Genomic DNA, 504317 nt, shown 5'->3' on the forward strand with positions numbered 1-504317 from the left:
CCAGAGAAAGTTATAACAATATTTTTAGCAGAATTGGGTTCTGAGAAGTCTTAATTTGCAGTTTATTCTGCCTTTAGTTACTTCTAGTCAAGAACAGGCATTAAGGCATCACGGGGCCTCCATGGACTCCACAGTGCCGAGATTCCTGGAGGGTGTTCCATTTTCCTTCATTGTTTAGCATTGTGGTCACTAAGTGTTCCACGGTCTCCCAGGAGACAGGACCATTATTCACACAGAGGGAAAAAGAAACCCATAATAGATGAACAAATTGACTTCAGTTCACAATAGATGTTAGTTTCCCAAATAAACAATAAGTGTACTAAGGATGCTCTGCAGTTCTGATCACTTTTTTTTCTGAAAAGTCAGGAGGCAGGAGGAATTACTGTAAGTTGATCTGATTCCAGGTCTCCCCACTCCTCCAAACTCCAGTGGAAATCCAGAAGGAGGTTCCTGTCTTCAGTAAGATGGTTGATACCACTGCACAGGGAGGGTGCCAGGTCTGATTCCAGCTCTGTTCCAACACGCTCTGGTTTCCTCATGGGGAGCACTCTGAGTCTTCTCTGAACTTTCAAGCCGCAGGGCTGAGGATATAGATTTTTCTTCCAGACGTTTGGCTTCTGAATAATGTTTTTTGTCTCTAAGGGTCATAAAAGTATATCTGATGCTGCTCCCTGTACCATGAACTTCTCTTTGAAGCACCAGTGAGCCACTTCAAAGGCTCAGCACCACACGGACAGGAAGATGCTGTTCCTGGGTCTCTGCTCTACCAAAGTGTGCCCACCAGCCTGGGACACTTTGCCTGCCAAGACTCTTAAAGACCAGGCGTCAGATACATCAAATGTGACAAATTGACATGCTGAAAACTTCAACCATCCTGCCTTCAAAACCAGCCTAGAATATCCATCATGCTTTGAACTCTATGGGGAAAAGAAATGCATCAGTTACATGCAGACTGATTTACAAATTGTGCAGAAAGCTAACTGAAAGGTCCTCAAAGCTCAGCACAGAGTGCTCATAGTCACCATTCAGTCCGCAGTGAACTGTCCAGAGCTGGTTAGACTGGGGAGGTCAAGCCTGCAGTAGAAACACAAGGAAGAATCATGATCAAAATAAGGATTTGTACTGATATTACAACAAATGAAGATTGCTGCAAATAACAGATCATAGGTTGAAAGGGGCCTTAGAGAGCATCCATTCACACATCCCTTATTTTAGAGTTGGGGAAACTGAGGCCCAGAGAAAGTTATTCACCCAACTTTATTATGAAAGTTACTGCTGAAATCTGACCTTAAGTCTCAGGTAGCCCAACCCCTCATCCAGAGCCCCATACCGAGAGACAGTGTGCCATAAAAAGGAAGGCTCAGATTTTATACCTCCCAGACTTGGAAACCCTTGTTAACTTTACCAGGTCTCTGATAATGGTCGCATTTATTATCATCTCATTCTCCATGTTTGCATCTATAAAGGGCTAGTAATACCTATCTGATGCGTTGTCATGAAATTTAACTGAGGTAATAGAAGGAAAATGATTCTTGTTCAAAAGCAGTTGTTACTTTTACTGCATCACCTCAACAGAAGACAAATGGATTGGACTATGATTTCTCTAGCAATACTTTCCCAGCTATCACGACATTTTTTAATGTGTTCTCCCATGAGGCATTTCGGAATTGCCAAAGTTAATTTTCATACAATTAGATTTAAGATTCACTTCTGGCCAAAAATAACACACTTATTGATGGGGCAGGGACACAAGAGAAGAGAAACTTGTTATACAAAATCAAGAGGGTGTTTTAATTCCAAATTGGCTCTCAATTATCAGTCTAGAAAGGATATTCTTGCCTTTCCTGTAGCCCCTTTGTCTGACCTTTCTGACTTCCTAGCCTCCCTTGCACTGAGACTTCTTGGTGATTTTGCCCCATCCTCTCTGTCCCAGCATGTTGAAAGTCATAATTTTTATGTATTCCTTTTACTAAACATTCTCTGCCTTGTTTTTCCACTGTGCAGAAAATACAGAATCTTTGCTTAGCAGCAGAGGGCACTGTCAGCATACTTTGCTTTAAGGGGTTAAAAAAAAGATACGCTTCTGAACATGCATTCATTCATTCAGTTTGACGAGTCTTGATTTAACATCTATTGTGTGTTCAGTATTATGAGGAAAGCTAAGGCAACAGGGGAACTGATAGTTCGGTTGGGAAGGCTATATAGTGAAAGATGATATGCAAGGTGCCTGAACAGACACAAAGAACAGGTGTTCAGGGGAGGTGGGTTTGAAGAGAGCAGAGTTCAAAGAAGGCTTCAACAGCCTGGGAAGAATTTTTGAGGGGATTGGTCTAGAGTTGTACCTTAAATGGTGAGTCGGACATAGAATGGCAAAGATGGGAGAAGCAGAAGGTAAAAGTGAAGAGTCTTGCATTGCCATGGACATCGACGCCATAACCATAGTAACTACTACTCTGATGAGTATTACCTCTGCCTCTTAAAATAGTCATCACAGAGCTGCAATGAACATTGGAGTGTGACCCTATATGCAAGACAGCAAAAGAAACACAGATGTAAAGAACAGACTTTTGGACTATGTGGAAGAAGGTAAAGGTGGGACGATATGAAAGAAGAGCATTGAAACACGTATATTCCCATATGTAAACTAGATGACCAGTGAAAGTTTGATGCATGAGGAAGGGCACTCAAAGCTGGTGCGCTGGGACAACCCAGAGGGATGGAGTGGGAGCGAGGTGCATAGGGGTTTCAGGATGGCGGGACACCTGTACATCAGTGGCTGATTCATGTCGATGTATGGCAAAAACCATCACAATGTTGTGAAGTAATTAGCTTCCGATTAAAATAAATTAATTAATTAAAAACAACAACGAAAAACAGTCATCACAGTCACGTGCTTGGAGGATTTCACAACCATGACCTTGTTTGGCCTTTAATGAAATCCTGCCACTTCAGCTCTATAGGTATTATTTTAATTTGACTAATAAAAACATTGAGACCCTTAGAGGAAAGGTGACTTGTTTAGAGTCACGGTCTCTCTTGGGGCTAGGATCCCCAAACAAGTTTTTCTCCCAGCAAATACAGCAGGAAACTGTGGCTCTCATGACACAGACTCTCAGAGCAAAGAGATTTGGGGATCCAGAGTAACAGGATAAGCTTCAGCTGTCATTCTGGCTTCGGGTTACTGAGGGCTTGACCGAAAGCTAGACTGCGGTATTGGGTCTTGATCCTGTAAACCTCAGAAAGGCTTCTGAGGTTTGGGGAAACTAGAGATGGGTGGTTTTTGACTGCAGTTGCATTGCAAAGCTGGCCTGTGAGGGAATAGAAGAAAAGGAGAGAAACTGAGATCAAAATAAAGAAAATATGACAGGATTTGAGGCTGTGGGTGGCAACAAGTGGAAGTACTCTGCTCCTGGTGGGAGGTAATTTTAATATTGCCTTTAATTGATGGCACATAGAAATAATAATACAAAGCAGATTGACATTACAGTTTCTAAAACTTATTTTATTAAATATGTTAATAAAATATTTTTATTAAAATATAGTTGACTTACAATGTTGTGTTAGTTTCTGCTGTATAGCAAAGTGATTCAGTTTTATATACATATATATATATACACACATGTGTGTGTGTGTGTGTACATGCATGCTAAGTCACTTCAGTCGTTTTCAATTCTGTTCAGCCCTATGGACTGTAGTCTGCCAGGCTCCTCTGTACGTAGGATTCCCCGGGCAAGAATACTGGAGTAGTTGTACATGCCCTTCTCCAGAGGATCTTCCCATAAATGTATGTATATATATATATGTAGATAGATAGATAGATAGATAGATTCTTTTTCATATTCTTTTCCATGATGATTTATTACAGGATATTGAAGATAGTTCTCTTTGCTATATCGTAAGACGTTGTTGTTTATTAATTCAATATATAATAGTTTGCATCTGCTGACCTCAAACTCCCAGTCCACCCAGAGTCCCCCACTCCTCTCAGCAAGCACAAGTCTGTTCTCTATGTCTGTGTGTCTGTTTCTGTTTCATGGATAAGTTCATTTATGTCTTATTTTAGGTTTCACATATAAGTGATATCACGTGATATTTGACTTTGACTTACCTCACTTAGTATGACCGTCTTTAGTTGCATCCATGTCGCTGCAAATGGCATTGCTTTGTTCTTTTTTATGGCTGAATAGTACTCCATTGTATATATGTATCACATCTTTTTATCCATTCATCTGTTGATGAACATTTAGGTTGCTTCCTTTTCTTGGCTATTGTAAATAGTGCTGCAAAGCAGATTGACTTCACATTGACTGGTTTTAAATTCCCTACAGACAACACATCCCCTTATTGCCTGCAACCCAGGGATCTAAACCCACTACTCTCTTGCCCCCATTCCCTACACCCTCTGGTCCACCACTGCCAAGGTACAACATAAGCACAGCCTGAGTCAGGTTGGCAGTAGTGGGATTCAGAGTAAAGAACTGAGGAAACCTATTTTGAAGAAAAGAAGAGTAGGGACTTGGTGGCTGACAGAATCACTGGGAAAGAAAATAAATTCATGATTCTGAGATTTTGAGCCTAGGAAAATAATGCAAATAGGAAAATGAGGGGGAAAAAAAATAAGCTGATTTCAAAGGGAATGTGACCTTACTGGACAGGAGGATTCCCAAGAAGTAACTCAGCGGGAATGTTTTGGTACAAATATATTTTCTATTCTGTTTCTTGATTTTCTTAATCCCACTTTTCATCTGAAACTTATAAGTGATGGGGGTTGCATATAGCTCTTTTACAAGGAGACTGGAATGAGGGATAAAACTGCCAAGATATTAGTGTTATCATTCTTCACTTAAGACTCTTCCACTGACATCAAAACCAGTGTCACCATTCTTACGGTGAAAGAACCATGCACACTGGAGCCCTGTGGACTTCTTCCTCTCCTTGAGTCTACCCCACACTGCCTGCTCATGCTGCTCAGGTATCTGCATTCTATCTTCTCTTTCCAGAACACCCTCATCGTCCCCAAACTTCTCCAGCTTCACCAGGAAACTCTCACAGGAGGGTAGCCAATGGTCCCTGGTTCTCTGGGACCGAGGAGTATTCAAACCAGGACAGTCCCTGGCAAACCTGGACGGGGAAGTAAAATAAAAAACTGACCTTACATTTGAATCAACCTTTATCTTGCATCCTTCCTCCTCTAGGAAGCCTTCTGTGATTCACTACAGCTCCGGGCTAAAAGTTCCAACTCCCTCCTGGGTAGTCCACCCCACCCTTCATTCCCCTCTGCCACCCTTCCCACTCTCCTGATTACGGAGTTGAGGTGCATCGCCCCTGCTCTCCACAGCAGATGTCTTTGTGGTACCTCCACTCTCCCATCCTCGGTCGAGCAACCGCCGTCTCCCGTCTCTCTGCAGAATTATTGCAGAAGCCTCCAAACTTCTGTCCTTCTTTCCATCCTTGTTTCCTTTAAGTGTATTCTCCACACGGAAGCCAGAGTCATCCTTCCGAAATGTAAGTAAGCCCACGTCACCCTTCTGCTCAGAAGCTTTGATGGGTTTTCCATCTCACTGGCTTAGCCAGTTACTCTCTACTCTTGGGTCTATACACTCCCTACATACCTAGTCAGCTCCAGCGGCACTGCCTCATGACTACTCTAGAACACACCCAGCTTGCTCCTGCCTCAGGGTCTTTGCAAACACTGTTGTTTATGTCTGAACCATTCTTCCCTCGGGGGTGCACATGGTGTACCACTCAGGCCAAGGGGTTGAGGTCAAAGCACACTTTCTTAGGGGAGTCTTCCATGACCTCTTTCTATACTTGAATTCCTGCAGCTGCCATTTCCACTTCCCTTCACAGCTTTATTGTTTCATACCACTTACCACCGTCTAACATTTTGCCTAATAAATTTTGTCTACTTCCTATCTCCTTCCACTCAGAATATAGTTTTTAGGATGGTAATTTTATTCACTACTGTAGTTCCAGGGCTTAAAGGAGGGCACGGCAGAGAGCAGAAATCTAGAAACAGCAACTGAAAGCATGCACACGTGATCACAGGCAGGGATGGACACACAAGTAAAGGACAATTAACTGAGAGCCACAAGTTTCAGTTCAGCCACATAGGATTTGGGTGAGTTTGAGCAAACTAATTTCTCCCTCTAGTTCTTATTTTCTCTAACTGCAAAATGAAGACCTCAGACTCAGAGCTCTTTAAGGATGCTCCAAGCAATGGTATTCTCAAAGTCCACCAGTCAACGGTGTGTAAGAACCAGAATCCAACTTTGTCATTAAACAGGGCCCACAAGGAAGAAGGGAAAGAAAACCACAGTGGAAATTGCAATTTGGGGGAGAGGGGCAGGGAATATGTGCCAGAGACCTGAGAATTCCATGCGAAGGAGGCAGGTGGCTGAGCCAAGATGACAGAGACAATTCTTTATCATCGGGCTAAGACTGAATCTCAGCCCAGGGATAAATTATCCTAGCAGTCTGGAAAATGACACCAAAGGTGGGTCAGTCCCCATCTGATTACAAAGCCCTGCGCTGATACAATGTGTGATTAGAATGCTACTTTGGAAATTCTTTCTGCACACCCACCTAATGGCCCCCAGAGTGGGTGGATTCTCAAATTAGTCATATGAGAACAGACAGTTTAACACAAGGAGGCTGTTCTAGACTCTTCCATTCGGGCAAGTACTCTCCCTTCAGAAAAGGGAAGTCATTCGAGATGCCCCCAGCTTTCTATTGCCCACCTGTCTCAGGTGGGAGAAATCTATTAGCTCCCATCTTAGAGCGGGTCCTTGGAAAGAGAGTGGAAGACAATGGATTAGTCAAGTGAAAGGAGCCATTTCAAGCGCTACAGGTGCCACACCCTGAGTGCAAGGGACCGGACCGGTTATTCAACTTCTCCTGTACAGCTACCGTGAGGATGTACGATACCGTAAGGATGTAAGGTCAGTGAGTTGCTCGGCGGTAACCAAACACGTGGTGTTGCAGGGATTATCACAGCCATCTCCCTCCATAGTTGTGGGTGAAGAGGATTTTGCTGCTGTCACCTTGTTTGGTAACACAGCCCCAGCAAGTGTTGCAAGTGTAATTGTTGCTGTCGAAATATCCTCTTGGCAGTTCCTGGTGTGTATGTGTGTGTTTACCATCTTTTCAAAGTGGCTCTGGGAACTTAGATTCCACCTCAAGGAAGTAACCATGGATTGAATTTAGATCCAACTAATAGATATCAGACCCCTAGTTCTTGCCAGATGTTGTATTGAGTGCTTTGTCATGCTGTAAACCTTGCCAAATCGTGCCATCCAGATAAAGAAACTGAGCTCAAGGGAATTAAGTAACTTCCTCTAGGCCTAGTGAGAGCAAGCTGCCAAGCAAGCCAGGATTTAAGGATCTTAGCATTTTACCCCCCAAGACACATAAAACCTTGGGAAGAATGTCACTGCATAAAACCAGATAGTTTATGTCTGCTTGGGTTGAATCAGGAGCCGAAACTGTGCAGCCCTGTCCATTCTTCCCTCTTTGTCAGCCTCTATGGTCTCCCCATAGTTCAGTGGAACATATTCCAAAAAACTTGCTGGATGAAGTGAACTCTAAGCCACTTCCAACTCTAAAATGCTTTAAATCTATGATTTTGAGATGTTTCTACTCACATCAGACAAGTACGATCAACTCCTTCCTCTGAAAAAGTATGCAAACTAACCAGACCTTGGATACAGAAATTTGAACATCATTGTTTATGAAATCATAGCATGTTAAAGGCAGAGGAGACCCAAGAAATCAACAAATCCAAAAACTCCATGTTTTTAATAAAATAATAATAAATTTAGTTTCTATTGACTGATAGAAGCCCAGGAAGAAGAAATTATTTGCTTGGGGAAGTCAGTTGGTCAGCTGTCTTTCTTCCGGAGAGGTGATATTTACAATATACAGCAATCAGTACATTCTAAACAATCAGAACACATGAAGCATTGGGGCGGGATACCAGGGAGGCCATCGTACAAGGCTTTACTGTGTCAGTTGCTGGATTATGAAGATGTCCCAGGGATTCTAGAGGAGGAATTGAGGTGTCTTGTGTCCTAGGTGTTAGGCTGATTCAGTGACTGGGCGGGTGGAATTATTTAATAACTGGTAGAGCCATCCAGGTACATAAGAGTGAAATATCGTTTCTCAGAACACCCAAAGTTGCAGGGTTTCCTTGTAGTTGCTGAAACTCTTTTAAGGCAGCTGGGGCTTTGCTCCACTGCTGATTCTGCTTCCTTTTCAGGAGAGGAAAAAAAGAGGCAGGGAGTGGCAGAATTTCTATCAGCCAAGTGTCACATTCAAGAATTCCACCCAGAGCCACACAGGTGCAGATACCTGAAGGGCATTGCCGGGCAGATAGCGCTGTCTCTGGTAATTGGGTTGACATCACCGAACAGCCTCAGAGGACTTGAATCCTTTCCACAGCTCCACCTCCTCCCATTTGGTGGTGAAAACCTCAGGTTGGGAGCTGAGTGATCATCCTGAAGTAGATGCAAGGACACCTGGAGCTCAATTTTAAGGGAAAGACTTTCTTCCCTAGGTTCTGGTCCAGATATTCAATGGAAAGAAAAGGACCAGGCTCAAAGCTGCCTTCATGTGTGCTGGGTGTGGGCTTTGGTCACTTCGGTCATGACTGACTCTTTGCAACCCTATGGACTGTAGTCCACCAGGCTCCTCTGTCCATAGCATTCTCCAGGCAAGAATACTGGAGTGGGTTGCTACTTCCTTTTCCAGGGGATGTTCTTGACCCAGGGATCAAACCCGCATCTCTTATGTCTCCTGCATTAGCAAGCAGGTTTTTTACCACTATCACCACCTGGGAAGCCCCAAAGTGGCTGTCAAGTGCATATAAAGAGGGAGCCAAGGATGGCCTTAGAATTCTATACTTAGGCGGTTACAAGAGCCCTTAATTTTCACTTGGCCCAGCCTCCCGTCTAAGACTTGAATCTTCAAAATGAAGAATCCCTGACTCCAACCAGACTGAAAGGTCTTTGGTTCCTAAATGAGCACTGGTTCCCCCCACCCCACTTCCAGAGATTTCTACGTAGTTTCCTCAGGCTGCAGTACCCTTTCTCTTTTCCTGTTATCTGGGGCCCTTTTTGCTACCCGCCTTCCAAGTCTTATTTCAGAAAATGCTTAGATAAGAGCCTGCATGAGACGTCTTTTAGAAACATCTCTCAGCCACTGGAACTTCACACATGCAGCATTCACTGCTCTGGTGTTTCCATCCTCCCTAGGCTATGAGCTACAGCAGGGGAAGCTCTGTTACGCCTGTCGCAGAGGACCTATGCAGGAAAGGCATTCAAACGTAAACGAATGAATCAATGAATCCCCTGCTATATCTTAACTGCTGATAAAGCATTTACACTCACCATTTCATATTATCATTTATGCTTATAAGAAATAATATTTTCATGCCCATTTTATGGATGACAGCAATAAGTTCAAAAAGAAACAAACAAAAAACAAACAAACAAAAAAAATCCCTGACTTATATTTAAGACATGTATGGGCCATTCAATGTGCTAGGTCTTTTCAAATCTTTTTATCATATTTATTCTTATAACAAACCTTTGAAAAGTTACGTTACTCACTCTTGAAAATTTTATTTACTTTTAAATCGATACGCCCTTTTCAGGGTATGAGTTTTGACCAAATGCATCCTGTCACGACAATCAGGACACCATACTGTTGTATCAACCTCGAGCTCTTCTTTATAGTCATTCTCTCCTTACCCCCAGGGCCCTGCCATCCCTGGTTTGTTCTCCATCCTTATAGTCTTTGCAATCATATTTTAGTAGGTAAAAAAACCAAAACTCAGAATTTACATAAGTCACACAATGTAAGGGGTTAATAAGTAATTGAAGTGAAGTCGCTCAGTCGTGCCCAACTCTTTGTGAACTCATGGACTGTAACCTACCAGGCTCCTCCCTTCATGGGATTCTCCAGGCAAGAGTACTGGAGTGGGTTGCCATTTCCTTCTCCAGGGGATCTTCCTGACCCAGGGATCAAACCCAGGTCTCCAGCATTCCAGGCAGATGCTTTAACCTCTGAGCCACCAGGGAAGCCCTTCACCATTGAATCCAGACTTCTGATTCTCTGTTAAAGGTGGGAACTGAGAGCATGGAGCCAAGGGAAATGCTTGGCCCCACTCCCCTGCCTCCCTCCCTCCTTCCACAGAGGTGGCCCATCCTTAGTGCGGGTTCTGTGAGAGGCAGGGCAAACACAGCCTCATTACTGGGGCCAGATCTGATAAACCTCCACCTCTGATCATTCACAAGGTGCTAAGGGAAGACTGTGTTCCTATCCAGTGGAAGAATCTGAAAACCATATTCTCTACAGCCTATTTAGTAGATGATGGTGTAAGAGATTGGTCTCTTTCCAGATGCCTCGATTATCTCTAAGACAAGAGGTTCTGAGAGGAGGTCACTACTAAACATTTAGTCTTTCAATTTAACAGTTTCCCCATCCCCCCATCCAAGGCCCAGGGGTCCTTTTCCAGAAGTGGGTAAGACTACAGGTGAGCCTGGCTGGCACAAGGTGGGCCCTGCTTCTAATTGGTTTGATATCATTCACTGTCGTGGTTGTTCATCTGGGAAGCCAGCCATGATCTCTGCAGGAGCAGTAGCACAGGGCCAGCCTGGGGGCAGCGAGCACAGATTTTACCCGGGCTCCCAAAGCAAACAAGTTTAGAAGCAGCTTCAAAAGTAGAGAGCAGGCTGCCGCTGGGAGAGGGCCATTTCCCTGGGAGGTGTTGGCTTCCTGGGCCATGAGGAATAGAGAAATCATTTTATCTTCATCCTGCTTTTAATCAGGTTGGCAGGATATTGGTGCCACTGTCTAAACGTAATCTCTTTTCAAAATAATAATAAAAAAGATACTTGTTTGGGGAGAGCTGAAGGAAGATGTGAATGTATGATCTGCCCTGACAGATAATAGGAAATCGCTCCAGGCCTCCTGTATCCCTCCCAGGCCCCATCGTTCCTTCTCTCCATCCTTCTCAGGCCTCACTTCTCTGCCTGTATTTCTTTAGGATATCATTCTTTTCTTATTTTAGGAAGTCATTTGAAATTTGTGAGTGCTGATCCTCCCCTTCAGGCTGCAGTCCTGACTACAAAATGCCATCACGCCCTACCACCTACTGAAGATGGATCTACTGGTGAAGGCCTTTTAAATGAGTAGCCCTGACAGTTTAGAGGAGAAGCCTCCAGAGAACCCAGCCTTGGCTCCCTGCATCCTCTGCTGAGGGGCTGCAGTCATGATAATGGACCAAATCCAAGGCTTTCACCGGGGCTGGTAGGTGGTGAAAGTAATTCACTGACTACAAACCCCACTTTCTGGCCTGGTTACTAACTAGCTGGGTGATCTTGAAAGAGCTGTGTACTTCCTATATGAACATTATCTTCATCTGTGAAACGGGATAAATAATGCCTAACTTACAAGGTTGTATAGAGAATAATGCACATCACGTGGTGCACCGAACACACCCCACAGGAGTAATTACAATCAACCTCATCATCGTCATCTCCATTACTCAACAGAGTTTAGTTTAAACAACAGTGTTTGGGTATTTCTGTAAATTATATACCTGAGATGTTCTCTGCCTTTTGCTGCCCATCCAGGTTATGATAAGAGGGAGGCTCCAGCTAATGCCTAGTCTTTATTTTTAAAAGGAACTTCTGCTCTGAGAGTCTCTTGTTTTCCATTCCAAATCTGGAGTTACAGCAAATTGTAGATGGAAGGATCCTTTCTTTCCTTGAACCCAGAAACCAGAGCCCAGGACAAAGTCAATGCTTCCAGCTCTGGCCCTTTTCCTCCACATCCTGCCCTGGTCATTCTGCCCCTAGAATCCAAGTTTTTTCTCCAAAATAGAAGGCAACTTCTAATCAAAATAAAGACATGGTAAAACAAACAAACAAGAAATCTTAAGATCACAGTTCAGCAATGCAAAACTGAAAGCCCAGAATCCTTTTCTCTTCCTGCCCCAGCAGCTTTTCCAGTCAGGAGGTATATGTACTGAAGCTCTGTGCCATTCTTTGACCAAGGGTGGGCATTTCCCCATCTCCTTCAGTCTTTGTCTATTTTAGATGGATTTCCCTTGTCATGATGTCTGGCTTTAGAGGAGAAGATGTGAGCCACACAGAATACGTATGTTTAACTCATAAGACGTGAGATCATTTGAATGCAGAAAAATGCCTTTTAGACTACAGCTAATTACTAGTGTGGGGTTGGTTGATATTATGGTTCATTCACTGGTGATTTCCTGGATCAAAATGATGCCTGATTCCCTCATCTCATTATCTTTTGAACTATATCACCCCTTCCTTCCTTTGACTTCAGAACTTAAAAAAAATGGACAGAATGAAAATTAATAATGGTAAATAATGAATTCATAAGACAATATCTTTAATTATTTTTTAATTTTTTTATCAGTGTATAGCTGATTAACAATGTTGTGATAGTTTCAGATGGATAGCAAAAGGACTCAGCCATACAGATACATGTATCCACTTTTCTTCAAACTCCCCTCCTGTCCAGGCTGCCACATAGGTTGAGCAGAGTTCCTTGTGCTATAAAGTAGGACTTTGTTGGTTATCCATTTTAAATATAGCAATGTATACTCAGCAGGACATCTGAAGTTAAAGGCTAATTTAGCTCATGTCTTTAACCATTAAATGTACATGAACTTGTTATCAAAGTAATACTTGGAATTTAAAGACCAACTTTTAGTTCAGGGCATTAAAATTGTAGTGTCAGTAGCTCTGAATTCCCTTACTTTCTTTGCGGGAAAAAGTAGAGATCTGGAGGAACTTTAAGATGTAGCCAAGACTGCATAGTAAATGGTCAGACTACCTAATATTTCCACTCCTAAATTACCCTTTCAGATAACTTCCAGTCTTAGTTCTTCATCTATTAAATGAAAATCATAATCTTCCCTTTCGTACAGTGTCAGGAACCACGTTGAAAAAGTACACATACATACATATAAAGGAGAAAGATAAACATTTATATATATATATATATATATATATATATATATATATATATATACACACACACACACACACACACACTGATAAAAAGATGATGCTGTGAAAGTGCTGCACTCAATATGCCAGCAAATTTGGAAAACTCAGCAGGGGCCACAGGACTGGAAAGGGTCAGTTTTCATCCCAATCCCAAAGAAAGGCATGCCAAGGAATCCTCAAACTACCACACAATTGCACTCATCTCACATGCTAGCAAAGTAATACTCAAAATTCTCCAAGCCAGGCTTCAGCAATACATGAACCATGAATGTCCAGATGTTCATGCTGGCTTTAGAAAAGGCAGAGGAACCAGAGATCAAATTGCCAACATCCACTGGATCATCGAAAAAGCAAGAGAGTTCCAGAAAAACATCTATTTCTGCTTTATTGACTATGCCAAAGCCTTTGACTGTGTGGATCACAATAAACTGTGGAAAATTCTGAAAGAGATGGGAATACCAGACCACCTGACCTGCCTCTTGAGAAACCTATATGCAGGTCAGGAAGCAACAGTTCAGACTGGACATGGAACAACAGACTGGTTCCAAATAGGAAAAGGAGTACATCAAGGCTGTATATTGTCACCCTGCTTATTTAACTTCTATCCAGAGTACATCATGAGAAACCCTGGGCTGGAAGAAGCACAAGCTGGAATCAAGATTGCCAGGAGAAACATCAATAACCCCAGATATGCAGATAACACCACCCTTATGGCAGAAAGTGAAGAGGAACTCAAAAGCCTCTTGATGAAAGTGAAAGAGCAGAGTGACAAAGTTGGCTTAAAGCTCAACATTCAGAAAACGAAGATCATGGCATCTGATCCCATCACTTCATGGCAAATAGATGGGGAAACAGTGTCAGACTTTATTTTTTGGGGCTCCAAAATCACTGCAGATGGTGACTGCAGCCATGAAATTAAAAGATGCTTACTCCTTGGAAGAAAAGTTGTGACCAACCTAGATAGCATATTAAAAAGCAGAGATGTTACTTTGCCAGCAAAGGTCTGTCTAGTCAAGGCTATGGTTTTTCCAGTGGTCATGTGTGGCTGTGAGAGTTGGACTGTGAAGAAGGCTGAGCGCCAAAGAATTGATGCTTTTGTACTGTGGTGTTGGAGAAGACTCTTGAGAGTCCCTTGGACTGCAAGGATGATCCAACCAGTCCATCCTAAAGAAGATCAGTCCTGGGTGTTCATTGGAAGGACTGATGTTGAAATTGAAACTCCAATACTTTGGCCACCTGATGCTAAGAGCTGACTCATTTGAGAAGACCCTGATGCTGGGAAAGATTGAGGGCAGGAGGAGAAGGGGATAACAGAGGATGAGATGGCTGGATGGCATCACCGACTCAGTGGACATGAGTTTGGGTGAACTCCGGGAGTTGGTGATGGACAGGGAGGACTGATGTGCTGCAGTCCATGGGGCCGCAAAGAATCGGACACAACTGAGCGACTGAACGGAACTGAGCGGAAAGGAGGAATATGTTTATAAATAAATATATTTATATTATATTTATATAAAAATATAAACACATATTTTATTTATATATTTTATAAGTATATACACATGTATATATATAAAGAAAAATACCTAAACCAAACAACTGGCATTATAAAAAAAAATATCAATACTTATGCTTTGTGTTTTCAATATTTTTCAATTTTTAACCCAGAACAATTTATTAATTTATCTTAAAAGGTGTATTTCTTAAATTACATACTTCATAAGCCTGTATATAGCAATATGGGCTTCCCAGGTGGCTGAGTGGTAAAGAATTCACCTGCCAAAAAGGAGATTCAGGATATGCAAGTTTGACCCCTGAGTCAGAAGATCCCCGGGAGTAGGGCATGGAAACCCATTCCAATATTCTTTCCTGGAAAATCCCATGGACAGAGGAGACTGGTGGACTGCAGTCCGTGAGGTTGCAAAGAGTTAGACATGACTGAACACACACATACACACACACACAAACACATACAGAAGTATACAAGTCTTTTAAGCAGTCCTAAGGAATAATACATCTGAGTGTTACCGCTATTCAGTTATTATCAGTCTCTTGACGTTCTGTACATTCTCGGGGCTTATAACACCTTTTTTCCTGCCCCAAAGGAAGCCTCAAACGAAGGCCTCAGATTCAAGGGTACTCAGTGAAGCATGATGTCTTGTAGCCATTTAAAGACAAAGTCCCTTAAGCCTGTGCTTTCTGGCTTCACTGCAGGATGTAGTCAGGAGCTCAGTCCTAGAATCACATCACCGTGTCATGCATTTGAGGTCCAGGCCAGGCAGAAGGAAAAGAGCTGACGGGCAAGGGAACCTGGGGTGTGGAGTAGAGAGCTGAGTCATTGTGTTCTCACTAGCTGTTAACTGGGAGGCTTCAGCCACCCAAAAGCCTTAGGCAAAGTCTCTGACCACTGTCTCCCCACCCATGGGCCCCCGCGGATGACCAGCCATCCCCTCTGGCACCTTATAAGGGCACGCTAATTAGAAAAATCATCTTGCAAGAATGTTGCAGAGAGACCTTTCACACGGAGTAGAACCACAGTGCCCAGAGGCACCATGACTCAGTGGAAGCGCTCATTCCTAACACCCAGTCTGATCACTCTCCAGTCCAAAAAGGGATCACCTACATGGCAAAGGCCAGGCAAATTCCCACGGAGCCAGCTACAAGGATAGTGCATGGGAGTGGCAGGTCCTCAAAGTATTGAAAAAGTCCTAGTTATACCTACAGTGTCAGGAAGAGATGGGAAGAGTCCAATCGACTCGTGTTTATTTTATTAGTGTATATCGTCTGCCCCTAATGTAGCAAGGGTTGTGCTTTTTGCCATGGGGCAAATATTGATGAATCAGAGAGCCCTGGCCTCAGGTCTGGTTAGAGGGAAACATAGATCATAAAATGTTAAAGGTCTTATAATTTTGATAAATGAAATAAAAACAAACAAACATGGATTTACAAAGTCCAGTGAAGCTTTAGGCTAAGGGAGAAAGTGAAAGTTTCACATGGGAATTAATCTGAGCTGTGTCTTAAAGAATGACAAGGAGTTTGCCACACAGAGAAAAGTATGCTAGTTAGGACAAATGGACTTACATAAGTAAATAGGAACCATTAAGGCAAAGTAAATGATTCAGCTCTGGAATTTAATTTCATTCTAAATGTTCCATAGCTCACTAATAACATGGACATAGCCATGTCATTCTCTGAAGTTATGGAAGTTGCACCCATGTGTAAGAAGAAGTTTGGTATTCCCAAAGCAATTCAGTGAATGAGAGAGGGAGAGTGAACAAGTGGGAAATGAATAATTTGAAACTCAAAAAATAGCCCTTGTCATTTCATGCAAGACTTCAGAACACTTTGTCTTAGAAGCAGTCAGAGGCTGGCTCTGGGTGATCTTACATTACACTTGCTAACTCCACCATTGATAGAGTTTTATACTACGATGGCTGGGAACCACCCACTGTCTATCTGCGTGTATATGTATTTTTTAATGCTGTCATTCCTCATGTCTTATGTTTTATTTTGTTTTCTCACTTCCTAGCATAATATATGGTCTTGTGTGCATGAGGAGATGTAAACTTTCCTGTTTGGTATCTTTGGGAGACAGTTATGTGCCTTCCACTGCCTTGTCTGTATCATCTCCGTACCGTTTATGTTCCTCACTTTTCTCCCTTTCCTTTGAATAACATCATAAGCAAAGTTGCCGTATCTTCTCATTCCCCTTTCTTCTTTGTTATTTTTTTTATGTTAAAGAGATAAGAAATAAGGTGCAGGAACACTACTGCAGTGGCAAAAAGGGATTAGATTTTAGGGAGACCAGAATGCCCTTCCTTCTGGAGGCAGATATGAGCAAAGCTGGAGTCATCATTGCCGCCCCTGACTCAGCATATGGTGGGGATGTTGAGATCATATTCCTAAATCATTGCTATTTTCCTTGTAGATAAAGTAGAATCTCCTCAAAAGCTTCATAAGTCTCAGGGTAGACATTGAGAGATCAGCTATGTCTTTCTAGAATAATCTTTTCCAGTATCTTGGTGTCCTTCTCCAAGATAACACACTTTAATGCATAGTTCATGGAGATAAACTTCAGCTTCTGTTCTTAAGTGAATACTGGTCCATATACATTTACTCGCCATTTTAAATCAACATAGCCTTTGCTTCTAATTCCTTTCTCTAGTCCTCAAAGACAACTCACACATCCAGCTTTCTGAAAACACCATTCTGATGCTATCATCGTTCTGTTCTAAAATTAGCATTAGGTCTCTTCTGCCTTAAAGACAAAATCCAATCTACATAGCCATGCACTTAAAGTTCCTAAAGTCTCATCTAATTCTCCACCTATCATCTCAACCATACATCCTACCAACCTGGCCACAATACAGGACTAACAAAGTGCTTGAGGATCTAGTACACACACCTGCCTGCCTCACTGGAGACTGTGACTCACCTGTTCTTTTCTGCTAGAGTTGCATTTCTTTTGAATCTCAAAAAAAGAAAATATAATGAAACAAAATAGAACCATAATTTATAGCTCACCTTCTTTGAATCTCCTGAATCCAATGTAACCACTCTCTATTTGCACAGTCAATATGTGTGTTCATTGTTGTCTGACTCTTTGTGACCCTATGGACTGTAGCCTGCCAGGCTTCTCTTTTGACCATGAGATTTTTCAGGCAAGAACACTGAAGTTACCATCTCTTTCTCCAGGAGATCCTCCTGACCCAGAGATCAAACCTGCATCTTTTGTGTCTCCTGCTTTACAGGCAGATTCTTTACCCACTGAACCTCTGGAGAAGCCCTATTTGCACAGGATGTTACTAACTTTATATCTGTGTTTTTCGTTAGGGTACTTGGAGCTTTTCTCTCTGTCAATACTGTTAAATTCTTCCCCTGTTATAATATAAGTAACTTGGAGGGACTTCTGTCTGTTTGGTTCAATGCTATATTATAAGTCCCTAGAATGATGTCTGGCAGGAGATGGATCTCAATAATTGTTCAGAGAGTATCTACACTGCTAGGTGCTGAGCTTGAATTATCTACGTACATCCCTTATCTTTCTCTATTGACTGTGTGTTGCTTGAAGACATGGAGACCACAGTTTATTCATCTCCGATATACTTAGCATAGGGCCTAGCACATAATAAGAACTTGGTAAATATTTGTTCAGTAAATCACATCATGAATGAAAGAATATGTTTATAGATGATTAGCCCCACCCAATATTCTTTTAATTCTTAACTACTTTCTTTCTGCCTCTATGATTCAGATTCCTGTGACTAAGTTCTATGTTGCACTTGAATGGAAAAGCCAATAGCAGATGTGTGTCCTACCCTTGTTACTGCAAATACACTAACCAGTACTTTCCCTGTGTTTTAAGTACCCACTTCATTTTTACTCTGAAATTCAGATAAGTGTTAGTGGTGAAGGGGGTGGTTGACTAGAAGGAAAGAATTAAATTAAATTGAGTGATCAAAAGAATATAAAAAAAGAAAAATCCCAAATCCAGTGCCTCCACAAACTAGATTTTCTAACTCTTTTGTTTGTATAGTAGATAAGTATTTCACTTAAAATTTATATCATTTCAATACCCTTAAAATCCATTGGAAACTCTGCTCTTCACTATAGAGAATTAGCTTTAAAACTGGATATTGCTGTTTGGTCCATTTTTACATTGAATTTAGAGTAGCTATTACAGCAATTCTAAGTTTTTTGACTCATCAGTGATATCATAAAGACAGAATCCAGATTTATTCACCTTTGTGTCCCCATTAATTCAATTCCAGGCACAGAGTGGGATCTAAATGTTCTTTCTTAATTTTCACATTGTTAATCACTCAGTTGATCAGTTGAATAAATATACATTTCTTAATCCATTGTTTCATGTCATACATTTTGCTGCACTCTAAGATAATACAAAAATTAATGTGACAATTAGTGCTCCTGAGTTGGTCACAGGCTAGTGGATAAATATATCCACAATGAATTGCAAATTACTTGAAACACTTTCATGCTATTATTACAACTACACTTTCAAATTCGTGTATCAAAAGGTAGGTACCATTTAAGAACAAAGATGCAAAATCCTCAAGAAAATATTAACAAATCAAATCTGACAATGTTTAATGAAAAGCATACACCATGACAAAGTGGAATTTATTCTAGGTAGACAGGTTCAACATTCAAAACATTAATTAGTGTAATCCATTACCTCAATGGTCTAAAGGAGAAAAAATTATACGATTATATCAATAAATATAATAAACACATTTGACAAAATCCAGTGTCCATTCTAGATGAAAATTCTCAGCAAAATAAGGATAGAAGGGGGACTTCTTCAGCTTCATCAAGAACATCTACAAAACACATAGAAATAACATATGTAACGATGAGAAAATAGACATTTTCCTGCTAAGATTGGAATAAGACAAGGATGTCTGCTTGTACATATTTACATGTAACATATATATATATATAAAACTTCTAGATCTATGTTTTATATTATACATATATACTATTTTATATTTATACATATATATTTTATATATGCATATATAAAATGTATATATATGTGTGTGTGTGAGTATATATATATGGAAAATACCACACTCTAATGAAAGGAAAGAAATGAATAATATATAGAAATGGAGAGATATTGTATATACATGACCAGGGAGACTCAAATTTGTCAGGATGTAAGTTCTTTCCAAATTGATCTATAGATTCAATGCAATTCCAATTAAAATCCCAACAAGTTATTTTGTGGATATTGACAAATCAATTCTAAAGTTTATATAGAAAGACAGAAGACCCAGAATAACTAGCATAATATTGAAGATGAACAAAGTTGGAAGAGAAACACTACTTGACTTCAAGATTTATTGCAAAGCTACAGACAGTGTGATATGAAACAGAATAACAAGTCCAGAAATGGACGCACATCAATACAGTCAATAAATCTATGAGGAAAGAGAAAAGGCAATACAATGTGAAAGCCTTTCTAAAAAGTGGTGCTGGAACAGCTGTATAACCACATACAACTATTATAATAATCTAAACACAGATTTCACACCTTTCACAAAAATTAATTTGGCAGAGACCATAGACCTAAATGTAAGATGCAAACTATAAAACTCCTGTGAGATAACACAGGAGAAAGTCTAGGTTACCTTGGTTTTGGCAATAACTTTTTAAAATTTTTATTTATTTGCTCATTTTATTTTTGACTGTGTTACATCTTTTTGCTGCACACGGGCTTTCTCTAGTTGTAACAACTGGCGGCTACTCTTTAGTTTTGGTGTGCGGGCTTCTCATTGAGGTGACTTCTCTTGTTGCAGGCTTTAGGGCACGTGAGCTTCAGTAACTGAGGCCTGAGGGCTCAGTAGTTGCAGCTTACTGGCTCCAGAGCACAGGCTCAGTAGTTATGGCATACAGGCTTAGTTGCTCCACAGCATATAGGATCTTCCTGGATCAAGGATCAAACCCGTGTCTCCTGCATTAGCAGGTAGGTTCTTAACCATTGGACCAGCAGGGAAGCCCAGTTTTGGCAATAGCTTTTTAGATAAATACCATTAAAAGTACATTCATGAAAGAAAAATTTGAAAAAGTGGACTTCATCAAAATTAAAAACTGTTCAGCAAAAGACACTTTCCATGAAAATTAATTTATAAACCACAGGATTGGAGAAAATATTTGCAAAAGACATATTTGATAAATGCCTAACATTCAAAATAAACAAAGAACTTTTCAAACTAAACAGTAGGAAAACTAACGTCTTCAACTAAAAAAAAAATATGAACAGTGATATTCAATATGGGCTAGAGTTCACGGGGTTGCTAAAAGTCAAACAGGACTGGACAACTCAGCACATAGGCTCATCCATTCATTCTAACATATGTACCACATTAAGGTAAGACATATGAACAGTCACCTCATAGATGATGCATAAACATATGAAAAGATGCTAAACATTATATGTCATTAGGGAATCATTAATATAACTTAAAACGTTACCACTACATACCTATTAGAAAGGCTAAATTATGAGACATTGATGATACTAATGCTCATAAGGATATAGAACAACGGGATCACTCATTCATTGTTGTTGGGAATGCAAAATAATACAGCCACTTTGGAAGATAATTTGGCAATCTTAAAAAAACTAAACTTGCTTTAACCATATGAACCAGCAGTCACACTCACTTACATTTACTCAAATGAGTTGAAAACTGACATTCACACAGATCCTTGCACAGAAATGTTTATGGTAGTTTCATTAACAATTGCTAAAAGTTGGAGGTAGCTAAGATCACTTTCAGTAGGTGAATGAGTAAATAAACCATGGTATGTTCAGACAATGGAATATTATTCAGTACTGAAAGAAAATAAGCTATCAGGCCATGAAAAGACCTGGAAGAACTTTAAGCACACTTGCTGAGGGGAAAGAAGCCAATATAAAAAGGCTGCATTATTCTAGCTATGTGACATTCTGGAAAAGATAAAACTATGAAGATAGTTAAAAGATTGGTGGTCACCAAGGATTTGTAGGTAGGAGTAGTGGATGAATAAATGGAGCCCAGGGAATTTTTAAACAAAGAAACCATATTCTGTGTGATGCTGTGCTGGTGGCTACATATCATTATAAACTGCAAAATCCCACAGAATTTACAACACAAAGAGTAAACTATAGTATAAACTCTAACTAGTTATTAACTAGTTAATTAATAATAATGCAATATAGTGGAGAAGGAAATGGCAACCCACTCCAGTACTCTTGCCTGGGGAATCCCAGGGACGGGGGAGCCTGGTGGGCTGCTGTCTATGGGGTCGCACAGAGTCAGACACGACTGAAGTGACTTAGCAGCAGCAATGCAATATAGGCTCATCAGTTGGAATAGGAAATGGCAACCTACTCCAGCATGCTTACCTGGAAAATTCTACCGACAGAGGAGCCTGGTAGGCTAGAGTCCATGGGGTCACTAAAAGTCGAACAGGACTGAACGGCTCAGCACAGAGGCTCATCCATTCTAACATATGTACTACATTAAAGTAAGATGTTTATAACAGGGATGAGGAGTGAAGAGGTACATGAGGATTTTTGTCTAAACCTAAAACTGCTCAAAAAAATAAAACTTAATAATTTTTTTAAAGAGCTAGCAAAGTGAGGAGCAGTAAGTTTACTTGGAAAACTGCAACAAGAAATGTAAAAGAAAAATGAAATGTTTTTTACAATTTACCTTATAAATTGTAAGATACAAATTTCTCCTTTGGAAATATTCATGTATAAATAAAAATCACTCCCAACCACCAAAAGTTATTATATATGGTATTTTTGTTGGATAAGGGGGTTGCATTTTTCTGACTGAAATGACTGTCTTATGTAGATATCATTTTATATCATGGAATCCATGAAGCAATGATAAGTCATTGGATGTGGCTTCTGGGTAAAATATAAAATAAATGGCAACAAGAAAAATATGTTGAAAATTTCCCTGTATGCTGGGAATATTTTTAAATCAAAAGTCACTCAGAAAGATGGTTTTAATTCTACAGATGAGATGATCCATCATTGCAATGTCCACTGAATTAAATATCACTCAGTTAATATTATGTGACAATTAAAAATGTAAAAGGGGATCAGAGCTGCATAAGGCATGATCTTGAGAGCTCAGAATATAATCATAAAAGCCTAAAATTTGTTAGCCCTTGAGAGTTTAATGAGACTAAGATTATTTTAGCAAAGAGGAATCTAGAAGGAATCCTGAAGAAGACAACAATTAAACTGAATCTTATTCAAGGCCAAGTGCAAGATTTATTTTTCAGAGGTAAGGAGTAGAATTCAAGGTGAGGAGATGATGAGTAGGGGGTTGGAGATGGATGAGAGGAGAATGTGATTTGAAATGGATGAAACACATTTATCAGAGACAAACTTTAAGAATGGTGCTCTGATAGCAGAACAGAATGAATAGGATGGAAGGATTCTAGAACCAGAGAGATCTGAGGATACGCTTCTGCAGCAATTTGGGGGAGAAATAGTATAGACATGAATGAAGTTTTCTTCAGGGCAGAATGAAGAGGAGAAAATAGATCTGAAAAATAAGATGGATCTGACATTGTAAAAATTTGGCAATTGCTTAAAGATGAATTTACAACCTGGAAAATAGAGGAGTAATAGAAAAGAAGGTGAAAGAAGTTTGAATAGAAGATTTGGGTTTAGGCACCATGGAGGTTGTTTTATATTATTATTTTATTTTTCAGTGTTGATGTGAATTTTAGGAGATGTCTATAAGGAATCCGAATTGTGGGGTGGAAATAAAAGAACTAAAGGTATATGTTTAGAAGTTGTTAATACTTGTGTAAAGCACAAGGGCTGGTTGATATTACAGTCCTAACAAATGCATGTTAATCACAACTGTGAAACTGGATAATTTTAAAAACACATGGAAGGAGAAGAAAAAAGGATTAAAGATAAAACTTTGTGTTAAAAATTACTTTTAGGGAACAAACAAAATTAATGTCAGAGAAGAAAAGATTAATAGGGAAGACGGAAAATGATGAGTGTGTCTGGGAAGCAAGAGGGGAAGTAGAAACCCAGACCTTTAGTGCAGTAGAAGCTGTTCTTCTGAATCTGCATGAAAGTGGGCTTGAAATGACTCAAAGGTCATTGACTTTGACTGTATGCAATCCCATATCTGGATCCTAAAACATCGATATTATAGTCACCTGTATTCAAATAGTTGAAATTATTATCCCAGAGATTTGTCTTGAGGATTTTAGCCAGAATCAGAATGTTTCAGAATCATTACCTGGCATCAGAGTCTCATGTTTGCATAGTTTAAAAATTATTTATGAGCATGTTTGCATATATTTTCCCATGTGAACCCCAAGACAAGCTTTCCAGAGAAATCTTTTAGTCCTTATTTCCCCAGAGAAATGAGAATTATGAGTTTGGAGAACTTAAATTACTAATAGCAAGGCTGAGAACAAACCACAGATCTTCTGACATTATCCAAGGCTCTCATACCACATCATACAAGTCTTGCCTTGCACAAAAGAGGGGCATAGAGTTCCAAACATAAGGAGGCATTCTGTTTCAGGTCCTGACACACTGGACCTCTTTAGGAGATAAGAGGATAATATTCTAAATGAAAAGAGAAGCTCCTTAGGCATGCTGGATTTCTAAAGAATGATAATAATGATTTTACTTATAAAAATGTTATACTTTAGAAAGTCTTTTCAAAGCAACATTAAAAATTCCCAACAACTTGCTGAATCAAAATTCCTAACTCCATTTAACAGATGAGAAAAGTAAGACTCAGAATGACTATGTGAACTACTAATAGTCATTTAGTTAAATTAAAGCTGCACTCAAAGGCTTCCCTGGTGGCTCAGTGGTAAAGAACCTGCCTGCCAAGCAGGAGACCTGGGTTCGATCCCTGGATCAGGACGATCCCCTGGAGAAGGAAATGGCACCCCAGTCCAGTATTCTTGCCTGGGAAATCCCATGGGAAGAGGAGCCTGGGAAGGCAAAAGAGTCAGACACAACTTAGCAACTAAACAACAGCAACAAAGGTTACACTCAAATACAGCGTTTCACATTTCTGGTATGAAATTACATTTTAAGAGAGTATAAGAAAGAAAGCTGCCATTTTGTGATGTTGCAATGACAATTAATGACAGTAGTAGTAGAGTGGTATTGGAGACAATTCCAAGCTGCCAGAGTGATGAGGGAAGTGAACTGTAAGATTGATGCTCTGGTGCAGGTATATATGGAGGAACTTGGACCAATGCTATAGAACCAAATGTCTTTGAAAGTATCAGAAGGCTGAAAGTGATAAATACATTCCCCTGTTAGGTCATTTTGGCTCAACACACTTCTTTAGTCACATGGTGCTTCTTCCTAATAACGTTGGGGATTATGTGTTGATTTCTGTCAGAAAGAAAACATTGCCTCCTTTAAGCCTAAATTAATCTTTTATGAGGTAAAGGACCTTATCTAGACTGATGCCTGAATAATTTAATGGTTTTCTAAAGTAATTGTACCCAGAGGCATGTACATTGAATAAATTAAGTGAGATAAGCTGTGCTCATCCCTGGGTTGGTAACATCTCTTCTTTCCACCATCTTCTTTTGCTGTCATCATTCTAAATCAGTGATTCAGCTTCACCCAGAGGGAAACAGAACTCAGTGGTTGGGAAGATGGATGACATGTGGTTTGTGACTAAGCATTCCCAGAAATGAAAGGTTGATCTTTTGCCTGTGGCCATGTATACCATGGCAGCTGTTTTCCTGAGACTCCCCTGACTTGGTTGCCAATTTCCTTAATCCATGCCTGTCAGTACCTAAAGCTACGTTGAAGGACAGTAAGAAAATGGCCTGCTTGGCAGCTGTGCTCTTGCCCATCATAAACCATTGCTGATTTATGGTGAGAGTGGAGTTGATCCCAGGGAATCCAATGAATGGACTTTATAGCAGTGATTTATCAATACTCATTAATTTCTAATAAGATTGAACTCTTCCAGAAAGCAAACATGCAAAGTTTGGTCTAATCCACCATTCTTGAACTTGGCTGCCCTTTGAAATTCCCTGAAGATATAAAAAATTACAAATGCCTGTTTATCAGAAATTTTAAGAGATTCCTCGGGTTCTATTATGAAACAGAGTTGACAACTAATCTAATAAATACTGTTTTATTGTGAAAATTAGTTGTCAAAGTTTTCTCACTTTTATCCTCCATTTCATTGCCAACCCACTGTGTGCACTGGTCCACATGGATTATTCTCTTCATTTTATTGATGGTATCAAGATCACACAGCTAGTTAGCAGCCAATGTCCTAATTCTAATCTGACACCTACTTAACAGTTAAAGTTCTCTTTGAGGTAAACAAGGAACAAAAGTTAGGCAGAGGTGTTCATGCTTAAAAAGTCATTATTATATGAAAGCTAATCCTTGTAGAGGAATACATGGATTCTGAATACTTTCACTGTCAAACATTCCTTATTTAAAAGAAAAAAAAAAAACAACAATCTACAGGGCTGCAGAGAACTGTTTCTAATGTGTATCTTCATTAAACCCGCTTAGAAATCTTATTAAAATGCAATCTAATCCCAAATCTAAGAGAATCTGAAATGGTCAGACAGAGATTGTATGAATTCTACATTTTAAAGCTCTAAGGTGATGTGTGGCTTGCCCAATGGCTCAGCAGTAAAGAATTTGCCTGCAATGTGGAGATGTAAGAGATTCACGTTCAATCCCTGGGTCAGGGAGATCCCCTGGAGAAGGAAATGGCAACTCACTCCAGTATTCTTGCCTAGGAAACTCCATGGACAGAGGAAACTGGCTGGCTAAAATCCTTGGTGTCACAGAAGAGTCAAATATGACTTAACAAATAAACGACAATAACAAGGTGATCTTCATGTCCACTGAAGTTAGAGAACCATTGAAAAGGGTAAATTTCAAACAGTGCCTCCCTTTACCCCACTATCAATCTCCTAATCTCTTGTACTGGGATTTAGAGTAAGATTTAACAATATTTAACCTTTCTACCAATTCTGTTGCAAAGCAAGAATCTAGAGTATTGCTCAAAATCTGGTAGTTGAGACATTAGAAACGTTCCTCTTTGAATTTCAGTATGTCTGTGAGTCAGACAGGCACATCTGGTAAAGACCAGAATGGCAGCAAAGCCAACGTAAAACTTTATGTTTATGTACAGGTGTTGGTTATATATGGGGCTTCCCAGGTGGTGCTAGTGGTAAAGAACCTGCTTGCTAATGCAGGAGATATAAGAGACATGGGTTTGATTCCTGGTTTGAGAAGATCAGCTGGAGGAGGGCATGGCAACCCACTCCCATATTCTTGCCTGGAGTGGCCCCATGGACAGAAGAGCCTGGTAGTCTACAGTCCATAGGGTTACAAACAGTCAGAAGCAACTTAGCTAGCTCACTCACACTGGTTATATATAGTGAAGAGATTCCCTATGCTTCTTATACAAAACCATTCTTGGGGTTTTCTGCTTATTACGGAACATATCAAAGAAGACTATATGATGTAGTGAAAGGCGGACTGATTGAATTTATATTTTCAGAGAAACTGAGCCACTGTTCATTATTAATTGTCCATGTGACTTTGGGTAAGTCACTTAACTTCTCTGATCTCAGTATTTTCATGTCTAAAATGACATTCATGCATGCCATGCCAACATAACAAGGTTATTATAAATTTCAGATGATATACTCAGTATAAAAAGGCATTGTAATGAATTAATTCTCTGTACATATAATCATTTCACAGTAGACCCAGTAGAGGCTCCTTTGGTGGCCTTAGAGAAGTGAAGAGTAGCTTCTGAGTGGGCCTTCTCAGGTGGCACTAGTGGTAAAGAACCCACCTGCCATGCAGGAGACTTAAGAGACACAGTTTGACCCCTGAGTATGGTAGATCTCCTAGAGAAGGGTATGGCAACCCATTCCAGTATTCTTGCCTGGAAAATCCCATGGACAGAGGAGCCTGGAGGGCTACAGTTCATAGGATTTAAAAGAGTCAGACACAGCTCAAGCAACTAAGCACTCTGAGTGGGCCACTTTATTTTTTTGATAGAAATACACGTGTAAATCTTGAGAGAAAATTTTTTTGATAATATATATCATGGGACAAAATGGTACAATGAAATAAATCTGAGGAAAATAGCATTTATATTTTTATCTTGAGACCAGAAATATGTCTTTTATTATAGTCAGTCACAGTTTGTTTACTAATGTATAATGAAATATTATATAGTTGCTTAAAAATCATGTTTTCAAAAAATGTTTATAGGCATGTTCATGGTGATAAATGGGAAAAAGCCAGCATGTAAATTGTGTATATAGTAATTATGCCAATATTATCAAATATATGAAATACAAACTGATTCTTCTGAGTACTTACTATAAACAATGGTGAAATTTTTTTCAGTCTAGGCTTGTTAATATAACTTTTGGATGAAAAATATTACATAGTCATGTCACAATTTGTTTGACCTATCTCTCCTTAATGACTATTTTGATTGCTAGTGTTTATTGTTCATTTAGGGTGGTGGTTCTTTTTTCTGTTCAGTTGCCAAGTCGTGTTTGATTCATTCTGACCCCATGGATTGTAGCATGCCAGGCTCCTCTATCCCACACCGTCTCCTGGAGTTTGCTCAAATTCATGTCCATCATTTAGGGTGAGATCTCAAAAAAATCCTCACCCTTCAGGAGGTCTTCTTTGGGTCCACTGAATCTATATTTCACATTAAACAAGTAATGCTGCAAAATGAGTGTATGTGTGAAAAAATTAGGATACACTGCTTGGTGTTCTAGAATTATAAGTTATTTTTAGTTAATAGATTATGCATATCTGCAAACAGCCTGAGATGATGGAAAGAAAAGCATTAGCTGAGAATGTAAGCCACTCTACTGATATTGTGCCTAGAATATAGTCAAGAGGAGTGGAATGATCCCAAGAGCCCACAGAGAGAAAAGAACCTTAATCTTTAACAGAAAAAGTCTAACGGGTTGAACCTAGAGCTTAACTTCTGGCTAGCACTTGTTATGTCAATGCTCTACAGAACTGAAACTTTGATCAAGCTCCTCCAAAATGGAAGTTTCCTAGAAGATTATCCTCCTGAAACTCAGGAGCTTAGCGTTTGTTTGCTTGTTTGTTTGTATGTTTGTTTCTGTTTGACTTCCAATGGAGCCGTGAATCTCCCTAGACCGGTCTTGTTATTCGTGAGGAGCTCCTTTCTTTGTCAGTTTAAAGACAGGTTGCAGAATAGTTGAGTGCCTTTCCTTTCTCTCTGTGAAAAAAGGAGGGAGCAACTACGCTCCAAAATAGATTTGGAGGCAAACTGTGTGCTCTAAAAGTTGCTGTTGATTAGCGGCTCATCCATCCAAGTTGTGTCCAAATCTTTTGTAACCCATAGACTGTAATCCACCAGGCTCCTCTCTCCACGGGATTCTCCAGGAAAGAAAATGGAGTGGGTTGCCATTTCCTTCTCCAGGGGATCTTCCTGACCCAGGAATCCAATCCAAGTCTCCTGCATTGCAGACAGATTCTTTATCACATAGCCACCAGGGAAGCCCAAGAGTATAATTAAGGAATCTTAATTACCATCATTTTCAAGTTCAATATATGGTTCTATGGGGAAAAAAATTATTCAGTGAACTTTCTTACACATAAATATTTACCTGCATGTTTGATAAGATTCTCTAGTAGATTTCAGGAACTGAAAATTCTAGGTCACAGGATATGATCATTTTAAAGCTCCTTGAACATGTTGTGGAGTTGGTTTCCTGAATTTACACCAATTTCAGTTCAGTTCAGTTCAGTCGCTCAGTCGTGTCTGACTCTTTGCAACCCCATGAACCATAGCACGCCAGGCCTCCCTATCCATCACCAACTGCTGGAGTCTGCCCAATTTACATTCCCATTGAAGTGAATAAAGTGCTCATTTAACCTTACCTGCAACAAAAGTTAATTGTGTCAATTCACAAGCAGGAATCAAAACAAAAAAGTTTTCTTGTTTTCTTCAAATCCTCTTTCATAACTAGTGCAGTTTTGTCAGTTTCTCTTTTTACCATTAGGTATGAAGCTACTTTCTATTTCTGTTGGAAATTGCCCTTCATCAAGTTAAAGAAAGTGTCTTCGATTTTTAATTTGAGGAGAATTTTTGTCATGAATGGTATTGTCAATGCTCTCTCTGTATCTCTTTAATGACAATCTTTTCTCATTCATTTTATATTATTAATTTGATTGATTCAATGTCTAATCTTCCATCTTGCATTTCTGAGCAAAACTCCCTTTGGTGTGGTTTTTATATATTGTTTGGCTCAAGTTGCTAATATTTTTAATAGTATTTTTGCATCTATATTTCTGAAGAAGACTGGTCTTTCAGATTCTTCTCTCTCTTTTTTCTTTGTAATGTTTTAGTCTGGCTTTGGTATTAGTGTAAAGCTGATTTCTTAAAATGAGTAGGCAAGTATTTCCTCCTATTTTATAGAAAAGTTTGTGTAGGACTTAACAGTAAAGCCATAAAAACTAGGGTCTTACATGGATGAAACTTTCAAATTACAGTTTCAATTTCTCTAGTAGCTATCAGGCTATTTATATTTTCTATTTCTTTTCTGTTGGTTTCAATAATCTGTGTCTTTCTAGAAAGTTGTACATGTCATTAGTTGAAAGACCAAGGGAATATACGAACCAATGAATATATAATATGTATAAATAGTTCTATTTGTAACCATCTATATTTATGTTAGGCTAAACAAGTTCATATTAATGTCTCCAAATAAAATTCATTAAAATATTGATAATTCTAGTCTCTGTAACCTGCTTATTTGTAAACTCTCAGGCCAACAGTGAGAAATCCAGCTTCAACCATCCAGCATGCAGGATACGTATAACAGTATAGAAACTGTTAACTCTAACTTTCGTTAAAAACAACTTTATTAACTAGAGTATAATGCTGATGTGCAATTCCTTTTGCTTTTTGTTTTACATAATCAAACTAATTTTCAACGTTCATCCAGCACCTTTTCCCCTAAACCCTTTAGGGATATTGTTTTATATATTTGTAATACAGTTACATTCTCTTGTCACAGTCTGCACTCTTTCCTGGGATCCTTCAACTTCCTAAATTTTTTTTTTTTAACACACCTTAAAGGTCATGTTATGTGCTGTAAAGTTCTTTGAGTTTTGATGAACATGTGATATTATGTTATCTACACAGTATCATACAGTCTAGTTTAACTGACCTAAAAATCACCATATGTCAGCTATTCATCCATCTCCTCCTCTCCTTAAGCCCCTTACAAACACTGATACTTTTATTCTTTCTATAGTTTTTTTCTTTTTCAGAATGTCATTTAATTGGAATGATATAGTATGTAGCCTTTTCAGACTAGCTTCACATAGCAATCAACATTTAATGTTCTTAGATGTTTTTTTATGATTCAATAGGCTATTTACTTTTACCATTGAATAGTATTCAATTGTATGGATATATCACAATTTATCTTTTCACCTATTGAAGAACATCTTCATTGACTTCAGGATGAATGAATATGAATATATCTGCTATAAATATCTCTGAGCAGATTTTGGTAAAGTTATAACCCTTCAAATAAAGTAAGAATAAGTCTAGGAGTGCAATTTCTGGATCATATTTTAAGACTAAGTTTAGCCTGATAAGAATTTAACAAACTGTCTTCCAACACTGATATTCTATTTTGCACTTCTACCAGCACTAAATGAAAGCCTCAATTTCTTTGCATTTGTAGCAGCAGTTGATGCTACAGTATCAGACAAAGCCTGATATTGTCAGGCTTTGTTTTTATTTTTAATGTTTAGCCTACTTAATGGATGTGTAGTAATATTTCATTGTTCTAATTTGAAATTCTCTAATCACAAATTATGTTGTGCATCTTTTCATATGATTATTTGCCATCTATATCTCTTCTTTGGAGAGGTGTCTGTTCAGATCTTTTGCTCATTTCTATTGGTTTGTTTGTTTTCTTATTGTTTATTTTTAAGAGATCTTTGCACATTTTGGAATAAGCCCTTTATCAGTTAAGTGTTCTGCAAGCATTGTATGCAAATATGTGGTTTGTATTTCACTCTCCTAACATCTTCAAAAGAGAAGATTTTAATATTAATAAAGCCCAATTGATCACTTTTGAAATTTTACTTATGGATTGTGTATGTGGTATTGTATCTAAAAATCCATCAAGTGGATTTTCTTCTATTCTTTTTCTAAAAGTTTTATAGTTTTGCATTTTACATTTTGATCTATGTTTCATTTCAACTTAACTTTTGTGAAAGGTGTAAGTTTTATCTAGGTTACTTTTTATTTTCCTTACATTTTTTTTCACATATGGACATCCAGTACCATTTATCAAAAAGCTGCTCTTTCACTGTGGAACTGGTTCTGTACGTTTGCCAGTTGTGGCCTATTTGTGACCGCTCTTCTGTTCTGTTGATCTTAGTCTTTTTTCTTCTCCTTTGTTTTAAAGGCTGTTTTGTATGAAATTAATAAAACTACTCTAGCTTACATTTGATTATAGGTAGCATGGTATATCTTCACCTAACAACCTATTGAGTCTTCATATTTAAAATTAGCTTCAAAACAACATACTGCTGTGTCCTCTTTGCTTTTATTCACTCTGACATTTTATCTTCTTCAATGTGTTCAGACCATTCACATTTAAAGTAATTATTAATATAGTTGGATTGATCTTTTTTCTTTTTTCCCCTCTTTTTTTGACTTAGTTTAATTAAAACTTTTTCTGGTTAATTATTTTATATGATCACATTTATCTCCTCTCTTAGCAAGTCTGTTATACTAAATTACTTAATGATTGCTCTAGTGTTTACAGTATCCATTCCAAGTTCATCAAAGTCCACCATCTAAATAAGACTATGCCACTTACCTATAAAACAGATACTTTATAAGAGAAGATTATTAGCTCCTCTCTTCCATTTCTGATGGCATTATCATCACTTGTTTTACTTATCTATGTGCTATAATTATCCAGTACATTGCTGTTATTATATGTTCAGCAAACAGTTATCTTTTAGATCAATTAAGAAAAAGAAAAATATTTTACTTTGCCTTCATTTGTTCTTTATATAATATTTTTCCTTTTACAAATGTTTGAGAAATTTTACTTCTCAAGCCATTTGCACCTGGAAAAATTTCTAGTGAGATGTTTTAAAATTACAAAATTATATTGAGATTTCCTCATGTTTGTCTCTGTTTTAGTAAATTATAATCTCATGAATTTTCTCATTTCATTTAATTTGCTAATTTGTTGGTAAAAAATATTTTTTAACATTTTCTTATTACCTAATATCTGTATCGATAATGATGCCCTATTTTCACCATAATTGGTCAGTTGAAAGTTTTCTTGATCAATCTGCTATAATGCTTAACATTTCATTAATTTTTTCAGCTTTTTAATATTTTCTATTGTATTTTGGGGGTTTATTTGTTAATTTGTACTCTTCTTTCTGTTCTCTTTGTATTTACCTTAATGTTATTTTTACAAATTTACCTAGTATTATGTTCAGTTATGTTATTTTCATATTATTCATTTGAAAACTTATATCATAATATATAGTCTTCTTTTCTAGTACATGCCTATAAAATTAAAAGTTTTTCTCTTAGCTCAGTTTTAGCTGCATATACTAGTTTTCATATGTTATATTTTTCTGTATGCCATTCAAAATATTTTGTAGTTTACACTGTAATTTATTCATTGACCCACTGGTTATTTTAGAAGTATCAATATATTGGTTAATATGCAAACATTTGAGAGTTTTACATTATTTTTGTAAGTATACTATGCTGTATTTTTCCAATAAACATACTCTGTATTATTTAATACTTTGAAAATTAAGATCAAGTTTGCTAACTATATAGTTCAAATTATCTCTATGTGACTGACTTTTGTCTGCTTTTCCTATCAGTTATTTAGAAAAAATTCTAAATTTCTCAACTATTGACTGTAGTTATGCCACATTTTACTCTATATATTGAGACTGTGTTATTAGGTACAAATAGAGTTATAATTGTTATAATTTTTATTTATTATTTCTAATAAATATATACTCTTTTTGCCTTGAAGTCTGCTTGCATGAAGTTAATAGAATAACATCAGCTAATATTTGGTTAATATTTGATAATATTTTTGGTTCAGTTCAATTCAGTTCAGTTGCTCAGTCGTGTCTGACTCTTTGTGACCCCATGAATCGCAGCACACCAGGCCTCCCTGTCCGTCACCAACTCCTGGAGTTCACTCAGACTCACGTCCATTGAGTCCATGATGCCATCCAGCCATCTCATCCTCTGTCATCCCCTTCTCCTCCTGCCCCCAATCCCTCCCAGCATCAGAGTCTTTTCCAATGAGTCAACTCTTCGTATGAGGTGGCCAAAGTATTGGAGTTTCAGCTTTAGTATCATTCCTTCCAAAGTACACCCAGAGCTGATCTCCTTTAGAATGGACTGGTTGGATCTCCTTGCAGTCCAAGGGACTCTCAAGAGTCTTCTCCAACACCACAGTTCAAAAGCATCAATTCTTCTGCACTCAGCTTTCTTCATAGTCCAACTCTCATGTCCATACAAGACCACTGGAAAAACCACAGCCTTGACTAGATGGACCTTCGTTGGCAAAGTAATGTCTCTGCTTTTCAATATGCTATTTTTGGTTAGTATTTAATAATATCTTTTCAACTCCTTTATTTTTAACTTCTCTACATGTTTATGTTTATGATGTGACTCACAGATTAAATGTGCATTTTTATTTTCATCAAATCTGAAATATGTAGTCTGTTTATAGAAATTTATCACTGATATTTTTAAGTTTAAACCTACTACCTTTCTATCATTTTCGATTTGCCCTATCTGTTCTTCTTTTTTCTGTTTTGTTGTCTTCTTTTCATTTAATCATTTTTTTCAGTTATTATTTCATTATCCCACTTATTAGCTTAATAGTTGCCAGTCATTTTTCTTTTCTTTTAGAGATTACAACATGAGTCCTTGAATCATTAGTGTCTACTGTAAACTAACAATTTGTCCATCTCTCAGAAAGAGTAAGGAATTAAGGACAATTAAATTCCATTTTCTCTATTCAGTCCTTTTTGCCGTTACTGTTGAGTGTTTTAATTATACACATATTTTAGAAAGAGAAGTCGCTCAGTCATGTCTGACTCTTTGCTATCCCATGGACTGTAGCCTACCAGGCTCCTCTGATTATAGGACTTTCCAGGCAAGAATACTGGAGTGGGTTGCCATTTCTTCCTCCAGGGAATCTTCCCAGCCCAGGGATTGAGCCCAGGTTTCCCACACTGCAGGCAGATGCTTTATTGTCTGAGCCACCAGCAAAGCATATACATATATTTTAGACCCCACATTATATTACCAGTATTGCTTACATCATGAATATTCATTTCTTTTTTCCTACTTTCCAGTGACTTACTTTTTCCTATTTACATTTCTATAAGATAATTTCCTTCTTGCACTTCTGTTTAGGATCATTTTCCTTATATTCAAAGGATGTGTGTGCTCAGTCTCTTCAGTCATGTACAGCTCTTTGCGACCCTATAGAGGACAGCTTTCCAGGCTCCTCTGACCATGGGATTCTCCAGGCAAGAGTACTGGAGTGGGTTGCCATACCCTCCTCCAGAAGATCTTCCCTTCCCAGGGATCCAGCGTGTCTCTTGCCTGTCTTCTGCATTGGCGGCTGGGCTCTTTACCACTAGCGCCACCTGGGGAGCCCAGGATACACTTTAGTATATTGTTTAGTGTCTGCTGCCAATGAATTCTCTCACTATTTATTTGACAGTATCTCTATTTAATGCTTACTTTTGAAAGATATTTTCACTTGTCATATAATTTTAGATTGTGAGTTTAATTCTTCATTATTTTTCAGTATCATTTTCTTATGGTTTTCATAATTTCCTTTTATTTTTAGCCTATAGTACTGGCCTTATCTGTTTCTGGAATTGAAAACTTCTTGTAGCTATAACAATTAGGAGTAAGAACAGTAATAATTACAAAATCACCCTTAAAGATCAATTAAGATTTCCTCTTCAAAATTTAAAGCCTTTGAAGTAGCTGAGATACTTACTTGAAGTCATTTCATGGGCAGAATAAAGTCAAGACTGCATGAGAAACAATCAGAAAAAGTTATTCCCTCACTAACAATTACATTGAAATTTGTTTTATTCTCAAGGCTCAACCAGATAGTTTTGTGGTGAGATTCAAAATGCTACAAGATTTTGAATGTCTCGTGGCCAGGCTTATTTCAGAACATATATACTTAACTCCAGCTTTTTGCCTGGTCTACCTCAGCTGGGTTCCAAATATCTTTTGTATAATGGATCTTAACCTGTCAAAATAGAAATGCAGAATGTATGGCAATGACACTAAGGACTGGCCACATTAAAAAAAGAAGTTATTTATTGGTAAAATGGAGAAGAGGTAATAGAATCTAGGCCTTATGTAAAACAAGTTTCATACTGTATGGGCGCATTTAAAAAACTGCACCTCATCACTCAAGATACAGTGTATAAGTGCTGATCTGATCCTGACATTTTTGGAGTACCGTTATATAAACATTTTAAGAAGTGGCTTACTGTGGAAATTTTAGAACCTTCAGTGAAGTTTCCATTTGCTCTACCATACTACCTAGCTTAGATAAATCTTCACTTTTATAAATTAAAATTTATAAAATTATAAATTACATAAAACTTCCCCCAGAGTAGACATGGGATGTGTGGGATTACAGGGTAACAGTTGTTCCATAAAGTGTTGGGTTCCAGGGGCAAATAATGATAGAAACTAAATGTTACAATTTATTCCATTTTGGTGATTACAGGCATTACAGGGCAGTGTGGGTAAGCAAGGCAAATGAAGCAAACTCTTTTCTTCCTCCATTTAACCAAATGCAGCATTTTGGCATTTTTGTGATACGCAAGTTGACTTAACTCATTGACTTAATTAAAAGCTGGTAATTTACGATCTTCTTCCATAGCCATTCTGAGGACCTTAATCCCTGAACTACACCATGAGCTCTGAAATGATGTTCATTACAGTGTTCTTGAAGCTTTCACGTCTTAGCATGAGATCTGACACCTCTTGTTAAGGTAGGGAACTGTTAAAAGTTGTCTTTCTTTTGGCTAACCCAGTTTACCAGCAATCTTAACAGTTAAGTTACTATATAAAAATAAAACTCTGCTCCCAAGCATTTATCGGAACTGTTGTGCTGGGAACACCTTGCAAAGCATTCACTCCCTGAGAGAAAAGAGAGATCCTAACCAGCTGCTTACATGAACAATAACTCCAGTACAGGATATGTAATGTCCTTCATAGCAGAACTCAGGCAACCTTGGTCATCCCAACAAGCTCTTCAGCACTTTAGATACAGACAAAATTAAAATTGACCCCAGATCAAGTATTGTAGCCACAATCCAAAATAACCCCATTGTCTAGCACGCTGGGTTCCTGCTGTGATACCAAAGCCAAAAATTTCAAAGCAAAGAGTAATGGTCAAGAAGGAGGCAAGGAAAGTCCACCCTCCTCAATCCATGAAATCGATGCTATCTTCACAGCTTTAATTGATAAAATCAAGGGTCCTCAATTTCCTGATTTGAGGAGTCCATTTTCAAGGTGACTGTCAAGGTCCAGAAGAGCTATCATTTTTCTTTGCAATGGCCCATGAACTCCAGTCCTTCAATAGGAATCTCTTTTGCCTGTATTGCTTTCTGAAAACACTTCTGGTATCTTGAAGAGGTCAGTGCCTGGGTCCCTGGAGCTGTCTACCCTTGAGGGAAGCGCTGGTCATATTGGCACTTCAAGTCCATGCATGTCTTCTCTACACTGTTCATGGCGTCTGCATCTGCGGTGGTGCTTTGGGATGTCACACAATTCCATAGTGGCCATGACATGGAAGCAACCTAGATGTTCATCAGCAGACGAATGCACAAAGAAGCTGTGGTGGATATACACAGTGGAATATTCAGTTCAGTTCAGTCCCTCAGTCATGTCTGACTCTTTGCAACCCCATGAATCACAGCACACCAGGCCTCCCTGTCCATCACCAACCCCCAGAGTTCACCCAAACTCATGTCCATCAAGTCAGTGATGCCATCCAGCCATCTCATCCTCTGTCATCCCCTTCTCCTCCTGCCCCCAATCCCTCCCAGCCTTAGGGTCTTTTCCAATGGGTCAACTCTTCGCATGAAGTGGCCAAAGTATTGGAGTTTCAGCCTCAGCATCAGTCCTTCCAATGAACACCCAGGACTGGTCTCCTTTAGGATGGACTGGTTGAATCTCCTTGAAGTCCAAGGGTCTCTCAAGAGTCTTTAACTCCACAGTTTAAAAGCATCAATTCTTCGGCGCTCAGCTTTCTTCAGTCCAACTCTCACATCCATGCAGGATCACTGGAAAAACCATAGCCTTGACTAGATGGACCTTTGTTGGCAAAGTAATATCTCTGCTTTTCAATATACTATTTAGTTTGGTCAAAAATTTCCTTCCAAGGAGTAAGTGCCATTTAACTTCATGACTGCAATCACCATCTGAAGTGATTTTGGAGCCCCAAAAAATAAAGTCTGACACTGTTTCCACTGTTTCCCCATCTATTTCCCATGAAGTGATGGGACCAGATGCCATGATCTTCATTTTCTGAATGTTGAGCTTGAAGCCAACTTTTTCACTCTCCTCTTTCACTTTCATCAAGAGGCTTTTTAGCTCCTCTTCACTTTCTGCCATAAGGATGGTGTCATCTGCATATCTGAGGTTCTTGATATTTCTCCCGGCAATCTTGATTCCAGCTTGTGTTTCTGCCAGCCCAACATTTCTCATGATGTACTCTGCATAGAAGTTAAATAAGCAGGGTGACAATATACAGCCTTGACATACTCCTTTTCCTCTTTGGAACCAGTCTGGTGTTCCATGTCCAGTTTGAACTGTTGCTTCCTGGCCTGCATATAGGTTTCTCAAGAGGCAGGTCAGGTGGTCTGGTATTCCCATCTCTTTCAGAGTTTTCCACAGTTTATTGTGATCTACACAGTCAAAGGCTTTGGCATAGTCAATAAAGCAGAAATAGATGTGTTTTTGGAACTCTCTTGATTTTTTGATAATCCAGTAGATGTTGGCAATTTGATCTCTGGTTCCTCTGCCTTTTCTAAAACCAGCTTGAACATTTGGAAGTTCATGGTTCACGTATTGCTGAAGTCTGGCTTGGAGAATTTTGAGCATCACTTTACTAGCATGTGAGATGAGTGCAATTGTGGTAGTTTGAGCATTCTTTGGGATTGTAATATTACTCAGCCATAAAAAAGAACGAGTTTGAGTTAACTGAAGTGAGGTGGGTAAAACTAGAAGCTGTTATACAGAGTGAAGTAAATCAGAAAAAGAAAAACAAATATAGTATATTAATGCATATATGTGGAATCTAGAAAAATGATACTGATGAACTTATTTGCAGGGCAGGAATAGAGACACAGATATAGAGAACGGACTTGTGGACACGATGGGAGAAGGCGTGTGAGATGAATTTGGAGGGCAGCACTGGCATATGCACACTACCACGTGCAAAATAGCTAGCTAGTGGGAAGCAGCTGTGTAGCACAAGGAGCTCAGCGTGGTGCCCTGTGACTACCCTGACGGTGGGATTGGAGTGGTGGGAGGGAGATTCCAAAGAGAGGGGACATGTGTGTATTTATGGCTGATTCACAATGTTGTAAGGCAGAAACCTAACACAAAACTGTAAAGCAACTTAAAAAAATGAACAATAAACTGAAAAAAGGTTTTCTTTGAAAGGTTATCTTATCAGTTTTACTTCCTTGAATATGTCTGTTTTCCTCTATGCTTTTTAAATTTCCTTTTTCCTTTTTTGGGGGGGGAAGGTGGTATTTTTCCCCTGATGTATCTAAGGGTGGCTTTCCATAGAGCTTTTTGAAATGATGGATTAATTTCTATGTCACTTTCAGAAAATATTCTTTTTCTTGTATGTTTTTCACCTGTTGGGCTATTTTTCATTTGTTTATTTGTTTTTCCTCGTCACCATTTTAGCTTATTCTTGACTTAACTGGTTATTTGTATTGAATGTTTGGCATTATATATAAAAGTTATTGCATGTCTGTATTTTTTTTCTTCCTCTGAACGGTATTTTATTTTCCTTTAGATCACAGAAAAAAAGGCTTACCATCTCTATTCTATAAGAAATTGAGATCATTTGAGACTCATTTTCAAGCTTTGTGAGAACTGGCCTAGTTTCAGTTTCCACTTACTTCTTATCCAGTTGATGTACTTTAGCTCTCTTTTTTCATCAGTTGCCAAGAATTTTAATGTTCAGCTTCAATAACTCTATTGACCTTGCTTTATATTTTTATTTCTTGTTCCTATAACAAATATTTCTTCTGTTTGTAACTTGTCTTATTGTATCTATATCTATTATTGTATCTATATCTATTATTGTAAAGATTCTCATATACTTTTTAGAATCCATCCACTCATGATTTATTATCACCTGTCTAGACTACTTGAGGTACAAATTGGGCTCCAAGTAAGCCTATAGGCATGAATTCCACATTTACTGACTTCAAGGGGGTTGCAACCTAATAACAGGAAAATAACAGACAACCAAGGTGATGAGAAAAGTAGAGAGTAGAAATATTATGCAATAATGCATAAGCTATGTACTGTAAGAATGCCAGCAAAGGAATAGTACAGTTTTCTTAAAATGCTAACGGAGAAGGTGAGGGTGGCATTTGAGTGGGCACTTGAAGAAGGACCAGGACTAGCAGGAGAAGGTCATTACTTCAGGCTAAGCAATGAATACAACTGCAGAAGAGAAAAATAGGGTTAAGGATGGGATGAATAACATGAAGGATATTGTTACGGGAGTGAGCCAGGAATGGGTAAGGCTGATTCAAAAACTCAACTCTGAGGTTCTTAAGCCAGAGATTCTGTTGCTAGAATGAGGACTAATTGTTATTCTTTGGTGATCTTAAGATTTCTGCTGGTTCTTTAATTACCTCCCAAGAGTTGTGTTTACTAAGTAAAAAACAAGAAACAGTTGCTGCCTCCAGGGCTAAGAGTTACCAAGGAAAGAGAAGCACATCTGCCTTTTTGGTCACCAATACTAATATTTTATTTTCTCGGGTCTTGAATGGTAAGCTAAAGCCTTGGGTTGGAACCGGAATGCAGGCTGCTCTAGGGTGATGATTCAGGCTGACTGTTAGACTTGCAAAACTGAATGTGGGTGGTTTTGTTGTGTAATGCTTTGTTTTAATCTTTCTGCCTTTAATGAAGTGCTTTGACTGTCTTTTTATGTGTATACCTGTAAGAAGTAGGACATGCTGGAGTTTCTTAATAGAACCTCATCAAATGTATAGTCATGATTGAAAAATTGTTTGCCTAAGGTTAAAAAAGTCTTAAAAAAGAGAAAAATAAAAGAGAAAAAAAGAAAGAAAGAAAGAATGAAATGGAAATACCAACTATTAAATCTGGGCAAAGCAGTTGGTATTATATTATTTTGGAAATATAATGTCCATAAAATAAAATAATTAGATCAAATTTGGTTCCCATTTCTTGTGAATTGCAGATCTAGAACTTAGCTTACAGGATTAGTGTTCCCATGTAGTGTTGGAGAGAAAATTTAACATAAATGATCAAAAATCAGTTATACAATAATTAAATTATAGATTGAATATTTTGCTTGCCATTTTGAAAAACAAAAAGAACTGAATTGAACATTTCTCATGCAGAATACCATCATATCAATTCTTTCTGAATATTTCAGTCAACATTCTTTCAATAAACATTTATTAGGCATCTACTATTTGCCAAGTTTTCTACTAGCCTGCAGAGACAGTGATGAGCAACATGTGGGCACAATTCCTGATCTTTCAGAGAATCTATCAGGGAATCTATTGGGGAATCATCAGACAGTTGTCAAATAATCACATGTGAAAGAATAATTCCAAACGAGAAAAATGCTCTGAAAAAAAAAAAATTCTGTGATAGCCAGTCATAAAAGGATTGTAAATGAACGCCTGTGCTCTACTGTGGGCCTCAGGAATAAATGGCATACAGGGAACTAGTACCATCAGCTGCTTGATGCTGCGGACAGAACAAGTCAGTCAGATTCTTATTTGTAAGACAATTAGGGCTTTTCCATCATGGCCTGCATGGCAGAGTTTTCTAAATTTCTGAAGTTAGGTTTGTTTTTTCCTGCTTGGACTAGTCCCTTGTTTTCCTTCAGTCCATCTCCAAAGTGCTATCAGAGAAAAATTTCTAAAGCTCAGCTTTTAAAGTACCTCAGTTTTCCCAGCAGCTTCTGGCATTTCTCCTTTACAGGGCTGCAATTCTCTGTTTCATATTCTTATAAAATTCAAAGCTCTGGCAGACAGGGCCCTCTCTGATCTTCCCATCCCTCAATCAGCCTTGCCAAATTTGTCTTTCATCACTCTTCTCCACACCCCTAGCAACCCAAGGTCCAGCCTCAGTTAATAGCCAAATCATTCACTTTCCTGAAACAGGTATGTGCAATTTCCTTTTTCTGGGAAGTATCCCCTCCCTTTTCTGTCTGGCAAGTCCCCACTAATTCTGCAATATTCAGGTCAAATGTGATTTCCTCATTGAAATTTTCTCCTACCCCCTAAGGCAGAGTTAGTTATCTCTTTCTTGGTGCTTCCTCAACCCTTTGTACTTGTTATGTCTCTCATCACACTGTACTCTATTGATCTTTGCATTATTTCATAAATTCAATTGTGAACTTCCTGAGGGTGGTGACTAAGTCTAATGCACTTCTATAATCATACTTTGGTTCCTTCTAGGTGGGTCCCTACTATCGTGTTTTGCATACATTAACATGATTATGAAAGGAGATAAAAGGTCTGGGGTCCTAGCTATTATCGCCCTTTTTTTTAACCAAATGATGGTCCTTGGTATATTCCTAAAGCCTGCTGGTATGAATGAAATCAAGATCTTAGGTGGTTTTAAAAAAAAAAAAAAACATTGAGGATCAAATTATATATTTGATACTTAGGACTAAAGTGGTCCCTAGCCTTTATGGCAACCGTGTAAATTATAAAATGCTGTCTTTTACCAAAGACCCTGTATTTCTTTCTGTTGGGAAGTTGTCATCATATGCTAGTTTTGTTAGAACAAACACATTTCACAGTTATCTACAGTTATTGTCACAAATATGCAAGAATATGGTATATAGAGTAAAGGTTACAACATTGGAAGCTGTGTATCACTACGTGTTTGGGAAAGATTAAATGTTCTTTATTACAAACAACATCAAATTCCTATTTTAAGAAAATAAAGAAAATTATCATTGATCTACACCTTGATTATTATTTTTTTTATGATACCTAGTTTATGTAGTTCTACTGTAAGTCTAGTACATGTAGACAGTTGGGTGAAGTTTAGGGAAGACAAGAGAGAATAAGGTAGAATTGATTTCTCCTTTATCTGAACATCAAGAACACATTATCTTTTCCTTGTACACACTTTATTCTCATCTACTTTGAATTTTTTCATTTGTCTATCTATTCTATGTTTTGTCAAGCAGAATCTTCTGGGTCTGGTTATCACTGGATCTAATTTTAGGGCAAGGAGTTGTCTTTGGTGGTGATTTCACATACAGTAAGACTAATGGAGATGGAAAAGAATCTAAAATGTCTCCCAAGTTGATGAATTATGTGGAAAAGAAGAAGTTTATGCTAGTTACTAAAATAATTATGATAAGATATTATTTTATACCCATGATTATTTTTCCTGGCAATTTATCTATATGCACACGTACCTGTCTAATCAAAACAGAGTTTTTCTAGTTTACTGCCTTAAGATGGAGAAGATTCCAGGTAGAATTAGAAAATGATTTGCTAATGTTTTCCTGGATTTGGGTTATACATACTTAAAGGTAACTTAAGGATTTAAGGAAGAGACAAAATGTTGGAAAGCATATGTGACTTGGCTTCCTCCAGATCAAAGAAGTTTTCCCTCACTCAGAGAGGAAGGGTATATTCTCATCCAGGGCCTTTGTTCTTACTATGGCCTCTTCCCAGAACACTGCTTCTCATATCTTTTCATGGTTCACTCCAACTCATTCAACTTTCTCTTCAGTTGTTCTTCCCCCAGAGGTGTCCCTTGACCATCATATCTAATGATGAGAAGATCTGCATTGGTGGACAGGAGAGAGATGGGGGAATCATGCTTCCTACTGTAGGAACAGAGCCCTGAGAAAGTAGCAAGACTTCAGAGTGGATTCTCTGTGAATCTAGGCTGGTGGAGCCCTGAACAGCTTCAAAGAAATTACCATCCTTCTAAAACAGGCAAGGAGAGAGCTCAGGCCTGGCATGGGGATTGGCATAGGAGAAAGCAACCTTTCAGAAATCATACTCCATCTAAGTACCAAATTCAGACATGGGATTCTCCATGGCTATCTTAGTGGACAGATGGCTGAATAGACTTGAGGCCCCCCAAACACAAGCTAAATATCAGACAAAGAAATGGAAAAGCCTAAGTGGACTGAGACTGCTTCCACAATGCAAAAAGGGAGCTTGAAGTAGAAATTAAGATTTCATAAAAATAAAGATAGATCGATTTCTTATGCATTTCAGGAGAAACAGAAAAAGTACAAACGTAGGTGTGCTAGAGGGTAGACAGATGTGTGAACCTAGTAGGACTGAACAAGGATGAGTCTGATGGAAAGTCAAGTATGATGGGCAGAGTGCCAGGAGTACAAAGACATGTAAGAAGTGGTTTTTCACCTTGAATGAGGTCACACGTGGCCTGTAGAGATAAATGTGTTCTTCAGAAGGTCAGTAATAATCCAAGATATATTCAAAATAGAAGGAGAAGTACAGCTAATGAAGTAGTTACAAGGAGTGATTGATCAGTGAAAGTTTAGCTATGAGGGAAGACCCACACAAAAATGAGACTAAGACTTGACCCTGACAGAAGCATAACACTTAGGCAAATAAATAAACAATGATGAGGCAGTAAAGCTGTGCACACTGTTTTTGGGAGACAATGGAGAAAAACTGTAGCAATGCAGGTGATTTCCTTGTGTAAGAACATGGTTAGCTAAGGCATGTTGGAGAGGTCTGTGTGGTTTAGGAAGAGAAGGAGTGGAGCTCTCAGCTCAGAACCAAACTTCCATCTGTAGTCAGTGAGGAGCCACCGGAGGTATGTGAATGGAAGAACTTCCTGTGAAACAGGAAATATAAAAAAAAATAATAATTTCTAACAGTGTGTGACTTTGCTTCCAGCAAGCCAGGCAAGGTTGGTACATAGATCAACCTAAAAGTTATTTTGATGTGAGAGACTGTACTCCAAAAAGGCAGAAAAGCTAAAGATACAAACTCAAAATCAGCAAAAGATGAGGAACTAAATATTAAAGATACTCTGATGGTGCATCTGTATCTTTGTGTTAAAGATTAATTATGGAGATTTTCTTTGTAAATTTTGTAAATCATTACTGCTAGTGGCCGAAAGACAATATCAGTTCAGTTCAGTCGCTCAGTCGTGTCCGACTCTTTGCGACCCCATGAATAGCTCATGTTTGCTGTTAGAGATTAATTTGCTCATTGAGCTTTGGGATTGTGTGCATAGATGCTCTTGTGCTCTTTGGGAGACAGGGAAAGTGATATAAATGGTATTTGCCAACATCTATGTCAGTGTTTGTGACTCTGAGATTTCCTATCACAGTCTAATTAAAGTCCCCCTCTTTGCCAAGGGTTTCTTGGCTCTACAGGATCTAGCCACTGTCTCTGACTTGATTTCTTAGTACTCTTGGCCTGTTTCATTCTACAGTAGCCACAAAGGACTTTTCTTATTTCTTCAGTATGCCAAGTACATTCCCCTCTAGGACTTGTGTTCTTGCTATGACCTCTTCCCAGAACTCTGCTTCTCGGATCTTTCCATGTCTCATCTCTTTAACACATTCAGGTCTCTAGTCAACTATCCTTCCCAGACAGTAGTCCTTGAGCATCACATGTAAAGATAATCTCCATCTCACACCCCACAACTCTTGTTTATTTTGTGCCTTGCTTCCATTTTCTTTGTTGCCTTGATCAGTAACTGATATTGCATCAGTTACTTATCTGTGTACATATTATCTGTTTCTCTTATCAGAATGTAAGTTCATAAGGTCATGGTCTTTGTCTAGCAACTTTGTAATTCTTGGCCTGTAAGTGGCTATGGTATCTCCTAGGTACTTGAGAAATATTTATTGTGTAAATGAATAAATAAAGGAAGAGAAGTTTATTATTGCTATTGTCATCATGGCTAATAACCTGTATTTCTTGAGATTTTTATCTGTGGGACTTCCCTGGTGGCTCAGATAGTAAAGCGTCTGCCTACAATGCGGGAGACCTGGGTTTGACCCCTGGGTCGGGAAGATTCCCTGGAGAAGGAAATGGCAACCCACTCCAGTACTCTTGTCTAGAAAATCCCATGGATGGAGAAGCTTGGTGCAGGCTACTGTCCATGGGGTCGTAAAGAGTCAGGCACGACTGAGCGACTTCACTTGGCCATGACTAGCTTGTTAAAGGTTGTACTTGGTTAGTTCATTTATTCTTCACAACCCCTTCCCTGAGTCACACAGATGTGAAGTAACTTTCATAAAATTTCTTAGCTAGTAAAGCAAACAAATCAAGATTTAAATCTGGGACTGCTAAGTGCCAATGGTCTTGCTATAAGTGAAAGTGAAAACTGTTAGTTGCTCAGTAGTGTCTGACTCTTTGAAACTCCATGGACTGTAGCTCACCAGGCTCCTCTGTCCATGGGATTTTCCAGGCAAGAATACTGTGGGGACCATATATTATATGTGGTAATCACTATGGTACCATAAAATGCATTAGCACAATGCCTACAAATTAGTAAATTAATGTGATTCTCTTGAACACAGATCTCCCAATTAAAAGAAGATTTGGGAGGATATGTAGCTAGTAGGATGGGCCTCCTTGGTGACTCAGTGGTAAAGAAGCTTCCTGTCAATGAAGGAGATGCAGAAGACACGAGTTCATCCCTGGGTGGGGAATATCCCCTGGAGGAGGAAATAGAAACCCAGTCCAATATTCCTGCCTAAAATTGTCATGGACATAGGAGCCTGGTATGCTACAGTCTGTGGGGTTGCAAAGAATTAGATATGACTGAGTGACTGATCACACATGCACAGTTGGTAGGATATCATTGCATGAAGGCATACCTTTAGGATGATATTTTCTTCTTTTTTCTTCATTTTCAGATTAAATTTTTTTTTTTCTCCTTAAATATATGTCCTAACCTTTGGTATATTTCAGTCCCAACAGCCTGAAATTGTGGCTGTGTTTGGAGAACTGTTTCTGAGTTACAGGAGCTCTTTATTGGAAATCACAGATAATTGGAGGCTTAGGAGTTTATATAGTCCTTGAAGAGCCCTTTACCAGCAATGATAGGTACTGCTGCTGCTGCTGCTAAGTCGCTTCAGTCGTGTCCAACTCTGTGTGACCCCATAGACGGCAGTCCACCAGGCTCCCCCGTCCCTGGGATTCTCCAGGCAAGAACACTAGAGTGGGTTGCCATTTCCTTCTCCAATGCAGGAAAGTGAAAAGTGAAAGTGAAGTCATTTAGTCGTGTCCAACTCTTAGCGACTCCATGGACTGCAGCCCACCAGGATCCTCCTCCGTTCATGGGATTTTCCAGGCAAGAGTACTGGAGTGGGGTGACATTGCCTTCTCTGGATGATAGGTACAGGATTATGAAACTCAAGCTATCTGGCCTCAGGTTGGGTCATCTTTGAGGCAACTTGACATTCAAGAGTTCAAGTTCAAGCTTAAGCTGCTCAGTCCAGTACTTTGCCTGACATGGTACCCTTGCCTGGTTGGCAGTCTCTTCATCCCTGTCCTGTTTCCTTGACTCTCTATTTTCTGTTGGAGCATTTTGTCAATAAATCACTTGTGCATTATGAATTTTTGTTTCTGGGTCTAATGGTGGAGAGTTTACCTTGAGACAGTGAATCATCCAGCTCCTTTTAGTGTAAAAGCCACTACTTTAGCCACACCTCAATTGGCTTTTGATGGGCAGCCATGCCTTCCTCTCCATTCATATTCTTCTCAGATTTGTAGATGTGAAATTCCTACTTACTGGAGCCAAGGGCTAAGGAAGACTTACTGTAAAGAAATATCATTTTTAAATAAAATCACCTTGGGCGTGGATAGATCTTTGCTTTATAGAGCTCAAGCATGGATTTGACCTAACTCATTTCCTCCCCACATTCCTGGCTGGTAGACAAGGGCAGGGAGGAAAGAGGAGCTGAGTCATTAAGGCTTAATTCACTTGTCTATTTCTCGGCCCCTAGAGCTTGCTTTAATTGAAGAAGATTTCAGTGGGATTAACTTTGCTGCAAAAAAGCTTTCCTGGTCTCCTTTCAAGGTAGACCTTTGGCTGCACTGAAGCAGCGTGAATACTTCACCTTTGAAGAAGGCAGGTATTTTCTAGCTCTGATGGGACTGTCTCTCTAATCAGGCACACAGAAGTTACCTTCTCATGTGTCATCTCTGTCTCTGCATAAAAATCTTCTAGGAACAGCAGTCTATGGCGTGGTGGCATAAGCTAACTTTGTCAGATAACTGGGTTAGGCCTTTTCCCTGAGGCCCAGGTGGAGTCCCCAACAATAGGGAGGTTCAGAGAAGAACAGATTTGCCTCTTCACTACCTAAGACCTGAGCGGTGAGGGCAGATTGCCCTCACTTAATATCCTAGGAGGTAATTTTCACTCTCAGGACCTTGCTTAGCCCAAGTAAAACTGAAGCCTGCTTTGCACAGGAAAATCAGGAAAGTAATTAGAAATGTTTTCACCATGGAGCGATGGAGTGGGCTTCCAAGGTGGCTTGGTGGTAAAGAAACTGCCTGCCAATGCAGGAGATACAAGCAACATGGTTTTGATCCTTGGGTAGGGAAGATCCCCTGAAGGAGGAAATGGCAACCCACTCCAGTGCTGTTGCCTGGTAAATCCCATGGACAGAGGAGCCTGGTGGGCGATAGTCCATGAGATTGCAAAGAGCTGGGCACAACTGAGCAACCGAGCATGAGCACGATGGAAAAAGTATTGGTTTGGCCACGGAGAAGCATCTAGGAAATCACTCCAGATGATCACTGGCTGGCCGTGTGACCTTAAGAGACTAACTTAAATTACCTGGGCAACAGTATCCTCATCTACAGAATGAGGAAGACCCAATCAGCTCATTATTGTTGGTGCCGTATGATTTTTGTCATTCTCTCAGTAGTATCGAGTGTTTCTATGGACATTGAATGATTCCTGTATCAATCAGCCTCAGCATAGAAGACTGGGTAACGCGCTTTCCCTAGGGCACTGACCCCCAAGGCAGTAGAGCATTCCTACTCCTCAACCCGTATCCTGGAAAGTATTAAAACTGCAAGTTATTCCCAGGGAGACTGAGAAATTGTCTGAATGTCCTGAAGGGTGGCTAACCCCTACTAGCAGTTTTCTAAAGTTTAAGCTGTAAAGCACCAAGAAGGTAGACTTTTTAAGAAATTCTGTCATCATTTCAGGCAAAAAAGCCCCAAAGAAGATGTAGTGACCTCTTTTTCCTTGTCATATACAAATGACTCTATAGGTTCCCCTTCAGTTTCCCAGGCTAATGAAGCCACCTGGCAACTGGCTTCCTGAATTATCATTCCCTAATGACTTACGATGTTTATCACACAATATAGTAAAAAAGCTGCTTCTTTTCTGTCATTGCCTTAGATCTCTCTCATCGAAAGCATTTCTCCTTGTGCTGGATTCCCCCAAGTAGTTCCTATCAAAATATCACTCAGAAAAGTGTCATAGACCATTTGTTTTTCCCTCTGCATCTTCCACTATTTTCTCTCCAAGTTCTAGAATATGAGCACCTAAAGGGTAAAGGCCAGGTCTTACTCACATTTATCCTGCTTCTAAAGGTATCTCATGGACCCTGAAAGACATTTAAGTGATATTGACTTCCAAGTTCAATAGCATTAGTACATATCTTATTCCATCATTTTAGAAGGGCCAGCAAGATACAGAGAAAAGAACAGAGACTTCAGAATGAAAAAACAGTGTTTCGATTCTTGGTCCTCCTTATTCTCTGCATAGTCTTGGTCAAGTTGTTTCAAGTATCCAAAGCTCTGTCTTTTCCATCTATTAACACGGCAATACCTTATCACTGACCTTACAGGACTTTACAAATGTAGAGAAACTGGATGTAAGTAAGTAAGTAGGTAAGTGAGTAAGTGAAGTCGCTCAGTCGTGTCCGACTCTTTGCGACCCTGTGGACTGTAGCTTACCAGGCTTCTCTGTTCATGGGATTCTCCAGGCAAGAATACTGGAGTGGGTTACCATTTCCTTCTCCAGGGGATCTTCCTGACCTAGGGATCAAACCCGGGTCTCCCGTATTGGAGGCAGACGCTTTAACCTCTGAGCCACCAGGGAAGATGAGGGATGTAAAAATAGACTCTAATAAGTGGTAGCAGCAGATATGACCATTCTTGTGATTATGATGTGCCTCTGTAAAATATACATATCTGTACTATAGAAAATGACATAAAAATGGATTGGATCTAAATTTGATACAGATTGTTTCTAGCCCATGGTAATGGGGGAAGTGACAAAGAAATATATATAAGATTTACGATGGGAAATAAAGGAGACTTTAACTTTGTTGGAATGCTTGATATACACACACACACACGTATATACATATAGCATTGTAATAAATATGAAAAAATGCTAACAGTCATAGTTTCTTGGGGTTTAAATAGCATGGATGTGTATCACATTATTTTTTAAACCTGGCTATACAGATATTCCTTGACTTACAACTTAGTTATCTCTTGATAAACCCATCATGAGTTGAAAATTGCATAAGCTGAAAATTCATTTAATATGCTTACTCAGCCTAACATCATAGCTTAGCTTTGCTTACCTTAACCATGCTCAGAAAACTTGTATGAGCCTAAGTGGGGTAAAATTACCTAACACATACCCTATTTTATAATAAAGTGTTGTGTGTATGCTCATTTGTGTCCAACTCTTTGCAATCCCATAGACTGTAGTCCAACAGTCTCCTCTGTCCATGAAATTTTCCAGGCAAGAATGCTGGAGTGGATTGCCATTTCTTACTTCAGGGGATTTTCCAGACCGAGGGAATGAACCTGCGTCTCTTGTGTCTCCTGCATTGGTAGGCTGATTCTTTACCACTGCACCACCTGGGAAGTCACAATAAAGTGCTGAATGTCTTGTAATTTGCTGAACATTGAATTGGAAGTGAAACAAAGGATGATTGTGTGGGAACATAATTGTTGTATGTATATAATCTCATGGCTGATTGAGAGCTGTGATTCATTGCTCTTGCCCAGAATCAGGAGAGAGTATTGAACCACATGTCACTAGCCTGGGGATAAGATCACAATTCAAATTTTGAAGTATGGTTTCTACTGAATGTATATCATTTTCACACCATCATAAAGTCAAAAACCCATTAAGTCAAACCGTCTTAGAGACTATATTTTTAAAAGTACAAGTTCATGTATACTAAAAATCCTCTGTACACATTGTAGAGCTTAAAGCATTCTTTGTTGACACAAAATATCTTTTTTTCTTTAATAGGAAATGTGTCTCTAACAAGACAAGTGAGAGACAAATTTCTCTCAATGGTCAATCAAGGAGAAGCTGGAGTAGATATTAGTGGAGCTTCAGAGTTCAGGAGGAGATTCAGGTGAAGATGGAAAGAGCAGTTTAAACTCCTAATCCAGGTGTTGTTTCCCAGCTAGAAATTGAGTCCCTCCATTGTCACAGCTCTTTCCCTCCTATAACGGAGAGAAGCTGAAACACAGATGACACCCATATAGTGCTATTGAAAAGGAAATCTTTAAGAAAAAAATTACATATGCATATGAAGATACATTTTAAATATACCATATAATATCTTCTCATCATTTTACTTCATTGAATTGAAAGCCATTAAGAGAAAAACATACTACCTTATTTTCTTGCTTGCACAAGTTTATAACTTAAAAAATAATCTATCAAGTTTTATTAAACACTTTCGATGCTTTAAACACTTGATTTAGGAGTTGGGATAGAAAGTTAAATATTAAATGGCCACAGTGCAGGATGAAGTTTCAGTGAAGTCGCTCAGTCGTGTCCGACTCTTTGTGACCCCATGGACTGTAGCCTATTAGGGTCCTCTGTCCATGGGATTCTCCAGGCAAGAATACTGGAGGGGGTTGCCATTTCCTTCTCCAGGGGATCTTCCCAACCCAGAGATCGAACCCTGTTCTCCTGCATTGCGGATAGACGCTTTACCATCTGAGCCACCGGGGAAGCCCTCTAGAGATACAGGATCATCAAACAACAACAACAAAAACCACAATTCACACTGTGGTAGCATAGCTAAAAGAAGAGGGCATATTCAAACTATTTAACAACCCATAGAACAGGCACAGACTGCTCAGAAGGTACACACTGACCAGAACTGATGCCTATCTGAAAAATTAATATTTAGGGTTCTAAGGCAAGAATGATCATTCTTGTGTCAAGAAGTACCTGGATTTCTCAAAAGGTACTTTTGACAGATTGGTAGTGTATATGGAACATACTCTACTTTGTTTTCTTTTTTCTTTTCCATTTTTTTTTCTCCCAGAATGTAAGAGAAGTTTTATGTTTTGCATAACAATTAAAATGCTGTTTTATAATTTAGAAACAACCAAAAGAAAAAAGAAAAAAAAATCCCAAAATGAAAAAACTCAAACTGAGCAGCAGAAGATCTCCATGCTGTATCATGGAAGCAGAAATACCACTAAATTCTATGGAGTTGTTTCCATGATGGGTAACCAAGGACACTTGGGAGGCATGAGTTTGATTTAACACTTGATAGTTGCTGCTACTGCTGCTAAGTCGCTTCAGTCGTGTCCGATTCTGTGCGACCCCATAGACGGCAGCCCACCAGGCTCCTCCGTCCCTGGGATTCTCCAGTCAAGAACACTGGAGTGGGCTGCCATTTCCTTCTCCAATGCAGGAAAGTGAAACGTGAAAGTGAAGTCGCTCAGTCGTGTCTGACTCTTAGCGACCCCATGGACTACAACTCACCAGGCTCCTCCATCCATGGGATTTTCCAGGCAAGAGTACTGGTGTGGGGATGCCATTGCCTTCTCTGACTTGATAGCTAGCCCTAAAGATATAAGTTGAGATGGGAAAAGGAGAGGTGAAGACATTCTGATGGAGAGAATAGCATAGGAAAGCACAGAAGCATGAAGATTTCAAGGACGGTTAATTCTACAAAGTTATTTTGTGACGACTATATTCGGATTCATCAGGGAACCACACAAAGAACCCTGCCTAGTGAAGATTACATTTCAGCAGAGGTAGTTGAATATTCAAAGTTGGCTGGATAACATTAAAAATTAAACCAGTGACAGACTGTACATGAGCTTCATTCTGTTGGCAATGGCCAGCAATTGAAGGATTATCCCTTCAACTGAATGCACTGAATGTAATCTTGGGGTGATAAATTCTGAAATTGCCCAGCACAAGGCCACAGGCTTCAGCTTCCTGGATGTGTAGGAGTTAATCCCAAGAGGAATGACCTACTGAAAAATTATTTGCTTATTTGGAGATATGGAAAAGAGGTTTGAACTAGAATGTAAAGACTTGGTGTGACCCTTGATTCTACCACTAACTGGCTTTGTGAACTTGGGCATGCGCACAACTTCTCAGAGGCTCAGCTTGCTCAGTCGTAGACTATAGCTGATAATACTCACTCTGCCTATTTCACAGGATTATGGAATTCAAAAGAGATCATTTATAGGAAATTTCTTAGAGAACTTTGTGTATTAGTATGTATGAAAAATGGAAAGATTTAATGTTTACTTATGCAATCAGTCCAAATCATAAGGCTTTTTATCAGATTTTCTTTAGCTTTGTTTCTTTTGGTAGAATTTCTTTGTGTAGATGAATAATCTAGGACACTTTTATAGCCACATTTTCCCCTTGTGTTGACCTTGTCTTCTCTATTTCCTGAAAGACTAGAAGAGAGTGTCTCAGCTGGGAAAGGTGTGGTATGAGGGGTTATTGTCATGGAAAATACTTATAGCTGTTGCACAAATCTTTGCTTTTAACCCAGTAATTCCCATTAGCACCTCCTACGGACTTTCCCTAAACAGCATTAATTTTTATGTCCTCTGAATTTTAGTTAGGTAATGTCAGGATGTAGCCAAGTCTTCACTGCCTTTCGCAAATAGCGGGTTACCTCATGGATATCTATGTGTGTCTAGAATATTAACGATGGAAGAGAACTTAGAGCTTTTGACCTTCTAGAGATGGGAATGACTGAGACTGCCATGTCTAGTCCAAGGATTCCTGTGAATTCACAGCAGAGGAGTGATGGGAACTGTGTGGCCACCGCTTGCTGTAGTATATCTTCTTCCATTTCTATCTCTGTTATCTCTTTATCAACCCAGACTGGGCTTTCCTGAGGCCTCTGAATGTGAAATGTGGAGGATATTTCCACATGAATGTGAAGGCAGAGAAAGTCCTTCTGCCAAACTTAGAAATTCAAACTAGGAGCTTTAACCTAGTAGGTGCTCAGGTCTCACCTATGAATGAGCTATGGGTGTTTTCTCAAAGAAAATATAAAATAAAATGTATAGTTAGAAATCTTTCACCACACGTGGGCTTTTAAAAAATACTTGGCAGGCATTAAGTCATCTCAGTGTCACAACAGAGTACTGAAGGGCCACAACTACCCCGTTTTAGCATGAGGCAAACCAAGCAGAAAAATTAAATAATTTTTCCAAGGTCACCAGCTGATGAATGGTAAAGTCAAGATGAGAATACAGGGGTCAGAGATCCGCTGGAGAAGGGATGGGTGACCCACTCCAGTATTCTTGGGCTTCCCTGGTGGCTCATCTAGTAAAGAATCCATCTGCAATGCAGGAAGCCTGGGTTTGATCCCTTGGTTGGGAAGATCTCCTGGAGAAGGGAATGGCTACCCACTCTAGTATTGTGGCCTGGAGAATTCCATGGACTATATAGTGCATGGGGTCGCAAAATGTTGGACACAACTGAGTAACTTTCACTTTCACTGTGGATCTTAATTCTCATTCATCAATCCATTCAGCACATATTTCCCACACACACTCTTCAGTGCAGAACACTAATTTCCTGATTGTGTGGGAGATGCTATTCAAAATCAACAGGCCCAGGCATTTTTGGGCATCTGGAGATTGTCCAGCTTGGAAGGAAACTTGTACTTGTAGCTCTAAGAGGTGCTAGGCTCAAAGCAATTATTGTCTTTTTTGAGTCAAGGAGAACCTAGGTTTCTGCAAAGGAATTTTTGATAGGGAATGGAACAAGCTACATTTTATTTTCCTTAGAAAAGACAATCTGTGTGAGCAGAGATATTCATTCTTAACCCAAGAACCACAATGTGGTTTTGCATTTAAAAACAAGTTAAAAAAAATAATAAAGCAAAAGATCCAACCAAGTGGCAGAGGCAAGACCTGATTTTCATAGCACTGAGAACGCAAAAGTCATAACTGGTTCTAATACCCCTTTTCTATGAATTTCAGAGAGTACTTTAGGTCAGGAGAGTTTATGGTCAAACAAAAGCATAGGGGTGGGGAAATAGTAAAGCAAGTAGAAAACGAGGGAAAGATCTACTTGCCAATAGCACCCAAAATATTAATTGCCACATGCCATTGAGAAAGTAATGAAAGAATAGGTGAAATCTAGAAAAATTGTACAGATGAACCTATTTGCAAAGCAGGAATAGAGACACAGACATAGAGAAGAAATGTACAGACCCCAAGTGGGTAAAGCGGGGGTGGAATGAATTGGGTGATTGGGATTGACTTATATGCACACAATGTATAAAGTGGATGGCTAATGAGAACCTACTGTATAGAACAGGGGACTCTACCTGATGCTCTGTGGTGACCTAGATGGGGAGGAAATCCAAGAAAACGGGAATATATGTGGACATACAGCCGATTCACTCTGCTCTACAGAAGAAACTAACACAACACTGTAAGGCAACTATGAAAGTGAAAGTTGCTTAGTCGTGTCTGACTCTTTGCAACCCCATGGACTGTATAGTCCATGGAATTCTCCAGGCCAGAATACTGCAGCGGGTAGCCTTTCCCTTCTCCAGGGGATCTTCCCAATCCAGGGATCAAACTCAGGTCTCCCACAGTGCAGGTAGATTCTTTACCAGCTGAACCACAAGGGAAGCCTATAAAGTAAATTATACTCCAATAAAATTAAAAAAAAAAAAAAAGAATAAGGGCTTTGTTGTGGTATGGAAAAGAGACCTCTTCAAAGTAGACAGATGTTGGGCTGTGTGGTACTGAAAGTGGGAAGGGAAGGTTGGGACCTACTGGTTCTTCCTTGCTATTGGCTAGTTGGATGCAGCCCTGCTGTGAGATCCTGGATAGTCCTATTTCCTGCCTGGACTTCAGTTTCTTGCTCCATATAATGAAAAATTTAGCGTGATCATTCTTAAGTCCCTTTTGGTCTCCAGTTCTAAGAACATAGTGCTGTGTCTTTCTCAACCATGAATTTCCCACAGTGCCTAGCGCAGACCAGAAAGAATGAAGGGAAGCTGAGCAGCCCTTTAAATGGGAAGCACAAAGGAAACTTTCATAGCACCAAGCCTACGTGCCACCTCTGTGGCAGATTTTGCTGAGCTCAGCCGGCTTCATCAGATTCTCACACCTTAACAAAATTTACCACTTCTGTTTTCTCCCTGTGAATCCACTGACCCATTCAACATGAGGAGGAGAACCTGGTATTTCACAAGAGCACCACAGAAATAATTAGTGGGGTTCATAAGAAAATGATCTTTCAGCCAAGAGACGGGGGAGCTTTTGTCCTCAGGGAAGGAAAGGATGTATTACAATCATGGGAGAGAGGCAGATATTCACCACTCCTGCTTCCCTCATCAAGAGAGGTCAAAGTGTTACAGAGGCTGCAATGATGAGGAAAGACTGTGGGATAGTACTCCAGGACAAGAAGCAATGAGGCTGAGAAGATGAAAGATGGAGGGGAGAGGCAGCCAAGCTATGTTCTGTTCTCATGAATAGGATATTATAAGAGGGAAGAAGAAGGGCAGTATCTGAGAAGACAGAACACCCATTGATTGCCAGATCCTGACTGAATGCCAGCCAGCCATGGGATAGTACGATGCCTTCTGCTGAGTCTGGGTGAGACTACCATTAGACATGACTTCATGCCCTGCATGTGACTCTTGAAGGTATCAGCAGTCTATGAAGTAGCAGGCCACTACCTTCAAAAAATGACTTAGAACTCCTGACTATATGCAAACAACCCTGGTGCCCTTTCCGTCATAGAGGGAATTACCACTTACCTAGGATATCAAGTTTGAGTGGAGAATGGAATACGATGTGGGGATCTCCAGTAGAAAAAAAAGAGAAGGGAACAGGCAGGGAAATGGGAATGTTCCAAAAAAAAAAAAAGCAAAAGGCAAGTGAAAAGGACATTGAAATGCCCATATCTTAAAAGTAGCAAAAAAAAAAAAAAAAGGTGCCCACGCATCCAAACACCCACACACCTCCTAGTGGCCCAATAATCATTTTGAACACTATGCATTAGAAATATTTTTCCTAGAGCTTGGCCTTTCATGCCTGAGTTGAGATTCACAAAAGCGAATTTCCTAAAACATTCTTTTATAACCTGTTGGATATTTATGAGTACCAAGATTTGTTAGAATATACCAAATATAATACAGTTTGATGCCACTGTAATTCTAGAACTCTTGAGATCAAACATTCTGGACATATCTAAAATGCATTTGGCAGGAGGCCCTGTGGAATGACACAACAGAATTTCTTTTCATTTCAATGCCCAGAATGTGACAATGGGTTGATCTTCGTGTTCTTCTGCTTTTAGTCTCATTTTAAATTTCAGTGTTTCTGCACCCTAGATATTGTGAGGGCTTACAAGTGCTTCTTCTATTTTTCACTCATTAATGGAGCAGAGTAGTATTAGGAAGGTATTGGTAGGTTGATGAAAAATTGGATACAACTAGTGCAAACTGAGCTAAAAAATGGTAGGGCAGAATGACCAACTTGTGGAAGATAGTGCCTAGAGTTTAGGAATATAAAACCATTATTCAAAATCATCATACCTTCTTTTACAGATAAAATTGTGGTGCTCCCCAAATTATGGAACAAATGTCAGATGAATTAAAGTGCCATAAAATTCTTCATTTACTATATGTTGTTCTCTAAGTCAAGTTCTTTTTGCTAGAAATTTCTTCCCATCTAAATTTGACTCTGTATCTAACATTTGGGCTTCCCAAGTGGCTCAGAGGTAAAGAATCTGCCTGCAGTGCAGGAGGCACAAGAGACATGGGTTTGATCCCTGGTCCAGGAAGATCCCATGGAGAAGGAAATGGCAACCCACTGCAGTATTCTTGCCTGGAAAAAAAAAACAAACAACAACAACCCATAGACAGAGGAGCCTGGTAGCCTGCAGTCCATGGGGTAGTAAAAAGTCAGAGATACAACTGATCAAAAAAAGCAATAGCATTCTAACTTTTACTTAAATTACTAAATGCTGTACCTCCAAGGTCTTAAGCTTAGAATTTCGATCAGAATTACAAGAGAAATTTACCTGCCAGTACTTGCCACCCACTTGGCACATAGATTCAGGATTAGTGTGAGGAGTTACAAATCTCATAAATTTCAAGCACACACCCAACAATGACCCTAAAAGCACAACTTTAATTAACTACTTTTATCTGAAAAAATATATATTTTTATATTTATATTATAAATATATATATATATTTTTGGATAAAAGTAGTTAATTAAATATATATATAACATTTTTTGAGCTTTCAGATTGTAATTTGTCTTATAGCTACAACCTCACACCTGTATTGTTGTTCAGTCAGTATGTCTGACTTTTTTGCAACCTCATCAGAGGAGCTTGTCAGGCTCCTCTGTCCATGGGATTTCCTAGGCAAGAATACTGGAGTGAGTAGCCATTGCCTTCTCCAAGGGATCTTTCTGATTCAGGGATTGAAATTGTATCTCCTGCATTGGCAGGAAGATTCTTTACTGCTAAGCCACCAGGGAAGCAATCAGATCAGTATTAACAGAGTCACTAAAATATGAATAAGTTAGAGGATCACACTCCTCATTTTAAGATGCTGATACTGAGGTGCAGAAAATTAAGCACTGGGCCCACAGTCAGCAGATTTGTCTAGTGGTCTTTCCACTCCGCTTCTCTGTATTTTCCTGAAAATGTATTTGTCTGCATAACCATTTTTAGGAATAAGCCTGAAGCACTGGGGGAAAAACAAGTGTTGTGTTCAGAAAAATAATAAATGAATAATAAACACTAAGGCCTTCATAGTTACAAAGAAGCTGTTAGGAAATCTATACTCAAGGCTGGAAGTATCCTGCGTTCAGTTTACCTCATAAGAGAACTGTGGAATGTGAAAAGAGAATTGTTGAAAGGAGACTGAATACTGTCTCCTGCTAGTCTGTGGGTGTCTGTCTCCTGAGTCAGGAAGGCTCCAAGGTATATCTCGCCACACACGTACAACTCTTCATTTCACACTTTTATTCTGCTACCAGCAGTGTCTTGCATATCAACTAGAATCCTTGGGTTACTTTCTAGAAACTTTCAATGATACACGAAAACACAGAAACAAAGTCCCTGGAACTCAGAAGTTCTATGCAAATTTTAGATAATTCAAGCATGTTTGATCAACAGTAAGTCTTTGGTGTTCTGTGTTGTTAAGTTATTCTAATAACAGTGTAACAGGGAAAAAGTCAATATCCATTGTTATCTGCATCTAGTTTCTTTTAAAAATATTTTATTAATGTTATATAATACAGAAGAGTACAGAAGGGAAAATACCATCAGAAATACTAATAAGAATTTAAATATAGTAAATCTAAAATTTTGTTCTTTGGTTTTATGATTTTTGAGGTTATATATGCACTAGTCAAGGCTATAGTTTTTCCAGTAGTCATGTATGGATGTGAGAGCTCGACTGTGAAGAAAGCTGAGTGCCGAAGAATTGATGCTTTTGAACTGTGGTGTTGGAGAAGACTCTTGAGAGTCCCTTGGACTGCAAAGAGATTCAACCAGTCCATTCTGAAGGAGATCAGTCCTGGGTGTTCTTTGAAGGGAATGATGCTAAAGCTGAAACTCCAGTACTTTGGCCACCTCATGCGAACAGTTGACTCATTGGAAAAGACTCTGATGCTGGGAGGGATTGGGGGCAGGAGGAGAAGGGGATGACAGTGGATGAGATGGCTGGATGGCATCACCGACTCGATGGACGTGAGTTTCAGTGAACTCTGGTAGTTGGTAATGGAGAGGGAGGCTGGGCGTGCTGCAGTTCACGAGGTCGTGAAGAGTTAGACACAACTGAGCAACTGAATTGAACTGAACTGATACACAAAATGAGAAATATCCTCTGAATGCAATTAACTGCTCATGAACTATCATTGCAACCTGGGACATAACCATACTATATATACTGATTTCAAATACATCTCTGATGTGTGCGTGCTCAGTCGTGTCTGACTCTGTGAAACTATCGACTGTAGCCCTCCAGGCTCCCCTGTCCATGGGGTTCTCCAAGAAAGAATACGGGAATGGGTAGCCATTTCCTCCTCCAGGGGGATCTTTCTGACCCAGGGATTAAACATGCCTCTCCTGTATTAACAGGAGACTTCTTTACCACTGAAACACTTGGAAAGCTCCACATCTTTAATGCATCCTATCATTACTCATCAGAGATTGTTCATCTTGTTTTTGCATCATTTGCAATACTTAAAAAAAATTATAACATTTGATGGCTTATTATTTTGTTGAAGAGAGGATTCCCATATTCTTTGCTCCAAAATATTTTTATTTTCACATTTATAAATACCAATTTGAATGATCAGTCCAACGAGCTAAATTTCTACAGTATCTAGAGTCTTCCAATTTACCTTTGATACATACCTACCTTTAGTATGTGTTCACTTGTGAAGCAAATTGGGTAAATTTTGGTTACAATAGTCATTAGAGCTAAATACTGTCACATGTCCTTACAGGAAAATAGAATGGTAAGGGTCTTGTTCCCCAAATTTACATAATGAAATTCACCTGTTTAACAATTAACTATGTAAGAGTACCATATCCTTTTCCATCCTTAGAACCATATTGCTCAACTATTGTGTCTTTTGTATGAGAAACTTTATCTATGATCTCATCACACAAAGACTCAATCTGAGATTTAACAATTCATTTCACTATCATCATTAAAATTCAAAGTGGCATTGTCTCTTTCTAGTCATCTTCTGATTAAATAATTTTGAAACATCTTACTTTCAATTTTAATCTCTTTGACATTATGGGGAGAAAATTTTTTAAAGTTTTGAATTCTTATAAAAAAACTACAGGAAGACTACAAAGATCAATGTCTCTCATTATTCTACGTTCTTGAAAGATGATGCAACAGGTTTGAGTGATACAGTAAGAAAATTGGTGTGTGCATGCTCAGTAACTCAATTGTGTCTAACTCTGTGACCCCATGGCCCGCCAGGCTCCTCTGTCCATAAATTTTCTAGGCAAGAATATTGAAGGGGGTTGCCATTTCTTACTCCAAGGAATCTTCCCGACCCAGGGATCGAAACCTTGTCTCTTGCATCTCCTGAACTGGCAAACATTCTTTACCACTATACCACCTGGGAAGCCCAAGAAAACGGGATAATTATATAAATGTAAGTTTTCTAGTAGGCACATACAATATAAAGAGAGGTAAAATTAATTTTAGTGGTAGACTTTATAAGCTGTAGCATCTTTTAACACATATCTATATCAAAATGATCAGTGAACTATTTTATATTCTTTACTTTTTAGTCTAAGTCTCTGAGATCTAATATGCCGTCTGCATTTATAGCACTTCTCAGTTTTGGATAGCCACATTTTAAGTACTCAGTAGTTTTATGTGTCTATTAGATACCATATTAGACAGCATCATGTTGGACAATTCCACCATTTTTCCTTTTTAAAAACTGAAGTCATTGCGTTTTCGATCATTGAATTGATGTTAGGATAAAGTAATTTCTAGAATGATAAAAAGTACAGTGTATCAAATATGGAAAAAATAACTAATATTCCATACTGCACTGGAAATTTATGAAAGGGTGTGACAAGCCCTTCAATAATTACACTAAACACAGTTTATTCTTTTTGAAAAAAGTAGTTTCAGAATTCTTAAGAGTTCAAAGTTAAAAGAATAAACAGACTGATGAAAAAATTAGCCAAACACCTTAACAGACATCTCACAACAGAGAAGTGAAAAATAAATGTATGAAAAGATGCTCCACTTAGGTCATTAAGGACATGTGAATTAAAACACTGAGATACCACTATATACCTTTTAGAATTGCCAAAATTCAGGACACTAATAACACCAAATGTTGGTGAGGATATGGAAAACAGGAACTGTCATTCATTGCTGATGGAAGGTACAGCACTTTGGAATACAACTGGACAGTTTCTTATAAAATTAAACGTATGCTTATCATACAATTCAGCAATCACACTCTTTGGTATTTTCCCAAAGGAGTTGAAAACTTATGTCCACGTGAAAACTTGCACTCAGGTGTCCATAGCAGCTTCGTACGTATTTGTCAACATTTGGAAGCAAACAAGATGTCTTTCAACAGGAAGTGAGCAAATGAAGTAGTATGTCCAGACTATAGAATATTATTCAGTGCTAAAATGAAATGAGCTATTAAGTCATAAAGACACGGAGGAAATTTAAATGTATGTGTATTACTAAGTGAAAGAAGTCCACCGGGAAAAGACTATATACTGAAGTGATTCTAGCTACATGACGTTCTTAAAAAGGCAAAATTATGGAGACAATTTTTAAAAATTTTATGGACAGTAAAAGTTTCTATTTTGAGTTTTGGGGAGGGAGAGATGAATAGGTGAAACACAGAGGACTTTTAGGGCAGTGAAGCTACGTATTATATCATAACAGGGGACACGTCATCATAGACTACTACACAAAAGTGAACTCTAATGTAAACTACAGACTTTGGGTGATAATGATGTACCAATGTCATTTTCTCAGTTGTAACAGGTGTAGTACTCTGGTGAGGGAGGTTGATAAATCATCAATCTGTGGAGTCCAAGGGGATCTCTGTACTTTGCTCTCAATTTTGCTATGAACCTAAAACTTCTTTTAAAAAAGTCTTAAATTTTTTCTATGCATTTCAGAAGACCTCTAAAAGAGAATAAAATCATGAATACCAATCCATACAAATGGTTAGAACTGCTCAAAGAGATAAATGACAACTGAGTCCAAAGTGCCTTAATAGTATATTAAGGATTAACCATTTTCACTGCTATTTCTTCTTTTTCTGGCAGCCCATTATCTTAACCCTGTCATTTTAGGGGATCTAACATTTAAATTTCAAGAAATAAGAATTGGAGTCTTTCAGTACCCCTAATTTAAGCTGAAACAGCCTTACCTGTAAGAATGCATCTATTCATAATGTGATTACATCTATAAATAGAAAAAACACAGCGCTTAGTAGCTCAGACATCTTTGCGACCCCATGGACTGTAGCCCACCAGGCTCTTCTGTCCATAGGGATTCTCCAGGCAAGAATACTGGAGTGGATTGCCATGCCCTCCTCCAAGGGATCTTCCCAACCCAGGGATTGAACACAGGTCTCCCACTTTGCAGGTGGATTCTTTACCATCTGAGCCACCACGGGAACAATATATATAAATATTGTATATTATATATGTTATGCTGAAAGTTGTTTCTGAAAGGTGATATTTAACAATTTAAAGGGGAACATGCCCAGACCAGAGCCCACCAACTGCAATGCTGTTCCCACATACAGTCAGGGCCATCTGCATCTAAGCCTGCAGTCCTGAGGAAGTCCTTGCTGAGCACCATGGAAGTCACTAAATTAGACATTAGGAATATCTGAAGTCTAGTCCTTGTTCCTAGAGAAGGAAATGGCAACCCTCTCCAGTACTCTTGCCTGGAGAATCCCATGGTGGGAGGAGCCTGGTAGGCTACAGTCCATGGGGTCGCAAAGATTTGGACATGACTGAGCGACTTCACTTTCACTTTTCAGTCCTTGTTCCAAAGCAAACTCATTCTGACCTCAGTCAAATAACATATTACATCTGTGAGTGTCTTATGTGCCAAAGCAGGTATATAAGTGTAGTAGTGTAGTGTGAATCACTCAGTTGTATCAGACTCTGTAACTCCTATAGCCCACCAGGCTTCTCTGTCCATGGGATTCTCTAGGCAAGAATGCTGGAGTGGGTTGCCATTCCCTTCTCCAAGGGATCTTCCTGACTCAGGGATTGAACCCAGGTCTCCTGCATTGCAGGCAGACTCTTTACCACATGAGCCACCTCCCGGTTTTTAGACTGGCTAAAATAAGAAAATAATGATTTTTTTTTGTTAACTGTTAATATTTGAATCTCTCTAATGTTTCTTGGGGATCCTTGGCATCTTTTCCTCTACCTCAATAAAAATAAGGCCAAAGGCCAGACAGGCAGGCAGACAGACAGATGCATACATCAACACCATTTCTCAATGCAAATTTTATTTATTTTTTAATTTTATTGCATGTCCTGGCAAACATTAAGTGGCTTGTGGATTTGCCTCTGGGTCATCCAAAGCCCATTGCCCCAAATTCCAAAAGACAAGCAACTGAAACTTAAAAAAAAAAAAAAAAAGCATCACATCTATAAGGAAAAAAAAAAACAACTTTCAAAAACATTAAGAAAGCATATAAAACATTTGGCGTTGACTTAATTTTCACAATTATAAAAATAATAAAAAAATGTAACCCTTAAACATTCAACACCCCACATACTGTATTTTAGGGGAATATCAAGAAAACAAAAGGTAAATGGATTTAATGAAGAAAGTTCTATCTTCCATTTCCATTTCTAATCAATGTCAAACAAAAATGTATCCATTCTTCAGCCAACTGTAATGTATTGTAATGAGGCCACATTAGAACTCCATTAAGCCCATGCCCCCTTGTCTGTCCTTAATATTCTTTCTCCCCTTACGCTAATTACTCATACACTCAAAAAACATTAAGTTGCAACCAGGATGTGAGAGGCCAGTAGTTGTGCCTCGCTTTGGCTCATGCCAACCCCATGATGTACATACAGTACAGGAATTTGAGTCCTTAGTGCTACCCGAATAGTGCTGAGATAGCTCAGATGTCCTATGTTTATTCAAACACTCAGGACAGTCCAGGAAGCCATTTGTCCTTCTAGCATTGCAAAGGCATGGCTTTCATTCTTCCCATCAATAGGCTTTCAAACCTGCATGCTTGTTCCACATATTAGCAGTGCTTATTATCATTTATGCACAATAAAACTTTGAAATCAAGGACTCACTCTCTTTAACATACAAAATTAAAAAAAATAATAAAAAAACAACTTTCCCTTCCCCCCCATCTTACAGTAATGGCATTTTTTTTTTAATTTGACATTGTAGTTTCACTAAATGGTGTTTCCATGAAAATACAAAAACAATAATAATAATAAAAAAAATCTCAACGATGGTTCTGGAAAACCCACTATCCCAAGAAGAGAAAGATAATAAAACACAATGTATGCAATTTCACACACAAAATATATATACACTTTTCAGGTGAAACTCATATATTTTTGAGCCACATTAGCCCTTTTGCACTTTAAAATAAAATTGGATGCTTCTGTGCAATGATAGCCCTTTACCAAAAGGCACAGCAGGCTTTTAAAAGAGCTCATTAGCAATATATACAAAATACTTGGTTTTGTGGTTTGAAAAAAAAAGTATCTGCTATGAAGTATGTTTCTAAAAGATGTACAGGAATATCTCCATTTACACTTTTATTTTTGAATCTGAAGACAAGTCTCAGCTTATGTGGTTCAAGCAACATCTCCAATGGTAAGCTTGCCCTCTGATCTGCTGGGATATTTTTATGCATGTGCACAGTCCAGAAGAGAGATGGACGGGAAGTTGGGTTCTCACAGTGACTTTCAATCTAAGTAAAACTAATAGTATTCAAAAAGATAAGTGATGCAGTGATACAACTAATGCTACAGTAAAACTGATCTCATAATTTTACATTTTCCAAATCAATACCCCTATTTTAAACCCTGAAGACAAAAAGATCAACAAGCCTTTATAAGCAGAATTTTATAGAATGTGAGGGTCACTAGAGGAAACATTTACCAAATAATACTATTTATATTTCAAAGAGTCTTCCAAGTGCTTCAATTCATGGTTTACTGAGATCTCTTACTGTTTAGCAGAGATGCAATATCTCTGTAAGATTCCTGTTTTTCCTGGATATTCTTAATACATATTAAAGGTTTATTGCAAGAACTAGACAGGTGCATTCATCCCAATCAAATCAACCTTAATTTGCTAACCTTAAGCAAGGGTAGCAAATATGTAATTGAGTTAATCAATCTAGTTGTGAAATTTAGTTTCCAAGCTTTTGTACTGGCAGCTAATGCTTTGCCAATAAATACTGAGAGTTAAGTAAATATGAGGAGATTGCTGATATACCAGGACACATGGTGTCAGTTGCTACTGAACTGGCTGCAATGACTTTTTAAGGATTTTGGCCGTTATTCACATTCCCCAATCCCAACCAAGAGCAAGGGAGGATATTGCTTTTCTTCTGGTGAGTGAGAGTGTAAACATGGACTTTTTCTTGTAATTGAGCTATATCACCCCGAAGGCAACCACCATCAGTAGCAGAGATATCAGTAACATAAAATACACCAACGTAGAGAATCGTGTACATAGGTATCCAGTCTCACCCACATAATAACAAATAGATCAAACCAAAGGTTGGATGTAACATGTGTTTAGCATCAAAAGAACTGAAGGCACCTACATGTCATTGTCACTCACATACACTATCAAGATCTAGATACCTACTACCATTCATGGCTGACTTTGAGAGAAGGCCCATAGATAAGCCATCCAAAACAAGTAAATTAGAAAGAAAAAAAAAGGTGATAAGTGCAACTCCATTTTTTTCCTTTAAATTACATTTTAAGCAATACTCAATGCCCCCACCCAAAAATACATACTGTATATTTATATATTTATATGCATAGTCTTAGACTATAAGGGTGAAAATGCTTTATAAAAGTCAATGAGAGCTCTCTGCCGCTTAAGGAGACACCCACTGCTTTTTTGCTCACTTCTGCATAGCCATGACAATTTCGGTCCTGCAAACAAGGGAGCTGAAGGCTTAAAGCCAGAAAACAGAATCAGGCGCTAGGTCAGACATTAGGTAAAACGTAGCCTCTTATTTCTCCTTCCCTTAAGGAACCAGACCGAAAAGAGGAAGGAGAGGAGCTAAGGAGAATGCTTGGCTGGACAAGCAAGAGTGCCTTGTTGTGGGGGTGGGGGAATAGGGGGTAGGCAGATGGGAAACTGGGAAGAGGGCACCACAACTGTTCAGCTCACTCCCCCTCTTCTTTGATACGTTGTTGCTTGTTGCGACGAGCATCCATGTCAAAGTTGAAATCATTCCACTCGTCTCGGGGTGGGAAGGAGATGGTCTGGCGGAGGGTGAAGCGCACAGCGTCAATGACACGCTCACCCCGGGTCTCACTGGAGCCTACGCTGACTGTGGAGGCACCACTTGGGGTCCGCAGGAGGTGGGGCGGGGAGGAGAAGTCGTGGAGCTGCCGGTGGTCCAGGATGCCTTTCCAGATGGCATGTCGGAATTGCTCAGGGATTTTTAGACTTGCCAAATCCTGTGCAATAGGGAAGTGAATCCAGGAGAATTAGGACAAAGAGAAAAATTAACATTCAGTACACACCATTTGGCTCCCCAATGCTTGGCTTTAATTGACCTGCATTTATTGAACTCTAAATTCGACAATAAAATCAGCTCTTTATGAATCTTCAAGATATATGTAACGAAGCACAAAGATATAGCCTTGAGGTGTCATCTCTTCTTGTAGAGTATTTTATTTATGCTCTGTTGGTCTCCATTTCCTCATTGGTAAAATAGAGGTAATATTTAGATCACAGAACAAAAATCCCCAAAGACATCAGGTAAAGGAATCTGGCAACTCTCAAATCTACCTGGCTCTAATCACTAGAAGAAAGATATTAATAGAATGCTACCATTTCTCATATGAGGAGATAGGAAAAAAAATTACAGATACTAAATACTTTCAACATGCCAGGCATCCAATTAATCATTTTTTATTCATCTTCCTATTTAATGCTAAGATTTGTGGTTGGTATTATTATGCCTATTTTATAGACGGAAAAGCTGAAGATCAGAGACGTCAATAAATCTAAAATTATACAATTAAGTGAATGAACTGGGAACTCAGGACAGCCTCTGAACCTGTAACTGTCCTAATGGTCAAAAGGTCTTTTGGTGTTTGGATCAATCACGGTATCAAAACACAGAGTGTGTCCATGTTCTATGGATGGGGGCAGAAGGCATTACAAAGATGATTGATCTTAACTAACTGTGGTAGCATCTCTGTTTATCTGCATTAGCTCTTCATTAGCCTGTTTTAGTGATGGCTGGCATTTTTTTATGGAGCAGCATGGTAGGTAGAAAGAACATTGTGCTTGGCATCAGAAGACCTTGGCAGAAGCTCTTATTCTGTCACTGACTAGCTAGCTCTAGACCTCCCTCAAGTCATTTATTTCCTACTGGCCTCAGTTTCCTCATTAACAAAATGGGATACAATTCCTTTTTAGGTCAACATATAATGTGGACTCATATGCTAACGTGGATGTGAAAGTATATTGCACATTATAAAGCATACTATGTAAATCTCAGTCATCTGTATTATTACTATGTTATATCATGATTAACCCATTCTTGCATCTTAGAGGGAACACTTATAAAAACACTGAAATTTAACCATATTCTTTCCAGGGAAGTATGTGAAATAACTAAGACTGGTGTTGAGAGACAAGATGAAAAGTAAGTGTCTATTTCCAGTGATGAACAAGAAGCTGAAGTGAGGATGCAGAAATTAGATAGCCTCCCAATATTTCTTAATTTGGAAATGAGCAGGATGAGTACTCTAATTTCCTATTCTAGCAGGAGAATATATTATAAAGAAGTTACTCCACAAATAGATAAGTCAGCATACCTCTATATGCTTCTGAAACTCCAAATAAATCCCAAACTCTCTGAAAACTAGGCTCCATTGAACTGCATTACTCTCTGGATAGATCTGAACTTATCCTGATGGGCGGGATAGCTGTAGCCCAGAGCCTGGCTCAGGACCTAGCTAACACCAGCAGAGATGGACTTGTGGAGAGCATCGGCAGATCCTAAAAACCAAACAGGCATCCTGACACAGTCCCCACTGGGGAGAAGTGGAAGACAAAACTTTAAAAATACAAGGAAGGGACAAAGTTCCTGTTCCATCATGTAAGGTTCTCAAACACAGTGCAACACAATGACTTGTGTCAAACTGCCTTCAATGGATGGACATCATTGTGAAGTTCTCAGAAACCTATTGGAACGTATTCCTAAAGCTTTCTATGTGTCTTTTACTTGCAATTTCTTCCATTAGGGAGCAGCAGCCAGGGGTGGTTGAGGGGTGAAGAAGGGCAGGCATAGGGGCAGTACAGCATATGCTCATTACCATAGGGCAGGGGTGCTCTTACACTGCATGGGCTGTCTCTGGCATCGGTGCTCAAGGAGGGGGGCAAAAAGAGGTCTCAACTACAGAAGCAGCAGCAGAGGCAGAGAATCTCTTCTTCCACCAGCCCAAAGGGCCCTCTGGAAGCTAGAAGGGAGGACAGTGAACCCCAAACAGAGCAGCATATAGCGTAGCCTGGGAGAAAAACCAGATTGCTGTAAACCAGAATGAAATGAGCTCCCTCCCACGTGAGCAGTAGTTCAAGAGGTACTGTAGAAGCAAGAATAAGTTCCCTCCCATCCAGGTTGCTCTAAAGGCTATCAAAGACAGAAGGCAGTGATTTTGAACCCAATTTGATTAACTGAGACCCAGAGAAGCAAAGTGATTACACCATGTTCTTATCACCACTAAAAAGCACGGCTGGGACTTGAACCCATAACCAGTGATCTTTCCCAGGGGTCAGGGATGCCTGGACCCTATTCTGGTAGATTTGATCATGAACAAACATATGGTTCTTATTGAGAGACACAGCTCAATCCCCTATCATGTCCTATTTTAAGGAAAGGCAGAAAAGTTCAATTAATAGGGTGAAAGGCCAGAAGCTTACACCTCAGGGTTCTATTCCTGGTTCTGACATCAACTAATCCAGACAAATGACTATACTGTTGTCCCCCCATGTTTTAAAGTGAGAATGACATCACTACCTTCTTGCTATCCTCCCTGGGATCTTACACCAATTAATGAGAACTTCCAGAAAGTCCTCTGAAGTCTTCAGAGATCATATATTCCTTGAAGGTGGGAATCAGATCTTTTTCCTACTCTGCACATAGTATGCATGTAATAGAAGACTGCTGACTGATCAGACAAGCTGAGGATGGCTGAGTCCTGAGCTTCTCAAATGTAGAGGTGGAGGTCTGGGGATCTTTCTAATATGGTTATGGGTTTCATCAAAATTGAGGATTGAGAAACAGGGAATTCAATTACAAGGTGGATGTCACCAGAGGGAGGAGATTAAGAAATAAAACTCAAGAGAAAAGTCTAACAGTTACTTACATCCATGGAGTAATGCTCAATCTGATAGATGGTGGTCAGCCCCTGGGTCGTGAAATAGTCCAGACATGATGAACAGCCCAACCTTGCTAAGAAACTGCAGAGGGAGGAGGGAAGAGGAAGGAGGAAACAGAAAAAGAAAGTTCACCCCAACTGCATTGGCAAGATAAAGGAAAACCCAACATTTTTCCCTGGGATGCCCTACAGAAGAGACTAGGGGTATATAAAGTATATGTGGGGCCTTGGATTGGAGGTTTGGGGGTGATTAGAAGGCAATGGCACCCCACTCCAGTACTCTTGCCTGGAAAATCCCATGGATGGAGGAGCTTGGTGGGCTACAGTCCATGGGGTCGCTAAGAGTCGGACACGACTGAGCGACTTCACTTTCACCTTTCACCTTCATGCGTTAGAGAAGGAAATGGCACCCCACTCCGGTGTTCTTGCCTGGAGAATCCCAGGGATGGGGGAGCCTGGTGGGCTGCCGTCTATGGGGTCGCACAGAGTCGGACACGACTGAAGCGACTTAGCAGCAGCAGCAGCAGCAGCAGCAGTGACATGAACTTTAATTTAGATCTACAGAGATTAAAGTCAACTGTTCAAGGATTCCTGCAGAGCAGAGATTTTTCAAATGATGGATGAGTGGAGTTCCAGGGGTTGCATGTCAGTGCCTTAGGAGCCATTGCAGAGGGTGAAAGGAAGGAGTCCAGTGCTCAGGTTTCCAGTCCTCTTGCCTCCTGGCTCTTTACTTCAAAAATAGCGTCTCCACTTTGATTGTCTGTATCTGAGGTTTCTGAGAATGGTTTATGTGGCTAAGGAAAAATTGTGGGCCACTATACTGTGAAGTCATCAATGCTCTCTGATTTATGTCCTCTTCAGAATACAGATCCCCTTCTTTTCTTTCCTGGTCTCAGATCAGTACCACAATCATCACAGAGCCAAATACTGGATGGGATGAGACATGCACTTGGCCGTCTTTCTGACCGACACTGCTAATGCTGCTGGATCAATCATGTGGGCACCAACACCTATTATTCCAGCAGCCAAGTGAGAAAGTCCTTCTGCACATGAAGCACGAGCAGATGCCAGGTGACAGGCATGAGATGTGGACACCTACACTTGCCTCTGCTGGAAACAAACTTCTAGGCTTCATGGCTTTCTTTCTTCTAGCTATCTGAGCTCCCTTTCCTGGAATGTCCCTGTTTCTCATATGACAAAGCAGAAGAGGCCACTGGCTTCTTGAGAGTCCCTGTCATTTTTGCTAACATTCAAACTTTTTGATGGACATTCAGCTTCAAAATAGTGATCCCATGGTGGTTGAGAGCTATGAGGCCTAGAGAGCAGGAAAGGGAGCAAGATAGCAAGTTGACTGCCCTTTTGGGAACCCCAGCCCTGAGCACCAATTTAAAGGTCACACTGACTGTAAAAATATGATGGAGGAGTAAGGGAGTAAGTGAAGATGGAGAAAACAGGCATGGACGCTTATACGCCTATAAACTCACATTTTCACTTTTTCCCATGTTGATTATTATGGTTACTTTGATTAAATACTACTGGTGACTCCATAGATTAGAGATAACTGAACTTGAACCACAGGGTTGCTTCTTTCTTTCCAACTATGCTATTCACTTTGACAGTGTCCACCCTCCACCACCCAGAGATGCTTAGGACAGGCCCCCAGGGGACATGCTGTGGACTCACCTGACAAGGCTGCAATCTGTGGGGTACGGAGGTGGGGGGGTGCAGTGGGAGGTGGATGGCATGGAGAGTGGGGGAGGGAGGGCTTGGGTAGGGCTGAGTCCATTCATGTCTCCAGCCATTGGCATGTGGGTGCCCATCATAGGAACTGAACAGAAGCAGGAGGAACAGAGAGGGTTACTGCCGTTATCACATACCAGCATCCCAGTGGTCCATCTCACCTGGTTTAACGTTACCAAGGGCCTACTCTACCAGCCTTCCTTTCCAGTCTTATCTCTTACTACGCCCCTCTAAGCACCCTGCATCTCACTGAACAGAAGAGTTACCAAACTCCAAACTAATGACATACTTCGTGACCATGGTACATGCTCTTGGAACAATCTCTTCCCATTTTGTTTTCTACTTCTACTGCTCTGTCTCCTTCTAATACTTTCTGCTCCTGATGTTAATACCATTCTCCTTGTATTTGCCTTCCTGAGTTATATTTCTGCCTCCTTCACTAGGCTAATCTCTTTAAGCATGGAGATTAGACCTGATACATGTCTGGTTCTCCGGAGACCCAAGCACAGTGCCTGGCATAGAGCAGATGCCCAGAAACTTAAATTATCTGAACAAATGAACAAATTCATGAATGAGAAGGGCCCTTTGGCTACTGGTTTGGGAATGAGAGAATTCACTGCAGTATTTGTAGGGAACCAAATGTCTCAGAAGGAAGGAGGCAATGAAAGACCCTAGCTCTTTTTTTTCTGGTCCATTTCAGGATTATGTTTGGGAACAACACCAACTTGGACTGGTTTCACTCACTTATAGAGAAGAAAAGCTCAATACCAATAATAATTATGAAACAGATTTTGTTTTTAGATATAAAAGAATATAAAGCACAATAACATGTCCACAAAAAGATGAAGGTAATTTGCTTCTATTTTAGTGAATTATAGTTTACCAAAGGGGAAAGGCCTCTACCACCAGCTAGTCAGCTAGTGAGCACAGGCCAAGAACATCTCATCAGTTCCCCTCTGACTTTCCTGATGCCATCAGAGGAAAATTAAGCATAAATAAGGAAAAAAGGACACAAACTGTTACACAAATGTGAAGGATCATTACCACTATCCCTATTTTGTCATCTCAAAACAAAGTTGAGGACTCTAAGATCTCATCAGAGAGAAAGCAAAAAAAAATAATAATAAATGGTTCCTTCTCCTTTTATTGCCAAAGTAGTAGACCTATTGAGGGGTCAGGTTTAGTCCTAGGATGTATTTGTCACTAGTCAGAGAGTGGTCTGGCTCTAATGTCTGCATTGCCATACCAAGGAACCAAACCTCATACACCTCTGATGTCAATACAGTCTGAACAGGTACTATCAGAACCAGAGAGAGTCACAATCCGAGCCTCCCTGCCTGGATGGGAGCAGAGTTTGGAGGAGAATGGGTACATGTATATGTGTAGCTGAGTCCCTTTGCTGTATACCTTGAAACTGTCAAGACACTGTTAATCAGCTATACTCCAATATTAAATAAAAAGTTAAAAAAAAAGAAAACCCAGTCTCTACAAGGCAACAGTGAAACGCAAATTTGAAGGATTGATAAAAAACATGAGGATTTCTAGGATAAGACTGAGGCACTGCTTTATGAGGGTGATTACAAGACACATGGGATGTATTTAGGCTTTGTAACCCTTCTGTATTTTTACCATCTCACTGTGTGTTTGCTATCTTTTTTTTTTTTTCTTTCAAGTTTGGATATCCACTCTGCTAGATTAAGTTCTAGTGGACAAGCTAATTATATTCACAGCAAACCTATGTACTGATCATCATCCATTTCCAGGCTCAATTCACACATTTTCTCTTATAGTTATACTTAGTTGATATGAGGAATCTGTGTGTGAGTAAATAAAAGGGAGGCTCCTTTCCCTATGTTGATTCTTTAATAACTGTGTATGGGATGAAGGGGACGAGTTGAGAAGACCAAAAGTGTGGAGTCACAGACTGATAAACTGTTAAGTGTGCAGAATGATAATTTTATGAATGAAAATTGAGCATTAGATCAGAGAGGTGACTTGTCCAGAGTTACACAGCTAATACTGCAATGGAGTCCAGACTACAATCTGTTTTCTCTAGATTTTAAGTCCACCGCACTATGCTGCTTCCAACAAGTTGGCCAGGTTTCCTACCAATAATCTCAAAGATTGTAGAAGGTGGGTCCCCATCCAGGTTGGCAGGAAGCAGACTGTTCTTTCTACAGATATCCTTATCCCTACTAAAGGAACAGCCTTCTCCATCTCTACCAATGTGCTTTGCAATGAGTCACAGATCTTAAAAGTGAGACAACTTTGCCCAAGAGAAATTTAAGCCACTCAGCTTCGATCTGTCCTGTCTCTTTGTGCCTCCCATACAGCTTCAGAGCAAGCTTCCCTGATCCCAGAGCAGAGTCTTCCACTACACTAGCCCTGCTGGTCCTCCAGCTGCAGCTCAAGGGAGATGTTCTTACTGTTGGCTCCCATGCCATCAGGAATGGTGGTGGGAGTGAGGGCGTTGCGCTGCTGAGGGTTGATAAGCTGGCTCACGGAAGGCAGCTTGTTCATGCTGTTCATTTTGTTCAGAGGTGGGGAGCTGTTACCGTAGGAAGACTGAGACTGCATCGAGGTCCTGGGAACACAAACATGGAAGTATGGTAAGCACAGGATGCTGAGGAGTGGGGACCGGTCATTTCCAACAGGTCTCAGATTAAAACATGGCCCTAACTATACAGGTGTAAAAATATTCCTCCAGCGCAATGACAGGAACTTATTTGTGTTTCCATCTGAGAACCTCTCCTGCTTTGGCAGGGATCACAAAGCTATCATCATATCATATGTTTCCTATGTGACTACAGGACAGAGATGAGTATCTTCCTAAAGCATCTCCTTTGTGAGAGGGGAAATCATTGCATCTTCTTTTCCCCCTTTTGTTTTCTCCATCCCTCTCAAGGTGAAAATCAAAAAGGGAAAAGAACTGAGTGAAGACCCAAAGGCTTATGAAAGACATGGAGATGGTGAGCTCAAATTGTGGCCGAGGTGTTGCGCCTATAGCTGGAGCTTGGCAATTTGGGATATGTAGAAAGTATCCATAAAGCCAATCAAACAGGGCATTTGGCAGCCATCATGCAGAGGCCTCAACATGGAAACATGCCTTCTCAGCTTAGCTGTTCCTGGGCCATGAGGGAGCCCATCAGAATACCAACGGCCTCTCTGCACAGAGGGAATCTGAGAGTCCAAACAACTGTTCTGTTAAGCTTCCACAAGTCTCTGGGGCATGTGTGTGTGTGTGTGTGTGTGCGTGCAGGTACTCAGTTGTGTTCGACTCTTTATGACCCCATAAACTGTAGCCTGCCAGGTTCCTCTGTCCACAGAATTTTTCAGTCAAGAACACTGGAGTGGGTTGCCATTTCCTACTCCAGGGGATCTTCCCCACTGAGAGATCAAATCTGTGTCTCTTACAAAGGGAAGAAGAAGCACAGTTTTCCATTCAGCATGACTTCGATTTGCAAACTAACTAGAACTGGTTTGTCCTACTATGTATTATGGCTTCCCTGGGCACAGTGGTAAAGAACCTGCCTGCAGTGCAGGAGATGCAGAAGACAGGGGTTCAATCTCTGGGTCAGGAAGATCCTCTGGTGGTGGGCATGGCAACCCCCTCTAGTATTCTTGCTGGGAAAATCCCATGGACAGAGGAGCCTGGTGGGCTATGGTCCATGGTGTCACAAACAGTCAGACAGGACTGCAGCCACTGAGAATGTACATGGCACTATGTATTATACTATATATGATATTCCCTATTCAGCTGCCATTCCTGACTTTAAACTAGTGATTTCTACCAGAATTAGGGGATATAGAGTCAGAAATTCAAGACTTGAGTCTTCCTTCAGCATATATTAGAAAGCTATAGGTCTCTGTGCAAGCCAGTAAACACCCCTCACCAGAAAACTAAAATGTATGTAAACTAAATATATATATATACTTACTGCATGAGTTAGATGCTAGACATGGGGAAACTCATAAGAAATTATCTCATCTTTGAGAAGCTCATAGAATAGAGGACATATGGTGATTATAATCCAACCAACCTTGTAGAGCAATGGCGATAACTGAACAAGATAAGATGAGCAAGAATTGTACACACTATCAGACACTATCAGACATTTACAGTGAGTAATCTGTGCCCATAAAATGAAGATTGGGTTGAGCATGTAAAAGGGGAAAACCTCCCCTATGACACTTTTCAAATAAGATGTATTATTTTGTTCCTATTTGTCTCCTCCCTGTTGGAGCCATACAAACTTGCATGATCAAGTTTTGTTTGTGTGTATATCAGATTTAGAAGGCTCTGTACATGAATCCAAGTTCCAAACAAGCACGGTATAATAATGTCTGAAAAAATAACAAGTGGCTCTAACACCTGAGTGCTACAGAAGTGCTAGGCTTGGACTTCAAAGCTGCCACTCTGCATCCTCCATAATTACACAAAACATAGAAGCCTCCATCCGTATCACTGAATGAGCCTTGGCTAGAGGAATTCAAATAATAGGCTATATTTGCATAAATGAACACAACAATTAACGTGCAATTGACAATTCAGCTGTATTTTACAACTGCTGCCTTAAAGCGGGAGGGTACTGATTTCTCACTTTAGCCCTCCTCAAGAAAACAAGTTTAGATCCTTGTTGAATAAACAAGTGTTTATATAATAAACTCTCCCAATTCTAAGATTCTTCACATTACCAAGCTCTCCTTTATCCATTTTCTGAATGAGTCTCACATGGACATGGGATGGCAGGGTAGCGATGGGCAGAAATGATAATGCCTGTTGTACAGATGGGTAAATATAATACTTTAAGAAAAATGGACCCAAGTCACACACGGCTCTAAATGATGAGCTGAGAGGGCTCTTCTCTTAGCCCAAAGCATTTCATTTCATTCTGCGGCACCTTCCCAAAAGTAAGTGCAATAGGTTATATAATCAAGAAGTAGGTAAAGTAGTGAGGGAAACATAGGAGGCTGAGATAGAGCATGGAACAAAGGACAGAGTAAAGGGAGTCCTAGCTATCCCCAGGTCCACTCTACCCCTGTGCAGAAGCCTTGCATGAGTCAACACGTTTGAATATACCTAGGAACATCTGTTAAGTCCATACTGAAGTCCAAGAAAGCTCAGAGCAGGATGACCAAGAGAAACTTCACTAGGCGCTTCTTCCTTTATCTTTATCCACCACAAGTAACAAAGATGCCGGGCTGCCCAGACTCCAGAGGCAGACTGGTCCTCTGTAACCTAAAGAAATGTCTACTTATCCCTCCTACCCTCCCCAATCAGTCACAATTACAGCAAGAACTAATGGAAACGTTCCTTGAAGCATTAATGTCCACCACTAGGAAAGTGAAAGTGTATTTAAAAGCTCTGAATGTTCCCTGGACCCTTAATTATAGTGAATGCCTTCTTCCACATCCTATTACAATTCCCTTCTCCTGTTCCCTTTGTGGTCTTTATTTTTCTATAATTTTATTAGTTCATTTTAAGCCACCTAAACTATTTTTGAGGAAGGTAGGTCACAAGTCATAGATGAACAAAGAAGGAACATGAATTTTGGAGCCAATCAAAACATCTGGGTTAATATTTTAGATCTGACCCAAATCAGTTAAGGGATTTTGGGTTTTATACAAGTCTCTCCAGTCTCAATTTCTTAATCTGTAGAACAGGTATTACACTCACTCCAGAAGACTTGCTATGGAGATTAAATCAGATTATGTAAGAGTCCTGGATATTGTCCTATAAATTGTAGGTGCTTAAGAGACATTGCTGCCTTTTGCTCTTCCCTCCAGCTCCAAATGTTTAATACTTTAGTGTATAGTCAAGGGGATAAGAGGTGTCAGTTTAAGAATAGGAAGAAGTGGCAAGGACTCTTAGCTGGACAAATCTAGAAATTAGGGTGAAGAGATGAATAAGAATAAGAGAGTCTGAAAAGTGCAGAAACTTTGAATGCATCTCCTTTAATGCTGAAGTGAGTGTTAAAACTACAAGGAGAAAGGTTGTCGTCATCTGTTTATTATAAGCTTGTATGTCTGATGTAGAAAATATTCTGAACATCTCTATGTGCTCTAGAAAAGGGAGCAAAGCTGAAAAAAAATCATAACCAATTTAAAGGCCTTGAAGAACAATTTTTTTTTCCTTTACAAATATAATGTCATATTGTTTGAGCAGACAATCCTAAATATTGCTGGGGCATATTAAGAGATGGAAAAAGCGTTCAGAGACAACATAACCTGTGCTGTTATGGTTTCTGTCCCCACTCAAAAAAGAAAATGTGCACACACAATACACACAGACTAAATGGAAAAAGTAGGAATTTAGAAACCCCAGAAAAATAACAAGGTGTAAGCCTCAGGTCATTTTCTCCAGAGGCACTTTAGGTTTTTTCAGGAACCCAACATACAAAAATTAGAAAAGGTATGTTCCATGTATTTCTAGTTTTGAGTAGAAGTCCTGGTAAAATCAAGTTCTAGTTCTTCATGCTGATAACATAGGTTTCTGTGTACATTTCTAGGAATAAAATCCCATATCTCAGAACCACAAGAGAGCTTTAGGATAATCCAGGATTTAAATCCGGTTTCCAGATTCGGAGTCTAGAGAGTATCTATGTGGCAGAGAGTTAAGATTCTTAAGAAGACACAAATTCAAAGTCTTCACTGTTTTGCTGGAGATGCCTAGAATTCCACCAAAGGATTCCTTCTGTGTCCTTCAATCTTCCATTGCTAAAGAAAAGATAACTCTCTAGTGGAATCTGGCAATGTATCAGGGTGAAGCTGTCTTACCAAACCATTGCTGGAGTGCAGTCTCAGATCCTGGAAACACCACAGGTATGAGAGGGGTCAAAAAAAAAAAGAGGGGGGCGGTGGGTGGAAAAACATGGAACATGAGAATAGGAATGGTTCCTCTTGGAAATTCTGCCCAGTACCATCCCACGTGTAACTTTTCTCCCTATCTGGGGAATTTTGCTTCTAAAGACAAAAGACAGTGTTTCTTCTCCAGCTAGATCAACTGTAATTATAAAATATGTTCCATCAGCTCACATATATGCATGTATATAAACATTACTACAAACCCATTAAAAACTTCCATAAAAATTGAATTTCAGAACAAAAAGTCTGAAAGAAAGTGAAAATGTTAAAAAACTAAACACATTTACTCATCCTTTAAGGAATTTGTGAATTCCTTAAAAGGAAAGTGAAACCTGTGCCAGTGTAACAAGATAATTGATTTCACTATTCTACTTTTATCTCAAACATAAACAAGTTTTTTCTTAAGTGCTTTTCTAAGCAACTATACTATTTTTATTTAGAAAAATAGTTTTTTAAGTTTTAAAAAAGAGTTACTCAAAGATCAGAAAATGTAATTTTTTTTTTTTAAAGCATTGGACAACAGGTTCCACTACAGATTTCTGGATATTTTCTATGGCCTTTGTCACAGAAGCCAAAATATTTAATAAATTGGAATTTCACTTAAATTTCTTCTAAAGAACTTGGCAGCTGAAGATATAACCTTAGACTTGTTCAGAGATGTAACCAAATGATACTATAAGGGTCTAGCTCTTTATGATGAAATGTAACATGCACAGGGCTAAAACATATTTTCAAGTTAGTGTTGGCATTGAAATTTGTTTTTAGGATTGATGACCTTGATATAGAGTATCTTAAATAAAAACAGCAACTACTGACAATAGTGTAGATAGAACCCAAATGACCTATTCTGCTTGCTCTTTCGACTTACACATGGTACTTCAAGCACTTAAATGAAAATATTCTAGCATTTAAGAGATTTTTAAAAAAGCAAAAGAGACAGAAAAGAAAAACTTCAAGATAAACCAAGATGCAAAAGTTTATTGAAAATTAAAATCACACATCCATAAAGCAACAGCCTCAATAACAAGAAATCATTGCTGTGGTGACACAGAATAAAGAGCTGGTGACCTGGTGTGGGGAGAAGATTTTTTAAGTCTTTATATTATTATTTTTAAATATGATTTTAAAATGGAAATATATAGATCCTCTAAACTCACTGAACCAAAAAAAGTAAAGTCGTCAACTCTAATACTTGGGCCAGGAGGGTTGACTTTAACATGTGTTTACTTGGACATCACTTAGACAAAACCTAAGTGTCCTTGACAAGACAGTTTGAACAATATTAGTGATATGGGTGACTTTAGGGTCAGACTGAGGGACAGGAACTCCAGAGATGTTAATCATAGATTTGGTGTTAGGATTTTGAATTCCACTTTGGGCACTGAAGAATGATATATGGCTGCCTGGAAGAATATCACCAGGGTAGTTAAAATGACAAAAGAGGTTTACTTTCCTTGGGGTCCAAACACCAATTTGGAGGGGTAGGTCTCCAGGGTTTCCAGGAGCAAGGAAGACAAGACTATCACATCAGATGCTGACATGGGTTGTTAGTGCAGGGTCTGACACAGCATTAATGAACTTTCTATTACATATGAGGGGAGGATACTGATGATGTAAGTTCTCAAGAAGAAGAAAAGAATCATCCCCTACAGTGGCGATCGTGGTAGTTATCACCTCTCTGCCCAGCAGTACATTTGACACCTTAGCTTGTTACTATTTGCAGTATCATTGCATGACCAGCATTAAAAGGGCCTGACTGAGTCTCTCAGCCACCCACAGACAATAACAACTTTTTTTCTCCTTTTCTTAAAAAGACATCTAAGTTTGAGACCTGCTCAAAAGCTTCTTCATGAGTTTCAGAAACAACAGAAGGTAACAGAAAAGGGTTCCAATAAACATTGTTAATGCCCCTCGTCCCAACCTGAGCTCCTCCCTCCTGAGAAACAACACAAAAGCTCACAGACAAACACAGAGGTTCCTGACAGACCCATGCTAGATCTAAGGATACAAAATCTGCAGAAAACGTCCTTTCTCGTACAGTTTTGAGTCCCTTCAGAGATTTTCTCACTAATGGCTGTGTGCCTTTGAGCAGTTGGGTCTCTGAGCCAAAGCGTCTTCAAGTCCTGGTTACGAGGGCTGGATACACACACACATGCGCGCACACACAACCACATACACACACACACTCTCTCACACACACACAGAAACACAATAAACACACACGCTCAAAATACAGAGATGGGACTCTATGGGTACACTGATCGATTTGGGGGACTGGAATGTCTAAAGAAGGCGTCAGATTGTCTCGGGGTTTCTCTCCGCGGCTCCACAAGCTCATTCCTGAAGCAGGCTGAAAGGAGACTGCAGAGAGGAACCAGAGAAAAGAAAAGATGAAGGCTTAGGACTTCACATATTCAAATCCATTGAATGCAGAAACACTTCCTTCTACCTTCATGATCATAGCACAGTCAGAACAGAATGTCACAAGGCTATTTTTATTCCTTTTTCTTTACCTTTAAAATCACTCAGAGATGACATTTCAAGATTTTGAAGAAGAAAGGAGAAAACGTAGTGGTAGTTATCCAGAACTGTGAGAATCACTTGTGGAAATTTTTTTTTTAAGGCATTTTTTTCCAGATCCTTTCTGAGACCAGGTTGGAACGCAAGCATATATATATATATATATATATATATATATATATATATATATATATATATATATAGTTTTAAGAAGTTCCACAAGTGATTCAGTTGAGGACTACTGAGACAAGGTAGGTCATGATGCTTAGTACAGCATTTGGCATACTGGACGCAATTAATTGCAAAAAGGAATGCAGAGACAAGAAGTAACTTCAATCTTTTGTGAAATGTCATCTGCCCAATTATAATGCCTCATTACTGTTCCTGTCTTGCCTACCTGTGAAGTATGAAGAAATATGATCTTATCAGTCTGGGGGCTGCATCATCCTGCCTTTGTAAAGAACTATTAATGAGCATTTTATATGTGCCCAGATTGCAATGGATAAGTATCTTAATCCTTTCAGTCACAAACTTGGCCTAGAAATGCACATATCAAACTCATGAAAGCAACTTTTGCATAATGAAGAAATCAATTATGCTCAAGGATGCCAGGAACAAATCCTTTTATTTTGCTAACGGTTGTGCAACCTCACAAAGTGTTAGGGAATTGCTGCCCTGATGGCTTTTGAGTCACATGTGGTTATTCCTTGCAAAGGAACAAAGCCATTTTCCCTTAGTCAGGACTGAGATTTAGTAAATCCTCTCACCAGCAAGAATTGGGATCATCTTAAAGAAGATGCCAGAATACAACTTCTTAATAGTAGGGAAGTAATTTATTACCAACTAAAGAACAATGGCTTTGACTTTTTGTGTGGATACTACATCTTGGGGCTTCTCTTGGACAAAGGGTTGAATGAGACAACATGCAGAAATCATCTTTCAGTTATGATAAAAGTGTCTGGACCAGAGGGGTACCCACTGAGACCTAAAACTGAGCTAAGTTCTGCAGTGAGACATAAGAACTTAGAAAAGTGACTCAATCTATCTGAATTTAATTAATCTGAGGATATTTTTCATCATTACCAACTCAGAGCTAGTAACTCTCTCTCCTGACAACTTTCCAACATCTCCATGGAGTTCAAAACTAACTGAGTAAACTATAAATGCTTGTGTACTGCCATGACCTGTGAGGCTGAACTACATATTAACCTTTTCAAAAAAAATCTATGAAACTAGCAATTTCAATCAAATAATCTGGAAATGCGAAAGATGGAAGATTTCTAAGTCAAACTTAGAAATACGGTATTATCTCTCAGTGAGAAAGATTTCTGTTTTCTGCTTTCTCCCACAGTGATAATTCTGAAAATATTACTTGCTTCTCTCACAGATACATGAATTTGAAGCAAAATGATCAACATTCTTGAAGAAAACCATAGCTAGATAAGCCTAAAGAGATAGGACTTTACAATGAAACCACAAAGGTAAATAGCAACCGCTTGATACAGAGACAGAAAAGTGGGAGTAAGTGCTTACTTTGGTTTTACTAGGCTTCCCTAGTGGCTCAGCTGTAAAGAATCCACCTGCAATGCGGGAGACCTGGGTTCGATCCCTGGGTTGGGAAGATCCCCCTGGAGAAGGGAAAGGCTATCCACTCCAGTATTCTGGTCTGGAGAATTCCATGGACTATATGTTTCATGGGTCAATAGGTCACAAAGAGTTGGACATGACTGAGCAACTTTCACTTGGTTTTATTTTTATAACTTTCTTAACTAATGAAGCAGACCAAATCATTGTAAAGAGCTATATCCTTCAGATCTGATTCTGATCTTGGCTTTGCTATGAACTAGCTATGAACTCACAGGGCTAGTTAACTGGGCCTCAGTTTTCCCAGCTATGGTACAAAGAGGCTAGAACTAAGGTCTTGCAGCTCCTGTTCTGCTCTGATATTCTATGACCTATCTGACCAGTGAGCTGCTATCAGAAAGTGATCTGATCCTACAGGAGAAGGAAACATTAAGAGCTCCTCAGAATGTCCATATTTGTATTAAAATTAAAGTAAAAATCCACCCTGTAGAAACTCAAAAATAATTCTCCAGTGTTAGGCTAAGTAAAATTTTAACAAAGTAATGCTGGCTTCAGATCAGGATGAAAGCCAAGAAGGAGAGTAAATTACAGAAGGAAAAAATAATGAAAAAGAGATAGTATCGCTCTAAAGTACACAAGTCAAAAGAATTGCTAAGAAGGTTCCAAGTGGCTTCTAAAAAACTGTCTTAAGAGTTAATGTCCCTTGAAAATATGATGGTAAGGAATCTAGTGGCAAGAATGGGTCCAACTTGTCCTCTTACTAGATTTTGGCTTCTATGAACATAACTCCTTATGTTTATTCCAATCAACTAAAATAAAATTTCTTTATACATTGTATAAAACCTACTTATAGCAGTTAGAGCCACAAAAATTCAATGAAGATTTATCCTCCAGAAAGCCTATGATCATGAAGGTAATTGTGAAGGAATTTTTGAAAAAGGAAAACCATGCATAAATGAAAAGCAAACAGAGAGAAACATATACTGGGACACTCAGAGAAGCAATTAAAACTGAAAATATTTCATTACTACCTTGTACAAAATATATTCCCTTCCCACTGATTTTCCCTCCACTATAAAGAAAAGTATAAGATTGATTCCTCACCAGCATAATATTGGTACTAAATTTTTGCAAAGAATTCACAGGCTATCATAGGCATTTTCTAAGCTGATGTATTATTTTCAAATGATTGCCAGGGAATTAGATTTCTATTTTTGCTTGTCTAATTATTTGTGCTTTTTCTTGGAGATCTTCATAAAAATATAAGAGCTGAAAAAAACTCAGCTGAAGACTACAGTAACTGGAGAATTTATATAGATGTATATCAAACAATGGAGGGAAATCCAGGTATATATAATGTAACAAAGACATAATTAGACCAAATGTCTATATTTTCCAAAGATTGCATTTTTCAGTCTGTTATATTTCCATGCACAAGTTATCACAGCTAAAGTTAGCTCTTATACACTGTGGAAACAAGCAGTCAAAAGCATGCAATGGTACATACAAACGGATACCACAGGGAACTACAGGGCTACTAATTGCTCACTATTCATCTGTGACCACACATGTAAAAAGTGAAAATATGTCTCTAAACTCTTTTGAGCTTCTTAAAATAACAATTTTAAGATGTAGTTTCTTCTTTGATGAAACAGATGGTTTGATGAAATATGAATTATAATAAAATAATTTCCCTTTAGAGTCATGTCAGCCAGTTAGGCTAAAGAAGTCATAAGCTCTCTCTCTATCTAGAGACACAGAACTATGTATCCTCATGGATCCCATGTAAATGAATGCACGTGCCCTCAACTGACTGAAGTAGATTGTCTTGGCTCATAAAATCTATAAAACTATGACACAAAACTATTCTTTGTATTGTGTGATGTAGACAAACTGTTTCAAATGTCCTATAAACTTACATGATGCTGAAAACAAACTTCCAGAGGCTATTTAAGATTCAAATAGTGTTCTAGTAAGTCACTACCAAATTGTAAACTATGGAAGGGCAGGAAACACATCTGTCTCATCTCTGTTTCTAATGCTTTCACATAGCAGATTCTCAGTAAAAAGCTTGTTACACGTGTCATGTCAACTATTCTGGTCTTGGCTGATGAGGAACCATACTGTGTATCTAGATGGGCATGTCAAACTTCTTCAGCCACAAGAAAGAGGAGAGAGGGCTCTGATAAAGGCTGCTATTGTTTTGTTCTGAAATGTCACCCTAAAAGACTTCTGAAAATCTTTTAGTACTTCTCTACTTTAGGATATACAGATTAGCTTCCAAATACTGTTATTAAAAAAATATGAATGTAAAAAAGTCATGAAGGATCCACTCTTTTATCTAGAAAGAGGACTGGAAAACTATAGTGAATAGGCTAAATCTGGTCCATAAACTAAGAATGCTTTCTACATTTTTACAAGGTGGAAAAAATTCAAAAGAAAAATGTTTCATGACAAATGAAAATTATATGAAATTCAAATTCCAGTGTCCATAAAATAAAACTTTACTGTAACAGCTACTCTCATTTGTCTATATATTGTCTGTTGTTGCGTCTGTGTTTCTGAACAGGGGAGCTGCAAGAGACCATATATATGGATCAGAAAGCCTAAGATATTTGCTACTGGTGCTTTACAGAAAAAAAAAAAAAAAAAAGAAAATGTTTGCCAAACTGTGTGGTAGAAGGTCAGAATCTACAAACCACACTATTTAAAATTGACAGAACTTTTCTCTTTAACTGAAAAAAAGACAGGAAATCATGGAGCAACTACTTCAGCATTGAGTAACTCTTCTGACATTATCTTAGCTAAGTCAAACATTTCCAGGGTGAACTGAAAACTATCTGGGACTCTGTCTGAATAGCATGATATAAGTATCTTGGAGAAGGCATCTATCCGCTATGGGTCTGTAAAGGATATTACAAATCTGTTTCTTTGATCCTTGTATGAGTTTATAAGAACTAAATCAGTTTTGCACTTAAATATATTAATATATATTTCTATCTGATATCCTAAATATTATATAAGGAGTGACAATGGAAATTCTGGAACCTTGAATTCTAATTCTCCTCTGGAGTACTCTGTATCCCCAAGGAACCTCCAGATTCAACTTTCCAGTCAGCCTTACTATAAAACCTTGTAATTCTGATTTGCAAAACTTCCGTGCTAGAAGTGAATGGCGAGATCCCTTTCAGGCAAAAAAAGTCTTAAATTGTCAAAGAGCCTGAAGTCCTTTAAAGAGAGAGTATGCTTGTTTTTTGTTCTTCTGCTGCCCACTCCATATCCCATAGTCAGTAGGTACAGGCTCAGAGAACACCTCCTGAGTATCAGAGATGCAGTCCAACCTCCTCAACTGCATTTATTTTGATTTAAAATAGAAAAATAATACCTTTTTATTACACTTTTCATAGGTATTTCTCTAGAGTAGTTAATAATAAATGAGAAAAGATCCATTATTGACTGTTCATTTGTGTTCCTAATGTAAAAGACAATCTTTGTCATAGGCAAGATAGTTTTGGCTTCATTTCTTTTTGCCTGAAGTATAAAATGTCTACATTTTACACTGATCTATGGAGAAAATCCCATGGACAGAAGAGCCTGGTGGGCTAGAGTCCATGGGGTCACTAAGAGTCGGGCACGACTGAGTGACTTCACTTCACTTTTCACCTTCATGCATTGGAGAAGAAAACGGCAACCCACTCCAGTGTTCTTGCCTGGAGAATCTCAGGGACGGGGGAGCCTGGTGGGCTGCCGTCTATGGGGTTGCACAGAGTCAGACATGACTGAAGTGACTTAGCAGGAGCAGCAGCAGCGGAGACCCTGGCAATACTTTCGGTAAGGACACAATAGATTTTCAGCTCACAAGTGATTATTCTTAACTACAGAAGGGAAAGTATAAATCAGAGTTCTGATTCACCAATTTCCCTTCCTTTCATAAGAGCTAGTCTGTTCTGGTTAGGTATAAAGAACACCATCATCAAAGATCCAAGATTCAAGGTAAAATGAACATATAAATAGGTTGCATGTATATTCTAAAATGGTTGCAAAATCTGGCCTCACTGATGTTAACATGTATTGCTGGAAGACCTAGAATGAGGATGTTAAAACATTGGCGATGTGGCTCTATTTTGACCTAATGCATCCAGATTTTCCCTAATGACCAGGCACTAGGACTCTGAATCCTCAACACAGCACTCAAAGAAGTCACTTATAGTGAAAGCTATGTGCTGTCCCTAGTCTATAATGATTTTCCCAAAAGTGGATTGTGCGCATCCCAGCCGAGGGACAAGATAAGATATTGGGATGAGGAAAAACTATGTGACTTTAAACAGACACATTATCACTAGAATAGAGGGTGTATTCAAAATTCTACTATTGATAGCTGTGTATGGATCAGGGGCATAGAGAAGAAAACTAATTCTATTAGTGTGAGTCTCTTTTCAGAATTCACTTGAAATGGTTTCAATTCAACTTCAGAATATAGATGTAACTTGTCAAAGGGAGGGTTGTAAGAAACATAGAAGATTGCTGAAGCAGAAAAAGGAGTCCCCAGACCGGCTCATGTGAACCTACCAATTTCTGCTGTCTCATAACCTCACCTTTTACATCAGCCAACAACCATCCTGTGGCCAATCTGAATACACAGTCATCTTAATCACATCTGCTAAAATGACACAGGGACACACTCACTGTTTCTGAAGTAAATGCTGGTGCTGCTGTTGCTGCTGCTGCCTGTAGGTTTCAATCGTGTGCTGAGGAAGGTACTGCATGAGTTCCAGGGATTCTTTGATCTTCAGCAGCATCTCGTAAGTCTCACGGCCCCTTACCTACATAAAAGAGCAGAAGGAAAGGGACAAAAAATGGAGAACTGTAGAACCATCAGAAGTACAGTCAGTCCTCTTTATTTGTGGATTCCGTTTGGACGAATTCACCTACTTGCTAGCATCTATTTATAACACAAAAATCAATACTTCCCAGACAGGGACATAATGATGAAAAGTTGAGTGTCCCAATGTGCATGTTCCCAACTGAGGGTGAAGAAGGTGATGTTCCAACTCTTGTTTCAACTCTTATGTTGGAAATAAGTGTCCTTCTCATAGCCTATTTAGGGCCAAATTTTCTACTTTTCTGTACTTTTTGGAGGTACATTTTTTGGTTTAAAATAGTTCCCAAAGGCAGCTTCAGTGCTCTCTAGTGCTCCTAAATGCAAATACACCATAATGTGCCTTATGGAGAAAATTCATGTTAGATAAGCTTAGTCCAGCCATGAGCTGTAGTGGTATGGACTGTGCATTCAATGTTAATGAATCAGCGTGCATACGTGCAGGCATGCTCAGCTGTGTCCAACTCTTTGCAACCCCACAAACTGTGGCCCACTAGGCTCCTCTGTCTATGGGATTTTCCCAGCAAGAACACTGGCATGGGTTGCCATTTCCTCCTTCAGTAATGAATCAACAGCATATATTACATAAGAAACACACATGAAACAAGGTAATGCATTGATCAGTTGCTAAAAATGTGATCAGAAGCTCACAGGAATCTAATCCTGTATTTCTCATAGGAGCAATCATTCAGTATTTGGTCATGCAGACTTTATAAAGCATAACTACCACAGATAACTAGCTTTAACTGTAATTAAATCTGGAAAGACACAAGTTTTCAACACGGGTAAAATGTGCTTCCCTCTTTAAGAGAGTCTCTTAAAAACTTTAAGAGGTCTGAGCAGAACCAGGACTAGAGAAAGGTGAGTGGAGAACAAGGAGCGCTTGCCTGACGTGAGAGTGCGTGTCTGTTACTCTGTGCACGCTGGCACGTCGCCTGTCCCCTCCCTGCCAGAATTCAGAAATGGAAAGATTTTCCCTATCTTTTATTGGGTTAATTCCTACTTATCCCAGCTCTGGCATCATATTCTTTGAGAAGATTTTCCTGACCTCAACCTTTTAGGCCAAGTCTTCCATTCTTCCCATGAGCTCCCAGTGTCACCCTTAACATTACTGCAGTGTTGATTTCATTATTATACCTCTTTCCTCACTAGAAGACAAGGTGGTGTAAGGTAAGAATTGTACCATAATGATCTCTAAGGGTCAGAGTCTAGCATTTCTGCCATTTAGCAAATACCAACTAAATTCATGCTAAATGAAGAGGTTTTTTTTTTTTTCTTTTTCTTCACACATTTCAGTCTGGCGAATTCTTCACTAAAAATAAGATGTAACTGTTTATAGGGTATTTCTTCCAATAGTACAAACTGAAATTTCATTAAAGAAACAGCTCTTCAATGTGGTCTCTATCTCATCAGCTGAAGACACATTAGAGCCTTCAGAATATCTAGTATAGCAGGAAAATGTTTAACTTAAGAGTTCACATACCAGTTTCCATATGTGGCCTGAGAAACAAGACATTGAGAATCTCAGCTAACTCACTGTCTGACTGTTCTGCCAGCAAGCAGTCTAATTCCCTGACCTGACTGACCTTTAGGGCCTCAAGAAGGAAGGGCTAGTGAGCATGGCACACCCAAACCTGTGGCTTAATCTCAATCCCAGCCAAATCTCCTGGCCCAGCTTGTCTGTATCTCAAGTCAGTGTAGATGCCATCAAGAGCCATAGTGGTGACCAAAGCTTTGCTGCCACTCTAGATGGCAAAGACCTAAGGTGAGAAGAGCTAAATGGACTGTAACTATAATCTAAAAAAGGACACCTTGGTGACCTTGAGAGGGCTTCTATTTCTTGTAGGGATGAACAATACTCCTACACAACATTTGGGCCGAATCTCTGGCCATTCTCATATAGTTGAGGATTCTGCCTAGCTTTGCTTTTTTTTTTTTTTTTAATAGCATTCCTTAAAAGAAATCACAGGCAATACTCTATAATAGTTTATCAACTTTATGAATGCCTTCTGACAAAATTTTAGTCCTAAATTGGTATGACCAGACTGTCTAGGATCATCTTATCACTCTTCAGTAATGAAGGACAAATTAATTTTAAAGACTTGCATAAAAAGAACTCTATTAGTAGTATAGTTCCGACTGGGTGAGTAGTAAGAGGAAGAGCCCACATTATTAATCTGTCCCAGAACTTTAGAGGGGATGAATAATTTCCTAATTTTGCAAAAAACAAGTAGGTTTTCTGTTTTATCTCTCTTGCCTCTATCACCCTCTTCACATTCTCATTCACAGATAATCAAAAGATGACCACAGAGGAACAGCTCATTCAAAGCAGGTGACAATGAAGCAATCACGAGTGCCCAAGGGAGACTCACTGGTAAGTATAACAGTTCATCATCTGGGGATCTTCGTTTCTTGATGGATGTCATCTGGATGCCATGTGTGTTCTGACGGAAAGCTGGTGGAGGAAAAGTGCAAGTTTCATCCTGGGAACATTTCTGAAGCAATAATACATTGATTAAACAGACAGTAGCACTGACAGACAGTAGCACAGACAGACATTGACACTGATGAGATTAGAATTTCCAGTTCTAAGCAGCCATTCAATCAGTGATCATTATTTTTATATTAGGTGTAAACCTAACAATAATGAGAGTGGGTGGGGGGAAGGTGAGGCAAAACAGGGAGAGAAAAACGGGAGGTGGGTGTAGGGAGGCTGGGAAACGGCCTCTGGCTTAAGCAGTGCTGCAGGAATCCCTGTGTTTTACTGGAGTGTGTCTGTGAACAGCTGCTCAGCACAGAAAGATAAATTGGAATTGTGTTTTATTTTTCAGATCATTTATCTTCCAAGGAGGTAAATGCAGGCTGTAGGAGTTGTCTTGTCTGTGCATTCAACCTTGTGAGTTCCCCCCTCTCATGTTAGTACAAATATCACATAGCCTCTGACAAGCAGTCTCTGGGACCTCAGTTTTCTCTTTGGTAAAATCAAGGAATTAATTTTATATATCCCTAAAGGTTTCCAAAATTTAGAAACTATACCCAGGAACCAGAATATAGAGATCATTCTCCTACTAGAGTTCAGATAATTGTTCTTACTGAAAGTTATTGATTGGTAGGTAAATGAGGTGCTCAGGGAAGCATATGGAACTAGGCCAACAGACAGACTCGAGAATTAGGGTGGAGATATAATTATTGATAGTACATACACTATTGATAATGTATATATAAACTAAGTACTATATATACGATTGTTTGAGGAATAACCAGGGAGAAAAAAACTGGAACAGCACATCACACTGAACAGCCCAAAGAGGATAAAGTTTAGTTGTTATAACAAATTGTTCTGTAAAATTCAATACCATTTTTATTTCTTCTGCATACTAATCAGTAATAAGATGAAAATATTTTTCATGATATAATTCACCATGTGATATATTTAAAAATACTGGCTATAGTCATAGCAGGTTTATGCAAGCCATCTTCTAGAATTAAATTTCACGCTTTAGTAGCTTGGGTGGATCAATGGTTTTCAAACTCTGTGACCTGAAGAATGAGACCTCTGGGGGTGAGTACCTGACATGCAAGGGTGCTTTGAGTGAAGCATGAAACCACAGCCCACTCCTGACTCCCACCCCTTCAACTAGAAAAGTTCTGCTTTCAGCTATTTTGAGCTCCTTGAAATACTTCATTTTTAAAAAGCTTTTATTGCTTAAAAAACAAATGTGAAACCAACTGATCTAAATCATCGGCTTCACTATAAATGATGTAACTAAAGCCCTGAGTGGGTCCTACATGTCAAGGTTCAGTGAAACCCACAGCTGCATATTCCCCAGACTGTGCTTTATGAAGTACACTCTTAAGTCTCACTATTCCCCCAGACTCAGGAGGTAGGCAGGTGGCATTTTCAACCCTCACCTTCAATAACAGAAAGATAAATGGATATAAACAGGCTAAGGTACTGGTTCTCAAACTTCTGCTGGCAACAGAGGCACCTACAGGGCTTATAAAACACGGATCCCTGGGCCTCACAACCAGTACTTCTGATCAGCAAGACTGCAAACCAAGAGTTTGCATTTCTACCCAGCTTCCAGATGACGCTGATGCTACTGGTCTGGGAGTCATGTCTGGAGGATTGCTGGGTAATCTTCCATGATAATCTGCTTTAGAAAAGCTATAGTGCACACCCAGAATCCATTTCATCAAGAGCTGCAGCTTAAGGTCATAAACGTCTCTCTAAAGCCCTTGGGTCTTATTCTGCAGCTTCTCAAACATCACCCATCAGGCACTGCATCTGGAGGAGGCTTAGCCCTACCCCACTGGGCCACTACAGCTACTTACGGCGCTTCGTACCATCACCATTCTTTGTGCTGTCCGAGACCTGCTGCTTTCTGATGCTGTCTTCATCTGCCTTCCTGTCTCTCCCTGGGCAAGCACAGATCCGGGCCTCAAAGCAGCGGCGGCCCAGGACTTGCCCACTAGGAATTAAAGAGGAGAAGAAAGGGTTAAATGAAAGGAATTTGAAAAGCCCCCTGCTGGCCACCACCAGTGCACCAGCTCCACCACCAACTCACGGCTGCTTTGAGGATGGGCCCCAAAGCATTTGGCAGAACACAAAAGTGCTTACAGGCCATGAGCAATATTAGTAAATAGCATCCATTTGTTCTGCAAAGAACCTCCAAGCCATTAGCTGAACAGCTGTATTTAGCTACATATTTTGAAGGAAACTTGAGTTAAGCCAGTGGATGTCTCCAGATAAAATCCCCTTAGGCAGCTCAGACTTATTCAAAGAAACTGTTAAATGCCTCGCGGCCCACATGAAAACAAACACTGTCTAATCAGAAACTATTCCAGTCAAATGTCAAGAATTCAGGTATGAAGTGATTTGAACACCTTCCCAACTCTTTTTTTTTTCCTCTGCTACCTTTACCCACCCAGTTCTGTCTCCACTTTCTTAGATCTTTTATGTAAGTGTTTGCAGCAAGGATTTACAACACAAAGGACAAAATCTAGGGTAGCTCTCTGTTGTACATGCAAAGGTAATGATAAAACAAACACAGTTTCACTTTGCCCTCTGCCCAGAGTTTCTACAGAATGACAGTTCTGCAAATGCCACTTACTCTCTGGTTTCCAGAGTAACAATGATTAAAATTGGACGTCGGTTCATCCCTCCAACACAACTGCTGTTACACATGAAATTGTACAAGACTGTCGTGAATTCAGTGCCAACCTGGACACAGGGAGGAAGAGAGTTGGTGTTAACAATGACTTGAACTAATGTTCTTTCTTCTTAGTTCTTCCTTCTTAGTTCTCACTTAAACAATTCCATTTCTGATCAAGCGATATGCTTTCTTCTAAAAAACTATAAAACCCATGGTAGATTCTTCTTTGCCTTGGCTCTTAGGAAGCTTAAAGCTAGTATTTGCAATAGCGGACCCTCTGCACAGTATGAAAGGGTTTTTAAAAATAACCATCGTTGACCCTATTCACTTGCAAGCTGATCCATATCACTTAATTCAAACAGGGTTCATAACATATACGAAAAGTTAGAGATGAAAAAATTACTAACTATAGCAGTAATGCTCCAGGGATATTTTTATGATATGGATAACACAGTACAACATACATGTGAATGTATATTTCTATAACGAACACTCTGGAATTCAGAATTAAATAATCTAGTCTAGAAAATGAATTTATGGGTGAAGCAATCTGAAGCCTAGAGACACAGAGTTATAAGCTAGAAGTCTACAAGAAAGAGTCAGCACATCGAGGGGCTCTGGTCTCACCACTCCAGTGCTCTCTCTGCTGTCTCTTGCTGCTTTTCTAATCGGCCATCCTGTACATCCGAACCTCAACTATGAGATCCCTCTTAGGGTCTCCCATTTTCAGGGTAGTGTAAAAATGGTGGTGGTGGTTTAGTCGCTAAGTCGTGTCCTACTCTTGCGACCCCATGTACTGTAGCCCACCAGGCTCCTCTGTCCATGGGATTTTCCAGGCAAGAATACTGGAGTGGATTACTGGAGTGGATTGCCATTTCCTTCTCCAGGAAATCTTCCCAACTCAGGAATCGAACCTGGGTCTCCTGCATTGCAGGCAGATTCTTTACCGACTGAGCTATGAGGGAAAACTTGCATCCAATACTCATGTACATCCACTACCAGCTGAATTTCCAGTTAAGATCTCTGGATAATAATGCTATGTATAAACTCAACTGTAGATTCAATTATTTTCTGCCTTTAAGATGAGAACATGGGCAACAGAGCCATGTTACCAATAACAAATTTGGTACAAATTTAGCAGTTTTGAAGGGGGATAGAGAAGTGCCTGGTGAAGAGAAGGGAGATAATAAATACAAAAAAAGTTACCTATTTTATAACTAAGATAGAATTACATGCTTGAAACATCTCCTATTACTAAAAGTAATACTCTCTCAAGTCTGCCCAGTCCTTATCTGCTTACCTGAGGTGGCTCATAAGGTACCAGCACACTTTGTCTTCCTGTGATGGGGTCTTCTACGTACTGGGCATGGCTGTTACCTTCTACTCGAATCAAATGACTGGGAGGGGCAATCTGTCCTGCAGAATGGAAAAAAAAAAAAAAATTAGCTCTTCAACCTCAAAACAAATATAACAAAATGAAACTATGGACAGAACACTGGTGGTCAAAAAAATAGTTTGTATAATAGAGGAAATATACATCCTTGAAAAGAAGACTAGATCCTGTTGCCAGAGATCTTACACATGAAGGTATCACAACCTTTATAGCCACAAAAAGGTCAGGAATGGTCATCTATGTATAAAGGAACAGTCCCATGTTTCTGGGCTCAAGGTAAACAAGTCAAGTTGTAAAGGACTCTATAACTACATCTCTAAGCTGATCCATACAGGGCATTTTTCCAGCTTCTCTGAAAAATGGAAGAAAAAGGAACAAGTTAATTTAAAAAATATACCTGCATGACAGAAAACATTGCTCCTAAATTGACCATTTAAAACACTAAGAAGCTATGGATGGCAACGATATAACTTTCACTTTGCCGATTCTATTTTTCATGATGCAGTCACAATTTTACTTTGGTCATAAAGATGGGAAACTAACTTTATTTGTTGTACTGCAATCGTCCCAGGTTAGAGGGTAGAAAAGGGAAGCAAGTTTTGAAAGGAACATAAACAAAGTTTCACAAAATGTGATACCTGGTAGAACTCAAAAATAAAGACGCTGCTCCAAGAGTTAATGCTATAAAGATGTTTTTTAACCTTTGGTCTGATAGTCTCATTCTACAGTAACTGATACTCAAAGTAAAAGGCTTCGTATATCAAGATGCTCTCTGTTGCCTGAAATATCATATATTATGGCAAAAATTTTAAATAACTATTGTGCTAAAAAATAAGAAAAAGCAAACAACAACAACAAATGGTTATGTCATCTTGATGGATCAAGAGCAGTTATGGAAACTGATAAGAAAGCCTAGCTATAGAGAATAACTTCTACAGCATATCATTAAGTGAAAGGTAAGATGCAGAGGTATGGATAATGAGGTCATATAGACAAGGACTAGAAATTAATATGTAAAAATTAGCTGTGTTAAGGTGGAGAGATTTTAACTTTTTTCCTTTTTGAAATTTCTATCTACTATCTTTCTCCATTACTTTTTCATTACCACCTATTATATTATCTACATACACATACTCTGGGTAACCTACCAATCTTTCTATTTTTCACATAATTTCTATAAAAGGTATTCTAACTCCCAATCCTCCTGTCTCCTCATTGCTCTTTGATGAATCTTTACACTTTCTCTTGTCCTTCCTTTCAACTATTTTGTGTTCTTGACTTAGCCTCTCTTCATAAACTTTAGAATAGTAAATGTAAAAGGACCCTTGGGAATAATGACCACTTCTGTAAAACTATTACTGAATCTGAGGCTCAGAACCTGGGACCTAACTTATCTATGGATACAGCACTTGAAGGCGGCCCCAAGATAACCTGCTCTTTACTGCTTCCCCTCCAAGCTCATGTTCTAGATCGTCCATTTACTCCTCTTATCTGTTATTTGTCTTCATTTATTTTTCTTATTCCCCATTTTCCTCTTCTTCTTCTTTTTTTTTTTTTTAAATATTTCTCACTTTGTATGCTCCTTTCTCTTACCCTTCTAGACCCTAATTGGTCAACCCTTGACAATCACCCTGAGAGAGGTCTTGAAGCCCTTAGTAGGGGACCAACAGATCAGAGGGCACACTGTTCTTCTTAAATCCTCTCATTAAAAAAAAAGGAAAGTGTTAGGTAGAAAAGCAAAAAGCAGCCCAAAATGGTGGTGGCTAAAAGACAAAGGGAAAAGCCCACAATAACAGAACAAAAGAAAATCTGCAGCCTGGAGTGGGAGTGAGAACCTCAGGTGAAACATACCTAGCCCTAATTTGCATAGGGAGAGGAGACAAAAAGTACAAAAAGAGAGACCCAAGATGGATTGAGGCCTCTCTTTTGGGATCGGCCCACCCTCATGCCTCCAGGGTATACTATCCTTTGTTTGCTGAATAAAACTCTGAGCTGTAAGTGAGCTGTAACATTGGTCTGCCATTTCAAATCTTTGTTGCCACAAAACAGAATCCAGGAAATTACTCACTCTCTCAACAGAAGGAAGGAAGAAACAGGGAGAAGAGAGGCAAGTCCAGGTCATCCAGTGATTACCAATATTAAAATGAGCAGTTTAATTATTGTGAAAGCCTGAAATTTATTCAACATCATTCTCAGACAGTCTTGTTAGCCAAAAAGGTAGACTAAGCTGTCATCAGATTGCAGAGGTTGGAAACAGATAGGTGGATCCCAGACAAAACTCTCCACAGGAACTCTATTTCAAGCTTAGTTGAACAGCTACAGATCCCCATTCTCCTTACCCTCGTTGAATTCACGACTCAGCTCATGGTTGGGGCACCTTTTTACCACTTCAGTGACATGCTCAGCCTTCTTGTAGACAGGCATGGCCCGGATGACAGCACCCTGAGGTGGTGGAGTCATAACCTTGATCTGGATGGGGCATGTCTTTGCAATTTGGCAGTACAGCTTCTTCAGTTCAGTGGAATACTGCTTAGAGATGGTCCATGGTGGAAGAAAGAATGGAAACAACAGGAGATTTTGTTATATTCAAAATCAGAACAAGGAAATATATATACATGCTTCCCTGGTGGCTCAGAGGTTAAAGCATCTGCCTGGAATGCTGGAGACCCAGGTTCGATCCCTGGGTCGGGAAGATCCCCTGGAGAAGGAAATGGCAACCCACTCCACACTCTTGCCTGGAGAATCCCATGGAGGGAGGAGCCTGGTAGGCTACAGTCCATGGGGTCGCAGAGTCGGACACGACTGAGCAACTTCACTCACTTTAACTTTAGAGCTGCCTGTTTGAAACTAAGCAGGACCCTATGGGGCTCCTGCATATGGAAGCCTGTGTCCCCCATTCCTTGTTTGTAAGGAGCAGACTCCAGCCTCTGTCCTTCCCAGAGCCCCAGAGGACAGATTCAACATTCTGGTAATCAGGGAAGGGAGAGGATACAAAGACTAGGGAAGAATAGCCAAGAAACCACAGTGCAGCCTTAGGGCAGGTTCCTGGTTCCCCCTCAAGGGACACACAGAACAAAATCTTTAAGCTCTTATTAGAACCAAAAACCCCAATGGAATGGATTTAGCATTCTTCACTCCAGAGAACACCTGAGGCCATATTAAAGGCACCAGAGAAAGGCATCAGGAGATTACTGGAAATCAGATTGAAAGAGGCTGGTCCTGCACACACTCTAATCTTATCATCAACCTCACTCTGGAACCACTGCTGTAAAGCTCCTTACCAAATACTCCCAGGTTGGGTCACTGTGTTTGAGGGCAGGATCACACTCTGTCCCCTTATGACCAGTAAAGAAATAAAGCTATCCTTTTCTACTTCACCCCAAATTCTGTCTCTGAGATTTGATCTGGCACCGGTGCACGGAGACCAAGTTATCAGCATCATGTTCACCACTGGTTGAAACCATTTATCAAAACACATTTGTGTCATTATTTATAGTTATCATCTCTTCAGGATGAAGAAACTGATTCTCAGAAATATCTCAATGATTAACACCATGAACAGGTTTATAGAGTACTGAAAACTAGACGGAAAAACAGTATTCTCACGTGTTGAGTGATATTAAGCAGACTATAATTAATCCTACCCTTACAATACTCTAGAGAGACTCATAAAAATTAGGGTAAGGGAAAAAAATGTTTTCAGACAGAATATCTGGTAGATAGTGCAGATATTTCATTTAAGGTCAACCAACTAGAAAATTGCAAAAGTTCCCTCAAACAACTGCACTTATCTTGTAAGGTCATAGTCCAAAAGAATGAGGGATCTGAAAGGGGTCATTTGGTCCTATGTTCTCATGAAAGGACTGCCCTATTACAACACAGTAAGACATGGCAGCAATAAAGATGATCTTTTCATTCACAAGGGACTGAAATTTTCCTCCCTATACTTCCTTCTGCTTGGAAAGGAAGTTCAGTGGTTGGTTGGTTGGTTGTAGAATTAGAAAATAGGGAAGAGAGAGCATGAGACCTTGAAAATAAAGGTTCATCCTTGTTTCCTTTTAGAAAGTCTCCATTCTAATCCTTATATTATCTTAAACCTTAAGCGATCACCCTGTGGGTCAAAGTCTCATCACTGCATTCCTCCTCATTCTGAGGTTGAGTGAAACCACTTGGTCAATGGAACTGCTGGCTAAGAGCAAGGCACCTAGTAACACCCAAACAAAGGTAAACAGACACACACACACAGGTTACAAATCTAAATTGGCAACAATATTTTTCCAGGGAAAAGACAGTGGGGAGCAAAGGGATTCATTACTGCTATGCTCCAACCCAACTCTGAATAGAAGCAAATGTCCCATGGAAAAGCACACTTAAAAATAACTGCTTTATTTCTTCCTTTTGAAATATAATACTTATTTAAATAATTTTTTTCTCCCAAGCATTTCAGTATATGAAATTTTCAGTTATGAATTTCCCAATACTAGATGTGTATTGCATAATCATTTCTCCATGCCCACAGGTCAAGGATTAAGCACAGCAAAAGGGTTTTACATAGCTTGAAGAAATAGGAAGCATGCCAAAAATCAACCACAAAAATAAAATTCTACTTGGGAAACACAATGAAATCTAGATGGATATATTTGCTCAAGTGTTTTTTAACCAATGACTTTACAAACAAAGACACTGTCTTATAACATATTATGAATTTTCTTTTATTGACAACTCTCAGTAAATAAGCCTATCCGTTTGTGTTTAAGTTAGGAGATATATAATCTAAACATGAGTTTCATAAAATGTACCTTAGGAAAGATGACTCCAAAATAAGTTTGCCAGCTAACACCTGAAGGCAAATAAGGCACCCATCCAGGTATGTAAAGATTATAAAAAAAGAAGGATAAGTGTTCAGAGTAGGACAGTTAAGAGGAACATTCCATTTTAATAACTGATATACTATAAATCACACCTGACAGACTAAAATGTAAAAGTACTAAGAATAAGCATAGGCATCATCAAGTGTTAACACTTCACTCATTCTCAGAGATGTAGTGGGGAATCTAATTTCTGAGTTTCAGTAATCTATATGCAATAATAACTTCACCATTTTTTTTTTGAGATCTGGTAGAAAAAACTTAAATCTTCACAGAAACCTAACAGGAAGGTATTACAGATCTACAGTCTCTTATCTGAAACCACTGAGGCCAGATGTTTCAGAATCCAGAACTGTTTAGATTTTAGAAATGGAGTAGAGTTCATATGAAAGTGAAAATGTTAGTTGCTCAGTCCTGTCCAACTCTTTGCAACCCCATGGACTATAGCCTCCCAGGATCCTCTGTCCACAGAATTCTCCAGTCAAGAATACTGGAGTGGATTGCCGTTCCCTTCTCCTGGGATCTTCCTGACCCAGGGACTGAACCTGTGTCTCACGCATTGCAGGCAGATTCTTTACCGTCTGAGCTACCAGCATGTGTTATAAATACTTCCAGCAGGATTTAATGGGCTTCCTTTGTGGCTCACGGGGTCTCAAAGAGATATAACTGAGCGACTAACACTTTCAATTTTTTCTTTCACTATAATCAAAGCTTAATATTTCTTCAGAATTCATGAATATTCACAATAAGTGGAAAATGAACATAAACCCTTAATGTTCAGGCCAAGTTTCACCAGCATGTGAGTTTGCCACAAATTTATGAAATTACAACAAAACCAAAGCAACTTCTGTTTTTCAGAGTTCTCTGAATTTCAGAAAACAGATAATGGATCAGTATTATTATCCACACTTTACAGATAAGAAAAAGGCAGGGATGTAAGAATTAAAGATTTAAAAATTTAAAAAATAAAAAACTCAAAAAAAATTAAAAAAAGAAAAAAAGAAAAAAAGAAAAAGGCAGGGGGAGGACTTGCCTGAGGTCACAGGGAAGAGCTGGTTAACAATCAGAATATAAGAATCATCCTGAGACCTGGAACAGTAGGTCCTCATCTCTCATTCTCTTGGCTCAACACTGCATATATTTGTACTTTTATTTTTTCATAATTCTCAACCATGTGGCTATTTTCTGAATCAGCTTAAGAGGTATACATCTTCTCTAACATTAAAATGGAGCTTGAAAGTGATCTACTTAACAGCAATAATTCCTCTTTATTTATTTCTCAGTAGAATGGGCTTCCCAGGTGGCGCTCACGGTAAAGAACTCACCTGCCAATATAGGAGACAAAGAGACATGGGTTCACCCTCTGGGCTGGGAAGATCCCCTGGACAAGGGCATGGCAACCCACTCCAGTCTTCTTGTCTGAAGAATTCCATGGGCAGAGGAGCCTGGCAGGCTACAGACCATGGAGTCATAGAGTCAGAGACAACTGAAGCGACTTGGCACACAAACACATAATAATGTTTGCTCCTTTTAGTGCTGGGAGAAGCACCAAGTGATAGAAGTGAAATTACCCTGGCGCAGGAGGAAGGTGACCTGCAGTTTAGGACCAGCTGTCTGTCAGTACTTCTATTGTGACTGGGAGGAACTCATGAGTGAGGTCCTGTTGTTTCACATGGTTTGTTGCTGCTGCTGCTAAGTCGCTTCAGTCGTGTCCAACCCTGTGCGACCCCACAGATAGCAGCCCACCAGGCTCCCCCGTCCCTGGGATTCTCCAGGCAAGAACACTGGAGTGGGTTGCCATTTCCCTCTCCAATGCGTGAAAGTGAAGTTGCTCAGTTGTGGTTTAAGGTCCTTTACATTCTGGCTTAATCTTACATTCCCTCTCCTCATCCTCCAAACACACACTTTCCATCCCCCTTTTCTACCCATGCAAACACACCATACACTCATCACGCACAATTCAAGCATATTTCCCCTGTTTTCCATATTGCACTGGGACAATTTTGATATCACTCTTCAGATAGAGATGCATCTAGGTTATAAACCATATTTTCCAATTTTTGTGATGAGTTTTACTACTGACTATATCTAAATGTCTGACTAGGATACATTCCAACTGTTGCTTCCAGTTAAACTTCCCAGACCTGTAGTTCAGTATCAGAGGGGCTGAAGCTAGTCTCATGAGGTTGCTTCTTGACAAAGCCAAGCTGCTTCTACTCAGTGTCCTTCATGGCTTGCAAACTGGTTTTGTAATGGTGTTTAATATTTTTCCAATACTAAATTCAGTGTCTCTGGCCTATAGTGTTTTCATAATTCCTTAGATTTGTCCACTTCCCCCACCAAATAGCTACTCTCATATTTACCGATCTTCCACACTTCTGCAAGATCACCAAAAGTGGGAATCTGACTTACGCCACAATTTTAAATACCCTGGTGATTCAAGTCAGCAGAGATCACAAATTGGAATATATCTGGCTTCTTTTAATCTCTCTCTTCCTCTCTGGGACTTCTAAAATCTGCCCCTAAAATGCTCCCAAACATTGACTTGAGATTGTGTACATCTAAAGATCAATTTCTTCTTTTGGGCATGTATGTTTTGTTTTGCTTTAATCAGCTTTGAAGTCTAATATACTATGTGAAAAAGTGAAAGTTGCTCAGTCAAGACTCTTTGTGACCCCATAGATTGTAGCCCATCAGGCTTCTCTGTCCATGAAATTCTCCAGGCAAGAATATTGGAGTGGGTAGCCCTTCCCTTCTCCAGGGAATCTTCCTGACCTAGGGATGGAACCTGGGTCTCTCACTTCAGGCAGATTCATTACCGTCTGAGCCACAGGGAAGTCCCCTAAAATACTAGAAAATACATTCACTTTTAAGTGTACATGTTGATGACTTTTGACAAATGTACACTCCAGTGTAACCACTATCATGAATAAGATACATACACTCTTACTCCTGCCTAACCTTCCTTCAACCTCCAGCTCTCATTAAAATTATCTGATTCCCCTTTTCAGTCATTCTTCTCCCCAACCATTTCTCAGGCATTCATCCACCTGCATTCTCTCATTATACTTTTGCCTTTCTAGAATTTTTAGAAATAGAATAATACTGTACAATCAGGTGCTTAGATTAGCATAATGCTTCTAAGATTCATTTATGTTTTTGCATGTATTCGTATTCCATTTTATTATTTAGTGGAATTCCACTGTCTATCAAGTCACCAATTATTTCCAGTTTTTTATTAACGATAAATAAAATTCCAGTTGTTTTCCACATTCGTGGCTTCCATATCCATGGATTCAATCAAGCAAGGACTGAAAATATAGGGCGGGGGGGAGGCGGGGCGGATTTTCCAATAAGTTCCCCAAACCAAAATTTGGATTTACCATGCAAACAACTATTTACATAGCATTCACACTGTAGGAAGCATTATAAGTAATCTAGGGATGATTTAAAGTACAAAAGAGGATGTATGTAGGTTAAATGGAAATAACAGACGATCATTAAGGGACTTGAGCATCTGTGAGTTTTGCTTCTGTGGATTTTGGTATTCATCTGGGATCCTAGGACCAGTCTCCCATGGATATGGAGCGACCAATTGCATTATGAGCATTTACATACACATCTTGGACTTCCCTGGTGGCTCAGACAGTAAAACATCTACCTACATTGAGGGAGACCTGGGTTCAATCCTTGGGTCAGGGAAGATCTCCTGGAAAGGAAATGGCAATCCACTCCAGTATTCTTGCCTGGAAAATTACATGGATGGAGGAGCCTGGGAGGCTACAGTCCACGGGGTGGCAAAGAGTCGGACACAACTGAGTGACTTCACTTTCACTTTCATATACATATCTTAAGACATGTTTACATTATTTTGATTAAGTACTATAAGTGTGAGTGCTGGTTAAGTGTATGCCTAACTTCATAAGAAACTGCCAAGCTGTTTTAAAAGGAGGCTGTGGTATTTTACATTATCACTAGCAGTGTAAAAGGGTTTCATATCCTTGACAGCACTTCAGTTCAGTTCACTCACTCAATCATGTCCAACTCTTTGCAATCCCATGGACTGTATACATAAGGGTTCCCTGTCCATCACCAAATCCTGGAGCTTGCTCAAACTCATGTCCAGCAAGTTGGTGATGCCATCCAACAATCTCATCCTTTTTCATCCCCTTCTCCTCCTGCCTTCAATCTTTCCCAGAATCAGGGTCTTTTCCAGGGAGTTGGATATTTCCATCAGGTGACCAAAGTATTGGAGCTTCAACTTCAGCATCAGTCCTTCCAACGAATATTCAGGACTGATTTCCTTTAGGATGGACTGGTTGGATCTCCTTGCAGTCCAAGGGACTCTCAAGAGTCTTCTCCAACACCACAGTTCAAAAGCATCAAGTCTTTGGCATTCAGCTCTCTTTATGGTCCAACTCTCACATCTATACATGACTACTGGAAAAACCATAGCTTTGACTAGATGGATCTTTGTTAGCAAAGTAATGTCTGTGCTTTTTAATATGCTGTCTAGGTTGGTCACAGCTTTTCTTCCAAGGAGCAAGCGTCTTTTCATTTCATGGTGGCAGTCACCATCTACAGTGATTTTGGAGCCCAAGAAAGTAAAGTCTGTCACTGTTTCCACTGTTTCCCCATCTAATTGCCATGAATTGGTGGGACAGGATGCCATGATTTTTGTTTTTTTGAATGCTGAGTCTTAAACCAGCTTTTTCACTCTCCTCTTTCACTTTCATCAAGAGGCTCTTTAGTTTCTCTTCGCTTTCAGGCATAAGGGTGGTGTCATCTGAATATCTGAGGTTATTTATATTAAGGAATATCCAGCCCGACATTTTGCATGATGTAATCTGCATATAAGTTAAATAAGCAGGGTGACAATATACAGCTTTGACGTACTTCTTTCCCAATCTTGAACCAGTTCGTTGTTCCATGTCTGGTTCTAATTGTTGCTTCTTGACCTGCATACAGATTTCTCAAGAGGCAGGTAAGGTGGTCTGGTATTCCCATCTCTTTAAGAATTTTCCACAGTTTGTTGTGATCCATACAGTCAAGGCTTTAGAGTAGTCAATGAAGCAGATGTTTTCCTGGAATTTTCTTGCTTTTTCTATGATCCAACGGATATTGGCAATTTGATCTCTGGTTCTTCTGCCTTTTCTGAATCCAGCTTGAACATCTGGAATTTCTCAGTTCACATCCTATTGAAGCCTAGCTTGGAAATTTTGAGCATTACTTTGCTAATATGTGCTGCTGCTGCTGCTAAGTCACTTCAGTCGTGTCCGACTCTGTGCAACCCCATAGACGGCAGCCCACCTGGCTCCACTGTCCCTGGGATTCTCCAGGCAAGAACACTGGAGTGGGTTGCCATTTCCTTCTCCAATGCATGAAAGTGAAAAGTGAAAGTGAAGTCGCTCGAGATGAGTGCAATTGTGCGGTAGCTTGAGCATTCTTTGGCATTGCCTTTTTTGGGACTGGAATGAAAACTGACCTTTGCCAGCACTTGGTACTGTCAATTTCAATGCCATCCTCGTAGGTATGTACTGGTTTTCATTGTGACTTAAATTAACATCCCCCTGATGTTTAATGATCCTGAGTATCTATTCATATACACATATAAATTTCATTTATATTTATACTGTATATAAAAAGTTTAAAATATATATTTATATTCATTTTGTATTTTACAGACAGATTTTCCATTTGTTTCTGAAGCCTCTGCTCAAATTGTTTATACTTTTAAATTTTTCATTTTTTAAAAATGAGTTGTGTGTGTTCCTTTTTGACTACAAGAGTTCTTTATATATTCTAGATACAGGTCCTTCTATCCTGTAAGTTTTTAAAATATATTTTCTCCAGGTTCCCTCTTACCTTTTGTACCTTACTCTCTCTGATTTTCCAAAACAGCTAATTTTAGGAAATTATCAATATTTTGCCTTTAATACTCATGCATTTTGTGTCCTAAAAGAATCTGGTCTAATCCAATGTGAGAAGAATTTTCCATGATTTCCTACAGATTTATAATCATAACTCTTGCATTTAGTTCTATATCCACTTTCAGCCGCTTCTTTCTCCCCCTCTTCTTCCTCTTCTTTTTAATGGGTATTCAATTGTTCTAGCACCATTTGTTGAAAAGATTATATTTTCCTTCTAAATTGCGTTAGTAACTTTTTTTGAAAATTAACTAACTGAATGCACTCAAACCTTTATTTGGACAGTGCCTTCTTCTCTATTGATCTAGTATTCATCGTATTCAATAGTATTACTATAACACTGTCTGGATTACTCTATCAGTTCAGTTCAGTCGCTCAGTCACGTCCAACTCTTTGTGACGCCATGGACTATAGAACATCAGGTTGCCCCATCCATCACCAATTCCTGGAATTTACTCAAACTCATGTCTATTGTGTTGGTGATGTCATCCAACCATCTCATCCTCTGTCATCCCCTTTTCCTCCCATCTTCAATCATTCCCAGCATCAAGGTCTTTTCAAATAAGTTGGTTCTTCACATCAGGTGGCCAGAATATTGAAGTTTCAGCTTCAGCATCAGTCCTTCCAGGACTAACGTCCTCTAGGATGGACCGGTTGGATCTCTCTGCTGTCCAAGGGACTATTAAGAGTCTTCTCTAACAACACAGTTTAAAGTCATCAATTCTTTGTCTCACATCCACACATGACTACTGGAAAAACCAAAGCTTTGACTAGACAGACCTTTGTTGGTAAAGTAGTGTCTCTGCTTTTTAATATGCTGTCTAGGATTACGCTATAGCAAGTCTTAAAATCAGGCAGTCTGAGTCTCCCAATTTTGTTCTTCTTTTTCAAAATTGCTTAGTTATTCTAGATACTTTGAATTTCCATATAATATTTACCAGAAATTTGTCAATTCCCACAAAAGGGTCTGGTGGAATTTTAGATGAAATTGTGTTCAATATATAGGTCATCTTGAAGAGAACTGATATCTTAAAAACACTGTGCCTTCTAATCCATGAATGTGGTACATATCTCCATTTAATTAGAACATCTTTAATTCTTCTCAGTAATAGTCTTCAGTAAGCAAATCTTCCACAGCTTTGTTTCATTGCTTCTTCAGTACTTTTTAAATTGCTATAAAAAACAGTTTTTAATTGTTGTAAATAATATTTTAAAAGTTTTCATTTCTAACTGTGTATTGTAAATATTATTTACAACAATTTTAAACTGTAAGTCATATTTTAAATGTTTAATTTCTAACTATTTTCCATTTCTAAATAAAATGACTGTGTTAGTTCTAGTAGTTTTTTGTAGATATAATTTTCTACATAGATGATGTCAACTGCAAGTAAAGCCAGTTTCTTCTTTTCTAATATGCACAAATTTTAATTTTTTTTCTTGTCTAACTTCATGAATTAAATTATGGTTCAATTTTTTATTACTTTCTTTTTCTTCTTTAAATTTGAAACTTTGCTTTAAGATGACTGCTTTTAGACTTTCACAGTTTCCTAATATAAGCTTTTAATTCTATGAAGTTCACTTTAAGCACTCTTTTAGATGTATTGACAACCTTTGATGTATCTAATTTTTAACACTGAGGAATAAATGAGACATTTCTTATGGGAGGGTTGGGTTCTATTCTTCTTTATATCCAATATATTATAAGGGACTACATATACATTCTTGAGAAAAACAATTCTTTCTCTGGGCTTTTGGTTCATTTCATGCATTCCATTTCTATTGATGGTTTGAACTTATTTACCCTTTGTACATTTTCTTACCATTCTAAACAGATTTTTTTTTTCACTGCTGTTCCAAGATTATATGTGTATGTATTATATGTATCTCTAGCTAGGTTTTCCTACTTATAGCTATCAAATCAAGAACCCCGTTGAGTTTATTCCTGGAAAAAAAGAATCCACTATAGCTTAAGAAGTTCTTTGGTGATCCAAGTCCACTGCATTGAATTTTCAGCAGCTTTTGGGTAGATATTAAACACTCCAAACTTTATGTTTGAAGATACAAAATCTCTCTCTCCGAAATGCAGTCCCTATTAGAAGCAGTATGGGGATTAAAAACGTACCCAACTTCTCTTTTTTAAAAAAATTGATATGTCTATGCTCTTAGTTATAAAAACAGGTATAGATAAAAATTATTGAAAAAAGAGAATATATGACATATTCCCCCTACCCAGACACACCGCATTTTAGATTTCTTCATACACATGCACACACACATACAAACTGGGGGATATCATAAAAAGTTTGGTATCTTTTTAAAATTAACATATCATGTTGCTGTTGTTCGGTCACCACTTGTGTTTGACTCTTCGTGACCCCATGGACTGCAGCACACCAGGCCTCCCTGTCCTTCACCATCTCCTGGAGTTTGCCCCAGTTCATGTCCATTATATTGGTGATGCCATCCAGCCATCCCATCCTCTGTCAACCTCTTCTCCTTCTGTCTTCAATCTTTTCCGGCATCAGGACTAGGAAAGGTCAATCCTCATCCCAATTCCCAAGAAATGCAGTAGTAAAGAATGGTTCAACCCACTGGAAAATTACACTCATCACCTATGCTAGTAAGGTTATGCTCAAAATTCCACACACCAGGCTTCCGCATTGTTAACCAAGAACTTCCAGATGTCCAAGCTGGGTTTAGAAAAGGCAGAGGAACCAGAGATCAAATTGCCAAACTTTGCTGGATCAAAGAGAAAGCAAGGGAATTTAAGAAAAACATTTACCTCTGTTTCATTGACTACACAAACGCCTTTGACTATGTGGATCATAACAAACTGTGGAAAACTCTTAAAGAGATGAGAATATCAGACCATCTTACCTCTCTCCTGAGAAACCTGTATACAGGTCGAGAAGCAACAATTAGAACATATGATGAGTGTTTTCTGATTTAAAAATATAATTTTATGTGGTTATGTTTATAGTATTAAAAAGGATATACGCCAGACTTTATTTTTTGGGGCTCCAAAATCACTGCAGATGGTGACTGAAGCCATGAAACTAAAAGACGCTTACTCCTTGGAAGAAAAGTTATGACCAACATAGACAGCATATTCAAAAGCAGAGACATTACTTTGCCGACTAAGGTCCATCTAGTCAAGGCTATGGTTTTCCCAGTGGTCATGTATAGATGCGAGAGTTGGACTGTGAAGAAGGCTGAGCACCAAAGAATTGATGCTTTTGAACTGTGGTGTTGGAGAAGACTCTTGAGAGTCCCTTGGACTGCAAGGAGATCCAACCAGTCCATTCTGAAGGAGATCAGCCCTGGGATTTCTTTGGAAGGACTGATGCTAAAGCTGAAACTCCAGTACTTTGGCCACCTCATGCAAAGAGTTGACTTATTGGAAAAGACTCTGATGCTGAGAAGGATTGGGGGCAGGAGGAGAAGGAGACAACAGAGGATGAGATGGCTGGATGGTATCAGTGACTCGATGGACATGAGTCTGAGTGAACTCCGGGAGTTGGTGATGGACAGGGAGGCCTGGCGTGCTGTGATTCATGGGGTCGCAAAGAGTCAAACATGACTGAGTGACTGAACTGAACTGAACTGATGATTTATTTAAGCATGCCTTCTTAGTGTAAATTTTACTCCAGTGTAAAAATATCATTGAAGATAGTGATTTTAGCATATAAATCTTTAGTACATAAATTAATTTTAACTGAATCTCTCAAAACTGGATAATTGAGTCAATGTTTATCTTAGTGTTGTAGAAGTCTGAAGTCAATTTGAATTTTCTTTCTTTAAATTAAGCCAACTGCTTATTCTCCCTAGTTATTACAGGATTTTTTTTTCTTCTTTATTTTGTTGTTGTTTTTAAGTAAAAATGCTTCTATGTGTCCTTTTTTACTTCTTGAAATAGTTTGGAAATTGGTAAGCATTTAACTTACCTGCTTGAACTCAACTCAGTAATGTTTTTTGTTTTATTTTGCTTGTATTTTTGTTCTTTCTGGTCTTATTACTTTCTAGATACATGAGAGTCTTGCTTTGGCTATCCTTTTCTATCCATGATACATTTTACATACTTGAACACTAACTGTTGTCATCTTGTTTACATTCTGGGAAAGCTTCTCAGATTTGTTTTCTCTACCATTAGTATGATTTTGTAGAGTTAACTTTGATTTATTCCACTACAAAAAGTTGAAATTCTTTTACTGCATTTCAAATAACCTTTCTTATCTCATCTATCTCCCCTTTTACCTTATCCAGTCATCTTTTTATGAGAGCCTGCTGTTCCAGGTTTATTATTTGCTTCTCCAACTTTACGGTGCTTATGTTTTAATACTTTGTACTGAAGCAAACTTTAATTTTTTTTCAGTTGTTTATTTGCTTTCTTTGGTTCCTTAAAATCAGTCCCTTTATGCTTATTAATATAGGCCCCTAATTAGGTTCTATTGCCTTCCATGAATATATTATAGCAAGCTATCAGAACTACTATTGACATCTTTTGACATTTCTCAATTTAGTTCTATACCTTTTAAGTAATAAATTTGCTACAGGGGTCTGTCAGTAACTTGAGTGTCTAATTCAGTTAGGTATTTTTCTGGAATTCGCAAAATTTTAGTGGAAAATAAAACACTGACTACATTAGAATCTGCTAAGCAGTTGCCACTGCAAACTAGAAATGAGATCTATTTATCTCCCCATTTGCACATCATTCAATAATTATCAAACAAACATTTACCTGAGCATACCAGGCACTCTATTCTGTACTAGGAACAGAGAGAAATGAGATTTTAAAAACCCTCAAATGCAGGAACTTAAATATCCTCAACTGTGTAGGACAGTCCTTAATGTTTTAAAATAAGTTAAAAGAAAAAATTAGTCAGTCTTTTCCCTCAAGCTGCTAACAGTTTAGAAGCAGAGTGACACACAAACAATGCTACAGGTTTGCAAAGTGTCATGGGGTTACAGAGGATAGAGCAATTAACTACAAATTAATAACATTTATGTTTATTGAGCAAGTACTATATTCAAGACTCTGTTGTAGGTCTGGAAACTCAGAAGTGAACAAAAACTAAGGTAAAGCTCTAAAGGTACTAACATTCTAGGATAAACAAGTGAATACTCTGTCAGATGGTGAGTAATAAGTGCAATCAAGAAAAGAAAATCAAGGTAAATTTAAAGGAGACAGAGTCAAGAGCCAGGAGTTAGAGACTGCTATGTGAGGAGGATATTATTTTATCTAGAGTTATCAGAGAAGGATACTTTGGTAAGCTGGTACTTAAAGAAAGATCTAAAGGAAGCATGGGAGTGAGCCAGGTATGCTCTAGGGAGATTATGTTCCAACTGCTGGAGACAGCAAGTGCTAAGGTCCAGGGGTGAGTATGTCTGTCTTGAAGGCCAGTGTCACTAGAGAGCAAGGCTACAGTGACAGTGGGTGTGATCAGAAATTAGAGAGGTTGAGGCCCAGATAGTCCAAGGTTTTTGGCCAGAGTAAGGACTGCAGTTTTCTCTGATGTGAGACAGGAGGCCACCATGAAGGTCTGAGGTGGTGACATGATCTGATCTGTACTTTAATAAGATTCTGACTGTAAAGTGAAGAAGAAACTCTGTTGACCAAAGATGGAAGCAGAGAGACCAGCAAGGAAGGCACTGCAAACAACTCAAGAAAAATATGAGAGTAGCTTAGACCAGCAGGGAGTTGGTGAAAAGCACTTGGTTTCCAGATATATTTTAACCAGATTCACTGGCGGATTGGTTGGAATAAGAGAGAAGGAGAAAAGTAAATGTATTCCAATAAAGTAGAGAAGAAAGCTTTCATGGAGGTGGTGATATTCAAACTAGGTCTTAAAAAGATAGGGTATTCACCCACTGGATGGTGCATCCAAAGACAGGAGGATGGAAGAGCCAAGAGGCAGACAGCAGGGTCACCATAAGAGAGAAAATCATCAGTACAAGCAAAAGAGATGTGAATAGGGTTGAAAAAGAGATAGGCTAGGGGAAGGAGGAGGAGAGGCTGAGTGAGGGAAGCACCTACTAGATTCAGAGGAGCCTTGGATTTCTGAAGAAATGGGTGGACTCTACCAGCAAGCAGGCAAAGCACAGTCACTGAGGACTGCAAAGCAGGGGAAAGACCTGATGAGTTTCTATGTAGTAAGTAAAACAAATTTGGCAGGAGGAAGAGACTGGGGCAAAGTAGGAAGAAGGGATACCTATCAGGACCCATTCAGGCAGGAAATGAGGAGGGACTAAGCTAGAGCAGTACAAATGAAGGAAAAGGTGGAGAGATGGCAGAAATGTTTTGAAATTACTAAAATTCAGTATTCTAGTTTTCATCATGAAAGATATGCACAGGAATACCAAAATAGGCCAAAAGCAATTATTCATTAGAAAAAGATGCTTGCAAAAATAATTTCATTTTCTTATCTCTTTTCTAAAATCAAAGCAGAATGAATGAGAGCTCATTAACTCTCCCAATATTCAGGAAGGCTCCTCATATTTAGGAAGAAAATGAGACATGGTTTAGTCATTGGACTTGTCAACAGATCAAGAAAAGAAAAAATAATCTGTTTTAATTTTGGACAAAGAAAATAAAATACCATGAGTTAACACTGGAATTGACAGGCCAGTTTTATTGTGGAAGAGGACAGGGCTTAATTCTTAAAGCCAAGAGCTTTGGAAAAGGAATTTGATCTAAAAGCAACAATGAGAAGCAACATTTACTGGATGAGGGGTAAAAATACAAGAGTCAAACTCTGCCTCTTCTATATATTCTCCAAGTCTTTATGTAATTACTTCACCTCTCACAAACACAAAATAGAAAAAAAGTTATAACAAGTAATATACATCTCTTAGAGTGGAAGATAAATTCATGGCTTTGAGAAGCCTTCATCAACTGAAAAGACCTACATAAAAGGCATGTATTATGATTATTACTGTAGCCTATTTCTAAGATGCATGAAGACCTTAATGTAGCTTAAGTAATTTGGGGAACATCATGAAAACATTTTTCAACCTGGTCAGGAAATGATTGTTACCAGATAAAGTCTACTAAAGTTTGAAGATCAACCATTTTCAATGAATCATACAGTTCATATTTATCTGCTAGTAATCTCTAGTTTCTAAACTGGATTCAAGTTACTAAATTCTTTTGCTTAAAAACTAGACTTTTAAAATCTGTTTCCATATATTTGTAAAATATACATGTATATATCCATAAGCACATATAAAATTTTACATGTCCTTAATATTTACTTGACCTGACTCTTGAGAAACCTATATGCAGGTCAGGAAGCAGCAGTTAAAACTGGACATGGAACAACAGACCGGTTCCAAATAGGAAAAGGAGTACGTCAAGGCTGTATACTGTCACTCTGCTTATTTAACTTATATGCAGAGTACATCATGAGAAATGCTGGACTGGAAGAAACACAAGCTGGAATCAAGATTGCTGGGAGAAATATCAATAACTTCAGATATGCAGATGACACCACCCTTATGGCAGAAAGTGAAGAGGAGCTAAAAAGCCTCTTGATGAAAGTGAAAGAGGAGAGTGAAAAAGTTGGCTTAAAGCTCAACATTCAGATCATGGCATCCGGTCCCATCACTTCATGGGAAATAGATGGGGAAACAGTGGAAACAGTGTCAGACTTTATTTTTGGGGGCTCCAAAATCACTGCAAATGGTGACTGAAGCCATGAAATTAAAAGACGCTTACTCCTTGGCAGAAAAGTTATGACCAACCTAGATAGCATATTCAAAAGCAGAGACATTACTTTGCCGACTAAGGTCCGTCTAGTCAAGGCTATGGTTTTTCCAGTAGTCATGTATGGATGTGAGAGTTGGACTGTGAAGAAGGCTGAGCACTGAAGAATTGATGCTTTTGAACTGTGGTGTTGGAGAAGACTCTTGAGAGTCCCTTGGACTGCAAGGAGATCCAACCAGTCCATTCTGAAGGAGATCAACCCTGGGATTTCTTTGGAAGGAATGATGCTAAAGCTGACTCATTGGAAAAGACTCTGATGCTGGGAGCGATTGGGGGCAGGAGGAGAAGGGGATGACCCAGGATGAGATGGCTGGATGGCATCACTGACTTGATGGACCAGAGTCTGAGTGAACTCCGGGAGCTGGTGATGGACAGGGAGGCCTGGCGTGCTGTGATTCATGGGGTCTCAAAGAGTCGGACAAGACTGAGCGACTGAACTGAACTGAACTGAATATTTACTTGGGCTTCCCTGATGGCTCAGATGGTAAAGAATGTGCCTGCAATTCAGGAGACCCAGGTTTGATCCCTGGGTCAGAAAGATACCCTGGAGAAAGAAATGGCAACCGACTCCAGTGTTCTTGCCTCAAGAATCCCATGGTCAGAGGAGCCTGGCAGGCTCTATGGCATCACAAAGAGTTGGACATGACTGAGCATCGTGTAATATTTAACTGCACTAGACTGCTCAAAATTTAATATCAGTAGTCAGATATTTCTATTTCTCATGTTTTCTAGATTTATTTATAGTCTTACATACAGATATATTTCCTTCATCTTAATCACTGGAAAGAAGGAAGGGACTAGAATAAAATGGAGGGAGATCTTTGCTTCATTTTATTTATTTAAAGATAAGATTTGAAGCAATAAGGAAATATTTCTAACATTTTGGAAGTTACTGGGTATCTAATTTACTGTTTTTTATATGCTTGAATTATTTCCTAATTAAAATTTTCCTTTTACAGCACCAGATTATAAAATCACTGCAGACTTATGATTTTAGAAGACACAGAATATAGTAATAAGATATTCGAACCCAGAAGAAACATTATAGCACATTTTGTCTAAACTTCCTTTTCCTCTTGATTTTTAGATATAAAATTTATGCTTAGAGAGGTAAAATCAGTTCAGTAATTCAACAGATATTTATTAAGCACCTGCTTCACGCCAGACTCTGTCCTAGGTCCCAGGGACTTAAGGACAAGTATTCCTTACCCTAAAGGAGCTGGTTTAAAGGCAGCATTAAATCATTTCGAAAACTGTGATATATGTTCTATAAAAAAGGCAGAATCACATAGGGTAAAACATGGTGCTCTACTTAGTCTAGAAGGTCAAGAGGGCTCCCTGGGACAATGATTTCTAATGGCTGCACAACTAAATCTAGGCAATGTAAGAATAAACTCAGATTTCCTTAGAAATAGAAAAGCTCAGATTAGGAAAAGCTTAGAGATCATTTGCTTTAGCCACTTGAGTTGTGGAGGAGGAGCCCAAGAAGAAGTGATTCCAGTGAGGAAATGAGGCTTGCTGAAAACTAAGCAGCAATAAGGACCACCCTGGCATTCAGACCAACATTCCTCCCCATGTACCATGCAGTTGGTCATCATTGCATGGGGCTATCTGGTAGCACAGCAAATTTCCATAAATACAAAATGACTGGAAAAACAAGCAGAAAGCACAGAGGTCATATAAAAAAAATATGATCACCAATTTACACGATTACAATATTTTGTGGTGTTTTGTTGACCCAAGATCACATCCTTTCTAGTTTAGTAAAATATGCTTCTCTAGAAATTGAGATATTTTCTCTTAATTTGTAACTATATTGTCAGAATGAAATCTTGAGCATGAAATGCCCACCAGGTTTTTTGAGATCTAATCTCCATCAGATCCTAGATTTGATAAGTCAGCAGTAAACTGTAGTAATCTTTGAACACAGGTAAGACTGCAGTGAACTTGTGCCTTTTTACATTATGCAAATTTTGAAATGAAATTATTTGATGAAATATCTTGATGAACAGAAAAAAGAGAAGAAAGCACATGTGAAAGAATTTTCTTCCAAAGATGGAAGTATCTGATCTCCAAAGAAATCGTGGACTTCTAACACTCACTCACTGAGGGATTTCAGGCAACTCATAGGATCTCCTTGAATCCTGAGCCACGCATCCATAGGGAGAAAATGAGGAAGCTCTGTTAGAGGATCTATAATGTGTCTATATATTCCTTCTATTTTGAATATTCTATGATCTGGTACAAATCTGTTACAGACACCGGTTATCAGGATCACACTTGTTAAAGTAACTCTTTAAAAGTAGTATAGAAAACACAGGATAATCTTTCTGATTTCTGATCAGAAATACACAAAGAGTACCCACTCCAGTATTCTTGCCTGGAGAATCCCGGAGACGGGGGAGCCTGGTGGGCTTCTATCTATGGGGTCGCACAGAGTCGGACACGTCTGAAGCGACTTAGCAGCAGCAGCAGGAGTCAAAGCACATACTTACGTGTATGTACGCACATTCAAGACTGTATTTATTTCTTGGAAGTACTAGTCTACAAGCAAGTATGAAGGGCCAAGTTTTGGGGTGGGCCTCAACCAAATTTCCTCTTAAACAGTCTTGAATATCCATAGGAACAAACTACTTCTATAGTGGTATGGAACAGAGGTGCCTCCAAACAAACACAGAAATTCAGCTCTTTCCAGCTATAAAATATCCCTAACAAAACACACAAGCAACCTTTCCTAAGTTTTGTTTTGGAAGGAAGGGGAAGAGGTTTGCTGTATTAAGGAATGAGCTGCTCAAAGCCAAATATCATGTTTAAATGAAATAACTCCAGGGGATTTTGGAAAACAAGAGTAAATTCAGCTCCTTTACTAATAATATGTTGCAAGGAGAAGAGGGGAGGAAAGCATTCCAGTAACTACGACCCATCATCACCACCTGCCTCAGTCGAAATACTATATTACACACTGTTCGCTGCCAGGCTGGTAATTCAGTATTATAATGTGTAAAGATGCCAGCTAATATCAACACACACCTGCATGATTTTTTAACCGCTCTCTTTCCTAAAGGTGCAATGAAGTCCCTTCCCCCACACTCCATCAAACAAAACAAGAAAACAACGTTACTCTTTCAACCTGTTCTGGAAAAAATGCCATACTATATGAAAATCCCAATTGCAAGTCTGCCTTGACTTGTCACTGTCCAAGAATACGGATAGAATAAACAAATCAATAATTATATAATCCACCTTCCCACTCAATCTATCATCAAGGGACGCAATTAAGTAGGGTAACGTCAATGCCACCCTGCTGCTGCAATGTCAGCTTTCAGAAAATCCACATCTGGCATGCTCTCATGGGCTTCCCTTGTGGCTCAGCTGGTGAAGAATCCACCTGCAATGCGGGAAACCTGGGTTCAATCCCTGGGTTGGGAAGATCCCCTGGAGAAGGGGATCCCTTCTAGGGGATCCCCTAGAGAATTCCATGAACTATACAGTCCACAGGGTAGCAAAGAGTCAGACATGACTGAGTAACTTTCACTTTCACTTCATTCTAAAAGGACATGGTTGAAACTTTTTCTAATGTAATACTAAGCAAAATATGACCTACTAGCCATTCAGTTCAGTCACTCAGTCATGTCCGACTCTTTGGGACCCCATGGACTGCAGCATGCAAGGCTTCCCTGTCCATCACCAACTCCTAGAACTTGCTCAAACTCATGTCCATCGAGTCAGTGATGCCATCCAACCATCTCATCTTTTGTCATTTCCTTCTCCTCCTGCCTTCAATCTTTCCCAGCATCAGGGTCTTTTCCAATGAGTCAGTTTTTTGCATCAGGTGGCCAAAGTATTGGAGTTTCAGCTTCAGTGTCAGTCCTTCCAATGAGTATTCAGGACTGATCTTTAGGATTGACTGGTTGGATCTCCTTGCAGTCCAAGGGACTCTCAAGAGTCTTCTACAAAGCCACAGTTCAAAAACATCAGTTCTTCAGTGCTCGGCTTTCATTATAGTCCAACTCTCACATCCATACATGATTACTAGAAAAACCATAGCTTTGACTAGATGGACCTTTGTTGGCAAAATAATGTCTATGCTTTTTAATATGCCGTCTAGGTTGGTCATAGCTTTTCTTATAAAGAACAGCATCTTTTAATTTCATGGAGGCAGTCACCATCTGCAGTGATTTTGGAGCCCCCAAAATAAAGTATCTCACTGTTTCCATTGCTTCCCTATCTATTTGCCATGAAATGATGGGAACAGATGCCATGATTTTAGTTTTCTGAATGAACTCCTTATTTTCTGAATGAACTGCTCATTTCATTTTTCTTATTTCTTCATTTTTCTGAATGAACTGCTTATTTCATTTTTCTTATTTCTTCATTTTCCTGAATGAACTCCTTATTTCAGATCATGAACTCCTTATTGTAAAATTCAGACTTAAATTGAAGAAAGTAGGGAAAACCACTAGACCATTCAGGTATGACCTAAATCAAATCCCTTACAATTATACAGTGGAAGTGACAAATAGATCCAAGGGATTAGATCTGATAGACAGAGCACCTGAAGAACTATGGACAGAGATTCATGACATTGTACAGGAGGCAGTGATCAAGACCATCTCCAAGAAAAAGAAATGTTAAAAGGCAAAATGCTTGTCTGAGTAGGCCTTACAAATAGCTGAGAAAAGAAGAGAAACTAAAGGCAAAGGAGAAAAGGAAAGATATACTGCCCATTAGCCCATGGAATTAATCTTAGCATATCAAGTGACAGCCACTCAGTTGTATCCAACTCTTTGTGACCCCATCAACTATACAGTCTACGGAATTCTTCAGGCCAGAATACTGGAGTGGGTAGCCTTTCCCTTCTCCAGGGGATCTTCCCAACCCAGGGATCAAACCCAGGTCTCCCATGTTGCAGGTGGATTCTTTACCAGCTGAGCTACCAGGGAATGGAAAACCAGAGGCAGTTGAGGTCTATTAAGACTTAGGGCAAGGTACCTAATCTGATGATGGCTGGAAGTAAAAAAAGAGAGTAAAATCTATGCTTATGCTTAAAACATCAAAACATTTTTGGCCTTCTACATGAATTTGGGTTGATTAAAACTAAAACAAATATAATGAGATTTACAAGTAAATCTAAAAGTAATCTGAAAGACAACCACCATTCACTAACAGGAAATACTCCTAATTTACAGTTCTTTTTTTTCAGAGAGTTCAAAGAATACTTTAGAGGCAAAATGTAGGGTCTTTACTACCTTAAATAACTGAAATTATTTGACAAGAAATAAAGGGGGCAAGCTCAAAAGCTGTCACAACTCCATTCATCCACATTCAGTAACTACTGCCTTAATTTAGACAGAGCAATCTGAAAATAATCAGTGATTTAAAAATTTTTTCTTTTCTTAAGTATATTCTTGGGAAATGCCAAATTTAAAAGGACATTTTATAAGGGTTAGAGGGTGATGAAATAAAAAACTGGAATAGATAGGAAAGAAAATCATACAAATCAAGGTATGCACAGAAACACAAAGTTTAATGTCTGGCAACTGTTTTGGCACGGGAAAGATTAATAAAGGGGAGACAGAGATACTTGAAAATGAAAAAAAAATGAAGGTCAAAATTTTTTTTTGATCAAAAAGTTTTGGAAAATTAATAATAAATAACCAAATCACTAAAATGCAAAAACAGTCTTAGCTTGAAAGAGCAAGACACAACTTCATATAAGCTGCTTGAAATATACTGAATAACCAGAAATGCAAAAAAGCAAAATGGCTATCTGAGGAGGCCTTACAAATAGCTGTGAAAAGAAGAGAAGTGAAAAGCAAAGGAGAAAAGAAAGAAATACCTATTTGAATACAGAGTTCCAAAGAATAGCAAAGAGAGATAAGAAAGCCTTTCTCAGAGATCAGTGCAAAGAAACAGAGGAAAACAATAGAATGAGAAAGACTAGAGATCTCTTCAAGAAAATTAGAGATACCAAGGGAACATTTCATGCAAAGATGGGCTCAATAAAGGACAGAAATGGTATGGACCTGACAGAAGCAGAAGATACTAAGAAGAGGTGGCAAGAATACACAGAAGAACTGTACAAAAAAGATCTTCATGACCAAGATAATCACGATGGTGTGATCACTCATCTTGAGCCAGACATCCTGGAATGTGAAGTCAAGTGGGCCTTAGGAAGCATCGCTAAGAACAAAGCTAGTGGAGGTGACAGAATTCCAGTTGAGTTATTTCAAATCCTAAAAGATGATGCTGTGAAAGTGTTGCACTCAATATGTCAGCAAACTTGGAAAACTCAGCAGGGGCCACAGGACTGGAAAAGGTCAGTTTTCATTCCAATTTCAAAGAAAGGCAATGCCAAAGAATGCTCAAACTAGCGCACAATTGCACTCATCCCACATGCTAGTAAAGTAATTCTCAAAATTCTCCAAGCCATGCTTCAGCAATAAGTGAACCGTGAACTTCCAGATGTTCAAGCTGGATTTAGAAAAGGCAGAGAAACCAGAGATCAAATTGCCAACATCTGCTGGATCATCAGAAAAGAAAGAGAGCTCCATAAAAGCATCTATTTCTGCTTTATTGACAATTCCAAAGCCTCTGACTGTGTGGATCACAATCAACTGTGGAAAATTCTGAAAGAGATGGGAATACCAGACCACCTGACCTGCCTCTTGAGAAACCTGTATGCAGGTCAGGAAGCAACAGTTAGGACTGGACATAGAACATCAGACTGGTTCCAAATAGGAAAAGGAGTACATCAAGTTGTATATTGTCACCCTGATTATTTAACTTATATGCAGAGAGTACATCATGAGAAATGCTAGGCTGGAGGAAGCACAAAATGGAATCAAGACTGCTGGGAGAAATATCAATAACCTCAGATATGCAGATGACACCACCCTTATGGCAGAAACTGAAGAAGAACTAAAGATTCTCTTGATGAAAGTGAAAGAGGAGAGTGAAAAAGTTGGCTTAAAGCTCAACATTCAGAAAACTAAGATCATGGCATCCAGTCCCATCACTTCATGGGAAATAGATGGGGAAACAGTGGAAACAGTGTCAGACTTTATGTTTTTTGGCTCCAAAATCACTGCAGATGGTGACTGCAGCCATGAAATTAAAAGACGCTTACTCCTTGGAAGGAAAGTTATGACCAACATAGACAGCATATTAAAAAGCAGAGACATTACTTTGCTGGCAAAGTAATGTCTGTCTAGTCAAGGCTATGGTTTTTCCAGTGGTCATGTATGGATGTGAGAGTTGGACTATAAAGAAAGCTAAGTGCCAAAGAATTGATGCTTTTGAAGTGTGGTATTGGAGAAGACTCTTGAGAGTCCCTTGGACTGCAAGGAGATCCATAACTGAACTCAACTGAACTGAACTATATCCTATATAATTGTATGATTTAATTATATGCGATATTCCCAATCTGTTCTCTATAAATAAATTCACTTGTGAAACTTTATAAACTTCACATCTAGGAAGAGAGAATTTAAAAAGAAAGTTTAATAACCAAAAATGGTCAATTCAAACATTTTAGTGAAATAAATATACTTTAAGCAAATATCAGGCTGATGGTCTATGATGGCTATCATGGATGGTATACTAGAACACCAAAAAGAAAAAAGGTAGTGAATGCTGGTATATTGTTTATGGGTGGGTTGGGGGTGATTCCTTGAAAAACCAACTTTAAAAGATGAGGTGTAAAACTGAAATATCATTCAAGAGCCAACTAATTACTCTCCTGTGACTAGATCCCAACTTTATCATCCCATTTCTGCACCCATATAAAGGGGCAGGAAATACTGCCCAGAGAACTGTGGTCAGGAAGTCAAGAGGGCAGGGCTTTCATATTTCACCTGCATAATGATTTCGTGCACCATCTTAGGCAAATCATTTCCCCTCTCGGGCTCCAACTTCTTCATTAGCAATGAAGGCATTCCACTTCAGATGACATCTACTTCAAAGGAAGGGAAATCTGAAAAGTAAGCTTGCATACAGGAGCCAGGCCACCACATCCTATAGGATCTCTCCTATCCAGGTAGGAGGACATCTCCAAATAGGCCCCAGAGCTGTCTGGCAGGGTATTCACTTCTCCTCCCTGTCTCCCTTCCTGCCACAGTCGTCTAGCTGCCAGACATGTACGAATTGTACTCTTAATAGTTTAAGAAAAAAAGAAAAAAATCCTTCCTCCAAGCACTTCTCTTGATGGCCCCAGCCAAAGGGCCGCCTGTTGCCACCTGTCAGTTGTGGGGATTAATTACCTGCGCTGAGGCTGGGAGCGGCACATTCCTCCCAGCCGCGCCCACAGATGTTGACATCAAGCAGGTGGGCTGTCTGCTACCCGCTTACCGTGAAGACCAGCCGGAAGCCCACGGGGCCCGGCAGGTGGGGGTTGGGGGGGTGGACACTCAGACTGAACCACAAAGCAGCAGCGTCTTGGCAGAGAGGAATGTGCCCTGGGACCTCTCTGGGAGACCACAGGCTGCTCTGTGGCCAGCCCTGGGGCCCTGGGCACCAGCCTGGCCCAGAGGCAGTTGCAGCTTCCCTGCCCGAGGGCAGCATGTTAGCACAGACCTTGGAAAGGGGTGGGGGTGGATCCTACCAGCCTCATCCTAGCTGCCTGAGAGGATGAATTTGGAAAGCCAGTTGAAAGAGATTTGACAGTCCTGACTGGTAATTCTGCAACTTGATCTCCCCAGGAGGGTAAACTCACCTTTCACTTAGTGTCTGTGGTCAGTGCCCGCTCCTGCCAACCCTGCCTGACTACGAATGCCACTCACAGAGACCTTCACAAAGCAGACACGGGAAAGTGTTTGTCAGAGTGACTGGTATACAGCAGGGGCTCAATAAATGCGAGCTGACCTTCAGTGTTTCTTGAAGCACAGCACACATGAGAAGACTCCTGTAGTAAGAACACTCTCCTTTTTCATCTGTGTAGAAACTGGGGCTGAAATACTTAAAGTGACAATTCAATAAATGACATAACTGAGGATGAACTTCAGGCATTTCGTCCTCACCTCAGTGCTGATTAAACACCTGCAGACAAACCTCATGACTTCCTGTCCTACTCTGCGTCCCTCAATAAAACAAACCTGAGAAGTAAGTCAGAAACCGAAAGACAAATACTGCATACTAACACATATATACGGACTCTAGAAAGATGGTATCGATGATCCTACATGCAGGACAGCGAAGGAGACACAGACGTAAAGAAGAGACTTTCAGACTCAGTGGGAGGAGAGGGTGGGATGATTTGAGAGAACAGCACTGAGACATACATTACTGTATGTAACCAGATAACCAACATGAGTTTGATATAAGACGCAGGGCACCCAAATCAGGAGGGATGGGGTGGGGAAGGAGGTGGGAAAGGGGGTTCAGGATGAAGGGGACACATGTATACCTATGGTCGATTCATAATGATGTACAACAAAAACCATCACAATATTATAAAGCAATTATTCTCCAATGGAAATACAAAAAGCCTGTAATAGCCAAAGCAATCTTAAAAGAATGGAACTGGAGGAATCAACCTGCCTGACTTCAGGCTCTTCTACAAAGCCACAGTCATCAAGACAGTATGGTACTGGCACAAAGACAGAAATATAGATCAATGGAACAAAATGGAAAGCCCAGAGATAAATCCACACACCTATGGACACCTTATCTTCGACAAAGGAGGCAAGAATATATGATGGAGAAAAGACAATCTCTTTAACAAGTGGTGCTTGGAAAACTGGTCAACCATTTGTAAAAGAATGAAACTAGAACACTTTCTAACACTGCACACAAAAAATAAACTCAAAATGTTTTAAAGATCTAAATGTAAGACCAGAAACTATAAAACTCCTAGAGGAAAACATAGGCAAAACTCTCTCCGACATAAACCACAGCAGGATCCTCTATGACCCACCTCCCAGAATACTGGAAATAAAAGGAAAAATAAACAAATGGGACCTAATTAAACTTAAAAGCTTCTGCACAATAAATGAAACTATAAGCAAGGTGAAAAGACAGCCTTCAGAAGGGGAAAAAATAATAGCAAACAAAGCAATGGACAAAGAATTAATCTCAAAAATATACAAGCAACTCCTGCAGCTCAATTTCAGAAAAATAAATGACCCAATCAAAGAGTGGGCCAAAGAACTAAACAGACATTTCTCCAAAGAAGACATACAGATGGCTAACAAACATATGAAAAGATGCTCAACATCACTCATTATCAGAGAAATGCAAATCAAAACCACAATGAGGTACCATTTCATGCCAGTCAGAATGGCTGCTATCCAAGTCTACAAGTAATAAATGTTGGAGAGTGTGTGGAGAAAAGGGAACCCTCTTACACTGTTGGTGGGAATGCAAACCAGGATAGCCACTATGGAGAACAGTGTGGACATTCCTTAAAAAACTGGAAATAGAACTGCCATATGACCCAGCATTTCCAGTGCTGGGCACACACACCGAGGAAACCAGAATTGAAAGAGACACATGTACCCCAATGTTCACTGCAGCACTGTTTATAATAGCCAGGACATGGAAGCAACCTAGATGTCCATCAGCAGATGAATGGATAAGAAAGCTGTGGTACATATACACAATGGAATATTACTCAGCCATTAAAAAGAATACATTTGAATCAGTTCTAATGAGGTGGATGAAATGGGAGCCTATTATACAGAGTGAAGTAAGCCTGAAAGAAAAACACCAATACAGTATACTAATGCATATGTATGGAATTTAGAAATATGGTAACGATAACCCTGTATGTGAGACAGCAAAAGAGGCACGGATGTATAGAACAGGCTTTTGGACTCTGGGAGAGGGAGAGGGTGGGATGATTTGGGAGAATGGCACTGAAACATGTAAATTATCATACATGAAATGGATCGCCAGTCCAGGTTCAATGCATGATACAGGGTGCTCGGAGCTGGTGCACTGGAATGACCCAGAGGGATGGGATGGGGAGGGTGGTGGGAGGGGGGTTCAGGATGGGGAACACATGTACACCCATGGCAGATTCATGTCAATGTATGGCAAAACCAATACAATATTGTAAAGTAAAAGAAATAAATAAAACTGAGATTAAAAAAATAAATTAAATAAATTAAAAAAAAAATCTGGATGCTCCCCAGTGATACAAGAAGACATAATTATCTGTGGACTGAAAATTTTTCTAGCAGCAACCATGGTGGACAGAGAATTCCTACCCCTCACTCCACTGGACAAACCTCGTTTCATTCTGTAACAGACAGTTGAGAGAACAGACTCAGAAGAAAGGTCACACCAGAAGTCAGCAATGGGACAGATTAGATTCTGTGACTCCCAACTTCCTTCAAACCCCATGATTTTTTTCACTATTAACCATTTCTATATCTCTTCGAAGAATCTGTGATGCAGGGTCATCAGAGGGCCTCCTAGGCGTGTGCACACACACACAGTAGGCAAGAAATGATAAAGCCAACCACCAGCTTCCCTTCAATGCCACAGTGGCATTCCTGACTGACCATTCCACACTCCAGGGCACAGCTCTGGGTTTCAGCAGGCACTTACCCTTAAGGGACAGAAAGTGTCTTCCGTCTCCCTCAGGGTGACTCACTGTTCCTAACAGCCAGCAAAGCCCTGGGCTTCTACATCTGTACTCCCTCTCCCCTCAGGACCCCAACCTGATGCCCTGCTCCTCTCTCAGCTCCCACCTCAGCATATCAACAAGGCAGCCTTGGGTCACTAAGGGATCAGTCCTGTGCAGACCTCAGGCCACGGCCCACCAGGAATGTGTCCTACTCCCTGGTTAGGACCCTGTCTCATACTGTGGATCTGAAACAAGCAGGAGTCCCTCCCTGGTGGCTACCCTTCTTCTACCCCTGGATGCTAGAGTTGAAGGTTATTGTCTACACTTCCACACACATGTTCTGGTTCTCTTTTAAAATGACTCCCAGTACACGGTTACTAAACCTTTGGTCATGCTGAAGGTTGTGTCTTTCTAGTGAGCAGAAACACATTTAGAACCTGTTGACTGCTAGAAACACTTTAAGCCCTAAACCTACTGAATGGCTCAGGCACCTTTTGCAAGATGACACCAATCATATCTGTTCTCTTTCGTTAGATTCATTACTTATTTTGGACTTTCACTTGCAAATAAACCCTAAAAGTGAACCCTCTATGCCAATCATTTTAATGTGTTTGGATCTGTGAGAGACTCTTTTCACTGAATGGCTAGAGGGACCAGTCTTAAGAGAAGAGATGGGAGAATATGCCCAGACCAATGGAAGGTAACAGCATCTACTGTTTTTATAAATCTCACCATCACTCATTCATTTGTGGAGTCTCTCAGAGTTTATAGAATATTTTCATACATGCTATTCATTTAATTCTAATTGTATAAGAAAATCATCTTTATCCCCTTTCTGTTGATGAAGAATCAGAGGTTCAAGTAGGTAAACTAGTCTGCTCACAACAGCAACAAAAAAAAGATAGAAGACAGGGTCCAGCCTCTAGTCTAGGTTTTAATGTCAAATCCAGAGCAGTTATTGTACATGTACACACATCAGATGGTGGACTGAATAATGCCTCCCTGTGCATTTACAGAGCCTGTACTCTGTTCATGTCACCATATTACATGCAAGGATGGGGCCAAGTCCCTATCCTCCAGAAATTTACCACGTGGGAAAAAACAATATACATATAAATACAGCTGGCACAAACAGAATATAAAATTAAGATATATAATGAAACAAAAACGCCAAAAATTTCTGACTTCAAAAATCACAGGTTACTGAGAGGACTTGAATTTTTTTTTTCACCTAACAAGGATGTAGGCTGATGAACATTGCAATAAATACCCTCTAAACGCTCTGGGTACATACCTCCCCCATTTCTCTTTCTCTCTCTCTCTCTCACACACACATAGAGTTAAACTGTTTTTAGAATATCAAGAGTTCAACAGTTTTTCTTATAGAGAGGAAAAAAGAAACAAGTCAACAAATTCCTAAAACAAATGAACAGCTTCCAATCTCAAGTTTCAGTTAGTAGACTGAATTATTACTAGACATTCACTATTTTGAGGATTACTTCAGAGAAAAGAAAAATTTAAAGATCTGTACCTTTCAGCGAACCACACCATTCACCATCTCGAATGCTTAAATATCCTGATACAGCTGCAAGAAGAGGATCATATTCGACACCTATTAAAAAATGAGCTAATACGTATTGACAATAACTTAGTAGATATTATTACCCTCATCTGCCAGATAAATGAATCAAGACTCAGAAAGATTAAGTAAGTTGCCGATCTTTCAGAACTTCCAAATGGCAGGGCCAGGTCCAATTCCATGCCCCTTGATGGCTACCTCTGGCTCCTAACCTGCACAATGAAAGCAAAGAGTGCTAGGGAAGCAATAGTCTCACCCCCTGCAAACCCCTGTTGTGGCACCCACATGATGCAGCCCTCCAAGATTCAAGCTCCTCATCTCTAAGATGGAAGATAATGCCACCGCTCATCATAAGTTTGTCATGAGGGCTAAAAGGGGGAAAACCTGTCGTATCTACAGCCCAGTTCTAAGCCTGCAGTATCTACAGCCCAGTTCTGAGTTCCAGATAAATGCTTGATGAACAGGAGCTCTCAACATATCACTGTGTTAAGTTTTAGCACTTATTTCCACTGTGTAGCTTTACTGTGTGACCAGTGACCAGCACAATTATTTAAGTGACACAGAGGATTTTCAAAAGAAACTTCTAAAGATTAATCTTTGACTCAAGTCCTAGCTAACATATGGGAAAATATGTTTTGGGGTGAATCAGGAAATAAAAAAAAAGAAAGATGGAAAGAAAAAATTGGAAGGCTGGTTTTATCACAATAACTGACATCAATAAAACTGATTCTACTTTTTATTTCTGAGGTTCCTAATAGAGCATCATGTTTTCTTATTTATTCTGGGGAGGAGAAGCAGTTTCGCTTCTTGTACTTCCACCTACAGTATTTAAACTGTAATCCTACTGTCTTGTGATCAGCAAAGGGTTTTAAATCACTCCATGAAAGAGGTCCCACACTAACTGCTGAAAATCATTGTTACTCTGCTATTTTATATCCTTCATTCCTTTCACCTCAGAGAACTGGATGCCCAGGTGTGAATATAATAGGATTTAAAAATGAGGGAAATGAGTAGCAAATAGATTTCAAACTATAAACAGAGGCCATGTTTGCTGAGCTCCTTCGATTTACTGTGTTGTCATTACGCTTTTTTAAGTATGCTACAATGCATTTGAGAAAGTTTAAAAGACTTTAGGGTTCCTTCAACTACAGCTCTCCTTAAGTTTCCAAGTGGACAACAATGAAATGAATTTCATTCAAGGCTACACCATCTTAGAGGTAAACTGCTGAATTTCTTTATTTCACATAAACACAGAAAGTCAGCATGCTGAAATACTGAAATCCCAGGAGTATTGTTAAGATACTGCCAGAAAGGAAAGGTATAACTGAATAAATTAGATCAGATTTGCTGTTCAACACCTTTAATCCAAGCCTTAGAACTCTGGCTCTCCTCCACCTTTTTAAACAAATCCTTAAGAACTAAAATAATTTTGAGATGTTTATTTCCATAGTGGGTAATTAGGGACTGTGAAGGTCATGGATACGTATGTGTCTTGTTTGCTAGGGGCGGGGATAGGAAGTGGTGAGTAGGGAAGAGATTTAAACAAACGTTTACCTCTACTTACAACACCTCTTAACAGCTTATCATAATGTTACTTCTATTTGTGTTAGAGTTCATTTGTTGAAGATGGAAACATGCTTCATCTTGCTCCCTTTTTCTGCATTCTTCATACACTTAATATTCTAATTAGCCCCAATGGGGAAAAGAGTGCAACCTGTCTTAGTTACACCTTGGATTTACAGAGTGTATCTATTAAAATATTTTAGAAATAACAAGAAAAATAATTAAACAAACCTGTTAAGAGACGCTCCCATCATCAACAAATCTAAAATGTTACCAGGAGGGAAACAGATATGACACTCTTAGAAGGAGAAAAGAAGGAAGAATGCCAGACAGGGAAGGAGGGGACCATGGAGGGAGGAAATGAGGAGACAGAGAGGAAAGGAGGGAAGAAAGAGGCCCAAGAAGTTGTGGAGGACAGTGTGAAAGCTTAGCTTATATTTAAACTCATGAGACTTCTCTGGTAGCCCAGTGCATAAAACTGCACTTCCAAGGTAGGGGACATGAGTTCAATCCCTGGGGAACTATGATCCTGCATCCCATGCAGTATGGCCAAACACTTAAAACAAAATAAAAACTCATATGTAAACATTTATCACCTCATTAATGCTGAATTCAGTATAGGAAGAGGGATGAAAATTTCATTTTTGCTTAAAGAGTTGTTGTTTGAGCTGAGAATAGGATTGCCAGATACAATTCAGCACACACAGTTAAACTTAATTTCAAAACCAATAAATCATTTTTTAATATAAGTATATCACAAATATGGCATGGAGTATACTTAAGGTAAAAAAAATGTGTTTATCTGAAACTCATATTTAACTGAACTTCTTGGATTTATTTTGTTGTTGTTGTTAAATCTGGCAACCCTAACTGGGAGTAATCTATAGAAGTTTTCTTAAATTTCTATTATTGAAACTTTGTATTTACTGAACCCCATACCTATCTTCCACAGTTATTAAAATTTTGCCAATCTTGCTTCAGCATCAAGGAGATTATGACAGGCAGGAAAGAGGGAAGAAACAGAGGAATATCTTGGACAGAGGGAACAGCAGGAGATCAGGTATGGGGGTTGAAAAACAAAACAAAAATCATCTTCTGATGCCCGACTGTGGGTCAGAGCATAGATTTGTAATCCTAGCTTACACAAAGAACACAATCCTCACAGACACGGAAGGCTTGCTCTCCTGCGTACCAATTTAGTGTGTATTCTCAAGAAAAGTTACATAACTCTATCTGAGAAGTGAGGATAGTATTTGCTATCTTGACAGGTTTGTTATAAGGATTAAATGTGATAATATATATGGGCATCTGTGCTGAAAAACAAAAAAAAAAATTATAAACAGAAAGGGATTATTGTTATTAGTGGGAGACTGAGCCCGAAAGGAACACTTTGATCAAAGCACGTCATGCTTAGAGGTCAGTGTGAAGTCACTGACAATAGGCCACCTACCATTCTTGATCCATGTGTTGGAAAGAACCCTCTGTCTGACCCTGAAGAGGAGGAAGCTAGAGGGGAACAGAGTTGGGGCCAAGTGTGCTAGATGAACCAGAGGTCTGTGTGCTTCCTACAGTATGGAACCACTGAGAATAGGGATGAGACACGTGGCCAAAACAGTTATCAGCAAGACAGCACTGACTCAAAGACTCTGGGGGCGTGAGATGAGAGATAGAGGCATTCATTGGTTAAGTTACAGCATTATTTCTGCATGTCACAGGGCAAGCCCTTTTGGTTTGTCCAACCTAATACTTCCCAGTGCTAAAAGGTATTTTCTAAACAAATCCATCTCCCCTAAACGAAGTTGCCCTTAATAAATGCTGATGACTCTTGCAAACCTCTAACACTCTGGGCAATTAAGTTTCATATTATGTGACAACTGAAATCAGAAAATCTACTCTTCAGAGAGTAATTCCTGACATTTTAGTTGCACATGTATATCTATCTCCTCAGATGAACCAAATTAAAAAAAAAAATCTCTTCTTCCAAAATGGACATTTTCCTAAATGCAGAATGTGAATAGTATCAAGGGTGAAACCTCTTGAAAACAGCAAGTACTCATGGAAATAAACCACTATCCAATCAATCAAAGAAATGTGCATTCTGAGTACTTCCTTTAAAGATATATCTGCTGACAGTGACATCTGATTATTAAACCAAATCTCCCTTAACTCACTTTTATAAGTATCTTGGAATGGTTTGAACCGATTTGCTCAGCTTGCAAGCAAACAGCTGCTAACAGAATGGGGACTAAGCAAGCAGTAAGAATGTACTGCAGTGCTTTCATTATGCTCACTATATCTGAGATATCAGGCAGTTGGTATATGCACACACAGTATTTCCACTCATTTTATCTTTCTAGCCACCTGATTCATCTCCAGTTGGGACTCAGATCCAGCCCCTACCCCCCAAAAGTGCTCAATGATTCCCAATCAGAGGACTAAGGGAAGAGAGCTGACAAAGATCATTTGTTTTAAAGGCTTTCATAACCTACAATTAATTCTTCCCTCTTTTAACCTGTTTGCATCAGGAGTTGAAGTTTACCAAATTTAACCATTTATCCGTATCCGTATTCACTGTGACATATAGTTTAGCTTCCTAAGCTTTTCAGAATCTGAGAAAGTAAAGCTCAATGGAATTTAACCTGCAAATCCTATAACTCTACATGCGGGATCCCAATCTGGGTACAAGACTGGACTGCACTAAGGTCACAGCAAATGAGGGACATATCAGATTAAGAACTCCAGGTTTCTTTCTCACAGTACCCCTTTCATGGGACCAGACCACCCATCTCTAGCCCAATTAACATTAAAATATTTTAATCTTGCTGCATGATTCAGCTCTCAAAGTTGAAAACTGTGTAAACTTTAACAAGGTTAGCAAAAAGAAAAAGGGAAAAACTTTTAAGAAATCAACATCTAATTATTATATTTGAACAAAATATCACGATAAACATTTTTTTTTTTAAAAAAAGAATGTCCCATTCTAAGCAGATATTTAGGAATTATGTTCCAATGGGGCAGGGACGGAGAGGGGAGAAACGATGTGCTTGCTCTGTTTAGTGTACCAAACACTCTCATCAAACTAGTTAGATTATGATCTTAATCACTAACATCAATAAAAGCAACCTACAAATTCAGGAACCTACTTCCCAATTGCTAGGAAGGATCTGTTCTGCAGCAGCAGCAGCAGAACAGTCAGAGAGAGACATGCACAGAACATACACAGAATGAAAGGTATTTTACTCTTGTTGCTTTTCAGCAGAAATCTCTAATGGAAAATTCCTGATTTAGACCAAGAGGAGCAGGAGCAATCCCATAAATCTGAAAGGCACAAAACCTACTGCCTTCACCTCCTAGTATCAAGTGGGTAAGCATAAGAACCTATGTTTTCGAAATAGAATGTGGATAAATTCTCATCAAGTCTCTCCTCTCCAAAACTTAAAAAAAAAAAAAAATGTCAGACTATCAAAGCACTGTCAGTGCCAGTAAAACACATCATTAAGGTGAGTAATTTTCCTGTTTACTTCAAACACTTTTTTTCCCAAACTCAAACCTGGGCAGGTCTGATCAGGTAAGGCTTTGGAACCAGTAAAAGCGTCCCCAATTTCTACATAAACGCTGCAGGCCATGGGCAAGAACAAGTCTCAACTGAGCACTCCACAGTAGTCAAGCTTCCCGGCGCCTCCGGTCTTGTCTCCCTCATTCCTTACAAGTATCGTCATGTCTCCTAACCTTCAAAATCTGTTTTATCTGCAATACACATACACACATGCACACACACATACCACTTGTTTTCTTCCTTCTACCTGCAATTAATATATCTGTACATTCTGAACAAAACTTCTTCAGGATGATTCTTTATTTCCCATGCATCTTTCAAAATAAAATATTTTCCACTTGAATTCATGGATTTTTCATATGAAGACAAATGGTAGAGTGCAAAAGAATCATCCTTTTCTAATTGCTAAAACTGATCTGGTTTCAAAACCCAGTGGAGCAGAGACCTAACTCTTTTATTTCCTTTTTTCTCTTTAGGGAAACAGTTACTATTATTTTAAACAAATGTCTTCATGCAAATATATCTACAATGCGGTTTGTGTTTTCCTTCTTAAAAGAAAAAAAATTAAGAGAAAAATTGCTATATTTAAGGTCAGATTAATCCTTCAAATTGGTTTCTATCTAAGGAAACAGGAAGTTAGAGTTACAGTTTAGTCCTAGATCTATTTTGTCTATGTGGACGTATCAGTAGACCTTGAATTGACTTCCCAGTCTATAAAGCAGGGCATTAAAAAATATCCCGAGATCACAGGGATATTATGAGTTCTACTGCTTGCAGAGCACTTTGCATTCTTTGGGTGAGAGGTGTTGGGCTACTTGTGAAGACACTGCACTTACATAACCCTAAACACGCTCACCAATTGGGAAGGTAGTTTTCGAGCCAAAGGCACAATGTTTTCTTTATACTTAGATATGAACTCATTTGCATACCAGTCTGAAGTTCTCATTTGCTCCTGTTCATTCACCCTGCTTTCTTCTTGGTGCCATCACTGTCACTACTTCTGCTTTCTCCCACATATTTTGCTGGTTTTAGGTAGCACAGGGAGTGGAGACAAAATTAAATAATGATCTAGGATTTACACTGAGTGGAAGTTCGTATTATTCCCCTACCCCAGGGGCAGGGAGATGGGCACAAAATAAAGGAACCAGCAGTAGAAGGCTTTAGCAAAACTAATTTCATTGACTGGTTATCAATAGGGAATCAGGAAAGATCTAGTCTGTCTTGCTCTCTTTATCTCATTCGAAGTGTTTAAATTGGGGTAGGCAAAAATGACAGCTATAAAATAGTAACAGCCATGAAATCGTGAAAACCAAGATAATAACAGGAAGGACCCTTCATTCAAGGGTCATTCACTCCTGGATTGATAGCATTGCTTTGCTATTTTTGGCTAGATGATATCAGGCCTAGAAAGATACATACCTCTGCATCTATAAAATGTGAATATTACTCACCTACCTTGCAGAATTCTTATATGAATCAGTTGTTATAATATTAAGTGCCTTGTGGAGCTCGTGACCTGATGCTCAATAAATGGTACCTAGCGATTCATCTCCGCTATCTGCATTTTGGAACTGGTCACCAGTTGTTAACTCCTGACACCGCAACATCATGTTCAGGGGAACAAGCATAACTGACTCTATGATGAGGGGTAAAATTTTAAGTCAAACATTCAGTTCAATTCAGTTCAGTCGCCCAGTCGTGTCTGACTCTTTGTGACCCCATGAATCGCAGCACGCCAGGCCTTCAAACATTATGTTTCATTTAAAAAGGAGTGAAGAAGCAAACGGGTTTTTATTTTACCCTCCTTTGCTAGGTCATTACTGTAACTTTTGGTGTTCGCTGGTAAGTAGTCTCCAGTTCTAGTTACTGTGTCTGAGTTGTACACAGTATTGCACCTGAGCCATCTACTCAGAACAGTTGGTCTTGAGCAAACTCCTTGAAGTCAGGAAATTAGCTCTAATAGCTGTCCATCTGCCAGTCCCTGGGGTTGAGGGACTTATAGTATAGGACACTATAAGGACTTCCCTGACAGTCCAATGGTTAAGACTACTTGCAGTCAATGCAGGGGTGGATGCAGGGGGGAGGGGGTCCGATCCCTGGTTGAAGAACTAAGAACTACACGCCAGGTAGTGCGGCAATTATTTTATTTTATTTTTTAAGGAAGACAGCGCCATCTCTCCTGTCTCTAGGAGGACAGGAGAGTCTCACTTTGGTGAGACTCCTTTAAAAAAAAAAAAAGGATATTGTAGCCCATCACGCCCTATACAGGGAATACAAAGCTAACTTACATGTTTTTCATTCACCAATCACTTAGTAAAACCTACTGAGAAAAAGAAATTAGAATGATCACATGGTCTGAAGATTTCATTTCTCCTAACGAGAACGTGATAGCTTTAATGCACCCCAAGCTCCAAGCCAAAAAATAAAATGCAAGCCCTATGGATTGTAAATTAAAAATTACTACTTATCAGCCAAATGCCCGCTTCTTTAATTATAGTGTTCCTGTAACAGAGGAATACCATGAGGAGGAGGGAGGAGGCTCAAACAGTGCAAAAGTGGAATGGGCTTGCACTGCTCTTGTAACATGAGCACTTGACCAGAAAGCAGAGTCCTAACTCCACGACCTAGTATCTAGAGACTCAGACTCTTCACCTTCCCTGTGAGCTTCTGTATCCTCCTCCCACACTGGAAGATGAGGATAATGCCCTAACCATGGAGTGCTGTTGTGAAGCTCACATGGTGGAAGTTAAAATAATCTGCACATTGCAAATGTATACATAAAACCAAGACTTACAAAGACCATGTAAGAAACATCTTCAAAGGGAATGGCAAAATTTTCTGCCTACTTAAACTACCCTCTGCAACAGATTGATACTTAAGCCAATCAACTGGGTGGAAAACTAATAATAAAGCTAACTAGTTAATCCATGTGGAAATATTTCATAGGCGCAGGAAGAACTCAGGAGCCAAGAGACCTCAACCAGATAAATAACTATTATCTACGTCAAAATTACAAGGATTTTTGCTGCTGTCGTCAGAGCTAGAGCCTGTTCTCACCTCACTAGACTCTGAACTCCTATCAGTTTTCATTTCAGGGGAAGCTGGCAGCACTGGTGTTGGAAAGAGAAACCACGCAGACAACAGAAGACCAGGCTGTTCCTCTGAGTTAGCACGTCAGGACTATCTCATCCAGAAAAAGCTGGCATAGGAACTTTGGTTTTTCTTTCCCTGCCCCATTTCCCTAGTAATATAAGAGAACAATTTTACACAGTGGTTTAAACCTTACAGAGTCCTATATTATTCTGTGTCTCAATTGCTCCAGATCTTTTAAGTGATGCTCACTCCACTTTTACACATTAATTCCTTATTCCACTAATGTTTATAGAACATTTGCTCTTATTCCTTCGATGCCCAGAAAAGTACTTTATTTTTTCTTAATGCCCATATTAATTTGTTTTTTTTACTATAACTGTAAGTACACTTACAATTATGATTATAGATCATCAGTTGTCTTCTCAGCTGAAAGATTGGATTCTAGATGAAGAATTCATATTTATCTTTCACTCAAGTGGTTAAGTATAACAAAAGTAAAAAAATCTTGCATGCTTTGGAAAGGGAAATGACACATATACAAAACAGGCAAATGAAAAATATATTTGAGATTAATACATATATCACTGAAGTCTGTGGTAAAACATTCGGAAAGAAAAGATGTTAATGAGTTCAGCTCCTGTCACTAAACTAGAAGTTCTGCACTCCAATAAAATGAAGGTTCATATTGACCTTCCAGGTGGTTTTCAGAATTTTTTTTAATTTGATAAAATGAACTTTACTCTTAACCTTTGCCATGAAAATGGGGGTCACAATAAATCCAATTGAAAGGTAGATTAAAAAAATGTTATTTTGTTTTTCAAACCCATGAATTATCTACCCTTTGTATCAGGAACTATGATAGACTGATAAAAGTGTAGCTCTTAACCACAATTTGTGAATGTTTAGCTTTATTTACCTATAAGAGTCTCTGTCTAAACTTGAACTCCAGATATGCTGAACTGTTTTCAAGTTAACAATAGTTTCATGATTTCTTACCAAAACCCTCCTCCCCCTTCCTATTCTAATCCCAGTAAATGGGCACTGGCCATTCTTTCCAAAGTCCAAGAAAATAAAGACTGACAGTGTAGCTAATATGTTATCAGTATCAATACTTCCCAAATTGTATAAAGAAAGATTATTATATACCAGTGCAATGTGCCTGTTTAAAGAAGTACAAATATACCCCCAAAAACATTTATTCTGGCTAAAAAAAAGTTAAGGCTACATTTTGATTTGCTACTGAAAGGATTAAAAGGGCTACTATTTGAAGAAAACTGTCAGAAAAGTATAGAGATCACTGACATTCAATTTAGTTAAGAAGGGTAAGGAACTAATTTTCAAAGAAGTTGTTTCAAACACTATCTAGATAAAATTTTAATATATGCACTCCTCTCTAAGTCTTCCACTCCCTTCCTTAATATCTGGGTCAAATAATTAAGTGAAGGAGAAGGGGAAGCAGACTCTCTAAAAACAGACAGATTCTAACTTGTTTGCTTGGATCTAGCTTTCAGATCCAAATGCTTAAAACTCTTAATCATATTATACTTAAGTACCAGTTAGAGTACTCTCTGCAGTGTACTTTTCAGAAACAGTATATTCTAGGCACTAAAGCAGGAAGAAACATTGAATTTATTTCCTGATTCCTCTTTGCAGATGCTTCAATTTCTAGGCAGGTGATTTACAAAGTCTTCCCTTTTGGTCCAATTCCTATAGCTAGGTTTAGAAATATAGTATCTGTCAAGAAAATGTTGAAATTTTCTTTGGGCATCAATAAAAAGGAAAGCAGTTTTTTAAAAACAGTAAATATCCTTTGTAACAAATTTATCTCTAACACTCAGCAAAAAAGAGTCGAGATTTTATAATTCAACTCACTGAACTGAACTGAAGGACAACCATAGGTTAAAAGCACACGTACATTTTTCCAGTTATTGATTTCGTAAAATAGCATTGCCTTTTTTTCATAACATGCTCCTTTTTCTTCTTCATTATACCCCAAACTCAAGTGAAAGATGCTTGCATTTCCTGTGAGCTACTGACATATATATGTGAACGTTAGATATATTATTCTCAGGGGACAGAGTGGTAAAGAATCCACCTGCCAATGCAGGAGACGCAAGGGATGTGGGTTCAATTGATCTCTGGGTCAGGAAGATCCTGGGAGGAGGAAATGGCAACCCACTCTGGTATTGTTGCCAGGAAAATCCCATTGACAGTGTAGTCTGGTGGGCTACAGTCCATGGAACCTCATAGAGGTGGACATGATGAAGCAATTGAGCACATGTGCACGCGCACACACACACACGTGCACACATGCACACACAGAGTGTTACATATTTTTACCCAGTAAACAGCCAAAAATGTTCATTCTTATATTTAGGATAAGAAATAGGAAGAAAGATTAAATATTTCATTATGTTTTGTTTTGTTTTGTTTTTTCTTTTTTTTTATTTTCAATATATTTTATTGCAGATTTTTCCTATTACTAATTGAATATTTTAAATATCAAAGCAAGTCCATATATAAAGTCATTTTAACTTTTTTTTTATTTTTATTTTTTATTTTTAGTTTTTTATTTTTTAAATTTTAAAATCTTTAATTCTTACATGCATTCCCAAACATGAACCCCCCTCCCACCTCCCTCCCCATAACATCTTTCTGGGTCATCCCCATGCACCAGCCCCAAGCATGCTGCATCCTGCGTCAGACATAGACTGGCGATTCAATTCACATGATAGTATACATGTTAGAATGTCATTCTCCCAAATCATCCCACCCTCTCCCTCTCCCTCTGAGTCCAAAAGTCCGTTATACACATCTGTGTCTCTTTCCCTGTCTTGCATACAGGGTCGTCATTGCCATCTTCCTAAATTCCATATATATGTGTTAGTATACTGTATCGGTGTTTTTCTTTCTGGCTTACTTCACTCTGTATAATCGGCTCCAGATAAGGAAACTGATACCCAAAGCAGCAAAAAGACCTGGCCAAAGCCATCAAGCCAATCACTGGCTCCCTGGCCAGAGCATATCCTTCTTCAACTGATAAAACTTCCTCCCAGACTCTTTCCATGCAAGACAGAACCAGAAGGGGCAGAAGGTGTTTCTTGATTTGGTCAACTATAGACATGCGTGTCCTCTTATGCACAACTCTTTCTGTGCTCAGTCATATGCTTAGTTTGCAAAACCATTGGACTGTAGCCTGCCAGGCTCCTCTGTCCATGGTATTTTACAGGCAAAAATACTGGAGTGGTCTGCCGTATTCCTCCCCCAGGGGATCTTTCTGACCCAGGGATTGAAGTCACCTCTCTTGCACTTTCTGCCTTGGCAGGCAGACTCTTTACTATTGGGCCATCTGGGAAGCCCCCACACAAATCAATAGGTTAAATAGCCAAGATGAATACTAAGAGAAAAAAATAAAAGCATAATACCCCAAATTCCCCCAAATATTTGAAATATAGATGCTTTGACATGTTTATTACCACAGTCTTGATAAGAAGCAGCTCTAAAAACCATTGTGGAGGAAATTCTACAATTTTAGGAGTCAAAACAACCCCAGTTATGGAAAGTGGGTTTCTGTCTCTGAAATACACACTGAAATTCCACTCCCAACTCCACACTCACCTTCGTTTCCTCTTGCCTTATTTCATCTGAATTACCATAATAATCTCCCAATCAGCCTGCCTGCCTTTAGTCTTCTCACCTCCACCCCACTGTCAGTTATCTTCTTGAATTGGCATATGAAGTCACCTCCCCATTAAAGTCCTTCTGTGTTTCCTCAGTGCCTATACAGCTGGAGACAAACTCCTTAGGAGGATTCAGTGGCCTCTCTATCTGGTTTTCTTAACTTCCCTCCAGCTTCATTTTCTGCTCCTCTCTAATTCCTCCAAACATGGCATGGTCCAGGTATGCCAGACCCTTTCCTACTTCGAGACTTCCCCAACAAAGTTGTCTCCATGCCTTCACTTACCTGAATCCTCTACCTAAATATCCTCTCTCTTTTTCCCCATTGCAAGACCCTGCTCATCTTTAGAGAGTCAACTTTAAATGTGAAGTCCTCTGTGAAGTTGAATGAATCAGTTTGTTTTCTCTGCTGCATCACACTTTGTTCAGACAAGGATATCATCTGACAAATATTTGTTGAGACCCATTATATTATATAACCCATTATATGCGCCAGCACTAAGATACAGAGATGAAAAGACAAAGCCACTACCTCTGAGTTCACACGGTAATGGAGAGACAGACATGCTCTGCACTATGATTCTGAATATATGTACAAAAGTGTAATGAACATAAGAAAAGGAACTCCTTAGCATTTGTCGGGGGCAGGAAAGACACATGGCAAGGGAAAGACTTCACCTACAATTAAGGCTTTCAGTGAGTTTTAAAGGCTGAGTAGTAGTCAGCCTGGCAGACAAGAAGGGTGGTGGATAGGGGGACATTCCAGACAGATTATAGCACCTGTCACACTGAATTACAGCAAGGTTTATCAGTTTGCCATGATAGACTGTGAGCTTTCTGAAGAAGGGCTAGCTTACCAATGAACAGTATTAGCCTACAGCATCAACTCTAAAAGTAACTAGCATGATTTAGGAAGGGACTGCTCAGTGACCAGCACTGGACTGAGGGCTCCCACGCTGCACTCTCAGTAACCTGCAAGGGAGATTATTCACACCTTAAAGAAGAGAAAATAGAGTCTCAGATGAGTCTGTTCCCTTGCTTACTCATAAATAGTAGAGTTTTGTCTGTTTTCTCAAAAGTGTACCTTCTGTGCTCAAGAAATGCACTTGGAAACTAAAGATGTGTTTCAGTGAATTGTAACAACTGAAACTTAAAGATAGGGGTCATCAACTTAGCTTCAACAAAGGGAGTGGGGGACACGTGTACACAGGCATTTGATACAAAACATTTCCTTCTCCAGGGGAATCTTCCCGACCCAGGGGTCGAACCCGGGTCTCCTGCATTGTAGACAGATGCTTCACCGTCTGAGCCATCAGGGCAGTCGATACGAAACATATAAAGCACCAAATGGAGAAATTTTATGACAGCCATGATAAGTGTATACTTGCTCATCCCAGTTTGGGTGGGTAGTAGTTCTGAAGGTTTAGAGAAGCTAAAATTTTAAACATTTTTCAACAAAGAAATTTTAACAAAACACAAACTAAGCTTTCGAATGTGAAACAATGCCTTCTCTAAGAAACTAATCAAATATAATCAACCCAGATTCACTTTGAGTGACAAAATGCTTCTGATTTTTCCAAGACAAAGAACAATGCATGTCTTCGCCACACATAATATTTACAAAAACCTCAGAAAGTCTGAAAATATTTTGATTCATGAGGAAGAAAACTGTCATTACACTAAATTCCCTTTTAGAAGTTCAGAGGATTTGTTTTATTAATATTAAAAAGAAGCACTATATTTAATTTGGACAATTTCCTTCCTATTTTTCTTACATTTCCTTTTCTTACCTTTTTTGCTCTTTTCACCTCTGTAGCTCATGCCTTTGACAGAGTGAAAAAAGAAGAAGGGACAAGAGAAGGGAAAACAGGAGGGGCTGCAGAAGTAGTGGGGAGAACAGCTCTTCCGTGGGCTCTGAATATTTGTTATAAATGACAGCATGCACCCCCAGCCTTCTTCCCAGTAGGTGTGTCAAGAACGAGGTTGCTGCCGTAAAACCTGACTACTTCTTGAAGAACAGAGATTTAAGTAGGTACATACATAATGGCTACTAAAGCAACAAAACAAGCAGGCTTCTCATGACCCCATAAGCTATTTTTTAATGTAATTCTCTCTATATAATTATACATGTATATACATGATCTATATATGATAAAGACAAAGGACAGAGAGGGATAGAGACAATTAAAAATCCTGTTGTTTAATTGATAGCGACAGTATTAAAGTTTATTCCCCTCCCCATCACTGATTTCTTCTCCCTGTTATTTTCTCTTTGTTTAAGTTTTGGACAATATCTCTGAGTACTTGTGAGCAAATATCCAGGTTTCTCACTCATGATCCTTTGCATAAAATCTCTACCATGAACATTCAAAAAAACTGGAAACCATCATTTCTTTGTGCTTCTGGGATTAATAGGTAGATTTATGAATTATTAATGATACTCCTAATATTTTTACATCTGCTTCATTTTTGACAACTAGTTTTGTAACTCTTAGCTCTATGTTAGCACTGCCCACATACCACGAGGGTACCTATTTTAACCACCAGGCTATCAACACATATACTTGTTATATGAAGGAATAACATTTTTAGAGGAATCCTCTAAAAGTTAATAAATCTTTTTAGAATTAGGCGTGTTTGAACAGGCAATAAAACACAAACAAGTCTTGGCCCTCTCGTATGCGGAACGGGTTGGTTACAGATGCTTCCCTGCAAGCTACGTCTTGCCTATTACAAGAACATTCATCTCCCAAGCACATCTTTTCACCTACTTTGCCTGAAGCAACACAAAGCACACCCAAAAAAAGTCACAGGATTTGTAAAAATATTATTGCTAACACTTAAAGAAACTCATACACTAATGTGACATTCTCACACAGGACAAGAACCAAGCATGATTTCCAAAACACCGCTTTCTGATGATGACTCGGTCTGCTTTTGCCCTGTGCAAGCTAATGACAGGAGGGGAGGCTAACCTGTGTCTTCACTTTTCTTACCTACAACACTGAGGCTGGGCCAGCACTGACTCACAAAGCTGGAGACATTAGCTCATGGCCGTGATTCAGCCATGAGAATTCTGACAGACAGGGGCCTCTCCCCACACAGGTGCTTCAAGGGGGAAATGAGTCCCTGGAAGCAATGACTTATGACCTAGGCACGGATGTTAACTGTGTCTGTTATCAGGCCCTGGGAGAAGTGGGCAGTGCTGTCTGTGTGACAGCAGCCACCCTAATAGAAGACAATTGTTAGAAGAGCCTTACAGAAAGGTCCTTATCTCCTGCAAGCAGCCCTCCCAATCAGTCCAGGAAAAGCATGTGGGTTCTAGTCTACAGATCCCCTGGGTTCCTCCTCCACAGGGAGAGAGGAAAGGCAGAAGGGTCAAGTGTTGAGGAGCTAATAGGCTTTCAGCATTTATTACTGGGGGTGAGAGAGAACATCTAGGAAGTTTTGAAATAGGCTGTATAAGAATCACCTCATTCACCCAGTACCTTTAGCTTAGAGCTCAGAGTGAAAAGACACAAAATTTAATTTTGCAAAACAGGAAGCTGCAAGCCTTTTCTCCCGCCTCAACCCCAATGCAGCAGGAGCAGTTTGCACGAGGACAGACTTCTGAGTTTACAAACCACTTTCACCTCATTATCTCACTGGATGCTCACAACCAAATTTGGAGTGTAGGTGTCATTCCCCTCATTTTATGGATAAAAACAAGGGTTTCCCAGGTGGCTCAGTTTGATTCCTGGGCGGGAAAGATGCCCTAGAGGAGAAAGTGGCAACCCACTCCAGTATTCTTGCCTGGGATAATCCCATGGACAGAGGGCCCTGGCAGGCCACAATCCATGAGGTCACAAAGAGTCGGACAGGACTGCAGGACCTGAGCGTGATGGATAAGAGCACTGAGGCACCAGGGAGGTTAAGCGACCTACAGAGGGTGCAGCTAGAACATGGCAGACTTTACTAACTGTTTAGCTCTCCTCTAGTAAGACAGTCCATCACTTCAGTCCCTTCCTTGGCTCTCCATTCCTCCTTCCTGCCTTCTTATGTGGCCTCTGGAAGCAGTGACTTCCACAGCTGCCTCTTGCCCTCTCAGTTTTGTCCTTCCCACGTCAGTGCTCCATATTGCTGAGTCAACGAGCCCCCCATCTAGTTTCTGCACTACTGTGGCATTTTCCAGATTGCTTCCTTTCTCCGGCCCCCTCCAACTAACTCCCATACAATGCCGGATTAATGGGTTTTATCTACAGTTCCGAGCATGATAATTCCTGTGCTCCAAAAGTATTCAGCGTCAGTCCCACTGCCCGTGGGATATAGTCTAAATACCTTCACCCACATAGGCTGGCCCCATCCTACCTCTCGAGCGGCTGCTTCCTATCCACGACCACAGCTTCAGGCAGAATAGCAGAGTCCTGTCTCCAGGCGAGCAAGGCAGGCTGGCCTCTGTGTTCTTAGCTAGGCTGCTCCACTGCCTCGCTGGAAAGTCTGCTCTCTTTCCCACTGAACCATCTGCCTGGTCATTTGCTATCTTCTTTCTTTCCAGCAACAAAGGCTTCTTTTCTGGATGCATAGACTTTTTTCTTTTTAATTCAAAGGGAACTTCAGAGACCACTTGATTCATTCTCTCACCTAAAACTCAAGTCAGGCTCTCATTTCTATCTTGAATCACTCCAGGGGCTGTGCGCTCACTACCACTGGAGGTGGTGCATTCCAGCCCAGCAGAACCCTGACCATTCTTCCCTCTGAGCTGGAATCTGCTACCTGGTGACTCTCTCCCATCTGTGGTAATTGTGCCCTCTGGGGCCATCCTGACAAATCTAGTATGTCCTGGTTTCAGAAAAGTTAGGCAAAAAAAAAAAAAAAAAAAAAGGAGCTCTGCTCACTGCTCAACACAATCACCATTTAGAGCATGAGTCCCTGTTCTTTGTGGGCTGAAGCTATAAAAATAACTAAAGTGCTCTCTACCACTCTCCCAGAGCAAATCAATTATCTCAAAATCGTGCCTCTTACATGGTTAAGGTATTTGTACATCAGAAATATACATGGCCATGTGCCTGAGTGTCATTCAAAACCACAGGATAAATATTACTCATCTTCCTGGAACTCTAATTTTAAAGATGCTTTTTTAAATGAGGGAGATAAATATATTTAAATGTATATTTGTATTAAAATGCAAAATTAAAATGTTTTACAAAAAATGAACAAATTCTGTTTTTCCTATGGAACCCTTCAGATTATAGTCTCAAGAAGCCCCAGGCAGATAGCCTTTTCCCTGCTCCTAACTGGGGTAAATGCTTTAAGGGCTGTGCTAACGCATCACCTCCACCATGTGGTGGAATGTGTCAGACGCTAGAGGTACTCCACAGATCGGATTCCCTACCGCAGTTCCTGATGTACCCAAATTCTAATCCTAAATTCAAGACCTAATCTAATAAAAATCACCATTTACCAGGCACTGTTATGCACTCTACATTTGTTACATCTAAACCTACCAATAACCTTGCTACCTCAAGATCCATTTCTCCCCATTTTAGGGTTGAAGAAACTGCCCTGGAGACAGTGTCTTGCCTAAGGCCACAAAGATAGAGAGAGGTGGAATTCAACACCAGGTCTATCTGACTACAAAGCCTGAATTCTTTCCACTTACCACTCTGCCTCCTTAGGCACTTTGGCTTGTTCTTTAGTAAAAGAACCACAGTCCCTGCTTTCAGAAAAAGGCAAAGCTGTGCTGGATGGCTGAGCGCTAACATGGGTCACAATATCTGTAACTTTCAGGCTTGCAAGGTAACTAAAACAGACACACTGTAAGCATCTCAGACATTTTACATTTTATATATTATAAAATATTTATATCATATCTCATTGTAATTTAGCCATTGAAAGAATATTTTCATTTTAAAACAGGAATTTATGGAAAAAGACAATTCCCTCTTCTGCTTAAATGTTTCAAACATTATTAATAGTTTCAGTTTCTGGGGTCTCAATCCTGAAGTCAAACAAATTAAGAAAGCAATACATTAGGAGCTGATCTATGCCCCACGACCATAGGCCCAAGCAACAACTTCAAAACGAATTTTCAATCCAGTTAAAAAAAGAAAAATCTGTTAGTTTGGGAATGCTTGTGAGCAAGTCTCTCAGAAGGATATAACCTTTCTCACTGTTCACATAACAGTATACGCGGTACCCAGGCATAAAATATCCATGCTAATTTCTCCCTTTCTAATTAACTTGTCTTAAAGCATTCTCCATATGCTAAGCATCAGTGACCCTTAACTGAGACCACTGACAAAAGATTCAAGTAGCCCTGGTCATTTGTTTATATATACAGAAACCCACTAGGCTCCTCAAAGGCAAACGGTATGAATGTCAGCATCAATCCTAAACTCTGTGAATCTAGGCTGTGCTCTGAGTTAGCAGGAAGGAAAACATAGATTCAAAGTAACTGTAATAAAAGAATACTTGTGAAAAGTAGAAAGAATATACAATATTTAAAAATGCTTCAACACAAAGATATGGTTTCAATTACATTATGGCACCAACTAGAGTTAAAACCCACATCTATCAAAATAAAACCATCATTACTATCATGGAAAAACAGCCTTAAAGTTTTATTGCTTAATTTTATTTTACTAAAACACAAGCAGATAATTACAGAGATTTTCTTTCCTGGAAATTTCAAAGCATATAGAATCATATTTACTTACCATATATTTATTGACTAAGACCACCTAGTACATTTTGTACATTTAGTATACTTTGTACATTTTGAAGTAAATGTGAAAAGGATTAAGAGTTGCTAGGTAAAAGAAAGTAAGTCCCCTTTCCTCCCCTTTTCTAAAATAGATTAGTTAGCTCTTAAAAAAATACTAAAGGAAATAAGAGATATTTTCTTATATGTCAAAGCAAAAACATCCAACAGGCTATCAAGTGCAGAAATGAATGAAGTGAAGATTTTAGACTAAATTTGAACAATTCGTTTGAAATGGTTTGGCTCTTTTCCTCAAAGTAGAAGTCCATGTCATGAAAACACACTCTCAGGGCTACAAAACTGTCTTAGAAAACATCAAACACACAAATTCGAAGCATACACATTTTCCTTTAAATAAGGATCCACTCACTGACAAATCATTCTACTTCCTCCCTGTATCGTTCTTCTTTTTGAATATCCTTTCCCTATTCTCACTCCTAATCCTAAATTATCTAAAGAGGATAATTATACTTGAGTGAAGGTTGAGAGAAGACTTTATGAAAACTTAATAAAAAGACTAATCCTAGCATAACTCTTACACTTTTTAACAGCTATGTCTAAAATGTTTATGCAAAGAAAGGCATTATAGCTGAAAACTGTGGCATTTTCAAGGCAAGAAATCAATTCTGAAATATGAATACATTATAGAAACTTACACAAAAAACTATATATTATATTTAATTGCTTCATGAGTAGGAAACTAGACAGGAAAAACTCTATATTTCCTTCTAGTTCTGCTGCTGAATGAGACATCTTCTTTTCCCTCAATCTCAAGTTCCTCATCACTTGTCATTCCAACTTCTACAGCAAAAAGTTTATGAATGAGTTACTATGTGTTAAATTATATGATGATTGCCAAAATATTAAATATAAACATTTGCAAGCTATGCCTTTGTTACAATTATATTCAAAAGTGTAAACTGTAGTCTTTGAAGATAAACATAAAATCTAATCCATTACCAGTGAATATTATGAGAGAACGATATAAGCCTAAGGAATGAGTTATCCATGGTAATTCTTAGAGGTTGATAATCTCCCTTTGAAAGATTAATTAAAATAGCTATTTACCAAGCGTCTTCCAAAACTCAGAGCTGTTAGACTAAAGCATTTTAAAAGTGTGCACCTATTTTTACACACAAAACTTCAATGCATTCTAGGCATGAGAATAAGCAAAGGAAAAAGAGGTTATGTATCTATGTGGATGAGTTTTTTAAAAAAAGGAATTATTAATTATCGTAACAGGATATATTTCCTGTGCATCCACTCTAACTGTAGAAGTACATAAAAAGTTATTCCAGATTTCTATTGTGAAAATACTATTTATTTTATGAATTGGTCAATCTGTTTTATTAAATGACAAACTAAAAACCATTTTCCAAAGGCCTTCCCCACTAAGTGAGGGTAGGTGATAAACTTGAATAGATAGTGGTTAAAGTGGTTGCTTAAAAAACACCAAATCCTGGGTCTAATACACAAATTGTGTCCTCAAAGACCTCCACTATCAATCACCAAGGTAAAGGAACCAAACTCTCTATTAGCATCCCACCGTTCTCAGGACCAGCTGCTTTGGGGGACAGTTATTCCTCTCAAAACCACTTCATTCTGGACAGTTCAGTGGCAGGCAGGGATAGTAAAAACACAGCAAAACTCTATTTTCAAATTCAAAAGAATCCAGTTTTTCTTTTCCATTCTTTTTCTTTTTCTCATAAGCAAAATCCATAACAATATATTTAATATTTTAAACAACTCATAAAAATTAAAATGAATTCAATGTCTTAAAATAAATAATGGTCTTATACTACAGAAATATCTTGAATATAATTATTAACAAAAGGAACACATTTTGTAATTATTCATTCTAATTCTCCTATTTTGAGAAGTGCAAGCTTCTCAAATCATATATCAAATGCACCAAAATTTTGCTCTGTCACATGATAATTTAAATGTCTGTTCCACAGCATATCAGTTTTAGATAAGTCAAGTTTATAAAAGTAATTGTTAGGATTTTATAAGTAAACGATATAGATATATCAAGGCATACAAGATACTTAAGCAAATTTTATAGAACTATGACAATCATTTTGCTATTTTAAACAATTATCATAGCTTATAGGATTTTGCTTTTATGACATACAGTTAATCGTATCTATGACTTACTTGATGACAATTCTTTTGTCAGAAATGTAATTCATAATTATAAAGTTGCTCTTACAGGAAAATGAAATTTGCTTTTCCAAGAATACAGAGTCGTAAAACAAAAAGAGAGGCAATTTATACCATTTAAAGTTAGGACTCTCAATTCATAAATATGAAAATCTCAAATTAAAACACAAAGTAGAAGGAACAAGAAAGTAAAGGGGGAGAGAGAAGGAAGGAATATCTTTGAAGCCAAATTACAATTTTTGCAAATTAACTCCTTTGTTACTCAGCAAGAGTGAAATGTTTGTATTTAAATAAATATGTGTATTTCTTTTTGCATTTTTAAGAAAAAGAGTAAAGTTTTTTCCTAAGGATCTAGTAAAAATGTTGCTGTTGTTGTTCAGTTGCTAAGTCATATCCAACTTTGTGACCTGATGGACTGCAGTTAAAATGATCACAATTTAAAACTCTGTTACTGGAGCTTCCCTGATGGCTCAGTGGTAAAGAATCTGTCTGCCAATGCATGAGACACAGGTTCAGTGTCTGGGTCAGGAAGACTCCACATGCCATGGCGCAGCTAAGGCTGTGAGCCACAACTACGGAGCCCATGTGCTGCAAGTACTGCAGCCCACGTGCCCTAGAGCCAGCGCTCTGCAACAGAGAAGCCTCTGCAGTGAGAAGCCCAGACACCACAGCTAGAGGCTGGCCCCCACCAGAGAGGAGTCCCGCCTCCCACCATGAGAGCAAAGCCCATGCTGCCACGAAGACCCACTTCAGCCAAAAATGTATAAATTAATAATACCCATAAACACTTAAAAAAATAAATAAACTCTGTTACTAGTTTGCAGAAATATTACCAATAAAGTACTGAGACTCTTTAGAAAAATAGCATCTGATTAACAATTATAAGATCTAATTAAATAGGCTTTAAGAAGAAGTTATTTTACATTAGAAAAAAAATAACACTTATGCAAACATATATATTCATCCTACATTTATTTCTAGGGACTTGTAGACCTATATTGCTTCATTTCAGCTCTGTTTATAAATAGAAAATCTCAAAAAACTGCCTGAATTACAAGCATGGATATGTACTATTCACACAGATAAATCTAAAAACAAAAATGCAGATAATAATGTATTGTGTCTTCTGAGCTTCATTTCTCAGGTTCCCAAAGCACTTAGTAAACTTTAATTAAGCCTCCCAGCAATCCTAGCAAGTAAATGTTACAATATGCATTCACAGATGAGCAGAGGCAGAGTCACTTGCCCCATGATCACACAGCTTGTCAGTGCCCACTCTTGTCCTTCTGAGTTCTGTGTTCTACTCAATGAACCACACTCTTCAGGAGTCTGTCAAATGACATCTCAAATTCAAATGAGGATTCTTATGTTAAGCAATTATTATTCTTTCTATGTAATACAACTTCGAAACTACTCCAAGGAAAAACAAAAAGTCTTTTTAAATGGTGTCTTCATATTATTCATTCTATTTTCCACAATATTTAGTCCAGATGATACTGGTAAAACAGCATAAAGAGTAAAACCAAAATTGCAAACTCAGTGAGTAACCCACAAAAAAACACCTGTTTGACGTATTTGACAATGCAGAATTACTTCTACATAAAACAATTAGAAGTTACATTCCAAATCTTCAGACCCTTCTAATACAATGACAAGGCGACAAATTACAGTTTTGTTATTTACACTAAGAAATCATGAGCCTTCATTATTAGATTCAAACTCAAATGAGAAGGCTGATTCTATTTGTAAAGTGAGATTCCCTCTCTAATCTACCTCACAGTAAATTAGGTTCTACGGTCTCTGGCTACTCCCAGTTTCCTTTAAATTTCAGCTGAGGGGAGCCTGATGACAGGGTCATAATCTTTATTAAAAACCAGAGAGAGAGAGGGCAGTTAAGATCAGTCCCTTGAGGCCCCTGTGTGCCTAATTACAGGACCCCTTGCTCCAAAAACCACTGCATGTCTACAAAAGATCTGCAGGGCTTCAAAGAGTCTAAGATTCCTCTTTCTGTTCTGCAATAAACTTTAATCTCAAAAAAATTAGAAGCTGTTGGGGAGAAAGTTATGTCATTTCACATCTCCTTGCTCCAGTGACCTTACAGATATACAAATTGCTGTTGATATAAAACCATGAGGGTTTATTCCACATGCAGTTGCTTTTACTCATGAAAAGACAGCTGACAGCTAAATACCTTTCATGAGAAAAATACATCTGCCCTTCTCCACCAGAGAGGGTGGAGACTGTTACAAGACTTGATCACTCTATGGAAATGGTTAATATCAGGGAATGCAAACAGAAGAAGGTGTAAAGCTCACATATGGGAAGACACCAAGCGCAATACATGGCACTCATCCTTCAGGGCTGACTTGAGGATATTTCTGTCCATTTGAATGATATATTGCATTTTTCTTGAGCCATTAAAGAATACTATGACATCATTATCTGACTATATCTCAATTTCCCAGTAATTTTTGTCCTGGCACACTCTCTATGTGTTAATTACAAATCAGTCATCAGTTAGTGAACTGAGAAAACTGATTTGAAGCCCTTTCAATCTCATTACACTTCTCTGAATGCAGCTTTGGCCGATTTTAGAGAGTTAAGTTATAGAGTCCCATAAACTCTCTAAGGATTAAAACAAAGCAAATATGAGTCTTTCTTTACACCAAGGATCCAATGCTGCATATTGTTATATTTTTGTAAAACAAAATTTGATAGGAATGTGAAGGTAGCAAGGTCACTTACTGTAAGAAAACAAACTGAGGAAAGATCCACTTTGACAATGCGCTGCTTAGTTAATTGCAAGGCAGTGATTAATCTATGACTTTTGTAAAGAATAGAGAATTATTATTTCTGAACAGAATGCATTCACTAGTAACTTTTCCCTTTGATGCTTGCTCTAGTTTCCAGTTTTTTCATTTACACTTTAAGTAATTGTCTCTTGTCACTGCTACATACATCGCAAAGATGGTCTTCAGTCTGACTACTGTTTCGTTTGGTCTGTGGTTTTCACAACTTTTTTTTTTTTTTAATGAATGCTATCTTTTAAAGATATGGAGATATCACATGAGAATCAAGGTTTCTACATGCTCTTGAAAAATTCCATCTTTTAACTTCAGGTTTACCTTCCCCCATGACACCATGTTGGAGTCGCAAAGCAAATGCCCTTGTGGACAAGGTATGCAAGCTCACTTTGACACGAAGCCCATCCTTACCATTTGACTTGTTTAGGCTACTCTCTAGTCTCCCAAATATCTGAGTTTTCCACCTCCAAGTTAGCTTATTAGTCAAAATGAATTTTTTTTTTAGAAAAATTATCCTTATGATCTGATCCCTGTTCTTGATGGAAATTTCTATGGTAATTTATTTCTATCACAATCTTCCTCATAATAATCCACCCTTCCAGGAAATCAAAGCTATAGTGAAAAAACAAAAGATCAAGTGGCTGATTACCAAACCTACTACTATGAATGATGACATAAATGAAGGAGGAGGAGAAGGAAGAAAAGGAAGGTGGGGAGGAAGGGAAGCATGGAGGAGCAGGAAGAAGAGCAGGACAAGGGATAAAAAGGAAAAAAAAAGGGAGGGGGAGCTACTGCTATTCTTTTTGTAGTAGAAAAATAAAGGCAAGTTTTATTTCAATTTAATGCTTCTTTTTAATCATTGGTCAGTTCTTGTAATATTAGACTTAATAAATAAATATCAAAATTTTCCCTTTAAAGAGAATCTCTACAGTGCATTCAGGAAATCACTCAAGCATAACATGCCAAGGCCCTAAACATCACATGAGGTGAAACTGGCTTATCATGAATACATTAACCTAGAGTTAATTTAAATAAGTTAGGGCAAACTTGCTGACTAAGTTATTCTGCTCTGGACCTGGAGACAACACCCCTACACAAGGGCTTACAATGGAAATTCACTTTAAAGTGCAAAACCTGGAGTTAAGTAAGTAACATGAACCATCCCCAAGAATCTCTAAGCCCTTTATTTAGGATATTCTTCCTTAATACTCTGTGAACTAAGAAATAGCTTGGATAACAGGCAACAATACTCAATGTTATTATTTTCTTTATTATGGGAGGGGCATAAAATGACACTCCTTTATGTATCTCTGGAGATTTATAGGACAGCCCTGGCAAGAAGTGAAAATAACTTGTGATTAACAAATGTACCACTGGCAGGAGCCAAGTCTACTGACTTCTGTTCCTCAGCAATGAAATCTGACAGCTACTCGGTTAAGAAGAGCCCCCGTTAAGGCTCAAGCATTGATGAGAGAAGTGTTTCCTTTCGACAAGGAAGCTGATAAATCATATTCATCATGGAAAAGTTTGTCTGTACATCATGTCCTTTGATGGGCTATTCTTAAGAGCCCCAAGATTCCAGAAGGCCATGCAATGGGCTGGCTTGCATTAGATTTCTGCAGAGCTGGCAGCCTTCTTCTGGAAGTCTTACATTACAGGTAACCCGATGACAGGCAGGATGGGCCACAGGCATGCATCTCAGCTCGCCTGTGGAGGAGCCAAGGGGAGCAAGCTTGCGAGACCGATAGGCTGGGATCAATGAAACTCTCTTGGGGAACTGGATGTTCCCCTTTCAAATGTCACCTCCCTAATCTCTCCACTTGCTCAAGTTATATTCTTCAAAGGTCTGAACACAACATGAGGCTGGCATGATTAGGAAAGTCAAAGAAGAGGGCCTTCTAAACCATGGGTGGAAGAAAAGGCATCGAATTCATGAACAGTGAACAATCAAGGTCAGAATGAAGGGACGCTGTTCAGAACATAGTCATTTCCTTTGGCCATGGGGAGAAAATAAAGTTTCTTTTTTTAAATTTATTAAGGGGTCTGCTGTATGCTGAATATGACTCTGAGCACTAGGTCAAGGTGCCTGTTCTATGAGACCTTCATATCTATGGAAGGAAAAAGTCACCAGAGCAAAAGGGATGTATGTCCAAAGGCCAGAGCCATTATCTCAGACTGAGTATAACAGAAAAACACTAATCTGAGGATTTTCCCAGTATTTGCATGCAGATAATACTGTGTGTCACGGGTTGTGAGAAAAAATAGCTCTCAAGATGAATACAGGTCAAGACAGATTGATATTCACACAAAAAAGTCTTGTCCTTGGAGTCCAGCAAAAGAAAGCATTTTACTCCCAGAAGTGATGTACGTAGCAGTCCTCTCAAAGCTCTAGTAGGTGCCATAGAAAACTCATCTTTTCCTTACTCTCAACTCCAAAAGCATTCCAGATTCATTTCAATGACCAGGGAGTATTTTGTCAAGTGAATATGACATAATTTATAGCATAGCCAGTTCCCCACTGCTGAGCGTGTAGGTTGCCTCCAATACTTTTGGCACAAAAAACCCAGATATTCTTTACTAAAAACAGAGAATTAAAAAAAAAAACAACCAACAACACATCCCCATAAATGAGAAATAAACACTGGAATTCACCAGGTTCTTAAAACTGGAAAAGGTCTTTCTCAGTGAAGGCAAGGAAAGCCTGCATCTGCTTGGACAGACAGGAAGGTTGCATGGCCAGCCTGCAGCATAGCAGCCAGCATATGGGAGAGACTGATACCACCCTATGCCATTTAGTTATGTATTTGATTGGTGGATAATATCACAGTCCCATGGGGCTGCAGTATGCATGTTAACAGCCCAAAAGCACTAGGAAAAATAAAAAAAATAGAAGATAGTTTTCTTTGAATTCTCTCAAATTACTACTTATGGCCCAAGTGAACCCTCAATAAAATTAATAAACTCATGAAGCAAAGAGATTCAAGTTCAGACTCAGTAAATGCATTTGTGTCTATAACTAGCCAGTGCCTTTACACATGCCACATAATCCTCACGATAAAGAAAATAGAAGGAAGGTATGAGCATCCCCATTTGCAGGTGGTACAGTCAGGTTTAAAGAAATTGAACTCTTTGAGCAGGTCCTAAATGCTGCTAGTAAATTTCAGGGTTGAATTCTGCACATAAGTTTCTTTCTATTTCCAAATTACCATACTGACAACTGGCCTATGACTGATGAGTCTTAGCTATAACGCTAGACCAGCACTTCATTATATTAAATGGTAGGCCTCTATCAGAAAGTAGTAATTACATTGTAGAAATAACAAAGTTTGAAATTAAGTCCTAAATTCCATGTTGGTTTGGGTGTGACTACGTGTGAGTGTGTGTGTGTGTGTGTGTGTAAGAGAGAATATGGAAAATGTCATTGTTCTTCACTTTATTTCACTGGAAAAATTTTAAAATAGAAACCACATTTTCATGGAATTGGAAACACACTCATATTCATTATTGGGAACAGAAAAAGCAAAAGAAATATGCATATATACTTTAAAAATATTAATTATATTTTGGCAGTGAGTCTGAGTAAAGCCAGAAATTATAAGAGAAAACAACACAAAAGGATGAAAAGTGAAAAAATGGTAGAAACAAGATTTTTATTAAAGAATTACCAGACAACGATGTGGTAAGTGTGACCCTTCCTAATGACAGCTGCTTCTGCTGCTTCCAGTTTGTGGGCAGTTTTTAAAGTTTGGTGTTTTATTTTGAAAGACTGCTTTAAAATGAGCAGATGCCTAAGAAATAGATGTTGTATATAATGTGGCATAAAAAAATGTCCTTTGTTAGGTGGTTTCACTCCATACTACACAGGGCCTGCTAGTGCTTGTACGTCCCTGATTCTGTCAGTAAAGAGAAAGGCAGTCTAAATAGGATGGTAAGTAAGTAAGTAAGTGGTCACTCAGTCGTGCCTGACTCTGCCACCCCATGGACTGCAGCCTACCAGGCTCCTGTGTCCATGAGATTTTCCAGGTAAGTATACTAGAGTGGGTTGCCATTTTCCTCTCCAGGGGATCTTCCTGACCCAGGGATCAAACCTGGGTCTCCTGTACTCCAGGCAGATTCTTTACCAACTAAGCGACAAGGGAATCCCAAATAGGATGGTAGAAATACTTGAACTGGGAGAGAAGCCAGCCTGGGTTCCTCTATCTCCTGGGCTGGTGATGAACCAAGTAACCTATACTTCTTGAAGTTTCCTCACTTCTAAAACTGGGGATAACAGCCTTGGTTCTGAGGTTCCACCTGAGACAAATGTATGAGAGAACACTTTAAAATGCACATCAGTGTGAGGATATACAATTTGGCTCAAAGATTTAGATGCTCCTAATGTATAAGATACTGGTGTCCATGGCTAAGAATTACATGTTTTTAGGTGATCTCAGCAGTTACTCAAACAAGAGTTTAAATGAGCTGGATTTAGAAGAAATGTAGCTGGGCCTAAAAGAAATCTAATTGTGAACAAGAAAGAACACTAATACAAATGTAAGTGCCAAGTGCTATATTAGTAGGTGGAATAGACATCTAATTCAATTTTATTCTGTAATACGTACAACATAGACTGCAGACAACTGAACATAAATCTTAGAAAGGCAAACCAGCTTAACCAAGGTCACTTATTGAAATGAAGTGAAGTGAAGTTGCTCAGTCATGTCCGACTCTTTGCGAGCCCATGGACTGTAGCCAACTGGGCTCCTCTGTCCATGGAATTTTCTAGGCAAGAATACTGGAGTGGGTTGCGATTTCCTTCTCTAGGGGAACTTCCCGACCCAGGGATCGAACCTGGGTCTTCCGCATTGTAGGCAGAAGCTTTACCATCTGAGCCACAAGGTCACTTATTAATGGCAGGCAAAAACTTGATTAGAAGCCAAGTTCTTTTGGAACTTCCCTGGTGATCCAATGGCTAAGACTGTGCTCCCAGTGCAGGGGACTTTAAGCTTGAACTCGGGTCAGGGAACTAGATCCCACACGTCACGTGCCTAGTTATTTGTCTGACTAGGCACAAGCAAATAAATGATTCTTTTTTTTTTTTTTTTTTTAAGAAAAAGAACCTAAGTTCTTCTAAAACCTTTCTATGTTGATGATGAATACTATCTCACCTAAGGAAAGGGAGTACTTTTCACCATATGCACCCTCTTCAGAGGCACAGACTGAATTCTAGAAAGATGAAGTGACTTGGCTAAGGTCATGAGGATGATCACGGTGAGAATCCAGGTTCTCTGGCTCCCAAGAGATGCTCTTTCACCACAGTGCCTACCCCTTTTGTAGGGTTCTGATACCACTGCTGCCACGTGTAATGAACTTTTACCATGTACTCTATAAAACATTTTCTTTGCTGTTTAACCCTCCGCTTATGTAAACACGCCTAACCTTTTTTATTGAGACACTGTACTTTTCTGAGAGAGGGGCTTTGATGGAAGATGGTTCAGAACTGTGCTAAAACTGAAAGAAAAAAAAAAAGCCTTAAGATTTCTGTATGAGAAGGTGGGAGGGAAAAATGAGGAAGAAAGATTAATTTAACATTGTAGTTGCATCACGCTCCATCCCCACTCCATGCCCCATCCCCATGCTCCACCCAGCCTAAGCTACTTTGGAAGGGCAGTGATTCTTCATTTAGTGGCATCAAATATGCCCATCGTCGCTCAGATGCACTCACTCCTACTAGAGTGGAGCTCTGCATGAGCATGCTAGATGAGCAATAGTAAGCTTTGAAGATCAGTGATTGTAAACATCCACTTAGTGACCCCTATTCGGAAACATATCAGGGCTCCATTTATAAAATGGCTGTTCTAGTGGCAAAATATTACTTAGATCAATCAACCAATCTATCCTTAAGGCCTATGGACTTAAGTTTATTCACCGGGAGTGTCCACCTTCATGAATATTAATATAAAAGAGACTACACAGTATGACAACTGACTGAAAAATCACACACTGAAGAGAGATCCAGTTTTAAGCTAATACTTCTGTTATGGTTGAAATAGGAGCTATGACAGAACAACTTCTCAAACCATGAAAGAAAAGCACTGTTATAAATTCTTAGACAAGTTTGGAACATCCTGATATGAAACTGTAGAAAAAGAAAGCAAGCACATAATCTGGGGGGCGGGGGAGGGAGTAGATGAGGTGGCGGTGACAGAATCCAAAATAGGACCAGCTATACAAAAGCCTCTGTGACTTTAGGGATGTCACTGAAACCCCACTTTCTTTCAGTTTTCCTTAGTAAAGTGGGAGTTGTGAAAAATACCCCACTGAGTTCACAAAGAAGTGAGGTCAAGATGGGGGAATGTAAGTGAAATTATGCTGGAATTTAGTGTTATTAATGCAGATTGGTTTATAAACTCTGTACTACTGGAGTAAAGCCTCAATACTGTGGCATACAAAGAAGAAACGCTTTCCAAACAAAACTATTTGCCAAACAGGAAATAATGTGTTAAAACAATTTGAAAGCTACTTCTCCACGAGAGGATGCCATGTGAAAGATTTTTATAATCCAGGCAAAAGTTAACTTCTTTGACAAATGTGTGCCACTTTGGTCTTGGGCATTCTTTGATCAACCATTTAAAACCAGACTTATAGGTCTCCTCCCTTATAGTTGAGCTTTATTCATGTTATAATAAATTATCAAATCAACTCTAAAATAGAATAAACATTCTTACAGCTTTATAATTTTTTCTTAGGCTGCCAAATCTCTTTTATAAATATTTCCGTCAGTAGGTAGGATTTTTTTTTTTTACTTTACAATACTGTATTGGTTTTGCCATACATCGACATGAATCCACCATGGGTGTACATGAGTTCCCAATCCTGAACCCCCCTCCCACCTCTCTCCCCATATCATCTCTCTGGGTCATCCCAATTATCAATGTTTCCTTTTTTTTTTTTAGCAAAGTTATGTTTTTTCCAACATTTTTAATCAGAATCTCTTTGAACCTATTTCAGGCTTCTGATGTGTAGTTCTTGAGGCTTTTTTTTGGGGGGGGGTACATGCTTCTAAATGCAATAAATAAATGTGTATCAATAAAGTATGAGTCATGTTAAGAGAACTTACATGTATGAACAAATTTAGGCTTTCCTTAATAAATAGGAACTAGCCTACATTCCGCAGACTGCAAACACATATATCCTAGGATTACATTTCCCATCCATGTAATGCTTTACATATTTCCAAAAAAGTTCACACAAAAGGTGAGGCAGGCAAGAACACATCAGCTAGAATTACTGGAACACAGGCCTTTGGTTTCCAGATCAGGTCTGTTCCTACTAAATGGTACTTTTTCTCTTTCTGGTTCAGTGTGGAATATTCCAAACCAAAATATCTTTAGAGGACAGGGAGAACATTTCCACCATTCAATATGGAGTTCTAAGCTTTGAGGGAGGAAAGCTTTGATGGAGGAGAGCCTTGGGGGGTGACAGAGAAATCCCACATACCTGGGGGGGTCAGGTTCAAGGGCACAGGGGCACCCGTACTCTTACCGTCCATGTCGCAGACTTGGCGGTGCTTGACTGCTGGAAGGACACATCGAAGCTGTGTGGGCCCGGGTAGTCGGTGTTGGAGGGGATGGCGGGTGACGGTGAGAGGGCGTCGAAGGTGGAGCTGGGCTGTGCGTAAGGCGAGGGCGCCGTGACGCTGTTCTGCGCGTGGTCTGTGTTGTAGGGGCTAGTGGACGAGGAGCCGTTCTGGATCTGCTGGTCCATGCTGTTCAGGAGCCCCAGGTTCGTGTATTGTGGCTGCAGGACACCCAGAAACCCCCATGTTAGCCATTTAAGCTGCAGATTGTTGCTTCTCAAAAGGCATCTTTTGGTGCATGCCTTCCACAGAGATCAGCCTCAGATTTGCTGCACTTTACACTCAAAGGAAAATGACTAATTAGTGATGCATAGTTCAAAACACCAAGAGAAGTGCTAGGCATGTGGGTATGTTTTGTGAAGACCTGCACAGATCACACAGCTTCATGGGTAGCCTTTGAAAACTGAGTCTCCCCAAGAGCATCTGAAAGTAGATAATGTGCTTATTTGCAAACTGGGCAAAAAACATCACTGTTCAGTAGCTGCTTATGAATTTCTTAAAACAAATGAATACCACCTGCTATTTTTTTCTTCTTCTGTCTTGGTAGTAAGGATGAAAAAGACCACTAGATACACGTCCTCTAGAGAAGATTTAAAGTCAACTTGTCTACTGAGCAAAATGGTTGTCCTCCAGATTTTCTTCACGTTTTATTCTAAATTCTGTCTCAGGGTACCAACTTGCCCCCCAAAACTGGGTTCATGAAAACTGGAGGGGAAGGAGTAGCAATGTGAGAAAGAAGCAACTATGTATTTTATTTTTTTCTAAAAATACTTAAGTAAATCTCTTTATTCACGAATATGCAAAATTGTGATTTTTAAGCTTTGTCATATGTATCGGCAATTTAAAAACCTCATCAGATTTACCTTAAGTTATATGGCATGTATATTTATTCACTCAAAACAATAACTTTTAGGAATTAGTGTAAATTATTTGAAAGGAGAGACCACATGTGCAATTTATTTATTTTTAACTTTTTATTTTGTATTGAGGTATTGGCAATTAACAGTGTGTGATTGTTTCAAGTTAACAGTGAAGCGACTCAGCCACACATATTCAAGTATCCCTTCTCCTCCAAACTCCCCTCCTATCCAGGCTAGAAAGGCAGCTATATATTTTAAAAAGTAACATGATACCATCCAAACAGCCTAATTTTCCATCTGTTCTTTCATTTTCTTTGTAGTAGTTTATTTTCTAAAGCAGAACATGTGTAAGAGAAATATCATCCAGTTATGGTTAAAATTCTATATTTTGTAATTCAGAAGTACATTAGTTCATACAGTTTCTCTGCCAGAAATTTTATTTCTTCTAGGAAAATCAGCACTGAGTAGATAATTCAATAAGATGTTTACTGAAGTAATGATTTAACTTCCATTTCATTGACAAAAATAATCTTTACTGTATTACTATCAGAAAGGGGAAGTGAATTGCTCAAACATTGGCTAATAAGCCAAGAGTAGTTATTTTGAAACCAAAATCTGATTCTGAGTCTACACCATCACACCTGTCAGACTGATCAGATAATTCAAGTCATTCCCGAGTTAAACTGAACACATTTCTAGAAGCGGCCACCAGCTTGTGTGCTGTTTTCCCTTTGTGAAAACTTCTGACACAGGGAATCCTCATTGTTTCTTCAATTCAGTGATAGGAAAACAAATCAGAAGCAAAGAGAAGGCAGTCCTGTTGGTACACATTTTATAAAGAAAATGAGGAGTTTGGCTCTTCAAGTGAAATATAACCAAGAGTTGCAGGAAAAGTCAAATTAAAGAGAACACAAACTTGTAAAGAAATTGATGCTTGAAAACAATTCAACTTAAGTGTAAGGAAGTTATTTTACTAAACTTTAAGTATTTCAGATGGGGAGGAGAAGGACTCTGCCATTCCATTCAGTCCAGAGAGCATCTGTCTAAATGTTAACAGTCGCATGCCCATTCCATTACATTTATACATTCGCATTCCCCTGCCGAATGCCATGTCCCCATTTGCTCTTCAGATAACTATTAATCTCTTTACACTTATCCCCCTGCTGACAAGAGCAGCTGTTCGTCTCGCCTCTGCTCTCCTCTGACTTCCACAGCTCCCTCCTCGCCTCCTTCTTCACCTTTCCCCCTTGACAGGTGAGGCAGACTGCAGGTGAGACAGCTGTGAGAGAAAAATACTAAAACCTGAGGCCCTGATGAAGGTGTCCACAACCCTGGCTGAATTAAAGCTCTTAGGTGTCCAAGCCTGGGGGAATGGTCTGGGAAGGGGATTGAAAAGAAATTATTTGTGTTCAAGTGAGGGGTCAGTATACAAAGCACTCCTGAGCGTCCTGTAGGAATCAGATAATGCTCCCAGAGGCACGTGCTTCCCTCAAGCAGTACAATTAGGGAGGCAGTCGGCCCTGACAAAAGGGACAAAGAAATTCACTGAGCACTTTCTCACAGGCAGTAAAAAAGCCTGTTAGGTCAATCCTGTCCTCCTCCTCCTAGCTACACAGAATGGAACTTCAGCTAATTGTGGGCTTGGAGAAGAACAAAGGAACATGGCCCTTTGAATTTTTTTTTCCAATAAATATAAAGAGAAAAGTTTGGGACCCAGCTTTAAAAGCCAGTGAGTAAACACTCAGTGTTGCTTGAAGGACTTAAGAGAGATGGAAACTCCATTTACCTCAGAGGTACAAAGAAGACCTTTCTGGGACAGCGGTGAGACTGAACGTATTGGGTGGCACTAAAGAAGCAGAAAATGTATTGCAAGTCATTAACAGGTGATGGCTGTGCTTTTACCTGCCATAATTTTTAATCCCATACAGTTTGGGTGAAATATTTTACTTCACAACAATAGGATTTGCTTCCAATCCTGACTCGTCAATTTATATAGTATAGAGCTAGATTTCTCAGGTTTGAGCAAAGAGCTGCTAACTATTTAATATAAAAATGGAAAAACATATTTCAGTTTAAGCTTTCCTCAAATTTTACTTTAAAGAAACAAAAGCTAAATAGTATACTCATTTGTCTTTTTTAAAAAAAAAAGAGTGTAAAACCAATATCATCTTTGTATTAACTAGTCTGAAACACATACAACAAACCCACCAAAGTAAGAACAGTATGATTAGAAATTTTCTTGGGGGGGAAAAAAAAAGGAAATTTTCTTAGAGACTTTTCATGGCTTTACTAAAAATTTATGTCATAAACTTGCCATAGGAAATAGTACTTTGGAAGTTAATTTAAAAAGCATTTAGTTAACAAAAACAAAGGGCTCTTATTTGCTTATTTCTTTGATTTGAAGAGAGTGGACATGTTGGTAAAGTACAATTAGAGGCAGAGGGCAGACCAATATAGCCACGAACAAGTGTTAGGTAGGCAGAACCAGCAGAAATTCATACGGCCCATTGCAAAATGAACACTCAGGGCCTATTGTTCATAAATTATTAAGAGTTTCAAAATCATGACAGCAGAGCATTAAACAAAGCACAGGGCCCTTTCATGACTACACATTTTGGAGCCTATGAAGTTACTCTGTGCCAGGTTAATGTGAATAATATTTATTTCATATTTTCCACCAAGTGAAGCTGGCAGGGTGAAGGAAACAGTACCTGGACCCTTTGTTTATCGTTTGTAATTTCATAAAAGATGGGAGAGATTTGTGTTATGCTGGGATGCTAATGAGATGCCAATTTACAACGCCAGCAGCAGCAAAGTAGTATCAAACACTCATATGAATAACAAAATGTGCCCTGAAGGAACTCTGTGGGGTCCCCTTGTCCCATGTGTTTCTTATGTAACAAAGTTAGTACATTTGGAATGTACTAGGAAGTAGATTGTCCCTTTCTAACCACAAGGTATATTGATGTGGGAATAACCTTAACATACTTAATAGACACTCAGTGAATGAATGAACAATGTTATGTATCTACTGTATCATGTCTGGAAGAAGAGACAAACTTCTTTCCACAAAATTTTTGTCACTCAGTTGTGTCTGATCCCATGGACTGTAGCCCACCAGGCTCCCTTGTCCATGGGATTTCTGGGCAAGAATACTGGAGTGGGTTGCCATTTCCTCTTCCAGGGGATCTTTCCTATCCAGGGATCAAACCCACATCTCCTGAGTCTCCATCATTGGCAGGTGAATTCCTTATCTCCGAGTCACCAGGGAAGCCCATGTCTGAAACAGGATATGATCTTCTTTCCAAAAAATATAAAAGATGAAAATGAACATAATTTGATATCTATTATAAACCTGGTAAAGTAAAACAATGGATTTTTTTTAAACTCAAAGAGATGCTTTAATTCCTATAAAAATAACTTTGAAAGTGAAGATACTGCGTGGACTCTAGAAAATTACCAGCATCTGTAGCTTTAGTGTATTCAGTTTCATCGCAAGCTAGCTGATCTGCCCTTAGAGAGGATAAAACACACCCTGATGACAGAAAGCTCAATAGTCTGGTTAATCACAGAACACCTTGGAGGTGTTCTAGAACATGAAGCCGGTATGGCAAGTGTAGGGACACCCAGAGGCTGAATCTCAAACTGCCTGCTCTCACCAGTAGGAAAGAGCAAGTAAAGCTGCCATTCCCAAATATGGAAAGAGTATAAAGGTATACTCATTTTTTTAATCTCTTCTGTAAGTTATTTTGGATTCTCATAGTCATCTATGGACTCTGATTTATTTCTTCAGTTTGGATGATTAGAATTAAAATAACAATAAAGATGAGATATTTCTCCTGACTTGTCATCATTTTAAAAGTGTTCTGTAAAGGCAATCCCTTTAGTTTCACTTCATTTTTATTTCCTGGATTGCATTGTTTGATGATCTTATATTCTAAATATATTGTGAGCCTGAAATTTCTTCTCATCAGCTCAGTAGTAATATATATCAGTATATATCACTGTAAATAAAATTTAATATTGAATGCTTGGGTTTACACTTATTTAAAGTTGACTTTGTAATTACTCTTCTATAAAATAATTTAATATCAAAAAGAAGTCTAATCAAGTCACATGACTGGTGCATCATATCCCATTTCTAAAAATCTCTCTCCTTCAATTTATGTGTAAGAGAAATTTTATAAGTTCTCTGTCCTGCTTTTCATAGATATTACTATCTGTAATAGCTACTTTATGGCAAGATGACAACAACAGTCCATACTAAATGGCAAGTGATTAATAAAAAAAATGGGAATAAGTGCCATGTCAGGCCATAGGAGAGGTAACTTTGGCAACATATAGTCAACTTATTTGCTTCAATTCAAATGGACCTTTGTCACAGGAAACAATAACTTGCCTACATTTCATTTGAAAGAAAGTATAGTTCTTGACTGTTAGAGATGACCAGGGAACTGAACATTCTTCTGCACTCCTTTTTCTCCTAAATGGATCCTAGTAATACGGAAGAACTCTGAACTTAGACTTGGTGACATGGGGTCAAAGTCACAACTGCCACTAATGTGCCATTTACCCCTGAGCAAGGTGGTGGCTCAGACAGTAAAAAATCTGCCTGCAATAAGGGAGACCTGGGTTCGATCCCTGGGTCAGGAAGATTCCCTGGAGAAGGGAATGGCTACCCACTATAGTATTCTTGCCTGGAAAATTCCATGGACACAGGAGCCTGGCAGGCTACAATCCATGGGGTCACAAAGAGTCACATACTACTGAGTAACTAACACTTTCATAAGGTGCTTAAACCAACCTGGACAGTAGTTTCCTATAAAGTAAAATCTAAATAAAATTGAGGAGATTGAACCTGAGGATCAGACATAAGGGTGAACCATTCTAGCATTCTTCTAGGGCTGACTATTCTCATCTACAATACTATTTAAATATAATGCCAAAAGATTGCTTTCAAAAAAAGAGACAACTGGTTTTCATTTTTGTGTGTGTGTGTTTTTTTTTTCTTCTTTCTTTATATAGATTTGCCAGAGCAAGCCTACAAATCCAAATTGTTTCAGGCAGCATATATAGCTTCTTCAGCTAATATAACCTTTCACCTCAGGCTTCATGGAGGTGCTTTTGAACATTCTAAAAACTCTCCTGGGAAAAGAAAACAGTTTTCTTTATGACCCTGGCTTTGCAAAGCATTCATTCGATTATGCTGTAGCAGACAGTACTACATTTTTATCCCCAAATATTGGCAAGATAGTGACTTTTCAACAAGCACTGCCTGAGGGAGAAATACTTGTCATTTTTTTGTTTTCTACCACCTGCCTCACCTCAAAGAATGATGGTTTGTTTCATGCTAGAATTAAACACAATTGATTGAAAGTGCTCCAATTGTCAAGAAGATATTTGTATTTTAATGTCAAATTAAGGCACTATCTTTCCACCTTAAGAATGTACTGAGCATAACATTTTTCTCAAAACTAGGTTTTGTTAAGTAGAGAATATATTTCATTTCTTTCCTCTTCCAAATGGCCCTAGAAAGTAAGTGTTTAGAGGTAAAATATACTCATACCTTATAACAAACAAAATGTAAAAATAAAGGTTTTAAATACATACACCTAGAAAGACTACAAAGAGTTATCAGAATGTTTTCTTTTATAATACAAAGTGTCAAGATTCCTTTGAGGTCCATAACTCAGATTCCATAACTTATGAGAGATTTCCCTAAAAGCTCCAGCCAAGACTGACAAGGGCAGGTGAGACAAAAAAATACAAAGTTGGCTAATCCAGTAGACAACAGTGTCAACAAATATTAGCCATAGTACTTGAAAAGCCAGGAAGTGTGTAATGTAGTGAAGCTAAAATTCAATCCAAATACAGCTAAATTACGCTGTGTAGAGCTCAGTTAAGGAAAAATAAACTTTAAATTCTATTATTTCATTAAGTACTCCCTTTTAGTAATAATGACAAATAAAACTATTATCATGAGCATCCTCAATTCTAAAAGAAACTGAGATCACCATTACATGCCAAAGAAGTATTAGGCTTAGCAGAAAGTATAACTTTAATATTCAATAATTCTTGATCCAGATAATATGGAAAAGTATACAGAGTTTTAGTTTCTTTAAAGTGAACCAGGCGTTATTAACTAAAATCAGATCAAAAATGTGTTTGAGGAAATTTTCAATCTGTGATAATCCATGTCAATAATTTTTTAAGTAGACATGGTAATGCTAAGAAAAGAAAGTACATAGCAATGAAGATCTTAAGTGAAGGTTATACCACCTACAGGGAAAACAAACCATGGTAACTTTAGAAGCTCATCAATAATGTTTTGCTGGTTTTTAAACTGAGTTTACAAAGAAGGCAGTGGCACCCCATTCCAGTACTCTTGCTGGAAAATCCCATGGACGGAGGAGCCTGGTAGGCTGCAGTACATGAGGTCGCTAAGAGTTGGACATGACTGAGTGACTTCACTTTGACTTTTCACTTTCATGCATTGGAGAAGGAAATGGCAACCCACTCCAGTATTCTTGCCTGGAGAATCCCAGGGATGAGGGAGCCTGGTGGGCTGAAATCTATGGGGTCACACAGAGTTGGACATGACTGAAGTAACTTAGCAAAGTGAGTTTAAAATATTTAAAAATAACTTTGGCAATGTGTTTAAACTATTTCAGAAATTATGACTTAAAAACAGGTGATTAAATGTGATTAATGTTTTATCACAGGTGATAGTTTTGCTCACCATGATATGAAATTGATTTCAATAAAATAATGGTGCCCATCAAGATTAAAATGATCTGAACCCTGTATGGTATCCTGACTTTAGTCCTCTGTGAAAAGAATCTTAGGTATTATATTACTATTGACTACAACTACTGCTAGTACTAAATTCTTTCTGAGTCTTACTCTGGTCCTTATAGTGTTTAAGTGCTTTGCATATATTTACTCATTTAATTCTCAGGAGCTATTGGAATTATTATCTCACGTTTCATGCATATTTTATAGATGAGGAAACTGAAGCTCCACAAGAGTAAGTGCTCATGGTAGTAAGTGACAGAACTCAGATTTGAAACCAGAACATCTGGCTTGAGATTTGCCCACTTTCTTAAGTATCCTTAACTTGGAATCACTCAGATTTCTGCCTGGAATCTTTATCTAAGAGTTACATTCAGTGAAAGCATACTTATTTCATATCTAAAGAAAATGCTTTCCACTCATTAACAACAGGATATAAAACCTTAACTATTCGTTTGGAGACCCAGCATCTTGCCTATCACTGGAAATTCCCTGAAGATCTGACCATGTCACTCTCATGCTTGAACATCTTGAACAGGTTTCTAATCTAGAGCCCAAGGCCTCCAATCTCTAAGTGCCTTACACCACACTATCTGAGACCCTCCTTTTTGCTCACTAAAGAATGGCATTCCTTCAGTTTTCAAAAGCAAACTCCTTCAGTCTTCAAGCCTTTTGTAGCTGCAGGCTGCTTCACAACTGGTCTTTCAGCTTCAACGTCATGTCCAAGTTGAAGCCTCTCTGGAGTGCTCAGGTAAGTATTTGTTTCACATTGTCATGGCACAGTAACTTTCCCCTTTACATCATATAATTATAATTGAAATTAATTACTATATAATACTTTTAATGCTGGTCTACTCGGCTAGACAATAACTTATAAGAGATAATACCTGGTTTGTTGAGTGCAGAGTCTCATCTGGAACCATGGCTGAGACATAGGAGATGCACAGGAAATATTTAAGAAATGCAAAAAATTTCAAAATGAAAATCACCTTCAGAAAGTATATTCTATTCTAACCCAATTGTAGCCTAATTAAGGATTGCTTTTTTGTGTTAAAGTAAATGGCTCCAAATCAGTCACCTCTTTACATACCATTGACCTTGAACGTTACAGTGAATCTCCAAATAATCTCAATGACCTTAAGTTTGTGTTTTGATTTGTTCTGCTAGGTGGGAATTGAGCTTTTAACTTTAGCTTTTATGGGAACTAGTAGCAGAATAGCCAGTCCTGTCACTCACAAGGCCATGAGTAATACTTGGTAGCTCACACCTATCTGGGAAGTTTATTAATGACTTCTACTTCCTTGAAACAAATGCATACACATTTTTGTGCCAAGGTGGTAATTCTTACCTGATGGTCTAGATATTATTTCTCAAGCATCTAGGTCAGCAATAAGAATCTAAATCTTTGTGGTAATATAATGATTTACTTCCTATGGATGGAGAAACCACCCAGACACAAGCTTCAAGTAAGATGTTAGTTTCTGGTAGAGAGGCCACAGAATTGGTCCTTCCATCTCTAATTTCCATGACTTTCTGCCCAGTTAGCTAGAATTCAGTTTAGAATAATGCCATAATTAAAGGCTTACAAATGTGTTGGGTGTTTTGAGGAACTGAGATAGTAGTTTATCAGACTTATAAACCATTTCTTGCAAATGGTCTCAATTCATGACTTCATTTTCCAGACTTTTAACACCCCCCAACGTCGGACACAATTGAGCGACTTCACTTTCACTTTTCATTTCATGCATTGGAGAAGGAAATGGCAACCCACTCCAGTGTTCTTGCCTGGAGAATCCTAGGGACGGGGGAGCCTGGTGGGCTGCCGCACAGAGTTGGACACGACTGAAGCGACAGCAGCAGCAGCAGCAACAACATACCCCCACACACACACACACACACACACACCCCAGGTTGAAACATTATCCTCTAGGTGCAATTGGAAAACTAAAGCATGAACTAAGGACCATACCCCTCCATTTTACTATTCTGAAGTGAAGTGAAGTCACTCAGTCATGTCTGACTCTTTGTGACCCTGTGGACTGTAGCCCACCAGGCTCCTCCATCCATGGGATTCTCCAGGCAAGAGTACTGGAGTGGGTTGCCATTTCCTTCTCTAGGGGATCTTTTACTGTTCTATATATGTTCAAATCAGAAACACTGTTTCCAAGTTCTAATCTGCTTTTGCTTGTCAAGTTCTTTGCTGATTGCTACATTTTTGAAAAGACACTAATCTATTCATTTCATTCTATTTACTCCCCTATGAAAGTAACAATCAATCAATCAGTTTAATAATTACAACAGTTCATTAATGTTTTATTTGAACAACAACAACAACAAAAAAAAAAACTGAGGCACCACATTTAAGAACAAAATTACTTAAAGTTTTCTCAAGCATCCTTTAGTAATAACACCATAGAATATAAAATGTGAAAGTGTTTGCAAATCATCAAGTTTATTCATCCAGAGCAAACCACTCACATCCTTGGTGATGATGGAGAGACATCAGGGGACAAAATGAATGAAGGGAACAGTGTGGAAGCAAGCAAACACATTTACAAAGTGACTGCAAAGCAAGATAAAGATCTAATACATTCTGTTTTGTAGAAAAATCAAACACATTCTCTGTCCTCCAGGGTAATCAATTAAGTGAAAGCAGTACACCTTACATTGTTCACTTCTGTTAGAGAGCAAACCATTCCTTACTAAGGAAACTTCTCTTTCTTTCAAAAACTTTGCCACTTGAAGTATAAGGAAATAAATAGCTGGATTCATTAAAAAAAAAAAAAAAGACTTATAAGATGTTAGAGAAAGCCATATGATTCAGAACCTTCAGGTGGAGACCAGGCTTGTACAATGTATGCAGTTGCCTTGCTCTTGGCACAGTTATAAACAGCCATTTCTGTAAGTATTTATAATACACCTTATTTTTATCTGAAGAGAGCCCTCCGAGCAGTGGCAACAGATACATGCCTCCAATGCATTCAGAAACATTATTTGGTGACCCCAGGGAGGATGTAGAGATAAATACCACACACCCTCTTACCCTCCAAGAGTTTGCAATCTATAGACTTGGAGAAGCAATCAGGGTGGAACAGAGAAGCACAGAGTTCAGAGGAAGTCTAGGTGATTCTGGGAGGGCAGCCAATGAAACCTGAGACATTTTTAAGGATGAAGCAGTACCCCCAGCAAGGTTTTAAAACCTGGAAAGGATCTGACCTGAAGATAAATATTTGGAAGGTGGAGTTGGAATATAAAAGAAGGCAGCAAAATTAATTTTTCTGAATTTTCACTATTCTGATTTTCAGCCTTCCAAGTGCTTTGGGATTATCCACTCAAGTAATTTGCCAAGCCTAAGGCTTATTATAGGCTTTGTACTTTATCCAGTGTGACCATTTCTCTCTGTGTAGATCTTGTGGAGTCCTCAACTTTAGCCTGGTGACAGTCTCACATGGTCTATTTAAAAGTAATCAAGCCATTCCCAAAACATCTGATGTTGCCCTTTGAGAGGGTAATGGTTTTCCTTTTAATTCTAACTCCATCAATAAAGTGACACTAATCCAGACTGATTTGAGTAAACAGGGCATATTCCCCATTGTCTCTGTGATCTGAGAAAGAATGAACTTGAGAAAGATCACTGCCTGGATTGGAAATGGCCCCTTTGGGTGTTTTGCGCAAGCTTAAAAGGAAAAAGAAAATGCCTGTACAGAGTTCTTTCCAAGGCAAGCTCACTTTGGGGGTGGTAATGCTCATAGGGGTATTATACTAAACTGCACCTATTAGTGGCTTTAGCAGCAATAAGAAAGTAGAACTATTTCTTTTGTAGTGTTTCCAGAAATGCTGACGAGAGTGTTTCATAAATTTCCGCCCCTGGCAAAACAGCACAGCTTGACTCAAAATTCCCTCTTTCAGCTTTTATATGAAAAAAAAAAAATTTTTTTTTAGTCCCATATAAGAAACACGGACAAGATGCAATTCATATCACCATTTTTGCATATCAGTTTATACTTTGCACATATCCACTGACATTCCAAAAATGTTTTATTGTTGCCAGTTATTCCCTTACCTAGAAGCACCATGTGCTTTATCTTAACTCCAGCAACTGAATTTTAAATTGACAGGTAAATATTATCTGGGAAAGCTATCTCAAAATTTACAGAACAGCTTAGTTTTCCTTTGTCTTTGAAAAGAGACTGAAACTGAATAAAGTTAGTCATTATTTCAAACATGAAATAAATTTGGAATTAAGAACTAGGTTTTTGGGGCGAGGCAGAAAATGGAAAGGAATGCGTTGAGTAGGGGATAGGGGTGCTATATATCAGACCAAAAAAAAAAAAAACCAAATATGGGGAAATTTAAAGTACTGTTTCTGAAAAGATTTTTACAGACACTTCAGGTAACTACTGTTTTCTGCAAAGGAGGTTGTATAGCAACATGGTCATATGTGGAACTTCACTGTTTCCCCTAATGTTTGCAGAGGTAAAGGCAGAACAAACCACATTTCAACATCAAATATTTTCAAAATTCACTTTACATCAGTAGAGGATTAGGTTTGTAAGGACAAGAAAGGAATGAGATACAAGCTTGGCCATCCCCCCATTTATCATAGAGCCTCAGTCACCCTCTTAGCGACTCTCTTTGTCCTTTAATCAAGTCACTGAGTTTCCTCCCCCAAGTACCTGCCCTTGCCTACCCCACCATCATCTCTTTAATTGCCTAGGTTTTCATCTTGAGTGAGATGGAAATGATGCAGGAGATTGTGGAAGGAGATGATATGAACAGAAAGAAAGACATCTGCCCCAATATTTCTGTTCAGATCTTAAACAAAAATGTATATCCTTGTCCAAAGTGAAATTTGAAAATTTTATTTCCATGTTTTTTAAGTTTGTAATACCAAGAGCTTGATTTTATTATTGTAATTGTTTTTGGTTAAACTAGGGTGTTGTTTCTTAAAAGATATATTCATATTTGCTTCTGCTCTATTATTTCCCAATTGGGATTCTCACCTTGAACAAAAGTCATACTTGGGATATTGTGTCACATTTAGCTCCATGATCTCTATCTTCTTTTAGAGCAGTGACCAGAGAGAAGAGTTTTCTCATTCTAAAATGACTTTTTAACAAATAAAGTTGACCCTAATTAACATAGAAAATCAGTCTAGAGTTTGTTCCTAGTTTTGATTAATTTAAGAATGCAATTACCAACTCCCTATAAGGGTTAGAAACCTTATCTATCTCTATAGTGGTCTAAGGAATGGGAACAGGAAACAACTTCACCCAAATCAAGCAATCATTTGGACTAGTTTTTCTTCCTCCTTGCAGGATGACATCTGTCACTCCTAGAGCATGTAGACAAAGTTTGGATCTCAAATTCTGATCATGGCCCATGCTTTCAGAATATGCATGGGTTCTAGCTCTTAGTGAGATAAAAGCCCTTGTCATCCTTTTTTTTTTTGCTATTTCTTATACAAGTGTTCCATTTTGACATACAGATTAAACACAGGTCAGTTTTGAATCAACATTCTCTTTTCAAGTCAATATAGCATGCTCTTTCATTTGGTCCTATGCAGTTGTTCTTTGTACTTTTATTAATCTTCTACCTTCTACCTAGAATGATCTTCTGTCTTCCCCCTGTGGCTTAATTCTAGTTCTCAAACTATGTGAAATATTACCCTTGTCAAGAACAGATTGACCCACTTCACTGTCTTTGAGAAACCTTGGTGTCTCTTACGACATTCTGCTTTAAACCAGAGTCACCTATGAATCAATACTTTATGTACACACTAGGATTGTGACTTCTCATAAGCCAAGGGCTATAACTGCTCTCCTTTTGGTGCCTAGCACAAGCACCAGGACTATACTTAACTAATTCTCAGTAAGTTGGGTTGTAAGAAAATGCTTCTTTTCCTAAGGGAAACAATTTAATTGATCTGTGGCTGGGATATCAAAGCTACTGTATTTAGTTTAGAGACAAATATATACCACTGTTTTTTTTTGGGGGGGGGCAGGGGGTAGGGAGGGGGGAATAATAAAATAAATGGTGTGTGTGTGAAAGTCACTCAGTCATGTCCGACTCTTTGTGACCCCATGGAGTATACAGTCCATGGAATTCTCTAGGTCAGAATATTGGAGTGGATAGCCTTTCCCTTCTCCAGGTGGTCTTCCCAACCCAGGAATCAAACCCAGGTCTCCTGCATTGCAGTTGGATTCTTTACCAGATGAGACACAAGGGAAACCCAACAAAATAAACAGTGGGTCTTTATTTATAGGATGACCATATACTTTATCCTCCAAGAGGAACACTTTTGGAAAGTAAAAGTGATGCTATTGATAAGTGCATTTGAATAGCAGGAGTAAATAGGGACATACCAAGACCACTAGTTCCCGACTTATCTATGGCAGGAACCATAGCTATGAAAGAGAGCTATGGGTAGAGAAACACAAGTTGCATGAGACTTTAGAAACAATTCATTTCTACTGTTCCAAAGGTTCCAGAGAGGCAGTGTATATCCTTGAAAAATCAAGCACCCGATGTGCAATTCAGAGAAATGCATTTTTATCTTTCTAGGCAGCCTTCAACAAAGCCCTATATCGTCCCCAAGAGCACTCTAATACAGCCCTAATTATACCATTCCTCTGTTTAAAATTCTTCCACGGCTTATCATAGCCACTGTATTAAATGTGTTAGGACACTCCATGAGCCACTCTATCTTATATTTCTATCTTTATTTTCTAATTATTTCATACTTTCAGTTCCATCGAAACTATCTGACATTTGAGGACCCCAGTATGCACCTGCTTCTGTGTCTCTGCTGATGCTTGTTTCTGCACCTGAAATCATCCTTCCCTCTTTCATTTCTAAAACTTTAGAAAGTTCTCTACTCATCCTTCCAAGTGAATCTGCATCACACACACATATACATAGACTCACAAGGTCGTCTTGCTTCAGAGTACTCTCTCTCTCTCTTTGATACTTCATATTATCTTGCTCACACTTCACATGTGACACTCAAGGTCTCTCCTATATTAATCATAACTGTATATTTTAATTCTCCCTATGAACTGTTACTTATCAGTGTAGGAACTGTTTCATATTCATTTTTATATCCTATGTTCCATCTTATATGTAACTGATGCTCAGTAAATATTTATTTACATAGAGTAAGTCAGTAATCCTTTTCATAACTTCAGTTTCTCCTCTTCAATACCACTCCTCATGAATATTGACACATTTCAACTTTATTAAAAAGTATAAGTAAAAATTACCAAATGTTGATAGAGATAACACCTTAATAAGCCACAGGCCCCTATTTTCTTGTGCCTCCAAACTGTGTCCTGAAGAGAAGATCCGGAATAAGAATTATAGCTTAACTCTTAGATCAACTGTTTCACCTTGACATTTCAATCCATTCTTTTCCAGAACTAAAATCTGCTACCCTACTGGATATCCTTCATAGGCAACTCCTTCCCTAAATTGGCCCTGGACAATAAGACTGTACCAGCCATCTGATTTTTTGCTCGTCATATAGTCAAAAGACAATTCTGAGTTCACTGAGATTTGGAAAAACTTCCATTTTCAAAACAGTAAGACTTTTATGGAAATAACCAAGTTATTTTTCACTGATGTCTTTTGGGTGTCTGTGTTCACTCTTCCTTACTTACTGATATAAAACAATTAATGTTTGAAGTAGTAACGTTTAAAACTCGATATGGGAAAAGTTTAATTTCCCACTATTACTATAAAGGAAGGATTTTTACCCATCTGCCTCTAACTCACCAGCACAGATCCTTACCAAAGCAATTATGTGCTCCTCAAAGAAAGGTTGGGTACATTTGTGGTAACAGAATTCTCAACTGTCTGGCCTATGTCTTTCCTTGATCAACATAAAGTCTCATGACCTCAAATACATATTCCCTTAACATGAAGAATATAGAATCTAAATTCTATATGTGCTTATTTTCTAAACAAATTTCAGCAAACTTTGTATTCAGGAAATATATATTGTATGATGAAAGAGCAACCAATATTTTTTTGATTGTTTCAGTTAACCATCCATTCATTGATATTTCCTACTGTCTCTCCACACCCCCTATTGAGGATCATTGCTCTTCTAGAAAACAAACCAAACCAAACATGCTTTTACCTTATCAAGGTAAAGAATAAGTGATTTATTATCACCACTCATTTTTCCAATAGCAGTGAAGGAAAATACGATCTACAATCTGTGATCTCTCTCTCCCAGTCCCCTCTGGGCTTGAGGGCAACCAATTGTAAAACAAGTAGTGCAATCTAAGACCACAACATGGAGTGAGGAACGGCAACCAGCCTGACACCTGAATTAAGTCTGCAGCTTCTGCTTCTTACCTCTGTGATTTTACCTGTGGTGCTAAAAATTGCAGAGGTACAACACTGGAAAGTTAAAAAGAATTCATGTATTCACTTCAAAAATAAAAACCACTCCCATAGGGAAAAATCTGCTTCAGTCTTTGGAAATGGTATTGGGACAGGAAAGACTATTTTCCTTGCCAATATGCACCCAGAGGTCCATTAATTGGCAATGACCTGAACTTATTCAGGTCATTGACGGTTCATACTGCTGCTTCAGCACTTTTCTTCCTACTCTCAACTAGATTTACATACCAGTTCTTTCTGGAAACTTTTTGGAGCGGTTACCATGAATCAGAATAGTCCTTTTTAGAGTGTACTCTCTCCTTTTTAGTATCAAAGAAAAAAAGGTTAAGTAAAAGGAAATCATTTTCACAGCTATAGCTCTCTCAGAAAGAAAAGTCATTAACCTCGACTTGTAAAATGAGGTGATTCAATATACGAGCCTTGAAGTCTTGAATGTTGTAACTCATTCACCAAAGTACATTTTCGTCTTCATAAACAAGCCCAGATAGGGATTTTTAAATAAAATACCATCTTTCTAGGAGGAGTTTGAAAGTTTTCAAAGTCTCTCTCTGTGTCTTTCTCTGTCTCTCTCTCACACACACTTACAGACACTGGACCCAGGTTTTTTGGTAAGAAAATGGAACTCCAACTTAATCTGTGAAGAATTTCCTTTCTTTAATGCCTTGCTCTCCAAGCTTTAGACCAGTTCTGGAGGCTGTGTCATTCCATCCTGGCGCACTGGAAAGGTACTTTCTCGAGGCCTCTTCATTGTAACCCAAGGGTGGAACCTTAAGCCAAGCCTGTTGTATCCAACTTGCTTTCCCCTCCCTTCCGGACCCTTTCCTGTTCAATAACAGCTTCCCTAAATTCCTCTCTGCTTGAGGGCAAAGAACTGGAAAGTTAGAGGAAAGAGGAGGAACAGCTTGCTTATATTGTTTTTGAGTTACCAATCCACGGAAGTTGCTGGCAAGTTAAATGGAAACATTATTTGAAGTCAGAGAAAGGGTTGCGATTTTCAAATAATGTTCACTCTCACGGGAAGTGGCATGCCTTTTTAGCCTTAATCTAACAATTTAAAAACAATTCTTATATGATAATCATAAATGGCTGATTCTGTATTGACGGTTATTCATGAATGTTATCAGAAGGTGAATGCTGAGACGTTATAAATTTGGAATGAAATGTCTAAGTTCTCAGGGCCATGTGGTCCCAGGCGTTTCGTATACCTCCTTGTAGAACTGCATTTCTACAAAGGGCTAGTTATTCAACCCTATGCAGAAAAGAAAGCTGTTCTTAAGCAATAGAACGGAAATGAAGCCACGGAGATAACACATATTATACATACTAGCGGAAGGATATAAAAATCATGACAAAATACAGGAAAAGACTCAGGACAGTAGAGAAATGCCGCCATATTTTTTTCATCGGTAACTTCTGTGTATATTAGTAGCATTTCAAAAGAAAACAGACAGTTGCTGCCTCTTCAGCATCTGACCACACATCCCCTAAAGTTTTGAAAAATGCAGACTCGTGTAAAGGTATTTTCTTTCACCGTGAGGACGCCATACTCTCACATACAGCATGACTCCTTTACCTCCATAAAAGGCAGTCATTCGTACAAGTACGTTCTCAACACAGTGTTCATGCAGGTTTTTTTTTTTCTTTCATGAGAAATAATCAGTTCTTTCCACTTCACATCAACTTTATACTTTTCTTAGAGATACTTCAAAGTCAACTTTTGTTTCTAACCTTTTTTATTTACACACACAGGAATCCTAACCTGATTATAAATGCGCGCCAAATTTTTCACGAACACAAAGTCAGATATGATATGACTGACAGATCTTTTCCTTTTTTTTTTATGATCAAAACAGGACAACATTGGATCAAATAGAAACAAGATAATCATAAGTGTTACTTCCATTTTTTGTAATTGCTTAGTAACATTTTAAGCTGACTTTCAATATTAAAGCAAAACAAGAAACTCAAGTTTCTCCACCGAGGACAAGCAAGCCTACTTGAATGTTTTAAAGGAAAATAGGCACTTCCTTTTCCTTCTTTAGATAACTCGATATTTCCCCTGCTATATTTACACAGTTCAGGTGTCTAGACAATAGCATGGTCAATATGAAAGCACTGGCCCGGCTTTGTTGCCCAGTGTGGAGGCTTCCCTTGTGCCTTCTGCCCAGAGTACTATGCATTTTGTTCTGATTTTTAAGGAGCTCTATTTGAATACTCCAGTCTACTTTTCTAAGCATTCACCTGCAAGCATTTTTATCCAAAACACTGAACTCACTCTCTTCACACTGCACTCCCCCCCTCCCCAGTCTGATTAGTGTCAACACAGCTGCCCTATTCTGAGGAATGTAAACTAATATTGTTGTTAGACCTCCCTCAACCTTAGGAAACTTCCTCAAAGCCTTATAGTCTCTTCAGGATTTTTTTAATTCAGAGATTTAAATCCCTGAGACAAATGTGTTGAAGACAGATCAGGGCGGCAAACATTAATTCCTTAAATAAAATCCTATGTGCTATAGTATACATTTACATGTATGCATACATAAATATTTAATAATGCATCACTCCATAATAACTGATTATACTGTGAAAGTTGAAGTCAAATCACCAGACAATAGGGACATGAATGAAGTCCCCTCAGGATTTAGGTGGGTCTCTGGATTGACAGACTTCAAAACAGAGATGGCTTAAAAAAAAAAAAAAAAAAAAAAAAAACACCTCAACTGATTACTTAAAAAAAAAAAAGAAAAAACACTTAATTTGCTTTTAGGATGAAGTCTGGAGATAAAACTGAGAACTTAACTGAGTTGAGACACAATCAACAAATTTGTCTTACTGGTAAGTGAAAACCCAACAGAGGAGTCATTTCAGTGAGTCTGGCAGAATATGATCTGCTCTCTCAGTCTGTTCTCATACAGAGTGATTTTCTAAATTCCTGAATATTGAGCTTCTTCAAATACATAACATCTCCCCAGAAATTTTTCTTCTCCCTTTTCTCCTACTGTTTCATCTTTTATTTTAAAAACACTCTTACAGTCACCACAGAAAACATTAACCAAGAAAAAGAGATTCCTATACACAGTTTGCAAAAACATTACATTGGGTGACCAAGAACCACAAATATGTAAGCTTTTATTTTAAAAAGAGAAATAAAAATAGCATCTCTAAATGGAGTGCTAAAATCTAAAAGCCTTACCTCACTAAATTGAGTCTGGGCATTGTTTTCCAGGTACAACATGTTAGCTGTAAGATTGATCAATGCCGCTGTCCTCTCTTCTGGCTCCAGGATTTTGCCAACCCCCCCACCCCCTCTGAGACCCTTACAGTAGAAATCTACTAGGAAGATAACAGAACTCAAGTCCTTCTCTCTCTTTCTCTCTCTGTACATAATTTTAGGTTCCCTCATATATACCCAACTATAGGCATGAGGGGGCGGGACTCTTCTCTTTACCTGTCCAATCCATCAACTTCCACCTGGACTCCTCCACTCCAATGGAGTGAGGCCTCTCCCATCTCATTAAGTAGTTAGAATTCCTTATCACCAATCTTTAAAAGAAAAGGAAAGAGAGAGAGAAAAAAAGAACACTGGAGAGAGACAGGTAAAACTTTCCCTTGTCTCTTTCATAAGAAAACACACTCTTTCCTGAAAACAAAATCTCCCCAAACAAACCACAGATCGTACCACCACCAGGACTTAAAGAAGGCACTTCAGAAAGTTATTTTACACTTTGCAATGAAAAGTAAAGCTTCAGGAAAAAGCTTTCAGAAGTTGTTTTTTTGTTTTGGGTTTTAAAACCTAGATGTGGATTTTCAAGAATGATTACACAGTTAGAAATTTGGGGAAACTACCCAAATCAATGCATATGTATACTTAATATAAAAATTTAAAAATCCACTGCCTGATAGGTGAAGGATTTCCCACTTCTCCCTAGAGAAATATCAGTGGTTTCAAATGAATCTATGCCAACATACACCACTTGATTGTTCAAAGCATGTTTCAATAACAATTTAAATCATTGGCCCCGTTAACTTGTAAAAACAAACAAACATCCATGTTATGTACAGGAAATAGAGAAGCCGGGAAAAGTGCCCTTTTTTTTTTTTTTTAAGCCCTTTAAAAATGCTTTTTTTCTACCATTATTTCTTGAAATATAGAATCAGTATGATAGCTTATCTATTTGAATATTTATTTTCTCTACCATACCTAGTTGTATTAATGCTCAAAGATAGTAATTTTATAAACATAATTAACTACTATTAACAAGAATAAATCTTCAGGTCTGAAAGACAAGTCAGATTTTGCTTTAAAAATATATTTACTTAAATACACAACATTCATGTAGAATTAGGTTTTGCTTGCTATGGATTCAGTAAAGATGAAATGCATCCTGATGGCTACTGTGGGATCCACTAACATATGCTCATTGCTGTGGAGTATAATTTAGTTACTTATATCTAAACATCACTTCTCACCTCACACTCGGGAATCCAAATTACCTCTTTCCTGCCTAAAAGTTACAACTGGACAAGATATCTATAAGTGAATATTTAGATTACTTCCAAAATTTAGAAGGAGATTAGAAGAAAACTAGAAACCAGAATAGATTAGCATATAAACCTTTAAAATACCCTGTGCAAATGCATTCATGACCTTGGAGTTGCCTCCCCTTTACTTCACTTTTTGCCTCCATAAAATGCATGCACGTAAGGATAATATGACCATGAGGTGATATTTATCTTAAGTCCCTAAGTTATTGGTAAGATGTTTCACTTTTTGCAAAAAATTTTCAGTAATACCATTTTATTTCAACTGTGCAAGGATATGACAACACTAATTCTATAAATTTATATCAGACAAAATGTTGATCTCTTCACTGAAATACTGAGAAGGTTATCTCTTATTATCTGTAATTAACCAAAGAAGCATTGGCTACAAGACAAAAACAAAAACCAAAAGAAAAAAAAAATGATTTGTAAAATGCAATTCATTATTTATACTATGTATTTAAATTATATACCCACTGACAGCTTCCAGGTCAGTAGTAGAAAGCAGATAGTTGTTTCCTGAAAACTGTGCTCTATTCCAGTGGTTCAAAAACTTGGATGATCCTGAGAATTATCCAGGGTGCTTTTTAAAAACAGAGTTCTTGATCTGATCCCAGATCTTTATACCCTAGTAGGAAGTTCTGAATGAGGCAAGATTGGAAATTAATCTGGAGTAAATGCATTAGCACAACTGCCCAGAAAGTCATTATTGGATTTTTTACATGAATAGGGTAGTGTAAGCATTTGAACCCCTAAATCCAGGGTTCACATTATCAGATGCTGATGATATTCAACCAAATGTAAACAAATTTCATCTTGCGCAAAGTCAAAAGCTTCCCAGCAGTATTTGATGGATGAAAAAGATCAAATTCCTTCTCTCTGCCACCTTAGCCTTCAGCGTATGCCGGTTAGACTATGATCTCTATCTAAGGTATCGACCAAATCTAAAACATGTATATTTTACATATAAGATACAATAAATCTGCTAAGGCTACGTGTGTGTTTTGGGTACTGGAGGGGAAGGAGCACTGGACAAGGGGTTAAAGGAGTAAGTATGATATACAAGAACCACTTCCAACTCTGTGCCCTTGGGGCAGGTTACTTAACCACTCTGGATTCACGTTCCTCATTTGTGAAATGAGAGGCAGAACTAAATGATTTCTAAAAACCATTATAAAGATAAGAGTTTTTGTCCAGAATTTGTGGAAGTGATTTAAAGGATTATTCACATTTCTCATATTTTACTGGGGTATTTGTACCTCAGTTTGCTCATCTTCAAACTGTACAATGAAGCAGATGAGTTGCACAGATACTAAGATGCTTAAATGACATAAAGAAAAAGCCACAATGTATTGAGGGGAAAATTCATGGTTTTTGCTTTAGGGTATAATAGCTCCTGAGCTTCCTTGGTGGCTCAGATGGTAAATAACCTGCCTGCAATGCAGACGATGCGGGTTCAATCCCTGGGTCAGGAATATCCCCTGGAGAAGTCCATGGCTACCCACTCCAGTATTCTTGCCTGGAGAATTCCATGGACTGAGGAGCCTGGTGAGCTACAGACCATGGGGTTGCAGAGTCAGACATGACTGACCAATTAACACACTTCATAGTAGCTACCAATCCATTTAAATTTGAACTTAGCACACACATTTCCTTAAAAGAGTGAATGAAAGTACCTCTGATTACATTTGATTTCAGAATTAGTGTGAATACTTGATGTAAACATCATGCATTTATTTAAGCAGAAGGTTACAGAGAAGCAACCACTTTCTGTATTCACCATGCAGCAATGTTTACCTTTGACCCCAAAGGTTTATTAATGTGTATTAATTTTCCTAATAACCTAGTGATGTAGGTAAGTATTATTATCACCATTGTGCAGATAAATAAATAAACTCAAAGATTTTAAGTAGGTTTCCTAAGTCTTCAGGAGTCAGAACAACTTTATTTAACTTTACTTACAGGTCATAATTTCTCATTCTCAGCAGTTCCCTCAAATTCTTCACAGATTCATGGCCTCAGACTCAGGGCTCAGCACTATCTCTTGAATGAAATTGTCACTGCTGTAAATCTAGTACATTGGGAGCAGAAGTCATTCAAGATGTACGATTAACACACACGCTTTCTTGAAAGAAGTGTGTTACATTTTTGTTGAATATCCTTCTTTACAGATACTCATGTAAGAACTCTTTATATGTAAAAATATTAACCTTATAATAATTGCAGCAAATAATTTTCTGCTATGTGCCTGGCTGTATGTGTTTCTGGTGTTTCAAACTCATATATGGATTTATGATTTGTTCTTTGGTGTAGAAGATTTCTATTTTCCATAACTAAATTCATCATTTTTCTGTTATGATTTGTTACTTTTCAAAGAGAGTTTGAAAGGTCTTTGCCAGTCCAACATTATAAAATCCTTTGGCCATATTATAGTTTCATATTATTATGGGGCTTTTAATTTTTCATATTCAAATCATTTAATGCTCTAGACTTTTTATTGAATTTGTATTATGAGAAATAAGTGAATATTCACTCCTCCCCCAAATATATAACTTACTTCATCATTTTATTGAATAATTTTTGTCTCTAATTTGACATGCAATCTTTATATCATACCAAATGTCAATGGCTCCATTTACACCTCTAAGTGAGAAAGTTAGGCAAGTACATAAATGCTTGGTACACATAAAAATGGCAGAAAGTGAAGAGGAACTAAAAAGCCTTTTGATGAAAGTGAAAGAGGAGAGTGAAAAAGTTGGCTTAAAGCTCAACATTCAGAAAACTAAGATCATGGCATCTGGTTCCATCACTTCATGGGAAATAGATGGGGAAACAGTGGAAACAGTGTCAGACTTTATTTTTGGGGGCTTTAAAATCACCGCAGATGGTGATTGCAGCCATGAAATTAAAAGATGCTTACTCCTTGGAAGGAAAGTTATGACCAACTTAGATAACATATTCCAAAGCAGAGAGATTACTTTGCCAACAAAGGTCCATCTAGTCAAGGCTATGGTTTTTCCAGTAGTCAGGTAGGGATGTGAGAGTTGGACTGTGAAGAAAGCTGAGCACCAAAGAATTGATGCTTTTGAACTCTGGTGTTGGAGAAGACTCTTGAGAGTCCCTTGGACTGCAAAGAGATCCAACCAGTCCATTCTAAAGGAAATCAGTCCTGGGTGTTCTTTGGAAGGAAAGATGCTAAAGCTGAAACTCCAGTACTTTGGCCACCTCACGTGAAGAGTTGACTCATTTTAAAAGACTCTGATGCTGGGAGAGATTGGGGACAGGAGGAGAAGGAGAACACAGAGGATGAGATGGCTGGATGGCATCACCAACTTGATGGACGTGAGTTTGAGTGAACTCCGGGAGATGGTGATGGACAGGGAGGCCTGGCGTGCTGCAATTCATGGGACTGCAAATAGTCGGACACGACTGAGTGACTGAACTGAACTGAACACATAAAATACTAGTTGAATTTCTTAATCCATATTATGTAAGGTTGGGTAGGGAACAACATGGCCTCTATAAAGTTCTAGAAAGTAAAAAATGGAAGCAATTTAGTCTCTCAGATCTATGTCTGCCCCCTATGATTTGAGGTAGGTAAAGAAAATAAGGAAATATTTAGGTTTCATGCAGTCATAAAAATGGAGATAAAAGTTTTAGTGAGTTCCCCTCATGAAGACTTTAGGTCTATTGAATTGAGAAAACATAACATAAAAGTTAGAAGAGGCTTCATTGTATCTGGTAGGATTAGGTAGTTAGTTATGGAAAAAAGAGACTGGTGACTTGCTTTTATATTAGCAGTTGAAATTCCAAGAAAGAACATGTGCTTGACTAGAAATGTATCAACCCTCTATGGTTTAATCAAAAATTTAACCATATCTATCAATGTCTCCACATTCTCTCCTCCCTACAGAGGGCTCTCACCATCATTTTTCTCTTTCCTAAAGAACAACTATGATTGTGTTATTCCTCAGGATGCATCATTGCCAATGGAATAAGCTGTTTTCATAGGCACTCAAAATCCTTCTTCACAGGTTGATTTCAAGCTGCCCTCTCAGCTTCATATTCCTATATTCCACTCTACTTGCTACATGCTGGCCCCAGCTGAACATTTTGCCCTTCTGCTCAACCTGGTCCCTCAGTTTGGAATGCCTTCGTCCCATTTACCGGTAAATGAAAACACTTTCAAATTCCTTAAATGAAATTGAGTTCTCCAATTTCCTAGTTGAAGTTAAATCTTTTCTTATTTTATGTGAATATATAGTTTACAATGCAAAAATTGTACACTTGTCAACTCCTCTATGAAGCTATGAACATTTGAGGTCAGAGTACATTTCAGTTCATCATATCACATTTAGTGTCTAAAACCTTGATGAATATAAGTTCAATCAAATGATTTAACTCTAGAAAAAAACTAGAAAGTTGAAAAGGGATTATTTACCCAAAGTATTTATTATGACACGAATGCTTTTCCTATAGGAATCAATGCATAGCACCTAATTACAATAGGAGAGAGAGAAAAATGATGCTTTCAACTCAAGGACTGTTCCCCAAAACTTCAATAATTACTTGTCAAGAAGCAAAATTGTCAGCATGATAAATCTACAACAGTCAAAAAATATTGGGATTTTATAGAGCATGAATGAAAGCTAAGAAATGTTGGGACTTTCCAAGCTGCTCCAGAACAAAATCAATGAAATCATTTTAATACCAGCCACCATAAAGTCAAAGGATGATCAGCAGGACACACTAACTTTCACAGCTCTAACCTTTCCCCGGTTAAGTGATTTCCTTCCTTTCTTACTCCAGACAGGTAAGAATGAGCCTTGGAGAAGCTACTGAAAGCACTAAATCAATTTACCAAATCAGTTTTCTCTGAAGGCTAAACCTAAATTCCAAACTAAGCTAAAAGGTCACCTCCAGTTTAGAGTGACTAGTGAGACTCTGAAAGATAAGCAACACTTATAGGCACAGAGGAGAAAATAAATTCTGTCCTATATCTTAAAGATTTATTTCTTTATTTTTGTAAACCTTCAAGTAGAAGGTAAAATGGTAGACAACATTTAGTTTCTCTCTCTTTGTATATTTTGTGGGTCAGGTATTTTTCAGAGCACTTTATATATATATCAAAATTCAATTAATGTTCATAAAAACTTATGATGTATGTACTGTTATTATTTTTCTCTTACAGAGGAAGATGAAGACAGTGGTAGTGGTGGTTTAGTCACTAAGTCCTGTCTGACTCTTGTAACCCCTGGACTGTAGCCTGCCAGGCTCCTCTCTCCATGGGATTCTCCAGGCAAGAATATTGGAGTAGGTTGCCATTTCCTTCTCCAGGGGATGCTCTCAACCCAAGAATCACGCCTGGGTCTCCTGCATTGCAGGCAGACTCTTTACTGACTGGCTTATGAGGTAAGCCCTGAAGACACTGATATATAAAGAAATACTAAATGGGGAAATCAAGATCTGAAGGGATTCAAAACAGTCCAAGGAAATAGGTATCCATATGCAAAAGAATATGGCTTCCCTTGTAGCTCCGTTGGTAAAGAATCTGCCTGCAATTCAGGAGACCAGGGTTTGGTTCCTGGGTTGGGAAGATCCTCTGGAGAAGAAAATGGCAACCCACTCCAGTATTCTTGCCTGGAGAATCCCATGGACAGAGGAGCCTGGCAAGGTACAGTCCATGGGGTGACAAGAGTCAGATACAACTTAGTGACTAAAACACCATGTGCAAAATGATAAGATCATCTTAATATAATCTTTAATTTGCATTTAAAAATTTTAGATTATAAAAATAGTGTGATATTTTGAGTCCAAAACTGAAAAACAAAAAGTTATCATAATTACTGTTAGAAGTTTCCTTTGTCTTTTTCTTATGTTTATGTATATATTCTGTCTGCAAAATTAGATTTTATATATATATATATATATATATATATATATATACACACACATAAATGTTATCTTCATATTATAAGCTTTTTCCCATGTTGCTGCTGCTGCTAAGTTGCTTCAGTCCTGTCCGACTCTGTGCGACTCCATAGACGGCAGCCTACCAGACTCCCCCACCCCTGGGATTCTCCAGGCAAGAACACTGGAGTGGGTTGCCATTTCCTTCTCCAATGCATAAAAGTGAAAGTGATATGTATAGAATCAAGTTATTTTCCAAAGGGCTGAATCAAATTGTATTTGTATGAGGTTAAGAACCACAGTATTAGAGTCATCTTTTCCAACTTTATAAATGAAAAAAATATTTTCTTACTTTAATATGAATCCCCTTGGTTGTGAGAAAAATTAAATGTATTTCAATATGTTTATTAGCCCTATGCATTTCTTCTTTACATGATCTATTAATGTCCTTTGCTTTCCCCTCTAATCTCTACCTCATTGAAGTAGTAACACTTTCTTTATCAATAAAGATATTAGCCCTTTGACATATTTGTCATATATTTTTCAAGCTTCTTTGCTTTTTAGTATTACATGTATTGAAATAGAAAGTTTAATTACTTTATTACATAAAAATGAATTATTAGACATTTATCCCAGAACCTAGAGATAACCACTGCCAAAATTTTGGTATTTTCTTTTCCATGTAACTCTGTGTGCTTTACAAACTAAACATATGATAGTACATATTAAAGATATATTTTACTAAAAATGTATGTGTGTGCATCCTAAATCACTTCAGTCATGTCCAATTCTTTGTGACCCTCTGGAGAGTAGCCCGCCAGGCTCCTCTGTCCATGGAATGCTCCAGGTAAGAATACTGGAGTGTGTTGCCATGCCTCCTCCAGGGGATCTTTCCAACCTAGGGATCAAACCCTCGTCTCTTATATCTCTCGCATTGGCAGGCAGGTTCTTAACCACTAGTTCCACCTCGGGAGCTCCTAAAACTGTGTATGTGTGTCTATATAAATATAGGCACATAATTATTTTTAAAATTCACCTGTTAATATGATTGCATACTCAGGTCATAACTCAGGCATTTTAATTAAACCCTATATTTTTTCATTGCCATATAGTCTTATTGAATTAATTTAGCCATCTCCCATTAATGGGGCATTTAATCTGTCTCTGTTTTTCGTTAACTCTATTTCCCAGGTGGCACAGTAGTAAAGAATCCACCTGCCAATACAGGAGGCACAAGAGATGTGGGTTCAATCCCTGGGTCTGGAAGTTCCCCTAGAGGAGGAAATAGCAACCCACTGCAATCTTCTTGCCTGGAAAAGTCGATGGACAGAGGAGCCGGCTAGGCTACAGTCCACGGGGTTACACAGTGGGACATGACTGAGAGCACATACACACACATATTTTTAAAGCAAACATTTATTATGCTATTAATTAAAATATATTATTAGAAGTTATTATTCTAATTATTAGAAATTATTCTGTATTATTTGGTTAAGAGATATTTAAATATTTTAAAGCCCAGTAGATACTACTAAATTGATTTCCAGATACTATACCAATTTCTGTTTAGATCATCAACATAGAAAAGAGCTTACCCTGCCACAACAACTAAGCAGCTACAAATGTTTTAAATATTTTTAATATTTCGGAGTAAAAAAGCACAAACAAAATTAACTTCCTCCTACTATTGTTATACATTATTTATTAAAATGAGCATAACTAATCTCCATCCATTAATTGGTCTCCTTTGAAAAATGCAACTATTTGAATCATACCAACTTGTGTTTGAATACTGCTGTGTTTACCTATTTTCTTTGAATCTTTATCTATAAAATCAAAATACCATCCTATATTATAACATTTAACTTCCTAACTAACCCTAGAGCAGTGATTAGCTTATCATAGTTCTAAATGGGTTTCAGTACCCTTCTATGCTTTTGGACTTGACTTCCCTGGTGGCTCAGATGGTAAAGAATCTGCCTGCAATGCAGGAAACCTGAGTTTGATCGCTGGATTGGGAAGATCCTCTGGAGAGGGAATGGCAACCCACTACAGTAGTCTTGCATAGAGAATTATGAACAGAGGAGCCTGGTAGGCTGCAGTCCATGGGGTCTCAAGACGTCTGCTAGGACTAAGCAACAGTTTCTACTTTCCTTTCTTTTCTCCTTTTACTTATTCACATCCGTAGTTCTGGACATGCTACTAAATACCTGCTAAAAGTTCTTGCTTTTTAAGCACTAGATTTTCTAGTATTTCAAGGGATAATCTGATTAAAATTATATTTTATTCCTTTCTTTTCTACTTATTGCCACTCCCTCCAAATGGCTGTTGCTGAAATAAGTGAAGACAATACAGTCAATGCCAACTTGGAAGAATGGAAAGAATGCTGGAATCAACAGCAGCAAACCTGTGGTCCACATCTCCACTGCAATTTTGAGTTCATTTGTTTGTTTGTTATTTTAATTAACTGGTGAATAATCAACAAATACTCAAGCTAATTGCATAATACATCGCCATTCTTTTTTTTCATACTGGAATATATTTCAATATGATACCAGCTTTTAAGTAATTTATCCTACCTGATAAACCATAGGGAAACCAATCCATCATATCTTTTGGGATCCTGCATAAAAGGATATTGTCCCAAGAGTCAGAGACTTTGGATTAAGTTCTGGCTCTGCCAGTAAATTGATTATATTACTTGAAGCAGGACATTCTTCTATCCATCGTGAAGTTTTTCAACCTGTTAATTAGACGTAGATTTATTATATATGTGTATCCTATACTACTGTGATTCTAGTCTCCTTGTTTCATGTTTTCTGTTTAATCTCAGTCTGAATTTCACTACTGATGGAGACAGACAACTTTGCCATCGACTTTATATCTCATATCTTTTGCTTGTGTTATTTCCTTTCTAAAGAGATGGTGAAAGCAGTTGATTTCATAGACTAGTTGATTTCAGCCAAGCTTTCAGTCTCACTATCAAGCTGGAGACTTTAGGCTTCACTTTTAGTTCCTCATTTTGTTTTCCTCTCTTCAGCAGGAATATAGGTTGGGCAGGGGATATCTCATTCTTCCTGGAGGCTGTATTTTGAGGCAACTCAGCTTTCTTTCTTACGTAAATCCTTTCCACCCTTTTAGGGGGAAAAAAAAATCCCAGGCAAAATAAAAAGGGGGTGTGTTAACTTTGGAGTCCTGGATGAACCCCAGGAAAATAATCATATTTTGTCTCTTTTAATTCAGACTCTCAGAAAAAGCGAGTTCTAATGTCTTTTTCTGGTTTCAATTCACCGATCTGCACTCATCTTTAGTTATAGGAAATGTCTCCCCTGGTTAAACACAGTGCAGTACCAGGCAACAAAATGAAGTCACTGGCTTGTTACTTTGGGAAGACTTCAATGATTCCATCTGTGAATATCACCCCATCCCATACACACACCTGAGGTGCACAGTACCTCTGTATCAGGGACCATGGGAATTTAATTAAGCCATCCTTGGAGCTCTGTTTTCACTCATCCTCTCTGCTGTACTATTCATGTTTGCACTACATCTAGATCCTATGTACGAGAAACTGGTATACATAAATATGGTGTGTGTGTACGGAAGAACTATACAAAAAAGATCTTCACGACCGAGATAATCATGATGATGTGATCACTAATCTAGAGCCAGACATCTTGGAACATGAAGTCAAGTGGGCCTTAGAAAGTATCACTATGAACAAAGCTAGTGGAGGTGATGGAATTCCAGTTGAGCTATTTCAAATCCTGAAAGATGATGCTGTCAAAGTGCTGCACTCAATATGGCAGCAAATTTGGAAAACTCAGCAGTGGCCACAGGACTGGAAAAGGTCAGTTTTCATTCCAATCCCAAAGAAAGGCAATGCCAAAGAATGCTCAAACTACCACACAATTGCACTCATCTCACATGCTAGTAGAGTAATGCTCAAAATTCTCTAAGCCAGGCTTCAGCAATACGTGAACTGTGAACTCCCTGATGTTCAAGCTGGTTTTAGAAAAGGCAGAGGAACCAGAGATCAAATTGCCAACATCCGCTGGATCATGGAAAAAGCAAGAGAGTTCCAGAAAAACATCTATTTCTGCTTTATTGACTATGCCAAAGCCTTTGACTGTGTGGATCACAATAAACTGTGGAAAATTCTTTAAGAGATGGGAATACCAGACCACCTGACCTGCCTCTTGAGAAATCTGTATGCAGGTCAGGAAGCAACAGTTAGTACTGGACATGGAACAATAGACTGGTTCCAAATAGGAAAAGGAGTACATCAAGGCTGTATATTGTCACCCTGCTTATTTAACTTCTATGCAGAGTACATCATGAGAAACGCTGGACTGGAAGAAACACAAGCTGGAATCAAGATTGCCAGGAGAAATATCAATAACCTCAGATATGCAGATGACATCACCCTTATGGCAGAAAGTGAAGAGGAGCTAAAAAGCCTCTTGATGAAAGTGAAAGAGGAGAGTGAAAAAGTTGGCTTAAAGCTCAATATTCAGAAAACGAAGATCATGGCATCCAGTCCCATCACTCCATGGGAAATAGATGGGGAGACAATAGAAACAGTGTCAGACTTTATTTTGGGGGGCTCCAAAATCACTACAGATGGTGATTGCAGCCACGAAACTAAAAGACGCTTACTCCTTGGAAGAAAAGTTATGACCAACCTAGATAGTATATTCAAAAACAGAGACATTGCTTTGCCAACTAAGGTCCATCTAGTCAAGGCTATGGATTTTCCTGTGGTCAAGTATGGATGTGAGAGTTGGACTGTGAAGAAGGCTGAGTGCCGAAGAATTGATGCGTTTGAACTGTGGTGTTGGAGAAGACTCTTGAGAGTCCCTTGAACTGCAGAGATCCAACCAGTCCATTCTGAAGGAGATCAACCCTGGGATTTCTTTGGAAGGAATGATGCTAAAGCTGAAGCTCCAGTACTTTGGCCACCTCATGAGAAGAGTTGATTCATTGGAAAAGACTCTGATGCTGAGAGGGATTGGGGGCAGGAGGAGAAGGGGACGACCAAGGATGAGATGGCTGGATGGCATCACGAACTCGCTGGACATGAGTCTGAGTGAACTCCGGGAGATGGTGATGAACAGGGAGGCCTGGCGTGCTGCGATTCATGGGGTCGCAAATAGTCGGACACTACTGAGCGACTGAACTGAACTGAACTGTATACATATATATGCCTTTTTAAAAGTTCTACTTTCTGTCCCTGTAATGCACAATGTGATCTTGAAGTAGTTATCTAGCCTCGCTGTTTCTCTACCTCCTACAAGTACCACAAAGGGCTGGCCAATTCCTGTGAGATTTCTAAAGTCCTGTCTCAGCCCAAAAGTCTCAGATTCTCCATACACTTTTTTAGTAGAATTAAAGATTCTTTAAATTCTAAAGTGCTTTACAATTTTCAAGAGTTTCATACACATGACTTCATATATCCCGTAATAATCCCGTTTTCCCCCTCACTCCTAACTGCCCCTCTCTTCCTACCCACTGGTAGCCTTTAGTTTGTTCTCTGTCGTTTGTGAGTCTGCTTCTTTTTTGTTTTATTCACTAGTTTGTTGTAGTTTTTAGATTCTACATGCAGTATTTGTCTTGCTCTGACTTATCTTACTATAATGCCAAGTCCACCATGTTGTTGCAAATGGCAAGATCTTTATATTTTTGACTAAGTAATATTCCACTGTGTGTGTGTGTGTATGTGTGTGTATCACATCCTCCTTATCCATTCATCTGTCAATGTAATCCCTATCAAAATATCAATGGTATTTTCCCCAGAAGTAGGGAAAACAATTTTAAATTCATATGGCAACACAAAAGACCCCAAGTATCCAAAACAATCCTGAGAAAAAAGAAAAGAACTAGAGGAATAATGTTTTTGCTGACTTCAGACTAAACTACAAAGCTGTAGTAATCAAAACTGTATGGTACTGGCATAAAAACAGACATATAGATCAATAGAACAGGATAGAGACCAGAAATAAAGCCACACTCTTATAGTTTTCATATACTTTTAAGGGACACTAACTATATTGCTACCATGTAACTATTGTGATCATTTTGGGGGGTAGAAAAATGCCACATAAACAAGGAACACTACATTTGAAATATAAGTCAAAATTATCAGGAAAAAAGAAAGACCGAGGCCCTAACTAGACCAGCATAACTGATGTCCCTACTACCTCCAGCAGAAAGGTCAAAGTAATTTAGGACTGACAAAATGTGGTATTCTTTTTTTTTTTCCAGAACTGGGAAAGCAGCATGTACTGCTTGTTGTCTCAGACACAGCTGTCACCAGGCTGCGATAATCTTCAGTCTGTGGCTACAGGCCACGGGAGTAAAAGTATCGCTTACTCTAAGCATGGAGTACAGCAAGCCTTGGTCCAAAAAAATAGTAATAATAATGACAACATAAAAGTAAGTGGCTTCCTGGTGTAATGTTTGTTCCAGGATCTCTGAGTACAGACAAAAGTAAAGCTACGTGGAATTAGAAGCCTCATAAGTAAAGTTTGGAGGTAAACCCTGGGGACTGTTTATTGGAAAGGAAAACCAAATCCAACATCAACAGTATATACATGACAATGTGGCAGTATGGACCAGTTCTAGATTTAAAGTCTACAGGACTATATTTTAAAAATGTCTTATGAATGGACAAAGAAGAATGCAGAAGTTTGGGGGCTTTATAACAAGAGCCTTTAGGATGTGAATTATACATTGAAGTTTAAAAGCAAATAGATCTTATACTTCCCAATTCTGTGGTTTTGTATAGTTTGGTTCTTCCATTCTCTCAGACAGGTAAATTCAAGTGTATTCTTCAATGCCCATATTAGGTGTTTCTTCTATTTTACTCAACACTTGAGTATCTGCTACACACTCAGCATGGTGCTTGAAGCACTCTTGGATCATTTTTGTCTTTTCTAAGCAGCCAGTTACTTTTGCCTCTTAATTTTTCTCCAATTTTATGGATACCTATATGATTATAGATCTCATCTCATTTCCTTTTAATTCTGCTTTCACGAGTCCCACACTAAAATATGAGGACAAGGGTGATGCCTATTTAGTTTTGCACTTCCTGCACCTTTGGAAGTATGGAGAATAGGCACTCAAATTCTGTTTATCAGATGGCTATTCTGGTTTGATCCATCAGACACATCTGCAAAGCAGGCTTGTTCTTATTACTCCCACTCCTTAGATAAGGCAATCAGGTTACAGAGGGGTTAAATGCTGTATTCAGATTCACATATAAACTATGCTTAAGGCTTCATATGGTCTTGTGCCATACAAGTTGCCTGTCACAGAAGAGATTACCCTGTCACACACATGCCTTAACGATGGGGATGAATTCAGCCTCAGAGAAAATCAATTTGTTTGCATGCTAGGCAGGAAAAATGAATGGCGATGTTGCTACAAATGACTCCCAAAGATTTCTTTCTCCTTTAGCAGCTTTTCCCCCTTCATGTTGATCTCCTATGCTTCTTACTGTTACAGACACAATGAACGGACTTAATTCCAGCTTCCCAAGCCTGATTCACAGCTCGATTAAAAAGTGGTGCAACTGAGTAGGTGTGTTTCTGTGACCTGAGTGGTTAAGCCAGATCTTCTGGTCTTGGAGGCCACCGGTTTGATTTTGTAAGAAAACATTATCTGCATCGATCATTAACTGGACAATTCTGCAACTGTTGTCTCAAAGAGATTAAAAAAAAAAAAAAAAAAGCCAGACTCAAAAGGAGAGCTGCATCCAAAAACTCTAGGTAATTTCCAAAAGCGACTAATAATGACTTTAGGATTCAGCTACATGTTGCTTAAAAGTAAAGGGAAATTCAGTATTATGGCTTCCTAATAATAAAGAAATCATTTCTTCAAATGAAATCCAGTGCACATGTTATATTCAAATTACAGGGAAAAACAAGTACCAAAGTCAGATTTCATTATATATAATCTGAATACACATACACACACACAGACACACAGACACACAGGCGCACACACACACACACACACAAGCTTTATGGAGCAGATGGGGGCAGCTGCCCCCAAAGTGAGTCATTACTTGTAAGTCATTTGCTCCATGAATGAAATGGGTATACACTATTCCTATCTTAATCAACATCTTATGCTCTCTTTTTAAATTATTCCTTTTTCTGCATGAGGTTTTATAATTCAGATGTATTCTCTGCAAGGTAAGGAGTTTAAGAAATAGTGTCAAACAGCTTGAGTCAATGACAGTAAAAGTGGTGTGTCCTAAATCTGTAAGATTATGACCCAACCAGGATATTGATACTTCAAACTGAGCAACTCTTTAAAAGATAATATACAGCTTCTTTCCTCCCAATGCATTCCTCAAATAGTCCATATTCTTACAATTTTTATTCAGCAATCATCAAATATTTTAGCCATGGTCAGTAGTTAGAAAACTACTTCAGTCAGTCAGTTCAGTACCTTCATGTCGGACTCTTTGCGACCCCATGGACTGCCACATGCCAGGCTTCCCTGTCCATCACCAACTCCTGGAGCTTGCTCAAACTCATGTCCATCAAGTCGGTGATGCCATCCAACCATCTCATCTTCTGTCATCCCCTTGTTCTCCTGCCTAAGTTTCACCTACGTAAACTAAAACTCATGCATGGGCTTCAACTATCAGATCACCTCTCTCTTTGGTCACCACTTAGTCCAGAGAGGAAGAGGTCAAACATGCATGTTGGTATACCTCACTGGGAAAAGGTTAATTTCAGTTTGACTTCTCCCTGCCTAAGTAGGTGATCTAGTTGATTTGATATTATCTTACAGGGAAATAACAGATCTATTTGGGGTACACTAATGCTGTTAAGGGATTGTAAGGAATACCTGAGATCATCATTTGTAAGGGATATCTGAGATCATCATTTGGCAAACATATTACTTCTTTCACACACACACACACACACCCACACACCCACACACCTGCACATATGCACTTATCACTTCTAACATTAATTGAATCCTTTATTGTATAGGGTCTTACAATAAGACTCAAAGAAGAATAAGACTATCTGTCCTCAGACTTCCTGATCCAGTGAAAGAGACATATGTAAAAAAAATATATATATATATATATATTTACATTATCAGGATGAAAATAAATAGCAAGTATAAGTTACAAGTAGAAGTTCTATGTAAACACAGGAGGAGTGATTAATTTTTCATGAGAAGAGTCTATGTTGAGTCTTTAAGGCTGAGAAGGATTTGGGAGAAAGAGAAAGAAGACATTCCTGAATAAAAATAATAGCATGGGTCAAAAGACAAAGACATGAAATTATGGATTCAAAGGAATAAAATGAAGGAGGTGAGGGGGCTGGATATGGGAGATGGAAGGTGGAGTAAGAGAGATAGGTTGGAATAAGATTGTGGTAGATTCAAGTTATTTCTATTTTGCTTATACTCAAGGGAACTAAGCCTTTAGGATTTATGATTAAAAATGTCCCTGAAATTATAGTTTAATAAATTTGGCTTTTAAATTAAAAAAAGAATGATTACAGAGTTGTGTGTGTGTATATATATATCATAATATTATAAATATATATATCATCATCATATATATTTCATATATATATCATTCACATACATAGATGCCTTTTTTAACACAAATATAGTTCAATAAATTTTGCTTTAAAAGTAACAACAGCAATAAAAAAACGTACAAACAAAGAAAATAAACTACCCTGAAGGCAAAGGTCTAGGCTGTGCTGTGTGCTCAGTCACTCAGTTGCATCTGACTTTTTTGTGACCCTTTGGACTGTAGCCGACCAGACTTCTCTGTCCATGGGATTTTACAGGCAAGAGTACTGGAGTGTGTTGCCATTTCCTCCTCCAGGAAATCTTCCAGACCCAAGGATTGAACCCGCGTCTCTTTTGTCTCCTGCATTGCAGGCAGACTCTTTACTGCTGAGTCATTGGTCTGGATAGATCCTCTCTTATTTCCTATGACTCTACCTCCTTAACTCCTTGGATTAAAAATGGAAAATCTTCATGTGAATTGAAAAGATATCAAAAAGTTTCTACTAATTGAGGGACTGTCTTCTGCCACTGCTATCACGAAAGATCAACATCAGCTAAGCTTCCTTCTCTCACCCCCTCCAGAGAAAGGTGCCTGCCAAGTTCACCTAACTGTCACAACAGCATTTGCCCTCTGACCTTCAGCAAACAATGCACAGAATGCTGTTGGAGACTACTGGATGCCGCCCTCTTACTTCTTTAAAGACTGACCTGCAAGCCTAATTAGAGAGTTCAGTCTTCTGCTTATCTGAGGCTTAACACTTACATTTAGAACTGTAAAGTAAAACCAGCCCTTTGACAGAGCCACAGGCTTGGAGGACTCTAATCCAGCTGGGGCTGGCCTAGAAGGGATATTTGAGTTTGTTCTCAAGATGGTTTAGGGACTCAAACATAAGGACCCCTTTGTTGATCACTATTCTTCTTTAAGACTATGGACCTCTGTGGTGAGCAAGCAATTAAGAATTTGCTCATAATTCCATTTCCCATTTTTCCCTAGGACTATTAGTAGATATAATTTCTCTTCTTGTGTCACAGCAAGAAGACCAAGGAAAGAATAAAGAACCCTGTCAGTTTCTCTGGAGAGAAATGTAGTATCCTAAAGAAGATAAGGGATAAAAGAGAACGCCTGACTTGTACTGATGGCCATAGGGGCAGTCATTCTAAGTGATGGTAAAAACAGAACGAAAAGCATATTACATCACTGAAAAGCTGTAGAGATCATATAGCCAAAACTTTTCATTTTAGAGACAGACAACATAAAACCCAAAGATGGAAAATAAGTACCCCAAAAGTTTGCAATCATTGTGTGATTAGGAAGTGGTTCTCCTCATTCTTACAGTAATGCATCCTTATCTGAAAGAACTGCATTATCCGTTGCATTTAACTAAGAGAAATACATGTTTATATATGTTGCCATGGCTTGCATGTATAAGGGTACCAGAATTGCATCTTATGGACCCAATTTAGCAACTTCAAGTTCTACTTTGAAATCTGTTAAGTTTTGGTCACTATAATGGATTTTCTAATAACCACATTATGATATTAGTAAACTTTGATCTCTATTAAGCTCTGATTCTCTGGTGAAAAGTTTTTCAGTTTTCAGTTTGAGCCTTCTAAAATGTAAAACAGATATGAATTGAGGAAGGGAAAATTAGATATCTGTGAAAACTGATGCTTTAGATACTCAAAGAAATATAATGGATACCCATGTGTATTGAAAGTTACCTCAGGAAAGTTTGGAAGAAAAGAAAACAGAAGGACAAAACTAAGTGGAAACAAGGAGAGAGAAAAAGTGAATTAGAATCTAAGTAGCTGTGTAGAAGGCAGTTTTCACTTTACACTGCAAGGACAGAGCTTGGAATCTAGCAAAAGGAGCAGCACCCTCTGGGTTTGGGTTGGAAAACAGCAACAGCAACAAAAAAAAAAAAAAAAAAAAAAAGGAAGTAAGACTGACTTGGGGGAGAATACTTTGGAGTTATAAAAAGCTAATCTACCTATTAAGCTAAAGAAAGTGAATTCAGCTCATGTCAAATGACTTATTTATACACAGTTTTTAAGTCTATTTCTTTTCTGTAGAAAGAATTGCACCCAAAATAGCCATTTGAGGACATGGGTCTTGGGGATATATTTAATGACAGTATCTACTAACATTTATATAATTTTTCATATTAATAGTTTGATGTGCTATGTAGTCCTCCCTTGGAATCTTCAGGAGATTGATTCCAGAACCCCTCATGGATACCAAAACCCCAGATGCTTAAGTCCCTTATGTATAATGGCAAGCTATTTGCATATAACCTACATGCGTGGATGAGTGCCAAGTCACTTCAATTGTGTCCCACTTTGTGCAGACCTCTTGGACTGTAGCCCACCAGGCTCCTCTGTTCATGGAATTCTCCAGGCAAGAATACTGGAGTGGGTTGCCTTGCCCTCCTCCAGGGGATCTTCCAGAACCATTCAAATACTGAACCAGAATCACTTACATCTACCTGCACTGGCAGGTGGATTCTTTACCACTACTGCCACATGGGAAGCCCTACAACCTACACACCTCCTTCCATATACCTTAAATCAGCTCTAGATTACCTATAGTAGCTAATATAATATAAATATTATAAAATAGTTGCTGGCATGCAAATCCAAGTTTTGCTTTTTGGAACTTTATGGAATTTTTTTTAATGAATATTTTTGACTCCTGATGAGTTGAATCCTTGGTTGGTTGAACCCAAAGATGCAGATAAGGAAAGTCAATTGTATCCAATGTTATACTGAAAAGCATTTGCACTTGCCTGGGAGAGCAGCTACTAAAAGTCAAAAGGCCTGCCTTAAAGTCCTGGTCCTGCTACTTGCTACATCTGATCTGTGGTCTTAGCGAACACCTGAAACTCCATTTTCATATTTATTAATGGGGATACTGTCACCTCCATCACCTCTTATAAGGTAACAGTGAGGGTTGTCAAGTGAGACAGTATGTTTTAAAAACTTTAAGGTGAGAGGGAAAGAGAAAAGAGATGAGAACGATGAATAGTAGACTGAGATTGCCAAGTAAGTGATACATGCAATCATCTGTGGGGTCTCTGATCACACTCCCATCAGCTCACAGTAGAATCCGGCTGCAGTGAAAGATGTCTGCAGAGGCACTGCTGAGTATACATAGCTATTTTTTTTTTATATTTTGCTAAGTATGAAATTTGTTTTAAAGGGAATGCTGTTTGTTAAAAGAAAGCAAATGTGTCTTTAGATAACACATTACTATCTAGCCATGAATTAAAGTGAGTTTTTTCCTTTCCACATCCAGTGACATTTTTCTGATCTTCAGGGGACACAGACAGGATGAATGGATGTCTTCCTTTCCTCCTAAAATTAGGCCAGTTACTTTGTGGATGTTTAGTTGCTCAGTCATGCCCAACTCTTTTGAGACCCCATGGACTACAACCCACTAGGCTCCTTTGTCCCTGGGATTCTCTAGGTAAGAATACTGGAGTGGGTGGCCATTTCCTCCTCCAGGGGATCTTCCTGATCCAGGGGTCAAACCTATATCTACTGTGCCTCCTGTATTGGCAGATAGTTTCTTCACCACTGAGCCACCTGGGAAGCACCCCTTACAACCCTGCTGCTGCTGCTGCTGCTAAGTCGTTTCAGATGTGTCCGACTCTGTGCGACCCCATAGATGGCAGCCCACCAGGCTCCCCCGTCCCTGGGATCCTCCAGGCAAGAACACTGGAGTGGGTTGCCATTTCCTTCTCCAATGCGTGAAAGTGAAGTCGTTCAGTCGTGTCTGACTCTTAGCGACCCCATGGACTGCAGCTCATCAGGCTCCTCCGTCCATTTTTCCAGGCAAGAGTACAACCCTGAGATTTCTATAATTGAAGAAAAACAATACGAATAAAAATCTCCTTTCCATACAACACAGTCAACTGGCAAACAAAACAGAAAAAAAAAGAAAATAAGATGGAGAAGATGATTCCACAATATGTTCAGTGTCACTTAGTATATATGCGTGATAGTTTAATCTCTAGAAATTTATTCTTGTCTTTAATAAGGAATGAAGTTACCTAACCTACAAACACATGTGACAGCCAGTATTATTCTCCAACTTTTCTAAGGACTGACTTCTGATTTTTGAGTCATGATCTGCTAAAAGGAAACAATTTTGGCTTAGCAGCTCACCTTCTTTGTCTGAATTAACAAGATGTGTACAAAATTAATGAAGGCATATGCAAAGAGATCTCTGAGTTCATTCACCTTATTAAACACAGCTTCCCATCACAATGGCTTCTTGGAGATACAATGGCCTGAAGCTGTCTAAAAGATTTACTGCCTAACGACTATGACCTAAAATAAGATTTACAAGGGAAATATTTCAGGAGTAAAATAAATGCAAGAATGAGACTCAAAAGGGAGAATAGTCTGATGTGATTGGAAGGGATTAAAAAATACAGCAAATGTCCTAGTCGGTACAGTAAAAGTTTCTTTTTTCCAAGCATTGTAGGGGAAAGTGCATACAGAACACTGCCCTAAGATCAAGATAACATTTAGAGCGATTGCTTCATATCCTGGTGAGTTAACTTCTCAGAGAAAGAAAAAGAAAAAAAAAAATCACCACTGGTCTTTCTTTGAAAATCGTTTCACTGATTTATTGATTGTGGAGATGCCCACTGAGTAAAAGGAAAGCCCCCAATCTCTCTTTACACTGACGGGCCTTGATGTTTGAGGATACAGCTGCCTTCAGATGCTCAGATAAAAGACACTGAGTGCAAAGTAGTAGTATTATCTACTTATTATGCCCACTTATCTGCTTATTCCTTCCTTGAAGTCCTACTTCTGTCTGCAATATCAATCACTTCTCTGGCAGCCTGTCTCACTACAAAGGGAGGATCTGATCCCTTGCTTAGCCCAGAAGCAGCAGACTCGTGCAAGAAGAATTCATAATACCACCACGGCTGCAGGACTGCATTACCTGGGGACTGGGGGTGGCTTCCTTAAAGCACAGTTCCTGAAAATGCGGCAGAAATTCAATCTACCTTTCATCAGACTCTCCAGTCCGGGCACTAAACTTGACACTGAGTGAACACCAAACACATTAAGAGGAAGTCTCAAAACTTTCTCCAAGTATAGATGAGTTGCAGCTAGGCAAAACTGACAATGTGAGAGCAACTATTTAATATTAACCCCCCCCCCCCCCAATAGTTTGATATTCTTGAGTTGGTACATATTGATTCATGAAATGTGGAGTTAGGTTCGAGATATATTCTATACAAGTGAAAACTTAAAAGAAAGAACCGTATGATAGTGGAAACAGTCAGTAAACCTGGACTCTAGGCTGGCTTCTTCACCAGCTGGCTGTGTGATATAGGGCTTGTCATTTCAATTCTCTGAGGTTTAGTTTAGTTTTTTTTTTTTTTTAAACTGGTAAAAATGCATTAACTAATATACGATTTCAAAAGCCAGTTCCAGCACTGACATTCTAAGTGGGGAAGTATCATGTTAGGTTATGAGGAAAAACAAGCTGGATTTTCATTAAATGCAAATAGGTGTTCTGCTTGGAAAGTGATACATAAAACTTTGGGCCAGGTACAAGAAGCAAATTAGCAGTGTATGTCTGTATGAACTGCTAGATTCATTAGAAAGGTTTGTTTATTTAACTGCCTTCATTAGCTGCTCTTAGTACATCAAAGGAGTGTTTCCAAACCCTTACAATTAGCCAGGTAAACAAAGGCACAATGTATCACTTCACTAGACTCAACAAACAAGGTTTTTGATACACTATCAAATCCTACTTAAGGATAATATCCCAACTAACACCATTAGGTTGGACATACAAACACTAAAGGAGGGTCTTGCCCATAGAAAAGTTCAACACATTTTAAGGGAATCAATGGACGTACTGAACAGTTGATGAGAACTGACCTGTTGATCAACGTTAATAAACATTCCCCAGACATTTTCTGATTTAGTTGAATGAAAGCCAAGATCTCACTCTCTGATAACAAGCAATCAACCAAACAAACCTTTATTCACTCTTAAGTAGTACTGATACAATTCACTATGCCCAAATAGTCAACTTAGGAGGTCTAAAACAGAGTTTGCAATATTATTAAAAAGAAGGCAATCATGAGTAATAGAGGGATGGTTTCTTCAAGACCAATCACGTGGTCAGTGCTGAAAATGTCTTTCCTGGTCATATTACATATTATACACAACACATAATTTTATACAAGTTACCTGTAGATAGACCTGTCACCTATAGACACACACAGGGCTAAAACAATGTTAAAGAAAATTTGTCTTTGAGATCCTTTCCTTTTTAACTTGAAGCTCCAGAAAAACAGCCAGTTTCAGTTGTTTAACAGTATAAAATATCATGGATGCCTTTTATTTAGTCATACATACTAACCTGTCCACTAATGAAGTTAAATTCCTTTTAATAACATTTAATTACACCCAAATCCAAAGAGTTAATGTACTTAGAAGGGCATGAGGTACACATCTCATGTAGTTGTGAAGATCAAGAGAGATAATGGATATGAAATAACTTTTTTAAATTGCAGAAGGTTATTCAAGCATAAGATATTTTATTTGTTTGCTTTTGATGAATATATATCATTTTCTAAATCCTTGCTGCAATTAGCTTTGATTCATTCATACTAAAACCCCAGACATAGAACATCAGTGGAAGTGATTGATTAATTCAAGAGAAAACTTGCAACATTAAATGTTTTGTCCTGCCTAACAATCTTTAGAAAGTACCTGGATTCGCCTCTTCAAATTTGCATAAAGTCAGAGAAAAATGATCTTCAAAAAAAAAAAAAAACCTTCTAGACACAAAACTTACAGATAATTGCCCCAAATGCCCAAACTTCTACTGCTTAAATATATTGCACTTAATAGGTATCAAGGAAACATTTTAAATTAATATTTACACGTTCCAGATGAACAAACAAACAAACAAAAAACCCAGAAAACATAAAGGGGATAGCAAATGTCCAAAAAGGATGGACAAATATTGTCAGAGGGCTTGTACCTAATTTTTAAAAGTTGTATCAAGACAATGACAAAGTAGGACTGATTTGATTTTAAATTAACAGAATAAGAGCCACTTAGTATAATGTCCCCAATCAAGTTCTTTGGGGACACTCATAAGACTCAGGTGGCACCATTTCCTAAAGGAGCTAGCAATTTATAGAGGTGGCCCACTGTATCTCCAAGCCATTCAAAAACATTTGCTGAATACAAAATTGTGCCAGGCTTTGTAATGTTTCTTACAAAAAAAGATAGTAACGGTTACTGATTTCCTGGAACTCTGAGCCTGGTAAATAACCTGTTGTAATTTATGTATCAGTTGTGACTCATTTTTGGAATGTGTCAATTTTTCAAGGTGACAAATGTCTAGCCTTAAAAAAATGAAAAAAAAAAGTATTCAGCACTGCTAAATTTAGTGCATAAAATAAGTGATCAAATTGGGATAATATGATTCTAATTCATTAAAAAAAAAACATTAAAATAAGGGTGTATTTTTTTATGCTGGTGCTAAGCTTCAGTTGAAGAAGAGGAGAAGGTCCAGGAATGGAATTATGCAAGGTGCTCATTTGAAAGGAAAGTATATTTGAATATCTAGAAGGGTATGATCTTTTTAAAAGCTTTATTTATTTATTTATTTATTTGGTTTTTTGATGCATCCAGAAGGGGGTACATCAACTATATACAGTATATATTTATTATATTTTTACTCGGTGTATGTGTGTGCTCAGTCACACAGTCATGTCTGATGCCAATAAAAATTAAGGATAGGGTTAGGATTAGCCACACAGGGACTGGATTGCCATTTCCTTCTCCAGGAGTTCTTTCTGACCCAGGGATCGAACCCAGGCCTCCTGCATTGCAGGCAGATTTGTTTATTTATTGAGCCACCAGGGAAAGCTTAGGGAGGGTTAGTTACTCATATTACCACACAGGGACTGGGGCCCACCAGGCTCCTCTGTCCATGGGATTTCTTAGGCAAGAATACTGGAGTAGGTTGCCATTTCCTTCTCTAGGGTATCCTTCCAGTCCAGGGATTGAACCCACATTGGCAGGTGGATTCTTTACAACTGTGCCACCTGAGAAGCCTCCTTTTTTTCTTTTTTTCTGTTTACCCAGACATCATATTATTTTCTCTATTGGATTAATTCTAAACAAATGATTATGCTTCAGATGAATCCAAACTAAATGGGAGAAAACCAAGAAAGGAGCAAACATAGCAAATGTATCCACTGGACACACAATCTCTAATCCAAACAGATGGAAGTGAAAGAATTTCAACAAGAACAAAAAAAAAACCTACACATATGTAAAAATATACATAATATCATTTTATGTCCAATGTTTTCAAAGGGACTGACTCTATAGATAACACACAAATAGATATCTAAAATAAAATTATATTTTCTTTTCTCCTAGAATAAATTTCTATACTGCTATTCAATTTTATCATTGCATAGAATCAGTTTCAGAGAATGATATAGATAGATAGACGCTTCCTAGGTAGCGACCATGACAAAGAACCCACTTGCCAATGTAGGAGACTTAGAGATGAGGGTTTGATCCCTGGGTATGGAAGATTCCCTGGAGAGGGGCATGCAACCCATTCCCATGGACAGAGCAGCGTGGTAGGCTATGGTTCATAGGGTCACAAGAAGTTGGATATCACTGAAGCAACTTAGCAAGCACACACAGATACACACGTACATACATAGACAGGTTCATCAGGATTGTGGAGCAATTTGATGACCAATTTGATGAAATCCAGAGCTTGTAAAGAGAGTTTAAAATAATAATTTGCAAGTATTATAATCATTGTGAGTCAATATTTTGAAAAAAAGAATTATACAACAATAAAGAAAAAAAAGGATCTTGAGGCTGGTAAAACTCTATAACTTCTATACAAAACTACCCCTTAACTTGTGCTTATTTAAAACAACCCTTTGTGTTCCATGACTAACAAAAAGTAAATATTATAAAAAGCTAAGATTTATTGAGCAATGTTATTGTGATAATCTCTTTAGATTTACTATCTCATTGTTTTCACAGTAGTAATATTAATCCCATACGGTAAAAGAGAACAAATAATAACAACAAAAACCCTAAAGGCTGGTGGTGGTTTAGTCACTAAGTTGAATCCAACCATTGTGACCCCACAGACTGCAGCCCACCAGGCTCCTCTGTCCATGGGTTTTTCCAGGCAAGAATATTTGAATGGATTGCCATTTCCTTCTCCAGGGCATCTTCCCGACCCAGGGATCAAACCCAGGTCTCCTGCATTGCAGGCAGATTTGTTTACTTATTAAGCCACCAGGGAAAGCTTAAGGAGGGTTCAGTTCAGTTCAGTTCAGTTCAGTTGCTCAGTCATGTCCGACTCTTTGAGACCCCATGAATCGCAGCACGCCAGGCCTCCCTGTCCATCACCAACTCCCGGAGTTTACTCAGACTCAGTTACTCATATTACCAGGATATTTGAATCAAGAGCCTGAAGTATTTAGCCCTTGAAATAAAACTCTAATAATAAAATATTACTTGATTTGTTTTATGTGTTAGCATGAGATTTCAGTTTTGTGGGTTATTCTGCTGCTGCTGCTAAGTCGCTTCAGTTGTGTCCGACTCTGTGAGACCCCAGAGATGGCAGCCCACCAGGCTCTGCCATCCCTGGGATTCTCCAGGCAAGAACACTGGAGTGGGTTGCCATTTCCTTCTCCAGTGGGGGTATTCTAGGAAACCCTCAATATCTCAATCTAGACAACAAGATATCTAGGTTTGAATATCAGTTATCTAGACTATTTATAAGTAGGCAATTGAAACTAGAGAGGGTTAGTGAAATGTGTCAAATTACTCAGCTAAATTGTATAGAATTTGTGACCAGAATTTAAATTTCTAAGGTAGCATTCTCCTCTCTGTACAACAGGCTTTTTTGGAACAGACTGTACACTTGATATGGATATTTGAACCAAGAGTCTCTTTCTTCATAAGATAATGTCTTTTTTCTATTGCCTATCAGACAATTTAGCACCATATACTCCACATGTTAAAAACTGAGACTTGTAGTTTTCCAACCATGAATTACTTTTTAGATGAATAAGGATAATTTTACTACATTGTTACATGAGGGGAATTAGAAATGAAAACTACACTTCAAATTTGCCAAACCTCAAATGATTTGGAGAATTCCTTAAAAAACAAAATCAGCAAAGAAAATGCTTATTTTATCCTTCACCATTTAGACTTTCATCAGATACAGGGAAAAAATCAACCTCTAGGACACTGTGAATAGACTCCCACTTTCACTACAAAAATTGAGAGATTGGCATATTTTTACTTTTTTTTCCCCCATGAATCCAACTTGCAAACTATCCCTATTTAGTTAGGAAATTTACATGATCAGAATAAGAAAATGTTATTTGAATCCTTACCACTAGAGATTTTTTCGTAGGACTAGATAGGCAGCTAGATCAAAACAAACAAACAAACAAACAAACAAATTAAATCACCAATACCTTGGTTATTGCCTAACATGCTATTAATATTATACAAAGAAGAAAAGTTTTAAAGTACATACTCAATAATTATTAAATTTCCTCTCACAGATTAAGACTTTTTATAAGTTTATAGGAGAGCATTCATAGTTTATTATGGAGAAGGCAATGGCACCCCACTCTAGTACTCTTGCCTGGGAAATCCCATGGGCGGAGGAGCCTGGTAGGCTGCAGTCCATGGGGTCGAGAAGAGTTGGACACGACTGAGCAACTTCACTTTTACTTTTCAGTTTCATGCATTGGAGAAGGAAATGGCAGCCTACTCCAGTGTTCTTGCCTGGAGGATCCCAGGGATGGGGGAGCCTGGTGGGCTGCCATCTATGGGGTCGAACAGAGTCAGACACGACTGAAGTGATTTAGCAGCATAGTTTATTAAAAGATGCTTGCTTCTTGGAAGAAAAGTTTTGACCAACCTAGATAGCATATTAAAAAGCAAAGACATTACTTTGCCAACAAAGTTCCGTCTAGTCAAAGCTATGGTTTTTCCAGTAGTCGTGTATGGATGTGAGAGTTGGACTAAAAAGAAAGCTGAACAGCTAAGAACTGATGCTTTTGAACTGTGGTGGTGGAGAAGACTCTTGAGAGTCCCTTGGACTCAAACCAGTCAATCCTAAAGGAAATCAGTTCTGAATATTCATTGGAAGGACTGATGCTGAAGCTGAAACTCCCATACTTTGGCCACCTGATGTGAAGAACTGACTCATTTGGAAAGCCCCTGATGCTGGGAAAGACTGAAGGCAGGTGGAGAAGGGGACGACAGAGGATGAGATGGTTGGATGGCATCACTGACTCAATGGACATGAGTAAACTCTAGTAGTTGGTGATGGACAGGGAGGCCTGGCATGCTGCAGTTCATGGGGTTGCAGAGTTGGACCTGACTGATCGATTGAACTGAACTGAATTGATAGTTTATAACTGCTGCTTTGCATTTTATTGTCTGTTAAAATAAAAATGCCAGCAAAGATAACAGAGTTAATATTTCCATAAAATCTCCCCTAGGCTGCAGCATGAAGAATCACAATATGTGCATGTGACAAAGAGGAAAGATTGCATCAAAAGAGCTTAATTCTTGTCACCCCAAAGAATAAATGCAATCAAGAAAAAAATCTTTCTTTAAAAAGTGCAAGGCAACTATTGTCCTAAATGCTCTTGCTTTTGCTATTTTCAGGTGACAAAGGTAGTGGGTTTGTACACGTTTAAAACCAAAGGAGAGATTTTGTGGGCAACATTTACCACTTTTTTTTAAAAATGTGATTTATGGTTTTAGAGAGGTTCATTTGCAGAAGAAATCTGAATGAAGGAGATGGTCTGGTCTGCAGAAAGACATTCCAATGAACTGGTTAGGCCGGTAGTTGTTTGGAAGGAACACTGCCTGGGGACTTGTGAGGAAGATAGAAGTAACACTTTGGAGGGAGTGAGAGAGGAACAAAAGTGGGTTACTTCTCCTTTCACCAGCTCCAGAGAGTATTCACATTTATGACTAATCTTATGAGTGCAATCCCTCACCGCCTACCTCGCCTCCACAAAAAAGCAATGATTAGGAAGTATTCATTTTCTCAGATAAAAAGTGTTGCTTTTGTGTTTTGATGTTTGCCAAATCCCCTCAACCTCCTTGCCCTTAGAGAGCAAAAATAAAAGAAAGATTTTTCACAAAGCCTTTAGATTCCATATACAGCAAACCACAATGTAGAACAGGTTTTGTTCTAAGTTTCAAAAAGAACATATTGGCTCACAGGTCCTTTCAGGAATTGTTCTGGAAAATGTGCTGGCCTGTGCTATGCTCCCACATTAAGACACAACAGGAGTCCTAGCAAAGCTGAATTCAGAAACAAGGAATTAGTGATTTATCTATTACAGTGGATGAGAGAATTGAATACACAGTTGTCCAGTTCCATGTTTTCACACATAAGAAAACTAAGACCAGAGAGGGGAAGTTATTTTCCCATCAACAGAAAGTCAGTTATTGACAGCAGCATAAGGACAAGAAGCCAAGACTCCTGACTCCCACACCAGTGTTTTATCACTAAAACTCATGATTGCTATAAGTCTGAGTACCTTTCTATATAATAAGAATACTAAATTTATAAAGCCTCATACTTAAAATCCTAAATTTCCTTCCTACACCAAAGGATCTCCAAAGAGTTTAATTTTACATGTGATGTGTTAATTCCTAAATCTCAAGAAAAAGGGACAACATACTGGAATATATTTGTTTCCCAGTATCAATTATTCACAAAAATAGATTGCCTCTCTTCTATATCCGCCTTAGTTTTCCTTCTATCAGATCAATGAATTGCAACTGAGCTGTTTCTTTTTCTAAACAGGCAAATTTGCCAAAGACAAATAAAATACCTTTTGGCTACATCTACCTAATTCAATAGCAGAGATGGTTTGTGCAGATCCCCTTCATCTAGGGAAGGTAACATCACTAAATCCATAATGCTCCATTAAAGTTCAGATTATAGAAAAATCATCTTGGTACTCCACCCAACCACTGAAAGAGAGGGCCATTTTTAAAAACCATATTTTATAAGGCCATCTAGCTCTAATTTGAAAGGAAGCAAGTAGTCATATTCTTCAGAACAAAGCATGACCAATTCTAAGACAAATCATGTAGGTTTGGATTCTAAATTAGTTTCTGATTCACCACTCTGTGCTATGGAGGTACAAAATTGAGATGGCAAAATACATGCACTCTTTCTACCTCCTTAAGAGGGTGTGGTGAGAAATGGCTTGAATAATACCATTAGGGCTCTCAGCTTCTTGGGAGGATGATAAGTAAACACAATGAAATAAGAACTGTTGTTTTTTTTTTTTTTTAATCTATAGGTGAATTACATGTCTTTCCTAAACAAAGAATGACTTGGATAGACAAAAAAGACCAAAAGCAAACTCACATCACTGCAGACAATATACTTCTGATGGCCACCCAACTCAACTAACCTTTATCCACAAAGGAAGTGAGAGGCTCACACTACAAAGCTGTCTCTCTCTTTCTCTCTCTCTCTCTCTCACATGTGTGCACAAGCACAAACACACACACACACTTTTTACTTTTTACCTTTTACCAGATGAAGAGTTTCATAATCTTTCTAATTAGAAATAATCAATTCAGCTATGATTTTATCAGCCTTGTTTTATATCTCTATTTCAACATTTTGTCATCATGGTTCTTATTTTCTAACTAGTGGATGTATAGCTCTGTCTCTCATTAGGTCATAAAGTGGCCTTTCCTGGTGGTTTGGATGGTAAAAGAATCTGTCTGCAATGGGGAAGATGGGTTCAACCCAGGAAGATCCCCTGGAGGAAGGCATGGCAACCTACTCTAGTATTCTTGCATGGAGAATCTCCATGGACAGAGGAGCCTAGCAGGGTAAGTCCATGTGGTTGCAAAGATTCGGATGCTAATGAGCGACTAAGCACAGCACAGCACAGGTTATAAAGTGAAAGGACTCTTAATTTTCATCTCTATTCCTACTCCAAGAGCTGGTCCTTGGTATATTCTCAATAAATGTTGAGGAAGAAAAAGTAGACAGTGAGCAGGTCCTTATCTGACAAGAACAGTCATCCATAGAGATTTAATCATAGTCCCAACACACTCACTTCTCTTGACAATAAGCACATGGCATGGCGGATAGAGTTTTGCCAGGAGAATGCACTGGCCATAGCAAACACCCTCTACCAACAACACAAGAGAAGACTCTACACATGGACATCACCAGATGGTCAAAACCGAAATCAGATTGATTATACTCTTTGCAGCCAAAGATGGAGAAGCTCCATACAGCCAGCAAAAACAAGACCGGGAGCTGACTGTGGCTCAGATCATGAACTCCTTATTGTCAAATTCAGACATAAATTGAAGAAGTAGGGAAAACCACTAGACCATTCAAGTATGACCTAAGTCAAATCCCTTATGATTATGCAGTGGAAGTGAGAAATAGATTTAAGGGACTAGACCTGATAGACAGTGCCTGATGAACTATGGACAAAGGTTCATGACATTGTACAGGAGACAGGGATCAAGACGATCCCCATGGAAAAGAAATGGAAAAAAGCAAAATGGCTGTCTGAGGAGGCCTTACAAATAGCTGTGAAAAGAAAAGAAGTGAAAAGCAAAGGAGAGAAGGAAAGATATAAGCATCTGAATACAAAGTTCCATAGGATAGCAAGCAGAGATAAGAAAGCCTTCTTCAGTGATCAATGCAAAGAAATAGAGGAAAACAACAGAATGGGCAAGATTAGAGATCTCTTCAGGAAAATTAGAGATACCAAGGGAACATTTCATGCAAAGATGGGCTCGATTAAAGGCAGAAATGGTATGGACCTAACAGAAGCAGAAGATATTAAGAAGAGGTGGCAAGAATACACAGAAAAACTGTACAAAAAAGATGGTCATGCCCAAGATAATCATGATGGTGTGATCACTCATCTAGAGCCAGACATCCTGGAATGTGAAGTCAAGTGGGCTTTGGAAAGCATCATTACGAACAAAGCTAGTGGAGGTGATGGAATTCCAGTTGAGCTGTTTCAAATCCTGAAAGATGATGCTGTGAAAGTGTTGCACTCAACATGCCAGCAAATTTGGAAAAGTCAGCAGTGGCCACAGGACTGGAAAAGGTCAGTTTTTATTCCAATTCCAAAGAAAGGCAATGCCAAAGAATGCTCAAACTACCACACAATTGCACTCATCTCTCATGATAGTAAAGTAATGCTCAAAATTCTCCAAGCAAGGCTTCAGCAATATGTCAACCGTGAACTCCCTGAAGTTCAAGCTGGTTTTAGAAAAGGCAGAGGAACCAGAGATCAAATTGCCAACATCTGCTGGATCATGGAAAAAGCAAGAGAGTTACAGGAAAACATCTGTTTCTGCTTTATTGACTATGCCAAAGCCTTTTTGTGGATCACAAAAAACTGTGGAAAATTCTGAAAGAGATGGGAATACCAGACCACCTGACCTGCCTCTTGAGAAATCTGTATGCAGGTCAGGAAGCAACAGTTAGAACTGGACATGGAACAACAGATTGGTTCCAAATAGGAAAAGGAGTACGTCAAGACTGTATGTTGTCACCCTGCTTATTTAACTTATATGCAGAGTACATCATGAGAAATGCTGGGCTGGAAGAAGCACAAGCTGGAATCAAGATTGCCGGGAGAAATATCAATAACCTCAGATATGCAGATAACACTACCCTTATGCTAGAAAGTGAAGAGGAACTAAAGAGCCTCTTGATGAAAGTGAAAGAGGAGAGTGAAAAAGTTGGCTTAAAGCTCAACATTCAGAAAATGAAGATCATGGCACCTGGTCCCATCACTTAATGGGAAATAGATGGGGAAACAGTGGAAACAGTGTCAGACTTTATTTTGGGGGGCTCCAAAATCACTGCAGGTGGTGACTGCAGCCATGAAATTAAAAGATGCTTACTCCTTGGAAGAAAAGTTATGAGCAACCTAGATAGCATATTCAAAAGCAAGAGATATTACTCTGCCCACTAAGGTCCATCTAGTCAAGGCTATGATTTTTCCAGTGGTCATGTGTAGGTGTGAGAGTTGGACTGTGAAGAAAGCTGAGCACCGAAGAATTGATACTTTTGAACTGTGGTGTTGGAGAAGACTCTTGAGAGTCCCTTGAACTGCAAGGAGATCCAACCAGTCCATCCTAAAGGAGACCAGTCCTGGGTGTTCATTGGAAGAACTGATTCTGAATCTGAAACTCCAATACTTTGGCCATCTCATGTGAAGAGCTGACTCATTGGAAAAGACTCTGATGCTGGGAGGGATTGGGGGCTGGAGTAGAAGGGGACAACAGAGGATAAGATGGTTGGATGGCATCACCAACTCAATGGACACGGGTTTGGGTGAACTCCGGGAGTTGGTGATAGATAGGGAGGCCGGGCGTGCTGCGATTTATGGGGTCGCAAAGAGTCGGACATGACTGAGCGACTGAACTGAACTGATGGGTGCCAACATCTCCACGCCTCCAGTCCCCGATCCTCTAGTCACCCACACTCTGTACCCTACCATCACTTCAGCAAGGCCACCAGGTTAGAACATACTACAGTTTTCCTTAAAGTGACCTCAACTCTACTGTTTATGTATTCCCATATTCCTTTTGCTTGTTGGGCTTCGGCCAAATCAAGCTGTCTTTCCTCCATGATGCAATTCACCAAATTTGTATCTACACTTACATCAAGGAGTCTCAAAGTTATAGTGGATACATATGTTCTGTGGGTCCAGGGAATTTAAAATTTGCATTATGCTAGTGAGGCAAGTATTCTCTCTAAGCTTCACAATTTCCCATTCTCGTACATTGAATGTTTCATACAATTAAGCCTTTAATCTAACTAACTTAAATGGTTCTCTTCACCAAGAATTTTTACTTTCTTTCCCTTCTTTTTCATATAGCCAATATATTTCCTGAGCTCTCAAGTAGAAATGATCATTAGAATTCCTGCTGAAATTCATATTCTGGTGCTTACCATTTCTATCTTGATAGATAGAAATGTTTGTATCTTCTGTCCCAAAATAAACTGGGAGGTTTGGGAGATAAGAATATTCTCTTTGTCTATTCATTAATTCCCCAGATTTTCTCAAGTATGGCATCCACCAAATATTAACTAGATGGCATGAACACTAGCTACGTAATGCCTAAGAGTTATCCTTCATACAGAGTGTGTTGTGAATATTGCCCCTGAAGTTATAGAGCCCAGCAGTCAGTGCTGATGACTAAACTCTGGTCTGGTGTTCAAAGTCTTTTCTATTTATCCCTCAACAGGTATGATCATTCAAATCATTTATATCTAGTTCATTAATTTCATATTTGTCTCTCCCACCAACTCTATGTTATAGGTAGTAATAGACTCAGCATTTTTTTTCAGCTCTTTTATTAAACCTACACCTAGAGCAAAATATCTTGAACTTAGTAAATAATTGGTAAATTATTGATGAATTGATAACTTAACAAACTTCATCATTTTGCCAAGGTAAAGATTCTTATGAACTGTCCTTACAATTGAAAAAACAGGTGTGCAATCTTGTTTAATAACATGTTACTGATAAAGACGTGTAGCCAACCAGTTAAGAAATATATTTAATTACTTCTTCTAAAGTATTACATTCCATCTTTATTTTTCAACTGATACAACCCAGAAGAGCTTTCTACATGTTTACAGGTGAATCACAGCTAGATATATCTGTTTTACAGTAGAAACTGGCTTACGCATTTTTTTTCTCTATCATTATGACTGTGTCCCCTTGGGCAAGTCACTCTACCTACACTCGGACCCAAATTCCCTCATCCATAAAAATATGTTTTTGCTGAAACACTGAATTTTACCAGTGTTTCTCAAACAGCAGAATCAACTGGAAGTCTTATTGAAAGATCATTGCCCTCCCTCTCCTAGTTTCTGATTTAATAGATCTAGAGTAGAACCCAGAAATTTGGATTTCTTAATAAGCTCTTAAGTAAGGTTGATGCTGCTGACTTGAGACCACACTTTAAGAACCACTGAATTAAAATGTCTGAGAGTCTCAGGAGCTCTGACTTCATTATCATGCTGCAATTCAAACCCAGGTGTATCTAAGTGCATAGTTTTCATTAGTAGACTGGCAAAAGGAATATTTTATCGTCTTAGGATTACTGCTATTACTGAATGGCAGCCAAATAACTAAAATAATATTAATATGTAATAATTAAACTGAAATGTTTTCTTTGAATTCTTCAGTTTCTAAAAGAAATATGCTTCAACATTTGATTTTAACTTAAAGGAAATTTTATCCAGTTTCAAGTGGAAAAGGGTGGGCTAGACAGATTTTACAGAATGCCAGCCTATCTTCAAATATTACCCTCTTTTTATGGAAATACAAGAATACAAATCTAAGCAAATTAATTTTTTTTCCTGTATCAGTAATTGCTCTACTTAAAATGAATAATTTCTGGTTGCAAAATTATCACATTCAAGAGTGTAACAGCAAAAACTACCACCCATGAAAACAGATAGAATGTAAGGTATTTTGTCGATTGCTTTGTAAGACTGAAAGACTGTCTTCTCTCAATTCTCTAAATAGCTTTTCTTCGGTATGTTACCAACAGCATCATCTTCATTTCACAGGTGGGGAAACTGAGGCTCAGAAACGTACCAGATTTAACCAAAATCACCCATAGTGAATGTCAGAATTGGATTCAAATGCAGGCAGTCATATACCTGCAGAGCTATAGCTCTTAATATATGTCCAATAGTGGAAGGAGAGGCAGGTTTAGAAAAACAGAAAACTGAGTTAGCCCTGACTCTCCCACAAACTCTAATGGAAACGTTGGAGGAGCCAATAGTAATCAACTTGGATCTTTGCTTTTCTATCCATTAGAAGAAGGCTGGACTAGGACTAGATCATGTCTACACTTCCTAAATTCAATAAACTAGATTATTTCAAGTTTTATAGATTAAAACTAAATTAAATAAACTGGTGACCAAAAGCAGGACAAGTGACTAATAGGATGGGTGTTGTTTCAAACAAATCAGATTCTCCTTAAGCCAGCATGCTAGGATTTCAACCTGATTGGTTTTTAAGAGGATGCAAGGTCAGAATCAGTTCCAGTGTTTCTGCTGAAATCCCTTTTTGTTTATCTGCCCTCTTCAACTTTGTCATCTTGAATGCATACACACTGAGCACAGTGTCTTAAGTAACATTGCTGAGGTTACACCAAAGACAGGTGTTAGGGGAACTATTTCCCCCTGGGCTATCATTTCCAGGTCTCACTCCTACAAAACCAAGGGAGGGGAGAGCAGGGAAAAGGTTTCTTTTCAGATTAAACACAGCAACTACAAACACTTTCCCCTAGGCAATAAATTCTCTGCCAGTGCATGCTGCAGTTTACCCAAACACCAAAGCAAAAAGCAAACAGACCCTTTTGTAATGGAGGAGTTGTCACCTGTCAAGTGATGTTTGTGAGTTTCTAGAGAAGAGAGAAAAAGAAAACCCTTTCCCTTATTTTATTAAGCAGACTGTTTATTCAAGGTTTGAAATGCATACTTGGGTTTAAGGTAAAGTCTCTGGCTTGGCACTCTTGAACAAAGTAATGCCTTCCGATTGGTTACACAGTACAAAGAACAGAACAGAAAAACAGTCTGCTCTTCAGGGGACACATGAATTTAGTCTAAACTCAGTGATTATTGAGCCACCTCATAAGCAACATGAGTACCTGCAAACCCATTTTCCAAAAATTAGAGTGCTTTTGCAATACAGAATATATGTTCCTGTTTGTTGCATTTGTGTTCATAGAACTAATACATAAAAGCTCTGTTGTTCAGTTGATCAGTCATGTCAGAATCTTTGCAACCCCATAGACTGCAGCATGCCAGGCTTCCTTGTCCTTCTCCATCCTGGACTTTGCTCAGACTCATGTCCATCGAGTTGGTGATGCCATCCTACCATCTCATCCCCTGTCATCCCCTTCTCCTCCTGCCTTCAATCTTTCCCAGCATCAGGGTGTCTTCCAATGAGTTTGCATCAGGTGGCCAAAGTACTGGAGCTTCAGCTTCAGCATCAGTCCTTCCAATGAATATTCAGCTCTGATTTCCTGTAGAATTGACTGATTTGATCTCCTTGTTGCCAAGGGACTCTCAAAAGTCTTCTCTAGTACCGCAGTTCAAAGGCATCAATTGTTTGGCACTCAGCCTTTTTTATTTTCCAGCTCTCACATCTGTACATGACTACTGGAAAAACCACAGCTTTGACTAGATGGACCTTTGTTGGCAAAGCAATGCCTCTGCTTTTTAATATGCTGTCTAGGTTGGTCATACCTTTCCTTCCAAAGAGCAAGCATCTTTTAATTTCATAACTGCAGTCACCATCCACAGTGATTTTGGAGCCCAAGAAAATAAAGTGTGCCACTGTTTACATCGTTTCCCCATCTATTTGCCAAGAAGTGATGGGACTACATGTCATGATCTTTGTTTTTTGAATGTTGAGTTTTAAGCCACCTTTTTCATTCTACTATTTCATTTTTATCAAAAGGCTCTTTAATTCCTCTTCACTTTCTGCCATAAGGGTGGTATCATCTGTGTATCTGAGATTATTACTTTTCCCTGCAACCTCAATTCCAGCTTATGCTTCATCAAGCCCGGCATTTTGTATGATATACTCTGCATGCAAGTTAAATAAGCGGGATGACAATATCCCATCCTGACATACTCCTTCCCTAATTTGGAACCAGTCCATTGTTCCATGTCCGATTCTAACTATTGTTTCTTGATGTGCATACACATTTCTCAGGAGGCAGCTAAGGTGATCTGGTATTCCCATCTCTTTAAGAATTTTCCACAGTTTATTCTGATCCACACAATCAAAGGCTTTAGCATAGTCAATGAAGCAGATGCTTTTCTGGAATTCTCTAGCTTTTTCTATGATCCAACAGATGCTGGCAATCTGATTTCTGGTTCATCTGCCTTTTCTAATTCCAGTTTGAACATCTGGAAGTTCTTGGTTCACATATTGTTGAAGCCTAGCTTGAAGAATTTTGATCATTACCTTGCTAGCATGTGAAATGCAGAGAAGGCAATGGCAACCCATCCAGTACTCTTGCCTGGAAAATCCCATGGACAGAGAAGCCTGGTAGGCTGTAGTCCATGGGGTTGCGAAGAGTCAGACACGACTGAGCAACTTCACTTTCACTTTTTACTTTCATGGATTGGAGAAGAAAATGGCAACCCACTCCAGTGTTCTTGCCTGGAGAATCTCAGGGAGAGCGGAGCCTGGTGGGCTGCTGCCTATGGGATCACGCAGAGTTGGACACGACTGAAGCGACTTAGCAGCAGCAGCAGCATGTGAAATGAGTGCAAATATGCAGTAGTTTGAGCATCCTTTGACATTATCCTTCTTTGGGATTGGAATGAAAACTGATGATTGATGATTTTTTTAATGGCGACTTCACTTTTCACTTTCATGCATTGGAAAAGGAAATGGCAACCCACTCCAGTGTTCTTGCCTGGAGAATCCCAGGGATGGGGGAGTCTGGTGGGCTGCCGTCTATGGGGTTGCACAGAGTCAGACACGACTGAAGCAACTTAGCAGCAGCAGCAGCAGCAGCAGCAGCAGCAGCAGCAGCAGCAGCAGCAGCAGCAGCAAGGAGTAAGAGGGTTAGGGATACTAAAAGCAAGGTTTAGACGTGCCAGATAGCAGAGGAGAAAATAGGCCCATACCAATGTTCTGCATTAATCCTAAAGTAAAGTTTATAAATATACTCTGTATATCCCTCTTTTACCACCTCTTTCCTCACATGTTTCTCATTCCAATTAGGCCTACTCTTCCCGCTTATAGATGTACCATTCACTAATATGTCTTAGTCATCTACAGGCAACACTACTATCCATTGGTACTTAAAAATGTATAAAGAGGGATTATTTCATCTTGATTTGCAAACAACTGGGGCTTCCCTGGTGGCTCAGTGGTAAATAGTATTTTTACCAATGCAGGAACTGTGGGTTTGATTCCTGGGTCAGGAAGATCGCTGGAGAAGGAAATTGTATTCCACTTCAGCATTCTTACCTGGGGAAATCCCACAGACATAGGAGCCTGGTGGACTATAGTCCATGGTCTCATAAAGAGTCAGACACAACTCAGAGACTAAGCAACAACAACAGAAATTCCTTTAGGTGCTTGGACATATTTGCAATTTTTTAAAGCAGAGATTGTATAATCAAAATTGATTTCCACTTTATGGACAGTTTTGCACATTTGGTGTGAGTTGGGAAAAAATTTATTAAAAGAAATTTGATAATATTTATCTATAACTGGTGTGCATATACTTTACTCAAAAATTATACTTCTAAGTAGCAAGAACAAAAAGTGTTTTGAATGCAAATATTCTTCTTAAAAATCTGTGAGTAGAAAAAGAGGTAAACAAATCATTATATACCTATATAATAATTTAAAATACAGTGATTAATGTTGTTTTGAAGATTAGTGGATAAGATATAAATGTTAACTATAGAAAGCAAAGAAAAAGAAGCAGATTACAAAATTTATATATGGCATGATCCAAATATGTCTTGCAAAATCTATTTCTTCTAAGAAAACAACTGGAAAAAAACACCTAAAATTTTCACAATTATTGTCTTTAGGTAGGGATTCTATATACTTCTGATACTAACTTGTAAAATTCTTTTTAATTAATTAAAAATGTATTACTTTAATGATCAGGGTAATCTTTAAATTTGCCCTTTATTATAAAATGTAATGCATATGGACCTGTCTTACAGAGTTGTTGTGAAAATCAGCATAGATGGACAAGTAACAACAAAAATAATCATTTTTAATTGATAATATATTTATACTTCAATCAATTATAGTCAATTAATCATTCTGACTCATTGAAAAAGACTCTGATACTGGGAAAGATTGAAGGCAAAAGGAGAAGGGAGAGCAGAGGATAAGATGGCTAGACAGCATCACCAACTCAATGGACGTGAATATGAGCAAACTCCAGGAAATAGTGGAGGACAGAGGGGCCTGCTGCACTGCAGTCCATGGGGTCACAAAGAGCTGGACACTACTTAGTGACTGAACAGCAGCAACATATTTATAAGCCAGGAACTATGAATAAAAACAAATCAGATAATGAAAAAACTCATAATTCTTGAAGTTGCTGATCAATATTATATCCATCCATAGAAAACAGGAAGGAGAGGCTCATAGAGATTTTCAAGTTCACACAGCTAAGATTAGTAAAGACAGAATTCCAACTTTAGTATGTCTGATTACAAATCTTATGCTGTCTCCAGGGGATCTTCCCAACCTAGGGATTGAACCCAGGTCTCCTGTATTACAGGTGAATTCTTTACCACCTGCTGCTGCTGCTGCTAAGTCGCTTCAGTTGTGTCCGACTCTGTGCGACTCCAGAGATGGCAGCCCACCAGGCTCCACCGTCCCTGGGATTCTCCAGGCGAGAACACTGGAGTGGGTTGCCACTTCCTTCTCCAATGCATGAAAGTGAAAAGTCAAAGTGAAGTCGCTCAGTCGTGTCTGACCCTCAGTGACCCCATGGACTGCAGCCCTCCAGGCTCCTCCATCCATGGGATTTTCCAGGCAAGAGTAGTGGAGTGGGGTGCCATTGCCTTCTCCGACCTGAGCCACCAGGAAAGCCCAAGAAAGGTGGACTGGGTAGCCAATCCCTTCTGCAGGGGAATCTTCCTGACCTAGGGATGGAACCGGGCTCCCCTGCACTGCAGCTGAGCTACCAGGGAAGCCCCAGTGAATACTGGACTGGGTTGCCATGCCCTCCTCCAGGGGCTCTTCTGAACCCAGGGATCAAACCCTTGTCTCTTGTGCCTCCAGCACTGGCAGGCAGATTCCTTACCACTAGCGCCACCCGGGAAACCCCTGTATAAATCTACAGTGAGTAATAAATTATAAAGCCCTATATTAAATATCAGGTAGTCAGTCATCAAAGTGAAAAATAAAAGCCATTGTTTAAATCTGTCTGCACTTAACTCTACTGGTTTTCTAGAAGACCAGAAAATGGGGGGGAGGGGGAAGTGAGTGGGAATAGGAAGAGGCAGGAACCTGGGAAAGGGGCAAGGGGATGTGTAGGAGGAACACTAGCAGGATGGTGGTGAGGGCTGCTGTGGAAGTCTGAAGGAGATCAAGTAGAAAGAGAATGGAAGGGAAATAGCTTGATGTGAGCTCTTGACATTAGTGTCAGACTTAGAGTTGGGTAACACTGTGCATCTCTGGTACCTAAGAGACACAGACACATAGAAAATTACTGCTGTTTGTATTGTATAGCCTTTCTACATTTTGAGCCAGGAGAAGATGTGTAAGGAAGAAAATTTAGAATGCTTGTGTGACTCATGTAGCAATGTACCCAGCCCCTGGCAGCTTGACTGGAGTGACTTACTTAAAAATGTTTTGTTCACACAGTATGTTCTTAACATGTATAACAAATGAATTTATTAAATGAAGACAAAAATATTGGCCTATCAAAGATTATTTTCATGCAATTCTATAATGTTGGAAAATAACTGCAGATGTTCAGATTGAGTTATATGAGTCAATGTGTATGTGTGTGTGTGTTTCTGTGTGTGTGTGTTTCTGTGTGTGTGTGTGTGTGTGTGTGTGTAAAGTTGGAGGGAGGAAATGATGAGGGAGGCATGGAGGGAATGTTTACAAACTTTTGTTCAATAAAAATTCATCAAATGAAAGTTCTGATGTGGTTTATGATTCTGCTTAGAAAATGCAAGTACTTCTTTTTCTTTGAAAAAAAAATCATTCTGATGAATTAAAGGGTGCATGGAATTCTTTATTTTTTTCTGATACTATCCAATCAGAACTATAATTTTGGTACAAAGGAAGAAAAATTTCAATGATAAATATCCTGTTCAATAAAACAAACTATTTTCTTGAGTTCTTTAAAATGTATTTGACAGTTGAAAGTAAAAATTATACCACTGTCTGAGGTAGCATTCAAGATATATAGATGTAATATATATATGAAAACTATAACATCATGGGAAATGTTATGAAATCAATGTTATGGTAAATTTTCTGCATTCCATTTGAAGTGGTAAAATGTTAATTCTCAATAGACAGTGAAAATTATGAATAATTCAATCTCTAGAGCAATAGCTAAAAACTACTCAAAGAGATAGAGCCAGACCAAAATAGAACAATTAAAATCAAATACTAAAAACAGGTCAAATAATCTAAATGGTAGCGGAAAAAGAAAAACAGAACAAAGGACAAATAAATAAACATTAGAAGAGATCAAAGATCTCAATTCAGTAATATAAATGTTCAATAGAAACAACTTAAAAAGAAGAGCAAAATAAACCCAAAGAAGCAGAAGAAAATAAAATAAGATCAAAAATAATGAAGTTAAAAGCAGAAAGACAACAGAGAATATCCAAAAAGACGAAAAGCTGAGCTGGTTCTTTGAAAGATTGATACAACTGATAAGTTGCTAGCAAGACATAGAAACAGAGAACACAAATTACCAATATTAGAAATGAAACAAGAGGATATTACAGATCCCACAGATGTTGAAAGGGTATTAAGGGACTACACCAAACAATTCTGCACATATAAATTCAAAAACTTTGAATTTAACCAGTTCCCCTGTGGTTTATGAAAACTTAGCCAAGGTCTAATAGATCATTCAATAGTCCTATTACTACTAAAAACACTAAATTTGTAACGAAAGAACTCCCCCAAAATTAAACATTCAGGCCCAGATTGTTTCAATAGGAAATTCACCAAACAATAAGAAATAACATCAGCTCTACATAATCTTTCTCAGAATATAAAGGATGCCTCTCACAAAGCACAGGTAGAAAAATCACACTGAGGTTCATGAGCAATAGGATTGCCAAGATGAAAATGACCACACATCCTAACTAGTAATACCATCTTTCAATGTGGGCTTATCTTCATGGGCTTTAAACTGCAGTTTCTATCTAGCACAGTCCAAAAATTTTAAAGTATAAAGAATTCTACCTGGTTGTACCATTTTGGATATTACAAACAATGATGCAATGAAGCTTTCATTTATGTGTGTGTTTATGTATGTGTTCTTATATATACTTATGTACATGTTTTAAATCATTTCATAGAAAAATAGCCTAAAAGGGGCATTTACAGACCAAAGGGCATTTACAGACCAAAGGATAAGTACATTGAAAATTAAGTAAAAGAGAATAGGAAAATTGCCATCCAAATTTATACTTCTACTAGAAGTAAAAAGACTGTTTCCCAACAACCTTACCACACTGGATATCAATCATTTAAATTTTTGCTGATCAAATGGATGAATAAACTCATTGTTTCAACTCACCATTTTTTTTATTACTAGAAAAGTCGAACATTTCATGTCTATTAAATACCTCTGAACTACTTACACTCTTTGCCAAAAGGGGAGATTCATCTTTCTCTTATTTTTTTGGTCTGGGCCAAGCAGCTTGTAGGATCTTAGTTCCCTGACCAGGGATTGACCCCATTCCTCATGCAGTGGAAGAGTGGAATCCTACCCACTGGACTGTCAGGGCTTTGCAGAAACGTGGCCGAGAGGAGCTACCCCACACCCGAGGTCAGGGGCGGCGGCCCAGAGGAACAACCCCATGTCCAAGGAGCAGTGGCTGCGCAAGTGCAGGAGGGCTGAGAGGAGCTTTTCCACGTTCAAGGTCAGGAGGGGTGGACCTGAGGAGACACCCCTCATCAAAGGTAAGGGCAGCGGCTGTGCTTTGCTGGAGCAGCTGTGAAGAGATACCCCACGTCCAAGGTAGGAGAAACTCAAGTAAGATGGTAGGTGTTGCAAGAGGGCATCAGAGGGCAGACACACTGAAACCATACTCACAGAAAACTAGCCAATCTGATCACACGGACCACAGCCTTGTCTAACTCAATGAAATTAAGCCATGCCATGTGGGGCCACCCAAGATGGGTAGGTCATGGTGGAGAGGTCTGACAGAATGTGGTCCACTGCAGAAGGGAATGGCAAATCACTTCAGTATTCTTGCCTTGAGAACCCCATGAACAACTCCCCAAGTCAGTAGGTGCCCAATATGCTACTGGAGATCAGTGGAGAAATAACTCCAGAAAGAATGAAGGGATGGAGCCAAAGCAAAAACAATACCCAGCTGTGGATGTGACTGGTGCTTGAAGCAAGTTCCGATGCAGTAAAGAGCAATATTGCGTAGGAACCTGGAATGTTAGGTCCATGAATCAAGGCAAATTGGAAGTGGTCAAACAGGAGATGGCAAGAGTGAACGTCAAAATTCTAGGAATCAGCGAAGCAAAATAGACTGGAGTGGGTGAATTTAACTCAGATGACCATTGTATCTACTACTGTGGGTAGGAATCCCTTAGAAGACACGGAGTAGCCATCATGATCAACAAGAGTCCAAAATGCAGTGCTTGGATGCAATCTCAAAAACGACAGAATGATCTCTGTTCATTTCCAAGGCAAACCATTCAATATCACAGTAATCCAAGCCTATACTCCAACCAGTAACGCTGAAGAAGCTGAAGTTGAACCGTTCTATGAAGACCTACAAGACCTTTTAGAACTAACACCCAAAAAAGTTGTCCTTTTCATTATAGGGGACTGGAATGAAAAAGTAGGAAGTCAAGAAACACCTGGCGTAACAGGCAAATTTGGTCTTGGAATAGGGAATGAAGCAGGGCAAAGACTAATAGAATTTTGCCAAGAAAACACACTACTCATAGCAAACACCCTCTTCCAACAACACAAGAGAAGACTCTACACATGAACATCACCAGATGGTCAACACCAAAATCAGATTGATTATATTCTTTGTAGTCAAAGATGAAGAAGCTCTATACAGTCAACAGAAACAAGACCAGGAGCTGACTGTGGCTGAGATCATGAGCTCCTTATTGCCAAATTCAGACTTAAATTTAAAAAAGTAGGGAAAACCACTAGGCCATTCAGGTATGACCTAAATCAGATTCCTTATGATTATACAGTGGAAGTGAGAAATAGATTTAAGGGACTAGATCTGATAGAGTGCCTGGTGAACTATGGACTGAGGTTCATGACATTGTATATGAGACAGGAACAAGACCATCCCCATGGAAAAGAAATGCAAAAAGGCAAAATGGCTGTCTGGGGAGGCCTTACAAATAGCTGTGAAAAGAAGAGAAGGGAAAAGCAAAGGAGAAAATGAACGATATAAGCATATGAATGCAGAGTTCCAAAGAATAGCAAGGAGACATAAGAAAGGCTTCCTCAGTGATCAATGCAAAGAAATAGAGGAAAACAACAGAATGGGAAAGACTAGAGATCTCTCAAGAAAATTAGATATACCAAAGGAACATTTCATGCAAAGATGGGCTTGATAAAGGACAGAAATGGTATGGACCTAACAGAAGCAGAAGATATTAAGAAGAGGTGGCAAGAATACACAGAAGAACTATACAAAAAAGAGCTTCACAACCAAGATAATCACGGTGGTGTGATCACTCACCTAAAGCCAGATATTCTGGAATGTGAAGTCAAGTGGGTGTTAGAAAGCATCACTATGAACAAAGCTAGTGGAGGTGATGGAATTCCAGTTGAGCTATTTCAAATCCTGAAAGATGATGCTGTGAAAGTGCTTCACTCAATATGCCAGCAAATTTGGAAAAGTCAGCAGTGGCCACAGGACTGGAAAAGGTCAGTTCTCATTCCAGTCCCAAAGAAAGACAATGCCAAAGAATGCTCAAACTACTGCACAACTGCACTCATCTCACATGCTAGTAAAGTAATGCTCAAAATTCTCCATGCCATGCTTCAGCAATACATGAACTGTGAACTTCCAGATGTTCAAGCTGGTTTTAGAAAAGGCAGAGGAACCAGAGATCAAATTGCCAACATCTGCTAGATTATCAAAAAAGCAAGAGAGTTCCAGAAAAACATCTGTTTCTGCTTTACTGACTATGCCAAAGCCTTTGACTGTGTGGATCACACAATAAACTGTGGAAAATTCTGAAAGAGATGGGAATACCAGACCACCTGACCTGCCTCTTGAGAAACCTGTATGCAGGTCAGGAAGCAACAGTTAGAACTGGACATGGAACAACAGATTGGTTCCAAATAGGAAAAGGAGTATGTCAAGGCTGTATGTTGTCACCCTGCTTATTTAACTTCTATGCAGAGTACATCATGAGAAATGCTGGGCTGGCAGAAGCACAAGCTGGAATCAAGATTGTTGGGAGAAATATCAATAACCTCAGATATGCAGATAATACCACCCTTATGGCAGAAAGTGAAGAGGAACTAAAAGGCCTCTTGATGAAAGTGAAAGAGGAAAGTGAAAAAGTTGGCTTAAAGCTCAACATTCAGAAAACGAAGATCATGGCATCCGGTACCATCACTTCATGGCAAATAGATGGGGAAACAGTGGAAATGGTGTCAGACTATTTTTTTGGGTTCCAAAATCACTACAGATGCTGATTGCTTACTCCTTGGTAGAAAAGTTATTACCAACCTAGATAGCATATTGAAAAGCAGAGACATTACTTTGCCAACAAAGGTCCATCTAGTCAAGGCTATGGTTTTTCCAGTGGTCATGTATGGATGTGAGAGTTGGACTGTGAAGAAAGCTGAGTGCTGAAGAATTGATGCTTTTGAACTGTGGTGTTGGGGAAGACTCTTGAGAGTCCCTTGGACTGCAAGGAGATCCAAGCAGTCCATTCTAAAGGAGATCAGTCCTAGGTGTTCTTTGGAAGGACTGATGCTAAAGCTGAAACTCCAATACTTTGGCCACATGGTGCGAAGAATTGACTCATTGGAAAAGACTCTGATGCTGGGAGGGATTGGGGGCTGGAGGAGAAGGGGACAACAGAGGATGTGATGACTGGATGGCATCACCAACTCAATGGACGTGGGTTTGGATGAACTCTGGGAGTTGGTGATGGACAGGGAGGCCTGGCGTGCTGCAGTTCATGGGGTCGCAAAAAGTTGGACACAACTGAGCGACTGAACTGAACTTAAATATATATTCATATATATCTGAGTACTTTTCAAAAGTGATTTTGTACACACTTGCCTTCCTGCTATATTCTGGTCTTCTCAAAGCTAGAGACCATGATTTTTTCAGCTGTATTACAAAGAACATAGCATATATAGGAAAGCAAATTCTAAAGAAATATATATGGCTAGGTCTAGTATATATAATCTATTTGAAATCTGATGTAATATTGGGTTATAGAAGATACAGGGTATTATGCTATGTGCTGGGGCCTGTACTGTGGTTAGTTGCTCAGGCATGTCTGACTCTTTGCAACCCCAAGGACTGTAGCCCACCAAGCTCTTCTGTCCATGGGGATTCTTTAGGCAAGAATGCTGGAGTGGGTTGCCATGCCCTTCTCCAGGTTGCTGTGGCCTATGTCTTTCCAAACACAAAAGCACTATCTGTTTGTGGTATGTAGGGCTGAAGACTCTTCATTTATAACTGAATGCTCTAATAACAATTTACAAAAATGGATAGTCCTATGTATAATATGGTCTTTGGAATCCAGATGAATAAATCATGCACGTGTGCAGGATAAGCCACTTCAGTTGTGTCCAACCTTTTGTGATCCTATGGACTGGGGCCTGCCAGGCTCCTCTGTCTAAGGGATTCTCCAGGCAAGAACACTGGAATGGGTTGCCGTACCTTCTTCCAGGAGGTCTTCCCAACCCAGGGATTGAACCCACATCTCTTTACTTCCACTGCATTTTGGCAGGCCTGTTCTTTACCACTAGTGTCACCTGGGAAGCCCTGGAACAAATCATGGTCTTAGATAGTAATTTCTAAACATCCCTAGGGAGAAACCCAATTCAACTAAACAGGGTTTTCTTCAAAGTACAAAGACTAAAGAAACGCAAAAGTAAATGTCATACAGTTTCCCATCCATCATTCCAGGAAAACCTTTAAGTGTCGATATCATTATCTACCTCTTAAGGACATGACAGGCATGCTTAGACAGTTTATAAATTAGGCAAAGCTGAGATATAAAGTAATACAATAGACAAGAGAATGAAGAACTAATAAGGATCTTGGAAGCATAGCCTAAATTATAACACTTTTTTGAGAAATCTCATTCAATTCATTTGTTAATCCAATGTAGTTCATTCTTCAGTGACACTAAAATCATCCTAGTGAAGAAGGCACGTATTCTCTGCAAGTCAAGTTCTCTTTGTTCATAATAAGAGCAAAATATTATGACTCCACTTCATGACTAGTTTTTAAGATGAAGGTAGTTTTAAAAATCAATAAAAATGTGATGACATTCTCAATTTCAAGAGTTTTGTCCTTGATAATCTGACAAGTAATTTCATGTTCACAGATTCATATTTCTTGCATAGTGAGAAAATGTTTGGCATGGATCCCAAATGTTTTTTATTATATGCAAGAGAAAAGCAATTTATGTGCAGAGTTTTGTAACTATTTAGCTATTAACCTATACACAAAAAAGTGAAAATATGCTATCAAGTAATGAACTTAAAGAGCTTCACACCAGTTGCAACTGGCTCTCAGTTTAGAAGGATAAGGAATCTCAGTGGATATCAGTTCTTACTTTCTAAACCAGAGCACCAGTTACTATTACATCCTGAGCTAGTCCACCGTTTTGTCATTCATTTAGCTAAGGACTATCATTGTTATCTAGTCTTACCCATGTGGCCTCCTCACATGGATGCCTATGAAGATGTTGGAATGGTCCTAAGTCAAGGGAAAACCCAGGATTCATGCAGAACTATACTTTAATAGCAAGGCCTCAGTTCTTTGGAGAGAAAACAGAAAGACCACAGAGAAGCAAACGTATGTAATAAATTCAATCTCACTCTACTTGCACATTCCTTTCAATACCGTTGTTTCCAAATGATTTGTTTCCCATTCTGGCAAAACTCCATTTCATTTTGTTTTCCAGTTTTCCCTAAATCACTTCAATTCCCTGCTCCTTGCAAATGTTTCTATTCTGCTCTTATATCCTGATTTCTTGTTACCTTCAATCTGACACGTTTAATTTCAAGCTCTAAGCTGCTGGTGAGTGATAGCAGCGCTCTGTTTCATTATTCCTGTTAGCAGCGGTGTCCTGTGCCTGCCTCCCCGGAGAAGAGAAAGGTATGGAGACTCTCTACTGTATGGCTATCTCTTGGTGGAAGAGTGGAGGCTTTCCCACACAGGTAAACCTTAATCTCATAGAAACAGAGGTACTCAAGAAGAAACAGAGGCCAGATTCTACTCAAATGCAATACCGTAGAAAAAGAATAAGAAAAGATTGCATCCAATAATGTGGGCAAAATACTGACACTGCTGATGACTATGCATATCATCCTAGCAAAGGGTTTTAACCACTTTTTGTTTTGATTTATTAAATTTAATTGATTTTTAATTATTGGTTCTATCAAAACAATGATAATAATTTCTAACTCATGAAGTTCCAGAAAGGATTAAATAAAATATTAGATGTGTTAACCATCATCTGATATTGAAGCCTAAGAAAATTTGTAACTCAGACATCTAAGGGGTACATTTAAATCACCTTCAAATGGAATACTCTCAGTTTCAATGAGCACCAGCATAAATGAGCATCAACAAAAATCAATTAAAAAGAATCAATATCAGGCATATAGATTCATAGCCAATGCTCAGGAAAAAAATTTTGAATACAAATGAATAATCCTTTCAAACTTTTCTTAAATAATAATAACCTAAAAAACAAGGCAGTGCCTTCTTAGCTAAATAAGACACGGCCACAAGAGCAATTATATCTATGAATTTTCTTGTCTTTCTCTCCTTCCTCCTTACCCTCTTAGGAGATCACTGTATAACTTAGCTGATTCTTCCTTAGATACTCCACTAGGTTTTCTCCAAAGTTTCCTTTAGCTCTTTTGTAAAAGCACCAAAAGTAAAAGTGTTATTTGCTCAATTATGTCTGACTCTTTATGACCCCATAGACTGTAGCCTGCCAGGACCTTCTGTCTATGAAATTCTCCAGGCAATACTGCAGTGGGTAGCCATTCCCTTCTCCAGGGGATCTCCCCAACCCCGGGATCAAACCAGGGTCTCCTGCATTGCAGGAGGATTCTTTATCATCTGAGCCATCAGGGAAGCCCCCAAAGCACCAAAATAAACTTTAAATGACTGAATCTTTCTAACTCAAATGGCGAATCTGAGTACTTTCAAACAGAAGTGGGGAAACACTGGAGGTAAAGGAGCACAAAGCTTTTTATACTGATCTACTATAATCAAAATGGAAGGAATACAAGAGAAGAACAGGACAGAAAGTTTTGCTGTTGGGAATGTTGAAGCAGAGAATGGTTCCCTGATTGGTGGTATTCTAGAACTTTGCTACCCCATACACTACCAACTAGCTGCACGAAACTGGAGCCGATTATACAGAGTGAAGTAAGCCAGAAAGAAAAACACCAATACAGTATACTAACACATATATACGGAATTTAGGAAGATGGCAATGACGACCCTGTATGCAAGACAGGGAAAGAGACACAGATGTGTATAACAGACTTTTGGACTCAGAGGGAGAGGGAGAGGGTGGGATGATTTGGGAGAATGACATTCTAACATGTATACTATCATGTGAATTGAATCGCCAGTCTATGTCTGACGCAGGATGCAGCATGCTTGGGGCTGGTGCATGGGGATGACCCAGAAAGTTGTTATGGGGAGGGAGGTGGGAGGGGGGTTCATGTTTGGGAATGCATGTAAGAATTAAAGATTTTAAAATTTAAAAAATAAAAAACTAAAATTAAAAAAAAAAGAAACAATTTAAATTTAAATTAACTAAAGTTACAATTAACTAAAGTTACAAATATGGCTCATTTGCACTAGCCATATTTCACATGCCCAGTGGATTCACATGGCTAATGGCTACTGTGTTGAACAATAGACATAGGACATTATAGTCATTGAAAAAAAAATCTTTTGGACAGGGCTATCTTAAAGAGAACATTTTACCTTTTTAGATAACTTTCAAGTCTCATTATTATGACTTTAAAAATTCCCGAGGGCCTACTATGGGAAAACATGGCAAAAACAAAGCAAAACAAAACTGTGTATAACAAAATATGACACTGGTCCCCTTCAGAGATAGAGAAAGAAATAATATATAATACTAATATTATATAATAAGTCTTATGACTAAAATTATACCTAGATTGCTTCTGTAGAATGATCTCTAATTCAGACTGGTAGAGAACAGTGATATGGAATCTTTTCCTAAAGAAGGTAAGGCAAGCTTGATGTTGAGGGATGGATAGGAAATGGCTAGATACAAGGAGGGAAAAATGAGATGTTCTCAAGGAGAAAATGTCTAACAGCAAAGGAGAAACAGCATGGTACATTAAAAATCCATGTGCTTCAGTATGTGAGAAGATAATAATAACAGGAACTGTAAATGAAAATACTTCATTCTGCATTTTAAATTAAATAACTTTGACTTGCTTTTATGAGAAACGGAAAATCCCTGCCTGGAGAGAATGTAAGAAGACACAGAGCACCAACCTAGGCAAACCTATCAGTGTAAAAGGTGATATTATTCAATGAATTGGGACTATCCTAATTTCTAAATCACTGTTAAATCAGAATTTATATATTTATAAATATTTATGCTTAATTATCATACATTCCAAAGCTTTGAATTACTTAACCTTGGATTTACTGAGCAGTTTCTTTTCACTAGCTCAAGGATAATTGAGAACTGAATCCATATTAAGATGGAATGGGCCAATGAAGAAGTGTATTTTTCATTTATCAATTTGGTGACAAAATATCAGTGTATTTGTAAAATTACAACTTTCTATCTTTGGCCATTTTCTCTCCTTTTTCCCCCACCTCCTCTTCTTCCAATATTAAAAGTACAATCTATATGAAAAAATATACAGTGAGAATTCCAGTAAAATCTTACATTGAATCAGAAAGGCAAGGGTATACCAAAACATCTTTCATCTGTACCACTCCTTCAAATGAAGTTACCTGGTAATCATCCCCACCTCCAAAAGAGAAAGGCATGGTACATTATAAGGCGCTCTGTTTAATTACATCAGCAGACACTCTAAGACACCCCACCCTCTTTCTAGTTCTTTTAGTTTCTATTTTTCCACAGATTTTTGTTTGCTTTTATACAGGAAAAGCAGTAGGGCTTGTGGGATGAATGAATGATTTAAAAAAAGAAAACACACCAGTTGGCATAATGGATTGCACCAATACAAGAAAGGTCACCTAAGTACCTCAGTAAAATGGTTTACTATCCTTAACCTGTATACTCCTTAGCTGCCAGGGAGGTGTGTATATGTAAGTTCTTACCATATTATAACTGAGATTTAAGGTCATGAGTGACCCAGTGGTGAAGTTAAAAGAAAAATAGAGAGCCTATTTTAGATACTAGCTTCTTTCCTCTTACTCTATTACCAGGTACTTGAATCTGTGTATTTGTGTAGAATTTACTTCATTCTCCTTCATTTAAAAAGGATAATTCTACAAGAAAGGCAGTTTGCCATAGAAGAGAGTGCTTTGGATACAATTCAGGACTTGACTTTGGTTCTGTCTCGACCAGCTGTGAAACACTGGGAGGAGCAATTCAGATAAAGAATGCAAGGAATTAACTCCAATCCCCTTCTCCACACCAATGGAAACATATACATTACGCAGAGATGAGGCAGACTCAGAACCCACAGCTCTTAATTCTTTCTCTGCTGACCACAATGACTCTCTTTCCAATGGCCTTGACCATTCAGAGTCACCTGCTTTTTTATGTGACATGGAAGAGGTATAACAGAGAAGTGGATAGCATGGCCCACAGATTTAAAGGGGAAGCCCATGCCACTCACCCACATGGGGTCACTCAGGTCCGAGTCCTGCATGCGAATACAGTCCATGCTAATCTCAATCTTGTTTGTTGCACCATTTTCTGATGGTTCATCCACAAAGTTCAAGTCAATGGGCTGAACTGAACAGATGGGTCTGCCACAAAGGAAAACAAAAGTGTGTTAGGTATGGAAAGGGGCTAACACACACTCATTCAGTTGGTAACAATGAGCTCTTTTTGCTTTAAAGTTGGCAAAGCTCGTTGGTTGGAGTCAGAAACCCTCATCATGAATTCTGGCTCAAATACTTACCAGATATAAAACCTCTGGCATTCCAAATCTAAGCTCCATTTGTAAAGTAAAAATCACTGCCCTCATCAAAGAATCACTAGGTGGAACACAGAATAGAAGGAACGAGTCAGAGATGTATCCTAATCGTATGGGTCCCCAATACTCTGATATTGTTTCATCTTTCCCTTAATTTACTTAGGTGCCCCAGCCTAATCTTGAGGAGATAATTATCCTTTTCCTAGCAAGGTATAATGAACAATAAAATAAAGTGTTTTACTTTCTCAGAGATTATTTATAATATAAAAGTATATGAGAGTCTTTAACCCAAAGGAATGAATTTGAGTATCAGAGAGTCATTGGGGAAATTATTTTGGGTTAGGTAGGCGAGTCCTTCTGATCCTCCAAAATTATACCACCTTGGAACAATAATGATTTTCTGGTGTTGAAAACTGAATAAATCTGGGCTGAATTTTGAACACAGAGATGCTATTGGAGAGAATATTTTTTTTCCCAATAATATCACCTGATTTTTAGTGATTCTAAAAACATGCCTTCATAAGCAGTACTCTGACTGCTTATAGGTACTACCACTACCTATTTATAACAATTCACGTAAAACAGCTTTTTTTGCTTATTTGATACTTACTGTTCCAGAAAATCCCAAATGTGCTGGAAAACCTCTGGACTGAGGAATTCATTTGTCTGTGTGCTCTGGGACATAGTGGATCGGTAATAACTTTCTTTCCAAGAGAAATGGGCTGGGGTTTCTACAAACCTTAAAAGGATAAAAAATGAAACTAGGGTTACAGTTTCTATATTAATGAGACAGAATATTAAAATTAAAACATAGTCAATCAAAAAGTTGAGTGAGTGAAGTTTCAAAAACATGCAGGTATACGCAGCAAATTTTACAAGTTAAGCAACTGGTATCTCTTTAGGCAGTGGCAAGGATCCCATTTTGCCATTAAAATCAGGCAATCGAGTCTTCTATCAAAGCTCTATTTCTTAACTAGAAAAGTTACACTCTGCACCTTCACTATCCAAAATCTACATTCTGCAGATTTCAAAAAGAAAATAAACATTCCCTTACTAAGCCTGACAGTGAGTCTAACCTATTATTAAGCCCATGTCACAAATGTCTTAATTGATTATCTGCCCATTCAGCCTCCAGTAAGTAAAAAGAAAAATCAGAAAATAAAAATAAAAATGAGTTTAGAAATCTTAAATTTTACCCTCAGCATAATCACCCCTCTCATAACTACCATCTTAGCATCAGGCCCAGGGACAATAAATTCAAACTTTTGAATTCAATTTTTTTTTTTTTTATCACCAGTTACACTTCTTAATGTACACGTGGGTGGTTTTTAATTGGAGTGTAGAATTCTATGTCAGACCAAGGGATAAGCAAACATCTGAATACACAACAAATGAATGATATTTCTATTTGCTTCATTTTGTTATAGGGTCCTCAAGTTTGCTTTTACTTTAAAAAAAAAAGAAAGAAAGAAAGAAAACTTGATCCTTATACATGTGAAGGAAAACATCAGCTTTCTCAGGTGATATAGTCTCCAAATCTGCATATCTCACCTTAAACGTATATGATTCATTGTGATTATCAGTAGACTAATTTTACTCCGGGATGAACTCAGCTAAGCTCTTAATCATTACTGTTAGTATAATAAAGAGTTAAAGAAATAGTAGGATAGTCAATCATCTTAAATTTGCAAAAGAATGCTTTAAGTCTAGTTATATAGCAGAAGATAATAAGATTAGTTGATGGTTTTCAAGCTTACAGAGAGGCACATTCATTTACTAAAGTCAGATATACAGAGAACATCTATTATTTGTCAGGAAATTAATGGGCACTGGAAATAAAAGTAAATAAGACTGTTTCACCCACTAAAAGGTCCTGGTAAAGAAGTTAAAACAGGGGGGAAATCTCTAATAAATGTGATAAAATGTGCATAACACAGTAAAAGTACAACAATGACATACACCATCACATCTGATAGATCAAGGAAAAAGCCTTAAATGATGAGAAGAAAGTAGTCAGGCCAGATAAGGACTAAAGTTATAGAGTGAGCAGGATGTGACTCTATTAGCCTAGAGTAAAAATTTGGGGCTGGGAATGCCAGGAGATAAAGGTGGAAAGCAACATGTTGTGACATGTTGTTTTAAAAGCTTAAATTCTTCTGGTGAGTGTTGAAGAATTTTGTAAGATATTTTTAAGCAAACTTTATATTTTGAAATAATTATAGTCACATACAGTTATAATAAAAAATAAAGAGCATATCCATGTACCAGTTACCCAATTTTCCCCAATGGGAAGTATCATCTTACGAAACTGTCATATAATATCACAACTAGAATATTGATATTGATATGATCTTATTCAGAAATTCTAATATTACTGTACTTTCCTTTGTATCTATGTGTGTGTATTTATTTCTATACAATTTTAAAAGATCACATACGTAGGTTAACGTAACCATCTCTACGGTATTAAAGGATTTGAAGCATGAGTTTGACACAGCATATGTCTTACATTGATCAATCTGAAAGTTGTATGGAGGAAGGATTTATAGCTTATCGGTTTATGGACAAAGTTATTTATGAGGTTGTTATATAAGTCCAGATAAGACAGCAGGATGATAGAAGGGAGGGTGGAGAAGGTGGGGACAATTTTAATAACTAGTGAAAAGGTTAAATCAGATATTGTTTATATTACTGATGGAAGAAGAAGCAAAGATGTCAAAGATGACTTCAAGTTTCCAACCTTATTGAACTCAGTGATGATTCCATTAACTAAACCAATGAATACAGTTGGAATATCTGCCTTGGAAAGAAAGGAGAGATGATGAGTTCCATCTTAGCATGTTAAGTTTGAGGTACCAATGGGATATATTAAAAGTGTAGCACACAGTTGAATAAACCTTAAACTTATGGGAGAGAAACAGGCCAGAAGTTTAGAAACAGAAATCCTCATCATAGGGTGAAAATAATCCATGAGAACAGATGTAATAACATAGGCAGAGCAGGTACAATGAGTAAGAAAGTTAACCTGATGGAGGTGGAAATAAGAGTGGCTATGAAAGTTTACCATGTTCCTCATGGGCCCATCCAGAAAATCTGTCTATAATTAGAAGAGCATCTGAAAATCCAATATCTTTACACCAAAAGAGTACATTCATTTTTTTTTTTCTTTTGGGGAAAGAATCCAGACTTGGTTTATATACTCCCAACTAGTCAGTAGAAAAAAAGTTAAATTTAATAAATCTAATACTGACTGAGAGTTAAGATTTCACCCACAGGTGACCCTTTTGAATATGTTTATGTTCCTTCAAATAAGACAGAAGGAGAAGGAAGTGGAGAAAATAAAAACAACTCCTAAGCAGTGAAAGAAATGGAGGTAAACAAATGTATGAATTATTCAAACTCCAAAATGTAAATAAACTGTCATATGGATTATCCTGTACATGGACCCACAAGCACATCCCTAATGTCCAAACACTTTAACACCATGTTGGTACCCTGACGGCCAGGTGAGTACTAGAAGGTAAACCCAGCAGCACGAAGATTCTCAGTGATGTTCAGTGTGACATTTAACATGAAAATTAGTACAAGTTTTTTCTTAAAGGTGGCAGAAACGTAGATATAGTTTCTAAGAGACTGACGGTTAACATAACCTAGATCTTAAATAACAGACAGTATGCGGCTGACTCAAAAAGAAGAAAGGAGCATAGATGGAAGTTAGACACTGTCACTCCCCTCTGAAGCAGAGAGAAAAAATATCATTGACTCCATAGTCACTTAGGATTTCTACTTCTTTTACTATTTCTACATGGAAGTTCTGGATTATCTCATGCTTACTCTGATATTCCTTTGTTTCATATTTTCCCTTTAGTTCCTCTTTGATATCTAAAAAGACCTTCCCTGTATCTCTGATGTTACAGCTAACCAGCTCCATCCCCTTGAAAATGCCCCTCAGTTGTGCGAGCTTCAGTTTTCATGAATGTTACATAAAGAGCATCATCTCTACTCTGCTGGCTTTCAAACGCCTGCCCAGTCCTCAGTGCTCTCCAGCCCACAGCAGATTTCCTGGTTGCTTATTTGAAATAAAATTTTTCTTTAAATATTCTTGGCCTCTTGTTGCATCTCGCAAATGCTAGCTTTTTACTTGTGTAACAAATATGACAAAGAATTTTAAATAATTGAAGACTAAGCCTCCTCCTTGAAAGAAAAGTTATGACCAACCTAGATAGCATATTCAAAAGCAGAGACATTACTTTGCTGACTAAGGTCCATCTAGTCAAGGTTATGGTTTTTCCTGTGGTCATGTATGGATGTGAGAGTTGGACTGTGAAGAAGGCTGAGCACCAAAGAATTGATGCTTTTAAACTGTGGTGTTGGAGAAGATGCTTGAGAGTCGCTTGGACTGCAAGGAGATCTAACCAGTCCATTCTGAAGGAGATCAGCCCTGGGATTTCTTTGGAAGGAATGATGCTAAAGCTGAAACTCCAGTACTTTGGCCACCTCATGAGAACAGTTGACTCATTGGAAAAGACTCTGATGCTGGGAGGGGGTGGGGGCAGGAGGAGAAGGGGACGACCGAGGATGAGATGGCTGGATGGCATCACCAACTCGATGGACATGAGGTTTGGGTAAATTCCAGGAGTTGGTGATGGACAGGGAGGTCTGGCGTGCTGTGATTCAGGGGATCGCAAAGAGTCGGACACGACTGAGTGACTGAACTGAACTGAAGCCTAGATCTCTCAACTTTTCAGTTTGATAGTTCCTTGAGGTTAGAGTGGAATGAACATGGGTATTGGAATAAGACAGACTTGGGTTCAAATCTGTTTTCCTATTGACATTCTATGAAGCCATGGCCATGCTACTTACTATTTTTGTACCATACATTTTTCAGCTATGCTTCCTTCACAGAGTGGTTGAAGGCCTTACTTGAAAGGTTTACCTATAGAAAATGTGTTATACATTTTTGTTTACACAAGCAATGATTGTATTTACATAATCAATACACTGATTCTATTAGATTAAATACTATATAATTTGTATCCAGACAATACTTACTGAACTAAGCTACCTAAATAGTGTATTTGAAAGGTTTGTTAAAGTTACAAAAGTGTCACACAGATGTATTGATAATTGCATTAAACTGGAATCATCCCTCATTTCAATTCAGCTCAAATCTTGCATTCTGTATCTGTATCCTTGGACCAAATCAACACCTCTATCACCTCTCACTTTCTTCTAGGTCATCTTTGTCTCAGGCTTGCAACATTAAATTGGGCACTTCCTCCCTCACAGCCTCAAGCATCAAGAGGGCTTTATTTAAAATGAGGAGTGTGGGGTGTAGTATAGATTGGTGGTTATCAAATTATTTCATGAAACCCTAGGTGCCTCACAGGGTGCCTCATATATGTAAAGAAATGGCCATATCAGTAGATCTCCAGAAACATACTTGTCCTTAATACAATGAAGTTTGACTTTTGTCTGTTTTCCATGTATTAGGGCTCTGAGCAAGATTTCAGTTGAAGAAAGGATTCTGTTAAAAAAAAATATCTATCAATTGTCTAGGTTTAAGGATCTCCAGGGTCTCTCTTCTGCAAACCCAGTATTGATTTCCATTTGTGAATAAACATGCAAAATATTTTTCAGAGAAAGGAAGGGAAGTGATCAGCTGGTATCAGGAAGAATGAAGTAATTCCTACCTATCTTCCAATGTTTTGCCTTTGGGTGAAATCTCTGTATTAATTCAGGGCGTCCCTGGTGGCTCAGTGATAAAGAATCTGCCTGCCAATCAATTCAGGAGATGCGGGTTCAATCCCTGGGTGTTGATTGGCCTCAGGAGCAGTCCAAATCACAAAATTTCTTTTGTATTTTTAGTTCAGAAACATTCCCCTGCTTTCAGTTTACTCTGCTATTATCATTATTAATTGTCACGCTTAATTTTAAGGATGCTGAAGAGCACCTTGATGTCTTTTAGTAAACCGCCTCTTTATTGAACCCAACAGTGTCCAAGAGCCCTGGAGGAGTAAATTTATTCAAATACTTGAGGTAAACTCATTTCCTGGAAGCCACCTGCATAATCTAAAGCAGGCCCATTAAGAACTTTTTTTTGGAAGGAAAAATTTTCTTTTCAACTTCATTTTGAAAACTGACCACTCTGTTCCTTCTCTTAAAGTTAAACCAAATCTTCCAGCTTCACTTTTGACAAACAGGCTTGAATGGATAAGGGGAAAGGGTGGGAGAGATAATTTAGGAGTTTGGGATTAACATACATACACTACTACATATAAAATAGATAACCGCCAAAAGGACCTACTGTATAGCATGCCCCAACCCCCAAATTCTCTCATTAGAGTTAGTGTATCTAATGTCAACTCACCAGTTTTTAACTCTCAGGTGATCTTCCCTCTCTTAAGTACTGAATCTTCTAAGACGCATATTTTGTGCCCTTCTTTTAATCATAGGCATTTGCTGCCTTAAAGGTAAGTTTTCTCTGATTTGTAGATAGAAATCTTTTCTTATACTACCAATTCCCACTGAACTTTCTTCCTACCTTCATTTCACTTGTCAGAATTCTCTTCTAACCTGCATATGATCATCAGTCTTTCCCAGACAGCATTTTTATCAGGTCACTTTTCCCTGACGCAGAATTTGCAGTCACTCATCTTTGTGCCCTAGACAAAATCTGATCAGCTCTGGCCCATCATTCTCTTTATTCTTTTGAGAAGACCCTCTTTTCTAAAATATTCAGCTAGCTGCATTCTACATCTTGCTTGTTTTCAGCCAAGAATCTTTTCAGATCATGATCTCTTGTATTCCACTATCTTCCCACAAGCTTTATTATTTACATTTACCAACATTCAGTGGAAAACTCAGCTCAGAAGCGCTGCTGCAACAGACTGAATGTTTGTGTTTATCCCAAAATCTGTATGTTGAAACTTATTGGAGGTGAGGTCTTGGGAGGTAATTAGGTAATGATGGTAAAGTCCTCATGAATGGGATTAGTTCCCTTAAAAAGAGGTTCCACAGAGTTCTCTTGCCCCTTTCACTATGTGATGAAGTTAGCAGTCTATGAACAAGGAAGTGAGACCTCATCAGACATCGAACCTGCTGGTGCCTTGATCTTGGACTTACCAGATCCCAGAACTGTGAGAAATAAATTTCTGTTGTTGATAAGCCATTTGGTGGTATTTTGTTATAGCTGCTGGATGGGTTAAGCCAGTGACAATATCTTTTTTGTTTGTTTGTTTGAGTTCATTTCCTCAATTTGGCAAACTTCAAGTACTCTTTCCTTAGTTAATTCTTTTATAATTTACTAATGTTGAAATGGCATTGCCCCAATTAACAAGTAAGGAACTGGAAGTCAAGAACCATGTTATTAATTTCCTAGTTCTTTACAACACAGAGTTGTAGAACAACAATAACAATGACAACAAAAAAATTGGAAAGGACTTTATTTCTCAGCATCTATACTTTCTATAAATGAGGCTTCACAGGGGTTTTATTGATAGTCCCATATGAGTATAAAGGTCTAGAAGGACTGTGGGGAAATTGAATCAGAGGAATTTTCTTAATATTGATGAATGCACTAGATTGAATTTAGACAAATAAATTCAATAAAATCATTCCATGAACTTCTATATATTTTTTTCAATCACTTATCTGCAACTGTATTATATATTTATTGGCCTGCTGACAGTTCTCCATCAGAATACAAAGTCACTGCGAGCAACCATTGCTTTGTTCGCTTCTACATCCCCAGAACCTATTACAGTATCTGGAAATATAGGCTTCCACTGCTTTCTGAAAATATCTCATTCCTAAGAAACCTTTCATAAGGTTTCATAAGCAAAGAATATCCTTTCCTTTCTGAAAGTTCTTGTTATGCCACTTCGCCATTACTAAAGAACTACGTTAGTATTGGTTTTCATGAAAGAAATCTAAAGACATTTTTTTTGTGCTTTTAAGAAAAAAGCTATAGGGACTTTCCTGGTGGTCCAGTGGCTAAAACTCCATGCTCCCAATGTCAGGGGCCCACGTTCAGTCCCTGGTCAGGGAACTAGACCCTGCATGCTGCAACAAAGACCCAGAGTAGACAAATAAATTAACAACCAAAAATATTTTTAAGAAAATAAAAAAGTCATTGCCATACTGATGTAAGTATTTTTGTACCCCTCGCCTACCACTTCCCCCAAATTCCTAATATTTCAATGTTGGTTAATGCCTTAGCTCTACTTGAGAGATGTGAGAAAATTATAGTTATGAATGAGTAAGAAACTTCCACATTATAGTCTCCCAAGACAGAAAATTGCATGAATATGTTTTTGTATCCCTATAAGTACCAGAATTCCTGATGAATGAATGAATGACCTTGGTTCATGCAAACTAGCATAGTTAGTATACAAATACAAATCAGATTGACTCTGAAGTCTTCACTCTTTATGATAAATCACAAAGATTTCTAAAGGAGGGAAGTGGATGTTTTGTAGCAATACAAGAGACAGAAAAAAAATTAAAACCAAGAATGGAAACAAAGAGATGAGTATATCCTCAGAAGCCCCTGAGGACTTTGCTGTAATGATACAACCCAGTGAATAAGGTTTTCAGTGGTAATTCTGAGTCATCAAGCATTTTCATGGCACATACCTTCTCGGTTTGGTCTGACTCTTATGACCCCATGGACTGTTGCCTGCCAGGTTCCTCTGTCCATGGGATTATCCTGGCAAGAATACTGGAGTGGGTTGCCATTTCCTTCTCCAGGGCACCTTCCCAACCCTGGAATCAAACCCAGGTCTCCTGCATTGCAAGCAGATTCTTCACCAACTGAGCTATGAGGGAAGCCCTGTTCTTGGTTTAGAAGGACAGCAGAGTATGTATGCCTCATTTTCAGAAATATCTACATTACAATATAAACAGGAAAAAATGCTATTTAAACAGTTTATCTAAAAAATGTACCTACATGGAATGACATATTTTCTAAGGGATCCTTGTAGATGAGTTTTGTTTTTTGCTGAACCATTATGGCCCTTTGTGGTTCCTGTCTGATCAGGATCACATCTTTTGTTAGAGTCTAGTTTTTTATTTAGTTTCCATTGAGTGGTTGGTTGTTCAAGATAAGAACATCATTTATTTCAGTTTTTAGATTTTGTGGCTTCACAGTATAGCAGAGTATCTGGTACAAGGGTGGGGTGGGAGCCAAGTCAATACTTACTGAAGTAAGTTTTTGGAAAGTTGGAGTAAAAATAGCAATGCCAATATCTAGAGCAGAAATAATGGTTAATATTTGATTGTGTCTATGGGCAAGGTACTCTGCAACATACTTGGCATATATTAATTTTCATAATATCATCTAAATACCAATATTATCCCATTTTCCAGATAAGAAAACTGAAACCTAGTCATGCTTTTCCCAAGATCACATGGTAACTGGGAAGATGGCAACTCAACAGGTCTTCAGGATTTGACCTCAGAGGCTCTATTCTGTTATTTACAAAGTCAGTCATTTTGGGAAAGTTATTCAGCCTCTCTAAGCCTCAATTTCCATATCTGTTACAGTGAAAAGAGAAGAGTACCTATCTCTTATGGAGAGGGAAAGCCTCGGATACTGTTTATAGGAGGTTATTCCACTTCCCCAAAATGGAAGTAAGTGCCAAACTTCACTGCTCTACAGGTCTGTATATGGAAAATATAGAGTCCCTGTCCATACCTCCAAGAGATTCTAGTTCAGATAATCTGGAGTGAGGTCCAGGAATCTACACTTTAACAAAACTGCACATGAAAACACACAGCTCTGCAATTCACCTGAAATCTATTCCGTTGCAGTTGTTATCAAAAATAGAGCACCTTGAGAAATCTGCATTTTCTCCAAATCTGAATCCTTAAATGGGTATTATGACAGTCTTATTCACTAGGATTTTTTTTTTATCACTTGAGTAAAACAGTATGGTATAATAATTATAATTACTGTTATAGAACACATATCACATGTTAGGCATTGTTCTAAATGTTTTACAGACAGCAATGCTTATAATCTACCCAATTACCCATAATAAAGTGGACTATCATTATCCTCATTTTAGAGATGAGGGAACTGAGGCACACAGACAACTAGTAAGTTCCCCCAAAGATGCACACTTGATAAGAGAGGCAGCAGGCTCTGCAGGCTGTGCTATTTACCATTACACTGTGAGGACTCTACCAGGACAGAGGTCAAAAACTCAGCTTATAGGTGATCTTGGGCAAGTCTCTGACCCTCTATGGGATTTACAGTCCTCCTCTGTGAAGTGAGGAGGCTGACACTGATGATCTCTAAGGTCCTCTGGGTCCAAAATTATATCATTCATTCTGCAGGAGGCTTTTGACCTCGTTATCTGACGGACCAAGGCCTTAAAAATTCTGACTGTAAAACACTCCCACTTCTAGAACTGTCCCATTATTATCTCTACTTTACCTGTCAATTCAAAAAAACTTCCTTCTGAGTAATCTGTCCTTTGCCACTCCTTCTTGCTGAGGAAACCAAATATTCTTCAGCCCAGAGCTGTAGATCTGTCTTTACAGTTTCCTTCAAAATCCTAAAGCCTTTGCTTAATCAGGCTAGCAGAGTACTTCCACCTGAGTCCATTCGAACCTCATTACCCTCCCCAATAGGCCTCTAGCCTCTTGCTCTTTTTTCCTCTACTCTTGAGCAATGGCCCTCTTCTGGCCTAATTCATCCTGTGAATCTTTCATCTTCTTTTAGTCTTATATTTCGCAAACTTGTTTACACAATAGAAGACATGAGATGCTCAAAATATAGATGGATGGGCACTCCTGCAAACCAATTAAATCCAAATTCGGAAGAGTGGAATCTGGCCAGGAGTACTATTTAAAAATTCAAGAGTTCCACAAGAGCTGCTAACAGGAGGCATTGGTTAAGAACCATTGGCGTCTAGCTCCAGGGATTCAACAGTGGGGAAAATAAGCAAATCATAATCACCTGGGCTGCTGGCTGACCCAGACTCCTAGAGAGGGAAGTCTGGACATGCAAAGCAAACAAGGGGACAGCCTACAGGAGGTACAGAGAAACTCCTTCATGAAGCAAAGTTCTAGCTGAACCTCTAAAGCAAAATGGTTCACTATGCTTTCCTGTCATCCATCTTTACAGAATAACCCAAAGCTCCTATTGCATCTTCCTCCAAGTTAACATTTCTAATCATAAAGAGCAATCCAGAGGATAATGCACTCAGGGTAATATGCATATTCTTTTTGTTGCTGTAGACTAACTGGCTGGGTAAGTTTGGGGGAAACCCCTTTTTCTTGCAAGTCTTGATTTTCCCCCATATGTAAAGGAAGGTTATTGGATTACTAGATAATCACCCAGCTTCCTTCCTATTTTATTATTCTACTGTTTTAAGGCCCCAACCCTATTGTTCCTTGACTATTTTACAACCAGGCCCAGTTTTGCTACATTCAGCTGACACCAGACTTCGACACAGAGCTATTTCTGACCCTTGGGGAAGACTGCCCACTGCAAGTCAATGACAGGGCTGCAAAGACTTTGTGCCTCAAGTTCCCTCACTATGGAAAGAATCACTGCTGCCCCAACTGTAGTTCAGGCCTCCCCTCCAGAAAAATTTTCCTTCTCTGTGCTCTCTGATGGCATCCCCATCTGATAACAATCACCTCCTTTGCTTCTGGGCCTCCCACTTCCTATAGGCAGCCTGCCTTCATTAATGTGACTTGGAAAGACCAATCTTGTCTATGGACAGGCCCTTTCTCTCCCCCTGCAGCTGCCCAGACCTGCTTAGAAGGTGGTTACAGAGCGTGGCGGTTTTGCCAGGTGAGCCTTTGACATTTGCTTGCTTTGTCTTAGTGTGAGAGGGCCAAGTCTATGAGGAGGTGCTGCAATGGTGAATATGAAGCAGAGAAGTGGTAGTTGGAGTCTCTCCCTTTCCTCTCCCTGACCTCTTCCAGTCTTAGTGGAGGTGATGGAATTCCAGTTGAGCTGTTTCAAATCCTGAAAGATGATGCTGTGAAAGTGCTGCACTCAATATGCCAGCAAATTTGGAAAAGTCAGCAGTGGCCACAGGACTGGAAAAGGCCAGTTCATTCCAATCCCAAAGAAAGGCAGTGGCAAAGAATGCTCAAACTACTGCACAATTAACTCATTTCACACACTAGTAAAGTAATGCTCAAAATTCTCCAAGCCAGGCTTCAGCAATACGTGAACTGTGAACTCCCTGATGTTCAAGCTGGTTTTAGAAAAGGCAGAGGAACCAGAGATCAAATTGCCAACATCCGCTGGATCATGGAAAAAGCAAGAGAGTTCCAGAAAAACATCTATTTCTGCTTTATTGACTATGCCAAAGCCTTTGACTGTGTGGATCACACAATCAACTGTGGAAAATTCTGAGAGAGATGGGAATACCAGACCCCCTGACCTGCCTCTTGAGAAATGTGTATGCAGGTCAGGAAGCAACAGTTAGAAGTGGACATGGAACAACAGACTGGTTCCAAATAGGAAAAGGAGTACGTCAAGGCTGTATATTGTCACCCTGCTTATTTAACTTATATGCAGAGTGCATCATGAGAAACGCTGGACTGGAAGAAACACAAGCTGGAATCAAGATTGCCGGGAGAAATATCAATAACCTCAGATATGCAGATAACACCACCCTTATGGCAGAAAGTGAAGAGGAACTCAAAAGCCTCTTGATGAAAGTGAAAGAGGAAAGTGAAAAAGTTGGCTTAAAGCTCAACATTCAGAAAACAAAGATCATGGCATCTGGTCCCATCACTTCATGGGAAATAGATGGGGAAACAGTGGAAACAGTGTCAGACTTTATTTTTTGGGGCTCCAGATGGTGACTGCAGCCATGAAATTAAAAGATGCTTACTCCTTGGAAGAAAAATTATGACCAACCTAGATAGTATATTCAAAAGCAGAGACATTACTTTGCCGACTAAGGTCCATTTAGTCAAGGCTATGGTTTTTCCAGTAGTCATGTATGGATGTGAGAGTTGGACTGTAAAGAAGGCTGAGTGCTGAAGAACTGATGCATTTTAACTGTGGTGTTGGAGAAGACTCTTGAGAGTCCCTTGAACTGCAGAGATCCAACCAGTCCATTCTGAAGGAGATCAACCCTGGGATTTCTTTGGAAGGAATGATGCTAAAGCTGAAGCTCCAGTACTTTGGCCACCTCATGCGAAGAGTTGACTCATTGGAAAAAACTCTGGGAGGGATTGGGGGCAGGAGGAGAAGGGGACAACCGAGGATGAGATGGCTGGATGGCATCACGGACTCAATGGACGTGAGTCTGAGTGAGCTCTGGGAGTTGGTGATGGACAGGGAGGCCTGGCTTGCTGCGATTCATGGGGTCACAAAGAGTCGAACACGACTGAGCGACTGAACTGAACTGAACTGATACTGTATAAAGGAGTTGAAGGGAGAATGGCCTCTAAGGCTGTCTACAATGATACCCTTTCTGGGTACTGTGTATAAATATGTATATTTTACAAATAATTGCAATAAGCTTAAGCTAATAATGGTAATAAAAATCATACAGGTAATATTTGACAGGATCAAAAAAAAATAAAATCAGAAATGTTGATGGATTTTGACCTGGTTTTTAGTAGCCTAGATTTTCCTTCTTTGCCCTAGTTCTTACTTCTGAATTTGGGAATGGAAGAAGGAAAAAAAGGAAGAACTAACTCATTTAGCATGGGTAGTTTGATCAATCTGCAAAATAAAGTGCTCTGAGTCAGAGGAGACAGTGTTAAAAATGAAAACTTTGTAGTTTCAACTTGCTGGGGTAGGGGGATTCGGGATAGCAAAAAAGATGAATAGAGTGTAATATGTGAAAATGTGGGAAGAATAAAGAAGAAGGGAACTTGCCATTCAAGGTTATAGATTGTGTCTTCTTTAATATCCTTCTAGAGACAAAGAATAAATGAGAATTTTAAGAAATGAAATGAATAAAAATTCTTTTAAGTTTTACTTGATGACCTTGTGCTTCTTAAATGACATCCCACTTAGAGATCAAATCCAGGCTGGTCATAGACACAAATAAAAGAAATGAAAATGATATTAAAGGCATTTATCTAAATTTCAGGAAAGATTTCAAAAACAGTAAGAAAAGAAGAGGCCGTAGAAAAGAAATTCCATAGAAAAAGACTCTCAAAGGAAATTTTACTTAAGAAAAATGGAAGTGTCTCATCTACAAAAGAGGTCTATAAACTACTATCTACAAATCTACCATTGCCTGTTTCTGTAAATGAAGGTTTTGGAGCAGAGCCCTGTTTAGATGCAATATATGGACAATGTCACACCACTCTGCCAGAGCTGAGAAGTTGTGACAGAGGCTGTGGGGCCTGCAAGGCTGCCAATATTTACTATTTGACCCTTTACAAGAAAATTTTGCTGACCCAGACCTACAAAATAAAAATTTAACTGCATAATCCTCAATACTTCAACTTATAAAGGGGAGATGGGGTTAGTGTGTATCAGAATGTTTATAAAAATGATATGAGGACATAACAGGATTTCACATAAATTAGACTTGAAAGAGCACCTATGAGCGTGAAGTATGGGCGTGTAACCAAGGGAGGGCAGGTGAGCCTGATGGGGGCTGCACACACAGATTAGGAAACTGAGGACTCAGAACAAGCCAAGTCCCCGCCTCCAGCCCAAAAAAGCTACAGATATGTTTTAAATTATGTGATAAGCACAAATGAAAAAAAAAAATATTACCAGGAGGAGTACAGTTTCTCTAGGTACAAGTCCCCTCACTCCCACCAAACCAATTCTGAAAACTTTTGTTTATTTTTTCAATAACTATTTTTCTGAAATATAATTAATTACAATTTTGTGTTAGTTTCTAGTGTACAGCAAAGTGATTCAGCCATATATACATATATATGTATTATTTTTCTGATTCTTTTCCACTATGTGTTATTATAAGACATTTAATTAGTTTTCTGTGCTACACAGTAAGTCCCTGTTTATTTTATACATATTAGTGTATATAAGTTAGTCCTTGCTTATCCATTTGATACATATTAGTGTGTATACGTTAGTCATCAAAACAGTTTTCTATGGACTGGTTTTTCCCTTTTGCATCTACGGGTTTTGCCTTTGCCACTAATGTTTTCTTGACCATCCTCTTCAATTCTAGCAATTGAGAAATCTTCCTTTTCTCATTCAGTCACATCTATGGCTGAGAGACTGGAGAAGGCAATGGCACCCCACTCCAGTACTCTTGCCTGGAAAATCCCATGGACAGAGGAGCCTGGCGGGCTCCAGTCCATGATGTCGCAAAAAGTCAGACACGACTGAATGACTTCACTTTCATGCATTGGAGAAGGAAATGGCAACCCACTCCAGTGTTCTTGCCTGGAGAATCCCAGGGACGGCAGAATCCCTGGTGGGCTGCCTTCTATGGGGTCGCACAGAGTCGGAACCGACTGAAGCGACTTAGCAGCAGTAGCATGTTGTTAGTGTATTGAGCTTAGGAAAATTTAAATTCAGCTTATTTGTGTTTAAAATGCTATAGTTCCAGTTACATGAAAGCAGTGTATCTGTTTTCATTTCTTATTTCATCCAAATCCTTCTAGAAGCAGTAAACTGTTATCTCTACTTATGAACCCTGCATCTTTGTTTTAAAAAACTTTATTCATTTATTTATTTTTGAAAGTTATTACCTTTGTCACAAGTATTACAATGACACTCTGTCTCAAACGAATACATGATTTGATCCATGTGAAAGATAATACTTAGTGCATCTTTATTATGAGATTATCTATAATTGGCCCACATAATAGTAGGTATTTGTGTGTTAGGAAGGTTATTGAATAGTAGTAATAATTATTGAATTTCACAGATTCTGAAACATGGAAGTAGCTTTAATGCAGAAAACATTGTGTGTGCATGTTCACATTTGTTGACTTGGTGCATGTGTACAGTTATATTTCAGAGGTTATTATGATCTATGGTTTGAAATAGAGCTAATGATACTTGGAGATTCTTACAGCTCTTTCTGGGAGGAAACAAGTGGAATGGTAGGTAGATGAACAGAAGAAAAATTGCAAAAAAAAAAAATAGATTAGTGTCACAATGGGAAAAGAATGTTAATGTGATCACTGTTATTTTTGGGGGGTCATTTTCAAAGGTTCACCTGCAAAATTCAAGTTATCATAACATTACTCAGTCTAGTCACAATAAGAGTCATAGATTTCTTGCATCTCCAGTGTGTTTAGTGATATTAAGGCTGCAAATTTCCTTTTCTTTTTATCTATTTTTTAACTGAAAGATAATTGCTTTACAGAATTTTGCTGTTTTCTGTCAAACCTCAACACAAATAAGCCATAGGTATTAAAAATTCAAAATAATTGAGGAAGGACATAAAATGTTCAAATGATCACATTGTTTCCACAATGTGTCCAAAGTCCAGTGACTGAGAATTTGAGAAAACTTTTAGGATGTAAACTCATTACAACAAAATGTTCACTGCAGCACTATTTTACAATAGACAAGACACGGAAGCAACCTAAATCTCCATTGACAGATGAATGGATAAAGATGTGGTTATATATACAGTGGAATATTACTCAGCCATTAAAAGGATGAAATAATGCCATTTGCAGCAACATGAATGAACCTAGAGATTAACATACTAAGTGAAGTCAGTCAGAAAGACATATCATATCGCTTATATGTGGAATTAAAAAAAATACTGATGAACTTATATACAAAATGGAACTAGACCTGCAGATACAGAAAACAAACTTAATGTTACCAACGGGGAAAAGGATAGGACGATAAAATAGGCATTTGGGATTAACATACACATACTACTATATATAAAATAGTTAACCGACAAGAACCGTCTATATAGTGCAGGGAACTATGCTCAATGATTTGTAATAACCTATATTTTATAATACATATAATAATGTATACCTGAATCACTTTGCTATACATCTGAAACTAACACAACATTGTAAATCAATTATACTTCAATAATAAAAGTGGCAAAATATATATTCATGAAAGGCAGCATTATACATAAAAGGGAGCTATCCAATACAATTAAAAAGATACAGAACCTAAAGTTCCATAGGTCCATAATAGAAGTCTGGAACACTAGTAGGAACAGGAATTTGGGAATTCTGGTTTTGCCACAATGCAGATGGTTGACCTTGAACAAGTTACGTATGCTTCCTAAACTTCAGTTTTCTTATTTGGAGAACAGACATACAAACACATAATGTGTTAGGTTGCTACAAGAGTAAAGTGTTTAGTACAGTACCTGGAAGGCACTAAATAAAAGGGAGGTAATGATTATCCCTGTTGTAAACTGTGGTCTAAAGTTAAACCCTCATCCCCCTGGGAATGATGAATCACAGGGGTTATACCGAGGGGCGTGATTCAGTTCCCAGGAGCCTCAGTATTCACAGAGGCACTGAGTTATTTCTCAGACAACTTTATGGTCTCTTGATTTTTTTAACAAAAGAAAAACAAACAAACCAAATTGCTGCATAGAAACTTATACAGTAATAAATCTTTGCTATTCTGCATTAGGGTTCATTGTGGTTTAGGTACAGAACCCAAATTCTTCACATGGCTAACTGTTCTAATTTTTAGCACCAGATTTATATACCATGGTGGCTGGACTGCAAACCACCACAGAGATGGTGTCAGACTCAGTACTTATGACCTTATTAAGGGTATAAAGTCACTTACCATAAATGGCAGTAGGAAAGTGTAACAACTGTCTGCTGACTTAACTAGTAGGTCTTTGTTGATCAAGACATATTTTCTAGAAGAATTAAAGTAACACATTCATAGATAGGTCAAATGTATCTTCCCTGAGAACTTCATCTTTTAGCTTACCAGAACATACCTTGCCTGACCTTTGTTTTAGAGTAAAAGCTAACTACAGTGAAAAATAAATGCCATAATTTCAAAACAAATGACATAGTCAAAGTTTATTTCTCACTATACCGTCATAGGAGGATATTTCCTTTGGGGTAACTCTTTCCTACACCTGGGTGCAGCTTTCCTACTACTTCTAGACAGAGATTCTGAATTCTTCCATCTAGTGGCCAGCCTATCATCTATGGCTCAAAAAATTTCCTCTGAGCCTTATCTATCCAGCCTGGAAGTGAAGAGAGGAGAGACGAGATAATGGGAGGAGAGGGAGAAGAGGGGCAGGAAAGGTTAGAGAGCAAGCAAAGGAAGATCCCATTTCCTGGTGGCTCAGTTGGTAAAGAATCTGCCTGCAATGCAGAAGACTCCAGTTCGATCTTAACCCCCTGGAGAAGGGAATGGCAACTCACTCCAGTATTCTTGCCTGGAGAATGCCATGGACAGAGGAGCCTGGAGGGCTACAGTCCATGTCCTGGAGGGCTGCAAAGAATTGCACAGGACTGAGTGATTCACACATTCACTTTCACTGTAACCTTAGGATGTCTGAAAGTAGCCTGCAACTCTCCTGCTCATATTGTATTGGTTAGAACAAAGTCACATGGTCATATCTAACTTTAAGGAACTGGAACATATATTTATGCCCAAATGGAAAATAATAACAGTTTGTTGGACACAGATCAAAAAACTTTTTCTTGGATATATATTTTTTTTAGTTTTGGTTTTTAGATACCAGACTTCCCCAGTAGCTCAGATGGTAAAGCATCTGCCTACAACGCAGGAGACCTGGGTTTGATCCCTGGGTTGGGAAGATTTCCTGGAGAAGGAAATGGCAACCCACTCCAGTATTCTTGTCTGGAAAATCCCATGGACAGAGGAACCTGGTAGGCTACAGTCCATGGGGTTGCAAAGAGTCAGACATGACTGAGTGACATTTACTTTACTTATTTACTTAAAAAAATGTCTTTTACATAAATAAAGAGGTGTGTGAATATAAGTGTGTGTGTGTGTGTGTGTGGGCGTGTGTCTGTAAAACTGACTCATTAATTCTGAGAAGCATGCTGAAGGAAATCTTGGGCATTTGTTTACCCCTTTCTCTCATATTCTCTCCCAAGAAACCAGTGCCCTCTCATTTTTAAAATTACTTTGGAAAGGTTTAAGGATGATCCTCAACCAATGGTAATCTACCAAAGACTGTGATATACATCAAGGAGAGAGAAAGTCTTAAAAGAGAGGTCTCCAAGACACAAGTCACTTAAATAGCATTAAAGTGTACAGAATTTCTAGGCAGTTGACCATAAACGTATGCCTTATTAAACCACTACCAAAGCAAGATTTTTTTCTATACTTATCCTTTGATTGTTGCTATATCTACATTGTTCTCTGGTATATTCTACAGCTTAAACAATGAGCCGACGCTATTTTAAGGGACCAGAACTGAGTTCCTAATCTTTTTGCATGTATCTCTGAAAGCTTTCAGGACAAGCAGAGCACTAGGGTTAGGAGAAAACACTGGGGACGTGACCACCTTTCACAAGGGAACGGCAGAAAAAAGATGAACCCAGAACTTGAAGAGTGAACACTTAAAAGTTTATCCCAACTTATAAAGGATCTATGTTATACATCTCTCTCAGATACGCATGCATAATTCCACTTACATGGTGTCTTTAATGTGCCTATAGGTAACAATGATATATCATTAGCATGTAAACTGGAGAGTTGTTTACCCAGATTGCTTTTGGATTTCAGATGTGTCAAGCAAAAATGGGAACTATTAAAAGTATACTTTATAGAGAATGACGACTAGGCTTTACCCACTCTTTCCATAGTGGACAAAACATTTCACTTGATCAAATGTTTTTGTTTTTTTGAACTTTTTATTTATTTATTTTACTTTACAATATTGTATTGGTTTTGCCATACATCAACATGAATCTGCCACGGGTGTACACGTGTTCCCAATCCTGAACTCCCCTCCCACCCCACTCCCTGTACCATCCCTCTGGGTCATCCCAACTAGAGATCTGTAATGTCTTTCAAAAGGCTTAGAGATTAACTTGTACCTATTATATTATTATTGACTTGTTTATTAATATACTAAGCAATTATATATGCTATGAAAGCATTACTCACAATTATGAAAAGGGGTAAAAAAATTTTGAGGTAAAGTATACATAATATAATCAGCTTAGTTCAGTTCAGTCACTCAGTCATGTCCAACTCTTTGTGACCCCATGGAGTGCAAAATGCCAGGCTTACCTATCCATCACCAACTCCTGGAGCTTGCTCAAACTCACATCCAGTGAGTCAGCGATGCCATCCAACCATCTCGTCCTCTGTCGTCCCCTTCTCTTCCTGCCTTCAATCTTTCCCAGCATCAGGGTCTTTTCAAATGAGCCAATTCTTCGTATCAGGTGGCCCAAGTATTGGAGTTTCAGTTTCAGCATCAGTCCTTCCAATGAATACCCAGGACTGATTTCCTTTAGGATTGACTGGTTGGATCTCCTTGCACTTCAAGGGACTCTCAAGAGTCTTCTCCAACACCACAGTTCAAAAGTATCAATTCTTTGGCACTCAGCTTTCTTTATAGTCCAACTCTCACATTCATTCATGACTACCGGAAAAACCACAGCTTTGACTAGATGGACCTTTGTCGGCAAAGTAATATCTCTGCTTTTTAATATGCTGTCTATGTTGGGCATAGTTTTTCTTCCAAGGAGCAAGCATCTTTTAGTTTCATGGTTGCAATCACCATCTGCAGTGATTTTGGATACCCCCCAAAATAAAATCTCTCGCCGTTTCCATTGTTTCCCCATCTATTTGCCATGAAGTGACGGGACCAGATGTGATGAGCTTTGTTTTTTGAATGTTGAGTTTTAAGCCAACTTTTCCATTCTCCTCTTTCACTTTCATCAAGAGGCTCTTTAGTTCTTCTTTGCTTTCTGCCATAAGGGTGGTGTCATCTGCATATCTGAGGTTATTGATATTTCTCCCGGCATTCTTGATTCCAGCTTGTGCTTCATCCAGCCTGTCATTTCACATGACGTACTCTGAATATAAGTTAAGTAAGCAGGGTGATAATATACAGCCTTGACATAGTCCTTTCACAATTTGGAACCAGTCTGTTGTTATATGAGGTATTTAATAACTGTCTCAGCCAATTAATTCTAGACAGGAAATTGTAAATTATCTGTTCAACCTTGTTATTTATAAGATAGTATTTTTTGAAATATATTTACTTGTTTTATGGCAGTATTCAAAGTCTGATCCTTTCAAAAGAGGAAATAAATCAGGGATATGTGAAGCTTGACTCCTGAATCTGCCACTGGATCAGTTCGTTGATGGCAAAGCACAATTAAGACTATTCCCTAATGGTTTCATATGACTGAGACTCACCTCAGGAGATGAGTGATTTATCTAGGCACTCAAGGAGAAAAAGAAAGGAATCAAAAGCTAGTCTTCTGTTCTGCTCAAAACCAGTTGTTCACGCACAGACTGTTTACCCAAGCTCTGATCACCAGGTTCTGCCTCACTCGTTAGAACAAGTTAGAAGTCTGTTCATTCAGCAAATACTTATTGAGTGCCTATTACTTACCAGGCAGTGAATTAGGAGAAAATAAATCAAAGAGAAGAGAGAGCCCAGAGAAACACCTTGGGTTGGAGAAAGAGTGGCCATAAAACCCATATTAAGAGCTAGGTTTGTGCATCTCAATATATATCTGACCCTTAAGTCAAATAATCAACAATTCCAATACTAAATACTATCAATACTATTTCCTTATGCTGTGGTGGTTTGGGGAATTTTCAGACAAGCCTAGCTCTTTCGTAGAGCTGTAAGATGCAGCAATAATGCAGCCACTCAACACCCCTGAGTTTATTCATAGACCTGTTTCACTTCACATCTCAGCTATCTTCAATGATCAAGTCTGAAGTCCAAACTTAAAGGAATGACACTGAAGACATTTGATGATCTGACCCTAATCTCAACTCATAATAAAACATGATTCATACCCTAGTCTTAATTTTTGAAATAGTATTTGCATTTATGGTGTCTTTATTTGCTTACTCTTTCTTTCAATCAAGGATCTTCCCTGTAGCTCAAATGGTAAAGAATCTTGCAACGCAGGAGATCTGGGTTCAATCAATGGGTCGGGAAGATCCTCTGGAGAAGGGAATGGCAACCCACTCCAGTATTCTTGCCTGGAGAATCCCATGGACAGAGGAGCCTGGTGAGCTACAGTCCGTGGGGTCACAAACAGTTGGACATAACTGAATGACTAACACTGCTACTACTTTTTTCAATCAAAAATACCATTCCAAATGTGTTTACTAATCAACAACCCAGCTAGTCTTTATATTTCACTTCAAATATAATGCTTCATAAATGTTTCTTATTTCTCCCTGGTCAAAATGAATCTGTCTTCCTCCATACTTCCATGGCAAACTGCTAGTTCTTGCTGAACTTCATCTTGTGCAATAGTTGCTTACATGTCTATCTGTCTCTGTTCCTTGCAGTTGGAGACAAGGGCAATGAATTACTCTATCTCAAGAACCAACGCTGTGCCTATTGTACTATTCATGTAAGTATGTGCTCAGTGAATGCAATTAACTTGAATTGCTGTGTTTTTCTTATCTGAGTTGGGTACTGAAACTCCCCAGAGGAAGATAGACTTAAGTTCTGCCTACCAGCTACTATTAATTTCTTATAGGGGCCGCCAGACCCTCTCTTCTTTGACCATTATCAGCCATCAACAACCATTATCAGTCACCTCCCATTAAAGAAGCTCCATAAGTCTGCCTGTCTCTCTCATATTCTTTATTCTAGCCCCAAGGGTCATAGATTCAAATGCCTATACATGCAAGCCACATAACATAAATGCAAGAATCCAGCTGGTATAAGATAAGATGGAGATGCATTTGATTGGAGACAAAATGCCCATATGAAGACAACTACATTATTATTTTTTTAATTGCTAGATAAACAATACTGTTTGTATTATAATTCAGTAACATAATGCTACCATTTAACACAAGGGAATAAGCCATTCTAATAATCCACTGAACTCCACTCTCTGTACCATTTTTTTGCTCATTTTTTTTTCTCCATTGGAAGTGCCCCCATTTTCATCTGCCCTTTAAAGTCTTGAGCCAGTGTTACCTCTCACTTGAAACATTTCTAATCTATCCAAGTAAAATTTGGAATTTCCCCCATATATCCATTTCATCTTTTTTAACACCTCTAGTATAACACTCATCAAAGCTTCCCTCACACTAACCATACCAGTATATGTTGACCTCTTCTATTTATGTTGTCATCCTCTACTTCAGTCAGCACAGTGCTTTGCATACATCAACTCTCAATGTGTGTGTGTGTGTGTGTGTTAGTCACTCAGCAATGTCTGACTCTTTGTGATCTCATGGGCTGTGGCCCACCAGGCTCCTCTGTTCATGGAATTCTCTTGGTAAGAATACTGGTGTATGTGGGTTGCCATTCCCTTCTCCAGTGGATCTTCCTGACCCAGGGATTGAACCCAGGTCTCCTGCACTGCAGGCAGATTCTTTACTGTCTGAGCCACCAGTGAAGCCCAACTCTTAACATACATTGTTGAATTAAGTCACATCCCTTTTATCCCTCCCCTGAGCAGCAGAAACAGGATTCTTGGCCCTAAATCCCATAACGCAGGTTTCTGACAATATACCTAAATTGTGAACGGGAAAATCTGTTTCAAATAATTAGGTAACGGTTCCTGATGTAACAGGATGACTAATGGCCATATGAATGTCAGAAGTCTTATCTCTGACAACACAAGGCCCATACCATGTTGCCTACAAGATATTTCAAACTCTCCAAGAGAACAGAGAGGCACTATCATTGATGAATACACTCTTGATATTGAACTTAATTCTTGGAGGGGGAAGAAACAGTTTGGTGAATGTGCTGTTAAAACTCGAGGAACTTGGCAGCAGCCAGCAGCCAGGAATTCCCCCTGCTTTGCATTTTAACACTGCTGTGATTTGTAGACATCACTATTTAATGAAGCACACAGCTGTGCAAGAAGAGTAGGAGGTGGAGTTTGGCAATAAAGGGCCAGCAGGAAATCTGCCAATCCCTGTCATCTGGAATTTCCCTGTCAAGCCACCCCTCCTTCCATCAACCTCCAGTCCCTCTCTGAAATGACCATGTTAACTACACAAATAACCAAACAGAGAAATGGCAGTGTAAGATCTGCCCTTTCATTCCTGTTTAGCAAGTATATTTTTGTTAAGTCCAGGAATTAGAGTTGGGCAAACCAGCAAGACAAAATAAGAAATGATCAAAATCTTCAGCTAAAACTGTCATGGAAACATTGAGAGAAGCTAAAAAAGAAACTGCTTTGGGTAATATTATAAATTATTTCTTTTAATTAAATTAGCCCTGCCCTTTCCTATTTTAGCTGTAAACAGAAGTTTCCAGCACAGTAATTTGAACTTTGAGAAACCTTGTGGTGCCCTGTAGAGCTGAGTTTTATAGTTAGGTTCAAATTCTTGTTCAAGACTTCATCACTCGGGAGGCGTGGGCAAGGTATCTGGCCTCACTGAGTTCTATTTTCCGCCTCTACAAAATGGGGATAATAGTATATACCAGTGGAGTTGTTAGGAGACTTATCTGAGAAAGTATATTTATTGAGACAAGTTAGTGTGTTTTCTCTTTTCCTTTTCTCCTTCATCACTTACCCCCAACACATACACACATTCCATGACTTAATAGTACAGTGTAATTCTAGTGAAAAGTAGATGCTTTTTCAAACATAATAGATTTAAGTAAGTACTTGATATGTAGGTATCACACAATACATTCTTGCTGCTATTACTAAGTAAATGACATGAAAAGTGTCTTTATTTCAAGAATTCAAAGCAATTATTGACATATATTTATTTTCAAAATATTTCTGCAAAGTGTAAGCAAGGGTACTCATCACTCCAATAAAGAAAATGAGAATAAAGGTTAGGTTGTATGGCCAAATTCTTTCAAGGAGAACTCTAATCCCTTAGAGTTATGCAATCCTTTACTGTAGCTTTCCCTTTATTACATTGTTCAAAGTATCTTCTGTTGGGTTATAAATTGAAGACAAGGTCAATGATCCACAGAAATATTTACTAAAGACACTGTAAATAAAAAAGCAACTATAATGTTTAAATAAAGCAAGAACAGCAATAAAAACCATGTTCTCACCACTATGTTTTCCATTAAGAGTTAATAACATAAGGCTATATTAAGTAAAGACTACTTTTAAATAAAGACAAAATTTTAACATTATACTTCAGTTTTATATTTCATCTCTATAATGGAAAAAGAAAAAATTAAGACAAAAGAATGATGAAAGGTTAGAAAGAAATTGTTTGCTTAAGTCTTCTGAAGCAAAGCTATAACTATTTCATGAATTTAGCTCTTTGGAATAAAATGTCTATTTAGATTGATAACAGGAAAATGTCATAATAATTTGTTATCAAAACAAATTTAACTCCTACCAAAAAGGGGAAAGTAGTAGTTTATTTAATATTGTATCTTTCTGTTTTCCATAAAAGTCAAACATTAATAGTAATTATTGTCTTAATCACATGAAAAATCTATGTTTCAGGTGAATTTTAAATCTAAATTATGTTCAAGATAAATAATGTACTGTGTTATCATGGATTAAAATGACATGAAGAAAAAAACAGGGCTGAACACTAAATAACTACATGGGAACATATAACTACATCAGCGAATGTAATAAGACATACTGCAATAACTTACATATTGCATATGTGAGATGACTTCTTTTTGTAGGAACACAGGAAAAAAATAGTTGGCACTCTAGAATTTCTTGAACAATGGAAAGATTCACAATCACTTTTATGTCCATATCTTTAAGCCATAAAGCAATATGTGGGTAAAAATTCTATGAGTAGTAATAGCATTTTTAAATATTTTAAGTGAATATTACCCCTTGCATATTATGCTCAGTTCAGTTCAGTTCAGTTCAGTCCCTCAGTTGTGTCCGACTGTTTGCGACCCCATGAGTTGCAGCACGCCAGGCCTCCCTGTCCATCACCATCTCCCGGAGTTCACTGAAACTCATGTCCATCAAGTTGGTGATGCCATCCAGCCATCTCATCCTCTGTCGTCCCCTTCTCCTGCCCCCAATCCCTCCCAGCATCAGAGTCTTTTCCAATGAGACAACTCTGCATATCAGGTGGCCAAAGTACCGGAGTTTCAGCTTTAGCATCAATCTTTACAAAGAACCCCCAGGGCTGATTTCCTTTAGAATGGACTGGTTGGATCTCCTTGCAGTCCAAGGGACTCTCAAGAGTCTTCTCCAACACCACAGTTCAAAAGCATCAATTCTTTCGTGCTCAGCTTTCTTCACAGTCCAACTCTCACATCCATACATGACTACTGGAAAAACCATAACCTTGACTAGACAGACCTTAGTTGGCAAAGTATGTCTCTGCCTTTGAATATGCTATCTAGGTTGGTCATAACTTTTCTTCCAAGGAGTAAGCATCTTTTAATTTCATGGCTGCAGTCACCATCTGCAGTGATTTTGGAGCCCCCCAAAATAAAGTCTGACACTGTTTCCACTGTTTCCCCATCTATTTCCCATGAAGTGATGGGACCAGATGCCATGATCTTTGTTTTCTGAATATTGAGCTTTAAGCCAACTTTTTCACTCTCCTCTTTCACTTTCATCAAGAGGCTTTTTAGCTCCTCTTCACTTTCTGCCATAAGGGTGGTATCATCTGTATATCTGAGGTTATAGATATTTCTCCTGGCAATCTTGATTCCAGTTTGTGCTTCTGCCAGCCCAGCATTTCTCATGATGTCCTCTGCATGTAAATTAAATAAGCAGGGTGACAATATACAGCCTTGACATACTCCTTTTCCTATTTGGGACCAGTCTGTTGTTCCATGTCCAGTTCTAACTGTTGCTTCCTGACCTGCATACACATTTCTCAAGAGGCAGGTCAGGTGGTCTGGTATTCCCATCTCTTTCAGAATTTTCCACAGTTTATTGTGATCCACACAGTCAAAGGCTTTGGCATAGTCAATAAAGCAGAAATAGATGTTTTTCTGGAACTCTCTTGCTTTTTCCATGATCCAGCGGATGTTGGCAATTTGATCTCTGGTTCCTCTGCCTTATCTAAAGCCAGCTTGAACATCTGGGGTTCATGTATTGCTGAAGCCTGGCTTGGAGAATTTTGAGCATTACTTTACTAGTGTGTGAAATGAGTCAATTGTGCAGTAGTTTGAGCATTCTTTGGCATTGCCTTTCTTTGGGATTGGAATGAAAACTGACCTTTTCCAGTCCTGTGGCCACTGCTGACTTTTCCAAATTTGCTGGCATATTGAGTGAAGAACTTTCACAGCATCGTCTTTCAGGATTTGAAATAGCTCAACTGGAATTCCATCACCTCCACTAGCTTTGTTCATAGTGATGCTTTCTAAGGCCCACTTGACTTCACATTCCAGGATGTCTGGCTCTAGGTGAGTGATCACAACATCGAGATTATCTTGGTCGTGCTACTATCTAGTAGTTTAAGCAATATTCATTTTAGCCTAGTAAAATAGTGGATAATGAAAAAAATCAATGACTAAATCTCGACTGTCAGCTGAACTTCAGGTTTTATGGCCCTAGCCAGCCTGCTCTAGATATTCTTGTATATATGGCCTTTAATAATTTGTTCATTTATGGTCTGAAAACATGTTTAAAGATCTCTTTTTTGCCAAGCACTACTAGCTACTTTCACATACCATATCTTAGTAAGTATATGCCATTTGCATTTTCCCCCAGAGATTATATTTAGTCAGGCCAGAGCAAAAATTAATCAACCAAACTGAATGTTGTTATATGGCATGAGTCAGAGTTTAGATTTCCATGTAAAATGTACAAGTGGCAGAAACTATCAGATTCTAGCTAATGAACAAAAGAGGAAATATAAAGGTAAATTGTGATTTCTTTTACACTTTTGCTCACAGAATAACAAATTGGTTTTCCTTAACTGAATATATTTCTCATGACTGCTATAACTGCTGAGAGATTATTTGTAGGTTCCAAACACGAAGTTCTAAGACAATACATATAGATGTTTAAATTTAACCTTAGTAAATCATTTTTTAAGTTCTACATAGTGCAAATCATCAATGCTCCTTCCAAAAAGTATTTATTAATCTCCTGATCAAGATGAAATCAATTTAGTGGGCTGTGCTGCGCTAAGTTGCTCCAGCCATGTCTGACACATTGTGACCCTATGGACTGTAGCCCACCAGGCTCCTCTGTATATGGGATGCTCCAGGAAAAGATACTGGAGTGGACTTCCATGCCCTCTTTCAGGGGATCTTCCTGACCCAGGGATGGAACATGCATCTCTATGTGTCCTGCATTGGCAGGTGAGTTCCTTACCACTTGCACCACCTGGGAAGCCCCATTTAGCAGGCTACAGCTAGCTTAAGGAAAGGTGAGTGAGTGAAAGTTGGTTAGTTGTGTCTGACTCTTTGTGACCCCATGGCCTATACAGTCCATGGAATTCTCTAGACCAGAATACTGGAGTAGGTAGCATTTCCCTTCTCCAGAGGATCTTCCCAACCCAGAGATCAAACCCAAGTCTCCCACATTGCAGGCAGATTCTTTACCAGCTAAGCCATAAAAGAAGCCCTAAGGAAAGGTAGGGGGGCATGTAACAGATGACTCTGGAATAAATCACAATGGAGCAAATGGAATATATCAGATCCCACTGTATGTAGTATGGGTAAGTATGTGTCTATGTAAGTGTATGTGTGTTCACAGCGCACATATGCTACCTAAGCCACATATTTTTATTATTTCTAGTGATCAAAAATATTGGAAAGCTACTCGAATTAATTGGCGTCCCCAGTGGCACAGTGGTGAAGAATCTGCCTACAGTGCAGGAGATGTGGGTTTGATCCCTGAGTTGGGAAGATTTCCTGGGGAAGGAAATGGCAACCCACTCCAGTAATCTTCCTGAGAAAACCCCATGGACAGCGGAGCCTGGTGGGCTGCAGTCTATGGGGTCACAAAGAGTTTGACAGGAGTGAGCATGCACGCACTCTAAAGGACAGTTATGATCCATTTTTACTTAGCAATGAATTTCTACTTATATAAGTACAATATAATTTTGGAAAGTTTTAAATACAGGCTTTAAATCTGCTTTACTGATTTTTTCAATTTAATTTTAATGGAAAGATAATTGTCATAAAACATCAATTATTTTCAGGTGTAAAACAATATTTGATATTAATATATACTCCAAAATGATCAACACAGTAGGTCTAGTAATCATCCATCACTACACATGTTATAGAATTTTTTTGTGTTTGTGAAGAGAACTTTTACGATTTACTCTCAGCAACTTTCAAATATACAGTACAGTATTAGTAACTATAGTTGCCATGCTATACATTCCAAACCCATGACCTATTAATTTATTTTATAACTATTTATTTTGTAACAGGAAGTTTGTACATTTTGACTCCCTTCACTCATTTTGTCCACCCTCACCCTCCACTTCTAGTAACCACAGATCTGTTCTATTTATCTGAGAGCCTGTTTTATGTTTGTTTGCTTGCATGCTTTAGATCACACAGCAGTTGTCTTTTTCTGCCTATTTCTCTTAGCGTACTGTGCTCAAAGTCCATCCATGTTGTCACTAATAACAAGAGCCCATACTTTTTTATGGTTGAGTAATATTCCATTGTGTGTGTTCCTTTTCCATCCACTAGTGGACACTTAGATTGTTTCTGTATCTTGACTATTTTAAATAATACTGCAATGGCCATGGGAACGAGGTATCTTTTTAAGATAGTATCTTCATTTTATTTGAAAGATATACAGAATAGGAACTGTGGAATCACAGGTAGCTCTATTTTTAATTTTTTGAGGAATGTCCATACTGTTCTCCATATGGCTGCACCAATTTATCTTCCCACCAACAGTGTAGAAGTTTCTTCCCTTGTCTCCACAGGCTCACTAATACTTGATGCCTCTTATCTTATGATAGTGGCCATTCTAACAGGTGTGATATAATATCTAATGGTTTTGATTTGCACTTCAGATTTTTAATTTATAACAGTAGTTATAGTATTAGGATATTATATTCATATAATATATATGATATATATCATGATATGTATTATGAAATATATATATAATATAATGGGTATATATTATGAATATATAATATTATATTCATATTTATGTCTTTTAAAGATTAATCATCTTCTAGGGTAATAACCTAAATTTCAAATTAGTAGCATTCTGCCTAATAAGGTTTTACTATGAAATATAAAAAAGAGCAAAAGTTTGCATATGTTCTAACCATGAATGCATCCTTCCCCTCTGACATAACAAACCTACATCTGAGGCTATTTCCAAAGAAAAGTTTTCAAAACAAGGAAAATACATGAAAGTAGATAAATGATGACTACAGAATTGTTCACAATAGCAAAAAGTATATCTACAAAATGGAAATAGAGTTACAGATGTAGAAAGCAAACTTATGGTTACCAGGGGAAAACATGGGAGGGAATAAAATAGAAGACTGGCATTGACATATATACCCTACTGTATCTAAAATGTGCTCTCCTGATAGCTCAATTCAGTCAGTTCAGTCACTCAGCTATGTCCGACTCTTTGCGACCCCATGGAGTGCAACATGCCAGGCCTCCCTGTCCATTGCAAACTGCTGAAGTTTACTCAAACTCATGTCCATCAAGTTGGTGATGCCATCCAACCATCTCATCCTCTGCCATCCACTTCTCCTCCTGCCTTCAATCTTTCCCAGCATCAGGGTCTTTTCAAATGAGTTATTCACATCAGGTGGCCAAAGTATTGGCGTTTCAGCATCAGTCCTTCCAATGAATATTCAGGACTGATTTCCTTTAGGATGGACTGGTTGGATCTCCTTGCAGTCCAAGGGACTCTCAAGGGTCTTCTCCAGCACCACAGTTCAAAAGCATCAATTCTTTGATGCTCAGCTTTCTTTACAGTCCAACTCACATCCATATGTGACTACTAGAAAAACCATAGCTTTGACTAGACGGACCTTTGTCCTGCAATGTAGGAGACCCGGGTTCAATCTGTGGGTAAGGAAGATCCCCTGGAGAAAGGAATGGCAACCCATTCCAGAATTCTTGCCTGGCAAATCCCAAGGACAGAGGAACCTGGCGGGCTATAGTCCATGGGGTTGCAAAGAATCAGACACAACTGAGCGACTAAGCATAGCATATATAACTTACCTAAAATCAACATAAAAGATTATTTTTTAGTATATATTGGTAAATCTACACAGCACATTGATATGCAGTCCTTAAAATGATTACTCTGAGGCAAATTCAGAAAAATGCATATGTGGTACATTTAAATAATACATTTTTATCTGTGCTGTGATTACAGTGATTCAATTATACGAGCATCAATCTAGATATCAGAAGGGAATAGGAAAATAGAAATGATTAATTTGTGAGAGTGATAAAACACAGAGGCATTTTAAAAAATTCTCTTTTTAACTGATATTATAAACCTGTGCTATTAAATACTATCATAGTATATTTCTAAAATGCATCAATGTTGACAATTATCAGCAAAGGTAAAATGCTTCATCCACATTATATATTGCTAAAATATAATGAAAATGAGCTAGCAAGAGTTCTTTCAAGGAACCATAAGGAAACAAAATGAATTGAGACATTACATGTGGTTGGAGGATCTTTTTGCACGTAGAAGAAATTATGCACTTTATGGAGGGTTATTCCTCCTGGGTTTGGATGGCCTATTAAAGTTTCTATCTTAGCAGCAGGGGTCTGCTACTGCTTTAGGCAATGTTTCAAGTCCCTTCTCAGGCCCTCCCTTATCTATTAATCAAAGCTGGTGATGACCTATGTTCCAAGTGGTCTTAGAGAGCTTTACTTTTCACCTGGCTGATATGTAGGATCTAGGCAATCCTCTATCTGATATATAGGTACTGGGTAGATGAGAAGCACACCAGGATCAGATGTATGGCCGGATGTCACGGAAGCTAAAGGCCCACAAGCAGAAGATAGGAGGAGTCTCCAGGGCAAAAACCAGAGTTAAGGACTATGGTCACAGCAGCAAACATCCATTTTCTTGCCAAGATAATGTCTGTGATTCTCATCTTGTATGCAAAGGGGGAAGGTGGAGATGATACTAGGGGGTTAATTGTGACATAGTACAAGGTGATACAGCTTCTCAGGAGGCTCAGTGGTAAAGAATCTGCCTGCTAATGCAGGAGACTCAAGAGATGTGGGTTCGATCCCTGGGTCAAAAAGATCCCTTGGAGCAAGAAATGGCAATCCACTCCAGTATTCTATCCTGGAAAGTTCCATGGAAAGAGAGCCTGGTGAGATACAGTCCAGGGGGTCACATAGAGTTGGACACAACTGAGCCACTGTGCACACACAAACACACACACACACACAGCATACAAAATGACACAATGACACAATGCGATATAGAGAAAATCTCTACTTAAAAAGCACATTTCAGAGCAAGGTGAGAGCAGTCCATTCCATGTAGACATAGGGTCTGAATGTGCAATATGGAATTAATGACTTCGTTTTGCAAGTTAGCCCAGCTTGCCTTCATTTCAGATCTCCTAGGCCCTGAAGTGCTACTGTGAAAGGGCTGTGGGCATGGTTAATCCACAGCAAACTGATATGCTCTCCCTAATATGAACAAGCTCAAGTGGCAGGTGATCTCCTTTTAGGTCTAAACCAGTGTTCCTTTACACTTTTTGACATATAAAAAATCTTTCACACACCTGGAATATCCAATGTACCCCCCAGGAGGATTTTCCTTTACCCAGAGTCTTGAAAGCAATAGGTTCTTTTTTCATTTTCCAAATATGATACCCTATCTTATATTAAATCTGATTTTATGAACCCTACATGCTCTCCAGGCCTACTAGAGGTTCTGATTCAAGTTGAGGGTGGGAGGCACGATCTCTCCAGGTGAGAAAAGCAATTCTGCGTTAAAGTGAAACTTCAGCTATGGAAATGATATGTGTTAGGTGACACCAACTGTGAGCTAAGAATGAAAAACAAAACCAGAATGCTGGAGTGAAATGTATATATATATATTTATATAAATATATTAAATGTATATAAATATATGTGCATGCATGTATATGCTTAGTTGTGACTGACTGTGAACCTATGGACTGTAGCCCACCAGGCTCTTCTGTCCATGGGATTTCCCAGGCAAGAATACTGGAATGGGTTGCCATTTCCTCTTCCAGGGGATCTTCCCAACCCAGGGATTGAAACCCTATCTCCTGTGTCTCCTGCATTAGCAGGAGGATTCTTTACCACTAAGCCACTGGGAAAGCCCATAAATATATGTTTGTCTTATAAATAAGTATATATTTATTATTTCTTATTATAAAAATAAGTATATATTTGTTATAATGAGTATGACAGAAAAACATACACATATATATGCATAAAAATATATATGACAAAAGTTTCTATGAGATCAAGACAGTCATTTCTTCTATAGGAAAGTATACAAATGTTAAAATGATTCCATTTGTTTCACTGAAATATGCCAGTCACCTAAGTGTTTAATCTTTAAATTCATATGGGGAGATTGTACAGAATGGATATTTCTGAGAATTGAGAATTATTAATAATTTTTGCTTAAGCTGTGAAATGTACATATAAGCTAAATATATATATATACAGATACATATAAGCTATATATATATATGCCACTGCACAGGTTCCACCCTAGACTCAGTAAATCAGAATCTGTAGGTGTTGGGTCAGGACATTAGCAGTTTTCACAACTCCCCAGGCAATTCTAATGTGTAGCCAAGGATGGGAACTTTCTAGGTTAACAGGCTACATAATGTTAAAGGGCAAAGGGCCTTTGAGATAATCTTATCCAATGCTTTTCTATCTGTTTCTTTCTCCACTCCCATCAATAATAGTAGTTCAGCTTGTATTTGTTGTTGTCTTTGCTTTCTAGTAAATTTTCATTTGAAAAAAAATTCAGAAGTAAAAAGGAAGGAAGATAAAAAAACTTAGACCAACTAGCCATCGCTTTTCTTCAAAAATCAAATTGAGACCCCCCTCTCCCCACCCCCTGCAGAGGAATACTTCTTTGTTTTAGGTTGCAGCGGTCTAAGTGAGAGCAAAACCACAGTTGATTCCCTGGTCATAGGGGTTTTTCTGCTTCCAAGGAGTGCTTTTCTGTTACTCCTCTGCTTCAGTGGAAATAGTCAGAAATTCATAAACCAATTACCTAGAAATGATGATACTACTCTTGTGGTTTCGATATTCTCATTACAAGGTGAAGCTCCAATACTTTGGCCACCTGATGTGAAGAGCCAACTTATTAGAAAAGACCCTGATGCTGAGAAACGTAGAAGGCAGGAGGAGAAGGGGACAACAGAGGACGAGATGGTTGGATGGCATCACCAACTCAGTGGACAAGAGTTTGAGCAAGCCCCTGGGAAATGGTGAAAGACGGGGAAGCCTGGCATACTGCAGTCCGTGGGGTCACAGAGAGTCGGACACTACTGAATGACTGAACAACAACAATTACAAATTAGGATATCGCCATCTAGAATCCTTTTATGGAGGATTCATTTTTGATGTAATATTGATTATTTGGAGACATTTTTCATACATATTGAGACATATAACATATCTTTTTGATTCCTGGCCTCCTCTTTTCTGATCTCAAATTCTTAAAAGTAATAAAATTCTACTATTGGAGAATATTTTTTGAGAAACTAAAATAGCTAAATACCTTTACTTTTTCAGCTTAAACTTGTTTACCAAACTTATTACTGTATGTTAGACACTGTGCATTATTAGCCCTTAGTACTAATTAGCCCTTACACCAATCCCGTGAGATTGGTGCTATTATTATCATCCCTATTTTACAGATGAGGAAACTGAAGCTTGGAGTGGTTAGATAACTGACCTGAGGAGCACACCCAGAAAGTGACAGAGCTGAGAATGTAATGCATTCTTTATACCAAAGTCCATGCCCTTGAGCCTTTCCTATGTACCTTCCCAGATGGCTTGGGAGTAGCAAAACCTGGACTGTCAATCATAAAATAACATTTGTAATGACCGCATTTTATATATAAAACCCTGACGCCAACGTGGACAATTCTTGAGAAAAGTCATACAGCTGGATAAATGTAAATTTAAAAATCATGACATTTTATAAATATTTGGGATGGTAGAGTTCCGTAATTTTTATATTTTTCCTCCCAAAGGAAAATGTCACTCCAAGGAATTTTTCCAGCTGCATGGATTTATTGAAACTTATACAGCTTCCATTGGGGAGGGATTTGAACCTGTTTTATTCATTTTACTTTCAAAATGGTTTTTAAAAACATTTTTTAATATTTCAAAAAAATTTTTTGAAAATGTTTTAATGTTTCAATTTTTTTTTAATTAAGCATTTTCCAAGTGCCAACGTTGTAATAAATTCCAAGGAAACAAAATTCAATGATAGTGCCAGAAATGCAAAGGTTATGTACAATACAACAGGACACACAATACTCATTCAGTTGAGAATTATTTATTGAATGATTCCATACTAGGTCCAGAGGAACTAGAGCTCTGGACCAAAGAGACCTGTCCCTCCTTACAATTATGGTCTGGTGAGGAGACAGACATCAATCAGACCTAGCAACACTCATAGAACTCTGACAAGTACAAGAAGAAAGGCATAAAAGACAAAAAATATGCATTAGAGGGACCTGAACCTGATCAAGATATCTCTCTAAGGGACAATTAAAACTGGCATCTGAACTGTGGGGAGGTGTTGGGCTATCTGGAAAGCTAAGTGGTGGGTGGTTTCACATGGGAAATCATGGGAACCGAGGTTTTCAAAGTTAATTTAATATCGCCACATAGAGAACCAGAAGATGAACATTCTGGAAAAAAAACAGCATGAGTCAACATGACCTCATCACTTAACCTTTTAAGTGAGAGGAGGATAGAAACCCACACATATGCATCCACAGATGACATGCACTCTGGAACCCTGACCACCCTTTTTGTCCCCGCTGTAGCTCTTCTTTTTTCCAGCCTACCTCACAGGACTAGCTTAAGCTATAAGTAAAATCTGGTTAGTAAGTAGAAAGAAGACATGTGGCTTGGCTGTCCAAATATGAACCCAGAGACATGTTCTCCAGTACAGGTAACAACAGAGTGACTTTAATTCACACTGAAGTGTAAGTGATAGCTAGTAGGTTCCTATCAGTGAGTAAACTTTTGTTAGAGATCTTGAGGTTATCTCATTAATTGCGGTCCCTCCATTAGAGGTCAGGATGAAATTACAAGTAGCGTGTAAACTGTTCTGTCATAAACTGACTTACCTGACTCAGAATAAGTCACGAACACTTTCTGAACCTTTGCTTATTTATCTTTTGAGAAAGAAGTGCTAGCAGCAGAACTCTTAATTCTCCTATGGATCGTTGATGACTGTGTGACAAGATACAGGACACTGATGCACTGCCTGGCTCTTCTCTGCTTAGGATTTAAGGAGCTGGATTTTGAAAACTACTTTTATTTAAAGCTTTAAAAAGCCCTGCTCTCTCCCACTTCTTTGAATCTCATCACATGCAAACACTACTGAGACAGGGAGCAACGTGCCTATTCTTTTCCTTTTCATACAGACAGAACTTTGAATTGGGCCTCATGAAACAGCCGTGGTGAAAAGGGCTTATGGAGAAGAGATAGGCTTTGGAGTCAGGCCTGGTTCTAGTTCTGGCAGCACCACTCACTAGTGGGTTGGAGAAAAAGTTACTGAACCTCACTGATTCTAGTGTGTCTTATCTGCAAAGTGAAAACGACAATAATACCCACTTTGTAGATTTCAAGGGGCTGAAATGTGAAAATACATAAACGATGCCTGGAACACATTGCCTGAGTCACTGCTCAACACCTGTTGTTAATGAAATGATTTGTTAATTTCCAACTATTCTTTATACATATATTATTTCTAATAATATCAGTAACACTTCAAGATAGAAATAATTCAGTGCACTTTACAAAGGAGAAAAAAGGAACATGAAAGAACTTTATTGTTTCCCAAGATCACAGTTCCAATGAAAGAGCAAAGATTCAAATGAAAGTCTGTGCTTTTTGCTCTACTCAATCCTGATTCTGTGCTGAGTTAAAAACAGAGTAACAGTCATAGCAACCCCAACTACTCAACCTCATCTGTCTCCTTTTGCTCTTTCCATGTGGCATCTGCCCTGCTCCTTATACCCTTGGCATGGCTTGGGCTGGTTGCCTTGGGATCCAGGCAAAGGAGAAAGCTTTGCGGAATGTATTGATGGAGTCCTACTTATCTTCTGAATGAGTAAAGAATTTAAGGCCCTAGGGAAGAGGTGCTTTACCAATGAAATCTATTCTCAATAAGTCAAGAAACAATGGAGAGATAATCTATGACAGCCAGTAAAAAAGCTCCCTAATGCTCTAAAGTCCCAGAGAGGCCCCTGGAGGGTTTCAAATTTGAATCATTTTGATTGAGAAGGAAGTTGGTTTCAAGTGAACTTTTGGAAAGTTGAGATTCATTGTCAATAAATCTTCCCTACAGTTTCTGTCTGATGTTTAACATTCAGTTAAAACCTTTAAGTCTTCCAGGGAAATTACTAAAACAACAAGCAACCCTTTGGAAGCTTAGTAACCAAACCATTAATGCAGCTTCAGATCCAAGGAACCCCCAAAGATCAATTCAGCAGGACTAATCCTCAAGCACAGGTTCCCCAGGGATAATATGAGGAGAGTTCTTTGGCCAAAGCTATACTATAAGGGATACTCCATAAAATAATACATCACAGTTACGAATTTCAAGCCTCCCAAGAGGTTACCCACTTACTCAGCTAATTAAGGGTAAATCCTGCATGTGGTGTTGATCTGTATGGGAAAAGAAGAAAACGAAAACAAAAAAACCCTAGCATCGAATCAAGAGAGGTTGTTCTGTCTCAAAGAATGCATTCAGCCAATATTACTGAACATGACTATGCCAGGCAGTATTAACCTTGCTTTGCAAAAGAGGAAGAGACCATGAGCAAGCCAACCAATTTCATTATCTAGTAAATGGCAGAAAAGGGATTGAGGCTTCCTATGGGCAAGCTCAAGTCTAGCCATTTTTCCACTGGGCTTTGTGAACTTGTGAATTCTTTTTAATTTTAAAATATTTTTATTCTCCATTATCCAAATAATTACTGATTTGTATTACTCCACATTACCTGCTCAGCTTAAAATTTATACATATCCTTATATTACTACAAATCCCATACACCCTTATTGATGTCTTCCTGAAAGATGATTTTCCATAATCAGTTAGACTTCCCCTGATCTTCCATTCCTGTTGGATCTGCCTCACTTAAAATTCTGTTTTATCCTTTAAATGAATCACCGGTCATTTATCATGATTTTTAGAAATGCCAAGAGAGGAATTCTCATAGCCTTCACATCTTCACAGAAATAGACAAATTTGTAATTCCCTTTTTACACACATAACCCTTTAGGAGCAATTACTAGAGTCATCTCCCTGTAATACAAAGGCTTTACTGAAGTACAGTTCAATACTAATACTACCACCAATAATAAATAATATTTACTGGGAACTACTTTGTTCTAGATTCTAAAGACTTCGTATACATTTGCCCATTTAGTCTTCACATTAAGTGTATAAAGAGAGGTGCAATTTATTTTATCTTTTTTACAACTGAAGAAACTGAATCTGGAGTGATAACTTACTCTAAGTAGCTAATAAGCTAATGGAGGGAGGGAGCAAGTTGTTTTAAAGTTGACTGACCTCTAGAATCTTATTTAATCCACTTTATCATAAACCATAGAAAGATAATAACCCCATACTTCATCTCCCCTTACTCGTAAACATAGTTGCAATCATTGTAAAGTCTATTATTCTTTTTAGAAAACTTGGGAGCCACTCTTACCTACCCTTTATGAAGTCAGAAATCACAGATTTTCTGGTTTGGATGGACCTTGGTAATCTACCTAACCAAAATTTATAACATCACTTCTGTGCTATATTAATTGTCAAAAAAAATTGGAATGTGCTAATATGACCCAGGCCTTCATAGTTTTCTAGAATGGAATAATTTGATTATTACCATTACCATGGTCTTCATTGAGCTCTGTCGTATATGACTCTTTGTGACTTCATGGACTATATAGTCTACCAGGTTCCTCTGTCCATGGAATTTTTGAGGCAAGAATACTGGAGTAGGTTGCCATTTCCTTCTCCAGGGGATCTTCCTGACCTAGGGGTGAATCCTGCGTCTCTTGCATCTCCGGCATTCACAGGCAGGATTTTTACCGCTGCACCACCTTGCAGGTGCCATCAAAACCATAATCATTCCTAAAATTACCACTGGAAGATTTAGGGGGTAAAAATAACTCACTATCTGAACTTCAAGAAGTGAAAAAGTCAGTGCTACTAGATGGTCCTGTTTCAAGTTCTCTGTGTGTCAACTCTTTTCATTAGAGCACATCAGGTAAAAGTAGACAATGGATGGTTTCCCTGATCACATCAAAGGGGCATAAGATACGTTATTGTGTTGTAACTGCCCAGACTATAGTTCCCAAGAATATCTGATCCCAAATGGTGATACCTATCTAACTAGATACCCTGTACTGGAGTTTCTGTATTTGGAACTAGAACATCAGAATGTTATTTATTGGTGTTCATATGGGGCTTGCATTTCTTATCTGTAATTTTGGGAATAATAATAATGCTTAAGTAACGGCACTGTAGTGAGAACCAAATGAAACAGTGCAAGAGAGCACCAAGCAATGTGCCTGACCCAGGGTTCAGTTCAGTCACTCAGTCATGTCCGACTCTTTGCGACCCCAGGAACCACAGCACACCAGACCTCCCTGTCCATCACCAACATCCGGAGTCTACCAAAACTCATGTCCATCGAGTCAGTGATACCATCCAACCGTCTCATCCTCTGTCGTCCCCTTCTCCTCCTGCCCTCAATCTTTCCCAGCATCAGGGTCTTTTCAAATGAGTCAGCTCTTCACATGAGGTGGCCAAAGTACTGGAGTTTCAGCTTCAACATCAGTCCTTCCAATGAATATTCAGGACTGATTTCCTTTAGGATGGACTTGTTGGATCTCCTTGCAGTCCAAAGGACTCTCGAGAGTCTTCTCCAACACCAGAGTTCAAAAGCATCAACCCTTTGGTGTTCAGCTTTCCTTATAGTCCAACTCTCACATCCATACATGACCACTGGAAAAACCATAGCCTTGACTAGGTGGGCCTTTGTTGCAAAGTAATGTCTCTGCTTTTCAATATGCTGTCTAGGTTGGTCATAACTTTCCTTCCAAGGAGTAAGCATCTTTTAATTTCATGGCTGCAATCACCATCAATGCAATGCACCATCACCTGCAGTGATTTTGGAACTCAGAAAAATAAAGTCTGCCACTGTTTCCACTATTTCCCCATCTGTTTACCATGAAGTGATGGGATCACATGCCATGATCTTAGTTTTCTGAATGTTGATCTTTAAGCCAACTTTTTCACTCTCCTGTTTCACTTTCATCAAGAGGCTCTTTAGTTCTTCTTCACTTTCTGCCATAAGGGTGGTGTCATCTGCGTATCTGAGGTTATTGATATTTCTCCCAGCAATCTTGATTCCAGCTTGTGCTTCCTCCAGCCCAGCGTAAGGTGTTCAATAAATGCTTTTTGAAACAAAATCTGTGGATGATGGCACCGCTTTTTCATAGAGACCATATTACTTAAAACAGGGACATGTCAGAAAATCACCTTGCTAGTGTTCGCTCAGCACAGTGCTGCTCCTACAGCTGCTAACAACCTCAATTAGAAAAATCAAAAGAACCATCTTTAGGAGCCTCTAGGCAGGCATTTAACCTCAAGTTACTGCACAACCTGTTGATCCACCTTTTATCAGGTCTCACTCCAGACACTTCAAATGTCCGCGTAGATTAAGCCACTAAGTCTCCTGAAAGGTACAAGGGGATTTATCTACTCAGCACTGCAATCAGACAAGTGCTCCCTAGTCACCAAACCGCGTCAGCACACATAACTCTTCTGTATCTAAAATCAGATACTGTCTAAACTGGGATGCCTTAAAATACATTCCTTTAGTAGCTAGAATCCCAGTTGGTAAACATTTGTGTAAGGTATCATAGCTCAAGCTTTAATTAACTCACTTAACATTAAAAGTTTAAATATGAAGGTTAATTTATCTTTCTCTTTTTCTTTTAGGTAAAGGAAGGAAATTAAAATTCTCTGTATAATAACAGAGGTGACTTTCAACAAAAATCAATGCTATTATGTATAAAGCTATGTCAAATACCTAAATTTATATTTTTGAAAACTCTTGAATTTTTCATATATATAAATAATCCTAATTTTTTATCTCAAAGATCAAATCCATATTGATTAGTTATAGCTGTGTCCTACTTTCCCGACATTTAGTCATTCTGAATTTTTTATATCATTGCCTTGGAAAAAAGCAACAGACAACTGGATAACTAACTATTGGTGTTTGCATTAAAAAAAAAAAGTGTTTTAGAATCATTTAAATGCCATGTCCAGCTTTCTTTCCCACCTCAATACAAAATAGGAAGGATATGTCCAAACTTTCAAATATCTTTTCTATGTGTTGAAGTGAATGTCAAGTCCCTAAGGAAACAACTTTGAAAAAACAAATGCGTAGAAAAGGGAAAAGGTTTGTAGTTGCCAGCAGTGGGGGTGAGGAACTGGGTGAAGTTGGTCAAAAGAAACAAACATCCAGTTATAAGCTAAATAAATTCTAGGGACATAATGTATAACATGATGATTGTAGCTTACAATACTGTTTGGTATATTTGAAAGTTGCTCAGGGAGTAGATCTCAAAATTCCTCATCATAAGGCAAATTGTTTTCTAATTATGGGAGGTGATGAATGTTAACTTACTGTAGTAATCATTTAACAATATATGCATACATCAAATCATTATATTGTACAACTAGAACTTGCACAATATTGTTGTTTAGTTGCTAAGTCATGTCTGACTCTTGTGACCCCATGGACTGTAGATCCCCACACTCCTCTGTCCATGGGATTTCCCAGGCAAGAATACTGGAGTAGGTTGCAATTTCCTTCTCCAGGGGATCTTCCCCACCCAGGTATCGAAATTGCCTTTTCTGTGTCTCCTGCACTGTTGGAAGATTCTTCACTGATGAGCTACCAGGCCCCTTTACAATTATATGCCAATTATATCTTAATAAAGCTGGAAAAAAAGTAATGCTAGTATGCAGACAAGAACTCTATAAGTTTGTTAAATAGTCACCTCAGAATCAAATTACAAGCTGTATTTTTCAATCAAATAAAAGAAAGGGAAAAATAACACCCTTATGGTAAGATGCTTCTAAAGATGACAATCCAGAACAGTAAAAAATTTGAATTATGGCAGAAATAAAGGGTAAGAAATCTGTGTTCCAGTCCTGGTATTAAGAAATTTGACTTGTACAGTTCAATTTCTATCCTTGGTCTTAATTTTCACACTCAAACATGAGTGTCTTGGGCAAGATAATCTTAAATGATTCTAGCTCTGCAGTTATATACTTCTACTAGCCATTCAATTTAAAACTGCTTGTTTATATAGTGATGGCAATAGAAACACAAATGATGACATCAGCAGAATAGGAGACCATCTAGAGCTGTAGACCCAGGAGAACAGTGATATGGAATCTCAGACTCCTTGAGAGGGAGGCTGCTTTCATTTTACAGATGGGAGCCCTGAAGCTTAAACAGAAAATGGAATGGTTTAAGGCAATGGTTCTTAACCATGGGTGATTTTTGTCTCCCAGGAAATATTTGGAAATGTATGGAAATATTTTTGGTTGTTACAGTTTTGGGAATAGTTATACTATTGGCATAATAGAATGAGGTCAAGGATGCTGCTGAACATCCTTCAATATACAGAAGAGCTTCCTACAACAAAGAACTGGTGGTAGTTTAGTCACTGAGTCATGTCTGACTCTTGTGACTCCATGGACTGTAGCCTGCCAGGTTCCTCTGTCCATGGGATTTCCCAGGCAACAATACTGGAGTGGGTTGTCAGTTCCTTCTCCAGGGGATCTTCTTAACCCTAAGATTAAACCCGAGTCTCCTGCATTACAGGCGGATTCTTCGAGCTCCAAATGGCAAGAACACGAAGTTTGAGGGACCCTGAGTTGCCACAGACAGCTAGTTACCTTTTTATATGTCAGAGGTTATATTAACAAATATCAGAGAAGGCAATGGCACCCCATTCCAGTACTCTTGCCTGGAAAATCCCATGGATGGAGGAGACTGGTAGGTTGCAGTCCATGGGGTCGCTAAGAGTCGGACATAACTGAGCGACTTCACTTCGACTTTTCACTTTCATGCATTGGAGAAGGAAATGGCAACCCACTCCAGTGTTCTTGCCTGGAGAATCCCAGGGACGGTGAAGTCTGGTGAGCTGCCGTCTATGGGGTCGCAGAGTCAGACACGACTGAAGCAACTTAGCAGCAGTAGCATATTAACAGATATACTGTGAATGATTTAAATCGCTTTGTATTTTACTTTTCATGATAGAGCAGATACTAAAAATTCATGATAGTGTCAACTCCAGTCAGTTTTCTATTATATAACACACTGAGTTCAAGAGTCTTATCAAAGAAACAACATCAGAACAAACTTCAAACGTGTAAGTGTGTTCCAATTCTAGCTGAACGTACAAAAGATCATACAGAAGAATTAATTATGCTTCTAGAAATTATTCTGTAATTTCTAGAAACTACATGAACAGAGGGAGTCTGTAAAAATGGATAATACATTTGCTACTACTTTCTCCCATTCTGAGGGTTTTCTTTCCACCTTGTTTATAATTTCCTTTGCTTTTAAGTATAATTAGATCCCACTCATTTATTTTTATTTTTATTTCCATTACCCTATAACGTGGGTCATAGAGGATCTTGCTGTGATCTATGTCATAGAGTGTATTGTCTACATTTTCCTCTAAGAGTTTTGTACTTTCTGGTCTTACAGTTAGATCTTTAATCCATTTTGAGTTTATCTTTGCATGATGTTTGGAAATGTTCTAATTTCATTCTTTTACATGCAGCTGTCCAGTTTTCCCAGCACCATTTATTGAAGGGGCTGTCTTTGCCCCATTGTATATTCTTGCCTTCTGTGTCAAAAATAAGGTACCCATAGGTGCATGGGTTTATTTCTAGGCTTTCTATCTTGTTCCATTGTCTATATTTCTGTTTTTGTGCCAGCACCATACTGTCTTGATGACTGTAGCCTTGTTGTATAGTCTGAAGTCAGGAGGAAGGTTGATTCCCCAAAAGCTTTCTTTAGATTTCTTTGGCTATTTGGGGTCTTTTGTGTTTCCATATGACTTGAGTGTCTTTTTTTTTTTGGTTCTGCTACTGTGAAAAATGCCATTGGTAATTTGATAGGGATCACGCTGAATCTCTAGACAGCATTTGGTAGTATAGTCAGTTTCACAATATGATTCTTCTAACCCAGGAACATGGAATATCTCTCCATCTGTTTACGTCATCTTTTATTTCTTTCATCAGTATGATAGTTTTCTGTACACAGTTCTTTTGTCTCCTTAGGTAAGTTTATTCCTAGATATTTTATTCTTTTTGTTGCAGTAGTGAGTGGGATTGATTCCTCAATTTCTCTTTCTGATTTTTCATACGAGAATGCAAGTGATTTCTGTGTATTCATTTTGTATCCTATGACTTTGCTAAATTTACTGATTAGATCTAATAATTTACTGATTAGATCTAGTAATTTTCTGATAGTATCTTTAGGATTTTCTATGCAGTGTATCAAATGAAACAACTGACAAGGGATTAATTTCCAAACAAGCAGCTCATACAAGTCAATACCAGAAAAACAAACAACCCAATCAAAAAGCAGGAAAAAGACCTAGACAGACATTTCTCCCAAGTAGACATACAGATGGTTAACAAACACAAGAACAGATGCTCAACATTGCTCATTATTAGAGAAAGGCAAATCAAAACTACAATGAAATATCATCTCATACCTCAGAATGGCCATCATCAAAAAGTCTACAAATGATAAATGCTGGAGAGAGTGTGGAGAAAAGGGACCCTCTTGAGCACTGTTGGTGGGAATGTAAATTGATATAATCACTATGAAAGACTGTATGAAGAGTCCTTAAAAAACTAGGAATAAAACCACCATATGACCCAGCGATCTCACTCCTAGGCATAAACCTCAAGGAAACCAAAACTGAGAAAGACAAATGTACTCCAATGTTTATTGCAGCATTATTTACAGTAGTTAGAACATGGAAGCAACCTAGATGTCCATAGACAGATTAATGGATAAAGAAGCTGTGGTACATTTGTACAATGGAATATTACTCCACCATAAAAAGGAACACATCTGAGTCAGTTCTAGCAAGGTAGATGAACCTGGAACCTATTATACAGAGTGAAATAATTCAGAAAGAGAAAAACAAATATCGTATACTAACACATATATATGGAGTCTGGAAAGATGGTACCGATGAAAGTATTTGCAGGGCAGCAATAGAGACACTGACATAGAGAGCAGACATATGGACACGGGGGTTGGGAAGGAAGGAGAGGGTGGGATGTACGGAGAAAGTCACATGGAAGCTTATATTACCATATGAAATTAGACAGCCAGTGGGAATTTGCTGTATGACTCAGGGAACTCAAATCTGGCTTCTATAACAACCTAGAGGGGTGGGAGGGAGATTTAAGAAGGAGGGGACATATGTATACCTATGGCTGATTCATGTTGATGTTTGGCAGAAACCAACACCATTCTGTAAAGAAATTATCCTTCAATTAAAAATAAATAAATTTAAATTTTTTAAAAAATGGGTAATACAATGAGTCGATCTGGACACAGGTGAAGAAGAATATAATAGAACAGTTAAGGATGCCAGTAATAGTCCTAAGGCCTCATTCCTCATCCCACACCCCTTATCCGAGCCAGGACTGAGCTTCTTCTTAAGGAGCTTAGTTATGGGGCTGTGAGGGTATTACCCAAGACTAGTTCAAAGAAAAGTGTCTGTAGGAAGTTATACAAGGTGCAGCTACCAGCAAATCATGGAACAACAGTATTTTCACAGATCCAAGGCGACTTCATTGACAGCTGGAAAGAACACAGAATGTTAAAGCTAGAAATAAAGGAGAAATTACTTCTTCAAATGATCCTGTTGTTTGGATAAGGAAACAGTGGTCCTGAGCTGGGGGATGGAGAGAGTGACTGGTCCAATGATAAACCACAATTTATGGCAGAGCCAGAATCCTGCTCTCATGGATAACCTGACCCTCATTAGTGGGATGGCAGATTAAGTTAATATGTACTTTACCTAATCTACATGGTCTTTACTGGGTTCTGTATATGTAGTTAGTTGATTTTACCCACATAGTAGAAAGTGTTTTATTTCATTTGACTGAAAGTTTCTCCATGAAATTGGAAGTCTAAAAAGAAAAACAACTTTTCCAAGGTCATAGAGCTATCAAGTGGCAGAGCCTGAATTTAAAACCCATGCCCTCTCATTCCAGGTGCAAGATATTTAACTGGTCGGGTGACTCACTGTGGCAGGGGGAGTGGCCACATAATAAAGAAAAGAAGGAAGGGCCATTACATTGGAGATAAAAAAAAAACTCAAGGGCTTTCCCTGATAAAAATATAGACACAATATATTAAAGTTTAGAAGAGAAACCAGCCCTACCTGTTTTCAATATCCACCATCTTCAATTCTTCTTCCCATAAAGTAGCTGATAATATCTCAAATGGACCATTCAGTATAAATATCACTTTAACAAAGAGATGAACTCCTGGAAAGAATTTTCCAAAAATTCAGGATAGAAACATCTCCTATGCATGGTCTTAAGATATTAAAAGAGAAACTTAATTGCCACAAAGAGTAGGTAACCTAGGACACACTTATCCTTTCTGGGGTTATGACCCTTTCAAAATTTGATGAAAGCTATCAATGCTCTCAGAAAAAGGCACACGTTTTCACACAGTTCTGACACACTTTCATATACAAGCAATGCATGGAAAGCTCAGAAACCAATCAATGAACCTTAACTTCTTTAGGCAAGAAATCTTAAGAATGAGCTCTGCCACTAGGTATATGTATTGCTTTAAACAAGTTAAGTATAGTTCAGTGTCTCAGTGTGTCCACCTATAAGAAACTAGATTTGCACAGTGGTCATTCTATGTTACTGATGGATGCAACAGAGTATGGTGGAAGGTACTCTAGGAGTCATTACAGATATTTGATTCTAGGAGGTTTATTTTCCCTCTCTGGGGCTTAGTCTCTACCAATTGTAGAGTGAGAGATTAATACATGATGACCTGGAAGGTATCTTTCACCTCTAATGTTTTGAAATTGTTAATCTGGGAAACGTAATGTGGAGCAGAAAAGAGCTTCATCTCCCTAAATAAGTATTTTGAGCTATATTTACCTGCTTTAAACAAAATCTGCCAGACCTTTCAAGACACCACTATATAGCAAGACATCACACTTGCCCCTGACTAAATCATAGGATGTGACAGGTAAGTGGGGATGCTGTAGCCGTGGACATCAGTTTCTCAATCAGCTCCCTTTCCAAACTTGGAGTCATAAACCCCTAAGGATTGAGCCCTATCAGTAGTCATATCTTCATTTTGTTAAAGACCACAGTGATAAGGACTCAATTGGTTGTAGGGAGAGAATGGATCAGGAAATAACTTCTGGAACAAAAGGAAACAAAACAGTTGTTTCCTGGACATAAGGATGTTATAACCAATACTTCCAGTGTCAGAAATGAATGTAAACACCATCCTCTTAGGCAACCAAGTGTTTGTAATCAAGGAATTTTCCCCAGGCACAAAAGGATTGGAATAAATATTTCTTGTCTTAGGAAAGATCACACCCTGTACTCACATTTACTGAGAACATTTCTAAATATTGGAAGACCTAGAGATCTGGAGACTTGAGTTAAATTATATACATTTTCTAGTCCTCAAGTTACTCATCTCTGTAGAATGGCAGGGGGCAAGAGGGCAGGTGACATGGGGAGGGTATTCAATGCCTCTAAGACATTTTACAAGTGTATTTCTCCCCAAATGAAAATATTTCCTTAAACTCAAAACCCCTAACCTCCAGTTTCTTGTAAGAACCAGACACTGGATAATATTTTTAGACATGTGATATATTGTTTCACTTTGCCTGTAATAAAATTGCAGAGCTATAACAAATGAAGAAGTTAGAACTTTCAGACCACACAGCATTGAGAATTTCTTTGAAATGAAAAGAAAATAAAGAAAAACACTCTAATACTGATAGATGTATGAATATTCTCAAAGAGATCTGATTGTCTGCTTCACAGTTTATATGTTCACTGTATTTACCAGGCATTTTTTGGATGCCTGCTACATTCCAGAGCATTGTAAATAAGACACCATTTCTGCTTTTAACATTCTCCTGGTAGAGGAGAAAATACTGAGATAATGGAAACACAATGTTCACAGTCCCTCTAACATAGAGTTTTAGAATTTGAAGGCACCTTACAGACGATCTAGTACAACCATCAAATCTGAAGCTTGATGTTTCTTTATAGCGGGCCTGCCACCATCTTGTGCCCTGGGCAATGCAGATCACTGACAGTCTCACTATGTCTTGTAGTAACCCATTTCATTTTCATGCTTAATTCCAAATTCCTTTGAAATTATACAAACAGAGCAAAAATCAGGTTCCTAATTTACAAAGGAAGTAAATATTATATCAGTGAAGAATGACCAATAAAGAGGTCATCAAAATTCTGCAACAGGCTGCCATCCAGGGTAAAAGACAAAGAGATTTCTGACACAGAGATGAGCCCCTTCAAACCTGGCAAATGCTTTCCTAATTCTTGTCTTGGTTTTCCCATCTCTAAAATTAAGGGGTTGGATTGGGTAAAAGGAAAGCCTTGCATTTATATGAACACTAGTTTGTGTGCATATGTACTAGGTTGCTTCCAGTTGTGTGATTCTTTGTGACCCCATGGACGGTAGCCTGCCAGGCTCCTCTGTCCCTGGAATTCTCCAGGTAAGAGTGGGTTGCTGTTTCATCTTTCAAGGAATCTTCCTGACCCAGGGATCAAACCCATGTTTCTTACATCTCCTGCATTCCAAGGTGGGTTCTTTAACACTAGCGCCACCTGGAAAGGCTTAGTTTAGGAAGTATCAAAACAGTTCTGTTTCATCACAACTTATTCTAACCCAATGAGCCAGTAAGGGATCACAGACTTTGAGTGATCCTGCTTCTCCAAACTCTATTAAATCTTACAGAAGACTCTTTCCTGACCAGTAAACAATGAGACTTACTTTGACCAACTGTGTACAGACCTATATACTACTTCTCCCTTACCCAGAAGGTAAATTTCTACTCTTTCAGTAGCCCAATCACTAGGAAATTTCTCTATTACTTAAAAATCTTGAATTCCTTGATTTCTTGAATCTTTAATAATGTTAGTGAAATTTTCAGTAGTGATTTGCTCCCTTACCTGCAAAGTTAGTGAGTTTTGTAATGTTTTTAGTTCTTGAGTGCTATTTATTTGTTTTTAATAAGGTGGATTCTAAAATCCTATTTAGGTCTAGAAGTCCGTGAATCTGTTTCTGAAGGAGCCACAATCAATGCCACATGCTAATCACTCTTTGAGAGCCAGCACGTGACTATCTATGGTCCCAAATAATTGAAGACATTCTGCTATATCACATCGCAGTTTCTTTGCTTGGCATTACCACCTTGCCTCTGAGAGAGTTCCGTTCCCAGACACTCTTGCTTAGATCATTTTTCACTCATTCACTCACTCATTCTTTTCCATTCCTAGCCTGTGCTGGGAGAAGCTGCAAATACTAGCTTCAAAACATTATGTGTTTCATAAAGGAAATAGATTAAAGGGACAAACTTAGAAATCATCACCTGGGATGGATCTGGACCTGGACCTTCAAGTACCCAAACTCACCTGACTTAATTTCCTCTCCTGGAAGGAGTAGTCATAGTTGCACCCTCTTACCCTGTCCTTCTAAGCACAAAATCAAACAGTTCAGAGACTTCAGAGTCAAACTCATTTTACAGGGAAAAAACTGTGATTCAGAAAGGTGAAGTGCAACATACTAGGCTGCAGCACTACCTGCTGCAAGGTTAAGGCTAGAATATGGATTTTCCAAATCCCAAAGCAGGGTTCCTCTCATGGATCTTTTCTGCTTCTCCCTCTTCATCTGATTTTTATCTAGCATCTTTTTTTTTTTTCTTTTCAGTTCACATTTTCTCGAGGTGTTGTGTTTTTTAAAAAAATATATGACTTCTCATTCATCCTTCAACTCTGTAAACATAAGACCACTGGGAAGAGCCTAATACATTAGATGGACATTACTATAACAATTCTAATTCCATAGAAACAGCAGTTGAGAGAGCAAGAGCTTTCTTAACTTCTTTACTCTGTCCTATTCTCCCACTGAACACAAGCTTACTGAAGATGAACTATGAACCAGTACTAGAAATAAGCCTCATGTTGTTATTATATAACAATTTCATGCTGTTATGGAGTAAATAGGAAACCATGCACAACAAGAGAAGTTCAAAAAAAGGTGCTGTAGTTACTCAGAGGAAAAGACCTAAAAGAACTGGGCTATGTAAAGCTTCATTTTGATTGGCCTTGGAGTGTAGAAGAGGAGGGTATGAAGAACAGAGGCAGGAGAAGTGAAAAGAGAAGAGCACTGAAGACAAAGCAACTGCTGAAATTATTCAAAACAAAATGATCCATGGGACTTCCCTGGTGGTCTAGGGTTAAGACTCTGTGCTTCCACTGTATGGGCCACTGGTTCATCTCCTGGTCAAGAAACTAAGATCCCGAATGCCACACAGTGTAGTGGAAAAAAAAAAAAGTGATCCAGAGGAAGAAACACATGCAGGGGACAAAAGAGGGAAAAACATGGAAGAAAAGACAAAAAAAAAGAGACATCTTTAGTCCATTTGGTGCTTGGTTTTTACGAATGAATCCATCCAAGTCCCTAAACATCCTTTTTGCTCCCTTTCCTCCTTGACTGCCCCCGCACCCCACCAGCAATCTCCTAACCTTTCTGAGGTCTCTTCTGGGGTATGACAATCTATTCACTGGTTCCTATCTTTGGCTATACTGAAAATAATCTTATAGATTTTAAGGAAAGTCTTATTTTCTCCACAATCTGTTCAGCTCTCCTCATTTCTAGTTTTCCTAGGACCCATCATACTTAATGATGTTCTTTATTCGCTTCCTTTTTTCTCTGTATTTATTTATTGGATTGTCTTCATTATGTACATAATGCACTAGTACACTCTCACCATAAAAGTTAAAATGATACAGAAGATGATAGAGTAAGACATGAGAGAAAGTGAAAGTTGCTCAGTCATATCCAACTCTTTGCAACCCCATGAACTATACAGTACATGGAATTCTCCAGGTCAGAAAGCTGGAGTGAATAGCCCTTCCCTTCTCCAGGGGATCTTCCCAACCCAGGGATCGAACCCAGGTCTCCCACATTGCAGGTGGATTCTTGACCACCTGAGCCACAAGGGAAGCCAGAGAATACTGGAATGGGTAACCTATCCCTTCTCCAGGAGATCTTCCCAACCCAGGAATTGAACCAGGGTCTCCTGCATTGCAGGTGGACTCTTTACCAACTGAGCTATTACGGAAGATATGAGAGCCTTGCATTAACCCATACTACCATTCATCTCCTCACAGTCAGCATTATTAACCAACACTTTTTGATTTTTACTTCTACTCTTCGTTTCTTTATGCTCCCCTTTGCTGAGAGTAAATGTCCTAAGGATGCACAGGCTCCCTCGTAGCTCAGATGGTAAAGAATCCGCCTGCAATCTGGGAGACCTGGGTTCGATCCCTGGGTTGGGTAGATCTCCTGGAGAAGGGAACGGGTACCCACTCCAGTATTCTGGCCTGGAGAATTCCAAGGACTGTACAGTCGGAAAGAGTCGGACATGACTGAACGACTTTCACTTTCATGGATGCCCAGATTAAGTCTAAACTTCCTAGCCTTACTCACAAGATGGCATATTTCCCTCTCATCCTAATCTATTCCATTTCTTGCCATCAGCCTTAGATACACTAAACACCCCAATAGTCAAAATATGGCCTTATTCTCACTTTTATGCTTACTTACATGCAGTCCCTGCATTATTAAATACCCTTTTTCCATAATTTTGACTTCCTAAAATGGAGCTGGTCACTCTGTCCGTATTAATACCTTCAAAGCTCCCTGTCTAGCCGTCCACCACCACATTTATAATGTGTAAGATGATTGTTTGATGCACTCTCTCTTCTCTACAGGATGTTAGGTTTTTGAAGACAGAATATATTTTTCTCAGCTTTGTATTCCTGGCACCCAGGAAAGTACCTGGCAAATCTAAGGTACCAAATAAATGTTGAATTCCTAAATGGGAGACAGAGAATGAAAGAATTTCTTTTGGGCAATATGGCCATATAGTCTAGAGACATTGTCAGAGTTCTAGAGGAAGACCACATTGTTCTGTGGGCTCTCTCTCACCCACTCACATCCCATGTGGCGGTCAGAATGATATTTCACCAACTGCTGTCTAGCAGTTGTTGAAATTGCACATGTCTAGGATATAATCACATCTTGTTAGTCCCTAAAACTTTGAACCTATTTTTCATTCTAGGTGACATGTCTGAATTCTGCAGATTTCCTTCTGGTGAGAACATTGAGTGCTTTAACACTTTGAGAGCAGGTGCTGAACTGTTGTTATTCCAGGTCATGCAAAACAGAGATTCTACAAATTCAAAAGTAGTGAGATGGGGGTATGACTGGCGGGCTACTGTGATGACTTCATGTTCAAGTATAAAGAGGAGACCGTGTTCCAATGAAAGAACAGAAGATGAAGTCATCATTTTTGGCTGTGTTTGGGAACTGAAGTTGTCCAACTATATAGCGGGATATTCAATATCCTAAATACGATAGGGAATGAAACTGAGTTATCAGATGCTAAGGAAGAAATGTAGCCCCTCATATTTCAGAAATGGCATTTCTCATGCTTCCTACTGTGCCTGCTGCCCTGGTATCTTATATTTCAGTGACTGAGTTTTCAAAGATTTGTCTTTAAAGAAAGCCATGTGGTAAAAACTGTCATCAACATACAAAAGTGAAAAACTTTACAAGAGAGCAAAGGGTAATGCATGTAGCTTCATTCTAGTTCAGTTACTCAGTAGTCATCAGACCTTGGGCAGCTTATATAATTGTTCTGTGGCCTTCTCATCGGTGAAATGGAGATAATAGTAACATATACCTAATGAAGTCATTACGTTTAAATGAAGAGATTTGACATGCACCTGTGTGTGTGCATGTTAAGTGTGTGTGCACTTCAGTCGCATCCAACTCTTTGTGACACAATGGACTGTAGCTTGCCAGGTCCCTCTGTCCAAGGGATTCTCCAGGTAAGAATACTGGAGTGGGTTGCCATGCCCTCCTCCAGAGGATCTTCTCAACCCAGGCATTGACTTGTGTCTCTTATGTCTCCTGCATTGCAGGCAGATTTTTTTTTTACCACTGAGCCACAAGGGAAGCTTAAATAGTTACATATAAAGCACTTAATACATGGCACATAGTTATCTACTATAAGCTAGATACTTACATTACTCTTTTATTATTGAGCTTCCCTCATAGCTCTGTTGGTAAAGAATCCGCCTGCAATGCAGGAGACCCCGATTCAGTTCCTGGGTTGGGAAGATCTGCTGGAGAAGGGATAGGCTACCCACTCCAGCATTCTTGGGCTTCCCTTGTGGCTCAGCTGTTAAAGAATCCACCTGCAATGTGGGAGACCTGGGTTTTAGTCTTGCTTTGGGAAGATCCCATGGAGAAGGGAAAGGCTACCAATTCAGTATTCTGGCCTGGAGAATTCCATGGACTGTGTAGTCCATGGGGTCACAAAGAGTCAGATATGACTGAGCAACTTTCACTACATTATTCTTTTAGATAATGTATTTATAATCATTAAGAGTTAGATCTGAGGATTATGATCAATGTAGGCTTGCATCATAACCATTTAATAGCTACATGGACTTGGCAAATTAATTAACTGCTGATTCTGAATTTTCTCATCTGTACAATGGAAATGATAAAAGCATCTAAAGGACAAGACTTTTGTGAAACTTAAATGAAATAGCATATGGAATTGTCTGGCATGATTCCTAGTATATCTGAGTGCTCATTAATAACATTTATAATATACTCTATGTATCATTCAGTAACTGAGACTTCACGGATAAAAAAAATTCATCATCTCAAAGAATCTCAGCCTAGGACGGGAAGCGAGAGGACGGTTTTGGTGCAGGATAGAATTTGTTTCATTTCCTCTGATATGGCCCATCCAAATCAGTGGTGGGAGAGAGGGAGAAGAAGGACACAGCTGTACATGGAATCCTTCCATTTAAACCTATTTGCAGGTCAAGATCAATTCAGGCAAACAGAAGGTGATATGGATACAGGCTGTGCAGAGTAGTGGAAAGATTTATACATTGAGACTATGGGGAATGTTTCTGATATCTAAGTTATTGTAACCTGGGTCAAATAGCACTGGCCATCTGCACTTCAGTAGAATATAAAGTTAGATAATATTTCTGATTGATACATTCTTGAGCTCCTTATGTTTTTATATAATTTTGAATAATGAACTCTGAGCATAGTAATTTTTCTGTACAGTGTAACAATCAAATATTCTAATTTGATAATTGTCCCTTGATGAAAATCTTTCCAGATGAAAATCTACCAATTCTACTTCCCAGCATTAGTAGAGTAAACAAAACCTAACCAGTGTTTCAGGCTGTTATCATAGATGGGTTTTTCAACCTGACATCATTATTACCAGTCGTTGCTGATTTCAATCCCAGCTACAAAGGGCAGTTCTGTGCTGGTTCAGATTTACCCACACATTAATGGAGTCTCATTTTAGACTCATTTTATGTCACTGTTTGCACTCTCCTTCAAGTCCTTCTCTGATGCTCCATGACTCTGCTCAGTCTAGTGTAAGCACAGGCTGGCTAAGCAGAGTATTAAGGTGGTTTACTTGTTGTTTTAGTTGCTAAGTCATGTCACACTGCTTTGTGACCCCATGGACTGTGGCCCGCCAGGATCTTCTGTCTATGGAATTTCCCAGGGAAGAATATTGGAGTGGTTGCCACTTCCTTCCCCAGAGGATCTTCGTTGACAGGGATCAAACCCTTATCTCCCACCTCTCCTGCATTACAGGCAGATTCTTTATCACTGAGCCACCAGAGAAATGTTGATGACCCCTAAATAATCTTCAGTTAATGGAGACTGTGAATAAATAAACACTCTAGATTTCTGTTCTGTTAACAGAAAATTCTTGGAGGTATTCTGTGTGTTTCTCTGGAGATCATGGGGGTACCAAGCCCCCAGTGCCCACAGGGTAACTTCGCTAAGTCACTTTCTGTTGATGCTTCTGTGCTCTGCTTCTTCCTTCTTGCTTTCTGGGATCATTATCCAAATAAATTACCAGTCCTCAAATCTTATCTCAGTCTCCTCTTTTGACAGAATTTGAATGAAAGTACTTGAGATCATCATTCCAAACAACAATGGCAGCTGCAATTTTGGAGACATGCAGATTTAGCTGGTGCGATCCAGGATCCAATGGGTCCTAATTATTTTTAATTAACTTTTTAATTAAAGGATAATTAAAAAATTTTGTTGTTTTCTATCAAATCTCAACATGAATCAGCCATGTTGACTGCAGTATACATATACCCCCTCCCTTTTGAACCTCCCTCTCATCTCCCTCCCCATCCCATCCCTCTAGGTTGATACAGAGCCGCTGTTTGAGTTTCCTGAGACATACAGGGAATTCCTGTTGGCTATCTATTTTACATGTGGTAATGTAAGTTTCCATGTTACTCTCCTCATACATCTCACCCTCTCCTCCCCTCTCCCCATGTCCGTAAGTCTATTCTCTATGTCTGTTTCTCCATTGCCCTGAAAATATATTCTTTAGTACCATTTTTCTAGATTCCATATATATCTGTTAGTATACGATATTTATCTTTCTCTCTCTTTCATCCCAATTTGAAGTCATGAAACATGCTTTCTCATTTTCTTAGGAACAGAATCTCTCATTCTTTTATGGCGTCTTCCTTGTCTTCAGAATTTATCAGCAAATACAGAGCTAAAGAAGCCTGGTTTTCTCACCATTATGAAAATAAATTCTCACTCATAAAATCAATTATATATCATTAGCTTTATTCAAAATTTTGCCTATAATTTCTTTATCACTAAAGTAACAAACATAAGCATCTCAGTGTGCATCTTATTACTCATAACAATAACAATAAAATCATTTCCATTTGCTCAGTTTCTCTCTTATACAGGATCTATGTTAATTGCTTTATGCATTATATTTCTAATTATTTTAACAATTCACATGAAAAATGAATTTTAGTAATAAAACTGAATTTAAACTAAGTTAATTGCAAGAATGAAAGAGCTGTAGATAATAAAATCATACTGATTTTCTTTTTACTCAGGAATGTCAGACTCTAATACATATGATCAAATTTTTTTCATCTATGTTTCACTACAGAGGTCATATCCATCTTTTGTTAAATTTATTTCCAAGTATTTTGTGGTTTTATTTTTATGCTACTGTAAATTTTTTATTTGTTTGTTTGAGTTTAGCACCCTGACTGGCACCTCCAGAATAATGTTGGATATAACTGGCAAGAGCAAACTTTCCTGTTGCCACTTAAGAAGAAACAATTCAAAGTTTCATTAAGTGGAATGTTAGCTGAAAGTTTTTTGTATTTGCCCTTTATCAGACTGAGGTTGTTGATATTTCTCCCGGCAATCTTGACTCCAGCTTGTTCTTCATCCAGCCCAGCATTTCACATGGTACACTCTGCATATAATTTAAATAAGCAGGGTGACAATATACAACCTTTCCATATCTGGAACCAGTCTGTTCCATGTCCAGTTCTAACTGTTGCTTCTTGACCTGCATACAGATTTCTCAGGAGGCAGGTAAAGAAAGTGAAGTCGCTCAGTCGTGTCCGACTCTTTGCGACCCATGGACACCAGGCTCCTCCGTCCATGGGATCTTTTAGGCAAGAGTACTGGAGTGGGTTGCCATCTCCTTCTCCAGGGAATCTTCCTGACTGAGGGATCAAACCCAAGGTGGCCTGGTATTCCCATCTCTTTAAGAATTTTCCACACTTTGTTGTGATCCACAAGTTTAAACATTCTTTGGCATAGCCTTTCTTTGGGATTGGGATGAAAACTGACCTTTTCCATTGTGTGTGGAAATGCTGGGCTCATGAAGCACAAGCTGGAATCAAGATTGCCAGGAGAAATATCATTAAGCTCAGATACGCAGATGACACCACCCTTATGGCAGAAAACGAACAACTAACGAGTCTCTTGATGAAAGTGAAAGAGTAAAGTGAAAAAGCTGGCTTAAAACTCAACATTCAGAAAACTAAGATCATGGCAATTGGTTCCATCACTTCATGGCAAATAGATGGGGAAACAGTGGAAACAGTGACAAACTTTATTTTTTGGGCTCCAAAGTCACTGTAGATGGGGATGACAGAGGATGAGACAGTTGGAAGGAAACCAATGACCAATCTAGACACCATATTAAAGCAGAGACATTACTTTGCCAACAAAGGTTCATCTAGTTAAAGCCATGGTTTTTCCAGTAGTCATGTATGGATGTAAAAGTTGGACTATAAAGAAAGCTGAATGCCGAAGAACTGATGCTTTTGAACTGTGGTGTTGGAGGAGACTCTTGAGGGTCCCTTGGACTGCAAGGAGATCCAACCAGTCAATCGTAAAGGAAATTAGTCCTAAATATTCATTGGAAGCGGAGAAGGCAATGGCACCCCACTCCAGTACTCTTGCCTGGAAAATCCCATGGACGGAGGAGCCTGGTAGGCTGCAGTCCATGGGGTCACTAAGAGTTGGACACGACTGAGCGACTTCACTTTCACTTTTCACTTTCATGCGTTGGAGAAGGAAATGGCAACCCACTCCAGAGTTCTTGCCTGGAGAATCCCAGGGATGGGGGAGCCTGATGGGCTGCTGTCTATGGGGTCGCACAGAGTTGGACACGACTGAAGTGACTTAGCAGTAGCATTCATTGGAAGGACTGATGCTAAAGCTGAAACTCCAATACTTCGGCCACCTGATGCAAAGAACTGACTCATTGGAAAAGACTCTGATGCTGGGGAAGACTGAAAGCAGGAGGAGAAGGGGATGACAGAGGATGAGATGGTTGGATGGCATCACTGACTCAATGGACATGAGTTTGATCAAGCACCGGGAATTGGTGATGGACAGGGAAGCCTGGCATACTGCAGTCCATGGGGTCACAAAGAGTTGGACACGACTGAGCAACTGAACTGACCTTATCAGATTGGGAAAGAGCTCTTCCTTTCTAGTTCTATGAGTTATGGCCGTAAAACATCGTTATATTCTGTCAAATAGTTTTTCTGCATCTATTCAGATGATAACATTATTTTTTTTCTTTTATTCTAATAAGATAGTGAATTAGACATTGATTTTTCAAATTTGGATAAACCTTGAATTTCTAGTAAAATAACTGAGTCACTTTATGTTGCTTAGGGTAAAATAACTTAGTCATTTTATGTTGTTGTTTATACACTGAGAGATTTGATATGTTAATATTTTGTTAGGATGTTGCATCTATGTTCCTGACAGAGATTGGTGTGATATTTTCTTTTTTTTTTTTTTGGAATATTTGTACCATATTGCTGGCTTCTTACAATGATTTGGGAAAAGTTCTTTCCTTCTCTATTCTGAAAGAATTTATATAAGATTGGTATTATGTGTTGCTTAACTGTTGATTGGAGTCACTACTATACTATCTGGACTAGAGATTTCTCTGTGTAGGTATGTAGTATATCCCTCTGTAGTGTGTGTGTGTGTGTGTGTGTGTGTGTGTATATATATATATATGTATACATATGTATATGTATATATATGTATATATATATATGTGTATATATATATATTTATCCCAATTATTTGCCATTTCTGGAGCCCTTTATTATTTCCTATATATCAGAGTTTCTGTCTGGGTATAACTTCCTTTGGTTCAAAAATTTTCTTCAACTTTTATTTGTTTATTTAATCTTTGGTAGTTCAGGCTTGCTAACAACAAATAATCTACTTTTTTGCTTTGCTGAAAATATCTTCATGTCACCTTTGTTTTTCTAAGATATTTTCATTGGATATAGAATCCTGCTTTAGCAGAGTTTTGTTTGACTTGTAGTTAGTTTTGTTAATTCTTAGGCTGTCTAACAGTTTTCCCATTGTTTTCTGGCTTCCATTTTTTTCTAGTGAGAAATCATCCATCATTTGTATTGTTTGTTTACTAAACACATTTTTTTCATTTTCTTTGTTGTGTTTCAAGTTTTAATTCTGGCTTTCATACATGTATTTATGATATTTCTAGATATGATTTTCTTTGTATTTTTTTTTCTATTTTGCATTTCTGAGTTTCTTAAGGATTTGAAAGTGTTTTTCACGAAACTTGAGCTGTTACTTATTTGAATTTTTTTTCACTCATTCTATTTTTTTCTTTAGGATTTTAATTAAATATTTGTAATACCCCTTGATATTTTTCCATACACTCTTGAGGTGCTCTTAACATTTCTTCAAGACTTTTTTTCTTCCTATTAGATCATCCCTATTTGCTTCAAGCTCATTAAAACTTTCTTATCCCATATTCAGTTTTCTATAAAGCTCAGGTGGTAGATTTTTAAGTTTGGTTATTATATTGAATACATTTTAATTGTAGATTTTCTATTTTCTACTTCTCTGATTAGATTCTTCATCTGTCTATTAATAAGACTATATTTTGCTTTTAGCTCTTGAGATTATTCAAGCATCTCTCTTAAAGTTTCTATTTGCTAAATAAAAACGCAAAGCTATCTCAAAGTCTGTTTATATTGACTTCATTCTTCTTGTTTTATAATTGCGTTATTTTATACTAAAAAAATCTGGGTGATAGGATTTAGATATACCAGATTTTGTTATTTTTCCCTTAAGATTATGGATTTTTGTTCAAACAAGCATCTTAATTACTGACTACTTATCTTAAACTTGTATTAAGTTTATGCTTCTATTTATTTTATGCTTTGTTAGGACATATCTGTATAAGGCCTAAAAGTGTTTCTCAAGCTTTTCTAACTTGGTTAGATTTTACATCTAAGTCCTTTATCTTCTGTGGATATTATCAAAGCTTCAGTTCAGTCACTCAGTCATGTCTGACTTTGTGACCCCCACAGACTGCAGCATGCCAGGCCTCCCAGTCCATTGCCAACTCCCAGAGTTTACTGAAACTCATATCCATTGAGTTGGTGATGCCATCCAACCATCTCATCCTCTGTCGTCCCCTTCTCCTCCTGTCTTCAATCTTTCCCAGCATCAGGGGCTTTTCCAGTGAGTTAGTTCTTCTCTACAGGTTATCAAAGTATTGGAGTTTCAGCTTCAGCATCAGTCTTTCCAATGAATATTCAGGAGTAAATTCCTTTACAATTGACTGGTTGGATGTCCTTGCAGTCCAAGGGACTCTCAAGAGTCTTCTCCAACACTACAGTTCAAAAGCATCAATTCTTTGGTGCTCAGCTTTGGAGAAGGAAATGGCAACCCATTCCAGTACTCCTGGAAAATCCCATGGACAGAGGAGCCTGGTAGGCTAGAGTCCATGGAATTGCAAAGAGTTGGACACGACTGAGCTACTTTACTTTACTTTACTTTTCTTTACAGTCCAGCTCTCACATCCATACATGACTACTGGAAAAACCATAGGTTTGACTAGACAGACCTTTGTTGGAAAAGTAATGTCTCTGCTTTTTAATATGCTGTCTAGATTGGTCATAGGTTTTTTTCCAAGGAGCAAGTATCTTTTATTTTCATGGCTGCAGTCACCATCTATAGTGATTACGGAGCCCCCCAAAACAGTCTCTCATTGTTTCCATTGTTTCCCCATCTATTTGCCATGAAGTGATGGGGCTGGATGCTATGATCTTAGTTTTCTGAATGTTGAGTTTTAAGCCAGCTTTTTCACTCTTCTCTTTGACTTTCATCAAGATAATCTTTAGTTCTTCTTTGTTTTCTGCCATAAGGGTGGCATCATCTGCATATCTGAGCTTATTGATATTTCTGCCAGCAATTTTGATTCCAGCTTGTGCTTCCTCCAGCCCAGCATTTCTCATGATGTACTCTGCGTATAAATTAAAAAAGCAGGGTAACAATATACAACCTTGACATACTCCTTACCCTATTTGGAACCAGTCTGTTGTTCCATGTCCACTTCTAACTGTTGCTTCCTGACCTGCATACAAATTTTTCAAGAGGCAGGTCAGGTGGTCTGATATTCCCATATCTTGAAGAATTTTCCACAGTTTGTGGTGATCCACACAGTCAAAGGCTTTGGCAAAGTCAATAAAGCAGAAACAGATGTTTTTCTGGAACTCTCTTGCTTTTTCAATGATCCAGCGGATGTTGGCAATTTGATCTCTGGTTCCTCTGCCTTTTCTAAATCCAGCTTGAATATCTGGAAGTTAATGGTTCATGTACTGTTGAAGCCTGGCTTGGAGAATTTTGAGCATTACCTTACCAGGGTGTGGGATGAGTGCAATTGTGTAGTAGTTTGTGCATTCTTTGGCATTTCCTTTCTTTGGGATAATCAAAGCTCAGTTTCAGAAATGTCAGTCTAGAGTAGACTTACTTAGACAGAAATCAGCAAACTATGGCCTGTGGGTCAAACCTGGCTCAAAACCTAGTTATTTTGTAAATAAAAGTATATCGAAACACAGTCACACTCATTCATTTATATGTTATCAATAGAAGCTTTTATACCACAAAAGCAACATTAAGTAGTTGCAATAGAGACCATATTGAGCAGAGACACTAAAATATTTGCTCTCCTGCTCTTTACAGAAAAACGTTATTGATGTCTGCTCTCGGACAAGATCCATACTGTTATAGCATGGTCTTTCTGATGTCTCAGCTGAATGCTCAGGATATGAACAAAGCTTTCCTACTCTGACTGGATTTGGAGCATCAGTGTCTTCCAAAAGTGTGCAACCTTCAGTCTCTCTGATTTGTCCTCATCTCTTTGGTGCTTGCTTCCTTGTAAGCTAACCATTGTCTCTTCCTGAGCGTGGTAAGCTCAGGTCTTGGCCAGAGACTTGACAGAAGCATCCATTAAATTTCTGGGATCCCCACTCAGCTCAATTCCCTCCTCCCTGGTGCCTTTTCCTACATATTCCAGTGGATGCAGCTACTCTACTCTGATTTCTGCTCTAATTTCAGTGGGAACTCTGTGATCTGCTGATGCTTCAGCTCCTTCTGTTACACTTGAGGAAACTGCTGCCAGGCAGAGAGCCAGGATAGTCATGGAACATACATCATAAGTTTTCCTTCTTTTAAGAATTTCAGGCTTGCAGTATTTGTTGTCCAATATCTGAAACAGTTTTCTCATGTGTTCTGTCCAATGTCAAAGTGTTATATACGGTCACAAACATAAGTTTCTCTACTGCTGTCACTTTACCATATATACATATTTGCAAATGCATATGACTAAGAAAACATGAAACATTTTTGCCTTTTAATAGATGTTGAGCCAGTTAGAGGCTTCCCAGCTCTTAAAGAATCTGCCTGCAATGCAGAAGACCCTGGTTCAATTTCTGGGTCAAAAGATCCCCTGGAAAAAGGATAGGCTACCCACTCCAGTATTCTTGGGGTTCCCTGGTGGCTCAGAGAGTAAAGAATCTGCCTGCAATGTGGGAGAACTAGGAGCTAGTTAGAGGATTATACTCAAATTAGGTTAATAGAGAACTGCCTGTGTAGAATAAGCTTGATTTTAGAATAATACATCACTCTCTTCTTAGAAGCTGCAAAGAATTTCTTCAGCTGCCCTCCATATCCTTGACATCCTACAGGGTAAATCAAATAGTAGATTAACCAATATTGCATCATCTATTATTATTTTACTCTGTTTACATATTTGAAATCATTTTTTAATAGTCATGTCTCTCTCTTCCTCTAGTTTCCTCCTTTTCTTCCTTCACTACAATATTCATAGGTTGACTTTGAACATTTCCAATTTTATTGTTTTTGGTAGAATATGAAGTATCATATTTATCAGAGAAATTTATTTCACTATACTCTGTCTCCACTGCATACAAAGAATGACCTCTTGTAATCTATCTTTTTACACTAGTTAGTCTGATTTTTGTGTAATACTCTCAGGGAGTTTGGAGTTATAAGAAAGTGTTTACTTCTTCATTCAACCAAACTGAACTTTCTCCATTAAAGGGTCACATTTTTGATAGTAAAAAATCAGATCACTAGGGGTTGTATCTATAATTATTAAAATATCCAAGCAATTGAAAGAATGGTATTTAATGAAATGATACTCATCAGTTTATAATTGGATGCATGCTTGCTGAGAATATATTCAATAAATATGTTACAGCTATAAATAACTTCCAAAGATGAGAAAGGCTTAATAAATCTTGGAATAACTGGTTTCTACTGTCACTTTCTTTGCTAAGGAAAATTATATTTATATTAAGTTGTATTTCAGATATTCACCATAGTTATTAGTAGTCATAATTATATGAACATAGAGTGTTCATACTTTCAAATGTTTCTTTATGGTTACTTTTCACATAAAAGATCTACATTCAAATAACCCTTTCATATACTGGAGGCTATAATTAAGTCAAAGTTGTACATAAAATTAAAAATAAAAAAGAGAAGCCTTTAAAATAGAAGTACTAATAAGACCTTAAGTGAACTTTCCTAACTGTCTTAGCTGTAGGAATTAGCTGACTTTTATCCATAAAAAGGGTAGGTAACTGGTATATTAGTTAAGTTACACTCTGTTGCAAGTAATAGACACCCAATTAACAGTGCCTTTAAAATAATATATTTTTTACATAGCAAGATGCTAAAGTGTGATTCTAGGATCAATTAACTCAGTGGGTCAATAACATCTTCAAGAACTAAAGTTTTTCCCTTCTTCCTGCTCTGCTGCTCTCGATACATTGGTTTATGCCCTTAAATATGCTCCCTCATAGTTTGAAGTAAGATATACAGACAGTAGGTATCATATTTACTTCATCCTCATGTTGCTTCAACTCCAATCTGTTTGGAATGTTTTCAAAGAACATACAGAACTGGAACCTGATATGGTAGTGATGGTGGTTTAGTCACTAAGTCGTGTTTGACTCTTGCAACCTCATGGCCTCTAGGTCCTCTGTCCATGGGATTTTCCAGGCAGGAACACTGGACTGGGTTGTCATTTCCTTTTCCAGGGGATCTTACTGACCCAGGGACCGAACCCTCATCTCCTGCACTGAAGAGGGATTCTTTACTGCTGAGCCACCAGGGAAGCTAGAATTTGATCCAGAACCAGTTTAAAAGGTGTAAACATAAGATTACAATATCAAAGTAGGCTTGATTTTGTGGTTAGCAGTACTTGATCAATATTTGTGATATTCCTCTATTCTTAATGCATACTGGTATATGTTTCTCAACCGAATCTCTGGGAAAAATATATCCCTGATTTGTCAGTCAGTCAGTTCAGTCACTCAGTCATGTTCAACTCTTTGCAACCCCATGAATCACAGCAGGCCAGGTTTCCCTGTCCATCACCAACTCCCAGAGTTCACTCAAACTCACGTCCATGGAGTCGGTGATGCCATCCAGCGATCTCATCCTCTGTCGTCCCCTTCTTCTCCTGCCCCCAATCCTTCCCAACATCAGCGTGTTTTCCAATGAGTCAACTCTTCGCATCAGGTGGCCAAAGTATTGGAGTTTCAGCTTTAGCATCATTCCTTCCAAAGAACACTCAGGACTGAAACACTCAGGACTGATCTCCTTTAGAATGGACTGGTTGGATCTCCTTGCAGTCCAAGGGACTCTCAAGAGTCTTCCCCAACACCACAGTTCAAAAGCATCAATTCTTTGGCACAGCTTTCTTCACAGTCCAACTCTCACATCCATACATGACCACAGGAAAAACCATAGCCTTGACTAGACGGACATTTGTTGGCAAAGTAATGTCCCTGCTTTTGAATACACTATCTAAGTTGGTCATAACTTTCCTTCCAAGGAATAAGCGTCTTTTAATTTCATGGCTGCAGTCAACATCTGCAGCGATTTTGGAGCCCCAAAATAAAGTCTGACACTGTTTCCACTGTTTCTCCATCTATTTCCCATGAAGTGATGGGACCAGATGCCGTGATCTTCGTTTTCTGAATGTTGAGCTTTAAGCCAACTTTTTCACTCTCCTCTGTCACTTTCATCAAGAGGCTTTTTAGTTCCTCTTCACTTTCTGCCATAAGGGTGGTGCCCTGATTTGTAGCATATGTCAATTTCCGTAGTGTAAATACTCTCACTGTGACCAGTTTTAAGCTATAAAAATGATGCCATTGAATGAAGAACTGAGAAGAGATGGGTGGTAGCACATTCTTAAAAAAGAGTAGTTTTACTATACAGATGCAATTAATATAAAGCTAAAGAATATGGATTATAGTTAATAGTAAAATAATTAAAAAGCAATGAATTTTGATTATTAATTGCCTTCAGTTAATTGGCTTTATTTCTGAACAACGGCTGTATTTAATAAGCGATTTACAAAATTTCTGAAAATTTAATACCCAGCTCTTCTGAACAAATATTAGCCAGCTCCAGCACACCACTGTCTCCCCATCAGTCATCTCATTTCTGCCTTTATTAAAATTATATATCTATACCACATACATATATAAAAGGGTAAAGATTTTATTAAACATTATGCAAAAAGAAATATTGCATTCATTATGAAAGTAGATTAAATTTTATATTATTTATTATCCAAGGCAGAAAATTGAGCAATAACCTAAGAACACTAAAATATTTCATAAACTAAAACAGAATGAAAAAGCACAAATAACAAAGTCCTGTTGTGTTTTTTAACAGATATTAGATCAAAAGAAAAAGAAACTGACATCTTGAATAAACTTCAGACTCGGAAATCTTAAATTGTGAGTCAATGTTCCTCAAGCTAGCTCTGTTTCCTGTGTGTTCTGGTCAAGACCTACTGCACTGCAGGTGTAGGTTTTTCTCAGAAAATAAGGAAGTGATAATAGGTAAACTGGAAGGTCTCATCTAGATTTAAAGTTTTCCATTGTGATTTAAAAAAAAAAAAACAACTTTCTGCATGTCTTTGAGTATGGCTTTTCTGAACTTCCTATTTTCAGCTTACAAAAAGGATGTGAGTAATGAAATAGGCTCTCAATATGTGATTTGGTGGGGACTTACCTGATGGTTCAGTGGCTGAGACTCTGAGCTCCCAAAGCAAGGGGCGCTCAGGTTTGATCCCTGGTCAGAGAACTAAACTCCAACTAAGAGCTTGCATGCCCCAGGCCTCAACTAAAAGATGCCATGGCCACAAGGAAGATCCTGAGTGCCGCAACTAAGACCTGGCACAAATAAGTAAACAAGCCAAATAAGTAAATAAATATTGAAAAAAAACACCATTTGTTTAATTTATGTTAAGTACTTTCACTAGGTATTATATTACTCTTATTGTTGCTGACATGTATATTATTGCCTTATGTGTTTATTTTTCCTCCCAAAACTCTTAGGTTTGTGAAAGGCAGATTTTACGAGAGAGAGAGGCAGGGAATGTGAAGGTCTACAGTCTTAGAGGGACGTCATATCTGAGTTTAACGTAAGGTCAATATTACTATTTGTATAGCCTTGGACAAGAATTTCCAAGTAATGTCTCTGAGTCTCCATGTTGTCAGGTCTTTAGAATGTTTTGAGAATTAAGTGAACTAAATCACTTAATAGGCTTTCAAGAAATGGTAGCTAAAATATACTTTTTCTGTATCCAAAGCACCTAACACAATGCTTGGCCCATATTAAAAACTTACTGTTTGCTGAATACATACATGAATGAAAGAATGAATAAAATGAAACATTCAAACTATGAATTAGATAATTAGTTCATCTTGCCTAGAACTGGTCCAGACATCCTTTTAGATCTACAGTCACTCATCTTTGTGAACTGTGAAGAACAGGGTAGAAGTTCTGAGATCTTTTGATATTTCTGTAAATCCATTTTCTGAATTTTAAGTTTCTCCATTGATAAAACCAAACTTGAAAGACCTGAAATCTAGGGTGCTTTCAAATTCTGAAGCCCATCCAGATTCTATTCTATACTTTTAATCATAATCACTACTGTAAAGAACTAAAATAGCACCTCAAAAGTCATTTTGGTACCTACTGATATTTATAAACATTAGTCAAGAACCTAAATGTCCATCCACAGAGGAATGAATAAAGTCATATATATATGACTTTATTATATATATATATGACTGAATATTGCTCAGTCATAAAAGAAGAACAAAATAATGTTATTTGCAGCAATATGGATGGAGCTAGACACAGACATATTGAGTGAAATAAGTCAGATGGAAAAAGACAAATGTCTTAAGATATCACTTATACGTGGTATCTTAAAAAAAGGGTATAAATGAACTCATTTACAAAGTAGAAATAGAGTCACAAATGTAATAAATAAACTTATGGTTGCCAGAGGGGAAGGAGGGAAGGATAAATTGGGAGACTAGGACTGACATATATACACTACTATATATAAACTAGATAACTAATAAGGACCTAGTGTATAGCACAGGGAACTCTACTCAATACTCTATAACCTATATGGGAAAGAATCAGAAAAAAAGCGAATATATGTACATATATAACTGACTCATTTTGCTGTATAGCAGAAAATATATCAACTATACTCCAACAAAAATTAAAACAAAATAAACATAAAAATTTTGAGAAAAAAAAGAGTACCATCTTCCAGGTTTCCACAGAATGAATGCTCAATCTATAGAAATCAGTGGGGTCAGAGAGTTTTAGTCATTTTATGAGTAACAGACATCTAACAATGTGGTCAAAACTATAAACTGACTTCCCAGAAAAATGTCCATTTTACAATAGCTCAATCTGCAATTTCAGAGGCCTTATAAAAACCACAGATTAGGTTAAAATCATTCAATGTACTCAGATATGCTCATTTTACACAGGAAAAAAAAATGAATTCCAGAACTCTCTTGGTAGTCAAATTTAGATTCCAACTTTACCTACTCGAGGCTATGGTTTTTCCAGTGGTCATGTATGGATGTGAAAGTTGGACTGTGAAGAAGGCTGAGCGCCGAAGAACTGATGCCTTTGAACTGCCGTGTTGGAGAAGACTCTTGAGAGTCCCCTTGGACTGCAAGGAGAGCCAACCAGTCCATTCTGAAGGAGATCAGCCCTGGGATTTCTTTGGAAGGAATGATGCTAAAGCTGAAACTCCAGTACTTTGGCCACCTCATGTGAAGAGTTGACTCATTGGAAAAGACTCTGATGTTGGGAGGGATTGGGGGCAGGAGGAGAAGGGGATGACAGAGGATGAGATGGCTGGATGGCACCACTGACTGGATGGATGTGAGTCTGAGTGAACTCCGGGAGTTGGTGATGGACAGGGAGGCCTGGCTGCGATTCATGGGGTCACAAAGAGTCGGACACGACTGAGTGACTGAACTGAACTGCACTGAACTGAGACCAATTAAGAGTAAGAAAAATATTTTACTTCACCTTTATTTATTTATTCCCCAATCCTCCTTTTTTCTTCATGTAGAATAAATATTTTCATTTAAGCATCTTACCTATATTATTTTTTCTCTGTGTTGAAGGTGAAAGTTAAGGTCACTCAGTCATGTCCAGCTCTTTGCGACCCCATGGACTGCAGTCTGTGGAATTCACCAAGCCAGAATACTGGAGTGGATAGCCTATCCCTTCTCCAGTGGATCTCCCTGATTCAGGAGTCAAACCAGGGTCTCCTGCATTGCAGGCAGATTCTTTATCAGCTGAGCTATGAGGGAAGCCCCTTCTTCTATGTTAAGAATTTCAGTTAACATTTCTTGCAGGCAGGTCTGATGGCAATGAATTCCTTTAGTTTTTATATGTCTGGTTATGTCTGAAAAAAGGCTTTTTCTTTCACTTTTGAAGGATACTAGATGTAGAATTCTAGGTCTGCAGTTTTTGCCAACACTTTCAGTATTTCACTCTACTTCTTGCCTGAATGATTTCTTAGAGGTGTATGGCAATTGTTATTCCCGTTTCTCTATAGGAAAGAAGATTCTCTCCATGTTTCCTGCCCCTCAGGGTCTGTCAAGATTTTCTCTTTGTCTTTGGTTTCCTACAATTTAAATATGATATTCTTAAGGGGTGGTGGTGATGGCGTGTGTGTTTGGCATTTATCCTGCTTCTTGTTCTGTCAGATTCTGAGATCTGCCATTCTTTGCTCCATTGATTTGAGAAAGTTCTCAGCCATTATTGCTTTAAATATTTTTTTTTTCCATTCGGTTTTCTTTTCTGGTATTCTAATTATAAATATGTTACATGTTCTGACATGATTTCACATTTCTTGGATGATCTGTTTTTTGGATTTTTTAAAAAATTTGTTTCCTCCTTGAATTTCAGTTTGAGAAGATTCTTTTGACATCTTCTAGTTCACTGCTTCTTTCCCTGGCTGTGGGCTATTGGTGAGTATACTGATGAACCCATAAAAGGTATTCTTCATTCTTGTTCTACTGGTTTTTTGATTTTTTTAAGACTATTTTTTAGAGTGGTTTCAGGTATAGGGCAAAACTGAGCAGAAAGTATAGAAGTTTTCCACCTATTCCCATATATGCACAGTCTCTCTCATCATCAACCAGAGTAATAAACTTAACTTGGAACATTATCACTCAAGCCCGTAGTTTATATTGAAGTCTGCTTTTGGTGGGGTACATTCTATGAGTTGGAGCAAATATATAATGATAAGTATCCACCATTATAGTACCATACAGAATACTCTCGTTTCTCTAAAAATCTTCTGTGCTTTGCCTCTTCTACCCTCCCTCCTCAAAAATCCTGGTCACCACTGATTCTCATCATATTTTCACAATTTTGTGTTTGCCAGAATGTTATATAGTTGAAATCATACATTATGTCACCTTTTAGATTGGCAAATTTCACTTGGTATATACATTTAAAATTCCTCCATGCCTTTCCATATCTTGATAGCTCATTTCTCTTTAGCATTTAATAATATTCCATTGCCTGAATATAACACTGTTTATCAATTCACTTACTGAAGGACATCTTGGTTGTTTTCAGTTTTTGACAATTATGAATAAGACTAATGTAAAACTGTTATAAACATGCCTATGCAGATTTTTGTGTGCATATATATTTTCAACCATTTGGGAAAAATACAGATGAGCACAATTGCTGGATCGTGTTTTAAGAGAATGCTTAGTTTTGTAAGAAATGGCCAAACTGTCTTCCAGAGTGGCTGTGTCATTTTTGTATTTCCACCAGCAATGAAGGAAAGTTCATGCTGCCTCCTATTTTTGCTAGTATTTGGTGTTGTGTTTGCTGCAGTGGTATCTCAACATTTTAATTTTCAGCTCCACAATAACATATAATGTTGACCATCTTCATACATGTCTAATTGCCATCTGTATGTCTTTCTTTGTGAGGTATCTGTTTAGGATTTTTACCCGCTTTTTAATCAGGTTATTCACTTTAATACTGAGCTTTAGGAGTCACTGGTGTATTTTAGATAACAGTCCTTTGTCAGACGTGTCTTCTGCAAATATTTTCTCCCAGTCTGTGACATGTCTTCTCATCTTTTGGGGCATTGTCTTTCACAGAGTGGAAGTTTTAATTTTAATGAAGCCCAGCTTAGCAATTATTTAATGAATCATGCCTTTGGTCTTCTACATAATAATTCATTCCCATACCAAGGTCATTTAGATTTTCTCCTGCTGTTTTCTAGAGAGTTCACAGTTTGAAGTTTTACATTTAGGTCTATGATGCATTTTGAGTTAATTTTTATAAAAGGTGTAAGGTCTGTGTCCAGACATTTTTTTTTCTCTTGTACATGTGGATGTTTGTTTATCTTAGCACCATTTGTTGAAAGATTATCTTTATTCCATTGCATTACCTTTGTGTGCATGCATGCTAAGTTGCTTCAATCATGTCCCACTCTTTGCAACCCTATGGACTGTAGCCCACCAGGCTCATGGACTGTAGCCCACAAGTCCATGGGATTATAGAGAACACTATTTCACAACGGCTTCTCTTCCCTTTCCTTTCAATGGGGCTCAGATCCTCATAGTGAGGTTCCAGGTAGAAGCCCAGAAAAGTCTGGGTTCAAGTAGAAGCCTAGGAAAGTATGGGTCTCTTCCAAGACTGCAGAACAGTCTGATAAGCTAGTGTACGCTGCCTCAACTAAAGTGATCACTTAATTAATTAAATGATCCCACCACTTTATGAAATTTCCTGCAGCTAAGCAGATCTCTACTGTGTCTCTCTCTGACATGAACCTATGTCTTCAGGTTTTATGGTGGCTGCTTGTTCTGCAACCCCATTTTTAAAAGATTTTGAGTTTTCAGTCCAGCTTTGTCTTGTATGAGAAGTTACATCCTCTGAGCTCCCTGCGTATTGGAGGTAAATTAAACCAGTAGTCTCTCTAATTTTTAAAGATTTTGTAGAAGCAGATATCTTAACTTCCTTTTAATTGTGTTCCAATAGACTAAAGATGGGTTTCCCTGGTGGCAGGAAGTAAAGAATCTGCCTGCAATGTGGGAGACCCAGGTTCGATCTCTGGGCCAGGAAGATCCCCTGGAGAAGAGAATGGCAACCCACTCCAGAATTCTTATCTGGGGAATCCCATGACCAGAGGAACCTGGTGGGCTATAGTCCATGGAGTTGCAAAGAGTCAGACATGACTGAGAAGCTAACACTTTGACTTTGAGACTAAAGATGGCTGTAAAAATTATGACAATATTACTTTCACTTCCACAAATTCTGTAAGCCTATAAGAACGTTAACTATGAAATTTCTTGCTAACTAATTATGATTTCTTGCTCAAAATCAGTATAAAATTCATTGCAGGCAGCTACATTTCAAGAGCTATCACATGATCTTTCTATTCAGGTGTTCTCAGTGGAATGTAAAAGCAAAAATTTGGCTTCTCTCCACTAATTCAATTAAGATCCCTTCTAGCTCATCAAGCTGAACAAAAAATTATGTTGAGGGCATGAGATAATGGAAAATAAGAGGACAGGACATGAAAGAGTGGGCCTGGGAAATTTTATGCTTAAAAAGCAGAGACATTACTTTGCCAACAAAGGTCCATCTAGTCAAGGCTATGGTTTTTCCTGTGGTCATGTATGGTGTGAGAGTTAGACCATAAAGAAAGCTGAGCATGGAAGAATTGATGCTTTTGAATTGTGGCGTTGGAGAAGACTCTTGAGAGTCCCTTGGACTGCAAGGAGATCCAACCAGTCCATCCTAAAGGAGATCAGTCTTGGGTGTTCATTGCAAGGACTGATGTTGAAGCTGAAACTCCAATAGTTTGGCCACCTGATGCGAAGATCTGACTCATTGGAAAAGACCCTGATGCTGGGAAAGACTGAGGGCAAGAGGAGAAAGGGATGAGAGAGAATGAGATGGTTGGATGGCATCATCGACTCAATGGACATGGGTTTGGGTGGACTCCGGGAGTTGGTGATGGACAAGGAGGACTGGCATGCTGCGGTGCATGGGGTCGCAAAGAGTTGGATACGACTGAGCGACTGAGCTGAACTGAACTGAGTGTGAGTTGAAATCTCAGTACATGAAATTTCTAAATAAGTAAGTCATTAATGCAAATATGAAAGGACTTTGTGATTTCTAAGTTTTCCAACTTATTCTATTGACCATTTTTTAGGATTTTTTTAAGATAAATATTTTTTGAAAAAAAGCCATTGCAACATTGGCATATCTGAGAATTCTAGTCTCTTGCAAGGTAAGCATTGGTAATGTATCTCTCTCACAAAGATTCAGCTGAAAACTACTTATTAAAATTACTTGTTAACTCAATGGACATGAGTTTGAGCAATCTCTAGGAGATATTGAAGGACAGAGTCCTGGAGTGCTCCAGTTCATGAGGTGCCAAAGAGTTGGACATGACTTAGTGACTGAACAATAGCAAAATTATTTTATTCAAAAATAACACACACACACACACACACACACACACACATATATGCTGTGCTGTGCTCAGTTGCTTCAGTCGTGTCCAACTCTTTGCGACCCTATGGACTGTAGCATGCCAGGCTCCTCTGTCCATGGGATTCTCCGGGCAAAAATACTGGAGTGGGTTGCCATGCCCTCTTTCAGGGGATCTTCCCAACCTGGGGACTGAAACCAGTCTCCTAAGTCTCCTGCATTGCTGGCAGATTCTTTACCTGCTGAGCCATCAGGAAGCCTAATAGTTTTTACCCTTTAGTAAATATTCTAAATAGTAACCTCAGATACTTTCATGTTCTAATATCAAAGCAAGTAAACAAAATAATCAAACTTTATTTCTAAGATAAGTAATTTTCCTGTCATATAGCATGTGAAAGAAAATATACCATCTTCTTTCATATACATTTTCATTTTAATAATCTATATTTTCACTTTGCCATGAATGAACTCTTATCATTTGTTTCTTTGAAATGATAATAAATTGAAAAGTCAAAACCTTCACATTAACATTTTTTTACTTAAGTAAATATTTCTTATGTTCAGTGGGATACTTTGACTGGTTTTGTACTTCAAGACACATTGCTGGCAAATAGAGTTCATGCTTTCCCGGGTTTAGCTAATAAGCACCAAGTTGTCTCAAATAAATGGGAGATTATATATATAGCATTTTCTACATATAACAAGTGGACTTCCCAGGTAGCACCATGATATAGAATCCACCGGCCAATGCAGGAGACTCAAGAGATGCAGTTTCAACCACTGGGTCAGGGAGATACCTTGGAGTGGGAAATGGCAACCCACTTCAGTACTCTTGCCTGGAAAATTCCATGGACAAAGGAGCCTGGGGGTGGTTACAGTCCACAGGGTAGCAAAGAGCCATACATGACTGAGCAGGTACACACACCACTGAACACACACAAACACACACTCACATTAATAAGAAACATGCATAAATAGAGGATCTAATCATCATTTGATTATTTAATCTCTTCAGCCCTAGGGGAAGGTGGGCATATATTCAACCATTTCTTCCCCAAGCACAAAGAACCGCATGAAAGACTTGAGATGCTTCTAACATACTCTTTTGGAGTTAAAATAACAAAGATTCAGAATGTGCTTATATTTAATTCCTTAAAAATATAAAGCTTATAGACAACTAGACAAGCATCTTATAAATGAAACATTGGAGCAAAAGCTTTAAGAAAATTACAAGAATTTATGCTTAATAATTACAGCTCATAAAAGCTATCATACCATATATCCAAAAAGGTCTAGTGAAAGTAGATTCAAAAGATGCTTTTGGAAATTAGGCTATTTTAATTTTATAACAGCCTTCCCAGGTGGCTCAGTGGTAAAGAATGCGCCTGCCAATGCAGGAGATGTGGGTTTGATCCCCAGGTCAGAAAGATCCCCTGGAGAAGGAAATAGCAACCTACTCTAGCATTCTTGCCTGGGAAAATCCCAAGGACAGAGGAGCCTGGTGGGCTACAGTCTATGAGGTCTCAAAGAGTTGGACATGATTTAGCAACTGAGCAGGCATGCAATTAATAACAAGAACACCATCACTGCCACCACAACCAGCAGGTACCATGATTTGAAAAGAAATCTATGCTTGTTATGATTCAATTGGCCTACATTTAGCAGATAATTATTGAAAAGAATTTTAGGAGAATTATATAAGGTAGTTATAATAGTGACATATAACGGGACAACTCAGAAACTGAGAAATAACATGAAATGCCTTTTGTGAGTAAAGCAAAAATAAACTTGATCTCATTGGCAAAGTCACAAAAAAGACAAAAATGATCTCAGGACAAAAACAGAGTGAAATCTAATCATTTATATTAACATACCTCAAGGAAAAATGTGTAACTGAGGCAGGGTAAAGAATCTGTTGCTCACTGTCAGGGCTGAGGAGCAAGAAGAGAGGGTATGTTCCCTTGGATCTTCAGCTCCATCCTAGCACATGTATATTCTGGCCCAAGAACACACGTATCTATATGGTCCCTTCAGTGTGTTTATGGAGTTAACTGTATGGAGATGGATATATCATGCTATCGAATTATCCACTAACCTCCATTTTCTTCTATGGCATATTCATCGAGCAACATCCTGAATCTATTTGCTATTCTTTACAATATGTCTACAAGAGAAAAATACGCTCATCAGCCAACAGTATTCAAGATAGCCATATTTCCCACTGTAAGAGATGATACATTGGCTTTCTCATTTTCATCATCAATCCTAGTGTTAACCAAGAAATGATCTTGTGCTAAAACATCAACTCTCTAAGCTTTCAAGTTTGAAAGCTAGGTTTGAGTTGACATATATTCACTTAGGCAATGCCATGCTGTGGAAACCAGATGCCCTTCTATGGATAACAGCCAAGCCCCAAATAAAGCCCTTTTCTAAAAACTTCAATACTTCTATTAGCCATCTTTGGATCATTGATCTAAAGTAGTAGTATCATTGATACTACCACTTTTTAATCACCTTAGTATAAAGCATCATCAAATCTCATTCAGAACAATAGCCGCAGACCTGGTCTCTACAGTCTGTTTCCCACGTAGCACACAGCCAAAGTAATCCTTTAAAATACAAGACAATAACATTCTTATGAGAGAAAGTCAACCCTTCTTTACATCTACACTCTGCAGCCCTGCTCCCTAACAATTGATCTCATCTCTTATCTCCCCATTTTGTCCACTCTGTTCCAGCTACTCCAGTATCCTTGGAAATCTGGGGGAATTCTCTCTCCCTCAGATTTCTTCCTTATTTTCTTCAGATCTCTCTACTCAGAGGTCACTTTGTCTGAGAGGACTTATTAGATGGCATCCTATTTATTGTAACACTCCCTCCAAACCTGTCATTATCACTACTTACCCCTTATCCTGCCTCAGTTTTATGCAGAGACTCAGCACTACTCAACATATCATGGGCTTATCTGTGAACTAAAGAAATCAGTTCCATGACAGTAAGGATGAGTTTTTGCTCATTAGTGCCTGGAATAGGACTTGATGCATAGATGGTACTCAGTACATTTTTAAAATCAAAAGTTGCAAGAGAAATGTGAAATAATAAAGGCTACTTGTTTAGCTTCTAGGAATCTGATCCTGTCTTTGCCCTCAGATTCTTTATATAATGCAACTAATAATAGCTTTGTGGTTCAAATACTACATTTGAAAGGGTTTTGCATAATTAAACCCCAAACAATTAAAAGAGATTTGGACAAACAAGGTATCCAGGCTTATCACATTGACCAGCTTTGTAACTTTGAGTCACAATCTTTTTAAGTCTCATAGCCCTGATGAAAGTAAAAGAAACCTTTTTTCCATCAGATTTTTTCACTCATTTTAAAGAAATTGTATCTTAGTATCAGGAAAAGCATCCCTGAGTAAGGATTATTTTATTAACTGCTTCTCCATAATTCATTCAATCAACAAGTTATTCACTAAGCATCCACATGTGCCAGACTCTTTTCTAGGTTTTGGGGGTAAATCAGGTCACAAAGTCATCAAATATCCTGCCCACATGGAACTTACCTTTCACTATGGAGAGACAGGTAAGAAACAACAAACATAAGTAAATGAAGTAGCATTTTGGAGGGTGATGTGTTTTATAATAGTAGAGTGAGGAACTGGGGCTTAGAAATGTGGAAGCGAAGAGGTTGAGGTTGCAATTAATTAAGAGACCACGACATGTGAACATACGTTATCACTGAAAGAATTATCTTCCTCCTTTTCCTTTCTCTTTTTTTTTGTTTTGATCAAAAACTTGATATTATAAATATATTTTGCTTAAAATTATAGAAACTATGTAGTTCCACTGGAATAGTAATTATAATAAATATTTGAAGAAATACTGTAAAAACCTCTGCAATTGGTTATTTAATTTTTTCATGCAGAAATCTGTAAGCTTCTTATGAAATGGAGTTAATCTCATAGTATTACTTTCTTTAAACAAAACACTATTTCCATTGCAAATGAAATAAATGGCAATATCTTTAAAACTCATACCTATTCTTTAGTTCAGTTGTTCTGAAACTTGTGGTTTTTAGTGCAAACTTTTCTATTCTTAGAAACTACTAAAGCAAGGGGGTGGGTGGAGAAAAGGCAGAAAGACAGAGGTGTTTTTTAAAGAAAAGGTCCCATTATTTGGATTTTGCCTTTCTATGAGGGGGCTGCATGCACAATGACCAGACAACTCTACCTTGGAGGATCAGGAAAATGGCAAAAGGGGTGTTCGATTTCCTAAGAACAACCACATAGAGACTGAAATGACTTTCTAGGCAAACACAATCAATAGATCCTCTCTGTCTGCTTTCTGGATTGTGGTATGTGACTAGAAAAATCACCAAGGAAGACCTGTTGAGCTGGGCCCTCTAAGAGGGAGGTCATTGAAATTAGCCTGTGGGTCCTGTTTAATGACTTTGGCCAACCATTTATCACAGAGCTGAGGCATACAAAAAAGTAAGTAATTTTTTCCACACAGTTGTTCACAGTGTCACCAGGGTTTTCCCTGGTGGCTCAGATGGTAAAGAATTTGCCTGAAATACAGGAGACCCAGGTTCGATTCCTAGGTCAGGAAGATTTCCTGGAGAAATGGAATGGCTACCCACTCCAATATTCTTTCTTACCTGGAGTATTCCATGGACAGAGGAACCTGGAGGGCTACAGTCCGTGGGTTCACAAAGTCAGACACAACTGAGCGACTAACACTTTCACATTTACAATGTTAGAAAATTTTAATGCTCCAGTAAAGACTTGATTTTGGGGATGTGCCTAACCAAGAAAAATTCCACAATGACAGTGCACTCATTTTTAGTCAGAAGTCTTGAACTGAAGAACCATATCATCTTGGTTGCTATCTGGTTACAGTGACCCTCCTCCTTGAGTACTAAAAACTATCCACCTGCAAGCTGGCATAGAACACACTGGCGTCCATTTGTCAAGACTTCTGGAGTTCTTGGAAGTGACAAAATGTGACACAAACACTATTATTTATAGTCTGTCCCTGTTCAATGAAAAGGATCCTTGGGCTGAAGCTGCCAAGAGTAGTATTAGTTACCCAACCTGACAATTTCATTTCAGGGTTCTTGTTGGTTGAGACCAAACAGAGTTCTTTAGGCAGTAAAAATCATGACCCACCCTTAGGACTGGGTCTTTCAGACCCCAACTCAGATGGTTTGGCGTGACAAACAAATACATTTTATCCACAAGAGTTGGATAGACTATGGATGTGGCCAGCTAGCACCTCCAGTCTCAAACCCAATTCATTTGCCTTTCTCACTTTCTTCAATTTTCCCCCCTAAGATTTATTTCTGTTGCTATATTCACGAGGTTGCAAAGAGTCAGACACGACTGAGAGACTGAACTGAACTGATATGGATATGAATTCCAATATGTCAGGTTCCTGCCTGCCTTCTGTCTCCTATTTGGTCCTTTATTTGATCTGAAACAATGTATCAAGTGATGGAAAGATAGATAAGGAGAAGGGGGGAGATAACACAAACATAAAAGTGTAGAACAAAAACATTACAACTGAAATAAACAATTGTCAAATACCTATTAAGTCCACTACTCAGTGTTAGACATGGTATTGACTATTTATTCAGAAATAAATAAGAACTTAGCTATTTAAGTAAATATAAATACCTTTAGAAAAGCATACAGAAAAGAAAAATAAAATATTATTTGTAATGATTAAAAAAAGCTTTATTCACTCATTCATTTATTTTGCATTTGTAAAGTACATATCATATACACTCAAGGAATACAAGGTAAGCAAGACTATCTCTCCCCTTGAAAGTTTTATAAGTAGGTTCTCAAAGTTCAGTGTGCATCATAATCTCCTGAAAAATATGTTAAAATACAGGTTGCTGGGCCACAATTCCAGTAGGAGTCGGATACGACTGAGTGACTTCACTTTCACTTTTCACTTTCATGCATTGGAGAAGAAAATGGCAACCCACTCCAGTGTTCTTGCCTGGAGAATCCCAGGGACAGCGGAGCCTGGTGGGCTGCCATCTATGGGGTCATGATCCAGTGGAGGTTGGCAATTTGATCTCTGGCTCCTCTGCCTTTTCTAAAACCAGCTTGGACATCTGGAAGTTCACGGTTCACATATTGCTGAAGCCTGGCTTGGAGAATTTTGAGCATTACTTTACTAGCATGTGAGATGAGTGCAATTGTGCAGTAGTTGGAGCATTCTTTGACATTGCCTTTCTTTGGTATTGGAATGAAAACTGACCTTTTCCAGTCCTGTGGCCACTGCTGAGTTTTCCAAATTTGCTGGCATATTGAGAGCTTTTGCTTTAGTTTACTGTTATATAAAACTAAAAAGATAGATCTCTCTCTACCAAGTAAAGCTGTAAGTGAGTGACTTCACTTTCACTTTTCACTTTCATGCATTGGAGAAGAAAATGGAAACCCACTCCAGTGTTCTTGCCTGGAGAATCCCAGGGACAGTGGAGCCTGGTGGGCTGCCATCTATGGGGTCACACAGAGTCGGACACAACTGAAATGACTTAGCAGCAGCAGCAGCAGCAGCAGCAGGGCTCACACAGGCCTGAGAATTAGCATTTCTATCACATTCCCAGGTGCTACCATTGCTCCATTTTCAGGATTATGGATGGAGAACTACTTGGCTAGACCAATGCTTGTCAAATTTAGTGTTCATGATGACTCACTTGAGTTCTCATTAAGATGCAAATTTTCATTTAATAGGACTGATGTAGGACCCCATATTCTATAATATTCCAGGTACCTCACTTTGAGCAGTGAGGGTCTAATAAGTGAACAGACACTTGTAAGGATATATGTACAAAAGACACTATGAACTAAACAGTAATTGAGACAAACTTTGAAGAAGAGAGAGGTTTTTTGCAGGGGAGCCTATAAAAGTGAACATACAGTACAGGTTCAGTGAAGGTTGGGAATGTGAGAGAGGTGAAGAGACAATAGATTTTGAGCAGAAATATAAGTGTGAGGTGGTATGATTTGGGACTGTAATAACTTCAGGTAATGAGGAAGTCCAAGACCCAGTTACATGGGTCAGTAACTAGAGTGAAACAGAAATGAGAGTTCCTCAAGTTGAGGAAGCCAAGGAAATGTGAGCCTACATTATAGGAAGGACATCAAAAGGGTATTGAAGTTTCCAGAGTTGGCACAAGTAAAGAAGAAAATGGAGCAAAGCTACAGAGAAGCTCCTAAAGTCAGTGTATTATCATGGGGTTCAGTAAACCACTTTGATGAAGAGGTTTCGAAAGACATGAAATTGCTGAGTGATAGTGGGTAAACACTGATCTGAAAACAGTGGTGCTGAACATGAAATATATTAGGTCCATTTCTTGGCCTTCGCAATGAAAAGGCTTTGCTTCTACTGAAGAACAACGGGCAATGTGGGTATTTTCAGGGAAAGAATGGCTTTCAGTTAAGACAAGCTACGTGGGGAGTAAAAGGAAAGAAATGTCAAGGTCAAAATATCACACTGGAAAAATATATCACATTAGTAGAGTGGAAATAGGAAAATAACAGAATTAATTTTGGTTAGAGTTGAGAGTACATGAAAGAGGATTATGTTTAAATCAGTAAATTTCATAACAGGAATTAGGGAATGAGGGGTTTGTGAGTTATTAACAGCAATGGGGGAGCAAAAGTGGAGATTCAAAATAACAACGAAACAAAAGGAATTAAAAGAGAGTTTTTGAGGTTACGCGATCTTGAGTTTCCAAACTGTGCAATTCCAGGCTTTCAAAGTTGAATCCCTGTTTTTGAGGTCTTAGTTAGGATGGTTGAAACTCATTTAAATCCAGAGGCAGAATAGATTGTTTCCAACATTTTTCCAGGGTTGTTTTAATGGTAAAAATAATCCTTGGAACACTTCCTCCATTTATTTATTTATTGGTTGTGCTAGGAGGCTTGTGGGATCTTAGTTCACCCACCAGGGATTAAACCCTGGGCCCACAGCAGTCAAAGTGCAGAGTCCTAACCACTGGACTACCAGGGAATTCCCATACTTTCTGTCTTTAGATTCAAACCATTTTTCTAGAATTTAAATAGCCATGCTCAGTCACTTCAGTCGTGTCTGATTCTTTGCAATCCCATGGACTGTAGCCTGCCAGGCTCCCCTGTCCATGGAATTTTCCAGGCAAGAATACTAAAGAGGGTGTCCATTCCCTTCTCTAGGAGATCTTCCCAATCCAAGGATCAAACCCGGGTCTCCTGCATTGCAGGCAGATTCTTTACCATCTGAGCCAGTAACAATCTGCTGAGAATTAAAGTATGACTATAGAAAAATAATGCTGCAGAAATCAGGAGCCTACCTATCTCCACCAGTGTCTAGCCATTGTAACCTGGGCAGATTACAGAGCCTCTCTGTGCCTCAAAATCTTCGTCTGTAGAGTAAAGATAATAGAAGCTATCACCTATACTTACTATGTGCCAGTTGTTGCCTTTAAGTCCTTTGTGAAATTCACTCATTTAATTCTCAAAGCCACTCAGTCAGATAGTAGACTATCATCATGCACGAGAGAACAAACACAGAGATCGCTAGGAGACCTAACTATTGGCAGAGAATTTGATGGGCAAGATTGGCATTTTGGTCACAAAATTCAGCCTCTTAAACATTATGCTGCTGTCTCTTGGGTAACAATAGATAATACTAATAAGTACCTCTTAAGGTGATTTGAGAACTAAATGTGTAAAATTAAATATGCAAAGTGAACAGAACAGTTTCTGGTACATAATAAGAATTCAATAAATATTAGGTATTTAGTGGTTTCTGTCATCCTCATTTTCTAAATATACAGGATTAAAAGTTGAAATCTTAGAAAATTTGTAATTATAATTTTTATAATTATCCTAGTTAATGAAAAAGTGTTCATTAAAGTACATGTCTTCTATTAAATTATCAAACTTTAAAAATAATATCGAAACAAGAACTCTGAAAAAATGTATAGACATACCCTTTTAAAGAGCAATGTTTTCCAAAAACTTGAAAAAGTATATATACTTTTATTTGCCCACCCTCTTACTTCTTAGGTGGCAGCATATTCTGGGTGAAACAGCAAAGTGTTTAGATTAGATAGTCCTGGTTTCAAATTCTGACTCAGATAAAAATGAAAATACAAAGAGTTCCTTCCACATACTAGTTAAGTCATCTTGGTTAAGTTAATTATTTTTCTGAGTATCAATCTCTCATCTACAAACTGGGTCTCTTGCACTGCAGGGAGATTCTTTACCATCTGAGCCACCAGGGAAGCCAATAGGATTTTAATTCCACTCCTACTACTTTTTAGCTCTGAGGCCTCGGCAAACTGAATTGCTCAGTGCTTAGTTCTTCATTTGTAATACTGTTAAGTCACCAGGGAAGCCCAACATTGGAAGATTATAGAGTAATTTGTATAGATTGAGTATGTGTTAGTTTGCTTTCTTTAAATATTTGTTTCATTAAATGATCCCAAGAAAATAAGTAAAAAAGGTGGCTATATACTATTTTTAATTTATAATAGCCATCCTAAATGTCCAATAAAGGAAATAAATGTACTACAATAATTTGCCTTCAGTTCAGTTCAGTCGCTCAGTCGTGTCCGACTCTTTGTGACTCCATGAATCGCAGCACGCCAGGCCTCCCTGTCCATCACCAACTCCCGGAGTTCACTCAGACTCGCGTCCATCGAGTCAGTGATGCCATCCAGCCATCTCATCCTCGGTCATCCCCCGCTCCTCCTGCCCCCAATCCCTCCCAGCACCAGAGTCTTTTCCAATGAGTCAATTCTTCGCATGAGGTGGCAAAAGTACTGGAGTTTCAGCTTTAGCATCATTCCTTCCAAAGAAATACCAGGGCTGATCTCCTTCAGAATGGACTGGTTGGATCTCCTTGCAGTCCAAGGGACTCTCAAGAGTCTTCTCCAACACCACAGTTCAAAAGCATCGATTCTTCGGTGCTCAGCCTTCTTCACAGTCCAACTCTCACATCCATACATGACTACTGGAAAAATCATAGCCTTGACTACATGGACCTTAGTCGGCAAAGTAATGTCCCTGCTCTTGAATATGCTATCTAGGTTGGTCATAACTTTTCTTCCAAGGAGTAAGCATCTTTTAATTTCATGCTGCAATCACCATCTGCAGTGATTTTGAAGCCCCCCAAAATAAAGTCTGACACTGTTTCCACTGTTTCCCCATCTATTTCCCATGAAGTGATGGGACTGGATGCCATGATCTTCATTTTCTGAATGTTGAGCTTTAAGCCAACTTTTTCACTCTCTTCTTTCACTTTCATCAAGAGGCTTTTTAGTTCCTCTTCACTTTCTGCCATAAGGGTGGTGTCATCTGCATATCTGAGGTGATTGATATTTCTCCTGGCAATCTTGATTCCAGCTTGTGTTTCTTCCAGTCCAGCATTTCTCATGATGTACTCTGCATATAAGTTAAATAAGCAGGGTGGCAATATACAGCCTTGACGTACTCCTTTTCCTATTTGGAACCAGTCTGTTGTTCCATGTCCATTCTAACTGTTGTTGATATAATTCTTATGCATTACTTATCTATTTGATAAATACAAAATGCTCAGTCGTGTCCAACTCTTTGAGACCCCATGGACTGCAGCACGCCAGGCTTCCCTTCCATTACCAGCTTCCAGAGTTACTCAAACTCATGTCCATCGAGTCGGTGATGCCATGCAACCATCTCATCCTCTGTCATCCACTTCTCCTCCTGCCTTCAATCTTTCCAGCATCAGGGTCTTTTACAGTGAGTCAGCTCTTCACCTCAGGTGGCCAAAGTCTTGGAGTTTCAGCTTCAATATCAGTTCTTCCAATGAATATTTGGGACTGATTTCCTTTAGGATGGACTGGTTTGATCTCCTTGCAGTCCAAGGGACACTCAAGAGTCTTCTCCAACACAATGGTTCAAAAGCATCAGTTTTTCAGCACTCAACTTTCTTTATGGTTCAACTCTCACATCCATACAGAACAACTGGAAAAACCATAATTTTGACTAGACGGACCTTTGTCAGCAAAGTAATGTCTCTGCTTTTTAATATGCTGTCTAGGTTGGTCATAGGTTTTCTTCCAAAGAGCAAGCGTCTTTTAATTTCATGGCAGCAGTCACCATCTGCAGTGATTCTGGAGGCCAAGAAAATAAAATCTCTCACCATTTTGTTTGTTTCCCCATCCATTTGCCATGAAGTGATGGGACTAATGCCATGATCTTTGTTTTCTGAATGTTGAGATTTAAGCCAGCTTTTTCACTCTCCTCTTTCACTTCCATCAGGAGGCTCTTTTGTTCTTTGCCCTTTGCCATAAAGGTGGTGTCATCTCTATATCTGAGGTTATTGATATTTCTCCCTGCAATCTTGATTCCAGCTTGGCCTTCATCCAGCCTGGCATTTCGCTTGATGTACTCGGCATATAAGTTAAATAAGCAGGGTGACAATATACAGACTTGAAGTATTTCTTTCCCAATTTTGAACTAGTCCGTTGTTCCATGTCCAGTTCTAACTGTTGCTTCTTGACAGGCATACAGATTTCTCAGGAGGCAGGTCAGGTGGTCTGGTATTCCCATCTCTTGAAGAATTTTCCATAGTTTGTTGTGATCCACACAGTCAAAGGCTATAGCATATTCAATAAAACAGAATTAGATGGTTTTCTGGAATTCTCTTGCTTTTTCTAAAATCCAACAGATGTTAGCAATTTCATCTCTGGTTCCTCTGCCTTTTCTAAGTCCAGCTTGAACATCTGAAAGTTTTCAGTTCATGTGCTATTGAAGCTAAGCTTGGAGAATTTTGAGCATTACTTTGCTAGTGTGTGATGAGTACAATTGTGCAATAGTTTGAACATTCTTTGCCACTGGAATGAAAACTGACATTTTCCAGTCCTGTGGTCATTGTTGAGTTTTCACAAATTTGTTGGCATATTGAGTGCAGCACTTTCACAGCATCATCTTTTAGGATTTGAAATAAGTGAGCTGGAATTTCATCACCTCCACTAGCTTTGTTCATAGTGATGCTTCCTAAGGCCCACTTGACTTCGCATTCCAGGATGTCTGACTCTACATGAATGATCACACGATCATGGTTATCTGGGTCATGAAGATCTTTTTTGTATAGTCTTCTGTGTATTCTTGCCACCTCTTCTTAATATCTTTCAGTCCATACTGTTTCTGTCCTTTATTGTGCCCATCTTTGCATAAACGTTTCCCTTGGTATCTCTAATTTTCTTGAAGAGATCTCTAGCCTTTCCCATTCTATTATTTTCCTCTATTTTTTGCATGTATCACTTAGGAAGCCTTTCTTATCTCTCCTTGCTATTCTTTGGAACTCTGCATTCAGATGGATATATCTTTCCTTTTCTCTTTTGCCTTTCACCTCTCTTCTATTCTTGGCTATTTGTAAATGTCCATATTTGTATACAGAAAGTTCTTATGTAATTTATATAATAAAATTTGAAATTATTTTATGATTATATGTTAAGTATAAAAATTATGGAGCTAGAAGGTGATATGGAAAACAACTGTTTTATTAGATTTGTTTTGCTGGCTTCTAATATTGTTGAGGACACGTCATTTGTCTGATAATTTTTGATATCATTAATATCAAATCACAAGTACTTTTATCTGAATGTTTCATTTGAGAATACCTAAGGTGCTCTGACATTTATCTTCAAAGATCTTCCTTTATCCTGGTCTTAATTCAGATAAAGCTAAAAGATCTATGGTAAAAACTGATACTTAAAAACTTTGAATTTTTAAATTTCTTATTATGTATTAGTTTAGTAAATATTTACTGAACATTAATGAATATTTTTTTATTCCAAATAAGCTTAGACATTTTATGACTTTATAATTTCCCTTTTTTGATTCCTCCTTGTCACTCCAACCAACAGTATTTATCAATTTATTTAAATATTTGCTAATTTACAAAACTCCTTCAAATTTGCTTAGCAAACCAGATAAAAAAACTTTTTTTTATAAAATCCATAATTTACATATTTTGTCAGTTTTACTGGGTGTTTTTCTTTTTGATAGTGGCTATCATAATTTCTCTCACAAACTGCCCTAAATTTACTTTTGCAGAGCAAAGTTTAAACTATTTTTTTTAAGTATTTTGTGATATTTAAGCTTTCTCAGGTATATTCTGTCTTCTCAAGAAATGAAGGTATATAGAACATCTATTAAAAAAAAGGAAAATTAGGGAGGGGAAATGATTCAATATTTTGATGTAAAAATTATATATACATTTTATGTGGAAAGATAAGGTGGGTCCTCAAACAACAGAAGAGCAAGTGGTGCTTTCAGAGACAAGACTTTCACTCAGTGAAGACATGATTTAACATAAGGTTCTATCAAATGTGTTAGTGCAAATGTAACACCTAGGATGGCCTACTTTCACACCAGTGCTAGCATGAAGAGAAGTCATCCACTGAGAACTCTTCACTAAGCTGAAAATATTCATTAAAGCCATATCAACCTCTACAAAATAGTTTATGCAGGTGCAAAGACTTATCATGTTAGAAGTATCAACTGGGATGCTGAAAAAATTCATTAGATTGCTTATAAGTTAGTTTGAAAATCCTATAAGAAAATGTTTCATTCATTGCCTGAGATAAGAGGATTTAAATGAAAAATAAAATGGAAACATACATCTTATTAGCACTTTTTATTTAGGGGAGGTTGTGATGAAAAATTTGGAAGAAAGTGAGCTTTCTCATGGAAAGTTTCAGTGAATAAAATTGCATAGTTAAGAAGTGACACTACTAAGCTCAATCATAAAAATGGAAGTTCCCTGAGTCAGAAAGGAAAAAGAAAAGCTAATGCTGAATTTCAAATAAAAATAATTAAGACTTGGCTGTTTTAAAGAAGCTCTAAAAATTGAACACCTTGATGAAATGTCAAATGTGTTTGGAGGATAAATTAAATTCAATCAATAATCTTAAGAATCTTAAGACATAACATACTTAACTTTAGAAAAAAAGTCTTGATCGCAGCATTACCCCTACCATGAATTTGTATGTATTCTATCCAAATCTATACCACCTCAATATATACCACTGTACTTAAAAGAAAACAAACAGCCAAACAGTCAAACAACAACAAAACCCTTACACTAAAAATCTACTCTAGGTAACCATGCAGCTGATTAAATTGTCACAACAATTTTCAGTTTTGTACTTCTCAACTAAAAATGCTTTATCAGTCTTATTATTATGATGCTGGCATTGCCCTCAATTATAAAAGAACTGCTTGAGTTAATGGAAAGTGAGAATGGGTGTTTGCTATTCAACTTGATATATTAAGTTTGCTCATTTGAAACAAAAAGAAAAGGTATAAGAGATTGGAAAGTGGCAAGGGGATTTTTGAGTCCTTATAATTTGACTTCTAAGCTTAATGATTTCATTCTGAGCTTCAAAGAGGCTAATTTATAATAAAAAGAGAGACAGATATAAGTGGAGAATGGAAGGCAAACAATAATAATTGAGTGACAATCCTCTCCCTCTAAATTATTCCCCAAATATTATGGCTTAAGGTAAAACAGAAATGTTAATAACTGTCATTTCCCAAAGCTTGAAAACCAAAAAAGTACACATCACCCCATGTCCATGTCTCATCCTATTTTAAATGGAACAAAGTGACTTTCAGAGGTTGGGAAGTGCATAATTACATAGACTGGAGTCTTTGGACTTTGATCATAATTATAGTGCTTTATCCATCCATCACTTGTTGCTTGAGGACTATTTCTTGGTGAATTCTTTAAAGGAGATAGAAACCCTGTCAGGACAAATTTGAGCTGCAAACAGCTAATCAAAAACTTGGCTCTCTTGACTTGAAACAGATTGAAAATTGCCACTTTAATCTCACAATCCATTTGGCTTTTAAGTAAAGTGAGAACATGAAGTCTCTCTTTGGAAAGACATGCATCTCCCATTGTTCACATCACTGGGTACCTTTTTATGAGCTTCGACTGGAATATTCAGTCCAAGTTCTCCTCCCTGCATAGAGTGGTTCTCAAAACTGGGTGTGTATACAAGCAAATCTTCTGGGGTGGTTGATAAAAATGCTGCATTTTGCATTCCTTCCCCTCATGCTCAGTTTCTCAGAGGGTGCCATCAGTGTAATTGGAAACCTAAAATTAACTGGGAACCTTATAGCACAGAAGGCCTACAACTATTTCCCCCCAAGAGTGGTCTGAATGGTCTGAGAAGTACATGAACTAAAATTATTTTTGTTTACAATGAAATTCCAAGGCTCCAGCTAGACTTATCAAGTTATAGCCTCACATTATTGAGTCTCAGCTCTCTGAATTCCTAACAGCATCAGAAGTGAATGTATGTATTACTGAGTTTTCCTGAGTATGAATTTGGGTGTCAGTTTCAGTTACTTCCTGAAAGTCAAATGTATTTCCCTGAAAACCTTTTTGAGGAACCTTAACAGAGGCTTCCCTAGTAGCTCAGTTGGTAAAAGAATCTGCCTGCAATGCAAGAGACCCAGGTTTGATCCTTGAGTCAGGAAGATCCCCTGGAGAAGGAAATGGCAACCCACTCCAGTATTCTTGCCTGGAGAATTCCATGAACAGAGGAGCCTGGCATGCTACAGTCCATGGGACAGCAAAGAGTTAGACACGATTGTGTGACTAACTTTCACTTTTCACTTTTTTTCAACAGATGCTACTAACCAAAGTCACTCTTCCAACTTGCAGCCTTCATGGTGGGTGCTTTGTACTTGCAATTCTCAGGCTGCACATCCAGGGCCTTCTACCCTCTCTTGCACCTCACTGTAGTATTTTGATGCATGTAGTTCTTCTTTAAAGCCCTGAGGTCTAGGATTGTATCTTACTCATACTGTTTATCTTTCCCACTCAGCACCAAGAAAAATAGATAAAATTCAGCTGTGAAGCCATCTGGACCTGGGCTTTTGTTTGATGGAAGATTTCTGATTACAGTTTCAATTTCCGTGCTTGTGATGGGTCTGTTAAGATTTTCTATTTCTTCCTGGTTCAGTTTTGAAAAGTTGTACTTTTCTAAGAATTTGTCCATTTCTTCCACATTGTCCATTTTATTGGCATATAGTTGCTGATAGTAGTCTCTTATGATCCTTTGTATTTCTGTGTGGTCTGTTGTGATCTCTCCATTTTCATTTCAAATTTTATGGATTTGATTTTTCTCCCTTTGTTTCTTATGAGTCTGGCTAATGGTTTGTCAATTTTATTTATCCTTTCAAAGAACCAGCTTTAGGCTTTGTTGATTTTTGCTATGGTCTCTTTTGCATTTATTTATGCATTTATGGTCTCTTTTGCATTTATTTCTGCCCTAATGTTTAAGATTTCTTTCCTTCTACTAACCCTAGGGTTCTCCATTTCTTCCTTTTCTAGTTGCTTTAGGTGTAGACTTAGGTTATTTATTTGACTTTTTTCTTGTTTCTTGAGGTATGCCTGTATTGCTATGAACTTTCCCCTTAGCACTGCTTTTACAGTGTCCCACAGATTTTGGATTGTTATGTTTTCATTTTCATAGGTTTCTATGCATATTTTGATTTATTTTTTGATTTCTTCTGTGATTTGTTGGTTATTCAAAAATTTAGAGAAGAGCTAACACCTATCCTACTCAAACTCTTCCAGAAAATTGCAGAGGAAGGTAAACTTCCAAACGCATTCTATGAGGCCACCATCACTCTAATACCAAAACCTGACAAAGATGCCACAAAAAAAGAAAACTACGGGCCAATATCACTGATGAACATAGATGCAAAAATCCTTAACAAAATTCTAGCAATCATAATCCAACAACACATTAAAAAGATCATACACCATGACCAAGTGGGCTTTCTCCCAGGGATGCAAGGATTCTTCAATATGCACAAATCAATCAATGTAATACATCACATTAACAAATTGAAAAGTAAAAGTCAATGAGTATCTCAAGAGATGCAGGGAAAGCCTTTGACAAAATTCAACATCCATTTATGATAAAAACTCTCCAGAAAGCAGGAATAGAAGGAACATGCCTCAACATAATAAAAGCTATATATGACAAACCCACAGCAAACATTATCCTCAATGGTGAAAAATTGAAAGCATTTCCCATAAAGTCGGGAACAAGACACGGTGCCCACTTTCACCACTACTTTTTGGAAGTTTTGGCCACGGCAATCAGAGCAGAAAAAGAAATAAAAGGAATCCAAATTGGAAAAGAAGAGTAAAACTCTCACTGTTTGCAGATGACATGATCCTCTACATAGAAAGCCTAAAGACTTCACCAGAAAATTACTAGAGCTAATCAATGAATATAGTAAAGTTGCAGGATATAAAATCAACACGCAGAAATACCTTGCATTCCTATACACTAATAATGAGAAAATAGAGAAATTAAGGAAACAATTCTATTCACCATTGCAATGAAAAGAATAAATTTCTTAGGAATACATCTACCTAAAGAAACTAAAGACCTATATATAGAAAACTATAAAATACTGGTGAAAGAAATCAAAGAGGACACTAATAGATGGTGAAATATACCATGTTCATGGATCGGAAGAATCAATATAGTGAAAATGAGTACACTACCCAAAGCAATCAATAGATTCAATGCAATCCCTATCAAGCTACCAACGGTATTTTCCACAGAGCTAGAACAAATAATTTCAAGATTTGTATGGAAATACAAAAAACCTCGAATAGCCAAAGCAATCTTGAGAAAGAAGATTGGAACTGGAGGAATCAACCTGCCTGATTTCAGGCTCTACTACAAAGCCACAGTCATCAAGACAGTATGGTACTGGCACAAAGACAGAAATATAGATCAATGGAACAAAATAGAAAGCCCAGAGATAAATCCACACACCTAAGGACACCTTATCTTTGACAAAGGAAGCAAGAATATACGATGGAGTAAAGACAATCTCTTTAACAAGTGGTGCTGGGAAAACTGGTCAACCACTTGTAAAAGAATGAAACTAGAACACTTTCTAACACCATACACAAAAATAAACTCAAAATGGATTAAAGATCTAAATGTAAGACCAGAAAATATAAAACTCCTAGAGGAGAACATAGGCAAAACACTCTCCGACATACATCACAGCAGGATCCTCTATGACCCACCTCCCAGAATACTGGAAATAAAAGAAAAAGTAAACAAATGGGACCTAATTAAACTTAAAAGCTTTTGCACAACAAAGAAAACTATAAGCAAGGTGAAAAGATAGCCTTCTGAATGGGAGAAAATAATAGCAAATGAAGCAACTGACAAACAACTAATCTCAAAAATATACAAGCAACTCCTGCAGCTTAATTCCAGAAAAATAAACGACCCAATCAAAAAATGGGCCAAAGAAGACATACAGATGGCTAACAAACACATGAAAAGATGCTCAACATCACTCATTATCAGAGAAATGCAAATCAAAACCACAATAAGGTACCATTTCATGCCAGTCAGAATAGCTGCTATCCAAAAGTCTACAAGCAATAAATGCTGAAGAGGGTGTGGAGAAAAGGGAACCCTCTTACGCTGTTGGTGGCAATGCAAACTAGTACAGCCACTATGGAGAACAGTGTGGAGAGTTCTTAAAAAAACTGGACATAGAACTGCCTTATGACCTGCCTCTTGAGAAACCTATATGCAGGTCAGGAAGCAACAGTTAGAACTGGACATGGAACAACAGACTGGTTCCAAATAGGAAAAGGAGTGCGTGAAGGCTGTATATTGTCACCCTGCTTATTTAACTTAAATGTAGAATACATCATGAGAAACGCTGGGCTGGAAGAAGCACAAGCTGAAATCAAGATTGCTGGGAAAAATATCAATAACCTCAGATATGCAGATGACACCACCCTTATGGCAGAAAGTGAAGAGGAACTAAAAAGCCTCTTGATGAAAGTGAAAGAGGAGAGTGAAAAAGTTGGCTTAAAGCTCAACATTCAGAAAATGAAGATCATGGCAACTGGTCCCATCACTTCATGGGAAATAGATGGGGAAACAGTGGAAATAGTGTCAGACTTTATTTTGGGGGGCTTCAAAATCACTGCAGATGGTGACTGCGGCCATGAAATTAAAAGATGCTTACTCCTTGGAAGAAAAGTTATGACCAACCTAGATAGCATATTCAAAAGCAGAGACATTACTTTGCCGACTAAGGTCCATCTAGTCAAGGCTATGGTTTCCCCAATGGTCATGTATGGATGTGAGAATTGGACTGTGAAGAAGGCTGAGCACCAAAGAATCGATGCTTTTGAACTGTGGTGTTGGAGTAGACTCTTGAGAGTCCCTTGGACTGCAAGGAGATCCAACCAGTCCATTCTGAAGGAGATGGGCCCTGGGATTTCTTTGGAGGGAATGATGTCGAAGCTGAAACTCCAGTAGTTTGGCCACCTCATGGGAAGAGTTGACTCATTGGAAAAGACTCTGATGTTGGGAGGGATTGGGGGCAGGAGGAGAAGGGGACGACAGAGGATGAGATGGCTGGATGGCATCACTGACTCGTTGGACGTGAGTCTGAGTGAACTCCAGGAGTTGGTGATGGACAGGGAGGCCTGGTGTGCTGTGATTCATGGGTTCACAAAGAGTCGGACACGACTGAGCGACTGAAATGCACTGATGATCCAGCAATCCCACTGCTATGTATACACACCGAGGAAACCAGAACTGAAAGAGACACGTGTACCCCTATGTTCATCACAGCACTGTTTATAATAGCCAGGACATGGAAGCAACCTAGATGTCTATCAGCAGATGAATGGATAAGAAAGCTGTGGTACATATACACAATGGAGTATTATTCAGCCATTGAAAAAAAATTCACTTGAATCAGTTCTAATGAGGTGGATGAAACTGGAGCCGATTATACAAAATGAAGTAAGCCAGAAAGAAAAACACCATACAGTATACTAATGCATATATATGGAATTTAGAAAGATGGTAACGATAACCCTGTATGTGAGACAGCAAAAGAGACACAGATGTATAGAACAGGCTTTTGGACTCTGTGGGAGAGGGAGAGGGTGGGATGATTTGGGAGAATGGCATTGAAACACATGTAATATCATATATGAAATGAATCACCAGTCCAGGTTCGATGCATGATACTGGATGCTTGCGGCTGGTGCACTGGGATGACCCAGAGGGATGGTACAGGGATGGAGGAGGGAGGGGGGTTCAGGATGGGGAACACAGATATACCTGTATATCTGTGGCAGATTCCTGTTGATGTATGGCAAAACCAATACAATATTGTAAAGTAATTAACCTCCAATTAAAATAAATTTAAAAAATAAAAAATAAAAATGCAAAAAAAACCCCACAGAAAAATAGATAAGCTCATGGAATATTTTAGTTAAACAAACAAATCAAAACAAACCCCCCCCCAAAAAAAGGGTTTAAGTTCCATATCTACAATTTGAGGATAAAAATTTATTATCTGGTGAATTTGTTTCCTATTGCAGCTCTAACAAGCTATCACAAACTTGTGGCTTAAACCAACCCAGGTATATTATCTCACAATTCTGCAGGTTAGAAGCCTGAGACAGATTTAACTGGGTTGAAATCAAGATGTTGGCAGGCCTGTGTTCCTCCTGGTGGCTGTTAAGGAAAATCTGTTTCCTTGCCTTTTCCAGTTTCTAGAGACAGCCACCCTTCCTTGGCTCCTGATCCCCTTCCATCTACAAAATCCATTAAATCTTCACTCACCTCATATCACTTTGACTTTCTACCTCCAACTTACACTTTTAAGGAGTCTCATGATTATGTACCACTTGGATAGTCCAAGATAATCTACCTATTTTAAGATCAGCTGATTAGCAGCCTTAATTCCATATGCAACCTAATATCTCTTTGCTGTGTAATATAACATATAATCATGTGTAATATAACATAGTTCCATAAAAAACCTAAATATAGAGCTACCATATGACCTGCAATCCACTCCTAGGCATATATCTGGAGAAAAACATGATCTGAAAAGATACTTGCATTCCAATGTTCATTGCAGCACTGTTTAAAATAGCCAAGACATGGAATCAACCTAAATGTCCATCAACAGAGGAATGAATAAAGAAGAATCTAAATCTTCTAAAAAGAAATAATCCAAATAAACTTATAAAACAGAAATAGACACAAAGAATTCAAGAACAAGCTTATCCTTCCAGGGGGAAGGATGGGGGAAAAGGATAGATAGGGAGTTTGGGATGGACATGTACATGCACTGCTATATTCAAAATGGGAGGCCAGCAAGGACCTACTGCGCAGCACATGAAGCTCTGCTCAACATTACATGGCAGCCTGGATGAGAGGGGAGTTTGGGGGAGAATGGATACATGCATATATATGGCTGAGTCTCTTTGCTATTCACCTGAAAGTATCACAACACTGTTAATCAGCTGTACCTCAATACAAAATAAAAAAAGAAGACATGACTATTGCTGGAGACCATTATATTGCCTACCTCATCTGTCCTGCTGAATCAGCTACATAACGTGTTGAATAACACTTTGTTACTCATAAAGTTCTATATGGATCTAATAAAATAGTATGTTTTGTGGTCGAAAGCATTGATTGGGGGAGAGACTTGGATTCTAGGCTTGGTTCTGCTACTATTTTTGTATGTGATTTTGGGCAAGTCCCTTAATCTCTCTAGGTTTTAAATTTCTCAATTCTAAAGCAGAAGAATGGAGACAAATCAACATCATGGGGCAGGACTCATAATCACCGTTGTGCTTAAAGATCATATAGAGCAAAATGAAAGCTAGGTATGCCTCCATGAGGACACAGTTGTTGCTGGGAAGGAAACTCTAGTTCACCAGTGTGCTGGACACACACTAGTTGTTGTTTAGTCACTAAATCATGTCCAAATCTTTTGTGACACCGTAGACTGTAACCTGCAAGTCTCCTCCATCCATGGGATTCTCCCGGCCAGAATACTGGAATGGGTTGCCATTTCCTTCTTGATGGGATCTTCCTGACCCAGAAATCAAACCTGCCTCTCCTGCACAGAAGGTAGATTTTTTTTTTTACCGTTGAGCCACCAGGGAAGCCCCTATATACACAACAGTAGAACCTAGCAGTACACTAAGTGGATGAATTTAAGAGTTTAGTGGGTTATTATTTAATTCTCAGTGTTTTAGCTATGAACAGTAGACTACAAGTTGTTATCCCTGATTAACTTATTAGGAAATTTTGATTTGGATGGCTTAAGTAGTTTCCATTAAAGTCACATGATCAGTTAGTGGTGGCCTTAAGATTATTACCCAGAACTTTTGATGAGTCCTATGTGCCCTCAGCTGACACACTTCCCTGCCTCTCTGCCATTTAAATGCACTCACAGTTCAGGAGCTGTGTACAGAATTATAGTACATTTTACTCTTGGCTAACAACAGTGGGTCATAAAGGTCTTTTGGCATTTATTCTCGTGAAAATTATAAGGGTTGGAAGCAGATTTTTCTTGACTACAATTGGTGACTACATTAGTCCCTGTTGATAAACTGTATCTTTATTTTACTTTATGAATCAATTCTCCCTGCCCTCTGCCTTTCTTCATTTCAAGTACTGATGTAAAAGCTATACAGATTGCAGCATGTTGGCTCATTCCTTTCAGTCAGACAGAGAAATTTAGTGATTATGGAACTGGCTAAAATTAATGGATTAGCTGTATTAAAAATGGTTTGCTCACTGAAATGGATGGATACATCCTTAAATGGCATCAAAATTATATTATTAAATGATATATTAATTTTCAAAGTCTCCATGTGTACATAAAGAACACTATGGGCACAGTTTTCACATTTCTACTGGATGTGATCCTGAAAGGAAAAAGCATCTGAAAAAAGAGTAAATTAAGAGAGTTTAATAAAGGGACTATTGATGAAGGGAGAAGAGATATGGTATGACATTTTGGACTTAGCAGTGGCTAAAAATTGTTACACCCCTAAGTTTGAAGGAAAAGGAGAATAGAGAGAAGTTACTCAAACTCAAGATACCCAGACCTGTTTTAAGAGCCCCTGTAGACCTGCAACCTTTAGTGGAAAACCCAATGGAGAAGCAGGTAAACATAAACCCCCAATTCATCCCCGTCCTGTCCTTTGATCTCCTGCTAAAGGTAGCCACTGATTGAACCCAAGAAAAAACAGAAGAGAAAGGAACTGCTTCATAAGGAAGTCTTCATAAGTCAGCTTCCTGGGATTCAGAGCAAAAGGATGTAGGATGGATGTGGAGAAGCAAACTGAAGACACTCTACACGAAACTGACTGCATCTGTCTTTATGAGACTGTATTTGACAAATAAAATGATCCTCCGCTGTACGTTCACTGTCACCCACAGCCCTTCTTGTCCTTTTGGGATGAATTTAGAAAGCACAGTTTAAAAAATTGACCTTTAAGCCAGTAAAGCATAAAATTCACAATCAATATGTAATTTACACCGGAAATACTTCTTACTCATCCATACAGTACTTTAACAGTTTAAACTTCTTTTGAGTAGATGGTGACTGAAAAAACAAAGAAACAAACTCAAAATCATTTTACCAGTGGTTCAAATTGTAATATGTTTTACTCTCTCTTATTTTAGTCCTCAGCTAAATGTTTCAAAATTTAATCTTGATTCCTTTTATCATTTTAACTAGTTAATCTTCAAAATGACATTTGGAGGAATTCAATCTGTTTTTTAGAATTACTTGGTTAAAGAGATCTATGTTAAAAACAAGGCGGCAATTCCAAAACTAATTATGCAAAAAGGCTTAAATTATAATCCAAATGATAAATTAACAAAATTTAATTCCTAAAATGCTAAAATTTAGATTCATCTTGAATATTTATAAATAAAAATTAAACAGACTCATTGATTATGGTTTTAATTTATAAGGAACTGGTATCTTACCATTTGGCTCTTGTTTATCAATTTCCACAATTTCATCTGTTTTTTTAAAAAATGAAGGTAGCAATAAAGTGACAAAACTTGTGATTTGTCCACCTTCTCCTCTTGTATATAGCTTAGATAGTTTCAGTATCTTTCTGTATCTTTGATTTTCAGAAAAGTTTTTGTAAAAACTACAGTAAATTAGCATCCACATCAGAGCACAACCAAATGCATAATATGTTAATATGTTCAGGTGCAAAGAGAAAAAAAGCAGAGGGTGAAATCTAAATTTTAACGGAGAATGATTACCATCATACTTTGAAATGTATATTGAAACTGGCTTTTGGGGAAATGGCATTAACATTCAGTAATAAATGATAATAGCAGCTCTCATTTATTGTATTCTTTGATAAAAGGAAATTCATGCATAAGGTAGCTTACAGCTAAAAATAACAAGAAATCCTGTTCTTTCCTTTTATGAAAATTCTCTTTTATAACTTCTTTCTAAAGACAAGGTCAGGAAAAAGACAAATTTAACTATGTAGATGACTATGATTATGGAATGATTAAATTTGGTCTTACTTAAAATAGATTTTGTAAACTGAGAACTACAAGGATTGTCTGCTTAGAAAAACCAGCTCGGACATATTCACTCCTGAGGAATCAAACAGAATATTGTTTGATTCTTTCTTATAGTGATATTCTAGTTATTCATTCATTTATTCCCTAAACAGTCTAGACAGAAAAATATAATAATTCAGAACTTGAAATATCTGACAGTGGTTAAAAATATGAGGAAAATGTTCATTATTAAATATGTAAGTATTGTAGAGTTAAACATTACAGCAATATCTTGTTCATTTTCGTATTTCCAGTGCCTTGCTCAGAGTAAGTAGACGGTTGGCAAGGAACATTTTTCTTTAGTTTATTTTCCAATTAAGTTTTAATGACAAATGGAAAGTAGATAATCTTACCTAAAACAATTTATTTGGCAAAAAAATGTTCGCTGATCACTCTGCACCACCATCTCACAGCTGCCCAACATGAACCCCCCTTCCCCAAAAGTGACACTTGCCATTAAGTTCAGAGATTCAGCAGAATTTAAAACATTTTTAAAGTACTATTATTATTTTAAATTTTACAGTCTGTCAAAAATTGAGATGATATTTGCTCCATCAATGGGCAGGTTGGTGGGACACTCTGAAAAAGCAATTTCCTTGTGTATTCATATTTATAGGCTTCCCTCATCAATCATTAGAAATACACCTGGACAGAGGTCTTCATGATTGACATGCAGATTGCTAGTCAATAGAAGAAAGTTTCTTCTAGAGCTGAGGTAGATCCAAGCACCCACTTTAAAAAAGATGTCCTCAGGGGACACATTATACAGCTAATTTTTCACCAGAATTATCCTCTTAGAAATATTCTTTCAAAGATTTTATTGAAGTAGAAAATGTTGAGGCTGGAAAAATTTTGAAAACTAGAAAATCTTTAATATTTCTCTCTTTATCCACTCATTCCACAATGCCAACGAAATCTTATATAAGAACATGAATTCTAGAGCCATTCATTTTTGCTACGATTGTTTGCAATGCACAGCAAGGCAGAAATCAAATCACCATACACATTTCTAACTTCAACCCGGAGAACAACAAACTTGCTTTCTCTCTCTTTCCTCTTTCTTCTTTTCTTCTCTTACTCTCTCCACCATTCCATTCACGTTTCTCCCTTTCTTTCCTTCTTCTGCTTTCTCATACAGTCAGTCCACCAGAAATATCACAGGGAAAGAAGTTGTGTTTAAAGGGTTGGCCAAAAAGTTCATTTGGATTTTTGTGTAAGATGTTATGGAAAAACCTGAACGAAATTTTTGGCCAACCCAATACATAGTCTACATTATTGCTTACATGGTAATAACTCATATTAATGAAGAAAGATCACATGGCCTCCTTAATTGCCTGGGCAATTGGACAGTGAGTCCTGGCCAGAGAACCTACTCTGCTGCTAAACTGATTCTCTCCTAGGCACTCGTGGTGAATGACAAGTTAACTCTTTTGGAACCACATCGTTTTCAACAGCCAGAGGACCTCCCTCATTAGTCTCAGAAAATCAAGTATGAAATTCCCACATCAAATCTCATGCTGTTAAATTAACAACATCACACTGCTACATACAACTTGAATATTTCCCATAACTTTATGACTGGAAAAACACTGTTCAGATTTCATTTACCAGTTTAAAAATAGCAGCCTCTAATTTGAAACACGTACACACACACACACACACACACACACACTGTGCACACTCACTAATATTCCCTCTTAGTGCTAGGCAAACATTTCTTCCAATAAGCAGAAATAAAATTCAGGATAATTATAAGTTTTAAAAGTCGGATTTGTCAAAAGATGATGTTTGTTTTGAAACAAATCAAGAAGAAAATATGCTATAGAGCCAAAATGACAAGCCACAATCTGTTTAGTATAACAATGGCTATTTATCTATTTTTTATTGCATAAATCAAAATTACTCTGTGTTTATTTTGACTTGAAGATCATTCACAGTCTATCACGTCCCTATCCAATGAAATGTCTTCTACTTGGGTGGGTGAGTGCTGAGCCTGGCAAATAACAGATTTTAAAAACCTTAAAATGGTGTGACAATTTTCTGAGACATCATGGGAAGACTGTCTTCAAACTTTGTTACTTTGTACATTCAGATAGGAACTAAAAAATAAACCTAGAAGAGATGCCACAGAGCACTTTAAGTCCACAGAAAGTGCAAAATAATCTCACTGTGCTCATAAACAAAGAGAGGCTGCTCTTGAATACAGCAGAAACACTCATCAAACACAAGGCACTCCAATTAAGTTTCGACAGAAGTTTATCTCACGTTTAAACTCACCGCTGGATGTAAGGGTCGGGACAGTACTGTAGGGTGGCACACCGTGAAGTTTCAAAATTCATTTCCTTCAACTCTCTTTGATATCAATAAATGGAGAAAAGTATATAACATATACACATATACCTGTGTATACATAGATATCAAGCCAGGAGGCTTAAAGCAATAGGGTCAAATGCTATCAGACATAGACGTGTAGACACTTTCCCCCTTCACACATATTTGAAAAGAGGCGGAGCATGTCTCAATTTGAACCAATGAGATTCATCAAGTGATTAAAACACCAGAAACAGTCGAATCTTACCAGCTGGGCATCCTCTCTAAAGTTGTTCTTCCTTTTCTACTACGGCTTTAGAGTCCTTCATGTATAGTGGCCACACTCGTTGGCAATTTGGAGTCATCTCTGAACTTCTGGTCTCTCTGGTGATTGGATGCTGGCATGAATGGCATCAGAGTTTAATTTCAGCAGCCTGGGCTTTCACAACAGAGCAGAGCTAATGAATGTCCACCCTGCTCCAACTAATTAATGCTTCCTCGTATCTGCATACTGATTTAATTTGAGGACTTCTGTGACTGCTTCTGTAACTAAGTATTTCACAGAGCTGCTTAGGAAGTTGTTTTTTTTTTTCTTCTTTTTCTTCTTCTTCTTCATCTCCACCTCTCTGCCCTCCCCCAACCCCCCCTTCATTCTCCCTTTCAGCCAACCGCCTGTTGTGGTCACAATCTCAAATAGCAAAGAGGGGGAAATTCCTTGATTATATTTAACCTAGAACTCACTCTTCGTCTCAACTAAAAGAGATACCCATTCACATCTCCTTAGTATTGCCTTCCCTAAATTAAAAAACAAATACAAAAAAACCCTTTATTGAATTTTTAAAATATCCTACCTCAAACACACACTCATAATTTTCTTAAAGCATATTAATGGAAAATAATGTAGAATTTTTGACTATTTTGAAGCTTACAAAATTATTTCAAATTGCCTGTTACTGGAAACATTTAAGGTCTTTCTGTCTCTCTCAGTCTTTCCACTTTTTTATTTATGTCTATTGTTTTGGCTGGTTTTTAGCTCGAGCTACTTTGGAGTAAAACCATTAACTTGTTCATATATCCAAAACAATATATCAAAAGTCTACATACAGAATAATTCACTTCCTTTCTGAATATAGGCTGTAAAAACCAATCATGGTTTTGTGGATTTGGAAACTGAATGAAATATGATCCAGAAGCTAAATTAAAATAGACTTCAACAGGAAAAAAAAAACTAAAAACAAAAAGTGTGTCCAAGTGTCACTAACAAGGTAAGTTCACATCCTCCATTCACCCCTAATCACAGGTCACCTGTAAACTGGTGATATCAGAAGTTGTCAAAGTTGTGAGATAATCTAAAGTCCTTTTCAGAGCAGTTTGACATTTCCTTTTGAGAAAATTTGGTTCAAAATGTGTTTCATAAAAATATTTTATTTGTTGCTGCAGCCAGGATAGAAGGGAGAAGCTATTTAAAACTTGACATTCTCTTCCTTACTTAGCCTGAGAGTGTCTAACATCTGTGAATTGTGAAATTCACAAATATGCTGGCCTGAGCCCCAGCCAATTTAAACAGCTTGTTCTACAAAATGGGAAACTTGAGGGAAGATCATTTTACTAATTAATTATAGATTTGTTAATTGGAGTTAAAGTGTTTGGCTTTACTCCCTGCTATTAGCAAATACAGATGACCAGAATATACAGAGTTCTTAAATTAAAAATATTCAATATCCTTTGAGCATGGCCAAGTCCCACCACACTGTGTCTGGCTTTTCCCATTTATAAAATGGGAGGTGAAATAGTGATCTCAAGTGTAGTGCTTCTCAAATGTTAAAGCACTTGCGAGTCACCTGGAAATCTTGTCAATGCAGATTCTAGTTCCGTAGGTTTCAGATGGGGCCTGAGACTCTTCATTTCATACAAGCTCCCAGGTGATGGGTGCTGCTGGCTTTAGCATCACACTTTGAGTATAAAGATCCAGTGCTGTTTTCAGGCCTGCTTTTTATATACTTCTAGGAAATAGCCATAACCCTTCCAAATATTTTAATTACCAGCAGAGGCTCTTGGTTCCCAAATATTAATAAATTATTCATTTTAAGCATTCTTAACATGCTTTTCATTTCAAATTTTTTACAGTTTAATTTATTTTAAAAAAAAGACCATTTAAAGATTTTAAAATTTAAAAAATAAAAAATTTAAAAAAAAATGTATGCCCTGACATCAATGTTATTTTTAAAAATCCTAAATTTATTAAGTTAAGAGGGACAGATATTAAATAGTGATATATATATGTATACACATATACATATATATATATATATATATATATATATATACACACACACACATATATATATTACCCCACTCCAGGTGGCACAGTAGTAAAGAATCCGCCTGCCAGTGTAGGAGATACAAGGTTCAGTCCCTGGGTTGGGAAGATCCCCTGGAAAAGGAAATGGCAACCCATTCCAGTATACTTGCTTGGAAAACTCCATGGACAGAGGAGCCTGGCGGGCCACAGTCTATGGGGTCACAAAGAGTTGGACACAACTGAGAGACTGAACTGAGCTGATATACATAATTTATAATTATGAAACATACTGGCTCCTATTGCTTTGCTAAAATAAAAGCAGAGAGCTGTCCTGATCAGAGGCAAAAGGAAGACTGTCCAGTACTCAACAACACACCAACGGCCCCCAACCATCCAGAACCTGGGGAAAATACATGACAATTCTACAGTTACCAAAATTGCCACTTTTATTTATATTACTTCCCTCTTCACCCAGGGAGCTCAGGTTACTACATTGTTGTTGTTTAGTTGCTAAGCCATGTCTGACTCTTTTGTGACCCCCATGGACTGAATCCTACCAAGCTTTTCTGTCCACGGAATTTTCCAGGCAAGAATACTGGAGTGGGTTGCCATTTCATTCTCCAGGGTATCTTCCTGACCCAGGGATTGAACCTGAGTCTCCTGCATTGCAGCGAGATTCTTTACCACTGAGCCACCCAGGAAAGCCCTCAGATTAATATACAGATGCATAAATTATTTCTTTGCTATGCAAGTTAGATTTCCAACATGTTAGGTCTATTAGGTAGAGATTGTAATAGAATAAGTTTCTCTTTAGCCTGGGAGAAGGAAGTTGCCTTTCTGACCATGTCCTACATCTTTGAATAACGTTGTTGGTGAAGATTTTTGATTTGTAGGAAGAGGAGAAGTAACGAGCTTAGGGAAACAGTAGTATTCAGGACCTGGAACCCCGGACTCTCTCTAAAATAAAAGGATTTTTTTTTTTCCTTTCAGTGGCTAGTAACCAAGAATGTGTACTTTGCTAAACTCAGGTATTCAAAACACAGACCTTTCTCATTTACATTCATGTGAATTATATCTTAACTGCTCCTCATTATGTACTCTATCCACTGGGTGACATGCTTTTCTTGTTCCTCCCTGCCTTGGAGCATGTTTTGTCCTTCATCCAGAATGCCTTTAAATCCCACGTGTGTATATCCACATCTCACAAACATGTGAAAGAACAGGAAGCCTTTCTCATCCCTCCAGGTAAAAGGAAGCTACCCTACCCCACTTAAATCATGATGTTCTAACTTGTGAAAGGGCACCTGCTATTTCCTTCCTAGATCTGAGCTACTTTTGCATAAGACCATTTCCTGTACTGGATGGTGAACAACTTGAGAGTGGGTTTGATATCTGATTCATCTCTGTATCTCCAGGGATGACAAAGTATGGTCTAGTGGCAAATAACTTGTTTATACACTTGAAAAAACACATTTAATTATTATCTAAGTGGTTAAAAAGAACTTGCATGAAGCACTTGACTTTTTAGAATCAATTTAATTGAGGTATAATTTACATACAATGAAATTCACTTATTCTACTGTTCCATCTGAGGAATTTTGACATATTATAATCCACGTAGCCTCCGCCACAACCAACATATAGAATATCTCATTACTCCCCAGACCCGCTCATTTCTATTACCCCAAGAGTTCCGCTTGCAATTAATCCTTCCTCACTATTGACCCTAAACACTCACTCTCTTGTTTTGCTTTTTTGTCAGCATGTATCAGATGCATGTTTTCTAGAATAGCATTATCCAATAGAATTTTCTGTGATGAACGAAATACCTACATTTGCTCTGTCTGACATGGTTGCCACTAACCATATATGGCTAATGCAACTAAGAAACTGAATTTTAATTTTTATTTACTTTTGATCAACTTGTATTGAAATAGCTACATGTGACTAGTGGCTACCATGTTGAATAGCACGATGCTAGAATGTCACATAAATGTAAGCATACGGCTTGTATTCTTTTGTGTCTGGTAGGTTCTTTCATTCCACGTGTTGCTTTTGAGATATATCCATGTTCTTATGTATGTCTATGACTGGTTTTTCTTTATGGCTGTTGAACATGTGGATAGTTCCTAATTTTCATTATTAATATAAAAATACTAGTCTCAAACTCCTAATTACAGCCAGAAGCAGAAGTCCAATAGACTTTTTAAGAGCAAATACTAACCCATCCCATTAAGTCCCTTAGTGATGTGGACTAGCTCATTCTCTCCCAGGTTTCTGTAGCTCTAGAGGGTGCAGAAGACGTAGAAAGAAACTGACTAACCTTGGTTTGGTCAGGGTTCTGGTCACAATTTCCTCCTTGGCTTCAGACAAGTAGCCTACATTCTTCGGGATTTACATTCTTCTTTTTGTTTATTTATTTGGCTACTTGTGTTAGTTGTAGCATGCGGGACCTTCGTTGCATCATGCGGAATTTTTCTATGTGGCATGTGGACTCTTTAGTTGTGGCGTGAGAGTTTAGTTGCCCTGAGGCATGTGATGTCCTAGTTCCCTGATCAGGGGTCAAACTCATGTTCCCCACATAGCAAGGCAAATTCTTAACCATTGGACCACGAAGGAAGTCCTGGACCTTACATTCTTGCTCTTTAAAAGGAAGGATGTGCCAATGAGGATTCCTTTGTTACTAACAATGTAAAGTAACTCCCACTAAATAAAACTGAGAATATAAAAACAGGTTAAAATATGAAAGTTCACAGATTGAAGGAGAAAGTTGAAAAACAAGGTTTGGGAAAGGGCTAAGAACCAGAAGATCTGCAGGGATCTAAGTAACAGGAATGGATAGAGTTGTTTCATAGTGCCACCTTAGAAATAAGTCAAACCTAGCAGGCTTCTTTTTCTTAAGCTTGAATCATTTCCCTTAGAGAGCTTCCCAGGTAGTTCTAGTGGTAAAGAACCCGCCTGCCAATGTAGGAGGTGCAAGAAACAAGAGACAGGGGTTCGAGCCCTGTGTTGGGAAGATCCCCTGGAGAAGGGCATGGCAACCCACTCCAATATTTTGGCCTGAGAATCCCACGGACAGAGAAGCCTGGCAGGCTACAGTCCATGGAATCGTACAGAATCAGACAAGACTGAATAAAAAGCACGCACATACACATTTACCTTCAAATTCTCGGAAGGAAGATGTCGCTTTAGGCCAGGAGAAATCTGAATGCCTTGATTGATATAGTCCTACCAAGACTGGGCCAAAGAGAGTTTCTGAAAAAAAAAAAAAAAAAGAAGGTCCATTAAGTTAGGAAAGGGCATTAGGTTCAGGGCAGCAGAAAACAACAGATGCCACCAGGAGGGGCTTAAAGTGGATGAGCTCGCAGATTCCTAAGAGCTCTGGCTGGCTGTGGCTGTGTGGCTGAAGGAGCTAAATTTCTTGTCAGGGTCTTGTCCTCTCCAAGTCATCCTGATCTGCCCCTCTTTTATAATATGGGGATCAAGAGAGAACTTTCTAGTATAAGTGGCAAATTCATCAAGTGTCACCTACATCAAAGGGACTGAAGAGTTTGATGATTTTTAGTTTTGAGACACTTTCCTGGATATACCTTCAGCTCAACTGCACAATCTCTGTTTCACAGAAATAGAAACAGGTTCTGTTTTTGTTTTTGTTTTTGAGGGGGGCATCCTCCCAACACTTCCAGCTTTATGTTCTATGAATATAATATTTGCTGAAGTAGGGCATCTAGTGGAAGAAGGGCATCTAAGCTGGGCCTAGAGTTTAAGCATGCTGGATTAGGATCAAATGCTTTTTATATCAATGAAAAAGCCAGTAATTTGCAAGCTTAGCCATCTTCTTCCTTTGATTTGACCTCCACCACCTTGCAGGTCACTGGAATTCATCAAATGGGGGAAAAATGCATAACGCTAGTGTTTCAGAATCTACTGAGAAGAAAGAAGATGCTTCAGGGAAGTGTCTGAGGAAAGGGATACTTGTCTCTTCAGAGGGCATGCAAGGAAACACAGAGGGCAATTGGAGAAGGAAGAGGTTGGCAGTGTCCCTAACAGACAAACCTGATACCCTCCAAGTCACACCCAGTGTCTCAGAGCAATGTGGGTGGGCTTCTTTTCCAGACATCCCTGAACAGCTGTGTGGGGGCTCCTCACTCCCACCCCTTCTTTGCTCAATGCCCACATGAGTGAGAGATAAATAAGGAGATACAGGAAGTCCTTATTTGGCACTTTGTAGATTTTTTTTTCCTGAACCATTTGTCAGTTGCAGATATGGTGCACCTTGATTCTGACTGTCTTGGTGCATATTTCCTAAAATGGGACAGTCTCTGACATGATCACAATCCAATAAAGAAATGAGGAAATTAACACTGATATAACATGATTCTCTTCTTTACATTCAGACTTTGCCAATTGTCCCAATGATGCTTATTATAGCAAACAGAAAATCCTGGATTTTACATTGCATTCTGTTGTTCTATTTCTTTAACCTTTATTAATCAGGAACATTTCCTCAGTCATTGTATTTCATGACAGTCTTGTTTTTTAATTGAAGTATAGTTGATTTACAGTGTTGTGTTTCTGATGTACAGCAAAGTGATTCATATATATCTATATACATATTATATATATGTGTGTATATATATATATATATTCTTCTTCATATTCTTTTCCAGAATGGCTTAGTACCAGCTATTGAATATAGTTCCCTGTATGACACAGTAGGACTTTGTTATTTATCCATCCTATATACAATAGTTTGCATCTGCTAATCCCCAGTCCAACCTCTCCTTGTCCCCTCTTTCCCTTGGAACCGCAAATCTGTTCTTTATTGCATGACAGATATTTTTGAAATGTGCAGGCCAGTTATTTTGTAGACTGAATCTCAGTTTAGGTTTGATTCATGTTCTCTCATGATTAGATTGAGTTTTCTACTTTTGGCAGAAACATCTGTGATACTATGATACTGTGTACATCCTGTACATTATATCAGGAAGTGTTCGGGTTTTAAAGTCCTTCAAAGGGTTTTCCCCAGGCCTCATCTCAGGAACAGATTCACTGTGAACCTAAAGTTTGAGTGTTAAAACCTCTTACTTATATAGACAGTCCCTTCTAAGGTCCTGCATGCATTCATACGTGCTCACGCTCAGTCATGTCTGACTTTCTGCGACACCATGGACTATAGCCCACCAGGCTCTCATGTGTGTGGGATTCTCCAGGCAAGAATCCTGGAGTCGGTTACCATTACCTCCTCCAGGCAATCTTCTTGACCCAAGGATTGAACCCATGTCTCCTACATTTCCTGCATTGGCAAGCGATTCTTTACCACTGAGCCACCTGGGAAGCCCTCTAAACTCCTAGGAGCTATTTTGGTAGTATGTATACATGGCCATTATATTTCTGTAAAATATACAAATGTGATCTATTTTAGCTACAATCCTCTAATATTACCATCTCTTTCTGCTTCACTTTCCCCTTCATCACCATTCATTTTGCACAGATGGAGAGGCCATATCTTTCTAGGATCCAAGTATGGGCTGGTTGAATACAGCATACTTTTAGTTTGGGTTTAGAAGTAAAGATTAGTGTGGCCTGGGTTACGGTTGTATAGAGTTAAATTATTGCTATTCATCTTTGTATATGAATGGCTTCCAACAGTGTTCCTCTTGACTATGTCACTAGACATAGTGTCACTAAAAAGTTGGGTTACAGATCAATCACAGTGTGAATATCTCCCACAATAACAGTGATGAAAAATGTGTGCCTAGTGGAGTTGCCTAACAGAGTGGAAATGCCCTCTGTGGAAACTTTTCCCTCTTTTTTATCAGGCATACAAACTTGCATGCAGAGGAATCAAAATCGAAAGCAGGTTTCCCCCATCTGTTATTCAGCATATACAATTTAAATGCTCCATACATTATTTGGTCTCTTTTGATGGCAGTTGCACTAAATAGAATTTATGCTTATACTGTGTGTGTTTGTAGGAACACAATGCCTGGCAGTGCTTCAAACAGCAAGTGTATCTGTCAAACCTTAGATTAGGACTGCAGAAGACAAGGCTGATGTTAAGATTCTGTCCAACCCTGCGACTCCATGATTCAATACTATAACCTTGTAGGCTAAGGGAGTTCCAGTGATTATGACTCTGCACTTTAACTGCTGTATTCCAGGTTCAGTCATTGGTTGGAGAAATAAATTGTGCAAGCCTCCCAGCATGGCCAAAAACAAACAAAAACTAGTAGGCTACATTTACATCTATCTAGACAAAATCATTTTGTTCCAGAGTGATTGGATGTTGCTTACAAAATATGTATAAGAAGATTTAAAAATACACATGCAGGGGCTGAGAGGAGGAAACGAAGAGTTGTTTAATGGGTACAGAGTTTCAGTTTTGCAAGATGAAAAAGTTCAGGAATCATTGTGCATATGAATACAGCTAACACTGTTGAACCGTACACTTAGATCTGGTTATGCTGGTAAATTTTATGCTATGTGTTTTTTACCGTAATCAAAAAGTTTAAAAATTAAATATGTAGGTAAATGAGAAAATCAATAACCAATATAAACACCAAAAGTAAGAAAAATAGGAGGAAGCCAAGGACAATATTTGTTCACACAATGTTTTACATGACATTCTGTATATATTTGTCTGTGTACTTCTAAGCAGCCTAGTACTTATATGCAACTATTTATCAATAATTATAGCTTAGGCTCTTGTTATACATAGCACATCATAGGTATAACATTTTTATTTGTTTAAAGAATAAAGGAAAATGATAATATGTAAAATAAAGTGACCTTGAGCTTCTAGACTCAGAATCTAATGAATTTGTTTGATTGTTTATTACAAATAAAGGACAATGGATGATATTGTAATGAGACCTGGATTTCTAGTGGTTTTCAGCATAATTCTCTTGCAAGACTCTGTGTACTTATTGATTTGACATGTGATTAACAGATTCAACATGCACATTCCTTGAGGGTTTCCTCCGTGTGCTGGGAGCTGTGGGCAGCAAGTAGATTACTGGATCTTACTGATCCAGACTGGATCTTACTGATTCAGTAGAACTGAGAATGATTTTCTTTGCTTTTTTGTATCTTAAGCTTCACAGACCAAAAAAAAAAAAGACTTGCAGAGCTGTGTCCCTGATTTGCTGATGACCAGCTTCAGTTCAGTTCAGTTCAGTCGCTCAGTCATGTCCGACTCTTTGCGACCCCATGAATCGCAGCATGCCAGGCTTCCCTGTCCATCACCAACTCCCGGAGTCCACCCAAACCGACGTCCATTGTGTCGGTGATGCCATCCAACCATCTCATCCTCCTTCTTACTTGCTAACTTGCTTATGACTTGCTTACAAAATATGTATAAGAAGATTTAAAAATACACATGCAGGGGCTGAGAGGAGGAAACGTAGAATTGTTTAATGGGTACAGAGTTTCAGTTTTGCAAGATGAAAGAGTTCAGGAATCATTGCACATATGAATACAGCTAACACTGTTGAACTGTACAGTTAGACCTGGTTATGCTGGTAAATTTTATGTTATATGTACCATAATCAAAAAGTTTAATTTTGCCCACTAGGAAATCTGGTGCCTGATTAAACTGATGAGATAACAATATGTTTACTAGAGTGCATGAAACATTGTGTAGGTGGGAGAGGATAGAATGTAGCCTTCTTACTTACTTTCCTGGGATTTGAGCCCTGAGAGAGCTGTGGCGGAACTTTACTTCAGATACACAGTCACAAATTTGTGCCTTATTGTTTGAGTACTCATCATCAGGAAGTCACAAAAGCCATCATTTGTGGAAGGAGGAGGAGTGGGTGAGAGCCAAGAAAAAAAGACCTGATCTGTGTAAACTTGTGACTACCAAAAGCTGTGGGGCAGATTTTCTAAACCACTGGGTGCTTTTCTGGTATATAGCCCTTTGTGAGATATGTTGTTTACCAACGCAGCACAGCTCCCAAAAGAGGAAGTAAGAGACATTTATAATGTTTTTTGTTTTTTGTTTTTTTTCTGAAAATTAGCTATACTCAAAGTTCAAAAGGAATTTAGAGTTCATTTGCTTAGAAAAAAGTCCCAGCAAATGGCTTAAAAATAACAAGCATGTGCGTTGTGGCTTAAATTTTCCAGAACACTTTCACAGACATTATCTTATCTGAGTCTCCCAAATGTCATGTAGATGTGCTAGGATTAGTGGTGTCATTTCCTCCATTGTGTGCATGAGAAAGCTTGAGAAACAGTCACACAATCACAGAACCCACAGTGGCAGTGGCCTGCACTGGATCCAGCTTCACTTATTTCTAGACATTAGTCCATTTGCTCAATAAAATATCATGACTTAGGTGCCCTGTGGTATGCCTGGTATTGTGCCAGACTTTGGGAAAATAAAGATAATTAAAATACTGTCTCTTCTTTCCTAATAGCACCATCTACAAACCTAGCATTTTTATAGCACTTGCATTTACTAAATATTTTATGTCCTTTATCTATCTAGATAATCAATAATAAAAAAAAAACCTCTAGGATTAGACAAGTTAGGTGTTATTGCAGAAAGAAATGGCAACCCACTCCAGGACTCTGGAAAATCCCATGAGAGGAACCTGGTGGGCTGCAGTTCATGGGGTCACAAAAGAGGTAATAACCTCTGTTGTACAGAGGAAGAGATAGTGACTCTGCATTAATCATCCAGCCAGACAGTGATGGAACTGTGGTTGGAACTCAGGTAAGCCTGTTTCTCTGAAATTATCACCATACTTTTGACACTTCTCCCCCAAAATATAAAAAGATCTAGAATGAATTGTGCATACTTTTATGCCTTAGAGACCTATGCATGGTCTCAAGCACATGTCTCTTGGTGTCTTTTTCCTGGGCCAGTCAGCCTGTGATAACACAAGTACCACAAATGCCAATCCCCAAAGGAAGGCATGAGCTCATGATGAGCACCCACATTTGGGCTGGGAGTCAAGAATGTTAACTTTGCTTATTTTGAAATCTGGGTTGTGCACGCTGTTTAAGCATGTGGGAGTAGATGCACTGATAAAATGCTTCTGTGAGATGGAAGTGAATTCTCAGAGAATTCTGACAGGGGAGTCCACATGGGACAACCCTTGAGTGGGTCTTGTTTACAGTGACACCTCTGTGCCAAGTTACTAAGGAGTCAGTTTAAAACATGACCTTGGAGAAATAACATCAGTCTGAGAGCACAGCTACTCCTGGCTCCCTTTGGGTAGGTAACATGCTGTTCTGCCACTCAGCCACTGAGCACTTTAGACCATATGAATCCCTCCTCATGTCATTTATGCTACATGTTTGAATAGAGTAAGTAATTTTCCCCATGGGCCTGGGTGACTATTTTTGTTAGGATAATGATTGCAAGATATATATTTTCAAAGTAAAAATCATCTTTCTTTTTCAGATTGTAAGACCTGCCTATACATTCCTAAAGAGAAATATGTGGAGGGGGAAGAGAGAGAGAGTCACAAGATATAGTGATGACATTTATAAAGAGATATATGTATATATATAATAATACACAGATATGTGTGTATATTTAAAAATATTACCTGAAATATGCACATATATAATATATTTTGAATTATGGTGCTGAAGAAGACTCTTGAGAGTTCCTTGGACAGCAAGGATCAAACCAGTCAATCCTAAAAGAAATAAACCATGAATTTTCATTGGAAGGACTGATGCTGAAGCTCCAATACTCTGGCAACCTGATGTGAAGATCTGACTCATCTGAAAATATCCTGATGCTAGGAAAGATTGAAGGCAAGGGGAGAAGGGGATGACAGAGGATGAGATGGTTGGGCGGCATCACCGACTCGATAGACATGGGTTTGAGCAAACTCCGGGAGATAACAAAGAACAGGGAAGCCTGACATGCTGCATTTCATGAGGTCACATACAGTCGGACATGATTTAGCAACTGAACAACAACAGTAAATGTATATTAATATATACATGATAATTATTTACAAAGAGTATTTATTAGACAACATTCTCTAATTTGCTTATTTTCTATCTGATAAGGAAAAAAAACAAGGCAAAATTATTTTAAAAGTAAATTTAAAAACCTTGCTAATGTAAGAAATAAAACAACATAGGCAGTGTATTCTCACCATGTGGAAAATTTATATGGACACTATCACAAAAGTGAAACAAGGGAAAGGAAGTTAATAAACTCTTAACAGTATTTATGAGTAGATGAGATTATAGAGTGAAGAAAATATTTTCCTGCTCCAATACGTTTTTGTAATTTTTGGATTTTGTGCAGTAAAAATGTTTCATTTTCATACTAAATGTATGAAATAAAAATTTGTGAGAAGTGACCATTAAATACCTTTATGTAGAATTTGTCTCTGGAAGGTGTCCATAATAAGAGGATGACAAAAATTCCCTGCTTATTTAACTTATATGCAGAGTGCATCATGAGAAACACTGGGCTAGAAGAAGCACAAGCTGGAATCAAGATTGCTGGGAGAAATATCAATAATCTCAGATATGCAGATGACATCACCCTTATGGCAGAAAGTGAAGAGGAACTAAAAAGCCTCTTGATGAAAGTGAAAGAGGAGAGTGAAAAAGTTGGCTTAAAGCTCAACATTCAGAAAATGAAGATCATGGCATCTGGTCCCATCACCTCATGGGAAATAGATGGGGAAACAGTGGAAACAGTGTCAGACTTTATTTTGGGGGGCTCCAAAATCCCTGCAGATGGTGACTGCAGCCATGAAATTAAAAGACGCTTGCTTCTTGGAAGAAAAGTTATGATCAACCTAGATAGCACATTCAAAAGCGGAGACATTACTTTGCCAACAAAGGTCCATCTAGTCAAGGCTATGGTTTTTCCTGTGGTCATGTATGGTGTGAGAGTTGGACTGTGAAGAAAGCTGAGCACCGAAGAATTGATACTTTTGAACTGTGGTGTTGGAGAAGACTCTTGAGAGTCCCTTGGACTGCAAGGAGATCCAACCAGTCCATTCTAAAGGAGATCAGTCCTGGGTGTTCATTGGAAGGAATGATGCTAAAGCTGAAACTCCAATACTTTGGCCACCTCATGTGAAGAGTTGACTCATTGGAAAAGACCTTGATGCTGGGAGGGATTGAGGGCAGGAGAAGGGGACGACAGAGGATAAGATGGCTGGATGACATCACTGACTCGATGCACATGAGTTGGGGTGAACTCCAGGAGTTGGTGATGGACAGGGAGACCTGGCGTGCTGCGATTCATGGGATAGCAAAGAGTCGGACATGACTGACTGACTGAATTGAACAGAAATAGATGCCAAAGAATATGTCTCAATTTTCTGATGGATTTGTTTCTATGTGAAGAACTTCTGCTAAGAAATGGGAAATAAATGATTGCTCTGATTTGAAATATACCTGAAGTGTGACATTAGAGGTTGAATGGAACTCAAACAGTTCACATGGGTTGGTTGGATGAGAGTGGAAGAATGTGGCCCATGGTTACCAGGTCAGGGTTTAGTGTTTCACAAAGAATTCTGTCCATTGCCAACCATTGGCTTAGGAGGGGGAAAAAGGTTTTTGTGAGACATTTTTGAGGCAGATCATGGTGGTCATGGAAATACACAGCTCAGCCCTTCTAATGTAGAGCACATCATTGACTGACAGTCACAGCTGCTGCCCTTCCATTCTTATTCCTTCATCACTGAGGCCAATGTACATCCAGCCTCCTCCCAGCAAAGGACTGAATCTAGTGGGGCTACAAAACCAGCACCATTCTGTCAACACATAGGACACCTTCAGTGGGTGATTTTGACTCAAGAGTACCTCATCGACCTGACTAAACCTATCTCAAAACTTCACTTTGGTATGAAACTCTGCTGAATTCTTTTTATTTTCTTCTCTTCTTCAGAAAATGTTTGTATTCAGTTCAGTTCAGTTCAGTCACTCAGTCGTGTCTGATTCTTTGCAACCCCATGAATCACAGCACGCCAGGCCTCCCTGTCCATCACCATCTCCTGGAGCTCACTCAGACTTACGTCCATTGAGTCCGTGATGCCATCCAGCCATCTCATCCTGGGTCATCCCTTTCTCCTCCTGCCCCTAATCCCTCCCAGCATCAGTCTTTTCCAATGAGTCAACTCTTCTCATGAGGTGGCCAAAGTACTGGAGCTTCAGCTTTAACATCATTTCTTCCAAAGAAATCCCAGGGCTGATCTCCTTCAGAATGGACTGGTTGGATCTCCTTGCAGTCCAAAGGACTCTCAAGAGTCTTCTCCAACACCACAGTTCAAATGCATTAATTGTTTGGCGCTCAGCCTTCTTCACAGTCCAACTCTCACATCCATACATGACCACTGGAAAAACCATAGCCTTGACTAGACGGACCTTAGTTGGCAAAGTAATGTCTCTGCTTTTGAATATACTATCTAGGTTGGTCATAACTTTTCTTCCAAGGAGTAAGCGTCTTTTAATTTCATGGCTGCAGTCACCATCTGCAGTGATTTTGGAGCCCCCAAAATAAAGTCTGACACTGTTTCTACTGTTTCCCCATCTATTACCCTCTGACATAATCCCCTTCTGTTTTCTCATCTTTATCCTCTCAAAACACTCTTCCTAGTCCATCTTTTGCACATCCAATTCCATCTTGAGGTCTGTTTTGCCAGGACCGGCACTGTTTCTCACAGAACACAGAGTGAAGCAAGCGGTCCTAAGCATGGTTCAAGAATGCAGATAGAAGCTAGGTGTTTAGAACTGACTCACTCAACATATCAAGCAAGCAGGATGGCGTCAGAATTATGTTGAGTGGGGATTGTTTCTGCTCCAAAATGGAGGCCCAATTGCTATAGATTTCATCAATGTTTACTTGGGAAAATATGCATTTTAGGGGAAGACTTGCAGATTCTAAGATTCAGGCTGTTAGGAAGATAAGGAAAACAATTCATATAAGGAAGTGTGTTGTATGGTTACTGTTAGGTTGAACTGACATGGTACAGAGAGATATTGAGAAACTAAGGGCTCTTCAGTCAGTTCAGTCACTCAGTCATATCCAACTCTTTGTGACCACATGGACTGGAGCATGCCAGGTTTCCTGGTCCATCACCAATTCCTGGATCTTGCTCAAAATCATGTCCATTGAGTTGATGATTCCATCCAATCATCTCATTCTCTATCGTCCCCTTCTCCTCCTGCCTTCAATCTTTCCCAGCATCAGGGTCTTTTCCAATGAGTCAGTTCTTCTCATCAGGTGGTTAAAGAATTGTAGCTTCAGCTTCAGCTTCAGCTGAAGGGCTCTTAACAGGCAGTTAAAGCCTTAGTATGAGTCAGATTGCCTCTTAGATAGCTTACAAAGAGGTGAGGGCCTCTTTGCAAAAACAAACAAAGATAAGCTGAAAACTGAGACCCTGATCAAGTCACAGAGTACAGTTCAGTTCAGTTCAGTCACTCAGTCGGGTCCTTTGCAACCCCATGGACTGCAGCACACCAGGCTTACCTGTCCATCACCTACCCCCAGAGCATGCTCAAGCTCAGGTCCATCGAGTCAGTGATGCCATCCAACCATCTCATTCTCTGTTGTCCCCTTTTCCTCCCGCCTTCAATCTTTCCCAGCATCAGGGTCTTTTCCCATGAGTCAGCTCTTCACATCAGGTGGCCAAGTATTGGAGTTTCAACTTTAGCATCAGTCTTTCCAATGAATATTCAGGATTGCTTTCCTTTTTAGAATGAAATGATTGGATCTCTTTGCTGTCCATGGGACGCTCAAGAGTCTTCTCCAACACCACAGTTCAAAAGCATCAATTCTTCATCACTCAGCTTTCTTTACAGTCCAACTCTCACATCCATATATGACTACTGGAAAAACCATAGCTTTGACTTAATAGACCTTTGTTGGCAAAGTAATGTCTCTGCTTTTGAATATGTTGTCTAGGTTGTTCATAACTTTTCTTCCAAGGAGCAAATATCTTTTAATTTCATGGTGGCAGTCACCATCTGTAGTGATTTTGGAACCCCCCAATATAAAGTCTGTCACTGTTTCCATTGTTTCCCCATCTATTTGCCATGAAGTGATGGGACAAGATGCTGTCATCGTAGTTTCCTGAATGCAGAGCTCAAGAGACATTTAAATGGTTGATCAAGGCTGATTGGAAATACCTGAGACCCTGAAATGTGGACTGGAGACATTAAGTGGATGCTTCTTGTAGTTGGTTCTGTAGACTTTTTATCTTAGTTGAGATGGTTACAACAAAGTACCACAGACTGGATGGCTTATGAGTGGTATACATTTATTTCTTACAATTCTGGAACCTGGAAGTTTGAGATCAGGGTCCCATTATGGTTATGGAAGGGCTGTCTTCTGGGTTACAAACTTCTCTTTGTGTTCTCATATGATGGAAGGGATTAGGGAACTCAGTGGGATCAATGATATTCAGAGCAATGATGTCCATTCACCACCAGGTAATAGAGTTCAGATGATGGTTCTCCGTTGTCAGATTCTAGGAGATCATATGTACCACAACGACCAGAAAAGTTGGAGGTGTGGCCAATGGGGATTGGCCTGAAGGGAGTTGTGGAAATGGTCAATAGATGGTCAAAGTCAGACCATGACCAAAGTAAGACCAAAATCTTACTTGATTTGTAGAGACCTGAGTTAATTTTTACATCTAGAATCCGTTGACTGAAGAGCTGTTGGGTTCCTGGGAAATAGAAACATCTAATACTCCGACATGCATATACCAGGACAATATCTTCAGGCTCCCCTGAAGAGACCTAGAGCCAGGACCAGCCACAAGGGCGTGTTCTATTTGGAAGGCTTTATAACTTGGTTTAAGACTATATCATCACTCTCTTGAAATTTTTAAACAAGTGGCCCCACATTTTCATTAGTACTGGACCTTGCAAATTGTATAGACAGTCTTGCCTACAGCTATTGACCTGGGTAAAGGAGATCTGAGCTGACATCAATACCCAGAGACCTTAAGTCATAAGCAGGGTAACCTGTTGATGTGGAAGCTCACACAATCAGGTAATAAATGGAATTCTGGTTCAAATCCATCTGATAATGAAACTATTGTATAAGTGAGTCCAATGCATCAATGGAGACACATCTAGTGGCCACTTTTCCAGTCATCAAGTGATTGAAATGAATATACTTGACAGAATAATACCCACAGTGAACATGTATCTTGTGGAGTCAGAACTATCAGAATGGGAAAGTTCAAGTAGAAACCTCTGAAACTACCCTCTACTTCATTTGGCCTCAGGAGTACATAAAAAGTATCATATTCCAGGAAGGATAGTAATTAATAACCTCAATAAATAGCTTAACGAATGGAACAGAAGTTGAAGGAATATCCTGATCACAACTCTGATTTATCAACGTGGTCCCTGCAGAACTCAGATGGGATATGCAGACTTAGATGATTGAAAGCTCAGTTATTGCAATGCTAAGCCAGAGGTGATATCTGTACTAAAAGAGATTAACAACTTCTTAAGTATATGATACACAGTTATTGATTTGGTAAATGCATTCTTCTCCATTCTGATTAAAAAGGAAGATAATAGACAGGTCACATTTACATGGGATATACAAAAATATTCATTTGTAGTTTTGCCTCAGGGCTATGTTGACTCTGCTATTTGTTGTATTATAGAATGAAGTTATCTGGGCTGCCTGATCAACCCACAGAAGATCACATGGGTGCTTTACATCAATAACATTGTGTAGATCAGGCAGGACAAACAAGAGATGGCCTTGCTGGAAAACTTGATAAGTTACATGTACTTCAGGGCACAGGGAGGAGCCCTACAAAGATTCAGAATCCTGATACTTTCAGTGAAGTTTTAGGGATCTAGTGGTCAGGAGTTTGCCAAAATAGGCCTTCCAAAAAGAAAGTGCTGCATCTTACATTCCCTGTCACAAAGAAGGAAGCATGGAAGTCTGATAGATCTTTTGGGGTTTTGGAGGAAATGTGTCCCATCAGTAGGAATAGTGATCTGTCCCATATATTGGATAACGTGGAAGAGTTCAGGCGTCTATTGGAAAAATATGCAGTGCGGAGGTTATGGCAAGCACCAGTGCGAGAATCACAATGCAAACCTTGATGTTCTAGATAAAATAATATATCTTTTGGTAAAATATTTAGGTTGGTACATAAGTAATTGCCATTTTGGACCATGAATTTTATATCGTTATAACTAGACTCAAACAAATCTTTATTAATCAAAATAGGAATCATTGCAATCAACACATTTTTGCCAATGAGAAATAACTCTGCTCACTCCTGTAGGGTAAAAATCTTTGCTTTGAGATTTGACACACTCTTGGAAAGCATTTTCTGCCTCCTGCTGATTGTGGAAGTATTTTCCCTGCAAAAAGTTGTGGAGATGCTTGAAGTGGTAGTCAGTTATTGAGAGGTAGAGTGAGTATGTTAGATGAGGCAAAAGTTTGTAGCCCAATTCATTCCACTTTTGAAGTGTTGGTTGGGCAAAGTGCAGTCAGGGGTTGTTGTGAAGCAATATTGGGCCATTTCTGTTGACCAATGCTGGCTTCAGGCCTTGCAGTTTTTGGTACATCTAATTGATTTGCTGAGTATACTTCTAAGATGTAATAGTTTTGCCAAGATTCAGAGAGCTGTAGTGGATCAGATGGGAAGTGGAGCACCAAATAGTGATCATGACTTTTTTTTTTTTTTTAAATTTCAAATTTGGCTTTGGGAAGTGCTTTGGAACTTCTCAGTCCAGCTGCTAAATTGGTCACCACTGGTTGTTGTATAAAATCTACTTTTTCATTGCATGCATAATATGATCAAGAAATGATTCACTGTTACTGCATAGATGAAAAGAAGATGACACTTCAAAATGATGTATTTTTGGATTTTTGGTCCTCTCATGAGGCATCCACTTATTGAGCTTTTTCACCTTTCCAATTTGCTTCAAATGCTGAAGCATCATAAAATGTTCAATGTTGAGTTCCTCAGCAGCTTCACTTGTAATTGTAAAGGGATCAGCTGTGATGATCCTGTCAATTGGTCATTGTCAACTTCTGATGGCAAGTCACTATGTTGCTCATCTTCAAGGTTCTTGTCTCCTTTGCAAAACTTCTTGAATCAACTCTGCACTATACTTTTGTTAGCAGTTCCTGGGCCGAATACAACCCATTTTGAACTTGAATAAAAGAACTACTTGAATATGCTTTTGTCTAACATCATTTCTATAGTCTAAAATAAATAAAAAATTAATAGCAAGTAATGTTTAGAAAAAAACATAAAGCTAGAAATGTACATTAAATGCATTAAAAAGGTGCATAACATAACTACATTGATTTAAGAATGCATCCTAATATCGGATGGCAAAGTTCAACAATGCAAAACCACAGTTACTTTTGTATTAACCTAACAGCTCCTGATGCGTTACCAGGTCTTGATGGTCACAGAGTACTTGACTATGGGGTACTAAATGGCCATGTATCTATAACTTCACATCAGCTGGATTGTCTCAATTCTTCTAAATCATTGAGTCAGCCCAGAATTGGTCAAGCAAAAGATGAAAATGGTATACCCAGATTGGGCCCATGCATGACACACACCCTTGGTCAGCAGTATGAGCAGGGGACTCAGACACCCCTGCCAACTACAGTTGTTGTACCAGCTAACCTCCTTGACTTTGTACCAAAAACAAGCTGAAGGAGATGAAAGAGACTGTGAGTGCTTTCTAGCCACAGATGACAGAGTCCTGTAGCTGCACAAGTAGGACTAGATGGTGGGAATCTATGGAGCATCTCAGTAAGAGAGTGTTAGAAAGGACCTACTATAGAATTTGGGTTTATGTTACCCCATTTGGGGGAGCATTCAAAGGGTTGGGACTTTACTGTGTACTGGAAGATATCAGGAAGTGAGACAATTCTACGAATGGGCATCTTGGTAAAGCTTATCTGTAAGACAAGATGAATGAAGTGAAGCTAAAGCTATACTTGGGCAAAGAAGCCACACTCAATCATTTCAGCTATGATAAGAGGCTATGTGGTCATTTTTTGTAGTTTGAACCATGTGCATCTTTTTTTTACAGTGTTTATAAGTGATTACAACTGGTCTTATTTTTGTCTTGATCCATCACAGTCATGGGAAGCCCTTGTCCAATGTTGATGCTCTGCAAAACTATGTCAGTATTTAATAGGAGGATAGCAAGGCGTAGATGTAAGTTCCAGGCCAGCTTCTAGAAACACCAAGGTTTGGCTGGTGGTACCCAACCAGTTCCTGTCAGGGGCTGCTTTCCTCTTCCTCACAATAAAATGTTATTTTTGAGCTGGGTAAGTGAATGAGGGCCAAAAATGGACAAGTGGTTGCTTCCAGCACATTTAAAATTGGATTTGAAGACATTAGAGAGGACAAAGCTTCCTAAAGGTTGGAATTGTGACAAGTAAACCTGGTCATTTACTTTGTAAGAAAGGAGAAATGACTTGAAATAATGAAATAAATAGATGTAAAAAAATACCCGGGCAGTGAGCAATGGCCTATCTGGTTAGAAGTCTGGAAAGAAAAGAGTAGGAAGACTGAAGAAAAGGAGGTCTAGAGCAAAGGCCTGGAGAGACAGAACTGGGCACAGAGAGTGAAGATTTTTGTATCACAGGCTAGCTTCCATCAGAACTCAGGAAAGGAGAGCAAACAAGTAAATCAATAAAATTATGTAAATGTGACAAGCACCATTAAAGAAGCCAGTGAAGACCCTGAATTATGAATAATGGGAGGGAGAGGGAGTAGCAGTGATATGGAGCTACTTTAGATTAAAAGGATGGGAAAGGTCCCTCTGAAGAACTGGCATTTAGGCTGAGACCTGGGCGACAAGGAGTGAATCAGTTGAAGCGGAGGAGGAATGTGCCAGGTAAAATAGCATATGTAGGACTCTGAGGTGGGAGAGAGATTGGAATAAAGTGATCAAAAGAACACATGCAACCAGACTAGGGTGAATAAGGGAGATGGCACAAGAGGAGAGTGAGATATTCAGGATCCAAATTATGGCAAGCCAGGAAAGGAGTTTGGGTCTTGTTCTAAGAAGTAAACAGTTCTGAAAGGTTTTACACAGAGTTGTGATGTGATCCAATTAATGATTTTTATTATTATTACTATTCTTTCCTGTCTGTGAAGAATGAGCTGGAGGTGGGACAAGAGGGAGATGGGAAGATTAATTAGGAAGGTACTGCAGTCATGTGAATTAATACCAATCCGAATCAAGACAGGCTTTCATCAACCATGTAAATGGGTTGCATGGTCTATCCTTGAGTGGGAAGCAGCTGTGTAGGTGGATGACACTGCCTCCCTCTTAGAATTGACAGTATAGTGTCTGACATTCTGACCAACTTTGGTTCCCAAAATACATGTGGTATGTTATTTTACAGTTCAACAGAATCAGTACAGATTTAATATTAAGAGGTTACCTGCTGTGCCATAGCCCCTCAAACATTCCCCCCTGCCCATATCTTGTCTTTTGAAAACCAACTTCTTTTTTTCCTTTTTATTTATTTATTATTATTATTATTATTATTTTACTTTACAATATTGTATTGGTTTTGCCACACATCAACATGAATCTGCCACGGGTGTACACATGTTCCCAATCCCGAATCCCCCTCCCATCTCCCCACACACACCATCCCTCCGGGTCATCCCAGTGCACCAGCCCCAAGCATCATGCACCCTGCATCGAACCTAGGCTGGTGATTCATTTCTTATATGACATTATACATGTTTCAATGCCATTCTCCCAAATCATCCCACCCTCTCCCTCTCCCACAGAGTCCAAAAGACTGTTCTGTACATCTGTGTCTCTTTTGCTGTCTCTCATACGGGGGTTATCGTTACCATCTTTTTAAATTCCATATATATGCATTAGTATATTGTATTGGTGTTTTTCTTTCTGGCTTACTTCACTCTGTATAATCGGCTCCAGTTTCATCCACCTCATTAGAACTGATTCAAATGTATACTTTTTAATGGCTGAGTAATAGTCCATTGTGTATATGTACCACAGCTTTCTTATCCATTCGTCTGCTGATGGACATCTAGGTTGCTTCCGTGTCCTGACTATTATAAACAGTGCTGTGATGAACACTGGGGTACACATGTCTCTTTCAATTCTGGTTTCCTCGGTGTGTATGCCTAGCAGTATAGTCAATTGTAGATTAAATTTCCTCTACATGAGCTTTCACCCAAAGACCCATATTGAAATAAAGAAAACCAAACTCATGAAGGGAATTAACTTTCTGTGTGTACATGTATCTCTATACATAAAATTTTTTACAAGGGGCTGAATGCAGTAAAAAAGAAAAGGAATAAGTTCCCACTTAGCTTTGTTGAGTCAGCAAGGTTGCCTGGAGTGCCAGCCATAAGGCAACACTTTCTCAAAGAACACAGACTCCCCAGGACCATCTGCCAACCCTGAGTTTAGCCAACTTGATTGCTCTTCATAAAACTGTCAATGGGAAATAATAACATACCCACTTCGTTGAAAGCATAATCCAATTCTTTACTCTCTGTTAATGGTGTCAACACATTGAATATTACTGTTTTCCAAGAGAAAAAAGGAGAAGCATTCACTTTGATAAACTGGACTCAAAAATTTGTTCTATGCTACATGAAATTCACCTGTCACTTAAATACAGAAAGAATTTTAAAGAGAGTTTTAAGATTTAAAGAATTTTAAAGAACTTTAAGAATTTAAAGAACTTTAAGAATTAAAGTTTATGCTAAAATGATTTCTCATTTATGGTTTGTGAGCATTTACACCAGAAATCTGCACTTAACGGTTATGAATTCAGAAAATAGAGAAATGCAACGGCACAATCAGTCTGGCAGTCCCTCAACTAGATAGAAAAAAAGGGCAAAGAGAAAGAATCATCATATGAAGCTGCAGTATTTTTCCCCTGAATTCTAAGACTGAATTTAGTTGTACCCACTCAATAAATCCATTCTTGATGTTCCAAATATTGGAGGAAAGACTACTGTATATTCCTTAGAGAGAGGAAGTTGGTGAAGTTTTAAAAATATACTCTTTTGATTTTAATATTGAAGTGCTGTGAATGTGGGCTTCTTTGAAAAGATATTAAAATAATAATAATTATTATTATTGTATTGGTTTTGCCACACATCAACATGAATCTGCCACGGGTGTACACACGTTCCCAATCCCGAATCCCCCTCCCATCTCCCCACACACACCATCCCTCCGGGTCATCCCAGTGCACCAGCCCCAAGCATCATGCACCCTGCATCAAACAGAATAATCAGGACTTAGTGTTTGGGTAACCGATTATGACATTTCTGATTAGAGCTCTAACTTCAAGTTAAAAAAAAAAAGATGCATACCTTCAGGGATGATTTATGTAAATAACTAATAGTGTATTTAAGCCACATTCTGCCTTAAATTTGTTTGAAAATGAGGACAAAATGAACCAAGTCAAGCTAAATAAACATCGCAAGAGAGTAAAACATATAAAATTATTTTTACATAAAATAACCTGCACTCTGAAATTTGAACCTGTCATGGTCTACACCTTGATCATTGCCTGTCAATTTGTATGTCTGACTGTGAAAGACATGTGGCCTCAGTAACCCTCAATAACCTTAGACATTTCGGTTTATCGAAATGTCTAAGAATTCAGGCCCATGAGCTGAGGAATGAATCACAAGGAAACTCATTTCTAGAACTCTGATGACAAATGAGTTAATAAGATCAAAATTAGTGAACTGAAGGTCTTACAATGGACTTTGCCTCCCACTCTAATTTCTTACAAGCCCTTTTCACTTATCCTGATGTTATACTTAATAAATGTCTTTCCCCAACACCTTTCAGGGATTTTCAAGAGTATCCACATCACCTCCCCCAACAAATGCACACACATGTATGCATCTTTTCCTTCTTTGCTTTAATTAGAAAGAGGAATTTGATAGTTTCAAAATCGTCTTGTTTTAAAAAGCCATGTTATAGCAGTTAATCAATCCATCACCTCTGAATCTGTTGTGATTAGAGATCTTTATATCTTAAGCAATTTAGGGCTTTCCCCTCTTTTCATAAGGACTAAATCTTCCAAATTCACTGTTTCTTCAAGTCAAATGAAGTTTTGAGTTATGTTTGTAAACTTTCATTAAATTTTACTGCCAAATAATGGAATATTTGAATCATTAGCTTTGAGAGACTGTATGTGGTATTTGAAAACATTTTATACTTATCTTAAAAATTATATAAATACACTAAAATGAAAAACATTATTATCCTATTATCCACTATTTTGTGTTTTGACATTTCCTTCTAGACTTTGTTTAAAAGCATAATAATTTATGTCTGTGCAAGATTTTAGGTATATGTAAGTATGTATATATTCTTACAACATTTACACTATCATTATATATATATATTCTGCTTTTCAACTTAACCTTATAACAGAAGAAAGTTTTACATACTCACCAGAGTCATAATTATCCGTTTAAATTACTTCATGTCTATTGGCTTAATATGTTCCCACTTAACAATTTTACTATCATAAAAATTTTATCTTTTCTTCTATTTTTCATAAAAATAGAAAAGTTGGAAAAGTTATATGTAATAAGAACAGTTGGGAAAAGTTATATGTAATAAGAAATTAGGCTACTATGAAAACCTTCTCACAAATACATTTATTAAGTTTACTTTTTTTGAAATAATTTTGATTATTACAGAGAAGTTGCAAAGACAGTAAAGATGTTCCCATGTACCATCCCACCCAGCTTCCCCATGTGTTAACATCTTGCATTACCGTGGTACATTTGTTAAGACTCAAAATATTAACATTACTAAACCACAGACTAGACTCACCAATTTTTGTACTAAGGACTTTCTTAACACTTTTGGTTGATGTCTTTCATTAGTTCTGAAAAATTATCAGCTAATATGTTTTAAAATATTGACTGTACTCCAGTCTACATTTCTTCTAACTTCTTTTTGCTATTTCTTATGTCTTTCTCTCTATGTTGCATTTTATTCATGCTTTTCCCCCAGTTTTTTAATTCTCTCATCTGCAGTCTCCTGCAAAGCTCATCTTCTGAGCTTTTGTTATATCTTTTGTATAACTTTTTATTCTCTATAAAGATTTATATGGTACTTTTTCAAAATTATTTGCTTCCTCTTTACCTTTTTTATCCCCACATATATTTTTCAAGCTTGCTTTCATTTCCTTAAATATAGCAATGTGTTAATTATCTATTGCATAACAAACTGCCTGAAGACTTAGCAGTTTGAAATAACACACATTTATTAGTTCCCATTTTCTATGGGTCAGGAATCCATGTCCAACCCAGCTGAGGCCCCTTGCTTCAGGGGTTCTCACAAGGTTGCCCTCCTGGTCTCAGTAAAGGCTATAGGTATATCTTGAGGGTTGCTTCATGATTGTTTGCTGAACTCAGTTCCTTGCAGGCTGTTGGGTTACAGGTTTCAGTTTCTCGCTGGAAGTAGGCTGGAGGTCACCCTCAGCTGCTCTTTAACACTACAGTTCATTTCCTAAGAGCAAGCAAGTCAAGGAGATATAAGACAGAACGTGCTAGTAAGACTGAAGTCACAGTCACAGACAATCATGGAAAAAACGTTCCATTCCTTTTGATGTCTTCTATTTCTCTGAGTAAACCATCACATCTAGCTTTCCCATTCGAGTTATACAAGAAAGTGAATACTATAACTGAACACCATTTCAGAAACCTAACACAACTGAACACTTATTTTATAGGCTCTACCTAAAAATTTCACTGCCAGCAGTCCTAGATCTGCTCTGTTGCTTCATAGCTTCTCACTCGTGGTGCCTTGTCTCCTTGCGTGCTTTGTTAGTTTTTACTGTGAGCAGTTCAGTTTAATCAGTTTTATTTGTGGCAAAACAACTGTTTTGAGATCTGGAACGAAGGTGAATTTCTCTAGAGAGGATTCCCATTTGCTTCTATCCCAGTTGCCTATGGGAATTATCAGTTAATGTGCAATTAAGTTTTCATCTCCACATGTTGGAACCAATAAGATAGCATGAATTTAGACTGAAACTGGTATAAGAATTAGCTTAAGATTAGAAATTATGAGTAATGATGTTTTCTTTCTTTACACTTATTGAAGTTTGTGTCTGTTGATTTCCCCTAACATCATCCTAGTGAGAGGGGATATATGTTTAGTTTTGCTTCAACATTTTGTACTGTGTATGGTGTCTGGCACCACAGGTTAATGGCAAGATGGTATCCTTGTAGACCCTTTATATTGGATAGACATTTTATCTCTTGCTCTTTATGCCCTCTGAAACTGTGAACACTGAAGTGCAAATTCATACCGGTCAATAAACACCCTCAGTGTAAAATTTATCCTTGGTACCCCATCATAGTCCTATGTTCCTACTTTTATTTATTGCTTTATCAGGAGGATATTTTACTTGCTCTCTAGCTCACTGATGCATGTAAGATTAAGTTATTTTTTCTAAGATACTTAGTTGTTTTCAGTGAGGTTGTATTCAGTTTCTTAACCATCACATTATCAGAAAAAGAAACTTGAGGGTTTCTCATTTTTCTTCATTTTCCTGAAAAAAAAAAATTATAGATCTGATATTAGGTCCATACTGGGCTTTGGAAGATCAGATATTGCTCTATCTTCAATGAATTTTCTGTTTAGGAGGGAGACAATGTTATAAATTGTGACATATACAGTATAAATTCTTAATTGAGGCAAAGGTATTACTATGAGGGCACAGAGGTAGGTACAAATAACTTAGCCACAATGGGAGTTCAAAGTGTGTACCTGGCTTTCATATTTTGAAGGATAACTTGCGTTTTCTCCAAATGACAGTGAGAAACCTTTGACAAAAATGTACCTCTGATAAAATGTTTACTAATTATATGAAAATTACTGTCAAATTTCAATGAAATATTTATAGTATATTGACTTGTAACGAGCAGTGGTCTAACATTAGGTGGTCTAAACATTAGCCAGAGTTTCCTTCATGGCTTTGATGTCAGTAGACTAGGCAGTCATCTTTGTTTTCATTTTATTTGAAGGAAATTGAGCCCCCAGGAGGTCATTTTGTTCTTGTTCTTGTTGTTGTTGTTTTTAATTCTGTGTGTTGTCTCAGTGAGAACAAATGATACCACTAGAAGAGAAAGAAGCTGCTAGAAAGCTCTGATATACTGAATGGGAGTCACTGGGGAAAATACAACATGGTCATTGGCATGGTTCAATGGAAAGATAAATAGAATATCTGGAGGCACGTGTTTAAGGAAGGTACTTTTGCTCACTTCTCCAATAGCATATTCTCTTTGCTTCCCAGGCAAATCATGTAAAACAAGCTTCTCATCTAACTATATCCCAGGATTTTTAGAGGATCAATTAAAATAATTAATGTAAAAGCTGTAAAAGCTTTACAAAGTGTAAATGTGGTTTTCTCAATTTTGTTTCATATTCTGTCTAGGAAGTAGCATAATAAAATATTGTTAAATGCCTCATTTCTCAAACTCAATCCCAACTTTCCTCCCATCTCTTTACAAGAAATTTGAACATTACTAACTCACGGTTAAGATTTGGATTCTTGGTAACCTAGAGATCCTGTCTCACCATACTTTAACCAAAACTTTGTTTACATCTCCCTGGAGGTTATCCTCAGCTAAATAGACAAGAAAGGAAACCAGCAGAGTCCTGGGTTTCTCCTTAACACACCTGAATGTATGTGGGAAATTTCCAGCCCTCATTCTACTTTTTAATTTTTACCAAGAAATCCCCCAGTTTGGCTAGATGGGTAAGAATTTGAGTGGGAGGGTGGCAGTGAAGAAGAGTGAAAGCATATTTTAAAAAGTCTATTAGATGAGAGGTAAATAATAGAATTCAAGGAGTGCCTGTTTGCCAAACACATCCTATTTCCTGGTTCTAAACCTCTCACTTACCTTGCAGTCTAGGTTTCATTTTTTTCCTCTTTTATAGATGAGGAAGATGAAACTCAGGGAAGTGAAAATACTTGCCCAGGATCATGGCATAGTAAATTGTCATATCTAAAATCCAGACGCATGACTCTCACTTCAAAGACTATGTCTTTTGCTCAATGCTTCCTTATGACTGTAAAATAAATTTGTCTTTTCCACTCATTCTTTGCTAAGGAAAACAGATTTATTATTTTAATAAAAATAATATATCATCATATTATACAATAATATAATATGTTAATTATATAATATTAATATATTGTAGTACAATATATTAATATGTATATTATATACTAATATACATATTAATTAATTAACATTATATACATATTGTGTTATATTTATTAATATTATATATTATTAACATATTATTATATCATATATTGTATATTATATATCATATTTATATTAATACAATATTTAATATTGATAATATATAATATAATACTATATAAACATAATATATTAATAATATCAATATGATATATTATATTATATATTACAGTATATTATATAATACATTAATTAATTTATATACATATAATATTAATATTATATTATATATTAATATAATATAATTAATATATTATTGTATAATATGATATATAGAATATAATATAGAATATAATATTAATATATTCAATCAGTAGCTGGTCATTTATTTTATGATAAATTGTCAGTAGAGACTTGGCTGGAAAATTAACTGTTGGGGCTCATCTTAGAAAGAAAAGGAGGGGCTTTTATTGTTTCTTTTGTCTCTGGTTTCTTTTTGTTCAGATTTTCTGATGGGAGAATAAAAAGGCGAACATCTTTTCCAGAGGGCTGAAATCCTGAGACAGTGAGTGATGCTGTGTTTTGCTTTATTTGCACTTTACAGTTGAAGGTTTGCAGCATGGAGCAAGTCTACTGGCACTGTTTTTTTCAACAGCACCTGCTCACCTTGTGTCTTTGTGTCACATTTTGGTAATTCTCACAATATTTCATTTTTTTCATTGCTATTGCATTTGTTATGGTTATCTGTGATCAGCCATCTCTGACTTTACTGTTGTAATTGTTCAGGGCACACATGTAAGATGATGAACTTAATCGATAAATGTGTGTGTTCTGACTGCTCCATCTACTGTCCATTCCCCCATCTCTCTTTCTTCTTGGGCCTCTATTTCCTGTAATACAATGATACTGAAATTATGCAAATTAATAATCCCACAGTGGCCTCTGTATTTCAAATGAAGAGTCACACATCTCTCACTTCAAATCAAACTCTAGAAATGATTAAGCTTAGTGAGGAAAGACGTTGAAAGCCAGGATCATCTAAAATCTAGTCCTCTTGCACCAGTTAGCCAGGTTGGGAATACAAAGAAAAAGTTCTTGAAGGAAATTAAAGTTCTCAAGTGAACACAAGAATGATAAGAAATTGAAACAGGCTTATTATTGATTTGAAGAGTATTTTAATGAATAGAAGATCAAATCAACCACAACACTTCCTAAGCCAAAGCCTAATCCAGAACAAGGACCTAATTCTCTTCAATTCTGTGAAGGCTGAGAGAGGTGAGGAAGATGAGATTTAAAGAAAAAAATCATCTTCATTACACAAAATTGCAAGGTAAAGCAGCAAGTGCTAATACAGAAGTTTCAAGTTATCCAGACCATCTGGCTGAGATCATTAGTGAAGGTGGCTACACCAACCAACAGATTTTTCAATGCAGACAAAACAGATTTCTATTAGAAGATGCCATCTAGGACTTTCGTAGCTAGAGAACAAAAGTCAATGCCTGGCGCAAAGCTTCAAAGGGCAGGCTGACTCTCTTGTTAGGGGCTAATGCAGCTGGCAACGTGATGTTGAATCCAGTGTTCATTTACCATTCTGAAAATGCTAGGGCCATTGAGAATTGTACTGTATCCACCCTGCCCGTGTTTATAAAAGGAAAAACAAAGCCTTGGTGACAGCACATCTATTTACAACCTGGTTTTCTGAATATTTTAAACCCACTGTTGAGACCTTCTGCTCCAAAAAAAAAACCAAAACCAATTCCTTTCAAAATCTTGCTGCTCACTGAAAACGCATCTGGAGCGCCTAGGGTTCTGATGGAGATATACAGTGAGATTCATACTATTTTCACATTAGTTAACACAGCATCTATTCTGCAACCCTTGGTTCAAGGAGTAATTTAGACTTTAAAATCTTTTAAATCTTAGTACTTAAGAAATTTATTTTGTAAGGCTTTAGTGGTCATAGATAGGGATTCTTCTGATCAATCTGGGCAGTCAATTGAAAACCTTCCGGAAAATATTCAGAATTCTAGATGCCATTAAGGACATCTGTAACCCACAAGAAATGGTCAAAATATTAACACTGATAGACATTTGAAAGAAACTGATTCCAACACATGCAGATGACTTTGAGGGGCTCAAGACTTCTTGAAGCCCCTCAAAGTAACTGCAGGATATAGTAGAAATGACAAGAGAATGAGAATTAAAAGTGGAGACTGTGGGTCCCTTCACTGTCCACTTGATGCTAACACAACATTGTTAATCGGCCATGTGTGTTAGCTGCTCAGTCATGTCTGACTCTTTGCAACCCCATGGACTAAAGCTCACCAGGCTCCTCTGTCCATGGGCTACTCCAGGCAAGAATACTGGAGTGGGTTGCCATTTCCTTCTCCAGTTAATTGGCTATACTCCGATATAAAATAAAAAGTTGAAAAAAAAAAGTGGAATCTGAAGATGTGACTAAATTTCTACAATATCTTAATAAAATTTGAACAGATGAGTAATTGGTTTCTTATGGATAAGCAAAGAAAGTGTTCCTTGAGATGGAAATTATTCCTGGTGAAGATGCTATGAAGATTGTGGAAATGACAACAAAGGATTTATAATATTATATCAACTTAGGTGTCCCAAGCAGCAGCAGGATTTGAGAGGACTGACTCCATTTTGAAAGAAATTCTACTGTAAGTAAAATGTTATCAAACAGTATTGCATGCTGTAGAGAAATCGCTCATGGAAAAGAGTTAATCAATGCAGTAAACTTCATTGTTGTCTTTTTTTTAAGAAATTGCCACAGCCACCCCAACCTTCAGTAACTTGATCAGTCAGCAGCCATCAACATTGAGGTAAGACATCCACCAGCAAAAAGATTGTAACTTGCTGAAGACTCAGATGCATGGTTCGAATTTCTTAGCAAAAAGAGTAGTTGACGTTGCTTTCCAGGTGGCACTGGTGGTAAAGAGCCCACCTGCCAATGCAGGAGACACAAGGGACATGGGTTCGATCCCTGGGTAGGGAAGATCCCCTGAAAGAGGAAATGGCAACCCACTCCAGTATTCTTGCCTAAAGAATCCCATGAACAGAGGAGCCACGTGATCTTTGGTCAGACACAACTGAAGTGACTTAGCATGCCGACACATTATTTTATTAAATTTAGTTCTATTGCACATTTAATAAACTACAGTATAGTGTTAGCATAACTTCTGTATGCACTGTGAATCTGAAATACTTGTGTTATTCATGTATACATTAACTTTGGTAGTGGCCTGGAACTAAACCCACAGTATCTCCAAGGTAAGTCTAATAGCAAAAAAATGGTTTAAATCTAAAGAAAAAATATATAGATGAAATATCTAAATAAGTTAGCGAAAAGAGGGACAAATTTTGAGACTTCAAAACAGTGTTTCTTTTACCTTGGAGGCAATAACAACTAGGGTGGAATAAAATCTCCAAAAGTGACTACCTGTTGCTTACATGGTGTCCAATGGCTCTTGACGAAAGAAAAGCAAAAATCAGTTTGAGCCACTAATGTCTTACCTCCTTTGGCAAACAAAACAAAATAAACTCTCAAAGGAAGAAACCCTCCTGCCTACCATGTTTCTCTCTCTCTCAAAATTAGAATTAGTATATTTAAAAGTGAAGTGAAGGGAAAGTGTTAGTCGTATTTGATTCTCTGCCACTCCGTGGACTGTAGGGTGCCAGGTTCCTCAGTCCATGGAATTCTCCAGGCAAGAATTCTGAAGTGGGTTGTCATTCCCTTCTCCTGGGGATCTTCCAGACTCAAGGATTGAACCCATCCTCCTGCATTGCAAGTAGATTCTTTACCATCTGAGCCACCAGGGAAGACCCTTTCATCTACTTACTATAGATGAAATGTGTCTTACGGTAAACTCAGGGGAAAAAAAAAAGAAGGAACCTGAAAAGCCAGCAATGATATGCAGTCCAAATTCTTCAGTATATTGGTGAGAAAAGGCTCAGAGAGGGAGAGTGACTGGCAGGAGTACACAGGAATTAGAAATCCAATTGGGATTAACATCACAGCCATCTGCTTCTAGCCCAATGATGCTTCCACCACGGCATTATTGCTTATGCAGAAGAGAGCAGAAATGCACATGCAGAATTTTAGGAATTTGCAAGTGTGCCTGTCCTCCTATATAACTGGTTGTCAAGCTTCTTCTATTCCTAGCGACTGAGCCCCAGGAAAATAAAAAAGAGAGAGACACCATTCTTTTGCATCATATGTTTATCTTTTATAGCTAATGCACAGTGTAGCTGAAAATCATATGAATGATTTCTTAACTAAGAAACCTATATCTAAGGCAGCACATTAGCTTTGTGCTTTAAAAAGAAGCGTGTGCCACTATAGAGTATTCATTACGAAATAGCAGACTCTATAGCTATATAATTGAATACAGGGAAATCCAGAATTTGCCAATGGAACTTCTGGTATAAAAAGGGTGTGTGAAATCACTGCCATGATGCAACAGCCATTTCCTGCAGCCCTAAGAAGAGGCTGAAAAGCACAGTCAAAGAGAATTAATATTTTCTGGCATGAACGCATCACTGGCTGCACAAGGTGATTTTACTGTGCATTATACTTTAATTATAATTGCTCTGTAGCCATCTGTTCCACTTCATTCTCTAATTATAGATGCAAAAAGCATTTCACAACTCCCACCAGTAAAAAAGATCTGAGGGATTTCATGGCAGGCTTGCTCTGAGTTCTTCCCTCCTTTTCTTGGCCTGTGAACTCTCCATTCAACGGTACACTGGAATAACCAAGAAAATATTCGTGATGCTCTGATCATCTCAGAAGGTCTGGAGTGTCCGAGATTGTTCCTCTCATGATTAATTATCTTCTACTTTATTATATACACTCTGTCCAGTTAACTCTTCCAGTGCCATGGTTGTGTGTAACTTCTTGTTCACAAATGTTTTCCTTTTTTAAAAAAATTTAACCATTTAAAAAAGTGTGCTATAATTGAGATACAACATTGTATTAATTTCAGGTATACAACATAATGATTCAATTGCAAGATGATCACATAAACCTAGTTAACATATTTTTTTCTCCCTACAACTGCTTTCCTCTCTCACCAAAAATAATTTTTAATTAGTTATTTTATTTTCCTTATCTTCAGTGCTATCATTTCAAGCAACTCAAACTCCTTCCAATAACCCTACAAGAAAGCTGTTTTTGTTCTCATTTTTCAATGGAGAGGATAGAGAGTTTAGAGGGTTTTTAAGGTGACACAGTCAATCAATAGCAGAGCAAGGCTTAAAACCACATCTTTTGATATTGATTCCCACTCCTTCACAGTCATTACTGTCATGCATCATTTGAAAGCAGTATTTAACTTCTCATTAGGATAGCAGGGGTGTGCACAGCACCTCACAAGAGCAAATTGTAGGCAACTCTTTACAACCTTAGGTTCAGTGACTCCTATTGGTAGTTTGAAGCTGAGGTGGTGAGAATGAAATTCACACATTGCAAATCGGAGCTCCCCCTGCCCATCCGGGAAGCAGGTGTTTATTCATTATCCACTAGACTGTCACTGACTATGGGAAATAGATCTATGAATTCCCAGAAAAATAACACAATTTGGATCACAATGCCATCTTCATCTCTGAACTTAAATAATGTGAGTATGAACACAACTCAGGAATGAGAAGAAGCTTAGCTACTTATCAAGACTCCCCCACATGACTCTTTCAATATTCTGAAAATGGGGAGTCATCTGATAGAATGAAGGCTTTTACTCACAGCGGTAAATTCAGAATTTTTGAATGAATCTTTTGGCTACAAAGTATTTATGATTTTAAAAGCAACCAGCAAATTAGGAGCTTAGATGCCCAGGAGGGCTGGAGATGATACATCGCAGCCTCAAAGCAGAAGGCTTCAGTTAGACAAGCAGTTCTTGACATCTGAATATACTCCAACAAGACATATGAAGCATGTGAGGGAATGATTTTTGGAAGCTAGATCTGGGCATTTCTGGAAAAAAAAAAGTAAATTAGTGCATGTGGCTTTTCTAAGGGTGCTAAAGGAAAACAATTTAGAAATTTCATCAAAAATTCCTGATCTTTCACAAAAGCACAAATTCTAGCTACTCACAAGACTGAAGTTCAAATCTAAGAGCAATGTCTAAAAATACCCTGAAAGTCTAAAAATGAAACCTGAACTGAAGAAGGTTTAAAACATCAACACTGGGACCAAAAACAAGCACCAGCTTTCTAGATAGAAAATGAAGCATAAGCTTTTCACCCAGGATTTCCAGTGCAAAGCTCAAATCACAAAGTAATAGAAACAGAACAGTAAAATTCAACACGTTACACTGATTAGAGATTCAGTTAGGTTCTCTATATAGCAGAGACAGCTGCATAGGATGGTATGTATGTCTCCTAATGGACAGTTGAATTTATGTATGTGCTGATCTTAAAAAATTTACTTGTGGTGACCTCAAAATCTGATAGGAAAATTAAACACTAATATGTAATTGCCCAGCTCTGCTGCTTATGAATTGTTAGACTTTGGGCAAATTGATTAAAATTCATGCATTTGGTGTCCTTATCTGTTAAATGGGTGCAATAAATGTATTCCTCTTAGGGTTATTGTAAATAATTACATAATTTTAATAGAAAGTGCTTAGAATAATATCTGACATGTAGAAAGTGTTTTAATACATGTTAACTTTTAAACCAGTCAGCCTTCTCATTTCACAAGATAAAATACTGATGCCTAGAGAGTTTACATGCAGTATTCAAAGTCACGTAAATTAAAGGTAGAATTAGAATTAAGAACCATGCCCATTTTCCCTTGTTCCACCACCCTCCTCAATAGTTCTGTGCTAAGTTATTTGCATTCATTCAACTAAACAAGTATTATCAAACTTTAGGATTGGGGTTCTCCCAGCATTTCTTCCAATATGAGAACAAAGGACAAATTTAATTCTCAAACATAGGGTCTTATGACTCCAGATGAATTGTTTTCTTCTCTTCAACATGCTACCATTTCTCAGTTATGTTTTTGGAATGAGATCTTACCTGTTTGTGAAATAGGAAAAACTCCTGGTTTTTTTCCTAGTCCCAAGAAGCTTATATGAATGAATTATGTGAAGGAGTTTCATTGTTGAGGGAAATAAATACATTCAAAAAAGAAGAAAGAACAAAGGAAGTACAAACTTAGGTAAACAGTTCAATATTTTCCCAGACAATGACAAAACCAGCTACTAAGAAAACTGAGATGTGGAGCCTTGCTGTGTCCCTGGAGAATGGAAACTCCTTTGACAAAACTGTAAAGGATTAGCACCACAGAACCGATTAATGACTTGAATTTGGTAAACTCCTTAATCTCCAACCCTAGAAACAGCTCATAAGGAAGAAACTGCCAGGCCTCATTGAACGTTACTGCTACTACTGTTGTTACTGCTGCTCTTGCTATTGCTGTTTTGGCCTCTCATTATTATTCACCTTGGATATTCTTCCACCTCAGAAAGAAGGATTATTCATCCGTGATTTTCTCTGAGTACTCCCGTTTCAAAATGAGCGTGATGGTTGAAATGAACAGAGAGAATCTCTGAGAAATCAGGCCACAGAGTATAAGTCCAGTGCCCAGGCAAATTATGGAAATTGATGGGTCCAGAGAGTTCACAGAGTCTGAAATCCAAGCCTGGGGGTTATACTTAGGCCAAGTTGGACACAGGTATGAAGCTGAAGCAGTGAAGTGGCTGGTAGCGGCAGGAAATTTGTCAAATGTAAACATGAGGCAAATTCCAAGGACAAAGAATAGGAAAATAGAAACCAATCAGGAAGGTAATTATGCATGCAAAAAGTGAAATAAAGGTGAGGAGAGAGAGACTGAGATCTTACAAGGTGAACATAATGTTGAAGTTAGTTCCAAATTTGAAGACTGGACAGCTGGGAGAGGGTCAGGGAGCTGGAGGGAATCAGAAGGACATCCGGGCACTGTGTAAACCTATTTGAGCTCTCCAGTTTCTGCTTTGCTGTAGTCTAAATCATGGTACCCTATACAAATTCTTAGCAGTTATGCCTATTAACCTTGCATAATCTCTCCAAGATCGGCTTCCTATTTGGTGTCTCCCAAGAGTTGACTCAGTCTAAGATGTCTCAAGTCCATCCCATAGATTTATGGTATTCTATGAACGTGATTTCTGCCTCTGTCCGGATTATTCAGATGAATGCCTTACCCCTGCACATGGTTTCTCAGGTTCCTTTGACTTTAATACACCTCAAACAACAGGCCAGGCTGGATCTACACCCTCAACAAATTCTGGAATTCTCATTGAGAGCTAACCATAAGGAAATGGTGGTTTACCGATGGCATCGCTGCAGATTTTTTTAATCCGTTCAGTTCAGTTGCTCAGTCATATCCGACTCTTTGCGACCCCATGAATCGCAGCACACCAGGCCTCCCTGTCCATCACCAACTCCCAGAATTCACTCAGACTCACATCCATCGAGTCTGTGATGCCATCCAGCCATCTCATCCTCTGTCGTCCCCTTCTCCTCCTGCCCCCAATCCCTCTCAGCATCAGAGTCTTTTCCAATGAGTCAACTCTTCGCATGAGGTGGCCAAAGTACTGGAGTTTCAGCTTTAGCATCATTCCCTCCAAAGAAATCCCAGGGCTGATCTCCTTCAGAATGGACTGGTTGGATCTCCTTGCAGTCCAAGGGACTCTCAAGAGTCTTCCCCAATACCACAGTTCAAAAGCATTAATTCTTCGGCGCTCAGCCTTCTTCACAGTCCAACTCTCACATCCATACATAACCACAGGAAAAACCATAGCCTTGACTAGACGGACCTTAGTCAGCAAAGCAATGTCTCTGCTTTTGAATATGCTATCTAGGTTGGTCATAACTTTTCTTCCAAGGAGTAAGCGTCTTAATTTCATGGCAGCAGTCACCATCTGCAGTGATTTTGGAGCCTGAAAAAATGAAGTCTGACACTGTTTCCACTGTTTCCCCATCTATTTCCCATGAAGTGATGGGACCAGATGCCATGATCTTTGTTTTCTGAATGTTGAGCTTTAAGCCAACGTTTTCACTCTCCACTTTCACTTTCATCAAGAGGCTTTTGAGTTCCTCTTCACTTTCTGCCCTAAGGGTGGTATCATCTGCATATCTGAGGTTATTGATATTTCTCCCAGCAATCTTGATTGCAGTACATCTCATGATGTACTCTGCATCTAAGTTAAATAAGCAGGGTGACAATATGGCCAGGCTTATATCCTTGGTTTCAAGGTGTTATGTAATGCTTCATAGTGTTGAAATAAGCTTATGTACTATATGCCTTGTGCTTCCTTCTATGTAAATAAGATATTCTTCTTTGACTTTATCTGGTTTGAGGTTCATAGAGCTTATTGAATCTGTGGTTTCATTCCTCTTGCTTATTTTGAAAAGTAGCTAGAATGTCTCTTCCAATGTTGCTTATGTTTCTTTCTTTCTCTCTTGTCCTCTCCTTTGCCTCTGTCATCAGTTCTTCTATATTTCATTTGCTATATTTTTAAAAAAAACTGTATCTTTCGTCTTTCTCCTTTCAGTGCTTCAGTTGGATATTTTCTACTGTCTGTTATTTAGTTCAATATCTTCCAGTATTTTGCTTCTAATCTGCTACCAATCTGGTCTATAGAACTTGTAAGTTTAGTTTAATATTACTATTTTACAAGTCTACAATTGCCATTCAATCGCTTCATAAATTTTAAGTTACTGGTGAAATATTTCATCTATCTTATTACATGTTAATCCTAGCTATAAGCCCCCATCTGATAACTATGCTGTGGCTTTGTTTCAACTATCTACTTTTTTCTCTAAGATCTTGGTCATTTGATTCTGTTTTTACTTTGTTTTGTAATTTTTTATTTAATTTCAGCTATTTCAGTAAAGTATTTTAGAGATTTCTGAATAATGTTATTTTTCTCCAAAGAAGAGTCAGATTTTCTCAGGCAGACAGATAGAATATCTACACATCACCTTGGTCCTGCTAGTACTAGTTTTAGACTTTGGTCAGATCTACTTCAGTTTTGTCCATACATAGTTTGAAGGCACAAGCCTAGTGCTTTCTCCTAGTCATGTTCCTTCCTGGGTTCTCAACTGAAAGCCTGAGTATTTACCAAGGCTCTTCCTTCTTGGTGGGGTTTGAGTCCCAGTCTCCGAGTTCCCAACTCTTCATGGTTGTTCAAATTTCTGACCATGTCTATAGTCTTCAAACTGCTGTTTTCTTTGGCATTTTTTTTCTTCTGCATTTCCAGTCCTGCACAGGCCCAGCATTGGAGCTGGTCAACATTCCAGTGAAATTTATACATTGGAGCTCATCTGCAGGGTTTCCTCTTCCCTGTGCTTTTTCACCTTAAATCCTTGTCGCTTTGATAGCCATGAACTCCAATCTCTGGCTCTTCTTCCTAGTAAGACTACTGCTTTCTGTTCAAGTTCTATGCCACCTGCCTATAGCTGCTCTACAGTGCAGCTAATGAAAACTACTCTATCCTGACTAAAATCCAAAGTTTATTAGACAACTTTAAAAATGTAAACATGTTTATTTTATAATCTTTATACATTTTAATTTATTTGCAGTTTTAGATTTTTGAGATGACTTAGGGGAAAAAAAGTCATTTGTAAAATTTGTTTACTAAATAAAAACAACAACAAAAAATTCAGTACCAAGTAAAAATGAAGTAAATAAACATATAAAACAGAAGAGTTAATACATTTCTATGAAAAATCACAGTGTTACATCTGAAACTGTTTCCAGGTAGCCAAGGCAAAAAAAGAAATATTATCCAATATAAATCTCATTATCAAAAAGAAAAGAGCATCTATGCTACTTACAGAGAAAATAAAATTTTTCATAATATGAAATTTTTAAATATTTTAGTGAGATTATCTATAAAGGCTTTATCTAAAATGCCAAAGTAGTTCCTTACAACCTACATTAATAGCCAAGGTGATGGCATTACAAAACAACACAATAAATATATATGTATTTGCATTGACAACAGATGACAATGCCTAATAGCTACTAAAACCTGAAGGATATTATAAATTTTTGCTATTGTTTCTTTTGTTACATATTTCTTATACCTTTAGAAATATCAGTACAATAAAAATAATGAACTTCAATCCACACTTACTTCATTATATATTTAATTTTTAATCATAATATCTAAAGACATTGAGGAAATGTCACCATATATGTATAACACTAAACTGATAAACCTTAGAAACAAGGATGTAGGTAGACTGGCATCAAGATATGAAAACATCACTATCAGGAAGATTGCATAGACATGTGTGTGTGCTAGTCACTCAGTCATGTCCAACTCTTTGCAACCCAGTGTGCTGTAGCCTGCCCTGGTCCTCTGCCCATGTACTTCTCTAGGCAAGAATACTTGAATGGGTTGCCATTCCCTTCTCCAGGAGATCTTCCTGACCCAGGGGTTGAATCCAGATCTCTCACATTGCAGGCAGATTCTTTACTGTCTGAGCCACCAGGAAAGCCTTTACATAAAAGGAATCTGGTCAAATTAATTACAAGCCAGTGTAAGACTGTCCTGCCATTTGGTGGATGCAGTTGAGTATCTAACATAAGTTGGTTATACTTGTTGAATGAATGGATGGATAAATACACAAAAAAATGTGAATGGATTTTGGCCCCAGACATTCGGACAGTGCTCACCTCACAGACAGAATTATATGACTCCAGCTGTGGAATTTGGAGAGCTTGGTGGGTGATGAACCAGGCATCTTGATTCTATACTTTTCAATTTCATCAGCATCTTTTATAAGCCATCTGTAACATTACAGTGATGCCTCAATTAACAAAGCCTTTGGAACAAAGCTTCTTTATAATCAAGTTGGCAGCATCGACAATAGCTCATAAACATGCAAAGTATGCTACCATGTGTCATTCAGCTCAGTGACAATGTTCCAATCAGGCTGCATGGGTACACATGGCAGAATACTGTTGCTCACAGCTCCCACTGACATGCACAGTCAGAAGACCTGATCCCAGTGTCTCTGGGGCATTATTTAGCTTGCTCTTTCCCCTTGGCTTTTTTGTTTTTTATTTTCTGATCTCTGTTTCACATTTAATGGTAATCTTCCCACTCAAGGGTCTGATATCCTCTTGTACTTTACCTTCCTTGCCAAAACCACCAAAAACTGAAAAACGGGTCCTGTAGGTAGCTCTTTACAGTTGTGGCTTGCCCAGCTAATCTCAGTTACTTTTTACATTTATGCAGTAGGTAGTATGCATTCTTGAGAGTCCTTTGGGAAGCAAAGAGGTCAGATCAGTCCATCAACCCTGAATTTCACTGGAAGGACTGATGCTGCAGTTTAAGCTCCAATACTTTAAGCTCCAGTACTTGGCCATCTGATGCGAAGAGCTGACTCATTGGTGAAGACCCTGATGCTGGGAAAGATTGAGGGCAGGAGGAGAAGGGGACAACAGAGGATGAGATGGTTGGATGGCATTACTGACTCAATGGACATGAGTTTGAGCTAACTCCAAAGATAGTTAAGGACAATAGAAGTCTGGTGTGCTGCTGTCCACAGGGTCGAAAAGAGTGGGACATGACTTAGCGACAGAACAACAACAAGTATGCATTCTGTAATCACACCTGCCAATAGTGCTGAACTTGGATAACAGGTATTTTACAATGAGCTCTGGGAAGAGCATAGCATGATCCATGTCATAAAATCTCCACTGCTAGCGCTCACTCTCCTCTGCAGTCAGTCTTGCCGAGCCATAATCTCCACACTTACCAAGCCATAGTCTCCACACTTACTGCCAAGGATCCTTCCAGATCTAACTTTCTAGGATTCAAAATTCATAACTGAAAATGTGTGGAGAAAATATACTGTTTCTCATTTCTAGAGTTGGGAGAATTGAACATGTAAATTTTGGCTGATGCTGTTTTATAGGTCTGAGTCACAAAAGAAAACAGATTCCTTTGATAATATTTCTCTTGCAATATAAAAGATATTCTGTCTGGGATGCTTCATAATCCCTTAGGGAAAAAAAAAAAAAGCAGAGGATGACAAAACTGAGTGGCAAGACACCACTGCTATCATCTCAGAATCTGAACAGAAGTTTAAAGTGTCAGGACATGATTCACCATGTTCTTTCTTCTTTCTGTCTGCAATCAGGGAAGCATGAATCAAAATATAGCCTCTATCAGCCTTTGTCCCCGAGTGTCTGTGTTGAGCATATCTCTCTTGTCCAATAACTTCGTGCACATAATGAATGAAGGAAAATGTTGGTAGAAAAACAAACAAACCAATGTTAAGTTCTGCAGATTATCAAAGCCAGCTTTCTGCTAGTGTGGTTCTCCTGCCCCTCCACTAGCTCCAGGCCGCAGGGAAGGCGGAAGGAGGAAGTCTATTATTCAGTATTACTGAAATAGTCCTCCTGGCATGGTAACACTGGGCATTTTTCCTGTAACTCTTCAGAGAGGATGCAGTTGGGATTGTTCTTGAGCTTAGAATTTTGTTACCATGAAAGTCAGGGGCTTTCAAAGGTAGTAAGTATATTTTCACTGATGCTAAGACATGAAACAATAGACTGGTTTCAAATAAGAAAAGGAGTACGTCAAGGCTGTATATTGTCACCCTGCTTATTTAACATATATGCAGAGTACATCATGAGAAATGCTGGACTGGAAGAAACACAAGCTGGAATCAAGATTGCTGGGAGAAATATCAATAATCTCAGATATGGAGATGTTACCACCCTTATGGCAGAAAGTGAAGAGGAACTAAAAAGCCTCTTGACAAAAGTGAAAGAGGAGAGTGAAAAAGTTGGCTTAAAGCTCAACATTCAGAAAACTAAGATCATGGCATCTGGTCCCATCACTTCATGGCAAATAGATGGGAAAACAGTGGAAACAGTGTCAGACATTATTTTCAGTTCAGTTCAGTTCAGTCACTCAGTCGTGTCCGACTCTTTGTGACCCCATGAATCGCAGCACACCAGGCCTCCCTGTCCATCACCAACTCCCGGAGTTCACTCAGACTCACATCCATCGAGTCGGTGATGCCATCCAGCCATCTCATCCTCTGTCGTCCCCTTCTCCTCCCGCCCCCAATCCCTCCCAGCATCAGAGTCTTTTCCAATGAGTCAACTCTTCGCATGAGGTGGCCAAAGTACTGGAGTTTCAGCTTTAGCATCATTCCCTCCAAAGAAATCCCAGGGCTGATCTCCTTTGGAATGGATTGGTTGGATCTCCTTGCAGTCCAAGGGACTCTCAAGAGTCTTCTCCAACACCACAGTTCAAAAGCATCAATTCTTCAGTGCTCAGCCTTCTTCACAGTCCAACTCTCACATCCATACATAACCACAGGAAAAACCATAGCCTTGACTAGATGGACCTTAATCGGCAAAGTAATGTCTCTGCTTTTGAATATGCTATCTAGGTTGGTCATAACTTTTCTTCCAAGGAGTAAGCGTCTTTAATTTCATTACTTTGCCATTAAAGGTCCATCTAGTCAAGGCTATGATTTTTCCAGTGGTCATGTATGGATGTGAGATTTGGACTGTGAAGAAAGCTGAGCGCCGAAGAATTGATGCTTTTGAACTGTGGTGTTGGAGAAGACTCTTGAGAGTCCCTTGGACTGCAAGGAGATCCAACCAGTCCATCCTAAAGAAGATCAGTCCTGGGTGTTCACTGTAAGGACTGATGCTGAGGCTGAAATTCCAATACTCTGGCCACCTCATGTGAAGAGTTGACTCATTGGAAAAAACCTTGATGCTGGGAGGGATTGAGGGCAGGAGGAAAAGGGGATGACAGAGGATGAGATGACTGGATGGCATCACTGACTCGATGCACATGAGTTTGGGTGAACTCCAGGAGTTGGTGATGGACAGGGAGGCCTGGTGTGCTGCGATTCATGGGGTCACAAAGAGTCAGACACGACCAAGCGACTGAATTGAACTGAACTGAAGATATGTAAAGGGCTTCCTTAGTGGCTCAGTGGTAAAGAATCTGCCAGCAATGCAGGATTTTATCCCTGGTTCTGGAAAAACCCCTGGAGAGGGAAAATGGAAAACCACTCGAATATTCTTGCCTGGGAAATCTTTTGGAAAGAGGGGCCTGGTGGACTACAGTCTATGGGGTCACAAAAGAGTCAGATGTGACTTAGCAACTAAGCAACAACAAAGATATATAAAAACATTCTTTCCTCTCCTTTCCTGTATGTCTACCCCTACAGAGTTCTTGAATATCTGGTTGATAAGTATCTTGTAAGAAATGTTATCAAATGTTTTTCCTAATGCAAAATCTTCTACATAACCTTTGAGCTAAAACCCAGCTTTTGTCTCAGCACTTTCTTTTATAGGGAGCTTATCTTTTCAGAAGGCAACCGGCAACATTTACACATAGCATTGACTCTAGTAGAATTATTTTCTCTATGTTAAAGTGAAATATATATCACTGTAATTTCTACCCAATAAAATTCTTAATCCTACCTCTTGAAGGTCACATTTTAATCCTTCCCCTTGACAGCCCTTAAAATATTTTAAGAACGCAAGCAAATTCCCTGCAATGCACATCCTTGAAATTTTCTCCAGAAGAAGACACTTGAGTTCACAAAATTGGTTTGCAGAGGAGATAATAATTATGTGGGTGTGAAATGATTTCCAGGTGGTCACAACATTATTATTATTGTCATTAGTGCAGATGGAGTGAAAATTAGATAGTAGGAGAGAAGTGAAACCCTCATGTCCTCATATCTTAAATGAGTTGATGAATCAGTTGGATTCATCAAAAACAGCAAGAAGCAGAAGCTGTTGGCAAGATCTCTATTTTGGCAGGAAGACATTTCTATTCACGTTCCCCTTCCTTACTCCCATCTCCTCTGCCCATCTCCTCTGACTCTCTTCGTTGCTAATTGTCTAAAATCAAAGTTTTGCTGCAAGCTTACTGATGACTAGAAAGAGAACAGAGAAACTACAATTACTAAGGATAAACTCAGAGATAAACAAAGGATCGCATAGAGAATCACACATTCAGGGGAAGAAGCAGTTGCCAGATAGAAAAACAAGCCACATCTAATATTTCAAAAATTAAAAAGGATAACTAAATTGCTCTGCATTTGGATCATAATAGAAATGAAAAAGCATAAATGGAGAGTAATGATTAGCAGAAGCACAGGTGAATGATTTAGACTTTTTTTTTTTTTTAACTACACTGGTGTGGTCACCTAAAAAAAAGTAAAAATGTAGGCTACAGTTATGGCAGGGTGTTTCCAAACAGAAAGAGCAAATTATTTCTCCCTCTCTGAGCTTGTTCTTCCTTCTACAAAAGACTGTGGTTTGTTCTTAGATCAATGGTTTCAAACTTAAAATATGACTCATGCATATAAATAATTAAATAAGTTAATTTTTTTTAATGTATGTGTATTGCAGAAGTGATGGACTCTCTCTTCTCCCCAAGACACACCAAGGCAGCCTCTGTAGGGATTTCACACAATCTCTTAGTTTATGTAGGCAACAAGGATTGTATTAATAAATCACCTCCCCACTGATCTTTGAATACCTAGGTAGTATTCTAAGTGTGATGAAGCATTTCCCATCTCAACGAACAAGGAAAAAGATTCAGGGTTTTGTAAATCATTAGGAAATGCCCTTCAGAAATTAAGATATTTAGCATACAGTCCCCTAAACATTGTCTACATGTTACTATTTCTGAGTTCTGTCTACTCTTTTTCCAAGGTCTGGACTGTGTTCCTATTTTCTTGAACTGGCCCAAATTTTATATACTCTTCAAAATCCACCTCACATTTCCTCCAGGAAGACTTAAATTACCCCTCCTCCTTTTCTCACTCCCTTTGCAATTTCTTAGAGTCCTGAATTATACATGTTTGCTTTGTCATCCCAAAGGAACAGTGAACTGCTTAAGGCAGCAGAGCGAAGATTCTCTACTTGCTAATTGTGAAACCTTGAGTAAGTAACTAAACTAGAGGTTCAGTTTCCTCATCTGTAAAATGGAAATGGATACACTCACTCAAAAGGGTTTTTGTAAGAATCAAATGAAAAAGGACATACAAAACACAGAGAAAAAGTGTGGCACTATTAATTTCATCCAATGTTTCCTTTGTTCCAGAGAAAAGAAAATTTAAGCTTTCCTTGGAGGAACATCTTTTCATCTCTTGTTACTTAGATATCACTACTTCCTGCCTTCCTTTGATTCAGTCATTTTCAGTATTTATAAACACGGAAAAAGCATGGAAAAGAAATTGGCTAAGTAAGGAGGAGAGAGTAATATCTCTTCCCTTAGCAATGCTTCATAGAGTGTGTTTACATTTCTGATCAAATTTGATCTTCATATCAACACTCCTGGTAGACAATCTCTTCCCTTGACTGATAAGAAAATGTAGGCTAAGGATTAAGTGAAAGTGAAAGTGAAGCCGTGTCCGACTCTTTGCGACCCCGTGGACTGTAGCCCACCAGGCTCCTCTGTCCATGGGATTCTCCAGGCAAGAATACTGGAGTGGGTTGCCATTTCTTGCCCTAAATCACTTACCAGCTGGAGAGGAACTGAGATTCAAAACTTTTTTCTCCCTTATTCCAAAACTCATGATTTGTCTACTTTGTTTTGTTACTTGAGTGGCGCCTTCTTGGTTCCTGCCCTTAGGAAAGTCTCAACACTTCCTCTTTGTGTGGGTGTAGGATAAGAGGTGAGATATCACCCTAGATCAGATTGGCGAGGAACAGCTAGGTCTTCCTCACCCTTCCAGGAAACACTCTGATCCAGCCTTGTCTCATCTGTGGGAACCCTTTCTGGTAGAATCACTCTGGGACATCAGGATTCATAGTCTTATCCCTGGGAATAGCCAAGTCCCTCCCTTGCTCTAAGAGCCTGGGTCTGAGGAGTTAAACCTTTCTCCAGAAGAGTCCTTTATTTGTTCCAGCCTTGCCCTTGTTTGTCTGTAGATCAACTCACAGTTCACTCTCCACCCCCTATACCCTGGATTTTTAAATCACCTTCAGGCCTTTAGGGGGCTTCCCTGTTGGTGCTAGTGGTAAAGAACCTACCTGAGAATTCAGGAGATGCAAGAGACACTCAATCCCTGGGTCCTTGGGTTGGGAAGATCCCTTGGAGAAGGGCATGGCAACCCACTCCAGTATTTTTGCCTGGAAAATTCCATGAACAGAGGAATCTAGTGGCTATAATCCATGGGGTCACAGAGAGCTGGACACGACTGAGCATGCATAAGCATGAGTCAGGCCCTTTGAGGAAGACTTCCGTTTCCTCCTGGGGTAGTCACTGAAGTTCACTAAGTTCTATTTCCCCTGGTACAGCAGTGGTGATGTCCCCCGAGACCTAGGTGGATACCTGCAGATGCAGAATGATCATTTAAATAAACCCAGACAATTCAGCAACCCCAAATTTGGAAGGTCTGGGTATAGGAAAACTGTAAAACTCTTGATGCAACAGCTGCTGACAGATTTCACCTACTTCTCTTCACCGCACACCCAGCCGCCCACATCTTAGCCTGATATGCTGTCCAGAAGTCACACACGTGCTCCTGGAGGGAGGACTTGGCAGCAGCCCTTCCTTCCTCAGGGCATGGTGGGGCGTTATGTATAACAAATAACTCACTGCTAAGGGTAAATGCGTGAAGACAACAATTTCAGGCAAGGGCGGGTTTCTTCACTCCAGCTGAATTCCTGACAGAACAGACTACTAGCTCCACCCTGACCCTGACCTTAACAGGAGCACACTGACCTTCCTTCTTCTGTGTGAAAGAGAGAAATATGCCCAAGAGCTTTCCACAGCGGCTTGCCATTCACTCCTTCCTTGTCTTGATTTAGTCAGAAAAATTGGCAGCCTAAAGTAGAATGGAGACGAATGCATGAACTTTTCAGGAGCCACTTCTTCCTAAAACACAGTCAGTGAACTGCATATTAATAAGGACATTTCTGACGAAGATCAGGGCACAACAGAAGCATTGAGCATGGCTCTCTACCTGTCCACTATATTTGGCAAAGTTGCAAAGAATGAAAATCTCACCAGGAATGTTGAGGCCCTTGCCTTCTAATCACAGGGAAGTTACAAAGCACTTTTACCTGGAACATCTGAGGCAACATGGAAACTAGGATTTATTGCTCCGGTACCTACTATTTGCCAGGCATTGTGCAAATGGCTTATACATTTGCCTCATTTCATCCTTACAACAACACTTGAAGTAAATAGTACAATGATTATATTCTGATGAGGAAATTGGGGCTCAGAATACCAGCAAGTGCAAGAATCTGGATTCAAATCTTGCTCCTTCTTTGACTATTCCACACTGAGTAAGTAACCTTCACAATCTAGATCTCTTGTTAATCTGTTGTATCCCAGGTCCTTGGGGAATCTTTGTAGTGAGTTTATGCTGAGTGTGATGAGTGCTGTTCACATATCATGTACTTGAGAGGATGTGACAGAAGTAGAAGACAGCTGAGGCCCTTTCTTTGAGAGGTTTTAAACCAATTACTAAGCACTACATGCAAGGAATGCATGAGTAGGTTCAGAATTGCAGGGTGAGATGAGACTCGACCTAAGTGCCAAGGGGACACTCAGTGAGGGAAGGATGGCTGTAGGACCTAGCCTTCATGGAGGTCTTCACAGAAGAACTGACCTCTGAAGAAGTAAGGCCTTCCTTAGGCAAGCATTAGTGTCTAAGGAAGATTATGGGTCAGCCTTATACATGACCCAACCTTTTTTATTTTCTCAAAAAGAGATTTCGTTCCAAAGTCTTTATTTTACAAGATTTCTTTCCAAAGTATTTTACAATGTACAGAAATCACAAAAATGGTTCTTCTGGGCATGTCCACTCTCTTCTCCACAGTAGGGCCATCATCTACTCTCTTGGTGACTCTAGAGACCAGGTTAAGGTGGACAGATTAACAGAGTGTAAATTGGTCTCATCCTAGCTTACCTGTGAGACTATGGTTATTCTCCCCCCACCCTTCCTCTGGTCTTCAGTTTCCCCAGTGATAAAGTATTGGTTCTGGAAAAATAGTCTATGAGGTTGCTCCTCATGTTGGCATGCCATTGGTCCTCTCCTGCTCTGAAGTACAGTGGGCATGGGGACCAGGAGCCACTGGTCCCAGATCTGACCCAGCTCTAACTAGGTGTGTGGTTCTGGAGAACTACTTCTCACATACCAGGAGTCAGTGTTCCTGTCCATATACTGTCCAAACTAAGGGGTTTTATAAAGTCTCTTTCCACTGTGACATTTTATAAATCTAAACAGCCTATCTTCAACTATTCCTAATAAAAACATCCATTTGGATAAGAAAATAGAAAACACAAAATAGACCTCCTGAAGGCACCAAATTGAGTATTTGATGTTGTTCAATTAAATTGGTTGTGAATGGAATATAGCATCTTTTGCACAAACAATGACTCAGAAAATTAATTAGCTTCTGCTTTAATTAAATAATAATTCTATTTAATGCCAGTTAAAATACCACATCTGAGTCAATTGACTGCAGCATTGTGTATTTAATGCAGGATATGTTCCCTTGCCATGTGGAGCTGGGTTGATGACAGAGATGCTGGGCTCTTAATTTCTAGCTAGTCATCCAGCACTCAGAACCACAGTATGAAAATTTCCAGAGGCCATGGGTGCAGCCTGCTCTGATGAAATCTTGCATACCTTAGCTTTCTTCATCAGATCATTTTATAGGCCTTATTAGTAGCATTAAAGACACAGAGAAAATCAAATAACAGCTCTGAATTTTCCAGATGCATTTTCAGAATCTAAACCATTTTTACCCAGTGCAGCATAATTCCAGAAAACTCCAGTTATGGCTGGGCTAAAGAGACTTTTTGACATCTCTGAACTTTAGTATGATATCACTCATTAGATTTCTGCATAGCTGAGACAGTGGAACCACTGAATAATATTAATAATAGTTTTCCTACTGTTGCAACCAGATATAATCTTTCTCTCCTTCGAAACAACATGACTTTGGTTTACGCTGGCTTAAGGCAGCCACCAAACCCCATATTAGATTTTGTGTGTATATGTATATAATTGTGTTATATCTGATTTCAGTTGTGTCTTATTTTCTTGATTTAATAGGTATATTAATAAAGGCTGCTTTAAAAATAGTTTATAATATTGTTCCATACATTAATAATACTTTTGGAATTTCACGAGAACTTTTGAACTCAGTATTATTATTGTCCCTTTTTCGCAGATTTAGAATATTGAAGCTCAAAGCATTTAAGCAATTTACTCAAGTTTACAGTTCTAGTCTTCACTTTGCCTAGCTGCTTCTAGACATCACTCTGTCCCTAGTAGGAACACGTGCCTGCAAGCTAGTCACTTCATTTGTGTCAGACTCTTTGCAATCCTATGGACTATAGTCTTCCAGGCTCTTCTGTCCATAGGACTTCCCACGCAAGAATTCTGGAGTGGGTTATCGTACCCTCCTCCAGGAGATCTTCCTGACCCACAGATCAAACTCACATCTTTTATGTCTCCTGCATTGGTGGGTGGATTCTTTACCACTAGCACCACGTGGGAAGCCCCAGTAGGAACACAATAGGTGCCAAAAGGAAAGGATGAGAGGTGGCTTCTTCCTAAGGAACTTCGCCCAAGGAACACTGAACCTTATGGCTATATGAAGAAGATCTTCTTTGTTGTCTCTTTACACAGGTGATGGTGTGGTGGTTTAGGCGCTAAGTTATGTCCAACTCTTCGACCCCATGGAGACTCCCAGGCTCCTCTGTCCATGGGATTCTTCAGGCAAGAATACTGGAGTGGACTGGGTAGTCAACAGCTATCTGATGGGAGACCTGAAAGTACCAGCGGACAAGAAGTTTAAAAAAAAGATAAAACTGTTTTTCAGATATAATACCAAGTGTAGTTAATTAGAAATGACCATAAAATATTTGCTACTTTTTCCCCTGAAAGATGGGGATTAAGTCTTCTCTCCTTGAACCTAGGCTGGCTTTAGCTACTTGCCAATAAATTTTACAGAAATGACATTCTGGGAATTGTAAAACTAGGTAATTAAAAGTCTTGAAACTAGACTTCCTGGAATATTTTCTCTGGGAGCCCTTGATTCTCCATGAAGAAAATCAGCTCTCCAGGAGTCCCCATGCTGGTACGATCCTATGTGGGTACATTTGTCAATAGTCCTAAGTAGTCCTAGCCTGCCAGCCGTCACTGCCAAGGTATGAGACATGGGAATACAGCTGTATAAGGGCCTCTAGACCAACCATCTGCCAGCTAAACACTATCATATGACCTCAGTTAATACCATGTGGAGCAGAAATATTGCCCAGTTGACTCTGTTCCAGAATTCCTGACCCTCAAAATCATGGGATATAATAAAAGTGTGATTGTTTTAAGTCACTTAGGTCTCGGGTAATTTGTCACTTAGCAATAGATCACAGGAAGACAAAATTACATAGAACTAGGAAAAGGGGTAACTATAATGCTGTGAAACCTGTTGTTTGTTTCTTCAGTGACATTAGAAGTTAAAATTTACAAGTCCTGTGCCTTATCTACTCAGTCCCCCAGGAAATCCAGAAATCAACTGCCACTCTGCAAGTCCAGGCCCTTTTTTCCTCTCTCTTTATAAATTCAATACACCTGCTTGGAGTACTATGTGTGATGCATTGTACTGGCTAGTGGCAATGGGCTTAAACTCATATGGTACAAAATATACAAATTAGCAATTACAATAGAGATAATCCCCACCAAGGTTAAGTGCACAGACGCTGGAGTCAGACTGCTGGAATACAAATTACTGCTACAGTGCTAAAGATCTTGGGAAATTGGTCAGCCTCTTATAGGCTCTGTTTCCTCAGCTCTAAAATGGGGTTAGTATCTTATTTTAACGATTTATTCTGAGAATTAAATGAGATAAAAATTATTAGCCATAAATTATCATTAAAGTCAATATCTTCACCATGCTGTCTGTATAATTGGGGTATGCCAAGAAGCCATGGGGGCATCGAGGAAAGACCTACTACATGGAGGGTGCATGGCTTCATGAGAGTATAAGGCATTTTGGAGTTAGCCGAGGTTTCACATTTAGAAAAAGTAAATCCTTGCCTGAAAGAGATATATTTCCTTGTAAGACAAACTGCTCGCCCTATGAGTGTGGAAGGGGCCCAGTATAGTCAACCTGCCACCAACAGTTAATTGGGCTCCTGGAGTAAGACTGCCATATTAAGGGATTAGTGTTGGTCTCTCTTGCTGAAATATTGAACATGCAGAGGCAGCAGCTAAGTCAGTTTTGGTAAGTGGAAGTCTGTGCTGGTGGAACCTCGAGTAAACTTCATCACTGCCTCCTTGGCCACTCCATTCTTGAACCCTTTGTGTCCGTTCTGATGTGGTCAAGCATAAAAGCAGCCTGGATTCAATTGGCCAAATTATTTTGTCTGTTTGGTTGTTTATTGCTTCTTTAAACTGTCTGGTAGACATTTAACATGTGATATAAAAATGTTCACTATTTATGTTCACCTCTGTGTATCTACTCCCATACCCCGTTAGATCCATATCCCAGATCTTTTTTTCCAATATTCTTGACCAGATATCTAGGCCATTGGCCACTACCCAGGGCTTTACGTGTGTTCACTCATGAGTCACATCTCCTTCCACATGAAAGGTATAAATAGGTTCGTGCTCAGCTCCACACACTGGGAAGACTTTTCTTCTCAACTGACCCTCTGGGCTACCACTGAATGTAGTTGTAATGTAGCACCATCTGTTTTTGCTTGTATCCATACAAAACCCAAGCTCATCCATTTGTAGTTAAGCCACATAAAGGTCCATCTAGTCAAGGCTATGGTTTTTCCAGTGGTTATGTATGGATGTGAGAGTTGGATTGTGAAGAAAGCTGAGCGCCGAAGAATTGATGTTTTTGAACTGTGGTGCTGGAGAAGACTCTTGACAGTCCCTTGAACTGCAAGGAGATCCAACCAGTCCATCCTAAAGGAGATTAGTCCTAGATGTTCATTGTAAGGACTGATGCTGTGGCTGAAACTCCAATACTTTGGCCACCTGATGCATATGACTGACTCACTGGAAAAGAGCCTGATGCTGGGAGGGATTTGGGGCAGGAAGAGAAGGGGACAACAGAGGATAAGATGGCTGAATGGCATCAATGACTCAATGCACATGAGTTTGGGTGAACTCCAGGAGTTGGTGATGGACATGGAGGCCTGGTGTGCTGCGATTCATGGGGTTGCAAAAAGTTGGACACGACTGAGCAACTGAACTGAACTGAACTGAAGCTCATCCATCTGTAACCAAGCTTGGGTTTTTTTTTCCTCCTTATTCAGGATCCCCTATATGATCACCATTTCCCTGGTGGTTCAGATGATAAAGAATCTGCCTGCAATGCAGGAGACCAGGGTTCAGTCCCTGGATCAGGAAGATCCCCTGGAGAAGGAAATGGCTACCCACTTCAGTATTCTTGCCTGGAGAATTCTGTGGACAGGGGAGCCTAGTGGACTACAGAGTCAGACATGACTGCAAGTGACTTAGCACACACATAAGATCGTAAGTGTAAACCAGGGGAAGGGCACTGGTACAACTGTGGTGGGTGATGGAGAAAGTTGGATTATACACTATGCAATTTATCATATCCTCAGTACTGCTCAGGTTCAATGCCAGTTTATAATGACTATTGCTGGGTTCATCTGATTTCATTTTGGTGGATGTCTGAGAACCCAACTCACAATTGATAGTTCTAGACTCATGATAAATTGGTAACTTGTAGTTAAGCTATTTTTCTCTACCAGGGACCAATAACATGCCAAGAGATATTCTTCAAAGGGTCTAGAATTCTCTATTTCTGAGGACATAGCATTACTTCAGAATATAAAGGGCCTGTGTGGCAATTCTTTAACTGAAATCTGCCTTGAGCTCCATACTGTATCTTTTCCCACCATTGACAGTTCCACTACCATAGATTCTACTGGATCACTTGATCCAAGTGGCACGACTGATTCTATTGTGGTCTGGATCAGCTGCAGAACTCTTTTCTGCTCTAGGCCCTACTTAAGCCTGGCAGGCTTCTATATCACATGGTATACGGGCCAGAGTATTATTCTTAAGTGTATAAGGTCTTGTCTACAGAACCCAAAGGAGGTCTACTATATGCTGTGCTTCCTTCTTTGCAGTATGGGTTATAACATGCAGCAATTTGTCTTTTACTTTGGAGGGAATTTTTCTGCATAATTCTATTCAACCTCAAGTTAATGAGAGAGGGAAGAAAGGAGAAAAGGTTGAGTAGGTCTGAGGATCTAATGTTTAACATGGTGACTATGGTTGATGACACTGTATTGTATCATTGAAATCTGCAAAGAGAGCAGAACTTGTATGTTCTCATGAAATATATATAGTGATGGGTGTGTTAGTTAGTTAGATGGGAGGAATTCTTTTACAATGTATGCACTATGTTAAATCATTTGAATGCACATTTTAAATATCTTACAATTCTGTCAATTATATTTCAATAAAGCTAGAAGGAAAAAAAAAGAAGAAAGGTAGAGGTATGACTAATAAGGAAAGCTGTCAGGAATTCCTTGAATAAAAGTTGCTCGTCTAGAAGCCCTCATCACCTGGGAATGAGCCTGCCTCAGTGTACCTGAAGAGTTCAGTCCTTGGCTGAGGGCAGCTGCAGGGACGGCAGTCTCAGTGTGAATACAACAACTGAGGCCCAGGTGATTATGCTCTTACCAGTACAACATCAGAAACAAAACTCTTACTGTCACACTGATCCAAATTGAGTTGAATTCAGAAACAGAGCTCAAATCATGTAAGCATACAATAACTGCAAGCAACTCTTCCAACTTGAAGGAATAATTGTGGAGTGACTCTGAAGGAATTGTGGAAGGACTCTGCTAAATTTCCTAGGCTTGTTCCAACCAACCTCTACATCCTATTCAACTCCATCAGTTTTTGTCATTGTTGGACAACAAGAAAAGGAATATTTTATGTAAATTTCAGTACAGAAAGGAAAGATAGTACTTCTCACCACTTTCAAGCTCATCACTTGAAAATCTAGAAGTAGGCCATGAATAGTTTTTGTGCTGTAGCACAAGAATTGGCAAATTTTATATAAAGGATCAGAGAGTGAACACTTTTCATAGACAGTATGGCCTCTGTTGCAACCCTGCCTTTGTAGCATAAACACAGCTACAGACAATATACAAACAAATGGACAAGGCTGTGTTCCATAAAACTTTATTTATAAACAAAGAGGCAGGCCAGATTTGGGCCATGAGCCATAGTTTATATCATGAAAAGGGACCAAAAATTAAGTCTCAAAATTTCTGTTCTTAACTCTTCTAATCAACCAAATGTCACCCTGGAAAAGTTATTTTCTCCTTATATCCCCATATGTAGTATGTGCATATTTACAGCACCTAGCGCAGTGTCTGATGTGTGGTAAAAAAAAGTTTTCAGAGTCAGCAAATGCATAGCTACAAGATAGACTTTGGCTGGATATCTTCTACTTCAAAATCTAATATTCTCTGAAAATATCATCTAATCTAGGTAGTTAAATTTATCTCCAGATCTCTGTTAATCTTGGATTTTGCATGTCCCTGGGCTAATGAGATCAAACAAAAATGTAAAATGTTCTAGTTATCTAAATCAAGTATGTGGGGCCCACATTCGAGGGCATTGTTGAAGAGTTTGAAATGTCTCTCTAAGCTTGCCAATCATTTTGATTCAAAAGAATCCCAAAGAAGGATGGGATTCCATTTTGGAAATCAACAAGATAATATTCACGTCACTCATCACTTTCCATAGTTCTATGTTCAGTGATTCAGACCTTAGCTTGCTTGTCATGAGCTCTAATACCAATTTTTTTTTACCCATGTCATAAGCAGGGCATAATAAATAAAATATAAGATGAATGTTTGGCTTCAGATTTAGAAATCAAAATTATAGAATATAAGAATGGTTGGGATTTTATACATCATCTAATCCTCATTTTACATTGAGGAAACTAAAATTCTAGTGTAATTATCTAGAAAGATTATACATCAGATCAAGCCTCTTTTCTATTTAAAATTCTCCGATAACTTCCTCACCATTTATTCACTCAAGAGATGTTTACCTAGCATCTGGCTGTATACTGGAGACTTAATTCTGCACAAAACATACTTTTCCTTCTCTTGTGGAGTTTTCATTCTGGTAGAAAAGAAGGCATTAAACAAATGATTACAAAATTTAATTATAAACTGACAAAGAAGTACTACAGATGAAGAGTGTTATGTAAAACAGGGTGGGACAAAGACTGGGAATAAAAGCCCATGAGGTAGAAAGGATGATAGCATAGAAAATTTTGAGAAGAAAAGAAAAATGAGTCAGTTAATTTCTAGTTAGAGTGAGGGGAGAATTAGTATAAAATAAGGTTAGTGAGTTAGGCTGGGGTCAGATCATGTAAGCTCTGAAGATCGTATAAAGAATGGAAATCTAAAGATGGTTTTTTGTTTGTTTGTTTTGATTTATTTTTGCCTGAAGATATGATGATCACTCTGCATTATAAATGATCTGCTACTCTGGCTCCTTTATGGCAGCCTATTAGAAAGAGCTAAGATCAGAAGCAGGCTGATGAGCTAGAAGCTACTGTGATAATCTAAGGGAAGATGACTGTAGCTTAGACTAGTGTCCTGGCAGAAGAGATGAAGTATCGTTGAGAGATATGGAATACATTTTGAATCAACAGAGCTTGATGAATTTTTGGAAAAGATGAGTTATTCTATATGCTACCATACCCATGTAATATGACAGAAAGAAGGCACTTAGGAAGGGAAATTTGTTGATTCAATGATTAAGATCCAGAAAGGTCAAGTGAGGTCAGTCACACAGTCAAGAAAGTAGAGTACAGTCTAGACCCAAAGTTTCTTAACTTTAATTCAAGGGCCATTTTTAGTCCTCTTTTCTATCCCTCTACCTTATCAGTGGTAGAATGCTATCACAATAGTTCTCCTGTGCAAATAAAAAATGTATGCAACTTTATGTCAACAGTTTGAATTCTGTCTCCTTCACTTGCTACCCAGGTAACAAGTGAATAAATTTCTTCATATAAAAATGATGATAACTTATTAAGCAAAAATGTATTGATATTAATCATTACTCTTGGTTCTAAAACTAAGAAAACGTTGGGGAGGATACTGTCAAAATCATTACAATCATGGAACTTTTTGTTAGCGAAGAATAAATGTGCACATTATTGTCCCTTTTCCATCCCTGCCCCTTCTGTAACGCAGGAAACCAGAAGCTGACACTTCCTTACTGCTTTGTCAGCTGACAGCTGCCTAGGTTCTGTGAATGGGAGGCATTGGGGGAAAACTGGAAAGCAGAAGGCAGAAAAGATTATTTTACCTTGTGTCTGGAAATGCCTCATGCCCTGGCAACAGCAATGGCAACACGTGTGTGTTTCTGGGTTCCTGCTCAGGCAGCAGTCTCTAATGTACAACAGCAAGGGCTCATTCAGGGCTTCCCTGATGGCTCCCATGGTAAAGTGTCTGCCTGCGATGAGGGAGACCCGGGTTCGATCCCTGGGTCAGGAAGATCCCCTGGAGAAGGAAACGGCAATCCACTTCAGCTCTCTTGCCTGGAAAATTCCATGGACAGAGGAGCCTGATAGGCTACAGTCCATGGGGTCGCAAAGAGTAGGACACGACTGAGTGACTTCACTTTCACTTTCAAGGGCCCATTCAGGAAATAAGGAGTCATTATGCTTATTATACTTATTTTCAACAGAGAACATTTATTATAAGGGTCTGGTTATAAAAATAAGTTGAAAAAAATTGGAAGAACCCTGACACAGTCATTTCGCTGAAAGATTGGACTCTGGAAAGTTATGATATGGAGATGAGTACTTCAATTCATCTGTATTATGGGCTGATTGCATATCCCCAAAATGCATGGGGAGATATTTTATGTTAAAATTCCAATGCACACTACCTCAAAATGTGACTGTATTTGGAGACAGACACTTTAAGTGGGTAGTTAAGGTAAAATAAGGCCATATGAGTGATCTCTAATCTGATATGACTAGTGTCTGTACAGGAGGAGGAAATTAGAACACAGAAATTCACAGAGGAAAAGACTATTTGAAAACAGAAAATACAGCTATCTGCAAATCAAGTTAGACAAGGCTGTAGTCCATGTGATTAGATTGGTTAGTTTTCTGTAACTGTGTTTTTCAATCTGTCTGCCCTCTGTTACAGAAGGATAAGAGGCTTATGGAAACTTCCTGGTGGGAAAGACTGAGGGGGAACTGGATCTTATTCTGATGGGCAGGGCCATGCTTAGTAAATCTTTAATATAATTTTCTGTTGATGGGTGGAGCTGTGTTCCCTCCCTGCCATTTCAGTTCAGCTCAGTTCAGTCACTGAGTGGTGTCAGACTCTTTGTGACCCCATGAACCTCAGCACACCAGGCCTCCATGTTCATTACCAACTCCCGGAGTCCACGCAAACCCATGTCCATCAAATCGGTGATGCCATCCAGCCATCTCATCCTCTGTTGTCCCTTTCTCCTCCTGCCCTCAATCTTTCTCAGCATCAGGGTCTTTTCAAATGAGTCAGCTCTTCACGTCAGGTGGCCAAAGTATTGGAGTTTCAGCTTCAACATAAGACCCTTCAATGAACATCCAGGACTGATCTCCTTTAAGACTGACTCTTTGGATCTCCTTGCAGTTTAAGAGACTCTCAAGAGTCTTCTCCAACACCACAGCTCAGATGCATCAATTCTTTGGCACTCAGCCTTCTTCACAGTCCAACTCTCACATCCATACATGACCACTGGAAAAACCATAGCCTTGACTAGACGGACCTTTGTTGGCAAAGTAATGTCTCTGCTTTTTAATATGCTGTTTAGGTTGGTCATAACTTTCCTTCCAAGAAGTAAGCGTCTTTTAATTTCATGGCTGCAATCACCATCTGCAATGATTCTGGAGCACCTCAAAAATAAAGTCAGTCACTATTTCCACGGTTTCCCCATCTACTTGGCATGAGGTGATGGGACCAGATGCCATGATCTTAGTTTTCTGAATGTTGAGCTTTAAGCCAAATTTTTCACTCTCCTCTTCTACTTTCATCAAGAGATTCTTTAGTTCTTCTTCACTTTCTGCCACAAGGGTGGTGTCATCTGCATATCTGAGGTTATTGATATTTCTCCCAACAATCTTGATTCCAGCTTGTGCTGAAATCCAGCCCGGCATTTCTCATGATGTATCTGCATAAAAGTTAAATAAGCAGGGTGACAATATATAGCCTTGATGTACTCCTTTACCTATTTGGAACCAGCCTGTTTTTCCATGTCCAGTTCTAACTGTTGCTTACTGACTTGCATACAGATTATTTAAGATGTAGGTCATGTGGTCTGCTATTCCCATCTCTTGAAGAATTTTCCACAGTTTGTTGTAGTCCACACAGTCAAAGGCTTTGGTATAGTCAATAAAGCAGAAATAGATGTTTTTCAGGAACTGTCTTACTTTTTCGATGATTCAGCAGATGCTGGCAATTTGATCACTGTTTCTTCTGCCTTTTCTAAAACCAGCTAGAAGGTCTGGAAATTCACAGTTCACATATTGCTGAAGCCTGGCTTGGAGAATTTTGAGCATTACTTTACTAGCGTATGAGATGAGTGCAATTGTGAGGTAGTTTGAGCATTCTCTGGCATTGTCTTTCTTTGGGATTGGAATGAAAACTGACCTTTTCCAGTCCTGTGGCCACTGCTGACTTTTCCAAATTTGCTGGCATATTGCGTGCAGCATTTTCACAGCATCGTCTTTCAGGATTTGAAGTAGCTCAACTGGAATTTCATCACCTCCACTATCTTTGTTCATAGTGATGCTTCCCAAGGCCCACTTGACTTCACATTCCAGGATGTCTGGCTCTTGGTGTGCAATCACACCATCGTGATTATCTGGGTTGTGAATATCTTTTTTGTATAGTTCTTCTGTGTATACGTGATGCCTCTTCTTAATATCTTCTGCTTCTGTTAGGTCTATACCATTTCTATCCTTTATTGAGCCCATCTTTGCATAAATGTTCCCTTGGTATCTCTAATATTTTCAAAGAGATCTCTAGTCTTTCCCATTTTATTGTTTTCCTCTATTTCTTTGCATTGATCACTGAGAAAGGCTTTCTTATCTCTCCTTGCTATTCTTTGCAACTCTGCATTCAAATGGGAATGTCTTTCATTTTCTTCTTTGCTTTTCTCTTCTCTTCTTTTCACAGCTATATGTAAAGTCTCCTCACCTGGGGCCAAACTATGGTGGAGATAATGAAGATAATGAGACCTCCTTCAAAAGATCCCATGCATGTACTCCTACACTCAGTGCCCTCAATCGTGCAGCAGGCCCAACACCAACCCGCACCTCCACTGGAGACTCCTGGACACTCACAGGCAAGTCTGGGTCTGTCTCCTGTGGGGTCACTGCTCCTTTCTCCTGGGTACCGGTGCATAAGGTTCTGTTTGTGCCCTCCAAGAGTCAATTTCCCAGTCCTGTGTAAGTTCTGCAGCTTTATGGTGGGGTGAATGGTGGTGACGTCCTCCAAGAAGGCTTATGCCATACCCAAGTCTGCTTCACCCAGAGCCCCGTCCCTGTGTGTGTTTACTAGTGTGCATTCATTGTGTCTAATTCAATGAAACCATGAGCCATGCTATGAACGGTATGAATAGACAAAAAGATAGGACACTGAAAGATGAACTCCCCAGGTCAAACGGTGCCCAATATGCTACCAGAGAACAGAGGAGAAAAAATTTCAGAGACAATGAAGAGACAGAACCAAGGCGAAAACAACACCCAGTTTTTGATGTGACTGGTGATGGAAGCAAGGTCCAATGCTGTAAAGAGCAATATTGCATAGGAACCTGGAATGTTAGGTCCGTGAACCAAGGCAAATTGGAAGTGGTCAAATAAGAGGTGGCAAGAGTGAATGTCAACATTTTAAGAATCAGCGTACTAAAATGGACTGGAATGGGTGAATTTAACTCAGATGACCAGTATATCGACTACCTTGCAAGAATCCCTTAGAAGAAATGGAGTAGTTATCATAGTCAACAAAGGAGTCCAAAATGCAATAATTGGATGCAATCTCAAAAATGACAGAATGATCTCTGTTCATTTCCAGGGCAACCCATTCAATATCACAGTAATCCAAGTCTATACCCTGACCAGTAATGCTGAAGAAGCTGAAGTTGAATGGTTCTAAGACATACAAGACCTTTTGGAACTAACACCCAAAAAAGATGTCCTTCTCATTATAGGGGACTGGAATGCAAAAGTAGGAAGTCAAGAAACACCTGGACTAACAGGAAAATTTGGCCATGGAGTCAGAATGAAGCAGGGCAAAGGCTGATAGAGTTTTGCCAAGAGAACACACTGGTCATAGCAAACACCATCTTCCAACAACACAAGAGAAGACTCCACATGGACATCACCAGATGGTCAGCAGTGAAATCAGATTGATTATATTCTTTGCAGCCAGAGATGGAGAAGCTCTATACAGTCAGCAAAAACAAGACCAGGAGCTGACTGTGGCTCAGATCATGAACTCCTTGTTGCCAAATTCAGACTTATATTGAAGAAAGTAGGGAAAACCACTAGACCATTCAGGTATGACCCAAATCAAATCCTTATGATTATACAGTAAAAGTGAGAAATAGATTTAAGGGACTAGATCTGACAGACAGAGTGTCTGATGAACTATGGACGGAGGTTTGTGACACTGTACAGGAAACAGGGATCAAGATCATCCCCAAGAAAAAGAAATGAAAAAAAGCAAAATGGCTGTCTGAGGAGGCCTTACAAATAGCTGTGAAAAGAAGAGAAGAGAAAAGCATCAGAGAAAAGGAAAGCTATTTGAATGCAGAGTTCCAAAGAATAGCAAGGAGAGATAAGAAAGCCTTCCTCAGAGATCAGTGCAAAGAAATAGAGGAAAACAATTAAATGGGAAAGACTAGGGATCTCTTCGAAAAAATTAGAGATACCAAGGGAACATTTCATGCAAAGATGGGCTCAATAAAGGACAGAAATGGTATGGACCTAACAGAAGCAGAAGATATTAAGAAGAGGTGGCAAGGATACACAGAAGAACTGTACAAAAAAGATATTCACGACCCAGATAATCACGATGGTGTGATCACTCACCTAGAGCCAGACATCCTGGAATGTGAAGTCAAGTGGGCCTTAGGACGCATCACTATGAACAAAGCTAGTGGAGGTGATGGAATTCCAGTTGAGCTGTTTCAAATCCTAAAAGATGAACCTGTGAAAGTGTTGCCAGCAGTGGCCACAGGACTGGAAAAGGCCAGTTTTCATTCCAATCCCTAAGAAAGGCAATACCAAAGAATGTTACAACTACCACACAGTTGTACTCATCTCACACGCTAGTAAAGTAATCCTCAAAATTCTCCAAGCCAGGCTTCAGCAATATGTGAATCATGAACTTCCAGATATTCTAACTGGTTTTAAAAAAGGCAGAGGAACCAGAGAACAAGTTGCCAACATCTACTGGATCATTGAAAAAACAAGAGAGTTCCAAAAAGGTGAAGGTAAAACTGAAGTCACTCAATCATGTCTGACTCTTTGAGACCCCAAAGACTGTAGCCTACCAAGCTTCTACATCCATGGGATTTTCCAGGCAAGAGTACTGGAGTGGGTTGCCATTTCCTTCTCCAGGTTATCTTCTCAACCCAGGGATCAAACCTGGGTCTCACGCATTGCAGGCAGACACTTTACCCTCTGAGCCACCAAGAGAGTTCCAGAAAAACATCTATTTCTGCTTTATTGACTATGTCAAAGTCTTTGACTGGGTAGACTACAACAAACTGCGGCAAATTCTTAGAGATAGGAATACCAGACCACACGACCTGCATCTTACATAATCTATACAGATTAGTATAGATCAGTAAGCAGGTCAGTTAGCAACAGTTAGAACTGGACGTGGAACAACAGACTGGTTCCAAATAGGAAAAGGAGTACATCAAGGGTGTATATTGTCATCCTGCTTATTTAACTTTTATGCAGATACATCGTGAGAAATGCCGGGCTGGATTTCAGCACAAGCTGAAATAAAGATTGCCGGGAGAAATATCAGTAACCTCAGATATGTAGATGACACCACCCTTATGGCAGGAACTGAAGAAGAACTAAAGAGCCTCTTGATGAAAGTGGAAGAGGAGAGTGAAAATTTTGGCTTAAAGCTCAACATTCAGAAAACTAAGATCAGCATCCAGCCCCATCACTTCATGCAAATAGATGGGGAAACAGTGTCAGACTTTATTTTTCTGGGCTCCAAAATCACTGCAGATGGTGATTGCAGCCATGAAATTAAAAGATGCTTACTCCTTGGAAGGAAAGTTATGACCAACCTAGATAGCATATTCAAAAGCAGAGACATTACTTTGCCAACAAAGGTCCGTCTAGTCAAGGCTATGGTTTTTCCAGTGGTCCTGTATGGATGTGAGAGTTGGACTGTGAAGAAAGCTAAGTGCTAAAGATTTCATGCTTTTGAACTGTGGTGCTGGAGAAGACTCTTGAGAGTCCCTTGGACTGCAAAGAGATCCAACCAGTCCATCCTAAAGGAGACCAGTCCTGAGTGTTCATTGGAAGGACTGATGTTGAAGCTGAAAATACAATACTTTGGCCACCTCATGGGAAGAGCTGACTCATTGGAAAAGACCCTGATGCTGGGAAAGATTAAAAGGAGGAGAAGGGGACGACAGAGGATGAGATGGTTGGATGGCGTCACCAAGTCAATGGACATGAGTTTGGGTAAACTCTGGAAGTTGGTGATGGACAGGGAGGGCTGGCGTGCTGCAGTCTATGGGGTAGCAAATATCGGGCATGACTGAGTGACTGAACTGAACTGAACAAATCAAGAAGAAAGGACTCGGAAACCAACCATACCAACACCTTCATCTTAGAGTTCTAACCTCCAGAGCTGTGAGGAAATACATTTCTGTTGCTTAAGACACCCAGTCTGATACTTTGTTATGGCATTTCTGGGAAACTAATATAATGAGATAATTATTAAAAGCTGTAAAATTACTTCCTCATCTGAGGCTTAATAAACCATCTTCAAATGTCCCCAAATCCTTTAATAGACAGATTTATTCTATTTTTCTCCTCAACTGTATCACATAATCCTCTTTGTGATAGATTAATAGTCTAGAATAGGACTTTAAGAAAATGACTCAAGTTAGGCTTGATTCAGTGACATAACAGAGGTGAGAATGAGGTGCTACAGAGTTCCTAAGTAGAAAGGGAACATAACCAGTAAAATGCTTGAACTGATTCCTGAGTGATAATGAAGATTTTAATCATGGAGAAGAGGGTAGAAGGTATTGAGATGTGTATGTATAGTGGTACTGAGGTGTGGAAGCACATGTCATGTCAGGGAAGGGCAAAGTTTCCATGTCACTGGTACCCATAATCCAGGACAAGAAGGGAGAAATCTTGGGAAAGAAAACAATTCTTCCTTTCTTCCCTCCTTCTTTCTTTGCCACCCCCTCTTCTCCCTACCTTCCCTCTTTCCTTCCTTTGTTTTCTTTCTTTCTTTTCTTTTCCTTTTCCTCAGAAAGAAATAAATTAGAGTCTAGAAACTGAGGCTGAATCTAGCTTACAGAAGTCAAGGAAAAGTCAAATTTTGTCAGGATCCAGGAGGGGGCTCTTGGTGAAATGTTAGGAATCAGAGTTTGAAAAACACTGAATCACAGAATCTGAAAAAATCGGAGTCTGAAAAATTCAGCTGTGGCCATTGACATATTCAACATTGTCCACATGTATATTGCCTACAGTTGACGATATAGGTGGCCATGTATTGATCTTTTTCGTTTAAATGAGGCATACCTGGGCATGGGAGTCAGCAAATATACGGAGGGAACATAGTGGCAAAGGGCAAGAGCTGGGAACTGGATGGATTCCAATCTCCATCTTTGCCAAACACAAATGATCTGATTTTGACTTGACTTGGTTTCCTTATTTGCAAAATGGGTGTAATGAAAGAATCTACATTCTAGAATGGTGTAAGGTTGCAATTAAATGATGAATACAAGTTAATTCATGTCTCTTAAATACATATTTAGTGAGCATACAAGTTACCCTGTCCAGGTGTATATTTCAGCCTTAACATTTTAGCCTGTGTGAATATGGACCAGCTATTTAACTATTCTGCCTCAAATTTCTCATTTCTGAGATGGACATAATGCAAGTACAATCCAGAGTGCTGTTGTATCAACCGAATTGATATAGCTAACACTTTAGTACAGTGTCTAGGACATAGTAACAGACAAATAAATGTGAAAGAGTTAAGGATAGATAGCAGTGATAATTGTGTCTGGTGAAAATGAAGGCAATGCAAATGTGCTTAAGACAGAGATGTTGTTGTTGTTGTTGTTTTTGTTGTTTTTCTAATTAGTGGGATTGTTGCAGAAGTTCTGGAAGTTATGGGATAGTAAGTGGAGGCCATCAGTGAAGGTAGTTCAGTGAAACTATTGAAATCCTCCTGAGAGAATGGCTCATGAATGACTGTTACGCCTATGAAACACTGTGTATCAGGAGGCGTAGCCTTGTCCTTACTCTCCCAGGCCCAATCAGCTTTCTCATCCTTCAGGATAGCCTCTCATTTATCCAATTAGCTGATTATGACATTAGCATATGCCTTAGAGTATGGTTAAAACTCTGATTAAATGCTCAAGGCAATAGCTAATGCACTGTCATGACTGAAAGGGACAATTTAAAATGATTAGCCAGTTACCTTATATAAAAAACCAAATGTGTAACCACTGGATCTTTCAATCAGCTTTCAACAATGCTATGATAATTAACGGACTGCCAAACCACCCTATTTTACATATGTGTAATTTGTTATTTACTTTTTTAACAGAAATATAGTTGATGTACAATATTATGTCAGTTTCTGGTGTTCTACTTAGTGATTTGACATTCGTCAGCATTATACAATGATCCCACAATAAGTCTAGTAACCACCCGTCCCCATACAAAGTTACTACAGTATTGGTGACCATACTCATTGTGCCGTATGTTACATCTCTAGAACTTTATTGTATAACTGTAGGTTTGAAACTTCAGTTTACCCATTTTGCCCACCCAAACCCCCTCACTTCTGATAACTACCTATTTGTTCTCTGTATCAATGAATCTCTGTTCATTTTGTTTCATTTCTTTTAGATTTCTACATATAAGTGACAACGTGGTTTTTGTCTTTCTCTGTCTGATTTATTTCATCTAGCATAATACCTTCTATCTATCCATATTGTTGTAAATGGCAAGTTTTTTCCTTTTTTATTGTTAATGACTAAGTACAGAAGGCAGCACACTCCTCCCTTCTGATCACCAGAGCACCTGTGTGTGCTTTGAGGGCCCTTTTCTTGCAACAGGGCTGGTTACAGTGGGTGCACTGGTAGGCACAGCCCATTCCTGGAATAGCCAGTTCCAGGGGCCAGTATGCCCCAGATCTGATGCCTGTGTAAGCCTCTGGTGCTAATAAGTTAAAGGAAGGACTCCAGAGTGGTGTTTACCAGCACCAGTGTTCTCATAGCAGAATGAGCTCCCAAAATGGCTATGTCCCCAGAGGGAGTCTCATTTGCCTCCTGCCATTCCAAAAGACTCTCCAAGATCAATAAATGAGTCAGACTCAGGTTCCTTTCAAATTACTGCCTCTGTACTGGGCTTCCCTGGTGGCTCAGCAGGTAATGAGTCTGCCTGCACTGCGGGAGAACCATGTTCAATCCCTGGCTTGGGAAGATTCGCTGGAGAAAGAAATGGCAACCCATTCCAGTATCCCTGCCTGGAGAACTCCATGGACAGAGGAGCCTGGTAAGCTATAGTCCATGGGGTCACAAAGAGTCAGACACAACTGAGTGACAAACACTTTCTGACCACTTCTTGCTGGGAGCCTGTGAGATTTTGTGCATATCTTTTAAGACTGGAATCTTTGTTTTCTACAACCCTCCAGTTCTCCCATTTGTAAGCTCCACTGGTCTTCAAAACCAAACCTCCTGAGGGCTCATCTTTTGGCTGCAGGACTCCTAGCTTGGAGAGCTCAATGTGCAGCTCAGGTTCCCCATTCCTTTGAGAGTATTTCTGTAATTGTGAGTATCCTCCCATTTGTGGTCACCTCTTGGTATATGGGTCTTAATTATACCACATCCCTGAATCTTTTACCCATATTGTTATGGTTCTTTTTTTGTCTCTTTAGTTGTAGAAAAATCTTTTCTGGTAGTCTTCAGGTCATTCTCATTGATAGGGCTTTATAAATACTTGTAATTTGATGTGCCTGTGGGAGGAGGTGAGCTCAGGGTCTCCCAATTCTGCCAGCTTGGCTGCACCTACAACTACTTGCTTTTAGAGTCTAGATTCTTTATCACTTCATCTTCACACTTCAGCCTGTAGCTATGACTGGTTTTTCCCAGGCAGATACTTTATAAATCACAAATGTTTCTAAAAATCCCTGGTGTCTTAAACAGTAAAGAATCTGCCTGCAATGCAGGAGACTTGGGTTCAATGCCTGAGTTGGGAAGATTCCCTGGAGAAGAGAATGGCAATCCACTTCAGTACTCTTTCCTGGAGAATGCCATGGATAGAGGTGACAAGTGGGCCACAGTGATGGGATTGCAAAGAGTTGGACACGACTAAGTGACTAACACACACATAGAGAAGAGATACTGAAAAGGGAAGGCGAGGGAAGAGAATGGCAAATATCCCAGGGAAGAGATCTGCAAGAGTTTGAAAAAATTTGTCAATATTTAGCCAGCATTAGAATCACCTGGAGGGCTTTCTAAAATGCAGATTGCTGGGCCCCACCTCCAGAGCTTCTGATTCAGTAAGTCTGAGACTGTTGTTGTTCAGTTGCTAAATTGTGTCCAGCTCTTTGTGACCCCTTGAACTGCAGCATGCCAGGCTTCCCTGTCCTTCACTATCTCCCTGAGTTTTCTCAAACTCATGTCCATTGAGTCAGTGATGCCATCCAACCATCTCATCCTCTGTTGTCCCCTGGGACTCCAGAATTTGTATTCCTAACAAGTTCACAGTTGCTGCTGTTGGCTAACCTGGAGACCAAACTTTTGAAACCACTAACTAAACCATTGGTCTTCAAAAATTTGAAGCATATCTCAATGTAATTTTGAAAAATTACATTACCTTCTTTTGCAGTTTAAATTTTACATCAAAAAATTTGTCATAAGTTGGATTTTTTGCAAATGTAATACTTTAAAAAGCATTGCATGTATTGATATTGTAAATAAAATCATTACCCTTAAATAAAACAAATAATTTCAATAGGATATAAATAGTAGTTTGATATGCAGACCCATTTAAAAAGAATGCATTAGCAAGCTCATCCTTAATATTTGGAAACAATATATAATTCTATTTTCTCCTTTCAATCATTCTATTGCCCTCATAGAGTTATATGCTCCTATAATATATTTTTCTCCTTGAAAGTCTAATATGATCACTCAGTTCTACTTTCATGCAATAAAACACATGTATAAGTTTAAAAACATGACTTTAGTGCCAAAATATTACTTCTGACTATTTCAACAGTTGTTATTAAAAATCAGTCAAAGCAATTGACTTTCCAACGTTAATATTTTAAATTATTCCTTTGTTTTAGTTTACACCTTGGGGCAATGCACCATAGAAAGATGGGTGAGACCTTATCTTTTGTTGTTAGTGAGAGAAAGGTTGGGACAAAGGGCCAGGATGACAGGCTAACTGCCTGAAGGTCTCAGCTCCTGGACTTTTCTTATGGAAAAAGGAAAAAATGTGGATACTGAGGATTTAGAAATTGATTTACTAAACATTGGTCATTCTCTGTGCCCTTCATACTTCTTTGGGTACTTCTAGGGGTACTTGAACCCCAAATTAAATACTGGCTGCTCAAAGGAAATTTTCAGTTTTCACTTTTTACTTCTCACTGACATGGGACTGCATATTATTTTGAAATAAACATCTTTTATCTCTTCATTTTTATTTATAATAGTCACAACATTTGTACTTGACTTTTTAATTAATGTCACTTTAATGTATAAAAATTAATATATGAGGAAAACCTCAATTAAAATAGAGTTGGGATGTCAGAAGTGGGAGGCCTCATGCCTTATGAAGATAGTAGAGCCCAACAGGGAGAAGAAAGACTTCCTCTTCTTGTCTGGCAAGAGCTCAGCCAATGAGAGACTGTCACAGCTCAGTCAATGGAAAGTCACTGTAGTCTGAACTCTCGATTTCTCCAAGGTATTCTCTGGTCACTATGGGGCTTCCTTGGTGGCTCAGACAGTAAACAATCCACTTGCAACGCGGGAGACCCGGATTTGATCCCTGAGTCAGGAAGATCCCCTGGAAAAGGGAATGACTACTTACTCCAGTACACTTGCCTGGAGAATTCCATGGACAGAGAAGCCTTGCCATATTCCTTTTCACCCTTTTAAAAGAGTTCTCCTCTCCATTTTTACTGGGGACTCGCATATGGCTTGCATAAGAGCAAACCCGGAAGTGAAGTTTTCATTGATCCCAAATAAACCCATTTTCCCTTGAGAAACAACTAGCAGTCTGTTCATTTTAGGTCACAAATGTATATTACTTAAATTTTGTTCTCACAACTTTGTAGATTAATGTAGGTAAGGCAGATATTATTGTGATTATTTCACAAGTAGGGAAATAATTTCCAGGAGAAAACTAAAAATCAATCAAAGCAATTGACTCTCCAACATCAATATTTTAAATTATTCCTTTGTGAATTGCCCAAGAATACACAGAAGAACTGTAAAAAAAGATCTTCATGACCCAGATAATCACGATGGTGTGATCACTCATCTAGAGCCAGACATCCTGGAATGTGAAGTCAAGTGTGCCTTAGAAAGCACCACTATGAACAAAGCTAGTGGAGGTGATGGAATTCCGCTTGAGCTATTTCAAATCCTGAGAGATGATTCTGTGAATGTGCTTCACTCAATATGCCAGCAAATTTGGAAAACTCAGCAGTGGCCACAGGACTGGAAAAGGTCCGTTTTCATTTCAATCTCAAAGAAAGGCAACGCCAAAGAATGCTCAAACTACTGCACAATTGCACTCATCTCACATGCTAGTAAAGTAATGCTCAAAATTCTCCAAGCCAGGCTTCAGGAATAGGTGAACCGTGAACTCCCTGATGTTCAAGCTGGTTTTAGAAAAGGCAGAGGAACCAGAGATCAAATTGCCAACATCCACTGGATCATGGAAAAAGCAAGAGAGTTCCAGAAAAACATTTCTGTTTTATTGACTATGTCAAAGCCCTTGACTGTGTGGATCACAACAAACTGTGGAAAATTCTGAAGAGATGGGAATACCAGAGCACCTGACCTGCCTCTTGAGAAATCTGTATGCAGGCCAGGGAAGCAACAGTTAGAAATGGACATGAAACAACAGACTGGTTCAAATAGGAAAAGGAGTACGTCAGGGCTGTATATTGTCACCCTGCTTATTTAACTTATATGCAGAGTACATTATGAGAAACGCTGGACTGGAAGAAACACAAGCTGGAATCAAGATTGCCAGGAGAAAAATCAATAACCTCAGATATGCAGATGACACCACCCTTATGGCAGAAGGTGAAGAGGAACTAAAAAGCCTCTTGATGAAAGTGAAAGAGGAGAGTGAAAAAGTTGGCTTAAAGCTCAATATTCAGAAAATGAAGATCATGGCACCCGGTCCCATCACTTCATGGGAAATAGATGGGGAAACAGTGGAACAGTGTCAGACTTTAATTTTGGGGCCTCCAAAATCATTGCAGATGGTGATTGCAGCCATGAAATTAAAAGACACTTACTCCTTGGAAGAAAAGTTATGACCAACCTAGATAGCATATTCAAAAGCAGAGACATTACTTCGCTGACTAAGGTCCATCTAGTCAAGGCTATGGTTTTCCTGTGGTCATGTATGGATGTGAGAGTTGGACTGTGAAGAAAGCTGAGCACCAATATTTTTGAAGTGTGGTGTTGGAGAAGACTCTTGAGAGTCCCTTGAACTGCAATGAGATCCAACCAGTCCATTCTGAAGGAGATCAGCCCTGGGATTTCTTTGGAAGGACTGATGCTGAAGCTGAAACTCCAGTACTTTGGCAACCTCATGCGAAGAGTTGACTCATTGGAAAAGACTCTGATGCTGGGAGGGACTGGGGGCAGGAGGAGAAGAGGACGACAGAGGATGAGATGGCTGGATGGCATCACTGCCTCGATGGATGTGAGTTTGAGTGAACTCCGGGAGTTGGTAATGGACAGGGAGGCCTGGCGTGCTGCGATTCATGGGATCGCAAAGAGTCGGACATGACTGAGCAACTGAACTGAACTGATAGAACTAGTTGATAAGAAACCCCAGTTTCAAATCACCTCCAACTGTAGTTCCCTGAATTATAATTACATTTCTTGAAGGCCAGGGTTCAGTTGGCAGATGACAGGATTGAATAATGTCAGTTCTCTCCCTACTTAAGAATAGGGACTGTATGCATTTTCAGGGTGAAGGCCTTGAGTACCAGCTAATGAAGAACAGTTAAGCCTAGAAAAGTACTGTGACATACACAAAGACTGGAGAGTAGTCAGCCAGAGAGGGAGCATAGCCATGACCATGCCATGTACAGCCTGGAAGGACAGGTGGCAAGGCCATCATAATAGCAGGAAAGTTTTGACACCATAAAATTTTAAAGTAATATCTCTTCCAAAAGACAAAGCATTTTCTTTTGAGCTGAATGTCCACAGTTCCTCAAATTCATACATTTATGCTGTAATCACCAGTGTGATAGTATTTGAAGAGTGACCCTTGGGAGGTAATTAGGGGTAGATGAAGCCATGAGGGTGCATACCTCTTTAGTGAGTTAGTGCCCTTATAAAAAAAGATATCAGAGAGTTCAGTCTCTCTCTCCATGGGCACACACCAAGGAAAGGTAATTTTAGGACTCAGAAAGAAAGCAGCTATCTAATAGCCAGAAAGTGTGTTCTCATCAGACCCCAATCATAGTGGCACACTGATCTCAAGCTTTCATCCTCTAGAACTGCAAGAAAATAAATTTCTATTATTTAACACTTCTAATTTGTGGTATGTTAATACAGCAACCCTAGCAGAATAAATGGAGAAGGCAATGGCACCCCACTCCAGTATTCTTGCCTGGAAAATCCCATGGGTGGAGGAGCCTGGTGGGCTGCAGTCCATGAGGTCACTAAGAGTTGGACACGACTGAGCGACTTCACTTTCACTGTACACTTTCATACATTGGAGAAGGAAATGGCAACACCCTCCAGTGTTCTTGCCTGGAGAATCCTGGGGACGGGGGAGCCTGATGGGCTGCTGTCTATGGGGTCACACAGAGTTGGACACAACTGAAGTGACTTAGCAGCAGCAGCAGCAGCCTAAAACAGTATTCTAACTTAAATGCTGAGTGTGCAGTGAGAGCACTGCATTAACATAATCTAATATGGTGTAAAATTTCTTTGAGGAACTTCCTTAGATCTTATCCAGAAATATTTATCATTAGGACAACTTGTAGTACTTCTGTAATATTTCTTTGTTGTCTTTATCATGTTCGGTACTCAGATTCTTCAAACAGAGTAGCTTCTCCTTCATGCAGACCTTTGGTGAGCATTGTGACAACAGGAAGACAAATTGAATGGCATTGTGAGGATAGACATGGGTGCCATTTAAGATTGAGTTTACTGTAAAGTAAAGGAGCCAGGTAATAAAGATCTAGAGAGTAGAAAATGCTGCAGATATGGAAAGAAACACTGATTATTTATGACATTGTGCAGTTAGAGTCCATAGAGCTTGGTTACTGAAAAAGATGTGAGATGGCCCCACATGAATGAGGTGGAGAGATGATGGTTTAATTGAATGGAGGCTTGAATTAGACTTAAAGTTGACTTACTTCTTGGCTTGGGGAGCTTCACCTCTTGCTAAAAGACAGAAGTTTTTCTCGCATCTGCCATTTCAGGTGACTTCACATCTCTCTCTTCTGTCTCACTCAGGCAGCTGTGTGTGCTCTTTCAGTCCTGGAATACTGGGGAGAAAAGCAAAAGTGTATGCTGTAAGCATACAATACTCTGTAGGGGATAGAAATGCATCTACAGTACAGTGAAATGCAATATTTGTCTTGTATCAGAAAATATAGCTTTATGTCTGGATGCTGCTGTTTACCAAAAGTCACTGCAACCAAAGAGAATGATAAGTGGGGAGTCAGATAATGAAGAACAAAAGTCTGCAAGATGTCAAGTATTGTCCTTTTATAGAATAACAACAACAAAGGAGCAACATAAACTAGATTTGAATTCCCTAGGAATGACTAAAATGAGAGTGGGATTTTATTCTCGAATGAGTCTTGACAGGTCACCTTATCAGCTCAATAGATCCTTGAGAGCCAACAACAACAAGCTACGAGTTTTCTGATTTAAGTTCCTTCAAGGGAGGTTTACTAAAAATTGTAACGTGACAAAATAGCAGCACTGCTTTGAAGGGAGCCGACAGCGTCGCTGTTGTCTCCAAATGAAAGGCTGCCATGGGCAAGCATTCCTTGTCATTTCGTTTTCTTGGGGTGCTTTTCTTTGCCTCCCAAGAGTCAAAATAGTGGTAACTGAGAAGCTGGCATCAGCATGAGTGACAGTAAGTGTTCCAAGACAGCTAGTTGATTGATTGACGGACGACGATGAACGTTATCTAAAAGAACAGAAAGCTGTGTTTCCTTTTTGAAACCATTCAAATTTGGACAACATAGGCCAACAATCAGACATTTCTAAATTTAATGTGCACAGCATATCCAAATATGCAAACAACAATAAAACCACTGTCCACCAGAACTCACGTACATTAACGTGTCAAAATAATTCAAACATTGGAAAGCTCCTTTTCCACCTGCACAGATGCCACAAGTCCCAGTTGATGAAATGACACCGAAGAGAATACAGGTATGCAAATTCTAGCTAATGATAATCATAGAAAATTTTACACCTGCACAATAATTTCTTTTATTCTATTCTATTGTAAACTCTTTAGTTGGAGGCTGGGGGATGCACCTTCAAGATCTCATAATTCAAAATTTGTATTTTATTATATGTGAAGAAGACTAAAGCCTTAACAGGAAAGTCCATTGGCAAGTGATTGGCAGAGACATGGCTAACTTTGGTCCCCAAGCAGTATTTTGGTGAGGCAATATATCAGTAACAAGTCCCAAAAGGTCATTGATGTCCCACTCAAAACAGGATAATTTAAAGTAGGTTTATTGGCACAAAGAATAAATACAAATATTTAAGCAGAGTATGGGAAATACAAGAGTTAGTGTGGAAACAGAATAGCGCCAGTGGCAGGGTCCCATCCCAAGATGGGAGAAATTCACCTATAAAAGGAAGAACTTGCAGAGAAGCTGCCTTCAAAAGAGCAGGTGACCATCTGTGAAGGGGCACAGCTAGGCTGAGTACATTTTACAGAAAGTGGGAACCAGATAAATGAAGAGGCTCACTTCACTCTCCTCCCCATTCTGACTTCTTACTGGAGCTAGCTACTGGCTGAACTCACCTGCAAAGTAGAAGGCATGTTTATGTGGTCCATGGTACCAGACTTCTGGAGCAAAGAGCAGATGGAGAGCCGATATGAAAGGGGGAAAGGATGATATCTGGCATAAAGGCATATTATGATTTTGCAGTGTGTATGAGAGCAAGAAAGAAATACACAGGAAGAGACAGCAGAAAGAAATTGATAGAGCAGAAACTCACTATCAAAGGCAGGCTAAAAACAGCTATGCAGAGGACTTATGGGAATTTCCCATTGACCACCTGCTCCTGAATGTGTATGGGGGAAATTCTAAGAGGCTTTAGGATGCAGGAGCTAGAAACAAAAACAACTTTTGAAATTGCAGCTGCAGTTTATTTTTATTTGAGCAACTTGATACACATATTTTAACCCATGAAAGGACTTGTTGGCTGGCAGACAGAGATGCAGAACTTCTAAAACACACAGTATTGTGGTGCTGTCAAGGTATAAGCTGATACCCACTGTGGAGACTTTGTATGTCACAGAGATAACAGTGAATTAGTTAGCATAATATTATTGTTTTATCCAAATAAAAGTGTATGATATCTAAAATGTTTTTATATTTATCATTTCCTAACAGTTCCATGAAGCACTGAAACTTTTTTTAAATTCCCATTTTATAGAGTGGGAAATCCCAGGCAAAAGAGGTAGTAACCCGATGGTGCACAGCTAGAGAGGGGTCTCAGACACAAGTCTACTGATGACAGATTGAGCTCTTTACACTTCACTCCACAGTCCCCCACATGCACGTGTCCACAGCTTCAGGAAGTATAATTTGATTTGCACAAACTCAATCTTTGACATAGTCTAGTGTTAGACACAGGCAATCCTCCATACACTTTATCAATCTCTCACATGATCCTGGCAGGGAACTTAGGAGTCTGAAACAATTTGCAGTTTATAGAGGTACCATTTATAAATGTAAGAGAAGGTGTTTTGATTGTCCCAAAGATTAAGGCATGTTATTAGCATTTAATAGTCAGAGCCAAGGATTCTAAACTTTTTCCAATGTGTGGGTCAATACTACACAATGAAGAATTATCCTGTCCAAATAAATACCAAGAACCCTCTCAAGGAGAAATATTTAAATTGAGATTGCCCCTCTACAGTTAGCCAAGACTCTATCAACATAAACACTTATTAAAGTTCAGTACCTATAAGGTTCTCCTTAAGCATGTATAGAAAATTAGGATTACTTTCAGATTCCTTGGTCTCACCTCTGAACACGATCATTCAAGATGGCCAATGTGGCCAAAATCTACATTTTAAAATGCGTGTACAGTGTGAACTCTCACACTGCTGTATTTAAAATGTATAACCAACAAGGACCTACTATATAGCACGTGAAACTCTTCTCAGTGTTTTGTGGTGGCCTGAATGGGAGGGGGGTTTGGGGGGAGAATGGATACATGAATATGTATGACTGAGTCCCTAGTTCACCTGAAACTATCACAGCACTGTTAATCTTCTATACCCCAATACAGAATAAAAAGTCCAAAAGAATAAAACAAAATATGTACTCTCTTAGTTGCTGCTGCTGTCGCTTCAGTCGTGTCTGACTCTGTGCAACCCCATCGATGGCAGCCCACCAGGCTCCTCCTTCCCTGGGATTCTCCAGGCAAGAACACTGGAGTGGGTTGCCGTTTCCTTCTCCAATGCATGAAAGTGAAAAGCGAAAGTGAAGTCGTTCAGTCGTGTCTGACCCTCAACGACCCCATGGACTGCAGCCCACCAGGCTCCTCCGCCCATGGGATTTTCCAGGCAAGAGTACTAGTGGGGTGCCGTTCTTCTCTAACTCTCTTAGTTAGTCTGCAGTTAATTCTGTGTGAAATGCTGGCCCAAGCTTATCAAGAGGGAACACAACTTAAAGGTTCTGAACAAATTTTAGATGTTTATTTCATAGTCCTCTAACCTCTCCTGTACTCCCATCCAGTCAATCCAAATTTCCATTTAGTTCTGACAGCAAGGACTTGTTTCTTGGTGACAAATTTTCCTGATTACCTCTCCGATATACCTGTCCTTTGATGTTCTAGGGCATCCCTTGTAGCTCAGTTGGTAAAGAATCTTCCTGAAGTGCAGGAGACCTGGGTTCAATCCCTGGGTCGAGAAGATTCCCTGGAGAAGGAAATGGCAACTCACTCCAGTATCCTTGCCTGGAAAATTTCATGGACAAAGGAACCTGGTGGGCTGCAGTACATGGCGTCTCAAAGAGTTGGGCATGACTGAGCAACTAACACCTGATGTTCTAACCCCACCTATTAAATCAGAATATCTGATAGTATGTCCCAGAGATCAGTATTTCTTCAAATTCCGTGATTTCAGTGCACATCCGCATTAGAGAAGAAGCAGTTTAGATCCTTGCTGCTTAAAACTCAAAACATGTGTTCTACAGCCCGATAGCATAGAGTCACCTGACAATCTTGTTGAATGCAGATTTGTATTCACTAGACCTGGGATGTGGTAGAGTTGCATTTCTAACAAGCTTCCAAGTGATGCCAGGTGAGTCTCAGATATTCCTCTACCAGTTTCTACCTTTCACTCTGTACTTAGGCTTTGATACTATTCAACTGCAATATTCCTCATGGTCTTTGACTGGATTAAGCCTTCAGGTCTCAGGCTCAAGAACGTTGGCTCTAGAAATTCTCTAATCAGGCTCCAGCCCTGAAGAGGACTATGCCAGGCACTGTGAGTGTTTACGATGAATCTGGTATGATTGGATACCACTACAGTTTATCAGGCAGGCACATCTCTGATCTCCCCTTAATGCTTTATAAATACAAACTGTTAACTGCTCAGCCCACTCTCTGAACACCTCTGGCTGCCAGTGAAAGGGTCTTTAATGGAAGGAAACTGGCACTGTGATCTCTCCAGTTACTTTTCAATACTTTAGCCTCCCAACCCCAATAAACAATACCCTGAATGTCCTCTTCCTTGAAAGTTCTTGTGACCTCTGTGTCTGTTCCTACTTCCAGAGCTGCTCCCTTTACATGGAATACCTTTCCTCATTCCCTTCCTCTTATGAACATCTACTCATTTTCCAAAGCCCTATTTAATGTGACCTCTTTGTCTTTTTCCATGACTTGTCTCTTCCAGGCAGAATCAATTATTCATTGGAATCTAGGGACTGACTCCATACTGTCTCCCCAGTACTTATATTCAATAAAGTGTCTATTAAAAGTCTGGAGACACAGATGAAATTACATTATTGGCTTTATATATTGGAGAAGTCCTTAACATTATATGTATATTTTTATACATATTTTCCTATGTTTCCAGACTTTATCATCACTCTGTATTTGTTCACACAATGTCCTTTGTGGACTCTCTGTTACCTGAATTGACCTCTAGACGTTATCTAATTCTCTTTTCTATTCTCAGAATCTAGTATGGGTCCTGGGCCATTTTTACAGTTTAGTATAAGTTGTCAAACTGAAATGTTAAGTTGCTTGCTCTAATGATGCTTTTGTTGATATATTAGAAAAAATGATGGGAAGATTGTTCATAGTATAGAACAAAGAGCCTATCAAATGGGGACTTCACAATTAGAAGCAAAAGAAACCTTCCCAATGTCTTAGGCATCAAATTCCACATTCTCTTATTTCCAAAAGTAACCTTTGTTTTGGGTCTTTCTTGCCAGATATATAGAAGGTTCTTTAGGATCATCCTAAAGGTAAAAGTATAGTGATGGTTTAAATATAAGCCATTGTCCTGCATGGGTCTCCCATGTGGCTCTAGTGGTAAAGAACCCACCTGTCATGCAGGAGACATGAGAGATCCAGGTTCTATTCCTGGGTCAGGAAGATCCCCTGAAGGAGAGCATAACAACCCATTCCAATATTCTTGCCTGGAGAATCCCATGGACAGAGGAGCCTGGCAGGCTATAGCCCATAGGGTTGCAAACAGTCGGACACAAGTGAAGCAGTTTAGCATGCATGCACATTGTCCTGCAGCCAAAATTTGAACTTTGTAGTCAGAAGCCGGAGGCTTTCTGCCCAGAGACACCAAGAAGGGCACAAGCCTAGGTCAGGCTGCTCCAATTCTTGTAAACAGATATAAGTGAGAGGGTGTGATCTCCCTCCCTGTCATTCACAACTTCTCACTTGGACTAGAAAAACCTCTGTTAACATGTTAAAAAAAAAAAAGAAAGAAAGAAAGAAAAGCCTACCCAAAGGTATTCAGTCAGAGAAAAAAAATGCCTGTGGGTTACCAAACCCAGAGTTATATCCCTAGTAAAATGATTCAGTAAAATGAGTCAGTCTCTTCACATTTCCACACCAAGACACCCAGAGAGCAGCCACCTGTGGGCTGCTCAAGTAAGCACAGCACGTGTATAGCCCCAAAAAAGTGCAAACACAAGGAATTCTCCTCCTCCCAGGAGTGCCCTCTTAGGTCATACTTACCGTCCTGAGCTGCTTCAAAGTGCATCTCTAAGCAAAACAGCTGCAATTCCAAAGACTCTGAGCACTAAGTCCTTGAATCACCTGGTTATGAAACTCATAAAGTGCTGAAATAGTGTAAAGATGGGTTTTAGCATAAGTAATTCATGCTCAGTGCAGAACAATTAAACACAAGTAAGCTAAAAAGAAGGAAATAAAGCCAAATGAAATAATAGCTCTATTAATATTCTTTAGTGTATCCTTCAACTGTGCATATGCATGTATATATATATATATATATATTTCTGTTGAAGGTGAGATGATGGTGCATATAGTTTTTAAATTTGCTATTTTTCACACCAAAGTTATAAAAAAAAGGTATACTATCAGTCACTCCATGAGCTATTTATTTATATTCTTTACATAATACTTATAGCTGCTTAGTATTCCTATGTAAATAAGTAGTTTACCAATTCATTATCATTAGGCTTATAAATTATTTAAACTGTTATAAACAAAGTTTATATTGAATATATGTTGAATTTAATATAGTTATTAAATATTATAGTAGTATATTTATATATAAAGTTGTTAAAACAAAGCTGTAACAAACCTCCTCTTAGCTATATCTTTCCACGTTGTCGACAACGACTACCTTAGTATAAATTACTAGAAGTGGAACTGCATGATCAAGAGATGTGGAAAATAGTATCAAAGAGCCCTATGGAAAGTGTCTACCAATTTACTTCCTTCAAGAGTATTTGGGGGCTTCCCTGTTGACTCAAAAATAAAGAAACCTGCCAATGCAGGAGACATGGGTTCGACTGCTGATCCAAGAAGATCCCACATCCCACATGCCAAGGAACAACTAAACCTGAGTGTCACCATTACTGAGCCTTGCGCTGCAGCCGCGGAGCTACAACTACGGAGCCCACAGCCACAACCACTGAAGCTCGCTTGCCCTAGAGCCCTGTGCTCTGCGAAAACAGAAGCCACTGCAGCGAGGCCACACGCCACAGCTAGAGAGTAGCCCCTGCTTGTCGCAAACTAGACAAAAGCCTGTGCAGCAATGAAGACCCAGCACAGCCCAAACTAACTAACTAACTAAGTAAAATTATTTATAAAAAAGCATATTTGAAACTTCCCTGATGGTGCAGTGGCTAAGACTCCATACTCCCATTGCAGGGGCCTAGGTCTTATCACCCAGGAACTACATCTCACATGCAGCAACTGAGAGTTCTCATGATACAAATAAAGACCCCTCATGCCTCATCTAAGACCCAGCACAGCCAAAAAAATAAATTAATAAAAAATTTAAAAAAATTAAAGAGTATTTGAGAGTCCCTTTGTTTCCCCTATCATCTATCTTCTCCAAGAGTATAATTTAAATATCTTCAGATATAAAAGTGAGTATTATATCTTACTTTAGATTTAGTTGCTATTATTGATGAGACTGCTATTGTATTTTATTGGCAATTTGTATTTGTTTGTGAAATTCTGTCCAGGACTTTTGTCTGCTTTTTCCTGCTATAATATCATCTTTTATTTATAGATATGCAAATTTATTTACAGATTAAAGATACTACTCTTTGAAATATTCATTGCTTCTACTTTCCTAATTTATCATTAGCTTTTTAACTCTATAAGTAATGTTTTTAGACTACAAAAGCAGGACTTTTTTAAAAGTTGTTTTTTGTTGAATGAAAGATTCTTTCAATTCTACAGCACTTTATGATTTTCAAAAGTTTCACACACAGGATTTCATATAATCCCATAATAAACCCTTTGCTTTTTTTTTTTAAAGTAGTAAATTTATGTGTATATTCATGCAGTTTCTGCCTTTGTTGTCTAACCTATATGGCAGGATTCCTTTTGAAGCAGAAAAATCAGGACTAGAAAAGAACTGTCACTTAAAGAGTTAAGAATTGCTTTGTTTTGAGAAAATTACTCCAGAGAACTGATTAGTTACAGAGGTGTAAATAAAATATCCTTATTCATGGTTCATATTTCATGGACAGGCAGCTTCCACTGGAGCAAAGTCAACTGGCACCTATAACCTAGTGACTGGAAGGGGTCAAGACAGATGCCCAGAAGGAAAACCTCTGAATAGGGTCTGCTTTATGAACTGTGGAGGGAGTCCTGTGATATACTGCTAAATATTTTGCTGTTGACTTTCTGAGGAAAAATGAAAGCAAATTTTCATGCACTTAAGTTTACAATAAATATTAAGGGTATAATATTTTTGCTTACATAGCACAAAATTTATAAATAGTAACAGAATGTACAATGGAACACTTCCATTTATTTTGGCTAAACTCTTGTATAGCCAACGCATGCTTGCAACTGATGAATGAATGTGATTTTAATATGAATACTGGTTGATACTTTTGCCTTTGTTAATGTATTAAGACAAAAGTGAAACAAAAAAGACATTTCTTACAACTTTCTTTTGTCAAAAACCAGGGCAAATTTACTTGCTGAATCAGATAACAGCTTTCAGATACTGGACTAAGATTTCCACTATTTTTTGTGCTATTCATAATGTGACGACTACAGACATAATAATTTTTTATTTAATAGGTATTATTTGCATTTTCCTTTATTTTCGTAACTATCAACAGAACAAATCAAGCCTTGATTTTTTAGTATTTGCTGATTTCCATGGTGTAAATATTCATACCCTGACCAAATTCAAACTATAAATATGATGTCACTGATTATGGAGTTGGGGAGAAAGAGAACAGATAATAAATTTATTACAAATTGGTGAGTTTTTGTGTTTGTTACCTTTGCTTTAAATATTATTTAATTTTAAAGTATATAATTTAATTTTTAATCATATCTGTGATTAACCACTAGTTTGTAAAATAGCTGAACATTTAACAATTGACTTTCATGGGCCAGTGGAAGCCAGCTCAGCACTCCCCTGAGAGGGATAACATATTCATTTTACAGATTTTTTGTTTCACAATTTATATCAATTGTTCTTAAGCCTTCAGAAAAGTCTAATCATCATGAAAAAAAATTTAGGGACATTTCTTTGACCAAGTTTAGGGTTAAGTGGTAAAGTGTGAGCAATAATTGCCTAACATTTTTTGTTTTGAGGCATCATGAGGTGATCTGCAGTAGAGAGTGATGTTCTAGACCAAGACCCTGTAAGGGGGTAAAGATCAGATTTACAGATTGAGTCATTATCCCCAGGGAATTCCCGAAGTAATCTGTTATTAGCTTGGTTTCTTTGCCATTCAAAGCATGTGAAGCTCAGGATCCTTCTCTTATAATTATCTGCAATAAACATATATATACACATTAATATATATATTAATAATTTTAAATTATTTAAATTATTTTAAATTATTATGGCAATTTAATTGACATACAGTAAACTATATATGCCTTAAATGTATAGTTTGTTAAGCTTTGACATATGCTATATACCCACTGGGTTTTCCAGGTGGCACTAGTGGTAAAGAACCTGCCTGCCAGTGCAGGAGATATGAGAGACAACGGTTCCATCCTTGGGTCTGGAAGATCCCCTGGAGGATGGCATGGCAGCCCACTCCAGTATTCTTGCCTGAAGAATCCCACACACAGAGGAGCCTGGTGGGCTGCATAGGGTTGCAGAGTTGGACACAACTGAAACGATTTAGCACACAGGCAGGCATTCCGCATGACACCATACACCATACACTCATTACACCATGACTGATATAATGACCATCTCTATCTGTCTCAAAAGTTTCTTCATGCTCCTTTGTAATACATTCTTCATGTCCTGCCTCCTATAACCTTTAGTTTCCTTTCTAGACAGCCAGTGATCTGGTCTAAGACAATATAGATAAGTTTGCATTTTAGCGATCATATAGTATGTACTCTTTTTGTCTGACTTCTTTCACTTTGTGTAATTATTTTGAGATTCCATTTGGTTGCATGCATATATCAGTAACTTTTTTTCTGACTAGTGTTCCATTTTATGGATATACTGAAAGTTGCCTTAATTTCTGTTCATCTCTTGATGAACATTTTCGTTTACAGTTTTGGATATGACAAAACAAAAAGCTGACATGAAGTTTCATAACAAGTGTTAGGATGAAAATATGTTTACATGCCTCAGATGAATAAGTAGTTGAATGGTTGGATTATATTATAGATGTCCATTTTAATTATTTAACTTTAAAAAAACAGCTTAACTCTTTTCCAAAGAGGTTTTATTTTATATTTCCACCAGTTGTGTACATAAGTTCCAGTTTTTCTGTGTGTTTTCGAACACTTAATATGGTCAATATTTTTTAATTTGAGTAATGGTGATGTAGTATGTAGCTTTACTACATTTTCATTTTCACCTGCCTTTTGCTTATGTCTAATAAGATTGAGTATCCTTTCCTGTGCTTATTTGCTATCTGCATATTTTCTTTGGTGAATTATTTGTTAAATATTTTGCCTATTTTTGTACAGTTTTTACTTTTAAAAAATTATTGAAGTATAGTTGATTTATAATGTATTATTTTCAGATGTATAAAAGATGATTCATATAATCTTAAGATTCTTTTCCATTATAGGTGATTGCAAGGTGTTCAGTATAGTTCCCTTTGCTATACAGTTAGTCTTTATTGATTATCTATTTTATATGTAGTAGTGTGTCTATGTTAATATCAGGCTCCTAATTTATTCCTCCTCCCATTTCCCTTTTGGTAACCATAAGTTTGTTTTCTGCATCTGTGAGTTTATTTCTCATTTGTAAATAACTTCATTTGTTTTATTTTTAGATTCCACATATAAGTGATACCATGTATTTGTCTTTGTCTGACTTACTTCATTTAGTATGATAATCTCTAAATCTGTCCATGTTGCTACAGATGGCATGATTTCATTCATTTTCATGGCTGGGTAATTCTCATGTATGTATGCACATCTTCTTTGTCCTTTAATCTGTAGATGGATACTTATGTTGCTTCTTTGTCTGACTGTTGAAATAGTGCTGCAGTGAGCATTGGGGTGCACATGTCTTTTCAAAGTAGAGTTTCTTCTGGTATGTGCCCAGGAGTGGGATTGCTGGGTCATATGGTAACTATTTTTAGGTTTTTAGGGAAACTCCATACTCTTCTCCAGAGTGGCTGCACCAATTTATACTCCTACCAGCAGTATAAGAGTGTTCTGTTTTCTCTACACCTTCCCCTATATTTATTATTTGTAGATTTTTTGATGTTGTTTTTATCTTTAAAAGCGTATAGGTTTATGCATGAGTTTGTAACAGACATGTGATTTGAAATTATTTTCTTGCAATCTGTTTCTTGTCTTTCTGCTCTTATTTGTGTTGTTCAAAGGACAGAGTTTTTAATTCTGATATTTTTTTCTTTTATAGATTGTATTGTGATAACTAAAAAATATTTGCTTTAACCCAATACAACAAATATTTCCTCCTCTGTTTTCTCCCATAAATCTTATCAGGGTAAGTTTTACTTAATTTGTTTGATCTTTATTAATATATAGACAGTATATAGATATATGGGCTTCCCTGGTGGCTCAGACAGTAAAGAATTCACCTACAATGTGGGAGAACTTGGTTCAGTCTCTGGGTTGGGAAGAACCCCTGGAGGAGGCCAGGCAACCCACTCCAGTATTCTTGCCTGGAGAATTCCCACAAACAGAGGAACCTGGCAGGCTACAGTCAGTCCATGTGGTCATGAAGAGTTGGACAAGACTGAGCAACTAAGCGTACATAGATATGTATTGACTTATATATAAATATCACTTAGACTTAACATTTCGGTCTGTGATTCATTGAGAGTTAATTTCTGTATATGGTTCACTTTCTTAGTTCATTTTTGCAGCTGGATATTTGGTTATTTCAATAATCTCTCTCATAAAGACTATCCTTTTGCCACTGCACTTACTATATACTAAGTAAGTGTACTATGTACTAAGTATGTACTAAGTACCTCTGCACTTTGGTCAAAAAATAGTTATCTGTCTGATTATGGGTCTTTTTCCGGAATATCTGTTCTAGTCCATTGATCTATGAGTTCAGCTGCAGGCCAAAAATCTAGGTGTGATCCTTGGGGCTCTGCTGTAGGCAATTACAGGCTTTGCTTGATAGGTCTTATGAGGGAAGTTTCATTCTCCACATTAGACTGTAGTCTATGGAGGGGATTGCAGTTAAAGACACAGTTGCTCTGGGCCATCCATATGCATATCTGCATTTCTAGCCCTGGCACTTCTAGTTAGAGTCTTTCTCATCAAGGCTTTTGCTGATGTTCTTCCTAAGCACATCCACTGAGACCTACGAATGAGAGGATGGATATGAAGATTGGTGGGCTTGGCTGGGGGACTTTTCCTCATTCTGACTCATTACTTTTCCACTCCTAGTCCTTTCTGCCTCCCAACCCTGCACTCTAGGTGCAAGAAAGGCAGGAGCCTCTTGTGTAGAGCCCCTTAGCAGTGGGATGATTCCTCTCATTTGTGCTGCATATCATCTGACCCTTGGCCAGTGTCTTCTGCGGGAAAGAATAGATAACTGGGGAGTCAAGTCTTATCTCTTGTCCCTCTTGCTTGCACTGCCATAGTAAGTGAATAAAAATTTGATTGTTACTGGGCTTATTGCCCTAACTGACCACCTTACTATCTGGCAGCTTGATAATCTATCTGTTTTTATTATATTGCCACACCCTCTAAATTGCTGTGGAACTAGCCATGAAATTAAAAGACGCTTACTCCTTGGAAGAAAAGTTATGACCAACCTAGATAGCATATTCAAAAGCAGAGACATTACTTTGCCGACTAAGGTCCGTCTAGTCAAGGCTATGGTTTTTCCTGTGGTCACGTATGGATGTGAGAGTTGGATTGTGAAGAAGGCTGAGCGCCGAAGAATTGATGCTTTTGAACTGTGGTGTTGGAGAAGACTCTTGAGAGTCCCTTGGACTGCAAGGAGATCCAACCAGTCCATTTTGAAGGAGATCCACCCTAGGATTTCTTTGGAAGGAATGATGCTAAAGCTGAAACTCCAGTACTTTGGCCACCTCATGAGAAGAGTTGACTCATTGGGAAAAACTCTGATGCTGGGAGGGATTAGGGGCAGGAGAAGAAGGGAACGACTGAGGATGAGATGGCTGGATGGCATCACTGCCTCGATGGACGGGAGTCTGAGTGAACTGCGGGAGATGGTGATGGACAGGGAGGCCTGGCGTGCTGCGATTCATGGGGTCTCAAAGAGTCGGACACGACTGAGCGACTGAACTGAAATGAACTGAACGGAACTATACTATGATAATTCTTGAGATCAGATAGTCTTTAGTCCTCCAACTTTGATCTTTGTTTTCAGTTGCTTTGGCTATTGTTAAGTCCTATGCATTTCCATGTGAACTTTAGAATCCATTTTTCAATTTATACAGAAAACAATTACCCTAGGATATTGATTGTAATTATATGTCAATTTGGAAAGAGCTGATGTTTTAATGCTATAGAGAGACTTCTTACACATGAACATAATATAACTCTTCACATTTTTAAGCGTTCTTCGATTTCTCTCAGCATTTTCAAGGTTTTGTACTTTTCAGTATATGTCTTATATGACTTTTGTCGTTTGTCTTTTAGTTTTCATATACTTGATGTCATCATAATTTTTAAAATTTCAACTTGTTTGGCCATTATTAAGGTATTTATTTATTTATTTTTGCATATTGATCATATATCATGTGATTATTTCCATATTGACTATGCAATATTGCTAAACTCCTGCATTAGTTTTAATAGTTTTTTGTAATTTGCATAAAATGTTCTAAATAACCATAGTTTCTGTGATTAAAGACAATTTTACTTCTTTTATATCTGGATGGCTTCTATTATTTTTTCTTGCCTGATTGCAGTGATAAGAATTTTCAATATAATGTTGAATAGAAATAATAAGAGCAGTGAACTTGTTGCATATCTTAGAAGAAAATCATGCAGTCCTTCATAATTAAGTATATTACCTATAGGTTTACCTAGATGCCTGTTAGCACATTCTCTTCTATTCCAGAATGCTGAATGTTTTTAATCCGGAATCAGTATCAGTTCTTGTAAACTATGTTATCTATATCTGTTGAGAAAATCATTTTTTCTTTCTTTCAGTTACTTAATATGATGAATTATAGCGATTACTATATGAATAATAAGCCAGTCTTACTTACATTTCTGGACTGTAAATCCCAGTTGGTCATGATGCAATTTCTTAAACATCATTGAACTAAATTTCAAACTACTGCTTAGAACTTTCACATCTGTTTTTTGGGGGGGATATTGGTCAGTTGTTTCCTTTCTGGTAATGTCTTTGTCTTTTTGATATCAAGACAATGCCTTGATATGGTAATGCGATTGAATGCTAGGAAATATTTCCCCTTTTGCAAATTTCTGAATTTTTATAACATTCATATCATGGCAGAAAGTGAAGAGGAACTAAAAAGCCTCTTGATGAAAGTGAAAGAGGAGAGTGAAAAAGTTGGCTTAAAGCTCAACATTCAGAAAACTAAGATCTTGCCATCTGGTCCCATCACTTCATGGCAAATAGCTGGAGAAATGGTGGAAACAGTGTCAGACTTTATTTTTCTGGGCTCTAAAATCACTGAAGATGGTGACTGCAGCCATGAAATTAAAAGAAGCCTACTCCTTGGAAGTAAAGTTATGACCAACCTAGATAGCATATTTAAAAGCAGAGACATTACTTTGCCAACAAAGGTCCGTCTAGTGAAGGTTATGGTTTTTCCAGTGGTCCTATATGGATGTGAGAGTTGGACTGTGAAAAGAAGGCTGAGCACCGAAGAATTGATGCTTTTGAACTGTGGTGTTGGAGAAGACTCTTGAGAGTCCCTTGGACTGCAAGGAGATCCAACTAGTCCACCCTAAAGGAGACCAGTCCTGGGTGTTCATAGGAAGGACTGATGTTGAGGCTGAAACTCCAATACTTTGGCCACCTCATTGGAAGAGTTGACTCATTGGAAAAGACTCTGATGCTGGGAGGGATTGGGGGCAGGAGAAGAAGGGGATGACAGAGGATGAGATGGCTGGATGGCATCACCGACTCGATGCACATGAGTTTGGGTGAACTCCGGGAGATGGTGATGGACAGGGAGGCCTGGGGTGCTGCGATTCATGGAGCCACAAAGAGTCGGATATGACTGAGTGACTGAACTGAACTGAATATATTATTTCTTACATATTTGATAAACTTTATCAGTGATGGTATCTGGACCTAGAGTATATTTATATGTGGGAACTTAGAGGGGACGGTTTTCATGAGAAATTCAACATCTTTTATGGAATATTCAATAAATAAATTTCTTTTTTGGGTTATGAAATATATTCAGGTTATACATTTTTCCTTGAGTAAGCTTTGGTTGTTTGTATTTGTCAAGGAATTTGTTCATTTCATCTAAGTTGTTGAATGTATTGGCATAGATGGTTCATAATACATTCTTGTTATCCTATCTGCCAAATCTGTATTGACATTATCTCTCTTATTTCTGATATTGGTACTTAGTGTTTCTTTTTCTTTTTTTCCCCCTAATAAGTCTAGCTAGAAGTTTATACATGTCCTGATTTAAGAATTAATTTTTAGTTTCATTACTTTCTCTGTAGTTTTTCTGATTTTTGTTTCATTGATTTCTGCCCTGATCTTCATTATCTTATTTCTTATTCTTACTTTGGGTTTAATTTGCTCTTCTTTTTCTAGTTGCTTAAAGTTAATGCTAAAGTCATTGATTTGATGTCTTTTTTCCTCCAATAGTACAGTCATTTGTACTATAAGACACCACTAACAAGTTTAGTTTAGTGCACATTTTGATATGTCATGATTTCATTTTATTCAGGTAGAAATACTTTCTAATTTTGATATTAATTTCTTCTTTGACTCTTTAGAAATGACTAGAAGTGTGTTATTTAGACATATGTTATTTAGTTTCCAAAGTTTTAGAATTTTCCAGTGTTTTTTTGTTTATGATTTATAATTTAATTCCATCTGATCAGAGAGCATACTTTATAAGAACCAAGTCCTTTACATTTATTAATCCTGTTTTCTGGCTAGAATATGGTCTATCTTGGTAAATACTCTATTCACACTTGAAAAGAATGTGTTATGTTGTTGCTATGTGGAATATTCTAGAAATGTAATTTTAGTCAAGTTGCTTGATAGTGTACTCAATAGTCCATATCCTTATTGATCATCTACTTATTCTACCTACTATTCAGAAATGCAGTGGTAACAACCATTTTAATATTGTGTGTGTGTTTGTATATTATTTCTATCATCTCTGTCATCTCTTACTTTTGATTAACTGTTTTTCTCTGCTTGTTCTGTAATTTTTTATTGTAAATTTTACCTTGTTGGGTACTGGATAGTTTTGTATTCTAAACAAATATGCACACTGGCTCTGTCCTGATAAAGTTAAGTTATTGGGAAACAATTTCACCTTCTTCAGTAAACTTGTAAGGTGTTCAGTGGGACTTTTCCAGCATTTAGTCTAGGGTTAATTTTCCTCTACTACTGAGACAAGATCCTTCTTAGCAGTCTTCTATCCTTTGGAATTGTGAGGATTTTCATTCTGCTTGCTGGGAACAGACACTCTCCCTCCTTATAAGCTGTAATTAGTTTTCCCTCATAATACTTTCAGAGGTTTTCCACCCCTGGCTTCAAAAAATTTCCTCACTTGCAAATACCAATCAGTGCTCTGGTGAATGCTTGCGGGGAAACCATCTGCACCCCTCCAAAGCTCTCTTCCCCTGCAGCCCTCTTTTTATTTGGCATTCTGCCCTGTGAACTCTAGCTTCCTTGGCTTCATCAGACCCAGTTCCATCTGCTCGACTCAGGGAGAACTTTGAGCTCTGTTTGGATCCCTTTTATTGCAGTGTAGCCTGGAAACTCTCAAAGCCGTAAGCTGAGATAATTATAGGGCTCACCTCATCTACTTCCCCTATCTCTCAGGGGTCACTGTCCTTTATTTCATATGCTTAGTGTCTTGATTGCTACCATTTTATGTATTTTGTCTGTTCTGTTGTTGCTGTTTCAAGTAGGACGGGAAATCCAGATTCTTGTTATTCTGTCTTGACCAGAGGCAAGAGCCAGATATATTAATTTTTATGTCATAAAATATATCAATATTTCTTTATATTGTATACTTTTGTCTTATTTTTGTATCTTCCACTCTTTCCTTCAACAAGTTTTAAAGTGTTACCATTAACATTTGAGTTTTTAATCAATCTAGAGAGGATTTTGTATATGGTTTCAGGTAGAGAAACTAAGTCCATTTATTTATTTCTCTCATAGTCAATTTGTTTATTCATTATCATCTATTGAATGGAGTCTAATTTTCTTACTGATAAGCAAAGATAGTTCTGTCACATACCAAGATCTGATATATGTAAACATCTGGTTTTGGAAATTTTATATTGCTTGCTGCATTGCTTTATTTTTCTCTTATTGATATTTTTGATATATATATATATATTAAATATTTAAGTTTAAAAACTTATTTTGATCCCAGTCCTTGGTCATTAGCATAGATTTTATGTTGCCAAAATATTCTAGAATTCTTTATATCGTATTTCCCAACAATGTTTATCATCTTTGTAACCGTGTTTCTGAAGGTCTTGAGTTTACTTCCTCTCTTAAGTGCCGTCAAAGTACTGAAGCGAAGGTATAAAGAAAGAATCTAAGGCTCAACATACTTCTCAATTACCAGCACCATCCATACATCTCCAGATTCTGGAGTTGTGGATCTTGCTTCATTACATCACCACTCTGGTTTTCTGCCTTAATTTTCTTTTCTGTTCTCCCTTCTTTTTTCAGAGAGATTATGCAGCTAGTTTATTTTACTTTCTATTTTTAACTGGTAAATATTTCAAGCATACAGAGAAGTGGGGGTATAATATAAGAAATACCCATATAGCTCCTGTTTAGAATTCATGAATTTTAAGATTTTAATTTAATGTGTTACAGATCTACCTCTCTTTCTTTCTCATTCACATTTTAAAATGAAATTATATAGATCCTCTTAAGCCAGCCCTTTTTTACTTTATTCTGCAGAAGAAACTACTATAGTGAAGTTAGTGTATATGTATATATATATCCATTCAAACTGCACTCTCTTTTTTACTAAATATGTATATCAGTCTTTTAATGTTGTTCTATGCGCTTTAAAATTTACATAAATGGTATTCTATTTACAAACTTTTATATAAATAAATCATTCTGTTACTTTTTTATACTAAACCTTCAGTTTAGGAATTCATTCTTATTGATGGTTTTATCTTTAGTTGTTTTATTCTTAAAAACTATATCATTATACATATATATATAATATATATATATGTACTGAGATATATTTTGATAACTCTGTGATTTTATTCAACTCTTCCTCTAATTAAGGTGGCCAGTAACCATATATCTCATATATATTAGTCAGAATGAGGTTTTCATAGATCAGTGTCCTAGCAAGTTCCCAGGACATAGACAGTAATTGTGCTGTATATCACTGAACAGAAAACCTTTTATATAAGTTAAAGTTTATGTATATTTTATTTTTTAATTTTTTCTTATTTTTTAATGGAGTATAGTGGCTTTACAATGTTATGTTAGTTTCAGACTAGACACAGCTGACTCCAAGTTTCTGAAAGACAATTTGGGAAACATTTATTGCTTAGACTACATGGTCCTTGGAGAATGTACAAGTTTTTGTAAAAACATTCAAGAGAGTTTGATCAGTGAAAGCAGGTTAAGTTCATTATTAAAAAGAAAGTTATAAAGGACCTAAGTGATGACTACCTTTGATTTCAGTAGGAACTCATGGGGCTGAAATGTTTTATCTGTTGCATTGGTAAGCACCTTGAGCCAACAGTAAGAATTTGGGGTAGCCTAAGATTCTCCAGTAAAAAACTTTGAAAATTCATATAGATATGAAAGAAAACGTCTTTTAATTTAAAATGTCATGGGTTTATTTTTCTGTGTGTCTTAAAAGGACAAGAGAGGTGTGTCCTAGTGTGTGAGATTCTGTTGATTTTTCTACACATAAAGGATATGCAGTAACAGTTCTGACCTAAAACATTGTTTTCCAGTGGAAAGATATGCAGACAACACCACCCTTATGACAAAAAGTAAAGAGAGACTAAAGAACCTCTTGAAAGTGAAAGAGCACAGTGAAAAAAACTGGCTTAAAACTCAACATTCAAAAAATTAAGATCATGGCATCCAGTCCCATCAATTCATGGCAAATAGATGGGGAAACAAAGGAAACAGTGACAGATTTTCTTTTCTTGGGCTCCAAAATCACTGCAGATAGTGACTACAGCCATGAAATTAAAAGACTCTTGCTCCTTGGAAGAAAAGCTATGACCAACCTAGATAGCACATTAAAATAAAAACATTACTTTGCTGACAAAGGTCCATCTAGTCAAAGTTATGATTTTTTCCAGTAGTCATGTATGAATGTGAGAGTTGGATCATAAAGAAAGCTGAGCCTGGAAGAATTGATGCTTTTGAACTGTGGTGTTGGTGAAGACTCTTGAGAGTCCCTTGAACTGAAACGGATCAAAACGGTCAATCCTAAAGGTAATCAGTCCCGAATATTCATTGAAAAGACTGATGCTGAAGCTGAAGCTCCAATACTTTGGCCGCCTGATGCAAAGGACTGATGCATTGGAAAAAACCCTGATACTGGAAAAGATTGAAGGCAGGAGGAGAAGGGGACAACAGAGTATGAGATGATTGGATGGCATCACCTACTTAATGGACATGAGTTTGAGAAAGCTTCAGGAGTTGGTGATATATAGGGAAGACTGGTATGCTGCGGTCTGTGGGGTCGCAGAGTCAGACATGACTGAGCTACTGAACTGAACAGGACTGACCTGTGGAAAGAAAAGGCATTTAAGAACTTAGTAATTGCTTTTTGTCATGAATCTGAGAAAGGAGATAAATTAGATTTGAAAGTTTAATCATTGCATCAGTTTTGACAATAAATAACCAGACAGTGTTTTGACTGAATTTAACTACCTGTCTGCCTTTGTTCTTCATACAGCCTTGTATGTGTCAACATCATCATTTCAGTAGGAGAAAATCTGACAGGATCAAAATATTCAAACTGGTTTAAAAAGAAACTATAAAAGCTCAACCAATCCTAAATCTCATAACACAGTATTTATAGTAGAAAAAAAGAAGAAATATTAATATTCACTCAATTCTAGGTGAATGTGGGATGTGTGAAAAACCTGACTACACCTACAAAGTACTCAGATAAACAGCAGTACTTAGGAAAAGATATTTTTCTTTTCTGTTAGTGTGACTTTTTTTGAAGAGTTAAAAACACTTTAAGATTTATTTCTTATGCTGTTGGATAGGGCCAAACCTTGCCTGAAAGTTAAATTTTGCCTCAGAATCAGCCGAAGGAGGTTATAATATATTCAGTTCAGTTCAGTTCAGTCGCTCAGTCATGTCCGACTCTTTGTGACCCCATGAATTGAGGCACACCAGGCCTCCCTGTCCATCACCATCTCCCGGAGTTCACTCAGACTCACCTCCATCGAGTCAGTGATGCCATCCAGCCATCTCATCCTCTATCATCCCCTTCTCCACCTGCCCCCAATCCCTCCCAGCATCAGTCTTTTCCAATGAGTCAACTCTTCAGATGAGATGGCCAGAGTATTGGAGTTTCAGCTTTAGCATCATTCCTTCCAAAGAACACCAAGGACTGATCTCCTTTAGAATGGACTGGTTGGATCTCCTTACAGTCCAAGGGACTCTCAAGAGTCTTCTCCAACACCACAGTTCAAAAACATCAATTCTTTGGTGCTCAGCTTTCTTCACAGTCCAACTCTCACATCCATACATGACCACTGGAAAAGCCATAGCCTTGACTAAATGGACCTTTGTTGGCAAAGTAATGTCTCTGCTTTTTAACATGATGCATTAGAAAGTCTGCTTAATCTATTAAATATGAACAAAATAATACCATACAATTTTATAATGGAGCAATTTCAAATTACTTTTGATGTATGCTGAACATTAGCATACATCATACCCTATTGACCCCAAAAGCTTTCAATTCAGTTCAGTTCAGTTCAATCGCTCAGTTGTGTCCAACTCTTTGAGACCCCATGAACCACAGCACGCCCAGGCCTCCCTGTCCATCACCAACTCCCAGAGTCCACCCAAACCCATGTCTGTTGAGTCAGTGATGCCATCCAACCATCTCATCCTCTGTCATCCCGTTTTCCTCCTGCCCTCAATCTTTCCCAGTATCAAGGTTTTTTCCAATGAGTCAGCTCTTCGAATCAGGTGGCCAAACTATTGGAGTTTCAGCTTCAACATCAATGCTTCCAATGAACACCCAGGACTGATCTCCTTTAGGATGGGCTGGTAGGATCTCCTTGCAGTCCATGGGACTCTCAAGAGTCTTCTCCAACACCACACTTCAAAAGCATCAATTCTTCAGTGCTCAGCTTTCTTTATAGTCCAACTCTCACATCCATACATGATCACTGGAAAAACGATAACCTTCACTAGACGGACCTTTGTTGTTAAAATAATGTCTCCGCTTTTTAATATGCTAAGTTGGTCATAACTTTCCTTCCAAGGAGTAATCATCTTTTAATTTCATGGCTGCAATCACCATCTGCAGTGATTTTGGAGCCCAGAAAAACAAAGTCAGCCACTGTTTCCACTGTTTCCCCATCTATTTGCCATGAAGTGATGGGACTGGATGCCATGATCTTAGTTTTCTGAATGTTGAGCTTTAAGCCAACTTTTTCACTCTCCTCTTTCACTTTCATCAAGAGGCTCTTTAGTTCCTCTTCACTTTCTGCCGTAAGGGTGGTGTCATCTGCATATCTGAGGTTATTGATATTTCTCCCGGCAATTTTGATTCCAGCTTGTGCTTCCTCCAGCCTAGCATTTCTCATGATGTACTCTGCATATAAGTTAAATAAATAGGGTGACAATATACAGCCTTGATGTATTCTTTTTCCTATTTGAAACCAGTCTGTTGTTCCATGTCCTGAATCCTTAAATAGGTCATTTAGCTTATTTTTGTTTTTAACTATAGACAAAAATGTCACCCCTCCACCACTGACCTAAAAATACTTGACCCTGGATGAACAGCTAGGGATTATGGGAAGCTCTCTGGAAATCCATGCCATACTTGGAAAATAACGTTTATATTAATCAAATGGTGGATATAGAACACATCTATGCATAAGATAAACTGCTATAGGCGAAGGAAGATAGTCAAAGAAGAGTCATATTTGTCCAGTATCACACAGCCAGGAAAAGAGAGAGCTAGAACTCAGTTTCCTGACCAAATGACATGTTTCCACTAAATCATATGACTTTACTTAGAGACTTGGCAATTAATTTTGATTTAACTTCTGGTTAGCATAATATAATAGAGAACAGCAAAAGAGCATAGATTCCAAAGTCAGAAAAACCTGGATGTGAATCCTGGCTCTGGCAGGTATTAGCTATTTGAATTGAGCAAATTCTCTATATTTCAGCTTCTCAGTTACACATCACTTAGTTTTAAATAATAATATTTACTGCATAGCACTGCTATAAAGGATTAATTGAAATAATGCATATAGTTCATTATACAATGTACAACACAACACATAGTAGGCCTTCGACAAATACTGGTCTCTCTCTCTCATAAAAAAAGAATATATATTGCTTATTAGTCAAAAAACTTGATTGCTAATTTCAGAAACTAGCAATGCAAATCAAGTAGGATAAAAAAGAAACATGTACTGCCCATATAACCTGTAGAAGTAGGCAGCCTCGGAGATGATTGCTACCAAGGACTTGAGTTCTGTCAGTCCTCTCTCCATCTTTGCTCTCTGCTTCATTCTGATTGCTGCCCTGTTCATGCAGTTCACATGCCCCTTTCACTTTGTTAGAAACATGGCTGCTAGCAAATCCCAAGCCACATCTCCCTGCTTTGCCACTGTAGGGGCACTGAGTCACATTAAAACTTCTGATTCCAATTGGTCACTCCAGTCTTGGACTCATCAACTGAGGGAAGGAAAGCAGGATTTCACCGTGCCTTCAGCTTGGGTATTGTGCTCTCCTCCTGAAACTTCAGAAAGAAACTTGGGTCATGACTGAAGCACCCACTCTGAAAACACAACCAATCACAAAGTTTAATGAAAGAGCAAGCTGCAAACAGACCCAGAAAATGTCACACCAATTAGGCAAACTTTAAAGACACAAAAGTAATACTTTCCTGTTATTCAAAAGCATATTAAAAAGCAGAGACATTACTTTACCAACAAAGGTCCATCTAGTCAAAGCTATGGTTATTCCAGTAGTCATGTATGGATGTGAGAGTTGGACTATAGAGACAGCTAAGGGCTGAAGAATTGATGCTTTTGACCTGTGGTGTTGGAGAAGACTCTTGAGAATCCCATGGACTGCAAGGAGATCCAACCAGTCCATTCTAAAGGAAATCAATCTTGAATATTCATTGGAAGGACTGATGCTGATGCTGAAACTCCAATACTTTGGCCACCTGATGCAAAGAACTGACTTGTTTGAAAAGACTCTGTTGCTGGGAAAAATTGAAGGTGGGAGGAGAAGGGGAATGACAGAGGATGAGTTGGTTGGATGGCATCACTGACTCGATGGACATGAGTTTGAGTAAGCTCCAGGAGTTGGTGATGGACAGGGAAGCCTGCCATGCGACCATAAGGTCACAAAGAGTCGGACATAACTGAGAGACTGAACTGATTATTCAAAGCAGATATAAGTGAGAAAAGTACAAAAGTGTGTATAAGGACATACACCAAATTTAGACAGTACTTAAGTTACCTTTGAGAAGAAAAATGAAGAAGATAAAGAAATGAGAATTTTTAAAATTTTTTAAAGCTTTTTATTTTGAATTGGGATACAACTGATGAACAATGTTGTGACAGTTTTAGGGAAGGAACTCAGCCATGCATAAACATGTATCCATTCTCCCTCAAACCCTCCTCCCATCTAGGCTGCCATATAGCATTGAGCAGAGTTCCATGTGCTATACAGTAGGTCCTTGTTGTTTATGTGTTTTAAATACAGTAGTGTGTACATGTCCATCCTAAATTCCCTAACTAGCCCTTCCCCACCTCTGTTTCCCTGGCAATGAGTTTGTTCTCTAAGTCTATGAGGCTCTTCCTCTTTTGTACGTAAGTTCATTTGTATTATTCTTTTTAGATTACAGTGTAAGGGATATCATACCATATTTTTGAAGGAGAAATTTCAATGTCTCTGTAAGCTTTAGTTAGAAAGAAAGAGGGAATGAAAGAAGAGAGGAAAAAAGGGGAAGAAGTGGGGAGGGGAAGAGTTAGGAAAAGGAGAGAGCTGAAGAGCAGTAATAATGTTTTCTGCAAAGCCAAAGCCTTAAACTTACACTGGGGGTGGAGGAGGAGAAAATATAATTGTATCTCTTGAAAGAAACTATATCTGAAAGCATTTGCAGAAGTGTTAGGAGTGTTGGTCCAACACTAGATATCTACTATATTTCAGTTCTCATTTATTTTCTACCCGCTGCCATGGTGTCTTCAATTCAGTGCAGCTACAGAACAGGATAACCTTGTTTTAACTGGCTTTAAAAGATTACAAGCTCTTATTGATATATTTGTACCTCTTATTCAACAAAGAAGATCCTTTTTTTATTATTATTATACAAAGTACTATAATAGATATTGAAATAAAGTCTGACTTGAAAAAAATAGTAAAATGCTCTTTAATCTCTTGAGACAACAAAAAATTAGACATTCAGTCACCAATTTCTTAAGAACATAGACAAATCTTTGTGAAAAGATATGGAGCTGGATAAATATAAGAAAAGATACAGACCTCAGATTAAATTTTTCAAAAAACTATTAATGCTGTCTGCCAAAAAAGAGAGAAAACAAACAAACCCTTTGTTTTATCTTGAAAGAAAACAAAGGAAAGAAGGAAGGAGGCCTTTATGTGAGTGAAACGTCTACATCATGGCTTAACAAAATCTAAGAGGGGTGATACGCTGGAAGATAAATTTTATGCTTACAATTTGTGTGAAGAAATTAATGCTCTTAATTTTAAGCAAACATGGCATGAAATTAAATATCAACTAATGAAAATATATTTGTAATTTCTTTATTCTTTTAATGGGCTTCCCTGGTGGCTCAGCTGATAAAGAAACCACCTACCAACACAAAAGACACAATAGTTGAGTGTTAAATTCCTGGGTCAAGAAGATCCCTGGAGGAGGAAATGGCAATCCACTCTAGTATTCTTGCCCGGAGAATTCCATGGATAGAAGAGCCTGGTGGACTACCATCCATGGGGTGGCAAAGAGTCAGACATGACTGGGCGACTAACACATTATTTGTTTTATAGAGAGACCCAAAATAAGATTATTTACAAAAGATATTCCTTAATGCATTGAGCATTTCCTAAGAAACATATTTTTTGTCGTTTTATTATCTGCCCAACCCCATGGACACATTCATCCTTTGTGTCCTTACTTACCTTTAAATTAAGAGACAAAATTAAGATACATCAAATATCAGATTTGAATAGACAATTAAAGCTATGAGGGCTTACCTTGGGAAGACTTTGTGATTGGAAGAGCAGAAGACCAAGTGACCACATACTAGGGACCCAGCTGGAAAAAAGGGCATCAATGTGGAATTAATATGGCAGTTGTTTAAATGCCTATCAAACTATAACAAATTTACAGGAATTTGACACACATACACTGTGCTAAATATATTAATTTTGTCTGGTGTATCTTTAAACACAGTGAAAGGATTTAAAAAATGTGTGCGACATACAACTTGTTCCCTTCCGTGTTGTTTACTCCATACTTTAGAGTATGTGTGGGCGAGAGGTCCGGGGTACAGGATGTGGGTCACAATTCTTTAGGAAAAAATCATTTTCCTGTCTCTCTCAAAGAGATGATTGCTGATCTGTGGTTCCAATTTTGCAGCTATATTCCCAGGAGACTCATAATAGAGCTTGTCCTGCACTACCTATCAGGGATAAACTCTTCTCATCCTATGAGTTTCCTTATGATGGTCAGGATGAAAGAATTGTCGACTAATCAGAGTAGGACTCAAACATGTTTTTGCTTTTTGTTCTCTCTTTAAAGCCTAGCACAGTGCCTGATTCATGGTAGGTGTTAAGTAAAGTTTATCAAATTAATTAATTGGCTGATTAATGCATGAAGCAAACAAGACACAAACATGAGCTTTCAAACCCCCTATTTAAAGAGATCTTGGCATCAAGCATGCACAGATTCAAGAAGGATTTCATTAATGGACATTACCACATGACAAGCATTTTGTAATGTGATAAGGGGACTTTTGCCTCTAAGACACCTGTTTGGATCTATCCCAAGTAGATAGGAACTGGACATCACTGCTGCCAATATGCAGGGAGCTTGCAGCGGATTAGAGTTTAGATCCCAAGGAACAGGTGTCCTTGCCATAAAATTAGCCATAACTATGAACCAGAGAGGTCAGAGACTGAAAGAGCCTCTAAACAAAGATTTGCATGTAATCTAGGCAAGTTCTATGGAGGAAGTTCATTGTTGCACTAGAGTGGCTGAATATGGTGCATGGAAGATGCTTAGAGGACTGAAGTTATTCAAGCCAAATTCTATCCCTGATTTTCACATGGCATAGCTTCTTTGTTATGATAAAATGTTCCAGACTCATCTTCTACATTTCTTGTCTCAGACCTGGACTTACTCATTTCTCCAAAATTCCCTGGTTTCTTTTGGTCAAAAAGGGCATTTCAGCATCACAACTCAGGTACTAGTAAGTTTTAATGCTACTTCATTTTAGGCTTCTTTGTTGAAAAAAAAACTAGGAAATATGCCATGTATTTAAAGTAAATAACCTCATGAGATCATGCTGACCCTTGCAATTCAAATTCAGTTATAGTGGTTTTATTTATCCTCTTCTATATTATATATCTTTTTTTCTTTCAAAGGAGAATCCTGGTTCTCAGTGGCATAGGAGCTAATATAAATAACATAGCCCGAAATTATTTATTTCCTTTTAATTCATTACACATATAACCGCCTCAGAATAATACTAATGCCGCCACAAACAATACAATACCTGAGGACAGGTGAATATCTTGCCTATTTTCTCCCTGTGTATCATGGTTGTACCATATCTACTCTGTCTGAACATGTGTCCATTATCTACTTTATGCTCTCCCTTTTAAGCCTCATTTATAGCCAGTTCTCCTAGTAACTATTTATATAATAATTAATCCCAGACTTTATGATGATATCTCTTGAATCATTTTGACTTTGAAAAGCTTATTCTGTAGCAATTCCTCAGAATAGGCTCATGTTCTTAAATGTTAATAACTTTGCTTGCATTTTCTACTTAAAAGTCAGTTGTGCTAGATATAAAATCCTCAGCTTGTGTTTCTTAAAAATACTCCCCATTTTGTTTGGGCATAAAGTGAAACTGTCAAAATGTTTGGTATAAGTCAGATTTTCTGCTTTTTTCTTCTGCTTACCCCAAAATGTCATTGGTTTGCTTTCTGAGACCTCCTGGTTCTAACTCCCTCCCCAGATTTATCTGCCTCTTCTCATTCTTTTGCCTCTCCTGTACCATCGTGCTCAATTTTGATTGTCATTTCCCTTCTGTATATGGATCTGTTGGAAAGGAATCCTGGCTGGCTCATGATTTAACAAGGGGCTAGACCGCTCCATCCTTTCCTGATCCTACTTATGACAGGCTCCTTGCCCTCACTTGATATTGGACCAGATAAACCCCTCCCAGCTTCAGTGCTGTTCTCAAATTGGCCCGCTGTGATTTACAGTGAATATTCATGGTCTGTTTGGGGATTTTCCTCTTTTTACGCCTGTTATATAAAGTCTTTCTCTCTTTATCCACTCAAGATTGATATTTTTGACCGGTTAGTATTCTGGCATTTGTAGAGCTTCTTTGTCATCCAATTTAATTTTAAATGTTGTTCACAGGTTTTTGCGTTTTAACTGTTTGCTTTGCTTTTGCTTTCTAGTTGCTCTAGTAACAAGATTGAAAAATCATGCTGTTATCACTGTCTTTCCACTAAGCCATTAATTTTAAGTGATTTTAAGGGATTTAAAGAATCCTGAATAGATATTCTTATCTTTTCCCTCAAATTATATTGCAGTAGGTAGCTATCCTGAGATAAAACCAGAGTAGATGTGGCCACTGAATTATTAAACCAGGCTAGAGCTACTAAGTAAACTTTGTACATAACTAATGGGTATAGTTTCACTCCTGCCTTCACCAGCAAGGAAAATGTTAAGTGATAACACCCAGGTATCAAATGCAGAATGAGGAACAGTCTACTGGAGAACTGACTTGGATTTATGCCAAAGAAACGACATTAAAAACAAGGTGGGAAGGAGAGGATAAACTAAACTGAAAGAGACGTAAGAGATGAAAACCAAAAGCATTGGCACAATGTAATAAAATAGCTTTTTTACCTCAGAGTAGTATGTAAAGGGATATTTTAATGAGCTGTTATTCCACTGTGGGTGAAAGATGTCAACAGGAAGAAAAGGAGAAAGGTCCGAGTCCACGATTATTATCTTAAGGAAAGGCACTTTGATTCTCTAACAGCTATTGATAGACAGTTGCAAGTAGGGGAATTCAAAGGGCTGCAATATGTTGGGTAATCCTAGAGTGTCTTTTGACACATCTTTCTTTACTGTTCGAAGAAACAGGAATGCATCTTTAAAAATTATGTAGTTTTTCTTTTCATTATATTTTAAAATTTAATTTCAAACAAAAATTTTTTCAAGACTGGTATAAAGTTTTTTCCTGGAATCAGTAAAAATGATGTTGCTTACATGAGACCACTCCATCCCTGAGTATTTTAGGATGTAACTTGGACAAAGACATTCTCTTATAAATCATAATATAGTCATTCAAATGAGGAAATGAACATTGAATCATTATGACCATGTAATCTGCAGACCCCATTCACCTTCTACACAATTGCTCCAACAATTTCTTTTATTCCAATAAAGATCTGCTCAAAGATATTTCCTTTGGTTGTCCTTTCTCTTTCACTTCTTGCAGTCTGGAACCCTTCCTCTTTGGAATGGAACCAAAGAGGTCTTTGGTCTTTCTTTGACTATCATGACATTGACACCAGTTTCCTTTATTTCAACAAAGATCTACTTGAAGACCTCCAGTCTTTGACTATCTTGACACTGACACATTTGAAAATAGAGCACAGTTTCAGTTTATATCTCTTGGATTTGCCCTAGAAGAAACAGAGTAGCCATCATAGTCAACAAAAGAGTCTGAAATGCAGTATGTGGATGCAATCTCAAAAATAAGAATAATTTCTGTTCGTTTCCAAGGCAAACCATTCAATATCACAGTTATCCAAGTCTATGCCCCAACCAGTAATGCTGAAGCTGAAGTTGAATGAAGACTTACAAGACCTTTTAGAACTGATACCCAAAAAAGATGTCCTTCTCATTATAGGGGAATGGAATGCAAAAGTAGGAAGTCAAGAAACACCTGGACTAACAGGAAAATTTGGCCTTGATATACAGAATGAAGCAGGTCAAAGGCTAATAGAGTTTTGCCAAGAGAACGCACTGGTCATAACAAACATCCTCTTCCAACAAAACAAGAGAAGACACTACGCATGGACATCACCAGATGGTCAACATCAAAATCAGATTGATTATATTCTTTGCAGCCAAAGATGGAGAAGCTCTATACAGTCAGCAAAAACAAGACCAGGAACTGACTGTGGCTCAGATCATGAACACCTTGTTGCCAAATTCAGACTTATATAGAAGAAAGTAGGGAAAACCACTAGACCATTCAGGTATGATCTAAATCAAATCCCTTATGATTATATAGTGAAAATGAGAATTAGATTTAAGGGACTGGATCTGGTAGACAGAGTGCCTGATGAACTATGGACAGAGGTTTGTGACACTATACAGGAGACAGAGATCAAGACTGTCCCCAAGAAAAAGAAATGCAAAAAAGAAAAATGGCTGTCTGAGGAGGCCTTACAAATAGCTCTGAAAAGAAGAGAAGCAAAAAGCAACAGAGAAAAGGAAAGCTATTTGAATGCAGAGTTCAAAAGAATAGCAAGGAGAGATAAGAAAGACTTCCTCAGTGATCAGTGCAAAGAAATAGAGGAAAACAATAAAATGGGAAAGATTAGCGATCTCTTCAAGAAAATTAGAGATACCAAGGGAACATTTCATGAAAAGATGGGCTCAATAAAGGATAGAAGTGGTAGGGACCTAACAGAAGCAGAAGATATTAAGAAGAGATGGCAAGAATACACAGAAGAACTGTACAAAAAAGATCTTCACGACCCAGATAATCACGATGGTGTGATCACTCACCTAGAGCCAGACATCCTGGAATGTGAATCAAGTGGGCCTTAGAAAGTATCACTATGAACAAAGACAGTGGAGGTGATGGAATTCCAGTAGAGCTATTTCAAATCCTGAAAGATGATGCTGTGAAAGTGCTGCATACAATATGCCAGCAAATTTGGAAAACTCAGCAGTGGCCACAGGACTGGAAAAGGTCAGTTTTCATTCCAATCCCAAAGAAAGACAATTCCAAAGAATGCTCAAACTACTTCACAATTGCACTCATCTCGCTAGTAAAGTAATGCTCAAAATTCTCCAAGCCTTCAGCAATATGTGAACCGTGAACTTCCTGATGTTCAAGCTGGCTTTAGAAAAGGCAGAAGAACCAGTGATCAAATTGCCAACATCTGCTGAATCATCAAAAAAGTAAGACAGTTCCAGAAAAACATCTATTTCTGCTTTATTGACTATGCCAAAGACTTTGACTGTGTGGACTACAACAAACTGTGGAAAATTCTTCAAGAGATGGGAATAGCAGACCACCTGACCTGCCTTTTGAGAAATCTGTATGCAGGTCAGGAAGCAACAGTTAGAACTGGACATGGAACAACAGATTGGTTCCAAATAGGAAAAGGAGTATGTCGGGGCTGTATATTGTTACCCTGCTTATTTAACTTTTATGCAGATACATCATGAGAAATGCTGGGCTGGAAGAAGCACAAGCTGGAATCAAGATTGCCGGGAGAAATATCAGTAACCTCAGATATGCAGATGACACCACCCTTATGGCAGAAAGTGAAGAGGAACTAAAAAGCCTCTTGATGAAAGTCAAAGTGGGGAGTGAAAAAGTTGGCTTAAAGCTCAACATTCAGAAAACGAAGATCATGACAACTGGTCCCATCACTTCATGGGAAACAGATGGGGAAACAGTGTCAGACTTTATTTTTTTGGGCTCCAGATGGTGACTGCAGCCATGAAATTAAAAGACGCTTACTCTTTGGCGGGAAAGTTATGACCAACCTAGGCAGCGTATTAAAAAGCAGAGATATTACTTTGCCAACAAAGGTCCCATCTAGTCAAGGCTATGGTTTTTCCAGTGGTTATGTATGGATGTGAGAGTTGGACTGTGAAGAAGGCTGAGGGCCGAAGAATTGATGCTTTTGAACTGTGGTATTGGAGAAGATTCTTGAGAGTCCCTTGGACTGCAAGGAGATCCTACCAGTCCATCCTAAAGGAGATCAGTCCTGGGTGTTCATTGGAAGGACTGATGTTGAGGCTGAAACTCCAATACTTTTGCCACCTCATGCAAAGAGTTGACCCATTGGAAAAGACTCTAATGCTGGGAAAGATTGGGGGCCGGAGGATAAGGGGACGACAGAGGATGAGATGGCTGGATGGCATCACTGTCTCGATGGACATGGGTTTTGGTGGACTCTGGGAGTTGGGGATGGACAGGGAGGCCTGGAGTGCTGGGGTTCATGGGGTCGCAAAGAGTTGGACACGACTGAGCGACTGAACTGAACTGAGATAGCATATTAAAAAACAGAGACATTATCTTGCCTACACAGGTGCATCTAGTAAAGCCATGGTTTTTCCAGTGGTCATGTATGAATGTGAAAGTTGGACTATAAAGAAAGCTGAGCACCAAAGAATTGGTGGTTTTGAACTGTGGTGTTGGAGAAGACTCTTGAGAGTCCCTCGGACAGCAAGGAGATCCAACCAGTCCATCTTAAAGGAAATCAATCCTGAAAATTCATTGGAAGGACTGATGTTGAAACTGAAACTCTGATACTTTGGCCACCTGATGTGAAGTTCTGACTCATTTGAAGAGACCCTGATGCTGGGAAAGATTGAAGGCAGGAGGAGAAGGGGACAACAGAGGATTTGATGGTATAGATGACATCACCAACTCAAAGAGCATGAGTTTAAATAAACTCTGGGAGTTGGTGATGGACAGGGAGGCCTGTTGTGCTGCAGTTCACGGAGTCGCAAAGTGTCAGACATGACTGAGCAACTGAACTGGACTGGACTTGCCATCGAATAGCTGTATTGTCTTGGAAAGGTAATTTCTCCATCTAGAATGTCTTTTTCTTCATTTGCCATGGGTTGGACACCATAACCTTCAAAACTTTTCCAGTCTTAACACTTCTAGGATTTGTCATAAACTTACTCTATTCTACTAGGCAGATTTCATGCATAAATTATTTATTGATCTTATTGAAAAATCTTTGAAATGATTAAATGTGCATCTGCTCACACTGCCAGAAGGTACCATCAGTGGTAGATCAGCAGCTTCCCATTTAAAGGACAGCATACACAGAGTTCCTCTCATTTCTCTATTAAAAGAAAACAGTGTCAAAAACAAAAGGAGATAGAGTCCAGTTTCATAACAAGATTGAGTCGATAAATTTGAGCCCAAGAGTGTAAAGGTATTATTGAGGAATCAAAACCTATTAACTGCTGTTGTATTCCAGATAAACCTATTTATTACAGGACTGCTGTGTTCTTTCTACCAGAATTGCTTCTAACAGGAAATCTTCACATCCTGGGGCAAACATTAAATCTAAAAGAAATCAACTCCTCCTCCCATTTCCTCACAATTGCCTATCTCAAGGACTCTTCAGATTACATTCAACCTGTATGCCAGAAAAGAATGCCTTATGCCTCCTCCTCAGGTAGAATGCCTCCAAGGCTCCTCACCTTGCTTGGGCACCAGTTTGATATCAAACAGTGGTAGAAAGCAAACAAAACCATTTCTCAGAGCTGCTAGCTTTATTTTAACAAAGTGAACGTGAAGCACACTATCCTGTTACAGTTCTTTAGGAAAAAAAAAAAAAAAAGCAGGCTAAACCAAATCAATCCCAGCCCACACACACTCCCTCAAACCATAATACAGAGTTAACACAATCCCAAGGTGGTCGAGTGGTTTAACCACAAATATCCTGGCAGTCTTGTGATCTGACTCTTCATTTACACAGCTGAAATTAGATGGCTGAAGTCCCTGGTTAACACAGGGAAGGAAAGATCTCTAATGATTGGGTGCCCACTGTGGTCAAAGTGGTCAAATCTGTCTTTGAGCAGATACAATAGAGGTGGTGTCCATGATTGAGTTAAAAAGAAAAGCCAAAGGAAACAAGAGGAAAAAACAATTCATTCAGCAAATATCTAGTACACACCGGAAATGCCTGTGTTGGGTAGGGATAGTAAATGGCAAGGAAATACAAAGATGAATAAGATGTGAATATTATCCTCTGGGCTAGGCATGACACAAAGTAGAAACTGCTAAGTGCAACAAGAGAGAGGGGGGAATTCTATAGAAAAAGCATAAGTACTTGACCTTAGTAGACTATTGGTAAATGTGTAACAGAAAGAAAGAAATGAGAGCAAATAAAGGTGCTTAATTCTGCCTTTGGAAGGGAGAATGCCAAGAAACTTATGTTGAGGGATAAACAAAATACTGTATTAGACACTGTAAACTGATGAAAACTAACTGAGCTTGGATGCAGTTCTTTCAAAAAAAGTATATGCAGCCACTTGTTGAAATAAGGTGTCTTGACTCTGTGTCACACTGAGTATAATGTCTCACCCTGCTGCAAGAAGAAGACAGATCCATATATATGGTGCTTCTGTCATTTAAAAAAACCAGCAGAACTTGGTTTGTCTTGAGGAGCAGCCCTCCTTATCCCAAAGGAGAGGTTGGCTTCTAAACTGAGAATCTAACCCCAAGGTGTCAGTAGTACATTTGTTCATCTGGGTAGGTAATCATATTCACCCTTCTGGAGCATGCCCTACACTGATTTGCTTTGGCACTGTTCATCCTGCATCCTACTGTGTGGACTCCATCACTATCATCTTTGTATATTCAAATTCTGTCCATCCTTTAAAGTGTTAGTCTCAGTCATGTCTGTTTTTGCAACCCCATGGACTGTAGCCCACCAGGTTCCTGTGTCCATGGAAATCTCCAGGAAAGAATACTGGAGTGAGTAGCCATTCCTTTCTCCAGAGGATCTTCTCGACCCAGGGATCAAACCCAGGTCTTCTGCATTGCAGGCAGATTCTTTACTGTAAGAGCCACCAGGGAAACCCTTGTCTGTCCTTTAAGGTTTGCTTCATGTTCATATTTTCTTGGAAGCATCCATGACATTCTGACAGGAAGGAATCAAAATTTCCTAGCACTTTCATCCTGCCTTAAGGCCCTGAATACACACTGCTTTTTTTTCATAGTTTTTGGTACACGTCCTACTTTCTTCATAATGACAGGATCTGTCATTCATTTTTACCCACTCGACACCAGTCCTGACTAAACTGGACCGCATAGAAGTCTAACAAATTTGCTAACACACTTGCTGTGTTACCAAATTGTGTTATGTTACCATAACTATGCTGATGTCATAGAGTGAATGACATTGATGATTATACAACTAGAATGATCCAGGTTGTGCTGCTTTACAAATAATTCCAAATATCAGTGATTTAGGCAGCAAAAGTTTTCTCATTCATAATGTAGATCCACTGTGGATTTATTGGTGACCCTCTCTACATCACTTTGACTCAGGTATGCAAGCTGACAGAGGCTTTGCTGTGCAGACATCAGCAGTTACCATGACAAGCAGAAAGGATCATGGGAGTCAGGTGCCAGTGTGCAAAGACTTTTGCCTGGAAACCACATATATCATATATCAATAGGATCATATTCCATTGGCCAAAGCTAGCATAAAAGGCATGTCTTATTTCAAGAGCATAAAGAAATGCAGTTATACTATGTGCCTAGAATATTCATGAATAACTCTAGTGATTACTAAAAAGATCACAGGGAACTAACTTTCAGTCTCCAAGTTTGAACTTCTCATTCAATGGATGTGGAAGGATGGCTGCTGCTGCTGCTGCTAAGTTGCTTCAGTCGTGTCCGACTCTGTGCGACCCCATAGACGGCAGCCCACCAGGCTCCGCCATCCCTGGGATTCTCCAGGCAAGAACACTGGAGTGGGTTGCCATTTCCTTCTCCAATGCATGAAAGTGAAAAGTGAAAGTGAAGTCGCTCAGTTGTGTCCGACCCTCAGCGACCCCATGGACTGCAGCCTACCAGGCCCCTCCGACCATGGGATTTTCCAGGCAGGAGTACTGGAGTGGGGTGCCATTGCCTTGGTAGCTTCCACCAAAAACAAATTCTAAAATTATTAGCCTAGACCTCTGGAACAGAAATCTTGGGATCTCATCTTACCAAATTTTTAGATGACAGATTTTTTTTTTCAGTAAAGTAGATCTGAGAATCCATTAAATTTACTGCATATGCAGAAACATATTGTTGTTCTTAGGGATTAAAAACATCAGAAAGCACTGTATTTAATAAGTTAATTAATAACACATTAGTTAATAAATGGTGCTTTTTGTGTTTTCTATTAATGGTATAGGCCTCCAGGAAAGACAAAAATGGAGGTGAAGATTGTCAGTGGAGTTACTTAAGGCTGAATGATTTAATCTTTAATGAAGACAAGAGGTCTGTCAAATGAAATGCTTATGATAAAAGGTATCGTGTTGCTATTGACCTTAAAAGTAAGTTGTTGAACTACTGTCAAATCAACACCCATAAAAATTGAGAGATTTCTGAGATTTTCTGTATCTGTTTTGCAAAATAGATATAGAAAAACATGCATTCTGCATCCAGAGATGAGGGAGCAAAAATTAAGGCTTGATAAAGAGGATAAAGGAGAAAAAGGCAGAGCTAGGAGCAAGGAAGGGCTTCCCTGATGACTCAGCAGGCAGAGCCCACCTGCAACGCAGCTGACACAAGAGCTTAGAGTTCGCTGGATCCCTGGGTCAGGAGGATCCCGTGGAGGAGGAAATGGCAACCCATTCCAGTATTCTTGCCTGGGAAATCCTGTGAAGAGAGGAGCCTGGTGCGTTACGGTCCACGGGGTCACAAAGAGTCAGACATGACTGAGCAAACTAGCACGCAGAAGCAAGGCACGAGGCTGGCAAAGGCAGTTGATTTGGGATTTAAGACAACTCATCTCTCACTACTAGGACACACTAGACAACTCAGAACAGAGGAGAACTTTCATTGTGTAGAATCTGAGAAATGGATCCTCGAGAGAACTAAACAGTACCAGAAAGTCATTTGATGGGGATGAATGGAGAAATATTATCCTGGTGATCAAGATGCTTTGTATCATACTGATTTATTAAGTCTTGTGTAAGGTCCCCAGATCAAGGTGTCATCCGAAGACCGTTGAAAGCTTCTCAAAGTCACTTCTTAAAATTAACCTTCACTCCGCACATGGATGCAACTAATTCAAGAGGATATGGACATGGAATATCTTCAGAAGCTTCCAAAGTCTCTTTATTTGCTTACAAAATTTTAAGCTACATCCATAATCCAGTATCTTCATATGTATGTTCTCCTAGTGAAGCCTCAGAGGCTGATGAAGTTCTTCTCTGAAGAATCTAGTCCCACTTTAGAACCCATCACCCCCATTTTAACCTTTTTATATATTGGGATTTTTCTGAAGATTTATTTTACAAAAGGATTTTTTATCCTAAAATGTACTGCTGTTCTAAAATGTTGGTTAAGGAAAGTCAATTTCTTGACTCAGTAAGATCATAAAGAACTGTATACTTAGCTTAGACCAGGGTGTTGTCTCTACTTCTTTCATGTTAGGCTGAGTTCCAAGTATAAACCTTTTGAGACCAATATAGCATCAGAGTAGGACTGTAGACATTCTGAATAAACCCTGGGACTTTCTGCTCTAATGCAGTAGTTCTAAGACTTTGTGATTTCATGATCCATAGCAAATAATGCCACTCCCCCTCTTAAGTCACCATTGTGGTACACAATTGTCACTTTGGAGAGGACAGTTATGACCAGAGATATCCCTTGGGTATGTAGAACCTCAGTTAAATCATTTTATGAGTTCTTGTTTATATAAAGAATTGATTTTAATAAGTGTCATAAAATTCTAAACTCCGTGTGAGGTATAGTTATTTATTAATGAAGAATAGAACACTGGATAGGGAAGAATTAATGTTCTTTCTTTATTGTTCAGTCACTGTGTCTGGAGAGTCTTACACTGGAAGCTTTGATAGTTTTAAATACTAGGGTCATTGTTAAAATCTTGTGCTTTTTTTTTGTTTCCTTGTCACCCAAACCTTGCTAGTAAGAAAAACACAAAACCTCTATCATCCCTATCCTCCTAGCAGAAAACAAAATATTTTTCTGCAGCTTTATGTTCACCACCAGGCCACTTCAATCCATCTGTGTGTGATGAATTAACTTGTTTTCCATCTGATCTCCCCTATCCCTCTCTGTTCTAAATGAAAAGAATCTAGGAATTGTAAGCAGAATGCTTCTAAACAAACTTATCAAAGAGAGAAGAAATATCCTCAAACTTGTATTTTTTGCCAGGTGTCGTATGTATGTTTTGGTCATTTAACTCTCTTGATAACACATGTCCACTGATTGTAACTGACACCTTTGAGTCTAAGAGAATATATCAGACGAAGGGAGTTCCGCACTGTGCCACTGCTGTTCTTCAGGTCTATATCTGCTGTTTCCTAAATATGAGGGCAAGGGCTACAGTGTGCTGAATAATTGCATACAAGATTACCAGCAATTTCTCAACTTTAAGAGAGTACTATCATCAAACATTTTGGGTTGTTTAAATGTAATTCAGCTTTCATATAAAGCTGTATATTTCTGTATGTGTATATGTTTCTAGATGACAGTGAAATTCCAAGAATAGATTTGATGTAACTCAAGAGTAGGTTAAGGCATAATGAGAACTAGGTTGTACTCATGATTGAGGCTGCCTTGAGATAATGAATTAAAAATCAATTCACATATTCTATGACGCATATTCTAAAAAGCACCTTCACAGAAGATGCTCTATGATTTAAGATGTTAACCTTTCAATTTGTAAATCCTAAATTATAGAAAATGGTAAAAGGGTCTTCATTTGAATAAATGAAGCCTCTGTTATAGAAGAGGCAACATCTCTGTAGATATATCTACCAGATCTATTTCATCCTGGAACAGGCCATTCTTTCCTCTCTTTATCGCCAGGTAAGATCTCCACACATACTTATAGGGCTGCAAATAACTTCTGAACATTTCTGTATACATACACAAACATACACACAGATTTATGTATACAAACAAGTACACACACAGATATATATCCATATTGGAGTTCCACATCTTAGTTTCGATCACCTTTATTCCTTTAAAGACAGTTTCAGCATGTGGTCATAGGATATTCAAAATATAAAATATCAGGTTTTCTATGTAGAAAATGGAGAAAGGTTAACAGATCAATGTTCAGTAGAATATTGATAATATGAATAGCTTTCATATAGAGAGCAGTTTACAAATAACTTCCATTATCTCATTTGATCCTTATAACAGGCTTGTCAGTAGGCAAGAAAGATGTTATTAACCCATTTTAAACATCAAGAAAGTGAAATTCAGATTCATGTTGAATATTACATCCAAACTAATACAATCAGAATTGAAATCTGGATCATCACAACTTAAATCCTGTATGCATTTAATTATTTCTGAAAATAATTGATATTATTATATTGCCTGATATCTATATTTATATCATCTATGTCTATCTATCTCTCTTTATCCTTCTATCATCCAACAAGCTAGCCTTATAGTTGACTACACTTGAGGCTTTTCCAGGGTACCAGTGATACTTCTGTTTACACACTTTGGTAGAGAAATGGCTTCACATTTGGTTAGATTCACAGACCTTTGACCCACAGAGTTCTACTCATGTCCCTCAGGACTAGAAATCTTTTCTACTTTCCTCAGGCACTATGATGCATTCATCCCACCAGTGTTATGTAGAAAATTTAAATACAAGTCTTTAATTTAGCAGATCCACCCACAAGGTTCCAGAAGCTTAAGTCAGCATGAGTCTTTGGGAAAATATCACTCTGGAAAAAATAGTACATGTGAGAAAAATACTGTGAATTTAGAAGCATTTGTTTTACAAACTACAGATGCAGAGTGAAAGAAAATGACATCTCACTTTGATATTAAGCATTCCTCCATAACACATCCATCTGCAACATGTTTTGCAGTCACTTACCCGCTAAACCTCACAGCACACAGATTTGCACATGGGGTACAATACAGCTGACCTCATTTTACAGATGGAGAGAACAGAAACATGGGGGAGATTAAATGAATTTCGAAAAGTTTCCGATCAGTTTTCAATTTGTCTGCCATTGGACAGAAGTAAACTAAGTCACACTAGTCCTTTATTAAAGCTAGAAAAGGAAAAGAATATTGGTTCCAAGGTTTCTTTGTAGGAGGGGTTTGTTGACTGAGAATCTGGATTAAAGGCAGACAGGAGGCTTGTCTTGAATCCATTTTGTAAAACCGCAGTCTTTAATTGATTTCATATCTATTTGGGAGAGGCGGGGGGGTGGGGGGGATGGCAGTGCCTTGGTACTACTGATGACTTAAAACTGATATGAATAACCTAAATGAAATGGCCATTCCAAAGAGGGAAGCAGTTTTATAATGGAAGAAAACTTGAAATGAGAAGTAGAGAATTCCCTGGCTTTCCAATGTTTAAGATTTCACCTTCCAGTTCAGGGGTGTGAGTTCGATCCCTGATGGGGGACCTAAGATTCCATATGCCTCATTGTCAAAAAACCAAAATAGGAAACAGAAGCAATACTGTAACAGATCCAATAAAGACTTTAAAAAATAATCCACATAAAAAAATTTGAACTGGAAGATTCATGTTTTGGTTATGGCCGTGACTTCTTAGGTAACTTTCCTTGTTACTCTGGGCTTTAGTGATTTCATCATTATAATATAGGAACGAACCAGATCAGTGGTTCTCAAAGTATGGTTCTTAGGCCAGTTATATCTGCATTAAGTCAGGGCTCATCCTTTACCTACTGATTCAGAAATGCTGAGATTAAGGCCTGATACATAGTTTTTGAAACCCTTCAAGTGATACTGATGCATGCAGAAAATTTAAGGATGATTGGATCAAAACTTCTTTAAAGGTCTTCCAGCCTTAAGATTCTGAATCCATCATGTTATAGACATGATGAATTGCATCTTTTCAAGTAATTTTAAGGATAGTTTGGGCTCTTCAAAACACAAATTAGTTTGTTTTCAAGCTCTATGAAGAAAGTAGGTGCTAATCTTTTCTATTTTAGTGGCAGAGAAATCCAGGTACAAGCCTACAGAAATCACAGAAATCAAGATGTGAGGGAATGACATGCACTATCTCTCTTTCTTAAAATGATATTCACTTAACCTTTCTGCAGTTCAACTTGGAGCCACAGCTGGCCAAAACAGAAGCACCAGAACTCAGGGCTATGTTCCCATTTACTATGACTCTTGGCAAGACAGTATCTAACTGTAAGTTGCAACCCTCAAATAAAATATTACATTAGTTACTGATTTTACTTCACTAGAATGTTAGAGAGACACATGAAATAATGCAAATCATGGTTTTTCATAGTTCCTGAGAAGTGAGATGCAATTTAGAAACATTTCATATGCGCAGGTCTTACAATGAAGAGCCTGAAGTCAGAGCTTTTGAAATCTCTTCCTTTGTTTAAGCATATTTCTTGACATGTACTGAGTGATGGGCAAATGCTTATGGAATCAGATTGGTCTATGTAGATTTCCATGGGAAAAATAAAGAAGAAGAGTTTTCCAAGTACAGATGGTCTGTGATTTAACCATGGTTTGCCTTATGATTTTTCAACTTTGCCATGCTTGAAAGCAATACACATTGAGCAGTAACCGCCCCTTGAATGTTGGATCTCAATCTTCCCAGGATTAACTGTAAGTGATACAATGTGCTCCCCTGTTCTGGACAAGGGCGGGGAGCCATAGCTCCAGCTCAGCGACTCAGTCACAAAGGTAAACAACCAGTACACCTACAATCATTCTGTGCCCCTACAACCATTTGATTTTTCACTTTTCATAAAATAGACTCTGTATCAGATGATTTTCCTCAGCTTAGGCTATCCTAAGTGTTTGAAATGTGATTAAGTTAGGTAAGGCTAAGTTCTAATGTTCTATAGGTTAAATGCATTTTTGACTTTTATGTTCAGTTTATGGTGGCTTTATCCTGATGTAGCTCCACTGTAAATCAAGGGAGATCTTTATAATCAGAGAAGCATGACAAATTCAACAGTGACCAGGGTAACCACACTTGAAGATATTCCAAACATTGTCAGAAGAGGCACAATAAAAGAAATTGCAGATGTTTAATTTAAGGAATCAATGATATTGGTGGAATAAGATGGGCATCTTCAAATAGGTAATGAACTGGAGATCTTCCAAGTAGAAGAACATTGAAAAGTGGATACAAATAATAAGAAGGAAGACTTTGTAATTCTTCTCCAGTAATCGTGAGTTTCCTATCACCAAGGTTTGTGTAGACAAAGCAGACTCCAGAGAGAGATACAGTAGAAGTGATTTAAAATGTTGAAAAGGTAACACTGGCAGTTGAGTTGTAGGGGAGGAGAATCCAGGAGATTGGTATATGCTGGTTGCACTTCATTTTCTGCTCCTATGTCTAATTCATTCTTGTTAGTCATTTGCTTTATTTTGTGCCCTAGGAAATTGATGCCCCCAGAACTTATAGACTGAGCATAGTTGCCCTTTGAATTCAGGCTGGGTTTGCAAAGTGGAAGACACAGCTAAGAATTTGGAAAGTGAGAGAAAAGAACACACTGTGCATTTATCCCATTCCTACCATAACCTCCTTACTTCCATTAGGATCAGAGAGGGCAGGTCTTATTACATGAACCCTCTTTTTATCTTCTATCTCTTATCAGATGCCTATGACATCATTCTTGCCCTGTGTCCCTTTTAGGTATAGGGTGGTAACTACTTTAAATGTTGCTAATCTGAGGCTGCTTCATCCCTTGTTGGTTCTCCTAACATAGTCCATAACTATACACACAGTTCATTTAGTAAACTCTGTTTAACTATCATGTAGGAGTATCATGATAGATGACGCTGATGGACATTAGTTTGAGCAAGCTCTGGGAGCTGGTGATGGACAGGGAAGCCTGGCGTGCTGCAGTCCATGGGGTTACAAATAGTCGGACATGACTGAGAGACTGAACTGGGGAGTATCATCTGATGAGTTGGTTGGTTGCCTCACTTCAGAGGTTCTGAATCTGTAACTTTTATCAGAATTATCTGGGAGATTTGTTCAACAACAGACTACTGCACCTCACTCTCAAAATTTCTAATACAATGGGTTTTGGATAGAGCCCAAGAATTTTCATTTCTAACAAATTCCCAGGTTATGGTGATATTGCTGGTGTGGGGAACACATCTTAAGAATAATTGTCTGATAGTGATTCTTAAATGTGAATTCACATCAGTATTACTTCTTGAACTACCTAAAAGTACAGATTCTTGAAATCTCCTCTGGATCTACTGAAACAAAGTGCATTGGAGTTGGGAGCTCTGGAATGTGCATTTCCTAAATTTTCCGAGATGATTATGACGAAGTTGGATTATTTCTCTAAATTGCCTCCAACTCTGAAATAGTAAAGTGAGATATGCTTATTCGGTGTCTCCTGGCTTGAGGGTAATGAGAGGTTCTGACCCTGCTGGAACAAGGAACAAGAAGTTTATTCCTCCTCTTCCTCTAAGATCCAGATTGGCAGCTCTATCTTTGGAAAGGGGCACCTTCTCTAAATATCATAAGGTCTGACTACCTCACTCTTTGCTGTTTCACGTCAGTACCTGGCATGCACCTTTCTAGCGAGTGCACCCAGCACAGCGCATTTGCATCACTGGCTCTGCTATCCAATCCACAAAGAATTTGGTGAGCTCCTTGAGGGCAGGGATTGACTTTTACCGCTTTTGAATGACCAGTGTTTAGCATTTAGCACATCTTTGTATCACGAGAAGGCAATGGCACCCCACTCCAGTACTCTTGCCTGGAAAATCCCATGGATGGAGCAGCCTGGTGGGCTATACAGTCCATGGGGTCGCTAAGAGTCAGACACGACTGAGCGACTTCACTTTCACTTTTCACTTTCATGCATTGGAGAAGGAAATGGAAACCCACTCCAGTGTTCTTGCCTGGAGAATCCCAGGGATGGAGGAGCCTGGTGGGCTGCAGTCTATGAGGTCGCACAGAGTTGGACATGACTGAAGTGACTTAGCAGCAGCAGCAGCAGCGACTTTGTATCATCAGAACCTAGCACCTGGCCTGGCACAAACTCAGCACTGTTGATGGAGAGGGGTGGGAAGATTGTTGAGTAAATGAGTGAAATGACGGAAAGGATGAATAGATGTTGCTCTTCCTCATCTTTCTATTACATCAACAGAAAATGATAATAAATTTGCCTCGTGTCTTCAGATGCTGATTTGAACAAGTAAATTTGCTAATGCTGTGGGACTTGAAGTGAGTTGCATGGCCTCGTAGATTTTTTCTGTCTCTTAACTTCTTGGTTCTACAAGTAGTTGAGAGGAATCAATCTCCCATTGACTGACAGTTTTGACAGCTGCTGTTCTCGAGATGTCAAGCATAATCTGTTCTGCTCCTTACCAACTTAAAACTGAACAGGGACATATGCACTGTCAGTCTTATTTGTCTCATCTTGCTCCTGATCCCCAGGCCCCTCACTCCTGCCCTGTTTTATCCCCCCTCCCTGCCCCCACCTCATGTCAGTCAAGTGCCTTTCAATTCTGCGCAATTCCAAAGCTCCTCTGCCCTGAGCTAGAAGTTGGATTAGAGCTCATCTTTTCTGAGCATTATTAAGCACATTTAAAGTGGAGTCTCCAGCTTTGCAAACTCATAGGGCATCATAAATGTGAAACTGTTCAAATAATAAATGAATCTTTTCTCTATGTTTAGCCAAGAAAAGTGGATATTAAAATGAATAAGAGTAATAATAAAAAGTCAGCTAGCAGCATGGGTATAATTAAACTGAATAGCTCACACACACACACAAAAGTAAAGCTGCGAACATTGACTTCCTCTGGGACACTCCCCACTACACCCAGACCTCGCCTCAGAAAGGTATGCACCGCTTGTCATCCTAACATAAAGCAAACACCTACACTTACCCTCCGTCTGCACTAGGAAGATGGATTTGGCTTCCTAAGTCAAAAACTCTTCCATGCTTTGGAGATTGGGGTGGGGCGGGGGGAACCCACCGCCCTATCCAGAGATAGGATATTTTTCCTATCCTCAGTAGTCAGGAAACCAGAATGCAATTCCTTGAATTGATAGGGTGGCTAGTCCTAAGGATGAGGAGCTGAGGCAGAGGTATCTGATTTACATTCAATGTTATAAGCACATTTCCCACCAGCAGCAGGGTAGGTACATTTAGACATTTAAAGTTGCTTTGCAGATCACAGGAGAAACTCTTCCTTCTAGAAAATTCCACGGGAAGTAGAAACTCTGAGTGAGCTTGGGCACCATGGGTGGGGCTGCTGCCATCTGCCCTTTCTCCCCTGCAGCCATTTAAAACTCCATGAAGAACCAGTCAACCAGACTAGGTTACACCTATCATCCTTTCTCAAGAGCTCTGGGTCCAAGTCAACCCTAGTATGAAAATTAGGAGGTATTTCCTCATTACCCTTCGTGAGGTGAGCTTGTAAGAACATAGTCTCCAGGTTATTTATCATTTGGGAACTTTGTGTGTTCATGTAACCCTTTTTCTCCAAAGACACTACTTACACAGAGGCCTCTCCTAAAATTCTTTCCTTTTAAAGAACAGAATATTCACCAAACACTTAATATGTATATTATGTATATTATTTTTTAACTTCAATAGCTTCTCTTGTTCTTTATTTCTCTTCCCTGTACTTTTGAGACTCGCATATCTTTTATCTAGAGAAGCTAAAAGGGAAAGCCCACACATTTTCATGGACTCGGGGGATTAAAATCTCTTCTTTCTCATTAGCTTCTTCTGTAGCTCTTTTCAACTTGGCAAAAATACCTCTGAGGTGATGTATGACTTGAAGAGATTTCCCCCTTCACTTATTCAGTAATCATTGTCAACTAGCTGGTCTTTACCAGTTTCACAGAAAAGAAGGCCATTCAGACAAAGGTAGAGCCTTCAAGATCCTCTGCTCTAATGCTTTATTTGATAGTCAGTAGAGCTGACAAGCAGAGAGGAGGAGAACTTTTTCTAATGTCACTAAGAAAGCTCAAGTCACATTACTTTAGCTTTTGTTAGAAATTTTCCCTTTTTCTCTTGTGTTATGCTTGGTATTCACAATATTAACCATATTTATCATAGAATTCTGTAAATATTAAGGCTAAATAAATCAGGATTGATTGCTTATAGTATTCCACAAACCTTCCTTATGTGAGTGATCTTGAGAATTTATTTGCCTTTTCTAGGTGTACATGTTCCTGGGAATAGGGATGTTGGATGCCTTCAAGCTTTATTGCTCTTTTGTGTTATACTCTCAATGACTGATGATTATCAAGATTATTGCTGCTTCTAGTATATAGCTAGGTAAGAGTTAAACAAGGATGCTTATGCACACAGGATTTGCATACACATATTATGCTCATAAGATGATCCATAAAAGCATGTTTGAGCTCTTGCCTTTAATATTTAATTAGTATTATATTATGATTTGTTTAATTTTGAAGGGTGAAATGGATAGAAATTGTAGAGTTGGAATTTTCAATCCTGTTATTTCATCTCAGCTTTGCTATTTAATTTTACTCTATGGCTCTTAGCAAGTCATTTAATTGCAATGAGCCTCAATGATTTCATCTGTGAAATGGGGGCAGACTGTAGGGTAGGGAAAGAGGAGAGATTCCTCTAAGAATGCTTTTAGTTCTACCATACTGTGAGCTAGGAATACGAATAACTTTCTAAATACTCATATCTCCATGTTTAGAAATATCTAGATTATTTGGACAAATAATAAAGGATGAGAATAAAGAGAGACAAGACAATGGCAGCCACAGTAGAAGTTCCAGGGAGCCCCCTCCTTTGTTTGTGAAGTTGTGTATTTGCTGACAGCAGATAACAGCAAGCATGGAGGCAACAAGAAACCAAGCGTTAATGTGAGTCTTCTCCTTTTGGGGACTTCTGGTTCACCCTTCCTGTGCTCTGGATACTTTGTCTGGCACTAAAATTCACCGAAAAGGTAGAAGTCACTACCAAAAATGACTCTTCTGTTTTAGTGAACATCACATAGAAATAGCAACAAAAAATAAACTGTGCCTAGGTTTTTGGTTTCAAATACAACCCATACCTATAAGCTGAGAGCCCTTAGATACAAAGTTCGCATCAGTACAAACCAGTTTGCTGAGAAAAATGCCACCATCACATACTTTGTGACATGTACACACCTACCTGAACCATCAAGAAGTAAGGGTAGGAGTACAGAACCCAGTAAGGAATTTTTATCACCAGGCAATACTAAGCATAAATGGATTAAAATACCCAGGAGTCACCTTTCTAGTGCCGATGACATATGCTGTCAGGAGATGCTCTTCAGGCAGAAGGGTGTGGCAGGACAGTCTACTTCAACTCTATCTTTCCTCCTCCCTCAGCCATAAGCACATTCTTGATAGCAAATCAGCCAATTCTGGTTTGGTACAGAGCTCAACGGGAGTCAGCACCTTGTATTTCAGTACTCAACTGCTACAGATTGCCTGATCTGCTCTGTGAAGAGCCGGAAAATTAGTTAGACAAGAACAGTACAACTAACTACATATAGGAATTCTAATGAACTATGAGTCAATATGTGTGGTCAAAAGACAACCTATTTGCTGCATGATTCTGAGGAGGTTATATCCCCTCTCAGGATCTCAAAAGTACTGAAGCAGATCAGTTGGTCCTGCACGTCCTGCACATTGGCCATACATCTAAATCCTCTGGAGACCTGTGAAAAATGTGTTGCCCAAGCCTTGCCCTCACAACACCAGGAAATCAGAATCTCTGATTGCTGGTGCAGTCTAGAATTTGGTGTTTTTGAAAGCATCCCAAGGGTTTCTGAAGTGCAGCTGTAACTGAGAAACACAGATTTCTTCTGAAAGTAAGCAGAGGAGGGCATCAGTCAGTGACAGGACAGACTTGACCTTGGAGTTCAACTTTGACTCTAAAATATAAAAGGGAAGACTATTTGGAAAGCGGTGTGCCTACTTTGGGTCTACTCATCGGGGTCATGCCCCACAGTCCTACCTCTGTGTAGAGGACAAATTGAAACCCCCTCCAAACTAAATAAAGTTGCACAAGATCACTCAATTTGTTTGAGGAAAACTGAGATTACTGCTTCTTGCAGTAATATTCCAGTGCTTAGGTTTTTTCATTTTCCATTAGAGAGGTTGCTTGAGAAATAATACACCACCCAACAAAATAGCACCCCAAAAGTGCTATTGCCTCATTCTGGCAACAAAAACTGTATTTCCCCTTAGGCTTTGCTTCGTAGGCTGATGTTGCCATGGGAAGGAAGTCTTTATTGGGATGCCAGAACAAACAGGCTCTGAAACCAGCCCAGCAAAACTTATAGAGTTGCCTATAAATCAAAGAGAGCCCTAGGGTCAAAGCCATTTAGACACACACACACTCTCACACATAAACATAGTCCCAGAAAAAATTACAAAGGAGAAGGTGTGTCAGGGAAATCCAACTAAAATTACTGCACATAAGTAATCATAACCAAAATTTATGTGTCCCTTTCATCCACAGCTCTCAAAAGACACAGAATGTGCTAAGATTACTTGTCTTTGAAAGTTTTCCAATATTCCAAGGGATAAAAGAGCAAGGATTCTGCATATAAAATCAGGCAGGTGGCAGTGGATGTGAAGGGTCACCCTTTCTAATCTTCTGGTTTTAGACGGAGTTACAGTGAAACTAAGTCATATCTCTCTCCATCCCATGGACAAAGTCAGTGCTACACCATTTCAGAGTATCATTATCCATCCATTTTCCCTTTGCCTATGGGACTTTTGACCAGCAATGATTCTGCTGGGACAGGATTTTAATGCAGTCTCTCCTATGATAAGTTCAAGAGCCAGGTGGAACTTTGGGCAGGGTAACTACTGCTAAGCTGGTGCCTCTTCTTCCATCCTCCCCATCTATTTGGTTTCCTTTTTCACCAAGGATGCCTGTCTCCCACTTAAGGCAGCTCCTTTGACTCTGGGGAAGAGCATCTTATGATCCTTAGAAATCTGGCCAGATAACTTTAATATTAAAAATAATATTTCTTTAGCTACCTCATATTTCTGACACTAGAGGTGAGGCCCATGTGCCTCTGCTCTGCCGTGTGAGATATGGAGTAGCCAAGCACTATCCTGAGCTACAGGAAGCTCAGTAGATATCAGTTTTCCCCACTTCTTTCCTTCAGGGAGTTCCCCATTAAAAAAAAAATTAATAATGCGAAATTGAAATGTAAGATTCTATTTGGAAACCTAAAAGGAAATTTTTTAAAGGATCCCACTTTTAATTTAATGAAGGATCATGTTGCAGATATCCCACAATGTGAAGGCTACCTGAATGAATGCCCTCAGACATTTACCTGTCCTGTCACCAGTTTTTGAAGCCCCCACCCCTACCTACAGGGTACAGACTTGCCCTGCTCAGAGCTCTGGCATCAGTCCCAACCCTAGCCATGTTGTTGATTTAGTTCACCTTAAGAGCATTACCTCAAGGGAAATTCATTGCCAACCTACCTCGAGATTGTTTCTTTGTGTTAATAATTCTCTTTCTGTCTCATCCTTGACATCCAGTCACCACCATCACCTGAGCCCCTGTCAGAGTCTTCATGTCTGATGTGCTTTTTTGGTAACTTGTTGACTGTACCAGCCTCCTGAGGACTTTGCTTTTTCTCGTCTTCCCAATTCAACACCTTCTAAATGATAGAGCTAGTGACCAGAGAGGAAGGAAGCCGATGGATAGAAAGCAAACTTGGAACCTTTCCTGAGTCCAATGACAGACTCTCGCATATGCTCTTATTTTGTTCACTTCATGCCTGGCTTTTGATTGGATATTAGTCAGTGCAGAGCTTAACTAGAATGTAAGTTCTTGAACGTTTTTTCTTGTTTTTAATTATTCACTTCTTTATGACATCCATGACTAGACCAGGGTTTCTTCTCTGCTAAGATGAATTCTGACTCAACTTTTCCAACTCAAGAATAGAAGCAGCTAAGGTGGAGTGAAAGGTATCCTGCACCATTTGCCCAAATGGCTTCCAATCTGTCTATTCATCGGCAGAGAAACCTTCGGCAAATTACTTTACCTTCTTAAGCTTCGTATTTACTCATGGTGTTTTTATGTGAATCAAATGAGTTGTGAAAGCTTTGCTGCTGCTGCTAAGTCGCTTCAGTCGTGTCTGACTGTGCGACCCGAGACGGCAGCCCACCAGGCTCCCCCATCCCTGGGATTCTCCAGGCAAGAACACTATAAATATGCTGACTATTTTATTCTCTCTTGGTATGGTTATGAGAAAGAGTGGTAACACATACAAAAATCTTACGTCCCTCCTCAGAAAAGTTAGAGCAATTTGGGGAGTCCTTTAATGTCAAGGTTTTTCTGCTCAGGTTTGTTTTGGTCAGTTACTAAACCACAGTTTTGCAATTACTCATACAGTGCAAAGGTTTGCTATCTGCATTTATTTCTCTAATATAGATTTTTCCCAGGTCTTTGACCTGGCACTTTAGCTAAAAGAAAACTTCAAAGAAGTCCTCAACTAGTGGGAGAACTTCAAAGGCTTCCTGAAGGGTCAATTAGCACCTATAAAATTTATCTCTGTTGTCACTAATGGCTATTATACTAAAGTGAGGGCTAATGAAGACAGATCACCACCTCCTCCTGAGATTGTTATTTAAGTGGAAAATAACTTGGAACTCTCTACATTGAACATCCAATTCATGATTAGTTTAAGATTCATAAACTATTGTATAGATTTGAGGTTTTTGTCAAGATTCTTGCAGATAAGGAGCTCTGCTGAGTACCTGGTAACATGCACAGTCAGGTGCCCACTTGGCCATTAAATTAAGTTGGCAAGACTGCCTAATGATATGATAACTGACCTCCCAGATGTATGGGAGTTCTGGAGACTTTCGAAACTCAAGGGGCACTGCAGCACCAGGCAGTCCAGCATACTGTCTAGACTGTGAAGCAACAGAGATTCAATCTTACCTCTGCTGTTGTGTACTCTCTTGATCTTGGACATGTTAATTAGCCCGTCTGTGCCTTTGTTTACTCACTTATTAGACAGGACTCATTGAAGTACCAACCTTCAGGAGTTGTAGTAGATGAAAACAATGAACAGAAAATACTCAGTGGGCAATAACATTTGGTGACTGTGTGAACGGTTTTTTATTGAGAAAAGCAAATAATATCTGAAGTCAGTGGTGAAATTTTTTAAAGTTTGAATTGCTATTATGTTTAAAGAATCTTTTCTTACGTGAACATCTCTGTCAAATTATCATGTAATTATAGGTATACATTTCTATAGACAGTAGGTTAAATGATTCAGTATGTAGATTTTTGCTTTGTGTCTTATTTATATCTTCTGATAAAATTAGCACCTTCTAAATTTGTTTCTGAAAAAACCACAGAAACAAAGAAACAAAAATAAAAAAGAACTTCACCTATATACAGTCACCCAAAGACATCTGTTACCTTGTCACATTCTCTTTTAAATAATTTTTATCATCAGGAATACTACTGAAATAAAAATAAAAGCAAATATTTTTGGATTATATAAGTATTTGGGGTATATGTAAAATTTCTGATCAATATCAGAAAATTACTCTTTCTTTTGCTCATAAATATTTGACTGTCATAATTATTATTTCAATTTTCTTTTGATTCTTCCACCCCTTTAAGGCAGGGTTCTCAATACTAGCTGTACATTAAAATTATGTAGGGAGCTTTAGAACATATTGAAGGCCAGGCTTAACCCCTGATGCCTTACAAGAGAAGCTGGGGTAGAGTTAGGCGTTTGTGTTTTTTGAATCCCATCAGAATTCTAACTTATGGCCTAGATTGGAAAACACTGTTTTGGAGGGTCTGAATACTTCCCTGGGCTCACAAAGAGACCTATTTTTCCCATCTGAAATCAGAGGTGGCAAACCTTTCTTTGGAGCTGCTATCCTGCCAAAACAACCTCTCCTTGGCTTGGAAACTCCTGGAAAAGCCCTCACAATTATGATCCTCAGTTCCTTTGCTGGCCTCCTGTATTATCCTTTCATTTTTATCCTTCCACTGTACCCTATGAAAGGTCAGAGATGATCACCAATCAGTATATTCAATGACTTAAAAAGAAAAATCAGTCATCAATTTTTTTTTTTCTCCCTTCACAGCAATTCTCAATTTCTCTACCCTCAAACTCTGGTTTTCCATTTACCTCTTTAAAAAGTGTTCTGAAGGAAGATGTAGGTGAGTTTGAGTCTTAGCCCCACCACCTGCCACATGATAAGAGGGCTGAATAAGTAACACAGTGCTGTCCCTTGGGCTTTCCCCAGCACATCGCAGGAGGCACTTTTGTTCACTCCCCATTTCCCTCTCTACCTCTCTTTCTGCTCTTTTTCTAGAGAAAGCAGATACTTTTATTCACCAAAGGAGCATAGGAATGTTTCCTGGGGTGAAATCCCTGCTCCAGATGGTTTAGGGGGGATGAGGAATGGAAGGAGCCAACTTTACTTCCTGCTCATTCTCATGGTGAGGAGGAGACTCATCACTCAAAGAAGGTGGACCTAGAAGAAAGGGAGCAAGAGTCAGAATGTTTCTGAAAATTTCAGTATGCAAAGGGCCATGGAAATTCCTCTAGGACCTATTTAAGAGAATACTTTAAAAATACATTTTTTAAAGGATATTTCAAGTGGAATGTTTTTATTTGTTTTTGGTTGGTTTGGGGGCTCAGAATGTGTGGATGGGCAGAAGCAGCCCTCAGGGCAGCCAAGCTGTATCCCTCTTCTCTCCCAGCTCGATCTACTCCAGGCTCCTATGGGCTTCATTGGTGACTTGGTGGTAAAGAATCTGCCTGCAGTGCAGGACACACGGGTTCAATTCCTGGGTCAGGAACATCCCCTGGAAAAGGAAATGGCAACCCACTCCAATATTCTTGCCTGGGAAATCCCAAGGACAGAGGAGTCTGTCAGGCTATAGTCCATGGGGTCACAAAAGTGTTGGACATGGCTTAACTACAAAACAACAACAGTGTAGTCATCATGAGTTTCAATGTGCTGAGGTCAGATTATATACTGTTCTAGACTGGTAAATCTGAAAACAGCACGCAAAAGGAGAATCTGTTCTCTAGTAAAAGAAAACCACTTGTGTTTTCCATGTATGTAACATCATTTTCCACCCCAAAGTTCTTGGCTATGCTTCTTTCAGAAATATCTCCCCTTCATCATCTCTCCAACCCCGAATTCCCCTCAAAATTTCAAATTTCAATGGTAAGGTATATTTCTCTTCTAAATGTTTATAACTATTTACCTACATCTCCCTTCTGATCCAATTTTCTCTTCTACTTCCATTTGAGTTCCAATGATTAATGTCCAATAATGTTTTATAACTTCTGTTAACTATAAACCTCGTGATACACTTTAACAGCAATGCTTAGCACAGTACCTGGCCCTTAATTCAGTTCAGTTGAGTTGCTCAGTCATGTCCGACTCTTTGTGACCCCATGAATCGCAGCACGCCAGGCCTCCCTGTCCATCACCAATTCCCGGAGTTCACCCAAACTCATGTGCATCGAATCAATGATGCCATCCAGCCATCTCATCCTCTGTTGTCCTCTTCTCCTCCTGCCTCCAATCCCTCCCAGCATCAGGGTCTTTTCCAATGAGTCAACTCTTTGCATGAGGTGGCCAAAGTACTGGAGTTTTAGCCTCAGCATCAGTCCTTCCAATGAACACCCAGGACTGATCTCCTTTAGGATGGACTGGTTGGATCTCCTTGCAGTTCAAGGGACTCACAAGACTCTTCTCCAGCACCACAGTTCAATGGCTTCAATTCTTTGGCACTCAGCTTTCTTCACAGTCTAACTCTCACATCCATATATGACCACTGGAAAACCATAGCCTTGACTAGATGGGACCTTGGTTGGAGAAGTAATATCTCTGCTTTTGAATATGCTGTCTAGGTTGGTCATAACTTTCTTTCCAAGAAGTAGGTGTCTTTTAATTTCATGGCTGCAGTCACCATCTGCAGTGATTTGGGGGTCCAAAAAAATAAAGTCTGACACTGTTTCTACTGTTTCCTCATCTATTTCCCATGAAGTGATGGGACCAGATGCCATGATCTTCATTTTCTGAATGTTGAGCTTTAAGCCAACTTGTTCACTCTCCTTTTTCACTTTCATCAAGAGGCTTTTGAGTTCCTCTTCACTTTCTGCCATAAGGGTGGTGTCATCTGCATATCTGAGGTTACTGACATTTCTCCTGGCAATCTTGATTCCAGCTTGTGCTTCTGCCAGCCCAGTGTTTCTCATGATGTATCTGCATATAAGTTAAATAAGCAGGGTGGCAATATACAGCCTTGATGTACTCCTTTTCTTCTTTGGAACCAGTCTGTTGTTCCATGTCCAGTTCTAACTGTTGTTTCCTGACCTGCATACAGGTTTCTCAAGAGGCAGGTCAGGTGGTCTGGTATTCTCATCTCTTTCAGAATTTTCCACAGTTTATTGTGATCCACACAGTCAAAGGCTTTGGCATAGTCAATGAAGCAGAAATAGATGTTTTTCTGGAACTCTCTTGCTTTTTCGATGATCCAGCAGATGTTGGCAATTTGATCTCTGGTTTTTCTGCCTTTCCTGAAAACAGCTTGAACATCAGGAAGTTCATGGTTCACATATTGCTGAAGCCTGGCTTAGAGAATTTTGAGCATTACTTTACTAGCGTATGAGATGAGTGCAATTGTACAGTAGTCTGAGCATTCTTTGGCATGGCCTTTCTTTAGAATTGGAATGAAAACTGACCTTTTCCAGTCCTGTGGCCACTGCTGAGTTTTCCAAATGTGCTGGCATATTGAGTGCAACACTTTCACAGCAGCATCTTTCAGGATTTGAAATAGCTTACCTGGAATCCCATCACCTCCACTAGCTTTGTTCATAGTGATGCTTCCTAAGACCCACTTGACTTCACATTCCAGGATGTCTGGCTCTAGGTGAGTGATCACACCATCGTGATTACCTGAGTCATGAAAATGTTTTTTGTACAGTTCTTCTGTGTTTTCTTGCCACCTCTTCTTAATATCTTCTGCTTCTGTTAGGTCCCTACCACTTCTATCCTTTATTGAGCCCATCTTTGCATGAAATGTCCCCTTGGTATTTCCGATTTTCTTGAAGAGATCTCTAGTCTTTCCCATTCTGTTGTTGGTTCCTCTATTTCTTTGCATTGGTCGCTGAAGAAGGCTTTCTTATCTCTCCTTGCTATTCTTTGGAACTCTGCATTCAAATGGGAATATCTTTCCTTTTCTCCTTTGCTTTTCACTTTTCTTCTTTTCACAGCTATTTGTAAGGCCTCCTCAGACAGCCATTTTGCTTTCTTGCATTTCTTTTCCTTGGGGATGGTCTTGATCCCTGTCTCCTGTACAATGTCACAAACCTCCATCCATAGTTCATCAGGTACTCTGTTTATCAGATCTAGTCCCTTGAATCTATTTCTCACTTCCACTATATAATCATAAGGGATTTGATTTAGGTCATACCTGAATGGTCTAGTGGTTTTCCCCACTTTCTTCAATTTAAGTCTGAATTTGGCAATAAGGAGTTCATGATCCAAACCACAGTCAGCTCCTGGTCTTGTTTTTGCTGACTGTATAGAGTGTCTCCCTCTTTGGCTGCAAAGAATATAATCAATCTGATTTCAGTGTTGACCATCTGGTGATGTCCATGTGTAGAGTCTTCTCTTGTGTTGTTGGAAGAGGGTGTTTGCTATGACCAGTGCCTTCTCTTGGCAAAACTCTATTAGCCTTTCCCCTGCTTCATTTTGTATTCCAAGGCCAAATTTGCCTGTTATTCCAGGTGTTTCTTGACTTCCTACTTATGCATTCCAGTCCCCTATAATGAAAAGGACATTTTTTGGGGGTGTTATTTCCAAAAGGTCTTGTAGGTCTTCATAGAAGCATTCAACTAATAGGGCACTCAATAAATACTTTTTGAATTAATGAACAAATTTACAGTAGTTCACAGTAGTCTTTCTCTTATTCAATCTTACTCTTTCTTTTTAATAAGGACTGTAGGTATATAGATGAAGTAGGGCTGTAGGTATTAACATTTCTCCTGATAATAAAACACTTACTATTATCATTCCAATTCTTATTATTTGATATTGGACAATAGTTTTTACATATGTTTCTTAAAAGTTATGAAAACAAAACATTGTCTTTTACTTCAGCTAAGTCATGTTGAAAAAGAGACGGATTTGATTAGGGAATCATGAGAAGGAAGCTCTTGATAATCCCTAAAAGATTTGTCTGTTACTGTCGTAAATTAAGATTAAATATACAAAAACACAGCAATTTAGGATTTATTTGGTGAAAAAATTCCAACTTCCTCCCTTTTATCATTTAATATTGCTAAGACATGTAACTGGAAACAAGAAATTTCATAGTTAATAATCATATTTAACAATGGTTTTTCACACTGACGGAGTTCTTTATGTAAATAAACCACTTTGCACTCATGGATTAAGAATCCAGATAAGGTTGAAGACACAAGAACACAGAGAGAAAGGTTGGGTTTCCTGACCTTATTTAGCCATTGAATACTAATATTGCAATAAGAAACCAGTGTGGTTATGCCTGGTAAGATATGCACATCTGAGATTTTTTTTTTTTAATAATGAAGTTTAAAAAATTACTTCATTGAAGAACTGTTCAACAATGAAAAAAAGTAAGAAGAAAAACTCACTGTTAAACTATTACTCTGAGATGAATACTTTTACAATGTGGGTACATTCTCTTCTATTTTATTACACATACATCTTATTAGTGCAATCTCCAGTTATATTTGGTTAAAACACTAGAATCATTACAAACATATACAGTTTTATATTTTGCTGTTATAACTTTTAGTATATTTTTTATCAATATGTATCATTTGGAAACATAATTTTTAAATTTATTTTTATTGGAGTATAGCTAATTTATAATATCATGTTAGCTCCAGATATACAGCAAAGTGATTCTGTTATACATATATGTATAAATCTGTATCTTTTTCTATTTTTTTCCATTGTGAGTTATTGCAAGATATTGAATATATTTCCCTGTGCTGTTTATATTATACATGGTAGTTTACATCTATTACCCCTATGCTCCCAATTTATTCCTCCACCCTTTGGTAAACACAAGTTTTCTCAATGTTCACAGTATAATAGCTTATTTCATTTCAACTTATGCTGTGAACATTGGGATGCATGAATTTTTTGAATTAGTTTTTTCTTTTGCCCAGGAGTGGAATTGCTGGATTACATGGTAACTCTATTTTTAGTTTGTTTTTTGTTTTTGTTTTTAAGAAAACCTCCATACTTTTCTTTTGTTTACTATAATAGCCATGATATGGAAGCAGCTTAAGTGTCCATCAGCTGAATGGATAAAGAGGTTATGGAATAAACCATAAAAAATGATGAAATAACGACATTTGGCGCAAATTGAGTGGCCTAAAAACTGTACTAAGTGAAGTAAATCTTGCTCTACTTCATCCCGGAGAAGTATGAATCTCTTCTGCATTCCTCATATTAAGACCAATTTGAGCAGGGACTTTTGAACTTTAATTTGTTTTTTAATCATCAGGAGGTGTATGTAAAACAGAAACTGCCAGGCCCTATTCCCAAGAGTGCCACTTTCAGAAAGTCTGGCTAGGGTCTAAGAGTGTGCATTTCTACTAATCTCTAGATATTGCTGATTCTCCTGGCTTGGGGACAACACTGTTGAAAGCAACTGAATTGGAGTATCTGTTTAGAAGATGGAACCAGGATAGTGAGGATACAAGGGAGATGTCTTCACTTATGTAAAACAAAGCACAAGATGTAAGAATCCAAACAGAACCTTTTCCTGAAAAAGAATGGAGAGAAGGACCACCAGATTCTCTCACCATGCCCTCAGGGACTGCTTTTGATGCCTTCCCTCTTAATGCCACATCTCAGTGATGAGGAACTTTCCTGTTAATGTTCTAGGGCATACTCCATCTCTTGGTACCTTGATAAATAGCTGAGAAAAGATAGAATTGTTCAAAATCACTTTACTAATACTAAAGGCCAACTGGAAGAGAACAAAGGACAGGAAACAAACAAACAAACAGATTCGATGCAGGATACAGGATGCTCGGGGCTGGTGCGCTGGGATGACCCAGAGGGATGGTACGGGGAGGGAGGTGGAAGGGAGGTTCAGGATGGGGAACACATGTACACCAGTGGTGGCTTCATGTTGATGAATGGCAAAACCAATACAATATTGTAAAGTAATTAGCCTCCAATTAAAATAAATAAATTTAAACTAAAAAATTAAAAACAAACAAACAAGTCTAATTTACATAGTACGGATATCTGATGATACTATTAGTTAGTGGGTTCTTGAAAACTATAGCCCTGAGTCACTTCCACCTCCTGTCCCAGCTCAGTTGTACTGCAGCTATAGGGTCTTGGCCTCTTACCTTAGCTATCTTGCTTTCCAGAACCCCATCTGCCTCCGTATTGCAGGAACCATGTCCCATTTTCCCTAGCACATGCTGTCTTCTGTTACTCTGTGACTAATGATGGTTATGGCCAATCCACTTGGTTTAGCTTGAGAGATATTCTTCTTTCTATAGCAACTAGCAGGCTAAAGCCACCAGGGCCCAGACCCTTCTCAGGAGATATGAATACACAAAGCAGCATCACCATTTAATCACAACACAATCCCTAGCATGTGCGAAGCAAAAATTGTATACCTATGGTAATTAGGCTGTGGGGGAAGGGTAATGGCTCTCTCACTAAGTGAATATGGAGTTGTATGCAATTAGACTGATTAAAGGACACTGAAATATTCAGTCAGTCTTTGTATACTCAGTGGATTTTAATTAGGGTCCTTGAATCACTATGTATGACCACAAAGGATGTATATAGGATGCATGCATGAATTCTATAGGGCAAAAACTGGAGCAATGACACTTGCAGAGCACTTACTGTATACTGTGATTGAATGTAGCATACAGTTTCTGAGAGATAGAGTTGTCTCAAATAGAGTAGACTGCCTTAAAAGATAACACGGGTTGTCTGTTACTGGATACGTTCAAACCAGATTTCCCTTTTCAAATTTCACCTCTTCCATCAAGCCTTCTGATTTACTGCCTTTCCCATGTTCCTGGATTTTCTCCTGAGGCACTCATTTTATCTTCTCTGACTTGCCTTTCTGATTTTACTCTTGCCCCTTATAATTCATCACAATTAGAGCAGTAGTTCAAAAATGTGAAATATGTCATTATGTTTGCACGTGTGCTAAGTCACTTCAGTCACATCTGTCTCTCTGTGATCCTATGGACCGTAGCCTGCCAGGCTCCTCTCCACGGGATTCTCCAGGCAATAATACTAGAGTGATTTGCCATGCTCTCCTCCAGGGGATCTTCCTCACCCATGGATCGAACCCGAGTCTCCTATGTCTCCTGCATTGGCAGGTGGGTTCTTTACCATTGGAATACCTGAGGAAGATACAAAGAGGGGACATTTTAGTTTTCAAAGATTTTAAAACTGGTGGTTGTTAAAGATCAACAAACTGATACATAATCTAATCGTTTACTTCTTCTCCAGCCAAATTGCCTTATTCAACCAGTGCTTTAGAGATAGAGACAGGAAAAGCCCATGCGATTGACTTGCCCAGGGTCATGTGGCAGAGCCGAGACAAGTTCTTTCCACTGCATCATCCTGGAATTTCTTAAACACTCCAACCAGACTTACACCTTTTCTCTAAAGAAAGCAAGGCAGAGTTCAGAGCCCTTATTTTTAAACCCACATTAAATGGAAACCTTTGGAAGAGCAGGTGGTGGTAATGCTATGAATCTGGCTCAGCAAGGGAACACTGAGGTCATGATATTTTTCACATTTAGTAACTTCAAAAATATAGGGATGATGTAAACTTCCTAAGACTTGTTTCCAACCTAGTGATACTGTTAACTCTGGACAGGAGTGTGTACCATTGGTCAGAGCAGGGACCTGTGTGGCCAATGAGCTCTCTCTAGTCAAGAAAGATGCTCTGGTAATGCTTTCAGATGGCTGTCTTGGATTCACATCCTGCTTACAGTAACACTAGCAAGCCTGCTTGAATTTCCTATTAGATACATGACAAAAATATCCTATGATGCTAAGAAGTCGCTAAGACCAAAAAGAACCTACTTCATAGGGTTGAAAGATTTAATGAGTGAACACATTTCATGCGCTTTGCACACACTCTGGCACTTAGTAAGTGCTCACTAAATGTCACTTTAAAATAAAAACAGGTTGAAATGAGAGTGAATTTGAACATTTGATTTTTGAGTTAAATTGGGCTACTCTGCCTACCCTGAGCTCTGTATAAAGGAACCCACCCTCAATAGAAGCATTAGACAATCATGGATCAGATCTGAAAGGGACATTCCTAGTGATCACCTGGTTACAAATGAGGTAATTGAGGAAACAAACAAAGAAAAACAACAGTAACACCAGAGAGACAGACTTAACCCGAGGCAGTGGCAAAACTGGTATTAGAAAGCAGATCTCTTTTTTTCTTAAGTCCATTGCTTTCTTCCTTTTTATTATATTATATTTTGCATTTGGCCCACTTTAAACTTTTTTTCCACATTAAATACTCTTAGCTCCCTGTTGTCTGTTGTGGCTATAGCTCCCTGCGGACACAAGAAATAGCTCCACTTTTGGACTAGAGGACTTAATTAAGTTGATATGCATTCTACCTATCCTACCAGAAGACCTCATCACCATACCACATAGAGTTCATTACATAAGGGATCACGAGTAGTAGATCTTATTTAAAGACACTTCAAGATCTAAAATTTGGTGAATTCTATATTCATAATGACAATTCTGACCCAGTTGGAGTGGTTCCCAAATATACTGTTCAAGAAATAGGTAAAATAGTTAACATCCAAAACGCTTGGTTAAATGGCCTTTTAAAAGATAAGTATCAATAATTTAGAATCATGCTCATACAGTATTTTGTTCCCAAATGAAAAGGATAAATGATGAGCTAATGTGTGTTTTACTAATAGTTCTGTTGCTAATATACCTTAAATTGGGGGCAATTAACATTTTCCATTTGTGGAGAATAATCCTTGTGCTAATTTTAATTGGAAACTGTTCTTCATTTTGTAAAAATGTCCCCGTGAATTTATTATCAAAAATAGAAAAAAAACTAAAAAAATATTTTAGAGTAACTTGACTCCAGCCGTGTACCTTTATAGCTTTGTGTGTGTGTGTGTGCGTAGTAAGTTGCTTCGGTCATGTCCAACTTTCTGACGCTATGGACTATAGCCTGCCAGGCTCCTCTGTCCATGGAATTTTCCAGGCAAGAGTACTAGAGTAGTTTAGCAGGCCCTCCTCCAGGGGACCTTCCTGACCTAAGGACAGAACCTACATCTCTTGCATCTCCTGCATTGGCAGGTAGATTCTTTACCACTAGTGCCACCTGGGAAACCCCTGTAGCTTTGCATCTTTCCATAAATCAACTAAATTTTCCTTTTAATTTATACGTAAACTACAGCATGTTTTGGCTCTACTTGATTGATCCTCAACTGGTACTTAGCTTCAAAAGAAAAGCTAAGCAATTTGTTTCTGTGTTGAAGGAGATGGACAAAGCTAATGTTCACCCCTCAGCTATTAGAGATGCCTGCTTGCATTCTCAGCAGTTCATTATATTGAAGGAGTAAAAAGAAGGTGAAGGGTTAAAACCTGAGTCTGAGTTCAGGCTCTGCTGCTGAATACCCTCTGATTCTCAGATAGGTCACTTTTCATTTCTGAATTCAGTTTCTTGATGTGTAAAATAAGAGGAATCCACTCGATGAGTCAACTCCCTCCCTCAATAGGTCAAGAACCTGTCAATAAATACCAAAGGTTTAGGAGTGGGCACAATAAAATTCTTTCTACACTCCCACGTGCCTAGGAATGACTTAGTGTCAGAAAATAGCCATGTTCCTCTCAATGTGGATTTAGGTTCTTCCAATCCCAAGCAGCTGGACAAGTAAGCAGATGTCTAGGTTCTACTGCAGAAGGAAATACAAAGTTGCCTACATTTCTCAAATTTTCCCTGAAAGATATTTTGAGATTTTTCACTTCCATGTTCAGCAGTCACTAAACCCTTCCAATCTCATATCTGTATGTGGACGACATTTCTTGTGAGTCCATTTGCTGCTTGTAACACACAGTAAGTGCCAAGTTTAAATTCTAGCTTCTCTGACCTGTGTCACTTCCACAGCCTTCCAATCAAAACTTAGCTTCATTCTCCCTCAATCTCTTCTTCTCCCTGTCCCAGGTTGATCTCCATAGGACAAAAATCTGATCTTGACCAAGACCTCTTCCAAAAGTAGGTGACTACTGATTGCCATCAGGATAAAATCTAACTTCACCTTTGATTGATTTGGTCCAAACCAATGTTTCCAATCTAAGGTCCCTCTCGACCCTCATCCACACATCTTATGTTCTACCTCAATGAAACATGTCTTCCTCTGGAATAGCATCATATTACATTTATCAAATAGTCTCAAGGTGCCAGGTGTTTCACATATATTTTCTTATTTAATCAGAGAAAGCTATTATCAAAGTATTCAAGATAGGTATTATCTCAGTTTTCAAGAGAGATTTGGCAGCTTGCTCAAGGACACCTCAGGTCTCAGAAGGGTGAGTAGGACTCAGACATAAGTCTGTATCTGCATGCTCTTCCTACTTGCCCATGCTGCCTTCCTAAAGACACCTTGCACTTTCACGTCTTTATACTCTTTCTTCATTCTGGAATGTTCTCTCCATTTCTACCTGTTCCACTCATTTCTGAGGCCCATCTACAATGTCATATGCTCTGAATATTTTTTACATTATTCTAATTAAACATTCTCTTTTCTGTGTTCCAGTATTTTGTTCATAGACCCACATAACATTAGGAATTATAGTAGAGATATTTGTGTGCATTTTTTAGACTCCTATGGAAATGTAAGGTCTGAGGGGCAAAAGCCATGTTAATTCCTGGAACTTGGTTCGGAATACACACATTAATAAATATTTCTATATTCTCTTTATTATACTCATTGCTAAATTTATATCAGACACAAATATGGCAAAGAAAACACTAAACATTGCAAAGTATTAGCTACAGGTTAGCGCCAAAAAAACACTCAGAAAAGAGCAAGGCTCCAACTTCAAAACTAATGAATCTGTCCTCAAGATAAAACTGATTTCTCCTAAAATAAACTGCAACTATTTCCCTGTAAATGATGTTTTGAAAGGTTCTACTGATACCATGGTTAAAAATAGCCATTTTGTCTAAATTGCCCAAACATTATTTGGCTTCTAATCTGGGAATCAAATAAACTCCCAGATTTTCCATGGGGATAGGTGGTGGTGTTTTCTCACACAAACTAACAGCTAGGCAGAGGGTTGGGTGTGTTCCAGGGTGAGCACCGCACTTTGATTTTATTACAACAACAATGACAATTACAAAGATACAAACACATGGCTACATCTAAGGCTTTTGCGGAAAGCATTTCTGCAGTCAGGCAACCAGACTTCCCAGACTTAGTCAGACATGACTATTTACTCACTGAGGGAAGAAAATGTCTTAGTCATCTAACTTGCCAAGAAGATATCATTTGTATGGAACCTGCTAGCTGTTTCAGAGAACGTAAATAAAGGCACGTCCATGCCAGCAAACTGAGCTTCACATCTCTGAGATGGCATTAATGAAAGAACTCTCTGTGGGGAGCATTTGTTAAACACACCAAGGCTCCTCTACAGCATCACTCCTCTCCAGGCTCTCCTCTCTGCCCTAGTAGGGAGGGATCTAAGCCATCATCACTTTCCTGTCCCCTCTCCCTCGCACGAGGGCCAAAATATCCCTAAAACACAGGTTGTATCATGTTACAAGTGTTCATGTGACTCTAAAACGCCCTCAACCACCTAGAATGATGGAACAAGGCTTTCAAGGCCTACCCGACTTCAAGCATGAATGCCCTCTCCCATCCCATAAAACTCCTACAAGTCACCATCCTTCAAGCTACAGCTGACTTATCACTTTCCCAAAGAAGTAGTCCAGCTTCAATTCATTCAAAACCTTTCTCTGAATAGCATCTCTATTTTCTTCTGGGGTCTGTATTGAGTTCCTCATTTTTAAGTTATAAAAGTCAAGGGCAGAAACCTTTTTTTTTTTTTTTTTGTATCTTGCAAGGCACTAAATGAACTAGATAATCAAGCAAATTTTTATGTTTTCTGAGTGAATGACTAATAAGCAAACGAGTTTCTTGCGGTTAAACCTAAGAAAGATTTAGGCATGATTGCCTTTTTCTCATAGAAAAATTCCTGATCTCAAAGTATAATCTCAATAAAGAAGATCTGAGTAAGGGTGTGGAGAACTATGAAGCCTCAAATATTAAGAGGCAAGAAGTCATATCATACCTGTGGACCTGTTTCATGAATCCAAATGTGATTTTGCACTAGTCTGGTTCTCAGTGTCCTGTCGAAATCTAATTTTGTAAATTCCAGCAGGCTAGTCTTGTAAAGATTTAAAAGAAAAACAATAACAGGATATGAAGGAAAGATGAATGTCATGGATAATAAAAATCATTAAAAGTGATGGCTGATAAATGTTTTTCAAAATGGTTCTTTCTCTTCCTGTCTCCCAGAGTCTTTTGGAAGCAGAGGACCCTCAGTGTTTCATGTTACAGGTGAAGAAACAGAGAGAACAGCTTACCCAAGTGCATGGGGAGATAAGTGATAGAGAAACAATATGAAAACAGGAGTTGGGCATTGGACCTTTATATTGGATTCATATTATGACTGGAGAAGGAAATGGCAACCCACTCCAGTATTCTTGCCTGGAGAATCCCAGGGACGGAGGAGCCTGGTGGGCTGCCGTCTATGGGGTCGATGATACCTTGACTAAACTACAATTTCAGCTGCCTCCTCTGTGAAAGGCTATTCATCTGTTTACTTTGCTCCTCACGGAATAATCTAAGAAGAAAATTTAAGACTTTGCCCCAGATTTACAGCTTGTTCAAGGGCCTATACTGCTAAGTCACTTCAGTCGTGTCTGACTCTGTGCGACCCCATAGACGGCAGCCCACCAGGCTCCCCCATCCCTGGGATTCTCCAAGCAAGAACACTGGAGTGGGGTTGCCATTTCCTTCTCCAATGTATGAAAGTGAAAAGTGAAAGTGAAGTCGCTCAGTCGTGTCCGACTCTTTATGACCCCATGGACTGCAGCCTACCAGGCTCCTCCATCCATTGGATTTTCCAGGCAAGAGTACTGGAGAGGGGTGCCATTGCCTTCTCCATCAAGGGGCTGTAACTCCAGGGTATATTATTGAGATGTTGATATGTAATTTTCACACCTGAAATTTGACTTTCCTAAGATATATTTTAATTTAGTCAAAGTTATTTTTAAGTTGAAATAAAAAATCCTAATTTTGCAAAGGCTCAACATATTTAATATCCATCAAATGAATTACATATATATGGATTATTAGTAATTTTTTAAAGTCACTGATATGGAGTGAAATAAGGGAAGCCAGGGACTAGGCCTGGCTAAGGATCTTCTCCAGAGACAGGTGTCAGTGGACCTAGAAGAATCCCAGACTGAAGACCAAATTTGCTAGTTTCAAAGAGCAATATTATGAAATATATTTATTATTAAGTCTACTGTTTTCCTGTTTTCCAGTCCATTGGTATTTGATTTAATCTCTATTTAATCCTTTCTAATACTTTTTTCAAGTTCATTTTATTAGTGTTTATCTAACTTACTATTTTTTATACTTGGTTACTTACTTCTTTGATTTGCAAGAAAAGCAGTAAGAAATAGTCTGCCTTTGAGTGTCGTTTTGACTCTGAATCAATGAATAAATTATTACAGCTATTTTTGTGTATGAATAAATAGTGATATATATCTATGATGTCATATTATACAACACAAATCTTTTTAAGTGTTTTTTAAGCTTTTCCTCACAAGCAAAAATTTCTAAACCATTTTATACAGCATTTTTCCAATTTTTAACATATTTTTATGCTTCAAGGAAACTCATTGTTACTTTTCTTTAAATGATTGTTTTATAGATGATTTTTTTTCTTCCTGTGCCTTTATATTTTCCAACTTTTTAAAAACATGATTAAGTTATATCACTTAAGCAAATTTTTCTATTCAATTTTCTATTATTTTTCTAAAAGATTATTAAGACAGTAAATAGCATATATGGAAAATGCTTGCATTAAATTTAAGAACATATTAAGTATGTACTACAGTCTCAACCATGGAAAATTTAACTACATAGACAAAAAGATTATAAGTAAATAGGCAAAAATATTAACTATTGTGTTCCTTTAATTGGGGACTTATGGATTAAATTTATTTTCTTCAGCATTTTTCCAAATTTTTGCAATAAGATAAAATGAATTTTATAAAAAAGACAACACATTATTGTTGTTTGTTATAAAGGCTTATCCCTCATCTCTGCATTAAGAGGCTGCTATTCAAAGAGAATTTCAATGACTCTCCTTGCCTCTTTCCTTGTTCCTCCCAGTTTATTCTTGACACTGCCAATAGGTTCTTTAAAATCACTTTCTTTCTTTAACTTTCTAATCACAGGGGATCCCATGATCAGAACCCTTCAAAGAGTCTATCACTGCCTATGAGATGGAGTTTGAAATTTTAGATATCAGAAACTAAGTTGTCAATCTCTATATCCAGAGTGCATGTCTATGCTTATAGTCATTTTTTTTCTAGAAAAATTCTACATTCAGTTCAAACTCAACCCCAAATTCAGGTCTCCACTAGAAAATACTTCAGTCCTTATAAGAATAATACCATTTGTTTTAATGATATCATTCTCCAGTTATCATGTGTCAAAAAGCAATCAAAATATCCCAGATCCTTCCTGATCATCTCAACTAGAATAAGTAATTTCTTATACATTTTAATGGTCCTTACATCATATTGGCTTTAATTGTGTTTACTCCTGTTGCTGGTACATATCAAGGCATCCATTTGCATGATTTTTAACAGAGTTCAGTGCCTATTTCTCGCTTAGTACTCTTTGAAGTCCTGTGTCTTACACAGATCTCCTGGCTCACTACTACCATTACACAGTGAAAGCTTCCATCATGTAGGTCCTTAGCAAGAGAGGACTGAAAGAACTTATTACTGATAAATAGCTCTTTTCATTTCTAAGTCATCCTGATGTGATATACCAGAAATCTGGGTTATTAATTTTGTTTATGGATCAGAAAATGGTTAAAAACTTGAGCATTCAAACACTGGAAGGAGACATTGAGTTCATCCAACAAAGAGAATGATATAAAAGTCTCTAATCCAGAAGTATGGGTGACCACATAGGTGAGAGTTGATTGTGTGTTTGGAGAAAGTGTATATCTATACAGTGAGGCACCCTGAGCAAGAGATCATTATAAGGACAGAGCCAGGTAATAGAGACAAGGTGATGAGCAGTAAGAGAGACTCTGGCAAGTCAGAAGTCCAATCCTCAGCAACCATTCAAGAGAACCAGTATTGCCCATGGCTGCCTTTCACATGCTCCCCAAGTGTGACGTATAGGAGAGTCAGTAGCATTCATAGAGCCAGTAACAACATGGGCCCTTCACATTCATTTTCCCCTTTCTTGTATAGTAATAATGAGAGGTTCAACTTCCCTGGTGGCACAGTGGATAAGCATTCGTCTGCCAATGCAGGGGACAGGAAGACTCCACAAGCCATGGAGCAACTGAACCCATGCACCGCAAGTACTGAAGCTCGTGCTCCAGGGTCTTCAGACTGCAACTACTGAGCCTGTGTGCTGCACTCACTGAAGCCCGCATGCCCTAGGCCTGTGCTCAGCAACAAGAGAAGCCGCAGCAAAGAGAAGCTTGCACACCACAGCAGAGTAGCCCTACTCACCGCAACTAGAGAAAGGCCACATGCAGCAACAAAGACCCAGTGCAGACAAAAATAAGCAAATAAAAGTGATAAGGGAAAATAAAACAAAAAATAATGAGAGACATGTTGAATTAAAGGGGGTTTATCCTTGGAATTCTTGAGGTCTTGGCACAAGAAATAAATTATCAGGGCATTTGATTAAAAATATCAAACACAAAAATAGGAAGGCGTGGCTGAGTGGCACGCTGCCTCAGTCGTGGTCATCCTAACCATCTTATAGGCACTGTCCAACTCTGCAAACAGAAACTCTAGGACAGGTTTCTCCAAGATGCTGAGATACTGTGGTGCTTCCTCAGAGCCCATGTCAAAGAAATAGTAAGGAGGGAATTGTCCCTATTTCTGCAAAGAAACCAAAATGCTTTTAGTGAAAGCGGACTCTAGACCTCTTGGGCCCCTTGAAAAGTGTAGTGTGTAAGTGCCAGAAGAGGTATAGATGGATCCCAGAGAAACCCAGTAGGTCTGCAGACACCATGAAAAAGTGGAAGTTAGCAGCCTCAAATAGAGTAACATCTTCTGTGATGCTAGAGCAGAAAAGCAGTGACAGGTGTGATCTGATAAAGGCAAGTCAGGTTCATAAACACAAATGAGAGCTAGTCCTTGGAGGTTCCTAGAAATAATGGGGAGAACTTAGAAAGAGTTTTTAGGTTCTATACATTAGAAGATGGTAAGAGTCAATAGGTGATACCAATAGGCAGTCGTGAAAAGTGAAGGATATAGAGACAAAGCATGTGTCTTTGAACACCACTTTCTAGCCACTTGAACCTCTGTAAAATAAGAAAAGGCGATGCATGGATGGCTCTCTATCCTCCGTATTCACTAACTTGCCTCGATCCACACAGAGGGCAACTCTACTGTTTCTCTTACATCACAATCCTCTGTTTGACCTCACTGGAATTTTCCTAGGGAGCAAGGATTGCTCATCTCATTGGTCAGGATTTAAGAGGATAGTTGGCACAATAGCAATGTCTTAAAATCAAATTTCATGAGGCTTTTTTCCCCACTCCTGGCATCTGTGTAGGAAGCCAACCACACTTTGTACTTTGTTCCTACCTTTATTCAAGATGAAGGCTGGGTGAGTAGACATTGGGTATGCTTCTCCTAAGCCTGAGGCCTCTGCTGTGTTCTCCAATTCTGTTTCATAAGAACTTTCCTTTGTGGACTTTCCCAGACATTTTTAATATCAGCAGTTTCTTTCCTACTTGGCTGCTAATTCTTTGATGAATATGCTCTTCGGCTGGGAACTCTGGAGAAGGGGAGGGATGAATTACCATTTGGATTTGGGCACCAAACCAGCCGCACCCTAAACCACACCCAGAACACATCATTGTGCCTTTTTCATAGGATTTGGGGAAGATTAAATAAGAAAAATTCATGTAAACTCCTAAGCACAGTCCCTGGCATATAGTACCCACTCAATAAATGTTAATTATTGTTAATAATACACACATTGCAAATCTTTGCCATTGACTAGCTATAACCTGGTCAGAGAGCTTCTAAGTTTTGGGAAAAGTGCTCTGGGGCTGGACATCTGAATATCTGATGAAAACTGGAGCAAAGCAAATATTCTGTAAAGAAGCGAGAGTGTTTCTTTGAGGTACACTATTATCTCTTCTGGGAAAGTTTTGATTATGCTCATAAGTACCTACTCTTTAGCCTTTGGTGAAGAGACACACATGTAAATTCCTCAGCCCTGCCTTGGCAGATTTTGCTTAATGAAACATGGGAGTTGGGGGATGGGGAGTGAGAAGTTCTTCTTGAAGATTTTTTTTTTTCTTTCTTTATTAAAGGTTCATTTTAGATTTCCCTTTGCAGGACTACGGACCAGAATTGGAGGCAGGGGACGGATACTGAGGGAAGAGATCTGGTAGAGACCCTTGCAATGTGGTGGAAGGCCATCCAGAAGCTGAGGACAAACACAGGAGCCATAGCCCCATTCTTAAAAAAAAAAAAAAAAAAAGGCAGGGGGGAGTGTAGTTGCTTTAGAATGTTGTGTTAGTTTCTACTGTACAGCAAAGTGAATCAGCCATACATATACATACTTCCCCTCTTTTTTGAATTTCCTTCTCATTTAGGTCACCATAGAACATTGAATAGAATTCTCTGTGCTATATAGTAGGTTCTCATTAGTTGGCTGTTTTGTACATAGAATTTTGTATACATGTCAATCCCAATTTCCCAGTTCATCTCATTGCCCTTTCTTCCCCTTGGTGTCCGTACGTTTGTTCTCTACATCTGTATTTCCTTCTGAATGTGATGTGGCAGGTAGGTTCCAGGAATCCTTGTTGTCTATATCCAGTTTTCTGATTTTGGCTTTGCGATTCTCTTTTTCCATCTGCATATCTTTGCTAAATGTTTTGCACCTCATGGCCCATGCTTAGGGAACAGTGAAAGAACGTGTTCATGATCAGAGAAATCAGCAAAGGGAGGGGATGAGTAGCCCAGAAAAGTGACAGTGAGATTCCAGGGGGTGAACCAGAGAGCGGGAGGTAGCCACAGTCTGGGTAACTGGAACATGTAAACACTTCCAAGAAGTGCTCAGAGGTACTCCTAGAGGGGGCGACACCTCCAGCAATGTAGACTTAATTATCTTCATATATGACCAAACAGGGTGATTTGGAAAGAGAGGGAACATGAGCATCCCAATAGAAATGCAGGACTGACTGAGCAGCCCAGACGAGCATTTGGAAAAGTGGACTTGTGCGTGCATCTTGTTCTTTCTGACCTCTTCATTCTCTTATCTTCTTCAGAAAAATGAGAGTCAAGGTACATTACCTTTTAGACATCCTTTGACTCTCAGTACCACTGACTACATTATTTTGTATTCAATCAAACATTTGTGTTTACCATGTTCAGGTACCAGAAAATAAAAAGATGATTAAGACATAGTCCTTGAACTCAAGAATGTTATCTGTAGGGAAGGGAGAAAAATGCTTAAGTAGGTAACTTAAGTACAAGGCAAATGTGTGCATAGGACTCTATGAGAACAGAAGGGAGGGACGGAGTCCCAGATTGTGGCTGTCAGATACAGCTTCCTAGAGAGGATGCTCAAACTGATTCTTAAAACAGCTTCATATGGTCCATTTGGGGCATGTGTTTCTTTTCCTCAACTCACTTTCATGGAATATGATGAGTACAGGAGAGAGCTCTTCTTTCTGGTAGCCTTTTGGGCACAAGTTCATATCAAGAAAGAACAGATTGCTATGCAGTAGGAGAGATATCTGTGGATTTGAGAGGGAGCACAGGGCAGGCAGCGGGCTGGTTTTCAGGAGACACAAGTTCTAATTTTGACAGCCGCTTACTTTACTGTATGCTGCTGCTGCTGCTGCTAAGTCGCTTCAGTCATGTCCGACTCTGTGCAACCCCATAGACGGCAGCCCACCAGGCTCCCCTGTCCCTGGGATTCTCCAGGCAAGAACACTGGAGTGGGTTGCAATTTCCTTCTCCAATGCATGAAAGTGAACACTGAAAGTGAAGTCGCTCAGTCATGTCCGACTCCTAGCGACCCCATGGACTGCAGTCCACCAGGCTCCTCCATCCATGGGATTTGCCTGGCAAGAGTACTGGAGTGGGGTGCCATTGCCTTCTCCTGCAATTCAGGAGACCACTCCGAATCTTACTTTATTTTTAACTGAAAAGGTAACTTGGGGTCATCCCAAAAGTTTGTTGTGAGGAGCAAATGAAATACTAGATATGAATATGATTCATAAAATATAAGGGAGCATCCTCATGGGTGGGAAATAGACTTTGGAGCATCTGGCTCTTCCTTCAAGGCATAGGGGGAGTGCAGAGGAGGAACTCCTGCATAGAAATAAGCAGATTTTACTGGAATGGTAGTTTCTGTCAATTTCCTGAACAAGTGGCTAATTGCAGTCCTAGGACAAGTACCCAGGAGACTGAGGTATTTTTCCCCAAGTAGTTCCATAGACCTATATGCCATCCACATTTGTGTGGAAAACAAGGACAGCAGGGGATGAAAAACAAGAAGGAAGGATGGTGTCAGCAAAGGTCAGGGTGTCACACATCAGTCACGGTAGCAGCTGCCAGGGCTCAGAGGGTTCCAGAGCATGGTAAGGATGGCCACTGGGCTGGCTTCGGCCACATTCCCCAGGCTTTGCATCACACACCCAGGATGGGGGTCTTTGCTCATCTAAGCTCCTTCTCCTACACAGCCTCCCCGGACGTGTGCTTTCCAGGCTGTGGTATCTGCTTTCCTCCCAGAAAGGATTATTCATCTGTCCTCTCACAGCCATGCCGTCAGCACCAGGGAGAGTCCCTGCCTCCCCGCTGGACCGGAGATTCCCCACAGCCACAGGTCACGAAACACAGAAGCTCCCTGGGCCGATTCCCTGGAAAGCGGACAGGGCTTACGCGGCATGTCCCTCACACTCTCAGCATACCTAACACTTTCCATCTTGTTTGTCTGTATTTAGAGAAGCAGAAAAGCCTTCTAGAAAGGGTGCTGGACTTTGAGCCGCTCACCTCAGGTCACCTTGCGGGGAGGGAGAGTGACTTATTTTGGAGCAACTAGTTGTTGTGTGGTACAATAGGTGTGCTCTCAGTTTGCAAAGTTTTATCCTCAGAGCCATGCTTTGGGGTAGATATTTTTAACACTGCATTTCAGTTCAAGAAACCGAGGCAGAAAGAGAGTAAGTAACTTGCCCCCAGAGTTACCCAGTGATTGTGTTGGACCTAGAAGTTTAACCCAAATTGGGGCCATAATAAAGTCCATGCCCTTGGCCACACCCTCATCTAACAAAAGAGAGTGGTGGTGGTGTCTGGGGTCCCTTCAGTTTCCAAAATTCTGTAATGCTTTATAGTCATATGCTCTCACAGTAAATTTTTTCATTTTTTTTAAACTGTAAAGACTATTTATATCTTACTATTCAATGTGCTCTCTCTTCCTGGCATGCATGAGGGGTTTAAAAAATCTTAGTTGAATTGAACTAAAACTGAATTTTCAAATCCTCATTTTCTTCATCTTTAAACTGATGATAATGGTCTCTGTGTCATCAGTTTCAAGAAGCTCAAAAAATCCTATGTTTGGAAACACTTTTTGGAACTATATTACCAGAGTATTGTATGGAACATATTATTGCATTGGTATATATATTATGCATGCATGCAGATAAGTATATGTGTCATAACTATACTTAATGACTATTATGAAATGAACACTCAGCATCCAGAATAAGAAGCAAAATATTGCTAGAATTTCAGACATCTCACTGTGCTTTCTTCTACTTACTTTCCCCTTACCCAAGGATAACTACCATCCTGATATTAAGGATAAGTATTCTTTGCTTTGTCCTGTGAAAAATGCTATATTAAATAATAGACATGCCCTCACGTGTCTGGCTTCTTTCACTCAACATCTTGATGTGAGATTCATCCATATTTCTGGTTGTTCTATTTTTTCTCATTGAAGTAGAATATTCTATTGTGGGACTATGCTGCTGCTGCTGCTAAGTCACATCAGTCGTGTGCTACTCTGCGCCACCCCACAGACGGCAGCCCACAGGCTCCCCTGTCCCTGGAATTCTCCAGGCAAGAACACTGGAGTGGGATGCCATTTCCTTCTCCAATGCATGAAAGTGAAAAGTCAAAGTGAAGTCGCTCAGTTGTGTCTGACTCAGAGACCCCATGGACTGCAGCCTACCAGGCTCCTCCGTCCATGGGATTGTAGGACTATACCAGAGTGTATTTATCTAGTCTACTCCTGACAGGTATTTTCAGTTTTCAGTAACTGACAATTATGAATAATACACCTATGAACATTCTACTATGTGTCTTTTATGGACATACAGATGCATTTGAATTAAGTGTATCCCTGAAGTATATGTGTATATTTAACTTTAATAGATACTTTGCCTAGAAATTAAGTACCTTAGGTAGGAGATATGTAACCATAGATGATGCTAGCATTGTGGTGGGGCAGGATGGAAAACTTCAGGCATATTCGTTCCTTATAGGAGACCTCCAACTAAATAAGAGCAATGTAAACCAACAAGTTTGGGCCTTTTTCACAGTTTGGGTTCCCAGGAAGTAGAGTCAGGTATTTTGCAGAATGTCCCTCAATATGTGCTTGTCTTATGGCTTTTTTATTATTATAATTTTACATAATTATAGGGATTTGGGATTTTGAAGAAAATTATTAATACGACAGAGGTGAAGTGTGCTTCTCACCACTTTCAGCAGGAAGGAAGTGACAGGTGGTGATGTTAACCTTCATCACTTCATTAAGTTAGAGCCCACCAAGTACTCCTCTGTAAAGTTACTATAATTTTCCTTTCTGTATTTTATTATTCAGAAACAAATTCCTAAGTCCAGCCCACATTCAAGAAGCAGGGAATTAACCTGTATTTTTTGGAAGAAGGTTATCTATGTATATTATTTGAAATTCTTATATAAAGAAGATGTGTTTCATCTCTCCCATGTATTTATTTAATCATTCAAACATATCAGTATGGAGTTAGGCTATTTTATACTTTCAGTAGTCATCCCATATGGCATTATTTGGATTTTGCTGGTGGCTCAGACAGTAAAGAATCTACCTACTATATAGGAGACCCAGGTTTGATCCCTGAGTCGGGAAGATCCCCTAGAGAAGGGAATGGCAATCCACTCCAGCGTTCTTTCCCAGAGAATTTCATGGACAGAGGAGCCTGGCTGGCTACAGTGCATGGGATTGCAAAGAGTCGGACACAACTGAGCAACTAACACACACACAACTGCATTATTTGTTTTGTTGCTCAAATTATCCCAGGTTTGTCCACCAGAAGTACATTCAGGTTGGCGTCTCTGTTCCTCTGACATGCCTCTTCCTTTCTGTTTTTTGTTTGTTTGTTTGTTTTGAGTACTTCCTTACTTCCTGGCACTGCCAGATGCTCCAGGTTTATTTTATATTTACACATCTGCCAATGCAGGAGACACAGGAGACTCCGGTTTGACCTCTGGGTCGGGAAGATCCCCTGGAGGGGGCAAGGCAACCCGCTCCAGTATTATTGTCTGGAGAATTCCATGGACAGAGGAGCCTGGCTAGTTACAGCCCATGGGGTTGCACAAAGTCATGACGGAGCACGCGCACATGTGTCTGTTCTAGAATTAGCGATTTGCCTTGGAACTTTGGTTGATGTCTCTATGTAGATCCGTGGTTCTGACCTGTATCATTTTCTCTTTACCTGAAGAATTTATTTTAACATGCCTTGCAGGCATTTTAACATTCTGTTGGCAATGAATTGCTTCGATTTTTCTTTGTCTGAAAAATCATTACTTCTCCCTCAAATTTGAGGCATAATTTCTCCAGATATAAAATTCTAGGATAGTTGTTTTGTTTTTCCTTTCAAAGCTAAAAACGTCATGCTTGCCACTTTCTTCTAGCTTGCTTGGTTTCTGATGACAAGTCTGTTATAATTTTACCCTTTTTCCTCTATAGATGAAGTTTTATCCTTTTTTTGTTTTGTTTTTTCTCTGACTTCTTTCAAGATTTTATTTTTTCCTTTGGTTTTCTGAATTTCAACATGATATGTTTAAAGGTGTACATGAACATATGCTCGTCTGTTTGTTCATCATTTATCTTGTTCTGCATTCTCTGAAGTTCTTGCATATGTATGCGGTTTGGAGTGCCTGACATTCACTTTGATAAATTCTCAGGAGGAGAAGGGGGCCACAGAGGATGAGATGATTGGATGGCATCAACTCAATGGATATGAGTTTGCACAAACTCCGGGACATAGTGAAGGACAAGGAAGCCTGGCATGCTGTAGTCCATGGGGTCGCAAAGAGTCGGACATGACTGCACTACTAAAGACCAACGGTCATTATTACTTCACATTTTTTTTTTCCTTTTTTATTCTCTCTTTTTTTCCTCCTGGTATTCAAGACAGTGTCCCACTGTTCTGGTGGTTCTGCTATTTTCTTTCTTCCTTGCTTGTTTTCCTTTCCTTCATCCTTCCTTCCTGCCTTCTGTCCCTCCCTCACTCTTTCTTTCTTCTTGCTATCTTTTGTATTCCTCTTTACCTTTGAATTTAATTTTGGGAGGTTTCTGTTTGCGTGTCTTGAAACTAACTTATTCCTAAGCAGTTTCAAGTTTATTGATGAGCCATCAAAAGGCATTCTTCATTTCCGGTACAGTGTTTTTTATTTCTAGAGATTTCTTTGGTCTTCAGTGTGTTCACCTCTCTGCTTACGTTTCCCATCTGTCCGTGCATTTTGTTTACTTTTTCCTTAGAACTCCTAACATATTAATCGTGGTTATTTTCTTTTTCTTGTGTACTAATTCCAGTATCTACACTCTGAGGATGGCTCTGAAGATGATTGTATCTTCAGCATGTGTTTATTCTTACTTTCGGCATGCTCTAAAAGCTGGATATGTTTATTGGGTAACAGGCACTGAGATAAATAGGCCTTTAGTGTAAGGATTTGTGTTAATCTGGCTAGGAGTTGCGTTATGTTTAATGTTTGCTGTAACAGTAAGTGCCAGAAGATTCAAATTCTTTTAGTGTCCTTGTTTTTGTCTCCTCTCTTGACTTTGGGCTTCAAGTATTCCTCTTAAGAGGGAGTCTGTGTCTTGTAGCTTTTTAAGTTGTAATCCACTGTTATTATACTGAAGCCCTATTGGTGTGGTGATAAAGTGTGTGAGAAGGGGGACTGTTCCTTAATCCTCTGATTAAAATCTCAGTCTTTTAGTAAGCCTGTGTCTTGGGACTGTGGCCTTCACAAATGTTTCTCCAGGAGAATAGCTTGTTCCCCTTTGTCCCCAACTGCCTTTCCTGGCTACAACATTTCCAGTCTATTCTCTGAAAGCCTGTTACTCCTGTTGAACATGTTTTATTGTTTTTTCTCTTGGCGAAGCAGGAGGCTCAAAGGGTCTGAGACGGAAGGAATTCTCTTTCCTCAGTTTTGTTAAGACTCTAGAAAACTCCTTTCTCTTGAATAGCAGACCTTTCTCTTGAATGTTCTGGGTGTATTTCATAATAATTACTACTACAGGTTGAATTTTGTTCTCCCTAAAAAGATATATTGAATTCCTAACCTCCAATATCTGTAAATATGGTCTTATTTGAAAAAAGGGTCTTTGCAGATTTACTCAAGTTAAGGTTACAATCATTAAGGTGGGTCTTAGTTTACTATGATTGGTATCCTCATACAGAGAGAATCCCATGTGATGGCAGAGGCAGAGACTGGAGCAGTGCAGTCCCAAGCCAAGGAATACCAAGGGTCTAGCAACATAAGCCAGGACAAAGCGAGGAGGGATTCTCCGCTACAGGTTTCAGAGGGAGCATGACTCTGCCGACACCTTTGTTTCAGACTTCTAGGTACCAGACCTAGATAAGAATAAAGTTTTGTTATGTCATACCTATTTGTAATACTTTGTTAAGGCAGTTCAATGAGCAGCACAAACCATCTGACTTCACTGACCAGGTCAGCAAGAGTATAGAAGATAACACTGAGTTCTTATCACTCCAACAGTCATGAGACTTCTTAAGTTACTTTTCCCCAATCATACATCCATGTCATTTGGGAGAGAAACCAGAGTGGGAATAGCAGACTAGAAATCTGAAGGACTCACCATGGTCTTCAGTTCTTCAGGAAAAGACTGAGTGATTAAGTCTGGCTAAAATTATATGACTAGAATTAAAATAATATTTATTTCAAAAAATAGTTAAATATAAGTAAATATAGTAAAAGTACTGTCATCAGTGATATGGCAATGTTATAAGAGTTTTGGTAACAGTGAAAAAACAGATGCTATAGAAACACTGGAGAAATATATATCAATCCTAACCAGTACACTTGGAAAAATTTCATTAAGTGGATGGTGCCTAAAATGGGCCTTAACAATTTGGGAATGATTTCAAATAAAGAAAAAAAGAGTGAGGCATTTCAAGTAAGTAAAACAACCATAAATAAACTCAGAAAATATTAAAATGTTTCAGGGCTAGCAAATAATCCCATATGTTGAAAGCTCAGGGTCTTGGAAAATGCATTTATTAAAATGTATCAGAGTTAGATAGAATAGTCTTAAGTGACATATTAAGAATTTTAAACTTTTTCATTAATAATATTAAAATGATTGTTCTTAACACTGATTAGAATAGCCCCGTCAATTAGATAATATCCTTATTTGGGGCTTCCCAGGTAGCACAGTGTTAAAGAATCCACTTGCCAGTGCAGGAGACCAGGAGACAGGAGTTCGATCCCTGGATCAGGGAGTTTCCCTGGAGGAGGAAATGGCAACCCACTTCAGTACTCTTGTAGGGGCAATGGACAGAGAAGCCTGGTGGGCTACAGTGCATGGGGTCACAAGGAGTTCAACAAGACTGAGCATGCACGCATGCATCCTTATTTAAATAGTGAGAAAACTGAAATAAGAAATCAAGCTTATTTCTCCTTATGTAGGAATTCAAGGCTGGGCGTCTTCTGTGTAGTCATACAGGAACCTATGTTTCTATCTTGTACCTCTCCCAGTCTCGGTGGTCTCAAAGTCCTCTCATTTCAGCCAAAATAGAGGAAAAAAGAGGGAATGTGGAATTATGCAATGCCTTTCTGACACATTTTCAGGACTAATCATCTTAGAGAGTTATTTTCATGATTCTCTCTCACCATACAGTATCCACTGCTGCTGCTGCTAAGTCGCTTCAGCCGTGTCCGACTCTGTGCCACCCCATAGATGGCAGCCCACTAGGCTCCTCTGTCCCTGGGATTCTCCAGGCAAGAATACTGGAGTGGGTTGTGGTTGAGAATAAACAGACTTTTATGTGGCTTTTAACTCCATCATTTACTAATTGAATAACCTTGTAAAAATTACTTTCTTCTCATCTCAATTTCCCCACTTTTCTGTTAATTCCTGATATTTAGGTTTGCTGTTGCAGTAATTTACCTAGAAGGAATAATTCAACCAAATTCAAACAGTGTGTCAGAGTCAAAATAGTGTGTAACCATACTTTAGCCACCTGATACAAAGAGCTGACTCATTAGAAAAGCCCCTGATGCTGGGAAAGATTGAGGGCAGAAGAAGGGGATAACAAAGGACGAGATGGTTCAGTGGCAACATCGACTCAATGAACATGAGTTTGAGCAAGCTCCAGGAGATGGTGGACAGGGAAGCCTGGTACGCTGCAGTCCACGGGGTTCCAAAGAGTCAGACATGACTGAGTGGTTAAACAACAAAAATAAGCGTATCAAGTGCAACAGAGGAAAGCCTGAGCTCAGAAACCAATAAACAATATAACTGAAGAGAAATAACTTAACCTTTCTTGAAAGTGAAGTCACTCAGTCATGTCCAACTCTTTGCAACCCCATGGACAGTAGCCTGCACCAGGCTTCTCTGTCCATGGGATTTTCTAGGCAAGAGTACTGGAGTGGGTTGCCATTTCCTTCTTATCGTTAGCTTAATCATTAGCAAAATGAGGGAAATATCTACTTTAGAGGGCTATTAAAAAGACTAGTTGATAGAATTTTATGGGATCCTTAAGCAATTATAGAAAGATTGGCTACTGACAGTGCACAGTCCAGGAATAGTTAGGAGGTGGTGCCTAGAAAATCCTCTATAGAGGCTGATTGGCCTATTTCAACTAACTTGAAGTGACTTGCTCAAGGGTTCATTCTTCTTAAATTCTTATTTTAAAAAAAAATGTATTCTGGCAGAGAGCTTTTGATTCTCTGGCTTTTCCTTGAAAAAATGTAAGGGATAATTAAAAATGATCTTACACAATATGGCTGTTCCAGGAAGTGCTGCAGATGGCAAACACCAAGGCATGCTTTGGCATATGCATGCTTAAGTATAGACACTGCAGTCTTAGATGGATACACACAGGCACTGATTTCCTGGTAACTATGGCAAAGCCAATTCTGTTTGCTAAATATTGGCAATGGCCAGGCAAACAGTCACCAAATCCAGAGTACCATCTCTTCTTTTTGGTGATACCAAGCTGTAAACAATGTAGCATGGACCTCAGAATATGAATAGTGGCTGTGATACTATGATTTATAATTAGAAATATACATCTGGTCTTCATCCCAGTTTCTGGCACAAAGCCCCTAAAACCCACAGGAGCAATCAAGTTGTCTTTTGCTATGTTAATGAGGTGAATTTTAGAAAGCATCTAAGGATGGGAGTTGGTTGCCAAGACAACCAAATGTGTGATTAAAAAGTTGAAACTTTCCTTGCTACCTCTGACCTCCAAGGAGGGGACAGGGGCTGAAGATTGAGCTTAATCACCAGTGGTGTCACCTGCTGGTGTCTGAGAACTGCTTGGTGTTGTGTGGAAACACCCCCATCCAAACACACATAAGCACACATTGGAATTTGGTCCAGGGACAAAAAACAGTGCCCAAGAGAGACATTTTAAGAAGAAATTTTGCTTAGAATGAAAGGTCTTGACTAATGGAAGTGATAGAATAGTACATAATTTCCAATTCTATAAAATAGCAAAAGGGAATTGTATTAGTCAAGGTTTTTAAGATCAAGAGTACTAGAACCAAGAAGATATGTGTGTGCTGCTGCTGCTGCTGCTAAGTCGCTTCAGTCGTGTCCGATTCTGTGCGACCCCAGAGACAGCAGCCCACCAGGCTCCCCCTTCCCTGGGATTCTCCAGGCAAGAACACTGGAGTGGGTTGCCATTTCCTTCTCCAATGCATGAAAGTGAAAATGAAAGTATAAATATATATGTATATATGCATATGAATATATACAGGCATATCTTGGAGATGTTATGGGCTCAGTTCCAGACCACTTCAATAAAGTGGATCTCACAAATATTTTGGTGTTCCAATGGATATGAGTTGTGGTTATACTATAGTTCAGTCTATTAAATGTGTGGTAGCATTATGGATAAAGACATGAACATATCTTAATTAAAAATACTTTATTGCTAAAAACTGCAAAACATCCTCTGAGCCTTTAGTGAGCCATAGTAAGATCGCTGATCACCATAACAAATATAATGATGAAAATGTTTGAAATCTTGTGAGAATATTAAAACGTGACTCAGAGACACAAAGTGAGCAAACACTGTTGAAAACAATTAGCATCCACAGATTTGCTTGATGCAGAGTTGCCACAAACCTTCAAGTTTTAAAAAATGCAGTATCTGTGAAGTTTAATAAAACAAAGCATGATAGAGAGTGCTATTTCAAGTCTGAAGTTTGAGAACAAGGAGAGACAATGGTGTAAGTCCTAGTCTGAGAGTAGGAGAAAACCTATGTCTCAGCTCAATCAGTCAAGCAGAAAAGGGGGCACATTCTCCCTTTTTCTACCTTTTGTTCTATTCAGGCTCTCTGCCATCTCACACTGAGAAGGCAATCTGCTTTACTGATTTTACAGATTCAAATGCTAGCATCATCATAAATACCCTTACAGAAATACCCAGATGTTATGTTTAACCAAACGTCTGGGCACCTTAGGAGCCAGTCAGGTTGATGCATGCAATGGATTTAATACTTCTGAATCTCCGCCAAGTCGCTTCAGTCGTGTCCAACTCTGTGCAACCTCATAGACGGCAGCCCACCAGGCTCCCCCGTCCCTGGGATTATCCAGGCAAGAACACTGGAGTGGGTTGCCATTTCCTTCTCCAATGCATGAAAGTGAAAAGTGAAAGTGAAGTTGCTCAGTCGTGTCCGACCCTCAGCGACCCCATGGACTGCAGCCTACCAGGCTCCTCCATCCATGGGATTTTCCAGGCAGGAGTACTTCTGAAGCTAGTGCTACTTAACTGTAGCCCTTAACTAGATGAATTTAAAACTTTATAATGTTGTAAACAGCAAGTTGTGGATCCTACATTTAAATTCACTGTGACAATCTCTGCCTTTTAATTGAAATGTTTAGTCATTTTACATTAGTATAATGACTGATATAATTGTCTTTAAGACTACTATCTTGGTAATCTGTTCTTGATTCTCTCTTAATATTTCCTTGCTTTCTTTAGGGTGAATAAATTCTGTACTATAAATACATTATCATTATTTTGGCACTGTATGAAATGTTAAAGATGATTTCTCTGAGAGAAAAGGAAATTAAATCAGATGGAAGTCCAGATCTTCAGAAAAGAATGGAAAGTATCAGAAAGGTAAATATCTTTTAAAAAATGAAAGATCTCTATTATTTTCTATTTAAAAAATGCAGTTCTAATAAAAATCTCATAGGAATCTTAAAATTAAACATGACAAGTTAATTCTAAAAGGCATATAAAGAATAGAGATCCTTGAAAAGTTAAGACAATTTGAGATAAGAAAAAAATATAAGGGATATATTCTTATCTCTTTTTAGGATACTGAAAGCTACAAGAACAACATGGTAATGTTGGCTAATTCACACAATTCTGTGCAAAAATTATGTAAGAAGTCTGTTAGAGAGAGGATTTAGGGATCTTTTCTTTGCTGATAAATGGGAACAGATTCAACACGAGAGTATATGAGCCATCTCTCTGCCTCCCCCTTTTACTATTAAACATTGGAGTGATGTCACGGCAATCATCTTGCAACCACAGTATCATAAGCATGAATAAGAAAAGACAACATACTTAGGATAATGCAACAGAAAGATGGCTGGGCCTAATCTTCTTGATTACATTAATGATCTGCAAAAGCGATGCTAGCAACTTCTTATGTGAGAAAAATAAACCTCAATTATGTAATCACTGTTATCATGAATTCTTTTGATTGCCATCGTACCTATTTTCAGCTATTCTGATTTCTAAAAAGAGAACTGCAAATTAAACAGTAACTTTCAATTCCCCTACCATTATAGTGACAAAATTAACAAATTCCATAATGCCAAAGGGGCTTCCCAAGTGGCTCTAGTGATAAAGAACCTGCTTGCCAATGGAGACACAGATTCGATCCCTGGGTGGGAAAGGTCCCCTGGAGGAGGGCATGGCAACCCACTCCAATATTCTTGCCTAGAGAATTCTATGGCAGAGGAGCCTGGAGGGCTACAGTCCATAGGGTTGCAGAATCAGACATGACTGAAGTGAGTCAGCATGCATGCATAATGCCAAAGAGTGAAGCAGAAAAGTGTAAAGGAATTATCGTGTTGTGTAAGTGAGTTTGCAAATTGACAAAATTGCTTTGGAGAAGAATTTAATAACATTTAATAAAGTTTAGAGTCATGTATATGCTACAACTTAGAAGATAATCTTCACTTCTCTAGAGAAATGTTCTCATATTTATTCAAGGAAATATGAAAAAATACATTTATTGCAGAATATTGCAATACTGAACAATACTGGAGTGGTTTGCCATTTCCTACTCCAGGGGATCTTCCCAACCCAGGAATTAAACCTGAATCTCTTGCATCTCCTGGACTGGCAGGCAGATTGTTTACCACTGTGCCACCTTATTTGTTTACCTGTTTTAATCTAAAGATTTCAAAGTAATTTATTGTTGTTTTTCATTTGCTAAGTCATGTCCAACTCTTTGTGACCCCATGAACTGTAGCATGCCATGCTTATAATTAACAGTAATTATGTACATATTGGCATTTACAATTTGAAATCATGTTAACATTCATTAATTTCGATGTTAACCATAACCCTGTTAACTAGACAGGGCAAGAATGATAAATATAATAGGGAAATTGAGACCTAGAATGATAAAGCATTCAGCTCGAGGCCACAGAAAAGTTATTGTTTCCAAGGTGATGTCAAAGGATTTGTCATATTAATTTTCATTCTAAAACTCCTTCATTTGAAATTTCCCAATACTTTTAGTATTTAGAATTCCCAACACTTTAAGTAATTTTCCCTTACTTTTAGTAGCCAGAAGAGGGTTGCATGCCACTCCAAACCAATTATTGGCAAAAGCGTTGTCTTAAACTAGTGATAGATAACCCTTTAAATATTTCTGAAGATTGGGAGTCACCTTTCCCGAGCATATTGTTCCTGCAAAGCCCAACAGAAGCAAATTCTGTTAACAAAAAATAAATAGGAAAAAACCGCTAGACGGGGAATCTAACAGTCTTCCATAGCAACCACACTGTACTTCTTTTACATTTAAGCCATTTCTTTGTGCTAAAGGATATTAGGTAGAAAAAAAGAGTCCACGAGGCAGATGCAATTCTCTGAATAACTGACAAGATGTCCACCATTCCCTCAACTGGTTAAATTTTGGTCAGCATTTTCTTTTTTTTAGCTGCTTTAAACACACATATCAGAAACTACATACAAGTATTGCTAGAATTTTGCGGAAAATGAGAGACATTACACTCATTTAGCTCAGCTAAATGTCATCATCTGATTGTGAATTCTTTTAGGGCAGGAATTTTCTTTATCATTTTATTCCTAGAGTCTCAGCCAGTCCCTTCTACAAAATATGGGCTTGACGTATATCCGAAATTGTTAAATCTTGCTTTTCATACTGTTCCTCAGCATCTTCTTGTCTCCACTGAAACTCTTGCTTCTAGACACTTTGTTCTTCCATAAAATGTCAAAAGCAATAACCAATCCTTATCTAGTACTGATTTCGTGCCAAGCACTCTTCTATTTGTGTGATGTGTAGTCCCCCTGGCTAAATTAATCAGAGTTAATTAATCACCTGGAAAAGCCCCAGCCAAATCCCTGAAAGTCATGAAGTCATATATTTTATGCATCCTTAGTCTTAGGACCTACCAGTCACAGAGAGAGGAAAATAAAACACCCTACCAAAAAATCCTACCTATGAATTATTTTCATAGTGAACAGATAATACGGAATACAGATAAATGTTATTGAGAAAGATATCATTTACACCTCAGTTCATAAGCCCTGGAGCCCACCCCTTCGCTAAGTGGGCCAGGCAGTTACCTCACACCAGACACAGGACACCCGTGGCTGTGGAAAGTCCCCTGAAGTCACCGGAACACACACAGGAGTGTGTGACTGTGGATATAAATATAAAGTGCTTCACTCACCTCGGCCCCCAAATCTGACCTTATTTGTCAGTACTACCTTGGCTGGATCTAGAGGGCAAGGACAGAAGAACATCTTGACCAGCTGATGCTCTGACAAATGCGGGAGAGGCACGTGGAGGAAGCTGGCATGGGGTGCCTACATCTTTACTGTTGCTGCCCTCAGAGTCCTCTTGGCACAGGAAGCCATCCTGACCCAAGTGCCTTCTTTCTCCAGGAAATTCTAAACACTTTCTGCTCTTATCTTTTTCTCTAGCATAACCACTCCTTGTAAAAATAACGATGTCAAGTTTTAAAATGAAAATTAGAGAAGAAAAACAAATTCACAATCTCTATTACCTAGCACAATCATTTTAGTACTTAAAAAAAATATTTATAGTCTCTTCCTTGTACTTTTAAAAATGGAATTGTGTTTTGTCTCTAGTCTTTGACTTGTATGTGAAGCAGCAATATGGAGAAATTCCTCAGCTACATCTAGAGTAATCACAAAATATGTTCTATCCAGAGTAATTTTGAGAATAAAAAGGGAAATTAAAATTAATTATAAACATTTTAAAAATCTTTATCAGTCTATAAAATATTATATGACAGTGATGCACCTACTACTCAAAACTTATATTCCAAAAGAAAACTGAAATATTTTTTCACTAAAAATTTTAAATAACATATATCCATATACATTAAAGCTGGAAAAAAGTTTTCATATTAATTATCTGAAATTAGCAATCCAACTGAATGACCATTTTTTATATTGTGTTCACAAACTTTGCTAATTTTCTTAGTTACATTTGTTTCTAAAAGCCTTGACACCGATGCTTTTTGGAGAATGCATTCTTCAATATGATATTATTTTAATTTGTTCAGACATTTGACAAATATTTCTTGAAAATTACATTTTAAAATTAATAAATTTGAAATTGTCATTTTCAACTGAATCTTCTCTACAGGCATAGTTTTACTTGAGAAAATGTTCTCTTCATAGCAGTTGAAGTATTTGATAAACAGTGCAAAGTTTGTAAAATGGAAGATATCTTCTATTATAATACATTTTATATAAAAATGTATAAGTATTTCAGCCCAAATATCTTCTATACTATGTTTTACCTCTATTTAGAATATCTTTCTTTGATAAATATTTTTACAAGTCAAGGCTCATTAAATAAGTCATCTCTTTTTTCATTCATTTGAAAGTTTCACCAAACTTATATACTACAAAAAAAGACTTTCTCTATTTTATTCCATTTTAAAACAGTACAAATTTATTTAAATATCAGGAGTTTTATTGAAATTCTTTCTACAAGTTTACATATTTTAAAGCACAATTACATAATTCCAAAATTAAAATGTTTACAGTTTGAACTTTCATCATTTAATTTGTTTTGTTTCACTCTTGCTTTTATATGGATAAATCTCAACATCTCCCTGTTTATTAACTTGATTTTCAGTAATTATATTTATCCAAAAGCACTTAAATCAAAAACTTCCAACGGATTTTGAATGACATGCAAACAAAGTGTATAGTTTTCCTTTACAAAAAGTTTAACATCATTGTAAAACAGGTTTATCTGCAAAATAGATCTTAAATATTACCATGTTATCAAAAATCAATGGATGACAAGCAGTGCAAGGAGAAAAGGCTCGGATTCCCATGCTATAGTTGTATGTTTTGGTATTTTGGCTGCAAGGCATGTGGGATGTTGGAGAAGGAAATGGCAACCCATTCCAGTATTCTTGCCTGGAGAATCCCAGGGACAGAGGAGCCTGGTGGGCTGCCATCTATAGGGTCGCATAGAGTCAGACATGACTGAAGCAACTTAGCAGCAGCATCTTAGCTCACTGGCCAGGGATGGAGCATGCACTCCCTGCATTGGAAAGTAAATTCTTAACCTCTGGATCACCAGGGAAGTTCCCACACTGGCTATTTAATAATGTGATAAGTTCTTTGATTTGCTTAGCTCTTTCAGGCTTCCAAAGTTGCTATTTTATACATATGATTTTAATTTTTCATCAATGTCATGACGTATTATCAATTCCATATTATAGCCAAACTGAGACCCAAAGATCTTAAGTGCTTTTCTCACAGTGGATGGAAGGAGCAGAGAAGTATAAAAGAAGGTCAGTCTGAATTGTGATTCTGATTTTCTTATGGGTTCTGTTAGTTGGAGGACTTTTTAGCATCCTTATCTGTCAATCAAGATTAACAAAGTTCACTTCAGGGTTGTAACAACCGACACATATCTCCATGTTCATAAGAGACTTTCGGTCCAGAGTGTGAAAGGTAAGAACTTGTTAATTAATGATTATTCTCATTCAGTAATAATGCAGTGCTCTTTCTCTTGGGTTTCCCTGGTAGCTTAGCTGATAAAGAATCTGCCTGCAATATAGGAGACCCTGATTTGATTCCTGGGTCAGAAAGATCCACTGGAGAAGGGATAGGCTATCCACACCAGTATTCTTGGGCTTCCTCAGTGGCTCAGTGGGTAAAGCATCAACCTGCAACATGGTAGACTTGGGTTTGATCCCTGGGTTGGGAAGATTCCCTGGAGAAGGGAATGGCTACCCACTCCAGTATTCTGGCCTGGAGAATTCCAGGGACTATAATTCTATAGACTGTATCATTTCAATCACTCAGTCTTGTCTGACTCTTTGTGACCCCATGGACTGCAGCGTGCCAGGCTTCCCTGTTCATCACCAACTCCCAGAGCTTGCTCAAACTCATGTCCTTTGAGTCAGTGATGCCATCCAACCATCTCATCCTCTGCTGTTCCCTTCTCCTACTGCCTTCAATCTTTCCAAGCATTAGGGTCTTTTCCAAGGAGTCAGTTATTTGCATCAGGTGGCCAAAGTATTGGAGCTTCAGTTTAGGCATCAGTCCTTCCAATGAATATTCAGGACTGATTTCCCTTAGGATGGACTGGTTTGATCTTCCAGTCCAAGGGACTCTCAAGAGTCTTCTCCAACACCACCGTTCAAAAACATCAATTCTTCAGTGCTCAGCTTTATTCACAGTCCAACTCTCACATCCATAGATGACTACTGGAAAAACCATAGCCATTTTTAGATGGATCTTTGTTGGCAAAGTAATGTCTCTGCTTTTTAATAGGCTGTCTAGGTTGCTCACAGCTTTTCTTCCAAGGAGCAAGTGTCTTGTACTGTAAACTCCAGTATTCTCTGCTTTTTTAAAAAACTTTTTACTGTTTAGCCCATCATGTAGTATGTGGGATCTTAGTTCCCGGACCCAGGGATCAAAACTGTGCCGCTTGCATTGCAAGCACAGAGTCTTAACCACTGGACCACCACAGATGTCTCTACTCCACTCCTTTTTAAACAAATAAATCTTTTTACATTTAGAACAACATCTGACTAATTTGTATCTTATTTTGTCAAGGATCAGTAGAGATAAAGAAAAAAAAATTGAACCCAAAGGGATTTTACACTTGAATTTATCTAACAAAATAACAGAATCACACAAAAAGAACTAAAATAATGACATGTATTAATCTCTCTAACCACCTTCAGAAACATAGGAGTAGAAGGGGATAGGAGTGGTATGGAGTGCCACGAGGAGCAAATTTCGTACTGCATTCTTTTTAAAGTCCTGGTCTCTGAAATTATCCAAGACTTCCAACACAATGTGTATTTTCTCCTCCTCAAAAGGGATGAGAAGAGCAATAAGTTGGTTTTTTTTTAATTAATTTATTTTTAATCGAAAGATAGTTGCTTTACTATATTGTGCTGGTTTCTGATATATATAAACACAAAATAGCCATAAGTATATATATATGGCCCCTCCTTCTTAAACCTCCCTTCCACATCCCATGCCATCCCACTCCTCGATTGTCACAGAGCCCTGGTTTGAGCTCCTTGAAAAGTGAAGTCACTCAGTCGTGTCCGACTCTTTGCGAATCCATGGACTGTAGCCTACCAGGCTCCTCCCTCCATGGGATTCTCCAGGCAAGAGTACTGGAGTGGGTTGCCATTTCCTTCTCCAGGGGATCTTCCCGACCCAGGGATCAAACCTGGGTCTCCTGCATTCCAGGCAGACACTTTAACCTCTGAGCCACCAGGGAAGCCTGAGCTCCCAGAGTCATACAGCCAATTCTCACTGGCTATCTGCTTCACACGTGGTAATGTATATATTTCCATGCTACTCCCTCCGTTCATCCCATCCTCTCCTTCCCCTCATTCCTTAAGTCTGTTCTCTATGTCAGCATTTGTGTCAGTTCTAATGAGATGGATGAACCTAGAGACTATTATGCACAGTGAAGTAAATCAGAAAGAGAAAAACAAATGTTGTATATTAATGCATATATATGGAATCTAGAAAGATGGTACTGATGAACCTATCTGCAGGGCATCAGTGGAGAGCAATAGGTTTTTAACAATGAAAAATGAAGAGGCCTGCCAAAATTCGATCCAACCCTGTACACTTACTGGGCACTATGGACCTTCAGGGCCTGGACCACAGGCTCTGGGGGACACAGTTGAGTGATGCCTGGTCACCGCTCTCTCCTCTGGTGGCAGAAGCAGACACACACACAAGTAACTTGATTCCAAGGCAGGCTTTGGTAAGTGTTATCTTAGATCAGTGGAGCAGACAGGTCACACGACTGGAATAGCATGAAGTCAGGCTGGAGGCTGAGGCCATGCTGTTATTTAGGAAGCCTATCGGGTTCATCTCACAGTTTGGCAGTGATCCAAAAACCCCATAGCTTCTTGTCCTGGGTGTGGTGGGTCAGAGGACACTTCCTGGAGTCTACTGTTGAGGCTCCTGGAGTCTAAGATTGGTTTGTTCCACTTTTTTCAAATAAAAGACCCTAGAATGCCTGGCACTATGCCCATGTCTGCCTAAAGCTGACCTTTTCCTCCCATAGCATGTAACAGGAAGTGCCAAACATCAGAGCTTCCAGGATTTTATCCATTCAGCAAGTGAACAGAACCAAAAATATTGCTAGTTTTTTCTTCTCTGGCAGTTCGCTCTTCCAGCTCTGCCGTAGCTGCTTGCTAACATCTGTCTCCCCGACAGGGAAGTGAAGTGTCCCCTGGATCTCCTCATCTCCCACAGCACCCAGAAAAGGTGTTATTATATGACATTCTCAATCCAGATCATGGAATGAAATTCAGTTCTTCTGATGTTCCTTCAACTCTTTACCATTTTCCAACTTGCTGGCAACTTTTGCAAAATGCCTTAAAGCTTAGAATTAAACATGAAGAGGGAAAATGACACCTTTCTCTGCTAAATATGATGTTGTGTTAAATAGATTGCAAAATATCAGGGGTGGGGAGAGGAGTTCACTTGTCCAAAAAAGGAAAGAAGACCTGATTGAAAGGCCAGAGATCTGAGCACTACACTGGCTCTGTCAGCAAGCTGGTCTCCTCTTGGTCATCTCAACTAACAAATGAGGGCCCAACAGACTTATTGCTAAGAATTTATTTTTTCTGAGCAATTTATCATTTTAATATGATTCTTCTTTATACTATCTGCAACAACAATAACCTATAATTTGTAAAGCACTTATAGATGCATTATTCATATGTGTATGAATGAAACTGTGCTTTCAACTTTGCAATTCTACAACTGGGACTTGACCACATTGAAGAGACAGCAAGGTGAACTGAGGAGTCTTCCACTCCGCTCCATCTCTGAAGCAAAGTTGACCTCTAGCCTCTGGAGTTTACTCTGGCCGAGAGCAGAGTCTTGTGGTCACACTCTGATCCAAACCAACAGTTGGGGCTTTGGGACGCACTAATCATTGGTGTGAATGTGTCCAAGAACCCACAGATCTGTGCTAGTATGGGTGCTGGTCAGACCCACCCACCAGAGTTCAAGGGACGTTTCAGGGAGAAGCCATTTCTCCTCTTTCTTCTTTACTCGGTTTTCACTGACTACCTCTCTCACACACTTATGACTTAAACACTGCCTAACCATGATGGTCTTGATCCCTGTCTCCTGTACAATGTCACGAACCTCCATCCATAGTTCATTAGGCACTCTATCTATCAGATCTAGTCCCTTAAGTCTATTTCTCACTTCCACTGTATAATCATAAGGGATTTAATGTAGGTCATACTTGAATGGTCTAGTGGTTTTCCCTACTTTGTTCAATTTAAGTCTGAATTTGGCAGTAAGGAGTTCATTATCTGAGCCACAGCCAGCTCCCAGTCTTGTTATTGCTGACTGTATAGAGCTTCTCCATCTTTGGCTGCAAAGAATATAATCAATCTGATTTCATTGCTGACCATCTGGTGATGTCCATGTGTAGAGTCTTCTCTTGTGTTGTTGGAAGAGGGTGTTTGCTATGACCAGTGGGTTCTCTTGGTAAAATTATATTAGCCTTTGCCCTGCTTCATTCCATACTCCAAGGCCAAATTTGCCTGTTACTCCAGGTGTTTCTTGACTTCCTACTTTTGCATTCCAGTCCCCTATAATGGAAAGGACATCTTTTTAGGGTGTTAGTTCTAAAAGGTCTTGGTAGTCTTCATAGAACCGTTCAACTTCAGCTTCTTCAGCATTACTGGTCGGGGCATAGACTTGGATTACTGTGATATTGAATGATTTGCCTTGGAAATGAACAGAGATCATTCTGTCGTTTTTGAGATTGCATCGAGGTACTACATTTCAGACTCTTGTTGACCGTGATGGCTATTCCATTTCTTCTAAGTGATTCCTGCTTGCAGTAGTAGATATAATGGTCATCAGAGTTAAATTCACCCATTCCAGTCCATTTTAGTTCACTGATTCCTAGAATGTTGATATTCACTCTTGCCATCTCCTGTTTGACCACTTCCAATTTGCCTTGATTCATGGACCTAACATTCCAGGTTCCTATGCAATATTGCTCTTTACAGCATCAGACCTTGCTTCTATCACCAGTTCCATCACAACTGGGTGTTGTTTTTGTTTTGGCTCCATCCCTTCATTTTTTCTGGAGTTATTTCTCCACTGATCTCCAGTAGCATATTGGGTACCTACCGACCTGGGGAGTTCCTCTTTCAGTATCCTATCATTTTGCCTTTTCACACTATTCATGGGGTTCTCAAGGCAAAAATACTGAAGTGGTTTGCCATTCCCTTCTCCAGTGGAGCACATTCTGTCAGACCTCTCCACCATGACCCATCTGTCTTAGGTTGCCCCACATGGCATGGCTTAGTTTCGTTGAGTTAGGCAAAGCTGTGGTCCTAGTGTGATTAGATTGGCTAGTTTTCTGTGAATATGGTTTCAGTGTGTCTGCCCTCTGATGCCCCTCACAACACCTACCATCTTACTTGGGTTTCTCTTACCTTGGATGTGGGGTATCTCTTCATGGCTGCTCCTTACCTTGGACGAGCTGGCCCTTCCTGACCTTGAATGTGGAGTAGCTCCTCTTGGCCCTCCTGCACCCACACAGCCGCCCATCCTTGGATGTGGGGTTGCTCCTCTCGGCCACTGCCCTTGACCTTGGACATGGGGTAGATCTTCTTAGCCGCTGCCCCTGACCTCGGAAGTGGGACAGCTCCTCCCAGCTGCTCCTGCGCCGTCGCAGCCTGGCGCTCTCAGTCGCAGCCCTTAACCTTGGACGTGCAGTAGCCCCTCTCTGCCATGCTTCTGTGCGGTCCATCTCAGCTTACAAATAGCTGTGAAAAGAAAAGAAGCGAAAAGGAAAGATATAAGTATCTGAAGGCAGAGTGCCAAAGAATAGCAAAGAGAGATAAGAAAGCCTTCCTCAGCGATCAATGCAAAGAAATAGAGGAAAACAACAGAATGGGGAAGACTTAGAGATCTCTTCAAGAAAATTAGAGATACCAAGGGAACATTTCATGCAAAGATGGGCTCAATAAAGGACAGAAATCGTCTGGACCTAACAGAAGCAGAAGATATTAGGAAGAGGTGGCAAGAATACACAGAAGAATTGTACAAAAAAAGATCTTCAGGACCCAGATAATCACAATGGTGTGATCACTCACCTAGAGCCAGACATCCTGGAATGTGAAGTCAAGTGGGCCTTAGAAAGCATCACTATGAACAAAGCTAGTGGAGGTGATGGGATTCCAGTAGAGCTATTTAAAATCCTGAAAGATGATGCTGTGAAAGTGTTGCACTCAATAAGCCAGCAAATTTGGAAAACTCAGCAGTGGCCACAGGACTGGAAAAGGTCAGTTTTCATTCCTATCCCAAAGAAAGGCAATGCCAAAGAATGCTCAAACTACCACACAATTGCAGTCATCTCCCATGCTAATAAAGTAATGCTCAAAATTCTCCAAGCCAGGCTTCAGCAATATGTGAACCATGAACTTCCAGATGTTCAAGCTGGTTTTAGAAAAGGCAGAGGAACCAGAGATCAAATTGCCAACATCCGCTGGATCATGGAAAAAGCAAGAGAGTTCCAGAAAAATATCTATTTCTGCTTCATTGACTATGCCAAAGCCTTTGATTGTATGGATCACAATAAACTGTGGAAAATTCTGAAAGAGATGGGAATACCAGACCACCTGACCTGCCTCTTGAGAAACCTGTATGCAGGTCAGGAAGCAACAGTTAGAACTGGACATGGAACAACAAACTGTTTCCAAAGAAGAAAAGGAGTACATCAAGGCTGTATATTGTCACCCTGCTTATTTAACTTATATGCAGAGTACATCATGAGAAATGCTGGGCTGGAAGAAGCACAAGCTGGAATCAAGACTGCCGGGAGAAATATCAATAAACTCAGATATGCAGATGACACCACCCTTATGGCAGAAAGTGAAGAGGAACTCAAAAGCCTCTTGATGAAAGTGAAAGAGGAGAATGAAAAAGTTGGCTTAAAGCTCAGCATTCAGAAAATGAAGATCATGGCATCTGGTCCCATCACTTCATGGGAAATAGATGGGGAAACAGGGTCAGACTTTATTTTTCTGGGCTACAAAATCACTGCAGATGGTGATTGCAGTCATGAAATTACAAGACGCTTACTCCTTGGAAGGAAAGTTATGACCAACCTAGATAGCCTATTGAAAAGCAGAGACATTACTTTGCCAACTAAGGTCCATCTAGTCAAGGCTATGGTTTTTCCAGTGGTCATGTATGGATGTGAGAGTTGGACTGTGAAGAAGGCTGAGGGCCAAAGAATTGATGCTTTTGAACTGTGGTGTTGGAGAAGACTCTTGAGAGTCCCTTGGACTGCAAGGAGATCCAACCAGTCCATCCTAAAGGAGATCAGTCCTGGGTGTTCATTGGAAGGACTAATGCTGAGGCTGAAACTCCAATATTTGGCCACCTCATGGGAAGAGCTGACTCATTGGAAAAGACCCTGATGCTGGGAGGGATTGGGGGCAGGAGAAGGGGACGACAGAGGATGAGATGGCTGGATGGCATCACCGACTCAATGCACATGAGTTTGGGTAAACTCCGGGAGTTGGTGTTGGACAGGGAGGGCTGGTGTGCTGCAGCTCATGGGGTCGGAAAGAGTCGGACACAACAGCTACTGAATTGACCTGAACTGAGCCATGATGGTAACCAACTCAGGTGTTCTTATCTGAACTGGAATTTCAGCTCCCAACCTACTTTACCAAACTACCCCACATCTGCAGCATGTCCTTGATGCACAAGATACCCACTATGGTTTTACTTCGTTCCCTCATAGTAGCACCCTCTTTGACCTCTCTGGCTCTTCCAGCATCCGCCTTGTTAACACGGTAGAAATTTACCATTAAGCTCTGATTTCTTTTCTTGTTAACCACTGGCTGAGTCCAGCAGATTTTCGCCTTGCAGTATCCCCTCTGTAATATTTAGTTGTCATCATTTCTTTCTTAGAGAGTTACTTAATTCTTTTAAGTACTGTGAGCTATTCCACCATGCATGTTTTTTGTTTCTTTTGTTTTGTTTGTTTATTTCTAATCTCATCACATTTCCAATCTGAAACATTCAGTCTCTTTATTGCCTACCACGGAGACCATATTTTTAACACTGGTATCTTAGGTCTTCCATAATCCAGCATCATCAGCTATTCCACTAAGTCAATGGTATACCATTCTCCACGCATGCCTCCCCCATAAATACCTTTGTATCATTGTTAAGTCATTCAGCTTGCCCTACCTCATTTCTCCACACTATCCTTATTAAAACACAACTCTGTCCACAAAGGTGCACCTTGAATGCCTCCTCTTCCACCACATCAATGCCTTATTCTGGTTGAATGTGTGTTCTTCATCTTCTGAACGCCACAAAGGTTTGTCTTTTTCTAGAAAGAAAGGGCACTGATCTTATTCTGCTTTATTACTTGGTTGTTTGTGAACTTGTCATTGCTCTTCTGCTAGACTATCAATAATCCAAAAGCAAGGTCTATACTTTTCTCACCAGCATACTCTTGGTGAGCAAGAGTGAGTTGGGCTGGACTAGAAGCAGACCAACATGGATAGCACATAGTCAAGCAGAAAGAAACTGGATACAAAGTCAAAGGAGAGACAGCTTTGTCAAGCCAACTTCTGACTTTCTGGTTTACTTGCGGGAGCACACTTCCAGAGTCATTTTTATGATTCCAGGCTGCATGTTTGTGAACATCGTTGGAGAACATGACATAGAAAAGAGCTCACTGCAGCTCAGATTTGAATGGGGTTTCAGTGAGGAATAAAAGAGATAAGGTTCAAGAAAGAGAAGAAAGAAATCAAGGGCCGTAATGGTCTTTTACCTATGATTTATTCTGTGATTTCAGCTGGGAGGATTCAGGTGTTAACATGGCTATACTTCACTGACTTCCACAGATATGCTATTTTTAGGACCGAAAGAAAATATGAGAACCAAATGGAGTTGGAGAAAAAACTGAAATTCAGTGCAAAGTAGTAGCTCACCCTAAACCACAAATTTCAGTAAGCTGCTAAACCAGTGTTAGGACCACTTCTCCAGGGATCTATGGTATCCTATATCTACTATTATTATTTTTACCAGCCTTACTACACCAGAAGGCAGAAGACCAAGTGTCCATATTTAAGTTGTATTGATCTTAGAGAAACAGGTGACCAGCTGGATTCCTAAAACTCATGGCAGGGTCTCCCTTCACCATTGTCAAATCATATGAGCTGTGGTGCTGGAGAAGATTCTGGAGAGTCCCTTGGATGATAAGGAGATCAAACCAGTCAATCCAAAAGGAAATCAACCCTGAATACTTACTGGAAGTACTGATGCTAAAGCTGAAGTGACAATATTTTGGCCACCTGATGCAAATAGCTGACTCATTGGAAAAGACCCCAATGCTGGGAAAGATCAAAGGCAAAAAGAGAGGAGGATGGCAGAGGATGAGATGGTTGGGTAGCATCACCAATTCAACGGACATGAACTTGGGCAAACTCCAGGAGAGAGGGAGGGACAGGAAGGCCTGGTGTGCTGCAGTCCATGGGATCACAAAGAGTCAGACATGACTTAGCGACTCACTAACAGCAACAACAATGAATTGTTTATATGTCTGTCTCCCAGGCAGAAACTGAAAAGTCCTGCAGGGCAGAGTCCCTGTTTGTCTCATAATACCTAGAAGGCGCTTCGCCATATTAAATACCCAATCCATGGTCAACTGAATTGATGTAACCTTCTTCTATTCCATAGCTCTTCCACAGGTCGCAGCTTTCATTATAGTCACTACTGAGTTTCTGACTTGTACTTGCCAGGTAAAATTCCTTTTGCAAAATAATTAATTTGTTCCCTGCATTCCTAATAGTCATTCGACCCCACAGAATAGGAATCTGGTTCCTCAAACACAAAAGTCTGGCTTTGGCACAGGAAGTGAGTGCACTGTGCCCAGCCAGCCCTCAGTGCAGGGACAGCTTGTGCCCCCGGGCAGGGCCTGGCCCTCTACCCAGCAGCTGCTCCCCAAGCCCCAGGACCAGGAGCATGGCCACCTGGTGCTTATCCTCTCGTTCCACCTGACGGGAAGACGGTTTAAACTTTCTCTTGCACAATGTACTGGAGGTGGAGGAGGCAGGCAGACAAAAAGAATAGGTCAGGTTGATTTCACCAGCCGTTGCAGCAGCTCCTCAATATTTCTTTGAGAGATATTTGGCAGCTTAAGCACAGCATGCTCAGGCAGATTCCATTTACCAGGACACATGAGCACCCTTCAGCTTCCTCCTCCCCTCTCTGGCCTCTTCTTTTTCTCCTGGCCCTAGGCAAGGGTTTTTTCTCTTGGGGGGTGGTGGGGATAAATCGGATATTAACAGAGAGTCTATGGAATTTTGATTAAGGTATACTTTTCTTCAATACTGAGTTCTCAACATTAGATCTTTAGAAATAAGTATGCAATGCATTCTCCCCTTCTATGATATATTTTTTTTTCTTTTCCTGGACACAAAGTAATGTGTGGCTTGTAGAAATTTTGGATATTTTATTATATAGGCATGCATATGTACCCATGGGCTTCCCAGGTGGCTCAGTGGTAAAGAATCTATCTGCCAAGCAGGAGACATGGGTTTGATCCCTGGGTTGGGAAAATTCCCTAGAGAATGAAATGGCAACCCACTCCAGTATTCTTGCCTGGGAAATCCCAAGGACAGAGGAGCCTGGAGGGCTATAGTACATGGGGTTGCAAAGAGTCAGGCATAACTTAGTAACTAAACAACAATATGTGATCATAAATATACATATATATGTATGCATATATATATATATAAACATGCCTGTTTATGTATATATATGTACATATATACACATGTATATATATACATATGTCTGTATACAAAACATTTAATGGATCATTTGATAAACAGTTTATGAATTTTTCAGAGAAGGCAATGGCATCCCACTCCAGTACTCTTGCCTGGAAAATTCCATGGACGGAGGAGCTTGGAAGGCTGCAGTCCATGGGGTTGCTGAGGGTCATGCACAACTGAGCGACTTCACTCAGTTTTTCAATTTTTAATTAGATATATGTTAAAATATTTTTTCATACTAGTAAATTTTCTTACACAGCATAATTACTTATTGCACATAGTACTACATTATAAATCTACAACAAAATTTGTAGTTATATTCTGTTGTACATTAGGATCTATTTCTTGGTTACCACCTACAACATCAGGATAAATACTTAGTACACAATCTTTTCTTCTGTTGTGTGTATTCATGTTGATTTTCTTAGAGTGAATTCTCTTTTCACTTTGTGAGATATGGCACTGAATCTGTTTTCTCAGATTTAGCCAACATATCCAAGAGAGGTTTGGAAAGCTCAGGAAGAGTGAAAAAGGAAAGAACTGAAACTGTAACTGCCAGTTCCTTGGGCTCATTAGAGCCCACAGACTACTGTTGCCAAAATTCCTGCTTATTAAACAAACTACCCTGAGACTCTCAGACTTTAATTGATCCTCAGTTTCACTCACCCCTTTAATTACAGTTCTAAAGCACACAGAGACCCATGTGGATCAGAACATAAGATTGGTCAAGTTCAACTAGCAGAGTTCAGCAGGTGAAAACAATTAAAGGTATTTCATTTTTTGCTTTTATCCATGTATGGAGTTTAGATGGACCCCAAATAAGTAAACCAGAGCAACACTCAACATAATTTTAGCCATTTTCCTTAATCTTGCAACTAGTATAATACCATTTTCTTAGGCTGTTTATTATGTAGATCAACTTAATCTCCTTTTCAGTAAAAGAATCTTTCCTCACTAGAAGAGAATATAACTGAAAGGGGAGTAGAGGGTTCTATTCGGTGGACTAGGCTGAAGAGCTGAATCTTAGCAATTTAAAAAGAACTAGTTGAGGAAGCTAGCAACTAGTGAACTGACAAGAGGGTTGCCTGCATGCTCAGTTGTATACAACTCTTTACAACCCCATGGACTCTAGCCCCCCAGGTTCCTCTCTCCACAGAATTTCCCAGGAAACAATAGTGGAGTGGGTTGCCATTTCCTCCTCCAGAAGATCTTTCCAATCCAGGGATCAAGCACCCATCTCTTATGTCTCCTCTCCAGCATTGGCATACAGATTCTTTACCACTGTGTGACTTGAGAATACAAGAGGATTAGCCCTCCACTACAGGAAGACAAGAGTTATTGGGTTTTGGTGCCTTGACTCTATTGATTCAAATTGAGAAGGGGACAAGCCTCAGATCTTTAGTGTCACAAACTTCATTTCATTTAATAAATGTGGGCAAGGAAAGCCCTATGGAGGGTGCAAACACACTTGACTGACCTCCAGAGATTTATAATCTAGTTAAGTAAATGAGAGATGTACACATAAAACGATGAATAAGCAGTTATTAAAGGAACTATATAAGCAGGAAGTGTCAGCATCTTCAGAATAGAAAGATAATGTTTCTAGTGGGGTTGGTCAGGGAGGGTTTCAGGAAGGGAAGTGGGAGAAAATTGGACTTTGAAATTGTTTTCCTTCTTTGTATTTAGTTCAAGTAGAGTCACTAAGGAATACATAATTGAAGTTGCAAGGATGATTTTGAGGTTGTTATTCAGTCGCTAAGTCATGTCTGACTCTGCAACCCCATGAACTGCAGCACGCCAGGCTTCCCTGTCCTTCACTATCTGCATCTAGCCAGTGATGCTATATAACCATCTCACCCTTTGTTGTCCCCCTCTCCTCCTGCCTTCAATCTTTCCAAGCATGAGGATCTTTTCCAATAAGTCAGTTCTTCGCATCAGGTGGCCAAAGTATTGGAGCTTCAGATTCAGCATCAATCCTTCCTTTGAATATTCAGGACTAGTTTTCTTTAGGATGGACTGGGCCCAAGAGGCCCTTTAGTTTCTCTTCTCTTTCTGCCAGTAGAATGGTATCATTTGCATATCTGAGGTTGTTGATATTATTCAGGGCAATCTTGATTCCAGCTTGTGATCCATCCAGCCGAATCTTGAGATAACATTACTCAATGTAATGAACTTGGACTCCATTTGGTGTTCTTATTTCATGCTTGTTTTGTGAGTGTTTACAATGAATGAGAAAACATGTCAAATTCTAATGATATGATGCTTCATGCATGTGAAACCATTCAAGTTACAGTGAGGGAAAGACAATTGTTTTTGTATTCTATTTTACAGATTACAAGCTTTATTCACACACATTATTTCAAGCTCAATAAAAACTTTGTATGGTTGGTACAACTATCACTATCTTACCCATAAAACAAAACATACCAATCAAAAACAAAAAACAAAAAATCGAGATCAAAAAAAGCCCAAAGAAACAAAAAAGCCAAGTCAGGGTTTGTCAGTTACTCTAGATTACACAGGGCTCCAAATAATTTCACTTATCCTACACTACAGCTACCGCTGCAGAAAGTTTTGTACAAATGAAATAAAGTTTGGTCTTTGATAATCCATGATTAGTTATTCAGCTTAATTGCACTGATCATTTTTATAGTTTACTTCTTAGATATTTGTCTTTTCCTTATTTTAGAAATTCATTATTCCCAAAATTAGGTAACAGAGATCCTAGCATCTGGGAGTAAATTGTCTGCTTTCTATGACATTTACTAAAAGCCAAGGAATTGGCTTAGCTCGTTAGTCATCTTTGCATAATTTTCCATTTATTTTCATTAAATTTGTACTGAAACATTCATTTAAACTTTTTTTCAAAGTTTTATGACTTTAAATAAGTTTTAATCTATAATTTTGATATCAAAATGTTAGTATATATTTAATATATAAACATATAGTCATTAATCAACTAATAATATAATACATAAAGAGACTATTATAACATCTTATAGTTTGTTGTAAGTGTTGCAGGAAAGTGTTGTTCTAGGGCACAAAACTGGACTCTTGTCTAACACTCGGAAATGAATTGTCCAAGGAGACACATGTTCTGACAAAGCAAGTGATTTTATCGGGAAAGGGCACCTGGGTCGAGAGCAGTAGGGTAAGGGAACCCCGGAGAACAGCTCTGCCATGTTGCTCGAAGTCTCGGGTTTTATGGTCATGGATTAGTTTCTGGGTTGTCTTTAGCCAATCATTCTGACTCAGAGTCCTTCCTGGTGGTACACGCCTTATTCAGCCAAGATGGATGCCAGAGAGGATGATTCTGGGAGGTGGTCGGACTTGTGGGGTCTCCTTTTGACCTGTCCTGCACTCTTCTGGTTGGTGGTGGCTTTTTAGCCCTGTGTTCCTTACCGGGACCTCCTGTTGTAAAACAACTCATGCAAATGGTTACTATGGTACCTGGCCAGGGTGGGCAGCTTCAGTCAGTGTGCTTCCCCTAACATAAGGAGCTTCCCTGCTGGCTCAGATGATAAAGAGTCCACCTGCAATGCAATCCCTGGGTTCGATCCCTGGGTTGGGAAGATCCTTGGGAGGTGGGCTCCAGTCCATGCAGTCACAAAAAGTTGGACATGACTGGGTAACTAAGCACATAACATGACTAATTTTCTTTTAAAAATACATCTTTATTAATATCTGATACAAATCAAATGACTATAAATACATATTTTTATATTTATATTAAAAAGTGAACAAAATCTATGGTATCCAAATATGTGGCAATTGCTTTAAAATTCAGGGACAGATAGCCATACAACTTTTAGGAAATACTTTTGGAGAAATAGTTGTACACCATGTGTCATACTGCATGCTTTTGTATACCTTGTTGCACTCAGTTCTCAGAACTGGCCTCTAAATTTGAAGTACTAGTTCTATCCCCTATTTTACAAATGAGCATATGCTTTCAGAAATATTTGTAAAGTTGGCTAAACTCACATATCTGGCAAGCAGGGAAACCAGGGGAAACCAGGATGTGTCCTATGACTTTTATCCCAGATTGGGTAGTAGGAAGGGGAGGTATTTGGAACATTATTTCCTTATACTGCATAAGTTGGTCATATTGAGCAGCCTAACACTATGAAGGACATGTTAGCAGACTGCATTGTCCTCTTTGCTTATTTGCTAATAGAGCTGCTTTGTGGAACTGCATTATGGAAGCAATAAGTCCTGTTGCTACTGTAACAAACTTTACTTTTCTTTCTTAAGGATTTGCTTTAACTTTTCAATTGATTTCAGCTTTTCTTATGCAAATATGTAGCCTCATCATCTAGGCCACCAGTAATCCTTCCCTTTCACCTTCACAATTTCCACCCCCACAAGGTACCAATCTTCAATAAAAACAATTGTTACAACAGGAAGTACTTGTGAGAATTTCATCACAAATAATACTGCTGCTTGAGAAAAAATGACTAGTTGTAATAATTTATAGTAAAAACAATCTGAAAAAGAATATATCTACAACTGAATCACTTTCCTATAATCCTGAAACTAAAACAACATTATAAATCAACCACACTCCAATAAAATTTTTTAAAATTAAATGATGACAACTTTCTTCTGATGAACCTAAGGGATTCTTGCAAACATTATTGATAAAATCTTCACACAATGCTTATGACATAACTGGAGGATATGACATCTACCATTTATTAGGCGTATGCGGTGCATTTCTTTTTCAATCATCGCAGTTAGCTATCACTATACAGATAAGGAAAGAAAACTGTATGATCTGAAAATTGCTCTATCAGGCGAGTGTATGCTTCTAGGTTCTTGTCTTGTCACAGCAATGATTTGAAGCGACGGACATTAAAGCCCTCAGCACATCACAGCTCTCGGGTCTTGAGCAAACCATGTCATAGCTCTTAGACAAATCAGTGTTACAGCTCTATTTTATTTAGAAGATAGCAGGAGAATCCATCCTCAAAGAAGAGAAGAGAGTGGAGGAGCATGCTAGCATGCATGCTGGGAGGGGGTTGGGGTGGGGAGGGAGAGAGAGAGCTCTTTGGCTCCTCTTTTTATGTTTTTTTCTTGCCCCTGGGCCTGCCCTATGCAAATTGGGCTTAGTCAGGAGTGCTGTTCTACCTCACTCTGATCTTTGGACCTTCCTTTGACCTTCCTCTGTTCTACTTTCCTGGGCTTTTCCCTTCCTTGTCTTTTAGCCACCGCCATTTTGGACTCCTTTTCCCTATTCTAACTACCAAACAGCTCCAAAGTCAGAAAACTAGTTAGTGATAGAACTACATGCAATTCTTGATCCTAGAAACAGCGTCAGACTTTTTTTGGGGGGCTCCAAA

At 38.7% G+C, this 504317-nt stretch overlaps 1 protein-coding gene and 1 non-coding gene across 10 annotated transcripts; one reads left to right on the forward strand and one right to left on the reverse strand.

The window, feature by feature from the left end:
* Nucleotides 1–64183: 64183 nt before the first annotated feature.
* On the reverse strand, nucleotides 64184–330185 carry TP63 (tumor protein p63). Of its 9 annotated transcripts, none has more exons than XM_069557885.1 (14): nucleotides 329831–330173; nucleotides 230238–230366; nucleotides 229325–229457; nucleotides 157277–157531; nucleotides 96791–96977; nucleotides 94359–94474; nucleotides 93017–93126; nucleotides 92250–92374; nucleotides 90275–90357; nucleotides 87710–87846; nucleotides 74482–74639; nucleotides 71999–72143; nucleotides 70304–70397; nucleotides 64184–67381 (listed from the first exon to the last, which is right to left on the reverse strand). In XM_069557885.1, exons 1-14 carry the CDS (start codon nucleotides 329839–329841, stop codon nucleotides 67085–67087), a joined length of 1980 nt encoding a protein of 659 aa, XP_069413986.1. In that variant the 5' UTR covers nucleotides 329842–330173; the 3' UTR covers nucleotides 64184–67084. The 9 variants fall into 9 exon arrangements, with proteins under 9 accessions (XP_069413986.1, XP_069413977.1, XP_069413969.1 ...); XM_069557876.1 differs by having other exon boundaries at nucleotides 92238–92374; XM_069557868.1 differs by lacking the exon at nucleotides 329831–330173 and adding an exon at nucleotides 329530–329727.
* On the forward strand, nucleotides 97072–97143 carry TRNAS-GGA (transfer RNA serine (anticodon GGA)). Its single transcript has one exon. It is a non-coding gene; the product is annotated as a tRNA-Ser (tRNA).
* Nucleotides 330186–504317: the final 174132 nt, after the last annotated feature.

This window comes from Ovis canadensis, chromosome 1, assembly GCF_042477335.2.
Source record: "Ovis canadensis isolate MfBH-ARS-UI-01 breed Bighorn chromosome 1, ARS-UI_OviCan_v2, whole genome shotgun sequence".
Lineage (NCBI taxonomy): Eukaryota > Metazoa > Chordata > Mammalia > Artiodactyla > Bovidae > Ovis > Ovis canadensis.

Coding starts and splice junctions, on each gene's coding strand:
- TP63 (XM_069557857.1), bottom strand. CDS start 329,591: ATGAATTTTGAAACTTCACGGTGTGCCACCCTACAGTACTGTCCCGAC. Junction 93,127..94,358: donor TACCTTATGAGCCACCTCAG/GTAAGCAGATAA, acceptor CCCTGTGTCCAG/GTTGGCACTGAATTCACGAC. Junction 70,398..71,998: donor ACAGATTGCAGCCTTGTCAG/GTGAGTCCACAG, acceptor CTCCCTCTGCAG/TTTCTTAGCAAGGTTGGGCT.